Below are 472,820 nucleotides of genomic sequence, written 5' to 3'. Positions count from 1 at the left end.
CCCCCCACCCCGGACCCGGACCCGCCCTGGACCCGTCCCGGAACACCCCCCGGACCCGGAACACTCCGGACCCGGACCCGGACCCGGACTTGGACTCGGACCCCGCCCTCCGGACCCGGAGCCCCCGGACCCGGACCGCCGCGGCAGGGAGGCCAGCGCCCGCGGGCACCTGCCGGCGCCACGGGGACCCCGCCGCCCCGCCGAGCGCCGAGCACAGTCAGGAGGCCTACGTGGACTAAGCCATATCCCCCAGGCGTGGACGGCGCGTCCGGGGCGGAGCCGGCGGCGTGGGCAGCCGCGCCCCGAGCGGCGAGGCCCGGGGCGGCCTGAAGGACCGCGCACGCCCTGCACGACTGCGAGCCCGCGGGCGCCCACCCCGGCCGGGCGCTCTTCGCCGGGCCCGAGGACACCGGCCACCAGCTGCCAGACTGGCCTGCTTCGGCCCCGAACCCCCTCCAACCTGTGCTTTAGTGAACGTTGCTCTGTAACCCTTGTTGGTTGAAAGATTTCTTTGTCCGATGTTAGTATTGCACACGTGTAACAGCCCCCCCAAAAGCTGAAGCCAGTCATACCCCGTGTATCTTAGCAGCACTGAGTCACCCCAGTGCGAGACACACCCACGTCCAAGAGTGGCTATGGGAAACAACAACAACAAAAAGAAAGTGTATCTATCCTTTTGTATTCAAATGAAGTTATTTTTCTTGAAATACTGTAAGATGTAGATTTTTTGTATTCTTGCCAATTTGTGTTACCAGACAATCTGTTAATGTATCTAATTCGAAGCAGCAAAGACTGACATTTTACTTTGTCCTCTTTTTCGTTCTGTTTTGTTTCATTGTGCAGAGATTTCTCTGTAAGGGCAACGAATCGTGCTGGCATCAAAGAATATCAGTTTACATATATAACAAGTGTAATAAGATTCCACCAAAGGACATTCTAAGTGTTTTCTTGTTGCTTTAACACTGGAAGATTTAAAGAATAAAAATTCCTGCATAAATGATTTCAGGAATTTGTATTGCAATTTCTTAAGATGAGAGGAGCAGCCAACCAAGCAGTTCCACTCTCCCTTTACTGGTTTCTATGTGGACTGAATACATTCAGCTGACGATTTTAGTACCCAGGAAGATGGATCGATGTTCACTAGCTTGGACAACTTCTGCAAAATATGAGACTATTTCCACTTGGGAAAAATTATAACAGCAAAAAAAAAAAAAAAAAATCTAAGTGATTGCCAAGATCATGCCAAAGCCTGTTGGCAGAGTACTAAGAGACTTTGATTTTTAAGTCATGCTATTTTCACAGATTGATGTGCTCATGTGACTGTAGGGATGCTGATCTATGTATCTTTGCAAATACAGTGTTTATGTGGAGCATCACGAGAGGCAACCTGGAGAGCCAGGGAAGTCGCAGGGAAATTGAGCTATTAGCAATTTGATTGAATATATTCAGACTTCGTATTTAGAGGAAATATCAAAATATTACAGCAGCAAGTAGGCATAACTGCTGTTTCTGAGAATAAAGTTTGTTTTACGTACCACCCATGGCGTAATAAATTGTTTCTGCCTTTTATCAGGCCAATTACTGTGCAAGACAGCAAGGGGGGAGGGGTGCAGGGGAACCCTTGCCAGGTCTCGCAGTGGCTCAAAGAGTGTGTGCTCCGTTCCCAGCACGCTGTTGTCCGACAGGTTACAGATGTGTTAGCGGCAGCATCCCTTGGAGTCCAAAACAATGTTGTCAGCCCAGGCCAGGGTCGTTTGGACAATGAAGTCCTACGTGATAGTGTTAGGTTGGAGCCTGCTTCCAGGCTGAGCTCTTCATCCCACTATGGGGTGGGGAAGGGAGTGTCTTCTGATAAATAACCTGGGTAAAAACTAGATGAAGGAACATCACGTCTTATTGGTTTTGTTCCCAGAAAAGCCAATTCAAAAAAGGCAATAAAAGGTAAACGGGTAATGCCTGTGCTGCCTGCCACCCCACGTCTAAGTCGATTGAATGTTTGTTATTCAAACCAACAGTCTCTTTTGATGTAAGAAATAAGGGAAGATGGAAATAAATTAGAGCTCTGGCTTAGTGCCAGAGTGGCCAACCAGAAATTGGAGATTTACATTAGAAGCATAAACAGCAAATTATATTTCAGACTCACCAAAGAATACACATGAAGATGCTGATAACATACAGAGTTTGAGATTACTTATAATGAGGTGGATTTCTCATATTAAAATTGGAATTTAGGTTGTCTTATAGTTTATTAGCACAAACCAAAGGCAGACTGTGTTATTTCTAGCAACGATGCACTTTATCATTATCCACTCATGGCTTTGTCACAATGCTCAGGAATCAGACTCTGCACATTGCAATACATGGGATTCCAAAAGCTAATTCGAAAATTTAATGAAGGCTTGATCTAAATCAATTCATCTGCATTTTATCTTTATGAGGCTATAAGAATCTAAATTGATGAGGAATATCTTGCGTTCCATGTATTTAGATATAGTTTTCTGAATTTCCTGAAGTGATGTGATCTGCTTTTAATAAAAATTCACTTTTAGGTATATAACAAATGGAAATGAAATGTTCTTTTTAATCTGGATTCTCAAATTCTTCTAAAGGGTTTATTCCTTTGAAGAAACCCCTACTCAGTGGATTTTTATTCCTCTGCTGCTTCCCAGGTTTCTTGCAAAGCGGGTTCCATCTCCCAGACTATGTCTTTGAGAACAGGATCGGGGTGAAAAGTGGGTACGAAGTTGTTTACACACCAAGGTCCCAGCTCTTGTGTTGTCAACTTTGCCGCAAGAATAAAAAGATAATCCTTCCATCAACACCATTAATGAGCATAAAACTTTAAAAAAAATTTGTCTGAAGGTTCAGCTAATATAGAAAGTATCGCTCTTTCTAAGACAGTGATTAGACTGTCCCGCTCTGATACAGGAGTGATTTGTTTCTGACCCGGTACCAGCCTAGAGGGAGCCCTTTAGTCCCAGCAAAGAGAAGCCCTGGCTCAGAGGGGCCCATCCTGACCCTCCTTTCACTTGGTCTTAGTAGTTGGGAATCTAGTGTTTCCTACCCAGATGGCCTTCACCCACGTAAAGGGCATTTGTGCACCCCTCCTAGAGGCAAGCAGCATCAGGACTGCACATCCCTGGGCACAAGGGGTGGCCCTCCGTGAACCTGTGTGGGTAGATTAGTGAAGGGGTCCTGGGAGTGCACACTGGGGAATTCACCCACAGGCGAGAAGAAGCCCCTTGCAGCGAAAACCAGAGCTCAGACTGGAAGGAAAGGGCTACAGGGTGGGAGGGAGACACCAGGGCTGCCTCGGGGCCAGGGGCCAGGGGCCAGGGGCCAGGGGCCAGGACAGAACTCTGAGCAGGCTAGGATTGTAAATCTATACCTGGCTATTCAATTCTTACCAGAACATTTGTGTCAAAGTGGCAGATTGGAATGTATTTTATTCAACAGCGTGTTAGCTTACTGTATACCTTTTAACTATTTCCTCATATGGCACATGGGCTTCCGTTGGTACTTTTGTCTTGGCCCCCATCTAGTGGATCTGCCCAGACATGAACACTGCACAAGGTGCCCTTGAATTAAATCGCTAAGTTGGCACAGATCCCTCACCCAGGTAACAGGAAGGCACAGGTTGGGAGAAGGCGCGGGCCTGTACTGAATGCTCCCCGCACCTTTTCCCAGACCTGTGCTGCGGGTGGCCTTACCTGGATTATAAGAAATTTGGGATGGACAGAGGGCAGCTGTGAGGCAACCTGGAGGTCAGATCTCTTGTCCCAACACCTTCTCTCTCCACCCTGAATGATCCAGTATTACTAGGCTGTGAAGGCCCCATACTCCGAAATGGGTTCTCTGTGCTCTATGGGATATGGGTTGTCATATGTCACCTGTTGCTGAAGACTAAATAAAACATCTGTTCAACAGTTTCTCTGCTCACAGGCTTGCACAGCATCTGTGGGAACTTTGAACTACATGTTCCATATATTTGTTACTTATGGGACTCTATGTATCTTACCATCTGGGGCAATTTGAAGCTTCAGCCTCAGAAATCTAGAGTTCCTTCCCTGCCATGTGTATTCCCAGTCTTCCTGGTAAGGATGGGAAGGGTGGTAGCAACCAAGCCACATGTTATACAACATAAATAACCAGATCAAGCTGTAGGAATTTTGTTTTTTGAAAATCCAACTGGACAGCCTTAATGATATATAAGAATGAAAAACATTCTTTTATAAGAATGAAAAAATGAAATGATACATAAGAATGAAAATGATATATTAAGAATGAGGTAAGGACTATCCCCAGAGTTTTGATTCAAATGTCTGGCTGTGAACAATTCCTTCTTGGCCTTGGGAAATCAGAACTAGATTCTAATCCATTTTCTTTCTAAGAAATATCAAATGTTGATCTGGCACAAATAGTCCTACAGTTCGGGCCAGTTCCATAGAGAAGAGCTTTTTGCTTTTAACTACACTTTCACTTTTTCCCACTAACGGTAGTCTTTCCCCTTGGTTACCTAAAACAGATGCTGACAAATTCCCGGCATAAACTACACACAAACATAATATAATATCAGAAAGAATTAAGAATGCCAACTATCACACTTTGAATTTTGACCAAAATCTTGGGAACATGGACAACTTTTACTCTTCACAACACCTGGGAAGGTGTGACTCACATACTATCTTTCATTTGCATCTGAAGCATCAAATAGCTAAGAAACAGATCTATCCCTTGTATAAATCAAATTATTGCATTTAGCTAGATGAGAAAACAACCTCTGTGAAAAAGTCATATTAATATTTTAATATGCAATTATTCGAGATCAATTGTGGCAGAAAAATTCCGCTCCTAACACATTTTTAGAGTGGGTCCTGAAAAAGCCTATCGAGAAGACTTCAGTGATGTTAGGGAGTGTTTACATTTGTACAGTCGGGCATCTAATCCTTCTTCTACTTTCTCCCGTCACCCAAGAGCTGTTTTTAATTGATGGATGAATTAAAATGGAGTAGTAACATTTAAAATGATGTGATGGTTTTATTAACCTGAAATAATAGCTGGTAAAATGGGCCATTATTCCATGAGACCTAATTATGTTAACACTGAAGATGTAGCTAGGCTGGCTGAAGCCAACTGCAGAGAATTAGAAGTAAAAATAAGACCCATTTTCTTAACATAGTCCCAGTTTTTCAGAGGCATCACTTTTAACTATTATCTAATTAGCGAAATATGAATTGTATGGGGGGAAAAACTGACTGGAAGAGAGAAAAAATAATTACTACCTCTCCTACATCTGTCTGCATAGACTCTGCAATTCCTGCCTGGCAAGAAGGTGTCAAGGTACGTTAAAGACATAATGTGCCGGTGTGCATCCTCCAGCGCCCTGCCCTGATAGGACCACATTACAGCTTTGCGCTCACAAAGAGCAGTCATTCTAATCTAACAAAGGAAGGAAAATGGCAGAAAATCACACACCTGAAGTCCTGTTAAGAATAGGTGATTCTTTTTGCCCCAGGCAGGCAAGAACATAATGTCATTTTTGTTCGTTTGTATTTGTGCTGGGAAGGAGGGCCGCTCCTGTGGGGGAATGGTTTTCCCTCTGCCCCTGTGAAACGCGGCAAGAAAACACTCTCCAAGGAAATAGCATGTTGGAATTTACCAGTCGTGCCTACCCCGTGAAGCCCTGAGTAATTGTTTCGGCTCTCATGGTGTGATAAACACCTAAAGGCAGAGATTAGTGTCATCACTTCCCATCTCTTTTTCTCCCTCCTGGGGTGGAAGGTGGGGGGGGGGGAGATGGGGCCGAATATGGGATTGTCGACGTTTGGAAGAATCCTTCAGTTGGTTGATGCCTAATTATGAAGACCCCAGCTAAATATTTGGTTTATTAAATTAATAGTGTGACAAGCATTGGAGCAGTTTTACAACCACTTAAACCCGTGTTTACATCCTGTGTAATTACAATTCATAATTGGGAAAGCAGTCACATCTAAATGCATTCTGATCAATGGTTCTCATTCTGCCAAATAGACCCAGCAGCACACATTATAGCAAGGGACTCTTAAAAGTGGATTTCTTTCTACATCTAGACTGCAAGCCAGATTCAGGGATGGCAGTGGATGGATTCTAGCAGTAAAGTACTTTAAATTACGGGTAAGGTTTTGTGTATATATTAATTTTTTTTTCCTGGGCAGAGGACGTATTATACTCCTTTTCTTTTCTTTCCTTTTCTTCTTTCCTTTCCTTTCCTTTCCTTTCCTTTCCTTTCCTTTCCTTTCCTTTCCTTTCCTTTCTTCTTTTCTTTTCTTTTTTTCCTTTTTTTTTTTTTTAGCTTTTAAAAGCCTAAAAGTATAAGGATGACTGCTCTAAAACCTAAGATTGAGATTTACCCTAACTAGGGAACTTCCCTTTGAATAATAAATTGTCGGGGCACCTGGGTGACTCAGTGGCTGAGCATCTGCCTTTGGCTCAGGTTGTGATCCTGGGATGGAGTCCTGCATCGGGCCCCCCACAGGGAGCCTGCTTCTCTCTCTGCCTATGTGTCTGCCTCTCTCTCTCTCTGTCTCTCATGAATAAATAAAAATCTTTATAAATAAATATATATATAAATAAATAGTTGATAGGTGATGAGTGAAAATAACATGAAAGTATTTGAAAGCATGTGTTGTCCAGCAATCAGCTCTTTATTCATGTCATACTCACCTTACCTTGCCTGAGCTGCTAAGGGCATCTCTACTCCCTTTTGCAGATAGCTATTTTAACTTGTGCATGGTTGTTCTAGAAGCCAGGTGTGAAGTAAAAGTGAAAATGGCCCAGAGCAGCAGTGTAATGTGAGTGACAAATGATCCAAAGGTCTTGGCGACTTTGGTGCATTTCTCATGGCAGCATGTAGACCAATGGAGATTCACATCCTCCGGGGCCTCGGGTTAACCTTTCTTCAGGGTTTGAAAGGATATTGGTGGTTCCCTAAAGGGGTCTAAATAAAATTCTTGGGAGAATCTCTGTTCCTGAGTAATTTATATATTTGCATTAAAATGTTTATAATAAAAGCCTCATACTTCACCATCAGTTCCAATTAAATAAACTCTGGCAATTGGATATATATCATTTTTCATTTGGTTTTAATATGTACATATTTCCATGTAAATTCTCATCATAATGCACACAACATATTTGCATGTACGATCACATGCCTGCATTATTGATAATGAGTGAGGGCTACTTCCATTAAAAGCAGATAGCAGTTGGGGGTTGATTTGAGACTTGCTTATTAGAGGATGTTACCACATCCTCTAGATTTCAATCCCTCTCCATTCGTCAGGTTCTGTCCCCTGAAATATGATGATTCTGAAAATGTCTGAAATGATGTAAGTTCTGATTCTGTTGTCAGGGTTGCGAGAAGTACAACCCACTCTGATTTCTCTATTGCAGACATTTTGCTGGAAAGGGCTCAAACTGTTTCTTTTCCATACTTGTCCTAACATTTAAAAACATATATATATATATATATATGACACCAGAACACATTCGTATTGAAAGGCACAAAGTCATTTTCTTTTTTGTCTTGTTTGTTTGTTTCATTTTTATGGTTATTCTAGTTTACAAGCATTATTAGATCAGGAGCAAAGGTCTTTCTAAGTGTCTCTATAGTTCTTTTAGTCGTGGGCATTATTCTGACTATTCAGGGCATTTATTTTCATTCCCACTTCTGTCCTCTGGACCAGCATTATCTAAATTGGTAGCCAGTAGCCAACTAAGGCTATTGAGCACTTGAATGTGGTCAGTCCAGGCTGACATGTCCTGTGAATGTAAGATACTCACTGGATTTCAAAGTCTTAGTACAAAACAAATGAGAAAAGAATGTGAATTCTCTCTTTAATGATTTTCATATTGATTACATGTTGGAATGATAATATTTTGGATATACTGGGTGAAATAAAATATATTATTAGAATTGATTTTAACTGTTTCTTTTTGCTTTTCTAATGTGGCTACCAGAGACTTTTAAATTACATATGTGGCTTATGTTCTATCTCTAGTGAACAGCAATGCCTAGACACCTAATTTTCTCATCTATAAAATGGGGCTAATGATATTCATCCTCCAGAGTTAATGTGAAAATAAAAATGAGCTAATGAACATGAACTTACTGTAAACTATAGGAAGAGTCTAAAGTGCTAATGACTACAGGTGGTGGTATTTTCAAGCTCCAGTTCTACATTTCCAGATTTTTCTGGAAATTTTCAGCCAGGGGTCTTATCCAATCTTCCTCTAAAAACACTCGAGGACAACGAATGCAAGGCTTTTAATGTTTTTCATAAAACATATGGCCTGAACATGAAGCTTACATTAGCAACAATGTCAACAAGGAGAATACTAATGGTGATTTTAAAACATAATAGTAATAGCAACAACACAGTGAATCTTTACTGAAAGCCTGGAGCTGGGTACTGTGTTAAGTATTTTTACCATGTTTATTCTAAATAATATGCTACATTTCTATTAATGTAGCTTATGAGCACATTGTTGACCTCTATTTTTCTTTCCATACACTTAATTGCTTCTCATAAGCTATGTATGCAGATAATGAATTGAAGGCGACAAAGTGTGGCAATCCAGTGGACAAAGGCAAAACGTGAGTCTACAATGTGCATGTGGGCTGCGTTAGAGAGATACCACACCATACTGGGAATTTCTGTAATTAGAAGTGTTGAATCTTTCATTAAAGTTTTACCTGCTTAAACGTTGATTTTCATGAGCTAGCACCTCTGTGATCCCTCCATTCGACAGTCCTTCAAAATAACTGCTCATTCCACAGCCTTGGGCTCAAAACCCACCTTCACATTGTCCCGGCACACCTCTCCAACCCAGGAGGCCTGCAAACGCCCAGCACATTACCATCTTCTTGACTTTAGTTAGTTAGGTCTTTTGAAAAACCTGGAATGCCTTTCAACTTTCTTCACCCATGAAAATCCCACTGCAAGTCGAGCTCCACCTCTCCAAGAAATCTCGGCAAATCATCCCCACGGCCTCTGCTCTTGCTTAATGGTCTGACTCATCACTTAGCTCTGATTTATACCATGATTTATGTGTTCTCTCTCCTAGCAGGTACAGACACACATACACAGGAGACTCTGGTTTAATAGGGTCCTATGCGTTCATTCACAAATATTTATTGGGCACCTATCATGTACCAGGTGCTGATCTGGATGACCGAGACAACGAATAAATTTGATTGCGTGCCCCTCTCATCATATGTAAGTAATGTAATTTAAGTAAACTATTCCATGATATAAATAAGAAGAACTGAAACAAATGGAATACCCGAAGAGAAAACGGTAAGTACACTAAGGATTTGCAGGTTGCATCTCCTTTGAAAAACATTCGAGGAGTCTTCCCAATTAAAACTTGTGATGTAGGCTTCTGAAAAAGCAAGCAGTGCTTTAGGTGTGATCAATGTATCCCAAGTTATGGTTCTAACATAGAGTTTGACACACAGATCCTTGTCTTAAGATAGGAACATCTGTACTTCTCGGTCTTTGTCATACTTTGCCTCTGAACAAATTGTCCTCAGACTTGAGCACGCATCAGAACCACCTGGAGGGCTTCAGGCGAACAGTTTGCCCGGAACACACCCCAAGAGTTTCTGACTCGGGACGTCGGGGGTAGAGCCCGAGGGTTTGAAGGGTAACAAGTGCCAGGTGAAGTTGGTACCTCTGCTCGAGACCCATCGGCTTAAGCTAATTAGAAACTTCACTACAATTTACCAAGAAGCTCACAAGACTTTATCCAACTCCCCTTCCCTGAGGCTCGGTTACCTCACATTAAAGCAGGCATCTTGAGGCTCACCCCACAGGGCTATGACGAGAATTAATTGACACCATGTCCATGAAACTGCTTAATCTGAGGTTCACACTCAGGAAATGCGAGTTGAAGCTGCACATTTTCAATGTCACCATAAAATAGAGGCAAAAGCATTTCTTCCACCAGATTCTCCCACTCACGCATTTCTAGGTAGCTATGAGGAACTCTGGTCTCTAAATTCAACTAATTCCGCTGACAAAATAACAAAATAATAGGATCTCACAGTGGACAAAGACCTTAGAGATTTTCTGGAGCAAGCAGTTAAATGTTGTGGACCAGGTAAATTGTCAAAGCTTTATTGTTTACTTTCTTGATTCAATAAAGCAATCAAAACAATTGAACTGGTTGCATGTATCATTCCTCAACTTGAATATCTGGTTTTTCCAAAATTGAATTATTTGACTGAAACAAGCCGCATCCGGGCGAAAAGAAAAATAGAAATAAGATTCTCATTTTTTTCCTGTCAGGTCATGGGCCTAGCTTCCATGCAGACGCTCTGAGGCCCTGTGAAGTCCCGCTTCATGGAAGCCCCGATCCTCCTAACTCCAGCTTGTCCACGAACTCACTCTGGGCCTTCAGTCTGTGATGTTTCTCTGCCCCCTAGAAAGGATCAGGGGGCTGTTAATGCGAGGAATCAATGATCAAAAATTAATTTTAAAGCCCCTGGTAAGAGCACATTAACATAAACGGTGCAGCTTGCCTCGCAGAGTCAGAGCAGCATAGCCAAGATCTTTCAAAGGATTTGAGAACAAAATTTTGCAGATAGAATGTATCTTGAGAATAATGATGCATATCGCTAATAACCTAGTGCTAACTTAGAAGCCTAAATTGGAGACTTTGCAGAGGAATACACAGCCTCCATAATTTCCAGTTTGGTGTAATAATATGGAAATGGCTTTTGGTGCCAGGATTGGATCAGTCTAAATGAGCTGGAATTGATAGCTGCCTGTAATACGAGGGGCAGGAGAGAGTGATCACGTCTGTGTCCTTGCTGACTTATCTAGGGCTCTCCAGACGTGACAGTTTTAAGGAGTGAGCCCTTAAATATGTTATGGAAACGCACTACAATATCCTGCAGCACAGAGCAAGGTGCTTCAAAAATTGTCTCAACAAGAATGCAGGATGGGGGAGTCTCCTTTTTAGGGAGGGAAGGGGCTTTTGTTCCAATGAAAAGTAAAAGGCGATGGTAAGTACGGGGCGGAAAGAAGGTGATAGAGGTGGTCTGAGAGCACAGAGAATTAGCTGTCCCCTTGGGAGACCCCCAACCTCAGTCCGCTCTCTCCCCCTGGAGATGACAGTATTCCAGAAGGCAGGCACCTATGCGTTTCCTTTTGGGGGACAACAAAATGGACACTTGAGGACAAGACAATAACACTCGTGATTAACATGGTATAACAGCAAAATCAAAACCTCTGGTCAATGACTTAGGAAATAAAGGCTTCTTTAGTGGCTTCTTTAGTGGCTTCTTTAGTGGCTTTAGTGGCTTTACAGATACATCTGCACCTCAAGTATTATGCAACAGGTAACAAGTCATCACTGCATCAGGAATTGTGGAACAGCGGCAAATTTAGAGTTGATGCGATCAAGCACCACGAGGGCTTTGCAAGGCATGTAAGACTTCCTCTTACCTGGTATCTGTGTCACATTAGCCTCATCCTCTGGCCAGCCTGTATTCCAACTGAGTACCAGTGGTGGCCACTCCCCAGACAACAGACTCGAATGTTCTGTGTGCCTTTGCATATGCTATCCCTTCCGCCTGGTATGTGTGTGCTTCCCATGGTGTCCATCTGGTGAGCTCATCCCTTAAGACCTGGTCCAAGTGCCTTCTTGTGGATGCCCTGCTCCAGTTACTTCTCTTGCTGCATAATCATCCCAAAACTTAGTGGAGTAGAGCAAGACAAGTGAGGACGGCTTGCCTCTTCTCCAAAATGTCTGGCATGTCACTTGGGGGTGATTCAAATGATGGAGGGCTGGCAACTAGCACTAGATGATCCACTCCCAAATGGCCTCTTCACTTTGATGTCTAGCATATTTTGGGGGGTTGTTGAAGGCTGAGCCTCAGCTGGGACCACCAAGCAGACCGTCTGCTCATGGCCCCTCTGGCACAACAGCCATAGGGTAACCAAACATCCTATGTAAAGGTTTAGTATTCCAACGAACAAGATGGAAGCCACAAGTCTTTTTTTATGACCTAACTTTTATGACCTAACTTCAGAATACACATAGCATCACTTTTGTCACATTCTATCATTTAACACAGTCACAAGCTAGCCCAGATTCATGGGGAGAGGACACAGATTCTGTCTCGCATTAGGAGAAGTGTCAAAGAATTTGGGACCTTGTTCCTTTTTTGACCCTTCCCAGACAGGGCAGTACTTTCTTCTTTGCCCACCGCTGCACCTTGAGGTCTCTATCAACACCAGCTTCAGGCTGTGCTGTGTGGCTGCTTAGCCCACTGGCTTCCACACCAGACCCGACCTCCTAGCGAGACTGTGCCCCTGAGGCCTAGCAACACTCGTGTAACACAGTAGATAGAAAGTGCTTACTGAGACCATCCTGAGCATTGCTCAGTGTGTTTTAAGTCCGCATTCTAAGCAGGAACTCCTCTAACCCTGCCTGTAGCATAGCCCCACTGCGCCCGGTGGGAGGGCGCTGCTTGTGGGCAGGGAGCACAGTGCCTGAGAGAGTGTAGACCCAGGTCCCTCAGTGAGAGAGGTAGCCCATAACCTTCCCGCCGTGAGTGACCCAAGACTAATGCCAGCGGCGGCGACGCCAACCAAAGGCTCCGGGCAAAGAGCAGACTTCCAAGTGCAGAGGCAGCAGTGGGCAGAGATGACGTGGGCCCAGGCGAGAGGCTTTGTGCCGGCCGGGCACGTGGCACTCCCCCAGCTGCAGTCATGCCTGGCTTCAGCACGAAGGAAGGGAAGTCTGAGAAGCACTGTTCTAGGAAAGCAGGCTCATCGGAGAGGCCGGGAGGAGCGTGTCATTTTCAGCAGCAGTATGCTCCCACCTCTCGTGGACTGAACTGGGTTTCCTCGAGAGTCATATTTTGAAGCCCTAACCCCCAAATGACTGATTTTGGATATAAGGCTTTTAAAAGCTAAATGAGGTCATAAGGGTGGGGTCCTAATCCTATAGGATCAGTATCCTAATTCAGTTGGCCTGGTGTGTCCTTATAAGAAAGGGAAGTGACCCCAGGAATGCACGCACCCTGTCCTCCCCGGCCCCGCCCCGCCCCGCCCCGCCCCGCCCGCGCGGCCCTCGGTCCAGCACACTCCGCCTCCGCCTCTGCCTCCGCCTCCGCCTCCCTCCGCCTCCGCCTCCGCCTCCGCCTCCGCCTCCGCACCTGCGCCGCCCGCGGCCTGGAGTCTCCTTTCCCTGCTGCTCCGCACAGCGGCTCGGACTTCATCGAGGGCGACCTCAGGAGCCAGGCGCTCGTGTCCCCGCCCCATGACCCCGCCTCCTGTCCCGGCCTCCCGTCCCCACCCCGCGTCCCCGTCCAGTGACCCCGTCTCGGGCCCCGCTGCCTCGGGTCCCCGCCGACTCATGTCCCCGCCTCGGGTCCCCTCCTCGGGTCCCCGCCACCTCGTGCCCCCGCTGCCTCGTGCCCCGCCTCGTGCCCCCCCACCTCGTGTCCCTTCCTCGTGTCCCCACCGCCTCGTGCCCCAACCTAGTGACGCCGCCTCGTGTGCCCTCCGCCTCCTGTCCCCGCCTCATGACTCCGCCACCTCGTGTCCCCGCCCGGTATCCCCGCCACCCCGTAACCCGCCGACTTGTGCCCCCGCCGCCTCGTGCCCCCGCCTGGTGTCCCCGCCGCCTCGTGTCCCTGCCGCCTCGTGTCCCCGCCTCGTGTCCCCACCACCACCTGGTGTCCCCGCCCCGTGGCCCGCCCGCCGCCCCCGCCGCCCCCCGCCCGTGGGCAGCCCCGCCTCCTCCGCCACGACGGGGCGTGTGCGCTGCGGCCTCGCGCGGGCCCAGGAGGCGGCGGGCGCACAGGGCACGCGGTGCACACGTGTGGCCTCGGGGCACGGGGCGCGACGACAGGGCTGCCGCCCGCGGATCCCGGGAGGCCCGGGCCACCTGCCGCCACCGCGGACGCGGCTGCTCTGGGTCCGTTCAGGTGCGAGGGCGGCGCGGCCCGTCCCAGGCCTACCCCGGGCTCGGGGATGGGCGCGGTCGGCGCGGCGGGGCGCAGCTCAGAACAAGGCCGCGTGCGCTCCGGCCGGCGGCTCAGCCCGGGTCCCCGCCGGCGACGCGGCGCCCACCCGAGTCCGCAGCCACTGCGCTGCCCCCGCACCACGGGCCTGCGGGGTCCCGCCCCCGGGAGGGAGGAGCAGGTGCCCAGGCGCGGGGTGTCGGGGTCCTCGCCTTCCCGCCCGGCTGCCTCGCGGGGGACTGGCCGCAGGTGGCCCCAGCCCACCTCTACCTGGGCTGCGGGGACCTAAGGAAGGTGGCGTCTCTGTCCCGGCTTGACGTAACTGTGGAGGGAATTATTGTTCGAGGCGGTGAGGAGACATTTGACATTTGATGTTTCTGTCTTCGCAGGTCAGCGCCCCGTGGCCCAGGTGGCCGATGGCTCAGCAGGTCCCTCGGCGGCCGGCAGGGCGCCGGCGATGGCTCTCAGCAGGGACAAGGTGAGGCAGGAGGTGCTGCTTCGTGCTTGCAGACGCTCCTTTAAGCCCAGGCTCTGCAGGCACCGCATGAACATTAAGGGAAATTATTTCCCCCATTTTACATAAAGAGGAGAAACATTTGATTTCTTTAGTAATAGGCTCTTAGAACAGTTTCCAAATGTAATTACATTAGTTGGAAATGCCAACTCGCGCAATCAGATTATCAGCGCGTTACACGAGGCAAATAAAAGGAAACAGTGCTTCACAGGACACACCGGTCCAAGGAGTTTGCCCTCCCTGTAGCCGGGGCCAAGGCACTGCCTTGATGCGCACGTCCTACTCGCCACCTGGGGCCAAGCCTGAATGTGGCAACGTTGTCGTCTGAACACACCCGAGCCGGAGGCTCCCCCCTGGGCAAGAGGGGCAGGCTGCCCCCTGCCAGGCGGCCCCTGCTCAGAGTGACGTCATGAACAGATCCACTTCTAGTGAGCACTGGCCGCACAGCCGGCATGGCGCTAGGTGCATTCACCACCCACCTTCTGTCCACCTGACAGTTCATCCATCACACCTTTGAGGGAACCGTGGCTCAGAGAGGTGGTGGGAGCTCAGCCCTGGACTCCAGGCTTGGTGCTTCCCATCACCCAGAGCAGCCATCCTCTCAGCCCCTGCAATTCCTCTCTCTCCCATGCCCGTCCAGTTCCACACACCCTCCCTGCCCAGCGGCCTGGCTGTGGGTGGGGGGAGGGGGCTCAGAGCCCAGTGGCCTGGGCTAGAAGCCCAGCTCCTCCGTTCATAAGCCGTGCAGTCTTGGGCACCGACTCAGCCTTAGTGTGCCTCAGTGTCTTCACTGCTGAACAGGGTTTAAAATTAGATCTACCTCACATTGTTGTTATAGGAGTTGAATGGATCGCTATATATTTTAAGCTCAGAACATAATAACCCTTAAATATTTGATATTATCATTATTCTTTCCACTACCACTTTACTTCTGCCAAATGTTTGTGTCCTTCCAAAATTTAAATGTCAACTTTGGGAGACAATTCGCTCGGGAGGGTGGAGCCCTGGTGAATGGAATTTTAGGGACCTTATAAGAAAAAACACAAGAAAGATGATGTCTCTCTCTGTCATGTGACAATACAGGAGGAAGGCCAGCCACCTACAAACCAAGGAGAGCTCTCGCCAGGAACCAAATGAGCCCGCATTTAGATCTTGGACTTCCAGCCACCAGAACTGGGAGAAATAAATCTCTGCTGTTTGAATACAAAAACACTAGTTGGAAAAGGTACATGCATGCACTCCTATGTTGATACCAGCATTATCTGCAGTAGCCAAATTATGGAAGCAACCCGTGTGTCCATTGAGGGATGAATGCATAAAGAAAGAAGTGGTGTATATGGTTGATAGAGTATTACTCAGCCATAAAAAAGAATGAAATCTTGCCATTTGCAACAACATGGGTGGGGCCAAGTATGCTAAGTGAGATAAATCACTCAGAGAAAGACCAATACCTAAGGTTTTACTCATAGGTGGAATTCAAGAAACAAAATAAATGAACAAAAGAAAAAGAGAGAGAGAGAGAGAAAGAGGGGGAGGGGCAACCCAAGAAACAGACTCTTAACTAGAGAGAACAAGCTGATGGTTTCCACAGGGGAGGTGGTGTGGTGGGGAAGTAGGTGAAGGGGATTAAGAAGAATGCACTCACCACAATGAGCACTGGGTGATTTGGGGGGAGTGGTGAATCACTACATTGTACATCTGCAACTAATACAAAGTGTATGTTAATACTGGAAATACAATTCAAATTTTTTCTGCTGTCTGAGGCACCTAGCCTGTGCTATTTTGTTCAAGTAGCCCAAGGTAATTAAGGCAATTACTATCGCATTTCTTTAGTGGTGTCGTCTTCGCTCACTATTATAACCTCCACTTTCACATGGGCCCTCCTCAAGCTCTCTCTCTATTTGGTCCTCCCCTAGAGTGGCCAGAACCGGTCTGATTGAAATGGGATCCGGCAGCCTGAACTGGAGCCTGCAGAAATGGAGTCCGGCAGGATGGCCCCAACATCATCTTCAGCACAAACGTCCAAAAAATATTCACCAAATTTGTCATATGGAGTTCTGAAGGATCAAAGTGGGCACTGAGAATTTTCTGTACCCGCCCCTGGGACCAGCTCACCCTACTCCCTGCTGCTGGTAGAAGGGGCGGCGGGGGCAGGGAGAGCTGAATAAAACGGATGCAGAATTCCAATTCTGCCTTTCAAACCAAATCCTTACAGATCCTTTTCTTAGTTATAAAATCCATGTGCCTTACTTCTTCCTCCTGTCCACTAGCAAAGCTGACTACTCGCTCTCCTCAGACCATATGTACCCTGTGCTTTCACTAAAGACCTACTTATTGAGCACTCTCTCTGTTCTACACCATTGCAGGAACTGCTAGGGACACAAAAATGAATACTTGGTCCTTGAGCACCAGGTCACAGAATAGCAGGAGGGATCAGCAGGGACCAACAGCAGTAAAGTGTGTCAGGAAAAGGTGGACAGGATCTGCATATCTGGTTGGCAGTGTTCGTGTAGAGGGGGCTTCTCACTGAAAATGCTGTCAGTGTTGAGTTATATTATTAATTGTTGAGTCACTTTTGTTTATTTTTTTAAAGATTTTATTTATTTATTTGAGAGAGAGAGAGAGCACACATGAGGTGAGGGGCAGAGGGAGAAGCAGACTCCCTGCCAAGCAGGGATCCCTATGTGGGGCTCAATCCCAGGACTCCAGGATCATGACCTGAGCTGAAGGCAGACACTTAACTGACTGAGCCACCCAGACACCCCTAAATCACTTTTGTTTAATGAAAAAATCTGAAATAGAATGGCAAGCCCCTGGGTCAGATGCAGGAAGAAAAAGAGAATGGCACTGTGGCCACACCTGACCCTCCTTCAGTAGTCAGGACCAGTGGGGGCTCCATGGCAGGCCTGGGCACATTCTTCAATATTCTTTCAAAATTCTGTGACAAACTCAAAACCTGAGCAGGGCATGCATCATAAGCCCACTGGAAGCCCGTCTAAGCTTCCCCCATGGAGTAAGAAAAGCCAAGATCCGGAGCTTTCACATCCAGGATGGTGCTGTACCACCTCTAAGGAGTTGTGCGTCTTTGGGCCAGCGACACAAATTCTTTGAGCCTCAGTCTGTTCCTCTGAAAACTGAGATAACAATTCTTACCCCATGGAGCACTGTGACATTCACGTATGTAGAACTCATCTGCCATTATAGGAGTGCTATTAAATCAGGAAAACAGAACCAAAACAATGACCAGGAGAGGGTTTCTGACACGACCTTAATTTCCCAATTACAGGAAGAATTCAACATTCTAGGTAAAGTCAGAAGCAATGACACCCAGGGTCCTTCCAAGCCTCCTCCTCTTTTTACCAAGACCTGTCTCTCCTTGATACAGCTGCCTACAGATAACACCCCACTCATTCTCTTCCAACCCTGACCCACTCCTATCTCTGTGAGATGGGAAATCGTTCTCTGAAGATAGAAACGCACTCTGTAAGTGCATGTACACATTCTCATCCCCTTTGGCAACAAAAACTTGAGGGGAAAAAGAGTGTTTTCCAAGATGCAGTCATAAGACTATTGGGTAGGACCTTATAATCTCAGACCCAAGAGCAAAAAAGAAAAAATAGCACAAAAAGGGAAATTTTGAACAATGTTACAGAACCACAGCAGTAAAGAAGCTGTTTCCTGAACAACATAATCGCTAAGCCACGTGACCCTTGCTGCCATGTGAAGAGCGAGAAATTCTCTAAATTAAATCAGTCAGAATGGCAAACCTGAGAGGCACCTCCACACTGAACCTTCCGGCAGCAGGGCAGAGGGCCGGTCTGGGAAATCAAGGAGAATTGAAGTTCCCTTGAGAGAGCAGTTAAGAGCAGAATGGGTAGGTGTTTATAAGTTTTTGCCAAGGCTTCCCTTGCTGACAGACTGTTCCTTCTCGATTAAGTATTGCACTGGTGTTTTCTGTTTCAGCTTCTGTACCGTGGCCTTGCAAAGGCCATAATGGGATCACAGCATGTGTGGGTTCTCTGAACCTACACCCAGAAGGTGCCTCCCAGCTACGCATGCCTGCTAGGACTAAACACAGGCTCAGAGCCTCCTGATGCTCTAATGCACTTCTTCTGAAATAGGTGAAATAGGTCATTCAAACTGAGCAGATCCGGGCCTGAGATCTATCTAGGCATAAGAGTAAGGGACCACTCCCTGGCCCTTTTTGTATCTGGCCGAGCTGGAGCTCAGATGCAATTCACAGAGGATCCTAGGGGGCACCTTTCTCCAATCAGCCAGGAGGGTTTGGGGCTCAGATGCTACTAAGAAGTGGAATAAGGCAAAGTCCTCCATCCTTGTCCCTCCCCACCCCCGTGTACCTATTTGAGTCTCTAGTTTTTTCAGAACGCTGACTTGGATCAAATTTCAAGAAAGGGCAGAAGGTGCCACAAGAGGAAAATAACTTTGGAGTCAATGCCACATTCTAAGACACAGAGAAGAGGCTTGATTCCAACCCGGTCGTCCTCCCGACATGGGAGTGCCTTGGGAAAACGGCTCTGGGCACAGTCAAGGTGCCAGCAGGAACGGATGGCACCCTCAAAGGGGGAAATTAAGGAGAACTTAATGAAGGGACGATGTTTGAAGATGTGGAAAGAGTTAAGGGAAAAGGAATGGAGCTAGGGAAGCAGCTCCTCTCCCCAGGCCTGACAGGTGAAGCAAGTGAGCCCTCCTGACAGCCGGAAGAGCCTGGCAGCGTTGGGGGAGGGAGGCGTGGACTTGAGCAGGGGAGCCAGACTCTGCCCATCTGCAACCTATAAGGGACGGTCCTGGGGAATAAACCTGCTCTTCTTCTCTGTCCTCAAGTCTCCTGCCAGTGTCTCCCATTGGCCGAACCCAACAGGAATCAAGAGCCAAAGGAGCCTACTCGTTTGATCCTGGAAGGAATCATAAAGGATTACCCCAGGCATGAAGCAGGTGGAGTAGAATGGAGGGTGGCAGATGAGGAACATGCAGCATCATTTTTGTCTGTCCCCAAGATCCTGGCAGATTGGGGCAGTCAGAGAAGTTTCGCTCAGGCCAGCCCGAGTGATTTGATTAGGGACATCCCCAAGAGGCTCTCTGGGCCTGTTCCATTTTGGCAGCCTCCCAGAAGTTTGACAAGTTTCTGGTTCTACCATTAACAACTCAGACATTTTTCTTTAAGATTTTATTTATTCATTCGTTCATGAGAGACACACACACACACAGAGAGAGAGAGAGAGAGAGAGAGAGAGAGAGACAGGCAGAGGGAGAAGCAGGCTCCATGCAGGGACCCCAACGTGGGACTCCATCCCGGGACCCCAGGATCACGCCCTGGGCTGAAGGCAGGTGCTAAACTGCTGAACCATCCAGGGATCCCCACAACTAGGACATTTTGCGACGTAGGAGCCAGCGCAGAGGGGGCAGTGACGCTATGGCATCAAGGCCACCAAGGCCAGCGGCACTGGATGACCCTGTTGAAGTGGCACTTCTGTAGGCTGTTTGGAGGCCAGCAGCTCCCGAGGCTACCCTCAAAGGGCACATGCAAAATCCCGGTTCCACAAAGGACATCCTCAGGGCAATGACCGAGACTGACGTGTGAGCACCTTGGGGGGACCGCAGACATTCTGGGGGCATGGGAATAGAGCTCAGCAAACTCCTCTGTGAAGGGCCAAGTTGGGAATATTTTTGGCTTTGTGGGCTAGAGGTTTTCTGTTACAGCCACTCGATTCTGTTGTTGCAGCAGCCGCAGACAAGTAAACAAATGGGCATGGCTGTGTTCCAGTAACATTCACACAGGTAGGTGGCAGACTGGATCTGACCTCTGGGCAGTAGTTTGCCAGCTGCTGGCTTAGAACACTGAGGTTTAGGGTACTTGTACAATTCTGCCCTCATTCGTACCCGCGGTGGTCGCTATTGCACGTACTGACGTTCCTGATTTACACTAGATGGTAAGGCATGTGAAAACAGGGGCCAAGCTTTATTGTCCTGGGCACCCTTAATCCTCAGAATTACAGGAATGAGTGAATGATGAGCGAATGACAGTCCACAGGAGGGTTACTATAATTTGTAGTTTCATTTGCAGTTCTTACTAAGATAAACCTGCCCTGCTCATGTTTTTAAAAATATCAAGTGATCAGAAGATATGTAGAGATAGAAAGTCTGGATGAGTTCTAAATTTCTTTTGATCATTTGATAGTGCATGAAAATGTGCACTAACTGGTGCTGCTTTATTCTAATGAAGGTAGAATAGATTAGCTCAAACAAACAATTGTTGACAGTAGCAAAGTAAACAGGTTCCTAATTGATGTGTTTGCTAATGAGACTCCCTGGTTGGGGGTTTAACCATACACGTGAATTTAGGTATTTATTCCTAACATAAGCTCAACTTATAGGGTTGGGTATTCAGGGCCTTATTTATCATACATGGCCTTCAAAACTCCAGGAAAAAAAAAAACACCCGAGAACCTCACAATGCTGTTTTATCATTTTGCATGAGTTGCCTTTCTAACTTCCCTCCCTCCTACCCCCAGAGTATTTGTGATGCACCTGCTATCATTAGCACTCTCATGAACGGTAACTTTGGGTTTGGTCTTATTTTGCTTTGATTTTTTTCTTGTCTATGTAAGTAGTCTCTACACCTAATATGGGGCTCGAACTCATGACCCTGGGACCAAGAGTCACACGCTCTTCCAGCTGAGCCAGCCGGGCACCCCTCATGAAAGATAACTTTGGAACTGCCTGTGAGACACTAGTCTTAGCACCCAAGAACTAATGCAGATCCAAAGATTCAAGGACCGTAAATGCCCATTTGCAGTGAGGCAGAGAGAGCTGGAGGAGAGAATACCAAACAGTTTGTGTAATACAACATTTGACCACCACCCCCTTTCCAAGTGAAAAGCAAAAGCAAGGGGAAAAGGTAGCTCTGCCTTCCAGATAGTCTGATTTTTCTTTATGATGAATGGAATATAGCCAACAAAGAATGGCAAGAGTGGTTCTGCTTTTTCCTTAAGTAAACAGTAGTTTGAATCATTTGACCATAAAATCTTGAAATAAGGGAGTTCCTAGCTTTCCCCAGCAGAAACTTTTAGTGATGGCGGAGTTTTGGGGGCACGAGGACTCTAGTAAATGTGTTTCAGCTTGAGTGGCTGGGAATATCTATGAACAGGCATCAAAAAAGAGATAGGACCTCCATTTCTGGGTCGCTGAATTCATTCAATAAATATTTATTGAGCAGTCACCGGTACCCAGCAGACATGAATCCAAATCTGGATGCTGCTACTTCACCTGTCCTTTGTTGAGCCTCCATACAAACTATTTTACAAGCTTTTTAGAAGGCATACATTTGATATTTGGTGTATAGTCATCATGGAATCAGAAACAAAGTCCCTGGACACTGACACTCTTTTGTTTGTGTTTTTGCCATGTTTTGCCATGCCTCACCTCAACACAGCTAACCAAGAGAATGGGAAAAAAAAAAACCCACAAGGTTTTGTAGTTTACAGACAGACAATGGATAAACAACTGTTCTTATTTTTTGGTGAAAGCAAAAAAAATTGTTGAGTTTATTTCAAAGTTAAATGTGAATTTCATATTTTTATTTTTTAAAAGAGCAATTCTTAGTTTTTCATAAAATCTGTGCTCCAAGTATTCCTATTTTGATAAATTATAAAATTACTTCCTCTCCTCTGGCCTTTTCCTGCTGAGACCTGGCTCATCCCAGGTCTTGGCTTTCTGCCCTGGCAACCTCTGGCATATGTCTATTACTCAGAGCACCAAGCCGAGGTCAACAAGTTACTGCAAAAGACTAGGCAATGGAAAGAAATCTTTACTGCCTCTTAATAAGCATAGGCCTAAAAGCACAGTGATTGATTTCATACTGTGGGACAATTTCTCATATGTCACCCTGTGTATGGGCACTACATAGAATAAATGAGCCAGACTATAGAAATGTTGTTTGCACGCAAGTATATTTAAACCTCTACCATACAAAAATATGTAATCCTCATTCTTCCATCCAAGACATTCTGCTAAAACGAAATCTTGTGAACAGTAGGACAAGAATATAGATCCTGAAAAATACTGGAATTTTAGAATAAATAATTAGTGTAACTGAAGTGCATAGATTAAAGCAGGCGCTTTCATGATATTTCTGAATTTCCACTTACGTTGAAAACTAATTATTTCTAAAGAAGCTGTAAATTCAAATAGTAGAAGATGTATCCAGCTATAGATCTTGAGCCACCAATGGACAGCATCACTGACACCACGAGCCAGTGAATTAAGAGCTCTGTGAGTAGGTAAAGGGCCTATTTTTTAATTCAGATTGACACTATTCAAGATACAGGCATAACTGACATCTCTTCACTGATACTGCGCTAAGATATATCACAGGATCTGGGAAAGTGTCTGATACTTACAAGGATGGAGTCAAACACGAGGGAAAAAAACGCGTTCGACTGTCACAGATGTTCCCAGCAAAAGTGTGTAGGATGTTCAGTTGATGGAAAATTGGACATGAAGGGATTGTTTAATGAGTTAAATTATGTTCTTAAGAAAAAAAAAATACAAGCTAGCCAGGTTTCTGTATGGTGTGATTCTTTGTTTTGGATTTGCTAATAGGAGATGAGACATCAATTTGAATCCTCATTCAGCTATTACATCTCATCCTTAAGGGAATCGTGTGGGACAGGAGAGATTTTTTAGATCCTATTTTAAACTCTCTTTGGGGAAATGAGGCAGTGGGCTAAAGAAATGGATTTGACAAAAGTGTTGGAGAAGTAGAGAGCTCAAAATCTGATTCCGTGGTTTCCATGAGAGCATTCTAGTCTGAGCATGTGGTAGAAACAGAACTACTGAATAACAGAGTCACACGGCCCAGAAATTGCTTGATTCAGGTAACAGGTTAGAACACTAAAACACAGACCAGTAGTTAGGTGATCACTCAAGGGGCAAAGATCGCAGAAGCAAACTCAGCATGCGGAATGTGACGTCTACTCACCAAAGAGAATTTCAAAACAGTGAATTAGCAACAGTAGCAGCCGAAGGAATATCAGTTGGATATCCCCTGCAGCCCCCTTACCTAGCTCTGTTATTTTACTGTTATTTTACAGATTAAGAGACCAAGGTCCAAAAAGGGAGATCGATTCTTCTGGTCATATTTTTTATTCATTCATTCATTCACTCACTCAAGAAGTGTCTAAGGAACACCTATGATGAGCCAGGTGCCATGCTAAATAGTAGGCAGAAATAAATTCCAGCTCTGTGGATCCTGCAGCTTATATAAGTTTAAGAAAAGAATGTAAGGTTATATCATAAAATGAAGCTTATATAGAATAATAGAAAAACACAAATAAAAAAATGTTAAAGGCAACAATCATTACAAACGTTATGAACCCCAGAAAAATAGGGCAACATTTTTATTAACTACCTATCACACCTCTATACTTTCTTTTCTGAATACTTTTGGGTGCACATTCCTCCATCACCTTTTCAATGACAATGATCTTAAAATATCATTGTCTGTAGACAGAAAGGGAAAATACATTAGTCTTTTCTTCAGTATCATTGATCAAAATCTGTTTCTGATAATCAGCAATTTGACGTGGCTTTTTTTCTTTCAGCTTCACAACTAATTATAAACAATGTAATATAAAATTTCAGAATTTCCAGCAAATTTGGAAAAAGGTTCTCAAGGAGAAAATTTCTTTTGATTTGGTTCCAGCAACGAGAACCAAACCCTTATGATTTTATACAACTGATAAATGGAAGACTTTTTCGTAGACTAACTTCTAGTACCACATAGTTCAAGCCTTGTTTCTCTTCTACTAGCCCTATGCCTCCCCTGCTTGGAGCCATGAATGCACTCATTTCCAAGCACAACCTCTAGCCCTTCGTTGCTACATCCTAGCACCCGATGAGTTGGCACAGGAGGCAGTGGGGTTGTATCTGGAAGCTGTTCTTGGATCAGCAAGCAATAACTCAGCCATACAAAAAAGTGAATGTGAGCCACATAAATATATCTTATTAAACAAAAATTATATATATATATATATACCTATCCAGGTACTTCGTACCTATCCAGGTACCTATCCATATATATATGCAACTCAATCCTCTCTCAGCCGAATCCCAAAATCACTGCTGGCCACATCAACACAACTCAACATGAAGAGAGGGTACGACAGAGGAGAAGTCAGGGGGAAAGACTTGCAAGTTTAACTAACTCTGGGTAACATATATTTTTTTTAATTTAAATTCAATTAATTAACATATAATGTGTTATTCATTTCAGAGGGAGAGGTCAGTGATTCATCACTCATCAGTCTTATGTAACACCCAGTGCTCATTATGTCCCGTGCCCTCCTTAATGTCCATCATCCAGTTACCCCTTCCCCCAATCCCGCCACCTCTCCAGCGACCCTCAGTTTGTTTCCTGTGTTAAGGAGTCTCTTATGGTTTGTCTCCCTCTCTGATTTCATCTTGTTTTATTTTTTCCTCTCTTCCCTATGACCTCTGTTTCGTTTCTTAAATTCCACATATGTATGAGGTCATAGGATAATTGTCTTTCTCCGATTGACTCATTTTGCTTAACATAATATCCTCTAGTTCCATCTATGTCATTACAAGTGGCAAGATTTCATTTTTTGATGGCAGAGTAATATTCCATCATACATATATGCAGTTGAACTAGCTTACTTATGCACATGTTTACCAAAATTAAATGGTCATGTGAACTTTTGTAAAAGGACTCCCTCACTTCCTCCCCCCAAGTAAAGACACAATGCAAATCAAGAACCAGAAGCCTAGATTATACTAGATTTATGGTGAATGCATAAAGGGATTCAACAATGAAAATCGAGCAGCCTTTGGAAACCCATCCAGTGGCTTTCAGTCTAAATCAGTAAACCAGCAGTTACCATCCAGTGTGTTGTTTTCTGACATGGAGAATAAACATAAGGCCTACTTGTGAAAACGCAAAGAAGACGCATCCCTCTCATTCCTCTCAGGGAATAAGAGAAACTGTGTTATAATTGAAAGTAGAACCTAGTCCCAGATTACTGTAGCCAGCAGTCTAGGACCAGCTAAAAAATCCTTTCCAAAAACTGTATGTTATGCAGCTCAGCATTTTATTTCATGACCCAGATGATGGCTAGTAACCAAGCTGACGGTGAAACTACTTGGTAAAGGAGTCTTGCTCGATTTTTAAGAAGTAATAACCTAGAAAGAGCAGCCCCCCAAATTATTTCTCATCTGCCAAGTAAATTTTCCAAGTATTATAAATTAAAGATGAGCCTCTTGTCCCTAAAACAACTTCCATACCCCTGGAACCCTATAAGCTTATCTTTAACACACCTGTAATCACCTGTATTGATTGCTTACCATCACCAGGCCCTGGGCTAAGAGCCTTCCGTGGTGTGTGCATTTCATCCGCTTGACAGCTTTCGTGTTTGGGATCCTTCGTACCTATCCAGGTAAGGAATCTGACGCTTAAGGAGCTTAAATGCTTTGCCCAGGACACACAGATATGAAGTAGTGAGGTGATACTTGTAGCAAAGACTTTGACTCCCAGCTTTCTTTTTCCAAACTCCAGACCTTCTTGCTTCTGCTTTGGACTTACTACGTGTTGGGCAGGATTACCATCGTTTGAGATGCAGAGGTGAAGTTAACACAGTTCCTGTCCTCGTAGAAGAAAGACAATAAGGAAAAAGCAAACCCCAAGCCTGTCAGGTCTCCTGGGTAAGTATGGTCAGAAACTCTATTCATCCCCAGCTACCCACCCCCCCAACGCAAGCTCATGCAGCTCTGGCACCTGTGCTCCTGTTCCTCAAATGTGCAAATATTCATACCGCAGGGCTTTTGCATTTTCTCCCAGTTCTCCATAAAATATATCCCTCACCTCACTGAGGTCTCTGCTCAGATATCTGCTTGACCAGGTGGCACCCCCTTTCCATCCTCTTCTTCCTCTGTTTTATTTCTCTTCCTGTCACTTGGCACTACCTGTACGCATGAACGCTCACGTACACAGACTCATTCATCTACCACTGACTCCCCAGTTAGAATTTCAACTTCATGTGACTGGGGCTTTGTTTTATGGCCTGCTTTATGTCCAGTGCATTGCAGGTGACCAGCAAATATTTGCGAATGAATGGATGTGTCTCTTGCATGGCCTGGTATCACAAGTGGTCCACAAGATAGGCTGTCCCTGAAAAGCAAAAGCAAAATACAAGTCCCTATACACTTGTTTTGCCACGAAAGGTCTGGATCTATACTCTTGAGTTGTTAGGTTCCCAAAGAAGCCTCCTGCTTCTATAAGACAACATCCCTTTTCTTTGTCAGATAAACTCCTCTCTCTGTGAGAAGACCAGGTTTTAGACCAAAATTGGGATTCTGAACATTCAGTCCTCACACAGACTTTTTCATTCTCTGCCATGAGTCACATGTGTCTCCCCTTGTCTGCAGGTCTGACTCTTTAGATATACTTACTGTGTTTCTCTGGAAAGCTGTTTGTGATATTTAGGGCATAGCTTTATCTGCTTTGCTATGAGGTGATATAGACACATGCTATGTAAAAATGGCTAAAGTCATTCACATATGCCTAGCAAGTAGGACCGTGGATTTACGTGGCTGGAAAGCTGACTCTGAGGCTATTCTTTGGGCCCTATAATGACATCCTCCTGGTAGTATCTCTTTTATTCCAGTGAAGTCCTTAAATTCAATAATTTATCAGAGAAGTAATGACCTAGAAAGTCCCAGAGGTGAGGTGCTCTAGCTTTGGCAACTAGTAAGTTGCTTCTATTTCCCCAAACTTCCTAAGAACAGAATAGATTCAGAGGCTGGGGTGTATAGAGGTTTCATCGCAGCTCCATGCTCCAGCGTAGGCCCCACCCTGATCCCTGCAGCTAGAGTTGCCAAGAATTTGTGCCATTTCAAAACCAAAATGAAAACAAGAATCTTTACCTTTTAGAATGATGATGTACTTCATAGGTACTGGATGCTCCTGAAATCTTTCTTGATAAGATCTCATCTCTTGCCATTTGGTCCAATTCCAGATACACAGTATATGGGAAAATGCATTCACACTCCAGAGATATAGATATTGACTTAAAGGCTTAATATCAGGTAAGTGTTGCCACGACCCGACACCAACACAGAAGCCCCTCCATGCCCTGCCAGGCAGGGCATGCCTGTACCTGCCCCCTTTGAGCGTGCACCGCAGCACCACATCTTGTCAAAATCATGGGACAGCCTTACCTGTGCTCACCCTATTCCCACAGCCAGGCAAGGACCTACCTTCTCCCTAGCCAGGCCAGGCCCCAAACCCATTCTTGAGATAAATTCCCTGCATTTTCGGATGCTGCCTTATCCACCATCATCTCAAAATGTAGACATCAACTGGAATTGAATCTTCAGCAAGTTCTTTGAAGATCAGAAATTCTCTAAGCCCACTCCAAACCCTGGTCAGAGGATTCTTGCATCCAAAGGGCTGTAAATACTTCTTATTTATTGTATCCACATAATAAATGTGTTAGTGTGGTGGGAGTATTGTAAGCAAAGGGTAGGGAGGTAGCAGGCGAGGTCAACACAGGTAGATAGAGGCCGATCAAGACAACACTTATTGAAAAGGATTTGGGACCCCTGGAGAGTCGTCTTTCAACAGGTCACACTGCTTGTCATTGACAAAGTTGGATTCAAATCCAGGCCTATCTGACCCCTGATGTTGCCCTGATCCCATTCATTACCATTATAAGTCAACTTTCTATAGAAATTTCCATTTTATATTTATATTTAATTTTTTTCTGGTCTAACTTCCCATATATTTTTTTAAAGATTTTATTCATTTATTCATGAGAGACACAGAGAGAGGCAGAGACACAGGCAGAGGGAGAAGCAGGCTCCCATTCGATCCCAGGACCCCAGGATCACAACCTAAGCGTAAGGCAGACGCTCAACCACTGAGCCACCCAGGTGTTCCTAACTTCCCATTTCTTAAATCCCTTTATTGGCAAGTTTCTTAAAATACCCAATTTCTTAAAATACCCATCTATACCCATTGCTTCCCAATTCCCAGTGCCCCTCCCCCTTCTTTCTGTTTTGTAAAATCTGTTGTGCACTCTGAGCTCTTTCAGTAAAACCCTTCCTCACAGAGTTCCAGTGTGGCTACTGAGCCTCAGCTCTAATGGATTTTGTCAGTCCTTATTTCTCTCAATGTCTCCACAGCATTTAATACGTTTTCCTTCCAGAAAATCTCTTCTCCTTTAGCTTCTATGACAACAAAACAACTTCCTATACTCCTTTAACTGCTCACTCTTCCTTTCCTGTTCTCTACATATGTGATTGGGCTGCTGTCCTCAACCCTATTCTCTAGGTAGTCATTTTCTTCAGGTCGGCTTCATTCTAGAAGCACGCAATTCCTAAGCGCTAAACTCTGTCCTGAATTCATCAACTGTTATTGGCTCCTGGACTGAATTCTTCCTTTGTCCCTGATTCATTTCTCCTATTACGTTTATTTCTCTTTCTCCTTTTTACTTCTTTCTTCTTTCTCTTTCTTTCTTCTTTCTTTCTTTCTTTCTGTAATAGTTTATTCACTAATTCAGAAATACTTCTCCATTTGTACTTTGGCAGTCATAACATTCCTTTAAAAATGTCTCTGCCTCTCCTTTATCTATTTTCTTTTTTTAAATTTAAATTCAGTTAATTAACTTACATTATATTATTAGTTTCAGAGGGAGAGGTCAGTGATTCCTCAGTCGTATATAACACCCAGTGCTCATTACATCACGTGCCCTCCTTAACGCCCTCCCCCAGTTACCCCATCTGCCTCCCAGTGACCCTCAGGCTGTTTCCTATGATTAAGAGTCTCTTCAGGGTTTGTCTCCCTCCCTGATTTTATCTTGTTTTATTTTTCCCTCTCTTCCCCTATGATCCTGTTTTGTTTCTTACATTTCACATATGAGTGAGATGATATAATTTTCTTTCTCTGATTGAGTTATTTATCTTAACATAATACCCTCTAGTTCCATCCATGTTGCAAATGGCAAGATTTCATATTTTTAATGGCCTATTGTGTGTGAATATATATTCTTTATCCATTCATCTGTCAAAGAATATCTAGCTGTTTCCATAGTTTGGTTATTGTGGACATTGCTGCTATAAACTTTCTTTTAAAGGTGACGTAATTCTTCTGCTACCTGAGGCTAGAAAACCTAGTCATCCTAGACCCTTCGCTCACCTCTCACAGCTTACACCTTTCAACAAATCATGTAGATTCTGTCAATGACAATATTTCTCCTACACACCACCTCTTCTATTCCACTGCCATATCCTCAACCTCACCCTCATTATCTCATACCTTGATTACTGAATGTACATTTCTGCTTTTCTATGAATTGACATGAGAGTAGTCTTTCAGAAATTTAAGCCATGAACACATATGCCAGTGACCTACTATTTAAAAAAATTTCAATAATTAGTCCTCGTGCTCTCAAAATCTGTACTCTTAACTATGACTTGTGTATCAATCAGGACAGGCTAGGATTTGCTAAACAATCTCTAATGTCTCCATACCTGAATGATGTGTTTCTTTTACTTTTCCTCTTTTATTTTCATTAAGGTAGAATAGAATTAACATATAACATATTAGTTTCAAGTATACAGCATAATGATTTGATATTTGTATACACTGTGAAATGATCACCACAAAGTCTAGTTACCAATCGTCACCATACAGAGTTACAAAAAAATTTTTTTTCTTATGATGAGAACTTTTAGGACTAACTCTCTTGGCAACTTCTGAGTATGCTCTAAAATATTATTAACTGTAGTCATCATGCCATGCATTACATCCCCATGTCTCATTTATTTCCTAATTGGAAGTTTGTGCCTCTTGATCCCCTTCACCTTTTCATCCAGGCACAAATCCCCTCCCCACTAGCAACCATCATTCTGTTCCTTGTATCTATGAATTTTGTTTTGCTGTGTTTTGTTTCAATTGTTTCTTTTGGGTTTTTTTGGATTCTACATGTAAATGAAATTATACACTATTTGTCTTACACAGTCTGACTTATTTCATTTAGCATAATTCTAAAGTTTCACCCATTTTGTCATAAATGGCAAGATTTCATTCTTTTTAATGGCTGAGTAGTATTTATCTATATGACTGTATATAATGGGTATATATATATATATATATCTTCATTCATCCATCAATAGGACATGTAGGTTGTTTCCATATCTTAGCTATTGTAAATAATGCTGCAATCACATAGAAGTGCATATATCTTTTTGAATTAGTGTTTCCATTTTCTGAATACCTAGTAGCAGGATTCCTTAATCAATCATATGGCAGTTCTACTTTTAATTTTTTGAGGAAACTCCATACTGTTTTTCACAGTGACTGCACCAATTAATATTCTCAAAACATTACCAAAACAGTGCTAAGGACTCCCTTTTCTCTATGTCCTCACCAACATTTGTTATTTCTCATCTTTTTTATAATAACCATTCTAACAGGTGTGAGGTGATATCTCATTATAGTTTTGATTTACATTTTCCTGGTGATTAGTGAATTGAACATCTTTCATATACCTGTTGGCCATCTATATGTCTTCTTTGTGAAAATGTCAATTCAGAGCCTCTGCCCATATTTAATCAGATTATTTGTTTTACTATTGAGTTGTATGAATTCTTTATATGTTTTAGATATTAACACCTTATCATATATATAATTTGCAAATATATTTTCCCATTCAATAGATTGCTTTTTAATTTTGTTGATGATTTCCTTTGCTGTGCAGAAGCTTTTTTATTTTGATGTAGTCCCATTTGTTAATTTTAGCTTTTGTTGTCTTTGCTTTTGCTGTCAAATCCACAAAATCACTGCCAAGATCAATGTCAAAGATGTTACTACCTGTGTTTTCTTCTAGAAGTTTTATGGATTCAGGTATTACATTCAAGTCATTAATCCATTTTGAGTTAATTTTTTGTAAGACTGGTCTATTTCATTCTTTTGTATGAGACTGTCCAGTTTTCCTTACATCCCTGGAATAAATCTCCCACTCATGATGATGTAAGATCCTTGTAATGTAATGTTGAACTTGGCTTGTTCAAATTTTGTTGAGAATTTTTGCATCTTTATTAATCAGGGATACTGGCCTGCAATTCTGTGTGTGTGTCCTCGTCTTGTTTTGGTAGCAGAATAATGTTAGCCTCATAAAATAAGTTAGAGGTTTATTTCCCCTTCCCTTCAATTTTTTGTAAGAGTTTGGGAGGGATACATATTAAACCTTCTTTGAATGTTTGGCAGAATTCACCAACGAAGTTGTCTGGTCCTGGGCTTTTGCTTGTTGGGAGATTTTTTATTACTGTTTCAATCTCCTTATTAGTAATTGATCTATTCAGATTTATTATCTCTTCCTAATTCATTCTTGGAAGATTGCATGTTTCTAGGAATTTATCCATTTCTTCTAGGTGGCCGACTTTTTAGCATATAATTGTTCTTAATAGTCTCTTATGATCCTTTGTATTCCTGTGGTATCCATTGTAACTTCTCTTTCATTTCTGATTTAATTTATTTGAGCCTTCTTTTTTTTTTTTTTTTTTTTTGGTGAGTCTAGCTAAAAAGGCTTGTCAATTTTATCTTTCCAAAGAACCAGGTCTTAATTTCAGTTATCTTTTCTGTTATCTTTTTAGTCTCTATTTTATTTATTTCCTCTCTGACCTTTGTCCTTTCCTTCTCCTAATTTTGTGTTGTTTGTTCTACTGTCCCTAGTTCCTTTAGGTGTAAAGTTAGATTATTCGAGATTTTTCTTGTTTCTTGATGTAGACCTTTATCACTATGAACTTCCCTCTAAAAACTACTTTTGCCGCAGCCTATAGATTTTGGTATGTTGTAATTCCATTTCCATTTGTCTCAAGCCATTTTATTCCAACTTCAATTTCTTCATTGGACCATTCGTGGTTCAAGAGTATGTTGTTTAATCTCCACATATTTGTAATTTTTCCAGTTTTCTTCTCTTGATTTCTAGTTTCCAAGTATCGCGGTCAGAAAAGATGCTGAATGTGATGTCAGTCCTCTTAAATTCATTGAGACTTATTCTGCGGCTTAATATATGATCTATCTTATAGAATGTTCCATGTCCCCTTGAGAAGAATATGTGTTCTTCCATTTTTGGATGGAATGTTCCATACATCTTTATTGACACCATATAACCTAGTGTGTCATTCAAGGCCAATGTTTCCCTATTTATTTTTTGTCTGGATACTCTACCCATTGATATAAGTGGGGTATTAAAGTCCCCTACTATTATTGTATTTCTGTCATTTTCTCCCTTTAGATTAGTTAATAATTGTTTTATATACTTAGGCGCTCCTATGTTAGGTGCACATATATTTACAAATGTTATATGTCTTGTTGGATTGACCTCTTTATATTATGTAATGCTTTTCTTTGTCTTTTATCACAGTCTTTGTTTTAAAGCCTACTTTATCTGGTACTTTGTCCAGCTTTCTTTCGGTTTCTATTTGAATGGAACATACTTTTCCATCCCTTCACTTTCAATCCATTGTGTCCTTACATCCAAAGTGAGTCTCTTGAAGGCAGTATATGGATGGGTCTCGGTTTTTTTAATCCACTCATCCATTTTATGTCTTCTGATGGGAGAATATGGTCTATCTACATTTAAATTAATTATTGATAGGTATATGCTCAGTGTCATTTTGTGAATTGATTTCTAGTTGTTTTGTAGTTCCTCTCTGTTCCCTTCTTCTTCTCTTGCTCCCTTCCCTTGTGTTTAGATTCCTATATTCCCTGAGAGCTACTCCATAACCTCTAGATGTATGACAAACCTGAAGCTCCAGGACAGGTTAATAGGCCTTTTTCACAAAAAGACTGAGCAGGTATTTCAGCCGGCTGTCTGTGCAGTGCCCTGGGGGGTGATGGTCTGCCAAGAACTGACTCTCCGATTGCTATAGACTCAGGAATGCAAGTCCTCCCTGACCACTAAAATCAGGCAATCAAGGAGAGTCCCCCCTGTGGTCTGTACATGCCCACCCGCTTTAGCAGGGCAGTGGATGAGCACAGGAACCATGCACCCCTGCTGGTGTTAGCAGGGCAGTGGGAGAACACATTTATTTCTCATTCACACAAAGTCTGATGGGTTCAAAGGAACCTGATATTACTCTTCAAGGAATCAGTCCTCCACATCATGGCTCAGTGTTACACTTCCATATCAACACATGTTTTATAATCTCATGACAACACAACCAGATAGAGAGTTGAATGCCAGTAATTAAATGTCTCTTCCCAAACACATTCCATTAGACACAGGAAATCAGATAGCCATGTCTAATTTCAAGGAGTATAGAAGTATAGTCCTCTCATGTGCCCAGAAAAAGAAGGCAACAAGACTTCAGTGAACAGTAGAAAGATTTGCCACAGCTTGCACATGTTTGAATGGTCTGTTCCCTGCTTCTCTAGCTAAGTTCATCTTTGGCTACTCTCATCCCCCTTTCACAATCTAAGTCCCAGCCTTCCTGAAATAATTCCAGTTTTCCCAAACACAGCATCACTTTCTTCCATATATTCTTGTTTAAAGTCCCAGGATTCAGAGTTAAGGTCATCTATCCAAAAAAACTTCCCTGACCCCCAAGGATATATTAGTTGTCCTGGTTATGTGTCCGCAATAGCCCCATTTGTTGTATTAACACAGATTTTTCATTTTGTCCTGGAATTGGTTTTTTTTTTCACTGTGATTTTACCCCAGAAAACTGAAATCTCTGAAAATAAGTAGCGTATCTTCTTCATAGTGAGTTAGGGACAAACAGGGCTAGGCAGGGCTAGGTAGGGCTAGGTAGGGGGCCACCGAAGCAGGCTCACAAAAATCCCAAAAATTGGTGTAAGGAAACCAGAGATAAAGGAAAAGCCAGACCACCCTGCCCTCGGTGTGGGTGGGGAGGGTGTCTTTTTATGATAGTCATCTGTGATCAACAAAGAATAACCAAAACCCAAAGAAGAAGTAAGCCATTAAAGATGTTACCACTAGTCCTTACTCAGTGGCGATGTCAGCAGATAATGCTAAAAGTATTTAGGTTCTCTGATTAGGCTCTCAATAAAAGACCAACCTTACCAGCCCTCTGTGGCAACCCTGCTGGGACCTCTCTCACTCCTGAGAGCTTTCTCTGGATCTTTACTTAATAAACTTCTATCCCGGGGATCCCTGGGTGGCTCAGTGGTTTAACGCCTGCCTTCAGCCCAGTGTGTAATCCCACTCTGGGATCGAGTCCCGCATCGGGCTCCCTGCATGGAGCCTGCTTCTCTCTCTGCCTGTGTCTCTGCCTCTCTCTCTCTCTGTGTCTCTCATGAATAAATAAATAAAACCTTTAAAAATAAATAAATAAACTTCCATCCCTTTACTCGCTCTCCTATGTCCATGAGATTCATTCTTCAACTTCTTGAGACAAGAACAAAACTCTCCCATATCAATAGGGACACCCACCTAATCGGTGCTCAGGAAAAATTGGTTCAATAAACAGCATCGTCTACCACATAAAGTCCAAGTTGTTTGGCTTAACCATAATCTGGCCCCTACAGTTTTGCAGCATTAGCTCCATTATGTGCCTTCATAAGCCGTATTTTATCACACTAATTACTATTACATGCCCCACATTTTCTCATCCTTGTGTCTTTGCTTATACTATTTCTTTATCCTGAAAGCTTTCCTGGCCACATTTTTGTATTTTCAGGTCCCACAGATATTTCAAAGGCCAGTTCTAAAGACAATTCTCTTTCCAGTCTGAAATAATGTCTCCCTCTTCTGAATGCCCATCCAATTTTACCCATGGCCTATAATAGTACTTTATCAAACAAAGTGCTCAATAAAGGCTTGTGAGATGAATGTTGAATCTTTTACACAGTAAAGTCCTTTCTATCCCCTCCCCTCTGCGGAAACAAGAAGTGGACGTCAAAAATCTATGAAATATTCAACACCCTATCCAGTCCCTATTAACAAGCTGCTGGAACAATGACCCTGGAGTGCAGAAACATCTGTGCAACTTTAAATGACTTATCAACAATCAACATTTTGCCAAGGAAAACCAATAGATATGTCTTATTTGTGGTTTTTCCTTATTCTTTCTTCCTGTTAGATTTATTAATGCCCATATCATCGGAGCTATAATAAGCCCTAAAATTAATGCCCAATGTCTTTTGTAGCTTAAGACTTAATTTATTGCCCAAGCCTTAGACTCTGGCACAATTAGGTTTTGATACACGTACATTTCTGCTTACTCGGGACTTAGTAGGAAAGGACTCCACATTTTGAATGGCCTCATAAATATATATTGAATTTAATTTTCTAACATGCAAAACCCATTTTCCTGTTGTTTGAAGGGTTTTTTCAGGCCGGGGGTAGATCAAGTTTCTATTAAGTATTTTTGTTGTGTGCCATTAATTAGTTCATAAATCACCATGTCTCAGAATTGCACAGATTACCCAAAAGCCAATACACTTAGCATCACAACATACAACAGCATTCTTCAATCTCACCTACATCTTGCAAAGGTTTTGTTCCAAGCAATTAAGATTGCCGGGGTCACTTGGACATTAATAAGAAGTTAGTCATACTTCACCAGTTTTTACTGCATTTCTTTAAAAAAAAAAAGTTACTGTATTTAATTTCACAATTACATAGTTTAAAAAAATATCAATGGAGAAAAAAGAGAAAATACTGGTGAACTAGAGGATTAAAAAGTTAAACTAAAGTCTCCCAAGATGCCCGCCTAGCCATAAACAACCACAGTTAATATGCATGTTTTTATTTCATTCCATCCCTAAACCTTTACTGATTTCTTAAAAACTTCTTTCTCATTTCTGGTCAAAAGCCTTGTGTGCTTTATTGCCCACACTATTGGTCATGATGCATTTCTTTTCTTTTTGATGAGACTATGAAATTGTGAATTCTCTCAGTGGGACAACAGAGGGAAATAGTAGCAAGAAAGATACGGGCTCTCTTACATGGGATACTCTCCCATTGCCTATGATTTCAGCTAAGTGACACATGGGTGTGGCTCCCTTACATCCCTCTTGGCGCAGCCACTCTGCCCTCGCCTGGGCACAGACAAGGAATATGCATGGATGCCATGCACCTCTACCTTTCCCAACTTCATGTTCTTCTAACTTTAGGAGGAGTAAATCAAATGAGGAAGCAAAGCCACTTACTGAAGGAAAAATACAAAAGATTTAGATGTGACTTTGGCTGAAAGTAGAAGGGCCTGGAGACAGATTCGTTTCTTTTTCTTCACCTCTAGCTCCCACACTCCAGAAGATTTAACTAGACCAAAATGATCATCACTGATAATGCTTCAGGACATGATCCAGGTACTAAGTCTGGTCAACTACTCCAACTCCCACCTCACCCCGGAGTAGGATTGCACACACAGAATCTTTACATGGGACTGAAAAGCTCAATAATTCATCCCCTTGGGGCACCTGGGTGGCTCAGAAGGTTGGGTATCTGCCTTAGGCTCAGGTCATGGTCTCAGGAGTCCTGGGATCCAACCTTTATCCCATCGGGCTCCCTGCCCAGTGAGGAGCCTGCTTCCTCTCTGTCTGCAGCTCCTCCTGCTTGTGCGCTTGCACTCTCTCTCACTCACTCTCTCTCTGTCAAATAAATAAAAAAAATATTTTTAAAAAATAATAATTCACCACTGATTTAATTGAAACATGGAAGATTAGGCCCATTTTCATTCCAGGACATCTCAAAAGTACAGTCTCAAACTTCTGGATATCTGGACCTGCATCAGCCTCACTTTCTAATTATAGGGTAAATTTTAAAGCTTACAATATTTATTCTTTTCTCAGAGATGGTAAGACTGATTTTTTTTTCTTCAATCATCCACTAAAATAGGTTCAAGTATTCTCATTAAGAATTAAAAGTAAAAAAAAAAAAGAAGAAGAAGAAGAAGAAGAATTAAAAGTATAAGAAGGCAGGGGATTCCTGGGTGGCTCAGTGGTTTAATGCTGCCTTCAGCCCAGGGCATGATCCTAGAGACCCGGGATAGAGTCCCACGTCGGGCTACCTGCATGGAGCCTGCTTCTCCCTCTGCCTGTGTCTCTGCCTCTCTCTGTGTGTCTCATGAATAAATAAATAAAATCTTTTTAAAATTAAATAAATAAAAGTAAAAGAAGGCAGAAAACACTAATATTTGAAAGGAAGATTTACCAAGGTATGAGCCAACAGAAACTTCATGAGACACACAAGGAGGGGAAGTAGAAGAGATAAAACTGCATCACTGCACAGAGGAAGGGAGAATGGAAAAGAACCGTGGTGGAACAGAGCAAGAGATGGAGGTATTCAGACAGAACAGATACAGGCGTCTACAGGCTGAACAAAACAAGGTGGCGCACCCTGGGAAGGGCAAACACGTGGATGATTAAAAGAGGAGGAAGAAGGTGAAGAGGCAGAGTGAAGTGGGGAGGCCGAAGAGGAGGAAGTGAACACAAGAAGGAAGTAGATAGGGTGAGGTGAATCTCCCAGGCACCCTGAGTACTTCTGCTCCTGGAGCAAGGCACTCAGATGCTACCTCTCACATTGTCCCCATGGCTCCTGTGACCTTCACTGAGGGGCTGCTTATTACATATTATTACATTTAAAAAAAAGGACAAAGTAAAAATAAATTTAGAAAAATAATTAAACTTCACTGAGAGAGAAAAACACTGGCCATGTCTTAGGTCGACATGAAGTCCATTTTTCAACGTGGCCTAGAGCGAAGTGAATGAATGGCACAGACGCTATAATGTCTCCTTTTACATTTTTTCATATATTCAGCATCTTTTTCTTTTATAATTCTTACTCTCCAAGTAAAAAAATAATTTCCTGAGCCACAGAGGCCTTCTTAAGTGACAAAGGCATGTCTGACAAAAATAAACAAAAACTATGACCCGCGGAGGATCACAAACATTGATTCATCCATCCATCCACGCCACCATTCTCCTTTACCTGTTCGTTTATTGTCTGTTCATTATTTCTTTGTCAATTCCTATTTATTCGCTCTATTCCATAAAGCCACTGTTATTAGTCATGAATAGATCAATAAAATGAAGATTTTATCTTCAAGGAGTTTACTCCCTGTGATACAATCACCATTTCCATTCTGGCAAAAACATACAAGAAATTCCTTGTTTTTGTCTTAATCCTGGGTTTCCTAGGTTTGGATCCTAGTCTCCAAGACAAAAAAAAAACTCTCTTCAGAGCAATAGCCTAATCATGTTTATCAGTTTAAGGGGGAGAAAAACCTTCTATTTGTGTCATATCCCTCAGTATTCAACGGATTTTCTTTTAAGAGGAGAAATAAACCCTGTCCTGCTCCACTTGCTCTCCAGTGGCTCACGGATCACTTTCCTTCCTCTTCCCAGGTTAAGACTGGTCACATCCTCTCACCATGTGAGGGAAGCTGAATGGGGTTTAATCACTCTCACTAACATATGAATAATAGCCTAAGACTAGCTTTGGCGACAGTTGGCAGTTCCATGACCTCTGACCCCTAATCCAGTATTCTTTTCACCTGACACTTACCCACCTGTTGGTAGGACAAATACCGTGAAGACGCTGAAATGCCAAAGAAAAAGCCCATTTGGCTTTGAGCAGCTGGAAGCTGCTGCACCACAGGGATTTTTCTGACCCCCTTGGAGATGAGGACCCCGCTCAGCTCACACACACCCTGGTCTCTACAGCATACTGGGTCTTCTAATGCGGAGGCAGCAAGAGCTTTGCTTGGCTGGCCTCTCAGAAATCCTGTCAGGTGGAAAGCAGGCAGCCTCCCCTGAGGACCCCTGCCACCCCCTCCTTATGCCATCAGAATAAAGGCCAAAGTTCTCATAATGGGCCTGAGGCAAGATGCCATCAAGCTCCCCATCTGCCATTCAGCACCCTTACTGTGCTTTGCGGCCACCCAGGCCCCCTCGCTGACTCAGAACACGCTAGACCTGCTCCTACCTCAGGCCTTCACTCTGCTGTTGCCTTGGCCCCGAACATCCTCTTCCCAGATACCCTCAAAGGCTTCTAGTCCTTGCTGCCTTATCACCTTTCCATAAGTGGTCCTGCCTCCCAAACTTAACCAGTCAACTACCTCCTCCTTGCCACACCCCTACTCTTTTTTTCTGTTCTTTTTTTTTTTCAGAGCACTTATCTTCTAAAATATGTTTTATTCAATATACTGATTTTTATCATCTGTTCCTGCCACCTTCGCCTATCTTATCCAAAGACCTATCTTGGGCGGCACACGGGAAATGTTTGTCAAGACTTTGTGGAATGAATGAAGGAACAGATACCTAGACAGAAGTTGGGAGTTGATTAACATGGACGCAGAGTAGATATCATTCCTATACTGAACTTCATGGGAGGAATTAAATCTTTCAGACTGTTATCTTCTAGAACATTCGAGTTGCTTAAATATCTTCTGTTTTATTTTCTTTCCCTCATGGAAATAATCCCCAAAGGGATCCTGGGTTCCCTTACTCCTGCCCGGTCTCCTGGCGGAGTCGCTTCCCCCAGAACTACCTGAGCTACCTGCATCCAGCAGTGAGAGCCTCACGGAGCTCCTTCCTGCCCTGCCCGACGCAGCCCCCCATCTGAAGGCAGGCCACCTGGCAGCCGCCCCTCTGCACCCCCTCAAGGCTGCGGGCACCTGAGCTTGCCTTGCGGGCCGCGTGTTGTCCGGTGTAGCCCACGTTCACACTTGGGTGCAGGCTCTCCTAACTGGCATCCATTCCTTCTGCTCAGCCTTGTCCCCCCATCCTGCCTCTGTCTTCTTTTGTCTCATAGAAACATTATTTATTTATAATATATCGTAACAGACAGCTGTACAGCCAAGAGGAAAGCGTACCTTTTCCTAACACAAGATCCGAAGGGTGATTTTCCCCCCCTTTTGCAAGATAAAGGCTAGGAAAGTGGCAGAGGCTTAACAGGAGCCTGAGCTGACCATGGGCATGAAGATCTGGGGAGCCCCCATCAGGGCAGGTTGGCTAAACCATCCCTTCAGGAGTCCGCTCAGGGCTCATAGGCCCCCAGAAGCCCTCCCTGAGCCTTCTCCTCAGCTGACCCTGATGGATATTTGGAAGTGGAAAGCCCTGACCTCTCCCATTTGTTCCACTGGGCCGTACACCACAGAATGCGTCCTGCAAGAAGAAGGAGCAAGGAGAGCTTTTAATTTTCCTTAATTTGTCGTGGTTTTCATTTCCATTTGAATGGTATGTGTCTGAAGACCTCTGTGCGGTGAAATGTCTTACCCTTGTCATCATTTCCTCTCTACAGCCTGCCTCCTGCCCATGAGCGACACCCCGGAGTCACTTCTGGCCGGAACCCATTCCTTCTTGAACTACCTGGATGTCACTCCTAGTCCGCCTTGGTCGCATCATAACAAGTGTTGCATGTGATCATTTTTAGGGTATGGAGCAAGTGCTTTCAGGACGGTGCTTGGCTAGGCATACAATAAATAATTATTGACCAACTGCTTAACCACCTAAGTAGGACATTTGTAATCTTGCCATCATGCTGTACAATGTCTGGGAGGCCACACGAGCCATTCCCCAGAGAGAATCCACTCTTACTCTAGCTCATCACAAACATGCTTAGGCCAGAGCATGGCGTAAATCGTATCTGTGCTGCTCTCTTCGGGTCCAGAGGGTGGCCTGCCGCTCCTTCTCTCTCCTTTCTCCTTTAGGTCTCTCTGCCCCCCCGGGGTCCTGCCTCCACCTAGTTGTGGCTTCCATGGCACAAGTCTGAGGGACGCTGGGTAGATAATCACATTATTGACCATAAAGCGTCTGAAAGACAGACTCTCATCTGCTAACATGTCATCTCTCAAGCTTAATATTAGACGTTAAAGACCTATCTCTGTCCCAGACACTGTGCTAAGCACCTTACATGTATTGTGTCATTTAAAGTTCATGAAACCTATGAATTAAATACCATCATTTTTCTGATGATGTCATAGACTAGGAAGGTGAGCCATGGAAAGCCAGACGGCTAAATAGTAGACAATTCGGAACCCAGACACAAGCTAATCCTAGAGCAGCGTGCAGGAGAATATCGAGCAGTGTAAAGGGATTAAAGGAGCCGAGACATGCAAAGCACATAAACCCCTGCCTGGCACGTGGGGAGACGCCATGCAAAGCCGTGCTCCCCTCCAGGGATGAGCATGGGATGGAACCAAGCGTGAGGAGGGAGAGAGCAGGCAAGTGTTGCCACACACTCATATTTGGAAAGTATATATAAAGAGCAAAGGTTAAAAAAAAAAAAGTAGCATTGGGAAGCTTTCTTTCCCTTATCAAATATCTATAGAATGACTGGTTACTAAGGGCCAGGCACTGTGCTAGGTGGAAAGACTCAACCTCATTGTTACCTCAAAACAAAACAAAACCAAAAAACCAGAGGAAGAGACTTATAAATGGATAAAAGTGTTACAGTCCTTCTTAGAGCAAAACTAAGAAAGAAAAGGGAGCAGCTGTTTCCTACGGGGTGGGGTTCGGGGTGGGGAGGATTTCTAGGAGCGTTATTGGCCAGAACGAGGACCTCCAATTTGTGATACAACTGCCATAACAACCAGGGGCCTTGGAATCAACATTTTCCTGAATTCCATCTGCTAAGCCTGGCAGCTTCCAGAAGCTGCTCACAGACGTCTGAAGGATATTTCTGGTCACATGCCCCCTCATCAGTACAGTAGGAAGCAGACATTGTTCACTACCGTATGCTTAATGAAGTGTAGAGATTAAATCCAAACACACAGTCACATAAACTTGCTTTAGCTGCGATGACTAAATCACCTCTTTCCTTTGTTCCAGAAAGGTCATGTTTGCCCTAGATATAAAGAAGGTATTAGGCAGGGAACCTGGGTTTACACTCCAGTTTTGTTTGTTTTTATAGCCCTCAGATCCTAATAATTTTCTGCTACACCTGTATTACCACATTTCCCCGCTGTCATTACTCTAAGCTAAATTGCCTTTCTTCCCTGTCCAAATTTTATACTTAGAGTTAGAATAAACCCAGGAAAATGTAGAGTGGAAAGGATCCCAGGCCTGGAATTTGCTAATTTGGTATCTAACTCCTACTCTTTCATTTACCAGCATCGCTGTAACTCAGATTGCTCATCTGTAAAATGGGTTCCATAATGGATACAGAGTGAGTTGCTACTCTGGAGTTTGGAGGGAAATAAGATGGACTTTTGAGAACTCAACCCATGGAATTCCACAGAATGAGTGCGACATGCCTCTGTGCGGTAGCAGCTAAAAGGTTCTCTGTGACTTGTAGCTTTAGAAACATCTCCAATTCCAATCATGTTGGTCTGACAGCAAACTCAGGGTGGGTAAACTTAAACATAATTAAGATTTAGTAGGGAAAAAGATCAATAGTATTGAATCCTCCTTCAAGAAAGATTTTGTGGATTAAGAGAGAATCTAAGATAGGCAGTGGGGTCAGTCGATCCAAATCCAGCTTACTGCCTGTTTTTGTGAATAAAGTTTTATTGGAACATTTGTTCACCTATTGTCTATGGCTGCGTGTTTGTGTGTGTGTGTGCCAAAATTACAAAACTGAGTAGTTATGACACAAGTCATATGGCCCTCACTACTTAAAATATGTATTATCCTATGCTTTACAGAAAAAGCTTGCTAGTCCTTAATGTAGAAGATGAGCCTATGATTTTTCAGTCTTCGATGTCTTCTGACACATCTCCAAAATAAAATATATTCCCATTAGTCCCCACCTTGGGGCTGAGGGGCCCGGGTTCTTACCAGAGTCTCCGTGTGGGGGCTGTAATTAGTGTGACTATAGTGATGGAAACTCCAGGGTCTCCTTCCATCTCCTCGGACCAGATGCCTGCAGAGTCCAACCCGAGAAGTTAATGCTCCTGATAGACCCAATCGCACCTTGCGGATGAATGCATCAAGCTACCAGAACTGAACACCCCTTAATACTCCAATATAGAATTCCCCTGTTCTACTCCACACCCTTCTAATAATTTGATTCCGGTGCAGAATGTGCCCCAGAGAGCTGGTCAAGTTGACATTTGTCTGCTTGCCAGTTGCACTGCTATTACAGGTGACTAAAGTGGAGTTCTGACTTTTCTGGGTCAATCTCTGTGCACTTATGTGTCTCGGTCCCTGAGAGGCAGATATACCCTCAATGTACCAGCACATTCAGGGTGCTGAGCCTTCAAGGTCGTCGTGATAATGACATGAGTAAAGAACATGGACCCAACTGGGTAAAGCAAAGACCCACTCTGCTCCTTTGATTTCTAGGCATTGAATAAAAAGTGGGGGGATGGGGGCAGGGGTGGGACTGTTCTCTGGGGAAGAGGCTTTGCCATTGGCAGAAATACTGTCTGATTTGTTAACATTTTTTAATTTACTTATCAGCCAGTTTTAGTTCAAATTCTTGCTTAAGCATCTCTTTACTCTACCATCCCCCTCAGCCCTCCCTGCCCCTGAGTGAAGCTCTAGCCCTGTCTGACGTGGACCTACAACCAACCACTGCCTGCCTCCAGGCTAGCCATACCAGAGGAAGCAGAGGAAAGTAGAGCGATCTACCCCAAACACAATGTCAGCACATAGGTCTCATTAAAATGTTTTTATGTAGGGACACCTGGGTGGCTCAGTGGTTGAGCGACTGCCTTTGGCTCAGGTCGTGATCCTGGGAAGGAATCCTACATCGGGCTCCCCAAAGGGAGCCTGCTTCTCCCTCTGCCTGTGTCTCTGCCTCTCTCTCTGTGTCTCTCATGAATAAATAAACACATTCAAAAAAATAAAAAATAAAATGTTTTCATGGAGCTTTCAAACTCCTCCATGCCCTGGCCCCACCCCACCAGCCGCATTACCAGCCACACCAGCCATAATCCAGCTATACTTCGCCATAGACAGATCCTGCCACACAGCATTCCCTTCATGACCTGTTGGAGGCTACTGGTTGCTCCCCACAGCCTAGTCTTCCCCTATTCACCTTATTAAAACTACATTACCCTGCTGCTCCCCCCACCTATGCCACCATTCCTCTGAAGCTAGATTTGGCCATGTGTCTGTTCTCAAAGCCAGTGGAATGTAGAAGGAAGAGAAGTGTGCAACTGCTGCCTCACTTGACTAAAATGAACTCGCTTACCCTGGACCTCTCCTCTCTTTCCTCCCTATGATTGGAATTATTCCTGGCAGCAAGCCAGCTGATGCTCTGTCAATCCTGGGGGGCCCAAGTTGGAAGGACGTTAGTCGCTGAATGACCTGGCAGGGCAAAGCTGCCCTGTCCCACTGACTTCTCACCTTCAGACTGTTGGGTGAGAGACTTCAGTGACAGACTCCTTCCAAGATGCTATGTTGTAGAGCACTTTCATACAGCACTTAGCCTTGGCACTAACACACTTGCCTTCGTGTGTTCTAAGCCTTCAGGCTGCCCCATCTTGCTTACTTGGTGAGCTCCAGCTCATCATTTTTGTGAACAGCCACAACATTCTCAGGAACAAGCAGAATTAATCCTTTCTAGCCCATGCACTCCACGGGCGTCTACTTGGTCGCATCACTAACACCAGACCACTGTAATTTGATTTTTGGCTTGTCTGTTCCATGACCATACTTTTTTATTAGATAGGTGAGCACCATTTTTTAAAAAGATTTATTTATTTATCTTAGGGAGAGAGAGAGAAAGAGAGAGAGCATGAACGGGAGGGGCAGAGGCAGAGAGAATCTCAAGCCGACTCCATGCTGAGTGTGGAGCCTGACTCAGGGCTGAGATCATGACCTGAGCAGAAACCAAGAACCAGACACTTAACTGACTGAGCCACCCAGGTGCCCTCAGGTGAGCACCATTTAACATGTATCTTGGAATTCTCAGGCCACAGTTTAGCACGTCATAGAAAGCAAATATTATTTCAAAGGTTAATGAATAATGGCTCATCTCCTTATCTTCTTGCTTAACAGTAAGTAGCATTTGAAGGGTTAAGAAGCAGAAGCCTGAGAGAAAGGAAATGAATGAGGAGGATAGAAGCAAGGGTGAAGCATAGACCATGCCCTCCAGGTCTTCTGCATCCTCACCAGCACCTGGCCGTCTGCAGGAACTCAATGACTGCATATTGATTGGACCCAACCTTTACTTGTCATGATTGCTTTCTTCGGATCCCAAGGAAGCTGCTATAGGTAGTCATTCAGGATACTAAAAGGCACATGTCTAAGCATGTGCTTATTTTAAATTTAATATATTCCAGTTTATAAAGTGTCTCATGGTTATATGAAAGTTATTAAAACCCATTTCTTCATTTTCTCAGATTTTTCAAACAGAAACTTTCAAAGGAGATCACTTCTCTAGCTAATCCTATTTCTTTCCTGTAGTCACCTCTGCCCATGGTACTCTGTAAATACAGCACATGTTGCTCATGGTAACACACACTAGAGAAAGATCTGGGAAACTCAGTGGCCTTTAATTATTCAGGATTTAATCGTGCAAGCATGTACAATCAATATTTGTTCATCTTAATCTGATTACCAGCTCGTGGTGTTCAGCACCTCCATCAACAGGATAATGATATGACACATTTCATAGACTTTCCCTATACTCTTCCAACAGGCTTATTGAAAGGATGTTAATCAGCTAATGAACTCATCAATGGCATTTTCAGGAGCCAAGGCACCTTCCCGCACCTACATCCCACGACCATATTTGCCTGACATCTTGTGGCCACGAGGAACATGACAGTCTATAAAGCCAACATCTGTACACCGCGAGAACCGCATCTTTGAATGCTAATGTCAGCATCACAGTTAGGGCAAATACAAAACTGCTTAGGAGATGTGTGACATGTAATTAGTTCATCTAATTAAAACGGAAACTAGCCTTCTCTTTTTATATTAAAAGGCAAGCTGGAACATGTGGTTCAATTCTTCTAAGGAAAGGAACAGGGCCTCTATCCGCGCTGAACAACATCTGGCTTAGTGTCAACTACTGTGGCCACAGAACATTTCTCCTGTGAAGGATCCACCAAACCAGAATGTGGCTCACTGGCTTGAGCGTAGAAAGAGGACCTGCAGTCAGCTCCTCTGGGAAAGAGGATTTCAAGCTGAGATTGCTGCAGCAAAGGGGGAAAAATCCTCTGGCTGCTAAAGAGAGGACTGATAAAAGGTTTCATTTTCAACACATATGGTATAGTGTTGTGGCTCACAAACTTTGTTTTTCAGCACCAAGAACATTTTGTTCAAGACCAAATTTAGTGTGGAATTCTATAAATATAAAACAGAAAACATTTTAAAAAGATGCTTTGATTGAAGCAGGTGATCTGAGCTCCCCTGGCTTTAGCTGCCCTTGTTCCCCTGAGATCCCGCCCCAAACCCAGAGCTTGGAGGAAACGGCTTGAAAACCATTAGAAAGATGGAAATTATTAGATTTGAAATCAGAACTCCTAGTTTTGTATTCCAACTCTCCCTCTTGCTAGCTGAGCATCATCTAATAAGTCATTAACCTTTCAAAACCTCAGGTTCTTCATCTATAAAATAGGGGAAATAATATTTATTCCACGGGGTTATTGGCAACATTAAAAGAGGCAGTAAAATGAAAGTGCTGTGTAATTGCTAGACAAATGATTGTGTTGTCATCATCAGACAGCTGTAATGGGTAGTCACGCAACCAAGAGGAACAAGCTCCAGACAATGCCTTGCATTGCCTTCTTGACCAGCTCCCAGGAAATCTGGAGTAATCAATTGGAAGCTTCATTTGACAAATATGACTCTGAGTAGGTTAGAAGAGTTAAGACATAGTGGAAGGCTCTGAACACTAGAATATCGAGTCTTCAAAGTCGGTTCATTTTTGTCACCTTGCTTTCACAGCACTGGTACCCACTCCCACCTTATGAGATAACCACATCAGAAGATGCGCGTCTTAAAAGAAGGTACAGACACAGAGGCACAGAGAGGTTGTAGTTTGTCTCTGAGCACACAACAAGCTCGTGATGGACCTAGAACTAGATTCCATTTGTCTCGTCTCTCTGTGATCATCTACCTGCCTAGGACAGCCTGCCTTAGATAGGACCCCAGTCTACGTCTGTGAAGGGAGGAAGGACAGCCAGGGCTGCACTGAAGAAATCCAATGAAAACAACCAGTAAGGCAATTCCAGAATCATTTCTGGAAGCTGGGAGCTGCCTGGGATCGGCAGGAAGAAAGGGAGCATTTGCTTCCCTTGGGGATGGAATATGTTCTCTCTGCTAGGAATAGAATCAGGAGATGTTTCTAGGTATTACCAATGGAGGAATAATCTGGAACAACCACAATAATCTTGATTGACCATCCCATGACTGGGTGGGCACCCAGAGCCCGAAGAGAGTGTGCTACTGAGTAAGGAGGTGAAGCCAGAGGCATTGCCATGACAGCCAGCTGGATGTTATCCATGAGCTAGGATGCACAAACACAGAAGCCCTGGCTTATCCCACAGCACATGTTTAACTAGAATAACTTCTGAGGAAAAGACGTATCATTTCCAGGGGAGAACTTCAAGAATGAGTTATGTGATGCATGATTCTGACCCAAAAAAGAGGATATAAGAAGGATCAGATATCCTACCAAACCCTCTCCTTAGGCTGAAAATTATATGGTTGTATTGTATCATTAAAGATAATTCAAAAGAAAATGGATATTTAATTTAAAGACCCTTTCTGGCTATTATATAAACCACCAAAATCTGAACCACAGGCAATCTTGTCTATTAATGGCCCAGGCATTTGTGCTTTTTCTCTCATGCTCTTTAATATTTGCTGTTTCCTTTATTTGAACCAAAAGGAGAAAAAGCTCAGTTGCAGAAATAGAACATGTCACACTTGAATTCAGTAGAGTTTTTAAAAAAGAGAGTCTTCTGAGGCAAGATGATAAATGGCTAATAAGAAACAGGGGTGCCTGGGGGCCGGCAAGGAGGGGCTAGCCACGCTTGGGAGAATTCAGGATTCAGTGATAGGTAGCTGCTGTTTCTCTCTTCAAAGAAAGAGCTATCGATTCACTTTTAAGGAAAACTAGTTGGATCCTGGGGACTGCTGTAGGTGGGGCAGCGGCTTCTGGAGCCCGCCACCCAGGGTGACCTTGGCTTGGGGCCACAGAAAGAACAATGGAGAAGCAACGCTCTTAAATTAGTCATTGGGGCCCGTTTGATTTGCTCCTGGGCCAGATGTTCCATCACTGATCCCTGCCTGGCCCATATGTCCTCCGTGAACGAGAGAGCGAGCCGGGCCAGCGGCCGCCACTTCAGAGACGGCCCCCCCCATGCGGGCCAAGGGAGGCCTTGGCAGGAGCCTGCGCCTGGTTGGTTCCTCCCGGTGCTCCTAGAGCTCGGGGGCGCTGTGCACACAGCACACCTGGCCGCTCCCAGGGCCAGGCTGGATGTCTCGGTGGCCTTGACCCCACTGAGCCCTGGTGAGCTCCACAGAGCCCCTCAGCCGTGTCCCTGGCCCTCTCCCTCTGCTCATTCCCTCCGTATGAAGCCCCCTGGGGTTCAGTAAACAGCCGCTGCCCCGTTCAAAGTGGGGCCCGACCTGGCCAGCAGGTTTCCCGTCCCCTCCGGCAACATCCATCTGCTGTCCACCGAGCTGAGGGGCCTCTGCCGTCTCCGAGGGAACGGTGGAGGCGGGGTCACCATTTTAAGTGGCAGGTGGGGACGAAAGGCTTGAGGGCCTGTCCAGGGAGGGACCCGGCTAGTTGTGTCCTCTCGTATCTACAAGAACTGCACTGTGGGTGCGCACGGCCCGGGCATCGTTCCCGGCTTCTGGCGAGGCCTACAAGCGGCGCACAATTGTTTCGTCTGCTCACAATATCTCCTTCTTCTGGAAACTGCCTCCCCCTGCTTTGGGCTACTCATGCTGGCCAGAGAATTCCTCTGAATTTTCAGACCCAAACTGGACGGAAGGTCAGTCCACTGCAGGCATGGGAGCCCCGGGATGCGAGGCTGGGCTGACAGCAGCTGTGGGCCGGGCGCCCCCCCCGCCACCCGGGGACCTGCTGCAGCTCCGGCCTCGCCTTTGGCTGTTTGATTCTTGCTCCCATTACGTAGCACGCTCCCATATTCTTCCGGTAAATTACTATTTTTGCCAATGCCATTTTGAGTTTCTGTCCTTGAATCTAAAAGAGCCCTGACTTCTGCCTTCAGCTCAGGGAGTGACCCCGCGGTCCTGGGACCGAGTCCCACGTCGGACTCCCCACAGGGAGCCTGCTTCTCCCTCTGCCTGTGTCTCTGCCTCTCTCTCTCTCTCTCTGTGTCTCTCATGAATAAATAAATAAAATCTTTTAAAAAAATAAAGAGCCCTGACAAATAAATGAATCAAATCAAATGGAAATAGGCAGCGCCCTGAAATCCCCGCGTTTCTGAAAGCCACCTGTCTGATTAACCAATCTGCCCAAACTGCAATGCCTCGAATCCTCTATCGGCTAATCGACCTCATCGCACACCTGAGGCCTTCCCCCATGCTTTGGTCTTGCCATGGCTTCTCCAAGGCTGTTGCTTTAGCATTTTAGCTGCCATGTCAGTCAGACTCTTCTAAGTTGAACGTCAGCTTCCCATGGATTTCATGTCTTGAGCGCCCAGGACCTTTCCAAGGGTAGAAGTTTTATATGCAAATAGATTGGGTTTCCCTTAAACACATGCCTCTTGCCACCCTTCTGATTTGAGATCTCATACCCCTGCTTCTGCCTCTATCTTCTTGTCATGTCCTGCTCCTGCCTTGTGCCCTGTCTTTGCCCATGCCCACAAAATGGCCATGACGAACTGGTCTAGATCCAGTTAAAGAATGTATCAGACCAACTTTAGTAATTTGATTGTTTAACAAATTTGTCTTCAAGTAGATTGTAAATAACTGACTTTCAACGACTTGACCAAGACCCCAAAAGCTTCACCCAACAGGAATGGGTTGGATAAATGAAATCCAAGAAGAACTTGCAAAGTTTAGTCTTTATCACTGTTCCTCCTTTCCCCCTTGGTAAGCTAGCCCACTTACCCCACCAGTGGATCTCCCCCACCCACAAGATGAATTCTAAGTCCCCGAAATGAAGGGTCGGTACTGTTGTCCCTCTTGGGCTGCACCACACTAAGCTCTGGCTGGTTGTGTTACCCCCATCCTGATAGCTGAATACCTCCTTCACAGCACATCTATCACTTGCATTAACTAATTTTTAGTTACAGTTATTTGTTTATTGTATCCTTTTTCCAAGAAACTGTAAGTTCCAGAGTGCAGGAACCACTTTAGTCTGGTGTCATCACTGTGTGCCAGGTGCCCAGCCAATCAGTGACACCTTTTGGGACCCGTCTAATCTCTGGTCTCCCACAATGACTCTGCAGCAGCTTTACTTGAACCTTCTGAGTATTTGGCAGCCTGAGGACCAGGCCCCGGTCATCCGTGCCTTCTCTGGCCATGTGGCTGGGAAAGTATGGTCCCACCTGCTGCACAAGCCCAGCCCAGCTTTCTGCTTTCAATGGACCTAAGGAACTATGTCCTTCTGGTCTCTGTGTCTGGGTAAACCTTTGCCACCTCTGTGGTCTGCCCAGGAGAGGAAGATGAAACACCTGACGCTCATCCTTGGTCATGCTAGGAGAAGGGGGCTCAGTGGGATGCTGCAGAAAAAGCAGACATATTGGGACCACACAGAGCAGCGACTACTGTGGTTGGCCACACAGGTATTATCCATTCTTTGCCGTGTGATATGTTGTAAAGAAGAATTAATAATAATACACACTAATATGAGGAACAAGAAGCCACTCAGAATTTGAAAACAAAATTCAGATGAGTTCAAAGGTTGCAGTTCTGACAGGCCAGTTGTAAGGACAGCTGAGTTGGAAAGCTGTCAGCAGTGTCTCTCTGTCTGTCCCTCTCCTTCTCTGCCTCTCTCGTCCACGTTTTCCCACTTTAGCTGCACTTTCAACGGCACGCACCCATGGGTTTGGCTGTCTGAAAGGACAAACCCATCTTCTGAGTCCAAATGACCTTCTAACTTTTCTTCCCACAATTAAGAGGCTCAGCCTTGGTGTCTCATTCCAAGGCTTCAGAAGACTTTCCTGTTGTCTCAGTTTAGATAATAAGATTTGCCTGGAAACTAGAGCAGCCAAGTCCCGGCTTTGGATATGTGCGTGGAGGGATGGGGGTGGAGGAGAGAGAGGCAGATCCTGAAAAGGGCTAGGTGCTGGAGAGCTAGTAGGCACTGCCACCCCCCTGTGTGACAGTGGCTATTGTGAAAATAAATACAGAAGCAAATAGAAAATGCCCAGCCCCAAGCAGGTGCTCATTGCCTTTTTCTCCCCTCTGCCCCATCAGGCCACACTGACCAACTAGCTATGGAGGATTCACATTTAGAGTCTCTATCTGAAGTCACACCCTCGGCCCCTAGGATTCCCTACCTTTGTCTTGCTTCCAAAAAAAAAAAAAAAAAAAAAAAGTTCTGGAAAAATGTGAAATGTTTTTAATTACCATTGGGTTCATAACTCGGTCGAAAGTCTCCCTGTACATAGCCTACAGCTTTCCACTGGACCCGGTGGAAGCAGGTCTCCCAACACCCCCACTGGCCGCAGGGGCTCCAAGGAGCAAGCCTGCCTCCTAAGCAGAACCCTTGGGTGCCACGTGGCCCGCCCCCACGAGGCTGCTGCCCACCTGCTCAATCGGACCTGGGCCTCCAGAATTTAGGGCTGCCAAATTTAGCAAATAAAACCAACCAAACCAATCCCCCCCCTCCCCAAAAAAAAGACAAAACAAAAAAACCAGCACATCCTGTTAAATTTCAGAGAACAACACATACATTTTTAGCGTAGGACTGTCCCAAACATTCATTATATACCTGGAATTTGAATTTAGCCGTCTCCTGTATTTTGATCTGGCAACATTCCTTGGCTTGTCTCATTCCCTGAAGGGGCTCGTTAACCACACAGGCCCCAAGCACACACGCCTCCAACCCCAGTCGCTCATGGGATTGCTCAGTAAAGTGAATCGTCTCCCCACTTCGCCTGTCTGCCTCTTCAGGAGTCTCTGAGCTCCGTCCTGTCCGTACCTGTCTGACCAACTTCAGCCTCGGCCCGACACGCCTGCTCGTGTATGCTGGACGCGAGCCCAGCCCAGGCCCGACACAAGCCGAGGCCTCAGTTCCACACCTGCTCCGTCTGTAGCCAAAATGGGCACCGACTCTGCTCATGAACTAAAATGTAGGCATAATAAGTGACCTCCTCCAACTCTCCTCTTGGCCATTTTGTGGGCATGGGCATTTCCTCTAAAAGAGTGATCATCCCTCCAGCAAGCAAGGGCTCAGTCACCCTCATGCACTATTTCATTTCCCCCTCTTTTCTGGGCACCAGTGACATATTCCAGAAAGCCTCCCTGGCCCTCATTTCCTCTCTCTGCTGAACTCTTTGTACTGCCCTCTCAAGGTGGTGGTGGTGGTGGTGTTTCAGCTCGTGTCCCAGCAGCTATATTCCAGAGGGTGTCACTGAGGGAAGAAGGAGGAGGAGCAGACTGTATGTGGAATTCTCCAGGTGGAGGACTAATTAGTCTCGGATGGTACCCCTGAGGAATGCCAAGGTGGGTAGTGTATCCGAAACCATTTCATTTGACTTGATGACTTCCAGAAGCCACAGATTTTCATCTGAGGCTAAAAGAGCTATAGCTCAAATTGTCAAAGATCCCGAAGCAACACCGAAGCAAGCCCCAGGCCTTATAACCTCAAGATTCTGAGGGGTAAAGGGTAAGAAGAGATCAGAAAACTCTGAGCCAGTGTGGCCTGCCAGCTGTCAGAGGGAAAGAAACAGCTGCTCGAGCCACTCTTGAAGACCAAACAAAACATCTCTCAAATTAGAGAAAGGAAAATCCCTTCTCATCACAAATAAAATGTTTGGCAATTGAATAAACTTGCATCCACTCATTTTGGTGGTGGTGACAAATACAAGCATCAAAAGAGTTTTTCAGAAAGCCCAAGAGAGAGCAGATGTTAATTAGAATAAAATTGTAGCAAGGCAGGCTGAATTTCGTTTTGTCCTGGTGTTGCATTGTTAGTTCTCCACATCCACCTAGACTGCTACCTGTGCAGAAAATAATCTGCGTAAATAAGTCGGTCTATAGAAGTCATGCTCCACGTGGGGTCCGGGGCCAAAAGTATCAGCGTGACATAGGAACTTGTTAGAAATGCAACTTCTTGGGTCCTACTGCAGGCCTCCCAATCAGACTCTGGCACTGGAGCCCAGAACGTCTGTTAACAAGCCCTGCAGGGGGTTCTGATGTACAGCAACTTCTCAGGCCATCCGCATGGTTCCTGGGGATTACCCTGAAGGTCAGCCACTTTAAGGCTTTAGACAAGAGAAATGGCTACCTTTTTTTTTTTTTTTTTGTCTAATATGTCAAGAGTCTAATGTGGTCCTAAAGGTCCTTAAAACTTTGCTTGGCATCAACATGAATGTCAAATGTGGTGTTAATTCTGGGCACAGAGAATTATTTATGTAGTTACCCACAAACCTCTCCAATAACAAAGGCACTGTTTCTTGTTCCTCACTCTTGTCTGGAGTTCTGAAGAGGAGGAACCAAGGAGGAAGTGGGAATGAGAGTAGAAGAAGAAAGGGAGAGAGAGAGAGATCTAAATTTTTGCCGGTCAACATGGAGCAACAGTCCAAGAAAACAAGTCTCTTAGGGGTTGTAATATTGTCTTTTCCCCGACCTTCAAAACAATTGATGTATCAGTCACTTTACTTAAGAAAATCAAGAGAGAGACAGTGGAAGGACGCCCCTACCAGTCACACTGTGAGGGCAACAGAACTCCAGGCTCCTCTTGGGACTGACATTCAACATAAATTTGATAAAATGCTTATACCTTCCATGCCATTTAATTTTTGCTTAAACTTTTCACTACAATAGTCACTCTCACTCTTCATTTTAGAAAAAAAAAAGATTTAAATTATGAATCTTTCAAAGACGTGGCATTTATGAAATGAGTCCTAATTGTTAGCAGCTGGGCTGCCCCTGCTCCCCAGGTGCGGGCTCCTAAAATGATGAGGAAAGCATTCGCAATTTCTTTCAGTTGGTGAAAGTCAAACACTCTTGAATGAGATTTCAGCTGGCGTTCTAGAATGTCTAAATGTCTCAGTTCTCACCGTAGAAGACTTGTGGCTTTGGTCTCTGCCTCAGTCCTGCTTGGAAACTAGGGGACTGCTTGTTGCCCCTGACTAGAATCCCATCTCAGTATATACAGCCTTAATCTCCATTATTTTTGCCTTGGTATATGGCTATAAATTAAAAATTCATATTTTTAAAAAATGTATTTAAATTTCAGTTAACATACAGTATAATATTAGTTGTAGGTGTGAAATATAGTGACTCAACACTTCCATACACTGCCCAGTGCTCATCACAGCAAGTACTTTCCTCAATCCCCAGTCACCTGTTTCACCCATCCCCAACCCACCTCCCCTCTGTAACCATCAGTGTGTTCTCTAGAATTGAGAGTCTCTGTCTTGGTTTCACTCTTGTTTTTCCCCTTTGCTCATTTGTCTTATTTCTTAAATTCCACATATGAGTGAAACCATATGGTATTTGTCTTTCTTTGACTTATTTCGCTTAGCATTATACTACTGTCTAGCTCCATCTATGTGATTGCAAATGGCAAGATTCCATTCTTTTTGGTGGCTGAGTAATACTCAATTGGGTACATGTACCGCATCTTCCTTAGCCGTTCATCAGTGAGGGGACATCTGGGCTGTTTCCAGAATTGAGGTATTGTTGATAATGCTGCTATAAAGGTCAGGGTGCATGTATCCCTTTGAATGAGTATTTTTGTATTCTTTGAGCAATTGCTGGATCTTAGAGTAGCTCTATTTTTAACTTTTTGAGGGACGTCTATACTGTTTTCCAGAGGGGCTGCACCAGTTTGCATTCTTGCCAACAATGCATGAGGGTTCCCCTTTCTTCATATTCTCTCTATACCTGTTGTTTCTTGTTTTGTTGATTTTGGCCATTCTGACAGGTAGGAGGGGATACCTTATTGTAACTTCGATTTGAATTTCCTTGTGATCAGTGATGTTGAGCATCTTTTTATGGGTCTGTTGGTCATCTGTATGTCTTCTTTGGAAAAATGTCTATTCATGTCTTCTGCTGATTTTTTAATTGTATTATTCGTTTTTGGGGAGTTGAGCCCATGTATTTTTAAACCTCTGGTAATTGTATTGATCTTAGGCATTCATTTTTGGTAGAGGCTAGACAATGAATGAATCATGTCATACTCTGCGGTCTTTGCATTAAAGTATGTTCGCAATGTCATAAATTTAAGAAATCAGTTACCAAATAGCAAACACACACATTGTACACACATGCACACACACACACACACACACACAGAGTGATTGGTAAGATTTGGGTTTTGTGAGACTGATGAGGTTTAAATCATTTGTTTTACACTTTGTGATCAGAAAAAAAAAGAAAATTTAATCTTAAAATAATAAACAAATAGTTTGACTTCAGAGTAAACCCCTAAAATGTATATTAATTACTGTGGTGGTCTTAGCATAGTACATAAATTTTTTTATACTCCCCTCTCCTTCTTCCTGAGTGTAAGCTGGACTTATTGTCTCTTTCAAGGGAGTACAGAAAGGAAAGAATAGTAACTTTACAATGGAAGGATCCGAAAACTCCATCCTAACCAAGTCAAGATTAACATCACCAGCATAAGTCATGGTGACATTATGTTGATATCTTGATAAGAAGGGCACTTCACCTCAGTGGCATTCTTCCCCAAAATTCATAACCCCAGTTTAATCATGAGAAAACATCAAACACAAATTGAAGAATATTCTACAAAACACCTGACCGATGTTCTTCAAAACTCAAGCCCTTCCTTGAAAAACAAGGAGAGACTGAGAAATTATCATAGTCGGGAAAAGACCAAGGAGGCTGGACAAGTGAATACTGAGTGGCATTCTGAATTGGATCCTGGAACAGAAAAAGGACATTAGTGGAAACTGTATTGAAATGTGAATAAAATCTGTACCAATGCGAATGTCTATGTGTTGAAAAATGTACCACAGCTTTTATACAATGCTAACATTCGAGGAAGGGTATGTGGCACTCTTTGTACTATCTTTGTGATTCTTCTGTAACTCAAGTGATTTCAAAACAAAAAGTTAAAAACATAATAAGGCTATTGAACATTTATAACCACACAAAGCCATCTTCTTGCCAATTGTAAATCATACCCAGGCAGCTATTACATGATGGCATTGCTCTCAATCCTAACAGACACAAGAGCTCACAAAACTTCCCACGGGAACATCACAGCCTAGGGACACATGTGAGGTGGCCCCTGCCTGGGACAGAGAGCAGCTGGAAGAGGAAGTCACTGCCTCAGTGTCCTGTCTGGCTCCACTGTTAAGCTCTCCTCTCTCACCTGACCACCCCCCAGTGGGATTCACTGCAACTTTCTTATTGGCTGCCCTAGAGAGGAAAAGGAGCATCTGAATATTCAGGCATTTTATCTCTTCCAAGGGAACTAACCCAGCCAATCTCTTTAATTCCCCATTTGTCATAAACACAAGACAAGGACATTTTAAATCCGTTTTTGGTTGGTTTTGTTTTCTCCTCCCAGAATGAAAAGAGCTCTTTTACCTCTGAGGGTTTATGTTTCATTATTTCATTGGCATTGATTTCTTTGCCACAGAGCCCAGCTTATTTCAAAAGCGTGAAATCTGTCCTTACTATACATTGCCACTGGAGTTCATTTTCTATACTAGTTCCCAGGCAGAGCTGCTTTTTTATTTTTTTTTTTTTATTTTTTTTATTTTTTTTTTTGAGAAACAAAGGATCCTGTCAGTACCACCATCTTGCTCACAGCCTATTTCAGGATAACATCTCCTCGCAGGAGTTCTGCGTTCTGGCTCTGCTATTGCGGGTACTGTCATAGAAGAGTCCCCTGTGGGCCAAGACCCTCACATCCCCGGTGGACTGCAAAGGGCATAATTGAATGAGACAAGAACTGTAACCATGGGCATCCAGTATCTTCACAGCACTTCACCTCTGGAAATCGTTGGCACATTGTCTACATGGTCATTTGCAAATATTCACTGTGGGGCTTTCGATGAAGAAGATACGAAAACCAAATGAGAACTTGTCTCAGACGTTTGATCATTAATTCTTACTAGGTCCCTGAGGCAAATCAGGAACAGAGAAAAAGAAAGAGATCAATCATGTGTTAAGTTCCTCACTCTCCTGAGATATGAAAACCATTGGGAAGAAGATCTGGACCTAAAGGATTGAATCCACAGGATCCCAGGGGAGACTCACATGTGCTCCAGGGAGTTCTGACTCCTTTTTTGTTGCAAAAACAAGGACATGCTCAGATGAGATTCCTGAGTGATTGTGGGGAGACCCAGGAGGCAAGATCCTTGTGGTCAAAATCCATCACTCCACACGCAACTACAGAATTCCATGTCCTCAACCCAGCAAGATATCTAGTGCCTAGGATCACCAAAGTTGGAAACCCTTTTGCCTCAAAGCCAAAACAAAACAAGGTCAAAACCATATTTATCTTGTTTAGCATGTTTAATTTACAGACAACACTTTAACAGATTTTTAAAAATCACCATAATTCCATCACTTGGCGAATCAGTTCTTTGTTTATTCAAGTGGCCTTCTGGTTGTCCATGTGTGATCATTTCCACAAAAATTAGAATCATACCATAAATAGAATTGTGACAAAGCATTTTTCTCAGCTGCTATAATATATCCATAATGACTGTTTTTTTATAACTATACAATATTCTGTTTTGTTGGTATACTATAATTTATTTAACTAGCTCCTTTGGTTGGATATGAACACATTTCTAATTTTTTGCTCTTATAAGCCAGAATTCAATGCATATGGTATTTCTCTTTTTCTGGTTAATTTATTTGGAATGATTTCCCAGACGTTGAATTTGGAGGTTAAAGGATACATTTTAGCCTCCATTTTTACAACTCATAAAGCAATTTTCCAAAGCCATTGTCTATATAATATGCGTCTTCACATAATTCTTAACTTCAAACAAGTTGAGAAACTAGAGATAAAAGAAGAATAGATAAGCAGCCTCGTTTCTGGGAAGAGCAGACCCATATATCAAAACGTTAATTGGACATCCCTATTTGGATATTCCATAAGTATTTTAAGTTCAACCCTTGTCACGTTCTTCCCAACTCCCCAGACCTGCTCCTCTCCTCTGTGCCCTGATTCAGTGGGAACATCGCCATCCACCCCACTGCATCAGCCAGAAGCCGAGGGACCATCCCGGATTCATTCTCTGCTCTCACCTCTCCCTCTGTCTAATCAATCACAAAGTGCTGCAGGTTCTGTCTCTCAGTGTCTGCACATTTCTCTAAACATCACGGCTCCTGCCCTAGTCCAAGCACCTGTTGGCTTTCACCTGGTGACAGCACCAGTCACCTAACTGGCCCCCGTGCCTCTGGCCTTACACCCTTCTGATCAATCTTGCTGCACACAGATCGTTCTAAGGCATTCCATTCCCATGCTTAGAATCCTTAGTTTTCCCGTCTCCCTCTGGTCCATGTGAAATTTCTCATCGTGATTCACAGGATTATCTGGGATCTGATCTTTCTCGATCTCTCCGATTCTATTATGTGCCACTCCCCCTCCCCATTTTCTCTGCACCAGCCATTCCTACCTAAGTTCCTAAAATGTTCCCTGCTCCCTCTTGCCTTCTGGCCTATGCCTGCGCCTTCCTCACTTTTACCTCCATCCCTGCCCACCCCCACTTCCATCTGTCCCCATCCTCCCCACATTCTACAGGGTACCTGAATTGTCTGTTCCTCAGAAAGGGCTCTTGCATCACTCACTGCCACCATCTTGGACTATCATAGTGGAGCCACATGCCCTCTGTGGGTCCTCTCTGGTAACACTGGTCTCACTCGCTCACTTATTAAACACCCACCCTCACCCCCAAATAATAAGCCCTATGAAGGCAAGGACTTTGTTCACCACTGTGTCCTCAGTGTCTAGCATGCATTAGAGATGTAATAGGCACTCGATATTTATTTGTTCAATGAAAGAATAAATGAATGACCTAACTGTATTCTCAGGCCCTTTCTAAAGATGTTTTCTATAATATTAAGCAGGATATTCCAAGAATCCTACTTCCAAAGATCTTGCTGACGACTGACATGATTTTATACTAAATGTGCACAAAATTGCAAGAGGGCTATTTTCTTCCCCCAAGTGATAGATCGCTTAGTATCACAGCAGACCAGTGACTAGGGTTAAGACTAATCCTACATATTTTGTCCTCTTTCCTGCCTCTCACACTTGTCCTTTTGGAGAGGAGTGATAAAACAGATGGATTTAGTTTTTATGTCAGTCATCATCTGCCTAGTGGAAGTTTTTGTGTGAAAGAAAAGGATAGTATTAAATTGATTGATGGTTCATTTTTCCTATTTGTTCCTTGGTCATTGCGGTGACACCGAGAGGGCTCTCTAGTTAGAGGCATGTGGAACAATGGCTGTGACAAAGGCTATTACGGACATGGAACTCATCGGTCGTAATTGATCCCTGGAAATGAGCATAGTCACCCGTCGTCACCAGTAAACTGGCGCACTGAAGTGCTCAGGAAAATCTAGCCTGCACGACCTCAGGAGCTATGAGACATTAACATTAGCATATGATCTCATGAAGAATATTTGCAATTGTATTTTTCTAACTTTTATTACAAATGGGCATGACAAATCATTCCTACTTATATTAATAATTCCACCCTTGAGTTTTCTTCATTTCTGGTCACATAAACCGGTCCTGTAAGAGACGCAGATGCGTGGTTTCCATGCACTGTCATGGTTGGATGGGGCACAGGTGTGGCGTCCCACCAGCCCTCAGGTTTAAATCCTATTGCTCTTATCATTTCTCTTATTAAAACATCCAAGGTTTTTGCCCTGGAAAGTGAAGCTCCAGGCGGGAAGAAATCTTTCCCCAAGTGGATCCAATATTGTCTGCCAGGGTTTACCTTCCCCCTGGGACTTGCTCACAGGACATTCCTCGGCCACCAGCCTGCCCCCAGAAATGGCTGCGCCCCCTTACATGCTCTGGCACAAGTGGGAACTAAATCTTCTGTCTTTGGCTGTCCTCAGCACAGCGAAGCCTGCCTGGGCTTGCCAAAAATAAAAATAAAAAAAGAATCAAAATACAGAAAGGAGCATGAAAAAGGGATAAACACAAAGAAGGCAAGAATCACAAAGTACAGAGCCTGCCCTGGCCATCTAGCTCTGGTTGCTCAAGGGCCCTTCTCTTTCTACAGTTTTCTCCTGAAGATGTTATACTTTAACCTGAAAAGGAGGTAATGCACCCGACTTCCTGGCTTCCCAACAATGGTGTCACAAATCATAGGCAGGCCTCCATCCAGAGTGTACAGAAGCTGCCCTGTCGTTCCTCCCATGCAGAGAATACCAAAGCACCTCATCCTTCTCTGCAGGAAAAGGGAGCCTATGAATAAGGGCAACCTTGTGTTGGATTCTGTTTCTTAGGGTAAGGGGAAGGGGTAGACATTAGTGGGGAGGTTCCCATTAGTGGGGAAAGAGCAAGTTCATGAGAAATACACGATTACATGGGGGTCATTGGTAACCAGGTACCCCCTCTCCTGTTCTCTTTTTCTCTCTCTCCCCACCTCACTTTTTCTCTCTCTCCCTCCCTGGTACTGCTAATGGGAATGGATACAGACACCAATGTGGCAGTTAGCTTACGCCATACCTACTCGACTGCTGCTGGTTTGCAACACACTCTAGACCCGCACGGCCCCATGGACCGGCCTGGGATGATAGGGATAGTCTGTATCTACCAGTGCTGCTCAACACAGGAGCTGCTAAGCACACGTGGCTACAGAGCACTTGAAATGTGGCTAAGTCACCTTGAAATGTGTGACTAAGAAAGTGAATTTTAATTTTATTTAATTTAAGTAAAGTTAAACAGGCACACATGGCTGGTGGCTACCATATGGGACAGTGTAGCTCAAGAGGCTTAGTGTGGTAGGAACCCAGTGGAAACTAGGCCCAGCATCTCTGTCACAGAAGCCAAGTCCCACACCCACCAACCTGCTTGGCAAGCCATCAAACCCAACGAAAGACACCCTTCAGGAGCCCCAGTTTATATCATGAGACTTGCTCATGCTCAGTGATGGACTCTCACAAAGTCCTATAATTTCTCCTTTGGGGTACTCTTTTGCAACCGTGATTTCTATATCACTTGTGCAGTTGGCTCATTATTTATTTTATATAACAAACAAATATTTTTTGAGCATCTACTCTGCATGTCCCAGGCACTGTTTCAGGCATTGGAAATAGACCCGTGAGCAAAACAGGAGAATTCCCTGCTCTTGCAAAGGAGCTTGCATCCTAGTTGGCAGAGCCAGACCCTAAACAAGAAATAAACATGCAACATAATAGGAAGTGATAAGAGCTCAGTAGGAAAAAATAAGGCAATGTTAGGGACTAGGGCCTGGAGGGTAGCAGAGATGCTATCTTAGATAGGCAAGCTGGAGAAAGGCTTCTACGAGAAAGTGGCCTTAGAGCAGAGACCTGAATGAAACCAGAAAAATGGGGCGTGAGAAAATCAGTGGGGAGAGCATTCTAGACAGAGGTCTCAGCAAGCGCCAAGCACACTTGGCATTCATAAACAACCAGCGAGGGGCCAGAATGACTGGCATAGGGTAAACGGGGAAAGGAGTACGAGACAGAGTCTGAGGGCTTTGCTCTTTGCTTGTTTAGCTCCTCTGCCAAATCTAAAGACCGGAGTGAGGACAGAGGCCCTACCTGCCCAATTCACTATTTAATGGGCTGCTTTCTGCTCCCCACACTTCTAACACGGAATGTGGGGGTTTCCACACCAAGCAGTTCTCCAATTCTCTGCAGACATTAAATGGAGATCCTACGAGTCAATTCAGTTCTGACACTAACTACCCGGAGCTAGTGCAGACCCCACAGGTCAAAGGCTCAGTCCCACAAGACCACCCCCCAGCCCTTTCAGCTGCCAATCCAAAGCAGGGGGTTATCAGGCTACCTGCAGCTTCTGTCGGACTCGGCTACAAATCAGGGTTCCCGTAACCCCTTCCTCAATTTTGATAATTTGCTTTAATAGCTCACAGATCGCAGAGGAACACATTGCCTATTATTATCTGATTATTACAACAGACACAGATGGACAGCCAGATAAAGAGGCATATAGGGTGGGCACCTGGGGGGCTCAGTCAGCCAGGCGTCTGCCTTCAGCTCAGGTCATCATCCCGGGGTCCTGGGATCGAGCCCGCGTCAGGCTCCCTGCTCAGCGGAGTCTGCTTCTCCCTCTGCCCACCCCATTCATGCTCATGCTCTTGCTCTCTTGCTCTCAAATAAATAAATAAAACATTTTCTTTTTCTTTTTCTTTTTTTTAAAAGGTACCTAGGGTAAGGTCTGCAAGGAGTGCAGTTTGGGGTGTGTCACTCTACCGGCACATGGATATGTTCACCAACCCATAGGCCCCACCAACCTTTCCACTTAGGGTTTTTATGGAAGTTCCGCAGCGTAAGGCATCATTGACTAAATCTCTGGCCATGGGTGATTAACAGAATTCCCCAGCCCCTCCCCCTTCCTGGAGGTCAGGGGATGAAACTAAAAATTCCAACCCTCTCATCACATCTGACAACCGTCCCCACCCTGAAGCTCTCTAGGGGCTTCCAGGCACCAGTCAGCCCAGTAACATAAATCCAGGTATGGCTGAAAGGGTTGCATCATGGATAACAAAAGATGCCCCTATCACCTCTCTCATTCTAGAAATTCCAAGGGTTTTATGAATTCTGTGCCAAGAACCAATTTCTTAGACCACAACATCCCATCATTCTATTCTCATCACTTACCATTCAGGACGTGCTCAACAAACACCTGTGGGATCTGTGGGTTCGCAGGTGAGGGGAGGCTTGCAAGAAAGTCGCCTTTGCCGCTGGCCCAGCGGCTCCTGCCCTGAGTGGGTGGTGAGCGAGGGCCTCTGCAGGCCCCGGGGGAGGTGCCGCGAGTGAGGTCACCCGCGTGGGTGCCCCTTGGCCGGCACCCCCGGACCCCCCCTCCCTAACTGGCCCTGCAGCTAACTGCCAACTGGAACCGCCGCCGAGGGAGCCGGTGGGGGCACAGCGCAGGGAGGGTCTCGGCGCAGGCCGCTGAGCTGCGCGGGGCGCTGGGCGCTGGGGGGGCGGGGGTGGGGGGTAGGGGGTGGGGGGGTGAGGCCCGGGAGCCTGTCAGCGCGGAGCTTGCTCCTCATTTCTGGCCGCGCGCGGGCAGGACGCCGGGTCCCCTCCTCCCGCCTCCCTCTCAGGTCTTCTTTCGGGCAACACGTGTCCCCAAGGTGCCTGGCTCTGGACGGCACGCGGCCAGGCCTCCGTGGGCGAGGCTCCGGGGGGCGAGGATGTCCTCTGGCTCGGGGCGACGTGGGGGCTCCCTTTCCTAGGAGCCTGAGGACAGTCCAGGACAGCGAGGGCCGTGCCGGCAGGTGCCCCCGCCTCTCGCCCACACCCCGCAGGCGCCCCGGGCCCGCCAGCTCCAGCTCCCTTGCACCTGCTCCCAGGTGCCGAAACCCGGATGTAGGTGTAGACGCGGCACGTTTAGAGCCGGACAGGCCCGAGCACGTCCTCACCCGGCCTGGAGGCCCAGGGTCCACCCGGTCACCGGCAGCGGCTGCGGGCTGCGGCTGGGCCTCGGGTCCCCTCCAGCGGCCCCTGCCCCGGGCAGCCCCTTCCTGCCTGCTTGCCTGCTTGCTTGCTTTTTTCCTTCTTTCTTTCTTTTTCTCTCTCTCTCTCTTTCTTTTTCTTTCTTTCTTCTTTCTTTCTTTCTTTCTTTCTTTCTTTCTTTCTTTCTTCTTTCTTTTTCTTCTTCTTCTTCTTCTTCTTCTTCTTCTTCTTCTTCTTCTTCTTCTTTTTTACAGAGGGAGAGGGCAGGTAGGTGAAGGCTGAAAGAGAATAGCAGGCAGAGCCCACCCCGCGCGGACGCCGAGGCGACCTTGACCCCGCAGCCCCGAGATCACGGCCGGGGACAGCGAAGGCTCCAGAAGCCTGAGGGCGCACCGGGCCCCTGGGCACCCCCTGGGTGCTGGGTGCTGGGTGCTGGGTACTGGGCGCCTGGGGGCGGCGCCGGGCCGACAGGCACGGGCTGGGATGCGGGGGAGACCCGGTGCCGAGGCCCTCACTGCCCAGCCGCAGCCCCCCGCCCCGGAGCACCTGGGGCACGGAGGGCACCTTCCCAAGGGGCCAAGGTAGACTTGAGACGCCGGAGCCGGGACGGAGCCCTGGGGAAGAGCCGCCAGGACCCGGCTGCAGGCTGGGCCCTGGAGGGGCGGGGGGGGCGGGGCGGGGGGCAGCGGCGAGCCTGGAGGGGGAGCTGCGCATCACAGGCCCCCCGGGCGTCCCGCCGGGAGGTCTCCTTCTCAGGACTCCCAGGGAAAACCCAGAAAAGGGCAACGTTGGAAACACCCCCTGCTCCTAGGGGTCTGGCCCGCCTCAAGCCTGCAGCTCCCCCCAACTCACCCCATTTCTGCCCTCCGCCTTGTGGCCCCTGCACTTGGCGCCTACAGCCCAATTCCTTAACACGCAGGACTTTGGGGCCCCAAAGGGAAGCTCGCCTTCCACTTCACCGGCGCTCCTGGGTCTCGCGGTGTCGGGGCGAAGGCAAGAGCAGTACCCCAGCCTGGGTGGACTAGATGGAGGGGTGCAGCACTAAGAACAGAGCTCGGGGCCCCCCTGGCGTGGGCCCACAGCCCAGTGGGGGCTGAAGCAGGTGTGAAGAAGGAACGTGGTGGGAGGTACACGCCGCCTCTGGGTCGGCGCAGCGATGGCCTTTCCTCAAACCCGACCCTGGGCCGCCCTCCACCCCCCACCCTCCGAGATCCAGTCCCCCATGTTAAGCCCCACATGGTAAAGCATGAACTTGGGGAAGGAAAGGGTCCAAGGAGGAGCTGGGAGAGGAGAGAAACTCGGCCCCATTAGCACATCCAGGCCAGGGCCTCACCCCTCCCGGGATGAAGGGATGAAAGAAGGGGACCTACAGGCAGGGAGGGGAAGCCAGCCCAAGGACCCCTCAGGGGAAATCAGAGCCAAGTCTTCTGTAACTGAATCCCCGTGGGAAACACAACAAAATTAGTAACAGGAATGAGCCCTCCTTCAGAGGACAGAAGAATTGTTGGGTTGAAAATAACTGCAAGGTCATCTAATCCAGCTGCCACTGTTTGCCCGAATTTCTCCAACACGTTTTGGGACCAGCAGTCATCCAGCCTCATTTCAGAGCTCAGTGTCCCCTGCGGCAGCCACCTCAGATGGAGAGCAGCGCTTGCAGTCCCCCCGGGGAGCCAGGGCTTCCCGGGACAGGTGCACGGTGGGCAGAGGGCAGTACATTGGGGCTTGTGTCCAGAACGTTCTTCTGTCAGGGAGGTGTGTTTATATGACTTTGATCTACAGCACAGACTCTTGGTGAGATCAAGGTTTCTTCGGGCTGTTTATGGGGCTGCTTTAGTGATGCAGCCTTTAAACATTCCCCAGAGGAAGGCAATTCTTTGTTGGGTTTGGTTCTCATTCTTGCAAAAGAGAGGCTGCAGCCTTCGTAGCTCGGGAGGCCGGGGGGCGGGGTGGTTTGCTGCCTCAGAGTCCCCTCATCAAGGTGCCAGTGGCCTCACTTTTCAGTCCCCGTGTTACCCGATCTGCTATAGCACTGGTCCCTGTGGACTCTCTCCTTGCTCTCCAAACCCTCCTCCTTTGGTCTTTGTAACACCCTTCCCAGTTTCATTTGCCTTCTTTTCAACCTTCTTGGTTGGACATTCTTCTACCTATGGCACGTCCTGACCATCAGCGCAGGTGTTCCCTACGGCATGTCCCGACCTTGTCTCTCTACTCACTCTACATATTTTTTCTCTTGGTTCCAATCACCACGTATATATGGATAATTTATAAATATCCATCCTTGACCCACAGCTCTTTCCCCAGCTAGTAGGCTGTACTCCAGAGTCACAGACCCAACTATTTACGGATCCTCTTCTCTGGGTGTCTCATACACATCTTGACTGAACATGTTAATAAATGGAATTCATTATCCACTCCCCCGGTCCAGCTCCGTTCCTATATTCCCTACCTCTTGGCTACCTATCTCTAACCATCATTGCCCACAAACCCGAGTTATCACAGACTCCTCTATTTCCTTAATTCCAACTTCTATTTTGTGCACACCATGAAGGAATGATGGAAGGTTTACAGAGAACGATTGCATCAAGGTTGGGTAACATAGCCTCGTCTCCCAACCTTTAGAGATGTCAGGAGTAAGATTAAGAATAGAGTCTTCTGAGAAGGTCAGCAGACAGAGCTGTGCCCTCGTGGGAGGGACATGACTTCGATGCCCCCCCCCCCATCCATTGCCTCCTTCTGTATTTACCTCCTACTGACCCAGCTCAGATCCAGTGGGTCTCCTTTTCAACTACTCTCTTTCAAATAGCTGCAATCACTTATCCAGTCATCACCACACCTGGAAAATTCCAACTACCTGTCTTCTCCATGCCTGTAGCTGGCCTGCCAGTTGCTGATGAAGGATGTTTTCCAACCAGGCACATTAGCACCACCATTCACTCCAAGTCATGCAGATCAGCCTTGTCCTCAGCACTGCCCTTACCATTGCTCTGTTTCTGTGGAGTGTTCGTTCTTGGCTCCACAGCAAATAAAGCCTCTCCCTGCAGGTTTCTTACATGAATATCAAGGTTTCTTTGGGTTGTTTATGGGGCTGCTTTAGTGAAGCAGCCTTTAAACATTCCCCAGGGGAAGGCAATTCTTTGTTGGGCTTGGTTCTCATTCCTATGAAAGAGAGGTTTTTAACGCTACCCTCACTCCCACCTTTACTTGCCAATCTACAGAGAAAGTAGAGACCATTGGACAAGAATGTTCTCGAAAAGTTGCCACAAATTGGCAAGCACTCTTTCTTTCTCTCTTCTCTCCTGCCAAAATGAAAGAGATGTGAGAGAGACGTCATTTTTTCCTGCCTAAAACCAATCACGAGTGTTCAGTCACTCAACGGCTAATTGCTGCGTGACCAGTGTGTGCCAGGGTTACAAAGGCAGCCACCACCTGTGATAAGGCGGTGTCCCAGGATTCTTCCGAAAAATGTTGACGCCCAGTTAAATCTGACTCACGTGTCTTGGCCACTAGGGAGTCATCGGTACAAACCGGACCCGACCTTCTATTTTCAGGGAGTTTTCATTTCAGTGGAGGAGAACGAGAATAAACAAAATGCAGTAAACTGCTATGTCGCACACCAAGTAGATGCCGCTCTGTTGGAGGCATTGAAAATTTGGATCTGGTATCCAGGGAAGGCCTCTTGGAAAGGTGACATTTAAGTGAAGGTCTGTCTAAGGTCGGGGAGAGGACCTTATGGGATCCCCAGGGGAAGAGTATCCCAGGCAGAGGGAACAGCAGCTTCAAAGCCCCAGAGACAGGAGCTGAGCTGGCAAGTGTGGCCAGAAGGGAGGGAGTGGGAGAGGGGTGGGCGGTGGGGCAGTCTACACTGGGCTTCATGAGTCAGGATGCGGACCTTCCATGTCTCCGTCAATGCCATGGGCTTTCGGGAGACGAGGGACACCATCTCGAGTTCCACCCTCTCAGGGATGTGGGATACCGTCTACCCCTCTACCCTCTCCAGGTGATGCCTACTTCTTCTCTTGTCTCTTTCTGAAGGTGCCCAGTGAGAGCCTGTGAGCCCGGGGACAGCTGGCCACCACACTGAGCACATCGGGGTGCAGGGTGATGAGGAATCTGCTCTCCCTCACCCGCAGCGCCGTCCAGGTGAGCCCGGGTGGTACCTCCCCCGCTGCAGCTGGCCCCCGCCTCAGGTCACACTGAGGATTAAATACAAACTCCTGGGGATCCCAGGGTGGCCCAGCGGTTTGGCGCCTGCCTTTGGCCCAGGGTGCAATCTTGGAGACCTGGGATCCAGTCCACCTCAGGCTCCCTGCAGGGAGCCTGCTTCTCCCTCTGCCTCTGCCCCTCCGCCACCCGTGCCCTCTCTATCATGAATAAATAAATAAAATCTTTAAAAATAAATAAATAAATACATGCATACATACAAACTCCTGGGCACGGCTGGCTAGTCGCTGGGAGCAGCCTAAGGGCGGGCTCTCCGGCCCTCGCACATGCCCCACTCGTGGCTCTGAGCCCTGGCCCCAGTCCCCACACTGAGCCCTCGCCCCCGTCCATCCCCCCAACCCTCCACCTCCCCACCCCCACCCACCCCGAGCTTGGCGCGGCAGGTCTCCTCGCCTTCAGAGCAGGGAGTGCACTTGGGGCCCAGCGCCCCACCCCCCGCTGCTCCCCTCCGCTCCCCTGCCCCCACTGCTCCCCGCCCCCCTGCTCCCCTCTGCTACCCCCGCCCCTGCCCAAGCTCTCTCCATGGTGCTGCCACACCGCCACCCGCAGGCGCAGCCCCTCTGGGCGACCTCTTGCCCTGGTGCTTGCCCAGCTAGGTGCTCCTCGGTAGGTTTCTCCAGCCCGTCTTCCTTGACGCAGCGTCCTCCCCCATCTCCATGGCACTCCATGGCAGCCTCTGCCCGGCGAAGCGCAATCACCTGGCATTCTGGCCCAGAGCTTCTTCCTTACTCATCTTAACTCTTTCCTTGTGATCCCACCTGCCCCAGCGGCTTGGGTCAGCACCTAACTATAAACTACGGACCCCTTAATCCGCTGCTCCTGCTCACACTTGCTCCTAAGCAGGGATGTCACCGCGGGGGTCGCATGTGTTCTATGTCAGAAGTGACTCACCATCTTTTCCCCATTCCACTTACCGCTGGGCACCACCAACCCCATCCACTGCAGTGTGCTTCTGGAAGTGGCAGAAGCAGGGGCTCACCGTTGACCCTTCTACTCCCTACCCACTCACATCCACCCAAGCCTTATTCAGACTGGTACTAGGCTCCTGCCCACCTACTGCTGACAATCCGGGTCTGTGGCGGTCACCTTCCACCTGTACTATGGCAATGACCTCTCACCGCGTCCCCCTGAATGCACTGTTGACCTCTTCCAATCCATACCCATGCTGTCGCTAAAGAGGACTTTACAAAGCACATGTAGGACCATGTCACTCACCTGTTTAAAAGCCTTCAATAGCTTCTCCTGGCTGAGGTCACACCCCAAACCCAATAACTTGATTTCTGCCTCACAGTGTCATTTCTAAAACCATACTCTGTAGCCTCATTCAGCATTTTCCAGTTCTTCAAGTTCTTAAAATGCTTCCACTCTCGTTTTTGTGTCTAGTTGTTAAATGATCATTTTTCCTGCCTATTCGATTTTAAGGTCCATAAGGTCATGAATCATCATATGTTTTGTTCACCATTGTATGTCTAGTAATTAGCATAATGCCTGACACATATTTGGGAAATATATGATTCATTATTCAAAAAATATTTTTGGAGCACCTACTCTGTCAAGCTCTTGGTGCTGGTAATACAGAAATAATACTTTTTAAAAATAGGGACAAACTCCCTGCCCTTAAAAAATACATATTCTAGTAAAGGAAGACGGAAAAAATAAAATGAGAAAAATTTATAGTATATTTGATGGTGATAAATATCCTTAAAAAAAAATTAAGTGGAAAATGGGAAGGAGGGGAAGGGCAGAATAAGCTGGATATTTGTGGGAAGAATGCTTCCAAAAAGTGGAGAGCAGGGTCAAAGGGCCTAGATGGGTGTATGGGCCAGAGTTCATGGGCCAGAAAGGTGGCCATTGTGCCTTGAGCACAATGAGCAGGAAGAGCAATGAGCAATCACTGCAGACCCAGGGGGCTCCATCATGCAAAGCCTTGCAGGCCTGTGGGAGCTTTCACAATGTGTGCAATGGGAAGCCACTGGAGTGTTTCCAATGGAGAAGTGACATATCGGGACATAGATTTTGGCAGTCTTACTCAAAGTCCTCTGCAGGGAATAGGTTAATAAAACTGGGGGCCTGAGTGCATGGTAGGAGGCACCTGCAATAATCCAGTTGCTAGCTAATGGCAGCTCCAACCAGGGTGATAACAAGAATTTGAATGGGATACATCCTTTGAAGGTACAGCTGAAAAGAAACAGCCAGACGAACTGGCTATTGCCTATGAGAGAAAAAGGAATCAAGAAGGATTCTAATGGTCTTTGGCTTGAGCAAATGGAAAGATGGAGGTGCCATGAACTGAGATGGGGAAGACTGTGGAAGGCACAGGCTTGAACATAGTAATTCTGAGCAGCCTACGAGATATGCAAGATGTCGCATGCTGATCAGAGTCGCATCTTTTAAATTAAAATATCATTTGTCAAAATGCCTGAGATCCTTTAGGATTAGCCTCATTCCTTTCAGGCCCAAGGCACTGGCCCTATCTCAAACTTTATAGATGTTGTAAAGTTGGATTAGGGGATACATTAGTTTGGTACTGTCTGTGGTGCCAGACTTCCAGAACTGCTGTTGTCTAGATATTTGCTTGAGCATCGTTTTAAAAATCTCATAAGCAAAACATTCCTGGTTGTGCAAAAGGCTTGGAGCTACTCTTCGTTCTAAAGCTTCCCAAACTCAAAGGTATTAGATGAGGTTTTCTTGGCCAAACCATATGCCAGGTCCTCTGATAAACCATCTGCTAGGAATCTGTCCTTTTCTAACACTGAGCCAAGCACTCCAGATGGGGCCATGAAAGGACTCCAGTCTGGATAAAGAAGGCAAAGGGATAACCATGGGCACATTTTCAAATCATTGCTCTGGGGCCACCAAGGACACCATTAGATAAAATGTCCTTTCAGGCCTCATTACAGTAGGAAAATCATTACTGACTTAAGGATAGGATACCCAAACCCAGTGAGTCCCTAGGAGAACATTTGTGGGTAAATTAGGGACAGATGTTACCCCATGAGTAAATTGAAAAAAAAATCACAAAACCCCAAACCTGCTGTTGAAAGACAAAGTTTTACCTCAAATTTATAACATTAAAAGGGTGAGTGCATTTTCTTTTCTTAAAATAACTTGCTTGCTAAGTAAAAAGATGTGCAAATTTCTCAGACTCAAAAGTGCGTCCAAGGAAAATAGCCAAGTTCTACAGACAGTCCATCATCTACCTACAGGTTCTGATGACAGACCCCGGGGTGATTAAAATTTTATTGTCTCCATTTGGAATGAGTGGTCCCCTCTTGAAGGACTCATGGAGCAAGGGCTCCAGGTAACATTCCCCCATGTTTGGGACTGGCGGGTCCACCAAACAGCCACCCTGGTTTCACTGTGAATCAGCAGAGAAGACCAATCACCAAACCCTTCAAGGGAAAAGGCAGCAGCAGGAAATGTTGCCAGAGGTCTTCAAAGTGGGGCTTGGAAGACAATAGCATGCAGTTCAATGTAGAATCACTATAGGTTTACTGATTAAAAGTCCTTTCATGTAGAATACATAGGTAAGTAATGTACTAGGTAAATAAGAATCGGAGTGATTTTATTAGTAAATTTATCAAATAATATGATACTCTTTTATCCATCTAAATCTTGGAAAACAATCAAAATAGTTGAAGTAGATTCGGTTCTTCATCAATATCCAGGGTAGGGGTTCAAATGGTGGAGGTCCCTAGAGCGATGCATGAGAATCTCAGAGATAAAACCCTTGTAGAAAACACACCTGCTTCCCCCAACCTGGAAATCGTGACCTGCTGCAGGTATAGGACCCATAACTCCATCCCCACACAGATACACATGGAGCACGTGGGTTCACCAGCTACACTGGGACAAACACATATTGGGAACGAGTACATTCTTACTCATTGTAAGGTACATTTGTAAACTTGTCTGTGATTACGGGTGGCAGACACTTGTCCTGAGAATCACCCTGAAACTGCTCCTGTGATACTGACATTCTAATGAGTTGTGTGGAAGCCCAACCAGAGAGACAACAGAGCCTGAGGTTATAGAGGCTGAGGTCCTGGCTGGGCCACTTGCTAGTGGTGGGATCTTGAGCATGAAAGGAAAACTTTATATGCCTCCATATTTCATCTGTAAAGTGGGTCATAATAGTACAGCTATTGCAGGAAATTAAAGATGAAACGATTTAACTCGCATGAAACATTTCAACTGGTTCCTGGCACATAAGAAGTGCTATATAGTGTTTGCTATTCTATTATTATAAGCATTGTTGACATAGACACAGGTCCTATGGCCACTCTGCCAAAGAATTGGATTAAAAGGAGCTAAGCAAACAAGTTGCCCATAATAACCCATAACTTTTAATGACTGCCACCCTTAGGGTGCCCGGGAAACCAGGACAGACAGGATGTCAGAACACAGGTCAGGTGTGTTTTAGACTCTGCTCTGGAGGGGGGAATGAACCGGAGAGCTTTCTGGCTAGAGGATAGGAAGCAGTTCAGATATTTTTTGTCTTTTACAGAAATTGGAATATAGCAGTATCATTTTCTCTTCCGCCATCCCAATCCCACACCAAGAAAAAAAAAAAGAAAAGAAAAGAAAGATTTTTGGGATAGATGTGTCAAATCAGAGAAAAACATAAAATCCTCAGCTTTTTCCTAATCTGTTGATGTTCAGGACAAACACAACACATTTAAAAATTTTGCATTTTAATAATTTTAGTAGATCGAGTCACATAAAATTGCTGATATATTGGTCAAATAAAATAAATTATTGGCAATTTTCATAGGGGTCAATTTATAATATGCCCTGGACTTTGCTATTCTGTGCAATACACTTTGTTTTTTTTTTTATGCTTTGTACTATAGGGCAAATTCATTAAAGGGCATGTTTAAAAAGATGTTTATGAAATAAAAACATCTCAGAGCTGACCTTTGGTTGCATAAAGATTGAGTTTACATAAAAACTTCCAATCATTCTGTCTCATTAATACATGGAGCTTCTAAAATTGGAAAGGACTTTAGCGAACACCTCTTCTAAACCTTTCTTTCTTCTGGTGAAGAAACTGAGGTTTTGAGGGGTAAATGCATCTGGTGAAGGTCCCAATTAGAAAGTTATCAGGGCCAAGATCACCTCTCAGTTCCTGAGTTCGTTTGGTTTCTCTTGTGGGAAAATCAAATCTCTATTGTCTGGAAGTTTATCAGATGGGTGCAGGCTGTGTTCATAAAGAAGCCACATTCACGGTGTGGCCAATGTGGGTCTGAGCAGATCTGCTCTGATCTGAATGTCAAGACCCACTGCTCAGGTCCTTAGTGTGGCTCCTGGCCCTGGGTGCAAGAAGGCTTGAAAAAACAGACATCTGTACCCAAGAGTACTTGGCCACTCAGTTGAGCAACACCACAGTCACGGAAATAAATATTGAAAAAGAGGCTATAAGGGCATTTACCACATTTCCATGCAAGGTACCCAATGTTACCCCTTCTTTACAGGTAAGGAAACAGTTCAGAGTAGCTGGCAATTGCAAGCACTCACCTCTGTCCACATTATCACGGAAAATTAGGGCCCCCTTCTGCCAGTTTCTAAATCTCATGGGAATATATTCAATTGCAAGACTTCTTGGGAGAAACCTGATTACAAGGAGTTTTGAACATGCAGTGTTTAGCCTTCCAGCCTCCCAAACTGAAAAAGCACAAAATACAGGTAAAGCCAAACCTAGGAGGACATACTATAGGAAATCCCTTGTGCTGGTTGGTTTGGGCCTTTCTCTGAACTAGTAACTATCATACAAGAAACAGGCATGGCCTGATGGGCTTAACCAAACTGGGTTTATTTCTCGAGCTGAGGGTTTGGTCATCTCCTGAACTATATGGGCTGGGTGCACAGGAGGTAGGATGAATTCCTTAACAAAATCTGAATATTATTAGGACAGGAAAAGGGAAGTGGGTGTGCTGGGCAATCAGCCAATGTATCCAGGGTACGGGAGCCCACATTTGGATATACAATAGTTTATCCAACAGATTCACTACTGTTGTACATACTTGTTCTTTGTTCTTGATTTTTCAGTCACGTAAGTTGTTCCTGTAACACGCACCTCTGTAACTCTCTCTTTGTATGCGTCTGTGATTGATTTCTTAGGACAAATTCCCAATGTTGAATTGCTCGGTCAAAATATACACATGTTTGACTTGTCTTGATAAATTTTCTTCCAGAAAGTTTGTTTCCCACTAGTCAAAAACCCTCATGACCCTGGGAGTTGTATGCATGCATATGTGTAGTGTTTAATTTTTGCAAATGTGGTAGGTAAGGATTTGTGCTTCTCATGTAATATTGCACAGTGGTGTGGAGGGGTATGTGAGGCCATGGAAAAATGCGTCACATGGAACTTCTTGGAACTTCAATTCTTTCAGATTTGTAGAAACTATTATTTTTATGTTCAATGATATCATGACATACAGTGAAAAATCCATACAAATTTTATCCATAAGGCATGAATCTGCAAAGGAATTTCCTGTTTACAATGGGATGCATCCAACTTCTCCCTCGTCCCAAGCTTGTCCCAAATTCTAGAAATGCAAATTCACTTTCCTTTTTATTAAGAGACCTTGGTAGAAATTGCAAGAAATAATTGCTTTTTTAAAAAAGATTTTATTTATTTATTCATGGGAGACACACAGAGAGGGAGAGACACAGGCAGAGGGAGAAGAAGGTTCCCTGTGGTGAGCCTGATGCGGGACTCTATCCCAGGACCCTGGGATCACGACCTGAGCCAAAGGCAGACACTCAACCACTGAGCCACCTGGGCGCCCCAAAACAATTGCTCTTTCCCAGGATTTTCCTTTATAATCATTCATCAGACAAAGCTGTGAGATGCAAGGAGATAATGAGAGCCTTGGATATAAATATCTTAGCAGAGGCATGAAGCAGGAGAAAGATCAAATGGACAAAAGACGTGAAAACCTGACATAGGGGGCAGTAACCAAGTAGTTTCATCAAGGACAGAGAAATTACTCCAGAGCTTTAATGGCAGAGCTGTGGTCTACCATTTCCAGTGACAGCGTTCCTGCCTCCTGCCGCAGGAAATCCCAGCCTGCGATAGTCAGCAGATGGGTAGGGACATGAGGCCTAGTTGCTGCAAGACCCACCGTCACAGGGAAACCCTTGTTAATTTTCAGCACAAGCCAATCCAAAGACTTTTTGTGGTTATTGAATGCCATTTACCTGATTAAAATGGCTTGGTTGTGCTCATTAGAATCACTTGGTATTTGTAATGCAGTAACATTCAATTAAAACTCCAGTGGTGAATAAAGAAAAGGCAATAGTCAATTAAATTCTTTTACGAATACCAAAGGTCACTGTGAAGACATCATGGATAAGTTTTGTGCTCAACTAAATTTTTTAATAATAATAAAATTACTATGTTTTCTTCTGGGCCATTCAAATGTAGGAGTCCCAAAATAGGCCAGTTGGTTTTGATGCACAGCACACAGCAGCTAAATTAAAAATCTATGCCCTTGTGGCTCTTCAAAAAAGACAAAATCCAAAAGAGACTTCAAAACAAAACCACCAAGTAGTTTTCACTTGAATGAATACTTACAATCTTGCTAACCTTGATGGGCAACCCATAAGGAGCTTGCCGGCCTCCCACCCATACTACCAAATGTAGAGTGCCCTTTCAGGCAATGTCCATGGCAGGAAATTATCCCCAGTAACATGTAACAGCGTGATGCTTACATCTGGAATAGGAAGATTGGTTTTTCCCATATAAATATAGTTGCAATAGCCTGCGTGGGCATTATCTGTTTGCCCGTAGATCTGCTCCTTAATCTGCCATATGCCGTAGGAGGCTGATCTTTATGGTCTGCACCAACCAGAGTCCCTTGACCTCTGGCTTATGCTTGAGTTTGGCCAGTGTGAGGCCTTGGCAAGGCTGGGTGGGTGGGAGACATTGAAGCAAAGATATTTATTCCCCAGCCTCACTGTTGGGCTGAGGGTGAGGCGGTGACCAGTCCCAGCCTCCTCTAGTTCTCCAGGTTTTCAAAACCACTTGTTCCTCTGGCTCCTTTGGGTCTAGGCCCTGGTTCTCCACTGCTGCTAGGCCAGGGATGCTTCCCTAAGCTTCACTGGTTTCCTTCTGACCCTGCCCTGGGAACTGTAAATACTCTCTCCATTAAAGTCTCCATGGCTCATGTGACATGTGTTTCTTGCTGGGACTATGGCAAATGCAGCTCTTGTGGTTCTCTCAAACAGCATGAGATGTAATTCCAAAAAATACACAGAAAAAGCACTCAATTCTCCATAACCCACACTCCAAATAGAAATGAGCACTTGACCAGCCAATAATTTATTTGAGTTTTTGGAAATGTTTTCACTGTCTTTCAGAGATGGCTCCTTTTTATAAAATGTCATTTGGTTTATGATTTGGTGTCCTTTCCAGTTATACCCCAAAGGAACTGATAAGTAGCACTTGATACATAAGTTTACTCTCCTCTGAGGCCAAGGATATTGGTATTTTGTGGGGGAAGTACCTACTATTCAGGGAAAAAATAATACGTCATTCAAGAACAAATAAGTCACTCTAACAATACACATCACACATTTTATAAGGAACAGTTAGTACCACTAGCAAGAATATTTGCTTTAGTTTTTGACTTTTCATAATAACTATATTGGGTGGATTAAGAGAGCTCTCTGGCACTTCTCTCTATTGTCTGATAAAACATTAGATGTCTATCCTCCCAAGGCCTAGCAACTTAACATGAAAAGCCCAAAATTATATGGAGTTTCTCTAACAGAGAGTATATGCATTCCTCACTCTTCTCCTTGTAACCAGTCTCAAGAAAGCAAGCAAAATGCTTTCAGATCCTCCTCATATGAGAACAGCTATGGCTACTATGAGAACACAGGAATATTCAGGGCATCGGATGTTGGACAGATTGAATGTTTTTCATGGAGAATTTTGAACAGTCAGTGAGTGTCAGCCATGGAAATAGAGTGCTATGAGATAAGGGATTTATCATAGGAACTAGATCTCATACAATAACAGAAGTAAAGGTCTGGCAAAGCTAACTGAAGGATAAGAAATCAATTACTAATTAACCCCCTTGAAGCACTGGTGGGAGTGGATAGGCAAGAGTTTGTAGGAATATCTGAGAAGCCAAGCCCATTCTGCTAGCCATTGAAGGAAGGAAGCTTCCTTCCGGAAGGAAGCTTCCTTCCAGAAGGAAGCATATATAGAGATGTCTATGAGAATCTGTTGTCTCTGTGTAACTGCCACCTGTGTGGATCCACAGTCAAGCATCCAGTATAGGTCTGGCACTACTGTTGGGCAATAGGGCCAGCCTACAGGAGGAAGAGCCACAATCTGATTGAAAGAGAATCAGGAAAGCTGGAGCTTGCCAGGCTCCCTGTCCATGACCAATTATCTGATCTTAAAACCTTGTGTGTGTAATGGCCACTACTTCCTTTCCATCTTCCAGATTTCATCTAAGTTTTTTGGCTGGCTCCCACCTGGAGCTGCAAGGAAGGGCATTCTGGGAAATGTATTTTCCAGATTAACCAAGTCAGCACATGATAATCCAGCAGCTCGTTCTTTGTCAACTTGGCATTCAATACACTCCCCTTGAAGTAGACTTAATTTCTAAATAAAGATGATAATGAAATCATGCTTCTATCTAGCATGGTACATACTGAAAGAAGACACACAAAATCTCCTATGTCCCTTTATTTCCCTCTTGGCAACATTCATTCCTCTTCTAACCCAGTCACACTCTTACTTTGATAGCATGTAACTCAAATACGGAGATGTAAGGTTAATCTTTATGAACAAATTTTATGTTAGATAGTAGGAGAAGAGACAAAAAATTGGCAAAATATATTCATTCTTCTTTTTCCTTCTGACTGCCTTCTGCTTTCCTTCCTTCTTTCCTTCCTTATCTATCTATCTATCTATCTATCTATCTATTTATCTATCATCTATCCATCCATCCAAATGCATTTATATTAAAGAAAGGAGGAAAGATTTATCCTATCACATTCCTCCTTTCTGCAACTGATCATGTGATTATAACTGTTATTCTAACTTTCTTCTTCCACTATTTATTTCATATTCCTTTTTCCTCAGCTGGTCATAGTTTCTTATTGAGTGGAGGTCTCCAAATTTCATGTGCGAAGGGTTTCAACATTAATGGCCTTTACTGGCCCGATTTGTTATACTTTTCCATTAATTTTTATCACAAGTTATGAGAATACTATTAGGCACCCCCAGAGGAGCTCTGATCCTAGATATACACTTTCCTGACACAGTGTGTAATAGTGACTTAATTTCCCCTTGGTAGGTTCAGCTACCCCAGTAGAATAACCTCCATTTTGGCTTGTTGGTTCTGTGTCTTGAAGAGCTCAAGGTGACCAGGCAGCAGTCTCCCCTTCCAACTTAATGGAGCTGTTGAATCCCCCAGGAGAAGTATTACTGCCTTGGGAACTAAAGATCCTAAAACAGTATAGCCTAAAACTACAGGGATGACAAGCAAAATTTTACTAAGGGGCACTAAGGAAATAGCTGTGAAAGGACCCACTCACATATCTATCATTTGATTCTCAGACCTGAAGATCTTGGCTACAGGAAAAATAACCCATCTTGGTTCCTGATCCAGGGTATACACTATATCCTGGAGTACTGCGTACATATATTACCCCAGTGTTGCCAGCCAGCTGGAACCATGACTGAATCTTTAGTTTTGTCAGGTTAGCCGCTTCAGTGTTAGGGGAAATATAGTAATACTAGTAAATTCTGGGAACACAAAACCATTGTTGCACTTAATTTGCTACCAAATGAATTTCCTCGTCAGCAGCAATAGACTATAGAATAATGAGCAATCCATAGATATAAATCGATAATGATTTTGGCAGAAGCACTCTGGGCAAAGAAGGTTAATCCATGTCCAGAGTTAAGTGTTTATTCCAGGGAAAACAAAGCACTGCCCTTCCATGATGGAGTGGTCCAAAGTAATCAGATGGCTGGCTGGTTCCCCTGGGGACTGGTGCCATATTCAACACTGAGGCTGGTCCCTGCGGCTGGTGGGTTGAGCACTCAGCACAGACTATGGTCAGATCGGCCTTGAAGAGTGGAATTCCATGTGGCTGAGCCCTTGGATAATAATACCAACAACCAATAAAAAACCAACTAAATACCAAAGTTTAAGCAGATAGTTAGACCCATTATGACTGTTATTGGATAAGAGATTTATCACAGGATAAGATCTTACACAATTGTGGCAAATATTAGGGAAGTTACATCCAGAAAGGAGAGTTGGAGGAACCAACATGGCATCACTATCTAGCCCTCCTGAGGCACTTGTGCAAGGCGAACAAATCCAGGCTTGCAGAGAATCTAAGAGACCCTACTGGGGCTACCAAAGGGAAGAGTTTGGATAGGCCTGTAGGAAGCTGTGGCCACTGTGTGGTTCCACCTCTATAGATCAGCGGCCAGACATTGGTTTTGAACCCAGGAGTCAGGTCTAGTAGCCAGAAAGGAGAGCTAGTGGAAGAATGGAGAAAAGAAATGATGAACAGAAGCTCCTGGGCACTTCTGAAACTATTCTTCTCTACAAATGTGACTGCAGGGGATCCCTGGGAGGCGCAGTGGTTTAGCGCCTGCCTTTGGCCCAGGGCGCGATCCTGGAGACCCGGGATCGAATCCCACGTCAGGCTCCCGGTGCATGGAGCCTGTTTCTCCCTCTGCCTGTGTCTCTGCCCCTCTCTCTCTCTCTCTGTGTGACTATCATAAATAAATAAAAATTAAAAAAAATGTGACTGCAGGAGCTTCCAGGAGTAGAAACTGTTGCTTTACTTTGGCTTTTCAATTTTTGCACAAGTTCTTGTTTTGTGAACACTGCTCTGGAGACATAAGGGCAACGGGATTCTGGGAAATGTAGTTCCATATTCCCCAAGCTGGCAGGGCACAATCCTGCCCAGCCCCAGAGAGGGCGAGCTCACCAGCCGTTCACTCATTCATCCATCCATTCACGCAAACAACAAAGACATGTGCCAGCTACATCCTAGGCACTTATCTTGCGGAGCTTAAAACAGTCTTAATGGAACTTAAAGAATAGCGGGATGGTGAGACAGACCTAACCACATTCCAAACACTCAAATCTCTACTTTATAAACATCACAGTATAGTAATGGAAAGAAGATGGGCCTGTGGGAGAAATGACAGAGGAAGAGCAATTCAGATTAGGTGGTCAGAGAATACTTTCCCGAGAAATGACATCTCAGCTGAGACCTGAAAAATGAGATGTGCAAGGATATGTTTTAGAGGAAAGAAAGACGAAGACACCTCCAAAAGTCTTGAAAGCAGCAGAAAGTGCTTGGTACCACCTCTTCCTCCACCTGCACTTCCATCTGGAATCTGCTCCAAACAATTTCGTTTTACTCCTTCACTAAAACTCATCTCAGGATTAGCACCAGATCCCCAAATGCCAAGTCCAGCAATTTATCTGCAGTCCTCATGTTACTCAATCTCTCACCATCACTGGGGCAGCTGATCCCCCCTTCCTTCTTGAAGTATTGTCTTCACCTGGCTTCCAGAACATCGCTGTCCATCTCTACCTACTAGAATATGCTATGATCCATGACACAAGGGCTTTGGCTTCTTCACTGCTCTATCTCCAGTGGCAAGAACAATGTAGGTACACCATAGGCACTAGTACTTGGTGAATGGATTCAAGTTTGGAAAGAAACAGCCAGTGAGGTAGGAAAGGAAAGAAGAAAGAATGGTATTCTAGAAGGTATGTAAAACAATTACCTCAAGAAGAAAGTTGTGGTCAGTAATTTAAATGCTGCTAAGAGTTGACTTTTGGATTTGGCATCGTGGAATTTTTTGGAGGAGGTTTTGGTGGAGTCTTGAGGTCAAAAGTGAGATTGAAGTACATTCAAGAAAGACTAGAATATGAATTAATGTTAGTAACTTTAGCCAGCTGTTCCTCCACAGGAGGAACATCCTCTAGAGATCATAACACGGGCAGTAGCCAGAGGGGAATATGGGGGAAAAAGAACTTTTCCTTTTTATTTTTAAAAGAAGGTTATTTAAATCCTGATGGGAAAGGTCTGGTAAAGAAATAAAGTCTGAATTTGCAGCATGGGAAGGGGATGATCACTGAAATGATGTTCTTGAGGACAGGAGAAGGAATGTGGTTCCATGCATTGGTGAATTGGTGGCTTTGGACAGGAGTATGGGCTGCTCATGTAACAACAAGAAGGAAGAATGTTGGTGCAGATGTACCTAGATTGGTAGGTGTGGTGGGGAAAGTTTGTAGATGGTCTTCTGTGATTTATCTCCTTGCTGGAGTGTCCTCCACCCAAACTGCAAACCCTGGAGTGCCCCAGGCCTCAGTCATCAGCTTGCTTCTCGTACACTCATTTGCTAAAATGATCTCATTTGGTCCCATAATTTCAAATATGCTGCTCGTGTGCAAATCCTGCCCCAACCTCTCCTCTAACTACAGAATCATACCCAACTGCCTACCTAACATTTGTGCCTAGGTGGTTAACAGGCATCTTAAGCTTAGTACACACCCAGACCCAGGTGATTTATTGCTCTTTTCCCAAATCAGCTGCTCACTCTTTACCATGCAAGTATAACACCACACACATGCTTAAACTCTATTTCAGCCCAAAATGTTGACATCAGCCTTAATGATTCTCTTTTTCTCATCATTCCATATTGAAGCCACAGGCAAGGCTTCCAGAAAGAATAGAATCAGTGGTTTAGGAATATATCTGAAACCCCAATACTTCTCACACATCCTGTGATATCATTCCAGTATAAACCACCATTGTTGCTTTTATGGTCTCTCTGCTTCTACTCTTGTCTCCTTTTGGTAAAACTTCTACCAATAAGCCAGAATGATCCTTTGGGGGGAAAAAAATCTGATCATATTACTTCCCTCCTCAAAACTGGTTTTCCAAAAAATAAAATCTAAAATCCTTACCATTACCCACAAGGCCCTAGGTGATTTGGTCCAAGGTTAGTGAACTTATCACCTTCCAACTTTCCCTTGTACACTCTCCTCTAGAGATGCAAATCCACATGCTGTTCTTTGAAGTTCCATGCCAAGCCCACCCCACCCCATGACTCTGCCCTGGCCCTTCCCTCTGCCTACAGTGCATTACCCTGATATTTAGATGGCTCCTTCCCTTGTTTCTTCAGGTCAAATATTCCCCAGAGATGCCTTCCATGGCTCCCATGTCTTAAGTAGTACTTTCCTCTTACTATCTCCTTCCTCTGCTTTGATTTTCTTCATTGTATTTATCACTTCCTGGTATTACGTCATGTGTATTTGTTTACTGTCTGCCTGCCTGTTCCTGCCAATATAATGTAGGTTCTAGCAGAGCAGAGTTGTCTGTTTTGTTCACCACATGTCTCCAGCATCCATGCACACAGATCTGCACTCAACACATGCCCTGAACAAAAGGGAGCTAGTGAAGAGTTTTCAAAAAGGAAACGATGGGGCACCTGGGTAGCTCTGTGGGTCAGTTGAGCATCACACTCTTGATTTCAGTTTGAGTCATGATCTTGGGATCATGGGATCATGGGATCATGGGATCAAGCCCCATGTTAGGCTCCACACTTGGCACAAAGTCGGCTTGCCCCTCTCCCTCTGCCTCCACATCCCCACCCTCCGCTGCTCTCACTCTCTCTCTAAAATAAACAAATTCTTAAAAGAAAAAGGAAATGAAATGATATAATCAAAAGATTGGGTGGGGGCAAGCAGGAATGACAGATGGGGGCTCCTAAAATTGTCTTGGTGACACGAAGTTAGCATGGAATGAGGTGGAGGGAATGAAAATAAGAAGAAACGGACTCAAGTCTCCACCCTTTAAAGCTGTCCATCCCAATTTTGTTTGCGCCTCAGCTCTCTGTCCCATTTACAGATCTGATTCCCTGGCCAAATAGTCATTGACTGTCTTGATGCAGAGTGAATAGAACGGGAAGACCAGAAGGAGACACAACGATGATCAAATTTGATGCCTTCCTCATCTAGAGAAGGAAACTGAGCCTCAGAAAGATTAAAGGTTCCACTCAGACTTTCTTGGCTTATTAGTGGAAGGAGGCAAGAACTAAAACCTGCTTTGCCGTACCCTCACTGCTGGGCTCTTTCCACCCCCATCCCCACCCCATTAGTTGCATTACAGAATTATCTTGGAAAAAAAAATGTATGTAACTTTAACATCTTAAGAACTTTGAAAGTGCTAATTGTTTTAAAAATAACTTATGCGATTACAAGTCCAAAGTGGACATTTTGCACAATTTTAATTTTATTTTGGGCCTGTGCTGAGAGGTCTCTGGAGAGCACACCAGATTGTCGTTCAGGTCTTTCTGCTCAGCGGCTTTGAATGGACGGTGCAGCAGCCAAAGCATTGCTCCAGGGGTGTTCATTTAGGGTTTATGCCTCTGCTCCTTCCTTTGTGCCTCTCTTACAGTGTCATCTTTGAGGCAGGACCTTAAAAACATGGGGTTGTGTAATAAATCGTGTCGTACCAGTAGACCAGGCAGACTGAGTAAAGGTGAGGAAAACAATTTCTTTTACACTAATGTAGATTCATGTCATCACATATCATTAATGTAAATTCTCTCCTTCAAACCATCCAGGCAACAATATCTCATCATTAAGTGTAATAAACACCAAGGGCATTTCCCACCTCTCTGCAAAACCGCACCACACTTTTCCTCCCTTCTTCATATCATGCAGGTTTAATTTGCACAAAATTCAGGAGCGTTTCATTAACTCATTTAAATAGGTTGCTTGTTCCTAATGAGCTCATCGCACAAAAGTGCCTAGGAGCCTTCCTCTCCTGGAGAGAAGATGTGTGATCCCGACGAAGGGTGAGAAAAAAGAAGGGGAGGGGGAGGTAATTCACTTGGGGCTGAACACTGAGAAGCTGAAAAATATATGGGTAAGAGTGGTATTGTTCCTATCGGCAACTACTTCAATTTCTACCAAAACCTGTCCTTCCTTTACCCCCACTAGGCTGAGCAGCACAGCGCCTGGTGCAGCCTGTAGAGCAGTGGGCGCCCACCTCTCTCTGGCACAGTCCCCTCCTCCCATGATGCACCTGCTCCCTACTAACCTCTGCTGAAGCTTTTATATTTTTTAGGAATCTCTCTAATATTCTGAGAATCTAAGAAAGAGATTCTGGGTTGAACTGCGCCTACCGCCCCCCGAGTCACATGCTGTGGTCCTAACCCCACTGCCACAAAATGTGACCTTACTTGTCACAGTTGTGATTAACTAAGATGAAGTCACCTTGGACAAGAGCGGGGCCCTAGCCCAATATGACTGCTATCTCTACAAAAAGGGGAAATTTGGACACACACAGGTGAAGATTAGCATTATCTGGCACAAACCAAGGAACTGCCAGAAGCTCGTAGAGAAGAATCCCGGAACAGAGTCCTTCCTACCGCCTTCTGAATGGGTCTGGCCCTGCTGGTCCCTCGATCTTCAACTCGCGGCCTCCAGAACTTAGGACAGTAGATTGCTGTGGTCTAAGGCAGGGAGTTTCCGGTACTTCGTCACAGCAGCGCTAACAAGCTAGCATAGGAGCCACTTGGAGGAAATATGGCAAACAGGGTGGACTTCACAGGCTCGGCTCTACCTCAGTCCACAGCCCTGAGTGTTCGCTTTCTGAGATGGAAATGGGATCGTGTCATTTCCCTGCTCCAAGGCCTCCAGTGGCTTCCACCGCCCTCTCACCACCCTGCAGGACTTGCCCCATCTCCTCCTCTGACCTCATCTCCTGTCCCTCCTTCCTCGCAACTCTCTCCAACCACCCTTGCACCTTGCTGCTGTTCTCCGGCCACCAAGCACCCAGATACCCACATATTTTTTCCCTTTCATTTGTTTTTTTTTTCTTTTTTTTCCCTCTCATTTAAATTTGGTTTTTATTCAAAAATCATTACCTCGACCACCCTCATAGACTAACACTCTCTTCACTTATTGTGCTTTCCACCCCTCAGTAATACTTATCATACTTCATTCTATGTATCTGTTTATTGCTTATCACCACTGCACGCAGGTCGGCTCCTCAAGTGTAAGAATTGTGACAGGTTCATTGCTGTCTCCTCAAAGACTAGAATGGTGAAGTCCGTCTGGGGAGCTCAATACATACCTGTTGAATGAATGAACAAATGATTTGCCAGATTCCTGGGGATTTTAGAATTCTAAATTTTCAACAGCTTCTTCCAAGGCATACCTAGCTGCTGCTTCCAGTTTTCCGTTTCTGTGACATTGAGCCCATTTCTTATGCATCTGAAACTCCCCTGCCCCCATCTCCTTTCCCTCTTAACACTTTGAGTCTCAGGAAGGGCATTTCCTAAACAAGAAAATATAAGGACGATGAACTCTGAACTCATCTAAGGAGACTTCACTCTGTTATGCACCCCTGTATTCTCTGCGGAACCTGAAATACAGTGAATATTGATTTTAAGAAATTATCATGAAATTGTTTTTTTTATAAAGAACACAATTTGGGGCAGCCCTGGTGGCTCAGCAGTTTAGCGCCATCTTCAGCCCAGGGCAGGATCCTGGAGACCCGGGATCGAGTCCCACGTCGGGCTACCTGCATGGAGCCTGCTTCTCCCTCTGCCTATGTCTCTGCCTCTCTCTCTCTCTCTGTGTCTCTCATGAATAAGTAAATAAAATCGTTAAATAGAAAAACAAAACAAAAAAACTCCACAATTTTAGTCAATGTTCTCTACAGTAACCTGGGCCCTTTAGACAAACTGTATACTTGGCTTAAATAATCTCTCAATTTACCCAACTCTGGTAAGTAGCGACTAGGATGGCCCCAATGATCCCTTCATCCTGGTATTTATGCCCTGTGCAATCCCCTCCCCTTGAGTGTAAACTGGATTTAGTAACTCACTTTTTGTTTTTAAAGATTATTTATTTATTTATTTATTTATTTATTTATTTATTTATTTATGATAGACATAGAGAGAGGCAGACACAGGCAGAGGGAGAGGCAGGCTCCATGCCAGGAGCCTGACACAGGACTCTATCCTGGGACCCCAGGATCACGCCCTGGGCCAAAGGCAGGCACCAAACCGCTGAGCCACCCAGGGATCCTCTAGTAACTCAGTTCTAAAGAACAGAGTAGAACATAAGTGATGGGCTGTCATTTCTGAGATTAAGTTGTAGAGGGATGAGTTTCACCTCAAGTGCTCTTGGTCTCCCACTTTTGGCTGGCTCATTCTGGGAGAAGCCAGCTGCCTGATGTGAGGCAGCCATGTGGAGAGGCCCCCATGAGCCAGCTTGGAAGCAGATTCTCCCCCAGTGGAACCATGAGATGACTGCAACTGGCACCTTGATAGAAGCCTCATGGGAGATCCTGAGCCAGAAATACCCGACGAATCTACGCTGCTTCCTGACCCACAGAAAACACAGGAAAATAAAGGTCTGTTGTCCTTGGCTGCTACTTGTTGGAATAGTTATGTAGTAGTAGGTAACTAATACCCCATGTACCATGTTCAATTTGGGCTCCTGACACATCATTCTTAGAGCATAACTAATGTGAGAAATTAACTCAAGATGCTTCTTCCAAAGGCCAATATACATACAAAATAAGTTTGGTTTTTCATGTCTGAGTTAGCTTTTAAAATCTGTAACATTTATTTTTATATGTTACATTAAAAATTTAATTAAAAATGGTGGCCTAGATGCAAATTTACTGTCTTATTTATACATATTATTTCATTTACCCTCATAAAAAACCCTTTGAAATACGACGCTATCGTCACCCCATTCTTAATGATAGAGAAACAAGTAGCATAAGCTTCTTGCCCAACGTCACAAGGCTACGACGTGGCAGAGCCAGATGGTCTGGTTCTAAGGCCTCAGGAGTCCCTATTGCTTCTTAGACAAAAAGGTTAAATACAACAGTAAAGCAGGGCGAGGTGTTAATAAGCAGCCTCGTGTCGAAGCCTCGCTCAGCTGGGCTAGAGCTCTCATGATTAAGACGGGATAGTCCCAGTGTTTGATGAAGTCTTACAAGGGTTAAATGAGAAAAATTAGATCATATATGCTAAATGCCTAGGATACAGCCTACACATAGGAGTACAAATAGAATATCCAAATGGGAAAAGAAGACAGATCTTAAATTATCCCTGAAAACAAATCAAAACAACAACAAAAACCCTTTCCTTTCTGAGGAGAGACCATTCAAATCACTGGAAAACTCAAAAACATTCTCTGATCACTCTTGGGTCATTATCAGACTGACACGTTTCAGGGGCGCCTGGCTGGCTCAGCCGGCGGAGCTCGCGAATCTTGATCTCGGGGTTGGGGGTTCGAACCTCACAGTGGGTGTATAGATTGTTTAAAAATAAAATCTTTAAAAAAAATTTGACACATTTCAATCACGACCGTACACGCGGACAGCAGGAGGTGCAAGGGTTGTGACCCCACCACATTCCCACCTGACCTGGCATCTCAGCAGCTGCCCACAGCGCAGAGCGGCTCCCTGGAGGATTCCAGAAGACAGGCCCTAGCAATTGTAGAAACTGAAAACTCGGAGGCTCCCACGCAATGCTCTATCACAGATGAGAGTAAAGGGGGTTTATTTGCCTTGGGGCCAGGACACTCGGGGTGGAGTCTTGGCCGTGAGGCTCCGACTGTGGCTTCCATCTGTCTGGCCTTGCCCACCTCGGTCCCCTCGTGTCCACCACGCACAGAGCACAGGCCCGCGCACCTGCTCTCCAGCTGCTGCCCCCAACCTGCCGGGCTCGGTCCGTGAGGACCTGGCGGGCTGCACACGGAGGGAGGGCGCTGCTGGCGCAGAGGCTGGCGGGGGAGGCCCCACGGACCGCGGCCACTGCAGGCCTGTCACCATGGCCACTGCGACCGACTGCTGCTCTGGCCCAGGCGCTGGGGCGCTCCGGAGGGGGAGGTGGCGTCGTGTCACCGGCCTGGCAGGGCCCGTCGCGGCCACCGCGAGCGGCTGTGGTTTCTGAGGCTCGGGAGTCGGCATCCACACGGACGGAGCCCAACCACCAGAGTCGAAGCTCCAGGCGCGCTGCACGACTGGGCCGCAGAGCCTGGAGACGGTGCCCAGGGGGCCCCACAGGCACCCACTCCCCGGGGAGGCCCTGGCACCCAGGTAAGGCCCACCCACGGAGCTGCCCCGGCCACGTCCACCACCAAACGGTAATGCAGTTCCTCGACAATACAACCGGAATTTTTTGACTTGCATGGTTAGTGTTGGTATATTTTATAACCTGAACATTTTGATGAAGTCTTTGAATTTCTTTATTCTGAACCATGAAAAAAAAAAAAAAAAACAGAGTTTCACACAACTATAAAGCTAAAATGGAACAGAATTCAAGCGGTTAACCTCTTCATTTTCCGAGGCGGAGAGCTTGTGCGCCTTGCCCAGGCTGTGCCAGCAGATGACGGGGTGGCACATCAGTCATTCTGGAGTTCACCTTCCTCCAGCTCAGGGCTCAACATGGACCTGGGCTCTGTTAAAGCACAGGGCATGAGGAGGCTTCCGTGGACGTTCTGCTTCTGCACTGAGGCCTCTCAACATCTGCGTTACTAGCTGCATCGTGCCTAGAAACTCTGGAACTTTCGGACAGAACCAGAGTCTACAAGACTAAAATTTCTGTATGTCTTCTATCACTATTTCCCCACGCCTGCCTAATTGATGGCATCGAAGTAGGGACAGGATCCCTTTTTTTACCTTCTCTCTGGGACTTGTCCATTACTTACAACCCGTGCCTTCCAAAGTCTGCCAGATGCGAGTACAGAATGTTCCTAGAGTCCACCCAATCCCAGAAGACTAGTTTCAGTGAAAAATGAAGTGACTAATGGACTGAATCTAAATGATTATGAGCTGGGTGAAAATTCCATTTTCCTAGTGAAAATAACGTGGAGCTGTTAAACTCAACTTGAGATTGTTTGTGAGTTTGCACATTACTATTCCTGAATGCACACCTATAATGTGAATGCTCAAAATTAAACCATGTCTAAGAAACAAATCATTAGCTCTAGTATTCAAAATAAGAGCTTCAAGTTTATAGTCTGATTCTGGAGTATTTTATAGCTCACAAAGGAAAGGAGATCAACACTTCTTGAGCACCCACCATAAGCCAGGCTCCTTGCTGGGTGTCTTTTTCATGTTATGGTTTATCCTTCATACAGCCCCTCAGACACTTAAAATTATCCCTTTATTATAGAAAATTGATTTCACGAAAGTCAATGGCAGAGCTGGGGTTTGAACCCAGATCTGATGGCTGCTAAAACTCACTCTTCCTGTGCCATCAAATGGCTGAATTTCCTTCCTAGAGAGACTATTTATTTAAGATCTGCGGAGTTCCACTCCTTAATGTAATATGAGCCTGAATTATGTTAAAGGAATTCAAAGATTAAAATGGCAACTACCCAAATTTACCAGCAAATCCATCTAACAACAACAGTGATGATGATGATGGTGATGATGATGACAAAAATGGTTCAGGATAAGTCAGGCACACTGTCACTGTATAGGGACAATCTCAGTTGAGTCTCACAACCATCCTATGAACCAGGGGCCTTTGTAATACTGATTGGCTGAGGCCTTGTGTAGCTTGGATGGGATGCGGACCCAGGTGTGCAGTCTGATGTCTGAGGCTAAGGTCTTACCACTCCTCTATACTGCTGTCCGACCCAGAGACTAATTATCCACATATTTTACTTCAATTACCAGATGGAAAACAAACTATATAGGAATGTTATAAAGCATATGTTCCCATGTTAACTAATAACAAAGCAGGAATCCTCAGTGGTGGTGAGGATGGTGATGATTTGATAGGAGGTCTAAAAGTCACATAAATGTTAAATGTCAAAGAGAAGGAATAAAACAGAGACACCAAAGTCTTAGGCTCTTTGAGAAAAGGGAGTAGGACTGAATAACCCACTGCACCATCACAGGGGGATTTTGTACTTCTGAACGCAGTCGTGCTGGTGATGTCACACTGAAACCACTACTGTGTACTCCTGTGGAATAAGGCTTTCCCGGCCCTTAGAGGCACCAGGCTCCCAACCCTTTCACGAGCCAGGCTCCCCCCACCACTGTGGACAATCTTCAGGCCTGCTCTGCCAAAGAAAACTTGCCTCCTGGTCTTTCTGGTTTAGCAGTCATTTTCTGTCCAAGTTTTAATCAAGACAAAAAAAAGTTCAATCTCTGATACAGTCTCTCTAGGATGTTTGAAGTTTTCCTCTGCGAGGCAAGAAGAGGCAAATATTCTCGAATTGTGTTCATCTTCAATTGTTTGAACCACTATTTTGCATCAACCAGCTCCTTCTTGGCTATGTAGAAATACATCTAATCTCTCTTTTGCCGCAGAAAGTGTGGCACTACAAGGTGGTGGTGGCTATTCGTAGGCTCTGAAGCCAGACTGCCCATGTCAAAACCCCAGTCCTGGCACTTCCCCGCTGTGTGACCTGGGCTGAGCTGCAACCCAGATCACTGCATTACGGAGATAATACAGGGCTCTACCTTCTAGAGTGGTTTTAACTTAGTCCACAGGAAGCTTTAAGAACAGTGTGAGATGCACAGTAAACATGTCAGTGCATATTATCGGCAACCACTGAGCATATCTTACAGGTCACCGTCCATAACTGAGGCAGCAATCCTGAGCTAAATCTAACTAAATCAGGGCTTCTATTCCCATGTTTATTATGAGGTTGGTATATGTTGAATTATGGAAGTGTTCATGGAAAGACTCCTCAACTCTCAAGAAATCAATTTAATGCAAGTAGTAACTATTTTATTGTATTGACATATTTACAAAATATTACAAAGTGAAATACACTCTAAATCACTGTATTACACAACGGCTGCATACAGGCAAGACAAATCATATGGAAAAAAACATTTACTTCTGTCTTTGGTATTAGAAATCTACACAAATCCGCATTTAAAATTTCCAATACAAAGTATTAAACATAGACAAAGATGTAATCGGTAAGGTCATGAAAAGGGGCTCTAATGTCCTCTGCTGGGGAACCCCCAGGTCCATGAAATGCAACAAGAAGACCAAACACCATTTGTAAGGGAGGGGCTCTATTGGCTAAAATAACAATAAAAGAAACAATACAAGCTACAGTATTGTATACAGGAGTGTTCCGATTTGTGGGACACGACTTTCTCTGTAACGACACTTGGGTGGCGGTAACAGACACAACATTCCCGAGACACAGAACTGCAGATAAGACTTCATAGGAAAGAATCCACTCCAAGAGTACACCTCGAGGGTACAACTTCACTGTACAGAACATTTTATAAAATTCATTTTTGTGATCATTTACACATATACAAAAACTTAACTGGTTTTAGCAAACAATAATTTTTCTAAAACACAATCACAGTTTACATAATTCTGAGGTAAAGGTCCTGAATCTATCTTTTGAGAAGTCCTAGCTCACGAGGGTCCCCGGAGAGGCAGGTGTCTACTGACCATCCAACTGTGGCCTGACAGTGGGTTGGGGAGACGGCAGGCACACCGCCTCACTTCAGAGATGATCTCAAATTTCAGAATCGAATGTTCCTAGTTTGGCTCTATTAAGTTAATGCTCCTAATGTTTTTGTTTTGTCATCTTCAAACATGAAACACTCTCTGAATCGTGTCAGAACAAGACTTCTGCTCTGGAGAAAATATTTCATCAGGAAAGGGCCAAGTTAGTGTCTTAACTTGACTGTCTTGACTGAGGACTCTGTATATCCCAGGAAAAACATACTTAAAAAACTTCTCATATGAGAAGTGAAAGCTTGGTCAAATAAATGCACCCCACAACCTATCTTCCTGCCAGTTAGCAAGCACCCCAAAAGCGCCTACAGATGGCAAGGTCCTAGTGAGAAGCTGGGAGGCCGCAGAGAATGTGACCAGAAAAGGTCAGGGATCCTCCTGTCCCAGAAATGCATAAAGGACCCGGCCGTGCTTCCCTTACAAGATCCTCAGCCGAGTTATCTGTGCTACTGTAAATAGTCCAGGAAAATGTGAGATTTGGCAAATATGTACTGGGGCTTTTTGGGGGGTGGGGGCGGGGGCGGGAAGGCCTCTATGTTTAGAGATGTCGCTTCTATAAGATGACTATCCATCGTAGCCCTTGATCTGCTTTTGTGAAAATGTCAGGTACCCAGGTTCCCTGAACGACCCAGGACACACCCAGCGCAGATTCCTTCATGAAGTCCACAAGTCCACAAGGTCTCTATGAACTCAGGAAGGCTGTGAAAATTTAATATGAAGACACTCGCTTTTATGTACTTTTTTTTTTATAAAGAAGTTTGCAAATATAATCAGAACATCAAATGAATAATTAAAACCCCTCTAGGATAGATCCCTAATGAAGCAAACCTGAGCATTTGTCTCTTCTAGTTTATCGTAAGTAGCATCTACGGGCAGGCGCGTCTGCCAGCCAGTGAGTCACCCTGTGAGGCCACTGAGGACAAGCAGTGCTGGACCCTTTCCGGAAGCCGCCCACATGGCCAAACTCGAATTTTTCCTCATGCTGGGAAGAGCAAAATTAAATTTCTGCTTCTTTGTACTATCGAACATTCTGGCGAATGGCACGTGAGAAGAAAGGAAATCCGGGTTCAGCATTTAGCAAGGCAGGCTCCACGGGGTGCGGCCTCACGCAGCGTTGTCAGGACTGTCAGGTCGAGGTGCTTTCGGGGCACCGGGCCAACTGCAGGCAAGCCGCCCGCTGCCCATGAGCCTGCAGACACCCCACCGAGGCCGGGGGGCGCAGGGGGCGCAGGTGCCTCGAGGGTTGGGGCGCCGGTCACTCGTCCTCCTCCACGTACGTGGACGGAAACCAGCCCACCTGGAAGAGAAGAGCAGCCAGCCTAGCAACACACCTGGCCCCGCATCCCAAAGGGCCCCACGTCCCGAGCGCCTGGTTCTCTAGCACCGGGCACGCTGCGGCCGCGGGGCAAGGCGCGAGGGCGACCCGGGCACCTGCCACGGCCACGGGACCCAGCAGAGCCTCCCCCCTCCTCTAACCTCGCGCACAGCCACTGCCCAGGAAGCTACCGGGGCGCTACCCCAAGCGCCCGCCTCTGCCATGGACCAGACATGGGGGGCGGCCAATCCCCCCACCTGCGGTCGCTGCGCCCACGGACGCCCTGCAGTCGCCGCAGGTGCGCTGAGGCCTCGGGACTACACAGAGTGGGAAGGGCCCGCCGTCCTCCGGGGCGGGAAGCCCTCTAGCTGGCCCAGGTGAACTCCATTTATGCCCCGATCGATTCGTTCAACCTCCTTTTCTCAAGTGCCTGTTTTCAGCGAGGACGGCCGCTCCAGGGCCGGCTCCATGGGGCGCAGGCTGGTCCCCAGGCCCACGGTGGGTGCCAGCGACTGCCCAGTCCCCCCGCCCCTCGGGTGCCAACGACTCACCCTGCCATTGACCTCTCCCCTCCACCAGCCGTTCGCACTCATCTTCGTGTAAATCTTCACCACGTCTCCCTTGAGCAAGGACAATTCTCGCATGTCTCTGGCACAGAAGTCATACCGAGCGATGGCGATGCCCAGCACTTTCGGACTTAGCACTGTGGAGGAAGGATGGGGGTCAGAACTGCTCCTCCTTGAGCAACCATCAGCGCCTAATCTGATGAATGTTCTAGATGCTATCAAAACGCACAGCCATGATTTCACTACAGACTAGTGATAATGGCAGAGGAGCTTGAAAGCAGCACAACTGCTGTTTCAATTCAATCGGGTGTGGTCAGGTTCACTGCATAACATTTAAAGAACCATTGTTCTGTTTCATTCTTCACAAGCACCTCAAAACAGGGACTAGTTTTCGTTAAAAAAAAAAAAAGGAAAAAAGAAAAAAGGAAAAAAGAAAAAAAAATTAGTATCTAAGTTACTATCCAAGGAGACAGAAGCTAAAATACCTAGTATTAATTTCCTATTGATGTCTCCTCAATACTCCAATTCTAACAAGAACCTCTAAGGTAAGAGCTTTACATTTTGTACCTCATAATTTCTTCAACTAAGACTCAAAACAACCAAATGCTTTCCTCTGAAATTCTGCTATGGAATCCATGTCACTACTTCTAGTTAAATGGCTCTTCCTCCCCCCAAAAAGGTTTTTTGTTTTGTTTTGTTTTTAGTTAAAACTATTTGGGGACCAACTCAGTTGTTGTTTTACATAGAATTTCACTATGTGAAGCAGCTTAAATCACGTTTCACTGGAAGGACACAAACACCATCAATTTGTTCTCTTTCTTTCAAATAAATACTGCAGGTATAGAAAACTCTGAAGGAATGTACTCAAGAACAAGACGTCACGGTGTTCGTTTTCTATATTCAAATTTGTTTAATGGGAAGAGAAGAGCTAACTTATTCCCCATCCTAACTCGCCTGCCCTGAAAGAAAAAGTCTGTTCAAGCTGTACGTTTGTTCTTCTCTTGTGTTTTGTAACACATTTCATCCTAACTTCTCCACCTGTTGCTCCTTGGGGTTATAAAGTGTTTTCAATTATATGTGCAGTGATTCTGAGAATCACTCACCTGGGAATGGTGGGACTTTATAAACCTTAAATGGTAGCGGAACGTTAAGTTTAAGAAAAAGCATCAGACGGGAACTGCCATACATCTGTACTTGTGACAGTTCCCAGTGCCCAGGCGCCGTGGCTACGGCCAGCGTGACCCTGGAGGAGCCTGCCCACTTGGAGACACGGATCTCTAGCCTATTACTCAGGGCTCTGCAATGACAGAAATTTTTTTAGTCTCCAGGAGTCTATCGTAAGATAAGTGGATAGCAATGCTGTAGATTTCACAAGTGTAAAGGGAGTAAAAATAGGTCATTTTCTTTTACTACTCGGACACAAACCACTTCAATAGTTTTCTTACTGAGAACCAACCCATTACTGGGGCACTACTCTTAGCGTTGGTGCACATAAACACACTCCCGTGATGGAGAAACCAATCATCCACGTAACTGTGCGACCTTGCACAGGTCTCTTAACCCTTGAGGCCACACTTTTCTCACCTATAAAATGAAAGGTCTCTGCAGCTGATGCCTAAGGTCCTTCTAGTACTAAAGGTTATGATTTCACTGAGACTTACAGGTTAATTTTTAAAAATCTGTAAGAAAACAAACTTGACCTAGCCATAAAGTACTCCCCTACATGTCACATAAACAGCCATTAAATTCTCAGGCTAATGACAGAAATCAAGAGCCAAATGCCTGTACATAAACTGATGGGCACAGTCATTCTGCCAAACAACGCGAACTCTACTCTCTGGAGACAGAGTTGGGGTTTGGGTTCTGTTTATTATCTCAATGGTACTATATGAACACTGACTTTCCTTAACTAAAATTTCTGATCCTCAGGAAAACTAATGGTCCTAATAAGTGGTTCATCCCCTACTTTTATACTTTCAGCCCTCAACCTTTCCAACCTTTCCCCAACAGATAAAATAAAAAATTTCTGAAACACAGAACATGAGCACACACACAAAACCAGAGGAGTGAAATGACATGACAAACAATGGCTTTATGACAGAGAAGAGGAAACTACATAGTGGAAATGTGACTCTAGGGACTATTTGTGAGAAGATGCATCTATACGAGAAGCCATACATAAAAGTCAAAATATTTTATTTGCAAACAGAAGCAAGTTGAAAAGACATATAAAAGCAGTAAAGCAGTACCTGACCAGAAAGGAGTGGAAGAAGGGGGAACAAAGCTGTAGTCTGGAGGAGTTACAAAAGAAAACCCACAGAACAAAGAAGGGGCTTAGAGAAAGAAAGAAAAAGAGAGAAGCAAAAGAGCATTTAGGTAATGGTAAAAAATTATCTCAACACAGCTATTTTGTTGTCTATAATCACAAGAAAACAGTCACATCAAAGTTGGAATATCAAGCTTGGCTTTCACCCACTTTTCTCCTATCACCATTTCTAAATATAGGACAAGCCAGATTTTTACATTTTTATTGATGTAAGGTCTGAAATTTAGAGCCGTCTATCCCTCTCCAGGTGAACACAGCATACCACTCCATGGTGCCATCTTTGAACCCCTTCCATCTGAGGATGGCCTTCTTTTCATGTGATGCACAATTCCCACTTTGTTACACCAGTGGAAAGAGGGAGCCTGTAAATTCTTAATGGAAAATATGCTTCACATCAAAACTGATATTAAGAAGTAAGAGCCTAGAGAGTAGAGTTAACAAAAGCCCATAGGAAAGTCACTCACACATTTGTTAGGCACCACCCCCAACCAAGCATGCACATGCAAGCTTATTTCCACAAAGAAAATGTAAATCATTCCAAGTCTTAGCATATCTGGAAAAGTAAGTACATCCTCCAATTTTGAGAATGTATGGGAAAGTTCTATGCAAAAACTCGACCCTAAGAAATGTTTTACTTTTAAATAATAAAAGTGAATGGTTCTCAAGTGGTTCTGAAGTGTTAAATGCCATGCTCCATGTTTTATATTCAGTATTTAATCATCACAACAATTCAAAGACGAGGCCACTAATACCGTTTCCCCTTGGTATCTTAGAACAGTCTAGATTTAAACATAAGGTAGCAGGATTTCTCTTAACTGCTGCATTGCTGTGTCTACCACTCTGCTTCGGGTGCCTTCCTAGGCAATTATCAAACTCTACCTGTAAATACCATAGTGCCACTGTAAAGGAAAAGAAAGTCATGGTTATAAAATTTCTCCTGATCTTTATTCTTCCCTTCATCCCTATAATAGGTTATTTGCCCCAAAGGCATACATTTCTCAGTCTTTCGCAGCTATTTAAGTTCTTGCCACTGGCATAGAAGCAAGGGTATTGTGAGGTAGCTGGCACAGGCATTTGCTTTTCTTTTTGGTTCTTTATTCTATCCTGCTGTGTAGAATGAGAAAGCTACTATTGGGTCCATGAGAAGAAAGGTCTCCTGCTTAAGGATGATAGCTCACAAGCTTGAGGGAAGCTGGCTTACCGCAGACTTAATGGAAGAGATGACCTGACCTGCCCCATAACCAAGGACTGACCGCTTCTGGGTTTTTAGATGAAGAGAAATAAAGGTCTATCCTGTTTAAGCCAATGGTTTTTGGATTTCTGTTACTTGGACCTGGACCTAATCTAAACTGCAACGAAAAATTCCTGTACAAGGATGATGTGAAAGTGGGCTAAACAAGCTGGAATGAGTCCATGTAATCTTGCAATATATTCTATCTCTTTCAGGCCACTGATCGATTTGAGAGCCACAGAATTCTCCTGAAGGTAATACTCTTGTCAGGAAGGTATTCTGGGATACCCATGAACAGCAGTAACTCATGAAGGGGATACTCAGCAGTAACTCATGAAGGGGATACTCAAGCACCATGCAAGTAGATTTGGACAGTAGACTGGCCATGTGAATTGGGAGGTGATTCAGATGCTCTTGGAACCATGGGCTATGTTATGAATCCTTCATAAATGCATTGATGCATTCGTGATGCTTTCCTCAGGAATGGCCTTACATATTTACTTTTAATCTACCCTGAAGCATATCCTTGTTGATGATCAAGTTTCTTTTCAAATCCATTGCATCTTCCAGATTACATTTTTTTAACTTTGAAATTCAGTGGTACATGCCATTACAACTAATTTTACAATCTGCTCAATTCATTTATTGCCATTCAACATAACTGGTTTGTTTAAATTTCCTTGAGACCATGTTATACCCACTATTAGAGACAGGAGGGGATGCCATCTCTAATTTAATGAGGAAAAATGGCTCATACCTAACCATATTATTGGCAGAACGTCTGGTGACAAGATTCCTACCCCATGTTCATGAGAACCTAAATTAGAATCCCCCAGTCTACACATTACTTCTGTCAAGTACTAGAATTTTCTCCTTAAACTGCTTTTTAAGTGTCCATCCTTGGTTATCTCTCTGGTACTATTTTATCCATAAAGCAATAAAAGAAGATGGTATTTCTTCAAAATTTCTAATGAAGGTAATTTAAACCAGCAGTCTGAAATATAACGAGATAAGTTAGCTCTAGAAGGAAGAAATAAGAAATCAATGAAGACACAATTAAATGCAATTGAAATAATCTCAACTGGTAGATATTAGATCAGATAGCCTGTCTCTAATTTTAAAATATCTAACATTCCTGAAGTAATATGGATAATGCCTCACTATGCATAGTGAACCCGAATCTGTTTCAGATGCACAATGTCGGTGTGCTACTACTCTCTCTTAACTAACGCTAAAAGCTTTAGAAGCACTGGCATTCCTGTCAAGTAGCTACAATTAGAATCTTCTTCAATCTTACCTAAAATATTATCATCTTAGCTGAATGGTAGCTATTCCCCCATGGTTAGGTCTTGGCTCCTCTGCTGGCTTCCCTCGAGACTAATTTTGTTTTCCCCCCAGTGAATGGAAAGATTCTAGGATATGTCCTGGGTCCTCACCTGGATTTCAGTCCGTGGTTGCAGATGTTTTATAGGACACTGCCATGAAGGACAACCATTATCCCTGATGCAAGCTGCCTGAAACCATCATCTTCCTCCCTGTAATCTAGCTCAACTTTCCACATTTTTGACTTTTGTGTCCTTGGCAAACTAACCTTGCAAAAATCAGTATGCTTTTTGGTTCTTCCTATTCATTCTCTTCATCCTCTGAAATATGAAGTTACTCCTTCCCTGAATTCTCAGTTCCACATCCCCACCCGGGGAATTATGCCATTTCTAAACTAAGACAACTGCCTCCTAATTGGTATTCTTGCTTTGAACTTTCTTTCCATTCTATTCTAAATACTGCCTCCCAGCTACTCACAATAAACAGAGATTTCGTCATTCCTTCTCCCAGGTTATGAAATCCAAACTCTTGCCCTGAGTTCCGTGGCAATTCATCGTTTGGCTATTTCCTGTCTTTCTAACCAAATCTTCCATCATTTTGTCACATCGATTCTTTTCAGCCAGATCAGCTGGTGGGAATACCTGCCAAGGCCCGCAGCTTCGGTTCCAACTCAAAACTTCTGCTCCCTCTGGAATGTTGCTCCTCCACCTTGCCCCTCTGCTAACCTTAACCTTCTTGTCTCCAAAGCTCCCTGACCACCAAGTCAGACAACACTTGTCCCCCCCTTCCTTGTTCTTTCTAGCCACCTGTAGGCACTTAGATCAGGGCACCCACTGGCTCTGCTGTTTAATTACGGCATGTGCTCTTGTGTTGTAGCTCCAATTTATTGTTGATTCTGGAGAGCAGGGGCTAACCCTTAGACTGCTGCTGCACCCCCACAGGATCAGGCCCAGTGCTAAGCTACTGAAGCTACCAAATGGACAAGTATCTCAGCAGGGTATTTAATTTTGCAAGCTCCCTATGTCTCCTCCTCCTATGCATTTAGCTCATCTTCTGCACACTTAAGACTTCCGACAAAAGCCAGCGCAACACAAAGAATGTGAAGTATGTTCAAGGTTTTATTTCCCAGGATCCCTGAGAACCATAATCTATCAATGATATTCTTAAAATAACTGTAATTTTTTCCGAGATGCCGAACAGCTATTAGGTACTGTGTGTCTCCCGGCATTAAGCATACTGTATGCCTGAAGAATCTTCTTAGGGGTAAAAGGTTAATCAGTTTCTCCTGCTACCCGGTGCATTGCTCTCAGCCAAATATTTTAAGGATTGGTAGGGATGCTTTCTAGTTTTCTACGCATTGCTGCATGACTTATTGTTGCTGTTCTTCCTTTATATTAATTTTTACTGCCTTTGGGTCCTTCATTCTCATAAGCTGGCAAAATAGCACCTGAATGCCTGGCATTTATGGAGAAAAGAGTATAAAACAACATGTTTCCCTTGGAAAGTATGGATTTAAATCTAGATATAAATGATGTCAGAATAAGGTATTTAATAAAGGAAGTTTTGCATAGTGGCTTAACCTGCAAAACATATTTACATCCTTACTGAGAACATATCCACCTATTTCTAGAGGCAGGTGCAAATACATGTTTTCTTCATCAAACTCCTACTATACCAAGATGCTGCTAATGTAAGAATTATTGGTAGGTGCCTGTCCTGGAATGGAATTAGAAATAGCCTAGTAACAGTGGCATTCAAATGAGAATGTCTGAGGTGAATGATTATCTCCCATCCCTTTCACTTCCTGGGCTAAAATTCACTTTGTCCCCTAATATTGTAGACTGTCTGTTAGTATATTCCATCATTTTGGGAAGCTTCTTGATAGAAAGAACTCTTTTATTCATATCTGTGTCCTCTGAGAATGGTAAGTCTATGTTAAGGCCCTTATTGCTGAAGTAATTATTTGCAAACTGCATGCTTTCATTAAGGGCCTAACTTTCCTCCTTTCTCAAACACTTTGAGCTCCTTACTAGCACAGATGGAGGAGAACCTTACTCAGAGAGACCAACACGTTCACTTAGGTGGTCTCTGCCTATGTTCACATGATACTTGGCACTCAACTGGGCTACCGCTGTTGGGATATTAGGAAGTGAATGGTTCGTAGTTTAGTGACTTAATACTTCTCAGTAGGAACTATTAAGAAGTATTATTTATCAACTTTTCCAAGTTAAACAAACAAAACCTAAAGGACAGACATTCTCTAACTGAAACAGAAGTTACCTGTTAATAAATTCGGAGCAGAAGCTATCAGTGTAGCCATAATTGACTGGCAAATCACTAGTGAACAGTATTCCGTTCTGAGACTTAACTGAGAAAACTGCCACAGAAGTATATCAATTAAGAAGAACACAGTGTTTACAGTAGAATAAAAAAGTGTTTGTGAATTGGTATTTAATGCCTATACTTTTGCTGTCAAGGTTAACTATCACTTTAAAGTTTTAGCTCTGCCTTGATTAGGCTATTCGATTTTTGTGAGCAAGTAAAAATCTACTCAATTTTCAATAATATTTGAAACTTATACATGGTAGAGAGCAAGCTCAATCAATACTCTTCCTTAAGGTACTGGTTATCAAATCACAAGGTATTTTTGAGCTGCCATTACATGTATAACTGAACATGACCCTAAGCATTTGCTAATTTTTCTCTGAGACAGACATTACCTAACTACTCTGCTTTAAGTTATAACAACCACGTGTGTTCACACTCACTTATGTACCATAAGGTTGTTATTAAAGATATCAGGCAATTGAGCCAATAGTACTACATTAATACGGTGTTCCCTATGAGTTCGCTGCCCAGCAGTGGCCTTGAAGAGGAGAATGATGTTCCTATGTGGGACACTTTGATGAGCAATCCAGTAGATTCTTTTTACCAAGATTTTCTACAGATGGCCTAGCAGCAGAGAACATGCTGAGAATTTAATGAATGTTTAATTTAAATTTGTAATCCTTAACCTCATTTTATTTTAGAGCTTAGCCATGTCTTAGGCATAATGTCAGAAATTTCCTCCTCCATTTCCCGCAAATGTTTAGTGTTTAGTGTATATTTTATATATTGTCACCAAAAAAGCTAAATAATTTAGATTGGTTTCATTTCATTGAATGCTGACATCTGGTAAATGGACCAATCTCCTTTAACCTGAAATTCAAAGTTGTAACAAGGAAAATTTATATCTAGAATTACTGGAAAAAACAAACAGCTACTTTGTATTCAACACTGCACAGTATAAGCATATAAAGCCATTGACAAGAAAAAAAAATGAGTGTAAGGCCTTTCCTATTGTTATGGAAAATTAGATCATTTGACATTTCTAGGAATTTCAGATTATTCATAGACATCTATTTTATCAAGACATGAACTTAACTCTAAATCCTCACTCTTTAAAAATAATTGACAGATATTTATTAAGTAACTGCTTATGTGCCAAGTATTGTGCTAAGGGAATATTACAGATATAACAAGACAGAGCATTTGACATCAAAAGATCAGTGAAAAGACAGACATACAGAAGTGATATAGAATGAAATTATTCATTTTGGATTGAGAACGCTATGACTAGACTTTAGGCTCCATCTGAGCCCCTCAAAAAACCTCCAATTTTCTACTTGCTCCGGTCAAAAGCCTTAGCCATTCTTGAATCTTCCCTTGCTATTCTGTTTCACATCTGATGTGACTATCCTGCTGGATCACTTTCAAAATATATCGCCTCTATGGCTACATGTTGTTCCAAGCTGTTATCACCCCTTAGCTGGGGCGCTGCATGAGCCTCCTCACTGGCCTTCCTGTTTCTACCTTGTCCTCTACTTCTCCCTGGTCTTTTTCAACAAAGAAGCCAGAATAATCCTATTGCTATATACATAAATCATGTCTTTTCTTTGCTTAAACCCACCAGTGGCTTCTCATTTTTTCCAGAGTAAAGGCTGAAATCCTAAAAGGCACCACATGGTCTGGCCTCTCTTACTTCTCCTTCTGCTCTGGCCACATTGCACAGGTCAGAATATGCTCTACAGATTGACAGGGTGCTTAACTAAGCAAGTCTGTAATATCAGAAATGCCCTGTTACAGACTGAATGTTTGTGTTGCCCCAATCCCAAAATTCATATGTTAAAACCTAATGTCTACTGTGATGGTATCAGGAAGTGGGGCTTTTGGGCAGTGCTTAGGTCATGAGGCTGGAGCCCTCCTGAATGAGATTCATGTTCTTAGGAAAGAGGTCCCACCAAGTTCCCTCACCCCTTCTACCACATGACATGTGGTACCTTTTCCGAAACAGAAAGCAGGCTCTTGGCAGATACTGAATCTGCTGACGCCTTGACCTTGGACTTCCCAGATTCCAGAACTGTGCGCAATACATTTCTGTTGCTCGTAAGTCACTCAGGCTATGTTATTTTGTTATAGCAGTCCGAACAGACTAAGACACTGGTTATACACGTGGCCTACTAGAAAGGGGAGCTTCTGGAACCAGTGGCTGGTGTCAGCCTCTCCTACTGTTGAGAAAACTCAGAACTGCTGAACCAGCTTTCTGCTAAGCTACCAGAAGGAGGAAAAAATGAGCCCCTAGTTTTGTTCCTCACTCCCCTACCACCCCAGATAAAATAATAAACCATCTCTGGCACTCCTGAGTACCATCACCCTATTATATTATTTTTCCGGAGCACTCACCAACTTCTTATTTTTATCTATTATCTGTCTTCCCCACTAGCATGTAAGTTCCACAAAGGCAGAGATGTTTGTGTGGTTTTTTTTTTCAGTGCTGTGTATTTCCAGCAATTTGAACCATGCCCTCCCTGCAGTAGGCTTCCAATAATGAGCCATTGAATGAATAGATGTGGGTACGTATGGAGGGGGTTACTGGTAAGGAAAGAAGTTCTCAGATTCATCTAAATAGGAGAACAGTACCCTATGAGGAGGAAGGAGAAAATAAAGAGGGGAAATTAACTGGAGAAGACTGAACTTTGAATAGAAAGACTGAGCAACCGCATCACTTGCCATCAGGGAAATACAAATCAAAACCACAATGAGATACCACCTCACACCAGTGAGAATGGGGAAAATTAACAAGGCAGGAAACAACAAATGTTGGAGAGGATGCGGAGAAAAGGGAACCCTCTTACACTGTTGGTGGGAATGTGAACTGGCGCAGCCACTCTGGAAAACTGTGTGGAGGTTCCTCAAAGAGTTAAAAATAGATCTGCCCTACGACCCAGCAATTGCACTGTTGGGGATTTACCCCAAAGATTCAGATGCAATGAAACGTCGGGACACCTGCACTCCGATGTTTCTATCAGCAATGGCCACAATAGCCAAACTGTGGAAGGAGCCTCGGTGTCCATCGAAAGATGAATGGATAAAGAAGATGTGGTTTATGTATACAATGGAATATTACTCAGCAATTAGAAACGACAAATACCCACCATTTGCTTCAACGTGGATGGAACTGGAGGGTATTATGCTGAGTGAAATAAGTCAATCGGAGAAGGACAAACAGTGTATGTTCTCATTCATTTGGGGAATATGAATAATAGTGAAAGGGAATATAAAGGAAGGGAAAAGAAATGTTGGGAAATATCAGGAAAGGAGACAGAACATAAAGACTCCTAACTCGGGGAAACGAACTAGGGGTGGTGGAAGGGGAGGAGGGCGGGTGTTGGAGGGGAATGGGTGACGGGCACTGAGGTGGACACTTGACGGGATGAGCACTGGGTGTTTTTCTGTATGTTGGTAAATTGAACACCAATAAAAATTAATTAAAAAAAAAAAAAAGAAAGACTGAGCAAAATCTGAAACAGCAAGTCAGGCAATATAGGAATCTTTATGCTCAATTCTGAAAAATTTGAGGGCATCCCCATAGCAGGCTGGCCAGGATGGTAACAGATATGGCTGCTATGTATAGGAGGATGAACTGAATAATCTGAGGTAGTTTACAGAAAAGAAAAAGAAACACAATGTGTGTGTGTGGGGGGGGGGGTGCGTGGAAAGCACACCTAAAGAAATATAGTATATTTACTTTGAGTAGCTCTAATGAGACAAATTATTGTATGTAGGTACAGTAAGTCTCTAGAGTAAAGGAAGAAAAAAGTTTTTATCTTGTTCAAAAAGCAAACTGAGTGCTTTGTACTGTATTGGACATGAAGTCACCTGAGTGTTAAGCAAAGCCTGAAGATGACTTCTCAGCAATGTCATGAAAGGTACTTGTTTGTAAAATTCTGGACCAGGTGAGGCACTGAGGTGCTTAGGTACAAGAATTCCCCCTGCATCCCTATCTATTGTTCAGACATTAAGCTAAATTGCATGCCACACCTAAGGGGTATGTGTGATACAATATGTGGTGCAAGCAGATGGTCAAAAACTTTGCATGCGTAAAGGAACGAATGAAAGGAAAACCTAGCCAGTTCTGTACTCAATTACTCATGCTATTAGGAGAGAAGAGAGTTGCAGAATGGAGACCTCCACCCTCATGCAGATTTGGAATTCAGTGGGGGAAGTGGATACTAGTGGCATGTATCAGGAAAAGAGAGCTCTCAGCATTGTTCCTCAAAGCTAGGAGCCTCATCCAAATTTCACAAAGGAAAAAAAGGAATTCTTCTCAATTTAGACCAACTTCTGTTTGTTTCATAGGAAAGAGAGACTAGAAAAACTAAAGCCTTGGCTCAGGGCTGTCATGTGAGGGTACTACAGTCAGTTAGGGAACAGTATACACATTGATTGAGACTCAGTTTTTAATTTAGAACATAAGGTCTATGGGAAAGGACAGTATGAAAAATGAAAAATATTAAAACATAAGGGCTGCTTTTTGAGCCTTTGAACATTAAAAAAGATGGCTTTGAATGAGGTTATCTGAATCTGTAGAAATTCCATCTGCAAGCTCTATTTCTGAAGGGACTCTGAGTACTGGTTACTAATTTTTAAAGCTATGAGGTTCAGGATAAAAATGTCTTATAGGAGCTAGTAGAACTCTTAAAGTAAGTAAATAAAAAAAGGAAGCCCAGCATGACCTGATAATGAAGATGTGCAACTGCAGTTGATCAGTTGCCCAAGAACAGTAAATTCTGTGGACCTCATAGACATGCTGAGGAAAAAGAATATAAAAATGTCAGCAATTTGTTTTAACTACCTTAGGCCACAGAAGAGTGTGGATACAGGGAGAGTATAGCTGAAGCACAGGAAATGGAAGTGTGAAACCAAAGTCTCACAGAGAAGGGCTTTATAAATACATTAGAATGTGTCAGAGAGGCTAATGTAACATTTCATGCTGGGTAACAGTACTGGAAGTGGTGGCAGGAGCAGCAGGAACAGTAAAACAGACAGCACTTCCCACATGCTAGACATTGTTCTAAGTACTTCACATACCCCAACTATTTTAAGGCTCATCAAACGAGCATTAAACATCATGAGCACGTGTTGCACCCAGAAGTAAACTTGGGGCAGTCTAGGAAAACTGGCACTTTCCTGTGTCATACAAGCAGCATGTGTGGCACATCTGTTTGCCCAAGGGAACGTTTCATGGCACTTCTTGTGGAGCCATTGGCTCACAGAACCACTGGAGACATTAATCTAATGAATGTATGTAAAAGGGGTTTGAAAAACACAGTGTTCCATTAATCACCAAATTTTTAAATATCAGAATTATTAGGTTCTTATTATGTATCAGATTATTATATATGAAGTTTCAGACATAAGTCTTGGAAACCCTCATTGGCTTAGAAGTGCTTTCTCTTAGGAACAAGTGCATTTTACTGCAGGAAGGTTAGGATCCATTTAAAACACTTCATTGTGTTAAGATAATGGTTTCCTTCTAACTTCCATCCACTGACTACCTATCTATCCTATTAATGCAAGTCCTCTTACCACTCTAACTTACAAACAATTTATAAACAACCAGTTATAAACAAAAAGAATGGAAAAATTTAGCCTCCCTTCTTTCTCTCCTGTTAGGCACCCCCTCTCCCTTCCAGGAGTCAGAAATCCATCTTTCAAGGCTCAGAACAGTCACATCCCACTCCTAGAAGGGGGAGAGGGCAGCCCCCAGATTCGTGACTCGGCCTCTGCCTCAGAAATAGAAGTTCATCCAAAGTGAACTTGCTCCCTAAATAATTCGGTACTTGTGTCCATCTGTTGAGCTTAAAGGGGGCGGGGGGGGCACCTGGATCTGTCAATCACTGCAGGGCCAACGCCTTTGATCAGAGTCATTTCCCTTTACCCCCAACTCCCCGCTGAGGCCAAGGGCCCTCTGGCAAGGCCCACATCAGTTCTACCTTTGGATGGTTCTACAAAAAAAAAAAGAAAGAAAGAAAGAAAGAAAGAAAGAAAGAAAGAAAGAAAGAAAGAAAGAAAGAAAAAAAAAAACGAGGGCACCTGAGGGCACGGGAAAAATTTAAATTTTTAAATTTAAAAATTTTAAATAGATACCATGAGCTTGTAATAGGTTGAATGGTAGACCCTGTTCCAAAAGAGGAGTCCACCTAGAATCTATGAATATGATCTTGCTGGAAAAACAGGTCTTTGCAGCTGTTAAGGATCTCAAGATGGGAGATGATGTCATTCCACATTCGGGGGCAGGGAGGGCTCTAACTGCACTAAAGTGGGCTCTGAATGCAATGACAAGTGTCTTTACAAGATTAAGGAAAGGGATAGGACACACAGAGGAGAAGGTACTGTGTATTTAAGGCAGAGATTGAAGTCATGTCTTTATAAACTTCAGGATGCCAGAAATTGCCAATGGCCACCCAGAAACTACAAAAAGGGCATGGAATGCATCCTCCCTCAGAGCCTCTAGTAGAAACCAATGCTGCCAATACTCTGATTTACAACTTCTAGCCTCCAGAACTGTGAGAGAGTAAATTTCTGTTGTTCTAAGCCACCCAGCTTATAGTAATTTTTATGACAGCCCAAAGAAACTACTACAATGGGATTAAAACAAACATTTACATTATCAGAATAAAATGAAGTCAAACCCAAATGCCAAGTGATCAAGGAAAAAATGACAAAAGACGAAGCATAAGCTAAGGGAATAAGAAAATAAGGGTCAGTGAAAATGGTTTGTTGACTTATAAGGGCAAGAAGATAAAAACTAAATAAAGTGGATGTTTGAGATAATAAATTTATCCACTATTACAGTGTGATTAAACTAGTAAACAGTGGTTAAAGCATTGTCAGGCTGTTTCAGGAATTATCAGAAATATGAAAGCTGTATTACGCTATGTGGAGATAAATAAACACAAATGATACAAATTCTCCAAGTTTCTAACACACTGGCTAACATGAAGCTCATGTCCCTGGTCAGATGGTTAGTAGAACAATGGGGACCCATGTGTGGAAGGAAAGAGGCCACATGGGGGAGAAGTCACTCTGGCTCTGGCTCTTTGTCCTGCAAGGTCATTTGTATGGTCCCAGGGACTAAACGAAGCCTTCGTTGATTTTTTGCAGAACCGCTATAGTATTTGTCATGACACCAAAAGGAGCATACTGATCTATATTTTATTTTCAAACTGTCCCATTTTCCCATGCTTTTTCAAATATCAACTACACATGGCACTTTCATACCTGCTATGTCTTCCATGGCGCTTATTTTTGGACTTCACTTATTTAGCCTTTTCTTAACACATGTTTCATGAAAGACATTGTGCAAAGGAAATGAGCAAAGGAATCTGGTTCCTAAGGCTTGAGGGAACATTACACCAGAAGAAATCACTAAACTTCTATAAAAATAATATTATATGCTCTATGTAAACTATGAAATGAAGGTGTTAATGATCCATAAAACTCTGTCTTCATCCCAGACCACTCTCTTTGGTGCCAACTGCCTACTGAATTATTGAGTCTGCACAGGTACTAAAACTTTATGCAAAACTGAATGTATTAACTTTTCCTCTATACCTGTTAATATCGCTTCTGTTTCCTGGTCAGTCAATAGCTTCACCATTTGCCAGTCATCCAAGGCAAGTGCTTGTGTATCATGCTTGTACTCCTGCTACCTTGATTCCCTCTATCCAATCAATTCGACTTCCAGAAGATACTCAGATCTGCCATGATCCTGGCTCCACTCTGAACTCTTGGTCAAACCAGCATCATTCCTCCCTTGGACATCTGCAATAATAACTTCCTAACTTATTTCTGTTCCGTCCATGCCTCCCTCCAGGCCACAATCACGGAGTAGACAGTGATCTTTAAAAACCATGTAATCTAGTTCCCATAATTTTCTGCTTAATACATTCCCACTGTGGATACTAGAATGCGGTCCCTATGCTCCAAGCACGTGGACCTTCCAATTCCTTAAACATACCAGGTTATTTCCTGATTGAGGGCCTTCACACAAGCTACCTCTCCACTGTGGAGTTTCTCTACTCTCCACTACCTCACACCCTGCCAATCCACACCACTCCTTTACATTTTACCTAGGTGTCACTTCTTCCGAATGTCCTTCCCTGACACTGCAAGTTACGTAGGCTCTCGTCATACCCTTTTCAAACTGTGCTTCTGCTTCACGGGACTTGTCAAAACTTGGGATTATTTATGCAGTCATTTTATGTTTGTCCCTGCCCACCAAACTGTCTGTCTTATTTACTATCTTAACTTTAGCATTTGGCACAGGGCCTGGCACAAGGCAACTGTTGTATGTTTGTTGAATAAAAGAATGAATACATGAAAAAACAAATACCGTGAGGTCATCAGTAAGGAACAGATGGTTTCGAATATGACCCTACTCAGTACTCAACATACCCCCAAACCAGTGCACTGAGGTCCCCTCACACCTGTGGCAGGGGAGCAAATAGGATGCTGCCATTTTGTTTCCATCCCGTTGGATTTATATAGCTAATGGGATTATCTCCAAATTTTACTTCTGACATTGTAGCAAGAATAATACAAAGAGTTCCCATAAACTTTTCACTTCAAACTCCTCAAAGGCTAACAATTGACCATGTTTGTTTTACCAATCTCTGTATTTTTCCTGAACCGTTTTAGGATATATTGCAGACACGTATCCTTTAAATACTTCAGTGTGTATCTTCTAAAACTAAAGACATTTTCTTCTTGCATACAGTCACAATACATTTATCAGCAAAAATTAATACTATTATTTAATCTAGAAACTTCAAAATTGGTCTCATGCATGTCCTGATCACAAAAATAAATAAATAAAAATTATTTTTCAGGCCCAAGATTCAATCCAGGACATGTTGCATGTACTTGTCATGTCTCTTCAGTCTCCTTTTTAATCTGAAACAATTCCTCAGTCTTGGTCTTTCAGGACATTGACATTTTTGAAGCATACAGGCCAATTATTTGGTGGAATGTTCTTCAAATTGGGTTTGTCTGATGTTTCCTCATGATTAGGTTCAGATTATGCCTCATGGGGGCATGAATACCACCAAAGTGAGGCTGTGTCCTCTTTATAGCATCACATGAGGTACATATGATCTACTTGTTCTATTATTAGTGATGTTAACTTCAATAACTTGAATAAGGTGTCTATTCTTCCTTATTAATGATCCTTGTGAGAAGATACTTTGAGATTATGTGACTATAATAATAACCAACGCCTTTTTTTTTTTTTTTTTAAATCAGCCAACTCTACCCTATGGTCTACCTAATTCTCTGTAAGTAAGAACTTGTGAAAATGTTTAGAGTCCACTTCGGGTCATGAAATAGCTAAGCACGCAGCTTTCCCTAGTGTGAGGCCTATTAACATTCTACTTTACCCTTTCCCTCATGCAAACAAAGAAAACTACGATGCTATTTTTTAAAGAACATAAAAAAATATCTAATCTCATTCGTCATTCATCAGATGAGAAAGCTGAATCCCAGACAGGCTAAGTGACTTGCCTAAGGTCAGACAGCTACTCAGTAGCAGACTTGAAAATAATTAAGTGCTCATTGTAGAGCAAGAAAGGCAAAGTCAGTTCAGCGCCCTTCAAATATATAAGGCCTACAGGCACACCTGATGCAGTCTAAGGCAGATTGCTGGGCCAGTTTTGAGAAAGTAATGGGATTCTTACACAGATCCACAGGTCAGAGCAGAACATCTTCCACCATGGAGTCACTGCAGTTTCCCACGGAAGCCCATCAGCTCACTGCTAGGCCTGAGCTGTGTTTTTTTTCTTCTTCTTCTTCTTCTTTTTTTTTTTTTTTTTTACTATTTTTAAATTTATTTGGCAGAGAGCGAGCGAGTGAGCACAAGCAGGGGGAGCGGGTAGGCAGAGGGGGGAGGGAGAAGCAGGCTCCCCACTGAGCAGAGCCTGATATAAGACTGGACCCCAGGACCCTGAGATCATGACCTGAGCCAATTGCAGACGCTTAACCGTCTGAGCCACCTGTTTTCTTTCTTTCTGTATTTTTCTTCTCTCTTAGCAACACTCATAAGTCACTTCAGAGGCAAAAATAAAGTCTCGTAGCTCTGGGAAAGAGCATTGCCTACAATGGGATCCTAACCTAGAACTGGTATATGCTCCTTGCCCAATACGCTAGACTCCTGTTTAATTCTAACCATTATCTTTTTATGTGTTATTTTGCACTTGCATGAGGCAGGTCTGCCATTATCTCATCATGTTTTACAAACTTGAAAAATAGTGGTAATTTACCCAAGAATATTCTAACCTAGACTAACAGAGAAGCAAGCAGCCCCTTCTACAATGCACTGGAATTTTCTTTTCCAAGGTGACTACATTATCTAAGAAAAAACCCTAGTAGGTTTCAGCAGTTGGAACTCCAACCTCAACCTCTACCCAGAATCCAGAGTGGACTTGGGCATTAGGGCACTAGCTTGCTTGCTCTGTTTCCTCTAAAACGTTTTAGAAGTAATGGAGATGTCAGTGCCCTGTCCAATCAAGTGTCCTTGTTCTTGGTAAAAATTATTTTTAGATAATATTTAGCAGCATACTCGAAACCATGAACAGAGGTAAGGACTATAAAGGCATCCTGCACAATCCTCCTTACCACTTCTGAGAAGTACAATGTGCAGAAAAATAGAAGCAACGTTTTAATTATGGGTTGGTTAACTCTTAATCAGGATCTGGTATAAGATAAGGTATATTCGAAGAATCATTAAAGCAAAGATATTAATTTCTAGGAATTAAAATTAATAATTCAACTCAGAAATGTAGGAAAATGTTTGCTGTGTTAGGAGTTACTAGTAGTGGTGGTGGTAGTAGTAGCCACAGCAGTAGCAGTAGCATCAGTTGTAGCTGATATTTATTATCTACAATGTACCAGTGCTGTGCTGAATGCTTAAAGCTCCTCATTTAACCTTAAAAACCATCTTAGTGTTCTTATTTTATATAAAAGTCAGTACAAAGTACATGAAATACTGGGATAGCATTAAAAATTTGACCTAAAATTATAATCATGCTGCATGGCAATGACTGAATAATCTTGGGAGTCCAGATAATCACACAATTATTGCTGACTGACATACTAACTCACTCCCTCATTTCTTTCTTGACACTTTATGAGATCTTCCATGATCCCCCTACATACAAATAGCAAACTCCCATCCCACACCTGCTGAGTGGCCCCATTAAAATATAAGCTCTCTAAGGGCAGAGACTTGTCTTCTCAACTGCTATATCCCAGTCCCTACAGTGCCCTGTCTGCATTGGTATTTAATGTATATCTGTTGAAGGAATGAATAATTGATAAATAAAATCAAACTCCAACACAGATTAATTTTAAATGACTGATTTGCTTTTACTTCTTGATTGTAAAAGGGTTCTGTGGCATGCTCACCAGAGTCTCTTAAAAAGACTGAGTGGGGATATTTGACCACATGATTCTGTTGAAAAATGCCCTGCAGCTCATACTGATGTTCAATTCAAAATCATTCCATCGCCTACACTCTTTTTGCTTAAAAAAAGGCAAAAGGCCTGTAACTCCATTCCTCATAGCTAAGTAAGTTTGAGCATTAAATATTAAGTGAGTTCAAAATGTGTTGAACATTAGAGACAAATTTTAGATTAGGCAACTCTGCTCATCGGTGGACAACATCCTCTGAACACCTCCATGTGCCAAGCATAGAGAAAGTGCTGGGAGTAACCATGCAGTGCGATATGATGGCTAATGACCTTCCACTAATATGGGACATCTGCTCTTGCTGATTGCCAACCTCTCCCACCTTGGCTTTCTAGAACTAAATGAACCCAAACAGGATTTTTAGTGTAACTGACCTCCTTGGCATCTTTTATCATCTCCTGCTGCTAGGAAGGCAAAGTAAAGGACAGTAGAAAATTATACTTTTCACTTGGGGAAAAAAGGTCATAACTTTGGCAGACTCTTAAGAAATTCATAGGAAAGAAAAAAAAGATATTTGTAGGAAAATTGTTTTTCAAGGAAAAACTTCTGTTTTTAAATGAGGGAAAATTATGTTCTCAATGAGAATCTAAGATAATTGGGTACAACTGGGCTGAAAAACAGAAAGATAACTTTTTTTTCCTTTTTAAAAGTAGGCTCCATTCCCAGCATGGAGCAGAATGCAGGGTCTGAACTCCCAACCCTGAGATCAAGACCTGAGCAAAAAAAAAAAAAAAGACCTGAGCTGAGATCAAGAATTGGATGCTCAACCAACTGAGCCAGCCAAATGCCCCTAGAAAGATAACTTTTAATAGGTGTTAAAGTTTCAAAATAAAGTGTGCTCTGACTACTTTCATTACACAAGCTTACTCATTTATTACTGATCCTTGTGAAGAAAACAGCTATTAAGTTATTCAAATAAAAAAATCTGTCAGTTGATGTGACAAATTACTTGTATATTTACTTATACACAAGAGTATGAAATTTTACTGATGTTGTTAGAGCCCTGAATGTTACCTGTTTCCCTTTCAGTTTCTGCTTTCAGGGGGAAAAAAAAAAGTTAAAAGTTATTTTACACAAAGCAAATTCCTTTTTCAAATACCCCTAGATATTCCTGTTTTGCTTAGACTAAAGATTCTAAGAGTAATAAAATTGTATTCATTTCTCCTCCGAAAGAATTTTACTTAAAAAAATTGATATTAACATAAGGGAAGAAAATCACACTTTATTCATGGTGTTTTTCATCACAATGTTCTCTTTACTTGCCATCTCTACCTCCAGGAAGATTACATGATTTTAAACAGTGATGAGAAAAAGTTTTGACTTGAACTCACACTCTAACTATCACATGCTTCTGGATGGTGTGCTAATCTTTTGTGATTAGCTGTGGCATGGTGCTCATTCTGCAGGAAGGTGACTGAGATATACTCGTAAACACTGGCCATCAGAGGAAACAGGCTTTAGCCATTTCAAAATTCTGAAACTAATCATTAACATAGGATCATAGGCAGATTTGGGATACCAGGTGAGATGGGCTGGCTGCACACCAGCCTTGCTAAGATACCATTAACTCAAACAGCATTATGAGTACAAACAGGTATGAGTTAAAAAAGAGTTTGGCTACTATAAAAAAATCCATGAAAAGTACAAAACTTACATATTCACATACCCTTTACACTTCTGATGGATTTCTAAACACAAACACAACTTTTGATGAGGCACAAAGAACTATGTCTAGACACAGTCATAAACGTTTCTGTTTGTCCATCTGATTTTGCTTAGCTCCACAAAAAGCCCTGGCTACACAGAGCAGCATATTAATGGGCTCTATTTCAAAATTTGGAATGAAGACGTTTCATGTTACTGTGCCTCCAACCCTTAAGTGGTAGCAAATTGCATTCTGAACTGTGGTACTCACAGCTGTTGCCTGCTCTATTACCCCTCTGCCCAGCTGAATGTTCGGGCTCCTTGTACGGAAACTGTAGGGTCGTATCCAAGGTTCTGAAACCTTCTTTCAGAGAATGATGCTTGTAGTACTCCACAAGTTCCTTTAGGATGAAAGAATTAAAGATTACTTTTGATAAGGATACTTTTATTCTCAAACACATGAACTCCTTGAACACATAATTATATACAAGGGGAGGATGTTGATATAATATGAAATTCTCCATAAGTATATGGATGGGTACATAAATGATAATCTCTGGACGTACCTGGCACCTAACTAACAATCATCCTTGTGACTCGGGCTGGCCACTGATAATGTGAGTTACCTCCTACTGTTATTCACGGATAGAGAGCATCCTGTTAGTCTTCAGTCAGATGCAGCCAATGAAAAGAAACCATACTAAACTTTAATTGCAGAACAGTAATTATTCTTATTTATGAAATACTTGCTTTTCTAAACAAAAATAAAGAGAACAGCTGTTTGCTGAATATATAGCAATTTCTCGTTTCCTGCATTTTCTTTCAACCTAGCAAAAAAACAACCTTGATTCTAAATGTTCTTTTTCATGGTGAACCAAAACTGATAAACCATAAATGCCACCTGACATTCTTTCTGGCTTACAGTGAAGTATTAGTGCCCCTCTGTAGCTCTACATAGCATCTGCTACGTATACAGGTCAATAATGTAGTACTTTCCCTTCTCCTTTGTATCTAATTTGCCTTAAATGTATCCAAGCCTAATAGAATAACCATCTACCAGTCTTTCATGTTAAAATTTCAGGCAATTTCTCTTCAGATGTTGGTTTAATAGATTCTGCACAAATCTGAATCCTTCTATTTTAAGTAGAAAATAATAATTAATTCATAATGGAAAAATGCATATCATTATTGGATGAGTACTATAGGTATGATATTTCTTAGAAATACCTGAAACGAAAGGCATTATCACTTTTAGCCTATTTGGTACTTTTATTACTGTTTAAAACAAATCGTATAAAAGTAACTCATTTCTTCTAAAAAACCACACTGTCAACAACTCAGTACCTCTATTCAGTGGTTATGTTCAAAGTTTCCCAAACAAATCAACTGAGCCAAAAATCACCCAAAAGAAGCAAAAAAGAATTATCAATGATTTCTATTATTCATGATTTACATTATTTATAACTAAACTTGGATGAGTTGCAGAATGCATTGTGTGGGGAGTTCCAGGAGTCACAAAGATTATGAAGATAAAGCTATTGCCTTCTAGGACTGCTCACTCTTGAAGGGAAGTCAGGGGTTATGGGTGTTCAAAGGTGACTGAGAGAACTTCCTTTTGTGAGCCCCGTGGAGAGGATGAGGGAACAGTTCATAATGGAGGTAGCTTGTCTTAAATTGAAGAATAGGCAAAATTTCAGACGCCAGGAAGGAGGGAAGGATAGTCTTAAGTAGAGCAGTCAAACTAGAAAGAGGTGACTGAGTAAAGGCCATATTCATAAACAAAAAGCCAGCATGGTTTGGCTGAAGCACTGGATGAAGCAAATGGAGATTCTTCAACTCCCATATATGTAAAACAGGGGTAATATATCATTTCACAGATGATAGTAAAGAATGTATATAGAGTGCCTGGGACATGTGAATAATCATAATTATCACCACAATCCCATGCGCGAGGACTATTACATGGCTTTGCACAATCTCCACACAATAAAAATAGGAGGCTTAGTCCTCATTGATATGCTAATCAACTTGTGCAAGGTTGAACAGCTGACGTCTGTCTCCAAGGCTTGTGCTCTTACATTGTACTATTAGCAAGTAATGTCTGGCAAATGTAAATACACAACAATGGAGGCAAAAGGGAAGGAGCATTTGCTAAGTTTCCACGATGCACCAAGAATTTTATTTTCCTAGATCTAAGATGCTATGGTTTTACATACTTTATAGCTATCTCTCCCTATCTCTATTTCTTCTTTCTTTCTTTTTTGAGCCCAGATTATGGGGGTCTTTGATGAAGCAAAGGAATTTAGAATCTGACCAACTTAAAAAGAAAAGAAAAAGAATTAAAATATCATATAGAAGTTTCTATCCTCGAATGGCTTCGATAAAAAGAATATGGCACTTGTATTATTGTGATTTTTAACATGGTTTGCAAAGGCAAGGCCTAGAATTAAATTCTACAGACTAATAAATTCTAGAGACTTATTTAATGCTTTAAAAAATAAAATTAAAAAATAAAAAGCAAAATTTTTTAAGGTCTGCAAGAACTGTACACATATATATGGTGTTGCTGATGCGAATCAAATGATATCAAAGTGTTGTTCTTTTAGTCTTATTTAAACTAAGTAAAATGTGTTCTTTAGCAAAAATACAAAAACAAATCTGAAAGTAACTTATAAGCCAATAACTTTGAGCATAAGTGTAATTTTGTTATAAATAGTATGAATTTTATGCATTATATTATAGATTAGTATGAATTAAGGTTTATGTGAAGTTGGCTAGAAACCAGAAAATTATCATACTGAAAAGGACTTGGTGATCATTTCATACCTACCCATCTCCAAATTTTATGGGAGAAAAAATGATTTTTCTAAGGCCTAAGGTCATGCAGCTTGGTAAGCTGCAAATACTCTTTTATCACTTCACTAAGCATGGAAGATATTTTAGTTCCATTTTTACAGTCTTATGAAGGCAAATCTTCCTTCATGTCTCTAACTGGGTAGAATTAAATTGTGCCACCATGGGTCTTTTCCAATTTATGCCTTTTCTGCTTTTTGTATTTTAGTCTAATCCACCCCTGCTTTAGCAGTCATTGACCTTCAGGTACTACAAGTAAATAAGAAGACTCTAAACAAAAGAAATCGCTAAGCTTTCCTTATCTCACACTGACACAGCAGTGTCAACAATTCAAGTCTCTCTGAAAAATAATGAGTGAGAGTCAGTCATTCCAATTACCAAGGAAACAGGCAATGGAGATGATTTATAAACAGCATTTGGACATGGATTGCCTGGCATACATGAAAATTAGAACAAAATTAATGTCTTGTAATCTGGATATAGAAATTCATTTAGAATTTGAATTTAATGACTAAGAAAAACAAAGATTTTGATTAGCTAAGCTATTGAAACCCAAGGGGAAAAGCTTAGGTCATAACCACCTAAGGTCAATCTTCTCTTTGAGAAACTGGCTAATTTAAAACAAGTTCTGGAGTTTTCTCCCATTTCACATGCTTTCAAAATTAAAATTTAATTCCAGGCCCTTATAATAAGTTTCATAGGTAGAAGCATATAATTTTACCACCCATAATGAGAGGACACAACTCAAATGCACAGACCATTAGGTACTTATATTGGAAACTGTGTTATTTGACACCAGCGTGATACAAGGTAACTCCTTGAAGTTGTAAAATCCTGATTTAGAGAAGCTCCTACATTGTCAGAGTGAAGTCAGAGGTGCCTATTAATTCTCTCTTCCCTTCCAAAGGGGCTGCTTACTAAAAGAAGAGCCACTCCTTCTGATCAAGTACCCAGGTGGCACTTCTGAGTTTAGGTTTAAAAGACAACACTACTGTGAAGTTCTTGCTACACATGGATTTACAAATTTGAAAGCTTCTTTAGAATAGTGGAGTCATTTTCAATTCTGCAAAAACATAATGGTTTCATATGGTAAGGACTCAATATCAATCTGTTCAACAAATGAACAGAAACAAAGAGGAGGGGCAGCTCGAGACTAGTTCCATGGTCTCTTTAGCAGTTTTTACAGTTATCTGCTAAAGCTGACAAAACTTTTTATCCAAGACAGAGTTATTTAGCTCCTTTTTTTCACAATTATTATATCATTTTGCTAATATTTTTTAGTTTCACTGTAGTTATGCTATTAATTCTAAATTCCCTCTGGGGCGCCTGCGTGGCTCAGAAGGTTGAGTGTCTGCCTTCGGCTCTGGTCATGATCCTGGGGTCCTGGGATGGAGACCCCATCAGGCTCCCTGCTCAGAGGGGAGCCTCCTTCTCCCTCTCCCTCTGCCCCTCCCCTGCTAGTGTTCTCTCTCTTAACGAATTAAAAAAAAAAGAATCTTAAAAAGCATTCTGAATCTCTTCCATTTAACCTGCTGTGCTATGTGCTTCCTTACATAAGGTGCTTTTCTCCAGCTATGAAGGGAAAAACATATGCCTGCATCTCTAGCAGTGGCATTTATGATATTTTATACATACCATACAAAAGGGGGAGCTTGTTTTAGCTCTGCGACAGTACTTTTAATTCCCTTTCGAGAACATCACTGCAGAAACTTTCACTGCTCTCTGTACACATTATTTAAGAATTCGGGGGCGGGGGGGGGGGCTATGGCCTATGCTATAATCATAGCTTTATATGTAGATAGGAACTCGAGGACCTATATTCATTAATCCAGGTCGTAAAGTATTTACTGGCTTTTCACTTCTCACCTTAGCTTACTTTCTGGAGCTGAGCCAAGGGACACAAAGCTGAATTGATTGGCCCTTTCCAGTGACTATTCCTTTCATCCTCTTTGCTTGTCTCCTCGGATGGGAGTTCCTTTTGTTACTTTCAAAGTTGGCAAAGCTGGCAGTCATCTTTGGCCCTACAGCATTTTTTTTTTTTAAGTCTCACATTAACTATAATACCGTGGAGCAGCCTCATTATCATCCATGGAGGTTCTGCAGGTGAAAGCTCAAGCCGATATGTCTTGCAGCGATGGAGAGACCCCCTGTGCATGCTTTTATCAAGTCTCAGCTGGGGCTGTCATTCATTATTTGTGCATCCACTTGCCACCTCCCTCCTAGGTTTTCATTTTAGGAAAAACCTCCTCAGGTCCAGTTCTCTGTGCACAGCCTGCTTGTTCCAACAGAACGTAAGCCACTTCCAGCAGGGAGGATGCCTAGATCCTGGTTACTAATTTGACAGGGCTCACATTTTCTGGGACATGATTTTGCTGCCCATCCTTAACTTTTGAATTGGGAATGTGATATTTACGTTCAGAGAGGTTTTCTGACTTTCCTTTCAACTCAAGATGCTTATTTCTTTAAAACACTAATCCCTGTCTCGAAGCAGTTCTGAATTTTTAGATAAGGCTTTCAAGCTGGCCTATTTCGTAAGGCTCTCTTACATTCAGTTTTAACTTTAATGTTTAACATCTGCAAAGTGCTCTGAGATGTTTTCCAGAGGATGCAGTATGTATCATTTGATTGATGGCTCAATCAATGAGTGGTCCTTCCCAATGTTACTCAAAGTACTTAGAAGTATGCTTACAAATGTATCTTGTATCCTGTGTCCAAATTCTTCATTATCTCAAGAAACTCTCTAACTTGAGAAACAGACTTGAGACCACTTTTAAATAAATATGAACTTTACTGTCAGCAATGCATACATAATGCCATATATGGCTTGTTTTTATGACATTCATAATACGATGAACTAATGAAGCTATTAAGTGGTAATTTTTTAATTGTAAGAATAAAATAATCTTGGTTTATTTGAAGCAACTTGGTAACAATGTACTATTTCAATTTAAATATAAAATTCTTATGAAATACCAACTATTTGGTAAAAACGTTACCCTGTTAATACTTAATTGTCCAAGGTAATAATGCAGAATCATACCACAGATGATTTAAAATAGCAGAAAATCCAAAAAGCTTTTCTGTTTGACGTTATATTGTATTTTGCATGAAATGAACCTAGTGAGAGGTATTTTACCAATTAGTTTTTCTGTTATTAAAAATACCTTCCTTTGTTGGAATGAGGAGTTAGAGGCAGAAGGAAGAAGGGAAAAGATGCATGTTAAAGATCTGCCCTGTCACTCAAACACAAGGCAAAACACAAATAACTGAAGGTTGACTAAATTTGCCTATTGTTCTAAGAATCATAAATAATGTGGACTCTGAAGTATTATCTAAAACTTGCAAACTTAATTTACAGTGAAAAATAGGAGTAGGGCAATATAAAACTTAAATGGAATTCTTAGAATTATCAGGATTCTACTGCAAAATTACAGGATTCTCTTAAAAACAATTTTTCGATGCACAACATTTCCAAGAAAACAATAGAATTAAACTGATCTTTCTAATAAGAGCAAAATAAGGACCACAGATTGAAAAGAACTAATCAATGCTTACCATTAAACTTTTAAATTTTCTATTTTCTGCAATGTGAAAAAAGCCATCTCTTGTTAAAATCTTGATGTGCTTTGCTTCATTATTGTACCTGTGGGCAACGAATAACGTATGAATATAAATGTGTTTTTAATCAGTAGAAATCAATAATTACCAGAGGGCATGCCCCAATAAAATTATAGGAATTAATTCCAAAGACAAAATATATACCTATGCCAATACACTGGTGACAGCTAATTAGCAAAATATATTTACTAGATTGGTTGAAGATACAACCAATATTTGAAGTGAGAAGGGGGGGGGGGTTAGATTTGACCAATCATTATGCCCAATTTATTGGGTAAGTTCAGTTTGAGAGTATAGAAAAACAAAATAAAATAAAACGAAATCTAGTAATATACATTTTTAGAATTAACAAGGATCATATACATATCAAATTACCAAAATACAATGTTATGAAAGAAATCTAATATGCCAATTAGCAGCCTATAACACTTAATACTGTTTTTCTAACAAATATTTTCAAGTATTAATGAACTGTCTGGATAGATGCATTATTTCTGCTGCAATTAGAACCTTGGTTCTTAACTTCAGTGTTATACATGTCAGATGGTCTATGCAATTATGAAAACAGGAAATCTATTTCTATAAAAGCACTTGTCCTACTTACTTAATGCTAATTGCATATTCTCCTGACTCTTTGGTCCTGTGCCTCACAAGGTAAGTACTATTTACCCTATTAATAAGTTCAGTCTCTGCCTGCAATCTTTCCATTGCTCCAGCATACCTGAAAGAAACAATGACATAGAAAATTTGGGTAATAAAAAAAAAAAAAGAAAATTTGGGTAATATACCTGGAACACAACAGAAGCTAAAAATAAGTCTCTGTAAAGATTTTAATTTAGTGGCAGATTGGAGCTGTTTTTACTTCGATCCTAACTAATTACATGACTTCAAAAAATAATGCAGAAAAAAGTCCTGCTCTACTAAGCTAGCAACAGTGAAGTGAACAGTGCCTAACACTCAGTAAGCACCCAGTGAATATTTATCAAATAAATAAATGGGGCAAAGTGAGGAGTGAGCAGGCACTGGGTTAAGAGAGAAATCTACAGGGAGTTTAATAATAAAAAAGAAAAAGACTTGTAGGGAGGGACTATTGTGCACAGGACATACACACACACGTGTACACACACACCCTCTAAAATTTCACCTTTTCTATACATACTATGAAATGAAACCTACTTTGAGCATCTTTTTAAGATAATTTCAGTAACAATTTAAATTATTTTTAAATAATTATTTTGGCAGATATAGGATGAATTCTTATGATCCACAATTTTGTTAACCAATTTTCTTAAGAGCTTAGTAGTAGTTAAAATTTAATTTTAAAAGGTAGGTATTTTCAATAATAAAATTCAGTTCCTCCTAAACTATCTCCATCTTAAACATACCCAAATTCCATAACAACAACAGCATTAATATGAGACCCAACTCCAATGTTAAAATACTCTTTAGTGACCCTTTTCCATCATTTACAGGTTTTACATTTATTGGCAAAATATGATGGAGATTTTAGGCAATAAAAGTTAAAGGGAAAAATTTTATGTTTAGATTGGCTCTCTCAAAACATGAATAGACCAGAAAATTCTCTAATTCACACATAGACTTGGGTAACTCAGTTTGAATACCCCCACCTTTTATACTAAATGTTAGTTTAAAATACAAGTTTATTGAAGGAAGATATGGGAGATGTCCACCAAATATAGAAGGAGAGCTAAGGGCATTTTATGCAGATGGTACCTTGAGATAAAAGTACTTATGATAACCCATGAACTATTAGTACCTAGTATAATCACTCTTCCATCTTATCTCTCACTAGTTTCCAGCCTTCTTTCAGGTTTAGGAATTCACCAGCCTCTTTTTGATGTTAAGAATCTTCTCATAAAAAAAAAAAAAAAAAGAATCTTCTCATAGACTCTTTTATTGCCTGGAAAACACTAACCCAATCCTCACATTCCTTCTCATCACTCAAGCTTAGAGTGACCTTCTCTGACCATCCCAGCCAAACAATGTTGTCCTGTATCTCACACTTCACTCCATTATTCTTATTACAGTACCTTCATCTCTTTCATGGCAGCACTTATCACAATTAATGTATAGCATATGCATTTTTATCAAAGTAACACATGAACACAGTTTCTAAAAGTCCACTCCTACTGTAATAATGAAAAAGCAGCATTACCCCATCTAATCAGCTTTCTGTACCAAGTCCCATTTTAACTTTTTTATCTGTGCTTGCATATTTCTAAATAATATAATCAAACTACAATTTATTGATTTTAGGCATCAGGAAGGAAACTCATTTATTTTCTATTCATGCCCATTCCTTCATGGCTCATTCTTCTTTCCTTAACCTCTACAAAGCCAAGCCATTATCTGGCCTGGTTTTATCATGTTTTCATATTCAAAAAAGAACATCTGACATCCATAAAATAATTCAAGTTTTTGTTTGCTCAAGCCTGTCTTACAAATTCTCTCCAAATTCTCCAAGAGAATGATAAACCCCTCAATAATGTACTTTCTCAACACCATTTACTAAACCTGTCCATTTTGTTCTTTGGAGGCATTCATTTGTTCTGAGCCCTCTATCCTCCTGGTCTAGTCAATACTACTTGCTCTCCGAGCCTGATGAATTAATATAGTCCTGGGATATCCCTTTTTTTCTCATTTCCTGGATTCTGTATCTCCTTTGTTGGTTTATTAGCTCATCCATCAGCTTCTAATAAATGGATACATGGGTTGTAATACTCAGTCTCACATCTAGAAAAATACTTTTATTTTACTTCCTACTTAATTCAGAATTTGCCTGCGTATAGAATTCTAGGTGAGAAATTACTTTGCTTCTCAAATTTTGAAGCATTGCCCTATTGTCTTCTCACTTGCAACTGAGTGCCATTCTGATTCTTTGTATGTGATCTGATTTCTTTTTCTCCCTGGAAGCTTTCAGACTGTTTTCTCTATATTGTAAAATTTCATGAAAATGTGCCTTCCAGTTATATGCCATACGTTTCAGTTCCATATTGTCCTGGGCTCTCAGCAGCATCTTTGATTTAGAGCCATATATCCTTTGGTTCTAGGAAACTTTTGCCTTATTTCTTTGATAACTGCTACTCTGTTTTCTCTTTCTGGAGCTCCCACTAAACAAATGCTGTACCTCCTGGATCAACTGTCTAATTTCCCTATCTCTTCTCCCATATTATCAAATTATTTCTTTCATTTTCTGGAGGATTTGCTCGACTTTGTTTTCCAACTCCACTACTTAGTACGTAATTTAGAAGAGCTCTTTCTTGTTCTCTGATTGTCCCTTTCATAAAATACCCAGCTCACTTCCATGGGTATATTGTCATATCTTAATTCTGAGAATATAAAGGCTTTAAAAATAAATCTTTCTTCTCCTTCTAATGTCTGTATTGTCCTCATTTGTTTTCCCCATTTATTCTGTTCTCTAGTTCACAGCTTTTCTCCAATGTCTGGTGGTTATTTGTTGTTTGTTTATATTTAGGAGAGAGGCATCTCTGCGGGGGTGGGGGGCACCAAAGTAGACTCGATGGGTAGGAACATAATCATTTGGCAAGAACCTGATTCATGGGGCTGGATAATACCCAAATGTTAGGATTTTAGGTGGTTGTTTTTTCTTAAAAAAAAAAAAAAAAACTGAGTCTATTCAGTTCCTTGAGAGAAAAATCTTCCAGATTCCTGTCTGCATGCAATGAGAGGGTAGTCTGTGTGTATGAGACCCAGCTGTCACAGTATTGGAACTGAACTATACAAAGGGACAGGGGATCATCATCAGTCAGTATGCAGACTTTCCTTAATTTGACTACTCTGCAGTACAGCATCTCCCTCAATATCTGATGGGATTGCTCTTTCTCAGTGCAAGCCGCACATGGCTCAATTTTTCCACATAATATACCTTCTGACTCCAGTGTCTCCTGCTAAGGTAGGGGAAAGTAAATTGTCTGACTACTTGGAAAATGGGTTAGGAACCCTGGCATCTGCATCCTGTTCTTCATATGGTTTTCAGACAATTTCCCAGTTTTAGGCCCCATGCTTCATCCCTGCCTTCATGATACACACACTCTCAACCCTCCACACACCATCAGATTACACACAAAGAATCAGAAATCAGAATGGCCTCTTTCTGCCATCTTGGAAAGAGGACTCCTAAAGGGACAAATATGTCTGGAAGGCTGTGGTCCAAGGCCATCTTTTCTGTCTACAAGCAGGGTCTCCGGAACCAGAGGGAACACACAGCTCTCTTATAATTGAAGGTGTTTATGCTCAAGACGAAACTGAATTCTATCCAAGCAGAGATGTGCTTATGTACAAAGCCAAGAACAACACAGTGGTTCCTGGTGACAAACTGAACGAAACCAGAGTAATCTGGGGAAATGTAACTCATGCTCATGGAAACAGCGGCATGGTTTGTGCAAAATTCCAAAGCAATCTTCCTGCTAAAGCCATTGGCCATAGAATCTGTGTGATATTGTACCCTGAAAGGATTTAAACTTAATGAAAAGTAAATAAATAAAGGCGTGAATTTGTTCTTTGGAGAGAGAAAGGAAGAAGAAAGAAAGAAAGAAATCAGAATGGCATTGAGTTGGAAGTTAGAAGACAACAGAGCAATGCCTTAAAATCTAAGATGCAAAATAATTTCTCACCTAGAATTCTATACCCAGGCCAATGAAGATAATCATCTTGATTTTCTGTTTTATTTCATGGCCTACCCAAGAGGCAAAGTTTACCTTGCAAGAATAACTTGTTTTAAAATGGAGATGTAATGAACAGACAATGCAGTTAGTGGACAGGCAAATTCTCAATGACTTGAGAACATGTCATCATTCAGCATCATTTTCTCTAAATAGTTCAGAATTTCCAAAACTGAAGTTTCCATATTCTGACATACCTGACCATTTTGTTTCACAGAGAAAGCATTTCCCATGAAACTAAGTGTGAATAAATTGTCCAAGTTGCTTAAGAAAAAAAGTAATTTAACAATTTTACTATGAATTATCTTTATCTGTTCCCATCTTCAAGGCTCTTCCCTGACCTGAACGTCTTGATTTTTTTTTTTTTTTAATCATGAGGAACAATACTATTCTAACTGGTCGTATTTTAATTAGAATATCAGCAAGGGTGCATTTTAAAGTAATGTTAAAAAACTAATCTCCTGTGCCCTGAATGGTTCCCAGGCATTTTATCGCTTTATTTCATAAAACCCACGTAGTTTGTGGCATTAGTATTTATCTCTAAAATCATTACCTTGCAACTATTATGCCTAGTTATGTAAAAAATAGTAAAAAGAATAGAGAAGGAAGCTAATCACCACACTCTCATGATTTTACAGTTCCTGATGTTGTTCACTTTGATTATTCATACTATCAGCTCTATTCTCCAAATATAATTCCTGTCAGGATCATGGCTTTTTAATTCCATGTAGTTCTCTGACTTCAAATTGTCTTAAACTAAGTAAAAATGTTACAAAGCTTCCCGGTTCTATCACAAGCGTGCTACAATTTCTTCAGCAAGCTCAGGGAGGTCGGAGAAAGCAGGTTAAATAGCTATAGAGGGCAGACGTGTGGCTGGGGATAGCAAGAGGACTGATGGGACAATCCCATACTTTGGACAATTTAGTCCTATAGCAATCAGGCATCTTCTATGCTTTGGTTATAGAATAGAAAATGATCAGAATATTTTAAAAATATCAGACAGCTCGGATATTCTATCTACACCTGCAAACTGAACTAGTACTATACACTTTCAGAATCTTATTTACATACATATACTGATATCTAATTTGTATGCATATACTTCGTATCCAGAAAATAAAACAGATGCAGTAATTTTAAGAGAAGCCAAACATAAAATCCAGGGAAATAAATATAAATAAGTAAATAAGCCTGCGTTTTGTATTTTGAGAGGCAATATGGCAATGTACAGATGGCCTAACTTGGAATCCTAGCTCTACTGCTTACTACTTGTGTAGCCTTAACCTTTGTTTCATCATCTGTAGTGATAATAACAACCTTCCTTATAGAGATGCTGGAAAACAAAAGAAAATAAAACATGTGAGGTACTAAACATATAGTTAAGTGCTTGGTATATACTAGTTATTATCATAGGATGATCATAACTATCCTTGATCCAAAATAGACTTTTTTCCGTTTGAACATATCACTTCTTCTTAAACTCATCAAGTCTAAAAAGTCATAATCACTATCCCCTTTGCTTCCTTGTTTGTATTCGTGATAATACTAGCCTCTTCTAAGTGGTAAGTGGGCTCCATGGAGACCCCAAACTTTAGACATGGATACATTCTGCTCCTTTCATATTACAATTTAGGATCTACTATCGTTTCTGGGCTTATTTTTAGTTTTAAACAATGGAATCATATATTTTTTTCTCTATTTCATGAAATCTACTCTTCCAAAATATAAGATACCTATTTACCTACATCCTATTCCATTCTGTGGCTATTATAAGCTTTGAATTTAGAGTCAAATTTGTGCAAGCATACACACATGCATACACACACACCACTTTGATGAAGTTATGGAAAGGTCAGCAATATATAAATTCATTATGGTGTTTTGTTGTATCTGAAAACACCTTTAGCCAGGACAAATAGAAATGGACTGTGGTTTACTACCCTCACATTTAAGGCATCCTCGAGCTAAGGTTATGGTATTTCAACTTAGCTACATAAACATTTTTAATACTTACCAGGGTTGGCAAGAATAATCTACTGGCTTGGGTACCTAGGATATAAAAAGCCAAAAAATAGATTAAGTTTACTTAAGGGAAGCTTTTAGGAATCAATCATTAATTGAGTTTAGCTGACTCAGCTCTATAAAACCCTAAATAGCACAGTCCTGGAACTATCCATTGGCAATTTTATACAGAGTGAATCACAGTATATGTCAGATAAGTAGAAAATAATTCATTTCACTTTAATTCATTCTTTCATTCATTTTACTGCCACTGTACCTCCAAGTGGAGAGATAACAGGAAAAATATGAGTTGGAAGCTTTTGGTTTTTATTATCAAGGCAGTTTAATCCTATCATAGAAAATTAAAATGAATATGTTAGGACAACCAACTAGACTTTGCTTTCTTAGAAAACAGGCAAAATAAAAATATATACTGGATATAGACTCTTAGTTTGTATCACAAATTCTAACCTCAAAATTTGAAATCTACCGACTGGCAAACCTTTTATTGATGGAAAGCCTTGGGAAATACTCATTTTCCCCTTTTCTCCTATGGAACTTTTGAGAAATGAGAAAAACATTTTTGAGAAATGAGAAAAACGTTACACTTACTATGCAAATAAAGGCAGAAAAAGAAGAAAACTTCTAGCTGTTGATTATAACTAGAAAATGAACAAAGCCAAAGAAGGTATACTAATACTAATACTATACTATTATACTATACTAATACTCCAAGAATAACAAAACACATACTATTAGAAGAGAACAAAGTTTATAAATTCCTAAGGAAAGACAAGGAATATGGATAGTTTATTTCGTATTTAGAAATTTTTCATGGATCACCTGAGTCTTGGATGCGTATATCCCATAGTATTCCTTGGCCTTTTCATATAAAGTGATTAAAAATATGGTTACCTTTAATTTATAACACAGTTCTAATCAATGTAAAATTGTCTCAGCTTTGTCAGTTTTCATAATGGGTTGTTACTCTTTTGAACTTCCAGGTTAATGGTTAATAGTTATATATAATAAAATTATCTTTCTGGTCAGAGCATTTCCAAAGTTATCAGTATTTAAATATTTTTATTCTATGGAACACATGTTTAATTTCACCACCATGTAAAATCCTGATACACAGAAAATAACACTTCGAGTATATTACATCCGTTCAAATCCTGAAAATATTTTTTACATCATTTTGTTCTCACAGTCACCAATCTTCAACAATTTCTCTTTAGAAGATACACATGCTTCTGAAATCTAATGGAAAAATATTCCTCCTTCCCTAATCTTTAAAAGCATGCTTATTCCTAAACCAATCTTTCTCCCTAGAGAGCGGAAACAAAAAAGCAAACACAAGAAAGGAAACAAAACCAACATAGAGGGGACAGAGAAGGGAAAAGAACTTCAACATATTCCATGGATTCCTTTGGCTAGGGAATGCTGCAGATTCACAAAAAAATGAAGGGTATATAACATTCTAAAGCAGAGCCAGTAACCCAGCCTGTTTCATCCTGATGTCCCTTTAGAGCTTTCTTGCTCTTAGGTGAGGGATATCTTTGGTGAGTGTGTTCTGATGGGTGAAGTGCTAGGACTATCTTCTCAGCACTGATCCCTATACTGAGGGTGGGATCCTATCTTTTTCCATCTGTCATGGGGCCATCCCCACTTCTTTTTTTGGGCCCTTTTCTTATATAAGACAATAGATAATTTTCTTCTGGATAATTTCCTATCTTTGAATATATTCTCATCTTTGACCATTTTTCCCTAATGCCGTTTCTACCTTCATCACAGGCTGTTTACATTGTTAAATTTTAGCTAGGGTCATATGGTTTTAAAAAATATCTGACTGGACATAAAGCATGTATGTAAAATAATACATATAAGATACATGCTTCCTGGGGCACCTGGGTGGGTGGTGGCTCAGTGGCTGAGTGTCTGCCTTTGGCTCAGGTCATAATCTTATTCCTGGGATCAAGTCCCACATCACGCTCTGCAAAGGGAGCCTGCATCTGCTTCTCCCTCTGCCTATGTCTCTGTGTCTCTCATGAATAAATAAAATCATTAAAAAAAAAAAAAGATATGTGCTTCTTCCTGAAGTACATCTTATATGAGGTAGATGGGATAGTTAGAGGTGAACTTTCTGTGGTTGGCTAGGAATGTCATTACTTTATCCCTATGGAGGAAAGATAGATTTCTAAGTTGATTAATTTCCTTTCAAAACTTTGAACATATTCTTATTGCTTCAAATGTTAAAGTTTCACACTATAGAATCTCCATTTGGTTCTTTTTAGTAGTTGGTTCTATTTCTCTGTTGAGGTTTCCTGTGCATTCATTATGAACATACTTTCCTTTATGTTCTTGAGCACAGTTATCATAGCTACGTTAAAAACCTTTTCCTCCTAATTCTATTGTTTGGGACATCTCACGGTCGTTCTCCTTTGACAGCTTTTTCTTTTGAGTATAATTTGTGTTTTTCTCTTTCTTTACATATTGAGTAGTTTGGGATAGTATCTTGGACAATTTGAATAATATGCCGTAGAAGCTCTGAATTCTGTGATGCTTCTACAAAGAGTGTGATTTTTCTTAAAGCAGGCAGTTAACTTGGTTGAACTCCAACTGCAAACTATCTCCCCTGTAGTGAGAGACAGATGAATTCTCAGTTTTGTTCTTTTAGCCTAAACTGAGCTACTTGGGAATTGGCACTATGCAGCCAAACTGAGGCAAAGTTTATACACAGAACTTGAGGTTCCTCCCTCCCTGACACTTGTCTTTCTGAGATTTCCTGCCTCTCCTTCCACTTTGTGTTTCCTTCAAACTCTGCTTCTTCAAACTAGTGATACTCTGCGGTTTCTATCTGAATTTTAGCTACCCTGCATGGTGCAGCCTAGGATGCAGTCCTAAGCCAGTGACTAACCTAGCACCAGCGCCACTCCTTCTCTTAGCTGGTGCTTTCATACCTCGCCCAGAGTCTGTAGTTGTTTTCTGTGGAGGCTTGATTCAATAGGGGCTACTTGACAACAAAAGTGAAAACTTTTGTTGCCTCCGTTACTCCTACTGTTAGCTATGAGTGAAATCATCAACGCTTTATAGGTAATCTGTATTCTTCTTAAGGCTGGTTTTAGTATTTTCTCTTTGTTTTTGATGTTCTGCCATTGAAATGAACTAAAATGTGTCTAGGTGTTGATTAATTTTATATACTCTTCTTGACTCTTGAGATTGGTTCTCCCAGAAGTTCTGGAAAATTCTTGGCCATTATTTATTTGAATATGGTATTTTCACACTATCTCTATTTGCTCCTTAAATAACATGCATTTGAACTTTTATCACTCCATTTTCTGTTAGATTTCTATTTCTCAGACTCTCCAGATTAGTTACTGAGAAGTTTCTTCAGCTTTGTCTTCCAATTTTCTACCCAACTGTATCTAATATGTCAGGTAATGTTTCCATTAAAGTTTTCATTTCACTTACTCTGATTCTTTGTGAAATAGATGCAAGAAATTTGGACAGTGGTTTGTTCTGTTCTTAGACTTTTGTTCTTTTTTATTTCTTCAACCATATTAAATACAAAAATTTGACCTTGGCAACTGATAATTACACAATCTGCTGTCTTTGTGTATGTAATTATGAATTTTATTTTTTCTGAAGTTTGCTTAAGATGGTTTAATCATGAATTTGATGATCCCATATTGTGAACTTCTATTCCCTAGGACTTTAAGTCCTTTAAGGACTTTGTGCAAAGAGGCTCCAATCCAGAGACAAACTGTATTTGCATTGTAAACAAAATCAATGTGGAATCATTTTAAACTGTTTCTAGCTTAGACTTATTTCAGTCACAGAGTTGGTATGAACTCCAGCCCCACACCTGGGTGATTTTTGGATCTAAGGCTAGGAATTTTAGGGGAGACTGCTTTTTTTTCTTCCTAACCCAGATCCAAGATGAAGATAGGCATATCTTCTTCTGTGGAATTGTTTTCTTCTTGTTCACCCACTGAGGACGCCTGAGTCACAGAGTTACCCAACTTTGTTCTGTGCTGTAGCTCCAGACTTTGTCTCCAGTTACCATACTACCAAAATGAAATGGTCTCATTTATATTCCTTCTGCATTTTCCTCAGTTCTAACTTTCTATCTGTGTATCTCAGAACTTTCAAAGAGACTGGCATAGCATATACTAAAGAATAATTTTCGAGCTCAGAATGGAATATTCTGCACAACTCAGGGACCCCTGGTAAACAGTACATCCCAGGGGCAAGAGATACCATCTTCCAAACCCCTTCAACATATCCTCCCCTCCACTCTCTCCTACTTACCTTCATCTAGCTTATCATAAACTAACAAATGAATCTATAATTTTAGTAAGTCACCACTAAAACTTTAATAACTATTTATGAACTTTGAGCTACAAAAGTCATTTTTAGTTAGTATTCCCACCCATAATTATGTGTTCCTCTATAATTCCTTAGAGCTTAAAATTCTGAACATACTTTTCCTTCTAGTAACTGAGTCACCAAATACCATTCAATAGAAGCTGATACAATTAGTACCTACTATTGTTAATTACTTAGGTTCGGCTAGGAACTTTCCTTGCTTCTTAACCCTTTAGTTCATTGATACAACAAAATGTATTAAATACCTGCTATGTGCCAGAATTTTCCTAAAAATAAAATTTCAAATGTTCATTTCATGCCATATTCAAGAGGCTGTAAAAAGATAATAGAACTTTATACATAAAATGTTTAATATTCTTGATTTGATGTCTTTAGGTTCCCAAACAACCTAATGTTAGAATGTATAATCTCCTGCTTCCTGCCTACATATAAATATCGTTGCTTTAAGCATAGGAAGCCTGAATCTTGTTCATACAAATAAGAGAAAACTAACTAAAAACTCATTTTCCTTACATAATTAGAGTGGTATCAAAGTTCAACAATTTTCTAGGATTACTAGATAAAAACAGGTGATATTAGATCACAGAATGAACAGAATAGCAAATTCTTTTTGATTTGATTTGCTTTTGAAATTAATGAAGCTGCAATACATACAGTAAATTAATCTACAGACTACATTCTGAATCAAGGGTGGCTGACATTGCTATCAAAAAGAATGTGCCACCTGTAGCGTGTGGTGTGATCCTGGAGACTCAGGAGTCCCACGTCAGGCTCCCTGCATGGAGCCTGCTTCTCCCTCTGCTTGTGTCTCTACATCTCTCTCTCTCTGTCTCTCATGAATAAATAAATAAAATCTTAAAAAAAAAAAAAAGAATGTCCAGTTTGTAAATCTAGGAAGGATTGAAATATAGCAATTAAGATAATATGAGGGCTTTTTTAACCATCAACTCCATTATATTACTATAGGAATCTCATTTACTTTGAATCAAGAACTTCAAAAGTTTCATAGAAAAATCCACCCTAAACTCCAATTTATGATAAAATAATGTCACCTTAAACAGAAATTTATAAATTTAATATAACACCAAAAAGTACATCTTATGTTATACTCATCCATAATATTTGAGTAAATGCTCATTCATTCTCCTTGTTTCTAGCTAATGTGTTTGATGTTTTCAGAAAATGCCATTATGACATTAAATAAACAAAATGACAAATGAAAGCACAGAAAAATGTATTCAGGGATTTGATTGAAGAATCTGTGGACTTCATGCTATTATGCTTTCAAACACACTAGCTGAAGTGTAGTATCTCTCTATAACCCCAAATGACTAGGAATAGATGACTGCCTACCATTCTCACCTCCGTGGGAAAAGGGGAAAATGCATCTAATCTGTAGTTTTATTTTTTCTAACATCTTGTAGACAATTTTGTTAATTCTACTAAGTTCAATTTTCTCCTTGTATATATCATTTAAAAATATTTTCTGACAACGGAATCATGAGGGTTTTAGAATTTTAATAATATTGACCATATATTCAAACTTGAAATATAATCCCTCCAGAAAAAAAATAATAAAATTATGGACAAGACCATACCCTTTGTACATTCTTGCACAATTAATTAAAGCATCAAACCCAGAAAAAAATGGAAAGAAAATCCTCATACTTACACATGGGCAAGGTTTTACAGCATCACTTGGAAAAAATCCAACCTCTCCAGATGCTAAATTTCTACCCTAAATTAGGGGGAAAAAATAACAGAGTTAAGAACCCATTTACTACAAATGATAATCTCGTAATGCTGTGTACATAGTGTCGTTACTCAGAATCCTCAGAATAAGTTACGTTTTATCCAGTCCTAAACATGAAGTTATTTACTATGGCTCAGGAAAGAAAAGCAGAAGCAGAGAGGTTGTACAATTATTAAACTTTACATGTTGTTTGTTTCAGATGGTAATTATGAAATAAGAATTCAAGTTTGACTTTCTAAACTATGATTCAATCTTAACTTTACATTCCTCAATCCAATATAGAGATAATCGCATATTTGATCTATTTGATATTCGCTAATACAAGAACATACACTGGTTTTGTGCAGGCTCACAATTAATTAGAAATGGGATTTAAATGGTTGCTATTGGTATCTTTAACAGAACTCTTAAGAACATTCCTCCAACAAGATAGGAGGCATTTCAAGACTTGTGGAAACATGATATGAAGTTTTAGGTGGTTTTCAGATTTAGGAGAAAGGATAGGGTATTGATCAAGAGAAGACAGTCAAGGTGTTGGAGGAAAGGACTGTAAGTTAAAATGACATTGTAAATGAGAAAAGAGGGAAGAAATAAGCAGAATAAGGAAAACTTAAGTGCCAAATAGACAAAAAAAAAAAAATAAAAGCTTAAGAATTTATTCTTAAAAATCTTTGGTCAAATTCTCTTCTAAAAAACTTCATCAGGGAATATAAATTGGTACAGCCACTGTGGAAAACAGTATAGAGTTTCCTCGAAAGATTAAAAAATACAAGTACCATATGATCCAGTTATTCCATTACTCGTATTTACACAAAGAAAACAAAAACACTACTTTGAAAAGACATATGCACTCCTGTGTTTACTGCAGCCTTATTTACCATAGCCAAGATACGAAAGCAAACCAATGTCTCTTGATAGATGAACAAAGATGATGTGGTATATGCATACAATGAAATATTACTAAAGCATAAAAACTGGATGTGATCTTGCCATCTGTGACAACATGGGTGGGTCTGGAGGGTATTATGCTAAATGCAATGTCATACAGAGAAAGACAAATGCCAAATGATTTCACTTATATGTAGAACCTAAAAAAAAAATGAATAAACAAAAAGCAGAACCCATAAATACAGAGAAATGGTCATTCCCAGGGGAAAGAGGTTAGGGTTAGGGGCATGAGCAAAATGGGCGACGGTGAGTAGGAGAGAGAGGCTTCCAGTTATGGAATGAGTAAGTCACCAGAACAGAAGGTACAGCATAGGGAGTACAGTCAATGGTACTGTAACAGTGTTGTATGGTAGCAGATGGTAGCTACACTTGCGGTGAGCACAGCAGAATATACAGACCTGTCAAAACACCATGTTGCACACCTGAAACAATGTAACATTCTGTTTTACTTCACACACACAAAATCAGATGACACTAAACCTACAATTATTTCGCTTTTGCAGAAAGACCAACTATACTCAAACTGGAACTGGAGGGTATTATGCTGAGTAGAAGTAAGTCAATCGGAGAAGGACAAACATTATATGGTTTCGCTTATATGGGGAATATAAAAAATAGGGAAAGAGATCATAGGGGAAAGAAGAGAAAATGAGTGGAAAAAATCAGAAAGGGTGACAGAACATGAGAGACTCCTAACTCTGGGAAACAAACAAGTGGTAGTGGAAGGGGAGGTGGGCGGGGGGATGGGGTGACAGGCACTGAGGGGGGCACTTGACGGGATGAGGACTGGGTGTTATACTAGATGTTGGCAAATCGAACTCCAAAAAAAAAAAATACATTAAAAAAACCCACTCTGCAACAATCACAACATGTAATTAAAAAGTTCTTGGGAGATTGTCTTCTTGCCCAAAAATTGAGCTTATTTTTATTTACTATTTAATAATTGCTTCTTTTCAGTAGTTGAGATGAGTAAATAGCATTATGACTGGATGTTACATGCTCAGTTATTTTTGACAAAAAAAAGTAACAAAAAACTATCAGCAAATATTTCCCTCTAGAAACAGTACCCTTTTGTGCCCAAGGCAAACTTCACAAAGTGAAATTAAAGAAAATTAATTAAAGAAAAGGATGAAGAGGAGGAAGGAGAGAAAGAAAAAATGGGAAGGGGCAGCAGGGCAGTGGGAAAGAGGGAGGGGAAGTGTAGCAGGAAAGGGGGAAGGGCCAGAGGAAGGGAAAGGACAGAAAAGAGAAGAGGAAGGGTGGGGTTCAATTAAATAACCAAGCAAAGAGAAGATGTTTGCTTAGGCAAAATTCTAAAACTATACTGTACTCACATATCAGAAAAAAGGTAAATGAACAAGTGGAATATGCATTCATTTATTCAACAAATACAGCATCTAATATTAATTTGGTTAGGCACTTAGGAAAATGCAAAAATTCGTAAACCAGTTCCCGTTTCCCTCTATCTTTTTGGAGCAAAGACAGGTATGCACATAATTTTATACAAGATGGAAAAGACTAAATAAATACTGTTAGGTGCAGAGGAGAGGCTATGGAAATTGGAAAGGTGGTTTCAGTATTAGGGGTTTGCCTGAAAGCTACATGGAAAGGGGGGGGCACATGAATATAAAATGTGGGTTTGAACACACAGAGATGGAAATGGAGGGGAACATTCTGAAGACAAAATAAAGCATAAGAAAGGCATAGGGGCATGAAAGTATAGGTTGTACATAGGAAACACAAGCAGAATCTAATAATGGCTTACACTTAGTGTACCCACTGCTCTGTGCATTTCATTATCCATACAGTGATCCTTTGCGGTACGCCCATCACAGTCCCCATTTTATAGATGAGGAAGTTAAATGATCATGCCATGATCACAGAGCTAGCAATTGACAGAACCAGAGTTCAAATTCAGATGTTCCAACTTCAGAGCTTGGCACTGCCTTTCTACACAACCATTAGACTCATAAGGAGGAAGGAGGGACATAGAGGTAAAAGGTGGCCCCTTTATCACTGGTGAGGGGATTTCAGTGAAGGGGGTATGTGCTTTAGAAGAAGTACACTGGCATCAGTGTGCAAGCTGGCTTGTAGGTGGGCAAGGCTTGGTAGGTGAGAGTATCATTAGAGAATTGTGTCATGGTAAGGGAGTAGGGGGGACCGATGTTGGGAGACATTACGGCACTAGAGTCTAGGGGCTTGCCTGGGGAGTGGGTGAGGAAGAGAAGAGCATGGGAGTTGAATAGGGGAAAGTCAAGGATGGGGGTGATTACATAGGCCATCCAAACACATAACCAAAATGCAGACAGAGGGGAAACTTCAAATCAATGGGACAAGGCGATCGTAGAAGGAAATGTAGACAGAAAATGATAAAAGATAGAACTTACAGGAATTAGTCTAAGTAGGAGGCAGGAAGGAGGCACCAGGAGGAGAGTCAGAGACTAGAGGGTATTGAGAACACAGTGGTTATAAGGTAGGAACGCAGTGCTATTCTCATTCAACTGCACTGAGTGCTTTATTTCTTTTCAGCATGACACTGAGGTGTAAGTAAATAGGTATGATATCTGGGGACTTTACACCTAGCCGGACCTTTCTGCAGAGACCAACTGCAAAGCTACTTGAGTACAACATACATGGGTATGCGGGTGGGGACCGTACATGAAAGGAGGCTCAGAAGAGGAAGAGGTAAGGGTGATTGCTTTTAAAAACTAAGATAAGACCTCTGAGAGCACACTAAAGGAAGTCAGTCTATTTTGCAGGGGAGAGGCAACAAGTTGGAAAATTAAGAGCTGTTCTACGAATGGTGAACTGTCAATCCACATTCAACAGAAAAGAACAAATGGTCTTCATCTCTGGAAAGCAGAGTTCAAGAGAAGCAGTGGTGTTTCCTGGCAGCGCATGTTGGCCAACATAATAGCACCTGTTTCCCTAGAACAAAACCGACACGGGTCCCTCTTCTAGATCGATCCTTTCATTATTCGCCACCAGAGCTTGGTTCACACATTACTACCCCGTCATCTCTTCTGTAAGTGCAAGTGCAGATTTAATCTCACTCTGTCCTGCAGCACCTCCACAGACTACTAGTAGCATGCTGCCACACGCAGGTCACTATTGCTCTAGATGGCCTTCTCCAGCACTAGGCCAAATTTTTAAAATCCGGAACAATGTCATTTTTTACAAGAGAATGCCAAATGCATAGGATTTAATGAATGTTTGTAATTTGGGGTATTTCTCAATCTCATAGTCACATGTCAGTGAGCAGCATGACCTTAAATTCCTCTTAATTGAAAAGAATAAAATATACCACCCTTTGTTTTCACACAGTCAAGCACTGAGAAAAGCATCAAACTGTTTCTATATAGAAGAATATTCTTATAGTGGCACTGCTTGGCCTATCACTGACATTTTATAGAAGTAAGCAGTGCGCTGAAGAAGGTAATGCACAAAACAGGGAAAAGGACGTGGGAGGGCAGGCCAGGTAGCCCAGCGGTTTAGTGCCGCCTTCAGCCCAGGGCGTGATCCTGGAGTCCTGGGATCGAGTCCCGCATCAGGCTCCCTGCATGGGGCCTGCCTCTCCCTCTGCCTGTGTCTCTGCCTCTCTCTCTCTCTTTCTCTGTGTGTGTGTCTCTTATGAATAAATAAATGAAATCTTTAAAGAAAAAGAAAAGGAGGTGGGAACACAAAGAATGTGAGGTTAGAGACACATTAAGGAATTTTATAACTTCTGAAGGTGCACGGATGAGTCTACCTTCCCGGTTGTTTCTCCCTTATAGAACCAAGGGTTCTATCTTAACAGCATGAATGGGACAGAAGAGGAAGGGGCATGGTTGTATGAGAAATGTCCTAAAGCTACGGTAAACATTCAATTTTCTGTCCAAACCAGGATCTTTTCAGAGGAAAGGGTAGTGACTAATAATATGGCAGTACAAAAGGTATAAATTGGGGCTGTGGGAGGTAAACCAGGTTATATGGTTACTGTATCAAAAACCAGTCTGTTGAGACACCTGGGTGGCTCAGGGCAAGATCCTGGGGTCAAGTTCTCAGTCCCGCATTGGGCTCCCCTCCGGGAGCCTGCTTCTCCCTCTGCTTGTGTCTCTGCCTCTCTCTGTGTCTCTCGTGAATAAATAAAATCTTTAAAAACAACAAAAAAAATCTTTTCGTTCTTTCTCACTACATTTCAAGAACACTATTGGGAGTTTTCTCAGGAGGGGGAAGTTTTCACTACAAACGTCATGCTGAATTGTTTTTTCCTTAATGAAATGCCTTAGCAGTGCAGGTTACATTTCTTTAATGGTCTCAGGCATCCCTTAGATGACAAAGAGGTGAGGGATAATCTAACATATCTTAACAGATGAATAAAACTGCATTTCCTCATTCCTATGAGATGTCAGTTTTTAGCGACGGGAGATAATATGTGCTGAATTCAATGATTTTCCACTTATTAAGGTAATAACCATCCTACAACATTTGGAAGATTAAAAAACAAAGTAATGTGTAGGAGGAGTGTCTTTGCTTCCCTGGTGGATGTGTGTGGGATGTACATTGATAATTCATTAATGCTAATGGGTGGAACAGCTGCCAATCCCCTATGCGTGGATGGAACAGCAGACTGTAGCTATGAAATAAACCATTTGCAAAGCCAATGATTCTGTGCACTTTATGTGATGATCTATCTATGAAATTTTTACTAACTTTGATGAGAGAGGCATGCAGCTGAATTTTCTTCTTTGCATTCCTGTGTGAGCATTGTATTCTGGGTCAGATAATCAATGTGTCATTCCTTGTAGGCCTCTTACAAATGCCAGAGATAGGAAATCTTTTAGTTATCCCCCGGCCTAATATTTGTTCCTGTGAGTCCCTTAACATCTTCAAGGTCAATCTGAAAACATTCCTCTTTCATAGTTACATGTCATCTGATGTACCACACAGTACTATCTTTATATGCATTTATTCTGCAGGGCATTCTCTTTATTATGTGATGAGACTTTTGTAAATCTAACAGTACAGGTTGATTCATTCTTATGAAAATATTTTTTTTGGAAAGTATCTGAGTAAATAAGTTATGGGCTATATATGGTAAGAACAAATGTACCTTTATAATTTTCATTAAATAAAATCGAGCAGATAAAAAGCAAAATAATATTAAACAATAATTCATAAAATAATGCCTTCTGTCCTGAAAAAAGTAAGTTGCTTCCTGGAGAAAAATCTATCAAGCTAAAATTATTGATAACATCAATGAAATTCTTGAACATCACAAATACAAATGCATACTCAGACACTTCCTTATTTCTGACTAGCCTTAGATTATAACTATTTTTCATTTTTCTCCAATAAAAATCCACAGTAAACAATAATGAATTAAAACTACATTAAATTTGCTGGTAGAAATGGTATTGACAATCTACCTATACAGAGAAAAACAATGCATGCTAGTATGGCAGAGCTAAAACTGCTTTTTTAAAACTCATAGACAAGGACAGCTTAAAATGACAGAGCATACCCTCCAAAAATCTTAATCATAAATTGCTTGGCTCCTGACTTTGCAAAAAAAAAAAAAAAAAAGGAGAAGAATTACTTTAAGAAGAATACAGTGTCTTTTCCCTGTGGCTCATTTATCCCCTTAATACCACCTGGATTGGAGCTTTAATGCACTCCTGCAATAGCACTGAACAATTTGAAACAGATGTGGAAAGCTGAATTTAAAAGGGGAAGATTAATGGTTATTTATGAGGATTGGAAATTTTCCCAAGTTACAATGCCTTAAACACTTTCAACGTATGCATGAAGGTGCTGTGGAGATTAAGCAATTCATCCCACATGGGGAATGGCCAGAGCACCTGTCACCTTACCCAGTCCTCTCTCATTGTCAGAAATGCACAGTCCGGGTATGTGGGGAAGAAGACCTGCAGGGAAGCCATGAATTATGGGAATACAGGCAAATATACAAATTAGTTTATTGACCAGATGGATGAATAGATGATGGATAGCTTGCACCAAGCACTATTTTTAGAAGTATTCGGACAGGTGTGAGTAGATGCAATAGAACCAAAGGACAGGAAAAGGAGGGAAGACCAGGACAAAGACCCTGTCTGAAACCAACCCTTGGTAAGGAGCAGCTGCCACTATACTATAACCATTGTTATCAGTTAAATATACATCAGGGCTAGTTCTTGGAAAACACAGAAAATCGCTATGAGAGAAATCTATTTCTGGCTCTGCCATAAAACAAAAACAAAAAAACAAAAACAAAAAAACTTGTGTAACCTTAGGCAAATTTCAGTGGTAAAACAAATATGATGACAACATCTGCCAAACATGCCTTAAGGGGTAATAAAGGATTAAAGAATTAACATGTCTTAAAAACACTTGATGATTGCTAAAAATAACTATTTTCTATTTTTTCCACAATACTGCTTTTTGATTCCTTCCAACCACTTTTATCACTTCTACTAAATATTTTGTTGGCTATTCATGTATTATTAAAATAGAAATACCTAGCCCAGTCAATAATCTCACCATCCTCCTTATATTTAGACAAATTTGCTAAGCCACAAGAAACATACTCTCATATAAAACTTTCACCTGAACAAGAAATAATACATTTATAGATTTTATTTATTTATTCATGAGAGACACACAGAGAGAGGCAGAGACACACACAGGCAGAGGGAGAAGCAGGCTCCATGCAAGGAGCCTAATGCGGGAATCGATCCCTGTATTCCAGGATCACGCCCTGAGCCAAAGGCAGACGCTCAACTGCTGAGCTACCCAGGAGTCCTGAAATACTATATTTAGATAGCATTTATCTCAAATATGTTAATGTTTTCTTGCAAGTACACATATTCTTTTGTCATTAACTGCTTTGTATACAATGAGTAAGATGTGCATTTTTCCACCCGTGAACAACTTGAAAATTTGTGAAGCATAACTGCATAGGATTATACTGAATGGTCATTACAATGAATTCCAAAATATTCATGCACATACACACAGAGAAGAATAAAACCAAGCACTTTTTTCATTTGCTAGTTAAAAGAGAATAGAATTTTAAACTTTTGTCCCATGCATAAACTCCTAGTTTTTCAAAAGCCTACATAAAATTCATATTCCTAACCTAGTTCATCTGTAGTTAAGTGGCTATCATAGGCTTAGAATTCCAAACAACTTAAAAAAAAAAAAAAAAAAACTTGTATCTTGGTCCAGGATCTGTGAAATTAAATTTAACTTTGATTTATAAGGGTTTATAACTGCAACAAGTTATCAAAACATATGACAAAAGCCTCAATTATAATTGATGGTTTTTCTGAATACACAAAAAATTGTTTGTTTACTACATCACTGAGATTTTGGCAGAAAGAAGTGTCAAAAACTAAAAAAAAAAAATTAAAAATTGTGATGTACACGGAAAGAAAACCCACTAAAAAGCCATAAGCCATATTTCTACGCTTACTATGTGTGAGATGAATATAATAGCAGAATGAGATTTTTGCAGAACATTTTTCTTATTATCCAAAAAAAATGTATTCTGTGGGGTTTCTGGATTTGTCTAGCAGGGAAGGGAGGAACAATCTAGTTTTGGGTGTCTTGAGGCTTTTCCACTAAGGTCTTATTTGGTAAGATATTGTACGTGATATAGTCCTGTATCAAAATTTTATAACTGTGTTTCTTGTGAAGTAAACAAGAGGATACTTTGGATGAAAGAAAAATTTAGCAAGCAAAAACCAATCTGAATGCAGGTAAATCTAATCCCAAGTGGTTACTTAATACAAAATCTGGAAAGAACAAGGATCTACTGCTCTTGGAAGAAATCCTATTTGAGGAGAGGCCATATAACCCAAAAAGTAAACCAGCTTGACAAAGTTCCAAAATACAGATATTTGCTTTTCTAATCCTGGCAGGCAACTAATGGATGTTTTCTTACCCTTGGTGATTTTAATCTTATGTATCACAAAGGAGATATCCTGAGTAATAGCACCAAATACATCAAATGCTCGTGGCAGCATTATTTTTAAAGAATTCACTTTTCTGCTAAGAACAAAATTAATGCTTTATTGAAAAGGATGCTGACTACTTGTTATGAGGCATTATGCTATATACTTAGGAGATTAAGAATGACTGAACATGGTTATGATCTTCAAGGATCTCATTCAGATTATGTTGGTTCCTTAATTAGCTTTTGCTTTCATAGATTTTTGCAGAATTTTGGACTAAAGAAAAAAACTTAAGCGGTAATAATTTGATATGGATAGACAGGAGCCTGATGTTCTATTCCTACCCTTCTGATCCTTGAGTAAGTCATTTAACCTTTTATGGCTTCAATATTCTCACCAGTGAAATGATAGGATTTGGCCCCCAATTTTCTTTTTTGACCCAAGAATTTCTGAGGTCTCTTTTAACACCAGAGTTCTTTGCTTATAGTTCTCCAGTCAGTTATCACTACTGATCCACAAATTCTTAATTAGGGATATTATGTGTCAAGTAATTTACTCTGGTTGCACTTATTTATAGAAGATAAAGACATTTCAGGTCCTAAATGACTTTCAATTTACCTCGGTGTGAAGTCCTCTATTTTCCAGGGTACACAGATTGACTTGTTAGAAATTACATTCATTCATTCACTCTTCAGGAATTCCAGGGTACACAGATTGACTTGTTAGAAATTACATTCATTCATTCACTCTTCAGGAATTCTGGTTACCAAGAATAATTAAAATCCAATATATGTTATAATTTTATAAATTATTTGGACCAAAGTCTTGAGGGCCTATGTCTGTGCACACTCTACTGAAACCACTTGTGGTGTCAAACCAACAGTCCTATCAGATGTAATTGCAGATTGGTGGTCCACTGAAGGTATTCTGTGATTGACACACATTTATAGTAACTACAGGAGAATGCAGCTTCTGTGGTAATGAAACAACAGAAGAAAACGTACCACACCAGAAGTCCTGAGAACTGTCCCCTTAATAATGTTGCTTTCTATTGGGAAATAGAACAGGGAGCTCCTTAGACAGCGGTGTCCTCCTCTAGGCATGTGATCACCTACATTTTGCCTTGTCCCAAACACAGGAAAAGCACAAGTGAAGAGCTGTTAACCAAAAATGCCCATCTTGAGAGTTAACAATTAGGACCTCACCCACTTTGTCAGGAGGCTTGCCAATTCCCACAATACAGTCTGTACACTTGGAAACATTCCTGCAAACTCAGTTTCTGATCTATTCAATCAAAGCCAGCTGGCAATCACCCAGGGAGAATGTTTCTTACGGGCCTTCACTAATGTCTATTATCGTCTATAATCATCTCTCCCGGGCCTTCCCTGTTCTATTATAGCCACGCTCTGTCGTTTCTTCTTCCCTGTAATTAGGCACCCTAATTTAACGCAATATTTTGAGGTAAACACCTGTCAAAATAAAGGTCTTATGATTGCATGACATACTACTTCCAAATAAGCTGTGCTACTTTCACATAGCTTTTTACCCCTGCACATCCACAATTTCAATTCTGCTGTGGCTGCTCCTGACTTTATAACAAGGGACAGGCAAGTGGTGAGAAGCAGTCAGACACAAAGCCAAGGTCAACTAAAGAACACCTTGAAACTATGCTCCAGCAATGCCTAAAAATGGTATCCCTGTGATGATAAAAACCAAGTTCGGGATTTCACAAGGAAATGCTCTGGGATAGGATTCTAGACGGGGAAAAACACAGTTCCCATAGATTTTTATCCTATGGTTTATAATGCCAAAGCAATGAGCCTTTCAGTGTCAAGAATCAGTTTTCTTAACAAAAATTTGATTCTTTCAAAAACTTCTGGTTTGTGTTATTTGCCTCTGATTAGCCTGGCACCTGAATCTTAGATCAGGAGAAAAAAATAACATAGTTTCAGAAAATTCTATTGTAGCTAATATTCCTGTGTGGTCTAGAAGAAATTAGAAAAGTCTCTTAATGTAGAGCAAAGAAAAAGATTCCTTTGAAATGATTTGGCAGGGAGAGACAGCAGGAGAAAAGACCTGCTAAGTCTACTCCACTGTTCCTCCCTTCCCAGACCTCAGAGGTTTCTGGGCAGATCTTGTGTTACAGGAGAGACTGCTTACGGCTTTCAACACAAAAGGTCAATAGTTCCTACAGTGGAGTCCACAAGCAAGCAAACCATTCGCTAAGCAAAGTTTGTTTTCTGCAAACCCCTGTCTCATTTTCCTTCCTATTCTTCACTCTCCTTGAGACATCTTAGGCCTTCCTCATTTAACTTGGCTCTGACAAAAGGGCTCATGATTTTACCCTGTTTATTTACATGAACTATTCCCTTCAGAATTTATCACTTGTGCTTTTATGTCTAATTAGGAGTAAAAAGTTTAATATCTGATTAAAGAAATTTCAAGAATTGGAATAGGAATTGGGAGGGCAGGGTGGTCTTCTATGAACCTACATGTATTAGTGGGACTGTTCATATTAAATGTGGGTATGATGAAATTTTTAAAAACAATCATTTTCCCATTTCTGGAAAATGGAGCTTATCTTTCAAAATCATGAGCCATTATGCAGAAATATACTTGTCCTCCTTTTCAATTTTCTTTCAGGTTTACTTCCTATGATTTTTGTAATACCCTTGTCAGTCATTTAGGTATTAAAATCCCCATATCATAGATGAGGAAGTTGAGGACATAAGGTTAAATAGCTTTAAGACTATTCTGAGAGAATAAATTTAACTCTGACAAGATGAATGAATATTTTAATGGTCTTTAAGATAACACCATAAAGTATCATTTGAATTCATAAACAATGAATTTGAAAACTTGTAAATAACATATTACAGAAATAGCAGCTCTGAACAGAATTATTAATTCTATGCTAGGCTCTAGAGATAAAGAGATGTAAAGTATGGTTCTTATCTTGACTGCTCTACCTAAGCAGGGAGAAGAATGAACAGACCATGAGGATACACAAGTGTTATGATAGAAACTCTTCAGTTAAGATAAGACATCAGGGATCCCTGGGCGGCGCAGCGGTTTGGCGCCTGCCTTTGGCCCAGGGCGCGATCCTGGAGATCCCCGATCGAATCCCACGTCGGGCTCCCGGTGCATGGAGCTTGCTTCTCCCTCTGCCTATGTCTCTGCCTCTCTCTCTCTCTCTCTCTCTCTCTCTCTCTCTCTGTGACTATCATAAATAAATTTAAAAAATTTTTTTAAAAAAAGGATAAAATTAAGAGAAGACATCAAATGAGGTTTCTTGTGAACAAGGATTTAGCTAAGAGAACAGGAAGTAGAATGGAAAATTCAGACATAAGGTAAAATATGAATCAATAGCTAAAGGTATGAAAAAACATGTCCTCTATGAAAAAGCTTCTCCTCACATGAACCCCCCCCCCTTTTTTTTTTCCAGGTTAGAATGAAGAAATCTATTAAAAAAAAATTGCTGGGACCATCTGAATGGTCAATTACAAGGAACAGAACTATAATCAGTGTGCCAAAAATATATACTTTTATCCAGAGTTGCCTCTGCTAAATATAGCAGGCATATGGGAAATAAAATTTCTTGACATGGTAAACTAAGACAAGGGTTCACCTATTGCATGCAAACATTACAACTGTGCTTTAAGGCTAAGATGGTAGCAAAGGGAATTTTTTCAAAAATTTTTTTAAAAATTTAATTAACATATACAGTATTATTAGTTTCAAGGGTAGAATTTAATGATTCATCAGTTGCATATAATACCTAGTGCTCATTACATCAAGTGCCCTCCTTAATGCCCATCACTCAATTACATTATGCCCTACTCAGCTCCCCTCCAGTAACCCTCAGTTTGTTTCCTATAATTAAGGGTCTCTTATGGGAAGGATGAAACTGGACCATTGTCTATCACCATCCATAAAAATAGACTCAAAATAGATGAAAGACCTAAATGTGAGATAGGAATCCTTCAAAATCCTAGAGGAGAACACAGGCAGTAAGCTATCTGACCTCAGCCACAGCGACTTCTTACTAGACACGTCTCCAAAGGTAAGGGAAACAAAGGCGAAAATGAACTATTGGGACTTCATCAGATAAAAAGCTTTTGCACAGCAAAAGAAACAGTCAACAAATCCAAAAGACAACCTACAGAATGGGAGAAGATATTTGCAAATGTCTTACCAGATATAGGGCTAGTATACAAAAATCTATAAAGAACTTATCAAACTCAACACGGAAAGAATAAGTAATCCAATCAAGAAATGGGCAGAAGACATAAACAGACATTTCTCCAAAGAAGACATACACATGGCCAACAGACCCATGAAAAAATGCTTCACATCACTTGGCATCAGGGAAATAGAAATCAAAACCACAATGAGATACTACCTCACACCAGTCAGAATGGTAAAATTATTAAGTCAGGAAACAACAGAATTTGGTGAGGATGCAGAGAAAGGGGAACCTTCTTACACTGTTGGTGGGATTGCAAGCTCGTATAGCCACTCTGGAAAACAGTATGGAGGTTCCTCAAAAAGTTGAAAGTAGAGCTACCCTATGACCCAGCAATTGCACTACTGAATTTACTCCAAAAATACAAATGTAGTGATCTGAAGGGGAAGCTGCACCCCAATGTTTATAGCAGCAATTTCCACAATTGCCAAACTATGGAAATAGCCCAGATGTCCATCAACAGATAATTGGATAAAGAAGAGGTGGTACATATGTATACACCATACACACACACACACACAAACATGAAAATAGTGGAATACTACCCAGCCATCAAAAAAGAAATCTGGTCATTTGCAATGGTATGGGTAGAACTAGAGGATATTATGCTAAGCAAAATAAATCAATCAGAGAAAGACACTTATCCTATGATCTCACTTATATGTGGATTTTTTTTATTTTTTAAAGATTATTTATTTATTTATTCATAGAGACACACACACACACACACACAGAGAGAGGCAGAGACACAGGCAGAGGGAGAAGCAGGCACCATGCAGAGAGCCTGATGTGGGACTCAATCCAGGGTCTCCAGGATCATGCCCTAGGCTGCAGGCCGCGCTAAACTGCTGCGCCACCGGGGCTGCCCTTATATGTGGAATTTAAGAAATAAAACAGACGATCATAGGGAAGAGAGGAAAAAAATAAAACAGGACAAAATCAGAGAAGGATACAAAACCATAAGAAATTCTTAATCATAGAAAATAAACTGAGGTTTGCTGGAAGGGAGATGGGTGGGGGGTGGGTAACTGGGTGACAGACATAAAGGAAGGCACGTGATGTAATGAGCACTGGGTGTTATATAAGACTGATGAATCACTGACCTCTACCTCTGAAACCAATAATACACTGTATGTTTTAATTAACTGAATTTACATAAAAGTTTCTTATGGTTTGCAAAGGGGAAGTTAACACCTTCTTGCCCCTGGCCAAGTCAAGAGCCACCCCTCCCCTAGGCTCCTTGCCTCTGGGGACATTGAGAATAGGAATGCCTCCCTCCAGAGAATCTCTCAAATTCTCTCCAAGCTCAACTTATTTTTTGATTTTTCAGTTTTTCCTTTGAGGCAGAGTTAAAAAAAAATTAAAAAGCAAAAACTTCTACATAAATCAATGCAGTGTTTCCTGACTATTCTACAAAAGAACTAAACTGCCTTTTAAAATGTGTTTTCTTTGCAGGTGTTAAAAATTATAAATGATTCTCCTAAAACAAAGGTAGGAGAGTCTAATGTATAGAACTAAGGCAGGAGATCAGAAGTCTGAAAAAAGAGTCTAATTTTAATTCTGCAAATGCCACCTTACATAGATGGATGATAAATCTGGCCCTTTAAAACCACAATTCTAATTTACCCTCTTTATGGAGATTTCTGTGAATTAATCAGAATGTGTGTAAAAACATTTTCACTCCTTAGAATAAAGATCATGTAGATGCATGATTTGTAAGTGTGAAGTATCACAACTATTTTCTAGGTTATTTAACTTTCATTGTGGATAAAAATATATATTTTTGGCACACTGATTACAGTTCCACTGCTTATAATTGCCTTTTGGTTCCAATTAGCTTACAAAATTCTCCCTGTGGAACACTTGGGGATTCATAAATGACAATGGAGCAAATAAAACCCCATGATATAGGACACAGGATCCTCATTGTTTCATAAGCTTTATTCTAAGAAAAAAACACATAAAGCTCTCTACTGTAAAAAGAAAAAAAAAAAAAAGACCCCATAGATGGCATGGTATAATTTTATATTTGCTTGATTCTTTCTCTTGCCCTCTCTCCCTCTCTGATAAGTATAATTTGTATCTCTTCTGGGTAAATAAAGTTTCTGATAGGAATAGTCTCTCTCAGCATGAAGGATGTTCTCCTTCATTACTAAGCCCTTATTATCACATACTGAAACAACTTTAAAGCAACAGGTTTATCATCAGTCCAATGACACGATCAGAATGGTTCCATATGTTACTCTCAGGAAAATCTATGCCTTACACCTGCACTAGGAAATGTACTCTAAATGGCCAATTTCCTCTTTTACATTCATTTCACTTGAAGACAATTTTATGGAACTTTCAAGGAAAGTGAAGACAACAGAGACGACAAGAAAAAGCTGCCAAAATGAATCCCTTCAATGCAAGGACTGAACAGAGAATATTTTTAAAGCTCAATTGTCAACTCATTGTTTGAAAGAAGTTATAATGAAAATGCAGATACCCACTCACTTCGATAGCATTAGAAATTACTGTTGTTATAATAATAATACAGACTAGACTATAATAGCTATTCATAGAAAGTTCCTGATAGAAAGTGGAGGATAATTTGTATTCTCTGGACACAGAGTATGTAGAAAACATGACAGTCTACAATAAAATCCAACTTTCTACACTAATGAATGAAGTGACTCACTTGAAAAAACAGAGGGGAAAACAGTTTAGTTTTAAAAGCATAATTTCTTGAAAATTTCCAAATAAGCCAAAGCACTTAACTAGTACAAAAAACATTTCTGAAATTCAAATGCAAAGCCACTGTGACATCACAATAATTAATCTATATTGTTATCCAATATAGATTAGTATTTAACTTTTACACATATTTGTAACAATATGATTATAACATGATTAACTCAAAACTCAACATAGAAACCACTCATCCCCTATCCTGAGCATTGGTCATTCCTTAGGTCATTGAGACACAAGGTTAGAAACCAGCTGTCTTTTTTGTGATTGTCCCGGTACAAGACACAAAGTCAGACACAAAGTACTTGGACAGATGAATAATAGGTGCTACTATTTAATAAGCATTGGGGCCCTAGGCTTTTTCATATATCATTTACTTTATTCTGTATGCATTTTACAGATGATAAAACTGAGGCCCTTATAAAACATTTCACAGATGATAAAACTGAGAGTGATCTATGTAAGGTCATGATGCCAATAGATGGTAGAATCAGGAACTGATACTCAGCAAAATGAGCTACAATTTCCTAAATAATAATGCAGAAAAGAAAAACAATTTACTTTTCTGGTGCTAATTATGTGCAATCGCAAATGAGACCAAATCAATTGGGCAGGAACCAAAAAGGATGTGCCTAAAAACTATCTTCTCAGAAGCAATTAAATACATACATACACACATGCACAAGTATCTATGTGTGTGTATTTATAGGTGTGTGTGTTTGTGTGTGTGTATATTTATATATATATATCTCTCCCCAGTGCAGTCACACCCTTTAGGATGTAAATCATAAAGTACCTGTCTTCTTTGAATATGAATATCAACAAATGAATGTACATGGATCCACTGAACGCACACCTACAAACTCCTGTAACTTTAAAGGATCAAAACAGCAACATTATTTACACATTTAGACTCAATACAGAGGAAAGATTTTTTTTTTCAGAAATCTTTAAAACATGTCATCCTGAATCATGCCATTGAGTAAATATACAGAGCAAGTACACATTCAGACCAGTTTCCAACATATACCTTCCATACGTACAGTTTGTAAAACAGAAGCAGATTTTATCATGATACCATTGGAGAATTACAAGATGTGAACTACCTTTTGAATCAAAGAAAACATTTTTATCAAGTTCAGTATGAAGTTTATGGTGAGTATATTTTAATTGCACGTTAGTTCTTTGAAATATTCCATTTGGTAACTATCAGACACAAAGTATTGAGTTCATTGTAACACCTTATCTTGCAGCTACACTTAATAAGTTGGTTTGCTACAAATGACCAATGAGTAAGCTGGAAATAATGTCATAACTCTATGAAATCAATTGGATCACCCTAGTCAATGGCTTACATTACATTTATCTAGGGTTCTACTGAACCCAGACCAATTGTACCCTGATCTATGGAAGTGGGGTTGTGTGTTGACATTATTGCAAGGCCCCCAGATAACTCAGAGTTTTGAGCACAGCTCTGGTCCAGCCCCTGTCCTACTACAGATGAAGAAACTAAGCCACATAGTGATTAAGTAACTTGACCCAAACCATACAGCTAGTTGGCTACAGACACATGACTTGAATCAGGTTTTCTCATACTGCTACGGCTCCTTTCAATAAGGCTAGAAGGCTAGAATCTGATGCCTTAAAAAATCCTTTGACTGGCTAAGAAGTACCCATAAGATAATTCTGATACATGCTACATCCTAGTTGAAAACATTTGATGAACTTTAAATTATCTCTGAAAATTCAAACATATTGCTAGCTCCCAGGAAGCATGAATGGATCTCCTAAAGACAGGAAACAAAATGTCAAACCAATAATTGGAGTTGATAATTGAAATGTGAGTGGTGTCTGAGTAGTGGGTATAGAGCTGACACTCAATATACATTCGCTGATCTGAAATAAATGTGCTAATTGTTTTTTCTCTGTTCTAGATATTAGGCTTACTTGTTCCTATCAGCCATCATCCCCTCAACAGATATACACGTGCATTTTGTCATACAATAGTCTCATTTATCTTACAATTTTCCTGAGAATTTCCAAAGCCATTATAACATCATAGCAGAAAAGCTTCATGTTTCCAGGCTGTTGAGAGGAAATGACAAATAATAATGTCTTTCTTATCATCTAAAAAGAATTGGAGGCAATATAATTTAGTAAAAAGAACACTGGGCTTCCAGTTCTTCATGTAAAGAGCTTACAAGTCATCACTCTGCCTAACAAGTAAAACAATGAACAGATTGAAAAAAATCAACATTTCTTGGATCCATAAAAGAGGGGAGGACACAGGACAAACCTCAGCCCCCAGGATTAGACAGACTGGCAAATACAGGGAGTCACAGCTTACCAGAGCAGAGGCTCACCAGCAGAACTGCTGTGGGATCCAGTGTCAGTGCTGGGGTAGGAAAACCTCAACTTACATTGACAAATTGCTGAGGGTTCAGTGCTTACAACTCTGAGAGTTAAACACTCCAGGGGGAGCAGTCATAGGGGAACTCCACAATATTGTAAGACTACCCTTAGGAGCTGGGCCAGATTCATATAATAAATATGGAAGAAAAATCCCCAGCTCCTGACAGAGGGAGGGGAAAAGGCACTCTGCTCTTTTATTATTTTTTTAAGACTTATTTGTTTATTTGAGGGCAGGATCGAGGGGCAGAGGGAGAGGAAGAAGGAAACCAGCATACTCCCTAATGAGCAGGGAGCCCCACACGTAGGGCTGGATCTCACAACCCTGAGATCATGCCCTGACTTGAAATCAAATCAGTTGCTTAACCCACGGAGCCACTCAGGTGTTTCCATTCTGCTCTTCTTAATAAGATATGCCCTCAGGAAAAACTAGTTAATGGAAGCCTGACCTGCTAGGGTATTATCAAAGTCTAACTTACCTGGGGAAAGGAAATACTCAACTCTAGCTCACTCTCCTCGTCTGGTCCCACCACTGCAGCAAGAAAACAAAACTGGCAAAAAGCACTTGTGAAGTTCATTGTCCAGAGGCATAGGATCACTAGTAGACTGAGACCTAATCATAGGGACCACAGGATGCTTCTCCTCTTCTGCATCTCACCATATCACTAAGCCCTCTATTCAGCAGCTCCTCTCACCCAGTACATCATGTCTGCCTATCAAGAAAAAAACTACAAGGAATACCCATAGGCAAAAAAACACAATTTGAAGAGACACAGAAAGAAAACATCAGAAGCACATATGCAGGAATATTATAATTACCATACCAGTAATTTAAAACAAATGTAATTAATATGCTAAGGGCTCTAATGGAGAAAGTGGGCATCATCATGTAAGAATAGATGGGCAATGTGAGTAGAGAGGTATCAATTCTAACAGAGAACCAGAAATACTAGAGATAAAAAAAAACACTGTAACAGAAATGAAGAATGCTTCTTACAGTCTAATTAGTAGAATGGACATGGCCAAGAAAAGAGTCTCTGACCTTGAGATCATCTCAATAGTAACTGTCAAAGTGAAGAACTAAGAGGAAAAAAAAAAGAGGAAAACCACAGAAATTCAAGACCTGGTGGAAAACTACAAAAGATGTAATATGCACCTAACAAGAATATCAGAAGAAGAAAGAGAATAAATACCCGAAGCAATAATGACCGAGATTTGCTCAAATTAATGCTAGACACTGAACCCAAGATTCAGGAAGCTCAGAGAAAAGAGAGCAAGATAAATACAAAAAGCCCCACCTAAGTATATTCATTTCAAACTACGGAAACCCAAAGATAAAAAAACAAATCCTACAAGAAGCCAGTTAAACAATAACAAATGCACCTCACCTATACAGGAACAAAGATGTATAGACTTTTCCTCAGAAACTATGCAAGCAAGAAGAGAGTGGAGTGAAATATTTATTTAAAGTGTTGAGAGGAAAAAGCTACCAACTTCAAATTCTCTGCCTAACAAAATTACTCAAAAGTGAAGAACAAATCAAGACCTCAGACAATAAAAATTACATGGATTTGTTGGCAAAGCAGATCTACCTTGCAAGAAACATTAAAGGACATCTTTAGAGAGAATGAAAATAATATTGGTCAGAAACCTGGATCTACTTGAAAAAAGGAAGAGTATCAAAGAAGAAATAAGTGAAGGTAAAATAAAAATTTTATTTTTATTCATAATTAATCTAACAGGGAACTGTTCAAAAGAATAACAGCAACAATATATTCAATTATATGTATGCTCATATCTATATATGCTTATATATATTATTTACATAATATGTACATAAATACATATGCTATGTATATTCATATATAAGTGACATGCATGAAGCGATGATACAAAGGACAGAGGAACTTGGACTATTCTGTTAACATAAGGCACACACATTACCAAGGAAGTGGTATAGTGTTATTTGAAGCTGGAGTTAGGTTAGTTGTAATTGTACACAGTAACCTCTAGGGAAACCGCTAATACTGGTTTAAGAAAAAAAAAAGTACAACAGATATGCTAGAAAAAGAAAACAGAATCATATAAAATGATCAATTTAAACCACCAAAGGCAGAAAAAAGTGTGGAAGACAAAAAGAGACATAGATAACAAGGGCAACAAATAGAAAAAGGGTAATGAGTAAGGTTGGTGTTAATCCAGTATTTCAATAACAACTTCAAATGTCAATGGTCTAAATGCACCAAAAGACAGAGATTGTGAATGAATCACAAAACAGGGCCCAGCCATAGGCTGTCTACAAGAAATCCACATGCTTTGTGTTCTTCATCCTTCCTATGCACCCCTGCCGTTCTCTGCGGCTTGGAGCCTCCTCTGTGTAACCTTCCTGCCCTATCTTCTTATTCCTATTTCCAGGCAGAATTGGAACTGAATTCCCCTTTATTATTCCTTTCTTGTGATAACAAGAATGACAACAATAACAACTAATGTTCCTTACACATTTTTTTATGTACAAGGTAGAGTTCTAGGCATGCTTTACATATATTAACACCTACAATACTAATGGAAAGTCTACAAAATGAATACTACTATTATCCCCATTTTATAGATGAGTGAACTGAGGCACTGTGACGTTAAATGCCTTGCCCAAAGTTGTGCAGCTAGTAACTTGGCAGAGCCAGAATCTGAACCCAGGAAATCTTGCCTGAATGCAAGTTCTTAAAAACTACACTTTACTGCTTTTCTTAAAGGCATGTTACCATTAAGCTGTGTTTATTCATAAATACCTCCATTCAGGCTCAGAAATGTGAATTCTGTGTGGTCAGAAGCAAGGGTAAGTGAATTCTGGAAGTGAAGAGATTAGTTAGGAAGTGATCTCAGATGCCATGTGACAGTTGCTTAAAAACTAGGCTGTGACAACAGAGACAGAAGAAGATATACACTGAGAGTGATTTAAAAGGTACAATGAGAAGCATTTGATGATAAAAGAGATGTGGAGAGAGATGAGAGAGGGGAAGGAGTGGAGAACATACAAAGATTGTAAACATTAATATAGGAGGGTGGTGTAGTAGATAGATGGTTATATCCTCAATAAATAAGGATACAGAACATTTGAACATTATCAACTACATTGACATAATTGGTTTTTTTTTAAATTTCTTATTTTATTTATTTATGATAGGCACACAGTGAGAGAGAGAGAGAGAGGCAGAGACACAGGCAGAGGGAGAAGCAGGCTCCATGCACCGGGAGCCCGACGTGGGACTCGATCCCGGGTCTCCAGGATCGCGCCCTGGGCCAAAGGCAGGCGCTAAACCACTGCGCCACCCAGGGATCCCCATAATTGGTATTTGTAGAATATCCTAACCTACCCACCACCCAAAAAAGAAAAAAAAAAACAAAAAACAACAAAAAAAAAAACAAAACAAAAAACAAAAACAAAACAAAAGAAAACAACTCAAACCCATATTATTTTCAAGTGCACAAAGAACATCAATCAAGATATGCCATATTCTGGGCCATAAAACAATTCTTAATAAAGTTAAAATTATTCGTCATACAAACTATATTTTGTTATGATATGGAAATAAATTAAAAATTAAAAAAAGAAAAATATCTGGGAAATCCCTAAATATTTGGAAACTAAATAATGCACTTCTAAATAACCTATAAGAAAGTGAAAAAAAATACTAGAAAGTATTTCAAGTCACACAAAAATGAAAATACAATCCATGTCAAAAAATTTTTAGGAGGCAGCAAAAGTAGTACTTAGAAATTTATAGCACTAAATGCCTGAGAATTCTCAGACCAATGAGAACCTTAAGAAACTAGAAAAAGAACAAATTAAACCCCAAATAAGAAGGCAGTGATAAAGAACAGAGCAGAAATCAGTGATACATGAAAGAAAAAAATAGAACCAATGAAATAAAACCTCACATGAGATCAGTAAAATTCATAACCAACTAATTAGATTGATCAAGAAAAAAAAAAAGCAAAGACAAATTACCTATATCAGAAACAAGAGATGACACTACTATAAAGTCTACTCCAAAATTATCAAAGTTCACTCAAAAAGAAATCGATAACCTGGACAGCCATATATACACTAAGGATACTGAACCTGTAATTAAAAGGAAAAAAATCTTCCTGCAAAGGATCTCCAAGCCTAGACAGATTCCCTAAACATTCTACAAAACACTTCAGGAAAAAATAATTCTGATTCTATAAAAACTTTCAGAAAATTTAAAAGAAATGAATAGTTCCCCATTCATTCTTTAAGTGTTAGACTATTACAAACCTGGACAAAGACATAAAAAAAATAAAAGACATTACAAGAAAATGAAACAACAATGTTTATTCATTGACAACATGATTGTCTATATTCTAAAAATCTGCTAGTATTGGGATGCCTAGGTGACTCAGTTGGTTAAGTGTCCAACTCTTGATTTTGGCTCAGGTCATAATCTCAGAGTAGTGAGATCGAGCCCCGTGTCAGGCTCCATTCTCAGGGGACAGTCTGCTTGAGATTCTTTTTCTCTCTCCTTCTGTCTGTCCCTCCACTTGCATACCTTTTTCTCTCAAAAATAATTAGTTAAATTAGAATTATTCTAGCAGATTTTTAAAAGATTTAATTCCTATAAGTGAGTTTAACAAGGTTGCAGCATAAAAGATTAATTTATAAAATCAATTATATTTCTTTTTTTTCCATGAATAAAAATCAATTATATTCCTATTTAGGAGCAATAAACAGAAATTGGTATTTTAAAACCACCACTTACAATATTATCAAGTGAAATATGAAATATTTGAGAATACATTTGAGGATACATGACAAAAGATGTGTATGTCCTTCACTCTGACAACTATAAAACATTGTTGAGAAATTAAAAACCTAAATAAATGGAGAGATAAACCATGTTCAATGGTCAGTAGACTCAATACTGCTAAGATGTCAGTGTTCTCATACTGATCTATAATCTAACACAATCTCAATAAAAATTGGTGAGACTAATAAGATGCTCCCAAAATTCACATGAAATACAAAGCACCTAGAAGAGCCAAAACACCTGCGGAAAGAAAAAAATTTGGAGGACCAACACTATGTATGTGATTGCTTGTGACTTATTTGCTTGCAATAATCAAAACAGTACTGTATTAAATATGGAGAGAGATCAGTGGAACTGAACACAGAATCCAGAAATATACCAACACATACACACACAACTGATATTCCACAGAAGTGCAGAGGCAATCCAGTGGAGAAATGACTGTCTTTTCAACAAATGGTGCTAAAACACAAGGATATCTCTATGTGAAACAATGAACACCATGCTTGAAAAAAATGAAAACGTATTAAAAAATAACTCAAAATGGACTATAAACCTAAATGTAAAGCCTAAAACCACAAAGACTTCTAGAAGAGAATGCAGGAAAATATCTTTGTATCCTTGGGGCGTAGGCAAATATTTCTGAAATACAATGTCCATATGCATGATCCTTAAAGTAACAAATTAACAAAATGGACTACATCAAAGTAAAAACTTCTGTTATATGTACAACATTATTAAGATAATAAAACGTCAGACAACAAGCTAGGAGAAAATAAAAATAATCTATTTTTTTAATAAATTTATTTTTTATTGGTGTTCAATTTGCCAACATACAGAATAACACCCAGTGCTCATCCCGCAAGGGGGCACCTGGGTGGCTCAGTCAGTTAAGTGTCTGACTCTTGATTTTGCCTCAAGTCATGATCTCAGGGTCCTGAGATAGAACCCTGCGTCAGGCTCTGTGCTCAGTGGAGAGTCTGCTTGGGATTCCTTCCCTTTCCTTCTCCCTCTGGCCCTCCCCACTGTTCACATGTGTGCTCTTTCTCCCTCTAAAATAAATAAAGAAAAATCTTAAAAAGAATTTGTACCCAAAATATATAAGGAACTCCCAAAACTCAAAATAATAAGAAAACATACAGCCCATAAAAGAATTTTGACAAAATTTTTCAATAAACACTTCATCAGTGAAGGTGTATGGATGCTAAATAAGCACATGGTTCTACACCTGGTAGAATTTAACAATAAAATGTTTTAGAAACACAGTTTGGTAATCTCTCAAAAAGTTAAACATATATCTACATATAATTCACCCATTCTCCTTTCAGTATTTACCTAAAAATGAAGCATATGTCCATGTAAAGACTTACATGTGAAAGTTCACAGAAGCTTCATCTGTAATAGTCCCAAACTGGTAATAACCTAAAAGTCCATCTAACAAGCTAAACGATAAATTGTGTCATACCCATACACGGAATAATAATAAGCAACAAAAAGAAAGAACTTCTTTCTTTTAGCATAACGTCCTCCAAGTTCTTTTACACTTTTGCAAACGGCAGGATTTCCTTCTTTTGGAAGTCTGAATACACACACACACACACACACACACACACACACACAAACACACAGACACACACTCACACTTTCTTTATCCATTAGTCCACTGAAGGACATTACATTACTTCTGTGCCTTGCACAGAAGTTGTTATGTGACGAATCTAAAAGAGTCAAAGTCATAGAACTACAGAACAGAATGGTGGTTGCCAGGGACTGGTGGAAGGGAGAAATGGGGCATATTAGTCCCAGGGTACAAAGCTCAAATTGTGCAAGATGAGGAAGTCCTAGCCACCTACTGTACAGCACAGTCTGTATTTAATAATATTGTGTTATATACTTAAGAGCCTGCAAAGTGGCTAGATCTTAAATGTTATCACAAAAATAAGTAAGTAAGTAAGTAAGATGGGGGAAACTTTTAGAGATGAATGATAGGTTTATGGCATAAATTGTGGTGATGGCTTCAAGGATTTATACATATCTCCAAGTCTGTCCAGCTGCATATGTTAAATGTATACAGCTTTTTGTGTGCCAATCACATGATCAGTAAAGTTGTTTTAAAAAAACAAGAACTATTTTACACAAAGCAACAAGGTTTAATCTCAAAATAACTATGTTGAGTAAAGAAGCCATGCAAAATCGCATATGTACTATATGATGAACTATATAGAATTCTGGACTGAAGAGTTCACAGAATTTCAGTCTGCCATCCTCTTCTGTTTTTGGAAAGGGTGAGGTCTGAGAGGGGTAATGTACTAAAGAAGAATACTGAAGTTTGGAAAACTTCATTGGCCATGGCACTGCCTACAGTGTTTGGAGATAAATGTTCAGTCTAGGGGCACTCATCTCTAAGAAGATAGCAGACCATAAATACTTCTAAGCAAACAAAATAACTATCATTTTATATGTGTACACAATGGATTATCATCCAATAGTTCTTCCCTGCTCTCTCCACCCCGAACCAAATTTCACTCATGCGCCAATCTTTCTGTTGAGCCCTATCCATGTCCTTTTCCCTCAACACACAATAGATTTTTAACAAACTCTAACATTATGGGGAAATATTTCTAACATACACATGAAAATAAAGAATGCCTTAGTGAACAGCAATGTCTACCATCCAGCTTTATCAAATCTTAACCCCATGCCGTATCGCTCACCGTTAACACAATCCTTAAACCAAATACAGGCTTACTAGACAAGAGAGACTTCATCACTAGCAAACATCAACACACTCACTCACTTTTCACATTTTGTACATTTCATGAATAATGCCCACAGCAGCTCTGAGAACTTCAGGTATTTCTGTGGGTAGGCACAAATCAAATATGGCCAGAAATGGCCGCTGGCAAGCTAATTAGGTAATTCCCCTGAATGAACTGTTAATATGTTAAAGCAATGCAAATTAGATCATACCCACAGGTGCTAGGTTTGGAAAAAATGCTCTGGCAAAGTATGAATTTTTAATAAAAATGGTAATTATGGTTCACAGCACCGATCCTATCTTTCTTTAGTGTTCTAATGTTCACTACCACTTTGGCATTGGTAAGTATGGGAAGGCTAATAAGAAATCTTTTTCCCCCACCTCATTTAACCTTTCTGAAGATATGCAGTCAGTTTCTAAAGAAAGAGCTTTATTCTCCTAGCAGTAATAAGTCATTCATCAAATAAAAAAACAAACAAAACCACCATGATCTGGATAGTACCTGCCAAAACAGACTGTGTGCATCTCCTCTCAGAAGTTCAACTGTATCCCCTGCCTGGATATGTAATGCGGGTCCTTCGTGAAGACCTGGGGGCGGTGTTCCCGTATAGTTCTTAATGACCTGCATCTTTGGTAAACCTGGAAATAAGCACCACAACATTTAGAACTGAGAAAAGAATGACGTGTGAAGTCTGAATGTACTCTAAAATAAAAACAAGACCATTAATGTTAAAAAAAAGTTTTAATAGCACCAAGGCCAAGTAAACATTTGAAGTAACCACAATGGAATGCTTTTCAGCCTTATTATTTGAGAAGGTAATGGAATAAGACACACATTTATCCCCTGATCCCTTACATACTTTTCCTCTCCCTCACCATCAATCTCTTTTTAGCTGAAAAAAATATTTCTTTCAGCTGATGCCCGCTTCATAAAAAACATATCACGTACAGTTTAATGGAAAAGAATCAATTTTCTCATCAACTCCATCCTTTCTGCCTATTACTTTCCTCTTGGGCATTGGCTGATTTCATCACTAAGGAGGCTCACCCTTTCTGTGTATGTATCACATTGCCCAGTATAAGGCTCATATCTTAAGGTTATCTTTGTAATTCAAAAGCAAACAGGTGATGGATGTGCCACTGCAATACTTAAGACATTTATATGGAGAAATTCTTCAGGCTCAAATTTAGGCTTACAAAACAGACCCAATAAAGGGAACATGTCTAGGCCAATACCACCACCAACACTTGAAATACAGATCCACCCTTTTTCTTTGTATTTTGTAGAATGTGCAATGAAGGCCTCAGTTCAATATTTCGTTTTTGAAAACAGCTTCAATTGCACCCACGCCTAACTACACCACTACTGAACAACCTGACAGTCACCTTTTTACCCTCCTGTGTGAGAGAGCACTCATAAACATGGTATTCGGTGCACATTCAGGAATTCAAGCTATTGCTTATTACACTTCGAGACTTTTTATTCTATTAACCACAGCGAAGCTGTAATTGGCTGGACCACAGAGTGGGAGCTGTGCCCCATAGAGTGGGAGCATGCATGATGGCCATTCAGTTCTAGATGTCCAAGTTACCTAGAAAACGTTGTCGAAGTTACACAGACCTCAATATTAACATGAAATGCGCCCGCAAACAATTTAATAGAATTCTCATAATCCTTTTCCAACCACCACCCCAGATGGGAGAAATCAAGTGTAGCTATAAATTAAGCAGAACTGAAAAGCTTCAATCAACTCTTATCAACTTTCAATCAGAAGGCAGGAGGACTGAGAACTGCTGGAATGGAATGGAATGAACTGGAGGAATGAGAACCCTCATTTACCTGCTATAACTGCTGAGGCATGTTACGAGTTGCTACATCTCCCCTTTGCTTCAGTTCTTGGGCCACAGAACCCCTGGAGGGATGACTTTCATCCCACATCTTTCATGGAGTGTTTCCCTACCAGGTGTTATAAGGTGGTGCCCTGACAGAAACAGCAGACTTTATTGTCTTTCCCAAAAACACTTGACAGAACTCTCCTCAGTCAAGTGTTTATCAGACTTGCTCTTAACACACTACATATGCCTTGAGTACAGAAAGAGCTCATTTTATGCTTCCTATCAAGTTGCTGTTTATTAGAAATGAAACCTAAATATTTCCTGCACACAACTGATGTAGAAGTTCAAAAATTGGAAGAGGATGCACCTAACATAGAGTTTTGTTTTTTTAAGATTTTATTTGTTTATTCATGAGAGACAGAGAGAGAGAGAGAGAGAGAGGCAGAGACATAGGCAGAGGGAGAAGAGCCTGATGCAGGACTTGATCCTAGGACACTGGGATCATGACTTGAGCCAAAGGCAGGTGCTCAACCACTGAGCCACCCAGGCGCCCGCCCTGAAGCAGAATTTTTTAAGTAGAGTCTGGTCTGCATGATAATTATTCTGTGTTGGGGGGCCAGAGTTGTGGTTAGTCTCAGTTTTATTGAGCATTTTTAGAGCAAGGAAAGCATTTCAATTAGGAGGGTCTCTTGATAATGTTGTTTTTATCTCAGTTTTAAAATAAAGGCTGAAGGCAAGAAACAAGAGTTTTTAAACCTGAAATAACTGATGTGGCCTTAAATACTGGGACTAGGGAAATGCTTGGAAGGACTCTGGCCTTCCTTGTAGTTGTCTCTGTGGCCAAGACCCACAAGGACAAAACAAAGTAGTGCCAGATGGAAACAACAGTTCTGTTATTGCCAATATGACCAAGTTTAGCCCACTCTCAAGAAAAGATTGAAAATGCATAAAGTATTTAGGGGAAAAAAATTTATGACATTTCACCGACTAAATATAAATTAGGGATTAACATGTGGCATACCCAGGTGACAAAGAAGGCTGTGAAATGTAAAGCATGGAACAATGCTACCTTATTTATCTTTTCTGGTAGACTGGAATGCCCATTACACATAGCCTACTAAAATCATATTACATATTACATATACTGATACTCTGGTCAAGAAATGAGACCTCAGTAAGTCTTAAAACTTACTTAAAACTAAATAGTCTTTGAAATGATAGACTTGGTTTTTATAATAGTCTTACTTATCGCTAATTTTTTTCATTTACAGTATCTCATCTACTGTAACTTTCTTCTTGGTTATGAGTTTCATTTGGGAAGTTGATCTAGTAGCACACTAGCATAGGGTGTGTTGCTGACCTCATTCCTAAAACAAGGTTGTGTGATCTTTGCCAAGAATTATGGTTGAGCCCAGGTAATAGCCAAAAGATAATGCTAGTAACTTGAATTCAGCCATAAGTGACTTTCAAAACGCAGCATTTATTTGATTCATATGTGTTTTTTTTGTTTTTTGTTTTTTTTGTGGGATGAGTTAGGAGTTTATAATGGAATTTAGATTTTGTAGTCATTTGTTAGAATAATCTCTGGCTATTTTTTTTCCGAGAGGTCAGCACTTCTCATTTCAGGACGATCTGTCATCTGGGCAACAGGGCTACAGAGATCAAAGAATAAAAGGGATAGAGCAAGGCCACTGTGACATGATGAATTCTGACACCTTGCTCCTTGCCTCTCCTCTGATGCTTGCCTATAATAGGAGTTCTAGAATACTGGTGTTACGGATGGTTTATATTCCTTCCTTTAAAAAAAAAAAAAAAAAAAGGATGCAGTAACATTGCTAAGAAGGTGAACACAATCTCATTAATGAATAGATAAAAATGCAATTAAAATAAGAAGAGAGAGTGGGTTAAACTTCATGTCAGCACTCAACCATCAATATAATTGTTAACACAATCTATTGCCACAGCAGGCATCACACCTCATAAATGAGATCAAGAATGGAGAAGAAATTAGATTTACAGATACTCATATTTCAAATAGCCATTTAGTGCTGATTTAGTGCAGGTTTTCTTCTCTCCTTATGAAATATTCCTGACAGGCTTTAACCTCTCTTTAAAAATGTCCAGCACAGAACATTCACTACATGTCCTTATGACAACTCATTGCTGTGTATAGTATATTAACAAGCTATATCTAAAATTTACTACAAAATCTCTGTGTAACTTCTGTCCACTGACCTGCCTCCTTCCATCTGGAGTTAGGCTGAAGGTGGCAAATCTCCCTTTTATTATGTTAGCCTTTCAACATTTGTTCAGGCTTAAAATCCCTAGTTACTCACATTTTCCTTTAGTTATACATACTTGAAGGAATTCTGAGATGCAAAACATTATAAATCTACAAAAGTAGACGATAGTTTCCCTCATTAACTCTGACCAATCAGAAATAAATAACCAAAAGTTATTCTGAAAGCTGATTTTAAAAATATAAATTCCATTATATTTATAAAATCACAACTCATCCCAGAAAGCTGCTTATTTCCTCTTGGGTAAACACAGACCCAACAGTAGTTTAGTTTCTTTCTGCTCAGAACAGTATTTATAATGGGTAGATTGGTATAGTTACAGGGCTGCTCATCAAAATCTGAAAATTTATCATGCAACTACCTTCAGATATTAAATGTAAAATAATCATATATAATTTCAACATACACAGTTAAGCAATGCAGGAAGTTCCCAAAACTATATGTATTCAGTTATCTTTATCTAAAGGAATATAATTAAAATGGCTAAGACTAATTAGAGCTCCTGCCAAATGTTATTTTAGCTTGTTTTCATTCCCTACAACAAATGGTTTGCTGTACAGCTAACTATATCCCTGATATGTAACTTCTGGACAGTTTTTCCCTTTACCTGTTGTTCACACTAGTCATCATACTTGGTCTTAAAATAAGACAAGGTCCCCAAATAATTGTATGCATGAAGAATTAACAAACTGAAGAATCGGCAACATTAAAATTATGGTTATACTCCAGTAATAGACATTCAGTAATACTCCAGTTTAAAAAACTGAAGCCAATGTAATAAGAAGCATGCTAGAATTTTCCAGAACAATACGTAAGTGAAAGGGGATCTGAAGCAAGATCTCCTTCCAAATTTGAAACCAATGCCACTAAGAATGATACATGCCAAGAAATTTTTTTTTATTATTATTTTTTAGGGATGCCTGGGTGGCTCAATGGTTGAGCATCTGCCTTTGGCTCAGGTCATGATCCCAGGGTCCTGGGATCAAGTCCCACATCAGGGTCCCTGAGGGGAGCCTGCTTCTCCCTCTGCCTCTCTCTGTGTCTCTCATGAATAAATAAAATATTTTTAAAAATTATTTTTTAAAGTTAATTCTAAGCAGAATCCTATTTGAAAGTTTGCCAGATATAAACTAACTCACTGACAATTCTCACATAAACCCTCAAACTTCAATGACCATCCTACTGCACCATTATCAACCACCTGGCTTCTAAGAAGAGTGATGGTCACAATATAGATTAGTGTTTATACACAATGCTGGTATCACTGCCCTAATGCCATGGGCTTCCCTGGGGCAATAACTTAGAAAAGAGTGCTATGTACTAGATAAATGGGTGGTCAGTAATGTGCTGGCCTTTCACCTCTGAGGCCTAATTTAAAATTTAAATGCAGCCACATTAAAAAATAATTAGTTCTACAAGATGTCAGAGAATGTAGCCAGTTTATCCCAGGGAGCTGATTACAAGCATTAACACATTCATTCATTCCTTCAATGTCCTGAGCATTCCAGAAGTTCTGGGCTTAGTGGTCTGACAACAGACCAAGGACCTGCTTCCTGCCCTCAAAAAGCCTACAGTCTACTGAATGGGCAGGTGAACTCAAGTTTAATACAATCCGGCATGGGTCTTGTCCAGTGGGAAAGTTTTCAAAATATGCCTATTGATAAATCTTTCAGGGAATGTTTTTTGTTACATCTTCAATAGAACCCTAAAATATATTTTTTATGTTTCTGTAAGTTTTCTAGGTGTGATTTCCAAATTGTAGCCAGGTTTGGGAATCCCACTTTGTGGTACATGAGCAATTTACCATGACCAACAACCACGGGTGTCGAGCTAGCTTTTGAGAAAGCTACAGCGAAGCCAGTGCTGGCTGCACCTTGCCGGGTAATTCCTCTTTACGTTAATGTCTGGGCTCTTGCTGATCTAAGTTTACTATCTAACCATTGCATCTGAAGACCAGGTGGAGCAGAATGAGCAGCTGGCAAGTTTGGGAGATAGGATGCTGGGCTTCCCCTGCCCACCACATCTCCTAGGGCTCTTTCCAAGTAAGCGGTGGACTTGTATTCACTTGGTCTTCACAGAGAAGGAAGAGGAGCCTCATAATGGAAACCATCTGTTCCAACAGAAACAGACAATTTGGTGGAAAACAAACTGGTCTAAGGGACTAATTGTTCACAAAGGGAACACTTTCCATCAATGATTTAAAAAAATTTTCACCCAGAGAAGGCTCTTTCCTTTTATAAACAATGGTGAGTCAGATGAAGGAAATAGCATTGTCACTGCTCATATGAAAACAAGAATGAGAGTTACGCTCCCCCAACTTTATAAACACTGACTAGTCAGTCACTCTTTGGCACTATCTATAGGAGTATTAGCAAGTCAAGGGAGGAACATGTAACACCTTTTGTTAAGTTTCTCTCCATTTATTAAAAAGATTTTATAGGCTACCATATATAACCACTACAAAATGTCATGTTATCTTAAAATCCATGCAGATATAAAATTCTGTTCCATCAAATATGTACATTTTAGTGAAAGGAAATGTTTCCCTAAAATCCCTAAATAAGATTACAGTGCTACGAGAATGTGCCATGTATTTGTCAGATCCCTCAAAAATGACGACTGCCTACGGGTGTGAGGAGTCCAGTTGAAAAGCAGAGCCTGGGGATCCCTGGGTGGCGCAGCGGTTTAGTGCCTGCCTTTGGCCCGGGGCGTGATCCTGGAGACCCGGGATCGAATCCCACGTTCGGCTCCCGGTGCATGGAGCCTGCTTCTCCCTCTGCCTATGTCTCTGCTTCTCTCTCTCTCTGTGACTATCATAAATAAATAAAAATTAAAAAAAAAAAAAAAGAAAAGCAGAGCCTGGGCTATCTGAACATCTTCTTTGAAAATAAAAAAAGAACACAATTACACAATTTCAAAGAAAGAACATCACCACCTATTCCAACCACCTCATCTTCTACCTTATAAAACTAAGATTCAAAGTGGTAAATAAAAACATCTGAGGTCAAACAGCTGGCTAGAGAGAGAACTATAACTAGAACCCTATACACCGATTGCTAGTTGAGTCCCCCTGGCTGCAGACTAGGCCATTCCCTGGAACCTGCAGGAACAGGACTGTGGCAGGGAAGAGGTCTCCTCTATGGACTGGTATTTTGGGGATCATGGGAATCCCTGCTGGGCATCCAGCGTTCTCCCGGGGAGCAGAAAAGAGGAGACCAAGCTCCCCTTCAGGTGGTGAATGACTGTGAGCTCCCCAAGATTAGGTGGTTTCTAGGGGGGAGGTAAAAAGTCTTGCTGGTATATTCTAAGGACAGGGCCTCCTATCTCCTCAATGACAATGACAAAAGGCACTGTTCTCTCAGCGCCTGACATGTGTACATGCAGTTCCGGGGATCTATGGACAAGTAGCTACATGCAATTCTTCCTTCAGAAAGTTTTAATCACTTAAACCACATCATTCTGCTATTATGACAACACCTGAGTGCATGAGGGAGGATGATTAAACCAAAAGTTGCCATAAATCTGAATATGTGAGGAGGCTTGAAAGAACACAGTCCAAAGGGGCAGTCCTCAGCGGAAGGTGAGAAATAGGACAACCATATTTGCTTCTGCAGAACATGAAAGCAGGAGGCAGATCTATACATCGGCAGGGAACCATTGTTTCTGACTACTGGGAAGAGGTGACTGGGATCACTAGTGTCCAGAACTGCTGGTCCTGAAAGAGTCCCAGAAAGCCTCCCATACTCCTCTCATTCATGGCAAGTAGAGATCTGGAGTGATTACTGATAACATACCCTGGGCCATTTTCATACCCTTCTAGCAGAAACCCCTGGCCCCAAAGCAAAACGGCATGTTTTTTTCTTGAAACCACACTAACCCTTTAACAGTCCAGTCCTCAAGGATGATAAGGGATAAGATATAGTAAAAGCAAAAATATGATTAAGGGTTTTTTTTTTTTTTTTTACAATCAATAACCTAGTTTTCATTCTTCATTCAATGAGCTCATTCATTTATTCAACAAATACTTACAGATCTTCCACGTGCAGGTACTGGCCTAGGTACTGGGAGTGTGGCTGTAAATAAGACAGACACGTTCCTCCCTCATAAAGTTTGTACTTTAGCAGAGACAACAGACAGCAAAACAAATGGACTGATGTGGTAATACCAGATGGACAAATTTATAAGGAATCATTTTTAAATAGGTACTAGGTAAGAGAGTGACAAGGTTGTGTGTATGGCTCAAGGTGGGAGGTTTCTTTAGGAGAAGCAATCCTAAGACCCGAGGAGAAAGCAGTAATCATTTGGGAGGCGGAGGTGGGTATTTAACAGGCCAAAGCTGAACATGAAACACGAAGACTGAAAGCGGAATGAGTTTGAAGCACCTGAAGGACAAAAAAAATAGTGACACTGCATGAAAGCAATTAATGAAATTCAAAATTGATAGATGTAGTCTTCATGGTCTGCCTCTTTTCATGTAAGTATCCTGTTGAATTTTTTGAGATTTATTGAATATACCAAAAGTGCTCATTGACATGCTCCATTTTCCTGGGATATTCTTGCTGCTGTACACCCAGCTCAAGCCACACCCAAGAGGGGAATACTCCTGTTCTTTAAGGCTCAAATACCACTCCTGCTGAGAAACCTACTACCATTCTCTGAAGTGTGGGTTATAAACAGATGCTCCCTTAGATGTCCATGCTCGCTGCTTTAACACCGCTTATTGCATCAAAGTTATTTAGCTGACAGAAAGCATATATACTAGAGTAGCAGCATCTTTCTATGTACAGTTTTTGTAAAGTTTATGTATACTAGAGACTGTGACCACCTTGGTGGCACCAATTATGTTCTTTATCTCAATGAATTCTTTTGTAAAAGAGAAAGAAAAATTGTTACATATTCATCTTTCCCAAGAGCCACCCTTTAAAACATGCATCACACACACTGGATCATACCTCCAAAATGGCTCTCTCATCAACCATTTCTTTCCATCTTTATTTCTACCTCTCAGTTCAAGCACTAGCTTTCAAATTGACCCAATCCACTCTTAGAATGCTCGATTATCCTTCACATAGCCACACGAATGACTTTTTAAAAATATAAATTATCTAATAGTATGCCTATATTTAAAACTCTTCCCACCGCACTGAGAATTAAATCTGAGCTCCTGGACTAAGCCTACCAGACCATCTATTTCTTGGCCCCTGATAATGTTCCAATCATCTTGTTCCAATCTCACATCAGCACACTGTTTTTCATCATAACCGGCCTTTTTGTAGTTGCTTAAACACCCTGAGCAAGTGGACATATCCAAGGCACTCTAAATTATACACCCTAATTTGTAATTTATATAGTAATTTGTTTACCTTTTATGCTTCCTCTCCTTTTCTATATATTTGTACTGCCTAAGTCCACATAATAAACATTATCATAATCAAGTTTTGCTTTTAATAAAAAATATTGTTTTTGTTGGACAAACTACGACTTCATCACTAGTTTTGACTTCCTTTTAACTATATTCATCTGTAATTCTATCTATAACTATCAATAGGCTACATATAATTGAAATTTTGCAGGAAATGAAATTTGTAATATACAAAATTGTGAACTTATTTCTTAAAAGGCCTTAATAATGATTCTAAATAATTTATACTCATCCTAAATATTTTTTAAGTTATGTAACTTGAATCATTTTGAGAAAAAAATACTTTTTTTATTACTCTAAGCTCAATTGTTTGACATAAAATAACACAAGTTCTAACACAGAAAATAGCATATACTTTCAAAAACAGTGTGTTCTAGTCTGATCCTTGCATTCCCCTGCCCTTCTCTATTATTCTCTTTTGTCTCAACCTCCCTCCTTCCTCTGATACACCTGCTTGAGTGTGTGTGTGTGGGGGGTACACGTTTAGTTGTATTCCCAAAAGATTCAGATGTGTCCAGATATGGTTTATTGGTTTATAAGTTAAAATGAAGAGCATATGCAATTGGTATTACTGACTGGCTAAGTTTCAGAGAAAGCAAGTCTCTGGAGCATCATTTCAATATGACCTTTTTTTTTTGAGGCCAGGGAGACCTTAGGTCAGAGACCAACAATCAACAAATCTACATAAAAATGCACATAGATCGCACAATCTCCTTACCCTTCTTATAAACATTCTTTTATAATAAACTTCTGAAATAGGACAACAGAAATGTAGAAGAGTCATATCCTCCTTATAAAATGGTACTATATGGAAATAATTAACTTGGAAGAATGTCCAATCTGCTAAGTCTTAATAAACTTGTAGAGGCCCACTTTCAAACATGATCCACAGCCATCACAACAGCTGGCAGGTGGTTCTGAGGTTTAGTCTCTCTCCTGTTGTTTACCTTGATTTGTTTTTTCCTCCTTAAACTTTTGCTGAAATGAAAAAGTAATTCAAGTCAGATACCACTTAGTTACAATCCTATAAGTTTATATGTGACCAGATGGAGTATATAAAGGTATCAGTTTGAAATAAAATGAATGAATAACTATTACTTAAAATCAGTGATATTTCATAGGAGGAGGCTGGCTGTGTATCTTCATTTGAATGTAGTAAAATTTAAGTTTATATTCCTTTTCACTGGGGCCAAAGATCAACAACCAACATATTTCTGTTAGAATATACACACACTGAAAACACAATCCCCTTCTCAGGAACATTCCTTCCTAACACTATCTATGGTAAAGATGGGAATGACAACAGAAACCACTCTATGTTGTGTATTCTTTTGAAATAACAGTGTTCTGACAACGGAAACACTGCACACTAGCATGACTAGTGACTCTATCAAAGAATGTTCTTAGGATAATTTAGTCAAACATTTTCATTTACATATGAAACTATGTATATTTCCCACAAATCTACCACACCAAACTATCACCTAGTAAGGGTGTAATCCTGCATTGACTAGGAAAGATAAGGGATGGTTATGGAAAGGTTATACATGAGTGTGTCAGATCTTAATGATAAATCACCATTAAGCTGGGAAAGAATCAGATTCAAAATATTCCAATGGAAATGCTAGTAAACAACAGATCTTTCAAATTATTACAGGAAGTTAAGAGATTTCATTTCAAAACCTCTACAACCTTGGGATTATCATGCTGTGAGCATATATTTTATCTCCTTCCTATAAATTGATTGGGAATACTAAAAACCTAAGATATTGGCCTATAAGCTTTTGTCCTTTATCATCTTTAAGATATTAGGAAATGTAGGTAGAATAAACTGACTCTAGGGATTGAGTGTGTGTGTGTGTGTGTGTGTGTGTGTGTGTGTGTGTATACTTTGCCCTTTCAAATATTCTTTTTTTTTTTTCTTTCTCCTATCAATTCAGAACTATTCTCTGCCTGGTTCTTCCCACTCCCATCGCACCCCCTGCCCTGTTCTTACTTTCCTTAAAGTTAGTCTCTTTTTGAATTTTTAGCTTCCTATCTTTTTTTTTTTTTTTAAACAAAAAGCTTCTTTCATCAACCTAAGGTATTAGAATTATGTTACGGTTTCAACTTGCTCAAGTTTAGCATAATAAGCTATTTAAATAGTTAGACATAGATTTGCTTCCAATCATTTGAAAAATAATAAAATGAAATGGAACCCACATCCTAAGGATATAATAAAAAATATAAGAGTAGTAATTATTAAAATGTAGAATGTGAACTACAAAGAAAACTACAAATGTTAAAATACTAAGAAATTGTGCCAAGAAGTTATGAATCATGTAGAAGGCAGTCATACTGGTTAAAAAAGGATGATGCGCAGAAAACATACTAAAATAGAACTTTTAGTTCTACCTTCCTTCTCAATCTACCAGTGACAACACAAAGTTCACATGCAATTACAAGTTTACTAAAACACCTGATATACACATATAATCTGCTAATAGGACACTTAATTCTAAAACCAAACCACTGATTTCTCACTAACTTTATACACCATGAAAAATGGCTGACCCTAAAAATGACCTCCTCCTCAGTTCTTGGGCAGAGTCTGATCATTTCACTTGTGTTTATCACTCCTTAAGACAAAATCCTCCAGACAATGAACAAAATTTCTCTTTCCTTGCCATTATCTCAGTGTTCATATTGTCATAGAAGTGTGACATGTCCTCAATTGAACCATAGGAACTGACTACTGTTGAGTGTTTTTGAGGTACAAAAGGCAATTTTCTGTGGGTGAACCTAATATGAGCCAAAATAATTATTTCAAAATACATGCACTGAGTACCTAAAATTATAGAGCAAAGAGGTCTGATTGAGCTCAACTATGGCAAAAAGCAGGTATAAACCTATGAAGAAAAGAAATGTGTATATGGGCATTGGATCTCTGGAGCAACATTAATCAGTAATTCTGTTCAATAAACTCAATAAACATTTATTGAGCCTCCATTTCCATCTCCTTGGGAGCTAAAGCTCTTTTGAAAAACCTAGTTATGGTATTTGCTTTCAGGTTCCAACAGTAAGGATATCCTAGTTTGCCCTTTAAAGCTAGGGAGTAGAATTTGTGACAAGAGAGTTCCTATTTTTTTCTGTAAAAATCTTTTATCTCTATGTAGAAAAATATATTTTATTCATTACAAAATCCCAAAGTAATTTTTTTTGTCTTTAGAGTAGACACTGTCTAAATCATTCATCTTTATTTTATTGATCCCAAGCACAGTCCTTTTGAACAGGTCCTAACAGTGCTTGGCACGTAGTTAAACATGTGTATGTGTGTGTGTATAAATAAAATATATTTTGAAATATATATATTTGGAGTATATATAATTCCATTTGTATGGAATATTACTGAGCCATCAAAAAGCATGAAATCTGGCCATTTGCAACAATGTGGATGGAAGTAAAGTGTATTATGCTAAGTAAAATAAGTCAGTTGGAGAAAGACAAATACCATATGATCTCACTCATATGGAATTTAAGAAAGAAAATAGATGAACATATGGGAAGGGGCAGAAGAAAAAAGGAGAGGGAAACAAACCATAAACAATTCTTAAAGAATAAACTGAGGGTTGATGGAGAGAGGTAGATGGGGGATGATGGGCTACATACATGGGTGATGGGCATTAAAGAGGCACTTGTGAGGAGCACTGTATGTTGTATATAAGTGATGAGTCACTGAATTCTACTCCATAAATCAATATTATCCTGTATGTTAGCTAAGAAAATTTAAATAAAAATAAATATGTGAAAAATAATATTGCTAATTATCTTCAAGGATTTAACAATTTATGATCTTTGTTCCTAAAAGCACTTTGATTTAACCACTAAGAAATATCTTATGGCAATAACTTCTGCTTTTTAGTCATCAAGGTTAATTAAACATCCAAGAGGTCATAGTAAACACAAAGTTAAAAAATCCAGTGTCCATGTAAGCAACAGAAATAGTATATTATAACAAATTCTAAGACTTCTGTAGGGGCTATTCCCTCAAACAGATAAACTCATAAACTACTTCTGGTATACCAGATATATCAAGCTTTCCATTGTTCTTCAAATTGCTTTCTCTTTTCCTATCTGCTAAACAGAAAGATCCTTATAGAATGTACTTCTGTTTTAATAACATTTTACCAAGACCAAATATCATGATTTTTGCACAACACTGAGAAAATAAGTTTGAAAATGTTTTGAAATACTTTCCTATGAATACGTTATTCTGGAGTCTATGGATGTTTAAAACATATTCATCTAGAAGTTTGGTTGGTTCCTTAACTTATTGTGCATTGTCATTTAGTCATGAAATATGAGAAGTATTAGGGATGCAATAATGAGTAAGAAATAAGGTCCCTTCCCATAAAGTACTCAGCATCTTGTAGGGACAGAGAAGGATGTATACACTTATACCGGTTGGACGTTGCTGTGGTAGTGACAGACATGTTGCTATGGAAGTGCTCAGCAGAAGCACCTAAACCAGGAAGCTCAGAGAAGACTTCAGGGAGAAACAGACTCTCTAAACTTAAGCTGAAGTATAAGCAGGCATCAGTCAGATATAGGATAATATATAAATCTCTCCATATTTGAAAAGGCACAAATATTTGTGCTTGAATGTGCTTGTCCAGAGTTCTTCAGCAGGACTCTGCAATCCACCTAGATGAGTAAAGACAGATTGACTCAAACATAAGCAGAAGATGGTCTCACATGTTGGACCATGGAAATTAAGCTGATTAGTCAAGGGAGCAAACACAGGAGGGGATTGATGAATAAAAAGGTATCAGAGGGGTCAAGAAGCAGGAGGCTTCTAAGATTGGGGTGAGAGAATTAGATACTTGAATTTAATGTTTCAGAAATGGAATAATTCTGAGTGGGGATGTATGGCTGAAATGGAGAAGGAAGGAACAGAGGTCACTGGAGATGCAAGTCAATGTCAGATGAATTGAGGCGGCTCAGGTTTGCTTGAGTCACCAATACTGTGAAGTCATCCAGGTTGAAGACAGTCCTGTTCTTTTTGTGTGGGAGATTAAACTATGGAGAGGAGCCCACAAGACAACAAGCTTTGTGTCAAACAGGTCTAAGGCTGAACACTATTAACACTTCATTCCAATGTCTGGAAAATGGATATATTAACATGCTAGTAAGGTTTTTGTGAGATGATTATGTATGAAGCATTTAGCATGCTGCCTGCCACATGATATAAGTCAATGGATGGTTGGCCCTTAACTGGGTCTATGTAACCATTTTTCTGTAACAAATTATTTACATTACTAGTTTGCATAAGAAACTTAAGTCCAGTGTTCCTATGCCTCATAATGTTGCAAAAAATAAGAAAATATTTATATTTATATAAATATTTATATTTAGTATATCTGATAATCTCCACACACAATACTTTCAATTTCAATGTAGTTACGAAAAAATATAGTAATTAAAACTGTGTGGTATTAGAGTTGGGATAGAGAAATAGGCCAATGGAACAGATAAGAGAGCCTAGAACAAGTCACATATGCATTCATATGAAATGAAGATGCAATGTAAATAGCAAAACTGTAAAGCTTTTAGAAGACACTATATTTAACCATCCTTATGGTATTAAGTAGAGAAGGACTTCTTACACAAGAAACAAAAAGCACATAATAAAAATAGAGATCAATAAATTTGTCCCCATTAAAATTTAAAACTCTGAAAAAGAAACTATTAAAAAAGCAGATGCATACAATAGAGAGAACCAAAGGATCAGTATCTCAAATATATAAAGGACTCCTAAAAATCAGAAGATATAAACAGCCCAATGGAAAAATGTGAAATGAATACGGATAGCTAAGTAAACACAAGAAAAACTGAATGAATCTTAACAGATGTGAAAAGATGCTCATTGTCAGGTAGTTATTTTGGAGAGAGATATTAAAACAATGAAATGGCAATCTACACCCTCTATTTTGGCAAAATACTGTAAATCAATAACAGTAAGCATTGGAAATAGGAGCTTTTTGAACAGGTCCTAACAGCAAAATGTTACCATCTATTTACACGTTTCCTCAGATTGCATAAATCTTTCACCTTTGACTATTCTTAATAGTAAGCATATCTGCATCTATCATATGATTTTTGGTATGCTTGAAATGTTTTCCAGATGTATTTTTAACTTTTATCTAAAGCTTCTTTATCTAATGATGTACTACTCTGAAGAGTTTTAAATGACTTTAATAAGTAGTTTATCCTGCATTATCATGAATGCTATAAGGAACACAGAATAAGCTGTATTTTCAGTGACTGTGAATTAGCAAACACAACTTGGTATGCACTGAAATAGTGCTGCTGCTGGTTTGAACCTTTATTTAGATCTTCATCATTTGATGATGTCTGGATTTGTTGAATGACAGGCAATGAATGCAAAAGCAAGTGCTGAGCTCTTTAACAAATGGGAGTTCCTATAATATAGGAATTAGTCTAGCTCCCTGTGCTGGCTGAAATGCCTTTTCTGCTGTGTCTCTGGCTAACCCGTGCCAGTCCTTCAATAATGCACACAGTAAGGGTCTCCAGAGAGAGGAAAACGAGTCCCCATCACTCCTGCGCACAAGCCTGACCTCAGCCTCAGCATAACCTATCATACACTTCTCAGGAAAGACCATCATTTCTATTCCTTGAATAAGTAAAGTAAGACTTCAGTTTATGAAACAAAACCATCTAACAAAGGTGAGGTCAATATGGTACAAAGGTGACATTTATGAGCAAAATCACATCTATAAAGTCATGGCCTAAAAATAAAAATCTTTTTTTTTTTTTTAAAGCAGAATTTCAAATTTCATGACCTATGTCCTCTGTACTTTCCCTCTCTGGCTCTCTCAGGTAATAATGAGTGTTACAGAAGAGGGTGGCCAAGAAAGAATTGTTATACGCAGAAACTTAATCCTTCTTGACATTTTGTCCTGAGACTTGCCTCTAGGAATATATTCTCTTAGACACCGCAGTGGTTCATATAACCCTGAACATATTACTTTTGATCTCAGCATGACACTGCCATAGAGGTCATCTGAAGTTCCACACAGCTACAGGAGGCACAGCAAAATACATGATTCAATGCAAAGATTGTGACAGAATTTTTTTTGCGTTATTCATATAACACATCTTATGATGAAAGTGTAAGTATTAAGTATCAACATGAAAGAGCTAAAAATTAAGGCACAGTTTTTATACTTGTTATTCACTGATATTCTAGGAGCTTCACAGGTACTAATGAAAATGTACATCCAGCAACGTTAGTATTTATTAGTACTAGTTAGGTTTATTAATACAACCACACCATAGAAATCGCTAACTGCTACTAGTACAGTCACACAGGGGAAACAGAACTAGAAAAGCTGAAGTTAGGATCCTAGTTCTCTTTTTGGCATAAAATTTATATGAGAATATAAGTGTTTCATTAAATGTCATTTTGCCTCAACTCTCCTACAGGGCAAAATACTTCCATATATCTTTTTAATGGAAAACATATTCCTCTTCAAATAAATGGCCTCAATAAAGTTACTAACATGTAAATATAGAAAATAACCATTATGAAACATATAGCTAGAAATTAAAAGCTTTGATTTGTTACTTCGCAAAATTATACATAGGAAATAAGTTGGATGAATTCAAAGAAATTCACTTTTGTAAAGAAATGGCTACAGAGGCTCCTATCAAAAAGAACCACTTACACTTCTAAGCATCCTACAGATTCCAGCTTTTCACAACACCCTTTAAAAAAAACCCACAAAAAACAAAAAACCCAACAGAACCCCCCTCCCCCAAACCACCTGGGATTCAGAAGTTTCTTCTATCAGGAGTATTGACAATGCAGCTGCTTGAGGAAGCGCTTACATTTTTATGTAAATATAACTACATATAAGTACATAGACACAAAAATATTTTGTTTTCACATAACATTCTGGGAATCTACAGAATCTATCCCAGTTTGATCATATTTGTTAAGGAAATCCTTACTAAGCAGCTATGGATCAGCTTCTATGGCTAGGTCTTAGGGACACAGGACTACCTGGTCTTTGTTTTCTGTTGAAGGGTTTCTTTTCACATATGAGTTTAAACATACAAAGAGTTTTCTGTAAAATTTATTGACCAACGAAGCCTCTAATGAGAAAAAACAAGAGTGGGAAGTGTTAACCGGATCTTTCTGATGGCCAGTCTTTACCATCTGAATGGACAAACAGCCAGAACACTAAATTTAAAAAGGAATACATTGTTTTTCTTTTCCTGACCTCTACACAAAAGAAAGCTCCTAAAACATCCCTCTATAAGACGAAAAAACCCTCCTACAACTGAAGTTAAAATTCGTAGGCATCTACAAAGTATTCCAGTGGATAACCTAATTTATCATGAATTTCCCCACTCCACGTTCTATCTTCTCGAGCTTGACTCTGTCTTGGTTTCAGGCAGGTCAAACTCTGCAATGCTTAGAAAGGGGAATTCCCTTCTTTGCAGCCCTTTTCCACAGAGCTTTTCTTCACATCACAGCACACAAAGGGGTGAACACCCCTTTCAAAGTGCTCAACTTGGAGATCTCTTTTTAACTGGGCTGAGTTGTAGAATTGTTATTTTCATGTTAATTATCACAGAAGGGAAGGCATTTTAAGGGTTAGCTCCCTTGGCTTTGAAACAGGTAAACAGAAAAGAAATTAATTCATGTGTCAGTTTTTCTAGACATCCATCCAACTCTTCACAGAAAGACACAAAGACACATCAGGCCACCATGATGATGACCAGTGGCTTTACAGCGTCCCTTTCAAACACCAGGAATGTTCTCACTTTACATCCTAGCCCCCCTCCCCACCCCCTTATGAAACTCATCATTCTAGTGACAAAGCATAGGAGACCTAGGAGACCATTTATTTGTTGGTATGTTGGATTTCAGCTTGTTTGTTCATCTTTTTCTAAGATAACCATTTATCTCTGTATTTATTACTTAAAAAAAATCTAAATTCTGACTTTGTGCTCAGAATGTAAGTAATAAACAAGTTAGGTGTGTCCTTGCCCTCACATAACTTGGAATCTGGCAGAGAAAAAGAAAATTATACAGGCAGTTATATAATAAAGTATTAGGAGTTTTACGGTAGAAAAACTGCAAGTGCTATGAAATCACAAAGCAAGAAAACATTATCTCATCAATGGTTCAGACAAGAAAAACAGTACTACTAAAAAAAAGTTTGAAAAAAAAAAGTTTGCTAACATGACTGTAGTTTCATGATGCGATGTGGATAAAATTTTTTTTCTATAAGAAGTGGGACTTTATTTTTTTTTAAGAAGTGGGACTTTAAAGAGTACTCTTAGTAAATTTGTGGAATTTTAAGTAACAACAAAAAAGTTAATTTCAAAAACATAATTAGGATTATCTTTCAAACATTCGTTCCAATACAGTGTGCGATATGAAAAAAGTAAAAACAAAACAAAACAAAACAAAAAAAGGAAAAAGTAAAAACAATCTAAATGAATAGCAATAGGAAATTGGTTAAATTAAATCTAGGATTTATCTTTATCACCGAATAACCAAGTTGAAATTTTAAAATATTGTTATAGAAGACTATTTAAAGATACAGAATTATATTCAAATAAGTTGTTGGGGGGGGGAGCATGTTACAAAATAGTATATACAATAAGACCTCATTTATGTTTAAAAAAAAGTACCCAGAAGCAGAGAAAAAAGTCTGTGAAGACACGTCATGTTAACAGTAATTACATTAGGTTTGCAAAATTATGAGAACTTGTTGCTTATCTAAATGTTCTAAATTTTATATAGGTAGTAACACAGGTTTCTTTTATAAGATTCTTTAATCAATGTTTTTGTTCTTGTTAAACAAAATCCTCATTAACACCCTGGTTGCCTACAAAATAAAGTCCCAAACTCCTTGTCCTGATCATAAACCCAAGCACAACTCAGTACTCTCCTACGTCACCAGCCCTCCAGGGTCGCCTCTAGTTGGTACTTTGTGTCTCTGTGACTTAGAATGAGCACCCCCAGCACTCGGGTGAGCTTGGCAGGCAGATGGCAATTGGTGCAAAGAAAAAGCTGTCCTCTAGGAAGACCCTTTCCCATGCCAGGAGAATGCTGCTTGGAGCTCCCTCTGCCAGTTCCCTTCACTGGGTATCACATGCTGCACCGCCCTTGCCATTCCCTATTATGCACCCAAAGTGCAGTCTACCTTCCACTGCTGAGTAGCCCATGTGCTCCCATAATGCAGGGCTCTGCTGATATCCTACCAGTTTTTTTTTTTTTTTAAGATTTTATTTATTTATTCATGAGAGACACAGAGAGAGAGGCAGAGACCCAGACAGAGGGAGAAGCAGGCTCCATGCAGGGAGCCGGATGTGGGACTGGATCCCGGAGTTGAAGGCAGACACTCAACTACTGAGCTACCCAGGTGTCTGTCCCTGATCCTACCAGTTCTGAGAGCATTCTGTGATCACTCTGTCTTTCCTACATGCCAACTCTAGAACCCTTTCCAACCTCCCCAGGCAGACATTCCCTCTTTCACTGTTGCCATTACCTTTTTTTGTTTTTGTTTTTTTGGGTTTTTTTTTTTTTTTTGCCATTACCTTTTGAATTACTATTACAGAAATGACTGAATATAAATTGTGTATTATGTTTTCTCCCCACTTAAATATAAATTTCACAAAGTCAGAGACCACAAATTATTCCACTATCTAGTCTTAGTATGGTGAGTGGTACCTAACAGTCTTTCAATTAAATGCCTGTTGAATACATGAAAGTCTGTATGAATGTTCATCATTAAAAAATAAATTTTAAAAATAATTAAGTAAAAAAAATTAAGTATTTCTTGACTAATTCTGCTTGTACAACTGGGACCATTTTGTATGTACATATATATGTATTGCCAAATTCTCCATTTCAACTGAGGCATTGCTTTAGACTACAAAGCCTTAGAACACAGATCATGACAACTGTAGTCCTAGACTATACCTAACCTATGCTGGAACTCAGGAATAACCAATTTCTCCAACTGTATCTGCCAAGAAAAATAGAGTTGGCACTCCAGACTAGTTGGGAGTATTTTTCTCTCCTAAATGAATAGTAATCGGTTAGATTTTCAAGTCATTATGTGCCTGTAAGCAAAAAATTAAACAGCTGTGAAAGCAAATGAAATTTTAATTAATAACATGAATAACTACTTACATGGTATAGACCCGAAATTTTAAAGCCAGAATACTGTATTTAAAGTGATTATATCATTTAAAAAAATAAATTGGTATGTTTCTTTCCAGCGCTGAATTCACTTTATGAGATATCAACAAATTTATATTCCCATGAATTATCATTATGAATGCATCTAGTCCCTTCTTCAAATAAAATCATATTTTAGAACAATGATTTTTTTTTAAGTTATAGTTAAGGCTCAAAGTTTAGAGTATCTCAAAAATATGCACAGAAAAATAACTTCTCGATTCTTATTCTGCTCAATTTGGCTTTTTCCTTAAAGAATTTCTATAGGAAGAAAAAAGTATGTGCATGAAGTAGAGAAAGTGAGGTTACTGTGGCCTAAGTTATTTATCTCAGAGCTTTATAGAGCCCAAAAGCTACTCAACGATCAATGTTTCAGAGGTCCAATAGTTATCTTTCCTACTTTAGTAAAAGCACTGAGAGTTGAATAGATTTATTCAAGGCCACTGGTCTTGGTTTCTTAAGTCCCAAATCCAACTAGACTGACAGGTTATATGACCAGGTTTTAGCAAGAACATTTACTAACCAAATGGAAGCTCTGTGATATACTATGCTTTAGAGAAAAATGCTAACAGAAGCATATTCTGTGTGTGCCTATAATGGGTAGAAAAAGACCTATTAGTTATATAAGTAATGGGCAAGGAAATGGAGGTAAAAGTTTCAAACTCTAAACAACTACTGTTTAAAATACTGTCCGTTAAAAGCAGTTTCAGAATGGGGCAGATGTCAATCAGAAAGCAAGAATTCCCCAATACTGAGACTCTCACTGTTTACAGCAATGATGTGCACATTGCTTCCTAGGCTACCAGGAAACTTCTTGCTGCAGTTTCCCTGGATTTTTCAATTATTGCTCTTTATAAACCTAATCTCATTCTAAATATGCTGAGGAATTTGTGTTTTAAAGACATCTGTGGTAACTATTCTATGAACCAAGGAATACATTTGTAATTGAGATATGCATTACTGCAGTTCATCCAGTTAGTTAGGATCCTTTGGAAACCCAATGCAAAGTTTATTCAATGACTTTAAAATATGCTATTTGTGAACATTCAAAATTCAATTTTAATATATGAACTTTTGTATTGTTCAACAGTCTTAGGTGAATCTGGGTTATCAAAAAACTTTTATAATAAAAAAGTTGAGAAATGCATTGTTTTAAATTCAGTCTTTCTGGTGGAAATAATTACTCTTACCAAAATAAACATGCATCATACTGCATTGAAAGGGCTTTGAAAAATATCTCTGGATATTTTGTTACCTTTCAAAGCTTAAACTCTCTAGATTTTTGAAATCTAGGTAAATTTGTTTTTTTTTGTTTTGTTTTGTTTTTTTGAAATCTAGGTAAATTTGGATTGAAAAATAAGCAGAGTAAAAAAAAAAAAAACAAAAAACATGACTGTATGAATTCCTCTTTCAGCCAAGATATTGAGGTTAGAGGAACGTGATGAGCAGAATCACATGCAACATGCTTCAAGATAATTGCCAATAAAGTGGTCAAAGCTTCAAAAAAATGCCAATTTACAAAATGAAGAGTTTGCTAGTATTTTACCTCTGCTGAAAAATTTGATTGTCTTGCCTTTCTGTACCAGCAAATTCCCCTCTATAATTCCAGCAAATGGTGTTACAGTCATATTCTACTGCCGCTATTATAGATCCTAAATGAAACTCCTATTGTTTCAATTTGGCTCTGAGTGGTTGATATTAGAGACAAATGATTTTCACTTGGAGACTCTTGCAAAACTATCAAAATATCACTTTATAAACATGTCTGTGTTCTATAAGGCTGTGGGCTTAGAATATTTTATTCATTGTTCTTGTGGTCTGAAAAATAAATTAACAGTTAGTGTAGAATTACCAATATTCAAATATAATGCTTTTCATGGTTTATATAGATTAGTTTGAAAAGCAAGCATTGAATAAAATTGGACAGCTGGCCTCAATAGCAAACCATCTTCTTAACTTCCGTGTGTGTATGTGCACATAACATAAATATGTGTGCATATATATATTTTATATATGTATACATATATGTGTACATATGTATATATGTGTGTATACATATATAAAAGTATACATCAGCTTATCCTAGAAGTTAGGGAATTTGCCCACCAGAAACCAATGTTCCCTCTGATAAAGTTGGACTTACAATTCAGTTCAATACATATTTACTGAGTACCTACTATGTTCCAACTACTATGGACATAGGTATGGAAAAGATGAGGTTCCAGCTGTTAACTAAGGATCTTGTGGAAATTTTTAGAAAGCAAACATGTATCCAGATCATTTCAAAAAACGAAAACAAAAAAATACTATGGCTTTGTTGTCTTGGGAGAGGAACTCATATAGCACACCACATAGGAGGTGCTGTAAGATTGGCTTCTTGGAAGAGGGAATGACTGAACTGAGTTTAGAGAGATTAATGATAGAAAGATGAATAGGAGTTAACCAGATAAAGAAGTAGGGTAAAGTTATTTTGGCCAGAGGCAAGAGCCAAGGTACAGAGGCAAGAAAGAATTCAAGGCATGTGGAGAATTACCAGATTTCTGCTATGGCAGAAGAGAAGAATAGCAGGAACAAGTTTAGTATGAACAGATCTAGGGGGGCCTTATATATTTAATACCCTGTACACTGGTTCTGATGATGGGCCGGAGTTTAAGCAGGGGAGGCCAGGCTCTTCTTTAGGTAAATAATTTTTCTGATAGTATGGAGGAGGCAAAGGAAGTTGGGATCAGAGGCAGGAGAAGCAGTGGCCATCATAATAGTCAATTAGTTGAATAATTTACTAAATACTCATGGGGTGTGTATGTGGGAAAGCTAGGGGATTGGGAGTGGTCCATACCAGGTCAGATAATAAGGAGTACATTGTCTGGGGAGTATTTTAAAACAATAATAAAATGGACTAGAAGTTGGTTTGATTTTTCTTATCACCATGGACCAACAATTCTAATGTCAGTGGTAAAATATTCCTCCCACCATTGCGTGAGCCACTTCCATTGCACCCATCCTCCTTGGTGCTTAACCACTAAACACTTTTGTGCAAGGGGTCCTGACCTGAAACTATCTGAGGACTCTAAAGATATTGACCACATGCCACCATTAAAGATGCTATGGGTCTAGCAGGGGAGGTTAAGGCACAAACTTTTATAACAAGAGCTCACAAATAAACTTTCTAAAAATCTGTTCCTGGCCAGCCACATTATGAGATCAAGGGCAGGAGCTGAACTAATTTTATATACCCTGATTACACATGGCCATCCGAGGGCAGAACCAGTCTTACAAGTCACTACTGGGACCCCTATATTCCAACCTAATCTAGATCCATGTCAAGTTTTGCTGCATATCTACCACATTCCTCCCTGCTGAAAACTCACAGAACCAAAAGTTCCTGGAAGCTTTTACTATCTGCTTTATACCCATGCTAGTGATGCATAAATACGAAAATAAAACGTAATAGATATTATCTCTAAATCAAAGTAGAGAAGGGGAAGAGTATTTCTGAAGAAAGCTCCTAAGGTCATTCTATTTATACGTGGCACCACATGCCCTGTGGAAAACAGGCTTTTGTGCCAATGCTTTCTCCCCACACCATCCTCTTCCTTCCACCACCTCACCTTAACCCTTCCTCTGCATACTACAGAGAACAATCTCAGTATATTAAGAATACGCATTAAAAATAACTAAATGTAACCCACCAATTTTCAAGAGTAAAATAAAGCTCATAAAGTTAAATGACTTACTAAAGTCACACAACTGGCTGCTGGCCATCAGGAATGCCAGAAAGTGCCTATTCTCACGGGAGTAGAGAGAAGATTTAATGCCTTATTTCTCAAAAGCATAGACCCAACATGAACTGAAGTAAGGCAGTGTCTAAAATTTGGAAAGTGGTGTGTGGGCCTCTAGGATTGTGATGGCCACATGTGAGGCTGGTAAAGTCCACCATGCCTGGATACATTCAAGATGCAGCACAGTGGTTTACCACGGCTCCTGACTTCTCAATCTTCCGTGCTTCGGTAGCAAGATCATTCACTGAAATACTCATGCGTAGGTGCTCCCCAGGATTTTCCTTGGCTCTCTCTTACAAGCAGGTAGCTGGGGACTTTGTTTTATTGCCTTGGGGAACACTGCAGGGTAGAGACTCCAGGCTTTTAGAAATCACCAATTTTCCCTGGAGAGAAGATGCCAGGTGGGTCTCAGAGGGGAGGGGAAAGAAGAGTCAACCTCTGACAAAATCAGCTAGTAAAGAGCCCCATGTCCTCTGAAATAATCCAGCTATACATACCTGGCTTCTTACCCTAAAAATGGTGCACTAACTGCCCAGCACACTGTCAGCTCTCTTTAAATATTAAAATACGTGCTTTAAATATTACAATTACCTCTATGTAAAATGCACTTCTACAATCACCTCAAAAGAATCAAAAAGATTTTACTTAAAAAAAGTAATACTAGCTAACACATAGCACTTATCATGTGCCAGGCTCTGCTCTAAGACTTTAATGTATATGGATTCATTTAAGCTTCATAAGAATTCCATGAAGTGAGTCTTCATATAATCCTCATTTTAAAGAAGATAAAGTTAAAACACAGAAGGGTTGAGTGACCTGAGTAAGGTCACAGAGCTGGCAAACAGTGGAATCTGTATTGAATTCCAGGCAGCCTCGCTCTGGAATTCATGCACATTTTCACCAAAGCATTATAAGCAAGACAAGTGGGGGCTAGCAGCTTGTGCCGATGCCTCTGCTGTAATGGGACAAGATGCTTAAAAGCAGAACAAACAAGAGCACAGCATTGCCACTGGCCTCAGGAGTCTAGAGGTTTCAGCTCTACAGGTTTCAGCTTGCCTGCCACACCTGCCTGGACCCAGGATCCTGAAGATGGTTGTGATGACAATAGCAATCATTTATTAAGTGCCCAGAAAGAGCCAGACACCATGCTAATCCTCTACAAATACATCATTTTCAGTTAATCTACAGCAGTTCTGGAAGGTAGATACCAATATTACCTCTATTCAACAGAAGGGAGACTGAGGCAAGAGAGGTGGGCGAGCTTCCGAAGGGTGCAACTCCAAGTGGCAGAGCTACTCAATGAGTCAGACAATGTCAACAACAATGCCTAATTTTTTAACCACTTATATTGTCTGGCCTCCCACACACTGCACTTAAGATTATGTCTGTTATGGGGCAACAATGAAGGAAATAAAATCCAACAAGGTCTCCAGGTCAGCCTGGAAGATAGACGCAATTTTCACATAAAATAGTGTCAAAAGATTTATTATAAGGAATACTACTACAATTGAGGATTGAGACCCCTGACTAATGATAGTTTATGTTAGGATTATATCCACACAGACATGACCAACAAGATGGATTAACATAATCAACCTCTATAAATTATTTAAGATGCCAAAATCATGCTCAGGGATCCCTGGGTGGCGCAGTGGTTTAGTGTCTGCCTTTGGCCCAGGGTGTGATCCTGGAGTCCTGGGATCAAGTCCCACGCCAGGCTCCCTGCACGGAGCCTGCTTCTCCCTTTGCCTGTGTCTCTGCCTCTCTCTGTGTCTCTCATGAATAAATAAATAAAATCTTTAAAAAAAAATCATGCTCAAACCCTGTTTTCTACACAAATCCTAATAAAGATATTATAGAAAAAGACAGTATTTATAAAGAGTGAACAGAAGCAACATTTATTACATTTGTTTGGGGTCATTTCCTAATATTTTGCTATGATTTTATTACGTAATTATATTACAATCACAGCAAAGACATTAACGAAAGATCTACAATCTAGGAAATGAGCTTCCTTTCTTTCCTGGAACTGCAGTGACCCAACGTGGGCAGGGACCTGAAGGGCCATCTCTGTGCCTCTCTGCCCCTCTCTGCTTCTGAGGCCCTTCAGAAAAGCCCTTGTTGGGCTGTCCAAACACCTTGAGTAGTCCTCTCTCACCTAGGATGCCGACATTCATTCATGCAGTAGCAATTCTCCCCCAACCCCCGGCTCTGAAGCCCTGACAACAAGGTCACATTTCTCCCTCCTAAGATTAGTAATCAAGAATGCTTATCCTTCTTTATTCTGACCAGAATTATTTCCCTGTAGCCCACCTCAGTTCACTTCATCCCTCTCCTGGGCATCTGGCATGATCCATGCCTGAGACCACTCTGGCTCTGGCTACAACATAAATCTCTTGATAAAATACACTGGTTTAGTAAATAAGCCCCCCACCCCCAGGCAAGACTCCTAAGTGACTTAAAAACATCTAATGCTTTTTACTAGTTATGGAAACATATATATACAATTTTTACTGTATTTTATACAAAATACGTAAAATTTTTAAGTGAAATTGGACAACTTAACCTCTCAGGGCAGCTTCCTCATCTGTAAAACAAGCACAGTATCTCCTCCACATGTTTTGTTCTGAGAATTAAAAATAAAGTATACAAAAGTTCTGGTATATGAATAAATAACACTCTAACATTCATCCCATGGTTACTTCACCAACGTGCCGATGAACCTATAAATCACATCTAAGAATTTAAAGTTGTAGCACACAATGAAACTTGTAGCATGATGGATAAGAAAACCATCACCTTTTCCCTCATTGTAGTGAGAGAAGGAAAAACTTAGAGCAAGGTCCAGGGGTCTATGTGCAGATTGGAAAGGAATAAAGTAACAATTCTAGAAAAGATTTATTGTTTGGATGCCTCGCTGGCTCAGTGGTTGAGCGTCTGCCTTTGGCTCAGGGTGTGATCCCAGTCTCAAGATTGAGTCCCACATCGGGCTCCCTGCATGGAACCTGCTTCTCCCTGTGTGCGTCTCTGCCTCTCTATTTCTCTCATGAATAAATAAATATAATCTTTTTTATTTTTTTTAAAGATTTTTAAATTTTTTATTTATTCATGAGAGACACAGAGCGAGAGACAGAGAGGCAGAGACACAGGCAGAGGGAGAAGCAGGCCCCATGCAGGGAGCCCGATGTGGGACTCGATCCCGGGTCTCCAGGATCACACCCTGGGCTGCAGGCGGCACTAAACCACTGCACCACTAGGGCTGCCCATAATCTTTTTTAAAGAAAAGATTTATTGCCAAAGAAATGTAAACAATTCAGCAGGAATTTCTAAGACTTAATATTAACTTTGGGTGATGTTTTTAAGTGAATCCTACAATGGGACTCGTACACAGTACACTGAATTTAGTGGCCAGTGTCTTATTACAGAAGCATCCTGTAACAGTTAGTTCCCAAGCTCTTAGCAGAACAAGTTTTGTTGAAATCTCAACTGTTTTGCAATAAGGGTGTGAGGCTCAAGATCTCTGATGGAGTCCATGCTGACTATGCAAGGAAAAGTCCCAACAGAGAAAGTCAAGAGCTGATAAGAAGGTCAAGAACAACACAGGAAAGAGACAGATGGGTTAGGCCAGTGTTCTTTAAAACTGAAGACAAAATAATTCTTGCCTACCCTTTAATTCTACTTCACCTTTACAGAAACCTCCTGCTGTTCTACTCTGTTCAAACTCTTCTTTCCCAACTGTTTTGACTTTAAAAATGAACCAAGCCTTGCTACATGTCCATATGATCTCCTCTTTATCCTTTACTGATTTAGGGAGGACAAAAAGAAGTACCTGCTTTGTTGATGGACACTACCTTAGCCTGTCTCCTGTGATCTTCCAAAGCCTCACAACTGCATCTTCAGCAACAGCTTTAGAACTTTTTGTTTTTCTTTTGGTTTTTAATGATGCTTTTAACTGGGGCCAAAGAAATGAACAAGAAAGGGCATGTCTTCTAGTAAGGACAAGTAAAAAAATCAACACTTTTCCAAGGCACCTGAAAATTTCACCAGAGACCCTTTCTTATCACTAATACTTCGTAGCCAACAGACTACATAAACAAAGCAGAACAAAGCTGAGAGAAGCCACCTTTACTTGCACATCAGGATTTTTTTTTCCTATTTATGATTGTTTGAATTTATGCATCTGTTTTCTCACATGCAGCCTATGATTCCTTTTTTTTTTTTAATTTTTGATTGGCATTGCTTTCATCTATTGGCTTAAGTGTTGTAATATTCATTGATTTTTCTGATTTGTAGGAATATTTTAAAATTTGGAGACAGGAAAACACATGTAAAGACACAGTTAAGTTACAAAAAAGGAGCAGTAAAATTTCCAGTAAATGGTAAATTTATTAAAAAAACTATATAGAGCATGTAATAATTGCATGGCTGACCCTAAAATTCCATCAAAAACTCCTAATCAAGCACATAACTCTTAACACTGTGAGGCTAAGATATATGGCAAAATATGAAGATTTTACAACTTGGCACTTATTTTTAATTTTTATTGTATTATATGGGTTTGTACATCATGACTAGGATATTTTCTATCTTGATCAGGGCACTATCTCTTTGGTGCTATAGGTAATCCTGTGCTGTAGGTAAGGTGACTATTTCCACTACAGATGAGAAAACTGAAGCTATTAACTCGCCCAAAGATTTACACAGAAGTCTGGATTAAAAGCCATGTTCTCAAACTTCTGGCCCCTTCCTACTAGTGAGAGTAAGAATTTCTGTCACTGCCACTTATTGGCCAATTACCCTGTGTCAAGCACTGAGGCGTCAGAGTTTTACATGTTAGGGTAACCACATAGGCAGGAAGGTAAGAAAGCCAGCAATCTGCATCCAGATTTCCCTGATTCAGGGGTCTGAACTCAATCAATACCCTATATTGCTACATACCATGAATGCGCACTCTCAGGGCATGTTACATTTACATAACATCATCATAAATTAAATAACAGCCAAATTAAAATCCTTTCAAATAAAGATAAAAAATAGGAAGATGAGGTTTTTTTTGTTTTTTTTTTTTTTTGCCTTTCAGAAATGTTATTGAAAAAAAATTGGCAAGAGACAAGAAGTATGTTTGTTCTTGTGCTTCGATGATGATTAATGAACTCCTTTTTGGAGAGGGAAGATCTGCACTTGGCATTAGTATCATAAACTTTTCTCATCCCAGTAGCTTCTCTTTAGGTGGGAAAAGTGGTTACATAAGGCAGTGATTAATGAGATGCCACAAATGTTGATTGATTTAGTTCCAGATAGAGATTTTTTTCCCTCTTTCTCAAATCTAAATGCTTCACCAAAATTAATTTTAAGTCACACTACAAATATGAGTAAAGTGCCGATTCAAGTTGAAAATATCTCATATGCTCAACGCGAGTCCATATGCTTTTTTCCAATTTCTTCCTGTTTTGCTAGAAAAAAACATCCTTGAACATTCTGAGATTCCAAGAAGGTGGTGCCATTTCATATTTTCAAAACCATTGGCCAGATTCTGTTCTTGGATACTGCTTGGATTTAAATGGAAGATATTTAACTTTTTAAAAATGGGATCCCCAAAGCACAGCATTACATTTTTTAAATGGCAAGTTTCTTCCTTTAGGAGTTAAAAGCTATAATATCAACAATATAACAGGGGGTGGTAATGGAGAAATACATCAATATTTTTATTCTCATCCATTTAATCTGCCAATGTGCCCCAAACAAACTGCACTAAGAATTCTCCATCCCAAAAAGGAAAGTTCTGTCCTGACTTGAAGGCATCACATGATTCCTTTGGGCCATTTAAAAAGAGTAGGAAATTACAAGCAAAATTGTTGGTATCTGGACATCCAGATGCATGTTCCCTGAATAAATCATCAGAAGCAATATGTCAGGTAGGAAACCAAAGTCGTTACTCTATTTGGTTACAGCTGGATTCCTCAAGAAAGACTATTTCTTAAACACCTTAATGTTTTCATGTCAACATATAAAACTTTCTAAATTAGAGTTCTAAAATAGAGAATTTCCACACTGTTTTAAAATGAGGAATATTTACAGTATCTTTCAAATACAGTAGAAGTTGAATTTTTCATTACTTTAGGAAAAATTATGAAAACTAAAAGACTTTTAAAATAATAAGCATAGTCTCAGGCCAAGGAGCAGCTGTGTAAGTTAATATGACAAGAGATCTGTAAAACTAAGAAGGACGTATATTTACAAGGGAAAAGAGAGCAATGTTAGGTGGCAGATACTCTGAACTCAAACAAAACACAAAATATTTTTTTCCTCCTGCTCCCAGAAAGGATGGGGAGAGGTCACCCGAGTTTGTCATAGTTTAAAAACAAAAAAGCCTGATTATCTCAGTATTACCTACTTGTATTTGTTTCACATACTATCTATCCCCTTACTATCTAGACAGAGAATGTATTGTGACATATTTTTCACAAGATAACTTATTATTTGAGCCAGACATCTATATGATAAAGCACAAAATGAAAAGTAAACAATGTAATATGGTTGCTAAACAACATACAGAACAGGTAAATTTAAATTTTGTCTACTACTATAAATCCTTAAAATATTTTGATGTTCATTTTGGAACCGCCCACAGAAATTTCATCTGTTGCTTAAATAAAAATAGGTTAAATGGATGGGTTAAATGCTACATGAATTAAACAATAAGACTAGAAGTATTTAACAGAATTCAGAAGGGGAGAACTTTCTGAGCACAAAAGCAGCAAAAATAAGTCCATAAGTATAAAAAAAAAGTCCGTTAAGTATCAATAATTTTAACCACATGGAAATGCAAAACTTTATATAGAAGCAAATAAACTGGAAAAATTTTTGGATAAATATATAAGATTGATGTCATTAATAAAGACAGATAGAATCCTACAAATAATTTACAAAAGCAATATATCCTGAATAGAAAAATGGATAAGGTATAAACAGATAATTCACAGAACAATACAGATAGCCAATAAACATTAAAAAGGATCTATATCACTAATAATGAAGTTCATACTAGGATATGAACTACTCTTATATAAATAGTAATATCCTATTCCTGCATAGGGTAAGAGGTGGTCTTGTATGTCAGAAATGGTGGGGAGATCATTCAACGTAAAACTTCTAAAAGACAATTTGGAAATATATATATTCTGGGTGCAATAATTCATAAGTCTTGATCCAGAAGTTCTACTTTTATGACTCCATTCTTAAATAATAATCAGCCATTTGAACAAATATATTCATGAAGATCTTCAAATAGTATTTATAATAATGAAATTAAAAAGACTATTGTCCAACAAGGAATAACTAAAACCACCTGATATTTTTTTAAGACTATGTAATGATTCATTATACCCTTCACAGTATGGCTAGCACGATCTTTTAAACCAGTCTCAGAAGACTATATCCACTAGTTGAAAGGCTCACTCTGCTCATCATACACAGCTCTCTCTCTCAAACCCAAGCCCTTCTATACTTTTTTCCAACCCAGTGCCTTTGCTGGAACTGTTGCTTCATCCTGCAGCCTTCCTGTCTCATTCATAGTCTGCCAATCCCCTATTCATATCCTTTCAGTTTAGACATCATTTTTGGATGTCCACATACCTAAAATATGTGCCCCCTTTAAGCATAGCCCCTGTATTACCCTGATCTCAAATCTTACCTTTGGCTCCATGACACTTTTTTTGGCTGCATTAGAGAAAACACCTCTTATTCATCCTTGTAAATTTAACATTGTGCCTGCATACTTATCAAGTGGTTGAATGAATAAGCGAATAAACAAATATGCTCATGAGACAAAGTTAAGTGATAAAAGCAGAATATTGAATTGGAAATATAGGCCATTTATGGCCACAAAAAAAAAAGTACTAGGAGAAAGGTACAACAAAATAACAACATAAAGGTGATTATCTGAGTGACAGAATTATAGGCAATTTGTCTAGGAAACTTTTCTATACTTCCCTATATTTTCTGAAATTTTGAGAACTAAGTCTTCGAAATGCAAAACTCTATGAAGATCAGTGTTCTTTTTTTAAAGTCATGCTGTCTCACCTTTAAATGCAGGAAAAAAAATTGAAACATATGTAAAAACCAGGAAATATCATACATGACATGGAAAACACCTTGGCAACAAATGCCTATTGTATTTCTGTCATCAACTACAATTATCCAAAAGACAATACTCCAAAATAATGTAATGGCAGTTTTCCAGAAATGCATGATACTGAAAAGTTCTACATTCATTTAAATAATTAACTCCTTAAAATGGCTTTTTAAAAAAAGTCAACTGTGCTCAAGTTTAATATTGAGACTGCCAGAAATTATTCTTTCCATTTCAAAACTGTTAAGCAGAGTGAGTTCCACCCAGCATGTTTCAGTGCCAGTGTCTACAGTTGTTTGTTTCAGAACCTCTAATTAGCTGCCTTATCTTCTGCTAGAGATTCTTCTGGTGCTAAGTTTTAATCATCCAAATTAATTGAAATACTGTAGCAATTTCAGATTAACATTTTCAAAATTAACAATGCATAAAATAAAATCACCCATAAATCTGCTTTGTAACAGCAGTCACTAATGAACTCTGCAAAACAGACCCGATCACACTGCTAATTTTGCACTGTACTGTACAGCTGAACTCCAGGAAATAAGCTCTCCTCTGTGCAAAAGTTGGCATAAGTAGGGGACACAGAAGATCTCTATAAGAGCGAGGTCTCTGGAGCCAAACACTGCAATTAAGTCCTGGTACCAGCCAGGTGCTCTGTGACCTTGGGTGAATTACTTAAACCTCTCAGAGCTGAGGCTGCCACCACTGAGAAATAGTATCTCAGAGGTTGTGGCAGACAGAGTCTAAGATGGAACCCAATGATCCCTACTGAACCTGAATAATATCTCCTGGTGTTCACACACTTGTTAATCCCCCTCTGAATGTAGGCAGGACCTGTGATTTGCCTCTAGCCAATAAATAGGGGATGGGATGTTACTTCCATGATTGCTGTTATGGAAGATTGGAATGTCCATCTTGCTAGGAGACTCTATCGCCTTCTTGGTTTGCACATTTTGATGAAGTAAACAGCCATGATGGAGAGGTCCATGTGGCTAAGAACTGAGGACAGCCTCACATCTGGCCAAAAGTGAGCTAGGAATTTGAGGGCCTAACTCAATAGCCAAAAAGGAATGGAATCCTGCCAACAAGTATGTAAGCAAGCTGGGAAGTGGATCTTTTCCAACTGATCCTTCAGATGAGACACAGCACTGTCTAACATCTTGAGGTCTTGTGAGAAATCACGAAGCAGTGGACACAGCTAACTTATGCCCAGATTTCTGACTCACAGAAACCCTGATGAAATGAAGTGTGCTGTTTTAAGCTGCTTAAATTCATGGAAACTTGTTAGGCCTCAATGGAAATGTATACAGGAGTGTGTAAGTATTAGTTATAACCATCACCACCTCCATCATTTACAGATATGTGCTAAGCCCCATTAATAAATGCTTTAAAAAATAAAAAATAAATAAATGCTTTATCTATTATCTAATAGAATCTTCACAGTGACAGTAGGAGGTCTGCTGCTAATGGCCCCACTTTAGATAGGATAAAACAGGTTGACTTGCCTAAGGTTGTACAACTAGTAAGTAGAGATGCAGGACAGGAGCCTACTGCAGGGCTCCGGGTCTAACCCAATGCGTAGGGCTGCCTCTGATGACTAAAAACATTGCTGTGAGTGACCACCACAATAAAGCAAATATTGCAATAGAGTCCAATGAATTTCTGGCTTCCCAATGCATATAAAAGTTATGTTTATACTACACTGTGGAGTCTATTAAATATGCAATAGCATATGTCTACACAAATCTACATATCTTAATTTTAAAATATTTTATTGCTAAATAATGCTAACCATCATCTGAGCTCTCAGCAAATCATAATCTTTTTGCTGGTGGGGAGGGTCTTGCCTCAATGTTGATGGCTGCTCACTCGGTAGCTGCTGAAGGGTGGAAGGGCTGTGGCAATTTCCTCAACTAAGACAACAATGCAGTTTGCCACATCAATTGATTCTTCCTTTCACAAACAATTTCTCTGTAGCTAGTGATGCTGTTTGATAGCATTTTACCTACAGCAACTTCTTTCAAAACTGGAGTCCATCTTCTCAAACCCTTCTACTACTGCTTTATCAACTAAGTTTATGTGATATTCTAAATTCTTTGTTACCATTTCAACAATCTTCATGTATCTTCACCAGGAATAGAGTCAATCTCAAGAAATCAGTTTCTTTAAGAAGCAACTCTTCATCTATTCATATTTCACCATGATTGCAGCAAATCAGTCCCATCTTTAGGCTCCTCTTCTAATTCTAGCTCTTTTGCTACTTCTACCATATCTGCAGTTACTTCCTCCACTGAAGTCTGGAATCCCTCAAAGTCAGCCATGAGGGCTTGATTAAACTCCTTCCAAATGTCTGTTGATATTTTGACCTCTTCCTATGACTCATGAAGGTTCTTAATAGCATCTAGAATGGTGATTCCTTTCCAGAAGGTTTTCAATTTACTTTGCCCAGATCCTTCAGAGGAATCACTATCACTATCCATGTACTTCTTAAATAGGCTTAAAACTCAAAATGACTCCTTGATCTATGAGCTGCAGAATGGATGTTGTGTTGGCAGGCATGAAAACAACATTAATCTTGCTGCACATCTCCATTAGAACTCTTGGGTGACCAAGTACACTATCAATGAGCAGTAATACGAAAGGGATACTTTTTTCTGAGCAGTAAGTCTCAACAGTTGGCTTAAAATACCCAGTAAACCATGTTGTAAAACAGATGTGCTATCATTCAGGCTTTGCTATTCTATAGAGCACAGACAGAGTTGATTTAGCCTAATTCCCAAGGGTTCTAGAATTTTTGGAATGGCAAATGAGCACTGGTTTCCATTTAAACTAATCAGCTGCCTTCTCTCCTAACAAATCAGCCTGTCCTTTCAAACTCTGAAGCGAGGCACTGACTTTTCCTCTGTAGTTATGAAAGCCCTAGATGGCATCTTCTTCCAACAGAAGACTTTGTCCATCTACATTGAAAACTTGTCTATTGTATCCACTTTCATTAACTATCTTAGCTAGATCTTCTAGATAATTTGCTGCAGCTTCTACATCAGCACTTTCTACTTCACCTTTCAGTTTAATATTATGGAAAGGACTTCTTTCTTAAAACTTGTGAACTTCTGTTGGCTTCCAACTTTTCTTCCATAGCTTATTCAGCTCTCCTGGCCTTCATAGAATTAGAGAGTCAGGGCCTTGTTCTGGATTAGGGAACATTGTGGCTGGTTTGATCTTCTAGCCAGACCACTAAAACTTTATCCATATCAGCAATAAGACCATTTCACAGTTTTATCTTTCAGGGGTTCACTGGAGTAGCACTTTTAATTTCCTACAAGAACTTTTCCTTTGCATTCACAACTTGTCTAACTAGCACAAGAGGCCTATCTGGGTTTTTGACACACCTTCCAATATTATCTTAATTAGTTCTAGCTTTTGATTTGAAGTGAGAGACATGCAAGTATTCCTTTCACTTGCACACTCAGAAGCCACCACAGGGTCATTAATTGGCCTAATTTCCATACTGTTGTGTCTCAGAGAAAAGGGACACCCAGGGAGAGGGGGAGGGAGGGAGGGAGAGAGAGCGATGGAGAAACAACTGGTCAGTGGAGCAGACAGAAACAGACACAACATTTATCAATTAAGTTTGCTGTCTTATAGGATCATGGTCTGTAGTACCCCAAAATAACTATAATAATGACATCAAAGATCACTGCTAACAGATCACCACCACAAATATAAGAATAATGGGAAAATTTTATTTTTTTTTAATAGGTATTTTTTTTATTTTTTTTAATTTATTTTATTTTATTTTTTTTTTAATTTTTTTTTTTATGATAGTCACAGAGAGAGAGAGAGACAGAGACATAGGCAGAGGGAGAAGCAGGCTCCATGCACCAGGAGCCCGATGTGGGATTCGATCCCGGGTCTCCAAGATCGCGCCCTGGGCCAAAGGCAGGCGCCAAACCGCTGCACCACCCAGGGATCCCCGGAAAATTTTAAATATTTTAAGAATTACCAATATGTGTTTCAGAGACACAAAGTGAGCACATGCTGTTGTAAAAATTGTGTCGCTAGAATTGCTCAACACAGGGTTGCGACAAATGGTCAACTTATAAAAAACACAGTATCTGGGAAGACCAATAAAGCAAAGTGCAATAAAACAAGGTTTGCCTGGATACTAAGGCCTGCTCAAACTAACCTTCTATTCCTCTCCCCCATTCTTTGCAAACATAGCCCTTTTTTCTTATGAAAACAAATTTCATATGGAAATCATCTTTTTTTCTTTCACTTGTTTTCCTAATTTGAAATGGTTTTATGTCACTTGACAAAAGCATACTGAGTGCTAATGAGCTGAGCTGACCCAAACCTAGTAAGACTGATAACTTTAAAACATCTACAGTTCAATGTAAATTTACTTTCACTGATGTGCTTCTCACATATTTTGTCTCCTTGTCCTGTGTCCTGTAGTCCATGTGAATTCTCCTTCATTTGCCTGGGTCAACTACACCATTTATAACCTACACCACACATTTTGGTGGTTCATCATACACTGCACAGTATTGCTGCTGGACATGTTATTTTTGCATGTCTAATCTCCCCAACAAAATTCCAAGTTTCTCAAGGAGGGGTAAGCTTCCATACATTTCTAGGATCTATATAGAAAAGAATGAATCTCAAAAAAATTACCTAGCTAACTAAAAAAAATTAAGTAGCTAACATAAGCTCTTCTTTTCATTCAAATTAAAAATTTTAAAGTAAGCTTGATTTGAATATACTGAAAGATACAATTGCTAGTATGAGTCATTGCCAAATGAGTCATTTTGATAACAATTCCACAAAGTGACCTCCACTACTCTATTTTTTTTTTTAAGATTTTATTTATTTATTCATGAGAGACACACACAGAAAGAGAGAGAGGGAGGCAGAGACACAGGCAGAGGGAGAAGCAGGCTTCCTGCAGGGAGGCCAATGTGGGACTCGATCCTGGGTCTCCAGGATCAGGCCCTGGGCTCAAGGTGGCACTAAATCTCTGAGCCACCCAGGCTGCCCCCACTACTCTAATTAACTTGTGAATCATTCTTCCTATTTTTATTTAGAATTACTATATACTATTTGTAGGCAATAGTTTTGATTCAACTGGTTCCTTTCATTTACCTTCAGACTAAAGCTCTGGAACATGGTCACTTGGTTGGTGGAGGACAATGACACCCCAAAAAATTCTGAAGTTCTTTTGTGTACTTACCCTTATATAGCATATTCTTTTTTCTTCTGAAATGTAATATTTAATTACCAGGGCCATAGATAGAGCAAAGGAAGCCCAGGCCATTCTTGACTTGCCAAGTAAGGAGTGTTTTATTCAGTGATAAATGTTAAAAACAGCTCACCAGGTTTGAGAACTCCTTTTCAGAATATTTTTCTAAATATTTAATACATTACTTATATTATTACTATAATAACAGAAATTTTAAGTTAGAAGTGCATAAATGATCCAGAGGTAGGTTCTAGATATAATATTCTAAGTGTTTTATTTCAGTAATCACATTATGGATACTGTTTCCCACCAAATGCATCCCTGTATAGATCTTCAAATATCTGCCTTGCCCTGGTTCCTATGCTGGAGGTACTGAGCAGTGGCAAAAAGTGGCTTAGCAAGGTGTGGACAAACCTGCCAGATGACAGCAATAGTGACCCTTTGTAAGCTTGGCAAGAGATTCTGAAGGAAAAAATAAATCTTCCCAAACCAAAAAAAGATGTGAGCACGGGACTATGATGTACATTTCAGAAATGTGTCATCAGTGTAAAGGGAATGAGAAAGGTAGTCCTGAAAATAACTACAAGGGGATCGATTGCCTTGGTGCTAAACTAGTCTTATCGTCTATAATTTAATAGAAGCTTGAGAACAAATCAACTATTTTAAAAACCAGAGCAGGCTCCTAGCACTCATTCTCAGCTTGGATTTCTCATTTCTGTGCAATGAATCTTAATCACTGGGTTCTATTGTCCCAGTTTTTTCAAGTTCGTTCTTTCAATGTGAAATATATTTTTACACATTTACAATTATGCTCCCAATATTTATATTAGTATTTATATTTGATGAGAAATTAGTTTTAGGGGTGACAGAAAAGACAGAAGTAGGTCTGACTGATTAATATGGAAATATCATAATCTATGGATACTTTATTATTTATTACAGACAAAAGCTCATTTACTAAGCTTTCCAGAATATACATTTGTCTTCCCCATAAAAAAGGGAAAAAATGTATTTAAAAAATTTATTTTTAGATCAGTGATTTTTAAAATACTGGGCTATTTTTCTCATCAATGTGTTGTATTTAGAAACTTAAAAATGTAAAATTTCTCTACTGAGCAAATTGACATTATGTTTAGAAGCAAATCTAAAAGAAATCAACAATTCTGTTCAGATTTGGAATGAATTCATCAATTGTTTGAAATTAAAACATTAGGGAAAACTGTATTAAATTGTGACACAATACAATAAACCAGCATAACAAAATTTCTATTTACATAAATAAAAATATATACAGACAATCCAGCCTAAAAGCAGTATAAGCACACATGTGTTTCTCTCTTCCAATTCCATTTGCTTTATGCACGTACTACATAATTAGATTTTTTATATGTTTATCAGACTATTCTCTGTGTTTACGACACTATGCCATAGCATAGTGAGTCAGTATATAAAATAGTAATATAATATTAAAATATTTTCATATGTATATCCATTACATGCATTTATGCAATTAAGACTTTGTGCCTGTGTCTACTCCTTCTTTAGGCAGAATATAAATTCCTTTTCAAAAAGGGCCATGTTTTATAATTAATGATATTGCTGGTGCTTATTGTGGTATACGAAGCTGGTAATGAAAGAAATCTTTCATTTCTTGAATTCCTTTCTTCATCCAAGAATAAATAGGAATGGCATTACACATCAATCCTATCCACCTGAAAGAGAAAGTGACCATCTTTGAAGGTGTCTCTGCTAAGAAACTGTAGGACATCTCCCTCATGAGTAAGAAAGACAATGTTTCCAAGCCACGTGTTTCTCTTTGTAATCAAAAGTTACAATAAGCATATGAAAAACAAGAGCTCTCAGAAAACTCTTTTATCATTTAACCATTATCTGTTCATTTACTATTCAAGGTTATCACGAATCACATGGGTAACTTAAGATCAGAAAGAAAATGAGCTACCTAAGTATTTGCCATCTACTCCATCTTACCTTTAGGCATCACGGCACAGAACAATGGCCTGAATTTTTTAAAAGCTAGTGGCTGTGGACTTAAATGCAAGAGGTTATGAGGTACACAAATTTAAGACAAAAACACGGGCGTGATCAAAAGAATACATGTCCTGGTGTACAGATTTGCCACATGCAAACTAAAATAAATCTTTATATTTTATATGTAGAGGGAAGTTTTTAAAGCTCAGTATTAAAATTTAATTGGTAACTTTGACCTTGAGTGCCACTTCAGGTGATAAATATTACACCAGTTCTCAGATTTTCAGATTTATGATCTCATGTTCTTGAAAAAGGCCTAGCACCTCCATGTTCCTGAAATAATTGATCTGCCTCTTACACGTGTTATTTTCCTGAAATCAACATCTGTCTTAGGAAGAAAAGTACAAACTGATGAAAGTACTCTGCTATATTTAAGATACCCAAAAGAGCTACCAGAATTTGCATCTAACACATTACTATATTTATAAAAAGTAGTCAAGATCATAAATTGATAAATTTCTTAGCACACAATAGACAAGAAAAAATAAACTGCAAAGCCATTTCTAAATATTTTCTATAAAGATTAACCACAATTATTAATAAAGACTGAATTTTTTTTTTTAATAGCATGGAGTTTGAACTTATGACCCTGAGATCAAGACCTGAGCAGAGGTCAAGAGCTAGGTACTTAAATTAAATGAGTGAGCCACCACCCAGGCACCCCAAGAGTGAATGTTTTAAATGTGCTAAAAAGACACAATGCAAACCTACAGTTCACATGTTTTTCTTGTTTGAATAGAACCCCACAATATATGTTTTCAACTTGGGAGGCTTTGTTTCTTTAATGCAATCACAAATATTATTCTAATGTCACCAAAAAACACTTAACCCTACCACTGTCGATTGCTTCTCTTCTTAAAAATAGGCAAAACATCATGGAGGCCTAAATTAGATAAGCAGGGAATAACTGCATCTGAAAACAACTATAATTATGTAACTTCTAGCTTCAACGGAAAGTCAACATAAAATTCTGGGTCTGTTCACAAAGTCATACTGGCAAATATTATTGATTCTTCTACACATGACTAAATGTCCCCTATTAAGTTCAGTGATCTACCATAAAATAATTATTAAAATAATTGCCAGTCCTTTGCATTCACTGCATACTTGATGTTGTTATAAGCGCTTCATACCTATTAACTCATGTAATGCTCTCAACAACTTCATAAGGTAGGTACTATTGTTAGCGTCCTTTTAATGAGGAAATTACAGCAAAAAGAGAGAAGGAAATTACCACAGGTCAACGGCAAATAAGCACTTAAGTTGGATCCCCAGCCCAGGCAATGTGTCTCAGAGACATGCATCTTTCTTACCACTAGATTAATCAGTGCTCCATTACCACATCTACCACTTTGTCAGGAGGAGCAATTTAAAAAGCAAAGAGCCAATGCATGCAGAAAATGCATACAGCTATTCATTAATTCCCTTAACAAGTACTTATTAGGCACCTACTACCCACAAAACTATGCATAAAGCTCCTTTCCAAAAAAAGTTTACAGTTAATCTTTTTTTTTTTTTTTTTTCTACAAACCACCCTAAGTGAGACACAAGGAAGCAGTGTGTTAGCACTTGGAGATATCAACTAAATTAGCTAGAAAATATTAAAGAAATTTCCATGGTAAAAGCACTAACAGCAATAACGCCCCTTGGAAGCAGTTTGTCCCTTGCTGAGGAAGCCTCAATTTTGCTGATTTCTTATTTAAGCATCTTGGAATGAATGTAAAACCTGTGAAAATATGCTAAGTGATAGTCACATCAGGACCAACTCAGCACAGGGCAGTGATCAAGCAAGGGTTAACTTTGAACAAAAAAGCTTTGCAATGTGCCAACTGAAAGAAGCAAAGATCCAAAAGACAACCAACTCTCAACACATAATTCAAGTCTAACATCAAAAGACACTGTCAGGGAGAAACAGCTGTTACCACATTAGCATCTACAACAGGCAAGATCATCAACTATTTGTTTTTGTTTTTTTTTTCCACATGTGGAGAAGTGAGAAAACGCTCATATATAACTACCATACCTAATGTAAGACTATATGATATACAATATTTATGTGTGTGTAGGGGTGTGTGTGTGTGTGTGTGTGTTTGTTTTTCTCTTACAAACATAACATATAGGAACATGAAGTTCTAAAATCTTTGGACAATTAAGAATATCAGAACAGTTGTACCTATACAGAGCCATTAACTTGAGGATAAACTATCATATTACTGGTCCACTTTGTTATACTTACAATCTGTGAATTCACTACATCTCTCTTTAAATAATCTAAGGGCTCCTAAAAATTCTGGCTATAAAGCAAATTGTTACTTGTCAAATGTGTTCCTACTGACACACTATGGAAATGCATTTCCCCAGAAGAGAATGGATTAAATGAAAATGCCCATAAAAGAAAGAGAAAATACTTATTTGTAAAAGATCATTTTCTGAAATAAAAATACGACACACAGAATAAGAAAAAAAGTATGCTGACAGTCATATACTCCCACTAAATAGAAGTCACTTCTAAATATTATTGCAGAATCCTCTGTAAAAGGTATTGTGTTGGGAAAGTTCGAACTATTAAAATAAACCAGAACCCCTATTTTTTTAAATGGGCTCAATTCTGTTCTGTAGTTAGAAGATTTAAACAGATCTCAGAACATAAGTGAGGCAATTTCTAGCCAGAGGCAACAAAGCTCCTATAAATCTTTTCAAACAGCTCATAAACTGGCATGGCTACCATGGGTGTGGTTTCAGTTAAAAGCTATAATGCTTTGAAAGCTCAATTTTACAACTAGGTGAACACTGTTTATGATGAGAAAAAAAAAAAACACATAATCCAGATTATTTTCCAGCAGGGTTACTTCATGCCTTACCTGATTTATTATCAAGTTCATATATTTGGAGTCCTTTACCTATGTATACCCTTTACCCACAATATGACCATATACATAACAAATCTTTGATAATTAAACTGTGGAAGGCATTACTTAATGGATGAAAAATAATTATACTAAAATAATGACAGGGCAAATCTCATGATGTTAAATAGAAAATAACTGAATGCTCTCTGCAGACAAATAATTGGTCCCGAAGGAAGATACATGTTCACAAAGTCCTTAAATTCATTCTTCGAACTTTAAAATAGTACAGATAAAGGATGAAGAAAACTATTTTCCCAAATGAGGAGGGTGTCAAGATTGTCTAGTTTATGAGCTCCCTCCACCTCCTTCGAAAAGTTAATTTTTAAGTACCAGCTTGTTGATTTTCTTTCCGTATTTGGGAGCGAGAAGGTGGGGGAAGGATATATTAGCATTAACCCAGCAGCCTGCGGCTGTTTCAGTAAGAAAGTAACCAGCTCAACTGCTGGTTCTTGAAAGAGTGTGGTACTGGTGGTTACTCATCATGTGAGCCTGTCCCAGGAAGCATCGTCAGGTAAATGATTTACGCATTAGACCGGCGCCTCCTGGTCACACATCACATACCAAACTGCCAGGAACAAAGGCCAACAATCTGTCTGATTTCTAAAGCAAGTCCCATATACTTTCATAATCGCTTAACTGAAGTCACGATTATAAACATATAATCAGAAACACACCTGGATCCACCTGTCTGGGGTTTCTTCGGAGTCCATTGGTCCGTTTCTGTGCAGAGAGATAAAACAAAGCAAAACAAAGATTTCACATTATTAAATTGTATTAATACGTGATACTTTGGAAGGCCAATGTTCCATTTTCCATTTTAAAGTATAACTAAATTTGATCAAAACATGTGGTTCTACAGTTTTTATAATTTAATTTTTCTGCTTCTCTAATAAGCCTTCCCCTTGTATTTGATGTTGATGTTACATCATAGAAAAGAAACATCTTTTACCATCTCTGGGTATTATGACTCAAAAAAACTTTTTTTTTTGAAAGTTGTAATGACTATACGAATTATGAGAACAAAGCCGAAGCAGCTATTCTTGGTTAGAAAATGCTCCCAGCAAAGACATGTAATCTCCAAAACTCTTAAGTCAGCTATTTCTGAGGGCTGACAGGTCAGACCCTGGAGAACCTCACAACGGAGATCTGAAGACTTGACTTCACCAAACTCTTAAATGAGAATAGTGTTTTAATTATGGTCACTTGCATCTCAGTCCTTGAAAAAACAAAACAGGCATGCAGCTTGTGAACCATGAAAGTGAATTCTTATCACAGAAAGGAAAGCCTTAAGAAAAATTGTGCATTACAAAAACTATAAAATAAGATGCGAAACAAAGGAAATTTTAAATGTTTGAAAATGCATCATGTGTTCAATTTCACATGGAATTAAATTTGTTCCTACCTAATAACTATAGTAATCTCACTAATTAATAGGACTTGAGGGGATCCCTGGGTGGCGCAGCGGTTTGGCGCCTGCCTTTGGCCCGGGGCGCGATCCTGGAGACCCGGGATCGAATCCCACGTCGGGCTCCCGGTGCATGGAGCCTGCTTCTCCCTCTGCCTGTGTCTCTGCCTCTCTCTCTCTCTCTCTCTCTGTGACTATCATAAATAAATAAAAATAAAAAAAAAATAAAAAAAAATAGGACTTGATTATCATGTTTTATTATACAACGGGATGAAATGCTGAGTCTATAACCACCATATAATTTAGATTTTTCACAAAAGCAATTTTCTCCCTATGTGTGTTGGGGTTTGTGCCCATGTGTGGAGGGGACTTGGGTTTCATTCAGAGAACATGTAGCTTTGTTAAGCACACATTAGCCACGTATTTTTCTTAGGGCTCTTCCTACTGTTTTCATTCACAAGTTAAATGGGTGAAATAGGGTCTGACAGCTTTCACAATGGCCTCGAAGCCCATCAGGCAGATGTTCAGGATTCTCAAGGTGAAAGCAACTAGAGAAATTTTTCAAGTTTTTGTTTTTAACCTAACCTAACTATTTTCAAAGTGGATTTGTAAAAACCAAAGATGACCATTAAAATCAGCATTAAACTATGTAGAGCAGGATGGATAGCTGTACTGGTAAAACTAGTATAAAGAGAGCCATTATAAAGTGAGAAGAAAATGTCACTCTGGGCTTCTTGACAGCCAAGGCACAAAAAGGGGAAGCATGACAGTCAAAGATTCATAGCTGATAATTTGGATAAAAGCTGCTTTCAGAGAAACTCTTTTTTCTATCTGAAATGTTACAATATCTTTAGAGCTCTCTCTATAAAGGACAAAGAACACAATGGACAATATTTTCAACAGGAAAATATATAATGATGAATATCATGTTGCTATTTACTTCCTACACATCCCTTCACCTTCTTAATGTACAGTAGAAGCTGTCTTTCTATGCTCTAACACCTTCTACAATCAAAATGCTTAGAGACAAGGAAGGAATTCAACCTTTGGGTCCTATTCCTAGAATCCCTAAACTAGTATCATTTAAAATTTATGGACTTAAAAATGTGAAAATGAGCACTTGAGTTCAAGACCAATGCTATATATTAGCTTGAAGTTAGGATTAAAATAGAGAACAATTTGCAAACACACAGATGGACCTAGAAAGTACAATACTAAGTGAAATAAGTCAGAGAAAGACAAATATCATATGATTTCACTCACATATGGAATTTTAAAAAATAAAAATGAAGAAAAAAAGAATACAAACAAAAAACAAAAAACAGACTCTTAAATATGGAGAACAAACTGGTGGTTTCCAGAGGGGAGCAGGGGATGGGGTGAGTGAAATAGGTGATGGGGATTAATGAGTCCACTTGTCACTGTATTGTACACCTTAAACTAATATCACACTATATGAAAAAAAAATGGAGAACATGGTATAATTACTAAGAATATGGATTTTAGAATCAAACTGCCTTAGTTCAAATTCAGACCTTGTCACTTGGGACCTGCTATTTGATTGTGAATAAGTTAGTTAACATCTCTGCCTCAGTTTTCTCACCTATAAAATGGAGATAAGAACAGCACCACTTCACAGAGTTTATGGTGAGAATTAAATGAGTTCTGTGAAATGACTGGAGCAGTTCCTATCATCCAGTAAGGATTACTGAGTGACAGCCTATTTTTTATTATTATTATCATCTTTATGGTATTTTGACTATTTAAATGCATACAAATTACAAATGATTTTTCTAAGTTATTGGCCTACTGCTTATGGTTTGGGTTTTTCCTCCTGAAAATCAGTGACCCTGAAAACGAACTTTTCTATAGGAGGAATGGGCAGTGGAATTATAATCTGTTGCACTGGAAAAAAATAATTAGCTATTTAGACCAAATGTCTCTGGAGATTCATTATACTTAAAAAGTATTTTACATTATACGAAATTTTTGAAATGTTTAGCAGAGTATATTTAAAATTTTAAAATGCTAATTTCAACGGTCATTCTGTCATATTCCATCCAACTCACTCCCACCCCCACTTATATTGTCAAAAGCCTAGGACAGAGCTTTTGTCCCCAGCAGAAAGAGGGGAGCAATCCCTGGGAGCTGCCAGGTTCAGCCCCATGAGATCAGGAGAACTGATTTTCAGAACCTTCTCAATCTGCTCGGATCAACCTTGAAGGGGCAGGGGAGGGGACAACCAACTAACCTAATTTAAGAAACGTTTGAATTATTTCTTGCTTCATTACCTATTACTTTGTCTTTCTCTAAAGAAATACTTTTATCATCCAAGAATCTCTTCTTGCCTCTTGGAAGAACTTAACTTTAATTCTCTGTTGATTTCACCAACAAAAGCAGCAAAGGTTCATTTGCTATGGAACTGGCTTTGGTTCCTCTGTTATAAAGGTAGAAAACCTTTAAGGAATGGATTTAGAGTACATATGTGTTAAATAGATACATAATGATAACCTTACTTCCTACAGCTAGAGGTACCTTCTGAAGGTCCACTCAGAATGGAACGTGGGATGAACATCCCAGGTGTGGTCATGAAGGCCTATAGATGTTGTGGCTACTGAAAACTATCTACCTTGAGAATGAAGTGTGAACTTAAAAATAAAAAAGTCACAATCATATATATATTGAAAAGGGAACAGGACAGGATTACAAACTGGTATATGGAGAAAAAGAGCATCTTCAAGAGGTGGGAAGAAGAGCAGATCACAGAGAAAATTGTTTACTTCTGGTTAAAAGTCCTGAGCATCATACAAACATCTGCCTCAGAGAGTTAAAATGCCTTCCACACAGTCCTGGTGGGGAGGTATATAGTGAAATAATGCTTCTTAATGTTCTTTTTGCTACATTTCTCCTTAAACCAAGCTAAGATTTCCAACTGGTTTGGGCAGCAACTATAATTATGCATCCAAAATAAAGATTATTAGCAAAATCACACTTTAAATAAAAATTGCACTTATTGTATTCAAAGCTAGGCAATTCACTCAACCATTGACACTGCATTAAAAAAAAGTCAACCTGAAAGTTAATTTACTTCATAATAGGCTTCCATGTAATTTTTTAAGAGGATAAAAAGCCTGGAGAGAATATTTAGTATTGCGTGAAAATTATTCACCATGTCTTGTTAGTACACCTTCTGTAAATACACTCACTTCACATTAAAATAAAAACAAGTGAAATCATCCTCTTTGGAAAAAAACAATTCCTATTTTTTGTGAAGTCACACTTAGAAGTTCAGACCTCTAAAAGGAACACTGTGTCAATAATCTAAGGATAGCATGAGGATAAGAGAAAGCAAGCTGCTTTCCAAGATCTTCATAGGCATCCTTACAGTCCTTGTGAAAAACCTTACCTGTCAACTAAACACTAAAAGAAATTTTACATTAATTTATTTTAGCCCCAGAAGAACCTGAACTCCTTGCTCTAGATTCTAGATTTTCAAATACAGTTAGCTGATAACACCAAAGAGGTGCTTATGAGCATCTTCATATCACTATTGATACTCTGTGTGCAAATTACATGCTTATGCAAAAGAGAAGCAGAAATGATTACTTATTTGATGTCTTACTGTACTTTTCATTATTTTTACCAACTATATAAATGCCAGCCTATTAAAAAGTATTTCATTACTTTTAATGATCTATAATTATTATGTTAATATAATTTTGTACAATTTGTTGTCATTCTTTCACTCTGAAATTCTAAAGTTACGATACTTTTGGTTCACATAACCAATCACATACACATGCATTTTATATTTTACATGCATTTTATATTTTAATTTTCTCTGTGATATTATTTTTGGGAGGTCAGGTGAGAAACTTGCTACTTTTGGTTAAAGGCCAAGGCAATGGTTGTCTAAAATCTGTCAAATTTTTCATTCTTTCGTATTTCTTTAAAAATAGCTTATTCTGAGAGGTGACAAGGATCAGATGGTTCTAAGCCATTAGACCTTAGACTGTGTTAAACCAAAAGAAAATGTCATCAGATCTTGCTTCGATCAATAAGATATGATACAAATCATGTTTGTGTTCAAATAGAAAACTACTAGAAATATGAATTCATATCCTTAGACAAGTAATGTTAGAACTTTTCAGGACTAGCAAATGTTGGGCAGCAATGCAACGTTTCATGACAAGGACAGGTCTACCAATTCCCTGGGATGAAGGCTATCTCCCTTTTGTACTAGCAGGACCATTCCAAAGGAATGAATAAAGATGCATTAAGTTTTATAAACTCCAGGGGTTTGTAGAATTTTGCAGGAAACTAGGGGAAAATATCCCCAAACCAGTGCTGCACATTGTTACAATGTTTGAAATTTACCTGAATAAGTACCCAGCGTTCTGAAAGGCTCCGGTTCACACACATTCTTAAAAATTCACATTTTTCCTCTACCTAAGATCTTCAGACAGTGATTGAAAATTCATCTGATTTAACCTGTGCATTCACAAGCACTTAGTTGCTCACTCTAGTTCTGTTTCTATCCATTTTAAGGGGCACATTTAACATTCTAAAAAGCCCCAGACCGCTTAAGTTAGCAAACAACCTGAAATGCAAAAGTTATGAAAAAAAAAATTAAATGTTAATCTTACCTCCGGTGGTTTGAGCGTCCCTTGTTCTGAAACAAATGTAAAAATTGGCATTGTCAGTGTAAAGTTATTTTGTTTGGTTAGCAACCTTAGCTTGTTCTCTGCAGCTTGGTAAAAACACTGCTGCTTTGTTTCCCTAACTGATACTTGTAATATATTTCCAGGGTCCCTCAGGCTGGGCTAGTAATTGTTTTGCAACCCAGGTTCTCTCGCCTTATTGGCTTGTCAGGAAAGTGACTCATAGTTCTAAATGACTTCTAGGTTATGCTTAACTTTTTCAATTGTTGATTAAGCAATGTCAGTCCAACCACATAAAGCTCCTTAAAACAGAGGCTTGCACTAAATTTACATGGATGAGAGAAAGCTAGGTGGGAACCTGTCTTTCAACACACCGAGTTTTAAGAATCCAGACACATTAAGTTACAGAGGTATTTCGCCGACTACAGCAATTGCGAATTTAACACTGTACAATATTGCATATGGATTTTTTCCATTAAGTGGCTATAACTATTGTTTTTAATTCAGGGGGAAATACAGTTTGATTTAAAGAGGGAAATAAAAAGTGACAGGATTCGATTCCAATGCTAATTTCCCTTTCAACCTTAGTTTCTCCATCTGTGAACAGAAACAACAATCTCTTTACCACATTTCAGTTCTTGAAAGTGACCAGCAGTGACAGAAGGGCCCTGAGACCTGCAGGTGACTACGGTGGCAGAAGGGGAAAGGGTCATTCTGAGAGTAAAGGCACACGCTGCACATGGGCACCTGTGGATGAGATCTCCTTTCCCATTCCCAGAAGCCCCTGACGTGGTAACGCTTTTCCAGACTGTGAAGGAAAACACCTCAACGTTTTGAGCCTATGCCTATGGTTTTCCCATCCAAAATGACCCTCTCAAGAAGGATCTGAGAAAAGAAGACACTGAGGGAAATGTCAGGAAAGAACCGCAGGCCTAAACAAGAGCTTTGTAAACTTCTGTAAGAGGATCCAAGAAGTCCCACAACCAGAGTTCAAGGGGAAAATTCTGGCCAGAACACCTGACTGGCTTGACACAGATCGTTTTGCACAAGAAGCTGCCTGGGGCATGAACAGAAGGTTGTTTTGTTTTGTTTTATAAAGGACTACTCCTGATTAATGAAAATGGAAGACACATGACCAAAAGTCACCTTTCCGGAGAAAAGTTAAGTCCACATTCCTCTGGCAGTTTCAAATACCATCACCCTAGCTTTCACAGAGGACTGCCTTCTCTGAAGGCATCTTTGCCAGGTCTGAGGCTGGCCAAGGAGTATTCCTTTGCCTTTACCAAGGAGTGTTCCTGGACAGCAAGCTACTTCACCTCTTTTCCTCCTCACTTAGAAATATGCAATGTTTCAGAAGCACAATGGCCCGAGAGGATCAGTGTTGTGGAGAGGGTCTAGGTCAGTACCATTTGGCTGAATGCTACGGCCAGACTTAGAACCCAGGTTAGGTGAGCTTAGTTTCCTAACAGGGCAGGTGTGATACCTGTTTCACTGGTTTGACCAGAAAGACCTATATTCCAGAATAGCCCTAAACTACTTTTTTTTCTCCTACTGGTGCATTAAAGAGTCTGAGCTAAGAATAGTAAACTGCAAGAAGCACCAAATGGGGGAAGAGTTTAAGTTTTCCATCCAAGGAGACTGAGGAAAGCTTGGACTACTAGATGTCCTCTAAAGTGGAAAAACCTCAGGTCTTTTGTGTTCAGCATTCATAAATGAATATGTAACTTAATTTCAATTTAAAAGCTATATGTTTTTTTCTGACCCTTTGCATAGAAGTGTTTTTATGTCCTTACAAGTAGGTCTTTCATAGTATGCTTTAAATGTTTCATATCTTTGTACAAAACCTATGATCAACCATGTGGCAGCAGCAGGTGACACACCATGCTCCATGAGGGTCATCTGGTTACTCCTCAAGAAGTTCCCAGGGAAAAGATGGTATCACAGGTGGTCCTCTAACTGGCAGACACCTGCATCTCTTTACCCAGAAAATAAGATGTAGGAACAGAAGACGATCAACGACAGGCTCTTCCTATCCTTGTTGCATAGGGTTCAAATGAAAGTTAGCTGGCCCCCTGCATGAGCGAGCACCTATTACAGAAATAAAGAGAGTGAGAGGTCCCAGCGAGGCATACATGGGGCCAGTATAAAGCCAGAAGCAATCTAGCCTGGGCTGACCACCTCACCCAATCTCCCTCTCTCATTTGCCTCTTTCCTGTTGGCTCCAGCTTTTTCTTTTTAATGTCTCATCAAGCAAACCAGCTTTCTTCCTAATTCTGATTAGATATACTAAAAACTACACAAGCCCTCTTCAGTGTAACCCAAGTAGGAAAAATGGAAAAGGAGCTTTGTGCTGGACGCGACTCCAACTCTCAGGACATTAGTCCTTACTTAGGGCTTACCTTTTCCTGTCTTCATGGCTACCATGTCCACCCGGTACCCTGTCACCCAAGAAAGAGGCACATTTCCTCCATGCACTTGGTGTGGAGAAGTTCGCACTCCGATCTTCTCATGCTGGGCCTAGCACCTGAAGAGTAGCTCTTGAAAGTCTCAGCTTTTATTTACTTCTACCTCATGGTAGGGTTCTGTAAGTTTTCTAAGACTAGGGTAAAACCCAAAGGACTGGAAATAACTCTTAGAATCTGTTCTAAGCTTAGCAGTTCTTATCCAGACTCTTCTGGTGATTACTTTTATACTTGGTCTAGCATCCTTAGCATTGAACTGAGTGCCTCCTTTACAAACAAAATCTAAATTCTGATAACCATATTAATGCAACAGCTTGTTAACTGGTATTAAAATAACAGTGGTGGGAGAGAGGAAGACCCCACTACCCACACTGCTTCAAACATTTTCAAAGTAAAAGCTCATTCTGGCCAGAAAAATAGAATAAGAACTTCTTTCGATTAAAAAAGTCTATGGAAAACTTGCTCTAATTTTGAAGTCTTCAACACCATCCTCAACCTCCTCTTGATATGGACCCAAAACTACTATGCAGCAGGTACTTGGGTCCCTAAAAAACACTTGGAGTGTCACAGTTCTGCATTAAGACTAAGTCATAAGGGATGATGACCATCAAATCTATTTTAGCTGAATTCTGACCCAACAGAAAGGTTGCTGCTTGAGATATGATGAAAAGTCTTTCTTTCCATCTCTTTTTCTCCTGGGAACTTCCTTAGGAGAGTAATTCAATTCTTCAAGTTTCTAAAAGTTTTTAATCCTCAACTTGTCTTTACCCTGCAGCCTATTCTCAGACTCCTATTGATCAAACTATAAAATGTTCTTACCCTTTCAAGAGCCTTTCTAGATGGTGACTCACAGGCCCTCAAGGGGTTTATACCTCACATTCTTTCATCAAGTCCCAACTGGTTTGATGTAATTCAGAGAAGGGGTGTTACTACTGAGGTGCTTGATGGCTTTGCAGAACTCTATCTTCAATGCCAGCACAGGGCTCAATGTGCATATTTGTGTAAAAGAAATGTTTTTCACCAAGGCTTTAGATTCACTTAATACAATTCATTTGTTTAAACAAAAAATTCAGTCCTATTATATTTGTTTTTCCAATACAAGTGGCTCTCAGTGAATACATTATTGCACAGTTTGCTTTGTCTCTTATCTGAAGTTCTATTTGTTAAGACTAAACAAATCAATGTCCAAGTAAGACTATTGGTCTCAAAAGGGGCCACAGAAAAGTAATAACCAGTATAGCTTCTGAAGGGGCCTTGTTATCATGGCTAACATGCTAGTTTTGTGAGACATTAAAAGACAGCTGGACGGATCAAATTTTGAAGTTACACAAATGTTATGTTCACCACTCAGACCTATAGCAATATTTTGGAAAAAAAAAAAAAACCTATAAATAACACTTGGAAAGAGGCTTTGATTTCAAGTCTTCTCAGGAGCTCTAACAGAAGTACAACTACATAATATTTTCCTGTTCACTTTAATAATCATTAATATATCATTAAACTGACCTAAATAGTTAAGTGGAAGGAATAATAAGTACCCCTGAGTATAAAATTTTCTTGGTAAGTTAAGAAAGAGAACTAATTGACGGGAAAGGCTTTAATATGAAGTAGAACCAAAGTCATTTTTTGATTATGAAATCAAGGATCAAGGCTTAGCTCATGTAAAAGTAACCTGATAAAATACCTACCGGCAGAAGACAGAAATAAAACTGTATTCTTTTATGATAAAATACTGCAATACTATTTATAAAAAAAAGCTATTTCTGATGCCAATTTGGGGTGCAGGGTCTAGGTGCAGGTTTAAACCATTAGGATACTGAGACACCTTGCTTCCAATTAGGAATGGCTATGGCAGCAGCAGGAGCAGCAGCTGGCCTAGATAAAAGAGCGATTAAACAGAGAAGCAAATGGGGACCTGCTTCGGTTAAATATTAGAGCAGCTGAGGCTTGCATTCCCACTAAAGGAAAAGATGCATTAAACCAAAGTTGTCTGCTCCAGCAATATTTGCCTTCCGGTGCTACTTTCTTTGTTTAAACTGAGAGGATGCAAAGCAAGCTATATTGATCAATGTCAGGATAAGAAGGGAACAACAGGGTTTCAGCAGGGGAAAAACACAAATGTCCCCCCAAAATTGCGGTTTCAGATTAGACCTTCACAGTGGTGTGCTGTGAGAAAGCCCAGCCACTCTAGAATTACATCAGCTTTGCAGTGACTTGTTGAGAGAGTCTTATATAATGGAGTTCATACCTATTCATTATTAGGGTTGGAAAGTTTGGCAGCACACTTCAGAGGCCATGTACGTGTTGATCATCGAGGTTGCCATGGTGAATGTGAGGGAGTCAACTCAAGTTCAGTGAAAATGAGAGAGTGAAATTGCCCGCTCTTTATATCCATGCAAATTCTCAAATGTTAAGACATAAACTAATCACCCAACCTTCAAATTTGTTTCTTAGTTGCATAGTTTGTCTTATAAATACAAAAAACAAAACAAAAGTTAAAGCACCCTTTTTTTATACTTCAAATGCACTTGAGTTAATAATCTGTCATAGTCAAATATTAATATGAATGTATTACTTCCTTCATTCAGAAATGCACTGCATTTTGGCCAAGTAATTATTATTTTGAGGATGAATGAAGATTAGGTAAATTTAAAGGAGATAGAGCATGAAAAATAAAAGGCTTCTAAATTCAGGGAAGACAACATCCAAAGGCTTAACTTCCACAAAAACAAACAAACAAAAAACGCCAGAGAGCTATTTCACATGCTTATTGGTTAGTATCTAGCCACCTCCAACACTATTAAAGATTGTGTTTGGGCTAAGATATTCCTATTTTGGAAAAAGGGAGTAACGATTTGAGGGATGAATAAAAAGATGAGAAATATGTTCTCTATGTGGAGGAGCATACAGTCTCCTAGAAGCAATGAAGAATGGCAGAGAGAGCTGTGCCCACCAAACCATCCATGTACCCCACTACACTATCCACCTACCCCCTGTAATTAATTTGAGGCCATTTAAGTAGTTTTAACCAATACAGTGTGATTAAAAAAAAAAAAAAAGTATTATTCACTTCAGTCTAGAGGTTTTATTAGCAGCAGCTATCCAGGAAGCTATGTGTTGAGTTTACAGAGTCACAAGATGGAACCAGCTTGGATCCCGAAGCCATTATTTAGAAGGGAGCTCCCTTGGAGGGCCATGGAACTCGCAGCCAGTAGTGCAAATGTGAAAAATAAACGGTTATGTATTAAAGCCAGTGGGATTTGAAGGGCTTTAGGGATGTTTTAGTTGCCTAACATTGTCAAATACATAAAACCTACACACAAACTAATTAGGAAACAATTTAATTCAGACTACTGTTGGGTGGCCAAAGTGAGGGAAAATGATTGGCAAAGAGCTTAGAAATGAAATAAAGCAACAGTAGATCTTGGAACTGTTGGGAGAAAAGGGAGTGTATTTCAAGGAGAGGAAATAGTAAGAGGCAAGCAAGAATTCTAAAAATGGGACTGATTGGATTAGGGAGTGTATTTCCCTAGAGATTGAGGTATTTTTGTTACCAGGTGTTCTGTGAGCTAGTTCTTTTTCTTGATAACTTAATAACCTAACCTAGGCTCCTGGGATCAAGTCCCACAACAGGCTCATTGCTGAGAGCCTGCTTCTCCCTCTGCCTGTGTCTCTGCCTCTCTCTCTCTGTCTCTTATGAATAAATAAATTCTTAAAAAATATATAATATATATATAATTTTATATACATATAAAATTAAAATTTAAAAAAAGGCTGATGGTTGATGCTTAGGGCAGGAGCCCTTCCTTGCATAAATACCAGAAAGGAATGCAAAGGGTGTGCCAAGTCTCCCATCTTTCATTCTTAAAGTACAAGGCAGGGCTTCAGGTAAGATTTTTATTTCACTTATCCTATATCTAGTCGGGCTCTGGTCTACAAGGGCAGAATCAAAACCGGTCCAATCTCCCACAGCCTCCTGCTTCTGGGTCTAACACTACAGTGATCCTCTGAGCCCAGGAACCCTGGTGCTGCACTTCTACTCATTAATCTGTCCGTGTGTTTGTCAGTCCGTCTACTCACTCATCCATCTACCATGGCTTCCCAGGGAACAGAGTATCAGTTAAGTATGGTTCTTATCAGTGAGAGGCTCCAGTTTAATTCAAGTTTGGGCATTATTCTGTAAGGAATAGAAAGTACAGCAGCAATAGAATCACATCATCAGAATTGATTTTCATAAAAATCATGTTGGAAATCATACAAGGAAGAGTAATAATAAGAGTATAATAACTGCAGGAGTTAGGAAACTTCTGTTGTCGCCCAAACAAGTGAAATCGAGATTTTAATTTTATTTTTTTAATCTATAGCAATACCGTATCAGTGGTTTCTAGAGAGCCTTCAGAGGAGAACTAAGAAAACCAGGTAAGTGAATGACGATGAGAGAGGTGGGTAAATCAAGGCTGACACCCAGGTTCGGGTGAGTGTATGGATGTTGGACCTTTAACTAAGATGGAGGAAGTTTGTGTTAGTGACTAATGAGGTTGGTTTTAGATATGTGAAATTTGAGGTCACTGCAGGACACCTGGGAAGGGATATGAGAGAAGAAGATAGACATTTTGAATCCAAAGTTCAAGAGAAAAGCCTTACGTGGAACTGGTGACTTATCTACCTAGGTGTAGGATATAGTTAATGCCAGGGAAATTAATCAGGCATCCAAAGGATGGCATGGAGGCTATGGCAGGATGTTAAGGAGAGGGGTAAGGAGAGAGGTTAATAGTGCCGAATAAAAGAGAAAGGTCAAATTAGGTGAGGCCTGCAATGTGATGACCAGTGCATTTGACAATTAGAAGGTAGAATGGAAGATTCTCTCACCTTCATCTAGGCCTTGGGTTACTGTGTCATTTTGTTCAACTAGTCCCTCTTCTCTATCTGGACCAATGTTGAGTGATATTGGCATGCTCCACTTTCTGGAACTGCCTTCTACCCCGACTACCCAATGTTTATAGTGTAACCATTCCAACGAGACACAGCTTTCTGGACCACAAGTAGACTCCTGACTCACTCTGAGTTGATTGGAATCTCTTTTTGTCTCCTGAGAATATAGTTGGACTGTGTTAGGCAACAGAGCTAAAAAGTTCTATAAAGTGGAGGTCAATCTCAAGTCACCTAGGATACAATTTTATGTGGGAACCTGGATTATGTAAGCATTTGAGTTTTCCTTAAATCAATACTATTCTCTTGCTTTGAATTTAGCTGATCCCACCCCCCAAGTCAAGTTTTCCTGAACTGATGGGACATTCTCAGCCAGAAAAAGGCCCACCCCAGGGAACTATGTCTCCAGGCCCCGATATAGCTTTTTCTTCCTCCTGCCCTCCTCCTCCTCTACCCTCCACATTTTCCCAAATGTCATACCAGTTATGGAAAACAACACTGCTGAACTAGTGCAAGCAGCTCTCACTGCATCCAGGTCCTGACCCTCAAACAGAGGACTGTGTACAACATAAGCCAGTGTCGGTTCTCTGCTGGCCGGGAAAACACCCATCAAGGCTAGCTTGCCCACGTGCTCAAAATCCTGCCTCTCTTACCACACTCACGTCAGCCCTGCCAAGCTTAAACTCACACTTTACCCACAGCAGTGCGGGAACAGGTGAGTTCAAGGACTGGATGTCATAACTTCCAATGTTGAGTGGGCATATGTTTAGGAGTGTGGGAGAGGAGTGCTGACAGCGAGAAGTAGGCAAGGCCCCTTACTACTAAGGGCCACCCAGAAAATCCTAATCTGGAGGCAAAACAGGGAAGCCGCCTGGGCAGGTTCTTCCTACTTCATACCACTAATTAACAGACTATGTGCACTCAATGCCATCAGTTTTTTAAAATCTTGGGCAGGAAAGGGCAGAAAGGGCAGAAAGGGAGAGAAATAGACATAGATATGTAAAATAGGAGGATGGAGGCCACCACCAGATGTAAGGCAGAGAATCAAGAGGGCGAGGGAACTATGTTCAAAACTCCAAGAAGTAAATCTAGCCAGAGGTTTAAAAATGTTCTTTCCTACTTTATAGTGAATTCCCTAACAGTTTAGAGAACGAGGTTGCTTGTAATAAATGATATCTAAGTAAGTGTTATCTATAATCTGCAGGGCATAATAGCCTTATTTTTAGTTACTTTATTTTCATGCTTTTATGACTCAGTTTCTTCATCTTAAAATAAAAGGTCCTAGAACTGAAGGTGGGTGCCAAAATCTTCCAGCTCTCAGACATTCCACGGGGAAAGGGCAGACATGGTCCCAGAGAGTCCTGAATTTCTCACAGCACTTCAAAGGACTGAAATCTAAACACATTTGGTAGTTACTAATTTAATTGAATTGACATGTTTTTGCTAAAAAAAATAAAAATAAAAATAAGTAAGTAAGAATTAGAAAATCTCTTTCATTCTCAGAGAAAACCAAACTCATGATTTTACCACGGTTGTTTCTAAGGGTCAGGTACTATGCGTTCAAGACATTTCCATAGATCCTCATAGCTACTTCACAGGACTGGGAGCAGAACTCAGAGGTAAAGAACAAATTCAGGAGTTGGACGGCCTGGATTTGCATCTTTGCTCTATTGATTAGGCAACTAAGGCAAGTTACTTACTTCTCTGTGCCTTGGGTTCTTATATGTAAGATAAGAATGGCAGTAATTCCAACTATAAAGGATTTGCACAGGACTAAATGAGTTGATGGCAGAAATATACTTGGAATGGTACCTGGTACTTTGCACTTGTTTTAAGAAAATAAACATGTAAAGGCTACAGGCGTTATTATTATCCTCTACTTTAGAAGGGGGGGAAAAAAAAAAAACTAAGACTTAGGAAGTTTAAGTAACTGGTCCCAGTGTCACCCAGTGAGTAAGCTGTGGAGAGGGATTCAAACCAGACCAAGACTCCAGATGTTTCGGGCTTTACTGCCATCACACACAGTCTCCTGATCCAGAGTTACTCACTGAAGGCTGGAGCACAGTGGAATGATGACTTGGGAATAGGTAATGCACCGCTTTTTTATCTGCCTGACCAGGAATTCCCAACTGTTTCCTATTAACTTTTTTCAAGTAAAAGTTAAAAATTTAAAGTCCTTTCGCATCCATCATTTTTATCACTGCAAAGTTTGGTGTTCACATTTCTTCTATCCACATTTGCTTCACATCATAAAAACAACAGCAAAGATACAGATTACACCCATCCCTTTAAAAAAACAAAAACCTATGCTTCTCATCACAGCACCATGGATTAAAGCACTGAATTTTTATCGTGCCTAGGCACTGTGCTAAGCATCAACATTATTTCATTTGATCCTCATGATAATCCTCTAATTTCCATTTTACAGAAGAATAAACAAAACCTCAGAATGCTTAAGTAACACCCCCAAGCTTGTGCAGCTAGCAAAGGGCAGAGTGAGATTTTCCACCATTTCTGCTTAACTCTCAACTACTCTCTTGGACTCTTCCAGTAGAACGCAAGAACCATGCCAACTATGAGATCACTTCACATTTCTCACAAACTCCTAAGACAGGGCTGGGTGGGGGGTGGGGGGGGGGTAGTTAATAAAAAAAAAAATGCCCTACCATGAACATATTAATTGTCCTCAAAGACATGAAAGGTTGGGCCAAATAAAGACAGAGCAACAAAAATTTAAATGATAAACTGTATAACTGTATCAGGTGGACAATTGAAGAATAACAATAATAATAGATAACGTTTCTTTTATATTTTACAACTTTGTAAACTGTCTCTGACCTTCAGAAACATTAGTGGGTGCTAATCTTGTCTCCTTGTCTTAGCAGACTTTGCGTCAATTGTGTGAACAGTCTGTCTCCCATCAGAAAATGGGAACTGCTGCCCTGAGGACTGAACGAGTTTGTGCAGAAGGGCCTGGCAGAGAGCCCAGTGCAGGTGCTCAACTAACCCAGGATCCTTCCAACTAACCCATTCCTGGCATGGGGAGCTCATGGCTCATGGGAACCTTAAAAACCATCTACTGAAGGAGCAGAGTGAGAGGAATGTGCTGTGATCCCAGTCCTCTACTGGGGTTCACACCTTTTCTACAATTGCCCATTTTCTGAACTCAGCTCTGAAATGAGCTATTATTCTGTTTCACTCTTCTTCATATTATCCAAAATAATTCAATGTCCACCTTTTCCTTTGGGAAAATCAAAGGTTGACATGGCTACCTTTTGAACTCAAGCTGTTAAAGATCCCTTTCTTCTGTTCAAAAAGTTTTACTGATTTTGAAAGGTCTTATTGATAAAACACAAGAGAAACTCAGGGGAAAAGGACAAAGAGAAAGAAGAAGAAAGAGAAAGAATAAAGAGCACAGAAAAGAAAGAGGAGGAAGAGAGCCCAAGAGGAGCAGAAAGAGGCAAAAGGCTATTGAATGCATAATTGCCAATAGTCTTAGCAACTGGCTCATGTAACAGTCATGGAGCATTATTTTCAAAAACGAAGGGGGAAAATATTTACATAAAATCCAAAGGATATATGCTCTCCGTTAAATGCTGTAAAATGACAATGTATTCAATTCATTAATTCATGAATTAGTCTGTGTGATGTTTACTTCTGGCATCATTAGCATTTCTGAGCTGAATATTTAAGAGAACAAGGGAGAAATTTAAGGACTTAAGATAGAAGTGAAAAATATTTTTTTCTATTTTTGTCCTTTCATTTGTGTGCTTTGGCTATGTTTGTACAGCATTAGTGAGATTCAGGGGCTGGGCTGAATGAAATGAGTGGCACAAAACCTCCCAAAAGCCCCTTGAAGGCCTCTGCCTCCCAGGTATGTGTAAAAGTCACAGGAATTTTGAACAATTTTTAAATTGTCCTTATAAATGATAGTTTCAAAAGCAGAGATGTCATAATAAACACATATTGAGAGTAAATTAGACCTTAATTATGTTTATCAAGTTTTATATCCTAATTAAAAGCAGAATCACAACAATAAACATGACTTACCAGCAGAATTAACTCTGCCACAATTGTCTACTCTTCCCAAACATTCTTTGTGTGCTCTCGCGCCACACTTAAAACATAAATAGCCTTGATAAAATGTTCCTCTGAAAGGTAAAATTAGAGAGTGATTATGTTAAAAGGTGTTAAAATCTGCCTATATGGAATCACAAAAGAAAGAAAACAGGGGAACACAGTGCTTTGCAAAGTCTTTTAGCAGAGGGAGAGGGTTTCCTGGGGTTCCAAAGGAAGGATCCAGGCACAAGGCTGAGGAAAGGTCTGTGGACTCAAAACTGTCAAGGCAATCTCCCCACTTCCAAACATTTTGGCTGGGATATTAGAAAAGTCGGAAACATGGAGCAATTATACCAGCTCCTTTAAACTGAAACACGGGACCATGCGAGCTTACCTCAAGAGCATCTGGCAGACTTTGCAGGATGTAACCCGATTGAAGGTGTGCATCTTGAACTCATGGAAATTGGAGTCTGCATAGTCTGGCCTTATGTTTGATCTATAAAAAGGGGTAAAAAGTAACTTCCTAAAGAAAGTTACACAACCAAATAGCAGTTTAATCATCTAAAACCTAAATTCATCAACATCACATTGGGTAGAGATCTGATTCAAGCAAAAAGGCTATTAAATATGCAATGTTCTCTAAGCCAAAAGTAGGCTTTGCATTAAAATATATACCAAAATCTGGTTGTGTGCAAAGCAGCAACACATAAGGATTTAAGCAAACTAATCCTCCTCAGAATTGAGGATTCCCTGAGAACATTACAGAATGGTCACATAGGTCAACCTGCCAGGAAAAACACAAAAACCTGGTGGATATTCATGCTGTGTGATAGTTTCTCTAGCCGCCATCACTGAAATATAAACTAGATGGAGCGGACGGGAGGGAGGGGCAGAGGATGCTTCATTCCCACAGAAGCCATCTCTAAATAGGTATGTGGATGATGTCATGACCTATAAAAGTGAAAATAATTTTATAAAAAGTTTTGCAACAAAACATCGTCTGGTCAGTAAAAACTTCCTCCTTAACAATTTGCTTTCCTTGTAATCCAAATGAATTTTATACTTTACTTTTATATTTTTTATATTTTATTTTTATTACCTGCATGTGCAAAAGAAAACATAAAGCAAAATGCAAACTATCATCACTGACATAAGATTAAGCAAAAAATAACATAACCAAAGTGATTTTGTGCCAATATTATGATGACCAAACAACATTTGTTACTTTAACCTTCATGGCAATCCTGACTACTCAGCACTAAGAATATCACTAATTTACAAACAAGGAAATTGAGGCTGATACTAAAGTCTAAGGGAAATGGCAGAGTCAGGCACTCTAGTCCAGGTCTGTCCTCTCTGCCTCTCTGCGAGATGGAACTCAACAATATTCACCTTAATATAATAAGATTGTTGGAAATCGTCAATTTAGCCATTTCTAGAAGATTTTTTATATTACTTGTAATTTACCTATGTCACAGAAGAAAGCAGAAAAATTAGAAAAGAACTAAAAAAAACTGATATAAATCAGAGGTATATGGAGGAAGCTAAGATGATGCTCTTCAACATGCTATAAGCAATTTGAGAGAGTGTAGGAAAAGTTTGAGATACTGATGAGCTAGGATTTCCCCTTTTATAGAATACAGCAACTCTCAACCACACAGAGCCTTGGTGTAATGAAGCATAACACAGGCGGGCGACCAGGCATCAATCTCTGAGGTACCAGGAGAAGCCTTATGAAAAAACATTCGCAAAAGCAATTGGAGTAGCAGGCAGTGATGCAGAAGTGTCAGAGAGGTCAGCCTTCCAATCCATCTGCTGAATATGAGCGTGCTAAAAATGAAATCAAATATTAGTGCCATCTGGGATTTCTCTGCTCCATGCTTCTGGTGACCTCACTTTTTAGGAAAATGTTCTGCTGCATGCTGAAAAGCATGGCCACTTCCACAGCAGTATTTTTGTATTCCTGATTAAAAATTATAGTTCTTCATGAACAGAGAAGTAGAGAAAACATAAGGATCTAAAACAAAACTGTCTTCACAAGATTCTTGAGTCCATAAAGCCATGCACTGGAAAGAGCATCACACCCTACTTCCTTAGCCAGGAAGGCCTGCTTTTTTCTGAACATCAAGGTGATACAGTCACACATGGATTGTCAAATCACAGCTTCAGTCCTGGGAACTTGAAGAATTCATCAGCCTCGAGTTGTAGAATAGAAGTAGGTCTCCTTCAGAAATGTAAATGGGTCCCAAACAAGTAAGAGTTTAATTAATTTTAGAAGCTTGTCTGGGACAGAGATAGAATACCTTTCTCTAAGGATCAACTCAGGTAATAGACAGCCAATCTTTTGACCATCTATTACTTTCCCCAACTAATGAGGGATAAGCTGACTTTTAAAAAAAGATTTTATTTATTTATTTGACAGAGAGAGAGCACAAGCAGTGAGAGCAGCAGAGGGAGAGGGAGAAGCAGACTTCCTGCTGAGCAGGGAGCCCAACATGGGGCTCGACCCCAGGACCCTGGGATGGTGACCTGAGCCAAAGGCAGATGGCTAACCGGCTGAGCCACTAGGGTGCCCCTAAGCTGGATTTTTAGAAGACAAAAAGCTGAGAGGAGAATCACTCGGAGGTTAAAAAAAAAAAAAAAAAAAGAAAAAAGAAAAAGAAAAAGAAAAAAGAAAAAAAGACATAATAAAGATAAAAATCTGAAAATATTGTTAACACTGGTTGTCCTACATGAAATTAGGCTCCAAATGGTGAAGTAGAATGGTAGGGAAGAAATGTTGGAATTAAAAAAAAAAAACAAAACTATAGCTGCATATTATTTTTTAAAATTAAACACTAAAAGATAAAAATCCTATGACTCTGGAACTGCTCCTGGAGCACTACAGAATACAAAAGTATAGTCAACTATACTTTTGGTAGGAATCTGAAATTAGACCACCCAGGCCTAAATCCTAACTTGCAAGTCACTAACAGCCTGACCCTTGATAAGTCAGTAAGTATAAGGACTACTCATAAAATCAAAACCATAAAGTTACCTATTTTATGTAAAGTATTTTTAGGACTTTGCCTGGCCCAGATTTAGTGTTCAATAAGTATTGGCTACTATTAACAAATTCCTGATTCCAAATCCACAAAATAATAATGTAGTAGTGGGGGATCCCTGGGTGGCTCAGCGGTTTAGTGCCTACCTTTGGTGCAGGGCGCGATCCTGGAGTCTCGGGATCAAGTCCCACGTCAGGCTCCCTGCATGGAGCCTGCTTCTCCCTCTGCCTGTGTCTGCCTCTCTCTCTCTCTGTCTATCATGAATAAACAAATAAAATCTTTACAAATAATAATAATAATAATGTAGTAGGAAGAGTACTTTATGAGTTGTAAGAATCCCTTGGTAGTCCTGGGACATAGTCCCTGGAGGATTCCCATTCTCCTGAGAATTTCATGCAGGAAGGCTGTTATATGTTCAGTGTCCTCTAAGACCAGGAATCCATATATAATGAGTTAAGCACAATAAGAAATAGGGTTGCCCAGGAGAATACACGTATGAAAAAGTCCAGAGAATCAGATAAAATCATATCAAGTGCCAAATGAAGAGAAATGTCAGCACACATGGACTACAGCCTGTGAGGATGTAAAAACCGAAGACAGTAAATTGGCTGGTTGGAAAGAGCTGGAAAGGTAAATTAGAATTTAAAAAAATATGGAGAAATATCAGGATTATAGGTATGTAACACAAGGACAAGAATGATCAAAAGTGGCATTTGTTTCATACTTTTAATGCACCAGGCACATAATAGGCTCTTCGTATTTTTTTCACATTTATTGTTCACAGCAAACCTAGAAGGCAGTCAGTCATTCGTTCATTTCATATTAAGTACCTACCATATACACAGACCCTAAGGCCTGAACAGAAAGAAGGATCCCTCAGCCAGAGCTGAGGAGACAAAGTAAAGAGAAGAGATGTAAGAGATGATGAGGTAAGAGAGGTTGGCAGGGGCCAAGGAAAGAGGTGAGATCTTACACAGGGATTAATGTCACATTAGTTGACAAAGAAAAAGAAAAAATCTCTGTGACCACTATAAAGAGCATTCCTTGCAGTGAAGCAAGAGTGAACACAGCAAGACCATATGGGGCTGGGTTATCTATAGATGAGAACTGAGGGTCAAATATAGGTTAGCTCACTTGCTCAGTCACGCAGCTCTACACAGAGGATTCCACCTAAGTAACCTGTTTTGATATATGACAGACAGTTTACTTGTGAGAACTTGAATGGAATCTTGAAGATTTCTCAGGAAAATGTTGCCATTTCTTTTGCTTCATATGAGTCCATTAGTAATACAAATAATCAATCAAATATTTACAAGGCAAAGTATGTCAGCACTCTTACACCTCCTTTTAACTTTACACATACTCTAACTTCTTGCCTCTTCTCACCTGGCTTCATGGTTGGCACCAAACTGAGGACCATGTGCCTCCCTGTAGCCTGAGTCCCTTCTCCATTCTCCAGATCTGCATTCCCAGGGGCTCCACAGGCACCTCAAATGCAGCACATACAAAACTCAATTCTACACCTTTCCTAACACACTGGATTCTGATTTTTTTTTCTTTAAAGATTTTATCTGTTTATTCATGACAGGCATAGAGAGAGAGGCAGAGACACAGGCAGAGGGAGAAGCAGGCTCCATGCCGGAAGCCTGACATGGGACTCGATCCAGGGTCTCCAGGATCACACCCTGGGCCAAAGGCAGGCACTAAACCACTGAGCCACCCAGGGATCCCCCTGGATTCTGATTTTAATCCATGAATATACATTCACTCCATCTTCTAACCTGGGAACTTAAGAGTTGCAATGAATTTTTCCCTCTTCCTCATACCTTCTCCATATTCATTCTCCGTCAACCCCTCCTCTGCTCCAATTTCTCCTTCCCTGAAACTATAATGAACTTCTGTTGATTCAACTTTAAAAATACCTCCTCAAAAATTCAGGTTCCATTCTCCCTCTTCATTACCTAAACCAAGCACTCAGAATCTCTCAGCTAAATTGTTACAATGACCTCCTTAATTTTTCCATTTTCTACTTTCTCTCCCTACTGAAGGCCATCTTCCAGAGTATTCCCAGAATTCTCTTGAAAAGTAAGAATCGGTCACTCCCTCCGGTGAAGGCTTCTGCCAGTTTCTACTGCCTACAGGGATAAAGCCACAACGTCTAGCATGGCATACAACGTGTTTTAAGTTCTAGGATGCCTCTTGCAGGCCTCTTCTTCCCCAAACCCTCATAAGTCACAGGTATACATTGTTAGTACACAGACCTTGTCACATTTCCTAAACACGTTCTTCTTGTCCGTAACTCTGCACTTTTGTAGTCCATTCACTCAGTCTAAAATGTTTCCCTCAGCCTGCAGCTGCTAACTTGCCTGGTTACTCATTTTGGACCAGATAAAAATGTGACTCCTTTGATAAAATCCTCTGTGAGTCCACATGATAAAAGATAACGATTATCATTTCATCTGGGTTCCCAAAGTACTTTTCCAGCCCTCTAGTGCAGTACTACATTATGTTATAACCATTTATTACCTGCTTCTCACTACCAGAAAACTAGCTCCATGCTATTCATGTTTATATTGTCAGGACTTATTTCAGTGCCTCATATTTAATATATATCATTGTTGAATAAATAAAGGCCACTAGCTATATTTTAAGTATCCTCTACTTAGAGTGAAAAGAGAAAAGGGAAAAAGTAGAAAATCATCCACTGAGTTAAAGAAACAAAAGCTCACATCCAAGAAACACCTACACAAAACATAATTAAAGACAAAAGAAATACAAAGATCATTGGAGCAAGTCAGGAGAACAAGCTGTGTTTGGTAGATGAAGGAAAAGGAGAAAGTGATGCCAGTTTGGGGGAAAAAGGAGATCGAAAGTTCTGAAATGAGTATCAAGTGTTCTCGAGAATGGTGGCTAAGGCAGGTTTACTACATCCGTGATACTGTCATGATTAAATTTATGTGTCGACTTGACTGGCCATGGGATTCCCAGATTTTTGGTCAAACATACTTCCTGGTGTTTCTGTGAGGGCATATTTTGGATGAGATTAACATTTAAAGTGGGAGACTCCCATCTTCAGGATATTTGGTTATAGCATGCCTCTTTTTAAATAAGATTTTTAAATACATATAATAATTTATCACAATAAAGAACCAAAAAAAGCATTGATTACCTCAACAGATGCCAAAAAAGACATTTAATAAAATGTGGCATGTGTTTCTGATGAAATTCTAAATAAACCAGATGTTGAGGGATACTTCCTTCACATATTAAAGAGTATCAAGCTAAAGACAATAGAAAACATACTTAATTTTTTAAAAATTTTTTTAAATTTTTACTTATTTATGATAGTCACAGAGAGAGAGAGAGAGAGAGGCAGAGACATAGGCAGAGGGAGAGGCAGGCTCCATGCACCAAGAGCCCGACGTGGTATTCGATCCCGGGTCTCCAGGATCGCGCCCTGGGCCAAAGGCAGGCGCTAAACCGCTGCGCCACCCAGGAATCCCAAAACATACTTAATTTTAAACACTATCACTATCCTATTGAAGTTAAGCAAACTTTGCTTAAGTGAATTGTATTATTCAGCATTGCTCTGGAAGATCTGATCAATGTAATATGACAAAAATAAATGTATAATGGTATGTATATGATGAAAATAAATAATATATATTACATATATTAAAAATAAATAAATATAGATATAATAAAAATAAATGTCAGTAAATGAAAAAGACATTGTTGGGACAACTGGGAAAAACCCAAAGAAGAAATGCAAACTGATAAAACTAATAAGAAAAGATATCAGGGGGTGTCTGGAAAAGCATTTCTCTAGGCTTCCAATGTTCTCCAACAGTGAAATGCAGGAACGTGTGGATAATGTTTTCACCCAGCAAAATTCCTTGAGACTCAAAGTTCAAGGATTTTCACAGGTTGGTCACATAGGCATTCTCTGCCATCATAATCAGATCACTTTTCACAAATATTAAAAAATCCCAGAAGGAAAATAGATGCTCACTATAAACCATATGGTTAAAAAAAAAAAAAGCCTAGGCAGGCTGGCACAATGAAATTCGGTACCCTTGGCACACCAGATAACCTTACTGCATGGCATCACAGGGGCCATTTCAAAGCCTAAATTCCCAGATACCAGCTAAGGGACAACCCTCTAAGCAGACTCTTTTAAAGACATGGACCCAAACCTGCCAAGTTTACTCTTTCCCGGCACGAAATGTTCTAGATGAATAAAATTTAAAAGTTAACTGAGGAAAATAAAAATATTCAAGTAAATAAAAGCTACCTCTCCAAACTGCTGAATAAGAAGCTTGCATATTTTATTGTAAGTATACAATCTCTCAGGTTAATTTATAAAGTTAAAACAATTCTTTCCCCCAAACCAACAAACACCAACATACCAATACACAAACATACACACACACACACACACACACACACACACACACAGATTTCTTTTTTTACCTTGAGAAACGATTATAAAATTCAACTGGGTGAATAAATGTATGAAGATCATCGGGAAAATTTTTAAGCTAAGACAAATTGTTACAGAGAGTGTGTTACAGAGAGTGTCTCATCATTATCTGAGATACTAAAATGTTTTTTAGTATCAATAAGATCAAAAATAGAGAAGATAAAGTCTTGCAGGGGACTAAGCATGTGCATAAATGCGGTATGTGATTTTTGTGACAGTTTGTTTACTTACTATTTATCTGCTCAAAAGATTAAAAACTTATTAAATACATACTATGTAGGCAGTGAGGTACAATGATGAGCAGATCAGGTAAAGTTTCTGTTGTTTGTGCTAATGGGAAATAAATATCTAAATAATTCCATAAACAACTATGAAATTACAAGTGTGTCAGATAGTGTTAGGAAAACTTACAACTTGGAATATGACCTTGTAAACGGATTATCACAGAAGGCTTTCCTACAGAAACAATGTTCGCATTGAGATCTAAAGATAATCAGGAATTCAGCAGGTGAAAGGAAGAATGTTCCAGACAAAGAAAAAATAAATTCTAAATGCATTTCAGAAAATGCATTCCCAGCTTTTTGAAAAGGGTAATTTCACTACCATCACCTATTTTAAAGGATATAAAGTCTAGATAAAGATTGATATTATTTGACAATAAGTATTATATGCCTATGATTGCCATGAACGCAGGTAGCAGTGAGGAATAAGATGGACAAAACTTCTGCTCTTGTGTAGCTTATTTCTACACTTCAACCTGAAATATGTTTTAAGAAAACAAAAACACTTAAAGAAAATATTGATGACTATATAATCTTTAAATGTAAAAAATAAAGATAGCTGGATTTATTTTTAAAAACCCAAAATTTTTCTTTAATCAAAAGCAATAAAAAAAAAACAGAAAGTAGGAAAAAAATCCGTAATATGTATGCTAAAGGATTAATGTTCCTTGCAATATATAAATACTCTTGAAAATCTGTAAGAAAAAAAACAAACACCCCAATTGAAAAATTAGCAAAGAATCAACAGGGCAATGTATTAAAAAAAGAAATCAATGAACACAAAACATGCTTATTTAATTAAAATTAATGCAAATTTAAATAAGGTATCATTTCACATATCAAACTGGTACAAATGAAAAAGATAAAACAGATAATACCCAATGTGGATGAAGTTACAGAAATAGCCAAAAACTAACCTTAAAGATTTATGATCCTTTGACATAAAATTCTACTTATTAAGGAAACAGAAATTATAACACATCTATGCAATGGAATACCATACAACAATTAGAAATGAAAAAGGGAACATACATATTAGCCCAGAAAGATATTTGCAATATATTATAGGAGAATAAACTGTTACTAAACTGCATCCATAACTGTGATTAACATAACACATAACTGCTTGCTAATATACCTATGTGAAAATGAGAACAGGTAAAGGCATTATGCATGATTTTTTTTAATTTTAAAGTTATCTGTTTTCCAAAGTTTCTATAGTGACCATGCATTATTGAGTATATTCCTTACATCTTCTCTTTCTTGAGATGAAAAGAACAGGAATAACCCCAAGAACATTTACAAGCAACTTGACTAAAGTACACATAATATGTCACTGAATAGGATCTGAGGCAAAGATTTATCACAAAGCCTCTGCTCTTAATCACTATGCTAAAAATATCACAAGGCAATTAAAAATCGAAGACAAACAGAATTAAGTGTTTGCAACATATGTGAAAATATTCTTGGTATAAAAGGAGCCATTACAAATCAGTGATAGTACAATGATAAATCTGACCCACAGAAAAGTTGGCAAAGGATATGACCAAGAAATTGGTAGAGAAAAACAACTGATTGAAAAGCCAGTGATAAACTATTCGACATCATCAGTAAATGTAGAGATCAGATATGCATGCTCCAGAATGTCAAGGCGACAGCAAACACAATGTTTGGGAAATAGTCATTCCTGGACACTAATTGCTTTGTTCTTCCCTTCCCACCCCCACCCCCCCTTAAGGATGTGATCTTTGTGAGACTGCATTTAGTCTAAGAACCAAAAGAGCTCATCATCTGTAAATATTTCCTTAAATGGAAGCACACAGATTGTTAGTGCTTCAAAATGGTAAGTCAGCCTCGAGTATAAAAGCAGAGGGCTACAGCAGGATTGAATTTTCTGAAACAGGCAAGATGTTGCCCTATGCAGACAGAGTAACTGGTAGGCCCAAGGAAAGCTAGCTGAGTTATGCTATTTGTTCCTATTATCAGTAAGATCCTCTATCCTTGACTAAATAGGATTCTACACAAAATTCTCGAATGTGGGGGTGGGATATATTTCTTTTTCTTCCTAATATATCACCCACTAGGAAAACTTGGCTTTCAAAAAAGTGAAAATTAGCACAATTTGTTTATAATAGTTAATAGCTGTAAATAAATTAAATGTCCAATGGATAAAATACTGGGCAAATATAATGTGGTACTTCCATATAACGGAAGAATAATCAGCCATTTAATCTTATTGAGGAAGAGGTTTTTCAAGAAAATAGAAGTTTAGGGACGCCTGGGTGGCTCAGTGGTTGAGTGTTTGCCTTTGTCTCAGGTTATGATCCTGGGGGCCTGGGATGGAGTCCTGCATGGGACTCCCCACAAAGAGCCTGCTTCTCCCTTTGTGTCTCTGCCTTTCTTTGTGACTCTCATGAATAAATAAAATCTTGAAAATTAAAACCAAATTTAAAAAAAGAAAATAGAAGTATAAAGTTTTACCATAAACAATATGTACACATATATATGTGTGTGTGTGTCTGTTACTACAGGGGACGTAACATATATAGGAAAAGAGAAATTAGGACCATTAGAGAGTCTCACAGCATGTAATGTTCCCTCACTATACTTGTAACAATATCCTTTTTTAGATCTATTTGCATGCGGATTTTATTAATATTTCTTTCCCCCCAAAATACTATAAGCTCCATGAGGTCAGAGTTGTTTGTCTCAGATCGTATTTATCTCTGTATTCCTAGCATCACGCGTGGTGCCTAGCATAAACAGGCATTCAACACATGTGCTGAAGTTTGAAAGGATGTCAAAAGGAGATTAAAGACGTAAGAGTAAGACGAGGGCAGCCCCGGTGGCTCAGCGGTTGAGCGTCTGCCTTTGGCCCGGGGCGTGATGCCGGGGACCAGGGATCGAGTCCCACGTCGGGCTCCCTGCATGGAGCCTGCTTCTCCCTCTGCCTGTGTCTCTGCCTTTCTATCTGCGTGTCTCTCATGAATAAATAAATAAAGTCTTAAAAAAAAAAAAAGAGGAAGAGGAAGATGAAGATGTAGAAAATGCATCCCAAAGACAACTGATGGTTAGAGACTACAAACGTAGTACTAAGTTTCGCAGAAACCAAAGCAAAGAGGAAAATCAAGCTCCTAAAGAAAATCGTAGGCTTTCCTGGCAGGAGAGAGTCCAGGAGGGCAGGGGAGAGGGGCGGGGAGCAGGGCGGGGAGCAGGGTCGGCCAGGTGGGGGGATGGAGGCGGGACCCGGAAGGCCGGCGGGGTGTTGGGGGGGTGTGGAGGCCGTGGGAGCGCCAACAGGCCTCCGCAGGGCGCGGCCGGAGCCCAGGCAGGCCTGGGCCGGGGGCCTTTCCCGGGGCGAGCTCCGGGCTCACCCCCGCCCTCAGGGCCGCGCAGGAGGCCTCCGGGGAAGCAGAGATCAGGCTGCTGGGCGCCGGGCAGTTCTGCGGGACCGAGACCGAGGGCGAGGGCGCCCGAGCCCCGCAGCAGCCCCCGCCCCAGGAGCAGCGGGGAGGCCCTGCAAGGCCAAGGTCAGGGATCACTCAACACCGCAGAAACGCGGCGTTTCGAAGAATACTTAGAGAATTTAGGTTTTTCCCCAAGATTTGCTTTTCAATTTTAATTTTCTCTTTCCTTTTGCAACCAATTTCTTATTTAATCAACTTTTAAAAAAATCTTTGATTTTCATTCTATAGGTAAATGCTATACATTCATGTATTTAATTTTATTTTTGTATATATGTAAGTTTTCCTTTCTTTACGATTTTGGGATGCAGTTCCTAAAATACCAAAATACAGCCAGAGTCTAGTGTATGGCTCTGTCTTCACCTGTCTAATCATATTTGCATTTTTCTTTTCTTCATTCTTTTTTGCTTTGTTAAAGTCTTTTTAAACTTTCATCTTTACAGTTACATTCTATCCTGTTAATGTATTTAATTTCATTTTTGCACGTATTTCTTTCTTTACAATTTTGAGGTGTTGTTTCTTCTAACAAACTGACCAAAATACACTCAGGATATAGTGTATTATTGCTCTTTTCCTTTTTTTTTTTACTTTTAATTTTCATGTTTATAGTTACACTCTATCCTTTTATTGTATTTACTTTTTGTTCTTCATATATAATTTTTCTTTTGTTAAATTTTGGGATCTAGTTTTTTAACAAATAGACCGAAATACACACCAGATCCAGTGTATTACTCTACTCTGTTCACGTGTCTGATTATATTCTTCTTTAAATTTTTTTTTCTGGTTTTGGGTCTTTTCTGACTTGTTTAGTGTATATTAGTCTGGGGTACTTGTTGCCAATTTACTGTCTTTTCTCTTGTTCATCTGTTATTCTCTGGACAGAGTGACAAGATGGAAAAACTCACCTCAAAAAAGAGAACAAGAGGCAGTACTGACTGCCAGGGGCCTAATCATTATGGACATAAGTAAGATGTCAGAACTAGAGTTTAGAAAAGTGATTATAAAGATACTAGCTGGGCTTGAAAAAAGTATAGAAGACACTAGAGAATCCCTTTCTGGAGAAATAAAAGAACTAAAATCTAATCAATTTGGAATTTTAAAAAGGCTATTAATGAGATACAATCAAAAAAGGAAGCTCTAACTGCTAGGATAAATGAAGCAGAAGACAATTAGTGATATAAAAGACAAAATGATGAATAAAAAAGCTGAGAAAAAGAGAGATAAACAACTACTGGATCACGAGGATAGAATTTGAGAGATAAGTGATACCATAAAGCAAAACAATATAGAATAATTGGGATCCCAGAAGAAGAGGAAAGAGAGACTGGAGGACAGAAGGTATACTGAAGCAAATTATAGCAGAGAACTTCCCTAATCTGGGGAAAGAAACAGGCATTCAAGTCCAGGAGGACAGAAAATCCTTCCTCAAAAATCAATAAAATGATACAGATCAATACCCTCACACATAATAGTGAAACTTTCAAATCTCAGAGACAAAGAGAAAATCCTAAAAGCAGCTTGGGACAAGAGGTCTGTAACCTACAAGGGTAGAAACATTGGATTTGCAGCAGACTTATCCACAGAGACCTGGCAGGTCAGAAAGGAATGGCATAATATATTCAGGGTGCTAAATGAGAAAAACATGCAGCCAAGAATACTTTATCAAATGAGAATGTCATTTAAAATAGAAAAATAAATTAAAAAAAATAAAATAAAATAGATAAAAAGCTTCCAGGACAAATAGAAACTAAAAGAATTTGTGATCACCAAACTGCCCTACAAGAAATATTAAAAGGGATTCTTTACGTGAAGAGAGAGCCCAAAAGTAATATAGATCGGAAAAGAACAAAGACAATATACAGAAACAGTGTCTTTACAGGTAATACAATGATACTAAATTCATATCTCTCAATAGGTACTCTGAATATACATGAGCTAAATGCCCCAATCAAAAGACACAGGGTATGAGACTGGATAAAAAAAGCAAGCCCCATTAATATGGTACCTGCAAGAGACTCATGTTAGACCCAAAGACACCTCCAGATTTAAAATGAGGGCACAGAAAACCATTTATCATGCTAATGGCCATCAAAAGAAAGTTGAGGTGGTGATCTTTATATCAGATAAATTAGATTTTAAACCAAAGACTGTAATGAGATGAGGAAGGACACTATATCCTAATTAGAGTCTATCCAACAAGATCTAACAATTGTAAATACTTATGCCTCTAATATGGGAACAGCCAATTATATAAGCCAATTAATAACAAAATTAAAGAAACATATTTATATTAATACAAAAATAGCAGGGGACTTTAATACCCCATTCACTGCAATGGACAGATAATCTAAGCAGAAGATCAACAAGGAAACTAGGTCTCTGAATCACACACTGGACCAGATGGACTTCACAGATATATTCAGAACATTCCATCCTAAAGCAACAGAACACATTCTTCTTGACTGTGTGAGGAACATTCTCCAGGACAGATCACATACTGGGTGACAAATCAGGTCTCAATCAGTACCAAAAGACTGAGATCATTCCTTGCATATTTTCAGACCACAATGCTTTGAAACTAGAATTCAAGTACAAGAGGAAATTTGGAAAGATCTCAAATACATGGAGGCTAAAGAGCATTCTACTAAAGAATGAATGGCCTAACCAGGAAATTAAAGAAGAATTTAAAAAATTCATGCAAGCAAATGAAAATGAAAACACAAGTATTCAAAACCTTTGGGATGCAGCAAAGTCAGTCCTAAGAGACTGAAGAATATGATGAAGAATGAAGAAGCTGAGAAAAAGAGAGAGAAAGAGAAGTATATAGCAATACAAGACTTTCTGAAGAAACAAAAAGGTCTCAAATACACAACCTCATCTTACACCTAAAGGAGCTGAAGAATAGCAAATAAAGCCTAAACCTAGCATGGGAAAGAGAAATAATAAAGATTAGAGCAGAAATCAATGAAACAGAAACCCAAAGAACAGTAAAACAGATCAATGAAACTAAGAGCAGATTCCTTAAAAGAATTAATAAGATTGATAAAGCCCTGACCAGACTTATCTGAAAAGGAAGAGAAAGGACCTAAATAAATAAAATCATGAAGGAAAGAGAGATCATACCCAACACTAAAGAAATGTAAACAATTACAAGAACATATTATGAGCAACTATATGCCAACAGAGTGGGCAATCTGGAAGAAATGGATGCATTCCTAGAGATGTATAAACTACCAAAACTAAAACAGGAAGAAATAGAAAACCTGAACAGATCCATAACCAACACGGAAACTGCGGCAGTCATCAAAAATCTCCCAACAAACAAGAGCCCACGGCCTGATGGCTTCCCAGGGGAATTCCACCAAATATTTAAACAATTAATGCCTATTCTTCTAAAGCTGTTTTAAAAAATATAAATGGAAGGAAAACTGCCAAACCCTTCCTATGAGGTTAGCATTACTTTGATCCCCAAACCAGACAAAGACCCTACCAAAAAGGAGAATTACAGACCAATATCCCTGATGAACATGGATGCAAAAATCTCACCAAAACGCTAGCAAAAAGGATCCAACACTAAAAGAATTATTCACCATGACCAAGTGGGCTGCAAGGGTGGTTCAACATTTGGAAATCAATCAGTGTGATACATTACATTAATAAAAGAAAGGACAAGAACCATACAATCCTCTCAATAGATGCAGGAAAGCATTTGACAAAGTACAGCATCCTTTCTTGATTAAAACTCTTCATAGTGTAGGGATAGAGGGAACATACCTCAGTATCATAAAAGCCATTACAAAAAGCCCACAGCAAATATCATTCTCAATGGGGAAAAACTTAGAGCTTTTCCCCTAAGGTCAGGAACATGGAAGGGGTGTGTCCACTGTCACGACTGCTGTTCAACATAGTACTAGAATTCCTAGCCTCAGCGATCAGACAACAACAACAACAAAAATAAAAGGCATTTGGATTGGCAAAGAAGAAGTCAAACTCTCTCTCTTTGCAAATGACATGATATTCAATATGGAAAACCAAAAGACTCCATCCCAAAATTGGGAGAACTCATACAGGAATGAGCAAAATGGCAGGATATGAAATCAAAGCACAGAAACCCGTGGCATTTCTATACACCAACAATGAGATGGAAGAAAGAGAACTTAAGGAGCCAATTCCATTTGCACCCCAAACCATAAGATACCTAGGAATAAACCTAACCAAAAAGGCAAAGCATCTATACTCAGAAAACTATAGAACACTCATGAAAGTAACTGAAAAAGACATAAAGAAATGGAAAAAATGTTCCATGCACTGCACCCATGGAACAAACAATAAGATACCTAGGAATAAACCTAACCAAAAAGGCAAAGCATCTGTACTCAGAAAACTATAGAACACTCATGAAAGTAATGAGGAAGACAAAAAGAAATAGAAAAAATGTTCCAGGCTCATGGATTGGAAGAACAAATATTGTTAAAATGTCTATGCTATATAGAGCAATCTATACATTCAACTCAATCCCTATCAAAATACCATCAACTGGGGGCACCTGGGTGGCTCAATCGGTTAAGTGTCTGCCTTCAGCTCAGGTCATGATCCCATATCTGGCTTTCTGCTTAGCGGGGAACCTGGTTCTTCCTCTCCCTCTGCCTGCCATGTACTGTGTGTCAGATAAATAAATAAAATTTTTAAAAACAAAACAAAACACCATCATCTTATGTCACAGAGTTGGAACAAACAATTCTAAAATTTGTATGGAACTAGAAAAAAAAAACAATAGCCGGAGGAATGTTGAAAAAGAAAACTAAAACTGGTAGCATCACAATTCTAGACTTCAAGCTCTATTACAAAGCTGTAATCATCAAGGCATTATGGTCCTGGCACAAAAAAACAGACACATAGATCAATGGAACAGAATAGAGAACCCAGAAATGGGCCCTCAACTCTATGGTCAACTAATCTATGACAAAACAAAAAACAATATCCAATGGAAAAAATACAGTCTCTTCAACAAATGGTGTTGGGAAAATTGGACAGCAACACACAGAAAAATGAAACTGGACCATTTCCTCACACCATACACAAAAATAGACTCAAAATGAATGAAAGACCTAAATGTGAGACAAGAATCCATCAAAGTCCAAGAAGAGAACACAGGCAGCAACTTTGTGACCTCAGCCACAGCAACTTCTTACTAGACAGGTCTCCAAAGGCAAGGGAAACAAAAGCAAAAAATGAACTATTGGCACTTCATCAAGATAAAAAGCTTTTGTACAGCAAAGGAAATAGTCGACAAAACCAAAAGACAACTGACAGAATAGAAGATACCTACAAATGCCATATCAGATAAAGGGTTAGTATCCAAAATCTATAAAGAACTTATCAAACTCAACACCCACAGAACAAATCCAATCAATAAATGGGAAGAAGACATGAACAAACATTTCTCTAAAGAAGACATACAAATGGCCAACAGACACACACACACACACACACACACACACACACACACACACAAACGCTCCACATCACTGGGCATCAAGGAAATACAAATCAAAACCACAATGAGATACCACCTCATGCCAGTCAGAATGGCTAAAATTAACAACTCAGGAAACAAATGTTGGTGAGGACGTAGGAAAAGGGAAACTCTTGTACACTGTTGGGAGGAATGCAAGCCTGTATAGCCATTGCGGAAAACAGTATGGAGGTTCCTCATAAAGTTGAAAGTAGAGGTACCTTATAACCCAGCAATTGCGAATACTGGGTATTTACTCCAAATATACAAACGCAGTGATCTGAAGGGGCACCTGCACCCCAATGCTTATGGCAGCAATGTCCACAATAGCCAAATTATGGAAAGAGCCCAGAAGTTCACTGACGGATGACTGGATAAAGAAGATGTGGTACATATATACAATAGAATACTACTCAGCCATCAAAAATGAAATCTTGCCATTTGCAACGATGTGGATAGAACTACAGGACGTTATGCTAAGCGTAATAAGTCAATCAGCTAAAGACAATTATTGTATGATCTTACTCATGTGGAATTTAAGAAACAAAATAGAGGATCACAGAGGAAGAGAGAAAAAATAAAAAGACAAAATCAGAGAGGGAAACAAAACATAAGAGACTCTTATTAATCATAGGAAACAAACTGAGGGTCACTGGATGGGAGGGGGTAAGTGGGTGATGGACATTAAGGAGGGCATGTGATGTAATGAGCACTGGGTATTATATAAGACAGATGAATCACTAAACTCCACCTCTGAAACCAATAGTATATGTTAATTAATTGAATTTAAATAAATTTAAAAATATCTGGTTAAACTGGTAAAAAGTGAAAAAACAAAAACAAAAGAAGAACAACAAAACAACAAATTTTCCTGGCAATACTTTGTAAGAAAAATCACACTGACAGGTTTTTATAAAAGGGGTGTGATGTGTGATACGTAGCCAATGTCTTCAACAACATCCTCATAAATACAAATGTGCACCTGCCTATTCTACTTCTTGATATGAGCCCAGGACATCATTCGAAAGTACAACTCAGCGAAAGCAATTCTGCATGTGGGGAGAGGGGGCTAACAGTATCTATTCCATCCCTATATCATCACTTAAACCAGCCTTCATATGCCTAAAGTTAGATACCAAGCTTTAGCTAGCCAAGTATCTTTCAAATTTAAGAGTTAATAATTTCAAATATATGTAAATTATTTATAGATAAGACAAACATCTGTGCCAAATCTTCCAAGTACTAGATGTAGAGGTAGCAGTTCTTATAATTTAGAAGAAATTTCCAAAACAAAAAGTGATTATTATCTCAATTGACATTAGCTTATATAAATTCCTTTCTCCATGAGGACTAAGGATAGATCAGAAAAATACAAATTCTTCAGCTCAAAAGAGACCTAAAGCTGTATGAATTAGAAACCCCATGTCCCTGGGGATCCCTGAGTGGCTCAGTGGTTTGGCACCTGCCTTTGGCCCAGAGAGCGATCCTGGAGTCCCAGGATCGAGTCCCACGTCGGGCTCCTGGCCAGGAGTCTGCTTCTCCCTCTGCCTGTGTCTCTGCCACTCTCTCTCTATGTCTATCATGAATAAATAAATAAAATATTTTTAAAAAAAAAGAAACCCATGTCCCAACTCAGTCCTCAATATGTAGGACAGATCACTGAGCAAAGCTGGAAAAGGGGTCTAATTTAGTAAAGTATTTTGTATACTCTGAGACTGACAAACTAAACGTTCAAGAATATCAGAATAGCATATCCAGGTTGTTTTTGTAATGTCTCATGTGCTTCTAAATTCTCCAGTTCTATGAAAACATTTAAGCCAAGTAGTCTTGGTCAAAAATCAAAATAAGATCTATCATTTTATTACTCCAATGTAGGCTTTCCTGTAAGATACAACTTTAAGAGTTTCATTAAAAGGTTTTTCAAAAAAAAAAAAAAGGTTTTTCCTTTCTTTTGTTATCACAAAAAATTTCAGAATATCCTATCTTGTGAAATTAAATCCACCAAATTAGCTACAAAGAAACTTATTCACACAATTTTTCTGTAAACCATCCTAAATCCCTGTTTTTTCATAATTTGTTTCCTCAATGACCACAGCACATTCATTATGCTGCTGGTTATTGGAAAGGACAATGAAACGAACAACAAATAGGTCCTCCAAAATCCAAGTTAAAAAAGTAGAGTTCAGAAGGGACACCTTCACCTATTCATAAAGATTCATAAAAGAAATGAAAACAGAAAAGAGATTTATAAATCACATCCAAATCTTATTTTTATATTTCAAATCACGTACAGTCTTTTATCTAAGGAAATGAATAAACAGTTTCAAAATACCAATAAAAATAAGGCAATTCTTGGCTCTGAAAAATAGTATTTTCTTATCTATCCTATATTGCACTTCTTTATTTCATCAAACATTGACTTTAGAGTAATTTTAAATATATATCCATCACTGAATTTCTGTGACATGTCAAGGAAATTATTGAATGAAATGTTAAGTCAGTTAAATCTGTAATACATTTAAACTGGAAAAAATGTCAGGCTACAAGTAATTTGGGTTTTTGTTACCAACTTGATGTGTGGTTTTTGGACATATATCTTTTTAGTCTCCTTACTAATCAAAGAATTACATCTGTCATCCCTACTAGAGAAGGTATGGTTCAGGAGTGGGAGAAGGAAGGAGGATCACCATTTTTGGGTACCTGTTGTATCACTCAGATTTGTCCTGAAAATAAAAAGACATATATGTATATCTTACTAAATTTTATTAAACAAAAAGCATTATACAAATGTTAGATAATAAATCTACTCTTATTATCATTGACATAAGTGACAAACATGTAGCGGAAAACCCAGAGGCCTCATTAAAGGTAGAACAAAATAATGACCTAGCCCTCACCATATCCTGAATCAATGAGAATTTAATAAGCATATTAAAATTTGTTTGTTTAGTCATACATTCAACAAATTAATTGAGTGCCTATTACATGCCAGTCACTTTCTAACACTGGGAATACAACAATGAATTTATCTACTCCGACAATCACAGATCTCCAGTTAATTTGGATTATCCTGCTTTACTTCAATTCTTTCATTAAAATATATTGTTTATCCCCTTGATATTGAGTGAGTGAGAAAGGGAAAGAGAGACTCTCAACATTCAGGATTAAACAGCAAGACATGTCCCACTGTGTTAGCTATTCCACATAAGGCACAAGTTCTAGAAAATTTGGATTTTCTCATTCTCTGGTCCAATAAATCTGTACCCTAAACTCAAACGCTGAAGATGACATGAATTAGGAATGCTGAGCTGGCACGGGGAATTTAAGTTCTTGTAGCTCATTTTAAATTGTGTCTGATAATATGAAGTTTGCTGCTGAATTAATGTGTTTTATAAGCATGTGGAGATGGAGATGATACTGCTACAAAGCAATATCAGGGAACAAAAGAAGAAATTTGAAAGATAATCTGACAAGCCTCATAAGGATTTCCTCTTCAAATTCTGTGGTGATTATATATGAAAAATCATTTTTTAATCAACATCTTATCCTTTGCATTTCAAGTCTGTTTTATGCTAAACTCCATGCAGAAGTATAAATTGAACAGGATTTCAATATAAATTTCGCATGAATTGAAGCTAATATTTATCAAAACCAAAACCTACTCCCCAAAAAAAGCAAATACTTTAAAACATTAAATACACTTGTTAAAGGGAAAGGCATATTCGTTATTAACACTCCCATGACAAAACAAATAATAAAGGTTTTTGAAGTGGTTTGGAATATTCTAGGGCCTGTGAAATTTATGCATCATGAAGATATCCATCTTCTACAAGTTTGCCATAAAGTGAAAAGACCAGACTCACACATGGATAATTCGTGGAGGGAAGAACACACACACAGCTTGGAGAACCGTGTGAAAGCAGTCCCAGAACAGCTTTGAGAGTAAAACACAATAACTGGAAATAAGAAGAAGGTGGCTACCCAGAGTCCCCATTCCAGAGCAGATACAACTGAAAACTTTTATTCCAGTAGGAGAGAAGCGATTAGTGTTCAAAGGAATGAGTGGCGGTAAAGCAAGGATTTGCTCAGGTGAACAGCCTGAGAGTTGATGCGCTGAATTCTAGAGTGGACAAGAGAACCACTGAGGGGTTCATGCTTAAAGACCAAATTTAGGCACTAGAATCAGGGCACAAACAGGAAAGTAACCAAAGTTATGTAGATCTGGATTGAAGGGGGGGTGTACATTCAGGAGAATAATTAAAGAAAGATGACTGACCCCAAGATACGGTATGGGCTGCTATGGTCTTTCTGTCCTAGAATTAAAGAACTTCCTGGAGCAGGTCAGGGTCTGCTAAGGCTGACATGAGAGCCACATGGCCAACAACCCTCGCCAAAGTCTGGGACCTCTGGGAAGCATTTAGCACTCAAGCTGGAAAGAATGGAAAAATAGCACTGAGAAGGCAAGGCCCTCCAGTACTGAGAACTAGTGCAGGATTAGCAGAAGTCAGAAAAGGGCTGGGTAGGTAAGGCAAACAGGGGCTTCAGAGGGCAGCCCATGCAGCTGACCCTCAAGGAGAGAAATGCGATAGCAGCTGTGCTTTCCTCTCTGAGGGCAGATGGGGAGAAACACACACAGAGGCACCCCCCGCACACCAAGGAAAACACAGCATGGTCCCTCGTGGCATCAAAGCTATGAGGAAATCCCTCAGGCCGCTTCTTCAGTCTATCCCCAAGCCTGTAGAAAATTGGATGATGCCTTGACATGGGACAGCACAAAGGAAGCAGGAGACCCAGCTAAACTTTCAGCTTCCTCCAGCCACAGAACAGTTGGGGGCTGCCTTTCAAGACTGTACATCTCCAAGTATTCGGGTGGTAGTAGTTCCCAAGTACTTTTAAGAAAATGAGTCCAAACCTGTGATTACTGGCCACATGTCCCAAAAAATAGACAGCAAAAGGGAGCCAGCCCTGTTTTCTGCAGAGTCACTTGTACCCCGGAGTTTTGGTTACGAAGAATTGCCTAAACAAAGCCTTGTCCTCCACCATGAAGTATTAGATTGATCCTCTATTCCTGCCATTCTGCTGAATGTTGGGTTTTTTCCCCCCTTCAAAACTAATTACATTAGAGAAACTCAGAGTAAAATATTCTGCAAAGCACACTTTTTTCACTATCTTTGTCAATGAACCACAAATTGTCCTGTGATTTGGGATTCTCTGTCCTACAGTCTCTATCCATTTTGAAATAATTTAAACTCCCAAATGAGGCTCAAGGCATACATAATAGTGAAACCCAAGTAGCTACTCCTCAAATAAAAATCAGAACAGTCTCATTGGCTTGAAATAGACACACGTGCCAGTCTACCTTGAAAAAAGAAAAACCCAACCACCCTCAAAAAATATTAAGACACTCTAGCAAATAGAGGCATGACAAAAAACACCTGCATGCCCTCTGTGCTCTAAACAATGCTATAAAAGTACAATTAAATCCTGACATTGGAGATTGTTTTGTGAGAGAAAGGGGATCTGCTCGAGTCTACAGAGCCTTCCAAGCCCCAACACTAGGTGAGGTCAGTGGTGAACAGCAGCATGGGGTGCAGTGTCTTCCTTCGAAGGTTCTCCAATGGGCCTTGCCTATCTTCCACCCACAAACATTCTGTGCCTTTTTTTTTTTAATTTTTATTTATTTATGATAGTCAGAGAGAGAGAGAGAGGCAGAGACATAGGCAGATGGAGAAGCAGGCTCCATGCACCGGGAGCCCGACGTGGGATTCGATCCCGGGTCTCCAGGATCGCGCCCTGGGCCAAAGGAAGGCACTAAACCGCTGCACCACCCAGGGTTCCCAACATTCTGTGCCTAAATTACTGCCACAACCTGTGGACTCAGCCCCGGACTTATGCCTACACCCTCAGGATTCTCCCTCCAGGCAGCCTGGCAGAGGTAAGCAACATCCTGTAGCAAAACTGCAGCCACCAACTAAGCTCACAGCAAGTTCTCCACCGTCTACAACCATCCTCCACATGCACCCCCTGATTCTTCCGTCAGCTTACACCTGCATTCTCCCTCTGGGCCCAACCTCTGCAGATTGCCAGGTCAGTTAAGACGGGTAAATTCCTTTTATTCCCAGAGATTAGCTGTTGGCCTCATGCATGGAAGCCTGTGGATGGCTCCCAGCCACCGTACATCAACTCTGGCCACAACCCTGGGCCTGTATTCACCTGGGAGGAGAAATTAAAACTGTCAGCATCAGCAGCTTCTAATTGTTTAGGATCTTTGGAGCACTGTGATACTTGCTTTACCTGTATTTTCTCATTTGCCATCACATGAACTCTATGAAATGAGCATTATCCTATTTGCAGATTATGAAGCTGAGGCTCAGAGAGCTTAAGTAACATTTTGAGGGTCACCTAACTAGAAAATTTAAGTGTCGTGATTCAAATGTTGTCTACTGATTTCCAAAATTAATGTTTCTTTTATCTTATAGGACTCTAATAAAAAAGAGAAAATCTTTAGGGGTCTTGGTTTCTGGGAATTTTCATCTGACTCATGCCTGAGACAATGATCAGAAGAGCTGCCCCAGCCCACGAGAATGCTCCACAGCACGGCATGATCCTCAGCTTAGACTTGTGGTCACACCAACCCACTGAGCTCAGAGCCCCCAACCATGGGATGTCCTCAATCTTACCATCCCTTCCTCTATCCCATGCCAATTCCCAGAACTCAGTATCCCCAGGGGTCTCAGGGTAGTTTAACTTGGAAGCTGAAACTACATTAGACCACAGGGCACACTGGAGCTTCATGGAAGAGATACCTAGTAGACCCAACTTTTCCTTGGGTGCACCTGTACAATTAAATACTATTGTCAGCCATATTCTACAGAGTGGCTTGTTCCTTGTTGCTTCACAACCCCCAAAACAATTAATAATTAAATCTCCTCTTTTTCCTGTTTGTTAGTGGTACCCCCATATTTTGAATGCTGTAAAGAACAAAAACAGTATCAACATCCATCTGGTTGCAACACTGAAGTGGAGTAGGGCCGGACTACAGATGCCATTTGTGCATGCTCTGGGAATCTGATCTTTCCTGTGCACTGGAAGTGACCACAAACAGCCTGTGTGCACATAACCAGATTATGTCTGTGTGTTGGAAAGAAACTCTAGCAGCTGCATAGAAGAGTGGATGAGATCAGAGTCAGGGAGACCGCTTCAGTGACTACTGCAACAGGCTAGAAAGAGGAGTCTGAGGGTCTAAACTAAGACAGGGCCACTGGGAATGAAGAACATAGTCGAAATTAAAGATAAAGCCAACAAGAAAGAAGCATGCCAGTTTAGAGATAGACAATCTAGAAAGAGCACTCTTGTAAGTCAGCGAGGGGGCTTCCAGGTGGCCATGCAGGCAACAGAAAGGCCAGTTAAGAGGCTAACAGGAGCCCAAAAATAAATGATGAGGCCTTCCCCGTATTTCCCTTCCTCGTGATTCCACGTGACTGGTGTCACACTTGCGAGGGCCTTCACCTCACAAATTGTCCTCTGAATCAAGGACTGCTAGTCCCTGCCCTGAGCCTTCCTTAAAGATAATGAAAGGTAAATGGAAACATATGACATAAAGTGAAGAAAAGGCAAGAAGGTACACTGGCATAGGTTCACAAGACATTCAGGGCTTACTGACTTCAGACCAGACTTTAACTGGTCATGCTGGGCTAATTTCAACGGCTAATCAGAGCCTGTTTCTTCCTGGACAACTGTTTGGCTATCACACAGGAATGTTTTCAGTCAATGATGATTTTCACTGACACACTATTCCTTTCCCCTTATGGCACCATGGCAGCCATGCTGTCCTGGGGAAATATATACTTTCTAAAAGCAATTGATTAAATGAAGGCAAATACAAAACTCCCTTGAATTTAAGTTACTGCTGGACCAAAAAAACACCACAAAACTCTAATAAAAGATTTTAATATATGCTATCAATATCCCTATCTCAGAAATAAATGATGATATGTGACAGCCTACCTTCAGGGCTGTCGAAAAAAATCAATGATCTTTTTAAAATTTGAGCTCTGATATTTGCAAAGTGCTTTTGGTTCAGATGCGGAAAAGCACTAGAGGAGTACAAACAGATAAATAAATCAATCTATTAAAAAAAAAAGAAAAAGAAATTGCTCACAGAAGATAAACAAATCACTCCAAAGCAGAATTTTATTAAACTCTACTTAGGTCTGATCTTCACACAAGCTACAATTCTCCCAGAAAGTCTCTCGGTGCTCTGGCTGCAAGCGCTGCGTGGACAACTTTTTATGGAGCAGTACTGACCACTAACGGCCAGTTAGCTCATTTTGGTTTTCCCAGTCATGTCTCAGAACTGTCTCTGAAGTCATTGATTAAAGTAATCAATCAATTCTCTACGCAATAATGTTCTGGCTTCCTTTGCTTTTAATATCAAAAAGCCTTCCTCAGTGAAAACCAGTAGTAATCAAGTTTCCTGGATCACACACTATCTGTGCTTTTTGATCAAAAGTTCACAGATAATTTCTTTGGCTTTGCAAAATGATGTGTTCAACCGAATCAGCACAGACTATCAATCTTATTTCTTTATTAATTTTGAATGTAAGGAATGCCTTCATTTATAATTAAACTAAATTAATTTCGAGTATTACTTTATTGTCATTATATTTCCACAGAAGGAATAAGACCTACTTATTGAATTTTCCTGATGGTTTACAGACTAGGTACACAGAATTTTAAGCATATCATCACCTTTAGGGCATGAAACATTCATCTTCCCAAAGGGATTACACTATCATCATCCCATATGTACATCCACACACGTTCTTGTAAACACACACACACACGCAGAGTAACAACTATCTAATGTATTTTGTGAATCAAAAGAGAACAAGCACAAGGAAAAAAAAATGTCATAACTTTTGGGTAGAAATAAAAGATGATGAGATTACAGTATTAATTTTGTATCACGCTTAGCTTCCACGCTTCCCTCATGCTCTTTTTCCATTCAACAAGGCTTCAACATATTCAAGACACAGGCTGCACAGAGTCAAACATAAAAGCAAAATTCCTAATACTGCAGGAAAACAATGGATCACAAATATTTTTAAAGCCCCTTATTAAGGTGAATGAAGTCCCAAAGAAAGAAAGAGGGACCCTTGCCTTGCCTGGGTCCCCTGATCATGTCGGTGGGGGGTTGGGGGGTGGGGAGGACCTGAGTCCTTCCTTAGCTTTTTTTCTCTTTGCCCAGCACTCTGTGAACTCCACTAAGTTGTCTTTTCCATTTGTTCTCCTATTCTGTTTTCAGGATGCTGAATATGATCTCCACTGTTAAGTCTCAGGATCTTTAAACCTTCATTATTATTCATCATTAGCATTATCCTCAGCTGCCTTACTTTTCCTCCAAATTATTAAAAATATCACTAAGGCATAAATTAATCATTAGGCATTTAACCTCTAAACACCTTTATGAAACCAGATTTGCTGGCAATTTTACATAAATGTGAATTCTTACTTTCCAAATAAATTCAAAAACCAACTGCAAACAGTCTACTAATAAACATTTAAAATTAATATTTGACTATTTCCCCAACCAGGGGATATTCAACCAGATATTCAGATTGTCAGCCTATCTAGTATATTCAAAATGGCCAGCTAGCCATATTTTAAATTAAACATAAGCCCACGGGATTTAGCTTTGTGCGCTTTGCACATTTAGACTTGTGTCAATATCAAGAGTCAATACAAACCTAATACTAAAACACTCAATCTCTTATGTTGAAATTTTATAAAACCAAGATTCTCTTAAAGCATCAATACCTTTTAGAGTCATTTTTAAACCCCAAAATAAACTCAATCTAAGGGGAGTTTCATTATAATTGAATATAGAATTGCAAGTCAGTCTGGGCAACACATTAAACAATTAAACAAGCAAGAAGTTTAATTAAATTTCTAATTCACGTTGGATTTCACTCTATCCTACAATTATAAGGTTTCAAGCCAGTATCAAGAATTCAAGAGTGCCTTGCTGAAAACATATCTGCAATGTCAATAGTGAGCAATATATTAATGTCAAATAGATGGGGAATAACGGCTCCTATTGCCAAGATCCACTGGAACCTGGTTGCCTTTTTCTCCTCTACCCCAAGTCCACTAGTCCCTGGACAGGGTAGTGGCAGATTTTCATGACAAAGATAATGGAAAAAGAGGTAAACTGCTTCATTTTATGGAAAAAGAACCTGATAAAAAGTTGCTTTTGAAAGAAGGGGACTCACCAGGAATTGAAGAACCTGGAGTCTAGTTTCAATTCTACTTGCTACTCCTGTGTCTTTGGGAAAATTCCTTTGTAGACAAAGTTACTCTGGGTCCAACAGGATACAAAATCTGAGCTCATCCACCACAGAGGCATTTAAGGAAAAAAAAACTCACTATCTGTTAATTCGTCTATCTGTAAAAATGGCTGAGGCAAGAGAGGGTGGGTGTTGTTCCTGACCTCTGTGGTTCCAAAGTTAAGGCTCTTTATTACACTGCCCTGAAGTAAAACCTTCATGGGGAAAGCCTCGTGTCTATGGATACATATCGTACATAAATATGTATGTGCAGAATGAGTGTGTGTGTGTTTGTGTGTGTGTGTGTGTGTAGCACAAAATGTCCCCAAGAAGCTGTACTGAGGAAAAGGCTTAGCACAAACTACTTATCAACTTGCACATGTTTAATGCTCCAAGGAAAAAGAATGCTCAGCTACATAACCAGATAAAAGAAAAGAGTTTGCAAGACAAGAGACAATAATGCAAGCCCAGAGCTCAACATACAGAGTCAACACTGTCGCAAAGCATCATTGTAATCTTGAGGCTTCCTATCTAGAAGAATTCAGAAGAGTTCCTAATTCATTACTCCAAGTCTGTATGGTATGTAGACAATCCATTAGGTTGCTTTTATGGTGTTCCTTCTAGATCAAAGCCCTCTAAAACAGTTCAGTTTTTTTCTCCACCTGAAAGATGTTTAGGTCATGATAATTGGAAAATACAATTCAATCCCCTACCACAATTAAATAGGCCAGGAATAGTTTTGGCTTAGTAAACCACTTATAACCTCAGGTCTGTTTTGTAATGTATGAAGCACAATTTCCAAGCTATCTAGTTTTTAAAATGTACCAACAGCAACAGCTTTAATTTAAAATGCCAGTGTTCAATATGTCAAAGCTCAAATATTCTCTGAGAGGGAGCTTTAATGCATATATATTATTAATACACTTTCAGAGAACAGATCCCTGAGTTGATTCTGACCAATGAGTCATTAGTCAAAGACTACATAAAGCAAATTTGGTATATGATAATATATGAGAGAATTTTGTTTCTGTTTGCTCTTGCTATCCAGGGGAAAAGAAACAAAGACAAGCACAGAAGTCTTCAGTCTCCACTGAGGAGATAAGACAATGGAGTGTAATAAAACATCATTTTTATTCCTTACTAGCCATTTGGGCAAGAAACTCTTTGGAAATGAATGGGAAAAGCCTGGTCTTGTACCATGATGGAATCTCTATGCCATCATGAGCTGTGTGGCCCAGGCAGGTACTTCTATCTCTGGTCCTCAGCTTTCTTATGAGAGAGAGAGAGAGAGAGAGAGAGAATTGCCCGTCATTAGTTCCGTGAAGATTTAATAAGACAAATATTAAAAGCATAGCATGGTACTTGGAAGACAAAGTTAATGTCACTGAATATTAATTCTCTCATAGGATTGATGCCAGAAAAGATTGGAAGAATAATAAATTCTAAAGGGTTTTTGTTGTTTACTATAGCAAACTTCATAAAGTAAGACAGTAATATTTTTATGAATTTTTTAATTTATAAAGTCCATTAACTTAGGGGATTTGTGATTTTTGAGAAATTTTTTTCCTTTTCCTCAAAGGGCTAGCTGCTTTGTGCAAACTATGATATTACAGATACAAAGGTGCGGATAGGACTAAAACCACCAGCCACTGGAATATTCTAATAACTTCTAAATCAGATAATCTGAGCTCCCAATCTCAATGTTTTTGAGGCAAAGATGTTTAGAAGAAATTCTGCTATTCTAATAAGCAACAGACAGGCCAAACACATGCTTCTGATAACTGCTTCAAATTGGGCCCTCCCCAGTGAAAAGAGGCTATTCAACATTAGTCCAAAGTTCATCCTAAAGGAGAAAAATGAGTGTTATCACACTGTGTTCCTATCTCTAGTGACTTGTGTGATGTACATTCAGTGTTACCACAGTACAAACATATACATTTAAGAATCATCTTAATCCACACTGTTAACTAGCCAGAGCTTATTTAGTCTCAGACCCATAAGGCTCTTCCTCCCCATTGCCCTTACTTCTAAAAAGATAATTTAAACTCTGAGACTGAAATCATATTCTTTAGACAACTGGAAAAAAGAAAACACCATCAAATCAAATCAAACCTTTGCATACATTCTATTAAGCACAATTCTATAATGTGATCAAAAGTCTCTCTAATAATTAATTTATAAATTAAGACTTAACTTACTTTATTTTAAGGAAATTCTCTGAAGCCCAAGTCATCCTTACAAATTGTTAATAATAATGCATGTTATTATTTGATTCTGTAAAAAAATATCCAATTTTTACCCTACAGCATCATTACAAAATAAGTGGAAAGTATATAGGTTCTAAATCATATTTTTCATTCAGTATGTGAATATAGCATACAAAAATACCTCTTCTTATAAAACAAACTGAAGGAAACTTTCATCTTCGGAGAACAACAGTAGGTATTCTTGCTATAAGTGAGACAGCATGGGGCAAAGGAAAATGCTCTGGATTGAGATTCAAGATCAGTCTCTGCCAATTGTTAAGTTAAAAAAAAAAAAGCACACACGAAACACTTAATCTCTCCTCTATTTTTTTTCTTTTTCTCCTTTCTTTCTTTCTTTCTTTCTTTTTTTTTTTTTTTTTTAAAGATAATACCCCCTGGCTACCTCACAGCACTCCTTAATAATCAAATGAAGTATTATCCAAAAATGCTTTGGAGACTATAAAGCACTATATAAGAGTAAGGCATTATCCCTGTATGCCACCAGACTCTAAATACTCTAAATGAAGGAATTAAAATCTGAAATCTTCCTTATAATACTCAGAATCAGAAAAAATGCCATGCATAATTCAATCAGAAGGCCCCAAATTGATTTCTAAATGCCTTTAAAATTAAAACTGCCTCATTTACTTTTTTTTGCAGGGATGACAGCAATTGGCATCACACCCTGTCCATAATACTGGACTGAAACTAAACATTCAATTTACCTATACCTTTATCTGATCCAGGTTACCATTCAACTAAACTAGATAATGAAACCATCTTTCCAAATTAAGTTTCTTTTTATTTAAGAGAAAGAATGTTTAAAACACAAAATTGGAGGAATAGCTACCTTCCAATATCTGAAGGGTTACCAGTAGAGGAAAGAAATATGTTCTACTTAGGCCCCAGAAATTACATTAGGAAATCACACTTACACAGACAGGTTTCATTCAATCCACTGTAAGGAAGAGTTATGGGAGAAAAAAACACCTAGAACAAATTAATTTTTCTAAATTACTTATCTGTGTTCTATGGCATTTTCCCTAATTATACTAAAAGCAAAAAAAAAAAAAAACCCATATATGATTAACCTATAATAACTTTTTCTACATGAAAAACAAAAACTTCAGCTGCAAATGTCTTTCTTATATTGCCCAGAAGGTCACTAACTTTCAAATTTGCCTGGTAGCATCACATGCACTGGATTTTTCTACGCTGAAATTTCCCAATTCCATTCTCCTCACATCAAATCATGCGTGCTATAAGCCTTCATTTACCTTGCAATTTACCACTGCTTTGCATTGACATTATAATGCTGACTTGAAAATATGCCTTGTTAGAATGTAAACCCCATGAGAGAAGAGAATTGCCTTACTCATCATTATTTTCAGGCTGCCTAGACCAGTTCCTGGGCAGGAGGTAGGAGATGCTCATGAAATACATGAACAAACAAATACAGATATACAATATTTAGTCTCATTCAATCACTGTTTCAAGTTTGACTTTCCTCTCTCTCCAACTAGACAGCTATTGACTACTCTCTTGTGAAGAGGAAAAACAGTTTCTCCCTTTGTTTCCACTGTAAAGACTGCCAATCTTCGATCTTAGCTTATTTTGTATTGTATGACCAAAGTAATAACTCCTATGATCTAATAATTTCTTATCAAAAAATATTCTACAAGTAGTACATATGACATTAACTATCAGGTTTACACTTATAAACTAAGGCGTGCTCACTATTACAGAATTCACGGACCATGTCATTTTTTTAAGAGGAAACCATATATATAGTTGACACAATACAATGAACAGTTCCAAAACAAACATACTCTTTGTGTTATTTACGTTACCCAGACAAGCTGGAGGCAGCACAGTGACTATCACTGTTAAGTTAAACAGCCCTCTATTATGCTGAGTGAAATAAGTCAATCGGAGAAGGACAAACATTATATGGTCTCATTCATTTGGGGAATATAAAAATCAGTGAAAAGGAATAAAGGGAAAGGAGAGAAAATGAGTGGGAAATATCATAAAGGGAGACAGAACATGAGAGACTCCTAACTCTGGGAAATGAACTAGGGGTGGTAGAAGGGGAGGTGGGCGGGGGGTAGAGGTGACTGGGTGATGGGCACTGAGGGGGGCACTTGATGGGATGAGCACTGGGTGTTATGCTGTATGTTGGCAAATTGAACACCAATAAAAAATAAATTTATTAAAAAAAGTTAAACAGCCCGCTTTGCATTATTATTCATTTAAGAAGAAGAAAAGAAAAGCACAACAGATCAAAGGGTCTGTTACAAAAGCTCAGAGAAACCCAACACTAATTCAATTTAACAATGTTACTTGCATTTAGTTTTTACAGAATAATGCTTATTGGTTGATGGAAATTTTGGTATCTATCCATTCCTCTTCCTGCATAGGACTCCTCCTTTATAAGCATGCTCAGGAATGCCAGAAAAATGTCAAGTAAGTATTAAATATAACCAGAGAAAAAGGAGAGAGGTTGATCCCCACTAGGCAATAACAGAACAAGAATACTATTTAATATTTACTAATGCTTTGTCATGCATGAAATGCTTTTACATGTTTCTGGATCAAACAGGCTACTGAAAGACTCCATTTAATGACAGCTGTGGTTTTTCTGAGCACTGTCCCGTGTCCTACTTCCTTTTATTGCTGCCAGGAAGCTGCGGTTTAGTTCCCTACACTGACTTAACTGCCAATTTTGAAAGGTTATAGATAATACATTAGATTCAGGGAGAGTTGAGCTGGCTTCAACTTGGGAGATTAATGTGAATAGGTCAGTACCATGAGATTCAGCACAGCCCAGGGCCAAGAGATCAAGTCTGCATGGATCTCATATCCATAAACAAATTCTTCGTATTAAAAACTGGTAAAGAAAGCCTTTTAAGGAGAAAAAAAGGTTGTTTTTAAAGAAAAACATTTCTCCAAAAACACAAAAATGCACGTGGGCAGACAGTACAGAGCTGCTTTGTGGACTGATATTTTGGTAATATGCCGTAAGGCTACCAGTTTGACACAGGCTTTGAACACCCAGAAAATGCCAAAGCAGGTGTTAGCAAAGTAAAAATGTCACTCCCACATAGGGCACATCCAGGAAGGCTCACCCTTGGGCCAACTCTTGATACCACCAGAGTCTTCCTTTGCTCCTTCTAATTTTCTTGGTGTGCTTGCCAGGGAGGGAAATTCAGAATAAATAACAGGCACAAATGTCATTACTGCTGGAAAGAAAATGCCCAAGAGCACAAAGAGCCATCATGGACCACAAAGTCATCTTTGCTGATGTGGTTGACTATTAAGGAAAGAAAAGCTTACCCTGTTGTTGCTACTGGCCTGGATTCTTTGGGCCTCACAGTCCTTTCTAATAAACCACATAATAAAACTTAATGAAACCAGATACCTGAATAGGTGCAGTCTGGTCTTGGAGCAGATATTCTTGATATTCATTTGGACAGTACAAAATAATGTCAAATACAGATAATACATCCAGGGATTTTTGCTTTGGTTTTGGTGGAATGAAAACATTCTGTAGCTAAATCATCATGATGGCCTCAACAGGAATTAGTGCTACTAAGAAGAAAAAAAAAAAAAGTCACACAACTACAAAAGGCCACCGGGTGGTTCCATTATAGCAGAGACCATTTAGTGGTAACACATACTCACTACATTCCCTAGGCCTAAATCATCATCTTTGGGTTGTAACACATGGGCGCTAACTGCAGCTCATGAGCCAAATATGGCCCACCACCTGTTTTATTGGAACACACCATGCTTGTTCATTTATGTATTATCCACGGATGTGTTATTACTGCAACGATAGAATTGAGTAATTGTGACAGAGACCATATGGTCCACAAAGCCTAAAATATTTACTTTCTGGCCCCTTACAATAAAAGTATGTTTGGCCCCTGTTCTAAAAGATAAAATTCATAGTCTCAAAAGATATTTACTTATATATTTGAGAAGATCCAAGTAGACCTCCTAATGAAGAAAAGGAGCAAGAGAAGAAAAGATGAGAAGAAGAATACCACCATGCCCGTAGTAGTAGTAGTAGTAGTAGTAGTAGTAGTAGTAGTAGTAGTAGTTTGGACCTGCTCTAAAATTTTCTGACTTAGTTTCATGTAGATGGAAGAAGGGTCTCCATCTAGGCAAAAGTGTACACACAGTGTTTAAATGTGCACAATACAATGCCAAGTTAAATATTATAAATATGGATCACTCACTAACCAGTTGCAAAGAGCATCCTCACTTGCGACACTCAGCAGATTTCTTAATCTTGAACTGACATAACATAACACAGCTTTATTCCTCTAAATCCCAGAATGGCGAGGATAGGCACGATCCCTCTGGCCTGACTAGTCAGGTCCCAGAGGAGAAGCAGTGATTCCAGGCCTACTGGTCCACTGTAGGGAGCAGCATATAGTGAGGAGGGTCCAAATGAGAAGGCCAAGGAGACCAGTGAAATGGCAGAGGAAACAGGTGCATAGAAATGAGCCTCTCTTGTGCCACCTGCCAGTATCACAAAATCTAGGCCATGACTGCATTTATTCTGGGTCAGGAGCTGGGATAGAGGGAAATGTGAGGAAGTAGGTATGCTCTGAGTACCTCAGAACCAAACTGGAGTTTGAGCCAAATTCTTCCCACATCTTCCAGAGGCAAGGAGGCCCAGATGGCATGTGAACTCCATATTGCTCTGCAGTTTCCAGCAAAACTAGAGATTAGGTCAGCATTACATGAAAGAGTCTAGGTAATATGGAGATTACCCATATGCTGGTTGGTTCTAGAAGTTCCATCCAAGCATCGAGTCAGTCTGCCAGAAAGAAACATATATGGAAGGAAAAAAAGAAACAACCTAGAAGCATCAGGTTGGATGACTACAAAAATGCCTTTAAGAAACTAAGTTTTATTTTTGAAGGCTAATTTAAGAAAAAAAATAATTATATGTAACATCAACTTCTAGAATCTCAAAAACTCTCATGCCGCTAGTAGAGAATATGTTTTTGAGTATCTCCTACCTAAGGACCCAAATTATAAAACGTTCTTATCATGCTAGAAAAAGTTTCTTTCCATCAAGGGCAGTTGTGATATTTTTGTCCAACAATAGAATTCCTTAACCCATCAAGTCTTTGGGGTTTTTTTTATTACCCTTATCAGAAAACTTGAATAAAATTTCAGATTTACATTAAAACTATGATTTTCCACTATGTGCCAGGAGCTGTGCTAGCTGTTCACATGCTCCTCATGCATGTGAACAACACTGACAGGATGTGTATCATCTTGGCGTTTTTAGTCCAAGGGAGAAAGAGTCACAAAATGGATCCAATGGTGACCCCATTAACCGAAGGGCTAAGGCAATTCATCCTTGGCAACTCAAAGGTACACATATAGAAACTGAAATAACCAAAAGGCAATTGCATTCTTTACTTAAGATTTCAAAGGACATAAAAGGGAATATAATTCAGAATCCACAGATATGTATTTCAAAAGGAGCTTTTCTCCTTTCCAAATTCTTCAAACCCCCATAGCTCCAGAGCCTCATTCATACCAAAAGCCCAAATTTCCTTTCCATTCCCAGAACCAAGAAGCTTTTTTTTTTCCTTTCTTCTAGCATTAACCATACAGTTCATATTAGCTTCTCTCTCAGTAAGCAAGAAGGAATCTCTATTCCTTAGGAGGAGAAAAAATAGGTGATAATGGGCAAGCACCTAACAGATTCTCTTTAACAAGCAGGGGGTGGAGGAGTGGAGGGAAGGCTATAAATACTACCCTTGGATAATTTTTGTCGGGCCATATAATTACAATTGTGAGAGTATACTGGGGAGGTAAGGTTACTGATTTAGCATAATGGTCAGGAAAGATCCCTCTTACGAAGTGACCATTTAAAACCAAGATCAATAGGATACAGAACAGGAGGAAAGGCCATCCTGGGTAGGGAAGCCTCAAAGGTGGTTGCCTGAGGCCTGTGCATTCTCCAGGAACTGAAATCCACTCAATCTAACCACCGTAAAATGAGCACAGGTAAGACTGATAGGAGATTGGCTGGAAGGACAGGCAGGATAAAATCATAAAATCACGAAGGGCCTTTAGGTCCTGGCAAGAAATTGGAGATTATATCTATTGCAATAAATAGCCAATGAAAGGTTTGAAGGAGGCCAGGCCACAAATGGATCACCCTGGATGCTTCCTGAAGAGCAGACTGGTAAGGGGGGGAGGGGGGCAAGGAAGACAGAAGCTCAGTAGAGATGTGAAAGGCTTAAACCAGGGAGGTGAACATGAAGATCGCAACCAAGTGGTCAGATTCAATCTGCAGTGATTGGTGAGAAACTGACCACAGGCTGAGGGAGAAAGGCACTTCCTGGACTTCCATCTATTTACACTTCAGCAAATGGGATTGGGAGGAAGATATTATTCAGCTAGAAACACCCAAGAGTTCAGTCTTTAAATTCAATCCGTTATATATTAACTAAAAATTATTATATTTATAAATTACAGTATTTAAATTCAATTGCAATAGCTCCCTCATTGTTATACGCTCAGGGCTTCCAATAATATCTGGCAACAAGGCAAGTGCTCAGTAAGTACTTGGAGAATGAATGTAATTTCCTCCAGTAATTATCTCTATGATATTCAAACTATCTGAGCAATATCTTTAAACAAATTTTATGTTTTTTAAATTGTTTGATAAAATATAATTTCATATTTAAAATGTGAAAAACATACTCATTGCTTTTATAATACAAACTACAGAAGGTAAATTTCAAGAAAGTATTCTTATCTAGTAGATCCTGAGTGTGAGGAAAATGCTTTGAAACATTGTTCTGTTTGACCTCTGATGATTTAAATTTTTCTTTTTAATTCCGTGGCATGTGTGCTTTTTATGGTGAGTGACCTCAAATTCCTTCTGGAAGTAAATGGGGGGAATAAATTAGAAACACTGTGGCTCAGATCAAATGCAATTTGTGGAGTTTAATAGCTAGATTCCTGCCCCTGGCCCCACCCTAGCTAGAGAGCAGTCCTTTAGCAGTTCGAGGTTCATCCTAGGAAACAAAGTTCAGGGCCTGTCCTTCCAGATGTCCAACATGACAATGCCGCCTGGTCCCAGAGTCCCTTCCTGGCTCTATAATTTCCACATCCCCTTCTCCTACTCTTCTCCCAACAACCACAGTCTTTGCATTTAACACTTAGCAACAAATTGCTAACTTAGCAATTAGCCCTAACTATCCTGGGCTAATCTCTGAGCACACGTTAGTATCTCTCTGTTATTCTTCCTAAGAAAACCATGTAGCACTGTGCCATTATAGCACACAATGAAGGAAGCTTAGACAGTGGGAATAATGCTAATGCATCTTCCAAGAGACCTTCTTTATTCAAAGGACTTATATACATTGTTAAAATTTCAAGAACTGAGTCAAGTCAGTCAGATTAAATTCTAGCCAAGGGAACCTTTCAGTTGCCTTCAGTAAACACTACAGAGGCTGGTTCTGAAACTACCACTCTACCACTTTCTACCATTTGTAATGCTTCCCCTTGCCATTTTACTTTTTCTTTCTTTAAAATGCCTTCCTAGTCTATTATTCAATCTATTTATTTCATATTTTATCCAACTTTGACTTATTTCTGGAACAGTTAAAGAAACTGCATGATCTTCAGGTTTTAGTTACAGTGAGGGGGATAGAGGGGACCAGAAAAAGAAAATCTGACTCTAGTCTTAAGTAACAGGATTTGAGTCCAGTTGCTTTTTTTAGCACCTTCATGGATAAAGAAATTGCTATGAACTGAGATCCTGAACTCTATTATAAATTATATAGCAATGAAGTTGTACAAATTTGCTAAAACACTCCTATTATTGCTAGTTTCTGGAGCTATAAAATGGGTATAACAATGTTTATCAATTTAAATCAAACAGGAGAACTCATAAAAACAACACTGGATACAGGGGGTTGGGGGAAAACATATCCATAAGCTTCCTGACAATATTTTCAACATTGCTATAGGCACTCACACCCACATTCTCCTGTATCATTACAAAAACTAGCTAAAGCTAATAAAAATATTTGCCATCTTACTTCACAGAAAAAGAAAACTAAATGGAATTGTGAGACAGTGACAAAAGCACTTTTGGAAATAAATTAAGAATAAGCAATGTGGAATGCCCGGGTGTCTCAGTGGTTGTCTGCCATCGGCCCAGGGCGTAACCCTGGGGTCCTGGGATCGAGTCCTGCATCGGACTCCCTGTATAGGACCTGCTTCTCCCTCTGCCTATGTCTATCGAGTCCTGCATTGGACTCCCTGTATGGGACCTGCTTCTCCCTCTGCCTATGTCTCTGCCTCTCTCTTTCTCTCTCTCTCTCATGAATAAATAAATAAAATTTTTTAAAAAAGAAACAACATATATGCATTCATCTCTTAAAGATGTTAAATACATTCTTCAGAGCGGAGTCCCCCAGAACTATGGTTCCCAGCCTTATTTGGTTCAGTAACCATTCCAACAACCTCAAGCAATCCATCCTGCTACCAATTCTCACAGGAGAAAAAGGAAAAAAAAGTTGTTCTCCCTGCCCTATCCAAGTGGGTCACTGCTGCTTTTCTCTTTGTTCAGCCTTTCTAACAGAGGTTTGCCAAATTCTGACATGGTTCACTGCATATTTTAAATGCTGGAAGTGGTTATGGCCAAAGAAGGTCAGAGAACATGGCTACTGAGCAGGGGTGGGGATGTGCCCGGCAAAGACACAGGCTGAGATTTAGGTCACCTCTGGGGAGATGATACACATTTACTGGGTACTTACTGTTTATTGGTATTCATGCTTTTCTATGGTCTTTTTTAATGTTCTAAATTAAAAGCGGTATTTTAAACATCTTAAAGGTGATTTGCAATTTTTTTTAAATAAAAACGATCCAATCACCCTATAAACAGCAGAACTGCCATCTTCTGTAAATAGACCTGGCAAGCATTTCATCAGTCTTAAAATATCACCTCCCCTGATTTCCCACCACCCTCCCACCGATGCCTCCCTTTCTTTCTTTGAGTTCCTTAAAGCAACACTCCAGAACGCTCAAGAGGACCTGTGTGTCCCATGTTAGTGCTAAAGACACTGGCAGAAACCAGCGTGGGGAGGTACCCAAGGCTTACTGTTGTTCATGGGCTGTCAGGAATGCTGCTGGACTTCTTAGTTTTCTTTTATTCTCCCTGGCTTATAGAATAAGGGTACTAGAACTTTAGATAATGGATAAAATAACAAAATTTGAACAACAGGTAACATCGTAAGCTTCAGAACTCACCTAGATTATCCTATTTTCCTGAACACAAGACAAGCAGGAACTGTCTTACTAAGCAGGGCTTTCCTGCATAACAAGCCTCAAAAAAGAGGGGAGGAAATAAAATAATGGAATATTCTGATGCTTGAGTAAAATCCTGACTAATTTTACTTTGCCATAATTGGCATAATCCCTGCTTATAGAAGCCCTCAACTTCGACTTTGAGCAATTCTCAAAAAAGGTACTTCCACCCTCTCACCATCTGCATGGGCAGTCAATGGAATTCTGAAATACAAACAGCCACTTGGAGGTTTAATTATATTGGTGAGGTGCCTCGAAGATGCTCAAAGATTAAGAATCCCGGTTTCCTATGCGTGGTACAGCCATCTTTCTTGTGGTGAAACAATTTCAATCCACCCATACTCCCATAGGTATACAGCTATAAAGCAGTGACTAGTAGTTGTCTACAAGTGCAAATTTCTCCTTTCTTCCATAAGACAACTTTGATTCTCAGCCAAGCACTATTCTGCCTGGAATAAAGATTGTATTTGCTAGGTTCCCTGTGACAGATGTGGCCACATGACCAAGTTCCAGTCAGTATTATGTAACAGAAGTCTGTGGTGTTATCTGTCTGCAAAGGATGCTTAAAAGTGAGGGGTCACCTTCTGCTGCCTAGGATACAGAGTTTATAACGAGCTCCAGGGCTACCTTGGACAACAAAGTGACAAATCTTGAGTACAGAAGCCAAATGCTGATAATGGACAGCAAAGACCTGAGCCTGGGTCCCTGAGGATACCCAGTGAGCCACCAGGCTACCCCTCATCTACCTACCCCAGATTTTTTTTTAACACAAAAGAGATAAAAGCATCCAACTTATTAAATCTCTGGTATCCAGTGTAAAGCAGTTTGATTTATGGCAACTGCACAAAATGTTAACTGACATGCTTAACATACAGTCTAAGGAGCCTGCATGCTCTGGATAAGAAATGTAACTTCCTTCCTCTGCAGAAATTTTTTCACTCACCTACAGATAATATAGCCAAAGAGAACCCATAAGAAAATACTAGCCTAACATCATTCCCACAAGAGCAAAGGCCTGAGATCAGCCCTGCCTTTGCCCTCTGTCACCAACCCCTGGTAAACAAGCCTACCACTTGAAACCTCGTTAAAACAGCACCCTAGGTTTATGATGTAGCCCACCACCCATAAGACACTGGGCCGATGTCACCAACTTCATCATTCAGGCCCCACCCAGGGGACCTGTAGTGTAGCTGTGGCATCAATGCACACATCTGCTAACCTCTTGTTTCACCATTGTGACCAATAATAATACATTATACGGGCTATAATGGTATACTGGGATGGTGCCTTCAGATTTTGCAAGTCCTCATGAGTACAAGAAGATCCTAAATATAAAACAATATTAGTAATAGTGCTAACAATAAATATCACCTATTGTTCAACACCATGTGACTGCTGGTGTACCATTTGGCGAGCACTCTGCCTGAAACATATTATCTGGAATTCAAAATATTATTATCCTTATTTTACAGAGGAGGAAACCAAGGCTCTGAGAGATAATGAATTTAGCTGAGACTATGCAGCCAACTCACGGCAGTGGTTCTTGCTGAATCCAGAATTGTCTAAGAGCTTAAAACTATTTTAGCAGCACAATCATTCCTCTTTAAATGTTAGATAAAATAATCTCAAGAAAATCTGTTTTTCTCACTTCAGAGCTACACTAAAACATTCTAATCTTGCCCCCATTTTACATTAACATGAGCATTTCTTAAAACAAAGCAAAAGAAGAAACAAACAAAAAGTCTGATAGAATTTGTCCACAAATGGTAAACAGTGCTAGAATACAAATGAAACAAATCACAAAAGTGTTGGTCTGGTTTTTTTTTTTTTTTTTTTGGTTTCTTTTTCTTCTGAATTTCACCTCTGCTAACAGTTTCAATTTCAGGGTGACCTCCATGTTTTCATAATAAGGGTCACTATGGACCTTTTAATCCCAAAACATCAAAACATCAAAACTAAAACGAAACCCCTATAAGAACATGTTCTTGTGTACTTGTGTAATTACATCTCTTTATGCTATTCTCTTTGAAATAGGTCTGACTTATTTCTACATCTTTCTCGAGCTTCCACTTTAATAAAAGGAAAGAACACTGAAAGAAATCAAGCCCTTCAAACATTCACTGAATACATCAAGCATTTATCTAGGACCCAAACCATAAATGAGCTAAAAAAACAAATGAGGGGAAGAAACGCATCTTTCTATTAAGATCTGTATATGGATGAAGGTGTAGGCTTGTGAGCTATTTCTAATTCAAAGAGCTACATAAAATACAGTAATTATATCAAAAGTTTATCATTAAGAATAGTGAATATTTTCACAGGCTGCAGAAAGCTAAAGAATTACAACATGCTCAGGAGAAAGTCAAACAGAAGGTTAGAGCTCCCTCTGTCTTTTTCTTGAAGAAATTTGCCACGACCTCCCTCCCACGTTGCCTGGCCAAGGTCCCAGGCAGAGCTGCGGGCCCCAGGCCCAGTGTCTCCCAGACTCCACACACGCTGCGAGCGCTGGGGCACATTTACTGAGAGTTCATTATTCGTAAGAGATTTCAGTAGTAGACAGAGCACTTTGAAAAGCAGGAATACTCACAAAGCCATTTCAAACTGTTCCAGCCATTTTTTCTTTAAGTCTTTTGTTTTGCAATAAAATTCCAACCCATTCTGTCCTTGGGTGTGGATGAGGTAGAAGCCGTAAGACCACTGTGGAAATTCAGTCTCGGGTTAGCAGGTCCCGTCAGTAACATCGTGCTTCCTAATTCCCTAACCCACCCCACAGGCACCCACAAACCAATCCTAACATCATCGGCATTCAAGCTACGATCAGATTTCTGTAGTCCACGTCGCATCTCTAGCAGCTCTGAGGCCACATGCATCAGAACGCCATGAAGGCACCGGAGATGATCACTGTCAGTGGTGACCCTGTCCGATTATTTCTCACAGAGGCTTGTTCCTAACCAATTTCTAGAAAGACAAAACACCTGCATCGATAAGCCCTCTCACATTAATGCATGAGCATACTTTCCTTGAATATTCAAAGCTATGAGTAAAATATAGTAATTAATTTTCAAAAATTCACCTTTTTATTTTCTTTATCGGTTGTAGGATTGTTGGCTATTTTATACTGCTGAAGATCTATTATTTCCTTCATTTCATAGTTATCGCCTTTCCTTTTACATACAATCACTGCCAAATCAAATAAGAAGATATGCCTAAGAATGAAAGAGAGAGAGAAAGAGATTTAAAATGGTTTTTAAGCATGGATGTTAACTTTTCCTTGGTAAAATCTAATTAAACCGACCAAATATTTTTTTCTTGGAATGAAAAACAAAGGCAGTGTTGCACACAGAAAAGAATGAACTGTGCGTACCCTGGCACTACCCTTTACTGAATGAATGGCCTTAGTCTACCTTAGTTTCATTAAAAAAAAAAATATGCAAAATTATAGTAAGAATATGCACAATACATAGTTGCTGTAAGGAACAACTGAGATAAGCCACAAAGTGTCAATGAGCAATTATCTTTTTTTTTTTTTTTTTAGTTTCAAAGCCAAAACATTTACAGAATAGTAATGACAACAATAGCAGTAAACTTCTGATGTTTCTAGGAGTCGGCCAGAATGTGTTAAGAAGTGTCCATCCCTTTCATAAAGATGACTCATTTAATTTAAATCCTCAGGACCACCTGCTGAGGTATTATTTTCATCCTCATTTTATTGGGGAGGAAACTGAGGATTAAAAAAGTTAAGTAATTTGCTCAAGGCCATAGGGCTAATGAGATGAAGAGCAGGATTCACACCCAGATCTAACTGGAACCTGCACTTTTACCCTCTATGTTGCTCCGCATGATTTTATGGACCACCTGAAATGCAAATTGAACAGCGTATGAGCAAAATGTAAACTAGAAAAATTATGTTTATATTTATGGGTTGATATTTCCCTTAACTGTTAAAAACAATGTAACTGGAGAAAAATAAACCTTGTAATCCTATCGTTCAACACTAATATTTTTTATCTTTTCAAAAATTCTAATTAACATGTATGCATTTTAAAATAATGGTAAAGACAATGATGATACATTCACACAGCTCTAGTCCTGGCATCATTTTCAAAGACTTCTTTCCTGGAGATGCTAAAAAGGATATGGATCTCCTGGGAGCTACCTGTAGAGGCTGGGTATCAAGTTGGAAGCAAAAGCTGACACTGCCCCCTGCTGGCTCACTTTGTCGCTCCAAAGGTTCCAGAAAATGGCCAGTTTAATCAAATGAATCAGATTAGCAATCCTATGTATATAATTTGGGATACCAGGCTAAACTCACTAACCTGAACTTCCCTCAAGAAAATATCATGAAATTTTCCTCACTTAAGACTTCCTTCTTAGGACATCTCGTATTTTTTAGCTGTTTTCAAATGTATCCCAAAAAGAGAAATCTAAAACAATTGTGTTATCTACTACTTTATCTCTACTCTCATTTTAATGTGTCCCTTGGAGCCTCAGCTGACATTCTGTTTGTCATATCCCTTTAAGAACTTAGACAAATCAACAGATACCAGAACAGAGAAGAAAAGACCTAACATATCTATTGGAAAATTTTTAGAAAACCATAGGTTGGTGTGTCTCCTTATTTTTCTTCCTCTGTTTCCCTCCTTTGTCCTAAGAGAACTGTTTTCTCAATCTTCTGATACCACTTATTCTGAAAATCAGTATTTGCTCCTCTTTTCTTACCTTTCCTGTTTCGTATGCTTGTCTAGAGTAGTTATTCGAATTTCACCATCTCCCTGAGGTCGTCCAAAAAGCAAAACTGGTTGGTTCTAAAATATAAAACTTACATGTGTCAGTTTTTTGTAATCATGTAAAAACAAATAAATATTAGCGAGGATATTTGCTAGGGACAGCTACCTTATTACACTACAGGCTTTATCATTTTACATTTTTAGCACACATACCCTAAAAAGCTCAGGTCTACATGATACACTTTTGAAAACAGTCTGTCCTTGGACATCCTTGGGAGTATACTGAGAACATTAATTAATTTTACTTATAACCTGAAGAGGGAAGCTACCAAAAGCAAGAATTAACTGGAAGAACTCAAATCACAACAAAGTTACAGCAACTAACACTTACTGATCACCCACCGTGTGCCAGACACATTAGTAGATATAGGGCAAAATAACCCCGGCTTAGTGGGGGAAAAATATTCACAGAAGTATATAATTATAAATGTGCAATAGCCATGAAGAAAGAGTACAGGAAACATGCATGTTTCCAGGGGCTTAATTTGGTCTAGGAAGTTAAGGATAGCTTCCTTGAGCTAAGATCTCAAGAATGAAAAGTATGACTTAATGGTTAAAAATAATGAACCATTTCCCCAGAGGCTGGCAATAAAAAAAAAAAAATAAGTATTTATGAACACCTACTGTACAAGGTGCTAAGGGGAAAAAGAATTGACTGAAAATTATCATTAGCATCTAGGAAATTACATTCTAATAAAGGAAGCAGCTATGTAATTAACTGTACTACATGAAAGTATAAAAATAGACATTCTCTATCAAGGTCCCCAAGATGTATTTTACAAAATAGAAAACTCCATCCTAAAATTCATAAGGAATCTCAAGGAACTCTTAATAGGTCAAACAATAGGCAAACAACTTGAAAAAGAACAAAGTTGGGGTCTTAGTCTTCCTGATTTCAATACTTATTACAGAACTATGGTCATTAAAACAGTGTGGCATTTGCATAAAGACAGACTTTTAGACCAATGGAACAGAACACCTGGAAATAGGTCCTCATATATATGGCCACAGGATTTTTGAAACTAGTACTAAGACCATTCAGGGGTATGGGACAGCCTTTTCAACAAATGATTCTGGGGAAACTGGATATGCACAAGCAAAAGAATGAAGTTGGAACCTTACCTTATGCAATATACCAAGCTGATTAAAGCGCTAAAAATATTAAACTCTTATATGAAAACACAAGGGAAAAGCTCTGTGACATTGGACTTAACAATGATTTCTTTTCTTAGATATAACATGAAAGCACTGTCAACAAAAGAACAGTAATTCGAAATTGATCAAAATTAAATCTTTTATGCAAAAGATACTATCAACAAAGTGAAAAGGCAACCTACAGAATGGCAGAGAACACTTTCAAACAAAACGTGTGATAAGAATTGGTATCCAGAATATAGAAAGAGCCCCTATAACTCAACAACAACAAAAGCAAGCAATCCTGATTCAAAAATAGGCAAAGGAATTGAATAGAGACTTCTCCAGAAAGATATACAAATGGCCAAAAAAGCATATGAAAAGATATTCAATATTCCTAATCATTAGGGAAATAAAAAGTCAAAACCATAATAGACACTGCTTTGTACCCATTTGGATGGATTGACTTTTTTTTAGAAAGAAGAAGAAAGAAAAGAAAAAGTGTTAGCGAGGATGTGGAGATACTAGAACTTCTGTGTTTGCTGGTGGGAATGTGAAATGGGGCAGTCACTGTGGAAAACAATACAGCCAGTCCTCAAAAAATTAAACCTAGAATTACCATACAATGCAGCAATTCCATTTCTGGGTACATAACCAAAAGAAGTGAAAGCAGGGACTCAAGCATGTATTTGCAGACTCACGTTCATAGCAGCATTATTCACAGTAGCCAAAAGGGGGGAAGAAACCCAAGTGTCCATCAACAGATAATCAAAATGTGTATATACAATCAATGTTAAATTTTAAAACCTTAAAAAGGAAATTCTTTTAAAAAAAATGAAATACATGCTACAACAAGGATGTATACTGAAGACGTTATGCTAAATAAAATATGCCAGTTACAAAAGGTCAAATATTACATGATTCCATTTATTTTAAGATTTATTTATTCATGACAGACACGGTGGGGGGGGGGGTGGCGCAGAGACACAGGCAGAGGGAGAAGCAGGCTCCATGCAGGGAACCCAATGTGGGACTTGATCATGGGTCTCTAGGATCACACTACGGGCCGAAGGTGGCGCTAAACCGCTGAGCCACCAGGGCTGCCCTACATGATTCCATTTATACAAGGTACCTAGAGAAGTTCACAAAGACACAAGTAAAATGGTGGTTGTCAGGGGCTGGGAGGAAGGGGGAATGGAGAGTTAGTGTTGAATGGGTAAAGCTTCATTTCTACAAGATAAAGACAGTTCTGGAGATGGACGGTGGTGTCAGCTGCCCAGCTACATGAATGGATTTAATGTCACAAAACTGTACATTTAAAACTGGCAAATGTCATATATATAGTTTACCACACACACACACATACCATGCTAAATAGCTATCCAGGTAATATGTTAAGGAATTATGAAGGGAAAGTAATAATGAGAGATCAGGGAAAGAATTATTTTAGTTGGACCTTGAAGGAATTTGCTAGAAAATAATGGGAAGACATTCTAGGCTTTGACAATTTATCATCAAAGGCAGAATGATAAAAATGTGTGGCAAATTAGAGACCTTACAACACAGCAGGAGACCTGCAAAGTCAAGTACATGGGCAGGTACTAGCTGGATGAGTTCAGGAAAGTAGCTTAAGCCCAAATCACCAAGGGCTTTAAATATCATGCTGAATCCCAAAGGCAACAGCAAATGTTGACAAGGTTGGAAAGAGAATGAATCGCAAAGTCCATTTGGAAATGCAACTTTGTGAAGGAATGACTGGAGGCTTCTGTGACTGGAAGGCAGCAGATGGGGTCCTGGAAGGGGGATGTGACTGTACATGTGAAAAGAAACAGGCTCAAGATATTCCAGAGAAGGCAGCAATAAAATTGCTCGACCAAGAAAAGTATCTTTCCTTCAAACAGGCATCTCTATTTTCACTGCCCACAGCTCCATCCAGGCCTCCACCAACTCTTTCTTAAGACCACCACCTCAACAACTTGTTGACTAGCCTGCCTGCTAAAAGGGTTTTCTTGAAATGTAAATCATAATGAAACTCTCCTACAGAAACCTTTACTGGCTTCCCACTGTAATCACAGTAAAAACCCCGGCTCAGTGCCCAGGCCTACAAGGCTGTGGGACATAGTCCTCCCACCCTCCTCTCTCCCATCTCAGACCCATCAGTCTTCCCCTCACTCACCCAGCCACTCTTGCCTTTCAACCTTCTTGAACACCCCAGGTTCTTACCCATCTCTGGACATTTCATTTGCTATGGCTTCTACCTGGAATTTCCTCCCCAGATCTCTGTACCACTGGCTGCTTCTTATGCTTCAGGTGCAAGAGGCAAATGACCCAGAAGAACTTTTTCTAATCATCTTATCTAAACTAGGACTCTCCTTATTGTCCTCTGTTGTCCCGCCCTGTTCACAGCAGAAATCTCAGTACAGCATTTTTAAACTCTCTTTTCACTCCTTCCTCAACCATGAGACCACATTGTTCATAGTTACAGCCCCAGCCCCAAGCAAAATGTCTGGCACACAGTAGTCACCCAGTGAATATGTATAAAATTAATAGATTAACAGGAATGAGCCCAGAGTGTGTATATATATGGTAAGGGAAAGAAAAGAAAAAAACTGAACTCCAATGTCTAGAATCTGTACAGCCAGAGGAAGAGGCATAGTGTGATTAAGGAGAGAGAGATAAGCCGTGGTGGAAAGTCCTTACAATGTTACATGTATCGCAGGTGCCACGAGACACCTGTGTGGATGCTGCCAACCAAGAATCAGAAACAAACCTACAACAACAGAAACGTCAAGGTAAACAATCTTTTCTTCAAAAACAACTCGTTGAATGTCCTCTGATTTGTGGGTGAGGGAAGATGGAGAGAAAGATAATTACATACCAGATTTTCTATAGATAGCTGAAACTGTTTAATTTCACGAAGAGTCTCATTATCTCTTTTTACTTCATTCACATATTGTGCCAAGTCCTAAGGAATAAAGGGAAGGGTACAAAAAGAAGTCATGATAAGACTGGAGAAGAGACGAAAACTGAAAGAAAACACATCATTAATTTCATTAGTAGTAAAAGTAATCACCCTAACTTTTCAATGACAATAAAATAAATGTCCAATCAATCAAAGCTGCAACTCAAAAGCCATTTTAAAATGTCTGGAGTACAGCTGGGAAGACTGAAGAGTTGTCATTTACCACACCTCTGAGAAGAACAAGGATAAAAAACAAAAACAAAATCTGCTACCATACACAACAACAAAAGGAAACTAGGTCAGGAGAATGTAAATTCCAGACACGTTAATAACTGACCTTGAGAGAATTACATTTTTACATGGGTGAGAATAAGGTCAATAATGCAATAATGAAGGATTAGCAGGGAGAAAAAAGTAACTAAAAGTTAGACAGTGAATCCAGCAGGACTGTTTTCTGCAACCAGTTAGTGTCTTGGTTCCTAAGAGCATTTGGTCAAGGCAGCCAGTTCAATTTTAAAGACTTAATGAAGGAAAAGCAAAAGAGAGGAGAAAAACCTCAGAGCACCAAAATGAATTAAAAGCAGACAAACAATGCTGGACACGGTTCTCCATGTGCCTTCTTCACCTACTTAAAAATGTCTTTTCTCATATTTGAGGAAACATTAGCTAATCTCTCCATACTGTAAGTTGCTATTTTTATTATATGTGCTCTAGATTTTCCTGTTTTCTGGGTTTTCTTTTTTCTCTACCCTCTTAAATTCATCTGCAACAGCAGGAACAGAACCCTGACCAAAAGCAGTTCCTAACTTTGTTCTAAATGAAAGTCTGACTTTTCAGAGGGTGTATCTATAAATGACTTTTTTTAAAAATTGGGAACTTTGTATGACTTCTGAAAACAGTAACAAATAATTGTGTGATATTTCCTGCCAAGGTACTAAAATCAGCTCAACAGCAGAGCTAATGCTGAAACCACACAGGGACTCACTCAGAGAAGTCATTATTAGCACTGCTCTGAGTAGAGTCATGTTGGCATTTTGTTTGGAGAACAAATATCTGCATGTGTTTTAAGGTAGGGGCACGTATTTCTAAGTCAATGTTCAACACCACGTAGAGACTGAGGTTTTACAGATTCCCCAATATACTTAAAAGTCTGCCTTTATCTACGTCTAGTTCTTGATTTTCAGATTTACCTACAATAGAAACCCAAACTGAAATCCACTTGTGGCATCCACAGAGGTAAGCGGGACAGATACCCTCCCTTGAGGAAAAGAAGTCCCATTGGTGTTCTGAAGTCACCAGCTGACCCGCTGCTTACACAAGCCAACAGTTTCCTACTAGTCACCACAAAAGGAATGTGAAATAAAACCATTAAATCATTCCCAGTTGTAATAAAAGTTGTCATACTTTCATAAATAGCAAAAGCTATCTTAATACACCTCATGGTTTTATGTATCTTTGTCTAACAATTGAATTCATGCAGGGATATCTATTTTCAGTTAAAAATATCCATTTCTCTGGGGCACCTGGGTGGCTCTGTCAGTTAAGCATCTGACTCTTGGATCCCCGGGTGGCGCAGCAGTTTGGCGCCTGCCTTTGGCCCAGGACACGATCCTGGAGACCCGGGATCGAATCCCACGTCGGGCTCCTGGTGCATGGAGCCTGCTTGTCCCTCTGCCTGTGTCTCTGCCTCTCTCTCTCTCTCTCTCTCTGTGTGACTATCATAAATAAATATAAAAAAAATTTAAAAAAAAAAAAAAAGCATCTGACTCTTGATTTCAGCTCAGGTTAGGATCTCAGGGTCATGAGGTCAAGCCCCGCATCAGGGTCCATGGGCTTGGTGCTCAGCAGGGAGTTTAGTCTACTTGAAGATTTTCTCCCTCTGCCCTCCCCCGACTTGTGCACACTCTCTCCCTCTAAAATAAATACATAAATCTTTACAAAAAATATCCACCTCTCCCCACCAAATGCAAAGCTATACTAATACTTAACATGCTATAACATATTAGCAAATCACACGTATTTATTAGCAATTTGTACTTTCTTGTTTTTAGGCAGGAATAAAAAATACAAAGAAGTTAATGACACCTTTGCCTTACCTTCATTGCATCAAGAGCCAGTTTCAGATTTGCCTTCTCCATAGGATCAGTAGTATGTTTGACCAATTCCTATTTGGAAGACACAGTTCAATAATACTTTCTTCAATTAAAACCAAAATATCAGAAAGAAAATATTTTTTTAAATAATGCATTTTTATCACTATTTATACCATAATGTAATAAATCTGGTACAACCTAACTAGGTTCTGTTTTCATTAAAAAAAAAAAAATCTCAAACTGGGCAGCTCAGGTAGCTCAGCGGTTTAGCGCTGCCGCCTTTGGCCCAGGGTGTGATTCTGGAGACCCGGGATCGAGTCCCACGTCGGGCTCCCTGCATGGAGCCTGCTTCTCCCTCTGCCTGTGTCTCTGCCTCTCTCTCTCTCTGTGTCTCTCATGATTAAATAAATAAAGCATTAAAAAAATTTTTGAAAGAATTCTATTCCCTGCCATTACACTGACATCCTTCTCAAAGGTCATGGAAGGTCCCTTCATTGCCAACTGATTCTGATGGTTACTCCTCTCCCTTGGCTTCCGGGATATTAGAATCTTTTGTTTGTTGCTATTATCGTTGTTGGTTAGTCCATCTTAAATTTCTGCCTATTCACCAGTCTTTCATACCTTCTTCTTTATCTGCAACTTGGAAAGTTACCATTCCCTAGATTTACACCTTAGTCTTCTGTTACTCTTCCTAAACATACTCTACAAATTCTATCACAACCATTGCCATAATGTCAACGCTCACCTAATAAGACAATCCCTCTCAAAGCAATGTGCTCAACCCAGAACTCACGGAGTCCCAGACTCTTCTCTCCAATTAAACAGTTCCACCTGGGTATCTATCTCACAAGCTCGTCTAACCCAACAATTCCAAACTTAAGGCACCTTTACCCACAACTCTACTCTGGTTCCTGTTTATGCTTTATTGAATGATGGTACCTCCATCAGTGGAGTCACTTAAGCCAAAACCTAAGAAGTGTCCCAGGTACCCCTCTCCCATACTATGTTCCGGTGATACTGACTTTGACCTTTCCCCCTGGAAACCATCCTCACTGCCACTACACTGGTTCAAGGCCTTATGCTTTTTCAAATGGGTTATTATAAATGGGCCTTTGACCTGTAGCCTCTCTGGACTACACTCTATTCATTCTATTGACAGCAGAGCTGGGTTTCTAATATATAAATTGGATTCTGTCTCTACCCTATTTAGACTTTTGTGATGCCCACGAAAGCTTCAGCTCGTCATCCATACCTCTTAGATCCTCTGTGGTCTGAATTCTGCAAACCCATCCCAACTTTTCTCTCCACTCCACCCAAACAACCTATATCCCATCCACACTAAATTAACCGCAATTCTCAAAATACATTCTACTGTCTGATCTCATTAGGCACACTGTTGGCTCTCCTTGATATACTTATGGAACTCTTACTGCTCCCTTCACAACCAGTTCAAGAATCACTCAAACATTTCTGCTGAGGTCCATATTAATAGTGTTTCTAGTTATAAAGAGGACCTATAGCCATGAGATTTTTAAGTATAATAAACTTGTCCAAGTGATATTCTTTTATTTCTATTTTTACTTTTCCTTTATTAAATAATGATATTAAATTATTCTCAGTTTCAAATCCCTCACTCTCAAATATTCTAATTTTATAAATCTGGGATTTCAAACCATAAAGCATTTCAAAAATTATTTCCCCATTAAAGTACAGCAGTAAGTAGGAAATGCTCAAATTCATTTATTCAACAAATGTCTAAACATTAGACAAATTCTACCCTACACTATCAAGATGGAAAAACATTTCTAGGGCAGCCCCGGTGGCTCAGTGGTTTAGTGCCACCTTCAGCCCAGGGTGTGATCCTAGAGATCCAGGATCAAGTCCCACGTCAGGCTTCCTGCATGAAGCCTGCTTCTCCCTCTGCCTGTGTCTCTGCCTCTCTCTCTCTCTCTCTCTGTCTCTCATGAATAAATAAATATATTTTTAAAAACCACACATTTCTATAATTTTGTCTATCTGTGGTGCCCCAAATAAAAACTTCCCTATTTTAAAACATCATAAAACTAAAAATTCTTTAGAAATTTAAAATATAAAACACTCCAGGAGGAATTAAGAAAAAAGTCTGCTCAATTTCAAAAAGGTATAGCTAGGATCCCTGGGTGGCGCAGCGGTTTGGCGCCTGCCTTTGGCCCAGGGCGTGATCCTGGAGACCTGGGATCGAATCCCACATCGGGCTCCCGGTACACGGAGCCTGCTTCTCCCTCTGCCTGTGTCTCTGCCTCTCTCTCTTTCTCTGTGTGACTATCATACATAAATAAAAAAAAAATTAAAAAAACAAAAAGGTATAGCCAAAAAAATAGTAAAAATAATAATAAAAAAAAAGTTATAGCCATATTTTATGCTTTTATAAGTCTCTCTAGAACTTTATAAATGACCATAATAGATATTTCTTGAAAACTGCACCTTTTAAATTCTTCAATTGACATTTGACTATACCAAAGTTACAAAATAAATTATCTTATTTTGGACATGTTTTTGGTTTCATGATGTCCCAGAAACTGATTGCTTACGTCTTCCTTATTATTTTTTCATAAAATCCAATTTGATTAAGTTGCTTTGAGTTTAGGTCTCATAAATGTTTTAATGCATTTTAAAGAAATAATCAGGGTTTGAATTTTTCTGATTTCTCAGTAGAACAAAAATAGAGATGACTAATAATTTTGCAACTACAGTCCAAGGAATTTAATATACAAGATGTATAAAGCGCAGCAGACTCAAAATTGTATTTCACATACAGGTAGTAGATCTTTTTAAAATGACATTTCACAAGCATCAGCAGAGTTGACAGACTAATACTGTAAGACATTTCCTTGGAGCAGAACTAATGAGCCTCCTGGTACAGCCATCAAATTAAATTTATAAGACTCTCCACCCTCATTAGAGGACTAACTGTGGAAACCATAAGCTTTGTGGTTATAACAAGAATCACTTCAAAATAAATGTACTCTTATTATAATTTACTACAGCAGAAAGCAGCATGGAATGGGACAGAACTTAGTTTATGGTTATAACGCAAAAAGTCCAAAACACTTGACCTGCCAAAAACCAGGGGTATTGCAGCTTTGAGATTCTAACAAATGATTCCCGCTAACCAAAGAAGACTTGGTCAGAGGCATCTTTTCATTCTGTCTTCTTTTTTTTTTTTTTAGATTTTTTTGGAGCCAGTTCTGTTTGAAGGACACCAAAAGTGACTTTGTGCAAGATACAGAATCATCTTTGCTAAAAGGAAGAAAAAGATTCCAGCTGTTCCGTTAGTTCCCACTTAGCTATACTCATCATTGAAAATCTAAGGGGATAACGACCCCAGACATGGAGTATCTGGAGCATAATTGATGCTGCATGAATATTTTCTTAAATGAATAAGTGAAAAAATAAACAAACTGATGGTTTTAAGTTACATACCTGGAGGAGAAGGTGATACTTTAAAACACGCTGCATAGGAACCACAAGCAAATCTCGAAGAGTGAATTTTCCATTATTTGCTCTTTTGGAACATTCCTAATGAAATGTTTTTTAAAAACTTTTTTTAAAACTTTGTTAGTTTTATCAAAGGGAGTCATGAAGCAAACATTAAAAGATGTCGAGGCCATAAACAAAACTGTTAATATAATAAACATCCTGTTATTTTCCTTCTTAATAATCCCTTCTGAAAATAAAAAGTATTTAATAAAAAACCAAAAAAACAAACTTTGTAGCATTTCAACTCTAAAATGAATCATTAAGTAGAACTACATTAGCATGAAATTTATTTTCTCTAATGGCCCTCTAGGGTCTTCTTCTACTAACCCTTCTAGCTCTACCTTCTACTAGTTACCCGTAGCCAGCCTATGGGCCAGGCATCAAGAAAAATGATACTCCTCAAACTGGCCATGTGCCTTCCCCACTGGCATGTCTTCGTTCATTCTGTTCTTTCCAACCATCATGTGCTTTGTCCAGTTTCCAAAAAAAATCCATCCTCTTCAAGAACTATACATCAAGGCCTTTTGTGATAATCCCAATCAAAACTGTGTTCCCTCTCTATGCCTTGTGTGCATTTTAACTGTTGTTGTATGCATATCTTCCCCAATATATCTTATATAGCTTTAAGAATCTAGTCTTGCTTAATAAGTATTTGTGAAACTGAATGAAATGGAATGATCAATTCTAAAAATTTGCTAATAAACCTACTATTGGATTCAAAGTTTCAAAAGCCTCATTAAAAAAAAAAAACTCACATTCTCCTTTTTCAAAAGTTTATCTAAAAATAGTATTGACTTGTGTTCTTTTGACATTACCTAGGACTTTGAGGAAAGTACTTGGAAGTATCAAAGAATGAATTTAAATCAAGGCTTGGCTGCATGACCTTGAACAAGTTGCTTTTTCTGATTTTACTGTTTCTCACACATTTGTGATCAAATTTTAAAAAATAACAAAGTTCCATAAAATTATTGTTAGTTAGAAACTAAGTCCAAAACCCTCAAACAACTGCACATCCCACCCAGAACAAGGAATTTTCCAGTTCATAGAAAGAGTTGCATTCAAGAAAATATTGCTTTGTTCATAAGTTTGTTTCCTCTTTGCCTACACTTAGCTTTCTGGCACATGGAAAGATATATTATCAGGAGCTATAAAGTAAACTCCATTAGCTCTAATGACCATAGTGACTTAATGAGTATTTGATTACAGGTCTTAAGCAAGAACTGGGGACATCTGGACATGTTAGCTCGTGTCTTGTCAATTGCTGCAGTTCACTAGGAAGAATAACTATTTCAACTGATCTCTTGCTTCTACAGATTGTAGAGAGTTCTGGATCATGGGTCTCAAAATAGGAGGTTAAGCTGTTAAGATTATTGTAATGAATGAGTCTCATCTCCCTAGCTGCATTTTAAGCTCCATGGAACTGAGGTTATATCTTACACTTCATGTATATACATGCCATTTTAGCAGTGTTAGGGAGAGAAATGCTATACATTTAAAATTCACTTTGTCATGTTATAGAAGTCAGTTTAAAACTGCTGGGGAAATAATTAGTTCCTTGAAGTTCTTCGAAGTTACAGTCTCAGGAAGCAAAAAAAAACTAACATTGCTGGCATTTCCTATAACAAGGGGCAGTCTGAGTCTGAGATGTAAAATGCTTATTAGTATTGAAAGCAAATAAAGGGTAGAAATGAGTCTTCCAAAACATCCAGTCACATGCTTAGTTGAACTCCAATTCTACCTGAGAAGAAACTAAATAGAATAGAGATGAGCCAGCTTACAGGACAAGATAAAGAGACTCTGTTACCTTTGCCCTATGTTATCTTGGTTCCAAAGTAGAGAAGAAAAAAGACAAAAATCAGTAAGAGCAAAAACAACCACACAACTGAAGACATGAGGAGCCTGGGTGGCTTGGTCAGTTAAGCTTCAGATTCTGGATTTCGGCTCAAGTCATGATCTCAGGGTCATGGATCCTGCCTAAGATTCTTTCTCTCTCCCCATTCCCTCTGCTCCTCCTCCCATTCATGCGCACTGTCTCTCAAAAATAAAAAATAAGAAACTGAAGACATGAAGGGGGCAGACACATGGAGAATAGGGCAACTTTCCCTTTATCATGCCAGGAGTTGCAGAGGACAGTCCCAGCAAAGAGTATCTGTTGAGGTGTCACAGTGTCTATCAAATACTTGCAGATCAGGGCCTTGGTCAAGAGTAGTGACTTTTCAGGCCAAAAAGGACAGCCAGCAGCTTCTTGCCCTGAGCCTTTCAAACTCAGCCTCAGGTTCCCTCTTTCCCTCAGATGGATAGTGATCACACGAACTATGTTCCTAGAGTCCCAGAGTATGTCATAGGCAGGCCTTTGACAAGGACTCTGAAGGAAAGGAGAGGAAGGAACACCCAAACAATGCTGAGAATAAGGGAGATTTGGTTGACAACATGCAGACTCCTATCCTGAGCCAGAGTTTCATATCTTTGTTTAAAAATAAAAACAAAAAAGACTGCTCTAATGGTAGCTCTGTTAGGAACTAGTTGTGTAAGTTGTACAGTTTTATCTTACCATCACAATTCAATTTGAGTCAAGGTAGCTTACAGCTTTATACTTCTGAGGCTCTGTTCTCCCAAGAGAAGCAAGAACCCTTTACACTAGCATGGTTTGTGATGTTATTTCGTGGTGACTCAAGTCACCCGCAGACATTAAGTCTGCATCATCAGATCACTGTGAGAAGTAAGGGCGAAGGTCCGTGATAGAGAGCTAGCACAGTCACTCAATAGCCTATTAGATATGGAAACCTCCTAACCAATGGTTCCCTGTTGTGGGAGTTATGAAGTCATACCAAATATGCTAAAAACAATGAAAGAGTTCTAATTTGAAAATCATGTGCCTCTTTTTTCCCCCTTTCATCACCTGATTTCACTGCTAAATTGGACAAAGACAGCAAAGGGGACACTAGAGAGTAAACTAAGCCAAACACAGCCATTTAAGAGTTGACTGTGTATCTCTACCCAATATTTAAGAAAATTCAAACATATGGATAATATATTTGGGATGATAATTCATATAACATAAATAAACTTTTACAAAAGTTCTTTGAAAGTACAAACACTTCTTGTGAAAAAAGAAGGAAAAATGATATACATTTATAAAAAATTACGCAATTTCCAGATTTATTTCCCATTGCTCCCACGTGTTCTGTTTATTCTGGTCTACTCTCATTTCTCAAACTTTGCCAACTCATCTGGTCAGTCATGCTTATCTGGGAGAATGCTCTCCATGGACTCTCCACTGTCAAGACTCACACCATTCTTCCGTAAGCTAATTCAAATACTACCTCTTCAGAGAAACCTCCCGCATTCTACCTGTACTGAAGCGATCAATCTTACTCACGGAGCCTTACTACTGCTGATCACATACGACTTAATCATAGTTGTGCCTGTTTCATCTTCCCTCTTATGGGCAATATCCATCCATGCCCTTTTTATATGCCTGTTCGTAAACATTTAAATCTACATGTACGTTATCTTCCATATATCTTACTTATTATCTTATGCCTCTTTCTACCTAGGTGAACTTGGGCAAATTACTCATAATCTCTCTGAACCTCATCCATAAGGGAAGAAAATTAACTGTGTATCTCTCACAGAGTCATAAGGATCTAACTAGATAATGCATGTAAAACATAGAGCCATAAGTCGTAGATTTTACTGTTATATTATTATCATTTTATTATTTCACAGAGTTAGCTATTAAAATATTTTATAAAGTTGATATGAAATTATATTTAGAATACATAGGGAAATTTATTATTGCACTGATCTTGAATTTTTATTTTTTATTCTTATTCTTTTTTTGGTTGAGTATGTTTCATTAGTTTCAGGTGTACAACTTAGTGATTTGACAAGTTTATACATGATGCTATGTTCACTGCAAGTATAGCTACCATCTGTCTCATTATATCGCTATTACAAAATCACTGACTGCATTCCTTATGCTGTGCTTTTATTTCCATGAATTATTTATTCCATAACTGGAAGCCTGTATCTCCCTCTCCCCTTCACCCATTTTGCCCATCCCCCACCTCTTTCCCCTTGCTTTTAGGTGTATCTTTATTTCATAAACAAAAAATAAACAGGTACCTCTAATTTCAGTTTTACATCTTCTTTTGTCTTAGAAATGTTATCTAAACTAGAGATGGCCGACTCCACTCCACTGCAGTACTGTCCATAAATAACCAACCTGAAAAGGAAAAAGAGAAATTTGTAGGACAAAAAAGCAAGAATAAAGTGGAAGGGGAAGAAGCAGAATTCCCATCTATTTAAAACCACAGTTAGGGGGAATCAGAGCAAATCTCACTTGTCCTGTGTCTCCACCTGCCTATGTGACCCTTGGCAAACGACTTACAATCTCTCCGAGCCTCCGCTTTCTCATTTCTTCTAAACACATACCACATGTACAATCACAGAATAGGGGTCACTCATATTATGCTATTAAAAGGGCTAATTTTTATTTCTAAGTTTTAATGGGATTGATGCCATGTATATTTTTATAGCAGGTAAATTTTACAAACCGGCTTAATGACTTAATGTTGAGTACACATGAATATCACAAAACCAAAATTAAGAGGGTCTGTTTTATGTTCCTATTAGAGATCAACTTTTGACTGTTTATGCACACTCAGGAACAGTTTTACTTTATACTACAATTTTATTTAATCACTACTCATGACTCTACTCATTAACAAACCTCCTACTCTTTCCTGCTTTTTTAATTAAGGAAAACACATTATCTGAAAATTGGGAATGGATGAGAAGCCTGAATTCTGCTGGATGGAAGATAATTCGTACTGCATGGAGTCTGAGGCCACTTCAGGAAGGGTAGCTCTGGAGTGATATAGATATTTTACAAAGAGGTTGGGTAATTTATTGTCTCCTTCAACTCTCCATTGAGGGCAAAAAAACTGCTAATGAGTTCATGTTTATCTAACTTGTTGATGCAAAGCAATTCATTAGCTAGTACTAAGTCAGTACTAGGAACTGCAGTGCTTGATTTAAAAAGAGAGAACGATATTTTAAGGGAAATTCCTCGGTACTTTAACTCACATGAGTTGTTCAGAAGATTTTTTTTTTCAGACTTAGAAAGGGAAACTGCCTCAAAGAGAGAATTATAAAATATGGGAGTGGGAACAAGCACTAGGCACCACCTAATCTACCCCTAACATTTAAAGATGAAGAAAAGGAGGCTGAGAGAATTAAAACGACTTCCTAAAAACTAACTACAGAACTCAGACGTAAAGGGTCTGTAAAAGAACCTGAACCTTCTGACTTGGCCATGCAACTCTGGATCCTTTCTTTTTTCCTCCTTTTTCTTGACACACATACAGAACTCAAACTATTGCCCATAAACAGCCCCATGTTCTAATTACTACTCAGGTGGTATCTTAATGGACAGTAGGAATAGCTGTTTATGAGCAATTTTAATGCTAACCCTCACTATAATCACAAATTGATAGCCACAAAATTTGGAAGTTAGCAGGTACCTTTCCTTGTAGTTAATGAAAACTTGATACAAGTTCTGGTCATTTTTATTTACAATGGAATCATGAATTTCTTGCATTAGGTTCCGATGAACTTTTACAAGTTCCTTAGGAAAGAAAAGAAAACAAAATCAAAGGAAATTAGAAATCAGGATCCTCCTCAGCAAAAAACCAACCACACCCCAAACCTAAAATCCCTATGATTTCCTAAACTTGTCATTCAAGGATATGCTGAATGCCCTCAACACATAAACCTGCTATCACAGATAAGCAGAGGAGGAAACAGAGGAGGGGAAAGGGGGAAGAGGGAGGGGAGAAAAAAGAGAAAGGAGAAAGGAGAGAAGGGGAGGGAATAGTAGAGAGAGACAGGCCAAGTACACAGAAAACAGCAGCTTCAGATTGGACTTGAATCGTCAGTGTCCTGTGGTGGGAGAAATTATCTCACTACTTATTAAAGGGTAATTTATTCCTTGTATAAAAATATGTACAGCTTATTTTCATTATAATCACTTTAATTTTTTAAATAAAACTATCCAAGTGCTTAATGTTTTATTGATGGAATAAAGTAATGATTCATGTCCTTGGGACATAAAAATGTAGATTTGCACTCTGGTCAATTAGTGGCATCCTGGTGCTAAGCTAACAATAATCACACTAAATTACTTGAAACCAGACAACTAATGGCATAAATAAAGTGCAGACAAATTGTACTGGGCAGTTTACTAGAGCAACTCAGAAGTCAGAATTTCACCTTTTTCCTGATAAGCAAGTAATTTTCAGTAAGGCAGTAAATACATGTCAGAGCCAGGAAATGAGGAAATGCTAACTAAGGTGCCAAGGCTCCCATTATCTCTTCCTTGTACCCTGGTACAGATACTGACTTCACAGCATGCCCTTTCCTTAGCAGGGTGGAGAGGAACCAGAATATGTTTACCCTGTCATTTTATTGAGGAGTAGGGAAAAGCTGTAAGATTAAGGACTGTCATATGCGTCCTATGTTACACTGTCCGTCTTATAGTGGTTCAAGATCCTCCTCTTCCAACAGTGTGTGGTTTGCTTCATGCTAAATGTTGATCCCATAGTGTGACTTTTTTTCTTCCTGCTATGCTATGAACCAAAGAGAATATCTTCGTCTGGCCCAAATCAGGGACGAGGATAATAGTCAGCTAACTGACTGATACACATCAACGCTGAACATAACAGAACCAAAATAGTAGGGAACTTTCATGTAAAATGAGCAAGCTTGTGCACAAAAGCTATATATTAAAATCCAAACCAGTTTTAGGGATTTAGGAACTTGCATCTTGCCTAGTATGACCTCACTTGGCACAGCATTTGGTTTGTTTCAATGCTTCTAGGTAACTATCCTTTAAGATTATAAGATAATCCTAAGGGGCTCTGAAATTCAAAATGCGTACATAAATGTGAAAAAAAGCTCCTCACCTCTAACTGCTAAAACGGACTTTCAAATCCTGAGACAGTAGTGTATTTCAGAAATGGGAGTTAAGGTTAGTACAATTGGAAGCAGAAGCAGAAACCACCACAGAACAGAGGCCAGGGAAGTGGAGGAAACTGATGCCCTCAAGACAGTGCCTACAGGACGGGGTTGAAGGGCTGCAGTAGCAATAGATCAGGGAGTGGGGCCTAAGGGGGCTCCCACAAGACAAAGAGAGAGTGGTACCAGGGATTCTTTAACTCAGACTACCTCTTCCTGACAAGCAGTTAAGGATATACATGAATCTTATCCATGTGTGTTGAGCTTGCATTTTGATTGATTTTGGTTGAAGATAGGACATATCCTTTATTTCTAGAAAATAAGGATATAAGAACTCAGGAGGCAAAAAATAGAGTTAAGATTCTTAAAGAATACAGGAAAATGTTAAAATAGAAATCTGGAACCCAATAAGATGGAGATTTTATAGAAGTATACCACAATTTTAGCTAGCATATTTTTACTTACAGGAATGTTGATGAATACTGAATCAAATTCTGCTGCTGTCAGAAATCTTTTCAGTGGTGCCATGAAATACTACAAGGGTAGAACAGACAAGTAATGATTAAGCACAACTTATCCTGATAATAGTTTTTCATCCACAAAGAATATATATTAAAAGTATGTATTAAAAGTCAACTGTTTATCCATATAATGAATACCAAGAAAAAAGCAGAAACTATTTTCTCTATCTTAAAGATTTTATACCTGAATAGAGATGTAAAGACAAAGTTGAAGTATAGAATAAAAGGTTTTGGCAATAAATACTTGTAAAAGTAAGAAAAAAAGAACACTATTGCCTGAACTGGCAAAAAAAAAAAAAAATATATATATATATATATATTAGTATTTTGGAGATACAGGACTAATACTAAATATCCCTCAAATGCCTTATGGAGATTCTAGATCCTGAGATCAATTATCTACTTGTGTAATTTATGATCATCCCCTTCATTCCTTGAGAATTTTAGTTCTTGGCTTGCCATATCTCTTTCCATTAACACTCCAATGTCCATTCCTGGCAATCTCAGTATTTGTGCAGATGATCTTTCCAATAGCCTGGCCTTTCAGTTTCTTGACTTCCAGTAGTCTTGTGTTCCATCCTAGCTCAGCTCCCTATTCTGGTGGTCATAACCCAAGACCTTCTCATTATCAACAACTGAAATCCTCTATAGAATTAATTTCAGCCGGGGATCCCTGGGTAGCTTAGTGGTTTAGTGCCTGCCTTTGGCCCAGGGCATGATCCTGGAGTCCCGGGATCGAGTCCCAGGTTGGGCTCCCAGCATGGAGCCTGCCTCTCCCTCCTCCTGTGTCTCTGCCTCTCTCTCTCTCTATGTCTATCATAAATAAATAAATCTTTAAAAAAAAAAAGAATTAATTTCAGTCAATCAATTCTCTAACCACAACCTCCTACCTTTACAGCTCGTTCCTGCATGGAATTCTTCAACCTCAGTGGATCTGCTAATCCACTGAACATCCCGGGTCTCTCAAGTCCTCACTTCCGTCCCTACTCAGTTTACATTCAGTAAACCAGCATCAGAATCTCTTCCTTGCGTATACCCTTACCCTCTACTCTCCTCTTCCACTCTGCTTTTCTGGAAGAAGAAAAACCCTAGTTAAATCTACAACCCTGGTTGTACCCATACCTAAGAAGTTAAACATGAACTAGATTGATAGTCTAATTTACAATTGAGCCTGTGATACTGCATGATCCTAATACATTTCCCTAGCCAATTTACTCCCACCCCTCTCCCAAACAACTTTTCCACACCTTCAGCTCTTTTCCTAAATAGCCAAAATTTTCTCCTGGTTCTCATTTTCCTGACCCCTAAATATGGAAGTTGCCAGAGGTGGCCTCAAGCCTCTCCTCTATCAGCATTCATTTCCTAGATGAATTCATTCAGTACTACGGCCTTAGATTCCACTGCATAATGATAACAGCCCAATATATTGGTCAGTTCAACTTTTCCCCTTAATGCCAGCCTCATATCTCTAACTCCTTCTTTAACACAGCCCCTTGGAAGCTAAGAGGTATTGCAAACTTAGTACATTACAACAGACTAGTGATTCCCAAAGCTGTCCTCATCTCAGTAATAATCTTCACCACTCATGCAGTTATTCATGCTATAAACCTAGCACTTTTGATTGCTCTCTTTCCCATATATCCTTCACCTAACTCATCTAATCCACTTGGCCCTACTTTCAACATTTATTCAGAATCTGACCGTTTCTTAACAGCTCTACAAATACCACCATGTTCTATCAATCTAATTACTGCAATATCTTTCTAACTTTTCTCCCAAAAAGTCAGAACAAGCTGTGAAAAACTTACATTAGATCATGTCACTTCTTCTACTCACACATGCCAGCTTTGAGCTAGGTGTTCTCCATGCCCCCTACCTGATGTGGTGGCTCATCAGCTCTCTGCTCTCGCTGTTTCTACCACCTGGGCTATTGCTGTTCCTTGAAACACACTGAACACGGTCTCATCCGAAGGCCTTTCTCCCAGAAACTGTCATCTCTGGGATGTTGGCATGACTTGCTCCCTTAATTCCCCCAGCTGCCTGCTTAAGTGTTATCTTATCACAGAGGCTGTCCATTATCACTTTACATAAAATACCAGCCCAGGTCCATCACTCTTTATCCTTTCCTTGATTTTTCTTAAAAAAATTTCTCACCACCTGGCACACTTATTTGCTTAAATTATAAACTGTCCCATGAGAGAAACTATCATGAGAACCAGGGTTTTGTTGTCTTTCTTGCTGTATCCTTAGGGTCTAACACAGTGTTATTTAGATGCTAAGAAACCAGTAGCTAGTTATGGAATGTATCAATCTGCTTTGAGATCTTTAAATCCAAAGTCCTACTGAAACTCAGAAAACACACACACAGTAGACACAGTAAGTTTAATATATTAACTATAAGATGAAGTACTTAGGCATCAAAAATAGTACCTGATAACTTACTTTTTCTATTGACTCCAATGTTTCTGTGTATTTTTCTTCTGTCTGCTTAATTTCTGCTAGGCAGCAACTTCGTATGTCATTTTCTGGACATTTCTGCAATTACAGTTATCAAAAAAATTATTTAAACATATGTATTAATCTCTCTGGGAGTATGTAGAAAGAGCTCAAAATCACTGATCTTAAGCTTTCCATTCTAATAAAATACATAACTAAAAGATATATTTATTGCATTTACAAAATATCTGTTAAGATGTTGAACCATGTAAATGAGAAAGTTTTAAATAATTAAAAATAAACAAGTATAGACATTCTATATTGAAAACATGTCTTTCCTTGTAAATGTCATTGAATCTAGAAACATCACATATGGTGTAATGTAGTTTTCTTAATGTATGGCATACTTTACAAGTGCTATAGAAATACCTGCAAAATAACAAAAGGATATTTGATAAATAGAAGTATTAAGATACTTTTTTTTTTTTTAAAGAATCAACATTTTGGTGTTTGGCTCTCCTACTAAGTGGAGGTAGTAGAGCCTAATTATGAAGATCAAAGGTGTGAGGATACAAAGAACTGGGTTCAAGTACCAGTTTTTCTGTTATTAGCTTGTTATTGTGAACAAGTTACCTATTTTCTCTATGTCTCAGTTTTCTCATCTACAAAAGAGAGAGAATCACAGTTCTAACCCCAAGGAACTGTAAATGAGGTAACCTGGTAAAGCACTTAGCCCCCTGAGGAGCACACAAGAAGGGCCTAGGCATCTAAATTATCATTGCCTAACCATCCCATAGTCACAAGCCAGCACTGTCAGCTGAATGGAGAGCTGCCCCTGGGAGATGCACTCAAGAATTTGCTGGTACCCAAAGCAGATGATAATTATAGGAGAAACAGATGATAATGTCACCTAAAAATACTCAGAATCCTGCCACAGGCAGCCTGTCAGCTCATACAGTGGGTTAGAGCGCATTCATTATGTTTCCCAAACAGACCAGGTAACTTGTTTCCATCCCACAGAAGCTACTGCTCTCTGTCTGGGGCACTGGACAACCCTCTAGCCTTTTATTAAAGGCAACTATAAAGAGAGCTGAGGAAATTCATTAAAGCACAGAAAAACCACCACTGAGCTGATGAAGAAAAAGCTTTTGTATAAAAAAAAAAGACTCTAATTAATAAAAGCCTAAGCAATCAGGATTTTTTTTTTCCAGATTACAGGTGAGAAAACAATTCAAAGTAATTCTTTCTCAATGTTTTAGATATTTTAATGGCAGATAAGACCTTTGTGGGCACATATTGACTATGGACGATATCAGAAACTAAGTCTATAAAACAATAAAAGTTCCAGAAGCCCTTTAGTGAAACAAAAGAAAAAATGCCTCTTCTTACACCCCTAACAAATATGAAGAAACATTCCTTAACATATATCTAATGCTACATCAAGTTTAAAGAAGCCTTAACTGCTTTGTTTAAAAAAGATTTCCTTTCATGATAATAAAATTTCATGATTCCCTGGAATAACGTTCTGTTGCTACTCTGCCACTATTTAGCTGGGTGACATATCATTTCCCTCAGACTTGCATTCCTTACAAGTAAAATGCAAGGACAAGACCAGAGATTCCCTACGGTTGTTTTGAACTGTAAAATGTCATGTTTATGTATTTCCAAATGCAGTAAATCTTAATTATACAGTTGAAAACTAGCAAAAGTAAAAAGAAAAAAAAACTATTGCAGTACAAGTTACATAAATAATCACACGAATCAGTCTTGCAAGGAATCAGTATCCTAATAAAACAACTCAAAGTAACTTAAAACATAAGGCAAGTGAGAGCCTACAGGTTGATGTGCTTCCTCTGCTTTCATTAAGTCCTCGTAGACTTCTCCACCTTCGTCCTCCCCATAAACACAGTCGTAGAGACCTTCTTCATCATCCACATGCGTTTCACTAAAACAAAGGGTATGATACTCTGGTCATTTTCTATTATGCAGTAAATGCAATAGCTACAGCCTAGTAGGAAATCCAGAGAGGAAATAAAACGGGATTCACAGAAAGAGCAAAAGGTTTTACAGTTCTTTCCCTCCTAACCAGAACAATGCCCAAAAACGGAATCCACCAAAGACGGCAGTGACAACATGCCCTGGTATTTCCTATGTACATGCACACAGATGATCACTCTGCACACACGATCTCATGTGGTTGGCTCATGCCCAGTATTCACTGTGTTATCAAGCAGGCATTATTATTTAATCCATTGTAGTGATAAAGTAGTCGAAGAGAACTAAAGGTTATTTATTCGACTTGCCTGTGGAAACACAGCTAGTCCATGACAGACCTGGATTTAAAACTGAGTCTGTCTTATGTTCTAAATGTTTTAATCACTCTATCCTACTGCTCATTTTTCCTATGGTAAGGCCTGGGATTGATCATTTAGATTAATGGGTATAAAGTGGGAAAGACAGGAGAGCTGAGGAGGATCTCAGAGTTTATAAATGGTCTTTTAAAAGCATCAATTTCTGCAGGGTTATTACTGCCAATACCTAACACAGTGGTTTTCCAACCATACTCCTTCCAGCCCACTCAGAGGGTCTCCACAGGTTCCCCTGTTTAGCCAGATTCTACTATTATCTGTTTTGTCTGGATTCTGCTTACAGAAACGATCCCAAGCCCACATGGCATTTTTAAAGACCATTTGTAATCTGCTGGCCTCCTGACAGATGAAAACCATTTCTATTTTTAAAGTTCCCATGAGCACTTACCCAGTAACTGATGGATGTATCTTCCCTAAACCCTTTGTAGGACATCAAAAACCCATTCAGTCAAAATAGAAATAGCTTATTCCACCTATCACATGTTCTGTTACTACTCCTTAAGTTCTTCCTTTTAGTTCAAGATTTCTATAAATAGCCTCTATTACTAATAATCCAAAAGAATCAATATTTAAAAATTTAGACACATTAGAAAGAAGCATTAACATTTTTCAGAAAAGGAATTCAACTCCTTCAGTACTGCCAGCTCTTATCATCTTTTCTGGCACTATGCATATAGAACATTATAAATTGATATGCACAAAACTAGAACACTGTAACTGTAAATGTCACTCTACAACTAGGGTCCTCTGTCTAGGTTTGTCATGAAGGATTATTTGGAAGCATTTGATAGGAATGAACTGTTTCAAAAACCCAGAAGAAAGAAAGGTGCCTTAAGGGAAAGTGACCTGCTGGTAACAAACTCTGCTTTGAGAAAAATTTGTTCTAGAGTTAGCTGTCCATCCACTCACGCAACAGACATTTACCAAGAATCTACTGAAGTCCAGACTCTTTGGTGCTAAGAATGCTTGGATCAAGAAGATCCAAGGACTCTCCCAGTCTAGTGCAGAAAACAGAGCAGATGAATGCAGAATGTACAAGCCAGGGAAAGAGTAACTCTGACTAAGGAAGTCAGGGAAGACTTCACAACAGATATTACATCTGAACTGGATCTTGAATTTATTTATCACCTTATTCAATAGATATTTGCTAAATAAATACCACTATGTTCTAGGAGATATGGTTGCAGACTTGGCAGACAGAGTTGCTGCTGTCAGAGGTGATGTACTCAGTGGAAAAAAGGGGGAAGAACATTCCAAACAAAAGACATCGACACGTGCAAAGGCAGAAGGTGTGAAAAGCCCAGCAATGTCAAGAGTGGTGTCCCATTCAGGCAACTCAGTGTGAGCCCCAGAAGGAAGAGCTAAAAATCAACCTGTGAAAGGCGGTACACCCTGTAAGCTCAACCTCATGTGGGCATGTGGGATGCAAGAGGTTTTTATATAGGGGTAGAGTGGAGGCAACAAGAAGACATAAGTCCAGAAATGAAATCCTGTGGGTAAGAGATACTGACAGCCGTAACTAAAGACAAATGAGGAGAGAAACAAAGAGACTTCAGAGACTGTGTCAGGTGCAGTCAACCAGACTTGGTGACCAATCAGAATTAGAGAGAGAGGGGAAAGGAGTGAAGGAAGCCACTCAGCTTCCTACTTTGTAAAACCAGGCAGAAAAAAAAAAAAATAAATAAAACCAGGCAGATGGCAAGTCATTAGGCAATTCCAGAATTTCCATACTGAGGGGTTTAAGGAGGCAATCCAACCAGAGAACAGGGAGGAGCTGAACCAGTCTGACCACTTTCTAGAACCCATCAAAGGATAGGAAGATTTGATGAGTCCATGAGGGAGCAGAGATAAGAAATTATGCCAGAACAGGCTCTGGAGCAGAGGGGATCCCATTCAGTAAGAAGTTAGGCTGTGAAATCCATTTCTCTGCTACTCCTAATGCCAGCTCCATGGTCTCTGACCACCACCTCCACCTGTGGAAAAACATCTTGCTGAAGTGTTGCTTTTGACTATTTCCCATGAGAGTAGAGGTACATTCTGTATGAATACATACAGATTTTTCTTTTAGCATTGTAGGAGATAGTGCACCTAAAGTACAAGCAACAAGATCAAAAATAAACAAGGTGGACTTCATCAAACTAGAAAGTTCCTGACAGCAAAAGAAACCATCAACAAAGGGAAAAGACAACCTATGTATGGAATGGGAGAAAAAATGTTTACAAACCATCTATTTGATAAGGTGTTAATATCCAAAATATTTGAAGAACTAATACAACTCATACAAAAACAACAAAATAACCCAATTAAAAAATAGGCAAAGAACCTAAATAGACATTTCTCCAAAGAATATATAGAACAGGACAACAGGTATGTGAAAAGATGCTCAACATCACTAATCATTATGAAAACGCAACTTAAAACTCACGAGATATCACCCCATGTCTGTTAGAATGCCCACCATCAAAAGACAAGAGATAAATCTTAGCAAAGATGTGGAGAAAAGGGACCCCTTGTGCATTGTTGGTGGGACTGTATATGGGTGTAGTCACTGTGGAAAACAATATGGAAGTTCCTCAAAAAATTAAAAATAGGAGATCCCTGGGTGGCGCAGCGGTTTGGCACCTGCCTTTGGCCCAGGGCGCGATCCTGGAGACCCGGGATCGAATCCCATGTCGGGCTCCCGGTGCATGGAGCCTGCTTCTCCCTCTGCCTGTGTCTCTACCTCTCTCTCTCTCTGTGACTAACATAAATAAAAATTTAAAAAAAAATTAAAAATAGAAATACCATATGATCCAGGAATTACATTTCTCAGAATATATCCAAAGGAAACAAAAACACTAACTCAAAATGAGATCTGCACCATCATGTTCAGAATAGCATGACCAAGACATGAACACAACCTAAGTGACCACTGACGGATGAATGGATAAAGAAATTGTGATATGTATATACACACAATGGAATATGATTCAGCATTTCTACCATCTGCAATAACATCGATGGACCATGAGGGCATTATGCTGAGTGGAAATAAGACCAAGAAAGACAAACACTGTGTGATCTCACTTACATGTGGAATCTAAAAACAAAAAAATAGGAGCACCTGGGTGGCTCAGGCGGTTAGGCATCTACCTTCAGCTCAGATCATGATCTCCAGGTCCTGGGAGCCCCATGTCAGGCTTCCCCCTCAGTGGGGAGCCTGCTTCTCCTTCTCCCTCTGCCTCTGCTTCTACCTCTGCCCCTCCCCGTTTGTGCTCTCTCGCTCTGCCAAATAAATAAAATCTTACCAAAAAAAGGCAAAGCCCAGAAAACCTCATAGTAAAAGAGATCAGACTTGATATCAGAGATGGGGGGTGGATAAATGGGGGAAGGTCATTAAAAGGTACAAACTTCTAGCAGTCAGGTAGATAAGGACTAGGGATCGAATGTATGACACAATGACTACAGCTAACACTGTGCACGGTATACAGAAAGTTGTTACAACAGTAAATCTTAAGAGTTCTCATTACAAGGAGAATTTCTTAAAATCTTTTCTTCTTTAATTGTATCTAGACAGAAGGAATAGAGGTTAGCTGACCCTACTGTGGTAATCATTTCATAATATATACAAATAATACCATTAGGCTGTATTCCTTAAACTTACTCAAGGATGTATATCAATTATTTCTCAATAAGCTGGAAAAATGTCTTTAAAAAAAGAATTGTAGGAGTGACACACATGCCTGTGTGTACGCACGGATGAACACCCACACCCAAGATTGGGCTAAAATGCTTTGATTTTGTTATTCAATCCCATACAAAGGAAGATTTTCTTGCTAAAAGTCTGATCAAGAATTTTTTTTTTTTAAGATTTCATTTATTTATTTGACAGAGAGAGAGAGAGAGCACAAGCAGGGGGAGTGGCAGAGGGAGAGGGAGAAGTAGGCTCCCTGTTGAGCAGGGAGCCCAATGTGGGGCCTGATCCCAGGACCTGATCATGACCTGAGCTGAAGGCAAACACTTAACCAACTGAGCCACCCAACACCCTACTCAAGAATTCCTGATCCACATAAAATGAAGTGGGGGCGGGGACTGGGGGAAAAGGGAAGGATGACTGATTCTTCACATGGTCAACAAACCAACAATAATCTATATTACTTTTTCTGTGTCCAGCTCATCTATATATGGGCATGACTGCACCCTGATCATAAATGTAGAAAAAGCAGACACTGTGCAGCCTAACCATCTCACATCCTTTGTTGCATCCTGTGTCTGTTTCTCTCCACATGAGAACGGAATGATCCCCTCTGCAGTAGGGAGCAGGCCAGTGTTGGTTCTAGGGGCTTCCTTTGGGATGGTTTCACCCCCAAAAGTCTGAGTTAAGGATATGAGCCCAGAGATCATAACAAAGCTAAGACTGAAAATTAAGGTGTCATAGCAAACTCAGAAGCAAGCACTTGCAGAAATAACACCGCGTTTGGACCTTCCACCACCAGATGGAGACTTGAAACAGGCTGCATCTCCCAGAGCGTGAGCAGGTGTCTCAGAGCAGCTGACTCAGGAGCCCAGATTTCTCCAAATTTAGCAAGGGTTGCATTCTCACAGGATTTATCCTGACATCGACACAACACGATGAGGGCAAGCTATGAAACTTAGTAGGTGTAAACAACAATTGGTGGGGCTTAAAAAAAAGAACGTAATAGCTCTAGAAATAATATATTCTTTTTCTTAAGATTTTATTTTACTTACTTGAGAGAAAGAAAGTGAGTCTGAGTCAGGAGAAGGAACAAAGGGAGAGGGAGAGAGAAAGAATCTCAAACAGACTCTGTGCTGAGCATGGAACCCAATGCAGGGCTTGATCTCACAACCCTGAGATGATAACCTGAGCTGAAATCAAGAGTCAGATGCTTGACCAACTGAACCACTCAGGCACCCCTAGAAATAATATATTCTTCTTAATATTTCAAAGGATTTGGTTATGTTACCAGTAACCTTACAGTCACTTTATGAAGTCTGTAGCCAATTCAGTGAGATGATCAGTATCAATCTTGCTCGAAATCAGGTTTTAAGAACAGCTAAGAAACTGTCCTTCATCAACATTTAAAACATAAGACTTTGAGACCCATCCAAGTGCCACTTATTCTGGGATGGGCTGCTGGCCATCCTGCCAGCATTCTCCTCTGCTCTTCTACTGAAGTTCTTAGAGGGGCAATTTAGCCTGCTTCCAGGGGTCGATACAGTGAGGAAGAGCCTCAGCTCTGGAGTAAGAACTGCATTCAAATCTGTAGACTAAAATTTAACTAGCTATATGACCTACAACAAGTTTCTTAGCTTTCCATGAGTCAGTTTTCTCCTTCATAAATTGGGATGATAGGAACAACCTCATCATGTTGTGATTAAGACACAAGGCAATGTGTTGAACATAGCACACAAACAGGCACTCAGTGAGCTCGTACGAATGATTAGACAGCTCAGGCCTGAAGCGTAAGGCTGGCAAACAGGAGATGCTTAATGCAATTTTGCTTAATCATTCAGAAAACAAATATTTACCGAGGGTCTAGCATACACCAAATGCTATGTAAAGTTCTAGGAACAAGGTGAAGTTCCCTGGCCTCACAAAGCTGACCTTCTAAAGAGGAAATAGGGAATAAAGGAAACAAAGACTGTCTCAGGCAGTAGTGATTGCCATAAAGCCACAGAGCAAGGTAAGGCGCCGGCAGCAATTTCAGATTAGTCAGGAAGGCCCGTCCATGGAGGGACATCGGAGGAAATGTTGGAACAGTGAGTGACCAGCCATAAGGGCAGGAGGAGCAAATGCAAAGGTCCTACAGCAAGAACAAGCTTAGAGTGCTGGTGTATTAGGATGGATGAACAGATGAATTTCCACAGAACCTGAATCTCTTTTGGAGCATGATCTATTTCTTATTATAATTCTTTGCAAACATGCCTGATCTTTTTCATCAGTTCCTTAAGGGGTGGGGATCATTTTTTTATATTTCTTTGTAATCTGCACAAGTCACTCAATCAGCAGAAAATAATCAGGTGCAAGGGCCTTTTGCCTCTCCTGACTCTTAAATAATAAAGCCCAAAAGGATTATCTGTGCAAAACAAATAGCATCTAATGAAACTCCCAGAAGAACTCCAGCCCACACTCATCTCGTCTTTCCTTGAACTTTATAGACCATGCACTGCCCTGCCTTCAACTCCAGTAGCAGCTCTGCTTTCTTTGTCACTGGTTCCTTAACTGTCTAATTCTCATTTCACCCTCCACCTCTAGTATGTCTCTGAGAAACTCCCAATTTTTCCTTCATTGCCGTCTGTTCCCTCACTCGCCACAGGGAGTGGCATGGTGTGGGGCACGCAACAGGAACTAAAGTCAGATGAAGTACATTTTCTTGTGAAGCTTTCCATCACTAGTTTCAGGTGAATTCTTACACGTCTTAATCATTAAGCCACTTTTCTGCTTCAGAAAGCTATTTTAACATCCATGGTTAAAATCCATAAAGGATGCAAACATTGGCAGTGGTTTAATTTTGCTGAAGATGCCCAACGTACTCTATTAAATCAGGAAGGCCTTTGTAGATGTCTTCATCACTAACGCTCTCTTCTGTGGGGAAGGGCCTAGAAGAGAGAAAGGAAAAAAAAAAAGATGAATAAGCAACCATTAGGCTAGGCATTTAGCTGTCACTAAATGCATAAGGTCAGCTGCTGGCACAGTGATTAGAGCAGTCATCATGTTTAACACAACGTCCCGGGCTTCTCCCAAAGTGCCCATCCTGTGGCCGTGCATGGGATCGCCCAGGGACACTGGCACCTGCTACTGCAAATTATGGGTAGCATTACCAGTGGTTGCTGCAGTCGCCAGAGCAGCTGTGGACATGCTAATATGCTCATCTGGCCACACACGGCTCACCTGCAGGCTCACCATGCAGCAGCCACTGTAGCTCCCAGTCCAGGAAACAGGCAGCCGCCCAAGTGTCCCTGCCTTCAGCACTGTCTCTCTCCACTTATGGAATCTGATCTGACAAAGAGTTTGGTAACAATCATCCTTGCATGACTCAGCCCACTAAATATAGATAAAAATTATTTAAAGACCAAAATATCCATGCCCTTTATATACGATTATTGATTCTGGCAGACTTTTCTACTCGGACTTCAAAATATTTAAGGTGTAGTTTTTATTTTCACATATTAGATGAATGAGTGAACCCAGGCCTTAGGGAGGGTAGGATGTTTTCTTTGTTCCCAATTAAAAGAAAAGCACTTTAATTGATCCCCTTTTCCTAGCCTTTGGCTTTTTTGCCTAATGTACTATGCACTCTTTTCATAATCCCAACATAATTCCCTAAATGCATATCTAACACAACCATAATTATACTATTGTGTCAGAAATTTTACTTTCTTTACATGCAGCCAGTGTGTCATGTTTCATAAAAATAAAAAGATCTATCAAAATAATAAATGAGCACTAAGTAATTGCTAAATAATTATATTCAATATATTGAAAAGCAGATTTTCATATTTATGGATTAACTGAATACTTAAGACATTTAAGGAATTTACATTTTTCAAATAAATTAAAATGCATGAGAAATGCTGAAGTTTCAAAGTCTTTTTTTTCTTAAATTCAGGCACATTTGATTATACTCTTATACCAATGCAATCCATTATATAAAAATTTGAAAATACAGATAATAATTATTAAAAAGGAAAACTTTCTAATGTATATCCTTTCAGAATCAAAAATACATAAATACATAAAAATAGAATCCAGCTATTTCAAAATTTGTGGTTTACATGTAATGGCATAAAATATATACTAATATGGAAAGATGAATCATGTAGAGCAAATTACAAGGTGCTGGACACATATCCAGCCTTGAGATTACTTCTGTAGAAAGCTGCCAAATTCATAGCCCATTTCCAAGAACTGATCTGCAGGGTATCCTCCCTGGGGTCACTGTGCTGTATATCCAAGAATGGGCTGCCTGAACACAGCCAATCAGCCCTGTAACATGTGCTTATGTCTTCTCCCTTAAAATCTGAATGTAAGCTGGACACAGAAAAATGGAAGCAACAGAGGGAGAGACATGGCATCACAGAACTCCATAATGGCTGGAGACTGAAGTATGGAGCCCTGAAGAAACCAGACAAACAACAAAATCCATTCAATTTCCAGGCAGCCTAGCTGTATGGCTACTGAAACTGTTGCTCTGTTTTTCTAATGTTACTAAAATACAAACTTCTGAGTATGTAGTATGTTCAAGAGAAAAAGCCCAACAAAACATACGTGTCTACATTTATTTCCGTGCTTACTGACTGCATAATACTCCACAGCATGGAGATGTCATAATTAACTTACTCAATTTACTTCCAAGTTTACTTCCATGTCATAATTACTTACTCAATTTACTTCATTTAGTACTAATCCTTCAACACACAGCCTTGTATACATTTTATACTTGCTTGATTACTTTTTAAACTCCTAAAGTTGTGAGGTATTGTTATGGACTATAGGAAATAAATGTACAACAGCTTTTCAAGTATTTACTTGAGCATCTGTGGTTTTTTGATGAGTCATATGTAATGAAATGAAATGCTGGAGGAAGTTAAGAAAACAAAGTGACTTATTCAGTAAGTCAGTGCTGAACTGAGAATGATGTTTAGCCAATGTATCTTATTCAACTCTACAAATAAGGTTCTTACTTGCTCTATTAATTTCAAATGCGTATTAGGCACTTATACATCAGCCACTGTACATGCATGAATGAGACACGGTCCCTGCACGCAAAGTGTTTTTACTAACAGTAACCATTCAATAAGTAACCACTACATTGAAGGAATGGAACACATGAACCACAGAGAAATGAGCTTACCTGATTCCTGTGGCCAACGCTATCGGTGTGCGAGAAAGTCGTGACAGTGTTTCTATAACCTAAGAAAAAAGAAAAAGTGTTAATTGGACATGTGTTTAAGATAAGAATGTTTTTTGAAAATGGTTTTATAACCTAACAGAAAAATGGCAGCAGAAACCTAAATTTGAGGACACCAACACAAAATACAGAAAAGGAAGAGCTGTTTCTGAGAATTATAACCACCTGGATTATTTATAATCATGTCCCTTCGTTAACTTTGTAACTCCACACAGATTACTAAACATCAGTTTAGTAGCTTATTAATCATCTCAATTATTAAAATTAAAAATATAATACACGTATTTAAGTATTACTTATTTAAATGATAGCTATTCTTGGTTATTGCCAACTTTAAGAAAATTACCTTATTATAATTCTGAGTATTTGCAGAAAAAGAACTTCCTTAACCCTTGCTTACCTGTACATAACTTAAAGATTACTTATGAAGACTTCAGTACCTAAGCCCTGCTATAGTTTTAGCCTTTAAACCTAAGGATTTTACCCTCCTTTACCACTTTTATTTTTATTTATCTTTAAAGATTTTATTTCTTCATTCTTTATTCATGAGAGACACAGATAGAAGCAGAGACAGGCAGAAGGAGAAATAGGCTCCCTGTGGGAAGCCCTATTAGGAACTCGACCCCAGGACCCCGGGATCACGACCCGAGCCAAAGGCAGACACTCAACCACTGAGCTACCCAGGCACCCCGGTTCCTTACCACTTTGGACCTAAGTTCATCTCTCTCAAAGACTCAGTGAGGAACCCTAAGAACTAAAATATACTTTTCTCATGAAGCCTGTTTTTCCGGTAACCGATTTGGTTTGTCCTAACTCTCAAAACTAAACAAAAGTTAAAGAGGTTCTTCTATAAGGCCTATTCAGAACAAGGGGGGGGGGGCGGGATGCAAAAATCTCCCTCTGAGCTGAGATGAACTGAAGAATTCAGTTGAAACACAGAAACATAATAGCGAGGTCTTCAGCACTCCACAGAAGTCTCATACAAGTATTAGCCTCATACTCACCTATCTCTTGCCTACTTCAGGAGATAGTATTATTGCTTAAGTTATAAACATACAGCTCTGGAGCAAGGATATGTGGTTGAGCTTTGGCTCATCAGATTTCAGCTAAGCTCACTTTTACTAGCCTCTATAAAATGTGGATAACAAAAACTAACTACCAGCCTCATGGAGTTACTGAAAAAATTAAATGAGATAATGCTTAACTCAATAAATGTAAACTTTCATTACATAAAATTATCATTATATACAAATAAAATTTAATTGAAAGACTACACAATTTCTTCCTGGTTTAACCTTGTGGAACATTTGAACTGAAAGCAAGATACAACCACCTAGATAAAACTAGATATCAATTAATTCCCCATACTAAAAATAAAAGTATCTTCAGTGAGTCTGTAAATTTAGAAGATCATGAATGAATAAATAAGTTTATCAATATAAATTGATTCAAAATAAAAATAACTATTTACTAAAATTCCAAAATTATGCATTACTGAGAGAAATGTCCAGCTTTGGAAGATTCTGGAATAATCTGTGTAGTACTTAGACTCATGAATTAAAGATACTGTTGTATTTCAGCATTAGCCTTATCCGGATGGGCACTGTGTTAAAGCTGTGGGGGAAAATCTGATTCTATTTTGCCCAATGGTCCCAGCATTGCCGTTACTCAGAAGAAAAACAGCAATAACATTAGTATGATGTAATTTACTACTATGCTGTATTTTACTGCTATTTTATATTTTAACAGAAATATGGTTTATTCTTGGGTATATTATCTATAATAACTAGGATATATATAAAGGTAAGAATGTATTTTGCATTCCTTTTCCCAGCAACAATCAGAACTATTCACTACCCATCCCCATTCAAGACTGCAGTTTGATTTTTTTGGTATAATAAATTATCCACCAGAGGGAGCTAGAAGATAGTATATCACTTTGGTCCTACATTAAATGTGTCTTATGAAGTACAAACATTTCTGAAATTCAACAAGATGAAACCAGTTCCTATTATTTATTTAAAACCATTACTTATTACCATTCAGTAATAGAAAAATAATGAAGGTCAGATTCAGTGGATGAAAAGGATGGAAGAATAATGCGTAGCATGTCTTAAAGTGACTCAGGACAATCTCTCAGTTTTGTGTCTATCCAATTGTACATCCATTAACTCTAAGTTTAGCCAAAGCAAATAAGTCTGTTTAGTCAATGTAGTGTTTTTAGAACAGTGTGTATTCTATAAAGGTGGAGCATATCCGGATTTGGAATAGACAAATACACAAATTAATGCCAGATTCTCCAGACATGAGAGACATGCATTCAAGAATATTTACAAAAGAAAATATCCCCAAGGACAGTAAAAGACTATTTTCCCTGAAATGTATTAATTTCTAAATTGTTACGTCAGCATAATTTGAAATTACAGACATGAACTCTTACAAAGAGGTAACTATTCAGGACATTTGCAAGTTAGCAGGCCAACAACCAACTACTAAATCCATATTACAGATATTTTACCTACATCTACCCCTTGTTTAATAAGGAAGAGTGGCATTTGTAAAAAATGAAAATATTTCCAGATAATATAAATGACAGTTACTTTGGAAGGAAAGTGTTAAGAGGTAAGTAGGGCTGGGTACGCTTGCTTTAGAAGGGGGGATTAGGGGATCCCTGGGTGGTGCAGTGGTTTAGCGCCAGCCTTTGGCCCAGGGCGCGATCCTGGAGACCGGGGATCGAGTCCCACGTCGGGCTCCCGGTGCATGGAGCCTGCTTCTCCCTCTGCCTGTGTCTCTGTCTCTCTCTCTCTCTCTCTCACTGTGTGCCTATCATAAATTAAAAAAAAAAAAAAGTTTAGAAGGGGGGATTAGATCCCAGGATCTATGGAGGATCATTGACAGAGTTTTAAAAGGAACATACCCAGGTCAAAAGTGTGTTTTTTAAAAGATCATTCAGCACATTGAAGGATAGATGGGAGTAGAGGGCATGGTGTATAGACAAGGGGCCAGACAAGAAAACCAGGGGGTTTTCTGAATCTTCCAGTTGAGAAATGAGAAGTCTATGCCAGCAGCAGCAGAGATAGAGGAGAAGTGGAATTGTGAGAAGTACTTAGGCACAGTGGCTGATGCGCCGTAAAGGCAAAGTGAAGAACCCAGGATGACCAGTGCAAACCTTTAAATAAAGCATGGATGTGGCCAGCTCCAATGCCACCTACTGGGATGCTCCTGAGCAGGATGCTCTCTTTCTCTCTCTGTCCCTCTGCGTGGCTGACCATGTACAATCTGAATTCTGACAGGCCATTCCCCTCCACCAGAGCCTTCTCTGACATCTCCCACTCCAGTCTAGGTCCTTTGTGTTCCTGTTAGGACATAACTCTGCCCTAGTAGCCATCAACTTATTTAAAAATTTATTTGCTGTTTAAAATATCTGAAAAGGACTCATGTTTATTTTGTTAAATTAAAATAACATAGTAATAATACACAAAAGTTGTCCCCACCATACACACACCTTCTGCCTAATGGAGATCCGAGCTAAAAATCTGGTGTGACTCTTGCATACATTTGTTCACTTTTCTTCATGATTGTTTTTTTAGGTAACATGTTCCTATCATACAGATTTTTCTAAAACGTGAGTCTGTCACCTAACAATATATCCCAGACAGTTGTTGTCAACACATTCAGATCTACTTCATTCACCTTAATGTTGTACAACATTTCAGTGTATGCAAATAACATAATGATTTAACTATTCTCCAGCCAATGAGCTTTTTCAACATTTTGCTACGAGAACAATGATGAAAATTACCATCCTTGTCAATTATCTTTTCAATTGTATCTAGGTTATTTCTAGATACAATAGGAAAGATTCTCAGATGGGATGAAGAGGTCCAAAGTATGACCACTGCTCTTTGAAACTTTTTACAAATTTATACTCCCCTAAGGAGTGTATTACGAATATAACAAGGCATCCTACTGACCTATTTACTGTCTTTCCCATCCAACAATGAGGAACACCTTAACATTAAGTAACTCCAACTGTTTCTCTCCACTGTTCTTTCTTAGCACCTAGCTCACAGGCAGAGTCATAACAACCACTTAACACAAAAATATTTGTTGCTCCAATGAATAATACTTACCGTTCAAAACTGTTGTGAGGACTGGGGATAATATGTGTAAAGATATGTAAAGAGCTTAGCCTGGCACAAGCAGGGAATGAATGAATAATTGAAGAAGGAGACCATTATGAAAATTAAATATTAAATATGAGAAAGAATTACCTATCTCCTCAAATCTAGAAACACTATACATAGTGACAATACCCCCTTATCAAATTTTCCTCCAATGGTGGTTACAATATAGTTTGAGCTCTTTATTTTATTTTCACCATCCCCATTAGTCGGTTGAAAAGCCAAAAAGAGAAAAAAATTTTCCCAAAAGAGAACTCTACACTAATAAAGCTACCCACGTTAACCATTCTCTTCATGGAATCTTCTAGAAAATTCCTACTTTCTGCATATCCAGCATTCGTGCTGTTGATAATGTAATTTGTAATTAAAACAAGTCATCCATGCAGAAGCAGTATGTTACAGCTACTTCAAAGTTCCTGAGTTAAGGAAGCCATGGCCATAGACAGTAACAGCAGAGAACCATAGGGATCAGCACACAGGTATGCCAAAAAGTGCTAATTAATTGTGGATTTATCTCCTTGAGTTCTCTATCGTGAAGATTTACCTCTCAGTCCTCTCCCTGATCCAATGGAAAGGCTATCATTAAGATTCATGAACAGGGAGCTGAATTCAGTAGAAGTTCCTTGAGAAGTGACCCTTATAGGGAGGTGGGCTCTGCAAGGCAATCTGGGGGCTGTAGGCTTGAATCGTAAGTGCAAGAGAAGCTTAGTAGTTCATACTGTGGTGCTGCAATGCTTTCTTGAAGTTAGCATCCAGCAGCTGAAGATAAGGCAGGAATGCCACATCATGGCTCTTGCAGGCTCAGAGCAAGTGCCCTGTGTGGTCATGGAGGAACAACCACAGCCCCAAGGACATAACTCCAATGTGGCCTGGGAGTGACGGACTGAGTAATTCAGACAGAAGCACAAGCTTCTGGACTCCATCAGGTGCAACCCAGAGGCAGCCCAAAAGACCTGGTATTACCCAGGCACCCCAGACACTAGACTCCCTGGTGAAGAAGCCTAATTCTAAACTCAAACAGATGGTAATTATCAGACTAACAATATATTTTACCTGAAGTCTCCTAGGAAATCAACAGAATTCGTTATCTAATTTTCTTTGCAATTTTAATTTCACACAGTAAACTACCCCATTAAGATATACTGCAGCTTAGTGTCATTTCTAGCAGCACATTTGAGATCTTTCCTAAAACACCTGGTTGTTGCTTTGAATACCGTTCATTGCTAGAAAATGTCCCTAGCACCTCCCCTATGGACAAAGCAAAGGAGTATAGCCAGATAAAATGCACTAAACAAGATTTCTGTATCAAGAAGATTATGAACCATGAGAAATGAACTCGCATTCCTCAAAAGAGTAACTACAGAGGTTAAATGGGTCTAAATTACGTATAATTTGTGCAGGCCTTGATAATGATTATAAAAGCAAGAATTATTCTATACTTATTGTTTCAAAACTTCAAAAGTAAAAGCTCTAAAGAAAAAAAAGAACCTCCCCTTAGGAAAATCTTATACTGGACTAGTTAGGAGCATAAGCTTAAGACTCAGATTTTCTGGGTTCAAATCTCAGCTCCACCTCTCATTAGCTGGATAACCACAGGAGTTAAGGAGATGGTCTATGCTTTAGGTACTTTACCTATTTATCTTTATCTATAAAATGCATATAAAAGAATGTCCCATCTTTCTAGTGCTAATTCCTAATGCCATTGCAGTCACCATCCTTGTTGAAAAAGTAAGATTTGGTCTTTGCAAATCACTTCAGGAAATAAAATGTGAGAGGTCTACCTCAAGTTAGCACCAGATATAAAACAAAGCTTTCCAATGACTGTGCATACATCTATTAAAGTTAGGTTGTACCTCTGTTTAAGCACATGATGGCCAGTGTTTGCTGATACTTATCAACAGTTGCTAAGCTTATCTAATTATAGGATTATGTTAAAGAAAATGAAGATTGTGAATGGCAAACATTTTTCCTTATTTATTCATTCTCTGCTCTTCCTGTAGGTAATTTTCCATGTAAATATTCAGAAAACAAAAACAAAAACTCCTGTCATATGGAAGTATTCCTTTTTTTTGGGGGGGGGGGGGAAGTATTCCTAAAAGTCCAAAACAATCACACTTGACCTTGCTAAAGCAAACTAAAAAAAAAAAAAAAAACAAGTCCCATGCCTGGTCAACTCCTGAAGATAACACATAATAAGAACCACAATCTATACAGTTCACACAGAATTTTAAAAACTCTAAGAAATGACAGTACAAAGGAATGGGCTCAGAGAAGCTTTAGCATATGTTTCCCTACAATCTCTATCACTTCCATAGCTGTCTTGAATAAATATAAAAATCTACATAAATGAACTGTCATATAATAGCAATTTCAAGACAAATCCTTTAGCTAAACCTCACACCCAGCCATAAGGCTACCTTGGTCCATATATAGAAATTTTAAAGCCACCACATTTTATTCAGTGGTTCTTGATTATTTTAAGGCCACAGTTCCCTTTTGAAGGTGTGTTGAAAGTCCTAGGCCTTTTCCGAAGGAAAAGAGAGGACCTTTATATATATATATATATATATATATATATATATATATAAATACACACATATGTAAGTATACACAATTCTGCATTTCATCTCAAGAAATCCAGGGACCTCTTGAAGACCATTCATGGATTTCCTAGATTCCTGTTCAATCGCCTTTGCCTATAAGGAAGCCCAAGGTCCAGCAATATTAACTAGCTTGCTCAAGGTCAAAAAACCAATTGCAGAATTGGTGTCATAACCTAGGTCCCCTCTCTTCTGTACAGACTATTACACTTTCTACTTCAGCACCCTGTGTATAAATAAATCTCCTGCATTTACTTGGTGAGCATCCACTGAACACTACTATGGACTAGATATACCTGATATACCCCATGTGTCGAAGGTAAAACAAAATGGAGATTACATATGTCTACCTCTCAAAAAAACCACTACTCCTGGCAAAGACCATACAGGTCGTAAGCAAAAACACAGACCTGGAAATACAAAGAACACCCGCAGCCCAGAGGAGAGAGCTAGGCCAGCTGTCCCCCTCAGCCGGAAGCATAGACATGGCTCAAAAGACTTTTAGAAAAGGGGGCCCTGGATACATCTTGAAAGGCAATCAGGAATTTCCCAGACTCTTTGTCTCCAGGTTAATAGAGGTCTGATGGATGAGAATTACCACCCTCTCACCCACTGACCCACTCCCTCCATCATCACCTACTCCAATGAGAACACTTTCCTATTCTGAGCAGATTCACCTGTACCTTACTGTCTGAGCAGCTTTTTGTAGTTGCCATTTCCTGTATAATATTTTTCTTACAATGGGTGTTTTGCAGGTTCCAAGAGATTTGTCATCAAGCAAATTTTTTCTAAAGCAAACAAACCTACCACTGTCTCATGATGCATTTCCACACCACCATCATCTTGCTGTGTCTATACTCTGCCTCTCAGACTCCAAACAGAACACCCTTCCAACCCGCTTTGCCTCCTTTTGCCCAGTGAGCCTACAATCTCAGTCCTCTCCCTTTTCTGGCTAGACACTGGGAAAAGTTTCTAGATTTGCACATCTCCTTCACACCATAGATCTAAATCCTATCACCTCATCCTTTTACATATCTCTTAGATCATACTCCTTCTTTCTTCCAGGTCTCTGGCTAGCCCAAGCTTTCTTGATGTCTTACTTTGATTACCAGAACAGCCTTCTAATCTGCCTACACATCTCTGGCCCTTCAAACTCATCTTCTACTTGGCTATCATAGAAGTGTATGACAATTCACAACTGTCAAGTCCACCACACCATTACCACCTCTGTGTTCACCTTAAAATTCTTAAATGTTACCCCACATGAAGAGATGAAGTTATCAGCATGCTCAGGAGTCTTCAGTAGATCTGATCCACTCCCTGTCTCCTTTCAGCCTCACTGGACTCCCCACACCTCCCATCTCCAGCCCTGTCCAACCACTTGGCCTGTTGTGCTCAAGAGAGATTTCAGAACCATTCATATAAACCCTACCGGAGCATAAAATCCATGTTACTGCAATTCACAGATGGTGTCAAAATTAAAATATTCATACTAGAAAGCAGAGGAAAAAAAAAAGACAAACTGGCAGCAGCATTGTTCATTTCCTCACACCAAGGAAAAGGGGTTGTAACTTTTCTTAGTCTAAAACCATCTCCTAGGTCCAAATACCAGAGATGAAGCCTGTGGTTCATCAGTGCAGAGGTAGCTGTCCAGAAGCACAATATTTAGTTAGAAATCAGAACGTACATACATATTTACTGCTTCTCCAAAATGTACACTGCTGTGTCGTGGTGTGTTGAACTTAATAGGCAATTAATAAAGAATTCAACTATTTATACACAACTGTAAAAGAAATGCTTTCATTTTGAAAATGTGACCATATTTGCAAATTATTCCCTGCCTTTATGCAGAGTAGAGATATAATCTACAAAGACTATGTGGCCATTCTCGTGTTCACTACCAAGCATGGGACTTTCACTGTGGGCGCTGCGGGGAAACACTGATTATTCCCTGTCTCATCACAGTAAGGACTCTGGCAGAGCAGCAGTGTCTTGCCAGCTCACTGGGAGCCCTCGGTGCATTTACAGAACTCCCTTTAAACAGACACATCCTATGTGTTAGCATGAGGCCAGAGGAGAAATTGTTTATGTGATCTGAAACACACAGGGAACCTATGTGACTTAAGGGACTTGAAAAATAGAATGAATTTTCAAAGCTGCCCACAAATCATACCCCTGGGTCAAAGCCAACACATTCTCCACACTTGACGCACTTCCAAAGTCATGCAACTCTCCTGCAAACATCTCCACTGCCCAAATGCTGTCCACATGGCTATTACCACGTTAAAGGATGAAATCGCAGAGTCCAGGAATAAAAAGGCAAGGCAGGAATGACAGGATTTGACCGTGGAGAACACCTCCCTTGTGCCAACCTGGAAATGCTCCGTTTTCAGTCCCAGCCCCAACCGCTCATGAAGAATAATGAAGCATCTTCAAGTTAGCCTCATACTTCACCTACAGAAATTACACGTTTGCCTATAAGACTGGGAGAATAACATGACACTACTTATATATCTCTTTGTTCTGACTGGTTTGGTAACACTGATCATTTCATACTTCTTGAAAGTTCAATGTGCTTTAACAATTAAAAAGCAGGTAAACAAATTTTTCATTATGTAAGAAATTGAGTTTCTAGACCAGCACTGGCTGACAGAAACGTTTGTGAACCCCATATATAACTTGAAAATACTAAGAAGCCACATTAGAAAACAAAAAGAAACAGGTGAAATTAATTTTGATCACACATTTAATTCATTATATCTATAATTTACTATTTCACTATGAAATCAAAATACAAATCAAAACATTTTATAATTTTCTAATACAGAATCTTCAAAATCTGGTGTGTACTTTATACTTCCAGCTCACCTAATGGCCATTTCAAATGCTCAACAGCCACCTGTGGTTAAGGGTTACCATAGTGGACAGCACAACTCCAGACAGAAGCCTTCAGAGCACTCAGGGTAGAAAAGGAAACAGATCCATCGCGAAGGCAAGATTACACCAAACCCCTCATTTTACAGATGTAGGTGGTGGTTTAAGAGTCACATGACACCAAAGGACCTCACAACTTGATGTGGTCAAAGAGCTAGTGCCTATACTTCTAGATGCCCATTGGCCCTTTCTAGCGGAAACAGTGGAAGTTAAAAAAAAAAAACCTGAAAAGGGAGTAGAGAGCCCTTGTGGAGAGGAAGAAACCACCCACAGACAGGCCTTTCCTACTTCACACATCCCACTGTCTATCCATGTCAATTATTTGACTGTTCTCTCTGTCAACATGATGGCCACCCATGAGGACATTCATCACCTATCACATGCTGGAGTTGGCCCTGAGGACTCTCAGTGGATGAGTATGAAACAGGGTTGAAGAGGCAAGCTGGAGGCAGACAGCTTCAAGTGCCTGGCTAGGGAGTCTGCCTTTATTATTTATATGGGTAGCCAGCAAAGATTTTTAAGCTGGAGATGAACTGTCAAGAAGCAGTATGTTAAGAATACTAATCTGATGGCTACATAAAATAGCTCAGAGGAAGAAGCCTAAACCTAGGAAGTTCTTTTAGCAATAGCCTAGCTGTGAACTGATTTTAGGGGGAACAAAGGATACAACAAGCATTATGAAGAAGAGATCAGCCCACCTAGAACACTACTGGATACACCAAATCCCAGAGGCACAAGTTTAGCTTGAGCAAACTTTAGGAAATATGATCTGACCCTAGTTCATTACTGTGTAGACTATGGACTAGAGAGAGAATCAAATCCAGGCAACATTACAAATTTGATTCTGTCCCAGTGGGGACCAACGTTAGCTCTGACAATGGTGGAACCCACTGACCCAGAACTGTCAGGAACTTGAAATCCATGTGAGGATTTAGAGGTTACCTGAGGGCTGCCAACAGGAACCTGTGTTAGGCTAGATCCACAAATCCAAAACTGGCCCACAAGTAGTCTGGTTTTCTGTTGAGTGACGTGCAACTATTTGTGGTGTGTGCACGCACACGTGTGTGCATGTTTACACTGTACCATACACAGACCAACACTACTAAAATAAAGTTGTTACAGAAATACATTTGATTCACATTTTTCCCCTTCATCTTGCTTTTCTACTTTTCAGCTTTTGCTGAAGATCATGCACAATCATGATAACATTAAGTTTTCCTTCTCAATTACATTGAGTTTAATCAGCTTTTTCAAATTCACTTGCATTATGATTTAAGAAAGAAGCTGAATATCAACTTTTATTTTTATTATTTAATTTCACTTTGAGGTCTCTTTCATTCCAAGTGTTTATTAATTTTTTTTTTCTTTAGGAATGACTTTAGTTGAATTCCTTAAATAGTTATTTTTGAAGCAGTGTAACTATCTGTTGCTTTAGAGCTCTGTAACCAGTGGCCTTTAAATCTTGAAAGGGATTTGACCTTAAGAGTCCTGGAAGACTTCTTTCTCTGGAACTTGGATATTCTGCAAGAAATAAGGAGTACTTTTTGCTCATTAGTTCCTCTGAATGCATGTGGTTAATCCAAGATAATCTGAATTTCCTCTAGGGTCTAGTATTTATCAAGAACTGATACAGAGAATAATCAAAGGCTGTAGAAATGGAGATTAGCCCAGAAGGGCAAAATGACCGCAGTGAGTGTGCGGGGCCACACTCCGATGGTCCTGGTCCCAAGTTTTTCTTTGATACACTTTATTGTTTCAGACTTTGTCTCAGGTTAACCTCCGATGAAGTATTTCACCTAGATGAATGGGTACAGTTTACTTACATGGCAAAAGATAGGGGAAAAATAAAGTCACCAAAGTTCAAAATTCTTCATCAGAGATATTTGGGGAACCACCAGCTCTCTCTTCAGAAGATGCTTCTCAGATACTCTTTCTAGCCAATCTTTGAAAATACACTTAGACACTGAAGGCACCAGATGCAGCACATTGCCTAGCAGCCAGAGGATGCTTGGTTTCATGTGCAAAGTCAATCTGCCTCGTGGTAGTCTCCAGGAAAGAAGCAGAACTCCTGAATGAGAAAATATTTGCATACAGATAAAATTACCAAGATAACTCATGTCTAAATAACTTAGTCAATGATGGCCTTTAAACCTTTGTCACGATGGCATCCTTCCTGACCCACCCTGCTTAGAGAGAATCAGGCCAGGTCTACTTTAATATTGGTTTCTGTGCAATGGCAGATCTACTAATATCTCTGTTTGATACTGTTTTCTTTTTATTATCTTCCTTCCTAAACAACCCCTTTAAAAAAAATACCCTGTCAAAATAGAACATATATAAGAGCTTTTAAAATCTAGATGATCTAAAAAAAATAAAAAATAAAAAAAATAAAATAAAATAAAATCTAGATGATCTTTTAAGGTTCTTTTCCCCAGACAATCCTTGATAGGAACCTGAATAAAGAGAATAAAACCTTACACTGGCAGCTGAGACTCAAACATCTATATCCCATTATAAAAATGTGCCTAAGTCATGAGTCTTTCATTGCTGTAGATAGTGAGTGAACCTGAGCTGGCAAACAGCCCTGCACACAGTCAAACATTCAGAGCCTCAGGATTTGTCTGAAGGGACATCTTTAACCGGATCTTTCAAAGCAGTGATTCTAATAAGGCTGGGTTGCAAAAGCTATGCTTATTAGGAAGTAATGAACTGAAAAAACCCTCCTGACTGCATTGCATCCGAGGTGCCTATACTGATCTTCACCTCATCCTCACCTCCCATGCCATCCGATCCCAAAGCTAAGTTGTAGATGAGGTGAAAGTTCAAAAATGGGATAACTGATTTGATTTTTTTTTAAAAGCAAAACAACATAAAAGCTTAACATTATTTTTTTTCAGGCCACATCAAAAAGTCCTTGGCATCAAATGGTACAAAGTGGCTCGTACAAGATGGCCTTGCCAACAGCGCTGCCTGAGAAAGTCATGTGACCAGCATGACTCTCTCCCCCTCTCCCTCTGCCCCTCCCATTCATGCTCTCTCTCTCTAAAATAAATAAATCTTTTTTTAAAAAAAAGGTAAAAAATATATATATAGTATGACTTCAAGGTGGGATAATAAGTTCTAAGATTATAAAAATGTACAAGTACTAATTTTAAAATTAACGACCATTTTTCAGAGCTACCTTGAGTCAGGAACTCTGTAAGAACCTGTGAAGTAGGAATTAGGCCAATTTCACAAAGGAGGAAACAATTTTGGAGGAAGTACGTAAGCAGTCTGACAGTTGGGGGATTCACATTCACCCATTTTAGCTTTCTTTTAAAATCAGTTTGCCTTTTGGTAATACTTAATCTTGGAGAAGTTACCCTTTTGTTACTTGTCACACCATCCTTCACGTAAATATTTGTTGAGCATCTGCATATGCCATAAATTCCACTCAGTGTTGGAGATAAAAAGAACTGTAAGGTGTTCAAGGAGTTCCTGATACCATGGAAAACAGAAGACATGTCAATAAACCATTGTAATCAAATGGGAGGTGCTAGGAACAAGGTATTCATAGGGCTTATGTGAACAACCATAATGAATGATATTTAAGATAGAAAAACACACAGAGGGCAGCCCAGGTGGCTCAGCAGTTTAGCGCCGCCTTCAGCCCAGGGTGTGATCCTGGAGACCCAGGATCGAGTCCCACATTGGGTTCCCCACATGGAGTGTGCTCCTCCTCTTCCTGTCTCTGCCTCTCTCTCTCCTCTCTGTGTTTCTCATGAATAAATAAATAAAATCTTAAAAAAAAATAAAAAAGAAAAAGGAAAACAGAAAAAAAGCATAGCGCTTAGGATAAATGACATTACACTTCAGTAACATCACTGCTTCTGAGTTGGGGTAAACAGTGGAGAATGAGAGAAGAAAAATACCACTTTTAAAAAAAAACTAAATCCTTGTTTTTATATGGAACAGCAGTCCTCAGACTTAGTCTTGCACCAATATTAACCTGGCTGGACTTATTCTAACACAGGTTGTGGGGCTTCACCTCCAGACTTTCCATATAGTAGGCCTACGGTAGAGCCTGAGAATTTGCATTTCTAACAAGTTCTCAGATGCCATTGATGCTACTGGTCTGGGGACCACAGTTTGAGAACCACTCATGGATAAGTCACAGGCTGACTTCATGCAAGAGCACAATTTAACAATGTATTAACCGTTAGCTTTCTCTCAAATATTAATCTAGACAATTCTTGATTTAAAAAAAAATAGAAAATAGAAAGTAACTACAATCAAGTCTATCTGATATAAATAGTCTTGTGTAAAGAACACAAGCCAACAAAGGAAAATTCTAAGTAACCTGAACGTACAATTCAGTTCATGCACTCTGGGGAGCATTTATTCCAATTTCACCTTCTAAAAGCCAGGTTGCCTAAGAAGCTCGCTTGTTGTCCTGATTGTTGCTCTGTACAGAGGAAGAGGCCTGTGTAGAAATAGGAAGGGGTGCCCTCAGACCTGGCTACTGAACCAATGCAGCCCCCTGCCCACGTGCCTTCCCTCCCAACCCCCAGCCCAACAGCTGCCTGTGCACCAACAAACAGGATACTCAAGCACCTACACTGCACTCAATAACAAATGGTTGTTGAGGAAGCAAAACTTCTATGGAATTTCACTTTTGTTTTGATTTATTTATATACTGACTGAAGTTTTCCTAATAAGTGTACGTAAACTTTTACTCAGAAAAGGAACTCCTCAATGCAAAGGTGCTTTCAGAATTGTACAACCATCAGAAATGGTTTTCAAAGGTTTTTTTATAAGCTCTGCAAAGCCGGTCCCTTTATTTAACGAAATATTATCAGAAACCCAAAACTTACTGATAAAGCAGAGCTAATCAGATAAAGGTAGTACCTTTTGTGGAGGTGAGAGACCCAAAAATTTGAGCAATAGAAACCTGTTTCTTGAGATAATTATAGTACTTTGAGTGAATGTTTTTCATTTAGCTATGTAAGTTCTAGCTTTTACCTTGTTACATCATATCCTATTTGTACCTCATATAATTTATTGGCGTATGTCGAAAAATCAATTGTGAGATATTTCCTGATTCAAAATCAGTTTCCTTATTTCTTTTTTTGGTGTTCACTCATCAAAAAAAAGAAAGATGTCAACTCCTCTCAGATTGAAAAAAAAATCTAGAATTGCAGCAACACAAATATAACTTCCAGTGTTCTCCCTTTAATTTTTTCATATCCAAATTTGTTAGAATGGTAAGTGAACTAAATGTAAACCAAATCACTCCCCCCCCAAAAAAAAAGAAGTGGAGAAAGTTGTCTGGCATAAATACAGAATAATATGTAAATTAATAACCTAACTTACTTTCCACCAATAATGACTCCTTACTATTTTCAGCCCTTAAGGGTAGGAACATATTTTGGAATATTTGGCACATTTTTCCTTCCTGTGAAAATACTACTTTTAATTTGAATCCTCTATAATAAAGCATGGCAAACAGTCGTAACCACCCACTGTATTTTTTTCCCCAAATGAGGCATCATTCTAACACTGCAGAGCAAACCTGACATAACCACAAACCTAATACACAGTGAATTTTATTCTCTGGTGCTCATAATCATCACCCAAAAAAGAACTACTTTAAAGCCACTGAAACTCTTGGTTTCTCAAGTAAAAATGATCACTTCAAATCAGAGTACTTTTGCAAGAAAGACTGTTTCAGCCCAAATGCTAATGCTTTCTTCTTGCTCGTTTTTCAAATATTTTATTTCAAATAGATATTTGAAAGGGGAAGACTAGAAACTGAAGCAACTTTCTTTCCATTGCAGTTAGACTCAATGCTTAGAACTCCTTCTGCTTATCTTTTTATGTAGTGGAGACTTTATTAATCCCTTGATTTATCTTCTGCTCTTATAGTGAAACAAGGCTTTTAGAGAGACTTGTAGGAGATTGGATTATGTAGCACCTATTTGACACCGTCTAATTCCATCTAACACCCCTGATTCTGCTCCTCCGAGGGACAGACCAGAAGGGAAGACAGGATAATGACACTCCAGGGCCACTGGATATGACCTTGTAACATTGAGCTTATAGTAAAATCTTTGTAAAGAGCACCCCCTTGCATTCCATGGTACACAGCTATAATGACAGTCCCACTACTGACTTTTTTTTTTTAATTTTTTTTTAAATTTATTATTATTATTATTTATTTATGATAGTCATATGGAGAGAGAGAGAGAGGCAGAGACACAGGCAGAGGGAGAAGCAGGCACCATGCACCGGGAGCCCGACGTGGGACTCGATCCCGGGTCTCCAGGATCGCGCCCTGGGCCAAAGGCAGGCGCCAAACCGCTGCGCCACCCAGGGATCCCCCACTACTCACTTTTTACACTCCTAACACCGAAAGCCTAAGCTCTGTGAACACCTAAAACCAAAAAGATACTAGCAATTCATGTAAATCCTTGACCTTTTGATTTCACCTTGAGAAGGCATTGAATAAAACTTAACTTTAAACAAATGTTTCTTTAAAAGCAATGGAAACTGTTTGCTGGGCTTTCCTTTTCTTGTAATGAATGTGGCAACATCTTTCAGTGTCCAGGATCAGCAGGAACAGAAATGGAGCAAATATTACTGTTCCCCCTAAAGAAACTTGCACATGTATAAATAAGAACTATAGGGACTTAAGAATTTACAGAAATCTAGTGCTCAGGTTATCAGTTAAGATAGAATTTTGGTTATTTTCACATACTTGAATGATGATGATTGATTTCAGAATCAAAATGACTGTTTAGAAAAATGCTTTCAACATACATATTTAATTGAGTCTCAAAATAGAGATTTTACACAATGTCCTAGGAGGCTTAGCTGACATAGGAGTTCTTAAAGTTTTAATACTAAAATGTCCATCTTTAGTAAAAATATGGAACACATATGGGCTAAGTAACACTAATGCTTAGAAAATGCTCACAAACAAGGGCCATTGCTGAACACAGGAATCACAAATATGAATGAAGCAAACACTCATGCCAAGCTTAAGAAGAAAGTGCTTCTAATAAAAAATGATTTCTTAGAAAAGATAAATGCAGTCAATGCACATAAAAAGCAAATTCCAAACAGCCACGTCCTTTTCCAAATTGCTTTTATAACCCTAAGCACTATTTTCTTACAATATAGTATTTTTACTAGCATGTATTTTTACCATGACTGGAAAAAGGAAATTATACTAAGTGAAAAACTAAGAAATAGTTTGTCATTTCAATTAGTTTGAGATCACTTTCAGCCCCTGCTCTCAAACCCTACCACAGTCAGCCCCTGCTCTCAAACCCTACCACAGTCAAGGGTACTTCATGATCCAAATCCCCATTAATGATCAGCTGTCCCTACAACTCATCCTCAGTCCCCACACAGTATGATATAGAGCACAAGAAACTTGAGATCTGTTCCAATCCCAGACATTACTTCGATGACCCAGAGCACAGACTTTTTTCATATCCAATGACTTTTTAGGGCTACACAGTGTTCTACAGTATAAGAGGTTATAATATATTTAATCAATAACCTATTGTTGGACACATGAGGTTCCCCCCTCAACTTGTCACAATTATAAACAATGATGAGAATACTTTTCATCTAAATATCTGTCCATGTGTCTAAATATTTCCTGGTAATAATTCCTAGGAGGAAAGTTTCTGGGCCAAAGGGTATGAACATTTTTAAAGCTCTTAATGTACACTGCAAACCATGGAGGATTTATTTTTTTATGACTTCCCTCCAAATAAGCTTTTCCAAACTGCTCACAAGGCTGAATGAAACCTGCCCAAAGGGAAGAGGACTGTTGTATTATCAAATTGTGCCTCTGATCCTAAGAAGCATTCCGAGGTGCTCTGGTGATGTTTTCCCCCTTAGTGCGATTTTTGTGTTATTCTTGGCAACTGAAAAATGAGCAAAACTATAAAGTTCCTTTCTTAGAACTATTTCTTGAAGGGTTCCTTTGTCCACTGTCAATTCAGCAACACTTTGGGGTGGAGTCACGACTATAATTAGACACAATCTGGGAGTCTAGGAAATCAACATTACCCAACTCCCAGTGAAAAGAAGAACATGGGATGAATAAAATATTTAGCACATTTAATAAGGGAGATTACATTTCTAGAAAAAAAAAAAAGTGTACTGCTGTGTCAGCAATAAGTTTGTAGTCCCTGGACAGTACACTCAACATAGCACAGACATCATCTGGATTCTTGGAACCCTTAAATACATCTCTAATTTAGAGTCAAGTCAAATCACAAATATTTTATGAGCATTTGCAGTGTGCAAGACTCCATTCTAAATACTATGAAGAAAACAAAAAAATTCATAACCCAAGGAGCTTATAAGTTACGGGAAAAGACCAGAAAAATACATTCAAAATGCATTAAAAGAGGGGATAAGATATTTAAGCCACATTCCAAAACAAGAACATTAAGGTCACTTGGCAAAGGCCCTAACTCATGCAATAATGCAGATTACAACTGTTTTTGTAGACAAATCCCATTTTATCCTATAACTTAGGATACCAAATTTGCACTCAACTTTCCATTCTTTCGCAAAGAACTCAAACATTATGAAATTGAGAAAGCTAGGAAAACACTTACAAAACACCTTTTTATTTTTATACATTAGAGCGAAGAAAATTATTTGTAAAGTGTTCAGTGACTTGAATTTCCTAGAAAAGCATTGCTAGGAAGCTTCTAGAAATATGCTATGGCAAAAAAAAAAAAAAAAAAGAAATATGCTATGGCATAATTTGTTATTACTAGAAAATAACATGCAGTAAAAACAACATATTGTCCATTATAAAATGTTTCTAAAAGCTTCTCTGTTTATAAAAACCTTATTATCTGAAATAATCTCCCCTCTTTTAACACATATATTGCCACCCAAGAAAAAGTTGATAGAATTTTGGGGATGAAATCCACTGATTGTGCAAACCCTAGAGACTCTTGGATGCCAACCTGGTCCGTAATGCTCAACCCCAAACCTAAGCTCCAGCCTTGGGAGGCTGGGAACAGTCACAAGAGAGTGTAGATAGCACTCTGGCCCTGCCTGCTTTTCTGGGTGAGTTCTTGCCCCTCCATCCAGTGTGCTTCCTAGACCTTCAGAGCCACAGAAGACTGCTAAGTGAGACCAGAAGAGAAGTACAAAGAAAGGGGGACAAGACCTGTAGGTTTTCTTCTCAGAGCCAGAAGATAATGAAGGTCTTGCACAGAAAACTGAGCAAGTCAGACTTTCCAGCCACACATTCAGTGCCACATCCTCTATTTTCATCTATGACTAAAGAAATGATGATCACTTTTTAAATTAGTATAAAGTAAGGAACTTTTACTATTTCATGGAAATTCTGTAATTTCATAAAATGACAGTCTCATATGAATATTGTTCTAATCCTTATATTTATATGACAAGACTAAAATATGTTTTCTTATGATTTGGGCTTTTTCACTGAGTAAATCTATGGGCTATTTCTTTCCCCTGCTCTGTGCTTCAGTTGAACAATCTTATCTTTTTATCCAAACATAATCACCAAATAGGTAATCATGTTATAGTGAGGCTTCCAAACACATTTTTTCCATTCATCCGGATGTCCTGAGATCATCCCATTAGGAACAGTAAGAAGACAGAGGAAAATGGGTCAAAAACAGGAACATCAAGCAAGAGGACCAGACGTCAGGGAAGAAAAATGGACAGCAAGGGACAGGCAGTATGGAGAACCACCAAGAAAAAGAAAATTAAAACAAAAAGGGAAACAGGTAAACGGTCAAAGAGTAATTTTTTTAAAAAAACGGGAAAAAAGAGATGCAAAAACAGCATTCCCAAAAAAGTCTTTTGCATCTCAGGAACGTGTTCCACTTTTAAAGATCCTTTCCTTGCCCACAATGTGTTCTGAATTACCAGACAATTTTCTTCTAAGATAGATATTGAATGCTACACAGAGAAGATGAAATAAAATTGGCAAGGCTTGTCTTTCTTCTCCTTTTTAAAGTTCTTTCCACACTGAGGAAACAAGGTCTTAACATTCTAAAGCTGTTTAGAAGATGAACAAGTATTTGGAAGAGAGCACCATATCAAGTGATGCCCCGAGACTCATTCTATGCCTTATACTCACAGAAGATGTGGACAAAGTCACAATGAGCCTGACAACCAGACCTGCACAGGATGTGATACTGAGTATGATTAGTGACCTGCACATATGAAGAAATAGGCTGACATTTAATAACAGGATGACATTTTGGGAAAGCCTCACGTAGATAAGCAAACTAGAAAAAAATTTGGCCGGACATAAACCTAAAACAAGAGAGTAATGGCTAAACACGATCAGATTTGTGAAAAATTAATGACTACCTCATCCTACATCAAATAACTTCTAGGTTCCTAAAAAAAATTTTAAGGGTGCATGGGTGGCTCAGTCGGTTAAATGTCCAACTCTTGATTTTGGCTCAGGTCACAATCTCAGGGTCATGAGATCAAGCCCCACATCAAGCCCTGTATTCAGTGGAGAGTCTGCTTGAGAGTCTCCCTCCGTCTCCTCTGCCTCTCCTCCCCACAAACACACACCCACATGTACTCACTTGCTCTCTCTTGAAAAATCAACAAATCTTAACATTTTTTTTCAAAAATTTTTATCATAAGATAAAATATATGACTGGGAGAAATCATAATGGAACGTTTCAAGAGACTGGAATCCATAAAAATGCAAAACTATTATCTAGCAAAATAATCACAAATGAACTCAAACAGGTAAGACAGAGTTAATGCTTTCAATACCCAGACAACTCTTACAAATCAGTAACTATTAACAACCACAAAGCAAAATAGAAAAGGAAAAATTTAAGGAAAAGAAGTGTGAATGGCTGTTAACATTCTATAAATCAGGGCTCCTCTAAAAAACAGGTGCCTTTTGACTTCTAAAAGATTTCTATGTAACAAGAATACAAGCTGAAATTTTTGTTTTAAGGTTGTTCAAGTTGCAAGAGGAAGTCATAAGTTCGCATTATTTTCTATGAGCAGACAAGTCATAGAAATCAAAATGCTTGCCATCAAAAAAGTGATTATTATCTCCTCCTATGGGAGCAAACCCACAATTAATAATGGCCAGTACAAAATTATGCAATTCACCTATTCTCAGAATATTAACTTTAAAAAGAAATATTTAAATAATATCATTAACAAAAGTTTAGAGGGAGGCACAGCTCTACAAGTTCTGGTTTGCAGAAAGTTACTTAACACAAAGGTTGAATACATTAAATCATAATACTGTCAGATGCATGTGGGAAAGATGACACTGCTGTGCACAGTAACAATCTTAATGTGGAGATGCCTCAGAGAAATACATGAAGTGGGAAATCCTAAAATAGACATAAGGACAAATCTCAAGGAAGATAACCTGTCAATTCCTGTGTGTATTATATGTACATCTCTTTCTGTTACCTAAAATACCCTGATAACTGTTGTGCTTTCTCCTTATAATTTCTTACACTAATTTCCAAAGAATAGTGAAAATTAATTGAATGCAATTAATCTGTTCAATACCAGATGCAAACAACTATGGTTCAGGTCATGTATACAGGACTATTTTTAATGTACTTAGCATTAATTCTATATGGAAAATAATGTGCATAAAGCTCAGAAGCCCAAATAGTGATTGATCCAAAATGTTAAATTAGGTTCCTTTCTTCCAATGTCATTAAAACATTTAATGCTAATCATCAATCAAGAACCAATCTTATGGTTTTGGGGTTTAAGATTTCATTTGTTTATTCATGAGACCAAGAGGCAGAGACACAGGTAGAAGGAAAAGCAAGCTCCCTGAGAGGAGCCTGATGCCAAACTTGATCCCAGGACCCTGGGATCACCTGAGCTGAAAGCAGATGTTCAACCACTGAGCCATCCAGGTGTCCCCTCTTACGGGTTTAACACTAAGAATAGGATAAACATATGTCATGGTTCTTCCCTTAAGGACTTGGGGGAGGAGAGGAAATGATTTAATCAAAACATATGATGAAATTTAAAAGTACCACTAAATAATAAGCTATGAAGTGTAGGTTATAAATACTTAAGTATCAAAGAAAGAAAATTTAGGAAGGAAGTCTGGACTGCTGTGGGGACTTCATGGAAAAGGAGAAAGAAACTATACTTAAGAAAAGGTAGCATTTTTTAAAAAGACAAAAAAAAGAAAAAGAAAAGGTAGAATTTTGAAAGAACGGGGATCACATCCTAGACAGGAGACAGTATAGGCAAAAAATCCTCATCCTTGATACTGTCATCAACCATTAAAGAGATCCAAATCAGATAAAGTCCAAATTGGCATATCATTTAATAAAGGTGACTGACTCCTGAATCAGCCAGTAACAATAATTAACCATAATAACAAACCATAATAATTTAAAGCAAACAAGAAGCATGATGAAGACAACACATATGGAAAAGTATTCTGGCAACAACTTGAAGAATGGATCCAAGAGAAGAAACTGGTGTTGCAGAGACCAGGAAAAGAGATTAATGTGAAAATCTAACGTCAAGGCCTTGAAGACCGAGACTGGGGTTACGGCCCTCGTAACAGAGAGGAAGTGGCAGACCGACCTTGATTTATAAGCATCAGTAGAATTTGGTGATAATTGATTCCAGACGATGAATGAGAGAAAATGCCAAAGTTTCTAGCCCAAGGGAATGAAAATACCATTGCAGTTTTCTTATTCTAAAAATGAGAAAACTCATCCTTTAAGACAAAGTATAATCTCAACATTAATGAACGCTGTAGGTTCTCATTCTCTTTGGCTACTGTTTATCTGAATTATCTATGACTGGAGAATATCTACTTTAGGAGAAAGAACCACCCCCCACTCTAAAAATAAAAATGTCCAATACTCACATCTCAGCCTCCACTACAGCTACGGCCTGAGCTCCTGACCTACTTTCTGCCAATCAGATGTACTAGCCCCAAACGTTGACTTGAAAGTTAGAAAAATGAAAAGGCAAGGCATGTAGACATACTATCATGGCAAGTGGTGGCAGTATCTAAATCAGCATTCCAGCAGCAGTGGTTGGAGTCCAGGACAACTGTCAAATGGCAAGAACAGTGCCCCTGGCAGCTTTCATCACCAGACAAGTTCTATGGTGTGATTTTGAGCACTGATCCTAGCTGCCTGGTTTCAAGGCCTTCCCAGAGATTCTGTGAGCCACTCCATGTGCTTTAACTAATTTCTCTTTCTATTTAAATCAGAAACTGTTTCTCTGACATATAATTAAAAATCCAGATTGACAAGAGATACTAATTGAAAACAGCTTGTGTTGTACCCAGGTGGCACATTTGCTTAAGCATCTGACTCTTGATTTTGGCTCAGGTCATGATCTCAGGGTCATGAGATCAAGCCCTGGGTTGGGCTCCATGCTTAGCAGGGTGTCTGCTCAAGATTCTCTTTCCCTCTGCCCCTCCCTTCTGTTCTTGCTTTCTCTCTCTCTCTCTCTCTCTCTCTCAAATAAACAAATCTTTTAAAAAAGAAAATTAAAGGAAAAAAAAGAACTTGTGAAACAGCAGTGGAGTGTGCTTCTTTTAAGAATATGGGGTATTTGCAGTGTGCCTGGGTGGCTCAGTCAGTTAAGCATCTGACTTGATTTCAGCTCAGGTCATGATCTCAGAGTCATGAGATCAAGCCACACGTCATTCCCCATGCTGGGCATGGAACCTCCTTAATACTCTCTTTCTCTTTCTCTCTCCGAGGAGGAGGAGGAGGAGGAGGAGGAGGAGGAGGAGGGAGGAGGAGGAGGGAGGAGGAGGGGGAGTGATATTTGGAATGAAATTCAGGTACTGTCAATAATCAGGGCACAATTTGTTAAGACACAGGTTGCTTAAGAGCAATAGCTCCAAAGGCCTGGTCTCGTCCATAGCGGCACATACGCACTATTTCATTGCCTAACAGAGAGACTCTGATTTACAAAAAAGAACATGGGTTTTGGACTCTGATGAGCCTATGCGTGAATAATGCCTTGGAAATTAGGTGCTTGAATGACTTTGGGTAAGTAACTTTACTTCTCTGATCTATTTTCTTATCTATAAAGTTGAAATCACCATGTCAATTCTCAAAGTGGTTGTTGGGATTAAGTGAGAGAGCTGATCCCAAAGCCCTTATCTAGTGCCCAGTATATAGGTGTGCTCAACTAAATAACTGCCAATTTCTTAATTGAGTTGTGCCCGCAACAGGCAGTCTTTCACAGCTTCACAATCCTGTCCTAATTCGGCTAATACAATCCCATCTTTGCCCCGATTCTGCAAACCTCCTGGCATCATAAAATCAGTCACTTAGAAACCTCAGTATCAAATGGGCCTGCCTGTAGGTGCTCGTTGGTATTTAGGCTTAATGTTTTTTCCTTTGACTCATTTACTTTTGCTTGCTTTGAGTCATAAGAAACTCAACCTGCCAGCTCAACTTTTTAAAGTAATATGGTCTCATTGTAGAGAATTTGGGAACTATAGAAAGCGTACCAAAGATGAAATATCATGAAACTCTCAGAGATGGAAGAAATCTAAAAGAATGACTATTCTAACCCTCTTATTTTCAAAATAAACAAGCTGGAGCATAGAGCAGTCTGACGATGGCTCCAAACGAACACAGATCATCATTTCATCTATCAACAAACTTATATTGAGCATTTGTAGGGAGCAGCATCACGAAACACAGAGCCCAATCTTTAGCAGGGTCTCCTGTTGTAGTGCCACACACTCTGCTACACATCCAGAGGCTGAAGTTACCCTCCTCCTATCAAAGCCCCACAGCAATATCCCTTTATTGACAGCTGTTAAATCCTGAAGACCAAGTAGGATTTCCATGGGCAGAGAAGGGCATTTGGTATAGAGCCAGCAGCACAACTAGAAGAGTGAGGCTGGCAGTGCAGAGCAGGTCTGGGGAACAGTAAACCATCAGCCATATTAAGGCACACGTGGCAGAAAAGAGAAGACATGAAACTGACCAAGCTGGTCATGGACATATGAGAAGACCCTTCAGGCTGTGGTAGAGGTAGGCCTCTTCCTCTGCAGCAGGAAGAGCAATCAAAGGCTCATGAAGAGCAGAGATGAGGCAGGAAAAGACTTTAGTTTTGTAATTACTCCAGGTAAGAGGGGAGGTGAGGTAAGAAACCACTGCAATGGCCCAGATCACAAGAGGGGATACACTTCCACAGGCAGAAGCTGAGGAGGCCAAAGGAGCACTTCTCAATGGCTGGAGAACATAAGAAGGCACTGACCACAGGACAGGACAATCACCCTCAGAGCTACCAGAGATCTGTAGCTAGGACAGGGCCAACAGCTAACGAAAGGAGAGGGAACAAAAATTTTTTTAATTTAAAAATTCACATATTGGCAAATGACTTTCAGAGAAAAAAAAATGCAACTTAATGCTCTGGGTCCATTCTCTGGACTCAACTGCACAATTCCATCTGGAAACTAAAGACTTAGGAGACCAGATCCTCAAGGGCCACCTCCATAAGCTCTAGACACCATTCACACACAGGCAATTAATTCAGAAAGGATAGGAGGGAGCACATTTGTCATGAAAAGGCACAGAGGGACTCCTGATCAGGCCAACTGCTCTGATCAGGTTCCCACCTGGGCCAAGTTGTAGGAATGAGGAGAGCAGGAGAGGCTTATCTGGACCTTGTGATAAAAGGAACCCTCACCCAGAGTTGATATGAATGCCACAATGGTTTAGCAGATTACAGACATACCCTAAGGCAAGCCCCCCACCCAGAGAAAACACATCCACCTCCCCATTTAATCTCATGGTCTCCACACGCCCAACACCAATCAATCAGGATCCATCTGGAACAAGGCTGCATTCTCTCAGATGTATTCTCCTCAATTAAGTTTAGTGGAAATGCACCCAGAGCATTTTTTACCATAAAATGCTGACCATGCTTTCAGTAATAACTGGTCAGGAATCACACAGATTCAAGTTTATTTGCTTCCTTTGAAGGAAGGAAGGAAGGAAGGAAGGAAGGAAGGAAGGAAGGAAGGAAGGAAGGCAGGCAGACCCAAAAAAAAAATTATGATATATTCTATACTGGCATTATCTAGAACCATTAAAACAATACGCTAGAACTATAAATATCAACAGAATTCATCTCAAAAATTTTTTAAAACATAAGCTAAACTGTGTTATTTATGTAAATAATGTATGTACCTAAAACATACACAGTATAACATTTATGAATTCATACATAAGCAACTAAAGTATAAAACAATACCACATAGGTGAAGGCTGAGGGCACTTTGCAAGGACTCAGGCCTCCCAAAAGTGTCCTCCAGTCTCCCTCCTGACCTTCACCCTTAAACTTTTATTCTCATCAGGGAAAGCATTACAAAGGAGTTACTGCATTGGCCTCCACTCAAGTGTCTGACTTCCCTGAGAAGTTTGGTTCTTTCAGTCAAAATAGACATGGAGGTTTGTTCAATTACATTTTATGACCCCTCCCCAAAAAAATTATGACCCCAGAAAGATTTAAAAAAAAAAAAAAAGAAAGAAAGAAAGAAAGAAAGAAAGAAAAAAAGAAAGAAAGAAAGAAAGAAAGAAAGAAAGAAAGAAAGAAAGAAAGAAAGAAAGAAAGAAAGAAAAAGGATTTTTTTCCTGTTTGTTATCTTAAATAGTCATCTGTTTTTAACTCAAGTTTGGGGAACAAAATAGGCTACGAACTTTCCCAAGCCTTTGATACCAGTCTCCACTGAACTAGCAAAACATACTTCAAAGAAACTATTCTGTGCTTAACAATTTAACATTCTAGCTTTTTCCTTTAAATTGTATTGCTATCAACTTCCTACAAACGGACTATTCCTTCTCTTCATATCACAAAGACTGAACATATACATGCATAAATATTCAACTCTAGAGAGAGAAAGGATAAAAGTCAGAGGTAGTGTCCAAGAGTTAGCTTAATACATAACATTTATAGGAAAAAGAACAAAAATGATATGAAATAAATATCACAAAATGTTAATACCTCCTAAATTTTGGTGATGAGAATATGGATGCCTCATATTATACTTTTCAGAGTAATGGAAATATCTTTTTTTAAGTTTTAAGTGGAAAAACATGAGGGTGGGGGAATTTGTTACATGGCTTTCTGTAGTGCCTTAAAAAAAAATATATATACACACACACACACACACACACACACACATACACTGCCCCAAGTACTTCCTCTAAACTGTTTTATCAGCATGAAGTGTGATGATTGCAGGATTAAACTCTATGACAACAGTGATAACAACAACTGCCTTGTCCTTTTCTCAAGTCTGGGGATGCCAGACAAAAATATCTGACCCTCACTACTCTGATAACCAATTTTTAAAAATCTTTCCAATCCAATATACTTAAAAGAGGAAACAGTGGTCTGGTTTCTTTTAAATTGACAATGAGGGGCAAGTATTCCTTAATACCTACACAACAGAAAGAAAACAATGTCAATTTCCTAATGACTTAGATGACTAAAAGTATAAAAAGACAGAAAAAAAAAGGGCAGTTAGTACAAATCCAGTGGGTTGTATAAGTCATGTGTTGGAGGCATCTCTTTAACTCATGTAGTAGTCTCTGAAGAAATACAATAAAAAGAAATCATCTTCTACTTTAGACTTACTACGGATGAAAATCTAATAAAAAGCATTACTAATCTTAGCATTCAAGTTTCCTGAAGTAATCGTTTCTGTTATTATGCACTTAGAAGACAAAATTCTGAAGACAAAGTGCTTTCAGACACCTAAGAAGAAAGATAAATGTCATCACATGTATATTCACTGATTTGTCAAACACTCATGGAATGTCAGGAAGTGTGTGATAGGCACTAAAATATAATGAAGAATAAGAAGACAATGTCACATCCTCATGAAGTCAACATGAGAAAGAAAAATAATAAACAAAAATATGAAACAATTATAGGTAGTACTGAATGCTACAAGAAACTTTTCTTGGTGCTGGGTCCATGAAAGTTGGAAAACCCATCTCAGACAGATGAGGCCTTTCAAGGAGGTGACACTTGAACTGTGACAAGAAGCTGCAAAGAGAAAGGACCCGACATGGAAGGACTGGAGAGAATGTTCCAGAAAGAGGATTAGCAAGTACAAAGACCCAGAGTTAGAAGAGTGACTGGTGTGTTCTAGAAGACAGCAGACAGATAGCCTATGTGTCCACAGAGTAGATGAGAGGAAATAACATGAAGCTGAAGGGTTATATAGGAGCCACATCATTCATGGGGAAGCTGCTGAAAAGCTTCCAGCTGGAGAGAAAACAGCCTAAGGTGTACTTTTAGAAGAGCATGCTGCCTAATGATGGACTGAAGGAAGGCACACGCAGAAGTGGGGAAATTAAAGTTAGGGGGCAGGATGCCTGAGTGGCTCAGCGGTTGAGCATCTGCCTTTGGCTCAGGTCATGATCCCAGGGTCATGAAGCAAGGAGCCTGCTTCTCGCTCAGCCTGTGTCTCTGCTTCTCTCTCTCTCTCTCTCTCTGAGTAAATAAGTAAAATCTTAAAAAATAAAATAAAATAAAGTTAGGGGGCTACACTTTAATGGTGCAGGCAAAAAAATATATGATGTTGGCTTGGACTTAGGTGGTAGTAGTAAGAGATTCATTCCTTCTATAATAAATATTTTTTGAACACCTACTGTGCCAAGCACTATTCTAGATGGTGGGGATATACTAAGAATGAGGTTAACAAGTCCCAAAGCTCTCACTGAGGTGACATTTTCAAAGGGGGAGACAAAAAAATAAGTAAATAAACCATAAAACTTTAGATGTTGTGATGCAAAAAAAACAGTGGATGTGATAGCAAGAACTGTGGGAATGGGGATTCATGGGAACTATTTAGCCTGGGAAGTCAAGAAAGATAATCTTTTATCTGAGATCCAATTGATAAGAAAGTGTACACAAGTACAAAAAAGATGGCGAAAGATGAAATAAATTCAAGATGAATCTTGGAGATAAAGAAGTCCAACTTGCTTATATGAGTGGTCAGAGAAATAACTTTAGAAACTACATATAAAGGTGCCATTTTCTAAAATGAAAGACTGGGGGGAAAGTATCCACAGAAACTTTGGAATTAAGTGTACCATTTTGGACATACTAACTTTGAGATCCTATGAGACATACACTGAATGTAAATCTGGAGCTTAGAGAAGTAGCATAGGCTGGAGATTAAACCCCAGAGACTCTATATGGAGACAGGTGAAGCCATGGGTGTGGAGGAAACTATGCACGTGGGCTGTGTAGCATGTATAACCTGAGAAAAGAACTGGAATTAGAATAAAGTCTGAGAAACTCCGAATTTTAGAGATAAGAAGAGAAGCCAAGAATAAAAGCAAAAGAATGACCAGGGAGGTAGAAGGAAAGCCAAGAAAGTATCTCTCATGGACCATGTTTATGGTCCCCTTGCATGAAACTCAGATTTTGAAGCCCAAAGAACCAAGGTGGCTGGATAACTATCTGGAGATGGGGTTTCTAAGGAAGTAATTCAAGTCAAATAAAGTCCAAGGGTGAGGTTCTGATAGAATAGGATCAGTGTCCTTATAAGAAGAGACACCACAGAGCCCTCACTCCCTCTCCATTGTTTTTATAAATAAAATTATACTGGAACAAAGACATGCTCATCCAGTGTATATTGCCTATGGCAGCTTTTCTACTACAATGATAGATTTGAGTAGTTGTAACAGAGACTAGATGGCCTTTAAAAAGCCTAAAATATTTACTACCTTATCCTTCACAAAAAGTTTGCTGACCTTTGATCTAGGTAATTTGCAAAAGGGCTGGGCCACTGCATACAAATAGGTCAGTGTGGAATGGCTGTGTAGTGAATAGCATCAAGCTTATCAACAATAATGGGTGGTTACTGCATATTTATGTGATTTTTCTGTAGGTTTTAAGGTTTCTAAAATAAAATGATAGAAGTGGAAGAAAACAATACCAAGACAGATAAAAAGAGAAATGAGAATCCATATAATTACCCTTGACCAAATACTGTGATTAATTTCAAAGACAATACCCTAATAGTAAAGTTTTCTTCAGCCAATTACTCCCTAATAGACTAAAGAGGAAGGGATGTAGGAAGACTCCTAATAGAAAAAAATCTAGTACTTTTTCATCCCCTATGAATAATTAAACTACTCTCCTACAGAAATCTTCCCATTCTGTCAAATTGGTCTACTGTTTTATCCACAACACTTTAATCTTTTCTACCTCAGTGCCTTTGCCCAAATAGAATTCTATTATTTTCCACCAAAATAAAAAGATTTTCCACAAAATGTCTCAGTCACCTTTCAAAGCTCACTTAAAAGTCATCTGCTATCTGATCCTCTTTCCCCATCTTCTTGGCAAAAGGCTGACCTTTCCCTGCCAGGACTTAGGTGTCCTAAGAAGGCAGAGATAACCTATCAAACGTTGCTTTACATGCTGTAAATTATATCCATACTTACACAACCAGGTTATAATAGAGAAGCTGTAGGAAAGGAATTTTATTTTCTGCCCTCCAGCAACCACCACAGATGAGAATGCAAGGCATAGATCCTCATGATTAAATGTGGAATTGCTGGTACCGACTTCTCTAGTTGTAAATGTTTCCTTTGTTGTTTTCCTAAGATTAGTAGGCTTAAGAAATTTCATTGTGTGAAATGTTTATTTTCATTTTTTTAAGGATTTTATTTATTTATTTGACAGAGAGAAGAGAGAGTAGAGGGAGAGCATACAGGAGCAGGACAGGGGAAAGCAGACTCCCCACTGAGAAGGGAGCCCCACATGAGGCTCAATCCCAGAACTTCGGAATCACGACCCGAGCAGAAGACAGACACTTAACCGACTGAGCCACCCAGGTGACTCTGTATATTTTCAAATGTAATCATAATGTACATGTTTAAGGCTGAATATTTGCTTCTCTTTCCCACTGCTTAATAGCCTTAGAGAATCATCAACCCTTCTGAGTTTTACTTAAACCAAGATGGTGAGAATATGAGCCTTTCTGCCTAAACAGTTCACCGTGGGGCTCAATACAATCATCTCAGAGCAAGTGTCCAGAAAAACTGAAAATGCCATACAAGTTGTAAGGTCATTTTTCCACTCCAGTGTACCGCAACTCTGCAAACAACCCACTGATTGATGTTATGTGAATGTTTCTCGGTAAGAATCTCATTCCAATTGTAGTGAGGAATTGAGGGCTTTTCTGGGCACTTAAGCTTTATGATGCTCAACAGACAGGTCAACTGATCGTTACAGCCAAAGTGCTCTCACTAAAGGCCTTGTTACAGAGGCTATGAAGGTGAAGCTTCTGAGATCGTTGTTGCATTAATCAAATTGATTTTCCTGATATGCCATCTTGGATCTGTATTTTTTTAAAAGCAGATAAAAACAGTATCTGAGGACTAAATATTATCACTTAGTTTTTGCGTTAAAAATGTTAAAGTTTTCATTGTAACTACCATTTGTTCTAAAGACCTAAAACTTCATACTACATCTCATATATAATCTTTCAAATATTTATCTTCTCTCCAATATTTTAATACAATTAGATTTTCAGTTTTATCTAGTTTTTTTTCTACAAATCATCCATGATGACTTGACATTCAGTCAAGGTTTCTCTAAACAAAATAAAATTTGTTGTGACTAAGCCAGACAGATAAGATGAACAAACTGTGTACTCTATGTATGAATGGAAAGAAAAGCCCTATTTGACATTCCTTCATCTTGGCTTATTTCAAAGCTCTCTATTTCCCGACATATGTGTTTATAGAACTAACCCACAAATGAAGTTTGCACTCCCTATACTTCATATTTCCAAACTATCATCATGCTGATCAGGGTCTATCCACCCATCTAGATCCCATGAAGAAATGAGAGTAGCAAGAAGCTCATTAAGTTGGATTTATAACCAGCTAAAAATATCATACCCAAGAAGTTATTAGAGAGCTGACTGATATCTGGAGAGAAATCTCTAGGAAGTAGATTAGCATTGCCCCAGTTGCCCAAATAAGTCATGATCAAAGACCTCCTCTTACTTGATCAAGGGCATGGCCACAGAATCCTTTCTTTCAACTGTGTTCCAGAGTTATTAACAACAGATCATAGGGCAGCCCTGGTGGCGCAGCAGCCTGGGGTGTGATCCTGGGGACCTAGGATTGAGTCCTATGTCGGGCTCCCTGCATGGAGCCTGCTTCTCCCTCTGCCTATGGCTCTGCCTCTCTCTCTCTCTCAAATAAATAAATAAAACATTAAAAAAAAAAAAACAGATCATATTCGGCAGAGGAAACATATTTAAAGTCCCTGGGTTAGGTTTCCTGAGGGAAATGCCCTTGTCCTTATCAAATCTTACATTTTTTATCACAGATTTTGAGACACTCTTAATTATTTCTGTCAGTGACTAAAATTAAAAAAAAAAAAAATCCTAAGGACCTAGCAAGTCAAAATCAAAATGTATTTAAAGAAAGCTAAGGGCACCTAGGTGGCTCAGCAGTTGAGTATCTGCCTTTGACTCAGGTGGTGATCCCAGGGTCCTGGGATCAAGTCCCACATCAGGCTCCCTGCATGGAGCTTGCTTCTCCCTCTCTGCCTATGTCTCTGCTTCTCTCTGTCTCTCGTGAATAAATAAATAAAATCTTTAAAAAACAGAAAAAGCTAATAGTTTTTGTTTTTTTAATATCCTGGATTTATTTGTTCATGGCCTCTCCCTGTTCTAAACTAACTGAAGACTCTAGACAGATTCACAAGGGCCGTTATCAACTGTATATCGGCTCACAGATTATCTGGGATATGGGAGTTAAGCCAAGACTAGATTGGACACACCTCCAGACAGACAGTCACAAACTGCTGAGTACTCAGGGCAGAGCTCTAGATACTCCTGAATCAAAATGGTGTTGGTGCATTGGGAGAACTGAACAGCGCAGCAAGATTCATTGTCATTTAGTTTCTTTCTGGATCATCTGGTGCCTGGCATCTGGTCCACAAGCACCTGTGAGTGGCTCCCATTTGCCCTTTGTTACGTTTTGCAGAAAAAGAGCAAAGTGGTTTTGCTCTTCAGGAGTATATGATTTGGTGATATATTAAGCACTTAAAATCTGAGAAAAGAGCTAAACAGTAAGGCAGAAGGCCTAATTTCTGGACTTGGTTTCATCCCTAACTTGGTGAGTTTATTAGTTTTCTATGACTGTTTTAACAAATTACCAAAAACTTATTGGCTTAAAACAAAACATGTATTATCTTACATTACTGTAGGTCAGAAACACAACACGGATCTCACTGGACTAACATGAGGATGTCAATAGGGCTGTGGTCCTTTCTAGAGTCCACTATCTTGTCTTCTCCCACTTCTAGAGGCTGCTCATGTTCCATAACTCAAGGCTCTCTTCCTTATCTTCAAAGCCAGCAATGTTGCATTTATTTCCCTGACCCAGATGGGAAAGATTCTTTGCTTTTAAGGACCTATGTGATCATACTGGGCCAAAATAGATAATCCTAAATAATCTTCCCCATCTCAAGGTCCTTAATCACATCTGCAAAATCCCTTTTGCCATCTATGGTAACATATTCACAGTTTTCAGGAATTAGGATATGGACATTGGGAGACCATTACTCTGCCTACCACCATGAGCAACCTTGAAAACAAGTTTACCTCTCTGTGATAAATCTGCAAAATGAAAGGTCTGGACTACATCAGTTTTCAAAGCTCCCTTCAGCCCTATTTTACACAGGTGTGTGTACACATTAAGAATTTTAACAGGCAGCTCCTCAGAACATCACAAATTATAGATGCTAGACACCAGCAGGCACATTCTGCTCTCTCTTCTAGCCCAGATCCATCTGCCATGATGAGCCAATTACACACAGAAATGTTAGTAAAACAGACTAAATGATTTGTGAAAAGAATTACAATAGAATGATTATAAATCTATGGCTAGTCTCCAGAGCAAATTAGAAGGGGGTGACCATGCTACTGACTACAGCACTATTGTGTTTTAAATCTGGGTTGACTCCTTATGTGATACTGTCAAAGTCAAACCATTGTCCCTCAACCATCTGTTCCCATCATTTACATAAGCTTTTATGTGGTCTCCTCTTCTAGCTGCATTGTTAGCAAGCCCCATAAAAACACAAAGTCACTACCATGCTCTACATTAAAGTATATTAGAATTAATTCTGAACATAAAATCTAGGAGTAAGGCTTATTTATACCAGTTCATTTTTACCACATGCATAAAATACACCATTAAGTATTAACAGTATTTTAGTTTCTTGGTGGGCATTTCCTTTACACCAACCACAGTCCTGTACAGTATTTCCTGTAAAATAACCACATCATTTTTTTTTCTCAAAGTAAGGACATCTGGCAGCCAAAGTTGCAAGGAACCTACCCAAGTTTACTCTATTTACGTTAGCCCAAAACATCAACCCAAAACATTGATAGCACACATAAGAACAAAATTTTAAATATTAAAATCTTGATTTTGGGGGGCACCAGGGTAGCTCAGACAGTTATGCATCTGACTTGATTGTGACTCAGCTCAGGACCTCAGGGTTGGGAGGACAAGTTGAGAGAACAAGCCAACACAAGGACATAGGGAGTCTGCTTGAGATTCTCTCTCCCTTTCCCTCTCTCCTTCTGCCCATGCCCCCCTCATGCATGCACAAGTATTCTTTCTCGCTTTCTCTCTCAAATAAAATTTTTTTAAAATCTTAAAAAAAATGTCATAGTGCCTAAGTATGACTTACAATTTTTTTTCTAATATAGTTATGAAATACATTTAATGTTTTTTTTTTTTAAATTCATGACAGACAGAGAAAGAGAGAGGCAGAGACACAGGCAGAGGGAGAGGGAGAGAAGTAGGTTCCATGCAGGGCGCTCAACGTGGGAGACTTGATTCTGGGTCTCCAAGATGACACCCCAGGCCAAAGGCGGCGCCAAACCACTGGGCCACCAGGGCTGCCCTCTGTATCTTTTAATCAGAACAAATGAGGGGACTTTTACACCGTCTTATTGAATGAGATTCAGGCATCAGAGTTAAGAGATCTGCTACTTTACATATTATATACGTTTTATTTCATTTAAAGAACTAAAATTTAAGTGAAATTTAAAGCTTTAGCATTCAGGATCCCTGGATGGTGCAGCGGTTTGGCGCCTGCCTTTGGCCCAGGGCGCGATCCTGGAGACCCGGGATCGAATCCCACATCAGGCTCCCAGTGCATGGAGCCTGCTTCTCCCTCTGCCTGTGTCTCTGCCTCTCTCTCTCTCTCTCTGTGACTATCATAAATAAATAAAAATTTAAAAAAAAATCTTTAAAACTTTAGCATTCCCTGTTAATGGAGCAAGACTGCTTGTGACTCCTTCACCAATGTAGCAAAAACTACTGTAACACTTTCACCAAAGATTATACCCCCCTTCACTGTGTATATAGCTTCAAGAGGAATGATCCTAGAACATACAGGGACAGGAATGTACAGCCAGGAAAAACCAGACAGCCCTATTTAAGTATATAACTCTATTTATTCAAAATAAATACTGGGCATGTTAAAAGCAGGCTTCTCATGACCTCACATCTGTTCTTATATAGACTCATTTTTAAGGTAGCTGAAATAATTGTGAAGATTAAGGATATATAATACATATATATATACATTCATTTATTTTACAGAGAGTGAGCACACATAGGGCGAAGGGGCCAAGGGGAGGTGGGGGGGGATCCTAAGCAGATTCCACACCCAAAGTAAGCCTAAATTGGGGCTTGATCTCAAGGCTCTGAAATCATGACCTGAGTCCAACTTTAACCAACTGAGCCACCAGGCACCCCCACATACACTTTTTAATTTAAGTTTTGAGTATCAAGCAGAAATTAGCCACTCAGATAATTTGTAATAGATTTGGGGGGAAAGGAGAAAGAAAGGAAATAAAAGCTGTACCAAATATCAAGAGAGGTAAGGCATGAGTACTAAAATGATAAAGGTAAGAGAATATTTAGGAAGAGTTAAGAGTGGCTTTCTGGAGTGCCTAGGTGGCTCAGTGAGTTAAGAAGCTAACTCTTGATTCTAGCTCAGGTCAGGATCATAGGCTTCTGGCTCTGTATTTAGGGAGGAGTTGCTCTCTCTCCCTCTGCCCCTCCCCCTGTGCATGGTTCCTGTCGGCCTCTAATAAATAATTTCAAAAAAAAAAAAAAAATGCAAACAAAACAGACAAAAAAACCCAGCCACGTGTAACAGCGTTTTCTGGTTTGTTAAAATAAATACAGCTTTTGGAGTTTTTATAATAGTACAGGGGATCTATGAAATTTAGTATTCACTAAATAAGGAATACATTACAGGTACCTAGTACATACCAGATGAAGGGGAAGGACTCAAAAACAGAAGTTAGAACAATCCTTTCTGAAATAAAATATTACTATGCATTTACCCAAAATCTCTTGTTCTACAAACCCTCACTTATAACTAAGATTAGAGGGGAAATTTTTTAATTTAATACTTCCGACAATATTCTAGATGTAAGTATTCCAAAAGCTCATATTATTTTACAAAAATAAACTAAGCTCTGAATATTCAGGAATCAATTACAGAATATGTTTATTATTTGTGGTCACTGCCCATTTTACTTGTGGGCCCCATTAAGACAAAGTGAAATTTAAATCATCCCACTGTCCTTGCCTTATTTTAAAGCTACAAAGGTTTGGTGAGCCAATCAGATGACAATGATGGCTTAAAAAAAAGGAGTGGAATTATCAGAGGATTTCTTTTTTTTTTTTTTTTTTTTAATTAACTTTTATTGGTGTTTAATTTACCAACATACAGAAAAACACCCAGTGCTCATCCCGTCAAGTGTCCACCTCAGTGCCCGTCACCCATTCCCCTCCAACACCCGCCCTCCTCCCCTTCCACCACCCCTAGTTCGTTTCCCCGAGTTAGGAGTCTTTATGTTCTGTCTCCCTTCCTGATATTTCCCAACATTTCTTTTCCCTTCCTTTATATTCCCTTTCACTATTATTCATATTCCCCAAATGAATGAGAACATACACTGTTTGTCCTTCTCCGATTGACTTATTTCACTCAGCATGATACCCTCCAGTTCCATCCACGTTGAAGCAAATGGTGTGTATTTGTCGTTTCTAATTGCTGAGTAATATTCCATTGTATACATAAACCACATCTTCTTTATCCATTCATCTTTCGATGGACACCGAGGCTCCTTCCACAGTTTGGCTATTGTGGCCATTGCTGATAGAAACATCGGGGTGCAGGTGTCCCGACGTTTCATTGCATCTGAATCTTTGGGGTAAATCCCCAACAGTGCAATTGCTGGGTCGTAGGGCAGGTCTATTTTTAACTCTTTGAGGAACCTCCACACAGTTTTCCAGAGTGGCTGCACCAGTTCACATTCCCACCAACAGTGTAAGAGGGTTCCCTTTTCTCTGCATCCTCTCCAACATTTGTTGTTTCCTGCCTTGTTAATTTTCCCCATTCTCACTGGTGTGAGGTGGTATCTCATTGTGGTTTTGATTTGTATTTCCCTGATGGCAAGTGATGCAGAGCATTTTCTCATGTGCATGTTGGCCATGTCCATGTCTTCCTCTGTGAGATTTCTCTTCATGTCTTTTGCCCATTTCATGATTGGATTGTTTGTTTCTTTGGTGTTGAGTTTAATAAGTTCTTTATAGATTTTGGAAACTAGCCCTTTATCTGATATGTCATTTGCAAATATCTTCTCCCATTCTGTAGGTTGTCTTTTAGTTTTGTTGACTGTATCCTTTGCTGTGCAAAAGCTTCTTATCTTGATGAAGTCCCAATAGTTCATTTTTGCTTTTGTTTCTTTTGCCTTCGTGGATGTATCTTGCAAGAAGTTACTGTGGCCAAGTTCAAAAAGGGTGTTGCCTGTGTTCTCCTCTAGGATTTTGATGGAATCTTGTCTCACATTTAGATCTCTCATCCATTTTGAGTTTATCTTTGTGTATGGTGAAAGAGAGTGGTCCAGTTTCATTCTTCTGCATGTGGATGTCCAATTTTCCCAGCACCATTTATTGAAGAGACTGTCTTTCTTCCAATGGATAGTCTTTCCTCCTTTATCGAATATTAGATGGCCGTACATTTCAGGGTCCACTTCTGGGTTCTCTATTCTGTTCCATTGATCTATGTGTCTGTTTTTGTGCCAGTACCACACTGTCTTGATGACCACAGCTTTGTAATACAACCTGAAATCTGGCATTGTGATGCCCCCAGCTAAGGTTTTCTTTTTTAAAATTCCCCTGGCTGTTCGGGGTCTTTTCTGATTCCACACAAATCTTAAAATAATTTGTTCTAACTCTCTGAAGAAAGTCCATGGTATTTTGATAGGGATTGCATTAAACGTATAAATTGCCCTGGGTAACATTGACATTTTTACAATATTAATTCTGCCAATCCATGAGCATGGAATATTTTTCCATCTCTTTGTGTCTTCCTCAATTTCTTTCAGAAGTGTTCTATAGTTTTTAGGGTATAGATCTTTTACCTCTTTGGTTAGGTTTATTCCTAGGTATCTTATGCTTTTGGGTGCAATTGTAAATGGGATTGACTCCTTAATTTCTCTTTCTTCAGTCTCATTGTTAGTGTATAGAAATGCCATTGATTTCTGGGCATTGATTTTGTATCCTGCCACGCTACCAAATTGCTGTATGAGTTCTAGCAATCTTGGGGTGGAGGCTTTTGGGTTTTCTATGTAGAGTATCATGTCATCGGCGAAGAGGGAGAGTTTGACTTCTTCTTTGCCAATTTGAATGCCTTTAATGTCTTTTTGTTGTCTGATTGCTGAGGCGAGGACTTCCAGAACTATGTTGAACAGCAGTGGTGAGAGTGGACATCCCTGTCTTGTTCCTATCAGAGGATTTCTAATTAACCCTTCCACTTCAGCTCTTCCCTGACTACTCTGGATAAAAAGCATTGGCTATCAAAATGCTATTTACAGCAATTTTATTCATAGTATCCACTCCTCAGGTTCATTCCACACATGACACTGTATCAGATTTCAACACACTATAATGAACTTTTTGTTCTTTTTACAAAAGTACAAAGTCCATGCATTTTTAGTATGGAGATTTAGAAATGACAGGGAAGCATAAAGAAGAAAAATTCAAAACTCTTATAATCTCATGACCCAGGGGTTATAACTACAGTCAATATTTTGGTGCAAATTCTTGTCTTTTCACTATGCATTTGTATGTGGGCATGTATAAACCCATTCTATATTTAAAATTGGCATCCTCATGTACATATTCAAAATAAGCAGCTCTTAAAGGTAAAGAAGTGCATGACACACCTGGGAATAAGACAAACACCACACACGCTCAAAGTAAGTATCCTTAGTGTACAATACCTCTAATGTTTTCAGGTCATAAATTAACCCCTTTCAAAAATGGCTCCTGTACTTTTGAACCCTTGGGTCCTTGTAGTCCTCTAAAGCAGCTAGTTTGAAAGTGTCCTACTGCAGAAAATCAGTAAGAACACAGTTCTATCAAATTAGTTAGTCTAACTGACATTTATAGACTACTCCATTCAACAAAAGCAAAACATGCTTCTTCTCAAATCATCTGGAATATTCATCATGATAGACCATATTTGAGGCCTACCAAATTTTAAAGAATTAGAAAGCATAGAAATTATATTCCCAGACATAATGGAATCAAACTAGAGATTAACAACAAAGATATCTGGGGGAAAAAAAACTAGATATCTGAAAATGAGACTTAGAAGTACATGTTTCAAGTAAAACTTAAAATATTTTAACTACATGTAAATGAAATTACAGCTTATCAAAATATGTGGGATGCAACAAAAGCGGAATAACGTATAGCACTGAATGCATACATTAGGAAAGAAAGACCAAAAATCAACAACCTAAGCTTCCACCTTAGGAAACTAAGGAAAGGCTTCAATTTAAGCCTGAAGTCATCAGAAGAACAGACAATAAAAAAAATAACAGAAATCAATGAAATTGAAAATAGAAAATAAATTTTTAAGAAATCAATAAAACTAAAAGCTGGCTCTTTGAAAAGGTAAAATTCATAAATCTCTAGCTATGCCAAGCAAGGAAAAAGAGAACAGCAATTACCACCCTCAGAAATGAAGGAGGGGCCATTACTACTGATGCCATGGACACTAAAGGAATAATAAACGAATATCATGAGCAATGCTATGCCCACATATTTGATAACTTAGATGAAATGGACCAATCCTTGAAAGACACAAATGACAAAATGCACTCAAGGAGAAATAGACAATAGTCCTCTTTCAGCTAAAGAAACTGAATTAGTAATTAATAATCTCTCAAAAAGAAAACACTACGCCCAGATGATTTCACCAACGAGTTCTACCAAGCATTTAAAGAATGTTATAATACCAATTCTCCAATATCTTACAGATTACAGAAGCAGAGAAGACACTAGCTAGAGTGCCTTATTGACAGTTATAAATGTTTTACTGTTAGGGAAGTAGTTGTGACTGCTTTAAATTCAATCCATGAAGAGTTGCTGAATGCAGAAGGCATTTTGGCCACTTTTTGCTTCCTAGGGAACAATATGTATATTTTAAGGAAGTTGTACAAAAACCTTTTTTTTTTTATATTGGTGCCACTTAAAGATATGAGGTACTATGGGAATAGGTTATCAAAGGCTGTTAACATGGTCTTTTTTTTTTCTACAATTTCTGCACTATCAGTATATACAGCAGCCATGCATCTTAAATTATTTCATTCACACTATCAGGAAGTACATAGAAGGTTCTAAGATACAGCAGTAATACAATAAATTTCTTGCCCTAACAGAGCTCAAAACTGTGTGTGTGTGTGTGTGTGTGTGTGTTTGGTGGGAGGAAGGTTGGTAGAGGAAGAAAATAAACCATTTTTCCAAGTATATAGATCTGATGTTACAGGAATTACGGAGAAAACTAAAGCTATGTAAAGGACGCAGCCTGTCAAAGGGGTTGGGGGAAATGGCAGAGGATGCTATTTTGTTTCAAATGTACAGGAAAGGCATGTACAATGAACACAGTAGAACAGAGAAGTGAAAGAAGCCAGGGAAAACCCTCTGCCACTCCATCGCTATTGTGGTGAAATTATTTCAAAATTAAAGAAAATTACCATTAATACTTGGCTATAGGCCAAGTGAGGCTCCATTTTAAAATAGGTGTCATTAACACATAAAAGCATTAAACAGGACATGCTTCACCTAGGCCAAAAAGTAAAAATGTATTACCACATAAACACATTTTATATTTCAAATGTTATTTTTCATTCATTATACTAAAATGAGCAAATGATTATCCTTTTCTCTAGATCTGCACTGTCCCATAGTACTAAATATTCAAAATGAAGCTAGGCTGAATTGGAATATGCTGTAAGAATACTGAAGAGTAAGGGAGAAAAGCATGTAAAATAACTCATGAATACTTTCTAAATTGATCACCTGTTGAAATGATAGTACTTTAGAGGAACTGCATTAAACAAAATGTATTATTAAAACTAATTTCACATATTTACCCTCTTAATGTGGGACCTAGAAAAATTTACATTTAGTAGTACATATTTGGCTTGCATTTGTGGCTCTTATTTCCGTTGCACAGCACTATTCTAGACAGTTTCATTACTCATTAATCAATTTTCCCATACTGCTGTTGCTCACACAGCAAATCACTTTAAGACAAATATGAATTTAACAAAAATAAGATAATCAGAGAGGGGGCATCTGTCTGGCTCAGTGAGAAGAGCATGTGACTTGATCTCAGAGTTATGAGTTCAAGCCCCATGTAGGGTACAGGGATTACATAAATAAATAAAAATAAAACCTAAGAAAATCAAAGACAATACTGAAACACAATTTCCAGAAATTTTTATTAACATCTATATTGTCCCCCTAATACTTCTCTCTTCCTCTGAGGACAGAACCCTTCTTTCAGACACTGCTATAAACATTTAGTTGCAGAGGAAGCTACCAAACTCTAAGAGTCCACTACAATGGACTTAGCTGAGGGGCAGATGAAGGGAATGGGGGGACGGAACAGCTGAACAAAAGCACACTATACTGTTGGCCATAGTTACTGGTAGAAGGGTGGGAGTGGGGCAAAGAGATGACCAAGGCTAGGGCAAAACACTTTCTCCAACTGATCTGCAGTCTTTCTTCATCATTTTGTTTCAGGTGTTTTGTTTTTTGGTTTTTGGGGTTTTTTTTTTTTTAGTTTTATTTATTTGAGTGAAAGAGTATGAGCACACAGAGGAAGACAGGGAGAGGGAAAAGCAAAAGCAAACTCCCCACCGAGCAGGGAGCCCAAGATGTGACTCCATCCCAGGAACCCAGAATCATGACCTGAGCAGAAGGCAGACACTTAACTGACTGAACCACCCAGGCACCCCTCAAGTGTGTCTCTTTATACAGTGTACAGTCAAGTCTTTCCTTGAGAGTCAAACTTTTTAAGGATTTTTATCCACCAAATGGACTTTCTCTATGGCAGTATTTTCACATCCATTGTGGGTTCCTCTTCTCTCTTGCATTTTTTTTTAATCTTTTTGAAATATTCTTGCTCATGGTAAAGATTTGAGGCAAAAGTATGAGAGACAGCTCAAGGAGACTGGCTTTTTTATTTTTTACTTACAAGTTAACTTGAAATTTGATCCTCATTATCAAATTTTTTTTATTGGTCTATATTGTTTGGGGGATATATTGGGAGAGAGCACAGATTTAGGCAGCAGGTACTATCTATCTGGAAGTCTTCCCCACTGATTTTTTTTTAAATACCTGCAGCTGTGAAGTTGAGAAATATTAAGATTTACTGGTGGCTATCTACCATGTTTTCTACCTTGCTGAGGATACAGTCTACAGTGAGAGCCGAAGCAAGCATACGGAGACAAAGAAATAAATGACAGTGAGGGAAATAATGGCATTTGAATTCCTGGTTCCAAATGTTCCTGAAGCCCACCTCTGTTCCGTACTTATCAACAGTTTGGGGTGTTGAGATTTATGATAGGATGCATGACTCAACAAATTCTCCACATTATGCCCATTGTAGGGCCTAAGGCTCTAGAGTGAGGCTACTTGGATTCAAATCCTGGCTCTAACACGTGCCATTCTGAGTAGGCAGCCTATACATACTCCTTGTGCCTCAGTTTCTCATATATAACATTGGGACAATTAAAGTACCTACATAATACGCTATTACTAGAATTTGACTAGATAATATATGTGAAGCCCTTAACACAATACTAATGCATATAGCTAATGCTTAATTAGTATTAGCTCTTAATAGTACTAGTGGTAACTCAAATTGGATTTCTATTATTTACAGTTCTGAGTCCTCACTAACCCCATATAGATCTAAATTACTATCTCTTAGAGCTACTACTTGGTATGGGGGATGGATAAATTCATGTATGGTTCAATTAATTAGCAATTTGCCAGAAGAATGAGGAAGGATATTCAAATCTCTACATTAGCAAGCAGATGCAGAAAGGACTGGAATCTAGAAAGCCAAACACCAGCCCATGCCATCTGCACCAAGTTTCTTCACCCACTACCTCCCTCTCCACAGTGCTATGCTGAACTGACAAACTCAGACACTGGAATACACCCTGTTGGATGAGACATGTGTCTCATGAGTTGTGGTAGATCATCCTAGAGTGAACCATATCCCTACAGAGGGTAAAGGTTGAAAAAAGAATGTTCCTACCTGAAGGAGAAAGAACTTCAACAAAGGAACAGGTCAGGAACTGAGGAGTATCTGTGATGGCACTATCTTACAAGAGGGTTTAAGCTTCATTCAAGTTTTCCGTTTCTTTAAATTTATAGAACTATCAGATTACTCAAAACCATTTTTAAGGTTTTTCTTCCTGTTATTCCTTATTGGTATCTACAAACATCTAACAAAGTCTATCACACACATATTTCCCTTTGGATTGGTGCATGGTAGGAAACCAAGCTATAACCAAGGTAAATATGCCCTTGGCATTACCCTGCACAGCAATGGGACTTAGAGAAGAGTTCGCCTACACTCTAGGTGGTGACCAGCAGCAAAAGCAGAAAAGGCCCAAGGTGCAGCTGGAAACAAGGTAGAGACAGGATACAGTGCAGAGAAGCATGCACCACATGGAAACAATCTTCTTCATTCCCAAAGTTAGAGAAAGAGGAGTAGGGAGAGGAGGTAAAGGAAAGTGGCTAACTTTTGGCTTACATGGGTTTCCAATCATTAGTATCATCTGGCCTTGTACAGCTATTTTCTAAAATAATCACTCTCACATCTATTCAGTTTTCATTCAATTGTAACATCTAGCCCACTTTAACTAGAAAACACTAAGGGAGGATACAGGGGGCAAATTTCAGGTCTAAAGAGGGAATTTTTATTTTAATTTTAAATGCTCGTGTCAATTAAGTTGGAAAACAATTTAGTCACAGGCACGTAAGAATTTTTCATCTTTATTTGCAATAGAAAGAAATTATCACAACACACCTATACTTGCTCTTAAGAGTTCTTTTCAAAACACAGGAAGTCAAAGGGAAATAGAAGCACTCCCATGGGATGCTGTCCCTAAAGGGAACTGGCTCTGAAAAATAATCCTCCCAAATCAGGATGTTGCTGGGAGTCAACAGATAATAGATCAGTCTTTTTTTTTTTTTTTTTTTTAATGTATCTAATGTCACCATTAGGCAACATCAACTAAATGTGTTTCACCAAATCATGAATCTATACCCACTTACAAAATGTGTAATCAAATAAATACAGTGCTTTTTACATAATATTTTGAGAAATAAGGAAATTGCTTCCATTTTACTCACTTGCTGATTCTGAAAAAGAACTTTCCAAAATTTCAGATTTTATTAGATACAATGAAATGGAAATATGATTTTCAATTACACTACAGTGATTTTTTTCTCTTTTTAAAGATTAACTCTCAACAAGGTGGAACGGATTGCTGGAAAGTCCAGGCCTGAAAGGCACAAATGAATTATACTTCTAACCAGGGATTCTAGTACTAAGCAATTAATGCTAGAGGAAGGACTGCCAGACATTTGCAATTTTATTAACACGGAATTGAGATTGCACCTATAGCTTTAATACAAATTTTGACAGGAGTATATAGGAATATACTATATTATATTCTCTTCCCTTGTGAAGATAATAAAATTTCAAATTTCTTGCCTCCTTTGTTTTCTTGTTCCTAAGAATATACAACCTTCCAAAAAAGCTGAATTCACACGTGATCCTGGAGACCCAGGATTGAGTCCCATGTCAGGCTCCCTGCATGGAGCCTGCTTCTCCCTCTGCCTGTGTCTCTGCCTCTCTCTCTCCTCTCTGTGTATTCTCGTGGATAAATAAATAAAATCTTTAAAGAAAAAGTGAATTCACAAGTATTTTCATAGAAGACAATTCAAAACCTTTCGTGTTTTTTAAATGAAATTTCTTTTCAATTAAAAATGACATATTCATTATGTACAATTTGTAAAATACAGGAAAAAAATTAAAATCATCTGTAAACTAACCACTTAAAAATAGACATACTTAAGATTTTGGTAAACTTTCATCCAGGTTTATATATATATTCCTAGTAAAACTGGGATCACAGTCTACATGCTGTTTTTATAACCTACTTTTATTTTATTGTGAGGGTTTTTTTTAAAAAATACCACTGTTACTCTACCAAAATATTTAAATAGCTGCAAAGTACTCTACTGTATTGCTGAAACTCACTTGACCAAATCTCTATTGAGTGGCTATTTGAATTGCTTCCATTTTTTATCACAAATGATTAAGTTAACATTTTTTAACACAAATGATTAAGTTAAATGGTAAGTGCCTCTATCAACTAATATCTAAGTATGTGAGAATTTCTGAGTATTTCCCTATATAAATTCTTAAAAGTATAACTACTAGGTCAAAGACCACTCTGAAGTTTTGGAGATACTATGACAAATCCTGACCAAAATAATTTCTCAGAAACTATTCTGAGTGATAGAACAATAACATTTTGACTGCGGACCAAGATGGTAATATAGATACTCCTGAATTTCCCTCTTCCCATGATGCACCAAAAATATAGCTATACACGGAGCGATGCCCTCAGAGAAACCCAGAAGAGTTCAGTAACTCCTATACTTCAAGTGACTGAGAAAATACTCAAACAGAAACAGGTGGGAAAGGCTGATACACATGCTCACCATAGATCCTACTCCTGGCACAGCACTGTACAACTGGGAGGGAAGGCCAACTCCTAGCTTCTCCCTGAGAGTGAAGAATTTGGACCATACATCTAGCACCCCAGTTTTTAAGGATCACACCCAAGGGATGAACCCCAAATAACCTAGTTCTGAAAGCTAACAGGGCTTGTGTCCCACAGGACTATAGCAAGCAAAATAGTAGTTGTTAATGGGTGTACACACATTTATTTGCCTTGGGCCAGGACAGAGGAAGGCAAAAATGCCCATCTCTATCTTTTGCTGAAAGGGGTCTATCTGACCACTTTATAAGCTACTGCCTGAGAATCTAACTTCTAATTAGCAACAACCTAAGCTCCAAATGCAATTTTCTTCAGAGCACAGAAGAGATAGTCAGCATTGCCCCCACATTCTCTCTCCAGCTCACTCCAACAATAAAAACAAGTCACCGGTATCTCCCTGGAAGGACTTCATCCATACATCAACCACCCCAACTTTTATGGCTGCCACCCAAAACACAAGCCCCCAAATAACCTGGCTCTGACAGCCAACAGGACTTGCATTCCCACAGGACTTTAGCTAACAAAGAAACCATTTTTAAAACAGCAAGCAGAGCACCACCATCCATGGCTATACATGCTGGCTTAGCACAGAGGCAGGCAAAAATGCCTATCTCCCAGCTTCTCCCTAGAAGGGGTTTGACTGCATACCTTTCCAGCTGCAGCTTGACAGTACAGCTTCTAATCAGCTTGCATCTAGATTCTGACTATGATCATGTCCTTTGGCACAATGACAGATCTTCCAACACCCTCAACTATATAGAACCAATAAAAACAAAGACAGTAACTTAGTCTCACAAAGGATTGGAAGGCAACCGGGAGCTTGGGCTAAAGTTCATTGATGAAGTATGTCTCCTATAGAAGACCGCTCTGTCAAGACTGGGAGAGATAGCCCCATGTTTTATTTAACATGTAGAAGCCAACACAGGGAGTCAAGGAAAATGAAGAAACATAGAAATGTGTTCCAAACAAAAGAACAAGATAAATCTCAAGAAACCAATCCTAATAAAAAAAGAGGTTAAGTGTTTTATCTGGTGGCAAAATTCAAACAACAGTCATAAAGATGCGCACAGAGGTAAGGAGAACAATGAATGAATAAAGTGAGAATTTCAACAGAGACAGAAAATATTAAGAAGTACCAAACAGGGGCACCCAAGTGGCTCAGTGGCTGAGCATCTGCCTTTGGCTCAGGTCATGATCCCGGGGTCCTGGGATGGAGTCCCGAATCAGGCTCCCTGCAGAGACCCTGTTTCTCCCTTTGCTTGTGTCTCTGCCTCTCTCTGTCTCTAATGAGTAAATAAAGTCTTAAAAAAAAAAAAGAAAGTAGTACCAAACAGGAATCATAAAGTCAAAGAACATAGTAACTGCACTGAAAAATACACTAGAGAGATTCAATAGCAGACTAGATGAGACAGAAAAGAAGATCAGTGAATTCAAAGAGAGGGCAACGGAACTCATACAAGGAAAACAGCAAAAAGAAAAAAGAATGAAAGCCAATGTAGTTTAAAAGGGACTTAGGAGAAAAATCAAGTGGATCAACATTCCCATTACAGGGATCCCAGAAGAAGATAGGCCAGAAGAAGACAGAGAAAAGGGGGCAGAAAACATTTGACAAAATGATGGCTGAAAACTTCCCTAACCCAGGGAAGGAAACCCAGAGAGTTCAAAGAGGATGAACTCAAAGAAACCCACAGCAAGATACTTTATGATTAAAGTATCCAAAGATAAAGATAAAGAGAGAAATGTAACAACAAGTGGAAAGCAACTTGTTATACACAAAGGAACCACTATAAAACTAGGAGGAGATTTATCAGCAGAAACATTGGAGCCCAGACAGTAGTGACAGAATATATTCAAAGTTCTGGAAGAAAAAAATTGCCAGCCAAGAATACCCTCCCAGGCAAAGATGTCCTTCAGAACTGAGGAAGAAATAAAGAGATTCCCAGGCAAACAAAAGCTAAGGAGTTCAGCAACATACCAGCCTTAAAAGAAACTTTAAAGGGAATTCTTCAAATGAAAACAAAAAGATGCTAATAAGTAACATGAGAACATATGAAAGTATAAAACTCGCTGGCAAATATTTAATTAAATTCATAATACCATAATATTCTAATAGTGGTAAAAAAAAATCACATAACTCCAGTACAGGATAAAAAGACAGTATTAAAATTAACCACAACTACAATAATTTTTTAATGGATACACAATATAAAATATATGAACAGTAAAATCAGAAACATATAATGTGGGGGAGGAAGTATAAAAATGTAATACTTTAGCATACGTTCAAAGCTGAAGTTGTTATTAGCTGAAAATAAATAATTATAAGATATTTTATGTAAACCTCATGGTAACCACAAAGCAAAATCTGTAATAGTTATACAGAAATAAGGGAATCAAAGTAATCGGACAAAATACATAGAGGGATAAAAGCATACCACTAGAGCAAATCATCAAATCACAAGACAGCAACAGAGCAAAAAAAGAACAAAGAAACTACAGCCAACCAGAAAATAATGAACAAAATGGCAATAGCAAGTCCTTATGTATCAATAATTACTACATGTAAAAGGGTAAAATCTCCAGTCAAAAGACACAGATATGGCTAAACGGATGAAAACCAAGAGTCAACTATCAACTACATGCTGCCTACAAGAGACTCACTTCAGTTTTAAGGACACATATAGCCTGAATGTAAAGGAATGGAAAAAGATATTCTGTGCAAATGGAAAAACAAAAGAAAGCAGGGGTGGGTATATTTGTATCATACAAAACAGATTTCAAGCCAAAACTGTAACAAGAGACAAACAAGCCCATTATATAATGATAAAGGATTTGATTCATCAAAAAATATGTGTGTATAACAATTGTAACCAACATTGGAGCACCTAACTATATAAAGCAAATAGCAGCAGAGACCCTGAAGATCTGAAGGTAGAAATAGATAGCAATACAATAATGGTAGAAGACTTTAATACATCACTTTCAATAAGATATATCTTCCAGACACAAAAATCAACAAAGCAACATTGGATGTAAACTACATGTTAGACCAGATGGACTTAACAAGTATATACAGAACATTCCATCCAACAGCAGAATTCATGTTTTTTTCAAACACACATGGAACATTCTCCAGAACAGAGCATATGTTAGGCCAAAAAAACACATCTTAATAAATTCAAGAAGACTGAAATAATTATCAACCATCTTTTCTGATCACAATGGTATAGAAACTTGAAGTTAATTAGTAAAGTAAAACTGGAAAATTTGCAGATATGTGGAGATTAAACAACACACTCTTGAACAACCTATGGATCAAAAAACAAAACATTACCTTGAGACAAATGAAAATAGAAACATGACTTACTAAAACTTATAAAATGCAGCAAAAGCAATTCTAAGAGGAAAGTTTATAGTGATAAATACCTACATTAGAGAAACTAAAGATCTCAAATAAACAATCTAATGTTACACCTCAAAGAAAAAAAAAAACTAAGCCCATATAAAGGAAGGAAATATATAAGCTAGAAAGACAATAGAAAAGATGAAACTAAGAGCTGGTTTTTTAAAAAGACAAATACCCACCATTTGTTTCAACGTGGACAGAACTGGAGGGTATTATGCTGAATGAAGCAAGTCAACTGGAGAAGAACAAACATTATATGGTCTCATTCACACTTGGGAAATATAAAAAATAGTGAAAGGGAATAAAGGGGAAAGGAGAAAAAATGAGTGGGAAATATCAGAAAGGGAGAGAGAACATGAGAGACTCCTACCTCTAGGAAACAAACAAGGGGTGGTGGAAGAGGAGGTGGGCGGGGGGTGGGGTGACTGGGTGACAGGCACTGAGGGGGGCACTTGATGGGATGAGCACTGGGTGTTATTCTGTATGTTGGCAAATTGAACATAAGTAAATTAATTAATTAAAGACAAGAAACACAAATCGTCCAACTCCCTCATAAAATAGAAATTAAAAACATTCAATGGATGCAATGGTAACTTATTGATGGGTTAAATTCCTATGCGTTTAATAGCTATGCTCATATTCAGAGGAGGTTGTGACAGTGTTATGGTCATTGTGTATTTTTTTATTTTTTGAGAGAGACAGAGAGAGAGAGAGAGAGAGAGAGAGAGCAAGAGCAAGCATGTGCACACAAGTGGGGGAAGGGCAGAGGGAGAGGACAAGCAGATTCCCCAATGAGTGGAGAATCCGATGCAGGGCTTAATCCCAGGACCCTGAGATCATGACCTGAGCCAAAATCAGATGCTTAACTGAGCCACCCAGGGCCTCCACACTGTGTTTTTCTATCCAAACTAGGTCACTAAGAATGAAAGGGCACCATTAATAATTGCACTCAGTCAACAGACATAAACTAAGACATAACTCCACTGAAGACAAACATGACTATATCGTCTCCCTATCATCATGTCAGTGAAGATCTTTACCTACACATCTTTTAGCAAATGGCTTCAAAAATAATTCCCTTATTTTCATGAATTTTATAATCCTATCATTGCATTGCTAGAATCAATTATCTTCAATAAATTCATTCTCACTGTCTTCACTTATTCATCTGCCATTCACTTTTCATCTTCCTACAGTTTGGTCTCCCATCACTTTCACTGTACCAAAACTATTCCAACAGTGGTCTAGTTACTACTAAATCTAAGGACATTTCTCTTCAGTTTTTCAGCTCAACCACTTTTGCAACATGTGATTATAGTGACCTCTATGTCCACCTTGAAAGTATCCTCTCCCTGCCATATTTAATCATGAATATTGATGTAAGTGTCTCATCTCTTGGGTGTAAGAGGGCAAAAAAGATTGAGAACTACTGAAAAATGATGTGAAAAAGTAACACTAATTTCTATAACAAACCAACCCCCATATTCCAGTGTTTAATACTCTAAGAGTTTATTTTTGTTCATGTAATAATCCAACAATGTGTTTTTGGTCAACAGGCAACTTTTCCCTCCACAGTGATTCAGGAACCCAGGATCCATCCATTCTGTGGCTTCCTCATCCTCTAAGAACTCAAGGACTTTTGTATTCAGTTGGTAGATGGGAAAAACAAACACACAAACATGGAATGGAGGATAATAGCTGGAAGGTTTCTAATGGGTCAGGCCTGAAAATGCTACACATTACTTCTACACACATAAACGTGGTCTGATGGGTTCATCCAAGTACAAGGGAGACTGGAGAATGCAACTGAGTATGTGCCCCAAGGAAGAAATAGGTTTGGTATACTAGCATGATAGCATCATCACAAATAAGGCTTTACATGATCTACAGTATTTAAACTCCAATTATATGGTAAAGACCTTAAGAGCAGAAGCACGGATTGTGCTACTGCCAGAACCTATGCCAAATCTTTGTGTTTCAACCATTACTGATTGTCTTGCTATAACTGGTAGGTGACCCACCCTAAATCTAATAAGAGGGATGGAGGAACCTAATGAAATGAAATTCATCCTAATGACAACGTCATCAGGATAAAAAGAAAAGAGGACTAAAATGTGAGACCCCAAACCCACAGGGAGGAAGTCTCACAATAGCATGGTGTGCTCACTCTTATTCCTTTGTTTTTACCCTAGCAATATGTGGGGAGCCCCAGTGGGACAGGCTGTAAGAGGAAGAAAGTACTGAGAGAGCAGAGAAGGCAGTCTCCTTGTTCTCTGTCCAGAACACGGTGGCTCTGCTGCCCTGGGGTTTTCAGATGGCCAGCTGGTCCTCAAAGGCTTCTCTACCATGGTGGTAACCCAACCATCTTTCCTGAGAGGGGAACCCACAAAGCAATGGAAGAGCCTGAAGTCTTCTGAAGCATCAGTGTATCCCATGCACACGCTTAAGCAAGCTCACAGATGACATGGACAATAACAGGTAGAGCAGTAAGACGATGATGGGTAACCCCATGGTAACCAATAGAATTACTCAAGAGCTGACATGATAAAAGACTCTCAGAAAGAACAAGAGGAGGACAGGTGAAAGTACTGGTGAGAGCCATAGATGTATGGTTATGATTTATGTTACTCCATGAACACATCTCGATACTGCTGGTCCTGGAAACCATGCGTTATATTTATAATACTTGGAAGAGCTGAGAACTGTTAGGAATTGCATTACTCTGGGAATTTTTATCAGTTTTTTTGGCTTGAACCAAGATCAAGAATATAGTAGATAACAAATATCTATCCACCATACTGATATGCTGATTCAAAGATGTATGAAACTTCAAATGGCACTTTCCCTCCCTTAGGACAGGCATCCTAAGAATCAAAATGATTCTTTTCATAGTTAATTTAAAACTGTCTATCAAGCTTATAACTAACAGACAAGACTTTGTTCTCATTTTATTCTCTTGTTAACTAATTTGTATCTCAAGAGTTGACTGAAACTTAATAAAGATAATAAGAATTTTAATTATCACTGTAAAAATCTAATGATTCAGCAATTTCTAACTATAAGGGTAAAAATGCAAGCTTTTTTCAAAAATACATATTCTGAAGACATGTAAAAACATTATAATCAGCCACAATAATGGACACAAATTCTTACCCATTCTGGTAATCAACAGTCTCAGATTATCATTTCTAAAAAACTCATGCGAAAGGGTCAGAACCACCAACTCAAATACTCAATAATCTGAACAAGGTTAGTCTAGCTGAACAACTATTAGTCTAGAGAACTATCAATTTCAAATTCTCCACATGATCAAGTGAAATAGAATTAAGTGAATATCTTTAAGCTTGTCATTTTTTAGGGTTTAATTGTTTTAATACCACCCTTTGAGGCAGAATAAGGTTTGGTACTTGCAAAATGATAATGTGCTATTAAAAAGAATGTCAGATACGGTCCTCCTTGATTGTTAATCTTCATGAACATGGGGAGCAGCAAAAAATGTTTTCCAAAGTTCTTACCCTCAATTCCTATCTTAGAATGTTTCCTTCTTCAGAAAAAAAAAAAAAAATCTAGAAAAAAATTCTGTATTTGACACCATGAGTCACTATCCTTGAGGGAATTAAAATTTGGTAAGTAATATAATGATATTACACAATAATCTAAAACATCTTCATTTATCGACACAGAAATACAATTTCACCAAGAATCAGGTAGATGAATACGACCTTATGTTAATTAACACACAACCTACTAAAAACAAGTCTAATTCAAGATAATTTGAATTTCCAAATAAACAGTCAACATTAAATTTTTGTTTACTGGCAAAGAGGTAATTTAACAAGTGAGATATCAAGCAATCTGAAGAACTCCATGACGCAAAACTAGATCTCCTGACTAATTCCAAGAACTTTTTTCTATTACAGAAACAGAAGCAATACTGTTATTGTTTCCAAGTTCCCTTTTATGGAAAGGAAAAAACATACTCATTTGGTTCTAGTTTTTTTTTAAAAAAAAATAGTCATGCAGAAAACATCAACTCTATCATCTACACTGACAGCTCTTTTCTTTTTAAAACAATCATCACCTTTGTAAGCTATCTCAAACCAAAATACTAGGTTAAACCATGTGAAACTTCAATTTCTGTGCAATATTAGAAATTTCATACAGCTCAGCATATATGGGTGTATATAAATTCTAAATGGGTCATAAATTATAATAGGGCCACTGATTATTATGGAGTAATCAGTAGTAGACATTTTAGGTCTTTTATGTTCTCAAACTTCTATTATTTGGTCCCCAGGGAAATTAAGTTTATACCTTTGACCTCAATTTGACGCAAATTCTGCAATTCAAACTGTAGTGAAAAAAGAGGAACAATATGCAAATATATGAAAAGAACAGCCTCTGTTCAATACATATCTAAACATATATTTTATCAGTTAATATTTTTCTAGCACACACTCATGTGTCAAGCACTATGCTAATGGTCTCCCATACAACATTATCTGTTTTAATCTCTCAGAAACTACAAAATAGGTAAAATAATTTGGTTTATAGTGAGGAAACCCATTATTTCTCTCCTTAAATCCATTTTCTTTGTTAATTAGTTGGTATCATTGCTAAAATCCTGACTGCCTTCATATTTTAAATATACTACATGCCTATGTTCACTTAGATCAAACTTTAAAAGTTAATAAACTTGCACAGATATAAATATAAGCACTAAAGAAAAGCTATCTATGAAAATAAAGACTGCCGGGATCCCTGGGTGGCGCAGCGGTTTGGCGCCTGCCTTTGGCCCAGGGCGCGATCCTGGAGACCCGGGATCGAATCCCACGTCGGGCTCCCGGTGCATGGAGCCTGCTTCTCCCTCTGCCTGTGCCTCTGCCTCTCTCTCTCTATCTCTCTGTGACTATCATAAATAAATAAAAATTAAAAAAAAAAAAAAAAAGAAAAGAAAATAAAGACTGCCTTGGTATTATTAAATTACTAAAATAATTTAGTAAATTATTTAACTAAAAAATAAATTTTCGGCCAAAATAAAATCTCATTTAGTATGTGATATTAAATTAGTATCATTTCTATTGTCTTACTATGCTTATTAGTAATCCTAATATGGATTCTGAGTTTTGCTGAATCTTTCAAAAGTCCAGTAACACTTTCTATGAGTGAATAGTGCAGGTTTAGGAACAGAAGATATTAAGTGTGGAAGAGATTCTATTTCTGTACTTTTTCAATTGCTGTTTCATTAAAATAAACTTTCTTGTGGGTATTTGTATGTTTTGAGGTTTTTTTTTTTTTTTTTTTTTTTTTGTCAAACATGGGCATTGGCTTTTTTCTATGAAAAAACTAAAAGCTTTTTTTGTGAAATATTCAGAATGACTACACAATGAAAGCGGGAAATGATTGACTGACCCTAATTCTGGTCTCAGAAAAAGAATGGTCAACTTCACCAAGAGGTCATGCTAAACTTCCTACTAGGGGAATAAAGAATGCTTTCTAATCAGATTCCTTCTAAATCAGCGGGTACTAAGAAAAAGTGTGGAAGAAAATTGTATGAGTTACATGGGAAATTTTTCATGGAAAAGAGAAGGATATAACTATTACATTATTGACCTGACCCAAAATAAGGGCAGGTTTTTATTTAACTAATACTACATAATAACAACAGAGATGGAGAAAAGGTTATCCTGAACAAGCTACAACCATTCTGGTTTTAAAACGAAGAATACGCTTATAAAATTCTATGATTTTTGAATTGGGGGAGTTCTTGTCAATGTGGTAACTCACTCTTACTGTTAAAGATATAATAACAATTTAAAGGGGGAAGCCACCAATTATCAGAAAATATTTTGTTTGCGTTCCCTTTCTTTGCTACTAAGAGGATAAGATTTAAACAGCATCTTTATTTTAAGATTGACCTCTGGTAGGACTGAAATATAGGATCTTTCTAAAAGACTTTGTTTTCTCCTAATCTATTCCCCCCAAACTATTGCTTTTAAAATTTTAGCCATTATCTTTGCTAAAATAAAAAAATCTTAAAAAATTAAATATGCAAGGGAAAAAATCAGTGAAACCTCTAGATCAGAATATCCTAGAAATGGGAGTCATATCTAATAATATTTGAGTAAATTCTCCATGGAAATGAAACCCCACGGGCAGGAAAATGACATCTAATCTTTAAATGGTCTTAAAATTACAGGGTTCTTTTAGGGAGAACTAGATCAGAATATTGACATTTTTGACAAAGTCTAAAAAGCTTATTTTTTTTTTTTTGAGCCACATGAAAATCTTAGTACTCAAGCACTCATGCTCTCTCAAGGATTCTTGAGAAGTTCCTTGATGAAAGGGATTTATTCTATAAATAAAAAATATAAATAAATCATACATATAAATAAAATAAATATATTTATTTACGGTTATATTCGTTGTATTTAAACTCTGTATGAAAACATACTGAATAATTCTGGGTGGTTGCTTCAGAACCTAGTACATAATAGTCCTAAAGTACTTATAAATTGTTAAACATTGTAAGATGAGTTCTATCTGATTCTTTTTTTTTTTTTTTTTTTTTAAAGATTTTCTTTATTTATTCATGAGAGACAGAGAGAGAGAGAGGCACAGGCACAGGCAGAGGGAGAAGCAGGCTCCACGCAGGGAGCCCGATGCGGGACTCGATCCCGGGTCTCCAGGATCACACCCTGGGCCAAAGGCAGGCGCCAAACCGCTGAGCCACCCGGGCTGCCCAGTTCTATCTGATTCTTAAAAGAAAACTTTGCTGAGCCCCTCCTAAGTGCCCTAGATTATGTCAATCATACATTTTTTTTCTTTAAAGTGCTCTGGAAATGAAAGCTTTATTCTAATTTTAAACAAAGAAGGGTAAATACAATGAAAACCCATCAGAAATTATGATCTTAAGTATGCTATCAGAAAATTAAATACACAACAAAATGTGAAAAAAAAATTGAAGAAACACCAACTAAATTTATGCGACACAACCAAATACCACGACTCTAAACACTGAGTCAATCCTGATTCAAAGAAATCAGCTATAAAAAATATTTTAGGGATATTAGGTGAAATTTGAGTAAGGTCTAGATACTAAATATTAGGAGAATATTTCTCATTTGGTTATATGTGGTAAAGATATGGCTATAGAGGAAACTAGCCTTATTTTGGGAGCTATAAAACTTGAAATATTTAGGAAACAAAAGTCATGATACTTACCTATAATTTACTTTGAAATGGTTCACCAAAAATAGCAGTACAGGTTTCCCCCACTATCAAAAAGTAAAGTGCTCCTATGAAATCTTTTACAAGCTGAAATGGCACAGAGTGAAGCAACAATTTCCATTTCCTAAAAGCAAAAATCTTCTTTGGCTATTTTTCAGGTAACTGAAAACAGGTACTCATTTGGGTTCTTTCATGAAAGCACAGTGGCCTAAAGAGACTTTTGGACAGGAGGGGAAACTTCTACATTACACAAAATAATAGTACATAAAACAAATATGATCAATTTCAATAATTTCTGAATAGGAGATATAGGAGTAGTCACTGTGGTAGTCTTTCTATATTTCTGTATGTTTTAGTATTTCTAGAAGAACTGGGTCGGGTTTTTGTTTTGTTTTTTAATTCTTGGGCTTTCCCCCCCGCCCCCCAAATTCCACTGGGCACAAAGACTAGTTCCAAAGCTCACTTTCTGAATTTTTTTTATTTCTTGACTTCAGAACAGCTGAGAGAGAAATGTAATCCTTGTACTGGCTGCTATAATGATAGTGTCCCTTCCTCTAAATTGTTTCCAATCTCTTTTTCAATTTTAAATGTTTTAATCTTTAACTGCTCTGTTTTTTATGTGTTGTCATGATAAGACATCTCAAATTATTCTTCATAGTAGGCAGGTTACAAAAAAAGGAAACGACCAAGGATATTAGGTCTATTTCCTTTTAAGAAGACTTTGAAGAGCATGACAACAATCTTCGTGTATTTAAAGGATTGTCCTACAGAAGATTTATAAATTCCATGCTGTTCCAGGATCAATGAGTAGAAAATTCAGGAAGACAGATTATGATTTATCATTAGTGATGATTTGCTAAATAATCCATTATCCATAATTGGAATAGTTGCTGTTTAGAAATTTCTGTGCCTTCACTGGGAATCTCTCAAATACTATAGAAGAGAGTCTAGTTATGAGCCCAAAACAGTGTGGTAAAAATTACATATATGTTTGACTGCTTATTTATCTACCATCTACCTACGCGTCTATTTACTTATGAAAGTCTTGGAGGACAATCCACTGACCAAACACAAGTTACAACAAATGTGAAAACTCTCAGTAATTTTTTTTGGGGGGGGAACCAATGCTAGTGAATGTCATCACCCTTTTACTATATTTTATAGTAATTTTACTATAATGCCATGAAATTTTACATTAAGGGATCCTTAAGAAATTGTACTATATTATTCGGAAATCAGTAAGTTCATTTGTTCTGCTGCTTCCTCCCAGAAACCTAATAGGCTATTACAGAAACATCAGCAGTGATTGTTGCTAACACAATGTTAAACACTACAGACATAAGGAAAGACAGAGTTAATTCCACCCTAATCTGGCCTTCTATGCATCTTCTTTATTACTCTATGCAATCCACAGCCAATGCAATCAGTCTTCAAACCTTGACCTAGACTGACCAATAAAAATGGTATACTACATGTCCTCCCATGTCATAACACCATTCTAGATGATCATTTTATCTAAAATGAAGTATGAGTAGGCTACTACTTTAAAAAGGCAGCTTAAAGAGTAGAAATAATCTAAAAGGTCCTGCCCACCCAGAAGCAGAAAGCATCAATACAATACAGGCAGGGAGTAGCAAGGTAAAGCCTATAACCAGGATCATCAAGCACATTTAGTGTGAAATTGCTCATGTGCAATTTCCAAGGGGGAATATTCATGGAAGATGTAAACACCATTCATTATTTCCAACCTAATGATTTTTGTCAACTCTGTGCCTGGCTTGTCCTGACACTATTAGTTCTCAGACATGCTGTTACAGCAGAACTTTTTATATCCAAAGGGCACTATAACCGGCATCGAGGGAAACCAGAGAAAGGACCATAATCAACTAATATTTCTCTGATACAGTCCCCCAAAGACACAGGTGCTGTAGGTGGAAATTAAGCAACTCAGAAACTAAACTCTATCCAGAGGAAGCTCACACGGATGGACTCCACACAGCTGCGTGACTACCAGGTATTATTTCCCGTAGTTGTTTGGTGTTCCTAACACTCCTGGTGCACACTTCCTCTGCGAATCCTGTGCAGATGAGAGCATTCATCGAGTTCTGTCCCCATACCACTCCCCGGAGCATGGAATGTGAATGCCAGCACTCCTTTATTGCTACCGATGTGCATAAATCATTTAAAAAAAAAAAAAAACAGAAAAATATGGAAAATACCATTCTCCTTTTCTAGGGGATCCTGTTGATAGGAAATACACAGGCACAAGAGTTAAAGGATGAAAGGCCAAGTGTTTTACATCATTGCTGCTTATACAGAAAAGTAAACTGGTTAGGATATTTTATACTGGAGTTAACCAATTCTCTTTATGGATTTCTCACCCATCATATTGACAATAGCAATTTATTGAAAGCAAATTAGACTCCATGAACTCCACATGTATCTTGGATAAACTATACCTTACTTTCAAGGTAATATGACAGGGTTAAGGAGATTAAGGATCCTTGAACATACAGTTGAGATGGGATATGGCCCAAAAGCTAATCTGTGAATAAGAACGTGTGTACTCATCAGCATATATTTGCCACAGCTTTGGAACAAAAATTCCTAGAAAGTTTCCTATTATAAAATTTTAAATGTCAGTTTTTTTAAAGAAAATTAAACCCCAAAAAGTTTTTAATGTTCTACTAGAGAACAAATTTCCACTAGATAAGCAGCAGCAAGTGGAAAAAACAAAAACAAAAGCAAAAGCAAAAATACAGAGAAAATGAAGAATGTCAAATATAGTAAAAGTGTTTGCAAAATAATAAACAGAAAGAGAGTGTAAATACCGTTAGAATTCTTTTATTAAAACAAACACTGGGGATCCCTGGGTGGCGCAGCGGTTTGGCGCCTGCCTTTGGCCCGGGGCGTGATCCTGGAGACCCGGGATCGAGTCCCACGTCGGGCTCCTGGTGCATGGAGCCTGCTTCTCCCTCTGCCTGTGTCTCTGCTTCTCTCTCTCTCACTGTGTGCCTATCATAAATGAATAAAATTTAAAAAACAAACAAACAAACAAACACTGGGGGCAGCCCGGGTGGCTCAGCAGTTTAGCGCCGCCTTCAGCCCAGGGTGTGATCCTGGAGACCCTGGATCGAGTCCCACGTCTGGCTTCCTGCATGGAGCCTGCTTCTCCCTCTGCCTATGTCTCTGCCCCTCTCTCTCTCTCTCTCTCTCTCTCTCTCTCTCTCTGTGTGTGTGTGTGTGTGTGTGTCTCTCATGAATAAATAAAATCTTTTTGGGGATCCCTGGGTGGCTCAGCGGTTTGGCGCCTGCCTTTGGCCCAGGGCGCGATCCTGGAGTCCCCGGATCGAGTCCCACGTCGGGCTCCGGCCTGGAGCCTGCTTCTCCCTCTCCCTCTGCCTGTGTCTCTGCCTCTCTCTCTCTCTCTCTCTCTCTCTCTCTCTCTCTCTCTGTCTCTATCATGAATAACTAAATAAATCTTTAAAAAATTATATTTTTAAAAATAAATAAATAAAATAAAACAAACACCGTACATGGTACGCGCTGCCACTCTGTCTTCCCCTTGCAGTGAACTCTACTTCCCTTCCAGTCACTCAGGAGCAGCTCAGGAGGCCACGTTCTCTCCTCCCTCTGCTCAGCCTTTCACCGGCCACAGCAAATCCTAAATGCTGAAAAGCCCTCAAACTCTAGGCCCCTCTTGCTGTTGCTCTGGGAAGGTCTGCACAGTTCTCAACCACACTGCTTTTTAGTTTTACCCGCCCTTCCAATTGCTGGCATCACAGCAGTCCTGTACAGTGCCTCCCTGTGACAGCACTTAGGCCAGGTGTACAAGGGGTCATCTCAGGTCTGCCTGTTAAGAAACATTCTCTGGCCCTACCTCAGAATCACTGCAGGCCACCTGGTGGCTCAGTGGCTGAGCGTCTGGCTTTGGCTCGGCGTGACGCCGGGTCCCGGGATCAAGTCCCACATCGGGCTCCCCGCGGGGACCCTCTTCTCCCTCCTCCCGTGTCTCTGCCTCTCTCTGGGTGCCTCTCATGAATAAATAAAATCTTAAAAAAGATTTCTATATTTTGCATAGGTATCTTGGTATATCTGTAAACCTGTATCTGTGTGCTTATTTACATGTATGTTAAGAATACAAAATATTACAAAACAAAAGATTCAGTGCAGACCCTGCAACACCCCAGGGCCCACACACCCTGGCCCCAGTCTCTGCTGGTCCTCAAGGTCCTGGCTGCTCATCCTAGTTGAATCTTACAGACAAGCTACGAGGACTCTCTGCACGACCCCAAACACTCCACATGGACCCCCTCTTCTGCATCTTCATAATGACTTTCCCTCTACCTAGAAGGTGCTTGCCCGCCTCTGTTTGGAAGCAGTGTAGTAAGATCATTAAGAACATGACCTTGGGACTTAGGCAGACATTGTCTCAGATCCATGCTGCATCGCCTACATGCTAGGATTTGTTTTGGTAACTCTGGGCTTCAGTTTCTTCAGCCATAAAATGAGAAGACAAATACTAACATTATAGGGTTGCTGTGAGCATAAAGTAAAATAGTAACAATGACATGGTCTTGGTAAGTTCCTAACAATAGCCAACAGCAGCACCCCAGCCTGTTTTTCTGTCTAGATCAAGTATAAACTCTAAGGCACCTTCCTTCACCACATTTAAAAATAGCTGATCCCTTTCTCTTGCACAGCATCTTTTCATTTGTCAGTTACTGCACTTAGCATGCTATACTGTCATGATTTCATTACTTATATTTTCTGCACTGTGGTGTATTCCTTAAAGAGAATAAATGCACCTCCAGTTTTGAAAGCCTTTTTAAAAAGAGCTTATATGGAGGCACCTGGATGGCTCAGCAGTTGAGCATCTGCCTTTGGCTCAGGACATGATCCCAGAGTCCGAGATCAAGTCTCGCATCAGGCTCCTTGCAGGGAGCCTGCTTCTCTCTCTCTCTGCCTTTGCCTCCTCTCTGTGTCTCGCTCTCATGAATAAATAAATAAAATCTTTTAAAAGAAAAAAGTTTATATGTAAACAGTATTAACCAAGTATATAATGCAGCTCAGATAGGTCATCAGGTAATAGTAAATATAGTACGCAGCTATGTGGTACTTAAAATATATGCATGCAAGTTAAAACCATAAATTACATTTATGGGTATACTTATAAACAAAAGGTGCAATAATTATTACAGAGATGTCTATATTTTGCATAGGTATCTTGGTATATCTGTAAACCTGTATCTGTGTGCTTATTTACATGTATGTTAAGAATACAAAATATTACAAAAATACTACTCAGAAGATTCCATGTTGATCTCTGGAGGTACCCCTGACACAGCAAGGAGAAGCTCAGTTTCAGGTCTCAAACCAGATTTCTATTTCTGGAATTACCAACGTTCTCATAAGTATACCAAGTAAAGATGCAAAATCAAAACAACACTCTTCAAAATGCTTTCATCTCTTCATGATGCCTTTATATGTGTATCTAGGTGTATACGTACAGTTAAGTCTTTATAAAATTCTCAAATTTTTAAAGGAATGTCAATATTACTGAAAATAGAATGGACCTGGGCTATAAAAGCCTAAGCCTAGGTATTTTTAGAGAGGATTACAGAACTAAGAATTACCAAAGCATTACTTTATAAGATACAATGTCTGCTTTTTACATTTACCGGTAAGTGGCAATTTAGAATCAGATGAAATTTCAGAGTTGATGAAACGGACTCCAAGCTAAAGGACTCTCCCCAGGGGTTCTGCTGGAAGAAGTGGGACTAGAATCTAGTTAAACCTTGCTTTCTAACTTAGCTAAAGCTTAATTTTTACTAGGTATGCAGTAGTACTAATATCTGCCTCCCACTGGTCTCCAGCATTTTAAACAGATTTTCTGCAGCACCTTGTCTAAAGCGGCCTCCTTCAGTAGCTCATCATTCTACTCTATTTCCTCAATGGTACTTATCAGTGGTTGTAATCATCTTGCTTATTTATGCCTTACTTGCTTTGTTTCCTGAACTCAAATAGCAACTTGAGGGCAGAAGATGGCCTGTCCACTTGGCAGTGCCTGGCAGAAGCAGCACGTGAACACTTGCGGAATGAAGGAATGATGGGTGAAGGGCTCAGGAGACGTTACCGCGGAGCCCGTGCCCCACGCTGTGCCAACTGTGCAGATCACCATAGAATCAGACACGTACTGCTCATCACAGCCCTGTGAGGCTCGGGTCACCACCAGGGCCACTGTATAGATCAAAACACAGAGGCCCTGAGCAGCTGGGTGACTTTCCCACATTGGTAGCTGGTGACGGGAGATCTCAAAGTCTCAGAACGAGCTGAGGAAGAGAGTGGATTTACTGTGTCAAGGTCAAATTTATGCAGGACAGAGGAAAGGGACAAAATTCCAGGGAGAACCGAGGAAACAGGCACACACTGGCAAAGTCAGGCCCCGGGGTGGGGGGCGGGGAGTATTCAATACATCTAAGAATCAACTACATCCAGAGTTCTGGATAAATCACACTTTCTCAGATTTCAAGCAGTATATTTATGTGTGTGATCTTAACATAAGTCACTGAAGACAAGGGGTATGGGATCTGGGGAGGAAAGAACACTCCAGGCAAAGGAAACAGTATTAATAAATATTAATCTGGAGAGTGATGACGGCTTTAGTACTTTAGTGGGACTAAAGCAAGGAGGATGATGGAAGTAGAAAAACAAGGAATACAGTTAGAAAGGCAGACAAGGCATCTGGATCACAAGCAACTGACTTGTAAAAGGGTTTAGACTTTATTCTCTTATAAGCAACAGAGATCTACTGTCTAGTTTTAAACCTATGAAAAACATGATCTGTTTCGCATTTTTTTTCAGTTGTGCATTTTTTAAGATTACTCTGAAAACTAGTTTGGAGTGATTCAAACCTGAAGGCGGGGAGCTACTTAGAAAACTACTGCAATAACCCCAGCGACAAGGGCCTTAAGTGAGGCATTTTTAACTGTTTAGTTCATGGCAGCATGAGCAAAGCAATAGCTTTGCTCAAAAAGAAATTGGTTGGAAAAGACTTTTAAAAACTAGTTCAATTTTATACATAGGGAATTTGAAGTTATCATGTGATATGGAAATAGTTACTTATACACAAGTTTTCTAAATCCTAGATTTAAGCAAAAGTTTAACTGTTTTCCTCATTTGCAAGAGTCTTCAGTGCCTTTACTTTGCCATATCCCATAAAGAGAGGACATAATATTCAGTTTAACAAACTTATTTGGACAAGAATATTTTTCTTAGGCTATCTTAATATTTTTCAAGACAATGAGGGTCCTTGGGAAATGCTAGACTATAAGTTTTCAACTAAACTAAGGTTAGAGAACAGTGAAGAGTTTTTTTTAAACTGGCTCAAAAACAATCAAAAAGCAGACACCCCCCCCCCCCAAAAAAAATGCACTTTAATAATCACTAAGGTGTAAAGAATGATCCTGCATGGCTCAGGTACTAGAGTTCTGTGAGGGGTACTAAATATGGTGAAATCTCCCTAGTATTAAGTACCCTTTGAAATATCCTAACAAAGAGTGAAAGAGATGTAGAGCTTGCTAGGAAACTCAGCTCTGTCCAAAAACAAAAAAGAATACTGTTAATAGTGTAGAAACTGTATTAATAGCCAACCAGACATACATACACATTAGGGAAGGCCAGAAACAGTTCCCTCCTTCTAGGTTTAAGGAGACACAAATGGAGGCCTTGGAACAAGCTTTCTTTGTTCAGGAAGGAATCCCTGGAGAACCCTCCCTTAGTTATGTAAATACAAGCACACCACCAACTGCTCAAGGGAGAGAAAGTAAAGAAAGCCTTTGTGGGCTGAGAGAGGTTCACTCCTCACAGAAGCTCTGGTAGGCTAGCCTGTTCTAAGTTGGAAGTTGGCTGGTGTTGCAGGAGTCCAGGGCCTTCTGGAAGGAGAGACCCCAGAGATCCCAAATGCTGCTCTATGAGTTTAAGTTGGTTACCCCTGTAGTAGCTGTATAAGGAGGCTCTGACTCAAGCTTGCTGGCTGGCAAGGATACCATGAGCTCCTGAACAGAATTCACTGCTAAGCCCAGGAAACGTGGCCTGACCAGGTTCAATGCAGAAACTAAAATCTGTGGGAGTAGAAGGAAGCTGGTTTGCGTAGTGTGGGGCTGAGCAACACTGGAACTACAGAAGCATGCCAGCATCAGAGAATAAGAGCTATTGAAGAAACCTTGAGGGGACCAGTCTTTAATAGAACCATGCTAGTAGACCATTACTGGAAGCTGAGCTCCTTGTGGTGTTTTGAAGCAAGACAGACTTAGGGCCCTGTGATTGCAAAAGCCCCAAAGACTCTTGAATAATTTGGGATGAGAAACACTCTGAGAAATGTCAAACTTCTCAAGAGCAGGAGTTAAAAAAATAATTGTAAAGAAAGAGAGTATGTTTATGAGCCAAGACAATTCATCCTAGTTGCATAGATATGAGAAAAATTTCTAGTTGCTGATCAATGCACATGCACTAGCCAATATGAACCTTTCAAACCATACCAACATGATGTCTCTGAAGCCACCTGCACCTTAGTGAAGCTCACAGGTTTTGGGGCAGGAAGGTTGTCCCGTGACCAGGAAAGCCAGATAAAGTTCCAAGGAGATGCACAGGTAGTAGAGAACCAATCACAGGTTCTCAAGTATTGTTTTGTCAGGATATAGGTAGTGCTTCAAAGGGCAAGCTCCCCAGTACCCACAAGAACTAGAAGTAGGAATGAGAATGTGGAAATTAACCAGCATCCAGATGTGAATGCTAAGAGGCAAGCCTGAGCTGATAGCACAGGCTGGGCAAGAAGAGGTCCTTGTCTCTTTATACATGCACCCTGAGGTGTACAAGTTAGGCTGGGAAGGGTGAAAAAGTAAAAACACACAAACTATAGGACACATCCAGGCAAATACTCTCATAAGATGTATTATAAGGCATTACAGATGTGCCAGAAATTTGAGCTCACAATGTCAAGGCAGCTTGATAGTAGCAGGTTTCTGCTAATAAATGGGGGGGGGGGGGGGGGACTAATGCCTCTTAATGGAGATGGTATAGACAGTTGTAAACTTCCATTAAGAGACAATTTTCAAGCCTTTTTCTACATTAAGTTAACTGTATATCCCTTTGTTTTCTCAGCAAGTTCAAATTCATTTTTAAAAGACAATTTATTTTAAGGTGAAGAACCAAACCATCTCCTATCCTGAATCTGATGTAGCTACTAATAAATTGGGGGTGGGGGGACACAACATTTATTGAGTGTTAAGGCATCAAGTACCTTCAGGAAATATTTCACCGTGGATCCCTCAACTAATCTCTAAGCACCAAAAAAAAAAAAAAAAAAAGTTAAACATATTCTTACCACAAAAAACTAGGAAAATATAAGTTATAACCATATGTGTGCATATATGCATACATATGTATTATAATTTTATTAATACTTTGAGCCAGAAAGTATCAAACCAAATAAGCTTTAAAAAAAAATATCACTAGAATTCTCTTTTTGACCTTACACATACCCACACATTCAGAACCCTGATCAATCTGTACCTACCCAAACTATTAGCTCCATACTGGATCTACTGGTCTATTCAATCATTTACTGAGCAGTATGCCAGGCATTTTATATAAATTAACCCTGTTTTCACAATAATTCTGTATGACAGAAATTATCATCCCATATATAAATTAGGAGCCTGAGGCTTAGAGGAGTGGAGTGAGAACACGGAGGTCACACAGAATCCTGCAGTATTTTCTGACTTCTTGGGACCATTTTGTCCAAATCAAATGAACATTTCCAAGCCTTGTTCATCTCCAGGTGAATGTGTTTGAGGCCTCTTTCAGTCCTTTTTTATTTACCCTGTGGTTTTAAGGTCATCTTCAAATCTTTCTGAATGGCTCAAATACAGAGATACAAATGGGGTCCTCAGGAGGAAGTGAGCTCCCAGTCTGCAGAGGCATGCATGCCCATTTGCTTGATCCTGTAAAGCACAGACAAACTGGAGAGGGATGTCTGATGACTTAGAGTCTCTCAAATCTGAAGGTCTTTCATACTGCTTGGATCAATGGTAAAAAATAGAAAGCATTTACCACAAAGCTGGGACTATACTTCTACTTAATTATGTACATGCTGCAAAACAGAGATGTTCCAGGACTCAAGTCTTCATACCTCCTTTTCTACAGATGATAAAAAAGAGGCTACCAAATGGTCTCCAAGTTGTGTGGAACTTTGGTAACAGAAGAATAGCTGTCTATACAACTGAAATTACCTGACTGACAAAAGCAAATGAATCACTTAGTTCTCTTAACCAAAAGTTAGAGAAATCTAAGGAAAACTAGTTGAAGAAGAAAAAAGAATATATTGGCTCATGTCATGGAAAAGTCCAAAGATCTATGAATTTGGCTTTGGGCACCACTTTATTCCAGTCTCACATGATGCTACTAGGATCCTCCTCAGCTGTTTCCTCTATTCTGGGTCTGTTCCGAAACTCCATGTGGTACCCAGATGGCTGTGGCTCTTCCAGGCCTCATAGCAGGAGATCACAAGACAACTACCCCTGAAAATGTCTCAATACATCATCTTGGTCCCAACTGAGTGACTTTCCCCATCCCTAAACCCTTCCCTGTGGCCAAGGAGCTGAGGTATTCTAAATGATTAAACCATATAAAATACATGACTGGAAAAGGGAGCTTTCTCAAAAAAGATCTAAGCCCACAAAGGATATCAGCTATTCGGAATAAAATAGATTAACCCTATGCCACATCAGAAAGAACCAAATTTATTTCCTCATCTCACCCTTGCAAAATCATTACTTCTTCCACTCAATTCAAAATTCAACCCCTATGTTTATGGCTGAATTGGAAATCAATTAACACTAGTAATGATAGTTGTAATAATAGTAGTAATAAGAGTAGAAACTAGTATTTATCAAATACACATTTTAAATCTAGATACTCTGTTAAACACTTTACATACATTATTTCTCTATCATCAATTTATATATGAGGAACTGAAGCTCAACAAGATTAAGAAACTTGCCCAAGATCACTACTTGTAAGGAGTAGAACCAGAATTCAAACCAAGATCCAACTCAGAAACCGTATTCTTAACCCAAACACCAAATTCTTCTCTCTCAATAATTATTTTTACTATATCCCTGACCCACCTCTAAGCCAATGCTCTACCTTTTGACAGTGCCTGTCCTGAACCTTAGCTCACTGCTACTCTATTACTACTAAAATCAGCTTGAACTACCCTTAGTTAGGGGAGATTCTCTTTGATTCAAGATAACATATCACCTTACACTTGAAAGGTGCTTAACAATGCTTCAAACAACAGATGTGGAGACTGTTGGTAGCGAGAAGCAGGCCCTTACACCACCCAGAGCAACCAAAGGAAGGAGCTGACTTCATCACTCATCTGGACAACAGCAGCAACGGGATTTCTATTACTCACTAGAAATGGCCTCATTAAAGAAAAATCCCATGTGCTTCCGCATTGTAAATGTGCCAACAGACAGCTCAGTAGGAAACATTTCTAAACAGCAAAATAGTTAGTCAGAACATGACAATCTGAACAGAGGAATACAAAAGCACTGATATGCAGCATGGAAGTGAGGAAATTTACAATCCTGTTGCAATGTAAATAGTATTAGAATTAATAATTGCTATTTTTCTAGGGGAAGAAGTTGTTTATTACACTTCTTAAGCAAAGAAGTCAATTAAGACAACCTGGCTTTTTTTTTGTCATTATATAATCAGAAAAAGATTGATTTGGGGGCAGGAAGGGGCAGAGGGGGAGGGGGAGAGAGAGAGAATCTTAAGCATGCTCCACACCCAGCACAGAGCCCAATATGACTCTGAGATCACGCTTTGAGCAGCAATCAAGTGTCAGAAACCTAACCAACTGAGCCACCCCGAGATGGATCTTTTTTAAAAGAAAGTAAACTTACTAAAAACCCATTCTCCATCCCTATAGGATTTGAAAAACAAAGTCAAATTACAGAAAATGTTCAGAACTATTCTACCTTTTTTTTTTGACACACCAGTCTGAATTGAAGTGACTATTCTCTTAACACTAGGTAAAAAGCTCAATACTAGGAATTAAAAGTAATGCTGAAAGGCAAAATTATCATAAGCCCCTCTAGAGTGCCCACAACAATGTATGTGCTCTTCACGATCTCAAAAATTAAAACTTTCATTCATTTGTGTTAACACATGTGGTATGCTAAATCCTCTCTTTCTAAAGAATACTTAGATGTCGAGTCACAGATCATTTATACTTTTTAATTTCATAAATTCCTTTGGTTTTCCCCAATTTCCAAAAGAAAACATATCCATATCAAAGCCTATGATTCAGGGTAGATTTCCAGAACCCAGAACCAAAGGAGAACATAGACAAAGATCAGGGAGCAGCCGACACCACAATGGGGATGTGGGGGGAAGGGTAGCTCAAAACTGACTATGAACACAGATGAGAATCTGTGAAACATTTGTTCAGGTAGACTTTTTAATTTCAACCATTATTATACTTTCCTCTCTTTCTCAAAAAAAAAAAAAAACAATTAGATGTCAAGTCACAGATCACTCATGCTTTATTAATTTCACATATTCCTTTGGTTTTCTCCATGAGTTCATCCTTCTCCCTGAGCACTCACACAGTAGCAAGACCCAAATGTAGACAGCAGACAAGAAAAACAAAAGGCTGGGAAGTCAGAGGTCAGATCCAGATCCTGCTCTGTCTCCAACCAAGGATGCCCTAAGATCACTGCTAAACCTCCCCATCTCTTAATTTCCTCATCTGAGAAAGGGGAAGACTTGCTTGTTTCCTTCACAAAACTATCATGAAAATCAAACAAGGTCAGTGATATGAAGCACTCTCAAAACTTCAAAATGCTATAAAAACATTAGACATGGGGGATCCCTGGGTGGCGCAGTGGTTTGGCGCCTGCCTTTGGCCCAGGGCGTGATCCTGGAGACCCGGGATCGAATCCCACATCGGGCTCCCGGTGCATGGAGCCTGCTTCTCCCTCTGCCTGTGTCTCTGCCTCTCTCTCTCTCTCTCTGTGACTATCATAAATAAATTAAAAAAAAAAAAATTAAAAAAAAATTAAAAAAAAAAAAACATTAGACATGGTTATTAAATTAAATTAATATATTCCTAGGCAAAAAGGTGCTAAATATATATGAATCCTAGATTCACTGTTTGCATGAATTAAGGCAAATGAAGGAGCATATAGTTATAGATATTGTTTTTATGCTAATTGAAAATTTAATTAAATCCCAAGGAATGAAGAGAAATAAAATAACGTGTGTAAATCTCATTAAAATTTATAGTCACAATACCAGGAAAGATTTGGTCTCTACATCAACACACTACTCACATTTTTTTAATGTAAAAATTCAAAACCGCATGAGTTATCCAAGTTCTGTCACTTACAATCCAGGATCTGTAAATAGGGATGATAATGATACCTAACATGGTGGGCCTGACATGAAGACTGAGTCAGTATGTGCAAAGCACTGGAACTCGCTATGTGAACATTTGCACCATGGTAGCAGCGAAAATCTGCCAGATCCTGATTCAAACAATTGCTCCAATCTCTACCAGATGTGTGGTTTGAATAGTATTAACATCTCAGAGGGCCATTGTGAGGATTAATGATATAGATAGATACATGCATACATACACACATAGATACATAGACATAGAGATACAGATAGAGTGAGACACTAAAAACATACCAATTATCACAAAAGGTTTCAGTGAGTGGTGGGACTGATGGTTTGTTTAGAGTAATAATGTTTAATCATAGTAATACTGGTAAGTTACACAACAGCATCCTAAATTCTTTAACTTTCAGTGGTTTAGTCAGGTCAGATAGAGTTTTGGGAAAGACACTGCACCAATCGGGGAAGTAACAAAAAAATGTACGTGATTTTAAAGTGCTGAGTATAGGATCAAGTTCTCAATGACATCCCCAAATTTAACTCTGTTTCAGACTTATCACCGCCAAAGTATTTTAAGTAGACAAAAACACATTTACCCTTGAGAAGCATACAGTTTACTTCTTCACATTCAACTCTATTATCTAAACTCCTACAAAGCTTCCGTTGTATAAGTGTGCAGTGGTATTACACCAGAACAAGGCCATGTGTTTCCAAAAGAATTAGATAACTTCCCAGTCTTTATCAACACCATTTCTTGTAAATCTGAATGGAAAATTAAGAGCTTATTGAAAAGCTCTTAAAAAGTCTAGAATTTTTTTCATTTTTCATTTCCTTAATTCATTTTCATTTTTCATTTCCCCAAAAGAGAGTGGGGAAAAAAAAAGACTTTTTAAAAATAGGCAAAGGAGTCAAAGAATAAATGAAACATCTTTTTAAGCTGTTAAGATTTTTTTTAGGGCTAGTAACTTAGAGGACTATCCACCTTACCTGGAATTCTAGTTGATTCCTCTTCATCTTCACAGCCTCACTTCATGGCCATAGAGATATGTACTACTTGCCCACCAGGAGGCTTGGTTTTCAGTTGTTTTTGTTTGTTAACCATGTTCTCCCCTATCACCTTCTTGGACCTCAAAACAGTTAAACTACAGCTTGCTGGAGGTAAAGGGAATCTTAGAAACCACGGCCTTATACCTACTTCCTTTTGTACAGGCTTCCAAACTGACAGTCTGATGAATGAGAAGACTGGTGACTTCCAGCAGATGACAAAGTGACTTTGGGTCAAGAAGCCAAGGCTTCTCTCTTCCTGGGCAGGGTGGCTTATCCATACTTGCATCAAATTTCAGCATCAAATTTCTTATATGTCTGTTTCAAGTTTGTGCAATTTATCCCCATTGTCAAGCAAACCAATCCATTCACTTGATTTTCACTTTACAACCAAAATAGTACATCTTAGAAATCAAATGAAATACCACTCTCAAACAGCCTTTTGATGATATACTAGCACCTGAATTACAAGAGTAAGGGCAAACTTCTCAGTATCATTTAGTTTTTTTCCCTAATTCTTATGTGCTTATTTTCATAATGCAATTATGTCAGCAGGGGCCAAAATCAGCTCACCTTAATTACCTCTTTTACAACTTCTTACATGCAAAAAGCTTGTTTATACCCAATCACTTCAAAATAAATGACCACAACTCTCAGAAGAGTAATTTCTTTCACCTATTTCACACAAGTGTTTGGTGTACATACAAGTAATAACAGCAAATATTAGAATAATTTACATGTGGCAAGTATCACTGAAGTCCAACAACCTAACATGTATCTACTGAAATCCAATCAATAGGAATTTCTCAACAACCTCAAACATCTCGGATTCATGTCTTCCCCATCACCTACCCAAGTGTCAAAGTAGAGAGAAGGGCAGTAAGTAGAACATTCTCAACTTCCAAAAATTAGGTACCTTACAGATATATAAAAGACTAAAAGGGAAGAAATACTTGTCCTACTATCTATAGAATGGAAAACAGTAATCCTAATCTCTGAGGTAGCCTCCAGGAAAAGTTACTTCTGGGAAAAAAAAGACCCTCCTTATACTGCTTTATATAAAAAATAATTCTAGATCTGGGGCAATGCAGTGTGGCTCAGTCAGTTAAGCATCCAACTCTTGATTTCAGCTCAGGTCATGATCTCATGGGCAGTGAGATCAAGCCCTACATTGGAGAGCAGGGAGTTTGCTTGAAGATTCTCTCCCTCTGCCCTTTCCCTCACTCACTCATGCTTGCGTGCCCTCTCTCTCAAATAAATAAATCTTTAAAAATGATACTAATAGTCATTCTAATCCCATATGGATGACAATGTTGTTACTTCCTTTTTCACTAAGTCACCTCCATGTGAAATTCAACTACATAATGCAGATACCCAGACCACTTAAATCACATGTTCTGCTTCAAATAGTATTTGATAAAATGTTCCTCACTAAAAGAAAATACATAGCAAATGAAATGTAATTACCTTTCCAAAGTCACGAACATCAAATAGGTCAAATGCTTCGAAGAGTTCACTCTTTCTCATTCCAAAGGTCTCGCAACAGGCTGTAAGGAATGTCCTTATGTTCTTCAAACAGAGAAACTGAAAAATAAAAAATAGCTATTAGTCTATAGTGAATCATTCTGAATGCTCTATATCCTCTGTCCACCCAGAATGCTATAAAAAATGACAACTTTTGAGGTGCTTTTCAATCCACCATTCAGCAGTATTTACTGAGTACCCACTTAGGCACAGGTAACACATCTATGAAGAAGGTACACAAAATTTTTGCTCTCGTGAAACTTATATTCTAAGAAGGGAAGACAGATAAGAAAAAAACTGAGCAATAAAAAAAAAAAACCAGTAAGTATTTTATTTTCATGTGGAAGTAAATGCAATGGAAAAAAACAAAACCAGGAGAAGGGATCAGAAGCACTGGTGGGAGGGCACTTAAATGGATGGTTAGAAAAAGTGTCAGTGGGAAGAGAGCAGATAAACAGAGATTTGAAGGTAGTGTTGGACCAAGCCATGCAGAAGTACAGGACACAGCATTACAACTTAGAGTAGCATCCCATGGCACAGCCCTGAGGCAGAAGTATCTGAGGTCTGTGTAATGAAGGGGCAAATGAGGCTGCAGTAGAGTGAGTGAGTGCGTGAGTGAGTGCGGTTGAGCATCTGCCTTTGGCCCAGGGTGTGATCCCGGAGTCTTGGGATCAAGTCCCACATCAGGCTCCCTGCATGGAGCCTGCTTCTCCCTCTGCCTGTGTCTCTGCCTCTCTCTCTGTGTCAGAAGAGAAGAGAAGAGAGGAGAAGAGAGGAGAAGAGAGGAGAAGAGAAGAGAAGAGAAGAGAAGAGAAGAGAAGAGAAGAGAAGAGAAGAGAAGAGAAGAGAAGAGGTAGGTAGGTAATGGGGTCAGATGACAAAGGACTTTGTTGGCCTTACTTTTATTCTGACCAAGACAAAGTCATTGGAGGCCTTGGGGGCAGGGGAGGGATATGATCTGATATGTTATAGGGATCTTTTAGGATTGAAAGGGGCTGGAGCAAAGATGGAGACAGAAAAAGCAAATAGGAGGATACAAGGCAATCATGGGAAGACCAGGTATTACATCTGGACAATGTTAAATTTGAGATACTCATTAGTCATCCAAATGGATGTGGGGCAGCAGGCAACTAGATACACGAGTCTAGAGTCCAGGGTACAGGGGTGTACTCCAGACATAAATTTGGGAGTCTTTAGAGTATACAGAATATTTTTATCCATGATATGGCCTGAGAGAACTTTGGGAGGAAACAAAGAAGAGGAAATAGCCTGGGACTGAGTAATCTTAGGAGATCAGGAAAAGAGCCTATCACGAGGCTGAGCACAAGTGACTGGTGAGGAAGGGGAACAACCAGGAGAACAGGCTTTCCCTGAAGTCAAGAAAAGAAAGTGTTTCTAGAAAGAAGGAACAATAAACTCTGTTAGCTGCTACTGATAGGTAAGAGCTGACCAAGCACAGTCTGTGGAAGCCGGCAGTGTGAAGATCATGGGTACACCCTGATAAAAGCAGGTGGAGTGAGGTGCTTGGAGCAGGTTCAACAGACCAATGGAAGAGAGGAAGTGAAGAGAGAACACAGGATACCAACTCTCAAGGAGTTTGCTGCAAAAGGAACAGAGGATTGAGGAGGTAGTTGGAGAGAAAGAGAAGTCAAGGAAGGGCTTTTTTAAAACAACGGAAGCTGCTACATGTTTTTATTTTGATGGGAATCACTCAGTAGAGAGGAGAAAGTTGGTCATCCAAGAGAGAAGGCGAGTCAGCCGAATGAGGTCCTTGAGTAAACAAAGAGGTGGGGGTGGAGGCTCTCAGCTCAAGTGGAAAAGTCTAACTTGGACAGGAGCATGCTCAGTTCATCAACAAAAACAGGAGGAACAAGAGGGAAGGCAGATCTATTGACAATTCTTAAAAACAAAATTTTACTTTCAGTATCCAAAAGACTCAGATCCACCTAAGCAAGATACACGCATACCCTGAAAGTGAATGACTTCTTTTTGAAAATAGGAGCTGCGATGGCACACATAAGACTGTTATCCTCCAATGAAGGAGAAGCCCATCAGCTAATTGGAGCATTCTTTTTTTAAGCACTGTCAATGTTTTATTTTGTAGTTGTTGTTTTTTCATATTGTTGTTGTTGTTTAATTTATAGAGAGCACATTTCACTTCCTCGGTATTTGAAACATTCATTTTTTTCACAGGCTTAACTCAGATGCAGTCTGACTCTTTACAGGAATCCTTCTCAGAGGCTTAAATATTTCAGGAGGAGTTAAAACCACACGGGAAGCATCATAAACCCTTTGAAGCACAAAGGCAAAAGCCAATCAGCACATGGAGTTACTACTTGCACTTTAAAAAATTCATAAGAGACCTTTACAACACAGAATCACTCTACATGTAGCTCTTTTCACATAGGATTGCTTATTTACAGATTAAAGCCTTGCATTCTGCCAAGATAGACAATAATTACTGTCTTGGGGATTATGCAACTGCTCTCTTGCAGTATTTTTTTACATAATTAAGTGCCCAACTCATAGTTCACCAAGGAGAAGCATAATTGCACATGCCACCCTCTGAAGATTTCTCACCAAATTCAGATTTCACCCTGTGTAGGAAAAACTACAGTACTTTCCACTCAAGTGCTTTAGTAACTCAGAAAAACAAGTACTATTTCTGAAAGTTAAAAAAAAAAAAAAAAGAAATGTAGTCATTACTGCATACATACAGAGATTTAAAAGCAGGTCTTCCCCTTACTTCTGGAACCAACTTTAATCTTATTTGCCCCTTAACTAGTTCAATTCTACTAAATTCCACATATATTTATTGGATTTGGAAAAGGTCACTGGTAAGCTGTCACTTTTCCAGGCAATCCGCAAATTTGGTCTTCCTTTTAGGTATTTCTTCAGTCACAGTTTGAATGCTTACAATATTCCAGACACTGGAAATGCTAAAAATGAATAACACAAGTTTCTGCCTCCAAGCTTGTCTATTTAGTCTTATCTGGAGATTTTCACAGTCATCCAAAGTTTGGCTAACTAACAACACTAGGATCACGCTTCACTTGATGTTCATGGTGGCTCACCTCTGTGCACACACGGGAACAAAGTTGAGGGAAGGAGGAAGCGGGCCCGAATACCACTGCAGAAGCCCTGGTCAGAACGACCACTGATAGCCTGCCCACCACTCCCAAGACTTAAGGCTTTGTTTTCATCATGCTGAACTTGTTCTTTTTCCAGTTTATTTTGTAAAATTTCAAACCAAAAGAAAAATTGAAGAATACAAAAAACATTCCATCTACTCAACAACTGTAACATACTGCCACACACACACACACACACACATTTTTTATTTTATTTTATTTTTTTTAATAAATTAATTTTTATTGGTGTTCAATTTACCAACATACAGAATAACACCCAGTGCTCATTCCGTCAAGTGTCCCCCTCAGTGCCCATCACCCATTCACCCCCACCCACCCCCCCGCCCTCCTCCCCTTCCACCACCCCTATTTCGTTTCCCAGAGTTAGGAGTCTTTATGTTCTGTCTCCCTTCCTGATATTTCCCACACATTTCTTCTCCCTTCCTTTATATTCCCTTTCACTATTATTTATATTCCCCAAATGAATGAGGACATACACTGTTCGTCCTTCTCCGATTGACTTACTGCACTCAGCATAATACCCTCCAGTTCCATCCACGTTGAAGCAAATGGTGGGTATTTGTCGTTTCTAATGGCTGAGGAATATTCCATTGTATACATAAACCACATCTTCTTTATCCATTCATCTTTCGATGGACACCGAGGCTCCTTCCACAGTTTGGCTATTGTGGACATTGCTGCTAGAAACATCGGGGTGCAGGTGTCCCGGCGTTTCATTGCATCTGAATCTTTGGGGTAAATCCCCAGCAGTGCAGTTGCTGGGTCGCAGGGCAGGTCTATTTTTAACTCTTTGAGGAACCTCCACACAGTTTTCCAGAGTGGCTGCACCAGTTCACATTCCCACCAACAGTGTAAGAGGGTTCCCTTTTCTCTGCATCCTCTCCAACATTTGTTGTTTCCTACCACTGCTATTCAACATAGTACTGGAAGTCCTCGCCTCAGCAATCAGACAACAAAGACATTAAAGGCATTCAAATTGGCAAAGAAGAAGTCAAACTCTCCCTCTTCGCCGATGACATGATACTCTACATAGAAAACCCAAAAGCCTCCACCCCAAGATTGCTAGAACTCATACAGCAATTTGGTAGCGTGGCAGGATACAAAATCAATTCCCAGAAATCAGTGGCATTTCTATACACTAACAATGAGACTGAAGAAAGAGAAATTAAGGAGTCAACCCCATTTACAACTGCACCCAAAAGCATAAGATACCTAGGAATAAACCTAACAAAAGAGGTAAAGGATCTATACCCTAAAAACTATAGAACACTTCTGAAAGAAATTGAGGAAGACACAAAGAGATGGAAAAATATTCCATGCTCATGGATTGGCAGAATTAATATTGTGAAAATGTCAATGTTACCCAAGGCAATTTACACGTTTAATGCAATCCCTATCAAAATACCATGGACTTTCTTCAGAGAATTAGAACAAATTATTAAGATTTGTGTGGAATCAGAAAAGACCCCAAATAGCCAGGGGAATTTTAAAAAAGAAAACCATAGCTGGGAGCATCACAATGCCAGATTTCAGGTTGTACTACAAAGCTATGGTCATCAAGACAGTGTGGTACTGGCACAAAAACAGACACATAGATCAATGGAATAGAATAGAGAACCCAGAAGTGGACCCTGAACTTTATGGCCAACTAATATTCAATAAAGGAGGAAAGACTATCCACTGGAAGAAAGACAGTCTCTTCAATAAATGGTGTTGGGAAAACTGGACATTCACATGCAGAAGAATGAAACTGGACCACTCTCTTTCACCATACACAAAGATAAACTCAAAATGGATGAGAGATCTAAATGTGAGACAAGATTCCATCAAAATCCTAGAGGAGAACACAGGCAACACCCTTTTTGAACTTGGCCACAGTAACTTCTTGCAAGATACATCTACAAAGGCAAAAGAAACAAAAGCAAAAATGAACTATTGGGACTTCATCAAGATAAGAAGCTTTTGCACAGCAAAGGATACAGTCAAAAAACTAAAAGACAACCTACAGAATGGGAGAAGATATTTGCAAATGACGTATCAGATAAAAGGCTAGTTTCCAAAATCTATAAAGAACTTATTAAACTCAACACCAAAGAAACAAACAATCCAATCATGAAATGGGCAAAAGACATGAAGAGAAATCTCACAGAGGAAGACATGGACATGGCCAACACGCACATGAGAAAATGCTCTACATCACTTGCCATCAGGGAAATACAAATCAAAACCACAATGAGATACCACCTCACACCAGTGAGAATGGGGAAAATTAACAAGGCATTTTTTTTTAAAGACTTATTTATTTTAGAGAGCGATCAGCGGGAGTGGGGGAGGGCAAGAGAAGACAGAGAGAAGGTCTTAAGCAGCCCCTGCACTGAGCACAGAGCCCGACTCAGGGCTCAATCTCAAGACCCATGAGATCATGGCCTGAGCCAAAATCAAGAGTTGGACACTTAACCAACTGGGCCACCCAGGGGCCCTATATATGTGCTTTTGGGTGCCAACTATTTATGAAATGTATTTTGCCAAAGTATTTGGAAGTTACACACATCACGACACTCCATCCCTAACTAACTCAAAAAACATTTCCTAGGAATAAAGATACTTTCCTACATACAATACCATTATCACACTGAAGAAAATGAACAATTCTAAGTTATCTAATATCTATTCCATATTCCTCAATTGCCCTGTCTCTTACGTCCCTGACAGTGTAGGATCCAATGAAATTTTACCCATTGCATTTGGTTGCTTTATTTTTGCAATATCTTTTAGCTGAGAAATCCTGCTGCCTTTTATTTTTAAGACATTGACTTTCTGAAGAGTCCAGACAAGTTGTCTCATAGAAGGTCACACATTTTGCATTTGTCTTACTATTTCTTCATGATATCATTAAACTTGTTCCTCCATCACTTGTATTTCCAATGAACCAGAGGCTAAGTCTGAATACAAATTATATGAGATAACTTTAGGGGTTTTTAGAATTTAGGATTCAAATTTTAAGAAGCAGAATTTTAAATAACTTCAGGATTTTTTTTAAAATATTAAATGTATCTACATAAGACCAAATTTAAAGACATAAAAATATAAATGCCATTTTCTCATTTAACAAATATTACTGATGTGCAGATTATACATTAGGCATCATAAAATGTACCTCCAATTGGGTACTACTGCTTTTTTTAATTTATTAAACACATGTTAATGGAATGAAACTGAAGAGAACTAGGTAGCTTAAAAAAAACAAGCCAGAAGCAGCAAGTATGACCCAAGCTGCCTTCAGAAGACTCATCCTAGTCAGAGCAACCAGACCGACGAAGGCACAACGGCCCACTACGTGGTAACTGCCATAAGGAAAGCAGCTGAGGGTTCTCTGAGAGTCCTGCATCAGAGGTATCAGAGACAGTGTTAGAGAGGGAGGAGTGGGATGAGGAACAGAGGAGATGAGTAAGAGTCAGCCACAAAACCAGAAGAGCGGCTGACATTCAGCGATGAGAAAGGAGTCGCCAGACCTGGGGTTCAAGGGCCACCAGGTAACTGGCACAGCGTGTGTAGGAGCGCAAGACCTGGCCCTGGAAGGCGGCAGGGGGAGTGAGCTTGGACAAGGGAGTCGGGGCCTGCAGGGTTTGCCAAAGGGATGCGGGCTTTACTCTGGAAGACACACAGCGAGATTCGAGGGTTTTAAACAAGAGAATAGAACACTCAGCTTGGGACGCCCAGGTGGCTCAGCGGTTGGGCGCCTGCCTCCAGCTCAGGGAGTGATCCCAGGATCCGGGATCGAGTCCCACATTGGGCTCCCTGCAGAGAGCCTGCTTCTCCCATGTCTGTGTCTCTGCCTCTCTCAGTCTGTGTCTCTCACGAATAAATAAATAAATCTTAAAAAAAAAAAAAAAGAACACTCAGCTTGCATTTCATCAGTATTATAATTGAGTGTTTGCTATGTACCCAACTCTACGCTAATGTTTGTCCTTTTTTTATTTTTTTTTTTTATTTATTCATGAGAGACAGAGAGAGAGAGAGAGAGAAAGAGAGAGGCAGAGAGAGAAGCAGGCTCCATGCAGGGAGCCTGACATGGGACTCGATCCTGGGTCTCCAGGATCACACCCCAGGCTGCAGGCGGCGCTAAACCGCTGCGCCACCGGGGCTGCCCTGTTTATGTCCTTTAACCCTCATGATAACTCAATCTGGAAAGTTTTCTTTTTTTTTTTTTTTTTAATATATAGGGAGTTACTCAAGGTTATATAATAGCATTTTCGAAAGTAAAAGAATCATGATTCACATCCAGACATTCTTGGGGCACCTGGGTGGTCAGTGGTTGAGCGTCTGCCTTTGGCTCAGGTCATGATCCTGGGGTCCTAGGATTGAATCCTGCATGGAGGTCCCCACATGGAGCCTGCTTCTCCCTCTGCCTGTGTCTCTGCCTCTCTGTCTCTCTCATGAATAAATAAAATCTTAAGAAATAATAATAATCCAGACACTCTTGCCACAGAGCCCACATCCTCAACTACTGGGTTATACTAGCTCCCTTTTGCAGCAGTGTGCAGATAAAACATTTTCTTTTCTCTTTATTAGGGAGATGATATGGGTGAGGTGGGCCAGACAGGACAGTTAGGATGCTATCATATTAATTTAACAAAAAGATTATGGTGATTGGACCAGGATTGGTAGAAGGAGGAATTGAAATAACTATGAAATAATATGGAAAGGAAATACCCAGTAATGGACTGAATATACGTGGGGTGGGTGGAGTGAGAGAGAAAGGGAACTAGGAATTATGTCCATAGCTCTGTTTTGAGCACTACACATAACAGTAGAAACACCCACTGAAAATGGTAGCATAGCAGATAGGGGACAGGACGTATGAAAGGAACCACAGATGGAGACCATTAACTATTGTCTCCACATCTGGAAAGATCCAGCAATGACAGAGTCTAGGCAGCATCTCAAGTGTATCCAGTGATAAGCGACATTCTAACAGCACAGCCACCAGTCTTCAACCACCACACTCACCCTCTCTCAGCCCCTGCAGAAACACATGAGCAGTTTGCTTATTTATCACAAGTTGAAGAATCAAAATGGCAGAAAAGCACTCAATAGATGCAGATAACATTCAAAGAAATGTTAACACCATCAAGGTCTAAGACAACCTAAAATTACACAGAGCTCTCCAGATTACATAACGTCTCCTAACCAGATACCTATCACAACAGACCAGGCTTTTCAAGGTGCAGCCTCCCCCATGACCTCTTCAGTGTTAGCAATAGTGATGTTCTAGAAGGGAACATTTAAAGGTCTGACTGCAAAAGTTCCCTATATAGCTCTGAGACAATCCTTCTCTTCCCTCTACTCCTTTTACAAGGTGTGCGGCTGCCTTAAGAACCATTTTGACTTTCTCAGTGATATGAATACAAGGCAGGATCGTTCCCTTTTTTATTTGAAAAAAATAAGCATCTACTTCTCTAAAATTGTTAGCAAAAAATGGACTAGTTGTGTTAACTGACGCTACAAAACAGGAAAAACCTCCACAGCTTGTTGTGAAATAAGCTATTTCAATCCCAACTGAGAAATGGTATCTCGTGGGAAGGTTGGTGATTTCTAACACAGCTTCACTACGACATAAAGTCGCTGATTTACTGCAATTTTCACAAGGACCACCAACAGTCAAGTTGTCTGATGAAGACAGAAGTTCTCGGCACCCCACTTTTTTTTTTCCAATTTATTAGAGAGAGAGAATGATGGGGGAAGGAGTAGCGGGAGGAGAAGCAGACTCCCTGCTGAGTGTGGAGCTGATGCGGGGGCCCAATCCCAGGCCCTGAGATCATGACCTGAGCTGAAGGCAGACGCTTAACCAACTGAGCCACCCAGGCACCACTCAGGGTCTCATCTCTTGATGGAATGCTCATTTGAAGGGGGGACTGAATTTGAGAGTTTGACATAATTTGAACTATGAGTGGCTGTTAATGAGCTGATTGACACTTGTTGAAAGGCACATTAGAGATCATGATGAAGCCTATTTGCAGACATTAGCTGAGCCTCAACTTGGACTTCAAACTGTCGTCCTGACTCCTCCTCTATCCCTTTTCAAAGGGAACTAGAAGGCATGGAAGGAAAATACTAGTAAGTCAAGTGTCTCTCTTATTGGGGTTTCTTTTTCTATCCTTTTAGCCATATCTTCTCTCTTCTACTACATCTGCCTTTTAAAATTAAGAGTTAAATTCTACATCCTTTGCAAAGAAGAGGGAAAAATAATAATTTTTATTTGTACAGGGACTTTGTCCTTTTCCCCTGTGAGACAGTGGATTCCAACAGAAGGGCCATCATCACCACTGCTCTATTAAGAAATCCTATCTGTAGATGCCTTCTGAATAATTATAAAATAATGATGCTGCACTTAGCATCAGTTCAAGAGACTGCACAGTATCTTCAAATAATTTTCTTATTGATCCTATTATTATAAATAAATGAAGACCCTACAGAACATGCAGGGAAGAAGTCCAGAAAGGGAGGGGAGTTATTTTCTTGCCTCCAATTTTGTTCTCAATTCACTAAACCAAAACTCCTCTATTTTCAATAAACTAAAAGCCATGTTGATTGCTGTCCAGGCTGCAAAACATTTTTAAAGGTTAAAAAAGAAGTTTTAATCAAACATATAGTTACTTAACATTCAAAGTTGCAGGCTTTTTTTTTTTTTTCATTTTCTTCAATGATTGAAACTTTTATAGGTTTTAAGTAACTTTATGAACTGTGATCAAGCTCCAAAATGTAGGCCTGTAAGAACACATGCATCCTGTATACTCTATAGCACTCTGGTCACACCTGTAGTAATAACCATCTTGACTATAATGTATCTGTTCTCCCACTACTGCCACATGAAAAAACATTTGAAAGTAGAGACTACATTTATTTCAACTATGCATCCACATAGCTTTTATTAACAGACAAGTGGTTTTAATAAATAATGAATGATTGATGCAGTTTATGTGTTTAAAAAAATAGCAACCATTCCTTGGTAGCTAAGGAACTCATTTTACATTAAATTGGCATCATATCCTCTTATTTATATATTAGTGTATCAATAGATATTCTTTATTAAATTACCCAAGAACTTCTTTAGAATTTGGAGATATTAATAATTATAAGTAAAATAAAGATTTTAATTTGGAGATGTTAATAATTATAAGTAAAATAAAGATTTTAAATTATTAAGCAGTTATGTTCTTAAGCATCATCTCTAGTCTGGGTTGCCAGCCTCTGGTGTATATTCAATGGCAGTCTGCTAACAGATTTTCAGGATTCCTAGCCAGCTGTCACCATAATACAGACAAGCCCTCTGCTGCTTTCAACAGCCCTTGCCCTCATAAGAAGGAACACTGTACCACTCTCCCTTAGCAAGAACTCAGACTTTAGTTACAAAGGTTATCTGGTTATCTGTCAACCCCAGCATTAGCTCTCAGACACAGAAAAAGTTAACAGCCATTCAATTCTCCTTATGGGTTTCTAGTCTGTGCACTGAAAAAACAGAATGCTTGGGAAGCGCAGAGGTCATAATTAGCCTAAAACACCTATTTTATTAAGTCCATTAACCTGCTAATCAAAGTAATACATACCATTGCCTTTAATGACAAAAAAGCAACTCAACCATACTGTTATCTAGAATACAGCTAGGCCAAAGCATACTAAAAATGGCCCAGTCGACATTCTAGAGATTTTCTTGCAGGGTCCCCATTATAGGTATAACAAAAAAAAAAAGGCATTTCTTTTTGCAAGACCATTAAGAGACAGAAGAATGTAGTAGCTCAAAGTCAGGATTTTTATACTGGTGGGAATAATAAGCAATAGTAACAGTGACAGTAACAATCAGAGTAAGATGGAAGCAGTAGTAGTAACAGTTCAACAACATCAGTGATAATAATTCAAGGAGACTGGAAGTAGTTGCAGTAGGCAGTGTGACAGCAATGATGGTATCAGCTGCTCAAGCAGTCAATCGGAGATGAAAACCAGAGTCCCCTGGACCCTTATCTAGGTGAGAAATGGACTGTCCAAGGTACAGCATCCTTGGAACAGCACACAGGCCAAGAAAGCCATGCCCTATAAAACAGGAAATTAGAATCCTGTGACCCTGATACCACAGAAGAAGGGGAGCTGTGGTAATTTTGAATGTTGTCTCTAATGAAGAATCAAGAAAAAGTTTAGGGACACAAATCTGTGTTGCTTTCAGCAATGAGCCTACAAATCCATTAATCCAGATGGGAATGAAACTTGTATTCCAGGTCTGATCTAAAAGGAAAAGAGCTGTTTACAAATGAGAAGAGGTCTGACAGCAAGTAACTCCACCTCAAGCACTTCCTTCCCCTAAAAATAGCCACCTGAGAAAGCAGCCCCAGAGGTCTTCACATGTCCCTAAGGAGCCCTCCCCTTCTCTATCCTTTGCTGCTTAGCCCCCTATGTCCAGGATTCTACTCCTTCCACCTCACTCCGTGGTACAGCCAGAGCAGAATTTGAGTAAGCAGGAGATCCAAAAGGGAAGGAAAAAACAGAGGGGTAAGTAAAGCCTAAATCTCTCCCTCCCCATTTAATCTCCCCTTGAGGCTATGGAGTAGGGACTATTATAATTCCCATTTACAGATGAGCCAACTGAGCAGAGTTTAGATAAGTGGCCCTAGGTCACATGGCCAGTAAGCCATACAACAAGGTTTCAAACCTTGCCTCCAAAGTCCAAAGTCCACACCTTTCACAACTAGGCCTTTCTATCTCCTACTTGGCAGATACTGCCCCAAGTATGGGACCTGGGGGCCAAGGTCCTGCCCTCCAAGGGATGAGAGAAGAGATACAAAGGGGCAGAGAGCATTTACATTTCAGTGTATTAAGTAGAGAAACAAGTACAGGGTTTAGTGGGAGCACAAAGGAAGAACTCCCATCTGATGAAGGGGCGGGGAGGGTCATCAGATTCACTTCTCCAAGATAGTGCCTGAAATGAGTGTCCAAAAATGAAAAAAAGGTCAAGATAAATGCTTTGGTGAGAAGCAAAGGCCTAGGTTTTTGGAGGAAATGCAGTAGTTCACATGGCCTTCACAGCCAGTACAGAGAAGAGAGCATAAGAGATCAATGGCTGGAAAGACAGGCCAGATCCCAAATGGAACTCAGGATTCACTTCTCCGAGGGGACATGCAATGCATTATAATAATGCTTAGGACTCTACAAACAATAGCAAATGATAAACATGTATGTCTCACATATGACACTAAGCACTTTCTATGGAATATCACAATAAATACATACAACAACACTATGAGGAAGGCACTTTTATTCTACTCTATCCACAAGGAATGGAGACACAGTAACGAAACCAAGTTCAAGCATAGAGCCAAATCCTCCCCCTGCCAGCACTCTTCCCTGCCATGCCATGCTACATCCATGAGCTTGGAAGTAGTGAGGGGAGGCATGATGGGCCCTACAGCAGTGGTAGGACCAGACTTTAGGTACCCGCCGGCATAAACAAACTTGGGGTTTGCCCCAAGGAAAGCAACTACAAATGAAAGGTAACACATTTCCTCAAGTAATTTCAACTTCAGAAAGAAGATGGGGGGGGGGGGGAGAAAAGGAGGAAGAAGAAGAAAAATGCATTTTAGAGAAAACTCTTCTAAAAATAACCAACAACAACAAAATGTTTCAATTTCCATTCAGATCAGTAAAATACTTAGCTCTAGACCATACAACCTACCTTCCCCTCTTTCTTTGCTTGCCAACAAAAGAGAACATCCCTTAATCTCTTAATACCTTCCACTAGGCTTCTTCTACACATAATTACATACATTTTACATAACTTTGAACAAATTTGGAATGACTAACTTTGGAACAAAATTATTCTCCTATAGATTAAATAGTTTTTTGTGCCAAATTACACTCTATTTTCCATCCACATTTCTAACCGAATTATTTTATCTGCACCCACATTCCTCCCAAGTTAGTATGACCCCAAATTGTATGTAAACTATACTTGCTTTTGATTTTACTACCTGAGAGACTTCTTTATGACTTATGCTCCAGGTTTGAATTATGCCCACTATTTCATAAGTTATTTTATTAAAATAGTTGTAGTTTTTCCAAATTAAATATGAGTACCCAGGATCTGCACTAAAAACAGTTAATACAAAATCTGAACTAAAAACCAGATTTACATCTGACCTATATTAAATATGTATCATACATATTTTCCATGTTTATATATATATATATATGCATACCCTTTTTTTAATACCACTACTTCAATATAATATATTTCCTTCTAAAAATATTAACCAAGTAGAAACTTAACCAAGCAGAAATACATCTTGAGCACAGAAAATGCTCCTTGTTTTTTCCTCCCACTCTTAGCCTTCCAATAAACTCTGCTATGTCCAATTCTTGATTTCAGTTCTGCACATGGATCTCAAGGTAGTAAGATCAAGCCTCATGTCAGGCTCCACACTGGATGGGAAACTTGCTTACCATCCTCTCTTCCTCTGTGTTCTCTCTAAAATAATAATAAAATAATATCCATTTAAAATATATATATAGGGCAGCTCCGGTGGCGCAGCGGTTTAGCGCCGCCTGCAGCCCAGGGCATGATCCTGGAAACCCTGGATGGAGTCCCACGTCAGGCTCTCTGCATGGAGCCTGCTTCTCCCTCTGCCTGTATCTCTGCCTCTCTCTCTCTCTCTCTGTGTCTCTGAATAAATAAATAAAATCTTTAAAAAAAATAATAAATAAAATAAATAAAATATATATATATATATAGAGAGAGAGAGATAAATATATAAAACCCTGCTAATCAATCACCAATACCTCTCACCACATTGCCACATTGTCACCACACCAGTCTTTTAATGGCAAGAGAAAAAAAAATTTTTTAAAAAAAGGATGTACCAACAAAAAAAAAAAAAAAAAAAAAAAAATAAAAAAAGGATGTACCAACCCAAGTTGTGTTAATATCCACAGTCAGATACATTGAGTCTTCTCTTTTAGTCAAATCTCCCAGTGACCTCAATTCCAATGAATTAAATGCTTCCTCCTTTTAAAAATGTTTGAGTGTAGTTAACACACTATGTTACATTTGTTTCACGTGTACAACACAGTGATTCAACTTCTCTCTTTGCTATGCTATGTTCATAAGCATACCTACCATCTGTCACCATACAACACTATAATAACATTCATTGATCATATTCCCTATGCTCTACATTTTAATCCTGTAACTTATTCATTCCATAACTGGAAGCCTGTATCTCCCACTTTCCTTCACCCATTTTGTCCATCCCCACCCCCGCTGGCAACCATCAGTTTGTTCTCTGTATTTTTAAGTCCAATTCTGCTTTTTGTTTATTTGTTTAGTTTTTAGATTCCACATGAGTGAAATCATATAGTATTCATCTTTCTCATTTTGACTTATTTCACTTAGCATAATATCCTCTAGATCCATCCATGCTGTTGCAAATGGCAAGATTTCATCCTTTATACCTGAGTGATATTCCATTGTATATTTATTTGTGTATACACCAAACTTCTATATCCATCCGTCAATGGACACTTAGTTTGCTTCCATATCTTAGCTATTGTAAATAATGCTGAAATATACATAGGGGTCCATATATCTTTTCAAATTAGTGTTCTCCTTTTACAAGTAGTAGAATTACTGGATCATATGGTATTTCTATTTTTAATGTTTTGAGAAACCGCCATAGTATTTTCCACAGTGGCAGCACCAATTTACATTCCCAAAAATGCACAAGAGTTCCTTTTTCTTCCACATCATCACCAACACTTGTTTCTTGTCTTTTGATACTAGCCATTCTGACTGGAGTGAGGTGATATGTCATTATGGTTTTGATTTGCATTTCCCTGATGGTTAGTGATGTTGAGCATCCTTTCATGTGTTTGCTGGCCATCTGTAGGTCTTCTCTGCAAAACTACCTACACAGGTCTTCAGCCCATTTTTTTAATTGGATTACTTGTGGGGTTTTGGTGTTGGGTTGTGTAAGTTCTTTATATATTTTGGATATTAATCCCTCATTGGATATATCATTTGCTAATATAGTCTTCCTATTCAGTATGTTGATGGTTTCCTTTACTGTGCAGAAGCTTTTTATTTCGATGTAATCCCAATAGTTTAATTTTGTTTCTCTCACCTTAGTGAGAATGTAACAATGTAAAAATGTTGTTACAACCAATGTCAAACTTACTGCCTATGTTTTCTTCTAGGATTTTTACATTTTTGAGTCTTAAACATTTAGGTCTTTAATTCATTTTGTTTATTTTTGTATATGGTGTAAAAGGGGTGCAGATTCATTCTTTTTTCATGTAGGTGTCCAGTTTCCACAGCACCATTTGTTGAAGATACTCTTTTTCCCACTAGTTACTCTTGCCTTCTTTGTCATAGATTTATTGATCATATAAGTATGGGTTTATTTCTGGGTTAATTCTATTCCATTGACCTCTGGGTCTATTATTGTGCCAATACTATACTGTTTGATTGCTACAGCTTTGTAGCCTATTTTGAAATCTGGAATTGTGATACTTCCAATGTTTGTTTTTCTCTCTCAGAATTACTCTGGCTATTAGGGGTCTTTATGGTTCCATAGAAATCTTAGTATTATCTGTTCTAGGTCTGGAAAAAAAATGCTATTTGTATTTTGACAGGGATAAAGAAAAATAAAATAGGCAACCCCTAAATCTAATACCTTTATTCCTGCAGTCTCCAAATCCGTACCCATCTCAACCATTTTCCAAAGTCTGAATGAATACACTTTTAGGTCATAAAATTTCTTGAACAGATTATAGTAGATCATTCTAGAACTCACTATACTAGGTCATTCTAAAACTATCTTGTTGCTAGGTATATAATTATAGACTATTTCTTTAGCAATAGTTATCTATCACCTCTATAGTCCTATAAGGTAGACGTAGAGGGTTTTATGAGGGTTTTTAACTTTATCTAATACTGATCCAATACTGTGTTATGTGATTTTTTAATCTAATTTGCAAATGTGGTTCCCATCTACCTAGAATGGCATTTCTGTAGGAAGACCACTGTCCTGATTTATCATGGATGCTCTTTAAAGCTCTTTGTCCTACTGCAATTATTGGTAGTATCCCTTTCAGGGGGAAAAAACAGTTCTTATGCAATAGATTACACAGTTATTCTTCCTTTTCCCTGTCTTTAGAATATTCCTCATCCTTTACAACACCAGATCAAGTAACACTTCTCTGTTTAGCTTTCTTTGACAACTCTGGATAAGGTTGGTCATTCTTTTTCAGATGTAAAATGTACCAAATTGTACAGAAGCAGCATTTTTTATTGTTATATTTCCTGAACATAGCCTAACACAAGGCAAATTCTATATACATATATAACTACAAACATGTATAAATGTATACATACATACATACACACATATTATACATACTGGATATACAGGAGAATAACCAGGAAGAACCAACCTGGATGCAAGTCCTGACTCTGCCATCAAGAATTGTGTGGCTATAAAGAAGTCAATGTAGTGGTTAAGAATGGATCCAGGGGTCACATAGGCTTGCACTCAAATCATCCACCTGCTGGTTAAGTAAAATTAGGAAGTTTATTTGACTTCTATAAGTCAAACTATAAAATGTAGATAATTCTATCCTCTTCCGTAGAATAGTATTCAATCTAGTGAAATTATCTATGTGAAGCATAATTTTAGCACAAAGTGTTCATGAAATCTGACTTACTGCTATTTATTGGCAAGTGATATACCAATGAAATAAAATATATTCCTAATTTTATATGATGAATAGGTCATAATGGAATACCACTGTTGCTGAAAGTCATTATCAGGCAATCATTTAACTCATGTGAGTCCTGGTTTCTCCATTTTAGAATAGGGATAATCAATCATATTTCCCTAACAGGTTTGTTATATTAGATGAGAAATTCAAGTTTCATTATCCATTTCATTCACTAATCATTGGCTGAGTGCTTAGTAAGTGCTAGGCACCTTGCTAATAAGCACAGGCTGATTCCAAAGATACAAGGATAGATGCCAAAGATACAGGACAAGATAAACTCCTTCTGTCAGGAAGTTCATAGTCCAAGAATCAGCTTATAGCCTTAAGGACTTGTAGACACTCAATGATCATTACTATTCTCTTCACTCCTATAAACTTTTTCTTTGATTTTTCTTGTTCTTTCCAATTTTATCTTACTATCCAAATGTAGGCTATTTTTAAGATTTTTTTTATTTATTTATTCATGAGAAACACAGAGAAGGGTGGGCAGAGACACAGGCAAAGGGAAAAGCAGGCTCCATGCAGGGAGCCCGATGTGGGACTGGATCCCGGGTCTCCAGGATCACGCCCCGGGCACTAAACTGCTGAGCCACCCAGGCTGCCCTAGAAAAATATTTTAAGTGATTTTCTGTTAATACTTCACTAGACTGAATATAAAGTATTCCACCCTTTTTAAAGTTTGACTTTTGTAAGTTTAGGAAATTATACTCTCAAGACTGCTCACCTCCAACTTTATAATAAAAATGACAGGGTAAAACAGCTTGCTTATAAGGAATCTACTTTTGCAGAATCCATGCGTTCTTTTGAGCGAGGTTATCTGGAACCTATTCTTAAAAGATCAAGCACCAAGTATGGCATTGTTCTTACTCATCACATCCAACTTTTTTCTAAGTAGGCTGCTACATTTATTAATATCCCCACAAGATCACAATATAATAAAATTTCTATATGATGAATGTCAAAGCCGCCTCCATGCAAGAACAGCACATCATGACCAAAAAAAAAAAAAAAAAAGTCTCCTGACAAGTCAAAGTAAGCAGCACCAAAGCCAGTTAGGATGCATGCAGAATATGGATTTGGGCTGCAACAATCTAATGGCTGCTAGTACCTCTCTTCAAAAGCACTATTATCATCAAATTATTTTCCATAATGGACCATAAATGGACATTTCTCAGCATTTTATGCTAGAATATTCACTCATACCCACAATGCAAGTAATGGCTTATTAAATGCTTACTCCTTTAAATTTTCACACATAGATAACTCAAGGGGAAAAAAAATCTCAGTTCTCACTGCACAGAGTGAATTTGAAAAACTAGATAAAAATGCAATTTTAAGTACTCAGGAAAATGTAAGGGAAAAAACAGGAATTTAAGAAGGCACTAATTTATTGTTAGGGGGAAAAATCTATCATAAGACATTTTTCTTAACTGCAGAAAGTTTCAGTAGAGCTTCTTAGACATCCCAATTAAAATGAATCAAAATCCCATTGATAAGAAAAGTGATACAATCTCATTACACAAGAAATTCCATTATGATGAAATTAAGTGGAAAAATAAAATCATTCCTAAATCTTGCCAGGCTACCCACAAAACATGAGGTTGAGGGGACAGAGAGATTGAGGGGAAGAGGGGGTAAAAATCTGTTTTTATTATATTCTATGTAATTAAAACTTAAAGTCAATAAATACTTCTGTAGTAAGTCATTTTTTTTTTATGTCAGATGTCAAATACTAGTGTTTTACCAGGAAACTATGGACAGTGGCTGAAAGACATCTCAAGTTTCAAATAATCTGCTCACAATTTAATGCAATTATCAGATGCATTTTCTCAAATATTTTCTCCACAGAGGTACCCACAATGGCAAAAGAAAATAAACTCCTATTTTTGGTGTCCTGGTTGCTTGAAGCTGCCCAGACCACCACACGCTTACAATTTGTCATATGTAAGCTTTGCCTTCTAACCCATGAGATATTATGCTTAATATAAAACGTATGGGGACACCTGGGTGGTTCAGTGGTTGAGCTTTTGCCTGGATTTCCAGGATCGAGTCCCATATTGGGTTCCCTGCGTGGAGCCCGCTTCTCCCTCTGCCTGTGTCTCTGCCTCTCTCTCTCTCTCTCTCTTTCTCTCTCTCTCTCCCCCTGTCTCTCATGAATAAATAAAATCTTAAAAAAAAAAAAAAAAAGGTGTGGTAAATTATTTACCAATGATTCAAGCCCTTCTCCTGTATACCGCCCAAACCTCCCATAAAGTCAGCTATCACCAGTCCAAGTGCCTACTATGAGGAGCTGGGAGGGCAAAGAAAAACTAAGAGGAAGGGACCAACTGCCTCAGCCAGTTTGAGATGTGGAGAACAAAAGAATTGGGGAAGCAGGAGCAGGAACTGGGGGCCACCATGAGTTTGAGAATATAAGCCTCAAGGCTTCAGAGACTCCTTACAGAAGCATTGGGCTCTCACCTACAGGATGAAAGAAAGGAGCTAAAGCCAACCTGACTTCCTCAAAGATGAAGAAAACCACCAGGAACATCTGAATTTTACTTATTATTGTACTTAGAGAAGTGTTCCTTCACACCACCTGTCATCCGCGTGAAAATAAAGCAAAAATTTGAATAACAAAAATGAGCAGAACATGTATACAGGTCTTGCTCTGTGCTAGGCACTATTCTAAGCATAAGTGTGGGCACGCGCGCACATACCCACACACACTCACACTCACACTCACAAAATTCCTTGAAGAAACTATCTCCACTTTACAGAGGAGGAAACAGGCAGGGAAAAGGTAAACTCTTGCCGGCAGTCATACAGCCAGTAAGTGGAGAAGCAGGAATTCAAACTGAAGCCTATGCTTCATACTCACTATTCTACCCACCACGGTATGCTTTTAGGTCTTCCAATGCTGGAGACAAGGAAATTTTAGGTGACTGGCTCCTTCACAGACTTCTGTACACTTTTGAAAGATTTATAATAAAAAAATATTTTATTTTATATTTAAATTTTATTAGTAATCTCACCTTGATCACATCCATCCTCCTTCCTCAAAAATCCGTTACATATAGATTTTTGGATACTTTTGCACACCCCGTTACATTTTACATCCAGTCAACATAAATCACACAGAAATACCAAAAGGTCTTATTGTTATTGTGTACATGAAGCTCATAGGAATTTACCCATGAAGCAATTTGAAATTCTAATTTTAGAAATATATGTCCTTCATCTACAAGTATGAAAAATAAAACTTTTAACTTTCACAAAATAAACATGTAAGAAAAAATAATATAAGAAAATATTTGTCACCAACTCCATGAAAAAATAGCAAGTTTCCACCAAGCCCAGTGGCGTTCTGAGTGAAGCATGGTTTTTCTACACTGCATACCAAGCCTAGTAGACTAGAACCTCTACAAGTACACAGTATACATCAGTTTACCTTAACATAAAAGTCACTTTTCCAAAATAAAGCTTTTCACCTCTAGAGTCCCTAGAGGACAACAAGAAACAGCAGATTCCTGGATTATGTTTCATTGCACGTAACTACATTTCATAGCACTGGGAGTTTTGTTGGTATTTAAAATGCATCTCCTGTAAAATACATCTACAGAAAACATATCTTCCATAAAATATATCAAGTAAAATATGCACACAATAGATTATATATATGAATATAAATAACCAAATGTTACATTTGGATGTGTCCTATAATGAGGAAACATTCATAAAACATGTTTTAAACTATTCTATATTGTGTAGGTCAATTTTTAAAGCTTTTTTAAGTAAGAGAAGATTCTTCATCCTAACAAAATTAATGAATCAACATTTCCAGTCTGAGAAAGGGACACACTCGGGCCATCCACAAACACCCTCTGAGTCCTAAGAATGCAAAGATGAACTAGACACAATGTCAACCCTCAAGGAGCTTATTATCTATCAGGAAAGCAAACACAAATAGGAGTTCAAGAAGATAGTTCAAGTAAATGATGGAGATGATGGAAATGTGTATATGGTTCTCTGAGGGCACAAATAATAGAATAGCTGTTCTACCTAGAAGGGCGGCATCAGAAAATTTTCCTATAGAACTTTTTCCAGTGTAATTATTTCCTATGACTGAATTATGCAAGCATCTACTTCTTTCACAAAGCACTCGGGAGCACAGGGTAGGGTGTCCAGGGTCCAGTCACACATATTTATACAGAGCCTGCAGGTGCACTGGCAGAGGGAGGTAGTCATCGAGCTGGACCATCCACTCCCTATCATTTCTGAGCACTTATTAAATTTGGTGCAAGGTACCAGAAGACAGGGCTCTCTCCTTAAGGACCGCAGAGCCCGCTGGAGGAGACAGGGATAAATCATTCCAGTACAATTTGGTAAGTGCGGTCATAGGGGTGTGTTCACACTATGGGAGACAGCAGGTGACAGTTCATGAAAATGGGAAAACTCAGGGAGGGCCTGACAAATAAGAAGCTGTGTGAGCTTGAAGGAAAGAGTTGGCTCTGTGTGAGCTTGAAGGAGAGAGTTGGCTCAGTAAACGTTCTCAGGCAGCAGGATGTATCAGAGCTGAGTGAGATCCTCTGTGCTATTACTTAATGGAACTGTTAGGATCATTCTATGAAACAGGTATTGTTCCCATCTTCTACATAGGTACATGTGGTTAGTCAGGTGAAATAATGTGTCCAAAGCCAAACTAATGACAGGTGCAGCTGAATTTTGAACATAGGTCAAAAGTCTTATTTGGCTCCTTTGGCTCTTTCCAGAATAGGTAAGCAGAAAACATGAAGGCTTACTCTGATCTGTATCTTGACTAGCTGAAACCTGATCTCTTCAGGAATCTTAGATCTTTCAACAGTTCTTTCTCCATAAAATTTCTATTTCTTCGGTATATTCATACATTTGCAGCATGCTTGTTATATATCAAACAGGCATCTGTAACTCACTAAAGTGATCTCAAATTCTTCTACTTTTCAACAAACCCAAACCTGCATTAGACACATTGCAAAGTAAAACTTGACACTTGGTATTTTCAGTATTTTGAAAGAAACATTTACAGATAGATCATCTGTACGTACCATTTGTACGTAGCATACAAACTCAAATACTTAGGCAACCCACTAAAAATTAACAGGGTATGTGAAAACATGGTTACTAGGTAGGAGTTGGCTGTATGCCCCCGCTACTGTATACAAATTTGGTATTTTCTCTACATTCTTCTGGAAAATGTCTGTGTTAATGTTTGGAAGCCATCAATGCAGTGTCTCAAAGTTGTTTTTAAGCCTTCATTATTAATATATAGGCATGAGAAATTTTCTTTCCAACATATACGTGAAATGTCACATCTTACAAGTCTAGATATTAAAGGAGCCATACTCTATCAAATCTATATCCAATGTGTTCTCAGGGTAAGTCTCTAAAATGTGAGAGAATGATGAAAGTTGATGAGCGCAGTCTTGTTAAAGAATGACCACTGCGTCTCAACCACAAAGGAAGCTGCTAAAATAAGCACTGTATTTTTTTTTTTTGAAATGGCCCTATGAATGCTCTTCTGCAATAGCTAGCTTCATCATGCCATGGTTAGCAGAGGTTATAATAAATACCGCATCACGGACTATGTGACCTCTGTGAACTTATCGGACTTGTATCTGGCACACAACTATTTACACATTGCTATTATGTGATTAAATTCTCAGGAAAATAGTATATACTCAGTCTTCTATTAATGAATATTTCTTTGCCTCATATGTTTTATGTAAATACAGTTTTTATAAAGCCATCTGCTTTAGAGCAGTGACTTGGTAATAACTGTGTCACCGCACTTCCAAATAAAATCAAACAAGTGGCAATAAATTATATGATGCTGTACTTAGTAATGATTACTAAACTGTTAATGTAAGTCAGGCCATGATGGGGATTAATATGGCTATAAAAGCTATTGACAGGACAAGGGAAAGATAATTTACATTGGCTGGGCACCCAGGCATTGTATCTGAAAATTTACCTATATTACACAGCATTAGGAGGGAACTAATTTCTAGTCTTTCTCCCATGATCTACTTAGTATAAGATGACTGATCTTTGGATCCCAAGTTATGCACCAAGGTGACCTACAACACCACAGCAAACTCACACAGACACTGTAAGAAATTTTAAATTTTCAAAAAAAAAAATAGAATCACAGGAATATTCACATCTGTGAGGCATTGCATGAACTACTGGCCTAAATTAGTATGCAGTTTCAACATCATGCCACATTCCTTTCAAAGACATATTTTTGTGAAACTGGGTATTGGTATTTGGTCATTGCTGTGATCAAAAAATAAATACATCAATCAATATGGAATAGAAAATTAAGGTATGGTGGTGTGCAATCTTGTTCAAAGATTTGAGAAGTTTTATAGTGCCCATCAGGCATAGACATTTCCATAAATAACTGTGGGTATTTAAGAAAGAAAAATAAAATTTTCCTTTCAATTTACAAGTATTCTTTTTTGAAACAACTATTAAGTTGTCTATAGCTAACTACTTTAAAAAAATGCTGAGATTTTTTGTTGTTATTTTGGCTGAGGGGTAAAGTGGAAAAAAATCACAGACATTCACTATGCTATAAACTGAGGTTGAGAACTTCTGTTGTAGATAAATTCTAATCCTCTATGCCAAAGTACAGGAAGCTGACCTGTGAGTCTCTAAAGGTTTTACCCAGTTTTCTGAGCTAAGTTTCTAAAATTATTAATAAAAAGGCCATCTATGATTGAATGTACAAAATCATTTTACATAATCAGGATAACAGATGGAAATATAATTGTCACCATATACTTCCCACTCTCAGAATGACTCTGCTCACCTTCCATTCCATGTCATTTGTCTAAATATGATTGTATGATGTTTACTTCCCATTCAGGAAGAAGAAATTACATCTATTTTTGGCATATCCCCTCTCCTGCCCTTTCACTACTGCCACACAGAAGTGCCGCTTAGATACTCTTACACAGGGGTTTTTTGATGAATTTCCTCTCTAATATGCCTTAATATCTATGTAGACAGTTACAATTTTTCTCTTGTAGTCTACACATTTTAGAGTAACATGAGATCCTATTATGTTCAAACCTTCAAGAAATGTTTATGGAATTACACCAGGTACTTATGAAATCATACAAAGTATAATATCATCTGCCATAAAATTATAAGTCTTATATACAGAAGGCCAGTAAAATGCCAATGAAGTTAAAATTTTAAAAAACAAAAAATTCCAAACTTAGGACTGCCTGGGTGGCTCATTGGTTGAGTGTCTACCTTCAGCTCAGGGTGTGATCCTAGGGTCCTGGGATTCAGCCCCGCATCAGGCTGTGGGGAGCCTGCTTCTCCCTCGATCTATGTCCCTGCCTCTCTGTGTCTCTCATAAATAAATAAGTAAAATCTTAAAAAAAAAAAAATACTGACATTTGTGGAATCTCCTGAAATAAGGCAACATGCTTATATACCTAGATATACTAATGTTTGCCACACCAGAGAACTTAATAATTTTTTAGCCACAGATACTGATATTATATTAAGGGGTAAATTCCAAAAGCTAACAATACTGGGTTATTAAGCCAATTCTTTTAAGATTTATTTCTTTATTTTAGAGAGAGAGAATGTGTGTGTACAAACAGGTGGAAAGGCAGAGGGAGAGGGAGAGAAATTTTAAGCAGGCTCCACACCGAGGGGAGCCCAACGTGGGGCTCGATCTCATGACCCTGAGATCATGACCTGAACCAAAATCAAGAGTCAGATGCTCAACCAACTGAGTCACCCAGGCGCCACCCCTTCTTTATTTTTTAAGGATTTACTTATTATTGAGCCAAGTCTTAGGTGGAAACTGTAAAAGGAGAATTTTAATGAGATCATCTAGCAGTATGAAATTGTTTTAACTCACTAGGCAGAGCTTGAGGTACAGATCTCCCTTCCTCCTCAACCAGGTAGGGGAAACACCAAAAGGGAAAAAATAAATCAAAGTTAAGGCATGGAAATTTGCTGTTGAGAAAAAAAAAGAGGCAGCAGAATATCTAGTTTTTAAAAAATACCCCCATAAGGAAAAGCACATTAAACCTTTCCAAGGAAAACCAGCATCTCCAAAAGGATTCCAACAGCAAGAAACATCTGCAGCTGTAATACGGGTTTAACCAAATCATCTTTGAAGTAATGAACAAACAAAGGCCGTGGAAAAAAAAAGTAAGTATCATAGTTGCTGGAGGTATAACACTCCCAAAGACTCCGGAATCACCCAAGTGACAGCCAAGGAAGCAGAAAGAAACAGCAGTTGAGGATGAGGGCTCTGCAGGCAGACAGACCCTGGTTTGACCTCCAGCTTTATTATTTTTAAGCTATTAGATGCCAGGCAAATACCAAAATCTCTCTAACCTCAAATAGAAGTAACAATGCCAGCTCGTAGGTAGCATGAAGACTACTGAGGGCAGTCACCTAAAATACTATAGAAGCTAATACTGAGTAGCTTCACCGTCGCCTCATAACTTCAACTAAAAACAGAAAAAGCTGATTCCACTGCTCTTTGTTCAAAAACTCTACCAAAAATTCCTATCTTAACTTCCCCTAGCCATCTCAAACTAAGCATGGCTAAAACGAAACTCTTATTTCCTGAGAATCAGCACCTCCATTTGTGTAAGAAAAAAAAAAATTGCCTCTTCCCCCTTTATGACCTTGAAATCATTCTTGTCACACTCAAGCCATCTCCAGAGGTTATCAACCTTTTTCAACCGTCTCATGTTATTCCTCCACTTTCTCTTCTTCCCTCATCACCCTGCAAGCTGGGTACTCTAATATTTCCATTATTAGGTGAACTGAGAAGGAGCCAAAAGCAAAGGTTAGCTTTACCAGAACCTATAGATCACATGGTTCTCCTGTCATACATCACTTTCCTCTTCTACATCAAAAAATGAGTTCCAACAAGACCTTGTAGAGTTGTCTCGGCTCAGAGCCACTGAGTAGACACTGCTCACACGGCCCCTTCATATGAACCAGAAGAGGCACCCTTCCTTCCCCAAGATACTTTATTTCCATTTCCCAGAAAATCACGCTAAGGTGCTAATTTTGTTAAAGGACATATTGCTACTATATGTAGAGATGTGAATCTAAATAAATACACATGTAAAATGTGATTAAATGATATCCAACAGGTAGGGTGCCCACTGAACGATCTACAAGTGGTGTCTTCATGTTCTCAGTTCTTTTCCTGCACCAACCACCCCCCCATGCCATCCATACTATCCAACAAACAAAATCAATCACCAATAACCTCCCATGTGCCAAAAGTGATGGTTGAATTTTTATTACTTTTCTTGTTTGATTTTGTACTAAGATCACTATGTGTTTCCACGGTCTTCAGGACACTTTCTCTGGGATTTCTTCCTACTCTGACTACTGTGTCACAGTGTGTCCTACTGCCTGTTGCCCTTCTCATTTTGTAAATCTCATTCCTCAGGGTTCCATCCATAGCCCTCCATTTTATTCAGACATTCACTCTCAGGACTTCAACTGCTCCAAAATAAGCCCAGATATCTCATCTGTAGTTCCTACTGACACCACCCCTATAAGTTCCCTCTAATATATCCTAAACTGAAATCCACATTGAAAAAAATACAGTAGCTCCCATCATCACACACACACACACACACACAAAAGAGAGAGAGAAAGAGAAAGAAAGAATGAACAAGAACAAGCAAGCTTCTCATAATCTTAGGTAATGGAATCACCATTCTTGAAATTTCCTACGACAGAAAACCTTGTTCTTGCACTTTTCATTTAAAAAAATACCTGAGTGTCTACTGTGTACCAAAGTGATGGGCTGAGCACTCAGGATATATACCAATATATACCAAGAAGAAAAATTTATCTGCCATCATTAAACTTCAAGCGGGAGGAGGAGAATAATAAACTTATTAAGTATAACAATTATTTATTACATTTAACTTTTTTTACTTTAAAGAAAGGCAACCTGCCACATGCAGCACCTCATCTGGATGTGTCTAGAGTCTTGGAAGCTTGACTAACCATTCTCCTACAAATGGCCCTTGAGAGGAAAGAAAGCACAGCTACTCCTATACCCTTGACCAAAGAATGGTCCTCCTCTATCAGGGAAGGTGGTCCTCTTCAACAGAGCTTGCAGCTTCAGGAGGGATGCACATGGAGTGCTGAGGGCGAAAGGGGACATGCACCTAGTCAGCCAAATCAACCTCGACAATCAATGGGGGTGACAGATGTCACAGCCAGATTGCCCTCACATACTTGTTATATTCAACATTTACAAATCAATATTGTATCATGATAATATGAGGGGCAGGTAAAGGAAATTTTTACTTTAAATTGGGTGGACAGGGTAAGCATTATAATCAAGGTGCCATTTGAGTAAAGGTTTGAAATAGGTGAAGGAGTTAACCACATGGATATCTATGGAGCAAATATTCAAGGTGGAAGAAACAGCCAGTACAAAGGCCCTAAGAATCTACCTCCTATATTCAAGGAACATCAAGAAACCAAAGAAGTTCAAGCATAGGCTACTATCTACCTGAAAATTGTCATAAACATACAAATTTGTGATATCTGTGATGACATCTTGAATGAGATCCTTGAAATGTAATGAGTGCCCTTATACATTACACAATCTGATAGGTCAGCCTTACTTTCTCTCTACTGGTCTTAGGTCAACCCTCACTTCACATACCATTTCACAATGAAGCATTCCTACCCAAATCACAGCCATCATCAAATTCTCTCAAATTCTAGTTTGTATCTAGTTAACCACTGGTATATACTACCATATATTTATATGCAGTATTTTTCTTTCTAGGTAGAAGTCTTTGGTTTATCTCTGACTAGACTCTTAAAAAAAAAAAAAATCACTCTAGAGCAACAATTCTTCCCCCATTACCAACTAAAGTGATTAGATAAAACAGGCCCATAACAACTGTTCATTGCAAAGAAGTTTGTTGAGAATAGTTTTTATAAAGCTTTACACTGACACCCAGATTGCAATCCACTGAGCCAATAAACTCACCACAGTGATAGAGGAAATAATTTAAAAGGCATATTTATAAAGCACATTGATTTTTCAGTTCATTCAATTTTATTGATTTTATGAAATATTCATATTTCATTCCCGATAAACTTTTGCCACTAGTTTAATACTTCTTTCCAAGACACAAAATCTCTAATTCTAGTAAAATTAAGCCATTTCTTTAAAATAGAAAAAAGAGAGAAAAATAAAGTATTCCCTTCCTGTAAGGAAATGTTAAGAATAAATATAATAATAAACTAATATATTCAAAGTCAAGCACGGCTCCCATGTAAACACTGGATAAAAGCTGGTGGAGAGCGACTTTCTTAAATCACAAGTGAAGACAACGGAGTCACAAGAATGCTGAGATTACCAAAGCATTGTTCCTTTGGCATAAAAGGAAATCACCTAGGTCAGACATTGCTCATCGTTTTCTGATTACTTGAGGTCTTAGCAAAAATGATGAAGTGATTTCCTAGCAGATCCACTGATGATCCCCCAGAAAAACCGGAAAGGAGATCTTCAGCAACCCTTGCCCATCACAGCCACTTTCAGAAAACACCCAGGGCTCGTAGTTGTGGCTTGAAGCCACAACCAAGTGAAGGCTTCTTAATCACAGAGAGCCCCTCTGTGCCTCCTTTCTTGCTGCTGGAAATGGCCAGCAAAACATTGTCATAAGTCAAAGTTAGGTCTTCAACTAGGAAGTCTTGTCTAGGATGACTGAAGCCATGTCTAAATACTTAGCGCCTGGCTTCAGACCCTGAATAAAGGTTTTGTTTGCCTTTAATGACCCCAAAAGAAAACTGAATAGCAGATAGATGGAAAGATCCAAGGATGTTATGTGGTGTATGCAGTCAATGGGAACTGCATAAAAGCGTTTGTTACATTCCAGAGGAGAGCCTCAGTGATTATTATAGTACGATTATTGTAATCAGAATTTAAAACTGTTATTTAGGGATCCCCGGGTGGCTCAGTGGTTGAGTGTCTGCCTTCGGCCCAGGGTGTGATCCCAGAGTCCTGGGATCGAGTCCCACATCAGGCTTCCTGCAGGGAGCCTGCTTCTCCCTCTGCCTGTGTCTCTCATAAATAAATAAAAATCTTTTAAAAAGACTTATTTAAATGACAAATATCCTACATATCACTTTAACAAAACACGGGAAATACACATCTAAGGTCTCTTATTTGTGTAAAATCCGGTATCTATCAAAACCCACATAATAAGCTAGAGACTCCATTCCCAATAAACAAAACTTTAAAAAATAATTTAAAAATAAAGGCAAAAAATTAAAAAGATAAAAAATTTAAAAATAAAAATAAAGTCAATTATCACCAATGCCTTCTACCTCTGGGCAGGTCTATTCAAAACTAACAGCTGCTTATTTTATGGCTAATATAATTTAAACAAAATACTACATGAAATATCTGAGTTGACTCCTAACAGTCAACTTTACCCATTTCCTATTTTAAAGCCTAAGTCAATTTAGCGGCAGTTAAAATTTTATTTTTCTTATTCTATTGCTAGGACTAGAGAAACACTGTTAGTTTTTGTACTGGAATTAAGCTTTACTATTCAGGGATATTATGGGATTTCTTTCCTCACCTAAAATATCTTCCCCTTGACAGCTTATACATTCCTTTTTCCTTTTCTAGCACCCAAATTAGCAAATAGCAGGCTGTGATGGTATGAACACACACACACACACACACACACACACACCTCTTCAGGACTGCATCATTTCACCAAAAGTGTGAGGTGTAAATGTCAGTGTAGTTCTCAGGGAACCAAGAAAATTCACTGTTAGAAGACAGACAGTGGCATTCTCTATATATAATTAACATTTGTAAAACACTTCTGTGAATTCCAACTTCAAATGTAATTCATAAAAAGGAAAGCTATCATTATCACCCAACCAACTAGAGATTCCCACGCTAGACCTGTTCTCTCGGAATCTCAGTCCAGCCCAATCCCTCTAGGGCAGCAAGAGGACAAAACTGGACCCACTTCCTTGGTCCAGCACAATGCGGGTATAGAATGCATCTCAATAAAGCAGTGAGTATCACAACAGGTCAGAAATCACACCTCTACCTACTTAGTTGGCCTTTGTTGAGAGCTCACCATGTGCTTTGTGTTGAATTACCTAAATAAATATTCATAGAACTATGAGGAAGATCGTATTTTTCTCATTTTTCAGATAAAGAACTAAGCAACTGGCCCAAGATCATGCAGCTTTAGGAATAACGCAGAGATCTGAAACTTCTCTGATTTGCAGTTTCATTTTCATTACTGCTTGAAATATATTAACAAGACTAAAAAAAATTGTAGAGCATAATCTTTAACTTCACAGCACTCTTCCACTTAATTTTGCTCTTAATCACCATATTCCACTCCTTATCTTTACCCTTGAAATACTCATAGGGTCATGTTGTTAGGAACCACAGACACATGCCCAGGGCCAATGAGATGTGCGGGGGCCTATAGATAATAGCAGGCCTGGGAGGCTGGTGGGGGGAGGGGGGAGAACTGTCTCAATTATTAAAAGAAAATCTCCAAATTCAAGTTAATAAATGTTTACCTTAAAGGTCATAATTGTTATAGGATATAATGATAATTACTTAAATTAGCATTCATGAAAGTTTAATTATATTTGAAAACATTTCTAAGTTAAACTCTTATTCTAACAGGATCCTCAAATATATATAATAATCGTAGAGAATTATAGCCAATCGTAACTTAAGTGTGTTACTTACAGCCAAATTTGAAAGCAAATTATGTTTAAAATCCTCCTCTATACTTTTATAACAAATCATATCTACTGTGATACATGTATTACTCTGGAAGCTCCATTTCCCAGATTCCTTGTCAGGAGGTTCTGTTGATAAAGAGATTCTCCTGTGAAAGTTAAAAGGGTGGATTTAAGGGCAGCCTGGGTGGCTCAGCAGTTTAGTGATGCCCTCAGCCCAGGGCCTGATCCTGGAGACCCGAGATCGAGTCCCGTGTCAGGCTCCCTGCATGGAGCCTGCTTCTCCCTCTGCCTGTGTCTCTGCCTCTGTGTGTGTGTGTGTGTGTGTGTGTGTGTGTGTGTGCGCCTCTCATGAATAAATAAATAAAATCTTAAAAAAAAAAAAGGCTGGATTTAAGAAGCCATAAACTCCTACAACAGGAGCAGGTAGAAGTAGAGGCACGTGTTAGACTGACACGTGTGCAGCTTCTAGATAAAGGTCTTAGCTAGCAGTCATCCACTTTGGAGGTGCAGGTGGCTGAGCCATAGGTGGCCTCTTCCTGTGATTCCAGCAATTCTCAAATTCCTCAAATTAGTATCAGTTATTGCCAATATTTACTCCCTATAAAATCCCTACATTAAACCTCCCCCTGCTAAAACACTTACAGTGGTTTCTGTTTTCCCATTTTATGCAAAAAAGGAAACAATGATCTCTAGTAGGTAAAATTATAAATGACCTTTTTATCCTTGTTTGTATTTTCTGGCTTTTTAACGAACATGTGCTGCCTTTGTTAATGTATTCTAACTGGGAGACTCCCTGCCACCCACCTAAAAAAATACTCTGAAATTATGTAGTATAAGGAGGAACTTCCCTACATATCTCAGCAAAATAACAAATACTTGCTATACAAAAGTATGACAACTGATATTTGTAAAACTACTCCAGTCATTTTTAAAGTTTAAATTATGTACTATACACCCTGTTTTTTAAAAAAAATCAGGATAAGCTTTCACAAATTGATACTGCTGCTAAGGGCTAAAAGAAAAATCACCATTTGCTACCAAAACAATTACTTTTCAGCATAATTCATATATTGCAGTTATTTTTAGTAACTTTTCCCCCAGCAACACCTTTAGAATTTTGTATTCAGAGATGTTGTATTATCCTGTTCATTTTAACTTCCAAGACTTTTAGCCAAAAGAGCCTGTCCAAGGACATTTAACAAATAGAAAACTATCCTCCAGATGGTTAAAAACACAAAATGAGTATTTGAGTAATGCTTCACATCCTCTTTCAGCTACTTCAAAGGCAGGTGTCACGTAAATAAAACATTATTATAAGAGCATTTACACCAACAAACTTTGTAATAGCAATTGGTTCATAACTCCACTAAAAGACTTTAAGGACAAGAGAAGTTAAATAATGGTAAGCGGAGACTGGAAAAAAATTGGTCATGATTTTTTAAGCCTTTATATTTCCATTATTAAAGATAAATTACATAATCTGTTGGACCCATATTAACCCAGTTGGGACGAATTAGTGGCAAATTCCATATCCACAACATACAGTAAAGTATGGAAATTCATTGAAGTTTTTATTTAAAATGTGGAAAATTTCCTGAAAAGTCATGGTGTAATCTCACTTTTTTTTGCTGCTTTAAACAGATTATCAAAACTATACAATTGGAGAACCAAGTTTTAGCTTCACAGAACTCTTCTAGGTGGTTTGCAAACATTCCTTTCAAAGTCATAGTTCAGTAGGTATACCCAGCCCCTTTGTCAAGTATAGACATTGTCTGATTATGATATCTTCTTTATGGGAAGGTGAGCAAATCTTTATGATCAGTGGAAAAATATATATAAAGTAGTCCATAACAGTCTTTCAAAAATCAAACTTGATCAGCTTCACATTCTGAATCAATTGAGGATTGCTTGACCCATGAAACTAAGAACTGGCAGGAATTAATCAAGGCTGAATTAATTAAATCCACAATTATTATTATTGATGGCATTTATTGAGCAATTACTATGTGTAGGCACTATGCTAAGCACATTACTCAGATTATGTAATACTCACAACTCCATGATGAAAGCATGCTCATCCTCATTTCACAGATGAGGAAAAGAGCTTGCAGAGGTTTAACAGAATGCCCAAGATTACATAGCCATTAAGTGATATTAGTGGAATTTATAGCCAGGCCTATCTAACTCCCAAGCCTTACCTACACACCCAATCTAAATCTTTCCATATACAGTTAAGAAAAAAAGAAGCAAAAATAAATATCCTCCCTGGGTCATTAGTTATTAAAACACTTAAAGGAACATACGTCACAAGCTGAGGATGGCAACCATACATTTCACAGTAAGAAGGAGGCTTTTCACACCATTGGTCAGAATTTAGTAAATCAATCTACATAGAAAATAATATGCTATGTGTTTTCTCTAAGATACATGATTAAAAGCCCCAGATTAGTACTGTGGTGACATCTGACAGCAAGCAAAAGCAGAAAGACAATAATTGAAGGTCACAGTACTGCCCTAGATTCCGGGAAAAAAAGTCACACTTAAGTCAATGTATTATCTTTAATCACAGTAAATTTAAACATATGCAATACTAATAATATAAGGTTTATATCTCAAGTTTGACAGTTTTAACATCTCAGCTTTTCAAGGATAGGGCTTGAGTACTATGAAATTGTTAGGCAGAATCAGATGATTCAACACCACCAAATAGATCATTCAACTGCTTTTTGTCCTGAAAATAAAGCACATGCTCTTCTCCCCAATTCTCTAACACAACAGTAGCACATACAAGTAGAATTCATCAGAATCCATTGCAGTTAAAGGCTTTTAACAGATTTTTCTCATTATAAAAGGAATTATGAGCTAAGCATATAAAAATTTGAAAATAAAAGGTATAGAAGAATAAAAATTACCTGTAGTCCTATTAACTCTAACATCTGTATCTGTGTATTTCTTAGTTTATCTCTCCTAGGAGCTATATATAACACATAAGCTTAATGTAAGTAACTTGCACACAAAGAAATGAGTTTAATCCAGGGGGACAAAAAATACAAGATTACAGTGGATCACCTAGGTAGCAATTTCTAATGTAATAAAATGCTACGCCTCCCAGGAACACTACTCCAGGCAAACAGATTCTGAACATACCATAGCAGTGGCATTAACCTCTCTGAAAACTGCTTAAATAATTTTAAATTGTCAAAATGGTTTCAATAAATCAAATGTGAACCCAATAATCTTAGGGTATACTCAGTTTCCTCATTATAGTTTGAAGAAAAGATGCTCTATCTATTACAAGAATCTGGGAACAACAGGCCACCACTGAGATAGCTGCTAGAGCAAGAAAAGTGACCCTATTAATACCCAGGTGAGAATTAGCTGTCAGCAGACTGGCTACGTGAGAATGAAACAGGTGCCATTATAAATGGTCAACCAACTGAAATCTAATATTAAGGAAGGAATAAAATAAAACCTTTTATCAGCCTGAGTTTCAACACTCTCTTACCCACAAATTTAGCATATATAACTGGACAAGTCCTTTAGATTCCTCTGTTCTTCAATTATATTATCTAGAAACAAATGCTCTAAATTTACCACAAATAGCACTAGTTTAGACAAACACATATGTTAAGAGATCTCAAGTGTCACAAGACAGTAATAGAATGAGGCAGCAGGACAGGGACTCAACTTGGGACTTTGTAAGAAGGTAACTGCTAAGTACTTTGTTTTGTTTTCATTGTTTTCCAATGAAGAGTGAAAGCTTTGTAAAATATGTGCAACATACTAAAAATATACCTAAAACTCTCATTTTCTAAAAAAAGCAAGTGTTCCCAAAAATCATGTGATAGAAATAACCTCAAGGACACACTGATGTTTCAAAAGGGACTCAATTAAAAAAATAAATAAAACTATTGCTTTTTTTGTTTTCTGATTCTTGGCAAACAATCTGAGGTTTTAAAAATACATAAGACAATACCGCCAAAGGGCAGACAGTGACCAATATTTAATAATTCATATCACTCAAAAATTTTCTTCCAACATACCAGGAACTCAAGGGCTTATCCCTCTGATTTTTCAATATCTTGAACAATAAATTCCCAAGAACATTAAGAGGCACATGTAGAGGGGCTCCCTGGGTAGCGCAGTGGTTTGGCGCCTGCCTTTGGCCCGGGGCGCGATCCTGGAGACCCGGGATCAACTCCCACATCAGGCTCCCGGTGCATGGAGCCTGCTTCTCCCTCTGCCTGTGTCTCTGCCCCGGCCCCCCCCCCCTCTCTATGACTATCATACATAAATAAAAAATAAAAAAATTTAAAAAAATTTAAAAAAATAAAATAAAAAAAGAGGCACATGTAGAGAACAAACAGGACAGCAGGACTCTGTTCTCTCTACAGTTTGTGCCAGCACGCCAATCAGGAAATGCTCCTGCCTGAGCTTCCCAGCCAGTCTTTCTGAACGTTCCACTTCCGTCACCTTCTCCCTGTCTGGTCTCTCACATCGCTAACATTACGCACCACAGACTTATGATCTATTTTTCTTATTTTGTTAAAATTTTACTTTTTTCTAAAATATCCACTACCTCCTCCAGGGCGAGGACTAGATATCTGGGATCCACACTTGAACAGACAGGATCCCTCCCTGAGTGCCAGGTACATGCTAGGAAAGTGCAAACTTGGTTTACCCCCAGGAACTTAGTCTATCAAACTCTTTTTTTTTTTTTCAAGATTTTTTCTTTATTTATTCATGAGAGACAGAGAGAGAGAGAGAGAGAGAGAGGCAGAGACACAGGCAGAGGGAGAAACAGGCTCCATGCAGGGAGCCCAACGTGGGACTCAGTTCCCAGGACCTGAGATCACGCCCCAGGCCAAAGGCAGACCCTCAACCGCTGAGCTACCCAGAAGTCCCTTTTTTTTTTTAAAGATATTTTTTTATTCAAACTCTTTTGTGAAAAGATGGTCTTGACTACCTGTCTCTGGTTGACATGAAAAACCTCAGCATCACTTTCCAAAGCACCAAAACCGCTTGATTCTAAGTATAATGCTGCTGTACCAAGTAAGGTTTTCTTGGTTATTTTTCCCTGAGGCTAAAATGAAGAGTGCAATCTCTTATTTTACCACTGAGCTAAGCTATTATAAAATCTTGTCTCATCGGTTTTTTTAAACACTATAGATTATATCCCATCAAGAACACAAACATAAGACTTTCTTCTGTCAAGGTCATAACCGTCTACAGAAATCCATGCCTCTTTTCAACGTTTTTCAGTTTTAATAATTTTTAAAATGCTTCTGACATCGGATTGTGCAAATCGACAGCAAAGGAAATGTTTAAGATGCTAATGTTCCCCTAGAGAAATCTCAGAAGACCTCAGACATACAATGATGATCTAGAAAATGTACTCAGCTTCATTGTGAACTGCCCAGTTTCATGGTCCTTTGGCATTTCTTTGTGTCCAGAGTAGAAAAATTTAAATTTCACTGTTACTCACAGAGACAACAATACAAGTCTTAAATGCTATAAATTATAGTCAATTAACTAGAGAAATGTTTTCCTATTCTGCAGCAAGAACTCAATTCACAAGGGAAGAAGAAGAAAGGAAAAGAAAAGGGACAGAGACACAGACAACCAACATAGAGAAAGAAAATGCATTTGACCTTAAAGGTATTCATAAATTTCCAAGAACAGATTCCAAAGATGAGGAGGGCTTTTTGCCATTCAAGTACTGCATGAGTGCACTAAAGGATGTCTCGTTCTCAGAATAAGATATGTGAATTTTTTAGTCCAATTTTATCAACACAGTTATCCACCAACCTATACACAGTAACCCCCAACCATAGCAGAACAGAATTAAGGAAGTACTAACAAGAAGCTTATAATCATCACAACTAGCTTTTTCTAATTTTTTAAGATTCCAGATTGTTTTACACATCTTATCTATAAATGTCTATTTATACACATATACAAAGAGAATAATGATTTAAAGGAGGAAGAGAATGGAGAAGGAAAAACAAAGAATAGCCAGCTAGCTAATTGGTAATGAAATTCTAGCAGTCAGAGAAAAACTTAATTAAACCAGCAGAGCTAGGCAGATCAAAAGTGCATGCTTAAAAAGATTCGAAGGGCAGCTGACACCAGAATCTCAATTTTATCTTGCAACAGTGGCACCCAATAAACATTCTGGCCCCTGCTCTCTGGAGCTTGCGGCCTGGTCACTCCTGTCCCTCCTATGTGCACTGGAGTCACACAAGCTGGCTTTGTGTCCCAGCTCCAGCCATCTGCTACATAGGCAAGTTATTTGAGTTCTAAAAGCTATCACCCCACCAATGAGGATTAAATGACCTCTCTCTCATAAAATTACTATGAGGATTAAATGAGCTAATAATGACCATGAAATGCTTTGTAACTTTTTACACACAATGCAAATAGGAGGTGTCCTTGTCTCAACAGAAAAGAAAGTCTCCTCCATCCACCTTTCTCCAGTTTGCCATAATGTTTGCAAAGTACTGAGGTTTTCAGATATAATTACAAATTATAAACACCATAATTAAAGTTACTTCAACTAACATTTGAGTGCTCACTTAGCACCTCTTATGTCCAGCACTTTACTAGACACCGTGAGAGACAAAAGAAAAACAGGATTTGCTCCTTGGGCTCCAAAAATAAAAACCTCACTAGGGAAACAAAACCAGTACATATGAATAACAGCAAGGCCTAGAGGCCACTCTCACAGGGAGGATTTTAAAAACTTAAAGGGTTTTTAATTGTAATTGACAAAAAGTTTACGGAACACATTTTAGCTGGGAGATGGAGCCTAAACAGTAAAAAGGTAGGAATGCATCTGGGGGGTCTGATTGGTGTTAAAAGTGATGGTGTTAAGAGTGAGTGGTAAAAAGGTAGAAATTCAAAAAAAATAAAATAAAAATAAAAAAATAAAAAGGTAGAAATTCTCCAACTACGGGGGACCCAAATATCAATAAAAGATTTTTAAACTCAATCCAGTAGGCCTTAAATGAAGGCTAGTAACTCTGAAAGCCACACAAAAATATCACCATTCAAAAATGTTGCCAGTAATAGGAGAGTCTCAAAGGAAAAAAGGCAGAGACCAATTGGAAAAGGCTTAATGAAATGCAAAACCTCAATCAGTAGCAGGCTTATTTCCAGATCTTAATTCCTTGCCCCATTTTTTAATGCAAACCCAAAAAAACACATGAGTCAGAAGAATCCGATGTAATTTCTGATAAACCAGGGTGGATGTAAGGTATCAATGTCACTGCCACATGGTTCACCAGGCTGGAGGCAGCACAGATCAAAGGAGAAAAACCTGAGGATCAGAGGCAGGTTCCAACCCTAGGTGAACCTGATGTTACTGGATCTGCTTCCCACTTCACTCATTTACAAAGGAAACAGGACATCGTAGGGTTACTTTGAGGTTTAAGTTAAAAAAAAAAATCAGGAAACTTGAGGCAATATGCAAATATTAATTAAGTAGGGATTAAACTAAGCAAGCACATTTTGCTAGTGGATGAGCATCCTGAGGACAAGGGCTGTGTGTTGCTCTCCAGTGCAAACCCAGAGCCTAGCTTAGTTCCTAACACCTACAGGAATGCAATTGAGCGTCAAGCTTAATGCAATGTACTTTTGGTGAGCATCCACTGTGTTCTATTCCCTGCCCTCATGGAGCTCATGGTTTAGAGGCAAGAGAGATACTATACAAGTAATTACAACTGCAAGAACAATCACAAAACAAAGCTATAGAAGTCTACCTAGATCAGGGAGGGGATTATTTAACCTGGTCTACAAGGTCAGAGGAGACCTTCGGAACCAAGCAAATAATAGTCATCAACTGTTTCTATAATTTCTCTGAGCAACAAAAGCTATAAAAATTGAACTGCCTGTTGATTTAAATTTTTTTTCAGGGGCACCTGGATGGCTCAGTGGTTGAGCATCTGCCTTTGGCTGAGGTCGTGATCCCAGGGTCCTGGGATGGGAGTCCCACATCGGGCTCCCCACAGGGAGCCTGTTTCTCCCTCTGCCTATGTCTCTGCCTCTCTGTGTCTCTCATGAATAAATCAAAAATTTTTTTCAAATATCGGTTCAGATATCACATTAAAAGGGGGGGAGGGCAGCCTGGGTGGCTCAGCAGTTTGGCACCTGCCTTTAGCTCAGGGCGTGATCCTGGAGACCCGGGATCAAGTCCCATGTCGGGCTCCCTGCAAGGAGCCTGCTTCTCCCTCTGCCTGTGTCTCTGCCTGTGTGTGTGTGTGTGTGTGTGTGTGTGTGTGTGTGTGTCTCATGGATAAGTAAATAAGAATCTTTAAAAAAAAATAAATAAAATTTAAAAAAATAAAAGGTGGGTGGGGAAGGAAGGGGGCAGAGGGTTTGCACAGAAAAGTTAAATGAAGAAAAAGTCTCCCATTTAAGCTCACATGACATCAAATGTGTCCTACTTGCCACAGGTAAAAGTATGGCATCTATCCACAATCAACTTTTTACCAGGAAAAACTTAATTACTACAAGCAATCTGCCTGTGTAGTTACAGATTTTCCTTAAAAAAGAACAGGTACCTAAAAAAAGATGTATAAATCTCTTATTTCAAATAGAAGTAATACTCAGATTTTAAAGCTGTATTTTAAAAATTCAAGCCATCAATAGAACTTTCCAAAAATTAACCAGTATTTATTGAGTTCCTCCTCTGTGTTAAACATCAGATAAGACATTAAAGAAAATATTAAAAGCTTTAAAAATATCCTACTATTGGAGCACCTAGGTAGTTCAGTAGGTTAAGCATCTAACTCTTGATTTTGGCTCAGGTCAGGATCTCAGGGTCATGGGACACAGCCCTCTGTCAGACTCCATGCCTTAGCAGAGAGTCTGCTTGAGAATCTCCTCTCCCTTCTTTCCCCCTCCCCCATGTGTACTCTTAATAAATAAATCTTTAAAAAACAAGTAAAATAGGGGTGCCATCCCCAGATCCTGGGATTGAGTCCCACATCAGACTCCACACCGGGAGCCTGCCTTCTCCCTCTGCCTATGTCTCTGGCTCTCTGTGTGTCTCTCATGAATAAATAAATTTTAAAAAAATAAATAAATAAAATAAAATATTTATCAAGAAATCTATAATTCACCTAGAAAAAATACTATAGGAATTCAATAACTGAATGCAAACTACATAAAGATGTCACAAGACATAATTCTCTGTCAAATCTGATATAAAACTAAGGGCCATGGAAGAGGAGATCTTTGTGTTTTTGTTCACTGATCTATCCAGGTGCCTAGTGTCTGTCTCAGCAAGCAGAGAGTGATAAAAGAAACTCATGGATTAAACAGAAAGAACAATGTCATAAGAGGGAATTCAGCAAAAATTACATGAAGAACAAGAATCAGAGGCTTTAAAGGATGGTTAGGAAAAACTAGAACAGGGAAGAGAGAAGAGTATGAGGCACTAAAGACAGGTGGAGGAGACGAAGTTTGAAGGTAGTGAATGGAAATTCAGCACAATAGTCTAGGCCAGCAATGTTGGTCAAGACCAGATTGTCCAAAAACTTAAAATGTCAAACTGAAGTGTACAGATTTGACAACGCTGACTACAGAAAGTCATCCCGGCTTCTTGAGAGAAGGACAGCATGATCCAAATCTGCCTTTTGGTGCAGTCGTGCATAGACTAGAATGGAAAGCACTACTGCTGCACCCGTGCAAGAAATGAGAGCCTGTGACTAGGGCAGGGGCAGCCTCACTAGAAATAATGGGATAACACAAAAATACTAACACATTTTCTCATGACTCACTGGAAATCACAATTGTAGGCAGACAATTTACTGAGTTTTTGCTGTGTGCCAGATTCCACATGCACCACTTGTATGCAAATTTTGACATAATCTTCAACCCCAAGGTGACAGGAATTTTATGATTAGGAAACTAAGATTGCCCAAACTGACAGCGTATGATGGCAGTAGGATTGTTACTCAGATCTCCTAACTTTTAGCTTAGTATCATTTCCACTATGACATGCTGCTTTGCTCCTACTAAATATTTTATACCTCTATAAAACCGGTTTAAGTACCTCTCTTCGAGAAACTGCCTTTTATAACATTAGTTAAATAATTCATGTAAAATATTCATTTGTTCTTATGGCTAGCTAAATATTTTTCTGATAGCAAAAAACAAATGTTATTTTGTGAATATACATAGCTGAAAAATGTTTTTAAACATCTCAGCTACAAGATGGAATGCTCTTTTTATTTCAGTTCTGCCTCTTTTCTCAGTTGACAATACGTTGCATAAAGACAGTGATACTAATGAGTTCTCAAGTCTCTTCCAAAACTAAAATTTTATCACTTAAATGAACTGAGTTATGTAATCCAAGCTTTAACTTTCTTCAAATGATGGAATTCAGAGTTCTCTCCTTACATTTTGACAACATAGCAAATCTTTCTAATTCCTTATAATTGAGCAAAAGGTAAGAAGGAATGGAAAAGTTCTATTCAGTTAACAGTATAGAATATCTTTTAAAACACCAGTATATTGGAAAAGTATATTAATTTTGTGACAGAATCCTGGTTATAATCTCCATTTAAAAATATATACACATATGTGAATAAAAAATAAAGATTTTTTTAAAATAAAGATTTCTATTAAAAATACCTATATACTATTTTCTAAGCCCTAAGAAAGTTTATATAAATGTGAATTTATTAAAGGTTAAATTTTACATTTATTTGTAAATATCTTTTTACAAAAAGGATATTGTAAAAGGTGAAATAAAATGGATGCACTTATGTCAAAGTATTTTAAAATGGAGCCGGTGACCATTAGGATGTGGGCCTTATGCAAGTCCTCCTCCCGGTGTAATTGTGAACTTTTGAACTGGGTCAAACTACCAATATAGCAAGAATTCCACCAGTAGCTGCAATCTGCTACAGTAACAGATGTTTCTTATGACAGCCTTAGCAACCAATTATGTGTAGCCAAGATTAGTTTTCTGCTGTCAACACCAAACAAAATTCATTGTAAATAATGTATACAAGTATTCCTTTTTGCCTTTAAGTACTCCACACTTGTGACACACTGGACACAATTTGAATTGCTGTACTCCCCAAAATGCACCAAATCTGTCCCCTAAAGGGCATTTCTGAGAACTCAAATAAATGCTCTTCTAAAAAACAAAAAAAGAAAAGAAAAGAAAGAAAAAAAAAAAAAAAGGAAACTAAGATTGAAAAAAAAAATTTAACTACCAAGAGTCTAGCCATGATCGCTCAGATTACTGATCTGACCACTAGTAAGTTATAAGGGGCATCAGAGATTTTAAAAGTTGCTAGATAATTTTAAATCTAATTAGACTAGGAAAAAGAGGATACCATCTATAAAGACAGAACACAAGAAAGACATTGAAACATGTTAAATCAGGTGGACCTAACAGACATTTACAGAATACTCCATCCAAAAGCAGTGGTATAATCTCAAAAGATGCAGAAAAACCATTTGACAAAATACAATATCCATTCCTGATTAAAAAAAAAAAAAAAACTCTCAACAAAGTGGATTTAGAGGAACATTCCTCAACATGATAAAAGCCAAATATAAAAAATCCACATCACACTCAGTGGTGAAAACTAAAAGCTTTTCTCTTAAGACCAAGAACAAGACAAGAATGTCCACTCTCACCACACTTTACTCAACACAGTACTTACTTGGTTGAGTTTTTCTGTTAGAGAGTAAGATAATAGTGACCCAAAGGAATCACTGTTAATGTTGTGCTTACGGTATAGCACCTTCCAAAAGGCCACGCCAGACTAAACCAGGGAGATTATTGGAAAGGAAGCCTGGATTTTTCTGACAAGGTGATGAAAACTATAGTTAAGTACTTCATTTATATAGCACAATTCATCCCCAGGGATCTCCGTTCTGTTGGGACTGCCTACATGCCACCGAAGGAAAACCATTTCTGAGCAGAAACATAGCAACCATCCTCTCAGTAATGTCGTCTATATTTGGGGAAGGAAATGAAGGAGGAACCTCTTTGCAAATAAAACTGTAGAGAAAGAAATGTCAGGCATACACATGAAGGACATCGAGATTCTTATAACTCTCCCCTCTACGCTTATTGCCAAAGACCATGTGTGGTATGCATTTTAGGAGGGGTTTGAAACATAATTATGTATTACTTCATACAGTTAATTCCAAGAAGAAATTTCCAAGTAAAATTTTATCAGTAAAAAAAAAAAAAAAAATACTAGCCATAGTGATCAGACAAGAGAAAGAAATAAAAGACATCCAAATTGGTAAAGAAGAAGTAAAACTGTCACTATTTACAGTTGACATGATAGTGCATATTAAAAACAAAACAAAACTAAAGACTCCACCAAAAAGCTTTTAGATAAATTCAGTAAAGTTGCAGGATACAAAATCAATACACAAAAAGGAAATTATTTTTATACATTAATAATGAAGTAGCAGAAATAGAAATTAAGAAAATAAACCCATTTACAGTTGCATCAGAAAGAGTAAAATATCCAGGAATAAATTTAACCAAGAAGATAAAGACACTAAACCATAATACACTGATGAAAGAAATAGAAGAAAGCACAAATGGAAGGATCTTCCATGCTTGTAGATTGAAGAATATTGTTAGAATGTCATTAACACTGAGAGCAATTTACAGATCCAATGCAATCACTATCAAAATCCCAATGGTATTTTTCACAGAAATAGAACAAAGAAGCCTTAAACTTGTATAGAACCACAGAAGACCCCTAATAGCCAAAGAAATCTGAGAAAGAAAAAAGCTGGAGACATCACAATTCGTGATTTCAAACTTTATTACTAAGCCATAATAATCAACAGTATGGTATTGGCATAAAAAAAAGATATATAGAGCACCCAGAAATAAACTCATGCATATAAGGTCAATTTAGGACAAAGGGGCCAAGGATATACAATGGAGAAAGGACAGTCTCCTCAACAAATTGTTCCAGGAAAACTGGACATCCACATGTGAAAGAATGAAACTGGACCACTATCTTATACCAACACAAAAATTAACTCAAAATGGATTAAAGATTTAAATGTAAGACCTGAAACCATACAATACCTAGAAGAAAACATAGGTGGTAAGCCTCTTAAACATCAGTCTTGGGGATGAATTCTTAGATTTGACATCAAAAGCCAAGAAAGCAAAAATAAATAAGTGGGACTACATCAACTAAAAAGCTTCTATATTCTACACAGCAAAGGAAACCACCAACAAAATGAAAAGGCAACCTATGAAATGGAAAAAAAATACTTGCAATTATATACCTGATAAGGGGTTAATATCTAAACTGTACAAAGAACCCATAGAATTCAATAGAATGCAAACAAAACAAATCATCCAACTTAAAAATGGGCAGAAAAACTAAATGGACATTTTTCCAAAGATGATATACAAATGCCAACAGGTACATTAAAAAGTGCTCAACATCACTAATCAGGAAAACACAAACCAAAACCACAGTGAGAGCTCACCTCACACTTGTTAGGATGGATAGCTATTATCAAATGAGGAGAGATAACAAGTACCAGGTGAGGACGTGGAGAAAAAGAGAACCCTAGGGTACTGCAGGAATTAAGTTGGTGCCGCCACTATGCATTGAGAATGGGTGAAATGGTTGAAGACAGGCAAAACAGAGGGTACAAACTTCTAGTTATACCATAAATAAACCCTGGTGATATAATGTACACATGGTGACTATAGTTAACAATACTGTATATTTGAAAGTTGCTAAGAGGGTAGATCTTAATGATTTTTTCTTGTGATGAGAACTTTTAACTATGGGGATGGATCTTAACTTATTGTGGTAATCATTTCATAATACATACATCAAATTATTATGGCATACACCTAAAACTAATAAAATGTTATACATCGGGATCCCTGGGTGGCGCAGCGGTTTGGCGCCTGCCTTTGGCCCAGGGCGCGATCCTGGAGACCCGGGATCGAATCCCACATCAGGCTCCCGGTGCATGGAGCCTGCTTCTCCCTCTGCCTGTGTCTCTGCCTCTCTCTCTCTCTCTCTCTCTGTGACTATCATAAATAAATAAAAATTAAAAAAAAAATTAAAAAAAAATGTTATACATCAATTATATTTATTAGAATTCTTAAAATTGAGATAATACCTACCAGAATGAACAACAACAAAGAATGAACAAACAAAAGAACAAATGACACAGAGTCTCAGACATGTTATGTTTGGGGTTACAGAATAGACAAGGAGAATTGTCCAGGAGGCAGTCAGAAATAAAGTTCAAGATCAAAGGTAGAATATGTATTAGGACTAGGATGTATACATCCAAGTATTAACTGAAAGGAGGTAGTAAGACAACATTCAATTATATAATCAAATATTTGGGAACCACCTTTCCTATGCCAAGCACAAGGATAACTTGGGGGAGGAAAATAAAGTTTCTGCTCTGGTGTAGCATACAGACTGGCTTAAAGGAAGGGAGTTAAAGAGACCTCCAACATACAGGGATGGGAAAGAACAGGAAGAGGGGGACACCAGACTGGAAACTAAAATAGTACAGAGTGAGATGAAAAACCCAGAACAGGGGGATCCCTGGGTGGCTCAGTGATTGAGCATCTGCCTTCAGCCCAGGGCGTGATCCTGGAGACCCGGGATCAAATCCCACATCAGGCTCCTGGCATGGAGCCTGCTTCTCCCTCTGCCTGTGTCTCTGCCTCTCTCTGGGTCTCTCATGAATAAATAAATAAAATCTTAAAAAAAAAAAAAAAAAGAAAACTCAGAACACCAGGATTTCAATAAAGCAATAGAAATAGAAGCCAGAATACGAGTAGCAATGATTTTAATAACAGCAGATTGGGTAAATTGCACTATGGAGCTTAGGTCTCTTTACAAATCTGAGTAGACACAGACAAATCCTCTCTGTGAATACTATATGATTTTTCAAAAATGTAAACCTAGCTTGTTAACCGGGGTTAAAATAAGGATGCTGAGAATAAAAGATATAGAATGCAGAAGAAACAAAGTATAATTTGGCACATCCTATTTCAAAAGTACTTTCTAGGTGTATCTGAGTTAAAATAACAGGATATTTTGATATGAAAAAAAGCTATGCCATGAAAACAACCATAAAATAAAAGGTAGTTTTGAGACATATTTTTAAAATGCATTTATAGTTACATGTACCAAATGAATAGCATATCAAACACACACCTCAAATTATTGATATCTATTGATATCTTATTGATATCTACCTGGATACAGCTTATCATGGTTACTCTCCCGTGTATACTTTAGTTGTAATTCACAAAAATAAACCATTAGTCACCAGTTATAAGTTTATACTTAAAAAAACTAAAAACAAAGCAGTCTTGAAATGTATTTTTGTCCTAAAAATATAACTTACATCTACCTTTAGACAACAATATATTAAAGTTTTATTGAACAATAATGTATTTTTATAGAGAAAATTTAATACAACTATAGCTTAAATCAAATTTACCATGAATTTGTTATTGCACTGCTCAATTTAAACAGGTGATTTCATTCCTAGGAAAGAAACGTAAAACCCATCAAAATCTAGACTAATTCTATTACATGGCTCCAGTGAAACTATTTTAATGAAATTTCCATGTAGAAGATCAGTTCTAAGAGTTTATCTTTTATCTTTTTATCTTAATATCAATTGGGAAGTTGTCTACAACCCTAGGTAAATCAGACATCTTGAAGTACAAAAAGCCTAAGGAATAATCTTTTCTAACTCCATCATGTTAAAGTGAGAAACCAATTGCAGGGGAAGTTAAATACTTCCCAACTGACAGACCTGGATTTTGGAGGTGGATAGAGGAATATAAACCTTTTGCACATATTTCCTTTAAATATTATAAAATACTTTGTAAGCTTTATATCACAGTTACACATATAAACATAAATACTAACATGTTTATACAAAGACACATCAAATATTTTTTCCATAAATGTTCTACAACTTAACATTTAAACCATCTTATAAAACCACAGTAAACCACATATTACCTTAACAAAAACAGAAAATTAAGAAGAGCAGAATCAATGTCCCAGAAACAGAACTCAGAAAACTTAAGTATTTGATATATAAAATGGAAAAAAAAATCAGTGAGGGAAGAAATCATCACTGTTTGCCATCAGTTGAGATGACTTTTTTAATTCCTGGAAATCACTTGAAAAAAGCAGGGGGTGGGAGGGATCAGTGATAATCTTTCCTTTAATAATATCTGGTCTTCTCTCCATTTATCTCCGTATTACAGAAGCAGTTGCAATGTCTGTAGTCTGTATTTAAACCAGACAGGAAACAGCCATGCTTTCTTTGCAGAACACTTTATGTGAAAACTTCTTCAAAATCTGTAACTTGGGGAGACAGAAAGGTAGCACCATGCTCTGAACTAGTAGGCTCACTGTAAAGCATGTGATAAAAGAACAGTACTGGTACAATGTTACCATTTAAGGGGTTTATATCCAACAATGGTTCACATTTACCAACTGAAAAGCTAAATAAAAAGTACAAAAGTTCACTACTACTACTACTACAAACAACTGGGGTACAAACAGAGCCATACGCTACCAAAACTTTGACACAAATACTAGGCACAAAACTCTTCTCCATTAAATGAGTAAAAAAGATTTTAAAAACAAAATACCTGGGAGAAATGTCAAGTATAAATTACAAATTAACCTGATACCATTTAAAGGTATTAAGCATGTCCACCAACTACTGTCTTGAAGGGAGAGACAGGGCATTTGGTCATCTAAAAAGCTATGATGATCTTTAAAAATGTCTCTATGGATAATCTACTTTTAACTCAGAGAAATTCTACCCAACTCAAGTTTGAACTCACCAAACTACTTCTCTTTAATAAAGTAGTTCCCCACCCACCCCTTATGTTTTACTACAAAATTACTTTAGATTTAAAAAATCATGAAAAATTACATAAAGTTAACGTAAACACAAACATTTCCCTCCCCTCTAGTCAGAAGAAATCCTCCCTTCACTGAAATTTCCAGCAAATCTTACAGTGATGATCCCATGTTTCCTTATGATTTGTGTGCATACACATACCCACGTCATCTACCTTCCAGCTTTTAAGTTAGCTGAGGACAGACAAGAGCCTCATTTACATTTTCTTCACAAAATAGTTCATATTGTATTATGTACGTATGAACAAAATGCTTGTATTTTAATATTGTAATTTGTACAGATACCATCATAAAACTTTCAACTGCCTCCCACCCCTACTGCAATTCACCTTCATACTTCTCCTTAAATGATTATTCTAGAACAAAACTCCAATTATATTATTCTGCCGCTTAAACTCCTTCCATGACAACCTACTTCCCAAAACATCAAGTTTGTAGACATGTCCTATGTGTCTATTACAATCCCATCTGCCACAGAGAAGTCCCACATCCTAGCTTTAAGAACCATGCATCGTCCCTCTGTGCCCATGCTCTCTTGCTCTGGCCCACCAGGCATATTCTTACTAATCAACACTCACTTCCAATCTTCAAACTTCATCATGCACCTCCCTTAAACACACCATAATACTTTGCTTATGCCTATCCTACAGCACTTCTCATATTGAAGGACAGGGAATTTAGGAAGGGTAAATAGGACTTCTCCCCCTCCCCTAAGTTGTAAGAGGGCCATAAGTGATAAAAAAAAAAAAAATTAGAGACCACCTGCAAGAATATTTGCCTAAAAAACTAAATCCCAGAACTATACATAAGACCTAGCCCCTAGAAGGTGGTAGAGAAGTTCATTCTACTCAAACATAAGCTCTGACAAGTGAGCCATTATATCTTCTCGTTGCTTTTGCGATGGAGCCCTGTGCTCACCAAGGAGTCTGCTTGAAGAGTCTCTCCCTCTACCCCTCCCCTAACTTATGTGTGCACATGCTCTCTAAAATAAATCAATCTTTTTTTAAAAAAGGGTTTTCAGAAGTTGTCTCATAACCCATACTTATATATGTGTAACTGTCCAAAAATATTACTCTATAGAGTAGAAATTAATGTCTTTTTTCCTCTCAAAATCAAAAAGAAAAAAAAAAGCTATTTATCCAGGCAGTAGGACATCAAGGAATATTTTGAGGGACATTTTACCAAACTAAATTAAAAACGGAAGATGTATTATCTAAAAGAAATCACAATATGTTAAGCACACTCTGAGATTTATGTTGGGTCTTTCATTTTCTAAAGTTTTATGTGGATATATACCTATACAAGTTATACTGTATGAAATTACAAATTAGCATATTTTATATAGACATATTACATATTATATATTAGCCTAATTTTTGTTCTTCCATGATGGCCTAGAAGATAGTGATTTTCTATCTTTGTGTCAAAGTGTCACTATCAACTTTGATTTTAAAAAATATTAAGAAAAAATGTTTATCATTCTTACTCTAGGACTTAATACCCATACCTACATAACAAACGAATGTTTAAAAAGTCTAACCACATAAAGAATTTTGGCAATTACTAATGATATCCAATCAACGTGATAACCAATTTTACCTTCCAGTCAATATTATAACAAAAACTATTAACCTACAAAATTTTTTTAAAAAATGCTTTCTGATTTTCTGGGTGGCTAATAGGCCCCATAATGGCATAAAAGTTGCCATGTCAGCAAAAAGGAAATACTCTCCTCCCTATCTCTCAACTTTTGCCAACTTCCCAGCAAATCACCAAAAATATCTATGACATTTGAAGCTCTCATCACACACTAAAAATTTAAGAAGCTGTAAAAAAGCTACATATATAACTATATTCATTTCATTGACAGCAGCTATAAATAGAGCTTTCATACCTATTCAGAAAGTTGAGGCTATAGTGAAATTGCTTATCCTGTTTCTTTATAGATTCTAAGGTGGGGGTGGGGGGATGGGCTAGGACCTATCTTATAAATATCAAATAACACTGAAGAATGCAAAGAAATAAAGGAGAGTAACTGGAGAGACTGGCAAATGTGAGGTAGGATAATAATTCAGTATAGCTATGGGACAAAGCCATTCCAAATTCTATACCCAACAGAAATGTGTACATACGTCCTCCAAAATACACATACAGGATGTTCAAAGCACCACTATAACACCAAAATCTGGAAAAAGTAGAAGGAGTAAATTGTGATAAATTCATCAGATGAAAAAAACAGCACTGCAAGAAACAATGTGGATAAACCTCAAAACAATATTGGGCAAAGGATGCCAGACACAAGAGTACATTATGTGTGGTTCCATTTATTTAAAGTTCAAAGTGACAAGAAACTCATCTGTAGGGCTAAAGATCAAGATGGGAAGTGCCTCTGCGGAATGGAAAGGGACAAAAGTGGAATTCTGGGGTGCTGGTTAATAGTCTATGCTAATTATCTAAGGAAGTAAGTTTGTGACAATTCAGTGAGCTATATAGATTCACAGGTACAGAAAAGTATGCAAGTATTATACTTTAATAATTAAACATTGAGGTCAACACCCACATCCATAACAGCACTATTCACAACGGCCAAAAGGTAGAAACAATTCAGATGCCCACACCCTGTTTTCCTGTTTCAATGACCATGTCAACCGGTCTGTTTCCTCTACCTGCCATTATTTCATGTGCTGGTGACAACTTTAACTCATCATAACAGCTAACAAAAGGCATGCCAATTGTAATACTAGACATGCCATCAAGTGCCAAAATATTCAGGTGTAACTTCTGGGGAGTTCAAGGTGAATGACCCTGTAGTGCAGACAGGAGACGTAGAAGACGAGACTGATTTGCTGAGCTGTACGGCAGGCAGAGGTGCTGGCAGGAGTCCTCTCCTGGGAGCAAGGCAGGGAGGGAAACTTGCGTGGACAAAACCTTTAAAAAGTATGCAGAGCCCTATCAGATTTGAGGTGATTTGAAAGGAACAAAACTGCAACTATGAAGTAGGGTATGGGGAACCCAGCTCTGCAGGGACTACACCATGAAGCCCTTGTCAAGTATTCTACGTAGGGCTGAATAAAAAAAGGTCCCCAAGACACCCACATCCTAATTCCTAGAACCTGTGAATATAACTGTAAAGGGAAAAGATTCTGCAGACGAGATCAAAGGATCTTGTGATGGTCAGATCACCCTGGATTACCTGGGTGGGTCCTCCATGCAATCACAAGTGTCCCTACGGAATGAGAGGCAGAGTGATATCTGAACACAGAAGAGGTGTGAAGACCAAGTGGAGACCAAAGTGAAATGCTGTGAAAATGATGCTGAAGGCAGCCAGGAAATGGTCTCTGCTCTCAGGCCTCCAGAAGAAACTAGCCCTGCTAATAACACCTTGTCTTTAAGCCCAGTGAAATGGATTTTTGACTTCCAGACTCCAGAACTCTAAGGTAACTTGGGTTATTCAGAGCCACAAAGTTGGTAGTCATTTGTTAAAGCAGCAAAAGGAAACAAATTCCTACACTGGTGTTGAGGAACACATCCCCACACTGAATAGAATTTGCCTGTGTGGAAAAATTTATAAGAAAATAATAAAAAGTTTGAATATATCAATAACCTCTTACTATTTGGAGGTTTAGATGAAAATAGCCTTTTTCAGGATTGTTTAGTTTGGAGGAAGTGAGGGGGAGATGTTATTGGTTGTCTTGTTTATTTATAGTACTCTTATTTGAGAGTTGCATTTTGTTGGTGGCAGCACGGTGGTGGTTTTTCACTAAAAAAGAACATCTCTGTCCAGAAATTACTTGTATTCCTCTGCCTTCATCGGCAAATGATATCTTGGCCCCACTGTTCTTTAAAATCTGCTCATTTCAAATTATAGAGACAAGTGTCCTCAGAGTTGATCCACATTAATTAGCTCACTTCCAAGTTTAGAGATTAGTAAAAGGAGGAGGGGGGGAGTTAAGGCTCATCTACTTGTTTCTTGTAACTGCATTTGCAAATGTTTTAAATTTTAATTGAAACAAAATTTGGGCTCGGGGAGCCGCGGGCTTTGGTGCAGACATGGCCAAGTCCAAGAACCACACCACGCACAACCAGTCACGAAAATGGCACAGAAATGGCATCAAGAAACCTCGGTCACAAAGATACGAATCTCTTAAGGGGGTAGACCCCAAGTTCCTGAGGAACATGCGCTTGGCCAAGAAGCACAACAAGAAGGGCCTGAAGAAGATGCAGGCCAACAATGCCAAGGCCATGGCTGCGCGTGCTGAGGCTATCAAGGCTCTTGTCAAGCCCAAGGAGGTTAAGCCCAAGATCCCAAAGGGCGGCAGCCGCAAGCTCAATCGACTTGCCTACATCGCCCACCCCAAGCTCGGGAAACGTGCTCGTGCCCGCATTGCCAAAGGTCTCAGGCTCTGCCGGCCAAAGGCCAAGGCCAAGGCTCAAACCAAGGCCCAGGCTGCAGCTGCAACCCCGGCTCCGGCTCCAGCTCCTGCTTCTACTCCTGCTTCTACTCCTGCAGCGCAGGCTCCCAAAGGTGCCCAGGCCCCCACAAAGGCTCCAGTGTAGAGGCTTCTGCCTGCCAGTGTGAGGACGGAAGGACTGGTATGACCCCTGGGCTTCTGTCTGCATGGGCCTGGTGTCCTCCTGTGCTATTTGTACAAATAAACCTGCGGCAGGATCTGTTAAAAAAAAAAAAAAGAAACAAAATTTGAATGTCAGTACCTGAAAAATGCGGAGAAAAAAATAAAGAATACAATCTCTAGATAAAGCAATGTTCCTGCAATCGTAAGAGCAATGTATATGTTCCATTTTCTTCATTTGCCTTCCTGAGAAGCTTGACTCAAAGTGATCAGTTTAAAATAGAAGAATAATTCTATTCTCAGAACTCAGGCAGTCTCAGGACTGCCTTAGTGAAGAATGAATACAATCAATGTGATTCATCATATCAGCAAGAGAAAAACCAAGAATCATATGATCCTCTCATTAGATGCAGAGAAAGCATTTGACAAAATACAGCATCCATTCCTGATCAAAACTCTTCAGAGTGTAGGGATAGAGGGAACATTCCTCAACATCTTAAAAGCCATCTATGAAAAACCCACAGCAAATATAATTCTCAATGGGGAAGCACTGGGAGCCTTCCCCCTAAGATCAGGAACAAGACAGGGATGTCCACTCTCACCACTGCTATTCAACATAGTACTAGAAGTCCTAGCCTCAGCAATCAGACAACAAAAAGACATAAAAGGCATTCAAATTGGCAAAGAAGAAGTCAAACTCTCCCTCTTCGCTGATGACATGATACTCTACATAGAAAACCCAAGACCCCACCCCAAGATTGCTAGAAGTCATATAGCAATTTGGCAGTGTGGCAAGATACAAAATCAATTCCCAGAAATCAGTGGCATTTCTATACACTAACAATGAGACTGAAGAAAGAGAAATTAACATTTATAATTTGCACCCATTTACAATTGCACCCAAAAGCATAAGATACCTAGGAATAAACCTAATTAAAGAGGTAAAGGATCTATACCCTAAAAACTATAGAACACTTCTGAAAGAAATTGAGGAAGACACAAAGAGATGGAAAAATATTCCATCCTCATGGATTGGCAGAATTAATATTGTGAAAATGTCAATGTAACCCAGGGCAATTTACACGCTTGATGCAATCCCTATCAAAATACCATGGACTTTCTTCAGAGAGTTAGAACAAATTATTAAGATTTGTGTGGAATCAGAAAAGACCCCAAATAGCCAGGGGAATTTTAAAAAAGAAAACCATAGCTGGGGGCATCACAATGCCAGATTTCAGGTTGTACTACAAAGCTGTGGTCATCAAGACAGTGTGGTACTGGCACAAAAACAGACACATAGATCAATGGAACAGAATAGAGAACCCAGTAGTGGACCCTAAACTTTATGGCCAACTAATATTCAATAAAGGAGGAAAGACTCTCCACTGGAAGAAAGACAGTCTCTTCAATAAATGGTGTTGGGAAAATTGGACATCCACATGCAGAAGAATGAAACTAGACCACTCTCTTGCACCATACACAAAGATAATAAACTCAAAATGGATGAGAGATCTAAATGTGAGACAAGATTCCATTAAAATCCTAGAGGAGAACACAGGCAACACCCTTTTTGAACCCAGCCACAGTAACTTCTTACAAGATACATCCAAGAAGGCAAAAGAAACAAAAACAAAAATGAACTATTGGGACTTCATCAAGATAAGAAGCTTTTGCACAGTAAAGGATACAGTCAACAAAACTAAAAGACAACCTACAGAATGGGAGAAGGTATTTGCAAATGACGTATTAGATAAAGGGCTAGTTTCCAAGATCTATAAAGAACTTCTTAAACTCAACACCAAAGAAACAAACGATCCAATCATGAAATGGGCAAAAGACATGAACAGAAATCTCACAGAGAAGACATAGACATGGCCAACATGCACATGAGAAAATGCTCTGCATCACTTGCCATCAGGGAAATACAAATCAAAACCACAATGAGATACCACCTCACACCAGTGAGAATGGGGAAAATTCACAAGGCAGGAAACCACAAATGTTGGCGAGGATGCGGAAAAAAGGGAACCCTCTGACACTGTTGGTGGGAATGTGAACTGGTGCAGCCACTCTGGAAAACTGTGTGGAGGTTCCTCAAAGAGTTAAAAATAGACCTGCCCTACAACCCCGCAACTGCACTGCTGGGGATTTACCCCAAAGATGCAGATGCAATGAAACGCCGGGACACCTGCACCCCGATGTTTCTAGCAGCAATGTCCACAATAGCCAAACTGTGGAAGGAGCCTCGGTGTCCATCGAAAGATGAATGCATAAAGAAAATGTGGTTTATGTATACAATGGAATATTCCTCAGCCATTAGAAATGACAAATACCCACCATTTGCTTCAACGTGGATGGAACTGGAGGGTATTATGCTGAGTGAAATAAGTCAATGGGAGAAGGACAAACATTATATGTTCTCATTCATTTGGGGAATATAAATAATAGTGAAAGGGAATATAAGGGAAGGGAGAAGAAATGTGTGGGAAATATCAGAAAGGGAGACAGAACATGAAGACTCCTAACTCTGGGAAACGAACTAGGGGTGGTGGAAGGGGAGGAGGGCGGGGGGCGGGGGTGAATGGGTGACGGGCACTGAGGGGGGCACTTGACGGGATGAGCACTGGGTGTCATTCTGTATGTTGGCAAATTGAACACCAATAAAAAATAAATTTATTATTAAAAAAAGAATGAATACAAGATGATTTTTGACATTATCCTTATGAATTTGCTCGAAAGTCTCTATTTCTTAATTCCAATTCAAGAAATTTAGCCTTATTCAACTAAATGTGGAAGAGCCTTATGTGCTTATCTAATGGGACTATAATAGCTCTATGCTTTATTTAATTTTTAAAATACTGATATCCTTTTAAAAGTAGTAAGAACAGACTGTCTGAAGTTATTTTATGAAATGACTAGATAGAAGTATCGCAAAACTCCAGACTTTCCTGGATGCCCTACCTCTAGGATGAGAAAAAGATATACCTCTGTTTAGCTTGAAATCATACATTCTTTAGCTGCTAAGAAAGAATCCTGAAAAACGTGGATCTGGACCACAACTCTTAGAGCAGAATATTTTGCTGTTTTTCCTCCTATAAAAAACACAAAACTAAACAGATTCTGTGTGCATCTTTCACACATGGGATTATATTTTATAATCTTATTTCACTCAGATTAGAATTATCTGGCTGAGCCATCTTCCATATGTGAAATTATTTTTGAGCCATTACTACCGATCAGATCATTTCAGGCAAAGATGTGTCCCCAGGAGAAATAACTCCTAATTCAAGCATAGTTTTAACCAAAAACCATAGCTCAGTTAAAAGCTGTACCAATTTTATACATCAAAGAAGTCTTAAAAAAAGAAAATCTGTGTCCCTAAAACAAATTATGATGAAAACTTAACCACGTCAATTTTAATTACATGTTTTTAATATTTCCAAATATCACATTCAGAAAATTTCTGACTGAATACATACTCTCTCGGGGATATTTAGTAAGTCACTGGGTGGCTATTAAGAGAAAAGCATATGCTGAGCAAAATATAGCTGTGCACCAAGGCAAATGAGAAAAAGCACTACAAGAAAGACATTCAAAACAGAAATAAAAATGAAAACTAACTACAAGGAGGAGCACCTGAGTGTCTCTGTCAGTTAAGCATCTGCCTTTCCCTCATCATGATCTCGGGGCCCTGAGATTGAGCCCCCATGTCAGGGCTCCCAGCTCAACAGGGAGTCTACTTCTCTCTCCCTTTGTCTCTCCTCTCATGCATTCCCTCTCAAATAAAATCTTAAAAAATAAACTAAAAGAATATCTATAACTCTGAATAGACTATAGGAGGGCAAAAAATCTCCCAAGACAGTTTGTCTAAGAACCCATCACGCACTAGTAAGAATTTCCTCTGTCACTTTCCTCCATACAATATATTCACTTCTCATGGATTAAACTAATTGATAAAGACAGGTTATGGTTAGCAAATATTTGCATCAGCCAATTTGCTATTGAGAATGTTGGTAGGACTATACTTCTAAAATAAATTCCTAAGGTTTCTCCTTAGAGAATAACAGCTGCACAACTCCAGCTCCCTACAGTTTTTAAAGTAATTAAGTCAAACATGATTTAATTCCATTCAATTCAATATATACTAAGCTCCTCCTAAGGAAAAAAAAATAGAAAAACAGAATTTACACTTCAAGCAGCAACTAAAACACAGAATGACGAGGTTTATAAAAGGGACAAACACATAACTCTACAGGAATCAAGAGGAGTACAGCAGCAGCATCCACTGGGTAGAGACCACACACAGCACAGTCTCTCCTGTAAATCAGGGGCAGCAAAACAGTCTAGGAGAGGCAAAAGAGAGAAGAGTCTGACCAATACACAAAGTTGGTCCTCAGCCTGGAAATCAGGAATAAGTTTCCTCATCACAACAATGAGAGCAAGCATCTCACTCATGCATTCATTCATTCACTGCAATTACAGAAAGAAGAAACCATCAGTCTGCCCTGAATAAGTTCACAGTCCAGCTACAGAGAGGCAGGGTCGGCAGGGTGTGGGGGACCTGCTGTGTGACAAAGGAGGGATGCTCTGAGAGCATCCATTACACAGCAGCCATCAACCAAGGCCATCACTGGTGCTGAGTTCTGAAGACATTTGGGAGTTAACCAACGAATCTGGATGGGAAGGTGCTCCTGTTACAAGGAACAGCACACACAATGACAAGGAGATGAAAGAAGACAGAGCCTATTCAAGCCATAAGCTGATGGAAGAGAGGAAAGTGATGAAGCCAGTAATGTGGACGGGGCTTTGATGAGTTGAATATGTTGGATTCTAGCCTGAGGATACTGAAATATTCCACTCAAGAAACACCAAAACAACAACAACAAGGTTTTAGGAAAAAATTCATTCCACGCAGAGGCAGGAACACCATGTGAAAATTGAAAAAAAAAAAAAAAGGCTCAGAACTATAGCAACAGCAGAGAAGTAGTGACAGCAAGAAAGTAAAAGTATCCAAATGTCTGGTGTTGCTAAATTGGAAGATGCAAATAAAGGAGAGTTTTGTTTTTTAAACATATGACAGATGAGGGCACATTTACACCCTTTTCAAGTAGAATCCTAGGATGGGAGGGTGGGTGAATTAGTGAAGGACATGATTAAAGTTCCTAGATTTAAAGAGTAACTTCTTTTTTTTTTAATTTTTTTTTCAATTTTTATTTTTTATTTATGATAGTCACAGAGAGAGAGAGAGAGAGAGAGAGAGAGGCAGAGACATAGGCAGAGGGAGAAGCAGGCTCCATGCACCGGGAGCCCGACGTGGGATTCTATCCCGGGTCTCCAGGATCGCGCCCTGGGCCAAAGGCAGGCACTAAACCGCTGTGCCACCCAGGGGTCCCTAAAGAGTAACTTCTAAAATGTGAATTGCTAAAGTATTCTGAAAGTATACCACCAAAAAAAAAAAAAAAACCTCAAAATAACTTGAATAATCAACTAATGCCTTAATCCAACTTCCATTACAATCACTAACTAGAAAACCTCCAAGACTTAAATGTGAAAAAAAAACTCTACTTAATCAATGAAAAATTATCTATTTAATGTATGAGTAGGCTGCACATAGGATTAGAATTAGAATAGGATTAGATTAGACCCAAAAAAAAGTGAATCAGATTCCTGGTCTGATTTTTAGACTACAAACAAGAGTTCTAAATTCTAACACTAACAAATTTTTCTTACAGAATTTTTAAAAAGAGGACCATGTGAAAATATAAATTAATAAAAAAATTTAAGAACAGGCCCCTCTAGAGAAGCAGCAATAACATTACACGAATCACTATCCTTTCATTAGCTTGACTTTGCAACTTGTGCTTTTAGTTGTTTCATTCATTTGAATAATTTTAAGGAAACCTAAGCTGGCCAAGTGAGTCACGAATGAGTCACAGCTCACCTCTGAAGTAGTCACAAGCCTGACTGTGACTTACTGCACTAAGCCTGAATTTCAAGTTGGAAAAGAATGATGGGTGAAAGAAAGCCAAGGACTGTCAAGGATGCCAAAGAAATCACTGGGAAAATAAGGACGTCTTAAGAACAGACTCCCCTGCACTTCTTTTCCAGGTTGGAATTTATGGCTTACATGTCATCCATACCACAGAAAAGATAACCCACATCACACACCACTCCTTCCCCTGCTGATCTTGTGACTTCATATACAAGAACTAAAAAGGACACTGAGTATGCCTCCTTTAGACTGCCTTCTTCATGCTACCAATCAGATTTCCAAACACTGTGCACAATGGGAGGACCACAGTGGTTACTCAGATTGCCACACCTCACAAACAAATGGGTAAAGGCCAAGCAAGGAAGACAGAGTCTACACACAACCACCACCACCACCTTGGGGAGGAAAGGTCCATCATTCATACTATAACTGTGTTCTTAACACACATATAACCCACACAAATCACAGTATTTGAGGATTTGAAAAACATATCACAAAATATGAGATTATTTACCCAAGAAAACACCACTGTCCTTGAGATGTTACTGATAGAGGCAGGGATGAAACCAGCACACGACTTACTGAATCCTTCCATGATAACTGGGGAAGGCATGCCCCCAGGCCTTTGCATGAGTGCAGCTAGTTACTGCAGCAGTTAGTTATAACCATCAGCACAAAGGTTTTTCTGCAAACCAAACTTCAATCTCAGCCTGCTAAATAGCAGTATGTCATTTCCTTCCTGCTGGACCATGTAATTCCTCAACTTAAATGGTAGGGGATACCAACCATGCAAAGTAAAAGACATTCAACAAATATAAGTCGAATGCAAAAGGAAGAGGGAATACCCACACTGTTGCTTGGCTACTTACACCTCCCAACTGCTATGTTAACACAACGCTAAAGAAAATATATATCATTACCATACTTCACAAAAAATTATGGCCAAGAAAGATCTTAATAGTCATAAGGTTTGCAGAGGCAGATCCACCAACTTCCTATAACGTTAAAATTCTTAGGATGAGTCCTAAATAGTCCCAATCATTACTATGATATGGATACTGTATTCTTACCTGTGCAGGTAATAGGTAGGCCTTAGTTTAACAAAATAATTTTAAAGGTAATCCATTAAGATTTCTAGTTTTTGGAATTTAGAATACATTTTCCCATATAAACAAGGCTAAAATGATCAAGCTCTTGGGCCAGCAGCCATCACTTAAGCTTTTTTTTTTTAAGTGAAATAATTTTGGCTTCACCTTTCCAACATCATAAAATGCACTCTTATCACACCAGGTTATGACTGCAGTCTTCTCAGTATGTCTGATGTGGACCTAAGTCCTAATCCCCACGGGAAGCCAGGGAGGGGGCACTCTTGGGCTATAACCATCCTGGACTCCTCAAGTATGAACAGGCTTGAGAAGGAAGAACAGGTTTGAGGAGTGGGTGAGGAGAATGCAAATGAGGAAACAATGATTTTAAAGAAAAAGATCCTTGAATCACAAGACCAGCTAACCAATTAGAAGAGATGCCTCTCCCCTCCATCCTTCAGGCACAAGGCCCAGGGAATGCCATCCCAGGAAGGCGAAGGAGGGGAGGAGCTGCCAGATGGAACAGAAGGGCAGAGGCAAGAGGCTCTCCGGGATCTTGCTCCTCAGACAGGAGAGCCTAGGTGGACATTGGGGATAGTTAGGGACAGAAAGAGAATTCCCAGAAGATGGAAAAAACTGTCCCCTTCAGAAAGAGGCTTGTGGTTAGGAAGGGGAAGGAACAGGAGAAAGAAAAGAGGAAGCAGGCATGGAGGGAAGAGCAATCCCTGTACTTCAAGTGGTGAGTTCCAGCCCGGGGATGCGCCCAGGCCAGAAATGGCTGCTCTTTTCTTCCATGTTTCCTGTTTAGATAAACCCAGAGCATTTGTGTATGATTATCTCATAGCACTGTGGCCCATGAGGTGTTCAAATATCTCAAATATCTCAGGTGTCCCATAGCAGGGAAGTAGCTTTGATGACCTCAAGAGTGCCCAACATATTGGATATTCAATCAGAGAATCTAGTCCCCTTGGGGCATCTGACACTGATTCAGCTTCATGTCCCTTCTTCTTGATTTGCCCCCATTTCTGAAGAGCCAAAGTCACTGGCCCCACACATATCAAACTGAAAAGAAAAGTCAATCCTCAGGCCTTGGAGCAGCTACCCCAAGCAAAAGTGTTTGCAGAACTTGGCATAATCAAGACTCACTTACATGCTTCTAAAGACACTGGCAGAAACTCGAGGGCATCCGAAAAATGGGAGGGTCAACAAAAAAAGGCCACAACCTTTTGCCAGGATGCCCATAATCGTACCACTTGATAGATAAATGGATTTTTAAAATGTGGTGTGTATACAATGGATTAGCATTGAAAAAGGAATGTTAAAACACGGGGGATTTTAAGGATACTATGCTAAGTGAAATCAGCCCATCACAAAAGTACAAACCTTGTATGATTCTACTTACATGAGGGACCCAGAATAGTCAAATTCAGAAAGGCAGAAAATAAATGGGAGTTGCCAAGGACTGGGGCAGGGGCCAGGGGGGTGGGGGAGCTTGTTGTGTAACGGGTACAGAGGAGTTTCAATTGGGGAAGAAGAAAAAGTTCTGAGGATGGATGGTGGTTATGGTTGCACAACAATGTGAAGGTCTTTAATGCCACAGAACTGTACAGTTAAAGGATTAAAATGGTAAGTTTGATGTTATGTATCTTTTGCCACAATTTCAGTAAATAAATAAAAACCCTCAGCTTGGGTACACCTCCAAGCAGGTTAATTTTGGCCCTATGCGCTTGCACACTAGATGGACAATCCAATTATGCATAGTGTCTTCTCTCTCAAAGAGCGACACTGAGGTATCACTGCCTTCTTCCAAATTTATCACTTTGCAAGGGTGGTAGCCCCAGTTCCCTCAGGCCGTAACTACAGACTCTTTCTTTCCACACTTGCATGTTCAAAACTTCTGATATTCCAGTTCCCCTCTGAGGCCCATGTTCCTGGCACTCGGGTGCTGAACATGTACGGTGCCTGGTAAAGTCAACAGCACCTCCACAAGCTTTCATAATCAGGAGTGTTTAGTCTGGTGCCATAGCATATGTTGCAACCACCATTTCTGTGTGATTGCTGTGGGCTACGAGGACTACCTTCTAAGGGAAGATTATCCTTTAGTCCTCACATTTGTTCTATCTGAACAAGTGATTCCAGATCTGTTCCCCAATCTTTCTAAAACCCATGCCCCTGGTGGCCTGTGAGGACCTACACCTTGCATGGACATCTCCAGACACAGAATCCCTGTATGCTTTTATGACCAGGTCCTCAGTACCTTACTTTTGCCAGAAGTAGGACTTAACCCCTCACATTAAATTCTTCTGTGCCAATCCAATTTTCTTTTGAGAAAGACTCAGAGGGTCCTCTTCTCTTCGACCTTAGAATGATCATAGTTGGGGGGGGGGGGAATGAACAACTAGCTTCCCAAGTTAGATAACCCCAGGGAGGACATGACTCCCACTGGGCCACATCTAACCTAGAATGTGCCTCCTTTCCCAGGCTTTCCCTTGCAAGTCCAGCTGCATGAAGAACCTGGGCATGAGCTTTCAGGGTACAGGTGATACCTGTTTGTCTAATGACAGCAACTTGTCACCTTGAAATTCAGTAAACTCGTCAGTATTCTATGCTTCTATCTCAGGGCTTTCCCTCTTAAATGCAAATTCTCTGTTACTGGTTGGTACTACTATCCCAGGGCCACCACCACAAGCCCAGTGGTACAGGAAAACACTTTATACTAAAAGAAGTGCCTTCTCGAGGCACACGTTAACAATGGCCAGGCTCCACAGCGAAAAGAAAGTCCACTGCATTTCAACCTCTACTGGCAAAAATCCTTATGCAGTACACAGGATGCAAGTTTCCAAGCTGTTCCTACTTCAAATTCTAGCTGAATCTTTAAAGGGGCACTTTGCAATTTCCTGGATTTTTTTGTGAAAAACTTCCAGATCCTTTGCTGTATTTCTATAAGCCCTTTCCCCTTTCTAAGTAGTACTACAAGAATGAATCTCCTTTTCCTTTCATATCTCACATATCTGAACCTTTCTCTTGGCTTAGTCTTTCCAGTCTGCCACTGCTCTTTTCAGAAGACCAATATTTCTCCAAACCACTCTAGTTCCATCTTGATTTCCTTTAAAAAAAAAAATTTTTTTTTAACAACAAAAACAACACCTGGTGGTACCTGGGTGGCTGGCTCAATGGGTTAAGTGTCTGCCTTCCGCTCAGATCCTGATCTCAAGGGAGCTAGCTGTATGAAGCCCTTCATGGGGCCTCCCTGCTCAGCAGGAAGCCTACTTCTCCCTCTCCTTCTGCCTCTGCCTCCAGCTTCTCCCCTGGCTCAGGCTCCATCTCACTTTCTCAAATAAATAAAATCCAAAAAGAAAAAAAAATTAAAATTAAAAAAAAAAAAAGAACCTGATCTCTAGAATCTGAGCATTTGCAGACACAGGCCTTAAAATCATCTTCTTAATGTTTGGGTTCACATTTCACAGACTCATTTGTCTATCTAAAACCAAGAACTTCTTAAATAAAGAGGCTCTCATTCCTTTTTTATTTTTTCATAATAAAATCTACCACTCTTCTATACATGAAGCCACAGTTCTAGGATGGCCTGAACTTAGAGAAATCAACAGATCCAGAGCAAATATAACTCCTGTTTCAGTGGAGGAGCTTCTGATGAAGTATTAAAGTAATACTTCTATGCCCTGAGGCAGTAAGTAGCTCTGTTCCTTCATCTGCTTGACTTTGAGACAGTCTCTTTGCAGAGAGGGTGCTTTCTTGGTCTGCATATGTTGGTGGTCTATAAAGATCTTAGATAAACTACACAATTACATAAGATTCATCCCTCCAGGGCCTTCCTTTGGCCTGGAATAAAATTAACTGAATGTGGTAAAGCCAATTTTTCACTTCCTACCTTGTCCTCATTTACACAATCTAAAGGAGGAACCTCACACAACAGCATTCTTGAAACATGGTCACTTTTGCAGTACAAAGTTCTGGCCAGGAACTTTGGCTAAAATACACAAAAGCAGAAAATGCTAGTCTACCCCAAATGACTAAAAAGATCAACACCTTCCTCAGCCTCACCTACAGCACCAATCCAAGCAGAACCCACAAAATACAAAGTTTAAGTGCCTCAGGCCACCCACAAAACCCAGCTAGGATCAGTGCACCCTGCACTTGCTAAGGCCTGAGTGCCCATCACAAACAACTGTGCCTGGTTAATCCACCTGCCTATGGACTAGACCACAATAAGCTTCCTGGTCCCTAAAGGTCAAAGTAGTAAATGCTCTTCTTCCTACTGAGTGAGAAACCCAATGAGCAACAGATACAGAAATCAGATGAAGACGTGAACTTTTCATTGAAAAACACTAATATATACCGGAAAATGTGGCTTACAGATGACAACTCTCCTTTGTTCCCCTCCACATTTCCGTTTCCTGCCCCATCTCCTGTGGTGGGGTGGGAGTTGGGGGGGATTGTAGGCCTCCCCCTTGAAGGCAGAACCTGCTCTGCTTAGCCTACCTAAGCTGGTAGGTTAAGCAGAGAATCCACCAGACAACAACCACGCTCTGTGCAAGTAAGTAGGGGCTCAGAGAAAACACCCAGAAGAAGGTGAGTCATATACCCAGGTATTACTCTAATCTTTCAACAAAAGTTCGTCTATAGGGAAACATGAAGTATGAGGAAAGAGTTTGTCCTCCAAAATGTATTGCTCTTATAATGTCAGCTCATTAGATCTTCAGTGCCTAATAAGAGCTTTGAATACAGCAGGAGTTCAACAATTGTTTGGGTAGTGAGTGGAAAAAATGAACTCACCTCGAATAAATAAAACACAGTTTTGAACTTGCGGAGGCTAACAATGTAATATAAAATATGTTACATGTCTGGGAAATGCAAACCAAAATGGCTGGAGTTCTCAAGTGCCAGGAAACATATTGGGCATAATCTAATCTTTTAGGAATGCTCATCTTCATCATTAAGTACGGCTGCAATTTGGGTTATAAGGATTCTCTGCCCAGCCTTCTGGATGGTTCAGGTAATATAGGTCTTGGATGAAGGGTGTTGGCAAAGATGAAAGACTACTTGATACTAAACTATGCTTGCTCTAAGTAATTTGCCCTCTTCTCTTCAGACTTGCCCTCATTAATATGGAAGATTATATAAGAAAAAAGTAGGCAAGATCTTACAAAAAAAAAAGAGAGAGAGACAAGCTCTAAATTATAAAACATTTAGGTTTTTAAAAAATCCTTGGAAAACACTTTGATTTTGATATTTAATTTCAAAGTAATTTGAAGTCACAAAGGCTTTTAACAAACTATACCTAAAATTCTTTCCTATGTTAATTGCTAATAAGTTATTCTGTACCTATTATTAAGTTACTATTATATTTATTTATACATTCCCAAAAATTTATTGAGCACTATGTGCTGGGCATTGTACTCGTCCCCAGGAATTCAGCAGTGGATAAATCTATGTGGTCTCTGCCATCATGAGGCTTAGGTGTAGCATGAACATCAATTTCTGAAACAAATACCTCTAAGGATGCTAAGCCATAATAAATGGAGAATTTGAAAACCAAGAAACAGGCAAAACAGCAAGTTCCAAGTCTAGAGGGAAAAGATAGGGTGACAAATTCTGGGAATAGAAAAATATCCAACATGGCTGCAGCAGAATGAGCAACAGAGAAGAGCTTTGAAGCTGGAGAGGACAGTACGGTCAGATCTCAAAGGGCCTTCTTTACCCTCAGAGATAAGGAAGCACTCTAAAAGTTACAAAAGAGTTCACATGATGGGAATGGGTGTGTGTATTTTAAGATTATTGAAAACGCAATTGGGAGAATGCAGTGGCAAAAAGTAAAATATACACAATTAGGAGGCAGTGGGCCAAGTGATGGGGGTTGGGGAGCACAGATGGATTCAAGAAAGACAATGAAGGCTGAACAGTAAATACTTGGCACCAACTAAGTACTTGGCAGACACTGTGAGGTGGCTACTTACATCCCATTTTACAGATGAGAAAACAGATTTAATGAGGTTAATTTGCTCAAAGTCATTCAGCAAATAAATAAGAATCAAACCTAAATGATACCAAAGTCTTTGTATTTGACCAAAACTTTAGAAATTTGCTCTTATGCCAATTAGAAATACTTTTCTGCAAACCATCAGCCAGCATATTAACAAGAGCTGCAAAATGTTTATGACCTTTGACCTAGAAGATTCACTTTGAAAATAAAGTTGAAAGCCATAAACCAAAGATGGGGAATAATACATACAAGGACATTTACTGTCAAGCTATCTATAAAAGAACTGGAAGTAATCCAAGTGACTCTATAAACAGGGAGCATATCAAGCGGACTATTCATTATTTTCACAGCTGCATACTATTCCATTATCATTGCTGACATGATCCTGAGAAAATTACTGAATCTTTCCTAAAATTCAGCTATAATAATTATGCTTAGTGAATCTCTCAACTCTCTATGGAAACAAGCATTACTAATACTAACCATAATCATATTTAGTCAAAGGACTTATTGCCACTTGCCGATTAAGAATTCACAATGTACAAACCTGAGAGGCAAGAACTCATCATACTTTATGTCATCCAATCCTCATGAGAACCTAAAGTATAGACAGTGTTATTCTCTGGAGGCCACTAAGGTAAGAGAGAGAAGTGAAAGAGCCTGCCCTAGATCATACAGCTTATTAGTAGTACACCCTAAATTTTAACTGTAAAGCCCACGTTCTTTTCAGTATGCAAAGCCAACCCCTGGTTATCAAGGAGAAAATGAAGGTTCAGAGAAACTGAGCTAACAGAGCCTCAGAGATCACAAAGCTAATTAGTGATACAGCCACTATTTGAATGCAAATCTCCCGATTCCTGGTAGATTGTTTTCTCTTTTACTATATCACAGTTGTCAACAGGTAAATATAACTATGGAAACTAAATCACTTTTAAAGCCATAATAGTCGGGGCACCTGGGTGACTTAGTGGTTAAGCATCTGCCTTCGGCTCAGGGTGTGATCCCTGGGTCCTGGGATTGAGTCCCGCACTGGGCTCCCCACAGGGAGCCTGCTTCTCCCTCTGCCTGTGTCTCTGTCTGTCTGATGAATCAATAAAAATAAAATCTTTAAAAAAAAATAAAGTCATCATATTCTAAGGCCTTTAGATTCTATTACCCTAAATAAAACATCAGCAGAAAGAATACAACAGAAGAGAAAATTTGCCAAAACAGAATGTCATCATTTCTAAAGGACTGTGGGAAAAGCCCTATACCATGGAAAGATTAGATGAGGCGGGAGAAGGAAAGGGTCCCAAACTATCACGAAGTACCTACCATATGCCCAGGGCTATGCTAGACATTTAGCCTGAGTTCACTTGCTCTCCACAACACTATGCAGGAAGAACTATCCCTGTTTCACAAGCAAGGAAACTAAGATGCTGAGAGACTAAGGGATTTGCCTGCAGTTGCTCATCTAGTGGGATGGGATTTGAACACAGGCCTGTATGATGCTAAAGTACATGTTCTTTCAATATACCATGCTGCCTGTTGTTACAAGAAAACTGGCAGAGTATGAATTGTATATACATTCATACATATACATATATACATACATCACACACGCACATATGTATGTATTTTGCATCCCGTGATTAAGATGAGGGACACAAAATCTGGCATTCTTCTATTCTTTAAGAATACAGTATAATACATATATAAAATATGTGTTTATCAACAGTTATTAGCAGGGCTTCTGATTAACAGCAGGTTATTAGTGGTTAAGTTTTTGGGAAGTCACAAATCATACACAGATTTTCAAATGCACAGCAAGTCAGTACACCTAAGCCCCATGTTGTTAAGAGTCAACTGTAATCATTTTTTCAATGTTTTGTCCATTTTCCCCAGACTTTGAGCTCCAAATTCTGACACTTTGTATCCTATTCCCACAGATTCCCTGATACTACTATATCCAAGGGATGGATGGATAGAGCCAAGGTAAACAGGAAAGGATGGAGAGTTGAAGGCAAGAGAGCAAGGCCTCTATAAGAAGTACTTCACAGGAAAAATTCTGAACTCAATCATTTTCCAATTTTCCCTAAAAAATTTTTTAAAGATTTTATTTATTCATGAGAGAGCGAGAGAGAGAGGCAGAGACACAGGCAGAGGGAGAAGCAGGCTCCACACAGGGAGCCCGACATGGGACTCGATCCTGGATCTCCAGGATCATGCCCTGGGCTGAAGGAGGCGCTAAACCACAGAGCCACCCGGGCTGCCCAAGTTTCCCCAAATTTTAAGGACTAATAGGACTTAACTTCTCTTGAGGACTTGAGTCTTAAGTATTCTGTTGTGAGAAAAGTAATGCACGCTTACTCAGGAAACCAAGTAACCTTGGGCAAATCATTGCATGTATCAGAGAGCTCAGGCTGCCCACTTTTAAAACCAAGGAGCTGAGCTACAATTACCTCTAAGGGGGATCCCTGGGTGGCGCAGCGGTTTGGCGCCTGCCTTTGGCCCAGGGCGCGATCCTGGAGACCCGGGATCGAATCCCACGTCGGGCTCCCGGTGCATGGAGCCTGCTTCTCCCTCTCCCTGTGTCTCTGCCTCTCTCTCTATCTCTCTGTGACTATCATAAATAAATAAAAATTTAAAAAAAAATTTACCTCTAAGGACTTTTCCAGCTCCATAACTGTATGACTCTTTGAACGATACAATCAGTTGCTATACTGGTCCATTTAAACAGGACCTATTCCTCCCCAGAGCCTAGTGTATGTAGTATGTTGATTAGTTCGGCAGCATTCTCCATAATTCAAGATTAATTTTTTTTTTGAGTTTTTGAGTCCATGGTATATAGGGTTATTTAACTATTGTCAATTTCACTTCCAGCTGTCCCTCTTTCTCATCTTAACTTGCAATGTGTTATCTCCTTGGATTTAAAAAATAGGCTTAAGGGAAAGGATTGGCACATTTACTAAGTACCTACTAAGTGCCAAATATCAAATATGCATTACTGCAATTAATTTCATCCCTTCAACATTACAATAGGTATTTTATAAATGTGGAAACCCAAGAGCAGAATGCCCAAGGTACCCAAGATTATTAAGTGCCATAGCGAGGATCCAAAGCCAGGTTAATATATTCAAGGCCCAGGTGCTTTCAACTACACAATGCTGCCTAATGAGTTTATGGGAAAAGTCCTTAAGTCAGAATCTAAGAACTCTCTAATGGTTAGTATAAAAGAAGTTTAGCTTATTGCATTTGGATGGAATATAGAAATCTATTTTCTCTCTTCTATAGAGAGATGATGCTATTATTAAATGTATTTTTTCATTTAGCTTTATTTTATATAAAGCCCAGCAAGGCTTTAGGTAATTCCCAAAAAGGTAAACTTACCGAATAGCTTAGGTCTAGCTAGATAGGTGAGAAATTAATTTATATGCATCACTGAAAACTGGTGAACCATTTATTAAACATGGAAAAAAATGACATCCTTTACCAAGTTTCTAATTACTCTTCTCTTTGCTAAGGTCATTAAATCAGACTGAGATCTGATCAGGTCTCAATCAGAAAGATTGAGAATTCAATAAGAATTTAACTATCGGAGCCACCACATAAACCCTCCTAAGAGTCCAACTTCATATTTTAGAACGTACAGAAATGAAACTGATGTTAACAGCAATTATGACACATTCTCTCCTTAAATGGGGTCTCTGGAAGCACCCAGATCTTTCATGTGAGCGCTCATTCTGAACTCCAAAGATTCCCTGCTTCCTCCTCATGAGGATAAATGCGACATTCTACTGAATCCCCAAGTACAGTTAATAGGAAAACACAAGGCTCCATTTTCAAGTACTCTCACCATAAATAATCTCAAGCACTTCTTGTGTGGCTGACTGTGGCCTAAGCTTACTAACTTCCTTTAGCCAACAAATGCTCTCTCATATTTGAAGGTCAAATGCCAGGGAATTTAATAACTTTCTGCTAAATCTACATTTTGGAGTATCAGTGTGACAGAACTATCCTTTCTCTGTCAGGCACTGCACACACGATTAAGGAAAGTTGTCTTACCTGAATGATAACATTACCCACACCCGCCCTCCACCCCCCAAAAAAAGCTTGTAAAAAACAGATGCTCCAAGCTGGCTGCAAAAGGGGCAGGCAGCCTTGTTGCCACAGGGAACTGAAAAAGGGGACTTGAGTTTCTGGTTCACTGGTGGACATTCACTCAAGCACACCCCTGGGCTCTGGAGACCACAAACCAAAAAGAATACCTCTAGTGTATAGTGTCCAACTTCTCAGAATCAAAGTTTTCATAACACTTGGTTCTCTCTGGGCTTCTAATTTATTAAATATTCTCTTCAAGACCCAAAGCTCTCCAAGAAAGCAACAAAAACATGTGCATATTGATGCACACTTGTAAAGTCTGGGACAGCTTGCTATTTCTAGAAACAGTAACAGTGGTCACCACCATGGGGGGTAGATGGGACAGATTAAGGGCAAGACTCAGGAGGACGGGGTAGTAATGATAAAATCTAAGTGGACTTGCAAGGACGGCAGCAAAGCTGGGGACTCTGTCTGGGATTTACAGAGCTGGAGTCTGACTCGGGGAATAAGATGCCAAGAGGGTGACAGGAGGCACTGCAAAGAGGTGATGAACACAGTGGCCAGCTAAAGTGAAGCTGGGCAGTAAAAGCAGGCTGGTGAGTGAGCTTCTCCAACAGCTCTCTTCGGCACAGAAGCAAGAGCGGGAAAGCCTGTGGAGGACGGTACTGTAAGGCGGGGGTGGCCGGACCATCCAATGTCACAGCAGGTGAAGGAACTGGGGATGAATGTAGAAAGTCTGACCACATATCCGAGCAGGACTCAGGAGTATGCAGCCAAGAACAAACAGACCAAGGAGAAGAGAAGTATCAGTCAACAAGTAGCACAAGGAAGACCATGAACGGTTAGGTAGGTGGGAGGGAGTGAGAGGTGGCAAGTCAGGAGGTTAGAGGCAGAAAGAGAACAGGCCTTAGACACTGCGTTAAGTTACATCCCCGTTATGTAGTCTGACTCTCTATATGGTCTCTGCTCCCACAATGGTTAAGATCCTCAAAAGAACAGTCCATCATCGGATATCACAGGCCACTCACCAAAGTCATGTAACTTAACATCTTCATGCCAAATGCCATGGCCATATTCCAATATTAATGTTATGGAGAATATTTCATCACCACTCAGAATAACTGTCCTGTTGGGGACATCACTGAGATCTGAATGTCTTTGCACATTCTTCATCTCACACACACTCTCTCTCCCCACCCAGTTTCTTTCTCAAGCCTTCTTCCTCTCCTGTAACCACTCATGCATCTATCCTCTTCCTGGTGTCATCTCGCTCACCCAGCTATGTGCACTTTTGCACCTGCCTCGTAGCATCCAATGACTTACTTCCGTTCTGCATTTTGCAAAAAAAAAAAAAAAAAAAAAAAAAAAAAAAAAAAAAAAAACCTGACTCGGGCTAAATCTGCTTTCTTCCTGCTCCATAAGTGCAGAAAGTTCCTATAATTTATCTTTAGGACTCCAGTGCCCTGCATATAGGAGATTCTAGACAGATATCTATGGAAAGGACAGAAATACCTTGACCCATGCACATGTCATACACTGCATGTCAGCAAAATTATCAATGCATCCAAAAATGCATTACCCAGGACCAAGCATTTGCCATGCTCATTCACTCTAACTGTAGTCTCCCTCCCCATCCTCTGGTTGTATAAAAGCATGTCTGAAGCAAAATCCAGGCTGTGTAGACTAAGTCACACTGGGTCAGGGACTGAGTTTTATTTACCTTTGAATCCTCAGTATCTACTGTAAAACCTAATATATAGTAGACAAATTGATGACTTAATGAACTCATATGCACAAATTCTCGTAAAAACAGAACGAAATAGAAAGTGGAGGAGCTAAGAAATTAACAAAAAGCAAATAATCCATGAACTAGATCATCAGAGTCTAAAATAAATGTAAACCAATTTCATTAGTTTAGGCATTTCTATTTGAAATACAGTAAATTTCAATACAAGGAATTACAATGTCATTCTGTACTTGAAGGGCAGGCCTGGCTTTTCCCAAACATATTCCCAGTAATTTCCTCACACGATTCACCATCCAAGCACTCAGCTTGGTAGCAGGAATGGGAAACTTCACAGCATTTGGAATTAGGACAATTGGACTCAAGTCCTGTCTTCACCACTTCCTGTCTGTGTGACCTTGAACAAAATCCTCTAGCCAGTGCACACCTCCATTTCCTTCTCTGTAGAGCAGTGATAAGATCTTGTTCTTCCTGGCTCTTAGACTCATGAGGATCAAGGATGTGGGAGAAGAGGAAGGAAATAAAATCTTGCTGAGTACCTACTATGCCCCAAGCATTTTACAAATATTATTTAATTCTCACCACAATCCTGCAAAGTAGGTATTACAATTTTTTGCCTATGCAGAAATTGAGACGCAACAAGTAATTTTCCCTAAAGTCATCAAGTTCGCCAGAGCTGGGATTCAAATATATCTGACTCGTCCCAAAGCTCTCTTCATGCAACCATAATGCCTCCTTTAATGAGCTCTAAATATGCGTAAAAAATTTTAGCTGCTATTCAGCATATTACTGGTATGTCAGTATTTGCTATTATTGCTATAAGCATGGAAGGCAGAGACAAAAGCAGGTATTTGGTAAGGCCACATGTTAGAGACACAGCTGAGCTTCTCAGGTCCCCTGACTCCTGGCCTGAAGCCTTTTCATTAAACCATATTGCCCCATGCTCCCAGGAAAAGGCTGACATTAGCGGGCACAGAGGCATGATGCTTGTTTATTCAAGCCAGCTGTTACTGATCTATTTTAAGGCAAGCACTTTGAAAAATCATGGAAGGTGAGTATCAAGTGTTTCATTGACTATTCCATATTAATTGACCCTTTAGAGAACTCCCATGTGAGTAGCATATCCTGCTGGCTTCCTGTTAAGCAAGCAACTCAAAGGCTGAGTACAATTCTTGCAACACAGATTTTGAAAGTATGTTCAGATAGCAGCACAAAATTCTAAAATAATTTTCTATGAATACCAAAAGTATCTACTACTTTCCTATTCATGGTTCTGTCCACTAAATACTTAAGATTGGAGAAAGGCAAAATGCAAACTTGTGACTGGCCTTCCCACAATGCAGGATCTATTTTAACAGGGTTGCATGAAGATACAGAACAGGCTAAATAACAGCTAATAATAGGTGTCCATGCATTTACAAGAAGAATGGTTATAATAAAGAGAAAAAAAAAAGATAACCATTTGAAAGCCTGCTATTTAAAACAATGACGTTTCCCCTGCCTGGGGAAATGTAGACACTCCTGAGTTCACTCAGGAACAGAGCACAGAACCTGTGCGCAGGACCACATGTCACGAGGCACAGCATTAAAAGGCCAAAAAGGATGAGCTACACTCATTCTCCTGCTCTCTCATTAACTCTCCTCATTTTTCTACCCGATTTTATTTCCTTTCACCATCATATACCTGTCAGAAGTCTATCTCCTATTGTACACTGCATAAAATGATGTGTGTATAAAATCATCCAGTTGATACATTCAATACCCTGAAACCAAAATTATTACTCAGTGACTAATATGGGGGTGCTATTGTAAATAACCACAAAACCAACCTGAGAACATTTTTCTAAGCAAAGACTGCAAGAGAACAATAGAAGGGGGGGTGCGGATTCACTACAATTCACATTCAGATGTTCCAATAGCCTTGCTGAAGGAACTCAGGTGGCTTTATACAGAATTCTAATTCTGATCTTGGCTCCACCCTGAACCACTTGCTAGTACAATTTACTACACTCCTCTTAGCCTTGGAGAGTAGCTATCACATGCCGGTAACAGTGATGGTTTCATTGTAGTGTGACAAGGAGTTAATTCATGCAAAACGTTAACACTCTGCCTTGTAGGTTTCTGCAGAAGTAGTAGTAATCATCATAGTTTAAAAAAAAATCAACATTTGTTTTTTTTGTTTTGTTTTGTTTTTAAAGATTTTATTTATTTATTCATGAGAGACACAAAGAGAGAGAGGCAGAGACACAGGCAGAGGGAAAAGCAGGCTCCATGCAGGGAGCCCGACGTGGAACTCGATCCCGGGTCTCCAGGATCAGGCCCTGGGCTGAACGCAGCGCCAAACCGCTGAGCTACCCGGGCTGCCCAAGAATCAACATTTGTGAATTTGTTATGCGCCTGTCACAGAGCTAATTCATTTGGTCCTCACAGCCACCCTAGGGGGGTAGGTTCTTTTATTATGCCTATTTTAGATATGAGGAAGAAGAACAAACAGTTCTAGACACTTTCTGAAAGTCATTCAGGTGGCTGACTGGTAAAGTAATATTATCTATTATTAGTAATGGCGCCCAATGAACAGATGTTTTTGAATTTTAATGACAGAGTGCCAAGTACATCTTATTAAAATTTATAGGTGTCTGAAAAAGTGGTTAAAAAAGTTATCATTTCTCATCCATCCATGAATTTAGTTTATGGCTATTTACATGTATTATGTATGAGTCTTGACATCAATTTCTGGAGCTGTGTAAATGAACAAGCCTATGGCAGCCTCACACAGGTCACAGCCTGGAATGCACACAAAGTATTGCAAAAACAGTGCAAGGAGTGTCACGCTCCACCTATACACACTATACAGTGTGGCACAAAGCAGTAAGTTATCAGCCAGGGTGACTCTTGAACTACATCTTCAATCACACATGTAAGGGCATTTCAAGCAGAGAGGTGGGCACATGCTGTAAGACAGGACATTTAACAGCACAGCTCATCTGAGAAGCCACAAAAAGCACAGGAAGCAGAGAGTGGAAGAAAACTTTGAGAGGTGGAGCAGACACCTCTAGCAGACTAGACAACAGGTCCTTGCAGGCTTACTAATGAATCTGGATTTTAGCCCCTTGTCCACCAGGAACCTCCAGTTCTGAGGAATTACCTGACTCTAGTTACCTGACTGCTTGCCCCAGCAGTTCAGAGAAACCCTAGGAATCCTCAGTCACTCTCCACCACACCCAATGTTCAAGCAAGCCTTTGTGACTCTACTGTGAAAATAGATCCTGAATCAAATGAGGGTACTGACAGCATTTGCGCGTTCAAACGGTAAGCTCCAGAAGAGAACAGGGGACACAGGAAAGCATGGGGATAGAGTGACAATGGAACTGGCCTTCGCTAGGAGCACTGATAATCCACCCAATGAACAAGAGAGAAAGCATCATCTATGGGCACAGATGCAAGAAGGTGAGAATCTGAGGAAGTTCTCTGATGGTCTGTTTTCTCAGTAGACTAGGAAGCAAGGTCACCAGATGAGAGGGAAGAATGGAGACAAAGGTGAAGGAGACTCAACAAGAAAAAGTACCAGGGAGGTGGGAGGATGGGCAAAATGGGTGAAATGCAATGGGAGATGCAAGCCGGCGCTTATGAAAGAAGTCGCAGGGATGAGATGAAAGGTACAGCATAGGGAACATAAGCAATGGTATTGTAATAATGTTGTACAGTGACAGATCCTAGCTGTACTTGTGAGCATAGCATGTGATGTGTAGACTTGGCGATTACCAGGTCACACATCTGAAACTAACGTAACATTGTGTGTCAACTACACTTAAAAAAAGAAGGGAGACAACTGGGTGGCTCAGCAGTTGGGTGTCTGCCTTTGGCTCAGGGCATGATCCCGGTTGGGGATAGAGTCCCACATCGGGATCCTGACGAGGAGCCTGCTTCTCCCTCCGCTTGTGTCTCTGCCTCTCTTTCTCTCTCTCATGAATAAATAAATAATATCTTTTAAAATAAAAAAAATTAAAACAAGGTACAAGTAGACATCAGGGAGAGTCAAAGTAAATGGTCTAGGGCAGTTCTGTAACTTTTTGGTCTCAGGGTCTTATTACACTCTTAAAATAATTATTGGGGGATGGGGCGCCTGGGTGGCTCAGTGGTTGAGCATCTGTCTGCCTTTGGCTCAGGTCATGATCCCAGAGTTCCATGACTTGAGTCGCACATTGGGCTCTCCTGCAGGGAGCCTGCTTCTCCCTCTGCCTGTGTCTCTGCCTCTCTCTCAAATAAATCTCAATAATATAATAATTATTGGGGAAACAATAATCACTGAGAACCCCCAGCAGCTTCTGTTTATGGGGATTATATCTATCAACATTTAATATACTAGTATTCTCAACTGAGAAACTATTAAAATATCTACAAGCACATAATCCGTGGTCCATCACAGCAATGACATGAGCAGTGTCATGCAGGCTTTGGAGATTCCACTACACACCTTGAGAATACTGAAGAAAAGGCAAATAATGTTTTAATTATAAAAAAGAGTTTTGACCTATGGAACTCCTAAAGGTATCTATCTATGGTAGATATACCATAGGAGGTAGATATACCTCCTAAAGGTTCACATACTTTGAGAACCTCTGGTCTAGAGAAATGCAATCAGATGGCTGGGTAGTGTGGGTGCCCCACTGAGGTTAAGGATCATAAATTTAAAGTGAGAACAGTCTGAAATGTTCTCCAACAGATCCAACAGCCAAGATGCAGGCAGGAGTAAGTGGAGTAGGATTTAACCAGGGCTGCACTTTACTCAAATAAGTACCACAAATCAAGAGAAGCCAGAATTATAATGCCTGCAGTATTTAAGCCAAGGAGGAAGGAAATTAAGACATAAAGACGGTGAAGAGGTGACAGGACCAAGAGTTCAAAAGATTGTTGGATTTTAGGAGTTTGAGTAAGCCAGAAAGAAACAGTAGTAAGAGAACAGGATGCTTGACACAGGGAATACAGAAAGTAACTCATAGTAGCTTCAAACTTCACAAACTGAATGTGCTGTTTCCCTCTGAATCTGCACGTCCTCTATCCGCCCCCTCACAAGTCCCCCATTACCCAAGCCTGAAACACAGGCTCATTCTAGATACTCCTAACTCTCAATGCGTGGGAAAGGCCCCAAAGCCTTGTCCATCCCAACTCTCCAGCAAGTCCAACTTTCTGTCCTTCTCTACCCTACGTGTCCCACCCTTTCTCTGGCATGGCAGTCACCGGCCACCTCCTCCCCTGGCTGAACTGCAGGAGCAGCCTTGCTCAGGCCCAGGTGAGCCCATCACGCTCATCCTTCCCCCTCCCTGCTGGGGGCAAGCTTTGTAGTGAAGTCGGATCCTGTGATGGTCACCGCTGGAATCCATGAAATGGTTGCACCAACAGAGACAGAGATGCCACCAGGCAGGTGTAGGCTATCAGTATGAATCTGGGCTCCACCGAGGTATGAAAAGTAGGTAACATTACAGTGAGCTGAAAGGATGCGGGAAAGGGAATACGAACAAAGACAATGAAGGAGGCAATACAAGTTTCTATGGGATGTTTAAAGAAAAACCAGCGAAGAAACAGGAGAGGATAGTAAAAGCGATGAGAGAATGAGCAAAGTGCAGTGCGGTAGGAACCAAGGGAGAGTTTCAGAAGGAACAGAAGAGTCCCTGTCAAATACCATAGAGAGTTTAAGAAAAATAATTGGGAAAGAGTCTATTGTATTTGAAAACCAGGAAATTGGTATCCCTACTGAAAGGTGTCTGCATTACAAACGTGATACATTTATCCCCCATCCACAAAACAGAAACAACCCACTCATACTTTCCCACTTTGCTCACCCTGGCAGCCATGGGATCGTACCTCACCAATGACCTCTCAACACTTTATCCTTTATCCCAGGCTCCAGTTCCCAGGGAGCCCAGGGTAAGCCATCAAGAATGCCTACAGGACAAGTGCTCAAGATGCCTTAACAGGACTTAACTACTTTATATGAAAAGATCAATTGGTATCAAGTTTAACATTATGCTGACAGATTATTCAAGAGAATAATCTTACAAATGGCAAAGAGGTTCCTGATTCCTGAGAAGACTAATAAGGACATTATTTTGAACTGATTCACTAAAGCTGTAACTGTGCACACCACTCTTTTTGGACAATGACTGCCTTTTTTGCCTCCCTTCAGAATAACCCAGTCATCTTCACACAGCACCCCCGTGTTTGGGGGGGCAAGGAGTGTAGACGTATTGGAATGCCCACCTTAATGCTAAAACTAATACAATCCTAGCTTTTAAAAAAAAAAGACAGTTATATATAGCAAAAATAAAGGATTTTTTTTTTGTTCTTTTGTTTTTTCCTTTTTGAAAAAGTAGTAACAGCATCAAAATCCAACTGCACATTAGAGCTTGGAAGGAAATCCTCAGGACAATAGTGGTGTACTCTTAGAAATGCTGCATCACCTACACTTGATGCTCAGAGTAAAAAAACAGAAATCAATGACTGAGAGGAAATGGCATGAAGAGGAGCAATCTGAGGGAGAAGTTTTAGGAACACATGAAATTTTATATTTTCTTATATATTTATTTTTTCTACATATACATTTTATCACATAGCAGTCTTGTATATGTATCTAAGACTAAAAGAGCTTTCAGTAAGTATAAAATTAAAATTCTATTGGACAAGAAAATAATTATTAAGATCTCTTGTCTTTTCCAACAGCCACCATCACAGACACCATACTCCCAGAGACGGGTCTATATTTGTATAGCTGTCTGCATTGATCCTCTCCTAGCTGCTCTTCTCCAGTAGGGTATTTACCCACCACACACCAAATTTGCTTCTGTCAAATCACCAAGCAATTTCATTTTTGACAGTCCATCCTCGTTTTACTTGACCCATCAGCAGAGTGAGCAGACATCCCAAATGCTATCTCCCAGAAAAACTTTATTCACTTGGTCTCCTGAAACCACACTCTGCTGATTTCACCTCCTCCCTCATGGCCATTCCCTCTCAGCTCCTTTATAGGTTCTCATCCTTCTACCCTTGACACATGGGCAAGGCCAGTGGCTCACTCCTTTGACCTTTTTTCTACACTTCTCCCTAGGTGAGATCACCCGGACTCATGATTTTAAATACCGCTTTTACACTGATGACTCCAAAATTCACACCTACAACCCAACTTCTCCACTGCCTGCTCAGCATCTCCACCAAGACGTCTACAGGGCATTTCAAACATAGCTGGCTTCACACCTCCCCGCTCTCTTCGGACATCCACCAAAAGCTATCCTTGCTCCAGTCTTCCCCATCTCGGTAAGGGCAACGCCATCTTTCCAACTTCCCAGGCCAAAATTTTGGAGTCATTCTTGGCTCTTCTTCTCATACACCTACGCGGTCTCCAACATGAAGAAGTCCTGCTGACTCTTTCTTCAAAACATACGCAGAACTGAACTATTTCTCACCATCTGCTCTGCTATCACTCTGGTCAGATCTTGCCTTCATCTCTTGCTGGGGGGACTGTATTAGCCTGACTTCTTCCATTCTTGCTGTTCTATAATCTACTCTCAGCACACAGCCAGAGTGACCCTTTTGAAAGGTAAATCTAGTCAGGAGCCCTCCCATTTCACTCAGAGTGAAAAGTCAAAGTCTTTACAAGGACACATTAGCCTTAAAAATCTGGCTCCCATATTCTGACTTCACCATGGCCACTCTTTCCTACACTCACTCTCCTCCAGCCACAGTGGCCTTGCTATTCCTCCAGTGTACGCATCATGTAATTGACCTCAAGACCTATGCCCTTGGTATTCCCTCTGCCAGCAAAAATCTTTTAAACATCCATATTCCTGCATTCCCTTACTCTCTTCATGTTCCTACTCAATTGTCACCACCTCAGAGAAGCCCTTCCTGACTACCTTCTATGAAACAATCACATTTTGCTCTAGTCCCTTACAGGGTTGAAGTCTCCTCAAATGACATGCTATAATAGTCATTTATTTCTCTGTTGTCCATCTCCCCCACTAAGGTATAAATCCTTTTAGGGCAGGAATTTTGTGGCCTTGGTTTATTGCTTCAAGCCAGTATCTGTAACAGTGCCTGACACATAGAACCAAGTATTTGTTGAAAGCCTGAATAATTCATTTTAAGACAATTCAAAATTTACTTATACCATACACAGTAATAAGTAAATTCATCAAATGTATTACTCTCATCCTAAAACAAATTTTCCATTACAAAATAGTTAAGATTAAAATAATCTCATTGATAGACCTATGGTTGGTTATATGCATTCAGAGACCTTAACCACTAAAAACAACATCAAGGCTATATAACCTACGCCCTTTCACAACACACTCCTGATACAACTCTCACAGATAAACAGTTCTGGGAGATAAGCACCTGTGTGCTTTATATCCTACCTAACAACCTTTTGGATGAAAAATAAATCCAATATATACAGATGCCAAGTTTCTTGGATTTCCATGAACCATCTAGACTTATTCTTTATAAAAGGAACACGTTAAATGGGTGACTAAATATTGATTAATGTCTTCCTCTAATTCATTTTGCCATATTTTAAAGATTTTATTTATTTATTTATAAGAGACGCACAGAAAGAGAGAGAGGGGCAGAGACCCAGGCAGAGGGAGAAGCAGGCTCCATGCTTCTCCCGATGTGGGACTCCATCCTGGGACTCCAGGATTATGCCCTGGGCTGAAAGCAGAGGCTTAACTGCTGAGCCACCCAAGCATCCCCCTCTAATTCATTTTCAATGAAATCTAAATCAGGGCCTTTAAAGTAGTACTTCAAAAAAAAAAAAGATTTATTTGAGAGAGAGCATGGGAAGAAGGGTGGTAAGGTCTGGAGGAACAGAGGAAGGGAGAAAAGCAGACTCCCCACTGAGCAGGGAGCCTCAATAAAGAATAAAGTCTGCTAGTGATACAAGAACAAGTTAGGAGCAGATGGGGCTAGGCAGGAAAAGATAAGGGAAAGGCCCCAGAGTCAGGCTCTTGCCCAGCCCAACAAAACAGGTAAGACAGTAAAAACAGAAAAAATAAACCTGGCTCCCTAGCTCCAAAATGTCAGGGAGTATCCCACTTTAATGGCTACTAAGTAGTCACAGAAACTCACCAGACTACAAAGACACAGGTCATTAAGTCCCTGCTCAAACCACAGAGGCACAAGAATGCCACCGGCTACCTGACTAGACTCACAGAAATCCTAGATGTAGAGAAATGTCATGGAGAAGATATTAACCAGAGGGAAGGGAACACCTTGCTGGGCTCATGACATTTGCAAGAACAGCTTGTTATTATGATAATTAGGAGTCCATCTTATTTGTTCTAAGATAGACAAGAAAGATATTGACAAATCCACCCTGATATTGACAAGAAGTTTACCGTTCCCCAGTCTGTTTCCTACAAAAGACAACCCCTCAATGGCAACCCTGTCAGGACCCCTCTCACTTTTGAGAGCTTTCTCTGTTATCTCTGTTTAGTAAACTTCTACCGCTTTGCCAACTCTGCTGGGAGAGTCATTCTTTAACTCTGAGACATGAACCAAGCTCTCCCAACTCTCTGGTATCCCGGGGAAGCATGTCAGGATTTCGCTAGGTTACTAGGTGATTCACTATACAATATGAAGATCACTGATGGGGTTAGGAGTCTTATAAAACCAACCAGAAGCAGCTAGAAAGATGGGAGTAGAAATATCATTCCAAAGGGGTTTACATATTTTGCAGTTATTTTAAAATTTTGATTGTAACCTATTAATATGACAGTAGGAAAAAAAACATTTTAAATAATTTTACTAATACTGAACACCTATTAAGTGCTAGACACTGTAGGCCTGCTAAATAGGTCACCTTGTTTAATGAAACCATTAGTAAGTGTCATTTAAGGATTTAATGACAATCTATAATACAAACTCCTCTATCCAGCAGCTGTTCGGCTGCCTTCCCTCTCTGCAATGTGGTCCAGGACCAAGAAGGAAGCAGAGACAGACATCACCATATCCAACTACTAGCCTTCAGGGGTTCACTTTTGAGAGGAGCCCTCACTCACAGGACATTACAGAGAAAATTGCATTGAATTTGAAACTAGAAAGCTCAGGACTGGACAGATTAATTCAAACGCAAAATAGCCTACGGAAAGTCATTCAGCTGTTTACCTCTTTATAATCTGATGGCTTCTCTGATAGCACAGTATAATAATTCCTTTAGGGCAAGGATCCTGATGTGTTCATTGTGGGACCCCCAGTAGGGAATCGGATTCTTAGAGCACATATGTGCTCAATTTCCATTAATGATGCTTATAATGATGCTCCTCAGTGATCAAAAAGATTAAGTTACATTGACTATCTTCTACAAAGGGCAAAAACCGGTTTGAAAAGATTTTCATCCATTGTTAACACCCAAATAAAGGTTAGAAGATTAAAAGCGAGAGATCCTCAGCTGTCCAGAGAAATTGATTATTGAGAACAACTTATTGAACAAGCTTTGAGGGTTCCAGGAAACTGAAGTTTCAGGAAGAGCACACAATACTGTATTCCCTGCTGCTGGACCAAGGCATCCTGACCTGCACTGCCTCCTGAGACCATAGGCCAGGTGAAAAATGGTGATCTGTAAAAACTGGACAACCAACTGCAGCTCCCTATAGAACTTTGCTCAGAATAGCAGCTTCTAGGTTAGTGGAAGGTCTGTTAGACTCCTTCACAGGATATCCAGAATGGAGACAACTCTGAAGCGGTCCACAGATTTAGCAATCATCACCCGGGATTATGGGAAAGTCTGAAACAATTTATCGCCCTTCTAAATTCATGTGGTTCTCACCACTTACAAGCCTGCTCTGTCTTGGGGACTGCTAACCAGCTGACTGAAGGCAGACAGGACAAGCAAGGGACGCAGAATGTGGGGGTGCACAGGGATTCTGGTGAAATGCTGGCATCAAGAAGAGAAGATGAATGTGCGTGCTCTAACTTTAAATGCATCATTATTAAACTTTATGAAGTCAGTTCCACTGTAAAAGGCACTGCTCTAGTTGCCGGTAGCTGAGGCTCTATCACTCAGGATTAGTGATAAAGTGTGTCTTGGAGGGGGCTCCTCCCCCCCTCTTAAATTGAGGACGGTTTTCTATAGGACAAAGAGAAAACAAAGGTGCTGAATGGGGCTTAGGATCTTTCTGCACGGAACCTTTCTGACAGAAGCACGAAAGTACTGCGCCTCGCCTCCGAGCTGGGACTTTGGAGTTGCCTCTAGATGCGCACGGCCCCCGGAGTCCGAGGTGGTTCGGTTTGTGAAAGCCCAGGAGGAGGCCCCTCGGCGCTAGGCTGCACCGGGCCACCTGGGCGAGCACCGGGTGAAGGAAGCACAATCTCTAGCGAAACTTCTCGTTTCCCGTCGCCGCTGGGGAGGCCGGGCTCCTGCCAGCTGGCCGCCGGCTCCGCGGGCTTCCCGGGACCGCGCGCCGCCCCCAGGCCGCCGCCGCACGCGTAACGGTCCCGGAACGCCCTGCGCTTCCTACGCGCGCCCTCGGGTCGTGGTTCCTCTTTCGAGAAGACACGGGGACCGAGCGCAAAGAGCAGGCTAAACGCAGTCACCCCCATCGTCTCAGTTTCTCCCTCAGCAGCGGTGACAGACAGGCCGGAGCAAACTCCTTTTGTTGCGCGACTCCCGAGCGCTCCGGGGAGGGGACGGGCACCCTGCGAGGGTCGCCGCCGCCGCCGCCGCCGCCGCCCGGGAGGCCCGCAGGAGGGGCCCCGCGCCGCCCGCACCCACCCGGCGTCGGCCAGGGCCCCGCGCCGCAGCCCGTCGGGCCGAGGCCCCCGGCGAAGGCGGGCCCGGCCCCGCACCCAGATGTGTGCATTTACACAAAGAAATTAGCCGGCTGGGGGGGCTGCCGGCTGGGGGCGCCGGCTGGGGGCGCCGGCTGGGGGGAGGGTCCCAGCTGGGGGGGCTGCCGGCGGGGGAGGTCCCGGCTGGGGGGGCTGCCGGCGGGGGAGGTCCCGGCTGTGGGGGGGGGGGTCCCGGCTGGGGGGGCTGCCGGCGGGGGAGGTCCCGGCTGTGGGGGGGGGGTCCCGGCTGGGGGGGCTGCCGGCGGGGGAGGTCCCGGCTGTGGGGGGGGGGGTCCCGGCTGGGGGGGCTGCCGGCGGGGGAGGTCCCGGCTGTGTGTGGGGGGGTCCCGGCTGGGGGGGCTGCCGGCGGGGGAGGTCCCGGCTGTGGGGGGGGGGTCCCGGCTGGCGGGGCTGCCGGCGGGGGAGGTCCCGGCTGTGTGGGGGGGGTCCCGGCTGGGGGGGCTGCCGGCGGGGGAGGTCCCGGCTGGGGGGGCTGCCGGCGGGGGAGGTCCCGGCTGGGGGGGCTGCCGGCGCGGGGCGGGCGCGGGCCTCCCTACCTGGGACATCTGCGGCCTCAGGTTGATCTCCTTCAGGTTGATGGCGTGCGCCCGCAGGTTGTTGAGGAGCTGGCACAGCAGGACCCCGTCGCGGAGGGTCTGCGCCAGGTCGAACACCTGCGCCGAGTCCCAGGTCACGCGGTGGTTGGCGGGCAGCACCTTGCAGTGGATGAGCCACTGCGCGCACTGCTTCCACGGCTCCATGCCCGACGGCTCCGGGACGCGGCCCGGCCGGGGCAGGCGGCGACGCTGCGGCCGCGCTTCCTCCGCGCCCCGCCGACGCCCGCGGCCGGCCCCCGCCCGGAGGGGAGCGCGGGGGCGCGGGGGCGCGGGAGCGGCCGGCTCGGGGGCTGCGGCGGGGCTCGGCTCGGGTCCCGGCCCGGCAGCTCTGCCGCCCGGCCGCCGCTGCAGCGAGTCCCGCGCGCTCTCCGTGCGCCCCGGCCGGCTCGGCGGCGGCGGCGGCGGCGCACAGGCTTCCGACTCGCGAGCCCGGCGCCCGGCGACTGAGCATGCCCAGCGCGCCGGCCGGCCCGCCGCCGGCCGCCAGTCCCCGGGGGCGCCTGGGGTCGGGGCCGGGGGGGGGGGGGGGGGGGGAGGACCCGGTGCCCCCGCCCACCTCGAGCCCGCAGGTTGGAGGAGCGCCCCCGTGCACACGCGCGCACACACGCGCGGAGACACACACAGACGCACGCGCACAGGCACACACGCGCGCACACACGCGAAGACACGCACACACGCGCGCGCACAAGCACAGGCGCACACGCGCGGAGACACACACGGACGCACGCGCACAGGCACACGCGCACACACAGGCGGGCACACGCGCGGAGACACGCACACGCGCGCGCCCGGAGGTCTTCCGTCGGGACGGCCGCGGGCTTGGGGAGCGGGGAGGGGGCTGAGCACCGCAACCCCGCGGACCTCGCGCCGGACCCCCGCCTCGAGGGCGACGGCCGTTTCTTTTAAAGGGTCCGAGGGCAGCGAAAGACGGTCGGGGCCCCAGGACTCCCCAGGAAGTGATACAAGGGCCCAGGGCACCTCGAGGACGCAGCGCTTGAAGTTCCACGGATCGGCGCCCCCACCCCTACCCGGCCTGGCCCCTAAACCCTCTTCCTGCGGAGAAGTCCCCGGTCTCCGAGTTAGTTGCTGGGAAGGGTGTTTGGACACGGGGAAAGTGTGCGGAGACGCCTGCGGGAACCCGCCCCCCCCGCGCGCCCCGCCGCCCCGCCGCCCCGCCGCCCCACCGCGCCCCGCTCCCGCTCTTCCCCCGGCCCCGCGCGCGGCGGGCAGACAGCGGCCGGCGGGGCGCCCCGAGCGCAGGCGGCCGACCGCGCATGCGCCGACGCCGGCCGGCCGAGCGCGGTGCGGGGCCCCGGGACCCCCGAGCTGACCGAGCGGCGCAGGCACGTCTCCTCGGTCCTTGGGCTCCCGGGTGCCCCGTTTTACTCCCACTGCCCCTCAAAACCAGAAACCATGTTTAAGCTGTTGATGGCAAGAGCCTAGCACGTTGAACTCGCCCTGTTCTGTGTACATGCGGTCGTGGCTCACCCTTTCCAGATGTAGTATTTTAAATCTTGAAAATAAAGACAAAAAATGAAATGGGATTTTAGATTTTTTTTAGTGTAGGGCACTTCGGTAGCTCAAATTTTCTATTATGAACCCATTTGATTTCATTCGAAGGTGAAAAAAGTTTTTTAAGTATATCTGATCTGTTAAGGTTAGGGATTGTCCTTTTCCATTAGCCTGTGAAAATCGTAGCACCCTGTGTACGCTGAGTGTTAAACAATAAATCAGCTGGAGGATTTCCTTTCCTCACATGCATCCTTCCCCAGCAATTTCCCCTTGTGTTCAATCCAGATTACATCAATGGCACCATGTTTCCTAAACTACAATTTTAGCAAATAAATCATACTAAACTACGTATTTTTAGAAACGAAATAAAACACATCTAAATCACCATGTAATACATGATCCTGCATAAAAAGAAATTGGAAAAGAAGTTGCATTAAAAAAAAAAAAGCCCTAGAAGCATAAATTCCATTTAGGTAACATTAGATCACCCTTGGTATTTGAAGGACATGTCCAAAACCCAGATAACATACACTATATCAAGAGGCAGAGCTGGACTTAGAGCTTGAGTGTGGCTAGGTTCTACTAAAATGACCTTAAGAAAATTACCTCTAGAAAATGCCTCTAACCCTTCATTTCCACATATGAAAAATGGGAAAAATAATCCCTCATAGATAGTGTTGTCAGGATCAAATAATGCAATACTTTGCTCTTCAGAACGCAGTTTATAGGTCTGCAGCACCACCCGAGAGCTTGGTGGAAATGGAGACTCTCAGGCTCTACCTCCAGACTCAATGAATCAGAGCCTATCTTTTAACAAGATCCCCAGATGACACGTATTTATGGTAAAGTCTGAGAAGCACTGATATGATGGATAAAACATGTAGTACCTACCACTTTGTAAGACCTCCATAAATATGAACCAGTAGCTTTTAGTTCACAAAAAGACAGCAATGACCAAATTGTATTTAATTTTTTTTACAATTCATATATAATGTAATATATATACTATTACTTCAAAACAATGCTCCTCAAATGCAGTGAACCAGAGAGTGGAGAGAAGGGCAAGAGGAAGAGCTATGGAAGGGCCTAGAAGAGAAGGTAGGTGAGAAGTTCAGGGATCTTCAAGTAAACAAGGAGCTAATGGCAATATGCAAGTCATGTGGAACTCATTAAAGTGTCAGAAATTGGACAATAATGAAAACAGGCTTTTTTCGACCTGTCAGCCAAAGTCCTTTTCTTTTAAAATCTTACTACCTCATGACAATGACCAGAGGGGGGATAAGGACTAAATTCTGTTCAGTAGCAACTCCCTGCTAGTGCTTGGCCCACGTTCCCATGAAGGCCATTTTTGCACATGGGCCTTGGGACTTAGGATTCAATGGACCCACTGCCCTGAGACCTGCATTAACTCCTGAGGCACACCCACATTCACCCAATGCCAAGCCTTCCATTGGGCACTGGACAAACACTGCAAATGATGTGCCCTTCCCTAACATATGAAGAAACAGTAAAGGCAGTGAGCACCCCCTTCTTCTGGGTTATGAAGCTCTCACAACAGGGTGAGTGTGATTAGCCTCCAATCTGTGCTGTTTGTATTCAAAGCTACTCCCCATTATAATAATACTTGAGCGAGTTTAATTACTGCTTTAAATCTCTCCCCGCTAGACTGAAACACCATGAAGGCAAGGATGGTAGCTTATTCATCTTCAAGTTCCCAGAACCAACCTTGATGATTGGGACACTGTAAGCATTTAATGAATATTACTTGAGTGAGTAGGGAATGAACAAATCAGCTATGTTGCCTCTTTCTACTTTCTCTGCCCTCTCTTCCTGGCAGTAAAAACATCAGGAAGTGTTCAAGGCGTCACTGTCAGGCCACATGAGGAGAAGGCCCTTCCTGTGTATTGTGAGCCCTTCTGGGCCCTGCTGCGCATCAGGCACCCTGTCTTCTCTCTTGCATTGCTCTGGGGTTTGGAGCTTCACCTCAGCCCTATGTAGTATGAAAATGGGAAACAGCATGGGTGGATTCTGAGCTTCAGGAAACAGGAAAGACAGGACAGCAGTAGATAACGGGTGTCACACACTAGGTCTCTTTCCACATTCTGAATTACATCATAATCAGAAAGTAAGGATTCAAGAATTCACTAGGCTATGCTTCAGTCCTAATGTACCAAAGGACTGTACAAGAGATAGAAGCCACATAAATTCATTTGTTGCTATCATCTGTGCTATCACTCAATCCTCACCAATTTTTTTCTTTTTATTATGTCAACTGTTTACAAAAGCACCAATATCTGTCTACCACCAAGAAATTCAGAAAACAAAAAAAATTCCTTATTCTATATTTTATTTATTTTATGTCACAGAATTAAATCATCGATGCTATAAAGCATATCAAAGATAGATCTATTCACGAAAGCATTAAAAATGCAAAAACATAAATATTGTGGACCGCAAACTCAAATCCAGGCTCTCTGTTGGGTTTTCTTCAACTACAATCAAATGTAGTTTGGTTTCACAACCATTAGGGACACAGGCTTTAAGTTTTTAGTAATTTGATACCATTTTTAAAATAAATACCAGAGAACCATGCAAAGATAGGATAGGTTAGAGTGAGATTTCTATAGGAATCATTCTTTCAATAAATGTGAATGTATTTTTTCAAATTAGTGTAAATTTAAATACTTTTAGGTATAACTGAGCAGGATCTCATTAAGATCACAGGATTTCCTTTTCTCTTCTGACATGTTTAAGCCCTGATAAAAATAATAACAAGGACAATGATGATGATAACGGCCCTCATACAAATTATCACTCAGCATCTAACAAAAGAAATTTACTTGAGATAATTTATCACACAAACAGCCTCCATAGTAGCAGCCTGAAAGGAGCATAAAAACATGACCCTAGGGATGCCTGGGTGGCTCAGTGGTTTAGCGCCTGCCTTTGACTCAGGGTGTGATGCTTGAGTCTCAGGATGGAGTCCTGCATCGGGCTCCCTGTGTGGAGCCTGCTTCTCCTTCTGCCTGTGTCCCTGCCTCCCTCTGTGTGTCTCTAATGAATAAATAAATAAAATCTTAAAAAAAAAAAGAACATGACCCAAAGTCATGTTGGAAAATTACTAATTAGCTAACTAATCCAAATAAATGAAAATTATAAGTGTTCCTGCTCTTTCCATTGTGGATGCACACACATACACACACACAATGAAGCTGCAAAGATTTAATTCACCAAATTAACCACACCTCAGCTGAATCTGCTCAGTCTGGTTCACATTAAACATACTGCAACCCTCAAGCCCTGGTTAGACATTAGTCTGCTGTCAAATATTAGTAGTAATTCATGTACACATTATGTTTTAAATATGACTGAGAAGGCTGGACTTGCAGAGAAAAGCTAAATGACTATGGATTCCTGTAAGCAAATAAGGGCCTTGATTTAATTTGTGGAACATTTCCATTTTTATTTGCATGTTGATAAAAATAAACTGTCAGAGAATTCTTCATACTGAGATGGTGAATATTAATATCCAAAGTGGGAAGTTTGTGGTGTCCCCATTTCTACAAAATCTTATGCATATCACAATCATTATACTGAGTTCCTTGTAGAATTATTATCTCCTGAAGTGTCTAATACCACAACTACCGCCACCTTCCCTGAATTTCCTCCCTGCCCATCCTATGAGCTCCTTGGGAACAGGGACTATATCTAATTCACATCATATCTCCAATGCCTAGCAACTAGTAGGGGATAGACAGATGGACGAATGGGTGGATGGATTGGTGGATGGGTGGATGGGCAGTTAAATGGATAAATGAACAGGATATGAACCACATGATGACAGTAATTCTGAGAGGAGAACAGCAAGGCTAAAGTTCCATTTATCCCAGATTTATTCCACCAAAATATCCTTGAGAAAATAAAGCAATACTGCTGGACTAATTGGCTTTACCCATGTGAAGAGACTACAAGAAAGCATCCCTGTTCCCCATCCCAAAACAAACAAAAAATCTATTTTGTTTATTTTTGTTTGAATGTCTTTTAACAATTAAAACCCATTATTACACAATTAGGAACTACCTGAGAGAGCTAACATATTTAGTTATGCCTAAGATCGGATCACAACTACTATTCATTGAGTTCTTATGGGCACTGACAGCTAGCTGTTGAACTACATGCTTTCCATGCTTTGCTTTATTTGATTCTCATAATCTCTCTAAGGTAGATGCTATTATTTTCCATATTTTATAGATGAGGAAACCAAGACTCAGAATGCTCAGCTCTCTTGCCTAAATTCAAGTAGCCCTAAGTGGCAGAACCAGCATGGGAGCCCAAAACACTGATGCCAAGATCCACACATATCACAATGATGACATTCTGCTGCCCTGGAGATGGAAAATTCAGAGAGATTCCCGAGAGCAGACTCCAAAAAGATGGCTTTATACACAGCCAAGTTTGAATGCTCCACACCTATGCAAACTCAGTCATAAAGTAAAGTTTCAGTATTTACATAAATGAAATTCCCCACTATTGTTATTCAAATATCAGGAAAAGAATAAAAATATGTTTGGCAAAATAATGCTGTTTTAATCTTTTATTTGTATTTTTAAAATATTACAACTTTAAATGTTTTTTAAAATTTCTTAAGTATTCCATTTATTCTTTTCGGATGTTAGACTTTTGCTTTATTGTGTTGTTCTATGTAATGCTCCCAAGTGACAAGTGACGTGGGGTTTGAAGTACTGTGCTTTAAAAAACTTGTGGGGGGATCCCTGGGTGGCACAGTGGTTTGGCGCCTGCCTTTGGCCCATGGCGCGATCCTAGAGACCCGGGATCGAGTCCCACATCGGGCTCCCGGTGCATGGAGCCTGCTTCTCCCTCTGCCTTTGTCTCTGCCTCTCTCTCTCTCTCTCTCTGTGACTACCATAAAAAAATTAAAAAAATAAAATAAAATAAATAAAATAAAAAACTTGTGGGTATCTATTTTGATCATCAGACTCATTATGACTACGCAGGAGTGATTTTAAAAAAAGGCTCGCCAGCTTTTTGGGGAATTCACATGAGAATGCTAAAAAGCACCAAAATGGAAATCTAATGTGCCTTATTAATCTCACACATGTGCACCCAGACAGACATTCTCACATTTATATATTTTTGCAGACTGTTTATGCTCTATTTTGCAATCTTGGCATTAGGTTACCTGTAAAACCATAAACTGGTTTTTATTGCACACACAAACACAAAGGGAGACTCACTGGCAACAACAGGAGAAGAACATCATGTATCTGGCCAGAATGAAAACATAATAACCATTTCTGTTTCTAACTATTTGGTTTGTTGCTGGCTACAACTATTAAGTTGTTCTTACAGAAATATCCTAGATTTAGGAAATAACTCATGTACTCTTCCTCTTTATTTTCTCTCCTCTCTGACATTTCTCAGGAACTAAAGTTTAGGGCTGTTTAGATCAGAATATAGCCGTAGGGTATAAGAAGGAAAGGGGTAAGTCTAAGGAGGCCTGCTCTGAGAAAACAATAATTCAGATTATTTTAAAGAGAGAAGAATATGAAATGGTAGACCTGAAAAAAAAATAGGATAATTATTCTTACATGTTTTGACTGTCAGTATATACTGGAAGAACAATCATTCCAAAAAATGAAAAATTATCGTCCATTACCAAAAAGAACTGGCGATATCTAAAACATGATTCACTGACCTAATTTAACAAATATTTAGCACTTTCTAAGTGTAAAACAGTCTTCTAAAGTTTATGTGGAGTTACAGAGTAAAAGTAGAAGAGAGTTGCATACTAAATCTCTGCAAAAATTTACTTACCATGGTAAGACGAGGATATGAAAGATGGCACAAAGATCCCAAATGTTTCTATGTGGTGGTGTTTTTATGTTTAATGTTAACTGCTTCCAAGAGTTGACACTAGAGTCAACTTACAAACAGGTACAAAGGTGGAAAGATTGCTAGATGGACACGACTCAGAAGGCCTTTTTCTCTTGAGGTCTGCCCTGGGCCTAGAAGAGCAGCCAGATAAATGAAGTCTATTCTCTTCTAGAATCCTGATATCTCCACATTCATGTCCCCTTCCTTCCCTCCACTTAATCACTGTGAGTGCCAGGGACAGGAATCACTTCCACAGTGTCCCCAGGCCCCCCCGAAAGTGAACACTGATGCAACTTAATAAAGCAAAAAGAGTTGAAGGCATTAATTAGAACCCCCAGAATGTTGACGGTCCTAAGGGAGGTGATTCACAGTGAAACCCCCGCCCTCCCAGTTTCCGCAAGAATCTCCCAAGCAGCCATGCTTCTGCACTGAGTGGTTCAGCTTTCTCACAAAACAATGGCAGAGGAGCTGCCCCAGGCCACTGGGGAAGACAGGTGATCGATACTAGCACCAGGGCCCTGGGCTCCCAGCCTGTCGCCATCACTCTCTTGGGGAATTGGATTACTTGAATCAAAGCCAATGAGATTTGGCTGCTGGCTGTCTATCAGCGCCTTTCATTTTGATGTGTCTTATTTGAAAGTGCCAGGGAGGATGTGGCCACTGCCTGAAATCTCTCTTTACAGAGCCTTGCTAGCGGTACCTGGGTGGCTCAGTGGTTGAACGTCTGCCTTTGGCTCAGGTCGTGACCCCGGGGTCCTGGGATCGAGTCCTGCATCAGGCTCCCTGCATGGAGCCTGCCTCTCCCTCTGCCTATGTGTCTGCCTCTCTTTGTGTGTCTCTCATTAATAAATAATAAATAAATAAATAAATAAATAAATAAATATCTTTTTAAAAAAAGAAAGAAGCCTGCTGTTATCTGTGTGTAGATGGTAAAAAACTGTGGCCCCATACCTCCATGGAAGCTACCAGTTTAATTTTTAGTAAAAGTGAAAAGGAGGCAGATGTTGCCAACCCAAAACCAGAGGGTCTCTGGCACCAGAATGAGGATCATCAAGAAGGTCACTTTTGCATTTGGTTTGGACATTCTGTACCAGATCTCTGCCTAATAATTGCTTTTCTCATGCTTATTACATTTCTCACATTCAGAGAGTACAAGCTCAACTGTTCCTTAATAATGTTTTGTAGAGTATATATGAAGGTGGCCATAGTTTCATTATAGATTTAAAAGTATTCCTCAACTCTAAAGAACCAGAAAATTGTATTAGTGAAGAAATTCTCATATATCTTTTAGATAATAATCTAATTATTTTTGAAGTTGGCTTTAACTACCCTTTTCCACTTCTTTGCAGGTATAGATAATATTTCACTGTATGAGGAAACTGATCCAAACGAGATACAGGTTTAAAGATATTCTCTATTTCTAATCTGTCTTTCCCTCCAGATTTTCTAGCCAAAACTTCTCCTCAATATTCTCATGCTCTGCAGATAAACTGGGGGAAATCCAAGCCTTGAATTTCACTTTTCAAAGGATCTTTCAAGAATGAGCTAAGCAATGGTCCATTTGCAGCAGGATTAAAAACCAAATTGCCATCTCATTCCAGTTCCACACTGTGGCAAACAAAAGCAGCTGTTCCATAAGTGTTGCCAGTGGACTCAGTTCCTACAACAGCCATGCAATCCTCGCTATGCTCCATGGCCACAAAATATGGCTCTAACCTAAAGCCAGATCCATAGCTAATGTATATGATGAATGGGTAGGGGGGTTCAGTGAGGCTGGAGCACATCCCTTTGCCCACATTAGACTCCTGCAAGCCCAGGTAAAGGGCTGCCTCCTCAGGAAGACCTTCCCTGATAAAGAGTGATAACCTCATCCTTGCCTGACCACTGCCACTCAAGCCATCCCCACCAGTATGATTTCTACCCATCTTATGGTTGTTTTCGTTGGTCTTAGGAATCCTAAGGAAACCGTGTCTGGTTCATCTAGAAATTTCCAAAAGCTCACTGAATACTTATTGACAAATGAGTATTCCCAGACCTATTGCTATAGACATGCTATCTCTAGTCCTTATTTTTTAAGATTTTATTTATTTGAGAGAGAAAAAGAGAATGAGTGGGGGCAGGGAGGAGCAAAGGGAGTGGGAGGAGAAGACTGCCCACTAAGCAAGAAGCCTGGAGGGCTCAATTATAAGACCCTGGGATCATGACCTGAGCTGAAGGCAGATGCTTAACCAACTGAGCCAGCCAGGAGCCCCTGCTATCTCTAGTCTTAAGCCAAATAAGGTTTTCATATTACTTCCAGAATTCTTGTGCAAGTAAAGAATAGTATTTAACTTTCTATTGCCTAAATTTACCTTACTTTGAAAGTTTTCTCTAAATTTTTTTAGAAGAATGTAAGCAGCAGCCTAGAAAGGGTAAAAAGTGTGGGAGTAGGGGGAGTAATAGTAGCTGGAGACAGGGGACTGATATAACTTAGAAATAGTATGATCCATCCAATTTAAAAACAAAATCATTCCTGGGACACCTGGGTGGCTCAGTCCATTAAGCATCCGAGTCTTGATTTCAGCTCAGGTCATGATCTCAGGGTCATGGCATCAAGCCCTATGCTGGGCTCTGCACTGAGTATGGAGCCTAGGTTTTCTCTCTCTCTCTCCTCCTCTGCCCCTCCTCTGCTTGTATACACTCACTCACTCTCTCTTCTCTTTAAAAGAAAAAAAAAAGTCATTCCAAAAATGCTAAAAAAGATAAAGTATCTAGTGTAATTGTAGTGTTAAATGCTATTAGTATTTAGTATTTAGTATTAATAAGCAATTACCATGAGCAAATAAAAATGTGACTTAAAAATATGTTTAATAGAAGTCTCAGAATTCTTTTTCAATAATCCTAAATCATACTTCACTTATAGGTGTAGAGTCTGTTTATTTTTCAGAGGGATTTTCTCCATAATGTCTGAACTATACATGATTTGTGTGAGAGAGATAAGTCCTTCCAGCTGTTGAAAAACAGCTTAGTCATCAGCCTAGTGAGACCATCCATGAAATGCCCTGCTTATTGGCAATTTGTTATCTCTGTCTGAGCTCTTCAAATTAAATATGGTTGCATTTCATTCGGAGAAAGGGTCAGATCACTTAGCAGAGCATGAAAAAGAGAGGATGTGTCAGGACTACTCTTAATCACATTCTTTCACTTCTTTTAAATTCTTTTTCATTCTTGGCTTTGGTTGTCTAAATCCATCTTTCAGGTTATAAGTGGTCATTGACCGTTTATGAGAGCAGGGACGTTCCTAAAAGGTCCAGGATTATGTTATTTTAAGCATGTATTGGGTTTCATATTACAAGCCAGGAACTGAACGTTAGCTTTCACTCAGCTTGTTTTACTTATGGTAGACCCATGACGTAGATACTGTGCCCCAATTATATGGGTTAGTAAAAAAGGTTCAGAGAGGTAAAGCAATGTATATAACAGCAAGACTATAAAAAAAAAAAGATCCCTAAACCTTACTTCAAACCACAAAATAGCAAAATTTCTGCATTTTTCATTAGTGCTCTAGGATGATGATGATGATTGACTTTATTATGAAAAAATGTCAAACCTATACAAAAGTAGAAAGGATAGTTATTAAACCCCCCATACCCATCACCAGCTCAACAGTTATCGACCAAAGGATTGGGTATCTTTTCAATTGTTCAGACTTTGTCCTGCGATGCTGTAATTTCTATGTCCCTTGAACGAAAGACCCAGGTGATTCTTTAAAATAATAAAATTTCAAAATTAGTGGGGTTTTGTGACTTTCTCATGCCACTTGGCTGTGGAGCAGCAGAGCTCAGAAGCAAATCCAAAATATGTAACTCCAGGTAAAGGTTTCTTTCCATTAAACCACAGCTGTATTCATCAAGTCCATCAATAGTTATTGAGTCCCTTTATATTTATATAGCCTCAGACTGAGACAAGAACATGTATAAAGAAGCAAATAATGTATAATGGAGATGGTGAAATAGTTAAGTCATATTGTGAAATGGCCTGTGAGCAAGGACCGAAAAGAATTATGTAGATAATAAAGACATTAATATGTTGGAAATGGGAGATCAAAGAAAAATGAAATTGTTTTGGAAGTCTTTATAAAAGAGGTAGGATTTGACTTGGGCCTGAAGCAAGAAGGGCTTTCCAAGTGGAGAATAACATGGGTAAAAACAGAAATCAGAACAAACAAAGCTTCGTTGGAGGGCTAGGGAATAAGCAGAAGGCTGGCTGGACCAGATGGATGGTATCAGGAGGCAACTCTGGATTGTTCTGAGGGGCCAGATCATGGGGGCTCTCAAAGGCGAGATAGAATAAGGGTAAGAAAAGCCACTGGGAGTTTTTGAAGAGGAGAGGAATATGGTCAAAGTAGGAACTTGGGATGAAAACTCTGACAACTGTATGTCCGAAAAAGTTAGTTTTCGGAGGTGAGATGACCAATTAAGAGGTTACTGCACTGAATGAGCAGAAGATGAAAAGGACCAAGACTGAGAAAGGTAAAGCAATGTATATAACATTTTACAGAACTGACTGGACTTGGTGGGGACAACAGGCAGACATAAGTTAAAAATGACTCTCCCAGTGGCCCCTGGGTGGCTCAGTCAGTTGAGTGTCCAACTCTTGATTAAAGCTCAGGTTGTGATCGCAGGGTCGTGAGATTGAGCCCTGCACTGGGCTCCACATTTAGCAGGAATTCTGCTTGAGATTCTCTCCATCCCTCTCCTTCTGTCCCTACCCACTGTGTTTGTACACTAGTTCTCTCTCTCTCACTCACTCTCAAATAATAAATAAATCTTAAAAAAAAAAAAAAAAGACTCTGAGGCTTCGTAACTGGGTAATTAGAAGAGTTGAAGAATACCAAAATGAGTTTTCCTGGAGACTGTGGAAGCTGTGAGATTTGTGTTTGAGGAGAATCAGGGTAGGAACACAGGGGCCAAGAGCCATCAGCTTAGAGAACAGTTGAGAAAGAGGTAAATACACGGTCAAGGGTAAGACTCATTGGACACTAATTACAGCCTGTCACTCTGTTACCAGAATGCAGGTCAGTGCCCACCAGAGGACTGGTTCAATGCTCGTCCCTGTGAGAATGCCCTTTATAACACTGTCCCCAGGGTGGAGATAGAAACCCCTGCTCTAAGCACTTCTAAGTGACTTCCAGGTAGGAAGGGCCAGCCCTCAATCAATATCTGATTTACAGAGCACAAAAATGTCTCAAAACAAACAAACAAACAAACAAACAAACAAACAAACAAAAAATGTCTCATTCAATTTGGACCTTAGAGGGGGAAAAAAATCTAGTGAAAAATTATTGAAGCAACTCAACAACAAAGCATACGTGCATCATAAAATATTCATTAAGGCCCATTCCATATATCTCCTACAGGTGTAGTTTTGCTGAACTGTAAGCCCTCCTTCCTCAGGGATTAGAAAATCCACTGTGAAGTAGCTACAGGCCCATCTTAATTCTGTTTTAGGGGGTTATTTTCCTTATCTAGGTCCAAGTGTTCCCTTCTAGGGCTCCAAATTGGTCTGTGATAATTAACTCATTTATTAAACAAATATTTATTGATCATCTAATTTTTCTAATGCTAGAGACTCAGTAATAAATATGACAGATAAAAAGCTTTACCTTGTCAGAATCTGCACTCTCCCTCTGACTTTGCTCAATGACTAATGATTTATAAAAATGTGCATCCAAAATAAAGTATGCTATTCTTAGCTGTATAAATTATATTTGCTATTCTCACTTTTTGGCCATGTGCACATTTGAACTCTGTGTCCCCTCTCCAAATTATACTTCTCCTCTACCTGCTTAGGACAGCATCAGACCTAATGATTTATTAAAAAAAAATTGTATTTATTTATTTGAGAGAGAAAGAGAGCATGTGCAAGTGGGGAGTGGGGACAGAGGGAGAGGGAGAAGCGGACTTCTCACTGAGCAGGGAGCCCAATGTGGAGCTTGATCCCAGGACCCCAGGACCGTGACCCAAGCTGAAGGCAGATGCTTAACTGACTGAACCACCCATGTGCCCCAGATCTAATGATTTCTAGAGGCATCTACATGTAATTAAACTGCTAGAGGTCAGTGGCATGACACCCCCAGTCCCCTGAGCAGCCTCTCTTTCTGTTAATACCAGTGACATCAACTACCCCCTGACCCCTCAATACTATTACACCTCACTGTTCTCTTGCTCCTTCCCCTATTCCTATGACTCCCAGGATTGTCTCATACTGCCACTTTCTAGAACAAATAGTCTCTAAGGCCTTCATTAGAACACTACTAAAGAGTAACATCCACCACCAATAAAGTCTTCCGCATTCCATGCCCATTTTCACCTCTTCAAACCCTTCTTGTATTCTGAGCCCATAGGAGAAAATTTAAAATCAAAGCTGCTGACCATCAGCAGCACGTAATTTACTTCTTTCTTTCCTCTAATACATGAGTTGCACTCTCAAAAATCAAGAAAGGAGAGAATTTCAATGACTCAAAGAACTCACCTCTACTTGATCAGGGCTCTCCAGTGCCATCTCACAATTTCCCACCCATGCACTAAAAACTACAGCAAACTGGGGCCCCTGGGTGGTTCAGTTGGTTAAGCATCCAACTCTTGGTTTCGGCTCAGGTCATGATCTCAGGAGTGAGACTGAGCTCCCCTGAGGGCTCTGAGCTCAGTGAGGAGTCACTTGAGATTCTCTCTTCCTCTCCCTCTGCAACCCACCCCCACCCCCCAATTCATTCTCTCTCTCTCTCTTCAAATAAATAAATCTTAAAGAAAATAAAAGCTACAGCAAACCATTTAATAAGCTCTTTTTTAAAAACCAAGGAAGTAGTGTTACTTCCACTCAATTGGATTCTGTTTAGCCAGGAAAATAAACTATTACCAAAAAAGTGTGGTACTTAAAAGGCTGTGTAGGGGCGCCTGGGTAGCTCAGCTGTTTAAGGGTCTGCTTTCAGCTCAGGTCATGATCCCAGGGTCCTGGGACAGAGCCCGCCCTAGCTCCCCCCTCAGTGGGGAATCTGCTTCTCCTTCTCCCTCTGTCCCACCCTCTCTGCTAGTGTTCTCTATCTCTCTCAAATAAATAAAATATTTTTTTAAAAAGGGCCGTCTACCTATCCTGCTAATATTTTCAAAAAAGAATGTTTCACTTTAGTGAGGATACATTTTTTAACCTTACACTTTTAGGAACAAGCATTTCTACTTTTTCCTAATCATGTACGAGCTAAAATTTTTGCCACTCATTTAGGGAAGCTCCCATGCTTCAGCTATATAGATATCTTTTCTTTTCTTCTAACCAGAACAGATTTAAAAATCATAGAGTATTTCTCTATGATTAATTTCTTTCTAATTAATAAATAATCAAACCAATCCTAAAAAATATTTCTGAAAAAAAATATTATTTTATGAGGCAAAAATAATAGGGCTAAAATCCGAGTCAAATAATTCTCAAAGAATGATTTTGAAAGGAACAATATTTCCTTTCAAGAAGCACCTGTGGAAAGTGAATGTTTGCTTCAAAGACCCCGAAGGGAAAAGGACTGTCAACAAACATTAGGTTTAATATTGGAAATAAATGTTGTTCTAGATTTGAGACTTTGTTCTTTTTTGATTTTTGAGGAAGTTTAGAAGCTTAATTTATTATTAAAATTTATATGGCAATTGTTAGTATCTTATTTCATTTGCTGTTTTTTCTCATCTTTCTTAAATTTTGTATGATCAAGAAATGATTTTTCTGCTATTAAAAACTCTTTTAAAGGGATATTATCAACTACAAGAAGAGGATATCAAATGGTAATTTCATGCCAGTATGGAAAGGAGTTTTCTCAGTGGTCAAGAAAAGTAACATACTTTAAAAAGTAAAATTGGTTTTATTGTTCTTGTGGCTTTACAACAGTTAGATTCTCATCACGAACACGTTTTATATTAGAATTTATAAAGTTCACAGCATGAGATAAAATGTTGTTTTCCCATAGATAAAAACCAGTGCCCAAGTTCCCACCAACACATGCCAAAAGGAAACTTTCATGGCACCATGGAATGCTTTATCTTGATTTATTTTAGACAAAGAACTTGTAACTTCAATTAAGTAAGGAATAAATATTCAATTATGAAGTGTTTTAAACCCTGAGGCTTCGATGTAGAAGAAAAGTCATAAATTAATCTTGTAGAACCATTGCTGTCCTCTGACTCCACCTAATTATCTCAGAAGATAAAATGTATCACAAATTCAACAGAGGATTATACAGAATTATCAGGATATACAGAAAATCACTCATTAACACACTCTGCAAATGAAAGTGAATTTGATGGAGTTTCTAAGTGAATAATTATCTCATAAACGCTTAGTCAAATTGCATGCATCATATCTAAAGTTCTGAATCTCTAAAATGAAAACACTCTCACTTAAAAATAAACTACAGTCTGTATTTATCCAAATCTGCTTACTTCTGAGAACAAACTTTAACACTGTTGACACTTCTTTTTTACATTCAAAGAAATTGTCAAGTGCAAAGTCATTATCTGCATTCTACTCCTGCCTCTCCCATCAAAAAATGATCTGGTAAAAAAAAAAAAAAAAAAAGAATCTGGTAAGTTTTCCCTAAGGTGGTTCCTCTTCTCAATTTCCCACTTTAGTCAAATAGCTGGCCATGACTGCAGCAAGTACCAACCATCCTGAATGTCTCATGGGCCTCACACACCACCCATCCACATGGCATCCACTTGCAATAGTGTAAGTTCCAGAGAGCATCTACCAAGCCATAGAAGACCAGCATCTTGGTAATACACTTAAACCACAAGAAAACCAGGGTTCTAGTCCTGATTGCCCACATCTGCCCATGCGTCCTAGGCCAATCTCTTGGGCCTTAGTTTTTCTTGACTAACTGGTTAAGTGAGTTTGACTAGATTTTTTTCTAAAATCCCTTTCAACTCAAAATTCTGGTTCTAAAGGTACCCACACTCTCTCCCAGTCTATCACACTCAAAACCATGAAAGATTTGACTATATTGTTTTCATCTAAACACTTTTTGCTTGTTTTGTTTTTTATCTTACTTGCACCTGAGAGACTATAATATCACACATTCTGAGAAGTAATTTGGCTCCAAATTGTCAATCCAATCTTATTTTCTACAATACAACAGAGACCGTTAGCTCACGTCACCCCCAAACTTTTATTTGCTATGGTCCCGTCTTGAAACTACTCCATTCCCACTCCTACCCTAGCCTATCAAATAAATCTCTACATATTTTCCAAGTTATTTATTCAAATATTCAAGACCTAGTGGCTTTAACTACTGTGAAATTGAATAGCACAGTGGTTACAAGGACTTTCAGCAAACTGAAGTCAGATTGTGTAGGTTCAACTCCTAGGTCTGTCACTTGCTAATTTTGTATCTTTGGATGTAACCTCTCTGTACTTTGGTCTGTGGAGTGGAGATAAATTAGTGTCTACTGGATTGAGTTGCTATGAGGTTAATACATTAATGTGTGTAAAATACCTGGACCAGTGCCTGGCACATAGTAGAACCCCTAAGAATGTTAGCAATCACTACTGTGTGGGCTCCCTGCAGCATGCTTGGTCAGTAACATATTTGGGAATATATATTTGAACTGTCCTCTGCTGCTTAATTCTCTTTCTCTTGACTACTTATCAAGAGAAGGGGAGAACAAGAGTGATGTCATTCTTATTTCCACTCTCTCCATGGGGACAAGTACTGTTCACACCCCCAGTATCCACACCCAGAGAGAAAAGGATAAAACTAGAGGAAAACCATGATGATTAGTGGTTGAAAGTGGAGACTGCAAGGAAACACTAAAGACCAAGGACTAGTAATCTCAAAAAAGAAAAGTTAAAGGTTATTTAAATAAAGGTCTTTAGAATACAAAGAGCCTTTGAAACTCCACTGGGAAGTGTTTGCTGTCCATTTTCAGCCACCATATCTTTCCTCCTTACCTTCCCTTCCCCTGACTGCTTTTGTGCCATTTCTCTCTGTGTTCCTCTTACCTGGCTTCCCTCAACCATGTGCCAGATACCCATATGCATTATGTTCACTCCTAGTCTGGGAGGTGGATTTTATTAAGCTTTTCAGTAAAGCTTTTGACAACTAAAAAAAAAACTGTCTGTAGTCACACAATCAAGCCAGTAAGTAGCAGAACCAGAATTCAAACCTAGGTCTGTCTGATTCTAAAACCCAAGATCAGCCCATGACACATGCCATGACCCCATTTCTCCTTATAAGTCCTGCTACCTTTAGCTTCTAGTTTTCCTAACTCCTCCAGCCTGCATAGTAATAGGAACATAAAATATACTCACCAAGAGCTTTTTGCTTCAAAAGAAAGTACTGAGAGTTTTAAATACTGCAATATTCAGGAAGTTGAGAAACCTTTTTTTTTGCAATGATCAACATTAATAAATCAACTAACTAATTAACTAGTTAATTGGCTCTCCCATGTGTCAGCCAGATTGAGGGTCTCTCTAAGAGGAGAGCATCTGGCTCGATAATTTTTTAGGTATTCTTTGGAACCAAAGCTTTTACGTTCATTAAAAAATCCTAGTTGCAGAAAATTCTTTAGCCAATAAAATGCAATGGCTGAAGATGTCACCAAGTTATAAAATCACATGAACTCTATTAGGAGTTGATAGAATTAGTAAAGAAATTTAAAATCTAAGCATTTCATCCTCAACAACAACAACACAAAAGTGATGAACAATCTGTTTATGATAACTACTCATGCAAAGGTTAGTGAGTCTGTGAAGTATAGAACAGTCTCAGCAAATCAAATATTTATAACCTTTGTTCAAATTTCAGGAAAATCTGTGTGACAATTACAAAAAAGAATGCCAATCTGAATATGCTCCAACATTTAAATGACTACAAAATAAATTAAATATATTGGAAAACTTGATGCTCTTTTATGATATGTGAAATTCTGAATCCTCTAACTTCTTTATATTTAAAAGAAGATGACAAAAATCCCAACACAGGAGGTCCAGATAAAGCGAAAAGTTTCCTTGATTGCATCAATGTGTATTGACTTGATCCTTTGACCTTCTGTAAAATTGAAATTAAATGAAACATACACTATGTAAACTCAGCAGAAACCTTCCAGGCCCTACAGATATGGCCCTGTAAAAAAATCTCCTGGAGTGGAACATAGCACAAAACATAACCATTTTATTGCTATATAATCCACAGGGAAAAACAACAACAACAACGTCTTTTACTACCTTGGCTTTTGAGTATTTTCCTCCTGTATAATTATTTTAATTTTATTTTACAAAAGCTATATGATCAATATACAGGAGTTCAAAAGATATTAAATATAAAATAACCAGGAAGTCCATTCAAAGACTTTTAACATTTTATTGTCCCTTTCCATTTTTTCTTATGATAAATATTTTTAAAAGTAAAAGTACCATTTTACTCTGCACACTATTATGTAACTTATTTTTTTCACTTAGTACTTTATTAAAGGTTTCTCATATTTATATAACCTATAATTTATATAAGTATTCATTTTGTAGACTCTCTTGATTCATTTAATAGAATATTTACCAGGGATCCCTGGGTGGCGCAACGGTTTGGCGCCTGCCTTTGGCCCAGGGCGCGATCCTGGAGACCCGGGATCGAATCCCACATCAGGCTCCCGGTGCATGGAGCCTGCTTCTTCCTCAGCCTGTGTCTCTGCCTCTCTCACTCTCTCTCTGTGACTATCATAAAAAAAAAAAATAAAAAAAAAAAATTAGAATATTTACCAATGATTATACTTTGTATTTTTAATGTATCTTATATGTGAAGGTCTTAATAAATTATTTAAAAATACAATTAGCTTAGCAGCATCAAGATTCTCTAATTATTTATACATACCCCATCTTGCTTTCACATCCAGGAGTCTCCTCCTTTAAGCAAATCCACATATCACAAGATGGGAAAAAATTATTATAGTCTAAACAACTAGAAGGAAAATACATTTTAAGTACAGCAGGCCAGCCTGCGGCAAATGTACACATGGAAGCCATGTGTACATATGGCTAAATATATCTAAATATTTAAAAGTTATAAATCAAACTAACAAACTGTTAAATAAAATATCCTCCCCATGTCCACCTTGATAAATGGCCTTTGTTGATGATCTGGGAGTCTAGGTTAGAATTAAGAACTGTCAGACAACTTGGAGTTCCTCAACAAAATGTGAAGGCCCAGGGAGATCCAGGCTGGCCACTGTCCGTGGCCTATCGACTCTGTCCGCTGGTCCTTCTCCTCACACCCCTGGCTCTGTCCCACCCCACAGGAGCTTCATTCACACACATGTGAACACCTCAGTTCTGCCCTCAAGCCTGCCCACAACACCTGGCCCTTGACCAGCCATCAGTCCTGGCAGTGAGCATATCAGCAGCACATCAGCTGTCAAGAAGACAGAAGAGGTGAGTCAAAGAGCCCTGTGCAGAGGAAGTTCTGGTAGGAAATTTGGAAATCCTAGGTACCTGAAGCACACTGTAAAAAAAAAAAAAAAAGAAAGAAAAGGATGTGGGTTCCCCATAGACACATTCCCTGGCATTATGACTTCTCGATGTATATGCTGATGTGGAGTGCAGCTGTAGAAGGGCCAAGAGGGCCTGCTATAACACAGGGCCTAAGGTGAAAACCTCTTCTGGGTAGTACCCATCTTTTTGAGATTTCTTGATAAGCCCATCTGAAATAGAAGACAAGATCCTGAAGGACAATGTTTGGGGAAAAAAGAACTAAAAGAGGGAGAACGATTAAAAGTCTGAGGGCAGAGCCAATGGAATTAGATGATAAATCATAAAACCTGTTACTCCTAAAATACTTGTTGGAAATGAGAGTTTTTGCACCACAATGGAAACCCATGAAAGAGTTCGAACCTATTTAGTTTAGGGTTATATCAGATTGACTTAGAATCGGTCAAGAGGAAATAAGCTCTTTGGAACTTTGAAGCATCCTAAGGAAATCTTTGGACTCTCAAAGACCATGAAATAGTGGCTTGGAGGAGGGAGAGTGTTGAACTGATATTATCTGACTTAATGAGGGATAGAGACATGCCAGTAGACATCTTTGTAACATCTGTCTGAAAATCTGCCTTTGAATAAAGAATGAATGCCTTTTTACTTTGCAAATATAATCATTCTGTGATTATTTTTAAATGGGAATGGTTTGGTGCTTTTAAAGTGATTACATTTTAAAATGAGGATGGCATTAGGTTATATGTAGAAATGTCAGAATCAGAGAGAAACGACTCTGAATTCCTTTGTGCTGTACTAAATCCCAAACTCACTCCTCCTCTTCTCCTTTTAGAGTACTAAAATTTTGCCAGCTGAAGCTAATGTTTTCCAGAAAACTTCAAGGAGCAGTTTTCAAGATTTAAGTCTAAGATAAAAGCCATCTGCATTTTCACACAATGGGCTATATCTAACAAGTTTTTAGGGGCACTCTTTCCTTTCATAGAGCAGAGTCGTAAAACGCAAAGTGAAGTTAGGTCCAGCAGCGAAGTGGGAAGCACAACACATTGTTCACTTTCTTTAATAGTACATTGTGATTGTAGCCATTATGGATACGAGTTTTAGAACACCAATGGCTGGGATTCTTTCCATTAGCTCCTCAGCCTACAACCACACCACCTATGAAAGAGCTCTTAATAAATACTACCTATTACCAAAAGAAAAAAAAATACAGGAAACATTAAATTCTTTAGAGTAAGGCATCTCAATTCAAATACTGTTACTAGTAGCTTTAAGTTCTGGTAATTACTTTGGATCTTTCATGATCTCTAGAAATTTATGTTGACTGTATTTTGCCTAAACCACTTTCCCGTTATGATCATTCAGATTTACTGAACATGCACTATTTGCCAAGGCTCATTGTACAATGGAGGAGACAACCCAAAAGCATGATTATGAACAACGGAGTGCCGGGGGTAGAGGTAGACTCAGATTGCTACCAAGGCACAGAAGGAGGGAGCAATCAGCTGCCTGCACAGAAGTGGGTGATGGAATGGTGGTGGTTGTGAGTGAAGAGGTGGGAAAAGAAGGCGTGCACTTGGTGGGAAAGTAGATGAATGGGCTTTATAAGAATAAAACAGCATGTACAAAAACTCAGAGGCCTAGGAATACACAAAAAAGTCAGAGGCCAGTAAGTTTGGTGGATGGGCAGACATATGTGTGAAGTGTGAGGAAAGGATCAGGTAGGTGAAGCTAATGGCTGGAAATGAGGGCAGAAGACAGGGCCAGATTCTAAAAAGGTCTGCAGAGGAATCTGTATGGAGCCTCCCAAGAAGCCTGTCTTCAAAGCCCATGCCTGACAGGTAAAACCACCTTAGAATAAGATTCTTTTTTTTTTCTTTTTTTAAGAATAAGATTCTTTTGACATCTTGCTAATGAGACTTCTTAGGAGAATTCAAAATTTATGCTGAATTCTATTTTCTACTGAATTGTGTCAGAATGAGTTGCCAGCCGACTGCAGAATGTATATGCTGCCCTGGCTTCTCAGAGAAAGAAAGCTGAACGCACTCACTGTTAAAAAGACCTTTGTATGGCTAACCTGGGAACACGGGGTCCCTCATGATAACAGAAATGGGGAGGCCCATGCCCAAGATCTTGGGAGAGACTCCAGAAACTGCAGTCCTTTGGTAGATTTTTTTTGTTTTTGTTTTTTGGTTTTGTTTGGTTTTGGTTTTTAAGCATAAGGCCATACTTGCCCAAGGCAAAATTACTAATGCAAACAGTGAGCCTGTGCGTGGGCACTCATGAGAGATGGAGAGGTTCAACCTTAGGCATGTCTGTCTAAACATCTTAAAGCTGTCTAAACTAACAGGATACAGAAAACTTCT

General features: G+C 39.6%; 2 protein-coding genes and 1 pseudogene across 3 annotated transcripts; 2 read left to right on the top strand and 1 right to left on the bottom strand.

The window, feature by feature from the left end:
- Nucleotides 1-91,202: 91,202 nt before the first annotated feature.
- Nucleotides 91,203-450,958, bottom strand: VAV3 (vav guanine nucleotide exchange factor 3). 2 transcript variants are annotated; one of them, XM_041747829.1, is made up of 27 exons: nucleotides 450,496-450,952; nucleotides 366,903-367,019; nucleotides 294,255-294,313; nucleotides 291,934-291,999; nucleotides 284,867-284,975; nucleotides 283,037-283,129; nucleotides 280,539-280,607; nucleotides 278,582-278,685; nucleotides 277,182-277,281; nucleotides 272,997-273,092; nucleotides 269,538-269,606; nucleotides 267,358-267,444; nucleotides 263,278-263,363; nucleotides 261,632-261,764; nucleotides 261,146-261,255; nucleotides 220,235-220,336; nucleotides 219,832-219,932; nucleotides 208,376-208,401; nucleotides 202,999-203,044; nucleotides 159,899-160,035; nucleotides 133,465-133,530; nucleotides 127,417-127,451; nucleotides 121,304-121,420; nucleotides 120,637-120,724; nucleotides 114,500-114,629; nucleotides 93,845-93,996; nucleotides 91,203-93,275 (listed from the first exon to the last, which is right to left on the bottom strand). In XM_041747829.1, exons 1-27 carry the CDS (start codon nucleotides 450,697-450,699, stop codon nucleotides 93,234-93,236), a joined length of 2,544 nt encoding a protein of 847 aa, XP_041603763.1. In that variant the 5' UTR covers nucleotides 450,700-450,952; the 3' UTR covers nucleotides 91,203-93,233. The 2 variants fall into 2 exon arrangements, with proteins under 2 accessions (XP_041603763.1, XP_041603764.1); XM_041747830.1 differs by lacking the exon at nucleotides 121,304-121,420 and having other exon boundaries at nucleotides 450,496-450,958.
- LOC121486697 lies at nucleotides 123,814-127,401 on the top strand (annotated as a pseudogene).
- On the top strand, nucleotides 418,641-419,311 carry LOC121486696 (60S ribosomal protein L29-like). The gene has a single exon (XM_041747831.1). The coding sequence runs from the start codon at nucleotides 418,693-418,695 to the stop codon at nucleotides 419,197-419,199; it is 507 nt and encodes a 168-aa protein (XP_041603765.1). The 5' UTR covers nucleotides 418,641-418,692; the 3' UTR covers nucleotides 419,200-419,311.
- Nucleotides 450,959-472,820: the final 21,862 nt, after the last annotated feature.

The sequence above is a fragment of the Vulpes lagopus genome, chromosome 3 (assembly GCF_018345385.1).
Source record: "Vulpes lagopus strain Blue_001 chromosome 3, ASM1834538v1, whole genome shotgun sequence".
In the NCBI taxonomy this organism is placed as follows: domain Eukaryota; kingdom Metazoa; phylum Chordata; class Mammalia; order Carnivora; family Canidae; genus Vulpes; species Vulpes lagopus.
Note: the sequence above shows the minus strand (reverse complement) of the source record. Positions and strands in the feature narration are given on the sequence as shown.

Bases quoted from the DNA above. Each gene is read 5' to 3' on its own strand.
- LOC121486696 (XM_041747831.1), top strand. From the start codon at position 418,693: ATGGCCAAGTCCAAGAACCACACCACGCACAACCAGTCACGAAAATGG.
- VAV3 (XM_041747829.1), bottom strand. From the start codon at position 450,699: ATGGAGCCGTGGAAGCAGTGCGCGCAGTGGCTCATCCACTGCAAGGTG. The intron at 269,607-272,996 runs GTATGTAACTTA...TCTTCCAAATAG, and splicing joins AGTATCACCTTCTCCTCCAG to GAATTGGTCAAACATACTAC. The intron at 121,421-127,416 runs GTAAGTATTAAA...TGTTTCTTTCAG, and splicing joins GATTATTCTTGCCAACCCTG to GTATGCTGGAGCAATGGAAA.